This window comes from Camarhynchus parvulus, chromosome 1A (genome assembly GCF_901933205.1).
Source record: "Camarhynchus parvulus chromosome 1A, STF_HiC, whole genome shotgun sequence".
NCBI classification, from domain to species: domain Eukaryota; kingdom Metazoa; phylum Chordata; class Aves; order Passeriformes; family Thraupidae; genus Camarhynchus; species Camarhynchus parvulus.
Genome location: NC_044586.1, coordinates 63,479,630 through 64,027,208, shown reverse-complemented (window position 1 = coordinate 64,027,208; position 547,579 = coordinate 63,479,630). Strand labels below are relative to the sequence as shown.

The 547,579-nt window shown below is 45.0% G+C and overlaps 8 protein-coding genes across 19 annotated transcripts; 3 read left to right on the top strand and 5 right to left on the bottom strand.

Moving 5' to 3' along the window:
* Positions 1-13,354: 13,354 nt before the first annotated feature.
* On the bottom strand, positions 13,355-49,162 carry CCDC3 (coiled-coil domain containing 3). The gene is made up of 3 exons (XM_030960074.1): positions 48,472-49,162; positions 47,370-47,544; positions 13,355-14,691 (listed from the first exon to the last, which is right to left on the bottom strand). The coding sequence occupies exons 1-3, from the start codon at positions 48,879-48,881 to the stop codon at positions 14,416-14,418; spliced, it is 861 nt and encodes a 286-aa protein (XP_030815934.1). The 5' UTR covers positions 48,882-49,162; the 3' UTR covers positions 13,355-14,415.
* A 27,709-nt stretch (positions 49,163-76,871) lies between these two features.
* On the top strand, positions 76,872-93,279 carry OPTN (optineurin). 4 transcript variants are annotated; one of them, XM_030959943.1, is made up of 14 exons: positions 76,872-76,922; positions 77,568-77,744; positions 79,454-79,656; positions 81,817-81,960; positions 83,017-83,093; positions 85,136-85,270; positions 86,366-86,447; positions 87,706-87,821; positions 88,491-88,640; positions 89,611-89,704; positions 90,353-90,511; positions 91,182-91,312; positions 92,057-92,136; positions 92,285-93,279. In XM_030959943.1, the coding sequence occupies exons 2-14, from the start codon at positions 77,579-77,581 to the stop codon at positions 92,404-92,406; spliced, it is 1,659 nt and encodes a 552-aa protein (XP_030815803.1). In that variant the 5' UTR covers positions 76,872-76,922; positions 77,568-77,578; the 3' UTR covers positions 92,407-93,279. The 4 variants fall into 4 exon arrangements, with proteins under 4 accessions (XP_030815803.1, XP_030815802.1, XP_030815800.1 ...); XM_030959942.1 differs by having other exon boundaries at positions 81,814-81,960; positions 85,139-85,270; XM_030959940.1 differs by having other exon boundaries at positions 81,814-81,960.
* Positions 93,280-95,083: 1,804 nt separating this feature from the next.
* On the top strand, positions 95,084-112,560 carry MCM10 (minichromosome maintenance 10 replication initiation factor). The gene is made up of 20 exons (XM_030960766.1): positions 95,084-95,364; positions 96,145-96,196; positions 96,986-97,306; positions 98,082-98,186; positions 98,774-98,908; positions 99,130-99,304; positions 100,002-100,167; positions 101,265-101,432; positions 102,723-102,839; positions 103,847-104,046; positions 104,972-105,072; positions 106,079-106,180; positions 106,279-106,396; positions 106,747-106,975; positions 107,800-107,959; positions 108,621-108,739; positions 109,589-109,702; positions 110,440-110,585; positions 110,797-110,839; positions 111,211-112,560. Exons 2-20 carry the CDS (start codon positions 96,190-96,192, stop codon positions 111,292-111,294), a joined length of 2,610 nt encoding a protein of 869 aa, XP_030816626.1. The 5' UTR covers positions 95,084-95,364; positions 96,145-96,189; the 3' UTR covers positions 111,295-112,560.
* Positions 112,561-117,322: 4,762 nt separating this feature from the next.
* PHYH (phytanoyl-CoA 2-hydroxylase) lies at positions 117,323-126,514 on the bottom strand. The gene is made up of 9 exons (XM_030960080.1): positions 126,324-126,514; positions 124,096-124,151; positions 123,253-123,363; positions 122,997-123,162; positions 122,321-122,402; positions 121,214-121,395; positions 120,288-120,437; positions 119,126-119,257; positions 117,323-117,534 (listed from the first exon to the last, which is right to left on the bottom strand). Exons 1-9 carry the CDS (start codon positions 126,420-126,422, stop codon positions 117,481-117,483), a joined length of 1,032 nt encoding a protein of 343 aa, XP_030815940.1. The 5' UTR covers positions 126,423-126,514; the 3' UTR covers positions 117,323-117,480.
* A 6,133-nt stretch (positions 126,515-132,647) lies between these two features.
* SEPHS1 (selenophosphate synthetase 1) lies at positions 132,648-157,143 on the bottom strand. Of its 2 annotated transcripts, none has more exons than XM_030960064.1 (9): positions 157,026-157,143; positions 153,705-153,966; positions 150,511-150,614; positions 145,969-146,076; positions 145,021-145,175; positions 144,118-144,208; positions 141,066-141,165; positions 139,313-139,525; positions 132,648-133,360 (listed from the first exon to the last, which is right to left on the bottom strand). In XM_030960064.1, exons 2-9 carry the CDS (start codon positions 153,895-153,897, stop codon positions 133,146-133,148), a joined length of 1,179 nt encoding a protein of 392 aa, XP_030815924.1. In that variant the 5' UTR covers positions 153,898-153,966; positions 157,026-157,143; the 3' UTR covers positions 132,648-133,145. The 2 variants fall into 2 exon arrangements, with proteins under 2 accessions (XP_030815924.1, XP_030815923.1); XM_030960063.1 differs by lacking the exon at positions 157,026-157,143 and adding an exon at positions 156,231-156,693.
* A 14,557-nt stretch (positions 157,144-171,700) lies between these two features.
* Positions 171,701-218,398, bottom strand: BEND7 (BEN domain containing 7). Its single transcript, XM_030960401.1, is given in 9 exon segments — positions 171,701-173,610; positions 178,316-178,363; positions 186,401-186,520; positions 191,314-191,539; positions 196,408-196,673; positions 199,123-199,245; positions 204,979-205,278; positions 214,249-214,332; positions 218,108-218,398. Coding segments are annotated over 9 exon segments (1,290 nt in total). The 5' UTR covers positions 218,169-218,398; the 3' UTR covers positions 171,701-173,548.
* Positions 218,399-230,675: 12,277 nt separating this feature from the next.
* On the top strand, positions 230,676-247,141 carry PRPF18 (pre-mRNA processing factor 18). 2 transcript variants are annotated; one of them, XM_030960906.1, is made up of 11 exons: positions 230,676-230,762; positions 232,305-232,382; positions 232,511-232,537; positions 235,286-235,390; positions 236,642-236,755; positions 238,540-238,686; positions 240,390-240,458; positions 241,168-241,308; positions 241,743-241,814; positions 243,955-244,110; positions 246,524-247,141. In XM_030960906.1, exons 1-11 carry the CDS (start codon positions 230,697-230,699, stop codon positions 246,602-246,604), a joined length of 1,056 nt encoding a protein of 351 aa, XP_030816766.1. In that variant the 5' UTR covers positions 230,676-230,696; the 3' UTR covers positions 246,605-247,141. The 2 variants fall into 2 exon arrangements, with proteins under 2 accessions (XP_030816766.1, XP_030816767.1); XM_030960907.1 differs by lacking the exon at positions 232,511-232,537 and having other exon boundaries at positions 230,683-230,762.
* Positions 247,142-250,507: 3,366 nt separating this feature from the next.
* Positions 250,508-532,417, bottom strand: FRMD4A (FERM domain containing 4A). 7 transcript variants are annotated; one of them, XM_030959641.1, is made up of 24 exons: positions 451,902-452,318; positions 381,142-381,207; positions 350,098-350,192; positions 342,938-343,030; positions 330,098-330,182; positions 325,706-325,762; positions 323,230-323,252; positions 315,631-315,714; positions 308,921-308,986; positions 308,650-308,707; positions 306,771-306,857; positions 292,067-292,143; positions 287,536-287,674; positions 281,611-281,752; positions 273,214-273,347; positions 269,766-269,888; positions 266,503-266,731; positions 265,310-265,366; positions 264,275-264,512; positions 263,031-263,195; positions 260,488-261,347; positions 258,047-258,143; positions 256,266-256,337; positions 250,508-254,242 (listed from the first exon to the last, which is right to left on the bottom strand). In XM_030959641.1, the coding sequence occupies exons 1-23, from the start codon at positions 451,992-451,994 to the stop codon at positions 256,268-256,270; spliced, it is 3,138 nt and encodes a 1,045-aa protein (XP_030815501.1). In that variant the 5' UTR covers positions 451,995-452,318; the 3' UTR covers positions 250,508-254,242; positions 256,266-256,267. The 7 variants fall into 7 exon arrangements, with proteins under 7 accessions (XP_030815501.1, XP_030815498.1, XP_030815502.1 ...); XM_030959638.1 differs by lacking the exon at positions 451,902-452,318 and adding an exon at positions 430,180-430,379; XM_030959642.1 differs by lacking the exons at positions 256,266-256,337; positions 451,902-452,318 and adding an exon at positions 531,812-532,417.
* Positions 532,418-547,579: the final 15,162 nt, after the last annotated feature.

Below are 547,579 nucleotides of genomic sequence, written 5' to 3'. Positions count from 1 at the left end.
AAGACTGTTGAGTGTGCTCCATCATTGGCTTAATTTTCTTCCTGGGATGTCTTATGACTTGCTTTTCATTTTTTCCTCCTGTTTTTCTCCACTGTTTTTCCTTATCTTCTGGTTTTCACTCAGTGGCACACAAGAATTCCTTGCCCCTTAAAATAGGTGGCAAAACCAACATGCCCAGCTGGGAGGTGGGCCTGTGCTTGAGGGCAAAGCTAGGTAGTTTTAGACACCTGATTCAGTAACAGAGGTGAAACAAACAGCAGTGATGATGGCTGGCTCACAACAATATAAAGAGAAAGGCAAACTACTTATAAAGCTTTTATTTTGTGCATGGAGAAACAACTCCCAGAACCAACGTGGTAAGTATTTGAATGCTGTGGTGAGCAGCTGTGTTCTCAGAATTATTTTGATGGTGGGTCGTACCATCAAATACAATAACCTCCAGTTTGTGCTCTGGAAAAAGCACATCCACGCCAAGATAGACCTTTGAAAAGTACATGCATGTACAAAAATGCTGTCTGGAAGTTTGTTGGAGGTGGTGTGTGACACTGAGGCACAGAGGTGATTTTCAGTGTCAGTAGGAGCAGCAGATCCTGTAGAAAGACTGTGCAGCCTTCCCATGTGACATAAGCCTGAACTCTGACATTCCTTTCACACTAAGGACCTCATCCCCACCTGTGTGTAAATTAGCTGGATTTACCTCAAATTTGGCACTTACAGTAGATAAAGGTCTATCCCACATTTCACCATGGAATTAAAATCTCAGCCAGGAAAACTTTCTCATGTTTTGGTTTTGAAGCCATGGGTTCCTCCATAGATTCAGTGGTCACTCAGAGCCCACCAGGCTCTTCCAAGCTCCCAGAGAGACTGGGCAGAAGGCCACCCCATGACCACTGAAATCCTTATGCATGACATCCTGATGATGTCATGACAATATTCACTTCATCTTTGTATATTTTCTTCACTGCTATGTGCTCAGCCACAAATTCTTGGCTGTTTCCAACAAGGGAGATAAAACATCAGTACAGAGAAGCCAGAGGGACAAGACTAAGATGCAACTGTAGAAAATATTTTGCTTGCAACCTTGCCAAAATCCACAGCCATGTTTGCACTGGAGGGAAGGGGACTGTCCTTACTTTGAAGGCTTTCAGAGTGTTGGTGTGCACTGAGGTCCGGCCTATGCCACACACCAGCCTTTCTTTGTGCTACACCAACACCATTTCTCACTCCTGCTCTCCAGAACTGTCCTTTCCCAGAACCAGGGCTCCAGTGGGCTGTGGCAGCTCTTTCACAGCCAAGAGGAGCTTGAATGAGTGATACCTCCCGAAGCAGAGAAAGTGCAGGTGCACAACTCTGAGGACCATCCAGGCTGAGTAGGGATAGACCCCTGTGGTCCAGGAGCAGGTGATGCTGAGGAAGGTACATTCTGCACAGAGCTTTCAAATCAGTGCTTGTGCACTGTGAACAGTCCTGCCCTCTGTGATCATGCCTACATTGAATCTCTTCCTTCAGGCAACTTTCTCAGCTCTGTGAATCCACAAAACCATACTGGTCTTGTGAGGATCCCTCTGGGCAGCTTTCCATGGGGAGACAACATGGGCCTGCACTGCCCAAAAGCAATCCCAGGACACTCTAAGCTGTCACAGGGATAAAAGGATGCACTCTTCCCACCACTTTATGCTTCCTCCCAGCTCTGGGCATCCCTCAGGGAGAAAATCCACCTACATCACCCTGGATGTGTGCCCTGCCCAGCACATCTGAGTTTGGTGGGCCCTCCCAACCATGCTGAATTATTGTGGTGTTAACCATATTTTATTTCTGTGGGGGTGGGGAAGAAGGACCATCTGGATTATCACTGCAAATATTCAATTGAGTGTTTCCAGATTGTTTGGCGTTTGGGCTTTCTGGATTATATTGGGATAAATTCCTGCCTTCCAAACTTTGTTTGCTTATCCTGATTTCAAGAGTTTCTTTTCTTTTTTAATCTTTGGGGTTTTTCTTTTTATAATTTTAATATTCTGATAAAGTTACGGTCAATTAATGATTCATTTACCTTCTTCTTGAAAGTGTTTTGTTTAGGGAAATTAATAATAATAGAGCTGAGAGACAATTTGTTGTTCCCATCAAGCTCACGAACTTTGTGCTTTCTTTGGCGCCATATAGACTCTTGTATGTTTCTCATTTTCTTTCTTTAGGGCAGAAGAAAGAGCTGTGCTCACATCTGTGCCTCAGCTTGCAGTCTAACAGTGACCAGAAATGCATAATAAATCTCAAACTAATGCTTCTTTTTGTTGCAGGCCAGCTGGGCAGGTACCAACCATATTAAGAATCACGTATCACATCTTCAAGTTTGCATTTGCTTGAAGTAGCATCTGAAATGCAACTTTCCTTCCCAGTCTTTGACCCAACACAGCTCAGTGTAGCACCTAAGTGGATCAGAGGCCTGTTCCACTACATGGCAAAACCAAAATTATTGTCATACTGAGCCCCTACTGACCTTCAATGGGGTTGACAGATGAACTCCCGTTCTCAACAAATAGAACACAGTGTGTGGACACATACTTGGAGTTATAATATATGGTAATAAAATACAACAGAATGTAACATTATATTATATTATATTATATTATATTATATTATATTATATTACATTACATTACATTACATTACATTACATTACATTACATTACATTACATTACATTACATTATTACAGTGTCTCTATCAGACTAAAGCAGAGGGAAACATGACATTAATTGAAGGTTTGGTACTATTCTGCTGTGCTTTGTCAGTACTCAAATGATAGGATTTTGCCATGTAAATTAATTTCAATTACTTTTTGGTCACAATATCTAAAGAGGGAATTCATCTATGATCAAGCCAGGGCTGAATTCTGAAGACAATGTGTGGCTTTGTTGGCACCAAACATCAAGTTCACTGCTAAGCCCACTGACAGTCACCTTGGAGGCTTGAACTGAGCATTTGAAGTGTGCAGAGGGCACACTTCTAAGCATTTGAAGTGTGCAGAGGGCACCACGTGCTTGAGTTTACTGATGGTTCCCATTAAATCGATGGAAAGAACCAACTGTCCAGCAGTTCATCTGGGAGAAAGCCAGAGACCTTCAGGAAAGTGCCAACAGCTGTGGTTACGATGAGTTTGTTAGCAGGACACCTTGGGGGCTTCCCTTACCTGTGCAAAGAAGGTGGTGACAGACTGATGAGATGATTTAGCACCAAATGTGGCTGGACAGATGGACAGGGTCCTGACACCTGTTCCTGGAAGTCCCTGTGTCCAGGGATACCTACAGCCATGGATGGCCTAGCAGGGCTGTTGTGCTGTGCACCCAGGCCATGGTCCCCAGCAGCTGATGGGCCTGTACCAGGTTGTGCCCATTGCCAGTAAGCTGGTTGTAGTAAGATGAGCTGAGCACCTCAACTGCAAAGTATTTAATTCTTTAAATTCTCCTATGGCAATGTGATGCAGTCATTCTGTTCAGCTTCAGCCTCATAACTTGTTTTGATTATCTGTGGCCTTATGGTGGTGATTTAAACCTACTGATTTATTGATTCAGTCTTAATTGGGTCCTGAACTGGGTCATTGCATCATTCTATCTTTAATTGTTTTAATGAAAGTCTAGAAAATTAGGCTGGTAATATGATTGCTTAGAGGAATCCTTGCCTGTTCATGCTTCTTAATGAAATCCATAAAAGTGAAAAAAGGAATGAGCTTATCCTACTAAATTGCCACTTGTATTATGGAGTCTGAGCAAAGCTCAGAAAATCAATCTGTCCTTGGCTCTTCCTCCAAATATATGTTTTCAGAAAGAGAAGACTTAGCCCCTCAGCAAACATCCCTACAGAAGAAGAATGAGAGAAAGAAAACAGTAAAATACGAAGCTAAAACCTGGTTCCAGTTCCCGTTTCTCAGATTTCCTTTAACTTTGCAAGCAAGTCATTTAGGAGAAGACCTAAAAACCTACTTATATCCCAAAAGAGAGCTTCAGCCCAGTGGCTAGAGTACATGCTGGGATCCCTCCTGCTGTGAGAGCCCAAATCTCTGTGGGTTTTGATGGCTTTCATCATGTCCCCAGAGGTTTGACTCATGCCCCGTTCTCTTTGCTGTCAGTTTGGTGCCCAGATGAACACATTAGGCAGAGGACTCAGCACTACCCATGAGAAGGACGATTTTGTCCCTATTTTGTGTTGTGACACTCATGAGAAGCATGGGTGTGGCTGCCCTCCATCACCACTGGCAGCTGCCTGCTGCCTGCGGGGTTCCTTCCCACCTCTTCCCCTCTGGATTTCCAGCAGGGCTGCTGCATCTGCAATGCATTTTCTACCCACTGGGCTAATGAGCTCTGTGCTGCCAAAGCTGCCTGTAACTTCTTAATGTCCCCCTGTTTTATGGCTGGAAATATGCTGCTTCCTCCCACTCCTTGCTCATCAGTGAGCGCTGTACTTCGCATCTCACTTGACCCTGGCTCCTGCTGCAGAGAAAACATCATTACTTACCAGCAGTGCAAAGCCCCCCACCAGCCCTGCTCATATACCCTGAAGCCTCTTCCATAAAGAACACAAAGAATCTGCTTCTTCACAAAACTGAATTTGCAAAACCAAGGAAAATCTGCAGTCAATTAAAAGCAATGAGAATTAAGAATACAGCAGACGAGGAATACGAAGCTCAGATCAGCTTGATCCCCAGCGTGACAATGCATTTTATTTTATCCCTCTAGGAGAACAGGGAGTTTTGTCTCTGCATGGGCTGTAATGATTTGGCTGGAAAGCTTCCATTATCTTTTAATTAAACAGTGTGATTACATTTTGCTTTCTGCAGCCCATTTAGCCCCTGAGTCAGTGCACAAAACAAAGATGTGTCACTGGTGCTCTGAGTGCAGCACTAACCACTCTGCATTGATCAGGGCTGGATCTGGAACCCCAAACCTGTCCCCTGGCTGCCCACAGCTCTGACTGCGCTTCCAGCTCCCCTGCTCTGAGCAATGACACCTTCCACTAGACCAGGTTGCTCAAAGTCCCATTCAACCTGGCCTTTAACACTTCCAGGGATGGGGCATCCACAGCTTCTCTGGGCAGCCTGTGCCCATGTGTCACAAACCTTACAAGAAAGAATTTCTTCCTTATTTTTTGTCCACGCACTCTGTCTTGGAGCAATTTCAGACTGATGATGGTTTTTGTCTCTCTAGGGTGAGGTATCAAATATGTGGCTACAGAATGGACTTCCCAGGTGACATCAGGATGTAACTACAGATGGTGATTTCTGGCAGAGGCTGTTAGCAAGTGTGACCATCACACTGCACTGTACTACCCAGCCACGGTACAATGCTGGGGACCCACCAGTGACCAGTGGTTAAAAGGAGATTTGGCTGACTGTCTGCAGCTGAAGAATTTTCTGCCATTGCTTGTAACCTGCCTGAATTGCTGTGGGTTTTCCACAGAAGTAGTAGACTAAATATCAGCAGAAATATTTAGAGAAAAAGAAAATGTTTTTCAGTTGCAAACAGTTCACAGTTTGGAAAGTCCCTTTTCCATGCACTGAGGCAGAGATCAGCATCAGCACAGAAACTTTCAACCTGAACAGTGTCAATGCAGCTACTGAAAATGTTGTAAAGTCACAACTGCCCTGCTCCTGGTGAGCAGTGCTGCTTCCAGACACAACTAAAAGGGACATTTCCTAAGGCAGGAGTTAGCTCTTCTTCTTGTGTTCATGGGAAGCAAAATGTTTTGTATGTGTAAAAAAGAATAGATTGTAATCCTGAAATGAGCCTGAATCACCTATGTGTGAATAAGAAAAGAAATATCAAGTTATGAGATTTTTTTTACTAAAAATTTCTTTTTACTGAAGAAATGGTTTTCATTGCTGCCAGCTTCCACACTGTACTTACAGATGCATATTGTATTTTCTAACATCTCTGAAACAAGTAATTTGAAGACAGCATAACCCATGATCTGCTTTCCTACAGCAAGAACTGCTTTTCCTGGCATCAAGAAATGGGAAAAATAATTCATTGACAACAGTTTGTGACATTTTCTCTTCCTTATCTCTTTAGGCCAAGTCTCCAGCAAGCAGAGTATTTCAGAAATAATCATAAGAGAAATATTAAAGAGAGGAAAACAAAACAGTTGCCCTGTTCCCATGGAAATGCATGGGAAGAGTTCAAGCAAGCCCCCTTCTGATGTGGCCATGTGTTTGTCCTTGGATAGTGAGCAGAGATGAGGCAGCTCATCCTCTCCGTGGTCTGCCTGGGGTTTACTGCCATGGCAGATAAATAAATGCCTTTGACCTTGGGGGCTCTCTGCTTTTCTCTGGGCAGGGCAACTGGAACAGAAATGTCATCTGGGACACCCTGCTGGTCTGCACTTTCCGCCTCCCTTCTTGCTTGGTCCAGCCCTTCCCTGGTGGATCCTGGCTCAGCTCCACACAAGGATCCCTCTGACCTCTTCCCAAGCCACCAGTGACCCCATGGGAGCATCTGCCCATCAGTCCCACTTTTACCTCCTGGGTGAGAAAGGGATGAAGAAATTGGGCTATGGAGGTTAAAAGAGGTGGTTTTGCCCCTCTGGTCTGCTGTCCTGAGGCTCCACCTGGAGTGCTGGTTTACCTGTCCAAGAGATCTTCACCCCCCAAGCATGGCCACGTGGTTCCTGTCAGGGAGGATTTCCCAGTTGGCCTCCTCCTGGGCAGTCTGGGTGTATAAGAAGTCTCAGATCATGGCAGTCCTGGGGAAGGACTCACTTTCTGTCTGGGTACTGTGCAAAAACTTTCAATAGTCAAAGGCTGTCAAAAAAGCCCTTGACACTGGAAAAAAGAAGGGACCTCTCTGGGCTTTGCTCCAGCCAAGAGGATGCCTGTCCCCTCCCATTTGTTGAGAAGCTGCCTTCCTGTCTAAATAAGCAATCCAAGTTTTGGCACCTACTGCAGATTGCTCTGATTCACACTCTGCAAGGCTCTGCATCTCTGATGTGCTGGCACCTCCCCTCTCTGCCCCACTCAGGAAGGTGACAGCTCGAGAAACTGGAGCAGGTGCCAAAATCAAGGGCCCCTGAGTTCTCTAATGCAGACCTGACACAGAACTGCTGTGTTTGAGTGATTTGCATTTATCTTGCTGCCTTTGCTGGACTTTGAGTGGATGCAAAGTCTTGCTTGGAGCATTTTAAGGACTCACTGTAGTCAGTGGAAGGATGAAGTATTTTGTTGCATTTGTTCCCAGACTGTGATATATAGACTGCACCTTGGCAGCTGGTGACCCTCCAAAACCATGTGTTTTTTGGTTTCCTTCTGACTGCCTTTCTTGCAGAAAAGTTATCAAGAATCTGTAAGAGCAAGTAGAAATGAAGAAAAGGAGCCAGGCCACTTTGAGTGCTCTGACAGCAATGCCTTGAGCCCACCTTTACTCTTCACCATGCTGCCAGGCTGTCACCCAAAAGCAATGTCAGCAATGTCCCTACTTCAGCAATGTCTCTAGGCCAGCAATGTCTTTAGGCCAGCAATTGTCAAGATCATTAGCTTGTCAGAGTGACCCCAAGAAAAGTTAGAAAGTCTCTTTTCCCAGCCTGGCACTTGAAGAAGGAGTCAGTGCTCTTCATTTCTTGGTCTCAAGGTTGTTTATTGTATCTTATCTATAAAAAATTTTCTCCTGCCCTGCCGAGGTCCATCCAGCAGGACAGTTCCAGGCACACTGCCTGCCCCCGGGGTTGTGTTATGTCTTTATACTAAAAACTACGTGTACAATGTTTACAATTACTTCCCAATACCTATCACCTGTGTTAGACAGCAGGCTTCTACTCTAAACCAATCTAAAAGTGCCAACACCACAGCAGAAGATGGAGGCCAAGAAGAAGAAGGAGAAAGGCTGGACGTGCCCAGATGCCTCCATCTTGCCCCCTGAACCCCCATTCTAAAAACTCCAAAAATCTATTTTTCCACCCCGTGATAACTTCACTATTATTCTACCTAAACTGTTGTGGCTTGCTGATCTTCATATAAGGTTGGTGATTTGCTCCACGGGTCATAATCAAAACCACAGATGTTTTGGGCTCCATGTCAGGGCTTCTGAGTCCCCTGGCAGGGGTCTTGGCCATCCTGGACAGCCAGAGGGATGTTCTGGGTTCCCATAAGCAATGTCTCTAGGCCAGCAGTGTCCCTAGGCCAGCAGTGTCTCTAGGTCAGTTTGCCTGGGCACTCCCAGCACAGAAGGAATCACTTACCCTTGCCCTCCAGCCTGGTCCTTTACCTGGAGCTGGAGCTGTGCAGCTCCTGGCAGCTGCTGATACAAAACACAAGTGACAGAGGCTGTCTCTCTGTCCAGAGGGGATCCTTGGGCTCCCTTACACAGACTCTTGATGGACAGTGGTTGTCCCCAACCACAAATGGTTGTCCCTTTCCAGGACCTTTTCCATGTCTCCAATCCAGGTACTGGTGGCCACTTCTGTAAGAGCAGTTCTGGCCCTGTGAGTATTCCCAGCTCCAGTGTCTCTCCTCCAACTACTCACGTCCTTTCTGAGCTTATTGGAGCATCCTCATCCTTATGGCACCACCCCTGGCACATACACAAACCCCTGGGCACTGCAGAGGCATCCAGGAGATTAAGATGCAATAAAAATCTGCTTTTCTCAGCCCTGTCAAGGCTCTCTGTGCTGCCACCTATGGCAGCTGGACTGTCCAGGGAAGGACAGGCTCAGGAAGGTTCATTTTGTGCATTTGCTGGGGTTTTAGCTGTGCAGCACTACAAAGTCTTTGCTGAGCATGTGTGCATTGCAAACCCAAAACATTCCAAAGGCTTCCTGCTGATTTTTCTTGGGGCAAGAGGTACATAGAAGGGACTTCTGCCAAATTTTGTCATGACTCCAAAGTGGGAGATTGCCAAAGAAAATGCCACTTCACTGATTATACTTTAATATTGCAAAACAATTATTTATCTCCTAAAACTTGTTCTGAGAAATAGCTCTGTGTTGTGGAAAATTTCAGTAAAATAAAAATTTACTATCCACAGGCAGATAACCAGAGGGGGAGATGCCATTGCATGCAATCAGCATTAACCAAAGCAGCTGAAACACCCTCACCAGGAGAAACCATCAGGCACCTCAGGAGAGGTGTGATGCCACCAAACCCAGCTAATGGAAAACCAACCAACTCATAGAATCATTGAATCATTTAGGTTGGAAAAGACCCTTAAGAATATTTAGTTCAACAGTTAAACCAGCACAGCCTTGTTCAGCACTAAACCATGTCCCCAGGTACCACAACTACACGTCTTATCAACACCCTCAGTGACAGTGACTCTACCACTTCCCTGGGCAGCCTTTTCCAGGGCATGACATTCATTGTGGTGAAGAAATTTTTCCTTATATCCAAGCCAAACCTCCTCTGGCACAACTTGAGGTTGTTTTCTCCTGTAGTCTCATTTGTTACCTGCAAGAAGAGCCTTGTACAGCCTCCTTTCTGGGTATTGTAAAGAACCATGAGTTGTCCCTTGAGCCTCCTTTTCTCCAGGCTGAGCCCCCCAGCTCCCTCAGCTTCTCCTCATTAAACTTGTGCTCCAGACCCTTCCCCAGCTCCATTCCTTTCTCTGGACACACTCCAGCACCTCAAGGTCTTTCTGCAACTGAGAGGCCCAAAACAGAACCCAGGGTTTGAGGTGTGGCCTCACCAGTGGCCAGCACAAGGGCAAAATCCACCCTGATCCTGCTGGCCACACTATTTGGGTACAAGCCAGGTGCCATTGGCATTTTTGCCCACCTGGGCCCTCTCTGGCTCATGTTCAGTCCCTGTTGACCAGCACCCCCAGGTCCTGTTCCACTGGAAAGCTTTCCAGCTGTGTGGTGGTGTTCACAGGGGTCCCGGGACAAGGGAAGAGATGAGAATCTTGACTCCATGTTCCAGGAGGTTGATTTATTATTTTATTATATATATTATATTAAAAGAAAACTATTTATTAAAACTATACTACAAGAATAGAAGAAAGGATTTCATCAGAAGGCTGGCAAAGGAAGGAATGGAATGATAATAAAATCTTGTGACTGCTCACAGCCTCCACACAGGTGGCTGTCATTGGTCACCAAGTAAAAACAACTCACATGGACCAATCACAGATGCACCTGTTGCATTCCACAGCAGCAGATAATTATTGTTTTTCTTTTCCTCTGAGGCTTCTCAGCTTCTCAGGAGAAAAAATCCTAGCAAAGGATTTTTCAGAAAATATGTCCATGACACAGGTGTTCTTCCCCCAGCCTGTGGTGCTGCGTGGGGTTGCTGTGATTGAAGTGCAGGATTTCACCTTTTTCAGTCTCATGCAATTGGCCTCAGCCCTCAAGCAAATCAACACTCCCAACTCTCACCCAGCTTGGTATCATCTGTGTCAAATCCTGATCCCCCTAAAGATGACTCCTGACAAAGACAGCACTAAATCCCAGTGCTTTTCCAGGCATCCCTGTTGGGATGGCTTGGCCTGGTTTCCTGCATGGCCAGGGAGCCCTCCCAGCAGTGCCACATGTGCTGGGACATGCTGTCCTGCTCTCTGTGTTTGTTTGAGGGGATTAGGAACATGCCTGAACCCAAGCACATGCTGGAAAGGATGTTTCACACGCAAAGCAGGCTGGTTTGGAGGGAAATAGGTGCATGTCTGTGATGAAATGAAAATAATTGGGGTTAAATAGGGAGGAAAGTGAAATTTCCTTGCAATTACTTGGATTTGTTATAAGAAAGAATGACACATGTTTTCAGTTTCATCTGCTTTCTACAGTTTTGCCTCTATGTTTTTTCTCCTACTTTCAGAAATTAATTTGGGCTCCTTTGCCTCATTAATGGGAGATTACCTAGCTTGGCGAGAGGTTTTGTGTATTAGAAATGGGCTTTGCTGATACAGCTCTGAAACCCTGATGTGCTCTTTGGTTCCAAAACCCCCTTCTGCCAAAACCCAAATAGAATAACATGGCTATTTCCCTAAATTATTATTCAAACATAAGGAAGTAATTTTTTTCTCGATGATTTTGGTGTTAAGGAGCAAAGAAAGCTACTAACAGTGTCTGCTCCCCATAAATCCTACCTCACTTTGTGGTTCTTCCCCAGTTATTCAGGTACGGTTTTTAAATGAGGATGATATTGGGATTTATGAGAAAAGTTTATTTGATACATTTTGTTCTATAAACATCCACTTTCAAAAAAACACAGAAAATTCAGGTGTAAAGTCTAAAAACTCAAGGTATTTTTGGGTGCAGATCACCATCTGAATTATCCGCTTACACTCTGGTGAGACAAGTCCTGCAAAAGTTATGACAGAAACAGTACAAGAGGGATGTGTTGATGGTTAAAAGGGGACAGCCCCTAAGAGAACAATTTCCCCTCTGCTGTTTCCTTCTATCATTCTCTTCTCTTCTCTTCTCTTCTCTTCTCTTCTCTTCTCTTCTCTTCTCTTCTCTTCTCTTCTCTTCTCTTCTCTTCTCTTCTCTTCTCTTCTCCTCTTCTCTTCTCTTCTCTTCTCTTCTCTTTTCTCCTCTCCTCTCCTCTCTCCTCTCCTCTCCTCTCCTCTCCTCTCCTCTTCTCTTCTCTTCTCTTTTCTCCCCTCCCCTCCCCTCCCCCCCTCCCCCCCCCCCCTCCCCTCCCCTCCCCTCCTTCTTACAATTACTCTGTCCTGTTACTATTAATTTTGCTCTTTCACTTCTTGTCATCCTGTGTATCCATCAGGAAAAATTTTTTTGTCCACAAAAGCATCCCCACAGTGAAGACAGATGCCAAAAATCCCATCCTTGTCTCCAGTTGTGTCCAGCTGCTCTGGACACCCCTAGCACTGGTCCTGCAGATGCTCTGGCAGCCTTCAAGCTCCTGATATGTTTTGAAAAAGCAGATGTTACTAATTTGTAAAGCATCTTTGAACTTCTCAAGGGGGGACTGACACATTTGGTGCTGTTTCTAACAAAATGGGGATTTTTTTGGTCTTTCTGTTTTTTACCAGGATTTTTTTGGGTCTCTACACCATCTCTTGTGAACCCACCCAGCTATGCCAACCTCCTGTTCATTTCTGCATCTCAGTCCCTCCCTCATAGCTTTTCAAGAGGAACATAATCATGCCTTTCCCATTACTCTTGGAAATGGCAAGAAATTCTGCCCTTTTTGCAGGTCTCCAGATGAGTTGATCCCTGAAATTGCTATGGAGTGGGTCTAAAAATTATAGCTGTGTGCTGTGTACCAGCCTGGGTAGACAGAATCCAAATTCCACATTCCTCTTGTGTTTCCTGCATGTGCAGCCTTCCTGGTCACTCTCTGGATAGTGTCACCAGCAGGGACAGGCAATCAGTGCTGACACTTTAATGGCATTTTTATTCAGGTTTGACATCCCCTGTTACTTGTCGAGAGGGTTAACTTGTGACCTGATCTGACTGCTAGTCCTTATCTCTGGAAATGATCCAAACCCAAGCAGGAATGAAAGGGAAAAAACTCACAAGGAAACAAACTTTTTGGGTTTTGTACCCAATGAGAGCATTTTGGGTTGCATTTGGACTTTGCATTTTGGGAGGTTCTTTTTGTTTTCTTTGCAGAATAAATGAAATTCTCACAAAACTTACAAGGAGAACAAAATGTTTTACTTCTTTTTTTTTTTTTTTTTAAGGAAGACAAAGGGGGAAACAGAAAGAAAATTCCAATCTTTTCATCAAGCAACAAAAATACCAGCCAAAAGAAAAAATATTCAACATGTGTTTGGAGAATCTGTAAGAATAGCAAAGGTGTAACTATATTAATTATACTTTCTCAGCTTTATACAAACACTTATAAAACATGAATGAATACCAGAGGGAATATTTTTCTTAACAAAAAATTAAAACAAAAGCTTTTAATACCTATGCCAGGAAAATCAGTTCATTTGTTTAAACAGTAGTTTAGAAGCCAGAAAATAAAACAACAAAAAGTAGTTACTTTTCTGTGGATTTCAATTTTGGAGTTAAAATCTCTTGATGGCTTCTAAGGAAGCCTAAGTTCTGTAGTTATTCTCAGGAAACTGCATTGCTGACTCTAGTAGAAAACAATTCAAATTGTGGTGATGTGGAAGGTGGAGCCTTTGAAACCAGTGGAGCTTGAGGAGGAGTCAGAATCTTTAAAAATGCCAATATTATTTCAAGAGGGGGAAAAAAAGTATTTCCAAAAGGAGCAAAACTGGAAGGTAATGAGAGTCAGCTTCTGTGTTCTGCTTGGACTGAAGCTCACATTTGAAAGCTGATATGGGCTTTTCCAAGTGCAGGGATAGTTTCAAGCATTAACATTATCAGGCATGAATATTGAGGCCTAAACCCACACTGCTTGAGCAGAAGTCAGTTTCTAAATGCCTAATAAAGGATATGATGGACTTTTCTTCTTTATGAGACAACCAAGAAACAGGTTTTACTTCATATTTTAAGAAATTAGACTATATCAAATGTGTAATAAAAATATTTTCTATAGGATTTTAAAATATATACATATTTAAACTACCTAAATTTTTAATGCCCTGTTGATATTGATGTGGTCTCTACAGGTTTTAAATGTAACTAAGTGAGGCTGCCCAGCAACCTCCATTATACCTCAGTGACTACAAAACTTGAAGCTTTGTCCACACTGTAATTAAACCTGCTTGAGAATGGGATCTGAAACTGCCTGCTGAGCCTGATCCAACACCCACTCATAGGCTAAGTCCACTCCTGACTGCAGGATTTGGTCTTAGACACAGTCCCAAAATGATGTGGTTTCCAACCCAGTTGGCTGACCAGTGATAAAGGCACTCAGGGAGTTACTGAGAGCCTTGAGGCACTTTTTGGAAAAATAAAAGTTGATATATATTCAATTTAGAATATTTAAAGATATATAGGGACAGTCTTAAGACAATATAGGCACATCTATATTTTGTGCTGAAGAGAGCCACAAACTGCCTGAGTCTTGGACATGGCCTATGCCCAGGCACTGGGTGAAGACTTCAGTCAAGCTCAAGCAAGGCTGAGAGCCTGGGGGTGGTAAGGGAGTGAAGGGCACCCATGCCTTCATCCTTCCCACCACATCCATCTCTAGATCCCAAGCCTTGCTTGCCCAGCTCATGAGGAGGAGGTAAACTGGCGGGAGGAGCTCCTGTGTCAAGTGCCTGCAATGGCCCAGAGGTCTGGGCTGGCACTTGCATCAAACGCAGCCTAAAGCTGGAGGTGCCGCTGGGTGAGGGAGGAGAAGCACAGGTGATTGTCAGGCCCTGTGTCCACTGAGAACAGCAGGACAAGGCTTTGGGCTGTGCCAAATCCAGCTGGCATTCCTGTTTAATCTGGCACTGTGTCTAAAGCAAGGTCAGATTCATTTTCCATGCAAGGTTTGAAGCACAGCATAGACAAGGTGTGAGGGCCAGACCCTGATCTAATGCAGACAAAACTCACTGGCCTGAGCACTTACCCTGCATTATACTTTCAGGTAGGTACCGTGGTGGTTCTCCTGCTTCAAAGAGTTAATATAGGGCATTTGACCACCTGCAGAGGAAAGTTTCTCACTGAGCTTTCTGTTCACCAGCTCCATGTGCCTGGAGTTTTTCCTGGCTTGCCGGAGAGACCTCTTGACTTTCTTCACTCGCTCTCGCAGCTGCTTGTTGCGCTTCTCCAGCGCTGCCACCTTCTGCTGCAGCTTCTTCACCCTGTCCTCCTCCTCAAACAGGGCCTTCTGCACCGAGGAGCACATCAGCTGTGGGGACAGCAGCAGGTCAGCTTTGCACAAAAAGTTATCACAGCAAGGCTTAATTCAGGCTTTGCGGAAAACACCTCACAACTCTTCAAAAACTGAATGCTTTTCTGGGGAAACTTTTACTTTGGTTTTATATCCTCTTAAGTAAAATCCTCTCTTTCATTTGTGGATTTAGTTAAGACCCAAAATTGTAGATCTTAATGATACTAGTGATTCAAAATTACTTTTATGAACTGTTTTGTCAGACCTGTCCAGTGCACTGAGGCTACATAGAGTTTATGGAGAAAAGCTGCCATAATTCTGGTACTAAATTGGAGTTTGGGTCAAGGGATGTCACTTTTGGAAAACTCTAGTTTGGATTCAGCTTAGCAGCCCTTCAGAAACACCAGATTCTGACAAGACCCTGCCCTTTGCCCTTTATGTCAACATGTGAAATAAGGACAGCACCTGCCAAACCCAGAACTGGTTATTTTGCTTTTCTAAGAACAGAGGTGTCTTAAACACCCCATTATATTGGCTTGTTTAAGACAAAACCCTAGAGGGTAAGATCTCAGCAGCCTGTAGGAGCATCCATGATGCCATAACTTTAACATAAATTATCTGGGGGGTCATTGTCTGAAAACTGCCCCTCCCACTCTACCCCATACAACTTACTGCAATATTGCCCCCAGAAGGGACATCAAGTCCTTGATGTTCACTCATGCCAGTGGCTCTTAGATAGAAAATAAAAAAGACAGGTGGTTTCAAAGGTGCTGCCCCCAAGGCATCACTAGAAGAACAGCTCACAGGGCATTTTCAAATCTATTGGGTTGGGTGATGGTACAACTGCAAAACATCTCTTGAACAAGTGCTTATCTTCTACTACCTCATCATGGGATGACCCAAAAGATCTCTCTTATCTCATGGATGCGTTTATGGTCTCACTGGTTTCCTGTTTGTAGGGGCAGCAACAGGAGTGGGATGGCAAACACCAGCTGGGGCTGCTGAGGAGTCAGTTCCCAACACACAGCCTCACTCAGGATGGGATTCAGCTGCCTTCTCTTAAGCTAAAAGTGAGACTCAGGTCTGGGCTCCTCTCTTGCACTTCCCCTGTAGTGTCTGCAGGGAGAGACCCTCCCAGGGGCTGATTTGCACCTCCTAGGGCAGAGGGAGGAATCACCCTCTGAACACAACTCTCTCCTTTTACTGACCACAAAGACACCAAGTTCCATTTTTTTCTACCCAGAAAAATTTTTTTCTGGAGCTCAAGGACAGCTCCACCAAAAAGTTTCTGATTTAGAAGATCCACATCAAAATCAATTTCTCCTCAGGTTTTTTTTTTGCCCTACAAAAAACATCCTGAGCTATTTTATTGTGCATATGGGACTTTCATTTTGCTGCTGCACTGTGAGGACAAGCAGTGTATTCTGCTGGATTTATCTTCTAAATACATCTAGAAATTTTTCTATGTGTGTCAAGCACTCCTGGAGTCTGGATGGGCTTTCTCTGGCAGAACATTTGGAACAGACAGAGAATCTAAATAAACAAGTAAATCCTGACTGTGATGATGAAGGATTACATGTTTCTTTCCATCTTACTTTGTAGTATTTTCAACAACTGAAGGCTGGGGAGGGAGCCTGCCTTGATGAATAACATTTCATTTGCTTTGGAAACCCCCAGCAGTGGGAAACCATGGCCAGTCAACACAAACACAGCAACTGCTTCCACTCCCTTGGAAGCTCTTGTTCCTTGTGCAAAAGCACTGTGGGGTTTTGCTATATGGCAAATTCTTGCCCCAACTGTTCTCTCTCTAGGGCTCTTTTATAAATGCATGCTAGCAAGATGGGGAGCTCACAGATAGAGGGCCAGAAATTGTGCTGAAAAGGAGAGAGTTTGATTTTGATCACTGTTCAGGCCAAGTGGTCTTTGAAAACAGCCAGCACATCTTGGCTTTTGTGTTTGCCAAACCCTTGCAAAACCTCAAGCAGAACACTTCTTGAATTTAAATCCTCGTAAAGGAGGACACTGAGTTAGGGAAATATGTTTGTTGGGAAGACATGAGGTGGAAACTCTGCTTCACCAGGGATTTCCTGCATTTTCCATGGATGCAGTGATAGGCATGGCCTATGCCAGAGTCCAGTGCAGAGGAACAAACACTCCATGCAGCTGAAGTGGGAGGTTGTGTGAACCCAACTGCATTTCATCTGCCTGGGCTGGCTGATAGGGGAATAGCAGACATCAGGGATAGTATTATCCTCACCCCAGAGACACTCACAAGCATTTTGGGGTTGGTTCTTTGTTAGCAGAGGTAGATCTGCTCTACGGAGCCACTCAGAAACTTCTCAAACATTATCAAAAAGCTAGCCAGCTCATTTGCTTATACTGTTTTTCTACAGGCCTCACTCTCCAGTCTGAAACACACAGTTTAGTGCTTAAATTATCTGGAGATATCCAGAGACATCACAGGAACAGCACAGTTCTAAAAAAACGAGGCACTATCTGATATGCAGGGCTTTGTTTGCCAACAGGGTAGGCGATAGGAAAAGCCCAGCTTGATAACTGGATGCCTGCCTGCAACTGCAAGGCAACCAGCTGGAAAATAAACACTTTGTTCCTTCTACGTAGGGAAATATAACAAGGTGAAGACCTCTCATTCTCACTGGCTGGTTACAAACAGCATTTTTCACAGGACTCTGCAGTGGGAATGATGGGGATGGTGATGGTGGTGATGATGATGATGTTTGAGTGCTGTCCTGCCCTTGCTGTTACTGCTGGGGCTGTGATTCCCCTGGCTGCAACCAAGTTATCCTCAAACTGGTGCTGAGAACTGTGTAACTGTGACAGCTGTGAGCTCAGCACAGCCTGGATAACCAACCCAGCTGCTGAACAAGCTGGTGAGAAGTTAACCAGTGCCAGTTGCTACCTGGATGCTTGGGAAATGAAGAGAAGGACTAGGAAATGGCTCCTTAGACAAACTTTATAGGTAATTTTCCAAATTCCCTTCAAAATTTGAAGTCCCTAATGATCTATAATTCAGAAGAGTTGTTTGGTCTGAAGATCTGTCTGCATGTCTGCTTGTTCCACAGTTTTGTTAGGAGGGCATCCTCAGCAGTGGTACACTCAAGTTCAGAGCAGAACCAGAGATGTAATGAGGAAGGTGGCACAAGAACCATACAGATCATGAGGATTTATCCCAGACAGCCTACAGCTGTGAAACTGCTTTTTAAATATGTTTGAGTATTTCTCTGAGAGACTATATCACAAATATACAAAGTTTAAAGTTTCACCATATCTAGGAGAAATACAAAATCTGACAAAGAAATCAGCACTGTAATAAATAGAATAGAATCACAGAATCACTGAGGTTGGAAAAGACCTCCAAGATCATCCAGTCCAATCATTAACCTAACAAACTGATTTTGGAGCATCACATTTTAGGTATGCAAACCCCTTACCAACCACCCTGAACTGATATATATACACACTGTTCTTATTGACAGACACACACCTGCCTCCTAGAAGCTCGGTTTGAGGGCACAGTGGATAAAGGTGCCATGGATAAGGGTGTGATGGTAGTGTTCATCCACTACAAAATGTCCATAAGTGGTTCAAGTTAGTGTTACAGAACTCAGGTCACTCAAAGTCCAGCAGTGGCACCCAAGTCTTGCCCTCCACCTACTCAAGGGAGAGATGTTGAGTCCCAGCAATGTCCTCATGTTCCTTATGGCAACAGTGCTATAAAACACTGGAGTCCCACTACCTAAAAGTGTTTCCAGTGGGAGTGAGTGTGTTGCATGGAAAGAAAGACAAGAAATCAAAGAATAATGGGGGAGGTCTGGCAGAGGGAGTATTGGGTTTGGGATGGAGTGACTTAACCTCCACTTACTGGGATTTTTCAGCCAAGACCAACACTCATGCTGAAGTGTGGAAAAGTCCCTGTCAGCACCGTTAAAGCTTTGTGTTGGGTGAAGTGCTGGGGGCATGGTAGTGCTGAGTTACACCTTTGCTTGTTGCAGGAACAGCACTTTCAGAGGTACAGAATTGGGGTGCCAAGGACATATCCATATCACTGGCATTAATGGAGATAAGCTGGGATTTCACCCTAGGACCTCATATACATCAGCAAGATGCACAAGACCTGGATGGAGAAAGAAATTTTAGTGGAAAGAAATTGTTACCTTGCTGAATGTTGGGTCAGCATTTGCCACAGGAAATGTAATGTAACAGCTCTCCAGTTCATTCAAAATATTAGAGATGTGAATTTCTTTGGGATATGAAGCACTGCCTACAGGAAGCCTCTGCCAGGCTACATCCACTCTCAAGGTGCTCTTCTTCCTCATTTCACTCCTCACTAAAAGCAGATTTTCTCTTTAAGCTCCTTAGATGCAGCTAGTCAAGGCAAGTAATCTTTTCCAACAGTCATCAGAGAGAAATGGGCACATCCTAGAGGAGATATCTTGCCTACCTTAGACACTTCCCTTAGGTGCACCACCTTCAGAGACTCCTGCCTAGATAACTGTCTCAGACTGGAATGGATGTCACCATGAGTCCCATCAAATGGCATCTGAATGGCACTAATTTCCCAGGTCAGGCTGCTAGGGCAGGATGATTTTCTTGGAGTTTGGAGAAGCTTGCCCTGGAAACAGACCCAAATCCATGTTCATGTGTACCTGGGGGTCCTTAAAAAGAGCTTTGTTCTGGCCTGTATCAAATCACTGCTTGGTGTGAAGGTATCTGAACTGCTGGTGGCTCTCATCTGCAGTGGGTGTTGCTGGCATTCATTCTAAAACCCCACACTTCCCCTTCAAACTCACAGCCCTTCCACCCCTGCTCTGGCTGAGGGTGTTTTTACAGGATGCAGGGTCATTATGGGGCACTTGAGAACTGGTGAAAAGAGCCTCAGCCATGGAGGTACCTGAAGAGAGGTCCCTGGTCCAAAACCACACCTAGAGCTTGTCCTGAGACATTGCTTTCCCCTGGCACTTGCAGCCCTGAAGCCTGAGAAGCTGCTGAGAGGATGGAAACCAAGATAGCAAGTGACAGTCACACCAAGTCACCTCTGCCAGGATTGGAAACAGGGATGGGAATTTGTCGTCACAGTCACTGGCAGTGCCCAGGAAGGGATCAACACCTTATTCCCTGTACTTGTGAAGGAAAAAAGTCAATGGGTTAGCAAGTATAGAAACCACACTAATCAAGACAGGAAAGGGGGGAAAAAAGGTGTAGGGTATGAGCCAGACTGCCTACCACAGGCACCTCCCTTGTGCCAAGTGAGCAGATAAGTTAGTCCTGACAGTAAATCCCTAAATTCCCTGCCCAGGCAGTGGGAGACAGAAGGTCTCCAGGAAGAGAAAAATAAATCAAGAGGGTACGACCTCACTCTGGGGCATCTCCAAGTTCCCTTCCTGTGCTCGTTGACCACGCAGCAGCCAGGGAGGGACACAGGGCCAGCCAGGGAGGGACACAGGGACCAGCCAGGGAGGGACACAGGGCCAGCCCACTGCTTTTCCCCGGCAGGTGTTGAGGAAGATGAAACAGGAAAGCCTTATAAATATGATTGTCTGGCAAAAGATTTTGAGACTATAGAAACTATAAGTGAGATTGAAATGAAAGCAAACTTTGAGATACCTTAGTTACTGAACAACTGGAAAACAATGGTGTGGCCAGCTGAAGGTAATCCCCTTTTGATGAAGCAATACCCTCTGCTTGCAGACAGGTCCAAGGGTCAGAGCAGACCCCACTAGCTTGGCAGAAGGGGCCCAAAGAGAAGTTTTCAGAGTTTAAAATGTAACACAGTATGGTAATGTAGTGATTCTTATAGGCTGTATGTAAATGCTATAGGATTTGTATATTGTAGTAGATTGGTTAGTGAGAATTAGAATATTCAACACAGAAGAAGATTTATTGTATTGTAACAGGAACCTCGCTCTCTTGCCCTTTTACTCTCTTACCCTTTTACACGCTTACCTTTTTTACTCCCTTACACTCTCACCCTCTTACTCTCTTACCCTCTCATCCTCTCTGCCCCTCTCTTCTCTCGGGCCTGCTCCAAGCTGTGGCTGGCAGCTCCCAGCAGGGCCTTGCACCCAGGCCCTTTGCAATAAACCACAAGTTCTACGACCTGGCTTCAGAAATCTCTCATCTCCGTCCGTGCTGACCGTCCTACCCCCCTACACTCCTGCAGGCAGGGCTGGGGGATGCTGCTCTCTCCTGTTCCCTTGGAACACGTTCCTGCGAGCGCTTCGCCCGAGATGCCGCAGGAATGCTGAGCTGGGAGGGGAGCTGCAGGGAACTCTCGGACTAAGCTGTTCAGCAGGAGCAGCCGAGCTCTGTTGGAATTCAGGACATCCCTCTGGCTGTCCAGGACACCAGGACCCCTGCCAGGGGGCTCAGAGACCCTGGCACAGAGCCCAAAGTGCCTGTGGTTTTGATTATGACCCATGGAGCAAGTTACCAGCCTTAGATGAAGATCAGCAAGCCATGTCAGTTTAAGTAGAATGATAGTGAATTTATCATGGGGGAAAAAAAGATTTTTGGGGTTTTTAGAATGGGGGTTCAGGGGGCAAGATGGAGGAATCTGGGCATGTCCAGCCTTTCTCCTTCTTCTTCTTGGCCTCCATCTTCTGGGTGATGTTGGCACTTTTAGATTGGTTTAGAGTAGAAGCTCACTGTCTAACACAGGTGATAGGTATTGGAAAGTAATTGTAAATACAAAATTAGTATAAGAAGATAACACTGCCCCAGGGCAGGCAGAGTGCCTCTGACTGTCTTGCTGAGCGGACCTCGGCTGGACAGGAGAAAGAATTTTATAGATAAGAAACAATAAACAACCTTAAGACCAAGAACTGAAGAGCTCTGACTCCTTCTTCGAGGGCTGGGCTGGGAAAAGAGACTTTCTAACGTATCTTGGGGTCATTCTGACCAGCTAAAGCCCCAAGAGAGCTCCTGCTCCTCCACTGAGCTCAGTGCTCAGCCCCACCTGCCCCATCCCTGTGCCTCCTGCATTCCCAGGAGCCTCCCAGCCCCAGCAGCGCTCCCACCAATGTGTACCTGGGTCAAGGCCGGGGAAGCAGAGGGTCTTGGAGCCCTCACAGGGTTTATTCTGCCAGCCTCTTTGCTGAGACTCACATCACCCTCCTCGGACTCCCTCCACCAGAACTTCTCAGGCTGGCCAGTGGAGTAAGGAACCGTGGGGTGGCACATGCCTCCATGGTGTACAAAAGCAGAGGTGGCAGCCAGGACACCACTCCTGGCTCTTCACCCCTGCTACAGGGCATGCACAGAGCTCATGGCAAGGACAGCGAGCTCACAGGCTCTGCAGCTTGTGGGAATCCATAAAATCAGAGGGTTTTGGGAAAGCTGCAAAAGGCAAGCCTTAGAGACAGCAGAATTGTCATTAGAGCTAAGCAGTAGCCATGAGATAGGTCAGCAGAAAAATTCTTTAAAAAGTAGAAAAGCAAGGACAAATAGAACAATGGTCTGTGTATTAACACTTGTCTAGAATAATTCCCTAAGCTACAGAAAAGTTTATCTAGCGAGATATTAGGAAGTTTTAAGCTTAATAATGGAGATCTGTGCATTGTGTTTTAAGGCTGACAAGCAGGTATTGTATTTGAAATAAGCAAGCATTGTTTTAACCAAAGGTACCTGTGCTTATAGTGGTTAGAACTACTGTATTTTTATAGTGGATAGAACTACTGTCAATGTGCTTTTGCTTTGTGTGATTGGTCAAAAAACTTAGAAAGTAAGTTGTAACATTAAGTTCTTGGTCTGCTGCCTGATGTCAGCTGATGGCATCTTCCCATTGTCATAACCATGTAATGAGAGTGATGCTGGAAAATAAAACAGCTCAAGGCACGTTCCTCAGCAGTCCCATCCCATTTGTGATTTGTACATAGCCCCTGGCAGAAACACAACCCAAGCAAATGCAGCCTCTGCCGTTGTTCCTAGAGCATGGCTGGTGGGTATTCCAAATACACCTCTGAGCTGTTCCTGGTCAGGAGCACACAGGGCAGGTCTGGATTGAGCTGCTCAGTCATAGGCAAATGATCCTGAATGTTAAAATGCACTATCCAGCTGAGCTTAAAAGAAAATGTTTTGAGGAGGGACAAATTATTGCGGTCTTAGCGGGGCTTCAAAAGTCTCTGTGAGAGGCTTTTTTCCCCAACAATATGTACAGAACCTTTCCATCACCACAGCTACCAAAGTTACCAAAACTTGCTATCCACTTTAATTTTCAACTCAGCTTTTTTCCCATCTAGTATTACTATTCTCACAATAAAACCAATTAGGTCTGATATGCCTAAAACTACTTTGCTAATATACCTTATCCCAAGTGTATTGTTCTCTGGCTGAAAGTTGCTGTGTGACCATGTCTCCATCTAAACTTGTTTTACTTGGCTTGTATTTCAACAGGATTAGATCACCATTCCCCCCACACATACACACAGAGAACTAATTAAATACCAAGGAAGGGATAAAACCAGCAAGACCCAAAATCAAAATGTATTGTGTCCTTGCTTCTCACTGATGGGAACTCAGGGAAATGAGAAAATGCTGATCAGAGCAGAACAGCATCTTATGATTTGCTCCTATTTATTGAAATTTTTGAATGAACTGACCTTTACCTTGCGTTACAACAGCTTCTAGAAACCTCCTTTATTTTAGTGTTCTGTCAAGTAGAGGGCACACACCTTATAGCACAGTAGCAGAGAGGGAAATACAGTATATCCAAATATACCATCCCCAGATGCAGCAGAAACTGAGAACCAGAATCAGATGGTGAAGAAAAATATTTATCTTTAGCACTAATAATTTGCATGAGAACAACACAGGTTTAAAGTAGCGTTATACCCAGTTTGGAGTCTTTACATTAAGTATGATTTACTTCAGTCTAATGTTTTACAACTTGTGGAGTTCCCCAGGACTCCTGACAGAGGGGACTGAAGTTTTGGTGTGGCAAGTGCTGCAGGGATGTCTGTAAGGTGAGGTTTAATTAAACATGGATGTAAGGGGTACAGAAGAGCAGGTGGGAGACATGGACTGTGAGAGAACAGGGGACACATGAAAACAAGGTTGATTAAGGTGTTAAGGAATTCAGAACCTCCAGGGGGTGAGGCCATGCCAGACCCCCCTGTACCCCTCAGCAGGTTCAGAGCACAAATGCTCAGAGCCCACATCCTCTGTCCCTGAGGAGGGAAGAACTGGGATCCGTAAATATATAATAAAATAAATGCTATGTATAATATGAAGAGAACCTTTGTTTCTCTGTCACCTATAAGTCAAAATGGGGAAAGAGAGAAGCCAAGCAAATCCCAGCAGGCTGTGGGTGGGTATTGGCAAACAGCCACAGCGTGACTGCAATGCACTAAATGCTGCCTCTCAAGAAAGCAAAGAAATGGACATTTAGTGTAATTTGAGGCCATGCCTCCTCCCCAGACAATATATCATACCCAGGGGCACTTGTATGCACAGGGGGAGAACCCACGCTGAGAAAGGCAAATGTTTAAAGTTAATGCAACATCTATAAAAGTCAAGCTGCCCTATAAATCCCTCTGCTCTGGATGTGTTGGCTTCACACTGCACACAAGCTGCTGCAGCCCAGCTGCCTTTACAAACAGATAGGATTTCCTTGGCTGAAGGCTCAGCTGGAAGCCCTGAGCGTGCCCTGCTGCTGTGCACAGCTTTGGGATTGCAAAGAGGAATTGCAGGTGCCCAGGGGCAACCTGCTGCCCTATGGTGCCACTGGGGAGGGAGAATGTTCACATCTCTCCTGAGCATCCATAGGAACTTCTGGAGACATTTCACTTTATTTCCCAAGTCTATTTGGGTCCAGAAAAGCACAAGGACCACACTCAGGCTTGTATTTTTCTGTGTTTGGTGAGTCCCTTGTGGTGGTCTTTGCATCACCCTGCTAAAATAGGTAACCTTAATCCTGGGTAGAAAACATTGGTTTTCTGATCTTTTTCTACAGTCTTTACAGGGACAGAAATTCCTCTGGAGGATGAGTCAGAGGAACTAATTTAGAGCAGGGAATCAGGCACTGAAACTGAGTTGAATGGTACGGAAACAACTCCAGCACGGCGCTTACGCACACGTGGAGACACCCCTGCCATGGCAGGAGCAGGACAAGAGGCTCTAATGAAGCCTTTCCCTGCAAGCAGGAAGGGATTTGTGAATCCTGCATGGAAATGACGGCAGCAGCATTGAAGTCAGGCTGGGTGAAACACAAGGGCTTGACAAAAGGCATCTGCATCTGCTCCTGAGCTGCTCTGCAAGCCCAGGGCAAAGAGGAGAGCTCAGCAAGGAGCTGTTTGCTGTGCCCCATGCCAGCAGGGCTGAGCACCAGGTCCAGCCCTCATTCCGCCACGGAAGTGCCACAAGTTGCAACGGCATGAAGTGGAAAAGCCTTGGTGAGGTTGAAGAAGCAAAGACAAAGGGAAGGAAAAACAAACATCTGTGATGTGCAGGCACTCTCTGAATAATGTCAGTGCTGAGAAAGGGACCAAATGCCTGAGAGACTGATCAGCAGCTCTGAACAACAAGCTCCAAGCACTAACATCTGGCTGATGGGAGCTCACTGCTACTCATAGATATTCCTGTCCCACCAGGCAGCCCAGAGCAGCCTGTCCACAGCTCCGGCTGCTGCATGGGCTGGAAATCCTGAAAGGGCCCCAGACCACCCTGGGTGAGATAAATGGGCAACAGGCTACCCTGAAGATGGCAGGATTTGGCAAATAGGCAGTTTTCAATGTGGAAAGATGTGGTATTTAGGGAACCACCCTCCTGCTTGCATGTGCTCAGATGGCCCTAAGCATTCGGGGCATTAATGACTGTTTCTATAGGAAACAAAAGCTGTTTTCACTCCAGTACAATTCCTCAGATCAGCTTCTATTCCTGGGTCAGTATTTCAATTCTCAACAAAAATACAGGGTCAGGGAAATACAGGATCATATTTTAAATCCAATGTCATATTTAGTGGCCAAAATCTCTCCCTGCTGCTTTGTTGTTGAGTTTCATACAGACACAGAAGCACCAGAAACTCCCACCATGTGCTGCACAACTTACTGCCTTATACAGGGAAAAGCTTTTCACACAGGGCTGGCTGCAATGCCTGCAGAAAATAAGGTCATAAGGGCAGCATGAGTCAGGGCTCCCCATACACACAAGCCTGGAGCACTCTTTCCAGCCTGACTGCAGGAGAAGGAGGATTGCAGCCACAGTTACACAGGACAAAATGCTCACAGGGCTGGTGGATGCCCTGTGGTGAACTCTTCCCTCCAAGCATCTAAATTACAGAGCACACACTCCACTGCTGGTTAATGTTGCAGTGGTGGCTCTCAACTGTTTAATCCTATGTTAATAATTGTGCTGGAGAGAGATAATTACATTGCAAGTGCCACACCACTGCACAGTGAGCACATGGCGATACCTTAGAGCTACAGTTCAATCATGGACTACCTTGGGGTTTGGCTTTCTTGTGAATAACTGCACTGAGGTCTGAGAAATCTCATAATATCCTGCTGTTCTGTCTTTTTACCTGCAAAATCTGCTATTGTTCCTGGCCAAATACTTAGGGACAGGCAGTAAATGCTTCCCCCTGTAAGTCTGTGTTACTGTTTGTGTATGCACAGGCTTTAAACGTGATTATGAAATTAATTTTCTCTATCAGTCCAAAATTCTTCTGTGGAATTTGTTATGCTTTTCCCATATTTCTCTGACACAGAAGTTATCTGTACTTTCACCAGCTTTGTGTTGCATCACTTTAGCAATAGCAAGGGCCAGGGAACGGACAGCCTTGAGGAGCAGATGATCTGAATTGCCTCACATCCCTCCTGCAGTAACACAGTACCCACCCCAGTCACCATCCCCACAACTCTACAAAAACTGCCTAACATCACAGAATTAAAAAAAAAAAGACCAAAAAAAAAAAAAAAAAACAAAAAAAAAAAACAAAAAACAAAAAAAAAAAAAAAAAAAAAAAAAAAAAAAAAAAAAAAAAAAAAAAAAAAACAACAAGATGGCAACCCCACTCTGAGGAAATCAGGACCTGGGCTCCAGTCTAGTCCCATAATGAGGATACTTGCCCTGTCTTTTGGTAATGATAATGTTGGAAGAACAAAACCTCTATCATTCTGAGCTGTGTTATCTGAACAGCTTGTTCTCATTAAGCAACACACGCACTTCACACCTCATCAGAGAGGGCAGATAAAATCCTTGTCCTAATCAGAGGAATGGGCCTGGAGGTCTCCACTCCAGTGAGGACAATAACCAGTCAGGGGCAAGTAGGTCCAATAAACAGCTTCCCTGTGCTTCCATTCCTTGTCTCCAAAAATGGGGATTACAGAACAACTGTAATTATAGAGTCTCTGAGTCATTATAACCAGAAAGGTCTCTATTCAAAGCCTGAGTAGTGTGTATGGGACAGGAGCAATAGCAGAGCCAGGACTTCACTTCACTTGCATGCAGAATGGCCACAGTGCTTCTCTGTGCAAATTCAGACTATGAGCCCAGAAACCATGTTTTTTCTTAGGTGCTGGAAGGCATTGCCCATAACTGCTCTCTTGTCTCCTGAAACATATTGCTCAGTAAGGATCCTGGACAAATTGCCCATCACTGGACCATGTGATTAATGGAGCTTTCAATATTGAGGGATTTAGTCAATACAAGTTTACAACATAAAAATTGTATCTTTCTGTGTCACTGATCAAGGCATTTAAGTCCACATTATCCAAGAAGGGGGAAATCCTGGTTTTGTGAACATGGCTCAGATACATGAGCAATGCTAATGGTCCTAAGACCAAGGTTTCAGGCATGATCAAAGGGACAACTTCTAGCAACTGCCTTTATTGGGCCATGGAAAACAAAACAGACCATTCCTTAGGCACCATTCACCCACAAAATGGGTGTGAGTGGTTAGGCAACAACGTGGTAATGGTCATTCCTCTCTCTCATTATTCTGGACCTAAGGGTCAGTAAATGAGCAGAAAAGCCAGCAGAAGAATACATTCTTACAGGAATGGAAAAAAACTTTTATTCTCACTCATTACCTAGGTCAGAAATCAATGGGAGTGTGAGCTAATCTGGAAGAGCACAGCAAGAACGTGGCACTAAGCCTCTGGAGGGAATGGTAAAGACCCTTTCCTGCAGATATTTGAGGCCTCTCTTCATCAGCCACATGTGGTTTAGGGTTAGTACATGTAAAATGCAGCACAAACTCAACTGATAAAACTGGATGACCAATTTGTTTAATCTGAGCCCCATCCAGGTGATGTCTCAGTTCTGCCTTGCTGTGTGTAATCCTGTTAATAAGTACATCCCTGTACTGGCATACAGCACCTACCCTTCTCGTGGCACTCAGTGTTACTGAAAGTCAACCAAACTGATTTATCCCGCTCCCTCCAGATATCTGTGAGGCATTTCAAGTGAAGAAAAACAAACAGAAAAAAATCATGATAAATTGCATAATTCCAAATGTTTTTCCTTCCACATTCTCCCCACCCTAGAGACTCTGCCACTTAGTAACATTTCTTTATTTAATCCCTTCCTAAAATACCCTTTTACCATTGAGAACTTTGCAACTGTTTGGGAGTGGGCCGAGTTGTTTGCTGTTTTGATGGAAAGAGAGAAACTAAATTATTTCCTGGCTGAGATTTATGCGTGAAGATTTAGCTTGCAGCCAGACTTTTTTAGCCAAGTTATAAAAGCTGAAGATAATTCCAGCTCTCATCCTCAGTGACTTTTATGAAGCAATTCAGGATATGTGCAGGAATAAACGGAAACTCCTCACCATGGAGGTTTTCATGGAAATGAAGAGACACATTCCTGCACAGAAGGAAAGGGCAGGAACATATGTCAGCCTAACAGAGCTGTCACAAAGCAGAATCCCAGCTTACTAAAAACTCATGAACATGCTGATGAACCCATGGGGGTTTTTTAATGCTTTGGATGCAAACTGAGAGCGAAGCAGAGGTTGCACTTGCCTGTGGATAAAACAAATCTGAGTTTTGCTTGAGACATCAGGCTTTTGGAAACTTAAGAGCAAATGCCTTAAGTTTCCAAAGATGCTCCTGATCTCCTGAGATTATTCAGTTCAGTGCTGGTCAGCTGGAAGGTATGATGTTCATGTTTTCTGCCAAAAGGACACAGAAATGCCTCACTAAGCCATGGATGATGTACTTTTCCACATCTTCTGTCACATTTGCCATGCCAGACCCTGATGGTCTGACCCATGTCTGAACAGTAAGGTGCCCAGAGCAGGTGTCAGATGGACAGGCTTACAGGAAAGAATAGAGAGGAAGAAGAAACAAGTAATTGAAAGTTCCAGAAACCCACAGAGAGACCTGCATGCCTAAAACTCAATGTTTCAGGTGAGACACCCCAAAAAGGCTTGTGCTGTTGGCTGCATCCACATGAGCAAGTCAATTGGAGCAAGAGGAATGTGTCTGTAGATTGAAGCTCTAGATGTGTTTGGGGTGAGCAAACAGACAGGGAGAGGGCTCAGAAGGTGTGTGAAGGACCAGCTGTGGATCCCTCATGTTCCCATTAGGAGCTGGTGCACACCATCCAGGCATCTGCAGCAGTCTGGCTGTGTTTCCTCCAGGAGAAATCCACTCATTGTGCAGCAAAACCTCTCTATGAACTGAACCAACAGCTGTCAAGCAAAATCATGTGTCTCCTACTCATCAGACTCCTTCCCTCTCAGGATGGAGAATGCACTGATTTGACACATCTGGCAAGTTAAGACACCTCTTGTTCCCTCAGGTGCTTTGCTTGAGCTCCATGGCTTGGGAAATTTTAAGCAGGAGACCTCACAACCATTGCAAAGCCTGCAATGCAACTGCTTTCACATCTGCCTCTCATCCTTCCTGATGGGCCAGCTCCAGGCTCGGGAGGTGTTCCACTGGGCTGGTGGAAGCCCCTCATAACTCAGCTGAGGACAGGAGGTGGGGATGGATGTGCAGTGCAGCTCTGGGATTGTGAAATCCAATTATAACTCAGAAACAGCAGCTAGTGCCTCCTCAGAGCCACCTCCTACCACAGCTCACTACATTTCTCTCCCTGAAGTTCCTCTAGAAGGCTCAAGTAAGAAGGCTGGTTGAGCTCTAAATCAACTCACCTATTTCCTGCCACTTGGTGCACTGCAAATCTTTACTGATGCTGACATCCATGCTCTCCCAAATTCCTACATTTTTTTAAAAGCAGTTGAACTAACAAGTGCTGGGAGAACACTGAGCCTATGAAGCCACCTTGGCTGTGTTTCAATGTCTTCTGGAAAGATCCTAATGCAACACAGACGTTCCTGATATGTTTGCACTTGCAGCTAAGTGCTGGCTACACTTGAGCTTCTCTGTAATGAGCTCTCTCCGCAATACCACACATGAAATACAGACAGACAGACAGGCATATTGGTTTCAGAGCTACATGGGAAGGAAGGCAGATGTCTAGCAGCAAAAGGAACTCAGCAGATACAAGGACATTGCCTCCCAGCTCTGCTAATCACTGTCCATGCCTTAAAGCCAGGTAAAAATTGTTTAGACACTCCAGTTCAGAAGTGAGCTCCTGAGATACAACCAGAACAACTCTGAGGCTGGAGCTGGACTGAGTTCCACAGATGTTCAGATCCACTAAGAATTGCCAAGAAGTGTGGCTGACCTTTTGGTTTTGGGGCTGGGGAGTGACAGACCAGAGAAGATGTTTTGCTATGGACTCTGGGCTGTGAGTCCAAGTCCTCCTTACATGGCCAGGCAGCAATTTGAATATAGCAGCAGAAAAGAGAACAAAAGTAATGTGGTAGCAGCTAAAGAAGCTGCCATCTGTCCAACAGCTCATGACAGCTTAGTCTTGCCTTTTGGAGTCAGGGGTGTCATTGCTGGGAAGGTGTAAACTCATGTTTTACATTAGTGACTTAAATTTAATGAAGACTGTTGAAAATTTAATGAAGACTGTTGAAAATGCATGTCACATCCTTTGATTGCTGAGGGAATAATTCCCAGGTATTTCAAAGCTTAATTATTCAAAAAAACTTTTCAGTCAATTAGAACTGATGCATATGTAATGATAATAAAGAAACACAAAAATTATAGGGATAATTCAACTTAAATATCAGTTGATCCAATTACTGGGCTCAGATCCTGAAGTTCAGGTGAAAGAAGATCTCACAAGCAATGTTCCACCTCTACCACTTCTCAAAGCAGACCAATACCCTAAACTAACAAAGCTACTTTCATCCAAAAAATTCTGAATGTGGCTTCATATTTCAAACTCATTTATTACCTTGCTTTCTGTGTATAACTCACAGTTTGTGAGAGCTATACAAAACCACATAAAAGGGAAGAGGAAAAGGGAGGGGTGCTATAATAAATTCTGCATTACCTGAGAAGATAGGTAAGTGTCTTCTCGTGCCAACTCCCCTTGGTGTTAAATTGCAGGAAGGGTTTATATGCAGTTATAACCTCACTGATTCTGAGCTGAGTTTTGAATCTTGGGTGGTGACACAGTGGTTACAATTGTGGGTTGCCTGGACTTTAAAAATGTGGTTAAATTACAATAAAGTTATAGTAATGGCCATGACAAACAACGTCTGCAGCAACCACAAATGAGCACTCCTCGATCTTCACCCTGTGTGTGTGTTATGAGTTTTACCACTGCAGGCATTGCAGCTCACAAGTAATTCTCACACAGCATCTGTGAAGCTTGCAGAAGCTCAGAGGAAGACACAGCTCTGCTCAGCTCTGACAAATTACAATCAATTCACTGTTACAGATTGTCCATGTCTCCCAGGGCAATAGAGAGTTGTGGGGCACTTTCACTCCTTGTAGCCAGCTGGGTCAAGAGCTTCCTGAAGGCTACCCCAAAAATCTGTCTCTGTGTTCCATCAGGACCAAGAAAACCCAACTCTGTAGCAGCTGTGAGAAGATGCTATTCCATCATTCCTTCCAACAGCTGCTGGACACCTCTGAGCACAGTCTGCACCAGCAGCACCAGTGTTTTGCATCACTGTGTCCCCAGCTGTGGCAGGTCAGCAGGGCTGCAGATCTCCATCTCCTTCCTGCTCCTTTTCAAACTCCACCGTGTCAGCTGAGTTGACACAGTTTTCTGGATGCCTTCCCACTTCCTCAATCCTTCATCAAACAGCACTGAGTGTGAAAGGGCTCAGTGCACATCTTTGAAGGAACCCAGGCCTGACAAGCTCCTCTTGGCTGTCACTCTGTGTCAGAGATGTATTTGCCTTTGTTTTCCCCTTGTTTTTAGAGCTGCTCTACAGTGTGTTTTACTGCATTTGATGGGGAACGTTAAAAGGCTCCATAGAGCAATGCTTTTTCTCACCCTGACTCCTCAGCTCCAATTCCAGAAATTGGAAAGTTGGAGCCTTGGACAGTTTCTGACCCTCCTCTCAAGGCTGCTTCTTATTCACTCCTGTGGTTCAGATTTCTTTGTAAACAGGGCTGTACATGATTTCCTATGACCCACAGGGAGGGAAATCCCTAAGAATGGGCTTTGAGGCAGGGACACTGAATTCTCCATTATATGTAGAATAGTCCCAAACCCCACATTTTCTATCAGCCAAACTAGAAAATAACATGCTGTCCACTATGAGGCAATGAGGGCAACAAGAATCAGTTCTCTTTAAACCAGATTATATCAGACTTCCTGTATAAAATCGTTGGAAGTCATTCCCTTTGCTCACCAAACTACTTCAGCAGGTGCATATCTTTCTTAGAAAAGAGTTCCAACCTCTTTTTCAGTGATAGAAAATCTATCATGACCCCTGGCAAACTAAAAATTAATGATCTACTTCACTTCGAAAAACCACTGTATTTAGCTTGGGTTATATGGACACAGATTGCTGCCAGTTTCAAGCTGTAGGTCAAAAAAGAAAAATATTTAAGGCAGAATACTTCTGGTTAGATTTCTGAGTCAGGAAATCCTTGCTGTAATTGCAGTCTGCCAGGTAAGACACACTTCCCCCCGTGCTCTCCCCCAGACCACATCCAGGTGTTTGAGGAGGTTCTGCCTTCCTCTTCAGAGGAACACAGTGGCCCCTAGCAATGGCTAATTACCGCTCTGCTGATTGACAAAGTGCCAAGGACTGAGCGCTGCTGCCTCCATAACCGATAATTACATTTTTGTCAGGCTGCCAAGGTCCTCACACACACCTGCACGCTGCCCACACAGTTGTTACACAGAGAGATTTATAATAATTAATTGTAGCATTCCTATCACGCATCTCCCCGCCCGCTTCCAGCAGCAACACGTAAATCCAGAGATGAGCACATCTAATTTCCTCTCCTTGTTAACCTCAGAGTAAAGCCAGCTAAGAACATCTTCTGTTTGCAGCCTTTGAAGCCTTGAGTCATGTTTTTTCCTGACATCTTAATTTAATTCTAGGTGAGGAATCACACTTTTTTCTCTTCTTCTTCTGTTTTACTCTGCTTATTTGTTCACGCCTTCCTGACTAGTCTAGACAGCCCTACTACTTATGATTTTCCTGAGATGGATGCTTTCCAAACAGTACAGCTCTCCTCCCACAGAACATGGGCCAAGCTTCACAAAACCAAACCTCTTCCCACGGATCACCATTTCCCCAGCTAGCAATTGACTGAAGAGGTAGGAACTAAAGACTGTGCAAGATACTCATTGCCTCCAGGATCCTTCCTGGTTCCCAAAGGCATCTACTGTCCATGCAGCATCCCATCAAGCTGCATCCCTCATTTCTACCCCCTCCCTACTTCGTGCTCACCCCTGGAACCTCCCAACCTGCTAACACTGATGAGCCCCTGTTGCAATGATTGCCTTACTGGTCTTCATGCTGTCCTTTTTGGGAAAGCAAAAAGCCTCATGGAAATTTTCCTTCTCCCTGATTTGCTTCTAATCTGTTTTGCATTTTATTCTTTCTTTTTATTTTTTTTTTTTTCCATACTATGTTCTGTTTTTACATCCTTCTCAGTTTTCACTTTCTCTCACAGGTTGCTGGCACTACTGACATTCATCTGCACTTAATCTTCTTGGGGTTAAGTCTTACACACAAATATTTGCTTTCCCTGTTGGCACTTCCAACAGTCTAGGCAAAATTTTGAAATTTCCCTGTGGCAATAGCAGTGGGAGGTCCCAGACAGCCAGGGAAGGGGCTTTACTCCCTCTTTTCTTGCATTGCAGAGTGCTAGCAGTAGCTGATTCCTGTCCAGGATAGGGGAGGAACAACCTTCTCTGAGGCTCAGACATTAAGATTGGTCTGTAATTTTGAGTCTCCTGTCCTGTAAGAGGGTTGAGGATAAACGTCTACACAACCATGCAGGGAGAAAATAGAGACTGACAGCATCTTCCAGCAGAAGAACTGGGAGCATCAGATAATAAAGGAGGAAATGGGTTGAAAGCAATCAAAAAGTTTGCAATCAAATCAGAAAGGCAATAAAATTTTCAAGAGAAGGCTGGACAGCTTTATGGGAGATAAATTGACTGGATGTCACTGAATATATAGACAGAAATAAATATATGGAAATTACTTCGCCACAGAGACTTCTTCAGCTTAAAACATTGGAGAATGGGAGGGCATCAGCTACAACTCTCTTCCTGTACTCTTCCATGGATACCTGACTTAAGTAACACTTGGCATACTGTGGGTCTTGGGGTGGGGACAGGGGAGAATGCTGACAGTCTTTTACTCTACTTCCTCAGAAAACTTTTGGCAAAACTGCCATTGCAGCAATTCAGAACTTCTGACAATAAAACACCTAACAAAGGGACTCCTGTACCCCACTCTGCTGTTGGCAAAGCCCTTCAGAATATTGTATGCAATGAAACTCAATCTTTGCTCACATTTTAACTGAACTCACATTAATACTGAAGTAGACAAGCTCCTTAATTCCATTCAACTAGTACTTAAATACATCCAACCAAGAAGCCAATCCAAAGTCAGAATATTTATCATAGAATGCATAGGAAAACACGTTCAGAGTCACATCTACAGTGTATACTTGAAGTTCAAACAGAAAAGGCCCCAAAATCAATGTTGCAGTAATTCAAGCAGCCCCATGACACCTCCAATAATGTTGACTGCATTAGAAAGATTATTCCAGTTGTTCTACAAGCTTTAGAGTTAAAGGCTTTCTGTGTCAGAGACAATGTTCCCTTTTGGTAGAGTATTGATAACATATGTGTCCTTTCTTTTTATTTCTTTTCCTAACATCATTTTAATTTTTTTTTTATTTCTTTGCACCATTTCCTAAATCAGTTCATGATTGACCACAGGTCTTTAAAAAAAAACAGAGGTTTCAGAATTTCAAAACACAAGGAATTGCTTTAAAGCAATTTAGAAGATTGGATTTAAATCCACAAAACAAAACTCTACATCCTTCATGCACTCAGCAAATTTTATCCAAAATTATCCTTCTAGCTTTATGAGCTAGAAGATAAAGACTCCAAAATGCATCATAAGCTCCAGCCAAATTCAAGCCACCTGCTCCACACAGCAACAGATACAGAAAGAGGACTCCAGGCATGCTGCAGTGCTTGATCCAAGCTCTGGACTTTTCCTCATCCACCGAATCTAAGCTGGAACTGCTGTATCCAGAAAAAGAAGCCAGTGAGACAGAGCCATAGTCATGGTCAAGCTGTTGTGGCATAAATGGCCCAAGACCACAGCAGTCCCTTTTAGACACAAATAAGTTCATATGTGGCCAAGGCCAGACCACAGTGTGAGCTCAAATGACCTCTGTTCTTAATATATTAATATATTGTTTTTGCCCCAAAGGCCAGCAGAATCTGAAAACAGATATTTGTAGGGCTAATGTTGCAGTGGGGGCAACATTAGGAGATGTTTCCACTCCCACACTGTGCTGTGTGAGGACTTCCAAATCCCTGTGCTGCTCTAGAGAAGTCAGGAATACTGACTGCAGATGAAACTGCAAGGGAAAGGAAAAGGGAAAGGAAGAGGAAGAGGAAAAGGAAAAGGAAAAGGAAAAGGAAAAAAGAAAAAGGAGAAAAGTTAAAGGAGAAAAAGGAAAAGAAAAAGGAAAAATGAAAAGGAAAAGGAGGAAAAGAAGGTAAAGGAGGTAAAGGAGGAAAAGGAAAAGGACAAGGAGGAAAAAAAAGAAAAAGAAAAAGAAAAAGAAAAAGAAAAAGAAAAAGAAAAAGAAAAAAAAGAAAAAGAAAAAGAAAAAGAAAAGAAAAAGAAAAAGAAAAAGAAAAAGAAAAAGAAAAAGAAAAGGAAAAAAAGAAAAAGAAAAAAGGATAAAGGAAAAAGGGATACTGGATCTGATAAATACTGAGAGCAAACATTAACACTTCAGTAGCCACATTCCCAGCTCATAGCTGTGGGGTTGAGGCCGCCCCAGGACACTGCCAATGTGTGAGTTAATATTTAAAGATACGTGTTGGCTTAGGAGCAGATTAAAGTCCACAATGAGCCTTGGGCAAGCCTGAGATTTCTCCATTTCACAACATAGGAAATGCTGTAAATACCATGGCAAATGCAATTAGCAGAGTGTGATAAACACCACTTCGTTAGCAGAGACCACAGGAGACTTCTCCTGTTCCAGAGTTTCTGACAATGAGCAGGACCAGAGGCTGATCCTGAAGTCCAGACACAGAACAGGCAGGCAAATGCCTCAGGGATGCCTCCAGTCTGGGATTTTGTTTTTAGCCCTTCTCTGGCCTGATGCTTTGATGGAAGGTCTCTGCTCCTTCATATCCTCGACATCTGTGATGTGTTTTTTGAGCAATGACTGTCTGGGAGGACAGGATGTGTTCCAGCAGCTGCAGAGTGCCACTGATTTGGAAGCACCACAACATTTTCCATCAGTAGCTCAGCTGCTTTCAGACCCTATATTTCAGTTCAATATAGGAGGGTTTTGTCACTGGATATGGTTTCAAGCCATTTTTTGTATGGCAGGCAAGATTTGAGCACAAACTATTATTTCCAGGACACATTTAATCGATGATTCTACACCTTTGGGAAAAGAATCAAGAATCACATTTATTCCTCTGCCCTTTGAAACCAAGACTTAAGAAAACACAGGTTCAATTAGGATTTCAAGGGACAGATAGTGAAGTGTTCACTCAACTCAAACAAAACATGCCTGAGCCTGAAATGTGTAAAAGGACAAAACCCAAATCATTGACGGTAGTAACAACCCTTCTGTAGAGCCTTCTTAAAAGTGTTTCCAATTCTCAGAGGATTTTCACAACACTAGGACTCAGATCCAGCATGGCAGAGAGAACTTGGAAGTGACTTTTAGAAAAATTCATCTCCAGGTTGTCTTTTTGAATCCAGCTGATGGAGGTGGGCTTTGGATGCTACCTGGTACCTCCTGGAGCTGCTCAGCCACAGAGTGGGGGACATAAACCCTCTCCAGAGAGAGCAGCACCAACACCCAGCTTGAAGAGTAACAGGACAGGGACAGAGGGCTCTGAAAGCCCCTCCCAGAGCCGTGTCATGAGCTGTGCAATGGCTCTTCCTCCAGAGGCAGCCAGCCAGCCAATGTCTTCCTCTGACCCACTTTACAAACTTTGTAAATAATGGAGATTTTACCACATCAGTGGGCCACACATTTCGGTGGGTTATTTCTTCATTTCCTATTCCCATGATTTATTTTCATTTTCTCTCATTTACAATGTTATTTTTTCTTTGTCTCTACTCACAGAAAAATCTCCAGCAGAGGTACTTACAGATCAAGTAAGATTCTTCCCCACAGATAAGCCATGCGCAGATTCTCACTTAAGACAACTTTTATAGACCATGAATAAACTCTCTCCCAGCCAATCCAGACCTCAGAACTCTTTTAAAGTATGAGCAGGCATGTGGCAGAGGTGCCCTATGGTTACTGTGACTAAGCCCCTTCCTCATTATTGATCATCTTCCACACCCAAGAATGTTGCTTTAAAAGTGGAAAACAGCTTCTTCACTCTGCAACAAAATGGAGAATTTTGAGCGCATGTGGCTGCTGTGTTTTTGCTTCAAAGGCTCTGAAATGGGATTTCTATCTTTCCCCATGTAAGGGAAATTAGGACTTAAAGCATCTGAATTTCTATTCCTATCCCTGAGTGATTGTCAGTACAAGCTGTTCCTCCACTTTGACTTTCCCTCCTTTCTCTCCCCAGCCACCATCCAGCTAAGCATTTAAATAATTTTCCACAATAAAAAAATCTAATAAACAACATCCAGAAGAACGTATTTGTGTTTGTACCCTGTTTAAAGGCTCTGGAAATACAAAAAGAAAGTCAAACAAACAATTGTGCTCTGAAATGGGTGTACAGCAAAGACAAACGAAGGCAATAAACTCATTGCATTTGAGGAAATGAAGAGGATACAAGATACCATCCACCTGAAGAAGGAAGCTGGACTTTATACCACCAACATGCTCTGGTCGAATAAACAATTAACCCCCAGCTGCTCATGCTAAACCCACCTGGACAAAACTCCCTACTCAAAGTACAGCACTACCTGTGCAATAAGGCTGGAAGCCATGGAAGGGCACAGGATTTCAACAATTAAGTTTACAGGCAAAAAAAAAAAAAAAATCAGACAGTTATTTCTAATCCCAGAGGTCATGAATCTGGGAGCAAAAAGAATTGTCGCCACTGGACTGGGATACAGAGCCCAACACACCTGCCTTGCTTTTTTACCTCTGCAGAATGGGAACAGCTCTCCTGCTGCCCCTACATAGTGAAGGAGATGGGTCAGTTTGAGGATAACAGTATGTAAATACCAGCTTGCATTTTAGTCCCACATCTTGTCTCAATATAAAACACTGCACCAACATTCCCCCTTGCAGTTGCTACTGGTTCCTTACTGATCTAGGAGATGCAAAAATACTGCAGAAAAAGTCCATTAAGTGCTTTCAGATCTCAGGAAATATTTGTTTCCTTGCTAGCTCATAAGTTTTTTGGGCAGAAATTCAGACCTGGCTTTTTAGCCATATTATTTTGCTTTTGTAATTTACAGTGTCATGGAAACTTGCCTCTCCCTCAGTGTATTTTTCCCTGCTGTCATTCCTTTTACTGATGACTCCACTAACAGTTGCAGCAGCCTTGTTCCAAAAAAAGTTGACAGACTGGGGCAGCAAGAGGAGGGAGTCACAGCATCAGCTGCTGGAGGCACCTGCAATGATTTGCTCAGCAACCAGCTGCAGTTGGTCCACCAAAACCATATGTTCCCAGTTCCCCAAAAACCAGGCACTTTGGTTTGTCACTTCACATTAGCTGCTGCAAGGGGCTGAGCACTGCCAGGGCCAGCAGCCAAGCCAAGCCTGGCACCACATGGCTGCTCCTGGCTGAGCACAACAGGGCAAGGACACTTCTCCAGGGGAATTTGGAAAGGCTCTTGGCTGGTGGAGGCAGGATTTAAAAGGCTCTGTCTGCAGCTTCCATTAGGGACTCGAACTCCTGCTGCCTCAGAGCCAGCTTGGCTTGTCATTTGTGAAAATAAACATCAAAATGCATGGGCTGGGAGATAATATGTCCCAGATTAAAAGATCTCATCTCCTTTCAAGCCACAATGGCTGATCTGGTTACAGCCAGCATCACAGGTGTCCTGTCTGCCAGCTGCCAGCTGGATTTTGGTGACTGTTGATTTTAATAAATGTTTTGTTCCATCTTTTTCTGTATCTATCTCACAGGTGCGTCAGGAGAGAGAGAAGAATTCAAAGAAAATACTTTCCCTGGTTCAAGGCCAACAGCAACTAACCCAAAGGACAGGTCTGCCCACAGTGCCTGGAGGTGGATCATCTAGGAGAGATCCTGGTCCAGGACTGCTGATCTACACAAATCATCCTTTCCACCTGCTGACAACACAAAGTATCAATCTGCACACAAAACCCGCTCAACTCATCTACAGACTCACAGATTTACAGGAGGGCGTGGTGGTTCCCATAACTGGGTTGAACAACACATAATATGGGCACCTCCCTCATTAATTTTGGCAGATATTGTTCCAGAAAACTTGCTTGAGACTCATTCTGAATGTATTCCCCAAGAGCTGGCTCAAAACAAGCTCTAGGAAAATCCAAGCAGGTGAAGAGCCATGTGATGTTTGCTTGCCCCTCCTGCTCCCAGCCCAGCCAAAGCACTGGAATAGCCCCATTGTTACTGTGATGCTGTTACTGTGAGCAGGATCCAGGATTCATCTGAGCATCTTTCAGTGGCTCCCAGGCAAAGTCAGCACCTCCACCCATCGAGACTGAAATGTCATGGGACAAGTATGACTTGTAAGCATGACTGGATCAAAAAAAAACATGATCTCCTTCTTTGGACTGCATATTCTGTTTTGCCTTGGGTTAGTAAGATGATACATCCACCTTAAGGACACGAGCCTCAACTCTTCTCCTTGGGGAACATGTCTCAGAAATCTGGGGGGTACCTTGAGTGGAGGAAGCACCTCTGCGGAGGAAGGCGATTTGGCTGTGGACACAAACTCTTTCAAGCATCCTGCACTACTCAATTTCACAGCCCAGATCTGCACCAACCCTTTCCCTGCACCTCTCCCTTCATCTTTCACAGGGGTGGGATGTCCCTTCTCACTTTCCCACTCTGGAGAGGCCATCAACAGGAGGGCAGGAAAGCAGAGGTATCACTCACACCCAGGGAAGGAGACAGTGGACTCAAGTCAGCCTCCTCATGTCTACTAGTTGCCACTTTTCCCATGACAGTGTCATCTCCAGAGGAGATGGATGAGAGGTCCACTGCTCACTACAATGCTGCAATTCCCAGCCCATCTTCACATGTGGATGCTCAGGTGGGCTTCAACCTGGCCCCCCTGAGGGAGGTATCACCCCCCTCAGCCACTTCTGTGTTAGCATAGAGGGAACATGACCAGCTCAATCAAAATCTCATCTCCTCTACCTACAGAGTGCCTTGGCCCTTGGCTAAGAGGCTTCCAAAGGTCAGGGCCTCCCAAGAAACTCTTCATCCAGCTAAGAAAGCACTGCTGGGCTTGAAAAGCCATGTCTGGGCTGGAAAGCCCAAGGCTATGGCATCCCTGCAGACAGCCTTGGATCTGAAACAGAGAAGGGACAACAGGGTCCCTTCAGCCCCACCTTTGTGTCTCTCAACATGCAGAGCTCAGCCTACAAATGTCAACTGCCCCTGTGGCCACCAGCCAGGCAGAGAACCCCAAAGGTGTCCTGGGGCTGGGGCCAGATGCCTGCTCACCACCAAGCTCAAGTACAGCAGCAGATAGCCTTGTACCATGAAATATGGAATGAATTAGAGAGTTTGGCAGAACCTCATTAAAGTGTGACTCTGGATAATTAAAAGAGGCCTGGAGCCATGTGGGTCTCCCTTCCCTGCCAGTTCCTGGAAGGATTGCTGCTTCACCCTTTGAGGAGGCAGCAGCACATACACACACACACATACTCCTGGTTGTCTTGGCATTTCCTTGCTTGGTGAGCTGGAAACTGGATATTTTTAAGGATATTATGTACTTGGATGTGCCTGAGACACAGCAAGAGAGAGCTGTGCTCTGGAGCAATCTGCAATGCCTGATAGGCAGCAATGGTCCAGACACGTTCACCAGGAGCTGTGGGACACTTTGGGGCTCCCCTGTTGGTACCAGGAGGGTGCTAAGGGGGGGTCTCACCTCAGCACCCACCCCCCCATGGCTGCCATGGGGGACAAGAGCTCAGATGGGTGGGGAAAAGCTCCATTTTCAATCCCAAATCCTGACTGTTCACAAATGATACCAAATCCAAGGCTCCTATGTTACATCTGGTCATCCCTCCTGCATTGTGTATGAAAACCAGCCAACCTACAGAAATAAAACGCCTCTAAGAAACAACTGAAAACCAGAGATATTGCCCATTTTTTCTTCTGGGAAGCACTGCTCAGAACACCTTCTGGGTGTTATAAATATTATAAAGACCATATGCAATGGAAATATCCTGTGGATAAGGCTACTGTGTATTCTTTTGTGATCTTTTAATCTGTGTTTTATCAGCCTGTGTGTATGTGGAAAGATAGAAAACTGATAGGGATATGCCAGTCAGAACTCTAAGTGTCCCCTACCACAGCCTGGGTGTGAAGATTTGGGAAAGAATCCATTCCATTTCTGTGCCAAAGGACTCCTGGGGATGTTACCCAAATGTATCAATTGTCTCGTGGTCTTCCCTTGCTCCAGACACTTGTCAGCAGTTCTCCATTTCATCTGATATTGCTTAAATGTACTCAAATTAAACACAGATCATAGGGAGGGGGTTCACCCTGGGTGGGTTTCTGGGAGGAAAACAAAAGCTCTGTAAATCACTATGAAAACAACCCAGAAGTGATGGCACTTTCTATCATGCTATTAGGCTCATGGAGAAACAGCTCCTCTAACCAATGGCAGGGCAAGAAACCACATGTAAAAGAAGATTTTCAAACCTCTAGATATTGGACCTCACTTCAATTCTACTTTGAGGTCTTTTTGTACTGCCCTTGCCACGTAGCACTGTTTTTAACTGAGGTTATTTTGTGTTTCCCCAGTGCTTTAAGACCAGAGAAGGGAGAATGTCTTATGCAGCTCATGCCACAAGCAAACACAAAAACTCAGTACATGGGAATTAAAGAGAACTGTGCAGGATGCTACCTGCCCTTTTTCAGACTGCTTCTTCTCCTAAAACAGCTGGCTCTGGACTCCATGAGCAGCATTTTCCAGTCTTGAAATTCATCTCCCAGCACTCAAGAGCAGAGTGGGAAATCTGCAAGAGCAGAAGCTCTTAACTTTAATATGAGACAGAAATATTACTTTTTCATTTTAATTTTGTGAATAACATGGACAACACAGTTATAAGCTTAGTTCTCCTAGTGGCCAGGATTGACAAGACTCACAGAGCAGAGTCACTTCTGGCATCAGCAATGTCCACCTCAGCCACTACAGGAACCTCTGGCCCACGGATCCAAGGCAGCTGGGGCTCTCTCTGGACATGAATTAATCACAAATTAATCACTTCCAAAATCAGGGTGGTCTGAAACCTTTTGGGGACTTCCCCAACTTTCCCTCTTTCTTCCCCCTCTCTGGGGGCATGCTGTCTGGGAGATGGATCAAAACAAGTCCCTGTAGCAAACATCACATGAACAAGTCCTTCTCTGGTAGGCAAGGAGTTCTAGTACAAGTGGCTATTTCTCTGTGGCTTGTGTACTTGTGGTGCTGTGAAGCGTCACTAACTGAGGTTCTCTGTCATTCACCTGGTTGAGAGCATCAGGGAAGAGACAGGCTGGACCAGCAGATGTGCTGCTGCCCACAGATGGGCTCAGGGATTCGCCCAACCCAGTGGCTCCCAGGCCATGCACACAGCAGTTGCTAAAATACAAATAATTCTGAAAGTATTTCCTCTACTTCCACAGAGGGAGAATGTAATTTAATTCAATTTTTGCTTTGCACAGTAATGGCAAGGCCATTTATGCAGTTACATTGCTTTTCTTATCTAGTTCCCTTTCCAGCTGCTCCCAAGTCTTCCAGGTGTCCCAGTCAGGTCATTACTCTGTTACAGCAGCCATGGTGCCACCAGGGAAGATCCAAACCCAAAGATGCTAAACAGATCTTTGTAGACTGCCAGACTAACCCACTAATTACCTTGCTTTTTATTTGGGACACTGCCTACTCTCATAAAAGCTCTATGATTAGAGATAATACCTCCAGATAAAGCTCAGGAGGTCCCTCAGAAGGCAAGTCCATTCATCTAAATCAATTGAGATAACTGCGTGGCTGTGGCTCTGCTGCTTGAGTCAATGCAGGGAGAGAGGCTTAATAAAAGGTATGGTCTCCCCCTGCAATCTCTGGGCTTAATTGAAGTTCTTGGACTCCTTAATTTCATGGACTTTATCTCAGCGCTGTCACTGTTGCTCACAACTGGGCTGGCACCTTGACATCAGTCCCTTGTTGTGATGCACTTGGGTCATTTTGCAGCCCTCCTGCACACATAAAGGGGGAGGCCAAAAGAACACATTTCCTTATCAACCTGCTGACAAAACCACTTCAAGCCCCTCTGAATGATAACTACAAGTGCTGCTAGAGATTTCTACTGTCCTTATTGACACCAGACCTCAAATGACTTCTCCTGAAATCCCTTGTGTGCAGACAAAGCAACAAAGTCCTCTTTATGAGATCACACAACCCTGCAGAAGGCCAGAAGGAGAAAATACAGCTCCTAGATTTGCACTAAAATGGTGAAACTCAGCAGAGGGGCTAGATTTCAATCCCAATGTACTGCATCATCCCTTGGTTTTAGAAACAGCCTTGTGGAAACAACTGCAACAACGAGCTGGAGTAAAGCAAGAGATCTGCAAACATCACCAAGGGGCTGAGGCAAACAGTCAAGATGAAGCCACATTAGTATTTGCCTCTGCAAACGTGCAGGCCAAAATGCAAGTGCCTAAAGAGACAATGGCAGGAGCAATCATTGCACTCTGAAATGGCCAGAACAAGAGCCTGAGTGAATTTATGAGATTGTAAGGTTATTGGAAAACTATGGAAAGCAGTATTTGGCTCTTAGCCCAGACTGCAAGGGCTTAAAAATGCAGCTGGAATTAGCTTACAGCCAAAGCAGCAGGCCTAGGGTGAGGAAAGTATTATACTCAGTGAGATGTGCCTTGGATCTGACCTCTTTTCATCACACACCATGGGCCTTTCCGAAAATTAAAAATATTTTACCATGATGGAAAAGTCAGGTGGCACATCCCAATGCATCCAAAAAGTTCCTGCACATCTCTTTGCTCTCTTTTGCATCATCAGACACATTTGCTGGAAGGAGGAGAAGGAGCTGTCAGTGTTTTCCTCATTTCACCCCTTAGGCAGCCCAGACAAGGCTGCCTGCATGCAAGGAGCCAAGCAGGAGGACAACCTGTCAGTGGTCACTTTGGGGTCACCTGCTCCATGGCCAGCTCAAGCACACCCTGCAGAAGGAACCTCTTGCTTGGAGTAGGATTACATGAGGCAAAGACACTCATCCATCATGGGATTTTCTCACATTCTGGCTGAGCATCCCAGAGCAGCAAACAGAAATTATCAATTGCAACTGCACGTGCTTCTAGCACCTAAGTCTCTCTTAAAGTATCCACCCCAGAAATATATCAAGTGCAGGTTTCCAAAAGACTTTCAGAGTATGGGATTTGTCTGTAAATAGAAAATTTCATCATTCCTTTATTCAAAACCTCCTCTGTCCTGCTGCTTTTTAAGTTGTCCCTGCATGCAGCTGTTCCAACACCTGGAGGCAGGACCCTACCTCTGAACTCCTGGGATGAGACTCTCATCCCAGCTGCCTTCTGCTCAGAATGTCTCAACATTTCCACCTCTCCTCTCTGACTGCACAAAACATCCATGATGTATTTTAAGTAACAATTTATGTCAGTACACAGCAGCTAGTGAGATCCCTGACTCCTCACTACAGCATGAGCCTCATCAGAAAACCCTTCCCTCTCTGTCCAAGCTCTTCCCAACCTGACACCATCACAGAACCCCCCTTTGGATGTACCCAGGCTCCCACAGAGGTTCTTTTCCAAAAACTTCAGGGGTAGTGCTCTGAGTGATGTTCACTGTCTGTGCCACGAAGCTGGCACACAGCACAGATTTCAGCTCAGGAGCCAGCATGGGGCAGCTTGGCCGAGCACATTCAGAAACAGAAATTGTTCACGCTGTGACAGGATGTGAGCAGACAGTGACAATTGGGAAAGCCACCACTACAGGTAAAAAGGCAGAGAGAGGAGGGAGATATAAAGAGAGCTGTACCTGGGAAGAGCTGAGGAACAAATTCCTAATATTGCAGCAGCCAGAAATGTCATCCCTTTCCCAGGCTGGGGCAGGCAGGCGCCGGGAGCTGGCGCTCGGCTGGGCAAACACAGATGCAGGAGCTGAATGGGAGCACAGTCAGCCCCAGCTATTTTTAACTGGGGCAGAGGAAGCTTTTACTTTTCATTATGAGGGCTGGACAAAGTGTCCATCAGTTGTGCTGAATTTGTCCCTGGATGGGTGGGGGTTGAAGCGTGTAAAGCCCCCGGCCCCAGCAGTGGGAGCAGCAGCTCTAATCCCCCCCAGTCTGCTCACAGTTGCACGGGTCAAAGAGTGCAGCAGCTGAAATGCACTTCTGATACACATGCTGAGGGTTGCCTCAACTTACCCTGGGGGTTTCTGCCTGGTCATTTCCATTAAGGCTGACTGGTGAGATTCACTGCTGGCATAAACGAGCACCAGCCCATCAAGATCCCCCACATTTAGCTCAGCATGACAAAATAAACAGTGCAGAGGCATCACCAGCAGACACTGGCAGTTGGATCTGGTGGCCTCCCAATGCCACTTTGCTCCCCTGGACAAAAATCTGTGGATTTGGCAGCAGCAGCACCTTTACTTGACAAGTATGTTGCTTGTGGCACTGGGGAGCAGGGAGGAGGCAGGGCAGGGACCAGGGCTCTCCACCTCCCCCTTCTTGCCTGGACAGGGTTACAGCTCTTAAATTTAATTGTAGGATAACTAATTTCCTCTTAAATATCACTTTCTGCTGCTGTCCCATATATCTGAACAGCACCATTCCACACTCCCCCCTCAAAAATATCAGCAGCAAGAAAACACTTGCTCATGGGGCATCCCAAGGAGAAGAGCTGTGTCACTGGCCAGATGGCCACACAGCAGCTCAAACTTTGTATGCTGGCATTTGGCCAGGTGGTGAAAGGAAAAGGCTCAGCCAGCTACTGAGTTCCCTCCATCCATCTCCCAAGCAAGTCACTCACACATCTGCTGTCATACATAAACATCATGCCTTGGGCAAATCCACAGAAGACACAAGCAATGACACCTGTCCTGTCCATCCTGACCTAGAGAGGTGCTTAAAATGTTCTCAGATACCAGGGGAAGCCACCAGCCTCACAAAACAAAGTTTGGCACTAAACCAGCTCTCCCAAGTTCCACTTTCTCAAAAGTACATGCACATCCAGAACATGCACACACATGACAACATGTTGCTCCTCTCTGCCAAATAAGCATTTGTTAAAATCCTGCATTTATTACACACACTACAATCCCATAAAGGGGCTCAGAAGCCACCAGCAGTGGGCATCTCTGGGTGTTCTAAAGGGAGGATCACCTAGAGGGTGAACTGCTTTCTGTGGCCTTCCTTGAAAGGAGAAAGAGATATTTCATGTGTCTTGTTCAGAAGTTAGTGCTGGCATCCCTCCGAGGAACCCTGCCCTCATCACTCACATGAAATGTGCCCTTAAGAGTATTTTTTTCCCCAGCTGCTACAAAGGCAGCTCAGGGTGATTAGTTCAGTAGATGTTTATGCTGTTATGTGGAGTCAGGCAAGAATAATCCCTTACAGTCTGTCATGGTCCAGGCACTGCTCTCACTACATGAGATCAACACAGAAGTTCAAAAGCAAAGATCTGCTCCTGAGCATTTCAGCTGAAATTAAAAAAAGAGGTCTAGAGATAACAAACCCAGAAATTATCTGGGTGGGGGAGGAAAGATCACAGGTAATACTATTTTTAACCTATTTTCATGAACAAGTTGATACCAAGCTTTGCTCAGGTCCATGGGAAGCTGAAGAGGTTAACACAGAGGTCAGCTTTGCAAACAGTTTAATATTTCCTCACCAGTGTGTTACTTTGCTAGTGATACCCAAGGAACAGGAAAATCAGGGACCTGCTGCTCTGCATTCATGTACATATGTTCACAAAGGACATGGGGATGCCTGTGCCCACTTTGAAAACAAGCACTGGAAAGCAAACAAATCCCTTACCCGGTTGTCCTCTTGAATCTCCCAGTCACTGGAGAAGCTCAGCACGTGCTGTGCCTGCGAGCAGTTGGAAAACTGGAAAAGGCTGGCAAACATTCTTCTGTTCTCCTGGGTGTCAGGGAAAATCGCCTCCTGGAAGTTGACTCCGTGTGGCAGGAGGATGTAGTTCTCATCCATTCTGGAACAGATTGCAGGGGCAGCCCACTGTGAGAATGAGCAGCACTCTCTCTCCTGCAGAAGTCACCTGTCATACTTCAGCCTGGCTTGACAAAAAGTCACACAGACTTTTAGCCTGCAAGTAGCTCTCAGCTCTCCTGGCACCAAAATGACAATTTCCACCACAAGGACTGGATCAGGCAGGAGCAGTAAGGACCAAACTGCTCCTTCCTCCCTGCAGACACCATGAAGGAGGCAAATCTGTATTTTGGGTCATAGCTTCTACTGAATTTGCATCACTTTGCCCTTGAGCCCAGAGTTTAAGTACTCCTTCAAGCAGTCAATAAATAACTTGTGTCAATAAAATGTGTTTAAAGATGTTGCTGCAGACTAAGGCCTAGACAGCATCAAAATGAGTTTTGTCGTGCACCCAGTCTAAGAATATACGAAGTATTTCAAAACAAGCTACTGAGTAGTATTTCGCAGTGCTCTCAAATTGAAAGGTCACAGAGATGGCTCTGTTCCCACATTGTGGTTTATTTTCTTATTCTTTCGATGAGCCCAAACTCAGGGTCTGGCTGGGACTCGGCAGAGTCGATGGAAAGCTATCGGGTGACTATTTGGGGATGGGTTTTAAACTCCCACGACAAACTTCGGCAAACGCGCTGGCCTCCCTCCAGCTCCGTGACCGTCCCGCCGTAACAACAAAAGCAGCAGCACCCACGAGCTACTCAACAGCAGCTCCCTGTGCATGTGCCGGAATACTACGGGAGTTTGGTGTTCCGGGCTTTTCTTTCCCTATGAAACTGAGGGTGGAAGCGCAAAGGAGCAGGCGCTGCGCGGAGCCGCGGGACGGAGCGAACCCTGCGGGCAGGGACGGGCGCGCATCCCCCGGAGCCGGGATGCGACATCCCAACCCCTCCCCGGCCCCCCCCAGCCCGGGACTCACCGGAGGAAGAAGAAATAAGCGTAGCCCTGCATGACGGTGTGCGAGTGGCAGGAGAAGTAGCCGAGGCCGGTGAGGTTGAGGCGGGAGCCGGCGGGCACCTCCAGCATGCTGCCCCACGCCTGGTCGCACAGCAGCTCGATCTCGGCCGAGTAGAAGAGGTCCCCCGCTCCGTGCTGGGGGCCGCCGGGGGGGCCCCTCTGCCAGGGCAGGTAGTTGTAGGCGCCGTAGGGGTCGGGGTGCAGCGCCAGCACCCGCGCGTACACGATGATCGCGGCCAGCTCGGCCCGGCAGCCCTCGCTGAGCGGCCGCCACTCGGCAGGGAGCTGGCAGCCACCCCCGGCACCCGCCCGGGCCCCCAGCACCAGCACCAGCCCCAGCACCGGCACCGGCAGCGACACCGGCACCGGCATCGCGGGCGGCTCCGGGCCGGGCTCAGCGGGGCTGGAGCGGGGCACGGACGGCCCGGAGGCTGCGGGGAACCGGGGCTGGGCAGGGGCGCAGGGAGGCGGCGAGGAGGAGATACGGAGGGGTGGAGGGTGCCAGGGGCAGAGCACAGAGGGCTGAGAGCCGGGCAGGCAGGAGTGAGAAGGGGAGAGGGGCAGGAGGTGTGCGGGGACAGAGATGCGAAGGGGAGGGATGGGAAAAGGCAGAGATGCGAAGGGGGCAGAGAGGCAAAGGGGAGGGCTGTAAGCGAGAGAGGTGCAAAGGGGGAGGTGAAAAGGGAGGGATGCAAAGGGGAGGGATGCAAAGGCAGAGTTGCAAAGAGGAGGAATGCGAAAGGAAGAGGTGGACAGGACGGAGGCTGCAAAGAGGGGAGATGTAGAAGAGCAGGGATGGGAAAGGCAGGCACACTCCGGGCTGAGTGCAGCTGCTGCCAGACACTCCCTGGACCCGGGGTGAGCACCCAGGGCTTTGAAAGGTGAAGGTGTGCCTCGTAGGGTTTTGGAAGTGCAAGGGTGCCAGTGGAGCAGGGGGCTGTGCACAGCTCCCCTAGGAAAGAAAATCCTGGGAAACTTAAGATGTGTTTGTGTAGCAACTTGTAACTCTAGTCATCCACTTCTCCCACTTCAAATGAGGCTGGAGAAAAACTTGCAAGTGTAGGAGAGCAGCCTGCAATAATTTTCCAAAATACATTTGGTGAGCAAAGTAAAAGTAAAAAGCCAGGTCTCAATATATTTTGACTTCCCACTGCTTCATCCTAGAAGAGTCTGATGCAGCTTTTTGGCAGATAACTCAAACACTGACCCTCTCCCCACATACAAACAAACTGCTGTGGAGCTTCTCCCCAGGATCCCTGGGGACCTTGCACCACTCACAGCCTCCAACAGCCTCTTTCTATTTCAGTATTCTCCTTTTCCCACATCTGATCTCACTTGGAATAATAGTCAGGAATGGGCATGGGACACTTAAAATCTTCTGGAGTTTTTTTTTTTTTTGTTGGTGCGAATTTCATGGAGACACAGTCACAGCTAAATCTCTCCCTGGCTGTAAAGGTTACTCAAAGTCTGTCAGCATGTCCTGGCTGGTTCCTTTAATCTCACCATCCCTTTGTCTCCATCTGCCTCTCCAGTCCTCTACAAGGACTTGGAGCTCCTGAAGCAGAAGGTGCCTCTTTGTTCCATGTTCATGCTGCTCGTGGCATAGGAGGGTCCTTGTGCAGGACTGGGGTTCAAAATAATGTGCAAAAGAATGAATCATCAGTTAAATAATGCTGAGTCAACTTCATAACAGCGAGAGAAAACAGTTTCAGTGACAAGAGTCTTCCTCTGGAATAGTTTCATCAGTCTCATCTGTGTGCTGAAGAGTTTAACAAAGTAGTATTCATATTTCATGATGGCAAGATGCTACAATATATTTCACCATAGCTTCATGCATGAACAGCAAAGTTGGTTCTTGCTAAAAGATAAACAGATTTTGATATTTTTTCCCTAAAAAAAATTCAGAATGACAGAGTTTTTCTATTTTTTTCCCTATTTCTCAAAGATCAACAAATTGCTTCCAACTTTCAGGGAAAAAGTTTTAAAGACAATTTTGATTTTTTTTTTACAAAAATATCCTCAAGAAATCCCAAAAGACTAACCAGCTCAGTATTTATTTAATGTTAACCATTAGGAAAACCTGCTTTTTGCTTTGGAACCTGAAGAGACAAAACTGTGGTAGATTTCAGAGCCCCTTTCAGTAGGTTTTAGGTAAATAAATAAAAAATAAAGAGTAAAACAAAGAATTGAGGCTGATGTTGACTTCAGATAAAGCTGAGGCAGTTTTGGAGGCTTTTTGTGTAAATGGAGGCTTTAATATGAACCTCAGGTTTCTATGAGAAATGGTATCCTGGGGTACTGGCAAAGAATAAAGAGAAAAGTGCTGCAAGTGGTGGGAGAGATGTTCAGCCCATGCAGGGTGGTGTCTCCATGTCTGTCCATGTCTTTCCAAGTGGTGCAACTGGTGTCAGAGCCTGGCAGCTTCACCCACACAAATCTTGGGTTCAGTGTGGGCAGCAACATGTGAGTGTTTTATTACTTGAGTGCCACTTGTCTGCAGGCAGAGCCCCAAGAAGCTGAAGAGATGTTTGTAACCACAGGTTGGTTGGTTTTGTCCTGGGAACCAAATTCTCAGCTTGTGTGAAAAGCAGTTGCTGTTTCCTCTGTGTGTACATACAAGATTGATATCTTCTGGGTAAAAAAGCCTCACATTTAACCTTCATCTCTGCAGTAAATAATGGTCATCTGTCCTCAAACTGCTTTGGACAGATCTGATCTAAGCCGTGATCTGTTCTGCTGTTCCTCACATTTCATTTAGCCACCACAAAACACAACATAATTTAGCTGGGAGGGAGGACAGGGTGAGAAAGGACAGGCGGCTCACAAGCAAAATGTGGAAGTCTCTCCTTAATGCTACTATTAATAGCCTAAAGTGCTTATATTTGATCAGGGTGCTGGAATCAGTGAGCCAGCTCAGGAAACACAACAGCATTTGCTGGCATACTCTGGTGCTGGCTGATGTTCTCCAAATTGCTTTTTGGTGCTGATTACCAGAGTGTGGATGCAAATAATTCATGCTCTGTGGAATTTCTCTGTCATTCTGCAGACTGGTCATGTCAGCATTTTGAGGATAGAGCAGGCATCCATGGAGTTGATTTTAGAGCTGAATGAGCGGAAGGGGGGGTCTTTCTCATAACCCTGGAGCAGACACAGTAGGTGTGCAAGTCTACACATAAAAATATCTCTCATTTGGAAGTGCCTGATTTCCTTGGTCTCTTCCACTCTTGGGAAGTGACTTGGGGTGGCTCCTTTTCTCCCTTGCCCTCTGTGACATGTCCCCAGCTGAGACCTCTCCCTGTCAGGAGTCTCTCTGGAGATTTATCAATGTGTAACCTTTCCTCCCCATCCCAAAAAGCTGATCCCTTTGCTGTTTCAATTAAATAGCAACTCAGATGGGTATTTTGGTAAGGAGTTCAAACCACATACATTCAGTGATTAATGTGATTTTGTTCTTAAATTTCTCTCCACAGAAGCACCATCAATTTTCTTTTCTCTTCCTTCATTTCTGAGGTAGTGAAAAGTAACAGGAGCATCTGAATCCGTTCCAGGAGTCCTTTCTCTTCCAGCTCTAGATAACGAGGAATTAGTGACATGAAGTAAGGATTTAAAGCCCTCCCTGGAGGCTGCATCCTTCAGATCTGTGTTTGCTGTTTCTCTGCAGGGATCCACCGGCTGATCTGAGACGTTCTTCAGTGCAGTGTGAATACTTTTGTACTGTGAACTCAGCGTGGGTCTGACAAGTGCTGTAGCCAAAACCAGCTAATCAGAGGAGCACCAATAGAGCCAATTACTGCTCAGGCTGCACTTTCAGCCACTCATGCATGTGCCACAGTTATTCATTCACTTCCTCTGCTTAGATAGTCTTGTAGACTTTGAGACAGGCTCATGATTTTCCCAGGCAGGAGCTCTTCCCTTTTTTTCACACATTTTTACAGATATTTAAATCAAAGATTTCTCCCCCTGGGCTATGTAATTTTCTCTGCTGTTTCTGTGGCAATGCAGGTGATTGAAACCTTTTAATAAAACATTGCTCTGCTCTGTCTCTCTCTGTCCCTGAAGTATTGACTGAGTTGAGCATTAGTCCAGGTATCCAACAGGAGAGCACAGTGCTCGGTCTGGCTGCCTTTCTGATGGGTGTAGGTGATCTGAAACCTCAGCCCAGCTGTCTTTTATTTATATATCTGCAGTGATTCCTTTGTAGTCCAGGGTACAAAATATCAAACCCAGATTTTTTCCCCCCCCGTGCACTGCTCTTTAAACTGGGTGACCTACAAATATGAGTATTTGGCCGTGCTAGTGTCCCCACAGGAAGAGATGTTTTTGTTAGCTTCTTCTATCTATGCTTCTCTAATTTGAGTCATTCTTCTCATAGTTTGACATTTGGTCCATTGTATTTAACTATTTTTGTACCAGTATTGGGCTGGCTCATTCCTATTTAAAAAACCAAAAAAACAAAACAAAAAACCAACACATTTCCTGGTCATAGTTGTTAATGTTTTTTCTTTTGAAGAGTAATCATGACCATGAAAAAACTGGACCTGTCTTTTGGGATTAGCTGGGAATATTTGTCTCAAAGAGTTTGGAAATATTTATTTTATGCACAGCAGTAAAATACTTTCTGTAATATCAATTAGAATTTGAATTAAAAAGTGAGTAGAAGGATCAGGTAGTTGGTATAGATGGAGATCTTTGGCTACACCTTCACTGTATCTTTCTGCCCTTTCTTGTCCTCTTTGGCCTTTACCCTTTCCCCTTTCCATTTTCACAGAATCATAGAATGGGTTGGGTTGGAAGGGACCTTAAAGATTCCCAAGTTCCAGCCCCCTGCCATGGGCAGGGACACCTTACACTAGAACAGGTTGCTCAAAGTCCCATCCAGCTGATGCTGAACATTCCCAGGGATGGGGCATCCACAACTTCTCTGGGCAACCTGTCCCAATGCCTCATCACCTGTCAGTGAAGAGTTTCTTCCTAATATCTAATATAAACCTACTCTCAGTTTGAAACCAGTCCCCCTTCTCCATTCTGCCCTCACTGTGGTCACTGAGTCCTGCTCTCTTTTCCCTCTGCCCTGATCTCTGACAATTCAATTCAAATTGAATTCAAATTCAAATTCTAATACCTATTCAAATGCAGTTTCCTTTGGATCTGGGGCTCTGTCCTGTTAGCTGTGTTCTCCTACTGAAACATCTCCTACTCCCACCTTAGCCTGGCTCCCTGACATCTGGGGACATCTGGTCCTCATCTCAGGCCCATTGTGTCTGAAGGGGAACTGTTTTACTCTTATCCATCACTTGGACTTACAACCTGGATGACATCCTCACTTTAGACTTGAGAATAGAGACCTCCCTATTCTCAAGGTTGTGTCAACACTTCCCCTGTAGCCCTGTATCCCAGATGTTCTCCCTTTCCTGCCATTCACACAACAAAGATGGTTTTTTGTCTCATGCCTGGAGTCCTGCAGCATCTTTTCCTGGGCAGACCCAGCTTGGCTCACCACTGCCTACCCAGCTTATTGCCACAGCCAGTCCTTTTCCAGCTCATCATAACTGGGCATGTTTACCTCCTGTCTTTTCCCTGGGTTGCCTTGCTGCCTACCTCCTCCACCCCTGCTTATAGAAGAATTCTGAGGCAAGGACTCCTTCAGCTCTGCATTTCTGCAGCTGAAATGGTTCCTGAGCTGCGACTGCAGGTCTGAGAATGAGAATAGCAACAACATGCAAGCTGATTCCAGCCCAAGCCAGCAGAGGCCAGAAGTTGCTGTGCTCATAAGTCTGTTCATAAATCAGTGTGAAATGTGCTGTCTGAACGTTGCTCCCAGTGGACACACATCTGCATAACGCATACCACTGACACAACCAGCGATGGGAAAGAGATCCAAACACAGCATTCCCACAGCTGGGGAGAAGAGAATAGAGACATCCAATTCCCCTGTCCCTGGGGTGAACCCTGGCTCAGGTAAACGCACTTTTTAAGCATCAGAGGTGTTAAAGGCAGAGGGACTATTAGGAATTCTAACCTGTCCACACTGATGATGTCACTCAGGGACTCCTGTGGCATGGTCATTACTGAATTTAGAAGAAAAAAGTGGAAGACAGGTGGTGCAGAAGATAGGTCATCCCTTGGTCAGTTGTTCCAATGCTAAAATCTTGTGCTTTTTCTCCTTCTGGATCTGCCTGGCTTCAGATTCCATCCATAGGTTCATGTCATGCTGTTGCCTGCTATGTGAAAAAAAAACTCTCTTATTAGATATTCTCACCCAGCTTTGGCATTTATAATCCAATATAAGTACTCCCTTGAATAAATTGAATACACTTTCCTTTGCTTGGTGGCGGGATAACTGGACATTATTGTAGCTGGATTGCCCCAGATTTTTAAAGTTCTTTTCTTCAGCAGACACCAGAGATGAACTCAGGATGATAAAGCCTGGTTTCTAAAGAGCCAGGGAGAGAGCAGCACCACCACATCTCTTTGGTGTTCTGTTCTTTTATCCAAGAACCACATTTATTCTGCTAACCAGCATTACACAAGTATGGAACAATTTTCATTGGTCACTCCTGAAGAAAAATTGTATTGGCAAAGTACAACTTGCCCTTCAATCCAAGCTTCACTTATCAAGTGAAGACAATTCTGGCCTGGTTTTGGGCCAGGGCAATAACCCCTCCAGCACCCAGTCACTCACACTGGGTGAGTTCTCTTCAGCTGCAGGATCACAGCAGAGTAATGAAAAAAGTGATGCTTACATATCTAAGTCCTAATGTAACAGTCATATTGTAAGACTTTGGCTACTTGTCTGGAAATAAAAAGATAGAGATGTGAAATGTTTTGCTTAAGTTTTCTGGATTTATATCTTGTCCCTCCTATGTTTTCTGAGAGTTGAACTTTCTTCAGTTTTTGAATCACAGCTGAAGGTAACATGTTTGACAGAGTCTTCTTCTAAAGTGAATTTGGGGTGCTAAGTGGTGACAGATTGCTGGCCTGACTTCTGTCTGTGCCCCCAGCAGAGGAGAAGCAGGACACATCAGAGCTGTGGCAGGGAAGGGGCTGCCTTTCAAAAGGGCCAAGATGCTCCCAAACAAAGCCCACTCTGCCTTTGTGAGTGCAGGGAAGATGTGCAGGCAAATCCAGCAGAGACAGATCATCAGAGACAGCAAGTGTCCCTGTGCAGCCTTTCTTCCTTCATCACTCAGAAACCAGCACCTGCCCTCAGAGGCTCTGGTGTAGAGCCCAAATGGAGATGAGAACCATTGCTCTCCTGCTATTGCTGCCTGAACAGCAATGGGCACTTGTGCACAGGAGGCTGCCCAGCCCCACGTAGACAAACATTTCTTCTTGCACTTTGGCTGGACAGAGCAAAAAGGGAAAAAGGGCTTCTTATAATGAGAGACCCTGGCACCATGTATGGTTAATGCAATTGAACTCACTCTCTGCTCAGTTTTCACAACTGGGTTCTTACTCTGATGAGTTAATTCCCTTTGACGTCCCTTCTGTCCCTCCCCTGCTTTCATGGAGTCTAAAATAACCCAACTGTCCATCTTGCTTATGGAATTACTGAACTTTTAAGAGAACACAAAGTGCTCTCCCACAAGGATTTGGGATTAAACCTCTCTTGTTTATGTTAAACATAACATCTTAATTCTTCCACTGCTGGAGGGCAAATGAGCCCCCACAACCCCAAAGAAACCTGCTTTCAAGCCTATAGCAAAGGTCAGTGTGATTTGTTTCTCATTATAGATGTTCTTTCCAGTGAAGTTGTCTCATGGCATATGACAGTTCTATTACAAAACACCTCTATATAATTTAAAGCATTTTTATTTAAAATATTTTCCATTATAAACCAACGGATGCTTAATTTTCAGCACAATTCTCTCAAACTGCCCTAATCAATGGAGTACCTGATTGTTTTTCATGGGATGGGGTAAGAAAAACAGCTGCTTCCCATCCCATGTCTCATTCAACACCCAAGGAGCTCTGGATTTGGAGTGGGGAATCCCACTGAAGCTGGCATTTCCTTTAATTGGGTCTGACCTCAATCTCCTGGCTCTGGGGCTGTGTGTGCCTTGTGTACAGATGTGCATGCACATCTGGAAGGGGAGATTTGTGGCAAAGAGAGGTAAAGCAGCACAGATTACTGAGGGATAGATTATTGTATCTTATCACAGGGTTAGAATTGCCCCTGCACTCAGGAAGCCTGCACACAGATGAAGGGGTAGGAAATGATGAGGGATGAGGCAGACACAGGGATGCAGAGCCCAAGAGAAAGCTAAAGACAGTGGGGAAAAGGCAGACGAAGTGGGAGAAAGAGACTCAGGACAGGGAGAAAAGGGCAGTAAGGGAAGTAGCTTGTCAAGGAAAATTGAAAGAAAAGAAGGAGCAAATGAAGGAAGTAAGTTAACTAAATTAACAGTATATGGTAAAACTAGAGAAATAAGGACAAGAAAGGAAGGACAAAAAGAACAATAAGAAGCCTAAGCTTTCATTTTTTACACAGCCACCAACTGGATGTGTCCAGTGTCCAAACCCCATGAGAGACACCTGTACACCCCCTCAGGAGCTGTCAGACTTTCTATAACACCAGCTTTCACTCACACTGGCCAGCTTGCATGACCTCTTGTCCTGCAGAAAGCTGGGCTTAGCCTGAGTGCCATGCCCTGCCTCATGCCCTCTCTCAGTTGCTCCTGACCCTCCTGGAGCCAGAGAGCTGCTGTGCCTGCCCCATCACAGCCCCACCATCACCCCCAAACCACCTTTTTTCTCACCTACTTCAATTTCTGGGCCATTTTAAATGAAGTACCCAGAGGAGGGAGGTGAGTTTTTGTGCTTGGGGTGGCCTTATAAACTGTGTCCCTTAGAGTGCAGGGTTATAACCTTCCCACCAAGTTCCAGCAACACTCACATGAGATGTGCCCACTCCCCATGAACCACCTATTCCCCAACCACCAGGCAGCAAGTTTCTCTCTATAACTGCTGCTGAGGGGGCATCAAACCACCTAGGAAAAAACTCACAAAATGGGTCAAGGCCCTGCTCTATTAGCATATGGGCTTTGTATTTTTCTGCCTTAAGTAGTTCTTGTTCATCTCTGCCATGCTCTAGAATAGAGCTCTGACATGAAAGCACATGCCCCCACCATTGTGCAGGAGGTTTCTTTGGATTTTAGAAATTACCCTTTGCAACAGATAAAAAGGCTGCACTTAACCCAGTGAGTCAACCCAAGCACGTGGCCAAGGCAGTGAAATGGGCTCTGATCCAGCTCCTCTCCAGGAGGAGAATCCTCCTCTTCTCATGGCAATCATCTGGCTTGGTGCTGAGCACAACTGTCCTCTTGACTCAGGGGAATGTCTTTCCTCCAGAACTGGGTCAGCAAGGCCACCAACATTTCTGAAGAATTCACTTGATTGCTTATGATGAGGGCAATGCTGCTGATGGGTTCCCATTGGTACTTTAGTTCTGCTCCCAAGTTCCTTGGCAATGAGATGCTCACACACACCATCAGAATTGCAAAGGAGAAGGAAACAACTCCAGAACCTTCCTCAGCTGAAACTCACCCACACAGCTGCTGATGACCCCGTGGCAGGGACTGAGCTGTGCTGCTGTACAGGGATTGCTGCATTTGCACACACACACACAGCCGGTGCAAAGTCATACATCAAGGCCAGGACAGCTGTCCCCTGGCCACCATTTCAGGGGCTGGTGACAAAACAGGTGCTGTTGGAGCCAGTGAAGGCTACAAGGTCCAGCAGCAGCAGCCAAAGCAAATGATTTGCTGGATTATATGGCCTGTCAGCAGAGCTGCCTGGCTTTCCCTTGGATTGCATTGATTGTTTGGGCTGAAATATCACATTTTACATGCTTATCTTGGGTGAGATTTCATTAGAAAAGATTTCAATGCTCTCTTCATTGTGGCAGTCTAATGAGTAATGCCTTTTTTTTCTTGTGTAGGAGACTTTTTTCCTATGAGTAGAAGCAAGACTTTCATACCTGGCTGAAACATGATGATGGAGAAAGAGATTGACTGGAATGATAAGATTTGGGTACAAAAATGCCAAGCCTGGTAGGTCACATGGGTACCAGCTTCTTACTTCATAAAAGGATTGTGAATTCACATCTATTAACTTGTTTGCAGCACTCAGATGATATGAAGACAAGCACCACAGGAAAGTCCATACAGGTGTTAATAGTTCTGCCCCCCAGGTTCCGCTTCTCAAACCCTTACAGATTCAAGGATGGGATCTCAGGACATTTGCACACTGAGCAGTGAAGATAAAACATAAATGCTCCCTAGGAGGGCACATTCCAAACTGCTGCTCGTGGCTCAGCGCCCTGAAGAGACAGCAGGCGTTCTTGTGCTACTGAAGATTTACCATTACTCATTTGCATCTACATGCACGTAGCACTGGGACAGAGGGAGGGATCTTCTCTGCTCATCCCATCTCCTGTGTAACAGTTAGAGCAGAGCTCCTTCTTGCAGATAACATGCTAAAAACCCTGCAGATAACCTGCTGAAAACCCTGCTATACAGGGGCTTGCTGGAGCTGGAGCTGGGCACAGGCAAACCTGAGGTCCTGAAGCACTTAGAAGTGACATTCATTATGTAGACAGCCCAAAGAAGTTGTCCACCTTATTTGGAGAGTCAATCCATAGCAGGAATTTCTGGGAATAAGAGCACAAAGTCACTTGCTCACAGCTTTCCCATTACAGCTCTTCATCCTCTCACCATGAACATGAGTTCATCACACAGGCAAACCTGAGGTCCTGAAGCACTTAAAAGTGACATCCATTATGTAGACAGCCCAAAGAAGCTGTCCACCTTATTTGGAGAGTCAATCAATAGCAGGAATTTCTGGGAATAAGAGCACAAAGTCACTTGCTCACAGCTTTCCCATTGCAGCCCTCCATCCTCTCACCATGAGTTCATCTCCAAGCCCTGTCTACTGCACAGGTGATAACAAATATAGAGGGAGGTGAAATATCTGTTCCACAGAGGTGAATGTTAATCTCTAGTTTGGATTAAATATATCTCAGCTGCTAGAAACAGCTGTGAAAGATTTTTTTTTCTCCGCTGTTTTTAAGTGTGATGCATTCCTCCTCTTCACCATCCCCTCATGAAGGGGAAAGAAAAGCTTGGATAAAAGCCTTGCTCCGGGGCAAGAAAAAATCCAAACTGCAGCTTTGCATAAATCTGTCACTTTGATTCCCCTGAGAACAACTGCAAATGTGAAAAATGGCAGGGTAAAGCAAGCACAGGTGTTAACTCCTCTTTTTTTTTTATTGTGGGGAGAAAAAAAAGGGAGAAAGCCTTTTCTTGTAAGTTGTGAGCAACCTCCCAAATACGATGCTTTCACTCAGCTTTATGCTTCATTAGCTCTTCCATAACTATCTCTGAGTCCATGAAATCTTATTTCTGAACCAGAAAGGAAATGGGAAAATTGTCCCTAACAGTATCTGCTGCAAAATCCACATTAACCTCTTTTGCTGCTTCTGCTGTTTTATTCTCCCTCTAGAGCAATTTGTAGGGCTTTCTCCCCTCTCTCTCACTTTTAAACACTAATGCATCAAAGATTTTCTGAGTTTGGCTCCTGCGTGGGAAGGCAGCCTCTGAGGATGCTCAGTGATGTTTCACCCCAGGGTCAGCTTTGCATCCCGCATTAAACTCGGCTCTTTTAACTCCCAACAAAGAAACACTGTTGTTACAAACACTTTTTCTGTCTTCAATCCTTTCACCTCCAAACGCTTCTGCAGCAAGTGGCCAGATTTTGCTCAGGCAAGTGGGGGCAGCTGTGGGGACTGAGCTCATCTTTGCTGGTTGCACCCAGCAGGACTGACAGCACCTGGAGGCAGGGGCTGCCCCTCGGTGGCACCTGGATTTGGGGCATGTGGCAGGGCCCCCCACACCAGCAGGAATGGCACAGGCACCTCCTGCCCTGCCTGGGGCTCCTCCTGTCCCCAGCCATCCCACACTGACCCCTCTGGCTGCAGCCCAGCCCCACACCCCTACCTTTGTCCCTTCATCTTCCAGGCTTTCATTAAGCAGGAGGTGTTTTCGTTAAGGCTCCATTGTGCAGAAGGAAATTGCTTTTGCCACTGCAGTCCCAAGGGCTGTACATTTCTCAGGCAATTAGACCTTTATCAGGCTCAACAGTGTAGAGATAAGGATTGCTGAATATCTGTCGGCTGACACGGACTGACATAGACAAATAGCTTAATTAATGTAAGTGAAATGCTTTGAAGTCCTTTTTATTCTTCTTTTGGGTCTGTTTTTGTTTGTTTGTTTTGGGGATTTTTTAATGTTGTTGTTCTTGTTTACTTGTTTGTTTTAAGGCTTTGCCCAGCTAATTGGTAAAAGTATATTTGGAGTATGTGCAGTGAAATTATTTAGGACATTGTTGGGTACCACTAGTAACCATGTCTAAGTCTGGCAAGCTGCTGTCTCCAGCTGTGATGGACTTGGTGACCCGTTCCCTCCTGTGACAGTCTCAGGAGCACAACCTGATGGGACTGGAGAGCCCAGATTGCTCACACTGAACCACACCAGGACTCAGGGTGCTGAGCCAGGAGAGAGCCCAGCTCTCTCTGTGACACTGGAGAAAGCTGCCCACCCCAGCACATCTCTAATCCTACTCAGCCATAATCCAACAGTATGTGGAAAATGGTTCACCCACCAAGGGAGTTTTGGATTACAGTGCTGCACTGCTTGTGCTGGAAGCCAAATTAATAGTAAGGTTGGACCAAGTTCTGCATAGGTTGAAACTGATTTTTGACTCAGTTTCTGTCTGACAAAGAGCACGATTTTGGCATCTCCATCAGCAGCTTTGTTTTCAGGCTGTTGCTCCCGTTCCAGCAAACAAGGCACAGGTGGCCTGTGCTGAGGATACCTGTGGATCTTGTGAGTTGTGTCAAGAGCATTACATGGGGTTGAGTTTAAACAGATGAAAAGTGAGAATCTGTGGAATTTTGGCAGCCTGTACAATTAATTTGCAATGGCAGAGGTAGGATGAATTCCACTGTTGCAGTACATGACTTTTCCTGGGGACATGCAGTCCAGGCCAATGTACAGTGGTGACTGAGGGATCACACTGAATCACACCCAGAGTTGTGCTGGATTGTGATTGGAATTTCTCATTTCAGTAACCTACCAACCCTCACTGAAACGAACAGGAGACTGAAACTGATGTCTGTGATGTGATTTGGGTTGGCTGTTGAAACCCAACATTATTTGTGACCATCTCTCTTGCATCCCTCTGAGATCTAAGAAACTTACTATGGACAAGTGCAATTATATACAGATATAACAAACATATGATTAATACCCCACAGTTTAGATCAGAGTTCTGATCTCTCTTAAGCAAAAGATAATTTTCTGCCCAATATCTAGAAGCTAGAAAACAATTTTCCAAGAGGATTACTTGGATCTTAAGATTGCTTTTCTCTTGGTTCATCTTTCCTTAAAGGCATTTGAGAAAATGATAAGTTCTGCTTAGACTGGAAATTGCAGAACATTTTGTGAAAGAGAAATATATTGCGAGACAGTCAAACCTAGCAGGAGCTGGAGTCAGGACACCAGAGTGTAATTCTCTTTCCTGCCTCTGTGGTGTTTTGGGCAAGTCATCAAAAGATGAATCTTAGTCTCACTGTACCCCAGAGTCTCATTTGTAACTAGGGATAACCCCATTTTCTTTGATCACAGTGCTGTGGTGAAGAGAGATCCTGGAGTATGATGACACTATAGTAATGGGGACTACATGAATAAGGTTCATGTTGCAGGAAAGACTACTAGCAAAGAATTTATAATTAGCAAATTGAGGAAAAGAAATACAGCAGTGAAATGTTCAGAACTGCTAACAGTGTGTTTAAAGGTTTGGGAAAATGCCTAGAGCTGTAAGTGGATGCCAGAAAAATTAATTATGATAATAAAACTTCTGGGAAGAGGTAGAAAACCTGGAATGATCAAATCATGTGTAATTATGAAGAATATTTTCTGTCCTCTTGGTAACAGAGAGCTGCAAGGAATGTGTGTGTTGCCTCCAGAAATGTGAGGGGCCACGATGTCATTCTTTCAGAAACAAAACAGACAAGAACCAAAAAGGAAAAAAAAAAATTAAAAAGGAAGAAAAAGAAGATAAAAGCCAAACCAAACAAATGCCTCACAGGTCAATATGCAGCAGCCAGAACTTTGAAAGGCAGCCAGGGGAAATTCCCTGCAAACCTCCCCTCTGCTCACATAGGAATTCCTCACCCCTAACCTTTGCTTGGGATCAGCTGAATCATGCTATATGGTCTTATTTTCCATTCCAGCTGTACACCTCCAGGCTGCACACATCCAAGAGGATCATCAGGGACAAACAAGCCTCTACTTTGCTTTCCTTTCTTCTGGCCCTTGAGTTCATGGTTGGAGATTCTTGTTCAACCCAGCGGTCTCTGCTGGAGCCACCTTGGTCTCAAAGAGTGATGGGTAGAAGTGGTTGCTGCAGCTGAGAGCTGTGCAATTGCTCCTTCACTGACATCTTTAAAGACAATATTTGCTGCTCACTGCAAAAAATTGCTCCTAAAAACCCAGCCCTGATGGCAAGTTGGCAGCACAGTTACTCAAATTTTCTGTATAGACAGTTCAGGTCACTGATGACTGTTTAGGCTGTGCTGTTTCAAGATTAATTAATTGCCTCCTGGGTTTCCACTGGCTCTGCAAGGCTTTTCTGGATTTACACATACTGCCAAATGCTGCACAAAAAGCCAAAGGGGAAAGATAGAGCTCAGAGAGGAGATACAGATGGGTCCTAGAAAAGCTTTTGTTTCATTTCCTTCTAACTATCACAATCTCTTTGTGCCACAACTCTTGTTGTGTTGCAGGCCATTGAAAAGAAATAATAAAAAACCACATTGCAAGCCATGAAAATAAAATGTTTTGATGTTTTTCTGCTCTTTGGGAGAAAAGCTACAAACTCCACCCTGCTGAAATGCAGCCCTAGCTGAGCTTTTCATAAACTCACTCCTACAGGCTTCATCCAAATAACAAAGTGGGTCCCCAACTGGAGTTTTTGTCGTCCCTTTAAAGAATGCTTTGATACACAGTAGTAGGATTCCCCCATGCACCAGCTCATAATGCTTTCTTGATTGTTCCCCCTTACAGAGATCACAGGCAGTTTTTATTCCTTGCAGAAATGGCACAATTCCTGATGGGATAACTTGGTGCTCATCCTCAACACGCACCGAACAGCCCTGATGCAGTGAGTGCTCAGCACCACCCCAGAGTGCTGTCCTTGGGGATGCTCCCATCCCTTGGCAATATTTTAACACCTTTAAAGCAGGCTGTCTGCCTCCTCACACTACTTAGGATTCAGAGCACTTTTCCTAGACATACTGCAAAAGGAACCCAAGAGATTCCCTGAAAGAAAGGAAAATTTTACATGGTATTTTTTATCTGTTGGCTCTGCAGTGATACTATCATGCATCTCCTGCATTGCTGACACCTTGGCATTAATTCTCATTGAATTCTTTTGCCAGCTATATCCTGCTGTCTCAGATATGATTTATGCCTTTACAGATATTCTGCCCCATTAAAACAAGACTACCCCTCCGAGAAGCCCCCTCTTCTCAATATTTATGAGTAGGTTTGATCTAGAGATTCCCAAACCTAGTACTTTCAAAGAAGACATCATGTAGGCAACTTTCATAAACTGCAGAAGCCACCAGAGTGAAATGACAATCTGATGTGACATTCTATTTTTCAATGGTTTATTGGGATTAAGAGACCCTGTCCCTTAAGCACTGTGTAATTTCATCAGGGATGTTAGGAATTTATTGCAGTCTTTTCCAGAAATGGCAGCATTTCAGTGAGGGGATGTTGTGGAGCATCACATTCACATGAGTGGGGTTCTCACCCTGAATTGTGAGAGTATCCAAATGCCCTTCAGAAACACTTCCAGTAGTGTGTTTATTGCTTTTTCTTTTCTTTTTTTTTTTCACTCCCCAAGTTAAAAGCTCAGGCTCTTTTCTTCTTTATGTTCTTTATCTGATCAGCTCTCAATAAGTACATGATTTATGCTTTAGGATGAAACCTGGAAATAGCACTCAGACCCCTGGAGAGTTCATTCCTCCAAACTAAAGATGCTTTCAAACCATTCTGCCTGATTGCATCCCGATACAGAATGATTCAAGAGAGCAATCCTTATTCACTTCTGCCACTCCTTTGGTGAGAATCATGACAGCACAGCACAGGGGGGAGCCAGCTGTTTGGCTTTTTTATTTTATTTTGGTGTTTTTATCCCATTTTCCACCTCAGCCTGCACCTAATTCTCAGATATATTAGCTCAAGCCAGGAGTAACTGCTCTGATTTCAAGTGAGATGGGGTTTACTCAGCTGGCTGCCTACTTTGCTCAATTATTAATGTTGGAGCACTATTGATTTTGCCTCTCTGAGCTTAATGGTGAACAAGTGCTGAAAAATGGAAGTGGCAAGCACAGGAACAGGGAGAAAACAGCATATTCCAAAACAGTTCAGTCACCTGAAATCCAATGGTCCATGAAATACATTAATCTGTGTAAAATCATTCCCATAGCAGTTATTTTTTCTCTCTCAAATTCTTCCAGTTACATTCACTCAATATTACTCTTTTTTTCCCAGGCTCAAGGATGAGATGTGTCTGGGGTAATTCTTTGGGCAAATGATACCTTGCCTCTAATCTAGGAAGTTCTTTGAGATTTGGTTTGTAGAGATAACACACTGAAGAGCTTACAAGGGGCAAAACCAAAGTAATTATTAACCTAGCTCTCACTCCCAAACACAATCTTCCCCTGCTTAATCCCAAAACGTATTTTACTGGCTGCAGTCTCAGGCAGCCCAAAATCTTAGATGGCCCTTTGCTTTCAAAAAATAAAGAAGAGAAAATGCCTCTTAAGTTTACCTTCCTGAGGTCTCCTGACCCAGCCCTAAGTTCACATATCCTATACAAAAATCCTCCAGGACCCTAAAGTGCCTTTCCATATTTTCTCTCTACTCTGGAACACACTATTGCTGCCAAAACTCACCATGTCAGGCTGTGACTTCAGCAGCAGTGTGTTCAGCTCAGATTTGGCCTCAAGGAGCAACTACTAGGGCTTTTAAATAAGAGATTTGTACTAAATCCCCATCCCAGAGCACAGCCTATAAAAAAAGGGGATGGTTTCAAAGGGAAAGTTATCAGGCCAAGGAAAAAACTCTGCAGAAAATAGAACAGGCTGTGTATAGATCCATAGGTTTTTACTACAGAATCAGGGGGAGCTCAGACCCTACAGTGATGTACTAGAGAAAAACTGCAAGTAGAAACAATCTCTTAAATGGAAACCTTGTTGGGAATAGTGGCAGTGATATTTGATATTAGTGATGTTTGACATTGGGCTTGATTCAGATTTTGTCACAGATCCCTTTCCTGGAGAATGATAAATGGCTGGCTAAATCAAAGCAATGGGACCCAGACAGGACCTCTGTCTTTTAACCCTACTCTGACATTGCAATGCTAATAAATGAATAAGGAAAAAATAATGTAATAGTCAAACTAATATTATACTCATTTATTGTACTAACCCTTCAGTGAGAGCAAGTGCCTAAAAATTTTTACATTTCCTTTCCCTTTCATTGTCTCTTGAATAAATAATAGACAGAAGTAGTGATGTAATTCAGTCAAGCACAAGAGTGACTTCTTTCTCTTCAGCATGGAGTTGAGGCCAGATATCCTTTCTCCTTTGTACCCTCTAACCCAATGGCCAACCAGAAAAATCAGGTAGCTAGGGAAAAACAGAAATAAGAAGAGATGGCTGTGAGTGAGACAGTAAACACCATAGCAAGAGGGTGGCTGGGCACAAGCTCCCAAGGGAAGTAGTCACACACCAAGCCTGTCTGAGTTCAACAAGTGCTTGGACAACACTCTCAGACACATGGTGGGATTCTTGAGCTTGTCCTGTGCAGGACCAGGAGCTGGACTTGATGATCCCTGTGGGTCCCTTCCAGCTCAGGATATTCTATGATAGGAATTACTGCAAAGAAACTGCCTGGGTTCCTGTTTGGGTCTGCATCATGTCCTGTTCACCTTGAGAAAGCTGAGCAAATAGAAATAACCACAAGTGTTTACCTCCTGTACACTATATTATCCAATATTCTACCCAAAGAAAACAATATCCCTTTACATAAGACAGCAAAGAAACAAGTGAAAATGAGAGGAAAAATAAAACACATGTAAAGCAAGCAGCAGCTTTGAGGCTACAACCTGTGTGTTAACAAGATATTTTAATAGGCTATTTCTCTGTCTTCACAGAACTCAGCAGGTCTAGAAACACACTTTTTATAGCTGACTTTCTATGACACCAGCTTGTTCCCATCTCTGTAACTAGCTTATTGCAGCTATGATAACAACTGATAAATTGGAAACCTGATCATAAGGTCTGCTCCCTCATCTGCTTTGTTCCTTGGCTGGATGTCACTTTAGGAAGCCGCAGGGATTTAGAGTGGTGGCTGCCTGTGCCATCCATCCCCTCCCTGACCTGCCATTAAGCCTGCCTGATTCAGGAGGTGCAGTCTGCCTCCAGTGGAGCAGCTGGATCCAGAGCCTCCAGCCATCAGCCCCACCTGGGTCTGGTCCTGGCTGAAGAGAGATCAGAGTTGCAGAGGGAGGCAGAAAGGCTGGCAGGAGGGATAAAATGCCTCTGTCTTATGTCATTGCATCCCACAGAGCTCATGGGTCACACCTGTGAGACACTGACCTGCCCAGAGGCCCATGCCCCTCAGACAGCCCCCCAGGTCTGATAGCTGTGTGCTGCCTGGAGCACCCAAAGGCCAAAGAGAGACAAAATGTTAAGCAGGAGACAGATACTCAAGAGAGATCACTTGCCACTGGGAACACCCACAGGCTACCCCTTCAGAAATAACTCCAGTTTGAATCACCCCCCAGCAGATCTGACAGGCAGAAACATGGATTCAACCATTTGACATCTGGGTATCAGTCTGCATCTAACCAGGCATCTGGACTTCTGCACGTCTCTTCCTTTAATACCCAGGTGTTTCTTCATGTGGAGAAAAAAGATGGTCCCGGTCCTGCCTGGCTCTACCATGAGGAACTTATGTATTGACAAAGGCATTTTTTATATCATTGGAAATGCTGAGATGGGTTAGGAATCCCACATTATGAGTACTGAGAAATTATGTTTTCTCAGTGAAGAGAGTAATGGGACAGGAGAAATGTGCTCTGCCATTTCTCTGCAGAATAATTTCTCTGTGCTTCATCCCTCAGTGGGGAAACCAAGGAGCTTGGTAGCTCAGGAGCCAAGTCCTGTGCTCAGGGAAGAAAGCCAATCCCTCCCAAAGGCCCCATGCCAGCTGCAGCCTGGCTGTGTGGTCACAGAAGACAAAGAGGAAGACATTTGTTCTATGACAAAATGTAGAGCCCTAGGTACCAGGGCAGCCGAACAAAAAATGAGGTGGCCCATGCCATGCCTTGAGGCTCTGCACAGCTCAGGTTAGGAGACACTGTCACAGCCACATTGTCACATACAAACCCTAAATTAAGACATTTATCTCCATGTGGGGGACTCACCGTGCACACATGTACCTAAGTGTCTTGGTTTGAAAAGCCAGGAGTCTGCTAAGGAAAGCAGGAGCATCCCTTGAAATGGAAAATGCAAACCCCCTCCCTCTGAATTATTATAATTTTGAAATTAAGGGGCTCTCAGGCAAAGATTTGGGAATAGGAATAACAGTTCTTTACTAGGAAAGTTAAAAATACAAATGCAATAGTACAAAAAGCCCCACTGACAGAGTCAGAATACAACCTGACACCCTATGGGTCAGGTTTTGGTAGCAGACCTATTAAGTGATGGCTGCAGCCCTCCTGCAGTGCCAGCTGTGGTTCTGTTGGAGCAGGGATCCTGTACAAGGGTGGAGTTTTCCTCTGAAGATCCAGTGGCGGTGTAGGTGGGTCTGGTCTTCCTCTGGGAATCTAGTGGAGAAAAAAGCTGCTCCCCTGGAAATCCAGTGGGAAAAGGCTGCCTGTGTTGTTCCAAATCTCAGATTATATCCAGGTAGGAATGCTTGGCTCCTCTCTCTGGGCAGAGCATGTCCCAATGGGATGATGGAATTTTATCAGCCATGCAAGGACACTCACTGGCCCATGAACAGGAGAGATCTCCCTGGAGGATTGGTTGTGGAAGACATAAAGGAAACTGCCCAATGAACACAAGATAACTGCCCCCCCTGTAACAGATGGCAATAAAATACACACCCTCAGCCACATCCTGCAACCTAAGACACTGAGAGATGTTACATGCCCAATGTCAAATGGCCTTGCAAGTCACAGATCCTTTAATTTAATAACCAGTACTTGAAAATGCAAATCAAAGTTTCTGTGGATGAAAACAAGGCAATTGACTGACTCAAAAATCCTTAACTTTCTAAGCTAAGATGTCCCTTTAGAGCTGAAAAAATTGCAGAAATGTCTGCCACAGTAAGTAGATTAACCTTTTTTCTAAAGACATGAAATATCCAACTAAGAAAGACTTTAGCTGCAGTAATTACTTGACTTCAATAAAATAAGTGTATGTATTAAGTGTATTTCATCAAAGTAAACTAATTTTTATTCATACCACCAGAGGTAATAATAAAAGTTTAAAAAATCAGAAGCATTGTTTCGTGTCCTAAGAAGCTTTAGAAGCACTAAGGAATTAAGGATTTGCTAATAAAAACTGGTGAATAAACAAAAACCACAGAACGATTTTAAGAAGCTTGAATAAACTAGAGAAATCAATGCAAGATAAATGAGAATCCAGAGAAAGCTGATTTATATTAAAAATCCCTAAAAAGAATCATGCATCATAGTCTGGATGAAATGAAATCACTGTGTCTTTTTTCCAGACCTGAACAGACGTGCCCAAAATGCACATTCCACCACAAGAGAGGCCATTTCCTGGGAAATTTGGGACAGCTATAGGTGGTGGTTATAGCAAAGGTGTGTCATGCAAAGAAGCAGATCTCAGTGATAAGGATAAAACCAGGATGAGAGAAAACTGACAGAAGATGACCAGAATAAAAATATACAGGTATATAAGCCTAACATTTTTCTCCAGTTCTACTTTTATGGTGCTACTTGAAATTGCAATAAATTAAAAAAAACCTTGCTGCTTCAGAAGGGGAAATCAGTGATCAAAGAGTTCTTTCAAGGTGCCATTAAAATTATTGCCATGAAGGCAATAAATTTATGCTTCTACTGAAGCACATAAGCAGTTATTTAACCAGCTCTGGGTCTTTCATTTCATTGGCAGTGTTGGACCCTGAGCCCCTGCCCAGGCTTTGCTTACCAGCAGTGCTATGTGTGATTAGAGCATTTTAGTGCTGTAACTTAAAGCCCAAACCTGCAAAACACCAACCTCACTTAAGAAGTGCTCAGCGCCCTCAGCTGTCTGAAAAGCACTTTGTTTTCTGACAAAATTTCAGTCTGAGTTTACTGCCTCAAATAGCCTCAGAAAAGTTCTCCTTCTCTACTTTTTCTTGCAAACCAAATGATTCCCAGTATTCACTGCTCTCCCAGTGCCCTGGGCAGGAACACCTTCCACTAGATCAAGCTTCTCAAAGCCCCATCCAACCAGGTCTTGAATACTTCCAGGGATGAGGGCATCCATCCATAGCTTTTCTGGTCAACTTGGGCCCATTTTCACTACCCTCCTTGCAAAAAAATCACTCTTACGTGCATTCTAAACCTACCCTCTTTCAGTTTAAAACTGTTTACCTTTATCCTGTCACTACTAGTCCTGTTAAAAAGTCTCTCTCCATCTTTCTTACAAGCCCCCTTTCAGTACTGAAAAGCTTCAACAAGGTCTCCCCAGAGCCTTTTCTTCTCCAGGCTGAACAACTCCAACTCTTTTAGCCTGTCCACAGGAGAGGTGCTTCAGCATTCTTTTAATTTTCATGGCCTTTTTCTGGACCTGTTCCAACAGGCCCAAGGGATACTTCCCCCCCGCCTTCTACCAAAACTGTGTGAGCATATTTGAGTCAACACAAGCAAAACTGCTTTAGGTAAAAACTGATCCAGGTTAAAAACCTCTGGCCTGGTTCGCTCTGATCTGGTTGTCTGTATGTCCCCACCTGCGCTTCTTTCAGTGGCAGTGCTGTCTCAAAGAGGTTTAAGCACCATACAAACTGCACTCCAAGGCTCCCTGCAGCAGCTATATTGCCAGGTATGCTGGGGTATTCCTACAGCCATCACAGAGACAAGCCAAGGGTGAAACATGAGAATATCCCTTAAATGATTTGGGAATACTGCAATTTATTAGATGGGCTTGCAAGCTTCATTTCCAGCCAGTAGAAACCACAGTATCTCCAGAGCAAGATAAGGATATGGTCCCATGTCCCCTGGAGTACTGCTGAGGGTTCATGGCTTGTAGACCCAGAAGATGCTCCAGAAAAAAAACCCAGTTAGCTCCTATCAGAATTGTGATCTGGGGTGTCTTATTGGGAAACTCTGTACTGTAACAGCCTCCAGAATGTTCTGGAATTTTCCTCTTAGTGGTTTGTCTTTGCTGCATCCCATCAAAAATGCCAGTGCAGCTCAGTTCACTGGGGTAGCACTATGTCCCTCCTCCAGATTGTGTAAAAAGAGAAATAGTGAGGAGTGCAATTACACAGCCCACTAGAGTGACATTTTCCACATTTAGCAGGAAAGCAGCTTGTGGAGTCAAAGAGCTCTTCAACCAAAAATCTGAGCAAGACATTTGAGGTAGAAAGAAAATAAGGGGCATGTATGACTGAAAACATTAGAAAGATATTTTTTAAAAGGATTTAAGTGGCAAAATTCATTAAGAACTCATTTGCCTCCAGGCTATAGTTGAGAGTTATACTTTTTTAAATAATGTTTTTAAAATAATATAACGGGTTTTTTACATTTAAAATAATGTTAAATCTAAATATTTTTATTTTGACCATCTCTTTGCAGCCAGGAAGCAATGCTTTCTTTATGTCATAATGTGTGATGGGAACCTGGCTCATCCCTCCCCATGGCCCATCTGGTGGTATGGAGCTGTTCTCGTCTAATGAGGAACACAGGTGCATTTCAGGATACAGAAAACAGTCTTATCTGCCAGAGATTTTTGCCACAGACCTTTCTGAAGAGAGCCTTCCTCAGCTCCATTCTTGTTTCATTTCCTCTTGAAGATTTATACAAAAATTAAGAAGTCACTTCTTCCAAGGGGACAGTTCGCTGTGTGTGATTCTTCCTGCACAAGGTGCACTGACATTGCTCCTTGGCTGTCCAAGACTTCTCCATCTGACCTGGAATCCTCATGTTCCATTCCCTTCTTCCATGGCTCTCCCATTCCTTCTCAATTAAACCCTAAAATAGTCCCACTTATATTTTTTTTCATTCTTAGGCAAAAGAAAACCTCCCTCCCACATCTCTGAGCCCGGAGTCACGTTTGCTGGTTGACCTGCTTGTGTTTTCCTGGCACGGCTGTACTTGGCAGCAGTGCCACATTCCAAGGGCTTCAGACATTTTCTCAGTCTGCTGCCTTCTTGGTGCAAATTTCACACACAGAAAGAGCAAAAGAAAAGGGCAAAGATGCCTGTATTTTTTAATTCGTCTGGTATTCTGGAGCTCCTGACCTGTTCATCCATTGACGATATGGAAAGAGAATTGCTGCCATCTATTGGAAAGAGAAAACAAGGATGGTGGTCAGTTTGGTTTTTAGATTTTCTTCACATTTGTCCATCTTATTTTTGGCATGGCAGCTGCTGAGTGAAATGTACTGCATCCTGAGTTGACACCAGTATCTGCTGAGCAGTCATGAAAGAGAAGACAGCCTGAACAAGGACCTGAACAAGTTATTCCACAGCCAGGAGCCAGGTCATGTCCTCTGCAATGACAGACAAAAAATCACAAAACCATCAGACCTGTGGTTAACATTTTGCTCTTCTCCTCTGCAAAACTTCTAAAGCAGCTTACTGACAGGCAGAAAATTACTTTGTCATCAGAGCTCCTAAGGCAGGGCCAGGTACCTAGAGGAAATAGTGTGGAATACTTTTCATTTCTGCTGCTCATGCTAGACTGTCCATAAGTGGGATATTTTTGCTAGTTTGACTCAAATCACTAAATTTATTAGGAAAAAAACCTACAGAATATTTTTGACTGATGACAGAATAAGTTGGTTTCAAGAAAGAAATCAGAGCTGGTGAGGAATTCCAGCAACTTGGCACAATCAAACTGCAACTCACTAGAGGAAGGAAAAATCTGAAAAATAAAACTGTGACATCACAATTTCCCTACATTCCAGCATTCTCTGTATTAGATCATCCAAAAATTGTCCTAGAGCATCTTTACTCTCCTGTGTCATTGCACAGGAGTGTTATATAACTGACTTGTAAAAGAAATTATCCATTTGGCTCTATGTGGGAGGGAAAGAGGTACACAGCACACTGCATTAAACTTGCAATGGGCCAAAAGCAGTTAGTTGGACACATTCTTTGGCACTTTGCTTCACATATCCTGCCCACAGCAGGGTTATTAGATTGAAAACAGGACCTTGGGTCATTTTTTTTCTACTACTTCATTTCTGTCATCTTTTGGCTTCCTGAACTTCCTTTTTGATGATTTTCCCTTGGAAGGTAAGAACAGTATCAATAGCAATAGATTCAATGCTGAACTGATAATCAAAAATCCATGATGATCCCAGATTTAACCTGTCCTACTATCTGTCAGTGGCAGACAAACATTCAGATCATACATCTGACTTTCATGCTCTTTGTAGCTGCTTTACTGTAGATGATAATCTAAGGCCTGATTCTGCTTAATGTAAATTTTACCAGCTGGCTGTGAGCCCTCCCCAGGCCATGGTAGTACTTAATTGTTGGAAGAAATGTTTGCATTTCATCATCTTACTTCTCTCTAGGTTATGGTGACATTCATCACAGCGTACTGCTGACTGCAGAAGTTGGATGTGCTTTATAACAACCCCTCTCCCCCACTTAATCTGCTCAAAGCCTGCAAAGAACATATCTTGATGGTGTTTTCAAATTACCTGTCAGCTGGAAATTAAGCTTAATCAGCAAATCTGAAGTCACAGCAAACACTCCAGCATTTATGCTGGCAAGAGGGCCAAGTATTAATCAAGGTTAGTAGTTCTTCCACAGACATGCAGATAGCTCTGTGGCAGATTAGGCAAAGCCTCTTTAGGCACCTGAGCTGCTCAGAGGACATGATCCAGACAGGATAGGGCCTATTCCTTGTGTCCTGAGAGAAAAGTCAGTCTTTGGGTTATGTCTGTACATTATCCATGGGATCCTGGCCAAAATCAGGAGTTTCCAGCAGCTACTGCAGCAACAGTCTAGAAGGCAATGCTGAGACTTGAAAGACAGAAAGAGAAAAGCCAGCAGAAGAGATTCAGAGGCACATGAGTTCCACATAATCCACAACAGACAGAGAGATGGATAAATTGTAAGCTCTGAGTGTATATATAGAGAGATATTCATAGAGATATGTTCTTTGTACCAAAGCTTTCCAAAGTTCAAGCCTTGGCTGATTCTCAGGACTCAGCTCCCAGATAACTGCAAAAACAATACCTAAGATGTTAGCCCAGACTGATGTGATAATTCAGCACAATTCTTCAGCATTTCAGACTAAGCTAAACTGAATTTTCCCACATTTGCTAGGGAGTCAGGGTGTACACAAAGACTGTTTCCATGGCTCAGATGCCACAAGGAAATTTCTTTAGTAACTTGACTGCATCTGAGCCCGCAGACCCAGAGATGAACAATGCCTTTTTTTGCAAAACAATGTTATGGAGTGGTTTGGGGAAAGCTGGACACTTTTATACCTCTTACCTCCAAATATTTATTATCTGTGCTGTATGGCATAGAGAGATTGGTCACTCCTAACTCAGCCCAGCAGTTCAGACCACTCACCAGGAGAGCCAGAACAGATCTCCTTCCCACACAGAGCCCACACATTTCATTTCTGTGTGTCACCTGTAACGTGCAGAATTGTCAAAAGGATTCATCACATGAGAAACTGTGGTGAAAAAAAAATCTGAATAGCTGGGCCCAAACAATTGCTTTATCCCTTGTATTCCCACAAGGCTGATGTGCAACAGAACTTTTGTGCAAACAATTTAATCTTCCTTAGACAGAAGCCTTTTTTTTTTACATGTAAATAAATTGTCTCATATTTTTTATTTTTCCCAAAACCTCTTTGGTTATTTATCTCCCTTCTGTATCTACAAGGACTGTAATTTTTCTTTGGCTTTTAAAAAGCAAACTGCAATTAGAATCAGATATATGACTTCTGCTTCCAGGCAACCCACCTCCATTTTAGAACTGCAGGCAAGGACAATTCTTGCATTTGGATCTCTTCAAAGCATTGTGAGATACACAGATCTTACTTGCAGTGAAACACACACTGAAAAGATAAACTACTCCCCCAGAATGTGGGTATTTGTGGCTTAAATAAGATCTGCTCTGAAAAATTAATTCTGGATACTAAAACCAGACCTGGGATTACTGAGGGAACAAATAGTTATCAGGAGTGCAAAAAAAAAAATAGCAAATATTTATTTAAACTGCTCTGACAAGTAAAATTCCATTTTCTTTGCTGCACGTGCAGTAAGGTCGTGCTGTCTGCAAGAACTTAGAGCTCAAATAAAAACCCATGATGAGCTGCTAGTTCTGTTCCTCAGTCTCTCAGAAGGTTTCTTTATTGCCCCTCTAACTCCCATACACTCCTGTCTGACATCCAGCCACAGATGCAGTGATGGGAGATGACAGCAATTCCAAAATCATATTCCCTCCCACAGAGATCTCACTCTACCATCAAGGAGACAGATTCTGTTCATTAGCAGTGTAAGCAAAAAGCACATGGATTATGGACTCAGCATGCATAAATCTGCTATCAGACCTGTTCTTTGCGCCATGTAGGTGGTCCCAAATGTTTGCTGGCTTTATTTCTTGGCAGATTTGTAAGCTACATCCTGTTTAAATGCTGAACCTATAAAAGGACTCCTCCCTGCCAGTATCCACCATTCAAACATCCAGTGGGCTCCTTACTTCTTCATCCTGGGAAATACCGGGCTGTGGCACTTGGAGGGCAGCTGGGGAGACCAGCCCATGGAAGGGCACAATTTAATTAAACAATAGGCAGTTCACAACTCCTAGGACATGGCAAAGCAGCATTTTCAAATCAAAAGAGCTTATTTTTGAGCCATGGGGTTATTTAATCAAAGGTTGGTATTTGCCACATCGGAAACTGACATTTTAGCTACAGCGGCTACAGTTTTTCATATCGTAAATGAAGGAACCAAAATGTCCTGGTTGGCTTTATTGCTTTAGAACTGGAAGTGGAGGAACTCCCAGACCCACATCCTGCTAAGCACAGTCACAAAGCACTGGGGCTGTGCAGGGTGAATGACCCCGGCTAACCCCATCCCGGGAATCTGCCATTTAAAGGCTTCCAACCACATCGTTTGACAGCCATTAATGGACTATATCCCCACAACATGGCAAAACCCTTCCTAATTGATTTGATCCTGTGGCAAAAATCACTAAAATGTCCTGTGCAATGAAGTTCCCTTTTGTTCACCTCACACTCTCCTCTCGATCCTGTCTTTTGCCTCACGCCAGGAGAAGCCATTCCTGCCCCTTGTACTGGGCAGGGCTGAGGCCACACTCGAGTGCTGTGCTCCGTTCTGGGTCCCTCAGTTCAGGAGGGACTCTGAGGTGCTGGAGGGGGTTCAGGGAAGGGAAATGGAGCTGGGGAAGGGTTTGGAGCATGAATCCTGTGAGGAGCAGCTGAGAGAGCTGGGTTTGTTTATCCTGGAGAAAAGGAGGCTCACGGGTGACCTTATCGCTCTCTACAAATCCCTGACAGGAGGGTGCAGCCAGGGGGGTGTCGGGCTCTGCCGCCACGAAATCAGCGACGGGACGAGACGACATGGCCTCAAGCTGTTCCAGGGAAAGTTTAGGCTGGATATTGGGAGGAATTTCTTCACGTAAAGGGTGATTCGACATTGAAACGGGTGGAGTCACCGTCCCTGGAGGTGACCGTAAAGGAAAGTCTGGAAGTGGCAGTCAGTGCCACTGCCTGGTTGACAAGGCGGTGCTCAGTCATAAACTGGGCTCGAAGATCTCAGAGGTCTTTTCCATCCTCATGGACCCGCAGGATTTTCCCCCCTCAGGGGCAGTGCTCCCCACGCCACCTTGTAGCTCCATGGGGGACTTGGCTCCCGGCCCCGGCCGGGCCGGCCGCCCTCAGGGCAGGAGCCGGGAAAGCGCGCAGGAAGCGAAGGCGGCGTGCCCGGGAGGCGGCGGCGGGCGCGGGGCTGGGAAGTCCCCGCGGAGGCGGAGGCGGGGGCGGGGACGGCGGGGGAGGGCGGGCAGTCCGTCCGTCGGCTGAGCGGCCATGGGCGCGCCGTGAGGGGTGAGTGGGGACGAGCTCTCTGAGGCCAGCCCAGAGCAGGGAGGTGGCGGTCGCCATGGCCGGCCTTGCCCGGTGACTCGGCGGATCCGGGGTGGGCCTGCGGGAAGGAAGGGCAAGGCGGGGAAGCGCCGTTTTGCGGCTCCCGGGGGCCGCTCTGGCCCAGGGACGGAGCGGCCGTGCCTGGGCAGAGGCGGGTGCAGTCACCGCAGCCTCCCCTGCACCGCGGTGGGGTATGCAGAAGAACGGGAAGAGAGGACAGGAAAGCGAAAATGAAAGTTAAAAATCAGCGGAAACGGGCTCTCGGCCGGGGCGCCGACAGGGCGGGCGGGCGGCGGGGCCCGGGTGCTGTCAGAGATGAGAAGGAGTGGGAGAGGCGCGAGTCTCGTTTCATTCCCAAAGAAATGGGCTCCTGAGGAAGGGTTGGTTATCCCGGAAGACCTCTTGGGGATCGTGTGTTTTAGGCCCATGGGGGGTTAATGGAGACTCACGGATACTCTGGTGTAGCCGGGTCAGAGGGATTGAAGGTGCCTGTGTGCTGTGGCAAGGCATGTGGCTTGCATGTGTTAATAAAATGAGTGTGTGGTAATGCTTTCTTTATAATTGGGCAAGAAATTGAAAGTTTGCTCTTGGCAAACCTTGTAACAGCTGCTTCAGAGATGTCCAGCAAGTCGAAGGGCCGTCCTGCTGAAAATGGAGAGCATTCCAAGAGTAAAATGGAAAATGGAGTGGACAGCATGGCAGCCCCGGCCCTTAACACCTACACCCCGGAAGAGATGGTGCAACAGATGAAAGAACTAATCACTGAGAACAATGAGTTAAAAGGTGAATGCACACGTGAGCTGGTCTTGAAATGCAAGAGCCCTAAGTCTCTTCTGAAGGGTTTGTTTTGTGCTATGAGCATGAATTCTGTGCTTGTCTGCCATTACTGGGTAGCATTTGCTGTATAAACAACTCTGCAAGTGACAATGTCAGTTTGATATTACACATCAATAGGATATTTGGTAGCACACATCAAATTGAATTGGTGTGGTAGATTAGGGCAAGAACAGCCCAATGTAAGGGTGACTTACTTCCTCAGTTTATATATAAGGACTTTTATATATAAGCACTGTGTGTTTTAGAGGGTGACATGAAAAATCTCCTCCTATGATGTGCTATTTGCTCATCAACCTCTAGAAGATTTTTTTTGTTTGTGTTGTAGAACTGTTTGATGTTTTGCCAAAGCTGCATTAGGAGGGGTGGGTACTGTACCTTCCATACTTCAAAAAGGAATGGTGGCTATGGCAGGGTACCTCTGGGAGAAACCAGTAGACTTCCCTGAAAATTCCTAGTGATTTGAGTCCTTCGTGTGAGATACATTTACTTTTGGATCTGGAATTTAGGTGTCAGTTACTTCTTCCTTTAAATGGTTAGAGCAAAATCTGGGGGATCTGAGAATTTTCTGTGTAAAAGACAGAAGTATCTCACTGTTTATTTGACAGCAGAGCATGAAGTCACATATCTCCTGTATTGTGATTTTACACTGGTGTTTAAATTCTTCCTGAATCATTTTTGGACGTGGTCCAACTTTTCTGTCTCATGGGAATCTAGCAGGAAAGTTGTTTGTAGAAATACGTCTGGTATTTTGCTAAAAAGTCTTATATAAGATGTTTTGGGACATATTTACAGCTGCTGTAACCCATAACTTGCAGAACCATTCTCCAGACTATAATTTTTTTCCATAACCTGAAGGATTCTTGGGCAGTTTATCATATGACATCAGGATGTAATGGAAGTTACTGGAAAGTACAAGTATAAAGTATTTTTAAGTAACCAGCTTTGAGTTACTTGCTTAAAAAAAAGCATGTCTAAAATAATTTCACTGACTGCCTAAAAATCTTGTAAGCATTTTGCAAGACTGATACTGTTACATACTGGCTTTGTTACTTACAGGGAACTGACTTGGCTGTAAGTTGTTTGGTATATTTTTTCTATGCTTGCAATTGAATCTTAACCAAATAAACCATACATTTCCGAGGGATGAGACAGAGCATACCATTTAACTAAAATGTAACAGCACATTGAGGGGGAGCGTTGTTGGGCATATTTGAGACATTTGATTTGATAGCATCTGTTTTCCTGCAGTAATTCACCAGTCTAGGATGTTTTCCCTGCCAAGTCTCAGTAGTTTCAGAAGCTCAGTTCAGCAGTTTCATTTGGGCTGATCATGTGAATACCACACACAGCAAGATACCAAGTATCTCTTGTGAGCAATCCTTCTGGCTTCTTGGTTTAGGAAAAAGTCAAGAAGTCAGTGAGTGTGAGCATGTGATTTCAGCAGTGGATTTGAAGCTGTTTATTATAGTGCTAATGGACTATGATAAGTTTAGTTTTGGTATTTAAGGTACGCCAGACAGAGGCTCATATTTCACACCTAATTATTGCCAACCCATTTGATGCTGAAGAATGCTGAGCTCAGTGTAGTGGAAATCTGCTGTTTCATGGACAGAGTATTGATGTGATTCAATGTCTTTTCTCTGGTTGCCATTTAGAAGCCATGAAGTTGCACAACCAAGCTATGAAGGACCGATATGAGGAGCTTTCCACCTGGAGAGAGAAGCAGAAAGAAGAGCGAGAATTTTATGAGTTAAAGTTTAAGGAGGCAAAGCAGTGCTTGCAGGCCAAGTGCATTGAAAATGAACAGCTACAGCAGCAACTTCAGAGCTTAAAGGAAAGAGAAGAAGGAGCTGAAATGGTAAATAAGGAATTGGTTAGATTTGAATTGAAGCTCTGGTGGATTCAGTCCCTTCTATGATTCTAGGATGCATCACACTGGGATGGTTTGGAGATTTGTTAATATCTCCATTTTTATCCTTAGCTCTAAGAAATGGTCTTCCCCTGACTTATTTTATAAAAAGTGAGGCCTTTCAGAGTGTAATAACAGAAAATTATGGCACACCTGAGATAATTTTTTTTTGTTAGCATTTAGTAAACAATAATAATTAAACTTTTTTACATAATAAATAACTGGCATTTCTTGCTAATTTTCCATTTATCCTGGGATATCTCTTTACTTTATCCTTCCCTTTACTTGTTAGATTATCTGTCTCTCATGATCACTTAATTGCTTTTTTTATTGTGTTTCCAGGAGCATGTTTCCAGGAGCATGTTTCCAGGGAGAAGTTGACATGTAAACAAGCAAAAAAAAAAAAAAGTGCCATCTATTTTTATTATATCAGTCTTCTTTTCTGAAAGCTCTTTTACTGAGGTCAGATTAGATCTGTGCTTCTGCTGCTCTGTTTGAGTCTGACTGAGCTTTCTCTCTGTGTCCTGCCTTTGGCTCTGTTACACATCATTTCTGATGTTGCAGGTGGTTGCACAGTAGCCAGGCAACATTTTGCAGGTGGTACTGAAGGCATCTGTGGGCAAAGCTGATCAAAACAAAACCTGCTTTGTGTCCCAAATGGTCATGTGAAAAGTTAATTAAGAAGTTCATGCAGAGCCAAACTGATGTGTTCTGGTGTCTGGTACCTCCAAGACTCATGTGGATTCTCTGTTGTCTGATGAAAAATGAGTACATTAACCTTTTTCTCAACAGAGTCACTAGTAGACTCTCCCTTCTCCTGACTGTTTGATGGAACTCTGTAAGAAATGTTTCAGCATGTAAATCAAAATTGGCCAATAGGTCAGAAGATGCAAGGGGGAAGAAAGTCATGTTTAAATAGTGTGATTGTGTAAGTATTACTTACACAGTCTTTACAGAAGGAAAGCTGTGTTTCAGCATTCTCAAGAAAATTCAGGATTTCATAAATTGTTCAGAATTTCCTAAATCTGGAATATTTTTTAAGGGGAAGCAGAGGATTTATAATCTTTCTGTCTGTTGTAGAACTTCTTGTACTTTGAATGCCTGAAGTATGTTGTTGCCAGAGTTTTCCAGCCTGCTTGAGAAATCTAAAATCTCTCTCATTCCCTGGAACTGACTCTAAATGCATCCTCTTACAGTATAAGCACAAAATTCAGAGGCAGCATAGGGTCAGAGTGGTATTGTGGGATGAGAGGCACTGTCAACACAGAGATAATTTGGAGATTTGGCACAATCGTATCTTAGAATGTCATTCAGACTTCAGGAATTGTTCAGCATTTGCATTGATGGTATGTGCAGTTATAAAGGCATTATCAGGAGGTCAAAGCTCAGATTACAAAATTAGGAAGAAACAAACAGGGAAAAGTTTCATAATGGGGAGCACCATTTAAAGGAGAGGAAATAATGATTCTTGCTGGTTATGTAAAGGCTTAAGAGAGGGTTTTGAGTAACCTAGAGAAAGGGAAAAGGCAAAGGAGATGATTTTAATTGGAAAGAGGGAAGTTTGGGGAGAATCTCTGAGGGACAGACTTTGTGGAAGGGATCTAGGACTTTGTATGAAGATCAAGGAATTGGGAAGATTTATACATGGAAATGGGGTACAAAGAAGCTAGAAGGTGGGGAAAGGCTAAGAATGGGGTGTGTGGGAAAGCTCTCTGCCCACTGGTCTTTTCTTCCTTGGTTAGATTTAGGAGAAGAGGAATAGGGATATGGGTGAAAAAATGCAATAATTCTGGAGGTTGGTTGATACCCTGTGTAGTAACAAAAGGCACAGATTCAGGCAAAAATTTACATCCTAATTATGTGTGCATTCGAGAACCAATCCCATATTTTCCAGCAGTGAGATGCCCAGTGCTTGATTTACTTGGTTTCACAGTTTAAACTTCTTCTGTTGAGTGAACCAGAACATACTTTAGGGGTCTGTCCTGTGGGGTTTTCAGGCAAGCCTGAAGAGAAGAGAAGGGATGCAGGACACTGTTCTGTTCAGGCTGTGTGCTCCTGGGCTGCTGTTCCCTGTTGGTTGGCTGATGCAGGCTGTGTTTATCCCAGGAGGCTCCCGAGAAGGAAGTGAGGCAGCTGAAGTCCCAGGTGCAGCGGCTCCAGGCTGAGAAGGCAGATCTGCTCGCCATCATTTCAGAGCTGCAGCTCAAGCTGAACATCTCAGCAGAGGATTCCTTTGTGGAGATTGGGATGAATGTAAGTAAAGGGAACAACAGGAGCACAGTAACCTGCAGCCAAGTGCCAGGCTAAATAATTCTGTCATTCTTTGATTCTTTCTGTCATTCCCAGATTACCTGCTGTAGAGCACTTGTGTCTTAAAGGACTTGGAATTATTTTATGTCCTTCCACTCTAAAGCTCTAAGCAAATTAATTTCATGGATAGCCTCTATTGCACTAATTAAAAATGTTAAGTCTTGTCTTAGTTGAAATTTCTGGGAACATCAGTACTGTGTTTTGTTAAGGGGCAGCACCTGTGCATAAATGGGGTATTTTCTTTTGAAAACAGGGCTTACTTCCTACTGACAGATAAATAGAGATGCAGGCAAACAAAACCTAAGTGCAAAACTCTAGAGAGTATTCCCTAGAGGCAAAATAATGTACTTTTTTTACTGTTCTTGTATCTGGAAAATCTTCACAAACTGATATGTGAAAATGTAGCCTCTGCTACCCCTCTATTCCCCATATCCTCCCTCTGGAAAGTAGATATGCAACAAGAAATTTTTAAAATGTAATTAAAAATGGTTTGGAGTTGTCAGAGAAAATGTAGGGGTGCATTCTCCTTTTTATTTGCTAGAAGGATTCTCCTTTGGGCTACAGAGTGGGGTTTGCAGGAGTGGGGAGTTTGGCAAGGAGTGAGGTTTGTAGTGGGAAAGAAGAGTTGTTCTGTTAGGAGGCTGGAGAGTGATCTCTAGGGTTATATTGAAAGTCACCTGCAGTGTCATTGACTTGCTGTGTGGTGCCCAGTAATCTTCACAGGGGAGAGTGGCTGTGGAAGTTGCTGATGAATGGAGAAGGGCAAGTCTCATTGTTGTTCCTATTCTCTAATCAAGCTGGAAGAGATACAGGGAAAGGCATGTGAAGTATTTAAATTAAGAATTTCCAAACATGAAGACTATCTGTGGGAGTTTTTTTATATATCTGTATTGCCATGATAGCAATTCTCCCTGTTTTTCTTCATTCCTTAAATAAATAAAGTCCTGCTGTTCTGCTTAGATAAAATACTGAGCTAATAGTGGTTTTTTTCTCTCCTAGGAAGGGGAAATAAATAGAACTGCAAAGGAGCATCAAGAGAATAGTGGTGAAATGCCCAGTGATGTTGCTGTCTACATGTATGTAGGTTCTTGTGTGATATGTGTGATTCAGACTTCTGCCTTGGGTTTTGTTTCCAATGTAAGGGAACTTCTTTCTATGAGGAATGCATTAGAAAATCCTCTTTTTCTTTGGCTTTGCACCCCTCCATTGCAGTAGCTCTACCTCCTAGCATGCAGTAAAAGAGCCTCAGCTCTCTGACATTTTTCCTTCCAATTTTTACTAGCTGATAAGAGGGAGTGCATATTCTGGCAAGTTGGCCAGGCATTTGTGGACATTCTGACTTGCCAACTCTTCAGGCTTTTAAGGGAGGCCAAACAGAAAGGACAAAGAGGCTGCAGGGACTTGTTCCCTCCTAATAATTGGAGACCATCTAATAGAGTATCTGTCCTCTACCCAATTATACTGGTGTTGGTAAGAGTCAGAGGTCTTATAGTCTTTCAGATCTGACCCTGTTGGAGTGTGGTTGGCATGAAGTGTTTCCATGATGGGGTAGACACAGAGTGCAATACAGTCCTTGCTTTTCAGGTTATTGGGTTTAAGGTAGCAGCATTCTGTTCAGGTTACTTCTCAAAATTTGATCTTTACATCAGCTCCAGGACACAAGGGACTTTCTTGCCCCTGGCTGAACCTTTACTCCTCGTGGACATAGACATCTGATACTGTTCAACTTTCTGCTTTGGATACTGCCCAGTTTAGCAGCTAGATGGTTTTGGCTGAACTCTTATTTACTTTGTGCCTTTGCTTTTGGTAAAGGGAAGAATACAGATAATGCTAAGGACATAGCAGGCCAGAAAGCTGTGCTCCATGTTGTCACTCCTGTCTCACTGCAAGGGAGAACAGTGCTTCAGTGTAATATCAGAGAAACTTGTCCCTCAGCATGCAGATAAGAAGTTGAAGGAGGAAAAAAAAAAAGGGTGTTAAAATTGTGGACAAAACTGAAAGAGTTGCTGACCACAGACCAAGCTGCAAGTATTGAGCTTAGTTGTGGCTTGTGAAAGCACTGATTATGAGAAGATATTCCCTGTGGAACTTGCTTACCTTTGGAGGAGAATCTGGGCCATATCTACAAGAACAGGGGGCATACGTAGCTCTTAAAATATTTCCAGTGTCACCACGTGCCTTTGTCCAGCGCTGAAACTTTAGACGGGTGCTGTTAACAGGTTCAATGAAATGTGATCCAGTCAGGATGGATTTATTTCTGTAAGGGTAGAACTGCACTAAAAATCTCCTGATAAAAGTTATTTACTTAAAATATCTTGGCTGAACACTGTCTTTTGGGTATTGAATTTTGCTCACCAGAGATTTCTAGCTCTCAGAAGCACACAGAAGACTCTGCTTTCCTTTCTTTTCTGAACTACAAAAGCAGAACTTTTAACACATGCTGTTTTACAGCTGAGACTGAAATATACAGTCTAACTTGCCTGTCATCCATAGAGTTTGGGGATTTTGACTTTGTGTCTAGATGGCCATAAAAATGGATATAATGGAACACAGTATTTTATCCTATTTTTTTGGAGCTTTGTATTTGTTCTGGTTCAATTTACAGTAGCAAAATACAATTTTGAAAAGAGCTGTAGAATGTGAGGAGGGAAGTGTTAAAGAGATTTTTTTCTGAACATGATTTCTGATGACCATTTTTAGTGGGATATGCTTTCTTTTCCATAAAGGAGCAAGGCAGAGGTAGAAATGTTCCATGCTTTATTGCGAGAAAAAGTTGTTTGTAGGAATGGGCAGCAGCACTTTGCAGAAAAGGCTGCAAAATAGGTCAGAATAAGTGCACTGGGTTTTGTATTGTCATGACTGCTTTTGCTTCCCTTGCTTAAGTGCTAAATTGTTCCCTCAGCTGGAAGGGGACTGCCTGTGCCCTTCATTTGCACTCACAGGGGCTGTGGCTACTGGTCTTGGCTGTTGGCAACTGGGAATGAACCTTTTGCTCAGAGCACTGGTTTCCAGCACTGTGTGAATTGGTGGCCTCTCAGACTGGATTCCAGCATTAGGGTTGAGGGAGTGTGCTGCTAAAGGGGTAGCTGTTGTTATTTACATCTGGTTTGGTTTGAAGCAGGAGCAAATCTGCAGATGAATCGAAGAATTTGGAGTCTGAAGAGCTAACTGTGAGCCAGCTGCTCTGCAGCCTTAGAAATGAAACTCAGAAGAGGGAAAAACTTGAGGAGGAGCTGCAGGATCACAGAGAGAGGTATGAAGTAGGTGCACTGTAACATTTGGAGCTGTTTTCTTTCAGGGCTGCTGCAGTTACCAAGTCTCTGAATGATCAGCAACAAGCTGAAATATTGGTGTGATTTGGGGAATTTTCTGAGCACTCGGTTGTAATAATATTTTGTGGTTTTCTGCATAGGGATAAACCACAGTTTTCTTCCAAGGGATTTTATTTTGATTTCCTGAAGTGCCACAGATCCAGGCAAATGACCCATTTCCTCTTGGGTTTGAACTATCCCTGGGTTATTCAGAAAGATAGGATGACTAGTTGAGGCTGTTCTCCCCATTCACTCCTCCATAGTTATTTGGCTTTGTATGAATCATCTTTGTGTGCGGCCTTAACCAAATCACTGTGTCTAGAGCAGGTCCTCTTTGTGATACTGGCATGCTACATTTAGCAGTGTGTGAGCTTGCAAAAGCTCCTTAGAAATGTCTAAAATAAGTTTAATTCCAAACTTTCCTAAGAGAGAGTTTTCACGGAGAGACCTATATGAAGATCTGTCTCAGCTCAGTTCTGTGGGTGTAAATCAGCACGACTGTTCAGGAGTGGCCAATTCCCCAAGCAGTTCCAGATCCCCACTTCAGAGAAACAGAGTAAGACATTATCTGCTATGAAAGGTTGGTGTCACAGTAATTGCTTTTATGTGGTCTTCCTAGAAGAGGTAATGAGCCATAACCAAACAATTCTTAGAAACCTCAGCCCCTGAAAATACCACAGGAAAACAGAGACAATATTAATCACTGGATTCAGTGAGAAGAACGATCTTTTTCCAAAGAATTGGCAGTTTTGGACTGTACCAGAGATCAGTCCCTTTGGACTGAATGTCATGACCTTCATCACACCTGCAGACTTACACATCCATTTTAATTAAATGTACAGTGTCCTGTGTTCTTCAAGAACCCCCATGATTGTGCAGGCCTTCCTGCATGTCTGTGCTTTCCATTCTGCCTTGTGGTTTTTCTGTGGCTGTGATGTTACAAAGAGAGTCATCACTTGCATGAAATCCTTGTATAGTCACAACCTCACCTGAAGCATAAGCCAAATCCATCATTATTGGCACCTTCTTTTTTCCAGACTGTCAAAGCTGGAGAAGGAGACCAGAAACTGCCTGGAGAGTGGGACACAAACTGAACAGGAAGAAGAGAGTTCAGAAGCTGTAAGTTCCTGTCCTCAGTCAAGATGTAACAACATACAGCTGACTTGTTGAGGTCACCAACCTCAGGGTCTAGATTTCTACTTGCTCTCAGGGAGCAAAGGGCAATTGTCCTGAACAGGTAATGGAAGTGAACTTTGATGTATCTTAGAGGTGGTTCCACATGACAGCAGCCACTGCAAAGGGGTGGGACTGGGGGCCAAGTATTCACGAAGCTTGGCATAACTGCAGTTACACCACATTGCCCTGGCCATGCCCAGTTAGCAGAGAGAAATACAATAATTTCTACCTCCAGAAATCATCTAGACTGTGTGAATTTCCTCACTGCTGCCTAAGTCAGCTTTTGGAACAGAATCCAGTGACAGCATACTGTAAAACAGACTTTAAATGTGGAGCTCATATGGCACCTGCTTTAGATTTGTTCATGTTTTTAGTGGGATTACAATGGTGGGGCATAACTATTTTGGATTGAGACACAGTTCCAGGCAGAAACTTAGTCCTGATGTTCTTAATTAAGATTTGAAAGAGTGCTGGGGGTGGGATTCAGCTCCAGTCAGATGCTTCAGCTTCTGTGCCTGCAGCTGTAAGTTTCTGTGTGAGGTGAGAGTGCAACCCCATAGCCTTGGAGGTCCATGCTGGTTCAGTGCAACTCCATAATACAAGCAACTAAGAGTGCTTTTATGTGAGGTGTGTGAGTTTGTGAAGTGCTGCATGGGACTTGGAAATATGCTATGGGACCTGCTGGAGACATATGGCCTTCTGAAGGTCAGGAGGAGTGTTTTAGGGCAGGGCTGGGTTGGTTAAACAAGACCAGTCTGCAGTCAGGCTAGGAGATGCTCTTCCTAGGGAAAGCAGATGATGTCTCAGTTAATTCATGTTTGCCAGTGCTCTTATCTCCACTTTGCCTGAGTTACAGCCTGGGCCCAACACTCCTCATTGGACACTGAGGTCAGCACTTGTGCTTGTGCTGGCAGCTGTTTCCATGTACACTGTTGTGTTTCTTCAGAGGCTCCTGCCAGCAGAGCTCATGTTACCTGCCTCTGTGGTAAAATGTAAATCTTCAGTGGAACAATGGGGGGATGCAGTGTGGAATAATTGTGAAGCCTTGCAGATGAGGCTTATTACTGAGTATAGACTGTAACTGTGCAAACTAACTTAGGCAGTTTTCTCTAGAGTGAGAGTTCCTACTTATTTTTCTTAGCCTGTAACTTTACTATCTTGAATTGTTCATATGTAATTTTCTTTTTTTTTCCTCTAAAAGGTTGGCAGTGAAGTAGAGGCCCTGAATCTGCAAGTTTGTGCTCTGTTTAAAGAGCTTCAGGAAGCCCATGAGAAGTTAAAAGAAGCAGAATTGATTCAGAAGAAACTGCAAGAAAAGTAAGGCTCAGAAGAGCAAAAGTTCTGTCATGACACTCAGTACTTGTATGACAACTCCCATCTTGGGAAACTCACCAGCTCTGCAAATACCAACTTAAATAACTGTTTCATAGAAGTGCTGTAAAGAGTGCTCCTTCTTTGTAAGTGGTGAAGTGCAGAAATACAGCAATTGTCAGAAAATCTGAGCTGCCAACCTAGTTCTGCAAATAGAACCTCAGTGCCTTGAATTACAAGATTTGGGTTGTAACCCTTCATGATGTAAAGAAAAAATCTTTTCTGTTTTCTCCTTCACATAATCAATCCCTATTCTGGCTTTAGGGGAAAAAGCCAAGGGACTTGGTTATAACCTTTTCTCATGAGCTGTCTGGGCTTTTGAAGGAAATTGTGTAGGTTATAAAAGTGGTTACAAGACCCTCACTTTGTTTTTGCTTAGTTTCCTGTCAAATTCCAGTTCTTTGAGATTCGTAATAGTAAAGAAAATAAATGTTGGTTTCTATAGCTTTGTTTTCTGATGTTTGTGCATAGACTGTTTTTTGTCTTTCCGTGTTTTTCATCAAAATAAGCCTTTAAAGTGAGCCATACAAATACTCTTTTTGCTATATGCCTCGTGGGAAAAATCCATCAGGAGAGGGTGAGAGAAGAGATCAGCCTTTTTTTCTTTTCTGTCAGGTGCCAGGTACTGGAAAGAAAAAGCTTGGCTGCTGCATCAGAATTGGAAGAGAAGCAGCAGCTAATTTACACCATCAAGAAGCTGGAACTTCAGGTGGAGAGCATGCAGGCAGAGGTCAAGCTGGAACAAGCCAAGACACATGAAGAAAAGTGAGTATGATTTGGCTTTGTATTCCAGGAAGGTATTGTCAGTGAAGAAGAGAAGTCTAAGGGAACCCAGCCAAAGGGGAATTGAATCTGAAATACTACTTTTGTGTCCTGTACCCTTTGAAATTATGCTGTGTTTTTAGATTATGAAGTAGAAGTCTTTACCCTTTCCTCTACTGGACCCCTCCCTTAGGAGTGGTTGAGCTGTGAACTCTGACTTGTATCTTCCTTTAATCATAAACTCCAAAGTGGAATAGAGCTGGGTGTAACATACAAGTGGAGGAAGCAGAGAAGTGACAACAGCTGTGGCACTGACCAGCAGGGGTAAATGTGGACACATCCTGGAGGGCAGGGACAGGTCAGGTGGTGACAGTGCTGGGAAAGTGACATTAATGAAGAGGTCTGCAATCCCTACAGTATGTTTGCACTAGGAGAATCAAGTGTGTGGTCAGGCTGAGGTAAAGAGAGGCTGTTTGCTTTGGCTCCCTGCTCCCTTTCGTGTGCAGTCCGTGTAAGGAGTGTGAAAATGTCAGTCCAAGCTGGTCAGAGAGGCTGAGCTTCCTGAAGGACACGTCTTCAGCTGCTGCAGAAGCTGCTCATTGTCTTCAGAGTCTGTGTCTGGTTATTCCGATAAATTCTCCTTCACTTGAAGTCTGAGTCAAGACTTGGATGTCTTCCTAAGAAGGGTGTTACATTGACCAGAATTTGTGAGCTTCATATAAAAAAACTGAGTGATGGATTCTTCAATATGAAATGCAGATGATCAGTAAGGACATTGGTTTGCACTCAATCCATGGATAGAGCAGCACACAACTCATTGGAAGAGAGATGTTGAGACATGGGGCATGACTTTTTCTCACCAGAAATGCACACTGATTTGCAAGGAGTTGGTAGTGGCTTTTTTTTTTTTAAGTTCTAACATTATTTAGGTTTCAAATAATTGTTTCTAATTTTCATCTCTTGTCATAAACAGGGCAAGATACAATAACCTCCAGGATTCATATAGCAAACTCCTTCCAGAACTCACTGAGGCAAAGAAAAAAATAGATGAAATGAAACTCAAAGAGGTAAACTCATCACAAGAAGAAATCATAATTAATTAGGGGTGAGGGGGAAGGGATGGGAGAACATCTTTAGGATCAGATTTGGTCAGGAAACAACTGTCATCCCTTACATAATTACATAGCAGCACTGCTCTGATAAACGTAGATCCTGTGCTGTCAGTTAAAGAAAACTTTATCCACACATCAGTACTTCCATGGTGTTTTCTGGGTAAGGTCTAATCTGCAGTGCAGTGCAGCACAGAGTCCAGTCCTCAGACAGAAGTGATAGATACATCAGTGTTCCTGCAGCATCATTTATAAAAATGTGGGAAGGTAAATCTCTAAACATTTTTGTATTCTTAAATAGAATGCCTGCCACAGTGAGGCCTTGTTAGGAACTGAAGCACCATAGAAGTGCCACATTGTTCTGTGTAATTTCAGAAACTGGGAAAACGTCTTTTACAGTGTCCACTAGGGGGTTGTCTTTTAACTTGATACAATGTAGTTTGAAAGCTCAAAACTAATCTTTAAGGTAAAATATCAGTCACCACTGCTGTCTTAGTCCAAGTTCCTTTGTTGACCAAAATGGGAACCTTTTCCAAGGACAGGAGGAGTAAGAAGCAAACTTTCACTTCAAGGAGTTCATGTCGTAATCACAATTCTTCTTTGCAGCTGGACAGAGTAGATAAAGCTGTGGTGGAACAACTGACAGCAAAGGTGGAGTTGGCAGAACAAGCCCTTGCTGCAAAGCAGCTCCAGATAGATGAAATGAAGCAGATAATTGCTAAGCAAGAGGAGGACCTTGAAACTATGTCTGTGCTCCGTGCTCAGGTATCAGCTCTTCTGCACAAACCGGCTACTTCCCCCATCCAATATTCAGAAACCAGGAGCTATTTAATGGCTCACTCTGGAGTGCTGAATACGTTTTCTCAACTTGAAAGTATAACACCCCTTACTTGGCTTGTCTTGCAGATACTTGCAGAGCCTTTGTATTCTAGGGCTCTAGGAGGAACTGTGTATGCTGGAGTCTGGCACAACAAACAGAAGCTGGGAGTAGATGTGTATTTAGAACCACTGGCCTAAGAATCACTGCATATGTTTTAGGAATGATTTTACTCAAACCAGCATGTGTTAAGTGACTAAAAAGGGTTTGCCTCACATTTAAGGCACGGAACTGGCATCTTGGCCTGGTTCCACTATCTGAGCCACAGATATGTCAGTGTATTCAGTCAAGTCACCTCCTCACTGCTTGTCTGTGCCTCCTATCTGCCTCTGTACAGCAGAGGCAGTACCTGTGTCCCAGGTAAGACACTCAGAGTATCTTTTACAGAGTCCAGAAAGCATTAGGTCTCCCTCACCTTGGGAGAAGTGCAGGTCTTGGCTTTGCAGTGGTTTGAGTAGATGCAGATTATGATACAGATTTGTGATTTTTACATGTAATATACAAATATGGTTCAGTCAAAGTTACAAATTTTCAGTCTGATTTCATTTCTCTGATCAGATGGAGGTTTATTGTTCTGATTTCCATGCGGAGAGGGCAGCAAGAGAGAAGATCCATGAGGAGAAGGAGCAGTTGGCTGTCCAGCTGGCATACCTACTAAAAGAGCAGCAAAACTTTGAAGACCTTGGCCGGTGAGAACAGACTTTGGCTGAACTGCCTTTGCACTGTCCTGTTACTCTGTGTACTGGTATTGACCAACATTGTCTTTGTGAGCATCTCAGTAGAAAGGCAAATAACTTTGCAGACATTTCTTGCTTAATTTGAATTTAAAAGGAGGAAAAAAAAAAGAATTGGCTGACTTCTCAATTTTCTGGTAGAATCTCTGTAAAGTGTGTTAGTTCTTAGTTGGGTGCCTTAGTAAGTTTTCATTTCGGATGATTCATGCTTGGTAAATTCTCTCTGTTGATCCATGTGAGTTTCTTTGGGTTTTGGCCTCAGTTTTAGCTGTGATTCTGCAGCTAATCTTCCTGCATGTGTGCCAGGGATATCTGCTCCTTCTCCAGGAGGCAGTGGTGAATACACAGTTCCGAGTGCTGTGGTAGTTGAATCAAGTTACATTTCACATTAACTGCACACTGAGTCCTTTCTATGGTATAACTTGCTTTTCTACTTAAAGCAAATTTGTAGTTTTCCCTGAACAGCTGAGAGTCCTTGGAGTTTTCCAGAGAAGGATGCCCTAGATCCCTAGGTGTGTGGCTGCCTAAATCCTGCTACTGGTGTCAGTTGCATGACCCTGATTTCAGCAGACCTCTGGCATGATCTCACAAAGCAGTGGCATTTCTAGGCCCTGTTTCTGAGCAGTAGTTGTGAACTAAATGCATGACCAGTTGACAGGAGTCTGTTTTCAGAGCCCTTGACCTGTTTATTCCCCACAGAACCTCTCTGGCAGAGATGCAGAGTCGCCACGGAGCCAGGATGCCGAATCGGGAGCACTCACCTCACCTTGTCCAAAGAGGTACTGCAGGCACCTTCTCCAGCCCTCGGGGGCAGGTTCAGGTTAAAGCAGCTCTGCTTGGCTGCAGACAGCTTCCCTGTGCTTATCTCTCTGCAGAGAGCAAAACTGGGTAATAGAATAGTTCATCATTTATCTTCTCTGCTTGCAGGAACGAATAGTCAAGACTGGCCAGAGCAGCGGAATATTTCTATTTATTCATGTCCTAAATGTGAAGAAATTCTACCTGATTTGGACACCCTGCAGATTCACGTTATGGACTGCATTAATTGAGTGATGCCCTCCAGTTCTTTGTCTTCTGGAATTTCACCTGCCAAACACTTGGGGGTTTTTTCCTTCTTCCTCAAATAATGCTCAGCTCTTATGTCCTATGAAGGAGGTTTTCAGGGGTTTGCTTTGCTAATTCAATGGGAAAAGGGTAAAAACTCTTCCCGTGTCCTGTAGTGACTAATCTTCTTGTAATCTGCTTTAGGGAAGCAGTTTTCATAGATTAACAACATGGATGTGCTACAGAACTTGCAGTGTGTCTGCTGCTATGAAACCTTTCAGGAACATTCCCCTGAAGTGCTCTGCTCTATGGCTACTCTGCAGAACGGAGCTGAATCACTGAAGTCAGAGGAGAGATGAGATATTTGCTGATCAAATATATATATATATATATATATATATATAAAATATATGTGAGCCTGTAAATACTTCATCTCTTACATACTATATACCAGGAAAGTAATACAAGAAAAAACCTGTTTGAGAAGCTTTCAGCAAAATGGAATAGTGCTGTATTCATCGAGAATTTGAAGTGAACCCTTATCTTTCTCCAGCTGGCCATTTCATTGCTGCCCTTGTGACCATACTAATCTGATGTTACATTTTTGATGGCTTATGTAACTTCCTGCTTTAGCCAGATGTGGGTAAGGTTTAAAACGGATCAGCTAGGTCTGATACATGTAGCTCCTGCTGTACTCAAGTCACTTGGTTTTATAGAACTGTTAATTTTTATGATGTTGTCTTAATTTTTCTTTATTATAATACAAGCATTTGAACTTGTACAGTATTGTGGTAGAAAGCACTGAGATGGATGTAACCTAATTTAAAGAGAGTATAGTGGATTTTCACGTATCAAAATAAATCTATGACAGTTATGAATTTATCTGTGCCTGTGAGTACATGGGAGACTGGAACAGGATTTCAAATTCCTATGTCGGAAAAGCTTGTGTAGAAACAACTGTAGTGGATTAGTTCTATTCTTGTCCTCCCAGGTGTTTTTATCTCAACAAAAAGGAGAAAATCCTTTTTTTGTTGTTGTAATTCGAGTAAGTTTTTTACTTTGCTTGTTGTTACTGTTGTTTTAATTATCACTTTTGGACTCTGGATTCTTATTTTCCGTTATAGATCATCTATAGCTTCATCCATAATTTCAGGTAACACAAGAGCTGACTGTTGTGAGTAGGTATTTATCAGCCTTCTTGCCACCTTCTTCATCAATTACAAGTAGTCCCAGCAGATGCAATCTCTTACTGGCTTTTAATTGGTTCCTTTTGACAGTAGGATTTATAGGCTTTTTTTTTTACCCCGAATCCAGTTTTATTATGGGAGCTGTGATGGTTACAGATTCTGCAATGATCAAAATCTGATGGAAATGCTACTAGGCCGTAAGCAAACTAACAGAATAATAGAGCTGATTTCATCTGAGAAGTATTAACCTTAATGAAAACAGAAAATCAATGTGAAAGGCCAAAAAGGAATAACTTACACATTCGTCAAATCAAAACGAGTCATCTGAGGAGGTTTCAGAGAGAGGGGATATTAGCACAGGAGTGCTAAGAGGAAAACATGAGCATTAGGTGAAATAAGCCTTCATAGAAAGATAAAAGAGCAGGTCTAATAGTACAAATCAGGAGGGGCAAGGAACTGCAAAGAATAAAGCCACAATACACTGAAACCTGTTCATGTGACAGGGAAGATTATTTTTTGCTGTTATTACTTACTGCAGTCCAGAAATTAGCTTGTACATCCTGAGAACTATTTTTCGCAGAATTACAGTTCTACAAGAGAAAACTGACCAACCTGCAAAATTTTGTCCACTGCATGTGACAATAACAAGGATTGAATTTGATGGTGTAAAAGAAGTGTTGACATTGTTTCGGTTCTCCAGATGAGGATGGCACCTGCTGTGACCCCTCCTGAGGCCACTCTGCCCAGACACGGGCAACTGCAGCCAAATGGGCTTACCCAGAGCCTGGATCAGGAATAATGTGTCCAGCAGGAGCAGGGCTGTGATTCTTCCCTCTGTTGTGGGCATTGGTGTGGCCACAACAGGAATCCTGTGCCCAGTTCTGGCCCCTCAGCTCAGCAAGGACATTGAGGTGCTGGAGAGGTCCAGAGAAAGGTAATGGGACTGGGGCAGGGGTCTGGAGCACAAGGCTGAGGAGGAGCAGCTGAGGGGGCTCAGCCTGGAGAAAAGGAGGCTCAGGGGGCACCTTTTCACTCTCTACACCTCCCTGAGAGGAGAAGGTAGCCAGATGGGGGTCGGTCTCCTCTCCCAGGTAACAGGATGAGAAGACATGGCCTCAAGCTGCACCAGGGGGGAGGTTCAGGTCGTACAGTGGGAGCAATATCTTCACAGAAAGGATGATTCCACATTGGAGTGACCATCCCTGCAGATGTTTAAGGAAAATCCGGACGTGGCAGTCAGTGCCGTGATCTAGTTGACAGGTGGTGATCTATTATAGGTTGGACTCGATAGGACTTTTCCACTCCCATCGATTCTGTGATCTCCACGCCGCCATCGCCCCCCCTCAGCGGGCGCCCGCCCCTTCCCCTCCGCCCGCCCACAGCCAAGATGGCGCCGGGCAGCGCCGGGTTGCCAACACGAAAGATGGCGTGTGCGCGCATGCGCGGGAAGGGGCGGGGCCGCTCCGAATTCTGGCGGGTACTGGAGGCGCGCGCGGCGGTGAGCGGGGTGTGTGAGGGGAGCGGGGCGAGCGGGACACACGGAGCGATCCCGGGGCTCACGGAGCCATCCCGGGGCACACGGAGCGATCCCGGGGCTCACGGAGCCATCCCGGGACACACGGAGCCATCCCGGGGCACACGGAGCGATCCCGGGGCGCACGGAGCCATCCCGGGGCGCACGGAGCCATCCCGGGGCACACGGAGCGATCCCGGGGCGCACGGAGCTATCTACCAGGGCTCACGGAGCCACGCCGAGGCATACGGAGCCATCCCGGGGTACGGAGCCTGAGCCGAGGGTCGAGGAGCCCCGCAGGAGTTCGGGGTTCCCCTGGGTGAGGGAGGCGGCCGGGCTAGAGGGGGAACGGTGAGGGAAAAAGCGCGGGATGCGCGGCGGTCACCGGCCTTCCCTGCTCATGCGAGTTAAGCAGTGATGCTGAAAATGAATATTTTGGAGCATGAGAAAACTATCAAAAGCGGGCCAAACAAAAGATTCTGCAGCAGGAAGATCTGTGAGCACAGTTGGAGTTTGGGTTTTTTACTCATTTGGCCTCAGTGGATATCCCATCTTTCTTATCCAAGCTTCCCTGGCCCATTCATGTCCGGCCGTGCTGATTTTTTTTCCCAAGCTTCCCTGGCCCTATGGCGAAGCTGGGAGAAAAGCAGAATATACACTTTTGAGAGTAACAACTATTAGACTTTAATAACTAGTTGAATGCTAGTTGTAATTATGATGTACTCAGTGTAATCAGGTGAGGTGGAAATGGTTGTTACTATGAAAAAGTGGTAGGCATTTCTTAAATTCTGTGTCTGTAATGGGCTTTTTTTTATAAAAGTAGTGTCCTTACACTGCAGTGGGTTCAGCATGGGTCAGAGTTTTGATGTAGAAAATGCATGTGAGGGTTTTAAACTGAGTAGAGTTCTCATCTGTGGCTCTAAACAAAACCAAGCTGGAAGATTGCAAGTTGTCAAACAAGGAACCTGAACACAATAACAATATATATTTCTAGATAAGGTATATGTACTTTAACTGTATCACTTTTGGTCTTCCCATAACAGAATATTTTTGTCTTGAGGAGCTCTTGAAGAAATCCTGGTGAAACTATGGATGGTAAGGGAGAAAATTCTCTTCCTTTGGGTGGGAAACTTTTCTTATCAGCCTGTTAGCTAATAAGTTCAAGTGTTCAGAAAACCTGGTGAGGCTTTTAGCAAAGGAATTTACACTCCATTGAGTTTATTTGCTGAGTCCTTTGAGGTTGCCTCGTGTTTTCTTTATTGTCACTTTCCTGTGAGGCTGCTCTTTGCCTTCCCTGGTTTGGTGTTTTCCTCATCAGCAAAGGCTAACTAAATCAGTTTCTTGGTTTGCTCACATTTTCATTTCTGCTCTGTCTGTCACATTCCTCTCTCTTCTCCATTTTTGTCCCTGTTTCTTTGTTCTCCTCGTTTTTCCAGGAGCAAACTGTATCCAATGATATGCTATGTTGCCTGCCTTGCATATCCCTCTTCCCCTTCCTTTGGCAAAAGCCACATGAGCGTCTCTGTTGGCTACATGTTTACAGGTTCCAGGCTTTTCTGTGTAACAGCAGCTGCTGTTCGAGGAACTGCAGAGTGCTGCAGAGGAAAAGCCAGTGCTGAGTAGCTGGCAAGTTTTCTGCTGACTTGCCAGCCTGTGCCACGAGCTGAGAGCATCTGCAACTGCGTTTCCATCTGGCCTCACAGCCAGAAGCTGCTCTAGATGCCTTTAGTTAAACCTGAAATATATTTTTTTATAAAATGCTACTTGCTGCTCTGATTTAGTTTCAGTTGTCATAGCTTGTAATCAAGGTGTCTTGGATGTTTATTCCTTAGCAGCTTTTCTTTAACTTGACAGAAATAACTCTGAGTCTGATTTTTGCCTTAGCTGATGATGACTTGGATCTGCTGGCTTCTCTTCTGGAAGAAAACGAAGCAACTGAGGAGAGGAATTCTCCTGAGGAGGAAGATGCTCCAGAGGATGAAGATGGAGAACCAGATGAGTATGATGAGCTCTTTGATGCAGAAGATGATGGATCCTACACTGAGGAGGCTGATGCTGAGGACAGCACGATTGATGAGCAGAAGGAGAACTTGGCTATGCTGTTTGGGGATGTTGAAGACCTGGTGGAAGAGGAAGAGGCAGAGAAAGCTGTTTCCACTTCAGCTCCCAGTCAGGCAAAGGAGAAAACCAATGAAGAACTGCAAGGTTTCTGCAACAGCATCTTTGATCTGTTTTGTTTGATATATTCTGTCTCTAGAGAGCTAGAGGGCAGGAGGTATGGCCTGCCCCTTCTTGATGATGGCTGGAGAGGAAATACTGAAAGGCCTTGTGAAAATTTCTAAGTTCAGTTTTCAGCATCCAGCGGCCAAACTCACCAAACCTGTTTTCCCAAAAGACAGAGGACTGAAGTAAGCCAGGGAGACTAAGAGAGCTGTGCTGAGTAGCATAGGGAAGGTTGCCTGTGTACCTGTGCCTTGTCTGATGAAGAGCAGTGTTGGGCCCTCAGTCTTCAGGGCATCATCTTGGCATCTTTCACCAGCACACCAGTCCTTTTCCCCTCAGGATTATTGACAGGAGGTTCTGCCCCACCAGTGTGGAAGCAGAGCTGGCCACAGCTTTCCTGTGTCCAGGCTGTGTTTTTGATTATATAAGGAAGTACTTCTTTATGCTAAGGAGTGCAATCATCAGCCATTTAAATTGTCTCATGGTGAGCAGAAAAGTTTTGTTCAACATAGGAAGGAACACACCACAATTAAGTAAAATATTTTTATGAGAGGACCCAGCTCCAGGCTGTATAGAAAAGTTTGCCTTCACTATGAGCTATGTAGAATCAAGTAAATCTGCATTATGACTCAAGTCTTCATTTAAGTTTCCATGATGCAGTAAAATTGCCAGACTTCCAGGGATCTCATAAATCCCTGTGTGCAATGGCTTCCTGCTGTCTTCATTATTATCCTTTTTCTTCTCCTTTCTTTCCTAGCTGAGCTGAGAAAATTGCAAGAACAGATGAAGACGTTACAGGAGCAGTTGCAGAAGACTGCTCTTGGACAGCAATCCAGTTCAGGCCCTGAGAAGAAAACCCCTGGTAATGAAACTAATTAAATGGATTTATGATTTATTGGCTTACCCATGTGAGTTTACAGGCAGGACACTTAAAGTAATCCTGAAGCAGGCACTAAGTAGCAAGGAGGAGTGGTGATCTGGTGTGTTCCCACACAAGTTGTTTCTTACAGCTACAGATCAAATCAGTTTTGGTCTCTGCATCATGGGTTAATTCTACATTGGACAGGTTTTATGACAAAGTGCTCCAGACTCTTCTGGAGGTGTCCCTTCTTACTGGCAGATGTTGGTACACCCAGTATTTGCAGCTGTGTTTGTTGCTAGAGCGTGCTGGATGTAGTAATGAAACTTCATGGAAAGATTGCAAAACAGGGAATGTTTCTACTTTCCACATCTTTGAGGTTGCAGTGACATCCAAAGTCTTAAGCTGTCATGGGGGAAAGTCTTTGGCACTTTTTCAGCTGTTGCATGTCAGCTGACAACTTGGCTGAAAGGTTTCCATGTGGGGCACTGACTTGGACTTGTTATTCAGGAATTATTCAGAGTTTGGAGCAGTGCTTAGAGTCTGAGTCCAGATCCTGAGGTCTCATACTTTTTTGTTCCCTTGGCCAGGTAAATCTCCTTGTCCACCATTAAAGGAAAGGAAGGTTCAGAAGCTGCAAGAGTCACCATGCTTCTCAGCCCAGCTGGGCAATCCTTTACCACCAGCCAAGCAAGGAAGGCAAAAATCAAAAGCATCCTCAGCAGGTACCATTCCCAGTCTACCTTTTGCTAAAGCCACTGAGCTTCTGTCAAAAGCTTTTAGTTCCCAGCAGTGGTGTGGACACATCCAGGACAGTGTTACGCTGCTCGGTGCACCAGGAGTGATCTGGTGACAGTGGCAGAGAGCTTGTTAATTGATTATTAATTATTAAGTTAATTATTGTATTCTTTGTAATGGGAGCTATGCTTTTTTTCTTCTGCTAAAGAGAACAAGATTCCTCCTCCACGGCAAGTCCTCAGTCTGGCGTTCCAACCTCTCAAGTCTGCCATAGGGAACACGCCCAGTAACGTGACCAGAGAGAAGACTCCTCAGGTGCCTGCATGCTCCAGCACAACCACTCAGCCAGTGTCTGTGGAAACCTTCTCAGGACTGAGATTAAGGTCAGCAGCCCAGCTCTGAGCCCTGTCTGGGACCATCCCCTCCAGTAAAGGCAAAGAAAACACAGTGTATATAGGTGGTTTAACCATGTCAGATTAGTCACTTGTCATCAAGGGATGTAACACAAAGCCACAGCATTGGCTGGTAATCAGTAATCATGTAACAGTGACTTTTGGCTCAGTACCATGTTTCTGTTTTCACCTCTGCTCTTTTCTAACAGAAAAACTCTAATTTCATTAGCACTGCCTTTCCTGGGATATCCTCAGTGGCAGAGCAGGGAAGCAGTGGCCATGTGCAAAGCCCAGCTGAGCTCCAGTTGAGGCAGGTTTTGCTGCACACAGAAGCCTCAGGAGCCACTCACCATCCCTATACTCAGTGTGGCCACAAGAGGACTCCGAATCCTCATGGTGTCCTCACCCGAGCTGCATTCCCAGCTCAGTCAGCCATTCTTGGTTAATCTGAAATGAGCAGTTAATGTAGGCTTGGGGCTGAGTTGCAATGCAGCCATTTGGACAAATACCAGTGTCATCAGTAGCTTTCTGATTATGGGGGGTTTTATTTCAAGTGACCTCAGGGTGAAGCAAGGCACAGAGGTGTTTTGCCGCAAGATGTCATCTCCCCAGGGAAGTGCTGGCTGGTTTTCATTGTCCATTTGTGCCAATGGATGTGTTGTCTTTTACCTGTTTTCACTGGATCTAGAAAACCCCGGGTGTCTTCAGCAGAAATGGACAGGAAAATGGCTAACAGGAAGCTCATCCGACTGTCTCAGCTGAAGAACAAACTTGCTACTGAAAATCTGGAGGAAATAGACTGGGTAACATTTGGAGTCATAGTGAAGAAGGTCACTCCTCAGAGTGCAAATAATGTAAGTAACACCACTGTATCCCTTGCTCAGTTCAAGTGAAATGCTGGTGGTGTTTCCTGAGAAACTTTCCTAGATCTTCAACTTAATCAGCCAACTTCATGAAGTGCGGGGTTCCCAGTTGTGGGTTTCTCTGGGTCTGGATTGAAGGCACTTGAGATGGCAGGTCATGTTGGGACTCAACTGTTTATTGTTTCCTATCAGCAAAACAGTCTCACTGCTGTAAGTTGGGCAGCTTTTCATTAGAAGGCACAAAATGGCCAACAATCTCTTGTTACAAGGTATTTTAAGACTAAACTATCCAATTAAGAACTGACACTCAGATTATTTTCCCTTTTAACCCAATAACTGATCCCTGGAAGCATGCAATGTGGACTGCCCAATTACAAAATGCCACCCAAACCCATGGAGAAGGAGGAAGAAGAAGCATGAAGAAGAAACCCAGGATGGCACCCTGTGCCCTCCATCTTGCTTCCATCCACAACACACTAAAAATCCCAAAACCTACATTTCTCACCAAGTGATACACCTACACTACTCTCTATAATCTATTGCACATTTTCGTGGATTCTAGTCTATTGTGAAGTCTAGGAAACTTTCTCCATGAATGAGGGTCAAAGTCAGTGCTCCTCTGGGGGTCAGGGCACCCCAGAGCAGACAGAGAAATATTCCTGGTGCCCTGGGTTTCCACAATGTAGTTAATGGAAAACTTGTAAAGATCTTGGCTTGTCTGGTTTCATCCAGTATTTTTTGTGTCCTGTAGAAAGTCATTGATGAAAGAGATCTGGATATGCCATGGTTTTGTGTGTTCAGTGAGGTAAACACCTCTTTATTCAACAGTGCTGCCCAGCTTTGATATCAGAAAGGTTGGAAGTAGCAGAATTATTTGCTATCTTGGCCTTTAGGAACCCCAGAACTGACAACATGGATGGCTGAAGGTACTGTATGTAAACTCTACTGAGGTTGCAAATTGTGCTTTTCTAAATCATGAAAACCTTGTGAGGGGGAAAGTCAGAGTAGCTCTTTAAAAGAAACAGCCAGAGGGGACACAGTCAGTGTGTGTGCAGCACAGCTGAAAGGAAAGGGGATGTCTGTTCCAGGGCAGGACCTTCAGCATCTGGCGGCTGAACGACTTGCGGGACCTCAACGAGTGCGTCTCGCTCTTCCTGTTTGGTGAAGTCCACAAGGAGCACTGGAAGACTGAGCAAGGCACAGTCATTGGCCTGCTCAATGCCAACCCCATGAAACCTAAAGAAGGCTCAGACGAGGTGAGAGGATTTTTCATTCAGCTGTAGATAAAAGCCTATAGCTGAACCTTTTCATATTTGGCTGAGATTTCACTTTATAGCACATCTTCAGGTTGAAATTGCAGCAGTCTGCCCAACAGTTGGAATTGCATTCAGGTGCTTGCATGGTGTGTATCTGTTCCTGGCCTCCTGGGAGACTGAACTTCAAGAAGTCCTATTAAGAATTTAAACCCAGAGTTTATTCCAGTTTTTAATCTGCTCTTGGTAGCAGTTGGCTCTTCCACAAATATTGAGAGTGTATTTTCATTTCAGTTTATTCAGCTACTTCAGTGTAACACCTATTTCAGCCTAGAGGTCTCTCAAAGCTGAAAAAGGTGGAGAAGCACATTTTCTCTCCTAATTCAAGCATGAGATATGATTTCAAAATGTTTCTGGTTCAAAAATCGCAACAGAGAGGCAGCAATATTTGATTTATTAACATACAATGTGTTATGTAAATATATGTTAGCTGATACATAGTAGTTCACTTGTTTAATTGATTATTTATAAATGCAGAACATGCAGAACACTTAAGATGGCTTCATTTTGCTAATAAATTAATATATTTTTAATTGCACTGGAATGGAACCTGTTTCCAGTTACTTCTTTCAAGGGGAATTTCAGTCTAGTAGCTGATCATGTAGTGTTCTGCATGTTAAATTCTCCAAATAGAAAAATTAAGGCTCTCATTAATTGTCTTTTAAGCTATATAATTGCTTAAATTAGCATGAATAAGCAGTAGATAGTCCCGTTGGAGAGCAGAAAGGCACACCAGATTTAATAGGAGGCTGCTTTTAACTGTCAAGAATGGCTCTTCCTAGCTAAAATGTTCACGTTTATTACTACATTAAAACTGACTTCTGAAATTGTCCCTTGGCTACAGACACAGTCCTTGGTGTATTTGGTTGTGTGAAGTAGATGCTCTTCTTGCACAGGACTCAGTTTTGATTAGACCAAGACATTTGGAGAAGGACAGAGAGCCCTGGTTGGTGCAGCTCTTCCTCCCATCCCTTGCTGAATGTGGGGGTCGTGATGGTATCAGAGCCAAGCAGCTGTACAGGACCATTTACAGCACAATTAGAACTGCCTCAGGTGTTCTTTGGTTTCCTGAGGCTCTGAGCATAGAACTTAAATGTCTTTCACTTGGCTTTCTTAAGCTAGACCTGCATTTTAAGACTACATTGTTAGTACCAGAGGTAGTGAGCCAGATCAGAGACAAACCAGTGACATCTAGAAAGGGGCCTATCCAGGAGTGTTCTGTTTTCTGTCTAGGTGTGTTTGTCCATTGACCATCCCCAGAAGATCCTCCTCATGGGAGAAGCTCTGGATATGGGCACCTGCAAAGCCAGGAAGAAGAATGGTGATCCTTGTGCACAGATTGTGAACCTGGTCTGTATCTCAGTAGTCAGGGCATTCCTAAGCTGTTGGTGAAAATCTGGCTGCTGATTTTGTACTGACACTCTGACTTTTTTACTTGTTTATGGATCTTGATTTGCAACTAACTAAAGTGGATGGAGAAATTGAGAAATGAAACTCTGAGGAGCTGTTTCTATGCTGTCACTGTGCAGGGGATTTCCCTAAATGCAAGGTTGGTGCTGCAGTGAAAGGACATGGTATTGACCCATGATGCCTCAGCCCTTCACTCTCCTTTGCTCCAGTGCAAGCTTCCATGCACTGCACTATAAAACTCATACACAGAAAAACAACACAATATTTTTTGGGGGAATGGCTATTTTTTTGAATGATTTTCACCCAATGAGCTCCCTTGTCCAGCATACCTGCAAGCTGTTAGGATACTAACACCCGAATGTGGGGCACTGGAAATGAAAGAAAAAAGTTTTGAGCTCCTTCTTTTAGGACATTACTGACTTGTACTAATTTAAAGGACTTGTGGATTATGTTACTTCATGGCTGTGGTGATGCTGTGATACCTGAAAGGAACCTTGTCTGAGTCAGAATGGTTGTAGATAATAGGGTATCAGAAGGAGGAGAAAAAATGAAGGAATGAAGAACTGGGAAGAAGAAAAATACAGCAGGTACTTGTAGCCAGTCAAAACTGTGATTGCAGACCCACTCTATGAGGAGGCTGTGCAGACAGTACATAAAACTGAGTAGAGTCAAAAAGACAGAATCTGGGCATGATGTCCTGGGTGGGAAATGAGTTGACTTCAAGGAATGGCCTTAAAATTCTTTGATGCACAGGGTTGTTTCTAGTGATTAGTACAGGCAATTTTAGCTTTGTTTTTTGTTGCTCATATTTTTGCTTAGTTGATCAAATGCTGGAGTACCACAGTAGAGATGTTACTTCATTTTAGCCATACAAGGATGCATGTGGGTGAGAGGAATGAATTGTAACTGCTGGTGTTCTGTAACAGGCTTCTCCCATTTCTTTTCAGAATGACTGTGAATACTGTCAGTACCACATCCAGTCCCAGTACAAGAAGCTCAGCTCGAAGCGGGCAGATCTGCAATCCACCTTTTCTGGGGGCCGCATTCCCAGAAAAGCCGGTCGGAAAAATCCCACTTTGAAGGAGAGGCTGTGTCAGGATGGGTTTTACTATGGAGGAGTTTCTTCAGCAGCATATGCAGCCTCAGTGTACGATAAACCATTTATTTCCCTTGCTTTTGAACAGAATTACCCTCACATATACAAGGGAGCCTGAAGCTTTGTCTAAGGGAGTCTGTTCATTTAAAGAATGCCTTTGCCTTAACTACATTCACCAAGCAGGAATAAAACCCCACACTTGGCATAATCCTACTGGCCACGTAGGGTAACAGAGCTGCTGTTTGACAGGAAAATTTTAAGTTGGTACTAAGATGTGGTAAAGGTTGTTTTTACCTCTACATTAATAATGTGGTGTGAAGCCAGGCAGCTTTGTGTTTCAGTAGATTAATGGACTTTGAGATCATGAGATCCCAAGCATTTGAGTCTCTGAGATTCTAACTGTATTTTCTTATGGCTTACTGTATTTATTCCCAGAGTCAGTGTTTTCTGTATTTCCTCATGTCTTCCCTGGCTGAAATAATACAGTGTCACTCTGGGTTAATGAGGAAACAGGACTGACCAAGATCAGTGTGCTTCTCACAGGGGCCAGGTCCTTTATCCAAATCCCATGAAGACAGCTGTGGAAAAATGAGTCACAGCTGGATCCAGCCCTGTGCTTGAACACAGCTTTTATTCCCTTACCACTGCCCTCTGATACCTGGTATGACTCCACAGTAATGAAGCAATTCCAACCTCCTTTCCATCCCTGGAACAACCTGTGAGCAAAGCAAAGCTTTGATCTATGTTTAGTTTTCCTATAATGCATAGGAAATACATATCTCAACAAAGGGAGAAATGGGAGATCCTAAACATTATGCTGGAATTTGAATTTAGATTCACATCCTTCCAAAAAACAGACAGCTGGTCCTTTAGGGTGGCTGGAGTTTTGTTGTAGCACTGGGCCAATATTCAGGCTTCTGTCCTTGCTCTAAGCATGGGAAAACTCTGATTTTCTGGATTTGTTTCCTCTTTCTAGTGCTGCAGCTGCTGTGCCAAAAAGGAAGATTCAAACCACTCTCTCCAACCTGGTTGTGAAAGGATCTGATGCAATTGTCCAGGAAACCAGGCAGAAAATTGGTACCCTATTACTCAAGTAGTCTCTTCACTCTTTAGATGTTTCCAGCTTGATGTGTAGATGTGTCCCAGGGCCTTCTGTCACTAACGGAACCTGGCAGTCACTTTGCTGCCAGGTTGGGTCATTTGCTTCCTCAGTTGGTCAAAACTCCTCTTCCTTCTTTAGATCACAGTTCTAAGGCAAATGTAATAAGCAACTGTGTGGCTCCATGTGTCTTTTTTTCATCAGTGCCCCCAAATTAAGTCTCCTGTTCTGTCTTCGGACAGTGACAGAAGATCTTTGCCAGATTAATGGGAATTGGAAGTTTTAAGAGCTTTGAACCAGAGGATTTATTTTATTTGATTAAAATAAATTACTTCTGCCACCTTGAAAGCTTCTAAGGAATACTAAGTATAAATCAGTCAGGTCTGCAATGCAGGCAACCTCCTGAGAACCCACCTTGTTTCTAGTGCTTTTCTTTTGTGTCAAAGCATGTTCCTTTTGTAGCCCCTGGGATGCCATCAGTCTTCCCTGCCTCTGTTTTGTTTCTGTAAAGTTCTTTGTAATATTACACTCTTTATGCTCCTTGGACAGCAGGTGACAGATTATTCAAACTGTGTTCTAGGTGCCACTTAGTCTGATTTACATCTTTCAGTTCCACCTGTTGGTTGCCTCCATTTCAGACAACATAGTAAATGTCCATAGCAGCTCTTAGCTGCTCTGAATTCTCCAGGGATAAAGTGTGGAGCCTTCAGGACTGTCAAGCACCCTAAAAACAGGAATGGTGGGAGTAACACAGACAGCCAAGGCTGATGAGGAACTGAGTGAGTTGCTGAAGGGGCAGAAATGTTTATGACAAATGACAAGACCTTGGGCAACCAAATATAATGTAGAGGTTGGTCTTGCTTTGAGAAATGGTCAGCTGACCTGCAAGGGTTTCTTCCAACCTAGACAAGTTTACATCTCAAAAACCAGGCCTGCTTCCCTTCCTCACATCAAATCTGTTGTATTTCTGCCTCTTCCACTCAGGTGCAGCAAAGAGACCCATGCAGTGTTCTGAAGAGTTCAGGGAACTGCTAGCACAGCCAACTTTTGGAGCACGAAACCTCTGCAAACACTGGACCAAAACAGGTACTGTCCTTTTGCCTGAAGGAAGACCTACTCCTAAAATCACTCTACCTCCTTTTGAACAAAGTGCCTTTTTATTTTGCTTTATTATTTTTTCCCAGATGCTGAAAAGAAGCAAGGGGCAGATTTCCAGTCTATCTCTGCTTCAGCCCTGATCAAGCAACAGAAACAGAAATTGCTGGAGGCCAGAAAAAAGCGATCTGAAGAGATTCAGAGGCGGTAAGACACACTGGCTTTCACAGGAAGGTTCTGTTATTGTATCCATAAGGATAGCTGTGTTTTCACTTCTTCTCAGCTTTGTTTGATGCCTCTCTCTGATTTGAACTTTGAAAACAATTGGTCATTCACTCCTTCTGGTGACTTGTTCAAGTCACTTTTGATTTCAGTGACCCAGTGAGTCCTTTACCAGTCTTTTCTTCTCCTGAATGCCAAAATTGCTGTGTGTTTCTTCTAGCAATTAAAGGCCAAATAATAAAAAATCATAGTCTGCATCCCCTCCTATTTGTTTCTTAAACTTTTATATCTGTGATTTGTGTCCCTAATTGAATGAATTATTCTTGTCTTACAAGGTTTCTCCAGAACACAGGTAAAGCCAGCACTCCTGCTCTCCCATCCTCCTCCAGACAGACCTCCTTCCATTCCCCAGTGCCTGGGGCAGAGTTTCCCAAAGCTGCAAAAATGTCAACTCCTCAAAGGCCCAGGCTAGGCACAGGCTTCTCAGAAGGAGAAGATATCCTCTTCTTTGACAAGTCTCCTCCTCCAAGGCCAAAGCTAGACAGCTTGGCAGAAGCCAAGAAGGTACCAGTCTTTGGATCTTTGAAGTATTAAACAGAGGTTAGGAAATTTGTTTTGTGGTAGAAGAGGAGTCTTTGGTCAGCTCAGTTCTGGTGTTAGTGAAGTTTCTCATTTGTGGGATCACACTGGCCATATTCCAGCACACAGGATACCTGGGGTTCCTGACAGCTGTCAGTGCCAAAGTCCATGCTGCCATCTTACCTTCAGTCAATCTCTTAAGGGAAGGATGTGTGCTGAAAATCCCTGGAGAGCTAAACTCTGGCACTGCTAGTGCAGTGTATTGCAGGTGTTTTCTGTTTGACAGGTAGGTAAGCAACTGATTTAGCTGTTTTGTGTCATGAGTCTGGATAATTTTGTTTTCCAGCCAAAACAGACTGCATCTTTTTTTTGGCAAAAATATGTTCATTTGTTTGTCAAAGAAACTTTTCCAGCTAGAACGAGGAAGTCTTAGCATTCTGGGAGTATGAGAAGGAATAGTGGTAATAAATTTTCTATTAGTTCCTAATGATTATCAATTTATGTAGAAATCTCAAGTGATCTGATTTCTCTGAAAAACTTACTGATTTGTGAAGCAGGTAAAGCTCAGCTTCAGAGACACCAGGCCTGGTAACACCTGTGGAGAGGTGATTTTCTGCTTTGAGAAATCACAAAAGGTTGGGTGTATGTCAGAGCTGGTTATTTTGCTGGGCCTCTGTCCAGGCAGCTCCATGCTCAGGCCAGTGGATGTTCTCTCTTCCAGCTGTGACAGTGTTCCTCTGCTACTTCTGGAAGCAGGAGCTGGAACCAGGCAGGTCAGCCACATTTCCCTGCTCTTTCCTGTTTTCTAGCTGGCTGCAATACAGCGACTGCGAGCAAAAGGCCAGATCCTTCCCAAAACAGACCCAAACAGCGTCAAGAGGAAACGGGCTGATGCTGAGGATCTCCTAGAAATTGTTGAAAGAGTTGAGAAAAATGTTGCTCAGCCACAAGGTGCAGAAGCAGACAATGGTATGTACTGTTAGCTTCTAGAACAGAAAAAATGTGCTTCTGTCCTACTGACAGAGCAGGAGTTGCTCTGGGTTAAGGACTGTGCTAAAAAGAGGCCAAGTTAGGTCTGTTTGGAACTTCAAGGGTTTGTTGGAAAGACTAAAAAAAAATCTCTAACCCTGTGGAGAAACTGTGAGATGTAATCTCTGATATCTCCCTGTGCTCATCTCTGTTCCCTTTCTTCTGGCACTTGAGCATCTGCAGTGCAAGGCTGACTTCACCAAGGGAAAACAAGAACCCTGCCACCTGGGAAGGTTTCTGATTTTTTTGTGGGAACTTGAGTTTGCCTGCTGGTGATTTACTGTGTGATCTTGGATGAATTGTTTAATTCCCTTTAAAGTCTCTTCATCAGTCAGTGAGGGAACACTGTTTGCACTCCTGGGAGTAATGTGAAAATTCCTAGTAGAATGCTTTGAGAGAAGATGCAATGTTATTTTTAAAAAATACTTTTATTTTTTCTGACGCCATATTTGAACTTGTTTTCATGTTCCCAAACTATGAAAGGCTGTTGTTTGACCTGAACATCTGCCTGAGAGACCCGAGACTTCCAAAACCTCCTGCAGTGAGCAAGTTTAGCCATCACAGCCTTGTTTTGTAGGACTGAACCTTTTTGTCTCCCTAGAAATGGATGAACTGGAACCTGCCCAAAAGAAACGGCGTGAGCAGCTGGCCTATCTGGAGTCAGAAGAGTTCCAGAAAATCCTGAAGGCCAAGTCCAAGCACACAGATGTCCTAAAAGAGGTATGGCCTCCATCCAGCTGTGACTGAGGGCTTAGAAGTGGAAGCTGACTGGACTTCTCATGAATTCAGCAAGAAGCAGGCACCCAAACATCTCACAGGCTCCAGACTGTCCTGAGGAGTAGGGCTGGGTGTCTCTGGGCACACAGGGCACAGTGCCTGCAAGTCAGCACTGCTGCCATAGCTGGGGTGAGGTCATGTTGCCAGTTGACACCAGTTTTTTGTTGTGTTTGGAAGAATCAGTGAAGTTTCCTATTGGTGGTTAACCAAAGAAATCCCTCTGCCTTCCAATCAAATGAGCTACGTGCCTATTTTGTCCCTCGTTACTTGACATCTTGGCCACATAAAGGCAGCTGCCACTTTCATCTGGGGCTCATGTCAGCTGTGAAATGCCATCAGGTGCCTTGGAGAGCTGAGAGGTTGGGTTTGTCACACTGGGGTCTCTGCTGAGCACTTCCCCAGGGTTACAGCACCTCCAGTGGCACAGGGGTCTTGTCTTGGCCACTTATTGGCATGAAGTCATAGTTGTTTTAGGTCTCTGGGGAGTAATATTTTGGCTAAGAACCCATTCCATTAATTCCATCTGCCTACCTGACTTCTCTCTGCACTGTCCTCGTGCCTGTGTGCTCATTTCAGTACTTCCTGCTGTTGTTAAACCTTCCCACTCGTGCATTTCAGAGCTGGCTCATGTGTACAGTAACGGATTGTTTGAAACAAGAGAGATGTTGTGTTTCTCTGCTCCCAGACTGCAGTCTGCTTCAAGCAGGCCTGATAATAATTTGCCCCAAGGCCATTTATGGAGTGGTTTCTCCCCTCTTTGTGTCCTCACAACCCATTTTGTGTGTCCTACAGGCTGAGGCTGAACTGCAGGAGAAATACTTTCAGCCCCTGGTGAAAAAGGAAGAACTGGAAGAGAAGATGAGGAACATTAAAGCAGTGAAATGCCGAGTTGTGACATGTAAAACGGTGAGTGAAGGGGAGCCAGGGTACCAGCAGGGGAGTGGAACATGGATCCTACAAAATGGTGCAGGACTATCCTGCAGACTCCCATCTGCCACTCTCTTGGCTGTGGTCCAGGGCAGGGATTGATGTTTTGTTCCTTATGCTTGTGGCTGAGAGCAGCTCGGAGTGACTGAGACATGGCAAGGCTTCAGTGCTGTGCTCAACATCTCAGCTCAGTGCTTATGCCAGTGGTTCCATGGGTATTGCTGTCCTGAATTTCTCCATTTCTTCCATGAAGTGCTTTGCACCAGCACCCTCAGTTCCCCATATTTCATGAAAAGATAAGCAAAGTCCTTGAAAACATTAACACTGAGTGGGAACCCTCTACCTGCATTTCCAGGCATTTTGCCATCAGGAAGATGAATGGAGCTTTATGACTGTCCCAAATGTACTGAGAGGAAGGGAAGCATTACCTCTCACTTTCAAAGTTTCAGCCCCTGCTGAACTTTCCCTCTTGCTGCCTTCCCTACCTGTTTTGGGATTGCACAGAGGGACACTTGTGTCCCATGAAGTGTTGGGAGCAGCACAGGGTGGTAGCAAGGGGAGGATGGCATTAGAAGGAGCAGTGACAAAGCCTGGGGTGGTGATCCAACTGCTGGGCTCCTTGGGATGGGAGAGGACAGGGATGCTTTCCTCTGAACATTCAGCTGTTGCCAGTCCCCAGAACAGGTCTCATACACTCTCTCTCTCCCCCCTGACAGTGTAATTACACCTATTTCAAGCCTCTGGAGACTTGTGTGCAGGATAACCACAACTACCTCTGGCATGATGCCATCAAGAGATTTTTCAAATGTCCTTGTGGAAGCAGAGCTATTTCCCTTGACAGGCTTCCAAAAAAGCCCTGCAGGTAAGAAATGAGCCTCATGAAATAGTGACTGGGACTCGGGTACTGTCCCTTCACAAGTAACTTGTTGTGAGTCACATAACCATGTCCTAAAAGGGCAATGGCAGCCCTTGTGCCAAGGAGCATGGGCTGGGTGTGGGGCTACTTTAGGATCCCCTCATACTGTGTAGCAAACACAGCACAGTGATCCTCACATGCCATCTTCATCTTGCAGTAACTGTGGCCTCTTCAAGTGGGAGCGAGATGGGATGCTAAAGGTAAGTGTGAGTGAGCACCTCAGCACTCTGGCTGCTTCCTGTGCTACTTCTGTCCCCCTCTTTGGTTCTGTGCCCCTGTGAGCTCCCAGCAAAGCCAACAGCTCTGCATTTTGTCAGGTACACACAGGTGCCTGCAGGCTGTGTTATAGTGCACTTCTGCTTTTTGCTTTCTGTTCTCAAAGCTTTGTTTTATTTAACTGTGGGGAAATGGCATTTGAACAAAGTTGTAAGAATTCAGAATGTCAAGGTCCCTAGAGGATCTCTCAATGCTCAGTCAGGTAATTTAGCCCTACCACAATTTCTGCCAGAGAAGTGTTTGGGAGATTCCTACCACACATTTAACTTCTTTTCTCCATGGTTCATGTTTCCAGGAGAAAAAAGGTCCGAAGATTGGTGGAGAAACGCTTTTACCAAGAGGAGAAGAACAACCAAAATTTCTCAACAGTCTTAAGTGACCTGGAGTTGATTTTTTTCCATAACATGTGGATGGATTTTTGTGTCTGAAACACATTTATACTGAACTGCCAAGAGGATTCAGGTTTTAGTGATGAATCAGTAGGGGAATCAGTTTTTGATGAAAAGATCATCTGCCAAGGGTCCACCAGGCTGCTGCATGGATATTCAACTTTGATCTTGTTTAATTGACTGAAGAGGACTTCATGTGAAAGGCACAGTCATGCCTGTTCTTTCCAGCTAACAACACAAGAGTGACCTCACTATTAGGTGACAAATCATCGTGAATGGGAATGACTGTAGATTCCATAAGCACTTATAAATTAATACTCTGATGTGTTCATGCCAACCTGTCTTCAGCTCTTGGACAAAAAGGAGTGTTAGAGGGTTGAAGGTACAGAGCATTCTCCATTGGCTTCAAAATTACTCACTCTGAACCCTTAGAAATAGATGTCAAACAGATGCCCTGAGTTTCTTCTTGGCTTAGCTGGTACAAAACCCTTCCATGGCTTTGGCCCTGCAAGCCAGCAGTGTTTATGCTGGAAACTCAGAGCTCCTTGTCCCCCAACACCATCCACACTACAGTGCTCTTGTGGCTACATACCTGTAGCTCCCACTTTGAAAAACATTTTAATGAATCTGGCACCACTTTATGAGTGGTTTTAAAGAGCTGAGTGATTATATTTAAAGGTTTTTACCCTTTTTCTGGTATATTAAATAGGAACAGTAGCTGTCTCAGACCAAGCAGGATGAAATCTCCCTCCAAGAGGTGGGTCCTGAGAAATGCTGTCTCCATACAAGCATTTTTCTGACAGCACATCTCTCTAGGGCTGCCTGGGGCATTTAACCAGCTTATCCTGGACCTGAGCCTTTTCCTGCCCCTAGCTCATGCCCAGTAGGATCACAGGATATTTTTAAGTGCCTAAATCCCCCCTAACCTTAGTGAATCGGTCAAAGTGCCCCTAAACATCTCACATGTCCCAGTGGTCTTGTCAGTGCCTCTTGTTTGCTTGCACAGGGGCTGGAAGAGAAATAAGTGACTTCATTTGGAGCAACTGCACAGATTCACCTCAGCATTCTGCAGCCCTCATCTCTTACTGGTGCTTTTATTGGTGCAGCTTGGCCTGTAGCATTGATTTCAGTCTCCTGTTGGTACCATTTGCTGAGTGGGGTGTCACTGCTAGGGGACAGAATCAGTAACTGTGACATTGCTTGGTAACGTCTCCTGTGGATTCCTCATTCAGAATAAAGAGAGAGTACAGATCAAAACACTCCCTGGGTCTGCATGGTATTTCTCTGAGGAAGAGGATGAGTTGCTTCCTCAACATCTTTGTTTTCTCACAAGCTCAGTGCTGAATCACCAAAAGGAGCTGGTTTGTGGTCTGTAACTTCAGCTTTTGCAGAATTTGCTCATTCAGACTTAACAGGAGTTTCTCACCTGGAGTCCACAAAACCACCATAGAATTCCACACTGGTATCAGCCTTCAGCCAGCATGTTGAAAGCTTCACACTTTTGCCAGTTCCTGTCTCTTGGGCCCAAGGAAAAGAGATCCTGCAGAAATTAAAATGTCAAAGGAGGCTTTAATGCTTTATTTTCATAAATGCCCCCAGGACTGGGAAATTGTAAGACATGTATCTCCATGGGAGTGAAAGCAATGCTTGTATGCAAAAATGGTGAAGAAACCAAATTACTTTGATTAAGCTCTAGCAGTAAACCAGGAATAGGGGACATGGATGTATTGAATTTGTGTCCCTCACTATTCTGAGATGCTTTTCTTGTACCAGATGCTTTTTCTTGTACTACCCCGATTCCTGAATACTCTCATCTAACAGCAGAGAAGCTGGGATCACTCAGGATGGTCACAGCAAGGAGATGAGGAGATACTGGCAGGTGCTTTGCCTAAAGCTCTCTCCAAAATAAGCTTGGCCCAAACATCCTGCAAGATCAGCAGTTACTGGATTTTTAGGTGACTCAGCTGCAGCACCCGGGTGTTTGCCTCTGACCCAGCACCTGCCTTTCCAGGATTCACTTTGGTTATTCAGCTACATAAGGCACAACAGAATTTCTGAGCCACAGAAATAATCCAGTGCAGCCATTAAAGCTGGTTTTGCTACAATTTACTCTTTATTTCAAAAACAAAATAAAATCCACATTCTTCATCAGCTCTACCAATCACTTCCCACGTAAGCTCATACTGAAACTGATTCACTGGTTGATTTTGTGCAGAAGGATGTTAAAAACCTTAAACATATAATTACACATGGAATTTTATATTAGTATGATTTTACCAACTATAGGTTTAGTAACCTTACATTAATAGAGTATCAGCCCAAAAGTATATCAAGAGAATGACTAGAAAAAATAAGTAATGCACAACTCACCATATTATTATTAGGTAATCATTTGATTACCTAAACTAGCTGCAGCAATCTGATTTTGTAGGTCAGGTTTTCTTGGAAGTCCATCAGGTATTCAGCCTTCCTGCACCTATTTTGTATTAGCATGAAATACTTTTGTAATGCAGCATTTGGGGCAAGTTCCTTACACAGGAGGCAAAAAGCACACGAATCTGGCTCCTCAAGCTGATGCTCAGGTTTCCCATCCTGGTCTTTAGAGGTCACTTTAAAGATTGATTCTTTTTCCTTCTACTACCTTTGCTCATTTCTTCCTTACCACCTGCATTTAAAAACCCACAAAACAGCAAACCTAGAGAACAGCATCTTTGAGTGCAATGTTTCCTGCTTCTTCCTGGTATGAGCAGATCTGTTTGGCCATAAAAACACCCATTAACTTATTCACTGTCTCTTCAGTATCAAACAGAAATGTACAGACAACACTAAATTAAATTAAAAGCTACAAGCTCCAAGGCACAAAACCCTGCTTGGTGTAAGCCAAAAGGCTCATTGGATTGATGTGGTGAGCAGAGAAGGTGCTCAGATGGATGTTTTATAAACTATGTCCTCTTCTTGCAAATCCAGTTACAGAAGGATTGAATAACAGCCTCTCTTATCTAAACACCTGCTGGCACAAGCTCATCCTACCTGGGTTGATTTCCACTGAAAATACAGCAAAGAACATGGATGAAATCAAATCTGGCAGCCCAGAGGTGGGAACAGTGATGAGCAGAGCTGGATTTGCAGAGCTCCTGGGCTGATTTCCAGGGATGTGAAGGGGCTGTCTGTGGAGCAAGGGTGCTTCTCCAGCACAGGCAGGCAGCAAGAAGCCTTGTTAGCAGAAAGGCCAAAATTACTTGTGAGTTACAAGATAAGGTAGTGATTTAAGATTAGCACAAGGTCTGGAGCAGAAACCCTTTTATATTTTGCATGTCCAAATTCAATTACTTCTTTCTCCAGCTGCTCTTGGATCATGTTCTTAACATCCCTGTAGTAGCACTCTAAGCTGGTGAGGTGACAGCTGCATGAGGACATTGGGCATCACTCACTGCCACTTTGATTATAAATGACTGCTGGAAAAAGATCTCCCACATCCCAGATCGGCTTATAGCATCAAATCTACTTTGAAAAAACTATAATGTAGTTAATTAAACTTGCTTTTCCTCCCCATTTCTCTTGCATGAAGTAAGACTTTGATCTACAGCACCAGAAGCCAAAGCTGGGATTCAAAATCCTTCCTTTGGCACCTACCCAGTGTCTTCACATCAAAGCACTGAGCGTGCAACTGCTGTCAGCAAGGTCAGGAGTCAGACTAAAACTGCCATTTCTGAACTGTTAGTCTGGAAAATAGCACATAAATTCTGAGCAGAAGATCTTCTCTGTGTTTATTGTCTTTTACCAAGCTGCAGGAAGCCTTTGTTTTCAACACATGTGAAATGTCAAGGCAGGAAAAAAAAGTGTCTGGAACACTGGGGCTTCATGCAACTGCAGATGGCCAAATAAGCAGCCAGATGTCTGATTTTTACATGGTCCTTTTCAAAACTCGGATGCTGCTATTAAAAAAAAATTATCCAAGAAGGGCTAACATGGTTAACCTGACCTGCAGGAACATGAAGTTAGTTGGAAAGAAAGTTTTAGATGTAACATGCTGTGGCATCAATTTAGGAGTATCAATTTACTATCTCCAACATGTGAACCTGAACACCTACAGCCAATCAAGAAGAAACCAAGAATCTCACCAAACACTATTACCAAAACAATACTTTGCTTTTAATTTGATTCAATTCAAGCAACTTTTCTAATAAGTTAAGTGCTGCTAAAATACACAGCAACCCAAGCATTTCAACAGGTTCTGCATTTCCCTGTCTCTTGAAGATCTGTATAATGGATTTGGACTTTTATTTCCAAAAGGCATTATTGTTACAGAGGAGATATCCAGAAACACCACACATCCATTCTGGGAGAATCCAGCTTCACCCAACTGTGTTCTGGCCAGCAGAGAGCACAGCCTGCCCCAGAGGGAGGTTACCCAACAGGGTGTGGGAAGGAATGAGGACACAAGTCTCTTATCAGGGGCTGAGTTTGGATCATCTCCGAGGTCATTGATGGGTTTGTTCTTCTGAAAGAGGCAATTGTAAGCTGAAATCCATAGGCAGAGGTGCATAAATTTTTAAAACAAAGGTAAACTTCTTCCTTTTCTTCTCTTTCCTAGCTATAGTAAGAAAAACTCAGTCTTGAAACTGGGAATTTGACACCTGTAGCTCTTGTCTATGGTCACAGCTCCCTGTGCAGTCAACCCAGCTCCACCAGTGACACCAGACAGGGAAGTATCCTGCAATCCCGTGCTGTGAACCAGACAGAATGCACCAAGTCCTCACTTGGAAGGGAAATCCTATGGAAGGGACTCAGCAAAGCCACCAGAGGGATCTCCAACTCACTGGAAATCACCCACCTGGGCCCTTGCTCTCCACAGGAGCTGATCAGTGCCAGGGTTATAGAGGGCATGGGGAACAAAGACACCCAAGATCACCCACTGAGCCAGGCTGGGGGGTCTGTTCTAAGCGAGCCCTGATCAGACTTCGTGGTGTTGTGGTCAAACCAGAGGCTGCTGAGAGGTTATGGCTGGCTCCAGGTGGGAACCACAGCCCAGACACCTCCCTCCAGCACCAACGGTGTAGGACCAATACTTAACTGTGCTCAAACCTCACCTTCTTTAAAAAACAAACAAGAAAACCTAGATATGCTGCACGAAGATGAAGAGTCACAAAACGAGGCAGAAGGTGCCACAAGAGCCCATCACTGCAGCCTTTGGTCCTTTTTTGGGTGGACTGGGGGGGAGTGGAAACAAGCTGAGGGCTGATGCTTCACACTGGGGTGTTCAACATCCCCAGCACCAGTTTCTGAGCAGCAGCAATGACACAACACAGCCCTCAAGTGCAGTTTTGCTCTGGTTTATTCTTTATTTCAAAAAATATATTCTGAAAGCAAAAGAATCTTTCAGAAAGCAAGGAAAAACACTGTCAAAGGCAAGAGGATCATTTCAGTGTGCATCACTCCACCCTGCCACCACTGCCTCCCGGGGAGCATCCCAACACTTCCTCAACCTGGCAACAGCAAAAGGCCCCTTTTCCCAGACCTGCCAGACTCAAAGGATTCCCTCACTTCACACGGCCTTGGGTCAGTTGTGCAAGGCCAGTGGGAGGCTGCTTTGTTGGCCCAGTAGCTCCCAACACTGTCAGACACATATTTCACCTGTGCCAGAGCTGCCTGGTCAGGCATGCCATGCCAAGCCATGCTTGAGGAGCTCTGCCAGCAATCATATTCCTGTCCATAAATCCCAATTTTCTCTGTGAGTGGTTGCTGCTTTCTCTTTAGCTGCTTCCTTACACCATGGATTGTGCTGGTACCAACACCCACCTCTTCACCAGCTACACTAGTAACTCCCCATGTCGCTGATAGCATCATTCTAAAGCTGTGTAATGTTAAAAACTTTTAAGAAATAAGAATGAAAACACCAAGAAAATCAAAGTGTTCTTTCAAGACTTTGATTCTTTGATTGTCTAAGACACCTGCAGCAAATCTGTTTTTCTAGGTTAGGTTTCCTTTGACATACATCAGCTGCCCAAGCTCAGTGCAATTATTCTGAATTAGCATAGATCGATTTTGCAGTGCAGCATTTACCTTTACTAAGTTACCATTACAGAGGTCAGCAAAGGTAATTCTGCCTGTCCAGAATCCTGTGCTCTTCCCTCAGAGAAGCTCATTCTCAAGTCCACGTTTTCCATCCTGCTCTTCTAAAGGTTGATTCTTTCCCCTTGCACAAGCCGTGCTCGGAAGTTCCAAATATCCTTCAAAACAAAAATGAGACAAAGAAAAAGCACCTTGAGGGCCAGAAAAAAGTGACCAGGATTTCAGTTTACACAGATGGAAGTAGAGGATTACTTAGTTCTTATCATCTTGCGAAGGTGAAATAAGACCTGGGCACTCCTCTGGGAGAAAACTCCAACTCTGGCTAAAAAAAATCCTTAAAGCTACACAAGAACACAGAGACTTCTCTGGAGTTTGTAAAAACAACTTCATTTCCACTCTGGAGAAGGAGAGAGCCTCACTACACATCCCTTTGGATTTCACCAAGCACCTAAATAACCCCAGGAACTGAAAGCCAAGCAAGCTGTGGCTTTACAGCCATGAAAGATCAGCATGCAAAACACATCTGGGCACCCCACCACACCCAGGCACACTGGAGGGAAACACACAGAACAACACAAAACCACCAAGGGTGAAATGTGGCAGCAGCTCTCTGGCCACAGAGAGCAACAGGCACAACTTTCCCAGGAATCATCCTGGGAAAGGCTGGGAGAAGATCAGAGAAAAGAATGATAAACAATTCTTATTTTCACTTGCTCCACCTGTTGTGAACATGTGGAATGTGTTATGGAGATTTGTTTACCAGAGGGTGGTTTCTTAATTGGCCAATGGTGATGGTGTTTGGATTGAAGGACCAATTGTGTCCACCTGTATTGTGACTGTCTGTAAGGGTGATGGGTTTCTTAATAATTATAGAATAATAAAGTGATTGATCAGCCTCCTGAGAATAATGGAGTCAATGCTAATTAATACCTGGCTGGGGGCCTGCAGTGACAGTGAAAAAGAAAGTTCCCCCCTCCAGAAAGCCCCAGATATTGTAAAACAAGTACATTTTAAAATAAAATTGCTGCTTTTACATCTAGACTTTACTGCCTTGATACTGGCTTTGCACACGCTTGGGAACTGCTGTGGATTAAGATATTCAGAACATTTTCACCCCAGTAACAAGGTTTATTTTTCTTTCAGTGGCTGGATCCCTAAAGAATTCACATTTGCTTTCTATTTTACTCAATGGTCTCAGTTATTCAGCAAGAGTCCATTAGTCCCTTTTTTTTTGAGGCAGATATATATCACTGCTGACAAACCTGCTATAGCCTCAAGTATAAACAATTGATGTGGGATTATATTCAAGCAAAAAAAAATCCATTTGTTATTGTGATCAGATGTGGCTACTTGTTTTAAAAGGAAAATCCACCTACCATTGGTGGGGGGAACTGTAAGAACTGTGGACATAAAAACTGGACAAGCACTGAATTTATTCCAATTTATAGTTTTGAATTCAGGGCAAATGACCACATTTTTTTATTTACAAGCAGAGCTTCTGAAGGCATTTCTGGAGATCATGGGATGTGAAGAGGCTGCCAGTGAACAAGGCATTATGAGGAAAAAGGCCCCAAAAAAGCCTGCCAGTCATCCTCTGAACATCAGGTCCTTCAGTCTGCCAAGCACCTCTGCCTGGTACAGCCTGATCTGCCAAGCTAGGCATAGCAAAGAGCACCAGTGTGCCACAGGAGAGAGTTGGGAAAGGGAACTGACCTGGTTTGTAACAAAGGGCACAGAGCCAAGTCTCACCTTGAGCTCCACTGAAGTTGCATTGTATTTCTTGCAAACCATTTCCTGCAGCTCCTTCTCCAGGTGCTCCTGAGTTGTGTTCTTGACATCAATGTAGTGACACTCAGAGCTGGCAAAGTGGCAGCTGATGCTCTGTGTGAGGAAAGTGGGTGTCACTCACTGTCACACTGACTACAAACAACTGCTGGGAAAAACTCATGCATTCCAGATTGTGGACACATCACTCCTTCCTTACAGATTCCTTACAGACCATGCCAGCAAAACCCTTCCTCCTTACCAAGGGCTCTGGAGAGTGTCCCCTTGGAGGAATACTCTTGCTGCTGACTTCTTTCTCTTGCTCTTCTTCCCTCCCTTCTCCCCCTCACTCCCTCAGCACGAGCTGTACTGCTTGATCTCAGAATATCAGCAGCTGGAGTGGAAACAGGGAGAGTCAGGGCTGGGGCAGACCTGTGTGTGCTCTAAGGGCTCTTAGTTCCTGCACCCCAAGGGTCACAACCCACTTATTTTGAATCCACCAATAAACTGCCACAGGGGCTGAAAGAACAAGCCACACAACAGGCAAACCAAAATAAAAACAGAGCAGCCCATGCTGCAGTGCCTGGATGAATCCCTCCTGAGACAGGACCAGGCCTCCAAAGCAGGGCACTTCTGCCTGTTTCAGTTAAAGAATCATGCATGTTGACAAATCTTTTATAGAAAAATGGGTTGTGCAATCATATAAATAAATATTATTTATTGAATGATGGAGACTCCTGTTATCCAGAGATGGGATACCAAGAAGACAGGGAAAAAAAAAAAGATTTGGTAAAGTCCTGATATCTGGGACAGCTGAAAGGGAACTTTCAGAAAAGCAATTACAGCCAGACAGGCTTTAATTTAAACATAGATTCAACATCTAATTTCTACTCCTGTTCTGTTTTTCTCAAGCAGCTGCACAGCATGCTCTTCTTACAGAAGACAGATGTTTAAAATAAAATAATAAATAATCAAGAGAGTGCTGAAGTATATTAGGAAGATAAAAACTCTTTAAAACATTCATCCACATATTCATGAACTGAGAAAGGACTCAAAGGGGATGGGGATAAAAGTAGAGGGATAGTTGGATAATTTATTTTTTTTAATCAATATTATAAAAAAATTATATCAAGAGATGTTTTCCTACCTTTCGAAAACCTGATGTCCTGTTTATCCCAGAGCCATGAATGAGCAGGGGATGGAAGAACACTGTGTCTCCCTTCTCCATGACAAGGTGAACCTTGGGAATCTTCTCATCCTCATCAAGCAGCCCATGGAAAAGTTTGTTGGTTTTACCCTAGGAAAGAAAAGGCTGAACTGAAATCACTCAGTTAGGATTAGAGGAAGTGCTGATTCTCAGAGCACAGCAGGGAGAGCTATGGATCTGCTTTCCCCTGGAGAGAATATTCCACATGCCAAGCTAAAAATCTGACTATTGCCTACTAGTCCTTCTACCTCAAGCCTCACATACAGAAAAATGATACTTTCTGTATTTTCTGCAACTGGACTTGGACAAAGACATTCTCAGCTGGAGAGAACAGAGAAGAGCACTGGGAAAGCCCACAAGGGTGGCCTGATGCCACTGCTGGAGTCCAGCCTCCTTCTCCTGGTATAACCATCACCAATGACAGGCCAGGCCTGCCAGGAAACACATACTCTTAAGAGGAAGATATCACTGGGTATTTTATTCCTTTTATTCCATCCAGCTGGTTACTGTCACGCTTCTCTTTGGGACAGTACACATGCTACCAGGCAGGAACGAGTTGATAGGAGGAGACAGAGCCCTCACACTTGGCAAGGGCAGTGGAAAATGTTGGCATGTGTTTATACTGTCATGCCACAACGTGCTGGACATTTTCCAGGTGAAGGTGGGAACAGAGGCAAATCCACCCTTGTCACATGGAGTGAGGTCACCCACAAAACTCTCTCCCAAATCAATGTCAGTATGTAAGAAAAATGTAAGAAAAAAAAAAATCATGGAAAACCTCAGCTCTGACCTGCACATGCTCCCCCTACAGTGAGTCCTTCCCAGCCAAAACACACCCCCTTCCTAAGCCCTCCACGACTCCCTACCTCCCACTGTGGATAACCATGAGGCTTCAGGGCTGTCCTGTGTGTCCCTGGCTGCACGTGCAGGCAGCCATTGTCCTGGTGAGCCCTCTCCATGGCGGTCCAGGCGCACACGATGCGGGACGCGGGCCGGAAGGGGAAATAGTGCAGGTCCTGATGCATGGGGTGCAGGAAGGTCTGCTGGTCTGCAACACAGACAGAAACCTCCAGCCTCGCCAATGTGACACAGCCTTCTCCTTCTTTTCAACCACCGTGGCACATCCTAAGGATGCTGGAGACACCTGGTGTACTCAGTGCCTGCTCCAGCCCAGCCACGGAAGCCAAGCCAAGCTGCCATCCCAGCCCAAAATGGACCATGGTGGTGGCTCCTGGGTCACACAGTGAAAGCTGCTCAGCTCTGTGACCCCTCAGAAGGCTCCTTTTGCTGGCCTTTACCACCAGCACACATTTTTCATCACTCATTTTGGCTGCTCTCCAGTTTTGAGATCTTTAACCAGCACAGAGTTGCACAAACCTCCTGAGCACAAGGACCTTCCAACAGCTGTGCTCTCTGCAGGCACTGGATGTACTGCTGTGATGCAAGCAGAACCAACCCTGTCTGTGCTGCACCTTGCTCATGTTTATTTAGCTTTTTCTTTAAAAGAGGGGAAAAAAATCTCATTTATGGACTGCAGCCTCCACAGAGAGTCTCTGCCCTAGAGGATCTCTTCCATGAAGCCTAAACATAAATAAATATTCTTGAAGTTTTGCTTATTATTTTTTCCCCTATGGAAATGAAACATCATCCACACCAGAAGAGCCTTTTATATATAATTTATATACTTATTTTGCCATTGATTTTGTTCCTTAAATAGATACAGTTAGGATATTTCTACTTGTCTCATTTGCCATACTATTTAGACTTTGTGCAGCCTCAAAAACTCTCCTGTGTTTTCTTATCTTGTCTCATTAAACCAAGGCAAAAGGAAAACAAACTATCACCAAAATGGCTTTGTAAATTTTCAATGTTATTTGGGTTTAATTTTTTTACAGTTTTTCTAAAATACTAAGTTCAATTCTGGCATGCACACAATATTTCATCCATTTTCCACTAACCCAAGTTTTCCTTACCAGAATCTGGAAGTTTATTTATCAGCATGGTGTGCATTGCCATGATGTTTGGCCCTGTGAAGCACTCAACATATTTGAGGATCTACAAAGACAAAAACATTAGGAAAAGAAATAAGAAACATGAAAAACAAGAAGAAACATTGCTGAGGAAGCACTGGGGGCTGGATGTTTGGCTGAGGACAAGGGTACAGGAGGAGGAGGTTGGGAAGGATGGAGGGATGCAGGACAGGAGGCAGGATCTGGCTTGGCACACAAATGGGAATGGTGGGAGGAGGCCAAGAGGAAGATGGTGCTGCAGGCTGCTGAGAAGGGTGGAAAAGATGGGGAGGGTACTCCCACAGAGCTGTATCTGCCGCACAAATTTTGGCTGCAAGGCTGGACCTTCCCAGGAACAGATGTTTGCCTGAATAAAACACACAGAACATGTGGCTGATCTGCCCCTCCAGCCTGGCATGCTTTGGCCAAGTCACATTCCTGACTGGCTCCAGACCAGGGGCAGAGCAGCACTGCTTTAAGTCTTCTGCCCCAACCTCCATCCATCCCCTGCTCATGCAGAACACTCTTAAAGGCTGACTTATCTTCCTTCCTCACTTGTGTGTTTATGGGAGTGACCTTCAGGGTCAGATACCTCCACACAGGCTCTTCCACCAACACCAGCACCCTTTGTTTGTTTTACCTCAGGCAGAGTGCAGTATCTGAACAGCTCTTCATCTTCCTGGAAGTCCTGCACTTTATTAACCACGCTTTCAGACTGACCAAACTGGGATTTCCGCGACTCATCCTTCATAATCATAACTCCTGGTGGCTTCACCTCTCTTTTGCAGATCCTGGTGAACTCCTTCCTGCAAACCAGAGGGAACATCCATGTTGGAAGAACCCAACGACCTCCAGCTCCCCAGAGCTCCCCCCAGCCCGTCAGGCAGTGCCTGTACCTGAAGCGCTCGATGTCCTGGTCAGACACGAGGTTCCTGATGAGCAGGTACCCATTGTCCTCATAGAACTGCCTCTGCTCCGTGCTCAGCACATCATTGTCCAGGGTGTAGCTGGGACACAAGGGACACGTTAACCACACCTAGTGACCAACACGTGTGCTTGGGGGGAATGTAAGAACTGAAATGAGGGATGTGCGACTCCAGGGGCTCTCCAAATTGCATTGCTGTGGGTGACAGAGCCTGTGCCTATGGCTGTCAGCTCCAGCTGCAGGCAGGCCTAGAGACCCTCTGGTTTTGGTTACAATGCATTCTATACTTTTCTTTGCTGAGCATCTTAATACAGTAGAACCAATCTATACCTTAACTTTTATCTACAGCCTGTCATAACTACTATAACTACCATATTCATGTTACTGTTCTCCAATCACTAACAGTTAGTACATTACAGTTTAAGGTAGAAGTTGTTTTTCAGTTTTCTTGCAGTGGAAAATTCTGAGACCTTTTTTCTACTTGCAACTTTGCTGACTTGTTTGCCTGTGCTATCTTTCTGCTTGGTAAAAACATCTTTTTTGAGGTGGCTTTATCCTTTGCTCCAAGCCATAAAAACCCCTTCTAACTAACACACCCTTTGCCTCCTTGCTTATCCATAATTCTTTTCTTCTACATCAAAACTTGCTTCCATCTCTATTCCTTCATCAGACTCTACATTTAAAAATCTTTCTGCTAAGCACACATATCTGTGAGACTTTCTTGTCGAACTTTCATCCTTCCCAAAAGGAGAAGAAAGAGCTGAGCTCTGAAGGTTGTTTTGCTTTTATCTCTACCAAGGAAGATGGAGCTTACCTAAACCTCCCTGAATGAGGAGCAACACTGACTTGCGCTGAAGTAGGAATGCTTATCTGGGGTGGGAATTAAGGAATATACAATCAAGCAAAATAGAACACTATCAACAGGTATGAGTCCTCGATCCTACAGTGCTGTTCATCTTAAAGGCAGGTGCTGTGCTGGACACTCAATCCACCTTCTTCATTTTGCTTCCATAATAATAAATTATAATAAGAAATATTCTATAAATGAAAATAATCTAAAACAATAAAGCAATAGGAGTAAACCTGAGGTTTCATGTTCTCATACAGTATTGCAAACCCTCACCATCTCTCCAATTACTGCAGAGATCAGGTCCCTTCCAAATGACAGGGATAGCAAGAAGAGAGGAGAGCTTTAGGCTTATCCTCCACTTCAAGCCATTTCAACAGGTTTTAAAAAAGCTTTTTTTTCTCTTATGCAGAGACACATTCTCATCAACAGGGCAATTAAACCCCACTTGCTAAAGAAGCCTCACAAGAGCTTTATGCATGGTACTGAAGTGTCATCCGTAACAAAAATGAGCATTCTCATGCTGATCTTTCGGTCTGCACATGCATGTTTGCTTCAGGGTTTTGTGAAAACCAATGACTTTCCTTTACTGCTCATAAAACCATGAACGCTTTGGGAATGAGAAATAAAGTTTCATCACAGCAGTTGTGTCCCCACACCAGGAAGCTTCAAGAGTCACATACAGTGGAAGAAGAACAACTCATGCAAAAATGTGCGGCACAAATGATGAGCCAGAGGGAGGAAAAGGTGCTGGGAACTGGATGGAAGACAGAGAGAAGAACATGGGGGACCTGCTGCCACAGCAGGTCCCAGAGCAAGGAATCCCCCAACTGAGGGCACCAGTGCTCCACACACCACATTTCAGGCCTAATTTCAGTGAATATGGGACTCCTGATCATTCAGGCTCCTAAATGTCCACAGACAGTTGATGGAGACACAGGCACAGGCTGAACCCCAGCATGGGACCCTCCCCGGCACCTCCACCTCCCCAACGGGGGGACAGCAGACAAGTCCACCCAGTGCTGGACTCCATTTCAGCACCTTCCTCCCAGGCTTTGTAGTGCCTTTTCCTCTCACTGGTTTTCCTCTTGACACTTGACAACATTCAGAGGACAAGTCTGGGCTGCCTGGACAACCAAAACCACGAGGTATAGATATTAAAACAAAACTAGTGAACTGATGTACCACTTGATGTATCAAATAAATCATTCTTATTAGTCTGTAATTTACTTTACCCACACACCTTTCTTGCTCCAGCCCAGCCTAGTCGGTTTTGGTCCAAAGCTATTTGCATGACCCAGATTTAAACACAAACAGGTTGTGCAGCATCTCTCCTTACTTCCTGTGTGTTACAACCAGGGTGTTTTTCCTATAATTTATTCCTAATTTTGTGTTCCTACTTGTGTTATGCCAGTCTGAGTCAACAACTATCCATCTGCCTTCATATTTTTAATCGATTTGAGGACTTCTACATCCTCTTTGATCACGTCCTCTTCTATGTATTATAATTGAGAGGTAACTTGTCAGCATTCTGCTCTGTGAAAAAGCTTTTGTTTTAAAAGCAACATTTATGACAACAGCTTTAAAAATAATCTCAGCAAGCATACTCCACTTAACTTTTGGAAGCATGGGACACATCAACACAAAAACTTATTTCTACCCGGGTTTCCTTTGCTTTATGTTGGCAGCCTCCAACATTTCCACCTCGGTTCCCACTCACAAACCAAACCTTGATGTTTTTCCTGCTGCTGCTCTACCAGTCCAGTCTGTACCTTTCAGCGAAATCTGTGACTTGCCGTGCACCTTCTAAGTCATGCGGAGTTGAATCTCTGGGAGGAGAATTGGCTGCAGGGAAGCCTCTGGCTCGGTGCTGGGGGGCACGGACGAGATCCACATCCCAGCTCCCCACAGCCTGCGGGGCTGAAGCTCAGGGAGAGACTCTGGGGTGGGTCAGGTACTGACCCCCAAATTCCAGTCGGGGCTGCCAGGAAGTGCTGTCCTCCAGCAGCAGGACACAGGGCAGGATCGCCCTGTGTGTCCCTGCCAGCCCGGTGTCCCTGTCGGACACAGCACGGGCCCACAAGGGCGCGGGGAACGAGGGGCAAAGAGCGCCGGGCTGGGGGAAGCGGAGTCCCGACCCACGGGGGGCCAAAGCGCTGCTGCTGCCCCATCCCGATCCCACAGCAGAAGGATACAGGAGCCGGGGCCGCTGCCAGCCGCGGGGAGAGGTGCCGCAGGATGGTGTCCAGCCGGGCCGCCGAGCGCTCCCCGAGCTGCTCCCCGAGCCGCTCCATGACGCCCGGGCGGCCTCAGCGCTGTCCCGGCCGGGGCGGAGCCGGGGCCGCCGCATGCTCAGAGCCCCGGTCAGCAGGCAGGCACGGGACGGCGGTGGGAAGGGCCTGAGGGAAGCAGGGCGGAACCGGGAGCCCTCAGAGCCCGGATGCTGGCGGGCTCCGCGGTGTGGTGGGTGTGCGGGGCGGGAGGCGGCCGTGAGGGACCCGGCGCCCTCAGAGCGCCGGAGCCGCGGGCCGGCAGCTCCCCCGGGGAAAGGGCCTGAGGGAGGCCAGGCCGGGCATGCGGAGAGCTTGGAATTTTCTGTGCAGATTTCTTTATGTTCGTCCTCCCGCTTCCCCTCATTTTCCCGTTCTGTGCCAGCAGTGAATTTCATCAGCCCCGTGTGGAGAGCAGCGCTTGGCACAATGCACTCCTGAGGCCGGCACGGATCGATGCCTTATCTCCCGTCTCTAAGGAGACGGTCAGAGTTCGCCTCATTCCTCCATGAAAACGTTCGGAGAGATTCTTGTGGCCCCAGTGTGAAAACAGATCTCACACCTGCCGGGTCGTCCATAAAGCCCTTGCTCATGAGCAGTCCAGGCCGTGTTCCCTAAGAGGCACCATCTCAAGTCTTTTGTAGCTCCAGGCAGGCCCATGATGACAGAATGTGCAGCAAAATTCTGCTTACAGCTGCTTTAGGAAGTTCAACTCCCCTTTTGCAACAGGTTTTGCTGGAATCTGGACTGACATGTTGGTAGATCAAAAACTCAGCTGTCAATACACTAAGCTTCCTGTTAGTGCTGCAGATGAACAGAAGCCAAGGCATGGGTAGGAAGGGTTTCTGTACATAACCTGTATCCTGGAAGCTGGCTCTCTTTAAAACTCAGTGGCAAAACTCCCATTATTTAAATAAACTACAGCAGGTTTACCAACTGCTCTGGTCTGTGGCACATGTGTGTTTATGGCTCTTACAGTATGCTTGGTGGAGTCACTCCAGGGACCTAACAGAACAGGCTGTTCACGGAAACGGGACAAACAAGGTTGGGAACCCTGGAAAAAACCCTCTCTAAACGATTTTGTGTAGTCACAAAGGCAAGAGTACAGGCACTGTGAAAGTACAACAGCAGCAGCAGTGACAGCACCCTTCATTGCCAATAAAATCAGACCTTTGACTCCTGAGCCATAGGAAAACTCTTAGTCATAGGAAAACAGAAAGTTAATAAAAGTCCCTCAAATCAAACTAGTGAGGGGGAGCAGGGAAAAAAAGCAACTAGAGTAATAGCTTTATTACTGAACTCCTAATTATAACTGCATTGAAAGGCCTATATATAATTTAGATCTATGCTGCAATTGCTTTCACAATCCAAACTGAAACAGGAACCTCAATAAATCTCATGTGTTGCAAAGTTTAGGTAAAAGCCCTGTCAAAAAGATGAAGCAGAATAATACTACACATGCCTATTGCAGCATGGACCTGTTTGCAATGTAGATATTTCTTCCACAGGTACATGTTTGACAGCATCTTATGCAAAGGTGTCTTTCATACCTGTAAAAAATGAATAAAAAGTAGGAATTTGGCTGTACTGATTACTTAAGATGCTTTTATATACACATAATACACACGTACATAAATGTATATAGAATCATAGAACATCCTGAGTTGGAAAGGACCCACAAGAACCATCAGTCCTACTCCTGAAGTCCAGCACAACACAAGCAAAGAATCCCACCCTGTGCCCGAGAATGTTGTCCAAAGGCTTCTTGAACTTTGTCAGCCTTCTTGGTTGTGACCTTCTTGGTCTGTGACCACTTCCTGGGGAGCCTGTCCCAGTGCCCAACCATCCTCTGGATGAAGAACCCTTTCCCAATATATGCATTTTTAAACAAGAAGAGCCTCCAAAAACCCTAATATCTCTGTGCATTAAATACCATTATTCCTTTACACAAAGCCTCTCTGGTGATCTCCATACCAGTGACTCCCATGTCACTGGACTGCCCTGGTGTATTCTACCACACAGCAAAGAATTGAGGACACCCTGCCCACCTTGGCAGGAGCAGCGGGTGGCTGAGGTCATTGCCCTGTATTTGTACCCTCCTGCTGAGGGACAGAACTTTAACGCAACAAAAGATCGATCTGGCACTGCCGGCACCACACAGTGACACGGAGGCTGCTGGTGGTGTAGCTACACCCCCTGGAATTAGAAGTGTGTGGAAACCTAAAAAAAATCCCATCCTTTGCATTTTACCAGTCCAGAGTGAATAATTTTCAAATCCATTGATAAGCATCGCTGAAATACAGGCTGAATGTCATGAACACAGTAAAAGAAACAAGGCAGAAATTTTCTTTGTTAAGGAAACTGATGGTGGCATTAATCATTGTATTAAAATGGATGGCATTTAAGAGAGGCTGTGTCTTTTGCAAAGTACTTTTACAGCTATGTCTGTCAGTTTCCTGAATTTTATAGAACATTTTTATACAGATGGTTTGCATTTGGCTTTTTGTTTTAATGTTTTCTGTTCATTAAATCACAAAACTAATAAAACCTAAACGATTGAGATTCTTCCAGCAGCACAGGAACATTCCTAATGCACAGTCTTATAATTTAATAAGCATCTCAATTGACTATTAAAATCCACATTATGATCAGAACTGTAATTCCAAAGATGAGGTCTTCTGAAAGCTTAATTTACTGTGGTGAGAAGTGGCAGCTGCTCCAACTCAGCAAAATTAGCTTTTTTAACTGAGATGCCAGGGAAAACAGATGTTGATGAGACAATAACAACAAAATCCACCACCAACGTGCAGGTTCATTTCTCATCACCAGAAGAGTCAAGAAGGACTTATATGGATGGTAGAAGGGAAAAGGAGGGAAAGGGAGCTATGGATTAATCAGAGAACAAAACAAGGGGCATAGTGACAAAGGACATGCAAAGGATCAAGGGTCTTGATGACTTCTCTGCCTTGGGCTTTGCTTTAGTTCCTGCCCTCTGCTGAATTCCAAGCTTTGGCCAACCCTTATCCTAAGGAGGAGCTACTGCCAGGTTTCTCTGCAGCTGTCCCAAACGTCTCAGCTGGGGATGCCCACCCATTCCTTATTGACACATCCCTTTGGAAATACCAGAGACAGCTGGACCCACCAGTGCTCTGAGCAGAGTGTAAGAGCCCCAGTTGTGGTTCGCTCTTCAGTGCCAGTGAGCCAGAAAGGAGAAGTCTCCCTCACTGATATGTTGCTCTTACTGATGTCCACAGCTCCCAAAAGGGTTCCCATTCTCCCTCATGAGCACCCAGCTGGGAAAAACACCTAGCAAAGGGCTGAACAAGAGGGTATTTTATTACCTTTCCTCTTTTCAAGCACCAGTCACAGGGGTTGCAATCACATCTCATGGTCAGAATGCAGACATGAACTCAGGTGGCTCTTCCCAACTGTTCACCTGACTTTCAGTGAAAAATCAGTGGAGCACTAAATATCACCCACCATGCTCACCCAGCTCAGGTTTGCTGCCCTCTCACTGCAGCAGTCACATTTCATTATCTCATTATTAGAAAAGCTTTAATCCTGAATTTAGAGCAGAATATGAAATCCAAAAATACCTAAGAAAAAGAGCCAAACTATTCTGGCTTTATATACTGCCACAGATTTAAAGTGTTTTTTTTCCCTGATGTGGGGGAAAGCAAAATGCTGAGGAAAACAACAGGCTAAAGAGCAACAACTGTTACAAACTTTCCAAAAATATATCCTACTTATCAAATGTGTTGATTGGCCTAGTGAATATTTTGATTATTAAATGCTTTCTTTTCAAAGAAAGATAGTTTTTTTTCCTCCACTCTTTTCACAACTTGGATGGAGTTCTGCAAGTAGGAATGGGAGCTAGTGCATGCAGAGATTCCTGCGTATGCAAACAAAGTACATTATGTTTGTATAAATGACGTGGCTACTAAAAACAGCTGTTCATTGTGCTTTCTCACAGCTTTTTGACAGCAGCATCTCCAAACCCCTTTCATTTAAGAAGAATCTATAAGCGTCTTGCTTAATGGTGAAGGATTTAGGACTTGCCAGTCCCTTACAATATACCCTCCTACAGCTAACTGGGATCTACAATCTCTGATTTAACAAAACAAGTCATAAAACTTTGTCAACCAAGGTGATGCTCGCAGAGGACTTCCCAAGTTATCATCACCCGCTCAGCGGCACACCAGGAAGCGCTTTGGGATGTAAATTCCAGCCATCAGGAAGCACTGGGAGAGAGGTTTTTAAATCGGCTCACCCGAGGGGTTTTCCTCGTAGCTGCCTCCAGCGGCCGCGACAGGAAATCTTCCTCCTCAAGTCCAGAGAAAAGCAGCCTCCTTCAGACAGCTTCCCTTGGGGATGGACCTTCTGCCATTCCGGGCACGTCCAGGCAAGGACAAGCGTCGGTTTCACACCTGGCTGATGAACCGATTATCAAAATGAGTGAAAAATCCCAACAGCATCGACCGACAGGGACCTGCTTCTGCCGGAGGGGAATTGACACACATCCAGCGCCAGTTTCAACTACAACTGACCTTTCTGCATGCACTCCTATGCAGAAGGAATCAACTGTTCTGTGCCCATTTGATCTACTTAGGGCTTTTTTAAACTAAAATAACCTATATAGATGCAGTCTTGCCCACGACCATAGAGAAAATGAACAGAACAAACATCACAAAACAGCAGGGAAAAAAAAAAAAAATTAAAACAGTATTTTCTGCACAGCTGGTTTTTGATACTTTATTTTCAGAACTGCCATGAACAACCTAAGTTTTTGAGGGTTTTTTCTCAAAGCAAAGTCAAAAACTTGGTTACTGCTTTGAGGTTTTTGTGGTGAACCCACAACTCTCAGACTTCTTTTCCAGGAAAAGGAGCATGAGGGACTATGTGGTTTAAGCCATTCACAAGAGGGGAATTAAAAAAAAAACATTCTAGCTTTGCAAAAGGTGTCTGTTAAAAACACTACTGAGTGGAAAGAAGATGAGCCAAGGTTTGCCAGAGATGCCATTAGAGGAAGACTGGAAATTTAAACCGTGCACGATGCAAGACTTGATCTGACCCAGTAACTCGTTTTTTATAGATGGAAGCCTTTGTAATTCTTGCTGCAGTAACAATTATCCAAGATTTTCTTCTTGCTGGTCTGAGTATCAAGGAGCAAATTCCAGAACGTGGGAGAAGCTTCAGGAGCGGGTTCAGCGCAGTTCAGGACAGCAGGGAGTGTCTGGGCAGAGCGGGGTCAGCGCTGAGGCTGCTGCAAGGGGCAGCTCCCCGTGCTGGCTGGGCAAACAGGGGCTCCAGCATCCCCTCCACGAGCCCTCCTCTTGCTGACAGCAGGCACAGCAGCACTTGCAGGGGAAACAATTCAAAATGTTGCAGGCTTGGTGCTGGTAAGTAAAATAAACAAAATCAAGTGGGTAATATACTTGGAGATAACCTACTTGCCCTCAGCTTTACTCGAGGTTACCACTGGACATCACAGCTTGGAGAACTGATTCAAGGAGTGATCACAATTATCAATATAATCACACATGCAATATAATTTTTAAAAATTAGGATTTCTCCTCTTTCTAGTGAATAATTCAGATAGGAATCAAAAAAGTTCATGCACTTATACAAGAGCAATAAAAAAAATTAAATATTTATTTTGAATAACAAGCTTAAGTTCAAGCTGCATTGTTGGCAATGTTGGTTTTAAACACAGATCACAAAAGCGTGCAGAAAATTGTATTGAGCCAAGAACAAAATAATACTAAGAATTATACTAAACAGCTGCTGATTTTAAAGAAACAAAAAAGGCTTGTAATCACTATACAAAATATAAAATGTATTAAACACTACCATCCACAGAACAGAGGTTTATTTTAGTTTGATTATATTTAAAAATTATTTGTGTAGTTATTTATATAGTGAATTGTAAATGAATATTATACAGTAACCTCCTTTTGGTCTGCAAAACCTTTGTTGCACTATAGCACATCCAATCACGTTGCAAAAAAAAAAAAAAAGAAGATTTATTTGTCCTTACTATCAATAAAGAAAACAATCATTGATAATACAGTAAATATTGTCAGGTCTACAAATAATGAAATTCAAAATTACTCCTTCGACTCTGAAGCGCTTTCCATGCAAAAAGTCAGCACTTGCTGTTTAAACTGAGTGCACTACCAAGCAATGTCCAGGGTCATAGATGCTCTTGGTAAGACTGAACTTTACCAAAAAAATTCAGAAAATAAAATATTTTTTTTTTTAATCGAAGATTGAATGCAATCATGCAACCTCTTACTACTGGGTAACCCACTGTATGTCTTGTCAATTTATTGCCTTTCTGGAATATCACTCAAGGCATCAAAATTAGATTCATGATAAATATACACATAATGAAAGGACACAAACTGCTATTCGACACTACTACTGGTAATGTCTGTGCTACGTGAAAGCACCTTTAAAAAGAGCCTATGCGGCAAGAGATAAGTGTCTAAAGATTCAAAATGAATCAACAGTATTGGATAACAATATAATTCTCAACTCAGAAGCTGCCTCAAGATTAGGTGCATCTTCAGTTAATGTAACAGGAAAAAAAGGCAATGGATTTTATTATTTGTATCCACTCATAAACTGACCTAAGGCCACCAGATGTGCAGACACAACAAGTTTTCTTTTCTTTTTACAGTTCTTTAAATTGTAGGATGATAAGGGAATAGATCTATTCAAAAACAAACAGCTATTTCATCTCTATTAAGAGGTGGCACCGGGCGTGGGGTTCACGTTCTGAGTGGCCACCTGTGGTGCCACTTCAATGATCCGGGGTTTGTCGATGATCCTGGCCGTGCGGTTGCCCTTCTCCACAATGCCGATAATCCACGCCTGGTGGCCCTCGCCGTATTTTGGGGACTTGATCTCGGCGCAGAAACGTGCTGCCTGCTCTCGTGGTAGGCAGATGAGGAGGCCTCCTGCAAAGAAAGAGAGCAGAGCATCAGAACATCTGGCTGAAAAGTATTTCAGCCTTGGTCTGCCATGTTATGAGTAGAAAAGTTGCCCAGTTTTTTAAAAGGTTGCAGAGTTCACAGGTTGGGCCAGTTACTGCCAGGGTGGAGTTCTAACTGTTTGTTGCTGTTATCACCTGTTGTTAATAGTTTTTCGTTAACTACCTGTTGTTGATGGTTGGGAATTCCCCTTTTTTGTCGAGTACACCCTGCTGCTTCCTGGAGGATGGCACCCAGGATGGTGAAGAGGAGGGGACATCAGGGTTGGCATGCAAAGGAAGAAGCCCCTCACCAAACCTAACAAAAACCCCTAGAAACAAGGAGCCAACATGGAATTGAGGGGTTGAAGTGATGTCTAGAGGTGAGGAACAGAATCCAGTATCCGCTAAGACCCTTTTTACCTTTCACCCTAACCTAAAAAGAAGTCAGCTAGAAAGAGGACCTCGAACGTCAAACTGAAAAACTGGGAATCTCCTGGTGCTTTTGTGAGGACAGAAGTCCCAGCTCTGCCTGCAGACCAGTGGACAAAGCTGCACTCTTCCTCCTCCTCCTCCGTGCCACTCCTGGAAGCAGCAGCGGCGTGAGCACGACCCGCCGGTTCTTCCCACCCGAGCCGATTTTTAATAAAGGCATTAAAAGGAGAAAGATCTCCTGCCCTATTTATTTCATGCCAGAGCCCTACTTGGACAAGCACTTGGTGACTTCAGTGGAGTCTGCTGAACTCCAAAGACTCCAAGAAAAGACACAGGAGAAGTCCGAGCTCTGGCTCTACAGCAAGATGTCTGTGCCTGAATGCAGTGTTTAGTTTCCTCTAAATGAAGCCAAATACACACAAAAGATGTTGGCAAAAGGACGTGGTATTGATGCCAACAAATGACATACTGAAAGAACACCAGCATTGTGACCTTCCTCACAGGAGTGCAGAGTGCCTCTACACAGCAACATTTTGGATAAAGGTCATATGCAGATACCTGTAACCACATATTGGTGGCAGCTGATTCTGTGAGTAATCCCATTGCCTGCAATGAAATCATTCATCAAAGCAGAGACCACTGCCCTGCTGAGAATGCAAGAGGCAGAACATGAAGCACAGGCCTGATCCAGTGCTCCCTGTGACTGCCCTTGTGACCCCTCTGACTGATAATTTTCTAACCTTTTTAGCCTTTCCTGTAAGTTTTTTTTCTCAGACACAATTGAAATTACTTCATTTACTAATGAAGGCTTTCAGAAGCAGCACAGTAATGAGTTAGCAAGCTCACCATTCCACAATTAAACCCAAAAGCACTTCCATTCTTAGAATCCCAAAGCACTGAAAAAGATAGGTTGGCAAGTGAATTGAAAATGTTTGGAGAACACAGGGAGAGAGGAGATTCACACACCGAGGAATTTGGGCACATGCTGAGCCTCACTTCTCTTTGACCCAAAGCATTCTCATCCTCACAAGTTCTACCACCAGCTCTGAGCCAGCCCTGGGGCAAAGGGCCACCACCTGCCCAGCAGGTCACCCTGGGCTGAGCAGGTCACCTGCGCTCGGGTGCCACATCCTCCTCCTCCACAGGCAACTCCTCAGCACAGTGGGCACCTTGATGTTTGCTCTTCTGAGCACACAGTCCCCTCGTGGTGACTAAAGACACTTTTCATTTAGGGCCATGAACAAGCAGCTACTGAACAGGAGGAGTTAATTAAAAGGGTAACTGGAAGTGTGAAAGTGATTTTTTTAGATTCTGTATGAAGAAAAGTGTGCCAGCAAAAAAATGCCTACCTGGCATTTCAAAATAATATCCCAGTATTTCCATCAACACAACAACAAAAAACCCATCAGCTTGAATGACAGTGGCTGTAACTACTCCAGATGTAACAGACAAATCAATTGCAAAGGAATTATGTGACATTCCCATGGAAAGCTTCTCAATCCAATTGAACAGAAACTTATGTCATGGTGCAAGTGAGTCAGGGGAGATGTGTGAAAGTGGCAGTGCAGAGAAGGTGCAAAGTAGCCAGAAGGGAGATGTGCAAGTATGGTATAAAAAGGAAACAAGAAAGAGCAGAAAAGTAATCTTCACTCAAATTTTTTTTTCACACACATGCTCTTCCTGCAATTTTGTATCACTTGTACACACATCCCTCTTATTATTCTCTGGCAAGACCAAAAACATGAAAAAAACCCCAGTTTCCAGTGGGAAAAAAAAAAATCACTTCCCACCTGCTGGCTACATCCCAGTCTGATCAATAATGCTTAAAAAGGCAATGGGCTATCCTCAACCAGCAGCAGGCTTCCTGTATGCAGGATTATAGTTATTTCTCTGGTACACTGACCAGTTTCTTTAACCCTTTGGGTAAATCCTTAAGGTGTTTTTTAGGCTAGTCTGTGTTCTTGGCATTCCCAGCTGCTCTGCTTTTTGGGGATTGAAAGGATGCAGATATTTGGTGGCTGTCCTGGCTTATCTCTGTAAGAACAAAAGGCTTTTTTTTTAAGAGGGTTTGAACGTTGCTGGTTTTAACAAGTAGTATTTCAAGCAGGGAAGTAGACACAGAACACTTCAAAAGCAGGCCAGACAAAGCTCTGTAATTAAGAGCAGAGATACAAATAGTTCATGAATCAAAACCAAGTCCTTGCTCCTGCTAATGGCTTTCTCCCACAATGACTTATAGCAGGATGACATCATTAGCCTTGCCTCTTGTCAGGCACTGACACAGCCCTTCCTTCTTTTCCATCCATCTGCCTATTTCCACCCAATCTCCACAAATAGCAAGTTGCTGAGATACCTCTACTACACTAAAAGAGTCATCTGACACCATCCAAAGTTATTAGGACTGAAAAATACATACATGTATCAATATCCCAAACACAGTAACTCTGACTTATCTCTGCAAGTTACCACTCTAACAAACAACTGATTCTTTTGAAACCAAATGCACAATTGCAAATTTAACCATTACCAACGAGTTCCCTAAAAGAGAGTGCACAATCATATAAAAGTGCAATTTTAGGAGACTACACCATTAGCAAGAGTGCCTGAAGGATGGAACAGATGACATAATACATCTTTTCAACACTGGCTTTTGTCAACAGGTGCCCAGCAAATGCACATAGGGGGAAAAAAACCCAACCCAATAAGCTTAAAATCCATTCAAATAGTTTTCCAGTAAATTTCTTATTGCCTGTGCACTCAGCTGAAAAACATCTGTTCCCAGATGAAGAAGCTACAGACAGAGCGTGTCTAGAAGTTGAAGCCAACAGAGAAGAAGTGTCAGAGGGAGCAGAGCCTTGAGCAGCCCCAGCAGGCCTCTCCACAGCTGGGTATCAGGCACAGCAAGGCAGGCCTTGGCCTTCACATAAATCAAGGCCAGGACAGGAGGAGTGCAAACAGCCTGGTCTGAATGCCAACGAGCCATGCCAGCAGAGCCTGCCCAGCTCACACTGCTGACACTCACCAGGCCCTGCAGTGCAAGCCTGAAGCCTGTGGGTGGTTATTCAGCTTCCTGGCCAGTGTGTCCACATGGCTACAGATCGTTTTTGGGGATCTGGCAGACACTGCCCTGTGACAAATCCCTGTGGCCACCTCTAATGCGAGAAACACAGCGCTGTGATCAAATCAGACAGATGTGTTTTGAGGCACCCGCAGTTCACCACCAACCAGATCTGTCTGGCTGTTTTTCCCATCATCATCCATCTCTGCACAATGCTAGCTGCTCAGCATTTCAAAAAGACCTCTTGCTCTCACTCCCAGAAGAGATTCTGAAGTCAAGCATTTCCCACTTCCTGGCAGTGCATCCATCTGCACTGTTTTACATTCCTGCAGTGAAAAGAGAATTGGGTATCCCCAAGGTGCAGGACAGGCAGCTCTGAAGATGTAAGCACTTGGTCTGCAGCTAAACCATTCCCACACCAACTGCTATCCAAACCTCTACTACAGCCACTCACCTGGAAAGGCACCTTGCAGTTCCAGCTCTGTATCATGCCATTTTTTGGGCTTTTACCAAATAATAAATGTACCAGCACTCCAGCTATGTGGGCTCCTGGGTTTTAAGAATCTGACTGGTATTACCAACCTTATTGACACAGCTTGCCAAGCTGCCACCAGATATTTCTGCTCCCTTCTGACTGACTCTGGATTTGGAAAGGGTTCATGTCCCATATCCTGTTACACATCATCTGAGCCACACAGTCTCTGTAGGACAGAGTGTCTGCTCAAGCACAGAGGGCCAAGGAACAAGTCAGCAGATCAGGGTAAGTTATGTATTCACTAGGGGAAAAGTTTATTGCTCTCACTGTGATGCTTTTTTCCAAATCTTCCAAATGTTTTGCTTCAAGGGGCCCCCTATGTTGTGAACTGCAGAGAATGTGGGTAACACTTCTGAAGAACCAGAAGATGGCAGGGAAATGAAACAGGAGAAAAAGACAGATGTGTTGCTACATCTCTCCATCTCCCAAAGAGAAAGAAGAGTCAGACTAAACTCGAAAAAATAAAATTAAACAAAAGACTGAGAACAAAAGTTAAGTAGAAAGACATCCAGCAGATGACAGTGATCATGCTCATCAGAGAAGAGCCTACTCTTAATAAGGCAACTTAAAAACCATCAGAAGTTCTCATCACCTGATGACTCTGTTTTTCTCCATAGCCAGGTTTTCAGTGCAGTCTGTTGTACTCACTGTCACAAGTGGCAGCCTTATTAAACTCAAGTAATAAATGGGTCAGAAAGCAACACTGATTTCTCTGCTGCTTGTCACAATCTCTAAAATCAGATTTCATACAAGTAGAGGAGAAAAGCTGTAAGGTGGATTCTTGGATGTCTGTATGCTATGGACAGAGAAGGCCTCAGCTGCCAACACTGGCCCACCCAACACTAAATTTTATAGTACCAAACCAAACACCATCCTCTGCCAGGCAAAACTACTGCCAGCGACTTTGCTTTTGAGAACACTGTGCCAGGTGTGGTGGAATTTCCAGATATCCAATGTTCTGCAGTTAACAGAGTTTCAAAAGAATTCTGAATCATCACTAACTTCTAACTGCAAACTGGAGGGTTGCAGGGTTTCTGTAACAGTGTTCCATATGGGAGCAGAAGACAGGACAGGATGTTGGTTTGCAAGTCCAGCTGAAGGAGTCAGTTGTGAACAGCTGCATGGCTGCTGCTAATTAGCCTGGCCAAGTGCCAAACCAACTGTGACTCTGAACACACAGCACCAATTTGTGCGTTTGAAAAGGAATTCTGAGGTGCAGGTGTAGGGTGTTATGAGTAGAAAAGTTGTCCATTTTTTTTAAAGGTTGCAGAGTTAACAGGTTAAACCAATTGCTGCTAAGTTGGAGTTCTAACTATTTGTTGTTAATAATTTCATGTTGTAATCACCTGTTGTTAATAGTTTTTCTTTAATTACCTGTTGTTGATGGTTAGAAATCCCCCTTTGTCGAGTACCACCCTGCTGCTTCCTGGAAAATGGCACCTGGGACTTTGAGGAGGAGGTGACATTGGGGCTGGTATGCAAATGAGGAAACACCTCACCAAATCTATCAGGAAAAACCCCTAAAACAACGAGCCACCATGGAATTAAGAGACCCAAGTAATGTCTAGAGGTGAGGAATGGACTCCAGTGTCTGCTAAGACCCTTTTTACCTTTCACCCTAACCTAAAAATATGTCGGCTAGAAAGAGGAGCTCGAATGTCAAACTGAAAAACTGGGAATCTTCTGATGCTCTCGTGAGGATGGAAGTCCCAGTACTGCCTACAGACCATCAGACAAAGCTGCACTCTTCCTCCTCCTCCTCCGTGCCACTCCTGGGAGCAGCAGCGGTGTGAGCGTGACCTGCTGGCTCTTCCCACCCGAGCTGGTTTTTAATAAAGGCATTAAAAAGTAGAAGGATCTCCTGCCCTATTTATTTCAAAGGAAAGGAAAAGGGTGGCACAGCTGTCACTTACCTGAAGTCTCTGGACAAGTGCCATGCATGAGGCCGAACATGTTGCCACAGGCCTTACTGACAGCAGCCATCTTGGCCAGGACGGGGAGGTTGTGGATGACGAAGGACACCTCGTTCCGCTGCTGCTTGGCAAGGTTCTGTGCATGGCCCAGGATCCCAAACCCTGTGATGTCTGTAGCTGCATGTGCATTGAACGTGTGCATGAGGCCAGCAGCTACAGGGGAGGGAGGGGGAAAGAACACCACATCAGAAAATACCCAATTATCAGGAAAGTGCTTTAGCAATATTGTGCACAGTCCAAATGAAGTTGTGTACCTTTAATGCAAACCAGGTTGGGTTAAATAAATAAATAAAATAAAATCATGCTTGAAGAGAACTGGAATTCACCAGCAGTGCATGTAACACTTAAAAAATTCAATCTGTATTTAAGACATTAAATCATGCTGAGAATCTGTCATGGAAGTTGCAATTATGAGCATGGGCTATTAGACACGTTTACTACTAATTTATCACGTTAGCTACTCATTTATACTGGCAGTCTAAGAAACAGGGGTTTGCTTCAGATCCAAACTTCCCAAAGCTGAGGGCCAGGGAGGTTCTGAGCTCAGCTTTGCTCCACTAAGGGCAAGGAGCAGACACAGCTCAGTCTTCTCACACCTCTTTCCCTGCCGCCCTGCAACGGTGACATCAGAACTTGAGATGTGGACACTCGAAGTTTAAGAGCTGAAGAACAAAGCCTGCAGCTGTGGGGGAAGGGGCCCAGCCTCCCCACCTGTACATTCATGAAATTCCTACACATTTGCAGCTCTAGGGTGGGAAAAGGGCACCCCTGCTTGCAGGACAATAGCACCAGTTAAAAGTATTTAAGTCTTGTTAAAGGTGTCTGACAAGAGTAGAGAAAAACAAAACCGAGAACACTTTGACTTTCTTTGGGTGCTTCCCAGTGCAGAAGCAGGACCGAGTTCTTTTCCATAAGGCAATGCTGGTCACTTATCTTTCCTGGAAGGCTTTGACAAAGAATGAAAAACCAGGGGGATGACATAAGAAATGAAAACTGAATAAATGCGAAAAGTGATATTTAACTATGCTTGTTCCTTCAAGTGAGAAGTAAGTAAGGAAATATTTAATTCTCCACTCTTCCAACAGATACTTTGAACAAAGAAGGGAAATCCTGGATTAAAACTTCTAGGGCAAAAGCAGAACCTTTCCTCTACCAAAATTCAAAGAAAAAAAAATCAAAACAAAAAACCCACTACAGGAACAGGAAAAAGACAAACAGGAAAAAAAGTATATTCCACATATATACTCCACACTGCGGAAAACATAGTACAAGACCGAATTAGAACAAAGTAATTTTTTTTAAATCAAAATTTAAATTGAAGCTTATAAAACTTTTCTTTTTTTATTCTATTTTAAATTCTTTTAATCTTATCACAGCCAGGCCTTCTCTATGCAAGAGAATAAGGAACAAATCCAATATTTTTTGCTTTAAAACATTCTTTAATTCACTGGGATGTTACTTGCAGCACTCACATGAGTCATAATCATATCCAGCAGCTTTGTGTTTTTGCTGCATAATTACAAGAGAGCGTTTGATTTTAATTTGCTGGTTTTGCTAACACTGAACAGCAGAGAAATGGGGCAGAATGAAAGGGACAAAGTGGCTGTGTCACAATTCCCCAAAGCACTGAAATGAAATTGATATGGAATTGGAAATACTCACAACCCCTCCCAACACACACATCTCTTCTTACCTGTCCTGTTCAGCCGTGCCATATTCATCATTGCCTCCTGATATGCTAGTTCTACATCTTCCTGCGTTACCACCAGTTTGATTTTATTCCACTTTTCAGGCTAATGGATGAAATAAAAATGTTTCTTTTAGATTTGCAGCTGTATATTTTAAAACACACCCTGACCACTTAAAAAACCCCAAACCCTTAATCCAAAATGTACTTTTTTTTAACAGCTAAAGAGGGGGAAAATGTTCCAGTGTGCCTTAGTCTGCTGTACCCCAGCAAAGTTCATTTAAAGATCTATTAGGCACTAAGTACTTCATATGCTACTTCCAGCAGCTGAGTGGCGTGGAATAAACTACTCTAGGGGAAGAACTCCCTCAAGGCAACTCTCTGGATTGAACTCCCACAGCCAAATTAAAAAAAAAAAAACCAAAAAACTTTGTTGCCAGATGTTGAGATTTGTAATTTCTGGCTTCTTGGGTTTTTAAGAGATTGTTCTTGACTTCACACTTGGGCACTTTGATGAGGAAAGACCATTGATATCCACCAGTCCTGGTCAGAGGAATGTATGCTAAGGCAGGATATAATCACTCTAGTTTAGGATTAAGGCAGTTTCATAAGCCTCCTTTACAATTTAATACCAGCATCTTCCACCCATTCTCCAGTGTCTGGTATGGTCTCATCCCTTCATCATATTCCCATAAATGCTCTTCATCCCAGAAGGGTTTCACAACAATTTAGGAAACAGTACCTTTATAGAGGGTAATTGTTTCATTTGAAGCTGAAGTGATTCCAGATCCAGAATGAAACAAAGCAACTATTTTATTTTTAAAAGCCACACTGCAAGTGATTTAACTTTTTTTTCCTTTTTTTTTCAGTGAAAATAAAATTACAGAGAACTGAAAGTCAGAAAACACAGGATTTTTGAAGACACAATACTTACACTGCCATTCCATAGCGTAAATGTATAGAACAAACATCTTACTTAACAAAAGGTGCAGGAACTACTAAGAAATGGTAGGTGATGCTACACTGGGAAGGATCTTGTCTTAACAAATGAGTGCTGACTTCAAGGGATGTAAGAGAGAATCCAGAAATGGCAAAAGGGGGAAAGATTGGTCAGCCAAAATAAATAAATTGTTTAAGAGCAAGGAACAATGGCAGTGGGACCAGAGTTTCTGATATTAGGTTGAACTGGATCTACCAATCAAAGAAAAGCATTTTTGTTTACACAAATGAGAGACCAAGTCAAAAATAAGATGTGGCTGTTACAGAGATGACAGAATAGTGATTATTCTTACTCTGGGAACGACTGAAAAAAATGTGAGCAGTCATTCTGCCTTAGGTTTCAAAAACAGTTCTGAGGCTGATCACAGGACAGAAACTGGTCAGATGATGGCAATGGCAATCACAAACAATGTGGAAGCAGAATTCAAGGCTGAGGGCAGAAGAGCCACAAACACAGGTAAGATATGAATTGGAGGAAAATCCCTCTCTCCACTACAGTAATCAAAGTACTGGGGTTAGTCAACAGGGAATTAGGGCGGAAAAATTTGCAAAAAACTCCCAAACACGTTATAAAAGCAAGATTGGATTTCCAAATAGGAAGGGTCTGTAGACAACAGCAAAGAGCAAGAAAACCCTCTCTGAAGGGGCACATCCCAGCCCCTTTCGTGCCTTTAAGCATGCATACCTCTACACTCCAGTTTGCCTTTCTTGCCTGTGCATAAACTTGCTATACTATACCTTCTCCCACACACTTTTTAATATGAAGTTCAATTCCCCACCAAAAGTTGATTTACAGGTGGATTTGTGATGGGTAATTAATTCTAGTTTCACTTTCCCTGCGCTTTCACAAAACAAAGCTAAAGAAAAGGTAGCATAGCTACTCAGAAATTTTCCTACCACAATCAAAGATATATTCTGCTTACACATAATAATAGCAGTATTGATTTCCTGGCTGTCCTCATTTTTCAGACCAGGTTTTTCTGTTTGACAGTTGAGGAAATTAGTAGTATTTGAAATATGTGGAAATTCAGAATAGCCTTAATTTGCAAGTCTGCTCATAAGTACAACAAGAAGATATGTTAAGAAGTAAGATTATGGGCAGAAAACATACTATGGAATTGAGACCTTGTTTCACTTCATTTTCATATCAAGATTATCTGAGGCCCTGATCCTTGTATCTGTGGAAAACACAGGATTCTGAAGAGGTCAAAGTTGCTAGGCCAGACCCTATGAAGAAGGAGAAAAATATTTTTCCCTTGCTGCTCACACTGCAGACTCCAATGAAGGCTTAAGCTGGTTCTCTCCCACTTTGCTAACACTAGCTGGGTTAATTAGAATTCATCTGACAATGCAGTGGCCAACAGCCAAACCAAAGTAGATTCCAGCTCACTCCTCTGCCAGTCTTTTGGCTCAGGAGTCCCAAAAGTAGAAAAGATGCATCTTTTTAGAGTGTAAACTGAGCAGTTATAATTTGGAAGTCACGTACAGGGAGCCAGACAACATAAGCAGATGCCAATTTTGCAGTTACTTTTCAGTTCAGTAGTTACATTTTTGCCTGAAGTAACAGATGGAAGTATGCCTACATCCATAACGCTGCTAGAAATATTCTTACTGAATGCACAGGGCAATACATGTGAAACGCAGATAAACTTCCATGTACACAAACAGAAAGCCCAAGAACACAGAGAGACCATTCCTGGCCTAGCTGCCATCAGCAAGTGTTGCCAATTACTTTGGCAGGTGGAGTAGGGCATAATGTTGCCCAGGGTGATAGTCTGTTGTTCTGTTAGTAAACAATTTTGGTTATTACAGCAATGTCTGAGAAATAACTAAGAATTAGGTGCAATTAAGATGGGCTCACTAAGCACAAAATTGTAAATTGCCTTGATTCCAAAGGAGTGTTACACACAAGTAGGGAAGGCTGGATCATATCAAGGAGGAAAGAGGAGAGAGGTGACAGATGAGTCCCATCTGAGCTGAACTTTGTCATGTTGAGGGAATGAGGAAGGTCATCTTTACACCTCTTCCCTATTTCTTTTTTTTTTTGTAGTGTACTCACAATATCTAGCCACTGGTGAACAGCTACAGCCACTTGTGTTCCCAAGGGTTTAGTTAATACAAGCACATCTCCTGGCACTGCATTGTCTGGCCTGGAAACAAAGAATTCATATATTAACTACACAGTGAGGTTCAAACACGTTATTAGGAATAAGTGCTGATAATTACATTTTCACAGACCCACACATCTTACTGCACAGTTAAAAAACTGACTAATTGCAGAATTACCCTTTGGGATTCATTGCCACTCAGTATCATTGAGGAAAATGCTGCAAACTTGTTTAAAAAGTGCTAATCCTTCTTTCTTGGAAAAAACAATGCTTGCAGTCAGACACACACCAAATTACATCTTGTCTTTGAAATTGTTTGAGAAGACATAAGAGAGGATAAGGGAAAAAATTTACCTTTTTTACCCAGGGCATAAGATATCCAGCATTAAGATCATGAAGGAGTTCATTTGTATAGAATAACATGCCACAGTGGGACATTCAAAATCAGCTACTGTTAAATGGACAGAATGCTCTAAAGACAGCAGTTCTGTAGCTCTCTACAGCCACTAATAGGATAATTGGGACATGGTTTAGAAATGTATGTATAAGTGAGGCAGAAATTTATGTTCAAAACAATCTCCACTGCCTTTATAGATTAGGCAGTTAATTCTCCTGTCAAAAAGAGAATAGGATCAAAAAGGACTGGGGGGTGGGAAGTAAAAGGACATCCTGTTCAAAATAAAGCAAATATGTACAAAGAGATGTGGCATCTTGTTGAGTGCTAAGGAGAAAAGCAAGCAGAAGGTACTGCTTTACTCATCAGAGACACACCACAAGATCACAACACAGTGCTTAAAGGATTTTTACTGTATCCCTCAGACCAGTGCCTTTGATTGTTTAGTGATTTAACTTACATTATAAATTCATTAGGCTGACAGACTGTCGTGGCCACTCCTCCTAAAACAATCCAGGGATTTAACACTGTTTGGCCACCAGTAACAGATGTTCCTGCCTCTTCTGCTGCATCTTTGAAACCCTGGATAATTAGAGGCATCACTTTGTCTCTTTCCTAGAGATCAAAACAGAAGTCAGAGTTCCATACACAGCAGTGCTAGTCATTGCAAGACAGGTCCAAGGCTTTAACCACTCCAACCAAATGCCCTCGTGGCAAATAGTTCATGACAGAAAAGCAACCCTTAGGAAGAGTCTGGCCTCCTGAAACTTCATGTTATCCCACAGAGTTACAGTTTTACAGCTCTGTGTAGAAGAGGTGCAAAGACACTCTTACACTGAAGAAACATTGTTCAAAAGGTCATACAAGAGTAATCAGAGTTCTGGAAACTCAGAACAATTATCCTGCTGCTGTAATCCTGTACAGCCACAGCAGAGCAGTGCTAAAAGGCAACATTTAACCAAGATGGCATTTGAGCTCCATTGCCCATCAAAGTTTCAACTTACATCCTTCTAAGAATATATGTTCCTTTTTTACTACAGCAAAACAAACATACATGCTGATCTCTTACACCAAAAAAAGGGCAAAAAAAAAAAAAAAAATCAACCCATAATCATCTATCCAGATTGACAGATGAATTGGCCATCAAATGCTGGCCTTTGATAGAAGGAGGCACCCCATTTTGGTGGGGATGAAGGCAGCAGATTACAATGCCCCAAAAAACTGAACTTTTAGCATGTGACCTCAGAATGTTTATGAGGCAAGATCCCATGAACTAAGCCACTCAAGAAGACCATTTCTTCTTTACACAGCTTCAAACTTTGAGGAGAAAATACACTAAAGGTAAATACATTCTGAGCACATTTAGCTGTTTGACTCTTCCTTCAAGAAAAAGTGTCAAAAGTCTTACCCTATCTGTCATTTTATTGCTGATTCCAAGGAGCATCAACATGTTGTCGCATTCTGTGACCCCCATGGCATAAAGGTCACTTAGGACATTGGCACACGCTATTCGTCCCTGAAAAACAAAGAGAGACAAGAAAAAAAATCTGCAGCACTCTTGGTGAATGTTTAAACACTTTCCACAAGCAAAGCTTCCAGTGTGAGTTTGCATTCTGACACAGCTTCTTACTCCACAGCATTAAGAAACCCAGCTAGAGATGTGGTATGGTCCATTATGTGCTATGTGCCCACCCAGAAGTGCAGGTATCCTTCCTTTTATAGGTATGGAGAGAATTCATCCCAGCTGTCTTGCTCAGCACTCTCTCCCACTGACTCCATAAGAATCCCAGAGTTCACACTGGATGCCCAATCTGAGAGGCTGAAGTTAAAATCAGCAGTCTGTCCCTGATAACAAGCTCTGTTTACTTAACATGGTAAATTCTTGTTAACTTTGGCATGGAACTCACAACTGCTAGGAAATTAATCTAAAAAGCACATATTGCTGAACTTGTGCATCAGAATATGCAGGAGATGGGTCCTTGATGAGAAAGATGTTTGTTCCCTGCCCTACTCTGGAGGCCATGTCTGCAATCCTCAGTTTCTAGGATAGAACTCCTCTTCCCTGAGGATACAGCTGTGCTGCCAGCCCACACCCACACTGGGCTGCTTCCTCTGCTCTGGGGATGACAGCATGTACAGGGAATAGAGAAGCTCAGGGCTCTCTGGATTTGCCACCACTGGGGGAAGCTGTGTACCTCCACCACTCACACAGTGAGAGAGATTTATGTGTTTATCTGGCACTTTCCAGGTGACAAGATCAGGCTGAATTTTGCTACAGCACCAACAACTTTACTGACTTGTGTCTGCATGTGAGTATCTCCACTAACAAAAACTTGTACAAGAGACAAAACTGTCTGTCTGCTGAAGATTGCTCTAAGAAGTCAGGAAGCTGACAGGACTGAGAAGCCATCACTCACATTGCATGAGGTTAGTTACTCTACTTTTACTAAATGAATGGATCTGAGTCAGGGTTTCTGAGGTACGAACCCAGCACAGATGACACATCAAGTTTCCTGATGAAGATGCAGAATTTCCTCCTACAGGCTGTGCCCTAAGGGACAGTAAGATATTTTAAAATATAAAACAAATTCTGTTGTGTTACTCTGGAAGACTCCATGCATTCTATGAAAGTGTTTTAGATTTACAGTTGCAGAACTGTAACCAGCACCTGCTTTATGATTTTAAGTCTGTGCTTTTCGTTATGTTCAAAGGCAACACCACCATGGTAAAAGCAACAGCATGCTTATTTGATACAATTTGCAAATAGGTAATATTTTCAGGCAGTTACTTCACTTGCTGATGACATGAAACATCTCCATCACAAATAAATATAATACAGTTTTCCATAAATTCAAGAGTTTTTGGTGGCATCAGGGGAATCTCTGATATTTGGAACTGGAATATATTTTAATAATTTAAATTTTAAACTATTAAGAAAAGACTTGTGTACTACACTATTTGATGGATATTAGCTGTTACATTTCTATAGGCCTGCCATTTCCCTTTTGTGGAACTATCAAGCCATTCTCTGTTATCTTCAGTATTTACCAAGCAAACTGCTGGTTTGTTCCCTGTTAGGAATGACAGATAGGTTTTTAAAACCATAAGGACAATACCTCTGATAGTCAGAGGTCAGTCTAATAATGCCTTTGCCAACTGCCAAAACCACTATGGAAACAAACTCAGGGAAGTGCAATTCCCAAGTCTGAAGGAGCAGAGAGAACAACACAGGGCTCTTGTGAACACCAGCCAACCCCACAGGGCTCACAGACAGGAGTCAGCCTGGCCAGGTCCTGCAGGTCACCTGCCTGCTTGCACAGTGCCCTGAAACACAAAGTCTGTGTGCAATAGAAAGAACTATTTGTAAGGGCAAAGGTTGAAGAATGAGACAGCCATCTCCAGTCTTGAGCAAAGGTTCCTAAAACAGCAACAAAAAGGTTCCTGGATGGAAGGGGAAAGATGTACTCTGTCAAAGCAGCCATTCCCTGTCCCTGTACTCAAATATGTATCTCCACAATGCTACAACACAGGCCAGTATCCAGTACTAGTCCCAGCGGATTGATACTTATTACAAAACCTTTTTTTGATTGCTTGTAACTTTTCTAATAAGTCATTTAAGCTAAATAAATCCTATGCTTGGAACAGATTTTACAGGTGTGCATCCTAGGGATAATTTTGCACATGGACTGAGCAAAGGACAAAGTGAAAGTGAAGGAGAAAAAGGAAAAGAAGGAAGAATGATTTTGCATATAACTGCAGAACTTAGTTTTAAAATAAGCAGTAGGAGAGTGAAAGCTGTTTTCTGGAGCAGAAATAGGAAGTTCAGCTGAGTCCACAAGCAGTTTTGCCTTCCTCAGCTGTTTCCTAATCCCTTCTGTCACAGCACCCAGCTTGGAGTTCATTTGCACTTTTGGCTTTCCCTCTTTGCTTCCTCTCCTCCAATTCAGCTAAGGAGCTGCAGGTAAACTCTGTGCACAGAGAAAGGAAGAGACTAGATCAGGGAACACCCACTCAGAAGTGCCTGGGTAAGGACACTGAGGGGAAGGGCAAGGAGAGTGTGCACTGCAGGTGAGTGATACTGGTACCATAGTAACAACAGGTGTGGGTCAGGGGACACCTGGATTTAAAGCAGGGAAAGAAGCACTTGGAGAAGCAGGGTAGCAGCAGCATCTCTCGAGCAGAGGAGGGCAGAGCACACTCCTTTATACAGCCTGGACACCCAACTCAAAATTCCCAAGTCTCACAACTCCTCTGCTTGTAACAACCACCCATAAACCCCGTGGCAAACTGTATTTGACTGTCCTCTAACCAATACTGGTCCACACAAGTAAGAGGTAATCTACACTGTCCCTTGGAGTACTCTTGCCCTCAAGAGAGAGGTCTGAGCAGAGGGTCTAGGAGCAATATCCTGCTGGATCATCATTGATTGGATCAGCAAGAAGGCTTGAGACAGAATCCCCATCCTCCGTTAGCTCTTAGGAAGAAATACACATATGTAAACAGATTAGGAAGTGGCCAGCCACCAGATTAAAATAAATGCCCTCAAGAATGAAAAGTGAAGGATCTGAGAGTTAGACAGCACCAAGGTTACAGCTGCTGGTGCATGTGGATCACAGCACAGACTGTAACTATGATGCAACCACTGAAGCTGGACTAAGGCCAAATTTACATTCCACTCCTACCACACTGACCTAAACCTCATCTGGGCACAGGCCCATCTATCTACTCCTGTGGCATTTGTATCTCCAAACAAAGCAACCCTCCCCCTATATCACAGCCTTCAACACTGTCCCTCAAGTTTCTGTTACAAGGTGAGAAAAGAGTTTCTCAGACGACAAACTTGAACACAGATCTCCAAAATATTTTTTCTCCTCTGATCCCTGACAAGTTCCCACATGATATTAAAGCAACCCATTTGAATCAAATTTCTCAGGAGAGCTCAACAACTCCATACTCCAGAGGCCAGCCTGAGATTTTTGGCAGCTCACTTTGCAGAAAGAGAGCTCTCCTGGAAGAGAAATTACAGGAGCTAGGCTTACATATGTGCACACCATGTGGTCAAGCATGCTAAAAAAAAAAAAAAAGAAAAAGATGGTCCCAATCTCAAACTGTGTCCAAAACCTACCAGAGAGGTCTTACAGAGCAAACAAACTGACAGCAGCACATAAAACATTCAGTCACACCAACAACAAGAAAAGCAATGAGTCACATCCAAGCCGCAGAAAACATAAATTCTAGTACCTTTCATTTAACATTTCCTTACAGCTTTATTAAAGTATTTTTTAAAGCTCATTTGTTTCCCAGGATCTGTTAAAGTCAATACTGATCACTGCCACACATGCAGGAATCTCTGCTGAGACAGACTAAATGTGACAGGAACACAGAATGAACCAAGGCCAAGGTGCACACACCTTCCCTCCAGTCATTTCAATGTGTCCATGTTCAGGTGGAGGTAGCACCACAGGACAGCTGGAGTGCAGAAGGCACTCTGAAATTGCCAGGTGCTATTGCCAACTACTGACATTGGGTATTTCCAGTTCTAATGGGTTACCTGGTTATTTCAATACCTCAAAAAAGGCCAATTACAATGTGGTTCTGCTTGTAAGTGGAGTTTACTCTCTCCTACTTCACAGGCTGCTCTTTTTCCCCCTTTTGGGCTTTTCAAACCAAATCCCACAGAACAAGAGATGAAGGGAAATCTGAATTAAATGTGGCAGTTCTCCCAACTTCCACCTACACAGAAAGCAGCACTGCAGCATTCCTGGCCAACATGGGAGATTCCAGGATGAAATGATGCCTTTCCCTCTACATGTCTATTTAGGAAAGACTCTGAATGCAATTAATCACACAAATAGCACCACACATCTAGAAGAAAATGTCAGAACTGTCATCAGGTTGGTGAGAAGCCTGAATCAGCAACAGACCCAAGAACCAAGTTTAGCCAACTTACCATCATATAAGGGTCATCCACAATAGGATAAATATAATCTGTCGTCTGGACTAATGACAAACCTCCATGTCTTAATGGAATAACACAAGTGTCCATCCCAATTCCTGCAAAGACAGAAATCCATGAGCGAGGTGGGTAACTGTGCCCTGAATAATCTGTTGCTTTTAACTAAAGAGTTTATAAAACATGTCTGTGAAATACAACTCCTAACATTGCCTAAACAGACAAGGCAGATTCTTTTGCCAGAAAAAGCACATAGCATAAGTAAGAGGAAAAAACAAGCAAAGAAAGAAAACTCCTAGTTGGAACTGAACATAAGTGCAAATGGCTGAAGGCAAGAACTAAACTACAATGTTTTTTATTCTTTTGCAGCAGCATAGCAGCACATCAAGAACATCTGTGCTTTTATGTAAGTACATTTAAAGTTAAGAGGAACTAAGTACACTGATATTGTCAAAAGCAAATAGGTTTTCCTGCCACTCCAATCTCAACAAAAACACAGTGACAGTTGTGAAAGGACACAGCATCTCATAAAAGACATTCCCTCACTCCAGAAGGAACAAGAACTCCACAAGTCACAGCCCAGGCCCTCGGTGAAAGATGATTGACCCACCTGAAGCTTTAGCAACTGCATTAGCCTTGCCTGGCATGGCTGGAAGGTGGCAGAGCACCTGACAGATACAGAACCCCTTGGAGAACACCACAACTCTGAGCACCACAACCTTTTCCCTGGCAGTGGGTATTTCAAACAGAACATGTGATATTAGACCCTCCCAGCATTTGCTGCCACGGAAGAGCCCATACCAAAGGGGCAGGTGACAAATCACAACATGCTGCCTGAGCCACACTCCCCTGTGGATAGCCTTGTGCCCTGCAGCAATGCAGGAAGCTTACCTCCTTCCTGGGCTGGCAGCAAGCTACCTGGAATTACTCTGCATGCCTCACAGGGCAAGAGTCTTCAAAATAGCCCATTTTTAAGGAGCAGATGTCACACAAGAACTTTTCACCATGTATTAATGAAACACACTACCCTAGCAAGAGCTACAAACCAGTGTTTGGCAGTGTTCTGTACAGGGATGGAACAAGTTGCTGTCATCTGAGTCTTACTGAGGGGACAGAGGTCTGCCAGGCAGTCAGTATACAAATGGAGATGATCTTGCCTCCCCTGCCTAGAGAGGAAGGAGATCTTGCCTTGGAAGAGCACTAACAAGCTCTCAAGCAGTAATTTAGGGTTGCTCAATCTCCACAGAAGCTCCCAAGCCACTATGCCTGACATCCAGTGCCTCCAGGGAAGGGCACATAAGCAGTTACAGAGAAGTGGCTCAGGTGCAGGAGCTGTTTTGCCCTCAGTTCACCTGTTCATGCCATAATGCTGCAAAACCAACTCTGACAGACAGACCTAGGGGCTAGGATGATGGTCCTTCTGAGGCTGTGTTAATGTTCCACTAAAACAGCTCTGAATAACAAGTGAATCTGTTCAGAGCCATGACTGATTGCAGATCTGCAACAGCTCTGAGAATAAACATCAGATTTGCAGTTTTTTACTCTCAGTCGTATTTAAGTTTGCTCTGGGTAACATCTCTTGCAGAACTAAAAAGGGGAGAGCTTGAACCTGCTGCTGGCAACCTCCCTCCTGACTGCATTTCAAAAGCATGATGCCTATGCATAGGGGGCAAAGTTACGTGTCTATAGCTTTTTAGCAGAAGACATCAAAGGCAAACTTATCCAAAGACACATTTGCTAAAGGGATACTCATCACAAAAGCACATTTTAAAAGAGATCTGAACTCTTCACCTTCTATTACTAACAGATTTTCTGTTACATAGTATCACACCTACACACTGATGGCATAAAATCTACTTTTATACCTTTTCATATAGCTGTAGAAGAAGTCTACTAGCAGTTGCATTATTGTTTAGAGCCTGTAAGTTTGTAAGAGAAAAGAAATCTAAACCAAACTATTGCTGATTTTAGAAAACTGCCAAACTGAAATGCTGCTGTGAACAGCTTACTTAATCTAGAAAAATACATATAAATAGCAATTTGGGGATGAAAAAAGATGGAAGTGTCCTCTATCAGGGAATATTAAATTATAGTGCCACCCCAGCTTCACACACAATCGCTGCTTAGATACTTCATACAAAGATCCCCATTGTTTAAGCAAGAGCATGGGTGCCTTCCTAATCTCTGATTATATTCAATCTCTACCAGAATAGTGGGTTGCAGCCTGTTAGCCTGCTAATAGACAATTAGTAATGTTTATATAATTTTAAATAAGGTTATTGGACATTAAACTGATAATAACTTCAGAATAAATGCTCCATTGATATTCTTAAGTTAAGGGGAAAAAACCATTCTGCACTGCAAAGAGATTGAATATGCAGGGCTGAGTAAACAGACAAACAGAATTAAAAGTGTCATTAAACACATTATCTACATTAATTTATCTATATCAATATTAGGTACAGTAGCTGGTATCAAAATACCTACGTTTGCCCTGTTCCCCATGTAGGTGGCTTGTGCAGGTTGTTTTCCCTTATTGCTTGCATCATTGTGCAAATATCAAAGAGAAAGTGAAGCTGGCAAGAACACAGAGGTCTTGGAAAGGCAGCCTTTCCCAGGCAGCTTCTACAGGTGAGCAAAAGAGTTAGAGTGGGGAACAAGGAAAGGACTCAAAGGAAAAATGACAACTGTGAAACAATTTGCTCCCAGTCAGATGAAGCAAGGAAGTTCTCTTGCTCACTTTCTGTGACCCAGAAACAGAGGGGAGGGAGAGGGGAAATTCACCTGGGAATCATCCAAATTCATTCATCCATTGCATCAAATTCCAAATGCAATGCATGAACATAAAAGTCTAGAAATGAACTGAGAGGATTTCAGTTTGCACAGCATCTACTGGGGGGAAAGGGAGGAGCAGACTAACACCTAAGCATGTGGCCATCACAATGGCCATTCCTGAGTGTTTTGCCTTTGTAGTTGAGTGCACTGCAGGATGTTAAATAATTAAGATAATATTCTTGTATCCCAGATGCCAACAAATGACAGCATGAGATTCATTCTACAGCTTTCTGGATGCTGTGCATGCATTATACAACACACAATTTTCAAACTGGTTGAACAAACCACAAATGTGATCGCGTCACTAAGTAAACCGAGCAGAAGGACCACCAATGTCCCAAGCAGCAGCTACTTACCCAACCTGGGCATAACTGCCCCCAAGAACTGTTCATCTTCCTGAAAATGGTTTTCTTGTAGAGATTCAAGCAGTTTCTGTAAGACATCCTGGGGCACTTTGCAGCCTGTGCCCTTCAGTTCAGTGAATCGGGTCAGACGGAAGCTCTTGTCCAGTTCGTAACTTTCTGGGTTAAAGGACTCCCGAACAGACATGGTTCTCTCCCACTGACTGCCGGCCTCTCCCAGCCCAGAGCAACGGGATCAGTTTCTCTGCTGATCAGTCTTATTGGAAAATAAAAATAACAATTAAAAAAAAAAAAAGGGAACATTGGAAAGTCCTGTGACCTGCAAGACAACGTGTTTTCCACATGGTGCAAGTTAAAAGAAAGTGCTCATCGTGGTTGTTCACCTGTTAAGACAGGTGTGCACATCTCACACAACTCATTTCCTACAACTACAAAGGGATGACTCCTCATCCTACCCTTCTGACATTTAAAACTACAACTATACCAGGTGAATCAGAGAATTAAGCTCTTTTCCAGATATGCTGCGTAAGGTTTTCATTAAAAAAAGAATCTAACACACTTACTGTCCTCATTTAACACAGAGGTAATGAAAGAAATAATAGTTCCCAGAGCACAGAGGCCAAAAGGCAACCTGGGCCCTGATCCTGCAGCATGCTCAGCACAGACATCTGTTTGTACTCAGCTCACTGTGGGGTCATGATTTTAGCCATTAACATATTAATCTCAAAAATGGGATGCTTTTCAAATAATGGCTCTGCTTCAGTCCTGAAGCTTCATAATACACCTGTCCTCCTTATGACAAAACACAGTCCTGGTGTTCTGTTGGTACAGGTAGCAGAAGAACAAAGAGGCTGTTTTTAAGTGGAGTGGTTCACCTACAAGCATGCCAGTTTACCTTTCAGCGTGTTCACAGACAAAAAAATGCTGAAAAGTTTCTTGCCTCTTCAGCCCTTTTTTAGTCAACTAATGATACGGAAAATCAGAGAATTGTCCATTAAAATAGTAATGTAAAAAGACACTGATGCAATTCATTTAATAAAATTCTTAACAATGCATGTCTAATTTTAGAACGTTTTTCCACTCTGACTCACATCCACCACACTCCAAAACTAATAAGAGGCCTAACTGAGACACTGACTTCTAAACAGGAACGGCTGTGATAAAATACAATTCATCTTTCTCAGAGAACAAGTTTTCAGGAATTACTAAAAGCAATCTGTCTAGTAGCAGTTTCTTAGAAAGCAAGGTTCCTATGTAATAGCAACAAGAACAGAGTTCAGTGGCATCACTGACAAAACCTGATACTGATGGTCATGCCCTAATGAGGTTAAGCTGAAAAGAAGAATTCAAGGGACTCATATTTGCCAAGTTCAACTTCGCTAAATGAAGGAAAGAAGTTAATCTACAGACTGTGCTGTATCTGCCCTCCACAGAACTTACTAACAAGCACATCTGTTCCATAAACCTTTAAGTCAATTTATTGTCTGTAATTTGTAGGAACTGAAGTTTTAAGTTCCCTGAGAACTTTTTGATGTGAAGCCCAACTCCCCTTCACTGTGTTTTCCCTCCTTCTCTGGGAGGTGTGGCACTTATTTAAAACAAATCTTCCAAAGCCTAGGCTCGGGCAGAAATCCAAACTCTAGTTACAAGAACGTGTCTTGGATGAGCAATGAATTCAGTTCCTAGCCGTTGTCTTCCAATGCAAGACACTAAGCACTTGCAAAAAAAAAAAAAAAAGAAGTGTCTGGAAAACAACCTGTCAACAGAAATAGGAGACAAAAGCCTTTCATGGAGGGGGGATTTTTTTTTCTTAATTCTTTTTTTAACGCTTCATTCTAATTAATTTCAGAAAATTATAAAAAGCAGCTTGCCCCACAAGATCTTCCTTCATCTAACCAATAAGTGCAATAAGCTTAGCACTCCCCTGCCTACTTACACAGGGATGAATGCAGAGGCCACAGCCTACCAGGAACTGTAGGGACACAGTTCCCCCGTTTGAAAACAACCCGTGAAACAAACAAGATGATTTCATTTCATGGAAAACATCCCCAGTGCAAGAATACGGTAACTTTTCTATTAAAGATCTGATTAAAGCTGCGCACAACTGTGTAATTCGCAGACTCCCGTAGGAGCAACATCCCAGCTTTTGGTGACTTTGGTGGTCACAGCACCGAGCCTAGCGGAGTTCACGAAGAGTTTAGACAACTCTCAGGCACAAGGTGTGATTCTTGGGGCTGTCCTGTGCAGAGCCAGCAGCTGGACTGATGGCACTTGAGAGTCCCTCGCAAGTCAGAACATTCTGCGATTCTGGCAGTCCATGCAGCACTGCGATGTGAGTGACAAGCATCCCTCCCCAGCAGCAGACAACACCTCCTAACCCAGACGTTTCTTACTTTAAAAGAGCGGCATAATAAATATTAAAAGCTAAAGCTTAACCCTTGCCTTCCTCAACAGCAGAGAGAGGGGAGCACAGGAGCGAAAAGGGGGGGGAGGGAGGGAGAACTGGAGCCAGGTACATACCCCAAACCAACCCCAGCGCACCCAGCGCCAGCCCGACCGCCCGAGGCACACGAGGCGAGGCGCTGCAGCCACCATCGATCCGGGGAATGCGGCGGGCAACGCTGCGGGCAGACATGGCTCCGGGACACCTTAAATTTCCAGCCGCTGCCTTTAGAGGCAAACCCGGGGCCTTCGCTGCCGCTCTTTGTGCAGCCGGAGAAGCGGCGGGGGAAGAGGACGAGGAGGAAGGAGCTGCGCGCGGAGCGGCGGTGGCAGCGGCCCCTGCCCAGGCTGCGGCGGGGACGGAGCCCGCGGGTGTCCGGCCGCGGTGTCCCCCGTGTCCCCACGTGCAGGTAGGTGTCACCGGGGCGGGGTTCGCCCCTCGCTGGCGGGGACGGCCGGTGGGATGTTGGGAGCAGCACCCCCCCACCCCACGCCGACACTCCGTAACGGGGAGGGAGAGAAGCACGGGGGTGGGGGGAGGAATTGGGGGGGGAAAGGAGGGAAAAGGGAAAAAAAAATGTCGGCGGGCGAAAAATTTAACCCGTCCGCTGCCGGCGTCCAAATTTTTTTAAAGCGGCCGCATCGCGGTGAGGCGCTGCCCCCCCATCCCCGCTCCTTCCTCCGCCCTTCCCCCGGGGCCGGGCCGAGGGAGGGCGGCGGGGCCCGGGCCGGGCGGGCACCCCGCGCCCCGGCCGCGCCGCGCCACCCCCCGCGCCCGGCCCGGCGGGAACGGCGGAGGCGAATTCCCCTTTAAATCTCCCCGCCTTGCACCCCCCCTCCTCCTCCTCCTCCCTCCTCAGGTCTCCCTCTCACCGGCTCTCGCCGCCTCCTCGCCCTCCGCCTCCTCCCGCGAACGGGACTCCCAGCGCGGTCCCACAATGCACCGGGCGCGACGGGCTCCCTCAGCGCCGCCTGAATAGAAAATGCTGCCGCCGCCGCCGGGCACGGGGGGGTTAAACCCCCCCCCCTTTTCCTCCCTTTCCCTGCTTTTCCCTCCCTTTCCCTGCCGCCTTCCCGCCCCCTCCCGCTCCCCCTCACGCCGCATCCCACGCGCGTTCCCGCGCGGGGGCGCGCGCCGTTGCGGCGCGACATGTCGCGACACCGCCCCCCCCACACCCCACAGACGCCCCCGCCCCTCAGCCCGGCCCGTGTGGGCAGCCCCGGTGTGCGTGTGGGGTCCGGTCCCTTCGTGCGGTCCGGCAGCCATCGAGGCTGGCGGAGACCTTTAAGATGGAGCAGTGCGAGGCAGCAGTGCCGCTGTAACCCCTTGGATTCTGAACCTCAGCACCTCTGGAACTCAGCTCCGGGCACCGTGACTGCACCGCCTGTCTGGGCAACCTACCAGGGAAAAATGCTTCTTTCGTATCTAATCTGAATCTCCCCTGTGTTTAAGGCCATTTCTCCTAATCGCAGAATTGATTAGAAATCGATTGGAAAAGACCTCTGAGATCGAGTCCAACCTGTGACCAAACAGCACCTTGTCAACCAGACCATGGCACTGAGTGCCACATCCAGGCCTTCCTTAAACACCTCCAGGAATGGTGACTCCACCACCTCCCTGGGAACCTGTCCTCACCTCCCTGGGAACCTGTTCTCATGTCTAATCATCCTTTCTGTGAAGAAATTCTTCCTCACACTGATGTTTCCCCTAAGGAGCACGAGTCTGCCTGTAGAACTCCTTGCTCGGACACCTTCTCGTTCAATATGAAAATTTTGAGATCGGGACCCATTTGGGTGGGAAATTGAACCAGAGCTGAGGAGACCTCACACCTGCAGAGCCAGGTCCTCCACCAATGCTGAATTTTGTTGAGAAGGTGAACAAAAGTCACATTTGATCTGTGTCACACCAAAATGTTGGGCTAAAGGAAAGTGAGAGGTTCAAATGGACCTGACAATGGACAAAATTTGGCCAACATTAAATTTTTCTGAGTGCAGAGCCAAGACTGTGGCCCCAGGGAGATAGAGGTGTCATTTCCTCAGGTGTCATGTCCAAGGGGTTTGATCAGTGTGTGGCCCATGAAGGCTGCAGGTACCACAGCAGGAGCACTGCAATGTGGCTGGGTGTGTCAGCTGGTGACTTTTTTTTTACCCAGAATTTGGTTTTGAGCATGCTTCAGGAAAAATGTAATCCTGTTTTGCAGCAGGTGGTGATGGGTTCAACACAACTTGAGGATGCTGGGCTGTGTTTTAGTGGCCAACAGCCAGGATTGTCACAGACTACTTGCTCAATTCAACCCTTTTCCACCACTGATTTGCAAAACATCCCATTTTTTCTTATGCATTTAATATACAAATCCCTGGAATCTAACATGTCTTTAACATGTCTGATTTCCAGTGTCTTCTCAGTTAATTTTTCCCCCTGAAAGTGCTTTTTGTGCTTCCAAAGACTTTTCCCAAACGATTAAAGTCAGGATTCAGATGAGTCTCTTGCTTTATGTGCAAGACAAGTTTTCTCTAGAAAGGAGGGAATTTCTGTGTTAGGGATAGCACAGGGCCCAGTTTACATTTCCAAATAGATAAAACAGGCACTTTGCTTCATGTAATTTGCAGCTAAGTACCTAATTAAGTAATTGCCTGTTAATTCAAAGATTGCTTTTCGTGCAACTGGCTTTGAAAAAGTCTTGTCTAAAAACAAGCAGAAAGAGAAAAAAAGTAAAGTGTTGCTTTTCTTGCCTGATTTTAATTACTCTCTTTATCTCCCAGAGAATGTAGTGCCCCAGGACTGTGGTGCAGGGGACCAGAGGTGCATGGGAGCTCCCGGCACTGAGCACATTTAGGAAGTCACTAATATTTGTATAATTAATTGATTTTCAGGCTCCTCTGTGTTGCTCTCTGAAAGCATTTCAAGCTCCACACACAGAAGCTGTTTCTCAGTGAGCAGCTGTGGGGCATTTGGCTGATGGTTTTGACAGCAGAGATGAATTGAGGACGTGGCATCTGCAGTCCTGACCTGGAATTTGAACCCTTTAGTGCCTCTCCCTCCTCCCAGATGGAGAGGAGGCGGAAGATCTCGGAATCTTCTGATTGCCATTGATCTGATTTTGCTGAGCACTGGCCTCGTATCACATCTGTGTGTTCCTTGAGAGATGATTTCAATCTGAAAAAAATCCCTGTAAGTATCTTGAGAGCTGGAAATCAGATGCTCTGATCTAACATTTGTCCAGCATTTAGCCAGTACCTCTACAACAAGCACCTCATTTAAAAAAAAAACACACCAAACATGAAGTGTAAGGAAAACCATGAGATAACCTTGCTGATTTTGAGTCCTGACTTACATGATTTTCCTTTCTGATATTTTTGGAGGGAGGAGGGAATTGGATTATATTTTTATCTTCTTTTTTTTTCCCCACATCTGTAAGGACTAGACATTTCTTTAACAGAGGGGAAAATAAAATAAATTGAGATTTCCAGGTGGTAACATGGCTGAAAGAAAACATGTGTACTTGGAAATTCATGCTCATTAGTACTGCCACAGATGTGACTCTGTAGAGCTGAATCTAGGCAGGACCAGGCTATAGAGATGAGAACTGCACATAATTGAAGCCCTGATTAATTAAAAGCAATTTCTTGGCACAGACAGTGATGGAGCATCCTTGGGTGCACCTGCACGAGTCCCTGTGGACGTGTACCCCAGGCCCTGCTGCCTGTGCTGGGGTGAGGCTTTGTGTGGGCAGGCAAGGGGTAGAAAAGTGGCTTTGCCAGGGAAGCCAAGGCAAGAGGAGCAGGGAGCCAGCTCTGCACTGCAGCCTCAGGTGTGCTGCTGCCCCCAGCATTCATCTGCCCCTGCTTCTCCAGGGGCTCCACGCTTGGAACAGCTGCTGGAAGGGAATCAGGGCATCAGGGAGGGAGTCCTGTGCACACAGGGGAGTGTCCTTTTCATGCAGGATCATAAACAAAACCCTGAAAGAGTAGTGATGGATCCAGCAGCCCTGGGGAGGCCCCACACTGCTGGAGCCACCAGCTTCATGGAACATTTTCCTGGAGTCCAATAGTGATTTTCTAGACTTAAAAACTGATCACATTTCCTTTCCTCCCTCCCTCCCAAAGGCATTTTTTGTCATCTGTGTCCAAAACTTCCAGCAGAAACTCCATTATTGGAGCAATTTGCTCCAATGCCATGAGAAGGGACTGCTCCACACACTTTAGGAAGAGCAAAAAGGAGAAAGAAAAGAAGGTGAAGCCCTCTGTGCTGTGCCTGATCACTCATCAAAGCCAGCTGCCTCCTGTGCTGTCTTGAGGACGTGACAGACGTCTGCAGCCTTTACAGGTGCAGGGCCTGCATTTCATCAGTCTTTTTTTCCATGGATGACCTGGAGTGGGGTTTATTAGCAGCTCAGATTTCTTTGGCCAAGGTGCTTTGTTGTGTACACATCCGGGTTAAAGCTAAGCAATATTTCTGATCCATGTAGGCTTCTGACTCGGTCCTGCATCTTTGGTGTTTACAAAATGATCAGAGTTTGAACTCTCCCTGTTCTGTTTCTTAAATGTCAGCAGAAACTTTTTCTTTTTTTTTTTTAAATAAAACAATGCAGCCTTCCCCTGCAATGTTTGTAACCAAGAAACTGTGGCATCACAAGAGCGTGAGGAAATACTGGCTGATTAAAACCAGGGTAAGAAATGACAGCGAAAGTGTTTGTCTTTTTTTTTTCCCTCATTTCAGAATTCACAATGAAGTGGCTGGTGAAATGGGACCAGCTGGTTCAGCCCCACTTGGGCTGAATATGATGTTTAATGTGCTGAAACTACTTCCACTGGCTAACTTTAGTGTGATGATTTAATTTCTCATGTAAAGCACATCTCAAAGCATTACTTTTTCCCTACCTCTCTCTGTTTCGACAAAGTAAAGTAAGTTTGGGCTATTGTTGGCTTTCTTTGCCTTGTTTTTTGTGTTTTTCCTGCCTCTCATTAATATACAAGTGGTATTAAATAGTAATGATGCCAGTATTGACCTCTACTCTGCCTTGGTGTTTGCTCATTTTTGCTTCAAGGAGCAGATGTTCTCTGTCTTTGTTTTCTGTTGCCAAATGGGGACTTTGCCCCTTTAACCTTTGATAAGGTGCATTAATAGTCTCTGATGTGAGATTTTATCAGAAGCCAAGTAAATCATACCTGCCTGGCAGCTTCTTTTAAACATTCCCATCGTGGTTTACAGCAGTTCAAAAAGTGCAGTTTCCTCTGTGTTTTTGCAGGCTGCATTTATCCCCTGCAGCCAGCTGAGCATCCTCCACGGAGGGAGTACCCATGGCAGAGCTCCTGGGGTTCTGTACCTGGGGTTCTGCACCCATGGCAGGGCTCCTGAGGTTCTGCTCCTGGAGTTCTGCACCCATGGCAGGGCTCCTGGGGTTCTGGTCCTGGGATTCTGCACCCATGGCAGGGCTCCTGGGGTTCTGCTCCTGGATGATGCTCCAACACCAGTCCCTTGCCAGCCTCCACCCTGTAGCAGTCAAACAGGATGATGTTGCCTCTCAGTGATCAATGGGGTCTGACTAGATTCACCTGGACCCCATTTTCCATCAATTGCTGGTGTGGGATGGGGGTGGTGGTGTGTACACAGCTGCTGCTGGAGTCTTGGTGCTTGTTGCCTTGCTGTGTGCCCAGAGAGGGGCTCCTGGCTGCTTTTGCACCACCAGTTTAACACCTCTGTGCTGTAAAGCTACTCTAACCCTCTCTATGAAGAGGACAACATGTCTCTTCCTCATCCCTTTTGCAGCATTTCATACTTTGCTCCTGCACTTGGCCACCCCAAAAGCTGCAAGGGAAAGTTCACTTCTCAGTTTCTATTTGTATTTTTTTGCCCAGGCACCTACATGGCTTGAACAAGCAGCCACCAGCCCTGGGCTGGGGTGGTGAGGGCTCTCCCCAGGGTGGGCAGGCTGAGTTGTACCTCAAGGGAAGCATGCCTGGCTCTGGGAAGCCTTGTGGGCTGTTTGGGAAGGTGGCATTTTGTGTCTGAGATGTGCCTGTGTGCTCTCCCACGGCCTCTTGCAGCGTTAGGGGTGGCTTCTGCTGAAGCCCTCTTGGATTTACACACATCTCTGCAAAACTGCATTGGATTTGGTATTCCCACCCTGCCTGTCACATCCTCATGGTGTCACATGTGGGGGAAGCATTTCACGGAGCCCCTTTGTTCTGCCAGTCTGGGGCAGCAGGCACAGCACAGCTGCTCTTTGTTACTGGGCAGCACACTGAAAATAAAACAATCACACAGGGCCTGGTGAGGCAGCAGCCTCTGCCACACTCCCCTCAGTGCCACTGCTCAGCCTGTGTGGGAACCTCCTCCTTCCCCCTCCAGACCTGGAAGTTCAGCTGTGCTGACAACACCTGCCCTGGGGACAAGCCTCGTGCCTTGCAGTGCCCACAGAATGCTCCTTGTGTCCCTCTCCCTTTGCAGGGCTTTGTGTCCCTAAGCCACATCCCACCACTCTGAGCCTGAGTGTCCCCAGACATGTCCCACTTCCTTTGGCAAAGCTGCTCCTGCAGTGTGGATGGCAGGGGCACAACCCCATCATCCCCACCATGGCCTTTGCTCCCAAGCAGAGCCAGTGCTTTTCTCTGCCAGGGTTTTCCCAAGGCTGGAGCCTGTAAATAATCCAGCAGTGGCTCCTCCTGCCCAGCTCTGCTCCCTCTCTTTGTTTCAGAATGAGCTGTGTGGTTCTGCCAGCCAGAGCTGCAGCCACCCAATACAGGCTCCCTTGGGATGGGCCTCCAACACTGACTTCCCAAATTACTGTCTGGAGTGAAGGGTGCAGCCAAGCTGAGCCAGCAATCCTATTCCAGCTGCTGGCACGTGCCAAAACATCTGCCTGCCTGTGCTGTGCTTGCTGATGGAGCTGTGAGCAGCTCCCAGCATGTCATTTGGGAATATAAATTGAGTTTCTCCGAGCTGGAACCACCTGCTTCATATAATTTCTCTGGCAAGGAGTCTTATTCTCCATCCAGGATTTTCCTGCTTTCCTCTGCTGCCAGCCCTGTGTAGTAGCTGGGGGGGGTTGGTACTGATGGATGGGAATTTAGGTGAATCCAGAGGTGAAATGTCCTGCTGCCAAAGCACAGCAGAGGGCAAATGTGCTGTTAAAACCACAGAATTTTAGAATCCCTGACTGGTTTGAGTTGTAAGGGACCTTTAAAGTTCATCTAGCCTAAACCCCTGCCATGGACAGGGACAGCTTTAGATATATTGGGTTGCTCAAGGCCAACCTGGCCTTGAACACTTCCAGGGATGGGGCACCCACAGCTTTTTGAGATGCCAGGCCCTTCTTGATGCTGAATTAAGGCTGGTGGGATGCACAAGCAGGGAAACAAACAGCTCCTTGGGAAAACAGGTGGCTGTTGCAAGGAGCCAAATGACCTCAGCAAACCTGCTGGCTCTGCCTGCTGGAAACCAGGGGTATGGGAGTGAAGGATGCTGCTGCTCCCAGCTTCCCTTTTCCCTCCCTAGGGTGACATGCAGCCAGCCCTCCGGGTCTGTCCCTTCCCCTTCTTCTGCCCCAGCAGTATCCATTGGATGAGTATGTAATTAAGATCCCCTAAACACATCTGAACTGTTGAAACAGAGCTGAATCCCACCCAGAATTGTGCCAACCAGGCACTTAAAACTTGAGCAAATGGGGGAAAGTGGTTTATATGGGAAAAAGGTGTAACATCAGCAAAGTGCTCTCAGAGCTGCAGGTGAGGTGCCCTGGAAGAGACCAGGTGTGCCCAATGCCACCTCTCATCTCCTCAGGGATAACCACTGTGCCATGGTGTGTTTTCCCCGTGGAAAAGCAAAAATAAACCAAGCCCAAGCCCCTAAGCAGGGGCTGGGTGGTTTGTTCTCCTTGAGGGGTTGGATGTGAGTGTGTTGCCATAACAGTCTCACAGCAGAGGAGGCACTGAAGCATCTCTCCTGCTCCCAGTCCAAGCTAGCATTGAGGAATGAGGATTGCTGAGCCCACAGGCAGTGGCTCCTCCAGGAAACTCCTGGAAAGCCCCTGATTTACATGCACCAAGACATGCAAAGGCTGTTTCAATGGAGTGCTGGATCCTTGGAGCTGCCAGGAGGTGAGACCCCTCTGGTGGGACTGGCTGGGATGTGGGGGTGGATGGAGGAGGGTGTCAGGGTTCCCCATATCTCTGTACCCCCAAATGCAGCCCTGCACTCAGCAGATGCACTTGACAGCAGTGGGAAATGCTGCAATGTGGTGCTCCACGTTCCCCTAAAGGGCTTTTCCTCAGCATTTAAAAGTAAAACCCACAAAATCCCACAGGGAGAGAAACAATCACACATTAAGTCTTCCCATTTCTCCCTTTCTTTCCCATTCCCTGCATACCCCTGCTCCTCCTCCCCTCCCTGCTGCCAGATTTGAGTGTGTTTTCCCAGGATTTGTGCCCAGCATTGGCGTTAAGTAAACTCTGCACAGCAGCATCTGCCTTTGCAGGACCTGACGCTTGGGCAGCGGGATGAGGGGCAGTGTGCAGAGGGACAAATGCTCGGAGCGGCCTGAGGAGAGCATCCCTGCAGGTGAGGGATTTCCCTGTGCAGACGGGAAGGCAAAGCGGCTGATGGGCAGCGCCTGGGGGAAAGCAAAGCCCAGCAGACAGCCCCCGTGCCGGCTGCTTGGATTTCCAGAAAGGCCATTAACACCCGCCCGGTGCAGCTCCATTCCAGAGAGCAAAGCAGCAGGAAATAGCTGCTCTTCCCAAATGCAAAGCATTGCCCCAAGCCCCGTCTGCTGCCAGCCTGAGTGATCCCTGCGGAGCCCAAGGAGTCGCAGCAGAGCCAAGGCTGAGCGCTGTTTTTAACTCGGTTTTTGATTTAATCCAAGCTGCAGAGCTACATCTCTATGACCAATATCCTTAGCACTGTCCATATAGCTAGAGTGTAACTGATGGGTCAGGGAATAGATGTGTGCTCCAAAAAATGGAGTTTCCCCACTTTACTTAGGGTTGGTTTGATCTCTGCACAAGCTGCTGTGAATGTGGGAGCCTGAGGAGTGGAGGCAGGATGGGTGGATTGCAGCAGAGGAACAGGGAGCTGGGGCTGGTCTGCTGTGCCACTGAAACTGCCACCAAACCTCAGCTTCATGTGTACCTCCTGACACTCAGCAGGTAACACTGGGGCCAGAGGAGTGAACCCTTCCCATTCCTGCCACTTTGGATAAAATCTATAGGCACTGGAATGTCTCTTGTTCATAGAATTACAGAATGGTTTGGGTTGGAAGGCACCTTTAGAAGTCACCTGGTTCCAAACCCCCTGCCATGAACAGGGACATCTTCAACTAAACCAGACTGAAGTTGAAAACTTAAACCCCAACAAACCTGACCATGAATGTTTCCAGGAATGGGGCATGTACCACCTCTCTGGGCAACCTCTTTCAGTGTTTCATCATCACTTTCATTGTAGAAAATTTTCCCTTCTATCGAGTCTACCATCCCCAGCGTGATCTTTGTGGTGCACAACACAGGTGGTCATGGTGGTCCTGCACTTCTGGTGGTGCCATCTTGCATTGCACCCTCAGCATCCCACCTGGGTGGGACCACTGGCATGACAGGGATGGGCAGGGTTTGTTCCAAGGGAATCTCCACTCCCAGGAGATGCCTGCAGTGCTCACGAGAGTCCAGAGATCTCATTAAGTGAGTCAAGTACTCCTACAAGAAAATACTGTTGGCAGTTTTGGGCACCACAACAAGAGAAAGATGTTAAACTATTAGGGAGTGTGCAAAGGAAGGCCATGAGGATGGTGAAGGGTCTGGAGGGGGAAGCTGCATGTGTAGGGGCTGAGATCACTTGGTTTGTTCAGCCTGGAGAAAGTTGAGACTGAGGGGAGACCTCATTGTGCTCTTCAACATCCTCATGAGGGGAAGAGCAGGAGCAGGCATTGAACACTTCTCTGTGGTGCCAATGACAGCACCGGAGGGAATGGCCTGAAGTTGTGTAAGGGGAGGTTAGATTGGATAATAGAAAAAGGTTTTTCACCCAGAGGGTGGTTGGGCACTGGAACAGGCTCCCCAGGGCAGTGGTCACAGCACCGAGCCTGGCAGAGTTCAAGAAGTGTTTGGACAATGTGCTCAGGCACAGGGTGTGACTCCTGGGGTGTCCTGTGCAGGGCCAGGAGCTGGACTTGATAATCCTTGTGGGTCCCTTCCAACTCAGCATATTCTGTGATAATATTTTAGAGGTGATCTTGAACAGGGGACAATATTCCAATGAGTTATAGACTGAGGAGGCACAGTTCAGGGTAGAAAATTGCTGATAAGTTCAGCCATTTAGGATATCAGCATTAGTTTTGCTTCTAAAACTTCCCAAGTGTGAGCAAGAATCACCTCACCCACCCACACTCACTAAATATTTAGTCATTTTTAACAAGTTAAACAAAGCCCTTTGATTGGATTTATGCTAATGGCTCCTCCGTAGGCATTTCTGATTCATTTACATTTCATTTTAAAATTGCCTGTGTACACTGCTGATTCTCACCAACACCATTAGCAGATAAAAGGAACAAGCAACGGGTCACAGACGCCACAAGATGGCAATAGTTGAAGAGCAATTTGTTTCTGGAGGAAGAGCTCTGGGGTTCACAGTGAGCCCTCCCTGGGAGGGCAGCACTGCTGTGCATTAACCTTGGCACTCACCGAGGGCTCTGTGCCCACCAAAGCAGAGGGGTTCCTGTGTGGGCTGGGTGGGTTCACCTCCCCCCCTCGGAGGAGGATGGAGAACACGGCAGAGCTGCTCAAGGTCGGCCCAGCAGTGTTCTGCCTCGCGGTTTCAAGGACCAAAACTTGCAGCATGAAGCAGAGAGGGTTTGCATACCCCAACAAGGAGCCTCTGAGCCCTGGCTCTGTGTGCCAAGGTGGGGTTTTGCTGGGTCAGAGCCTCTCAGGGGTGTTGCTGTGCCAGCATCCTGTGTGAATCTGCAGCACCTGATTTGCTAGGTCAGGAGAAGAGGTCTCAGCCCCACAGCACCCCTAGATCCAGCACGGAGGTGTTGCAGTGGATGGGAGTGTCTCTGATTCCATGACAGGGTGAGACAGGCTGCCACCTGATTACTCTTCAAATGGTGTTAGATCCTGTATGACCTACAAGCTACAGCAGTGGTGTTCAGGGCCTTACCCTTCTGTAAAGGCTTTTGATATGGTCATTCCCATCACTTTGGCCTCGAGATGGAGAGGTATGAGTTTGATGGAGGGGCTGTTTGGTGGGTAAGGAACTGGCTGGTCATGTCCAGAATTCAGTCAAATTTCATGTCCATGTGGAAACCAGTAAGGAGTGGTGTTCCTTAAGGGCTTGTACAAAACCATTTAATATTGTCATCAGCAACACAGGCAGTGGTTTCTAGAGCACCCTCAGCAGGTTTGCAGGTGACACCAGGCTGAGTGGTGCTGCTGATGTGCTGGAGGGAAGGGATGCCTTCCAGAGGGACTTGCACAGGCTTGAGGGGTGGGTCCATGTGAACCTCATGAGGTCCAACAAGGCCAAGTGCAAGGTCTGGCACCTGGGTCAGGGCAATCCCCAGGGACACCATCCCACTGGGATGGGTGCTGGGAGCCTGCATGAGGCAGGAATCTCCACTGCTCCAAGGCCTCCCCAAAGGGACTTTAAATGAGAGGTGGGAGCTGATGCACCATGCTCAGTGAAAGGCAGCAGAGGAGCCATGTGGGAGCCCACTTGTAATTAATGTTAAATGTAAAATCTATGCTAATGCACTGGGGTTTGGCACTCTGTGCTGTCCAGGAGATGAAGCTGGGAACATGATGCCCTGGTGAGCAGAGGATTTAGGAAGTGGAGGTCTTGGAGCAGCGCTCCATCTCTGTGGGATGCAGCACATCCACTGCCATTCCTTGGGGCTGGCAGCAGCACCTGGGTGTGCAGGGTGGCCATGGGCTGCTCAGGAGCCCCTGTCTGTGCTTTAGTCCTGGGGGAAGGAGTGAAGGCAGCAGGACCCCCAGGCAGGATGGGACTGTGTGGTGTCAGATCACACCTGTGGTGCCCTGGACCAGAGGGACAGAAAGGACAAATCCACGGCGAGTCATTGGCTGTCACTGCTGCTGTTCTGTTGTCCAGCCAGACCATAGTGGTTGGGCAAATTTTATGCAGGCAGAGGTTATTTCTAACCCTAAGGCAAACCCCATTCCCTGCAGGGTGTCCAGCCCAGTCTTGGCTCTCCTTACAGCATCAGGGCAGTACATGAAGGGTGGATGGAGATGCAGGAAGGGGATACCCCACTGCTGCTGCCAGCATCAGGCCAGGGAGGTGGAGGTCTGTCAGTTTTGAGGACAGAGCTATCACCAGAAAAAAAGTCAAGAGAACAAAGGGTGGATGATGTCACCATTCTCACCAGCCAAAAAGTGTGGCAGGGCCTACCACAGCTGTGTCAGGAGGCAGGGATGTGGCAGTGGGGAGAGCTGGGCACTGAGGGCCTGTGAGAAACTCAGGAAAAGGGAAATCAGGAGGGAGCAGAGGTCCAGCTAAGAGCAGAGCAGTTTACACACATCCCCTGTGTCGTGATGAATGGAGACATGAGATACAGTCGGTGAATCCTGAAATCTCTCGGGATTAAATGATTACATTAATCTTTGCTTTTTCTAAGCCGTGGTAATGGCAGTAGCCACATGCTGGTTCCAGTCCAGATCCATCCCTGCTAACTTCCCAGTGACTCCTTGGGGAGCTGGCACAGGCTCACACTGTCCTGACACACAAATGCCCCCCTCACCCTTCTCTAGCTGACATCCTTTTCACCTGATGTCTCCAGGGCAGTGCTGGGCATGGGGCAGAAGCAGAGCAGGGATCCTGTGGTATGGGAGTATTGCTGCCAGGGAGGTTTTTTAAAGTCTCCTGGACTGATTTCCTTTGCTGGAGTGCACATGCAGTCTGTATGATTTGCTGAACCATCCTGGGGCAGGAAAGATCCTGCAGGCCACCTGAGGGTCAGCAGATGGCAGAACTGTGTGGGTTGGCCTTTTCCATCCACCCCAACCTGAAAATGACACTGCTGGGTGTGCTGGTGATGGACATGGCCAGGAGACATCTCTGCCCATGGTGATGGCTGCCACTCCAGGTTGGCCCTGTGGCCAGGCTCCAGCAGGAGCCATGGGCCACCATGGTACTCTCACCTGTCCTTTGCTGGGCAGAGGTGGATGAAGCTCTTCACCCCATGCTTGTTGGTAGCTCCAGGGGCAAGGGTGGTGTTGTGAACACTTTAACGTGAAATTACTGCCCTTGTTATCAGCTGGGTATAACAACATGTGCATGGAGGGGATAGAAAAAGCTGATGGAATTATTTTGGGTTTTTTAAAACTCAGAATTGATGTTTACACACTGGAGCTAAATTATTTATACTCATAATGTTATAGGTTTCACATCAGTGGCTTTTATTAGCAGTCGGCGGATGAGAAATCATACCTGACCTACTTGTACAAATTCTTCTCATGCCTCTCTGTGATGACAGCGTGGCAGGAAGGAGTGCGGGTGCTTACCCCAGCCCAGTGTGGGGATGCTCAAGCACTGGGAAAGCCAGTGGAGGGAGAAGAGATATCTTAGCACCTCCTACAAGGCATTTTGCTGCTTTAGGTTTGGGGGAGAACATGCACAAGGGGGTTATTTTGGAAAAGTCTTGCAAAATGCTGGCAACATTTGTTTCTGTAGGAGGACATGGCCCCATGGGGTTTTTCCTAGGACCGTGCCCCCTCCCTTCCCCATAGAAGGAGAAATGTGCTTCCCAGTGAGGCCTCAGCAGAGGGGAGGCTTTTTGGGGAGAAGGTTTCTCTAGAGGAGGGGTGGCTGCATCAGGACCACCCATCCCCAAGCCCCTCTGATGTGACAGAGTGTGTTTCCCCCGAAGACTCAGCCAGCCGTTTCTAAACCAACATGTCACAGGCACTTGAGATGACTTTCTTCTTGTCTCACAATTAATGCATTTTTTATAAAGCCCAGGCTTCAGTTTCCTTTCATGTTACCAGGAGGATATCCTTTTTCCTCTTCAGCTTCAGAAGGATTTTTTTCACCCAAAGTATTAATCTCCAGTGTCCTGTAGACAGGGCAGAGGGATGCAGTGGCTGACTGGGCCAGCAAGGAAGCAGGAGCATGGCTGGAGCTCAGGTGTGGGTGCTGCCAGAGTCACCTGCTCCATCCCAAAGCTGTTCCAGCAGGTGAGCCTGCAGCTGGTAGCAGCATGTGCTGGTGGCTCTGCAGCACAGATGAGATTAGTTCTGTGCAGACTGTAGCACACAGGAACATTTCTCGCTCAGAATTCTACCTTAGACTCAATTTCAGGTGCTCCACTTAAATGTTGCAAGGAACAGTGTATTAAGCTGGTCCCTGTTTTTTAAAACACAAGCCGAACAAAGCCGTGCTTTAACATCCTGGCCTGTAACAGCAGGACCAAGACAGTGATTGTCCCCCCTGAACTTGGCACTGGTAAGGCCACACCTTGAATCCTGGGGACACTTTTGAGTTCCCCACTACAACAAAGACATTGAGGTGCTGGAGCGTGTCCAGAGAAGGGAGAACAGAGCTGAAGGGCTCAACCCTGAGAAAAGGAAATCTTAGAGTGGCGTTTCAGTACTTAAAGGGGGCTTGTAAGAAAAATAGAGAGGGACTTTTTACTGGAGCCTGTAGGGACAGGACAGTGGGCAGCAGTTTTAAACTAAAAGAGAATTAGATTTAGATTAGCTATTAAGAAAAACAATATTACAATGAGATTGGTTTACAGTGAGGCTCTGTGACAGGTTGCCCAGAGAAGCTGTGGATGCTCCATCCCTGGAGAGTTCAAGACAAGTTTGGACGGGGCTTTGGCCAACCTCATCTTGTGCAAGATGCTCCTGCCCACATGGCAGGGGTTGGAGCTTTCCAGGTCCCTTCTAACGTAAACCTGTGACCGAGATGCTCTTCCAGCACCCCCCAGAGGGGAGAGCCTGCACTGGCTCCTGTCGCATCACACAGGATCTGCACCAGGCTCCAGCCGATCCGGGCAGCCACTGAAATGTGAAGGAAGCTCTTGTCGGGACTTTTACCATCAGTGCTTTTTGTAAAAAGCCAAAAAGGTGTGGTGAGCTGCTGCTTCACTTCACTGGCTCCTTGGAATTGATGGAAGATTACCAGGAACATGTTTTTGCAGGAAGTATTTTCTAAGGCTAAACATTTGACGAGGGTGTGATAATGAATTACCAAGCATATATCTTTGCAGCTACTCCAACCTGTGAGTATTGGTTTGTCCTTCCTGTGTGTTGTTTCCATAGAAGCAGAGCTTAACCTTTTAAGTGCAGATTATAAAGGCACCTAATTCAATTAAAATTAGACTTCAAGCATATCAGTTTGTAATACTCAAGAGTTATTACACGATTGGATATAGATGTTGTTGTGATTGGCAAGGCCAGTGTGGTTTCTGGCTGAGCCAGCTGGAAAAATAGCATCCCGGTGGGAACTTTCAGGGTTTTCCTATGTGTAGTCCACTGGTGGCAAAGTAATTCCTCTAAAATACGGGAATCCAGCATAGAACACAGGAACACACTTGCAATTAAAGTTATTTATTGTAGGTTTTCTTTTCTGAACTGACAAAGAGGATTTCCCAGAGATTGGTAACACGACACAATGTTATACACCATTTCACAACTAGTCCCTTGTCGCTTTATTAAGAACATAGTAATTTAAAAATATCTAAATATTTACATATTAATAAAACATATATACAGAAGATTGAGACATTTTTACCTAAATATGGAATGATTTTTTTTTTCTTCTAATAAACCCTATAAAAAGATTTCTGAAGAAAGTCTGAACAGTAGTCACAGTAAGTAAACACAAATGCAATCTTCCAAATTTACAAAACGCTGATTTCATTGCTGAAGGGTTACAACACAACGGGCTGGTGCCCCCTGCCCAATGCAGGCAACTCCAAGCCATGAAGGAAGGAAAGACTCAAAATTTAAGGTTTGCAGTGCACATTCAATCTATTCCACAGTTTCAGAGAGAACATGGTCATTCCTAAAAGTCCATGGAAGGTGGGCGGGGAACAGCTGGGAGCCTGGTTTCTCAGGTGCCAACAGAACAAACTGTTCACGTTGGCTTCAGTGTTATTTGTGGGTATTCTGTGACACCTGAGAAACAGGCATTAGGATTGTTACAAAAAGAGGTTTGACATTTTGAAAACCATCCCACTCTGTAATAGCACTTCTGTTGAGACACTCAAAGGCCAAACAGTTTCCAAAAAATAAAAAAGTACCTAAGATAAGATACACACAGGGAAAGGAAACACAATGGCAAAGGCTCTAGCAAGCTCTCCCTCCAATTGCAGGACATGTGCTCAAACTGCCTGGTGATCAATAGGTGTTGCAGGTAAGACCTTCCAGATTTCTCTGTGACATTTTTAAAGTGAATTTAGTGCTGATGAAAGGTGCAGAAATGAAGGTTTGCAGGAGGGGCCACACACAGTTTTACCTTAGCCCTGACCTGACCCTTTCAGTGTCTAAGAGGGTAGTGCAATTTCTTGATCGATTCACTTGTCTTAACTGCTGAGATATCAGTACAGTGCCAGTTGAAAGGTGACTTGTTTTTTTTTAAATAGGTGAGTATTGTTGCCAAGGACACGGAGCAGTGAGCAGACCCTCTTCTTAGAAAACAGAAAAATAATACATTTTGAAATTGAGGTGTTGAGCAAGCTGGGGGCAACAGTGAAGGGAAAATGACCACCTCCAGCAATCTGCACTACTAAGATGCTCAAGAGCCATCCCACTAGGACCACATAGGGGAAATTGTTTGAGGAACAGCTTCTCCTTGCTATAACTAGGAACCTAGGCACTGCTGGGAGAAATCCTCCTTTATACCCTCCTAAACCCAGTAAGGATTTTTTAATCAGAGATGTGTGTGACTGGTCATTGGTACCACAGCAGCCAGGAAAGGAAAAGTGGGTCTGCAGAAGCAAAGAGCTTCACCAGGTCAGATGCTCATTAAGCCCCCAGGGTTCATGGTGGAGAGAGAGGCCACCCTGGTCCCTGGGGACAGGAAGAGTCACAACTTCTTCGTGGTTTAAGATGAGACACTGCTGGCAAGCATACAAACATGTGGAAAAATACAATCATGGAGGAGAAACACAGGTAAGAGAATGACCTCAGAGTGGGTACCCCGCTAATTCAGTAATGCACGGGATGCGGAGGGAAATCATCTTAATTAAGATGAAGAACAATGAAGAGATCTGGTGGTTCATTACTTGAGGTTACATGGAAAATGCACAGACTTGTAAGAAAAACTGTATGGATGCCCATGTCTTGTAGTACACTGAAGTTCTCGTGCTGAGCTTGCAGGAACATTGCTCAAAGGAGAGGATGCTTCTATCCGCTAAGAACACTGATGCAGGATGTGAAATTCAAACTGAAAAATCTGGGTTTGCATCTATCAGGTGGTCTGTTGTGGTGTCGAAAAGGTTACCTGAAGGAAGAAAGAGTTTGAAGGAATCAGTTAAAAAAATGTAAGAATTTAAGATATTTGAAACAAAAAATTAGTATTTTAGAATTATGGAAATAATGTATTTGAGTTTTAATTTTAATTAGTGATGAGGCTGAACTGCTGGTGTGCACACAGGCAGTGCTGCTGAATTCCATTTAGAGTAGAGCTCAACTGGCTAAAGAAAAGCAAATTAAATAGATTTTTTTGAATACAAAATTTGCCAGCCAAGTTTTTCACACAACATACAGTGCAGCCCACTTCAGATGTAAAGCACTCCATTAGACTTCAGCACAAACTGCACTGCTACGCTCACCCCTTTGAAGTTTAGGTTCTGAAGAAGTGAAAAAAGCACCCCATGAATTTTAAACCTTGAGTACATACTTTGGGATCTTATTTGGTAAAAACCCCCACCACTCCACAGCAGTCTAAATGCATATAGGAGAAAAAAAAAATATATATACACACACCTATAAAAGGTGCACTGTGTGATTATATCCCATCTTTTAAAAAGCACTTTAAGAATGTGCTTTTTCTAAACAGAACAATGAAAAGATGGACAGAAGAATTACAACGAGGGCACTAAGAACACAGGGCAAAGAGAAGACAGACATCAATCAGCCTGAGAGGCAAATACGTCCCAATGAAAAGGGAAGACTCACAATCACGCATTGAAAGGATAAAGATTTATATTACAATAAAGGATTTATATTTAAGGTTTTGGAATAGTTTTTTCTTTTTCTTTCTTTTTTTTCCCCCAAGTTTCATTTTCTTGATATTGTATTTCAAGAGAAAAGGAGACAACCTATATAGAATTGGATTGTTGCTGTTTTCTTATCATCCGTTTCTTTACCAAGAGATTGCTCTCATCTTTTCACAAAGCTGTATCACCCCTAGACCTGAGGATTGGGATGTTAGTGTTTCAGCTTCCGTTAGGGATATCAAAATTCTTTCTCATCTCGAAATTAACCCCAGAGTGGAGAAACTACACAAACTCTCAGCATGGCTGTGGTCCCAAGCAGGGGCAAGGAGTGCTACCTCATGGTCCTAAACCTGCCTACATCTTTCCAATCCAATTTACAAGATAAGGATTCAAAAAAAGGGTGTTGCAGTTGTGTTACATTTGTTCTCACATGCAGAATTTACTGGTTATGCCTTCCTTTTGTTTTTCTTTGAACCACAAAATCCCAATGCTTTTTGTAAATTGTACACTGAAAGAAGATGAGCCTTTTCACAATACCATCTTACACAGAAAAGACTCTAAAAGGTGCCACATCCTCATCCTGATAAAGATCTATCTCACACCCTCCAGGTATCCTGTATCACCAAGAAACTAATCAGCCTTTCCACTGAGCCCAGGATAATTACCCCCAGAGCTGTCTGATCTATCTCAGCTCAGGTCTGGACACAGCCTGCAGCTTTGCTTAGGTGCAAAAGCTGGAATTCTCTGAGACATGAGCTTTGATAACATTTGTTAGGGGCAATTCTTCTAGTATTTTCTTGAGATTTATCTGTCAATGAACCAAAGTTCCCAGCAAGTTTAACTGCCACAGTTCTTCCAATTTACTTTAAACACCCTTCAATCAACAGCCTTTAAAGCCAAGGCCCTCTTACTATAGAGGGTGATTTTAACACAGGAGCATAATTTCTGTTCAGGAGTGCTAAAATATAATTGGGAAAAATGTCTTAGCTTTATGAGGATGTACCAGCTTCATTATTTTTACCAGGCTTTTGAGTTCCAAAAGAGCTTTCTGAAAACAAAGCATCTCCTGCTCTCCTGAAATCCCAGGACTTTGCTAGTTTGTGGGCACAGAGGGAGCTGGTTCAGACCTGGCTGTGGGCACTGGCACCAATTAACTGCACTCAGAGCCTGGTCCTGCTGGCACCAAAAGAGAGACACCTCCAAACACAACTGCAGCTGACCTGGCCTTCCCTCTGGAAGCAGCTCTCTTCCCACCAACGATGGAGGGAGTTGAGAGCAACCACACCTCTGACTGAGGTGTCCCAAATGAAGTGTCAGCCAGAGGCTACAATCCAAAATCATACAGACTGAGACATTCCAGCACTCATAGTCCACATATACCCAGATCTCGTTCATAATGGCATTGGTGTCACAGGCAGGACTGACAGAGCTGGAAAGGCAGATTTAAGGCATCTGAGATTTCCCTTATTTTTTGGCACCAAAGCTTATCATTGATTTAAATAATTCTCCCTGGGTGCTTTTGCTTCACAGTTTGTTCAGTTATTGAAGATCAAGAGAGGAAGTGTTCATGGATAGCTCCGATACCCCCACATCTTTTCTCCCCATCCAGTCACCTGCAAGATCCCCTCAACCAACCCAATTCACTCTGGTTTTATTACATCAAAGCACCAGGTTAACCACTGATCACAGAATTACAGGATCATTTAGGTTGGAAAAGATACTTAAAATCCTGCACTGCTAAGTCCACCAACAACCATGTCCCCAAGTGCCACATCTACACATCTTTTCAATACCTCCCAGGACCATGACTCCACCACTTCCCTGGACAGCCTGTTCTGGTGCTCGACAACACTTTTGGGGAAGAAATTTTTCCTAGTACCTGAGGCCATGATTTATCTGGTATTAGCTGTCATCTGCAACCAAGGCCCATGGCATGAGGCACTGCACAAATACAGTCAGAGAGACTTTTCCCCAAAGATTTTTCAAGCTAAACAGAGAAGACAGCTAAATAAATTGCATGCAGACTCTCTTTAAAGAACCTGTCAAGCACCCTTTTGTAAAACCAGCTGTACTAAAACAGGGAAAGACCCCTGTAAAAATCATATTCCACCTCTTTTGCTGCATTCCTTGATACAAAGCAGCTATATTTTGGCTCTGTCTCATAATTACTGTCATTATACTGTCTGTGTATCACTTTAAATAATCTGCTTCCAACAACAGTATGATATTACACAGATCTGTCCTATAAAGAGGCACTAGCACACATATAATAATGGGTGTGAGTCAAATTCTTGGCTCACAGCCTGTGAGCATCACCTCCCCCCCAATGCAAACTGCAGCATGGTTTATTTAGGCATCCTTCCACAGGTAGTGTGGAGCAGTACACATCACATACAAGCATTTCAGCTCCAAAGCTGCATGCATGGATGCCCAAAGGTGTACAAGCAAGCAGACCACAGGGGTGATCTGCAGTGGAGTGGAAAGGGAGTCGCCTTCTCTATCACAACCACCTCAGCACGTTCATCTCCATCCCTGATGCACGACCCGAGCAGTGACTACAGAAACTGCTCCAAGAAACCTACAGCAAACTGTTCATTCTGCTCCAGAGCAATGAAGAGATAACACTACACCACGTTAACAACCTTTATTAGGGTCCTCTCACAGCGGAATTGCTTCCCTCCCTGATAAAAGAAACCAACAGGATGTTGCTTGGAAGGGACCTTTCAAAGCAGAGCTTCCTGCATCTTTCATCCCAGCCGTAGCCTGCCATATTATTCAGCCAGGAAAGCAGGACGGCGGATCCCAGGCAGCGCGTGCTCCCAGCCCCCCCTGGGTCCCTGCCAGAGCCAGACTAAAGCTGCTTGTCCTCCCAACTGCTCTGCTGCTCCTATTCCTTAGTAACTGCACGTGCTCCAACAGTGCTCCACGGCTGGCAGCTGCTGCTCCAGCGCACAGCAGCGTGGTGTGAAAGCTCCTTCTCCAGCCCTTGTGCAAGAGAGATTAGGGAGGCCTGGCACAGGAGACAGATGCTGTGATGGGCACCAGTAGTCTCCCGTGCTCCCCACAGCTGTCAGGTACAGTGTGGTGTGCTCAGAAACTCAGTACCAGCCCTGTCCTGCTCTTTCAGCAGTGGCATTGCTGATCTCCAACCATCCTTTGTTGTTAAACGAAATAACACAAAACCGCACTCTAATCAATGACGTTATTTGTCTGCCCAAGATCCTCTCTCATTTGGGGATTAGAAGCAGCATCTCGGTGACATTACAGACTCTGAAATGCAGGGAACCATCTCCCCAGACTCTGGCCCCATTGGATTTTCAGAGGATGGCAGCTCAGCTCCTACCATCATGGCACCTACTGATGGACTAACTCTTAATGTGAGGGTGCTTCAAATTTCAGTCTCAGTCTGGTGATTTCAGCACCAAATTCAACAGTGTGGAAAAATGTTATTTCCCAGACTACACAGCTGCACAGCCAAGCTGCTGCATAGCAATTGTCAGGCTTTTAAGGCAGGGTGGCTGCACTTCAAGAACAAGTAAACTAACACTCAACTAGCATGTAAAAATGTCTGCAATCCAGTGAGTCCAAGATATTATGGCTAATACAGCCAAGAACTCAACAGACATGACACTACAAGTGATTGTGTTTGTCCCTACCAATAACTCTGTTAAGAGATAAAAAACACTCCCAGAAATATCAGGGATGAGCACAAGTCCCTATCTGGCATAACAAGTGTAACTTACAGGCCTTATTAGCTTAGCTGCTCCCATGGACCTTGAGGTTTTATGAATATGAAATTGAGGGGAAAATTGTAAGATTCTGATGCATTTGTTTTTTAACACAGACCATTCAAAACTTTAGATAGCAAAGCCCTGTGTGCAATTACCCAGCTGTACATGGCAAGTCAGGATTATTGAAAAGTGCTTCTGTGCCATAAATAAACAAAAACACATACGGAAGACTGATAAAAATTTTCATGCATTTTACCTGTTTGTAGTAGAGAAATGTCCGGCTTCTCATCACAGTCAGTTGCCTCTGCTGATTACAAATATAAACAAGAAATCTCATTACTTTTACTGAATACGGGAATGCGATTAAAAAGCTGCAGACTGTGAAGTGGTTTTGCATTTTCTATCTACTTTCCTCAGCTGCAAATTTGCAAGTGCTCTGTTAAAAACTCACTGCTTGGAGGAAAAGGTCATATAATAAGAATGCAAACTTGGAAGAGGCAGTTGGGTATTAAGAAGCAATTGTACCAGCAATGGGATGGAGTAACACTTGTTCTTTTTAAGGTTTCAGGATATCTGTATGATAAGAGGAGTTGTTATCACTTGATAAAGCCACAACAAAAGTTCCCAGCAGTCCTTAGAGGAAGAGCTTGCAGGCTGGAACTCCACCCACCGACAGTCATCCCATGCCTGCAGGGAAAGGAACACTCCCATTTCTGCACCCTAACTTCCCATGACCACAGGCAAGCTCACTTTGCAGGGGACAGATTTACTAGGGCAAAGTGTCTTCAGAAACGCAGGTGGGTGCCCAGTGTAATTAAAAAAAGCATGTGACCACACTGGCAATTAATGTGTATCTACACACATGCTTTCAACCCACAGCTTATGCAAGAGCATTTGACTTAATTTGGCCCACGGTGAAGGGAGGCTAAAAGCCTAATTTGTTAATTTTGTGTTTGCCAGAGGCCAAGGGAATGCACAGACATAGCTTGCCTCACTCAGCAGATGTGCAGGGACTTGTTAGGCTGTAGTACCTGGGACGTGCATGTGAACCCTGAGTAAATCAAAGGTGTGTAACAGGAAATCCGTGCCTAACCTAAACAAGCCCTAGTCAAAATCCTATTACCTTTGTCTTTTGGCACTGCAGCATGATATTTAAGGCCTTTGAAGCACAATGAGATCTTTGAGGGCACTTCAGCAAATGAGGTGTGGTCATACAGGACAAGCCCATTATCACTGAATCACAGAATAGTTTGGGTTGGAAGGGATCTTAAAGGTCACCCAGTCCAACCCTCCTGAAATTAGCAGGGAGAGAGCTTCAACTAGATCAGGTTGCTCAGAGCCCTGACCTTGAATAATTCCAGGGATGGGGCATCCAGCATCTCTCTGAGCAGCCTGTGCCAGTGTTTCAGCACCTCATTGTAAAAAATTCTTCCTTACATCTAATCTAAATCAACCATGTTGTATTTTAAAATGATCACCCCTTGTCCTATGAACTACAATGTACAAAGTCTGTGTGGTGGATGTATATCTGCTCACATCCATTCACTGCACAATATCCACAGGGATCAAAACCAAGGCTGCAGATCAACTAAGCAACTCAGTTCACCTCCCACTTGAGACTAAGCCAACTGTCCTGATTATCTTTATCATGGCTCTGCATATGAGGATGTTCAGTTGTTGCCTTCATGATGATAATGTCTAATCCACCTCCTAATCTACATTAGTTTTCTAATGTAATCCATCAACCCTTGTCTCTCCATCCCTGGTCCAAGAGACTACTGTCTCTCCCTCATGCCTGGATGTCAGGTTAGTTTTTAGCTATGTGCTCTCAGTTCTGCAAAATTAACTGAACCAAAGAAAACATAAACAAACTAAAACCCTAGTATCAGGCAGCTTTCCTCCCACAAAAGGTTTAAATGCAGAGCCCTGGTAAGTTCATGGCACAGACTTGCAAGTGACTCAGTGGAATTGAGACCTTTCTCTGCTTTCTGTGAAAGGTGGCACCCTGAGCAGGAACAAATTCAGTGCCTGGTACAGCTCACTGTGAAAACCTTGAATTTTGGAGGGAACTAAATGGGAAGGGATCACCTAGGCTGGTTTGAATCTGGACCAGACTCTCAGTGATAGAAGGACTGGATGTGTAAGGGAGGAGACAGCATGGTGCAATGAGAAGGCAAAACTCAGCCAATGGGATTTACATGGCTTTAAAAATCCTGTCTGAGAAGTCTGAGGCTAACTTCTAGCAATGCTGTGAAGAACTACCTGCACCAGGTGATTCTGTGGCACAACTCAGCACACAAGGACAAAGCTGCATCTGGCCCCTTGGGTAGAAGGGAGCCAAGCTACAAAAATGGGGGAGGCTGGATCTGAGTGCTGGCAAAGGACTGGACAGCATTCCCTCTATGAATATCAAGGGTGGTACCAATGGGCTGCCCACTGTAGTGACAGCTTTTCTAGAAATTTCTGCAGCAATTCGTGAAGTAGCTCCAGAGACGTGGCCACCTTTCTGCCTAACTCTTCCTACACCAGATGAAAGCAATAATACAGAAAGAAACAAATGGAAACAAAGAACTTCCAGAAGGTAAGGACTTGAGTCTTCAACTCTACAGAACCAGAAGTTACCTGGCCATTTTAATCTGGCAGAAGACTGATAAACGAGGTTCAGCTCTCCACCAATTGTTCCAGTCTCATTCCTCATGCCAGCACATGAATGTTTATACAGTCACCAAGATCAGATCCAGTTAAAAACTGACAACATGGCCACAGGAATGCCTGTGCCAGCACCAGAAAGGGAGTGGGAGCACAGCAGATGCCCAGAGAGCTACTCACTCTTCTCAGCAGCTGCCAGGATTTGTTTTATGAAACTGGATGTGTAATTGCAGCTCCAGGTGAAGCTGGAAATAACACAGGGGAATGGCAAACATCTTGCCCTCCTAACATGGATATAAACCACCAGTCTCTTACATGTCATTCCAAGAAGAAAGGAAGGTTTGCCTTTGACAACCACACCCACAGACTGCCAGCCAAACCTCACTGTCCTGGGCCAGCTTTCAAGACAAGGCAAGCAGGAAGAGAGCCTACTGTGGGAACTCAGAGCCTCTTCTCTGTCCTTTGCTCAGATAGAGTGCTGCAGACCTTGCAAAATAATGCTGGTAGTCATTTCCTTAGGTTCCCCCCAGATTGTGTAGCTTCTGAGGTACATGTCTGTCTGTTAAGTGTACACTTGCTGCTTTCCTGGAAAGAAGTACATATGTGCTCAGGGCTGGGAAGTTGAATACAGCAGTTACTATTTTAATATTGCTGGTTTTTATCTAAAATACTGGCCACAAACACACTGTACCAATGCTGCACTTCATTCTACATCCTTCCTGGCCCTGTGTGTATTGCTAAGCAAAAATCAACCTAATCTCTTGCAACATGTAGATATTATGTCAAAAGCAGAAACCAGGGAATCAGAAGGCTGAAGAAAAACAGAAAGAAGAAAAAGCCTCATGTAAAACAATGGAAGCAGCAGTTTGAACAAGGACATGGGAGAAAAGCATATTCCCAGGGAAAAAATGATAAATATTTTTTCCTTCTTCCCCACTATTTTACATTGCAATAAAGTAATGTTAATTTTAAAAAACAATTAAAGGATGAAGTATCATGGCATGTGATTTATTTAAATGAATCTTGCCTGAACGTTTGCAGCACGTTTTCCAAAACTGCTGTATTTTCCTTTAAGGAGTCAGGCAATCCAAAGGCTCCAGGTTATGCACAAATAATCACTGGGCATGAACAGCCCATGGACTGTGGCAGTGTTAGAACAGAATCACAGCATATCCTGAGCTGGAAGGGACCCACAAGGATCATCCAACCCCTGGCCCTGCACAGGACAGCCCCAGGAATCCCACAGTGTGGTAATTTACATATTATTGTTATTACATATTACCCCACAGCATCAGCTTTCCCATGGACAGCTGCTATGGAATAATGGCTCACGGGCTCTTCAAAACATAAAAAGGGAGGAAGAACTTACTGTGGGAGATGTGTGAACCCTGACCTGCTGCTTATTAATGGATGGAGAGTTTAGTAATCAAAAGGCTCGAATGCAGTGCCTGCACAGAGGTGACAGGAACAGCCAGCCAGCTCCCTCTGATTTTACCCATTTAAGATCTCTGTGATAATGGCTGACTGTGTCCCTCTGTGCTGCCACTGGCAAGGCCACCAGACACCAGCTCTTGTTCTCTTTTGCAGGGCGAAGGGACCACGCTGGGGCAAGCCCAGCACCGTAAATTATGAGGCAATTTGCATTGTAATTCATGCTGCTTTAAGAGGGGAACCCATGCACACGCACTTCCCTTGACTTCTTTCCTTCCAGGGCAACTTTGCATCCCATCCCATCCACCAAAACAGTTCAGCTCCTCTTCTGGGAGAAGACAGACCTGGCATGATGAAGCTGTGCTCCACTATGCTCTGCTGTTGGCATGACATGGGACCAGTAGTCAAGGCTGAAGAATATTATCATACTCTTTAATTTTAATTATAACATCTGTTTGTAACATTAACCTCACAGTCTCTTCTCCCCTTTGTGACAGCTAACTTGTGAAATTTTGAAAAGACTGAACAGGGCCAATAAAAATTTAATGGCAGCGGCAGCTTTATTCTCAGATCTAACAAATAAAAAAACCCTACCCAAGTCTCAGATCTCAGGCAATAATCTAAAAGAACTAAGAAAAAGCTGAAGCAAAATAAATAAATTAAATAAAACAGAATATTCCCAGCGATGAAAAATATTGTCATTGATTCCGAACGTAAATGAATTTTTATTTGGCTTAGGATAACAACCTTTCAAAATCTACACGGGGGAACTATTTTCTAGAAAGCAGAATTTTTAAGTGTTTTTTTTGATTAGCTTTTGAAATAAGGAGCTTTTTCAGTCCCTAATTCTAGGAGATGAGCCAAATATGGTAAATAAGGTTGGAGCTGGGCAGCATCTATGATCTAGTGATCATAATTTCATTTAATTTGGAAACACTCATGGGAGTACACCCTATAGAAGGGGCTACAAAAAGCAGATCCACCCCAGTTGTTTGATAGAATTCTCTGAAATTATTACTGTAATTGAAAGATAGAGCAGGATTTACATTTTGAGACTGAAATAATGTTCCACAGGATAAAGTGGAGAGGGCTGCTCATGAATGCAGTGTCTTGCTGTCTGATTTGAAATGAAAAACTCAACAGAGGATGCACTGAATGGCTTGGGGGAAGGCAAGCAGGATGAAAAGCCTGTCCCTCCTCTTAAATACTTCTGCTATTAAAATTTAGCCCAACACAGTGCTGACTAAAAAGTTGTCTTGTGACCTCTGAAATAAATGGATCATCTTAAGCTTTTTCCATATAAAGCCTGTGCATTATGACAAACCAGGAAGTGATGCAGATAAATAATGAGATCAAGCACCAGGGAGACACATTGGGTCAGAAAGTCCTGGGTGAAGTTAGATAACTGGTGGCTCAGATTTGTTCTTTGGGCACCTCAGCCTATCCCCACAAGATCAGCTGACATGTTCCTGTGAGCAAGTGGAGACAAAACTCAAAGAGAATGACCTGGGAGTATGGACATAGGACACTTGCTCAGCTTCTGCTCCAGTGGCCACAAGCAGACTGGGAGAGCTCAAGAGCTCAGCCAGAAGAGTGATGAATCCCACATCCCAGTGGCTGGAAGTCCCATAGTTTTAAAATACTTAAAAGCCAAGGTTTACAACATGAAGGTCTGGAAGAGCTTCTCCCTCCATGTTTGCTCTCCACTCCTGTTTTGGTCTCTAAATTACACACAATTTTGGTATGGTTTCACAATAAATAGAGAAACTGTGCATAATTCCAACATCACTAGTTCTATATCAGGATAAAGCTGCTGAGGGCTGAGAGACTACCCTACCAAACCCCACAACATCCTTCCCTTGATTCTACAGACCTCCCCAGGCATCAGCTAACAGCCAGTGCTGGACACAAAATACAGGAATAGATGGATCTGTTGCCTGGTCAGTTCTAGATTCCTCATATCAGAAGCTCACAACTGTAGCATAAAAGTACCAACAAATCTTCTTTCAACAACACAAGGATGTTACTGCAACCAGCTGTCTGCTCCTGCCTCTCTGCTCCCATCTACTGTTTTACTGTCACAAAGGCCTGGGAAACTTCTTTGCTTCAGAGCAAGGTCAGGCTGGGCTAGCTACAGCCACCAGAGGAGATGGCAGTGGCTGGAAAGATGCAAGTGGCCACAATGCTGTGTTCAGTCACTCCTGACACACTGAAAACAGACTGTGGCCACATTAGAGAGAAACTGGGGCACTTCAGAGATTGGCCAGTAAACAGCACAAAAAAAAGAGCTTTTCTACCAATCTAGGTATTGTGCAGGGGTTTTTTCAACAAATAAGCTTGAGGGGCTGCTAGGTACACTGCTGCTCACTGTGCATCCACATACAGGTGAACAAGTTACCTTCCCTCTGCAGCACAGACAGGGGAGCCTATCTGATTCTGGCACACTACTCAGCTTTGCTTATTTTCCTTCATAGTCTTGCTAGCTTACATACAAAATCCCCTGCTTAGATTCTCCCATCCTGAGCAAGGACCAGAGATAGAGGTGGCCCCATTTGAAAAGCAAAAGCTGAATGTCATTGTCATTTTAATTAATATCCTGCAGAGGCAAGAAGAAAAGCAAATAAAAAAGGATGAAAGAAAATAAAAATCAAAACAAAATTAGGTCAATCCTCTTTCCTGAGGGATCTTCTGCAGACAACCCAAGGACCCTCTGATCCCCATATCCTGCACTGCACCCTTCACCTTACTGTAGCCTGACATCCCACTTCCACCCTCCTGTCCTGGGGAGGCCCAAAGGCAGCTTTGGAAGGGGCAGAAAACAATCCTGTTGTACAACACCAGTAATCTGACACTGCCTTTAACGAGATTATCTCGTATCCCTCTGTCCTCCCTCCCCCAACACACAAGAAACCCTTTTTAAGGCCAGTGCTGGTTTGTTTCTCTACCCTGGGAAGCTTATGCTACTGAATAATCTGCACTTTTGTCCTCCCCCTGCGTTATTTCTGTCTCTGGGTGTTTCTCATTTTCCTCTCTCTTATGCTTTTCCCTCCTGGCATTAATAACATCGTGGAGAATGATTTCAGATGCCAGCCTGAGTGTGTGTTTCAGAAATGCAGCTTTGGAAAGGTTGGCCCTGTGAGATAGGGAGATGAGGAGGACATTTCCTGTGGTCTCACTCACCACCAGGGACTACAGGGTGAGCATCCCCTGTGGAACCATCAGGTTTTTCCCATCCCATGGATGCTAACAGGCACTTAATTGTGCTGATAGGCAGAAGGGAAGAGGGGAAAAGGCAGGCAGCTAAATACAGTAACAGCAAAGGACTGTGTTTAAGGAGGTGGCACAAGTGAAGTGCCTCAGACAACAATGTCAGATATGCCCAGGGAGAGACAGGCAAGAAATACAACCCTGAGAGAGCCTTAAGAAACCTGCAGGCTGAGAAAGGGGAAGTGAAGCCTCGTGGAGAAAGCCCCTTGTAGGACTGGAGGGATGAAGATGGGAAAGGTTATGGTTTATAAGGTAAGTACATGTCTCCTAATCAGTAACACTGCTTTCCCAAGAACCCCACTGGGGATATCCAGGCTGCACACTCATGGCTGGAGCTGAGGGCTCAGGAGCCACATGCTGTCAGGGTGAAAGCTCAGCAATGAGCTCGCTGCAGGCTGGTCCCAAGCATCCAGGTTATCCCAGCCCAGGCTGAGCAGCTTTGCTGCAAAACCCTGCCTAGATTACCTGTCACTGCTGGCAAGCTGCCTCCCACGTATTGCAGAGCCTTGCTGGCACAACCAGGGTGGGTGGCTGGCTTTTCTTTTTTGTTTTGGGTTTGTTTTTCTGATTCTTTCACAAGGAATGTGAGAAGACTCATCTATTCTTCCAGACACATACAGTTTAGAGGGAAAGGTCAGTTGGGTTATGTGTTAACAGTACAGTCAGTGGCTTGTCAGACTAAATAACACAGAATTAAAAAACTTCTACTTGCAACCCTGGATGGATCAGCTAATTTCTGGGAAGAAGAGTTTGGATGCTAAAGGAAAGGAGACAACATCTGAGAAACACTCAAACTTAACTGGTCTGTAGAGACAGCTCCTAAACCTGCTACTATTCCAAACCCACAAAACCTGCTAAAGTGTTAAGAGTTCTAATTTTCATAGAATGAACAAGTACAACTCTACAGTCAACAGGAAAAATACTTCTGTGGATACAAAGGCTCTAAGCTTTTAATCTTACACTCACATGTTGTAACTCATATTTTTATACATACCTGAACCTCTTTTTAATCGTCTTCTTGCAAGTTTAATTTGATCCTGAAGAATCTGGACCCAGTCCCTAGGACCAGGAAGTTTATCCACATGGTTAGCAGTGCAGTATTTTTCTGTAAAGACTGAAATAAAAAGATACCACATTTTTGAAACATGCCACCAAAAATGGAGAAAAGGAGATGGGAGAGGGTGATAATCAAAATATATGAAATTACTCCATTATCATACAGAATTTTAATGGCCAATTGTAGGATTGAGAGAATAAATCCCAACTCAGTGTTTCACAAGTTCACCATTCAGAAGTGACTTGGCTGCATAAATATCACAGGAATGGCATCATTACTATGTATAAAAGCCTGTCCCAGAGAAATGTTCTACACCTGATGTCTTCATGAATTTCACACAAAATGATCACAGAAAAATAACAGTGCACTTAGAACTGAGTCTCAGATGTGGCAGGCACTTGTTAATCCTGCCTTCCATATGGTAAGATAGAGAACTGAAGATCTGGTCATTTGGTGGCCTCTTGGTCAGGTTCCTAAGGCTGCAGGCAAAGTCATGAAAGAGTAAAGTCCCACCACTGTGGAAATCTCCACAGTTTTTATACTGCCAAACCAGATGGAATAGAATTTTTATAAAGCTACTAAAAAAAAAAAGGCACTATTACTGAGAAAAAAAATATCCTACAGGTCCAATTTTGTGTTTTGTAAAAAAGGCACAGAGAGAGTCAACATTATCTTTAAATCCATATTTACAACAAACCTAACAGTGTTATACCAAAAATACAGAATTATAAATGGAGTGAAACTAATGCAATTGATGCAACTGAGAGGCATGCAAAAAATAAATAAGTGCAGAAATAGAAAAAATATTCTTGCTGTTAGTATTGCTATTGTAAACTTGGTCAGAGGTCTCAGAGCCCAGTGTCCAATTATGACTGGCAAACAAAGAGAGAAAGCTGGTCCCAGCTCAAGGGATTTGTAATCCTTGAGAACGAGTATCACACAAATGGGATCGGGAAATGGGCAACAAAAAATGACAATTTCAGTATTTTCATACACACACTTTGAAGCAGCACTACCTGCTAAGTAATCCCCCCCTCCAAACTCCTTCCATGCTAACAGCTTCACAAAATGATAGCAAGGCAGGCATCAGCAACACTTTGCTGGGCACTCTGATCTACAAGGACATCAGACCAACTCTGAGGGCTGCCCACAGAAGTCAATACATCCCCAGACATTCACAGTGTTTGATTTGCAACAAACATCATCTTTGTGAAGGTAGAAATAATCTTTCCCTTCTGAATCCATATGGTATCTGACACAATGGGCACCTGATCAATGTCTTGTGACTCCTACTTACTTAAAACAGGCAACTGCTCAATGTGTGCTTAGAGAAATAACAAGGTGGACAAAAAGGAATGGGAATGCAGCAGCAAAGAGGCAAGAATTGGGACCTACCCAAGAACTGGGACGTGCCTTTCTAGTCCACCCAAGCTGTATGGTATTAACAGACCCTCTGCCATGGAAACATAGACTGGTTTAAATTTAAAGGGGACTTTCAAGACCATCTAGTCCAACCCCAGTGCCATAAGCAGGGATATCTTGCATTTCCTCAGATTGCTTAATGCCCTGTCCAAGCTGACCTTAAACACTTTCAGGCATAGAGCACCCACAGCTTTTCTGGGCAAACTGTTTCTATAGTCTCATCACCATCATCATCATCATCAAAAAAAAAAGGCTTCCTAATGTCCAACTAAATGTACCCTCTTTCAGTTTAAAGCCACTGCCCTTTGTCCTGTCACTACAGGCTCTGGTAAAATATCCATCCTCATCTTTCTTACAAGCCCCTTTTATATATTAAAAGGCCACAATAAGGTCTGCTAGAGCTTTGTGTTCTTCAGGCTGAACCACCTCAAATCTCTCAGCCTGTCTCCACAGCAGAGGTGCTCCAGCCCTCTGAGCATCCTGCTGGTCTCCTCTGGAACTGCTCCAACAGGTCCATGTGTTTCCTGTGCTGGGACCCCAGAGCTGGTGCAGCCCTGCAGATGGGGTCTCACCACAGCGGAGCAGAGTTACAGAATCATGCCCACAGCTCCTGTGGATTTTTTGTCTATCAGTACCCCTAAGTCCTTCTCTGCAGGGCTTTTCTCAATCCCTTCATCCACCAGTCTATACTGATACTGGGGATTGCCCTGACACAGATGCAGGACCTTGCACTTCGTCTTGTTAAACATCTGGAGGTTCACATGGCCCATTCCTCCAGCCTGCCAAGGTCCTGGATGGCATCCCTTTCCTCCTGTCAACCAACCACACCACTCAGCGTGGTGTCATCTGTAAACTTGCTGAGGGTGCCCTAGAAACCAGTGCCTTTGTCATTGATGAAAATATTAAACTGTACTGGTCCCACTATGGATCCCTGAGAGACACATCACACATATCTGAACACAGCTCATTGATTTCTGCAGGGAAGGATTTCACTGGCTGAATTTCTAGTCAACAACTCAAAGGAAAAATAACTGCTTCTGACTAGTTTTATTTTTTCATCTTTTTTTTCCCCATAGTTCTGAGTGAAAGACTCACAAGAGAAGCTGATTGCCCAGGAGAAACACTGCAACTGATACAACAAGTGCCACTGAATACCCAAAGTCAAAAGAGAGAATTGCTCCCTGGCTAATCATTCTGTTGCAGAAGCATTAAATTACTTTTAAGGACAGCAGTGAAAATGTTTTCAGACAGGAAGAGTGATTTTCAAGCAAACAGTCCCTCCTTTAAATTCTCGGCCCATTTTTGTCATTAATGTAGCCTTTTGTATCTCTGTCATGGAAAAGGACTGAAAGTGCCACTAAAGGATATCTGGGCACGTGGTAGAAGAATGTCTTAATGATAATAATGCAAACAACATGATGTTGTTCTTGTAGAGATTTCATACTGGCCCAGTTATTTCTTGGAATAAATGAAACCACAGTGTCTGACAGCCCAGCTCCTTGGAGGGAAGAAGGGTGCTATTGGAGCCAGACTGAGTGAAGACCCAACAGGACATCAGACCTTGGCATCTTTACCCCATCACAGCTTTTAGGGACAGGCTTCCCTATCAGGGATCAGGCACCAGCATTTGGGCAATACTGTAAATGCCAATAGAGATCACTGTTATGGCAGTGGTACCTAGTAGTACCACCACAGATTAAATTTTTCTGTTGGAACTACAAGTCCCTCCTTTCTTCTCTTAAACTCAAGGGAAGAGTTTAAGCCAAGCCTCAGAATTTGCTCCACTAGTACAGTCTTAGCTACTGAGAAACACTGCTCTCTGCAGTGTGTACCAGCTGCTATTTCAGTAGTCCTGTTGCATTTACTGTAAAAATTTATCAAGTGCTGCTCAAATTAGAGTGGGTTTTTTGGAAGTAATTTTGAACTCCTCTTTCTTTCATTTAACTTATTTATTAAAGCTTTTCAGAAACAATGAGATACAGCTAGAGAGAATTCAGACAGATTTTTGCAGATTACTGAGCTCAAGAAAAGAAGGTACAAAATGGCGTTTGTGATTTAAACCTAAATACAAGCATAACTGTAACAAAGTCTGTCAGCTGCTCTGGAAGGTATATCAGGACTATGACATAGGCACAGCATACACTCTGCTGCAGAACTGCACACTTGAGAGGGTCCTCTGAAGGCCTCCATGCCCAGCCTGCTGCTCAAAGCATGGCCAACTAGATCATAATGCTCTGGCCTGTGACCAGTCACATTTTGAGTATTTCCAGGGGTGGAGGTCCTGCAGCCCCTCTGAGCCCCTACTGCACTGCTCAGCCCTTGTGTTGAAAATGCTTCTCTTTATCAAATTGCAACTTTCCACGTGTTCAGGGCCTCTTGTGCCTCTGTGAAGAGTCTGACTCCACTTGTCCACACCATCCCATTAGGTAGTTGTGAACAGCAGAAAGTTTCTCCTGAATCATCCTCTCTCCAGTTCTCTCAGCCTGCCCTCATTTGATACTGGAGCAGGGAAGTGGTGAAATCTTGGTGGTCCCTCCACTGGACTCAAGCCAGTTTGTCAATGCCTTTCTTTCACAGGGGAGAGGGGTCCAAAAGTTGGCACAGAGGTGGTTGCAGAAGATTTTCCTGCCTCCTTTTGCTGCCAATGGACTCACAGAAGCTCTTCTTATTGCCCTGTCTCCTAAGTTAGCAATCTGTACCTGAGAACAAGTTACAGCCTCTAAAATAAGCTCCCCTCTTAGAGCTTATTTTCGGCCTGCCTTTTGGTAATGTGGGTATTGTCCCTACAACATCAGATTTCAAAATAGAATCTAGTTCAGAAACTCTGGCCTAATATTATCAGCTCTTTATATGCTGTCATCACAGAGTTTGAAGGAACATGTGTTCTTCTGGAAGCTAGATAGCAGTGAATGCTAGGAAAAATCACCCAGCAAAAGGTGCTCATACCAAGAAATTTGCTCCCCCAAGAGAAGGACCACTGCATTTATGAGCATCAAACAAATCTCATGCCCCTATTATCTTCCTTCATCTCTCCCCAATCCAGCCACCAACTACTGAAAAATTTACAGAGCAGACACAGTCAAATAAAGTGCAAGACTCAGAACCTTGACTGAAGTGTATCAGTTACACTGTCATTATATTTTCAAGATTTCTTTGCATCTCTGATATCTGGAGGAAAAAAATAATTATCTTACATGAACATTGAGTTTCCAGCCTTAGAGCCTGACTTCAGAAACCAGGATCACTGGCTTAAAATTAACACAAGCTGTCCCTGTAGAAGCTATTTTTAACAAGTGAATGAAAGGGAATAAAAATAAGACTGCATATTTTAATAGACCTCACACACATCAGAAATTCTAATCCCCTTACACTCTCCTTAGCTGAGAATATGTTCTAATTACACATAGGCAAGAAAGCAGAAAACATACCTTTTATTGCACCCACAATATTTTGGTCTAGTCCTTTCCGGTTGTCGTTGAGCCCTCTTTTCCTTTTGCCATTTGGTAAAGAGTTAGCCAAAGTCTTGTCATCAAAAAATGCACAGACCAGCTTCCTAAAGAGCAGACTTCCTGAGCGAGTGTAGTTTGATAGTATAGAGTCCAGCTGTGATTTTGGCATGAAGACATCAAAGCCTTCTGCAAGTTGCACTTCTGGCTACCAAAAGAATACAAATGTTTTAATTAAACGAGCATTCAAAGACATTATTTTACTTCAATCATGCATCTGGTGAGATTTTACAATCACTTCATCAAACCATGAATCTCTCCCCAGCTATTCAGGACCACAGCAGCCTAATTCATTGAAATCAAACCCCATCAGTGAATAAGCACCTTAAAAGGCAAATCAAACAATCACACTTCTTGTCTAATGTCTGTAAAAGTTAACAACTACTGACATCATTTCTAGGCATACAGCTAACAAAAAGACAGGAGATACCTTTCAATGTTGGGTAATAATGGCAAAGCACAGGATCATCGCAGAGCAGTGCTCCAAAGTGATGCTTTCTGAACATTTATCTAACCATTTAATGGACTTGTTTCACTGCCAAATGCTGTGAACGAGTGTGCTGTGGGGCAGCCAGGCACTTCCAAGAAGCACAAATGCACGGATACTGGCCCAATCCATGTGGCTTCCCAAGAGAGCTTCCAGCAAAGATATGGCCCACGTGAGTATCAGCACATGATGAGTTTGAGGTTGCCCCTGGAGCCAGCACTTGCTGAGCATCCATTTGTCCCTCCTTTTCATAGTCCCAAAATGCATGTTTAGAAGAGGATGATGTTAGATAGACAGTTTCAGTACAAAAATCCTCAACAGTGAATCACAGGGATTTAAATCACTGCCAAGGTGAAATGGAGGGGAAGAAGAGAAAAGAAAATCATGCTGTATTTCACAAGAGTCTTCTCTCAAGTACACTGAGGGCCAAAATAGACATGGGCCTTTGAGAATGTCCCCTTACCAAGAGTCTTTTTGCTGCCCCTGTCTGTACATATCAGAAATTACATGAACAGCATTTGCAGAATTTTCTTCTGTGAGTACCATACAAGGCCTATGATAAGACTTTTTCATGGAATAGTTACATATCTAGAAAACACATTGGGAATAAACTAAAATTTTGAAAATATTGTTTAGAAGTTGGCAAGGAGTTAAAAAAATCAGTGATCATGATGTGAGGAAATAAGCCAATATTACAGCCTTGCTCCTAAGAACCTGCCCTTTTTTTGCCCTACATGAAATATATTCAGCAATGATGATGCATTTTCAAAGAAGTTTACAGAGCAAGAGCAAATGCCATCTCCCATCATATCACCTGCAAACATCTTGAGTCTATACAGAAGAAAGGGCTGCCAGGCTAAGAACAATTTGGCTGTGTAATTCTTTTCCCATGGATTTCTAAAAATCAGTACGGATTGTGTTGCAGTGAGTATTTCCAAAGCATGTACTGTCAGGTGATATGGATGTGTACTGTGTGATAAAACTGAAGATTACCATGCTTTGGGAAGCCAGGATGAAGAATCTTAAAATATGCAGACAACAACAACAAAATTATAAGAAGCGTGTAGTTCCTCAGCTTGTTCTTGAATGAAAATTTTGATTTTTACCTCAAGAACTTTGAATATGCTGGATCCAGCAAAACAGTCAGCTACTGACATTTGACAATATTCAAATGTAGGTGGGTTTTTAATATGTTACTTCTAAACTTCTGGTGACAGATTTTCAAGAGTAAATAAATGTGGGCCAAGTTCACAACTTGGGAAAAATTCTACTTCATGTAAATCAAAAACCAGAATGCAGTTGACATGGTGCTGAAGGACACCTGCCCTATTCTGTTTCTTGTGATAGCCATCTAAGATGACCTCAATGATCCAGACACCCAGGGCAGAGAAATTATCGAACCACAGAAAAGTGTAGGTTGGAAAAAGCCTTAAAGATCATTAAGTCCAGCCATTAACCCACCACTAAACCACATCCCCAAGTGCCACATTTACATATCTTTTAAATACCTCCAGGGATGGTGACTGCCACCACTTCCCCAGGCAGCCTGTTCCAGTGCTTGACAACCATTTTGGGGAAGAAATTTTTCCCAATATGCAAAATAAACCTTCCGTGGTGCAACTTGAGGCCATTTTCTCTTGTCATATCACTTGTTAGCTGGGAGAAGAGACTGACACCCACCTGGCTACACCATCCTGTCAGGGAGTTACAGAGAGTGATAAGGCCACCCCTGAGTGTCCTTTTCTCCAGGATAAATATCCCAGCTCCGTTGCTCTTCTCTGGACATGCTCCAGACCTGTAGTGTCTCTGTTGTGAGGAGCCCAAAACTGACACCAGGATTTGAGGTGAGGCCTCACCAGTGCTGAGTATGAAGGGACAGTCACTGCCCCAGTGGTCCTGCTGGCCAGACTATGGCTGGTACCCTCACCAAAAGCCAGCTGCTCCTGTGGTACCTTTTCTGGAACCTCCTACTTAAAACCCAAAAAGCCAGAAGGATCATGAGGCCCTGCTATTATCTTCTCTATTTGTACTGAAAAAATGAGTCCCTCCTCTTCTTTTCTCTCTCTTCCTCTTCTCTCTTCACTTCATGGTTTCCCTCTTTCCTGGTTTTACCTTAGAACACCTGCATTACACTTTGGCAGGTGCACCAACCACTCTACAATACAGCTGTAAAATACATTTCAAATCTTACCATTCTACCAGTGGGGAGGAGTCAGTATTATTTTAGTTTTGATTGTTTTATTCTTATTATAGGGATCAATTTGTTTATAAGTGAAACAGCAGTTTGGAGGCAAAACTGTGATTTATTCTTGCTTTCCTTTAGTAGTTAGCTATTCTTCAATCAAAGACAATCAGTAACCATTTGAATTTCAAGATCACTCTGAATGTAATTTCTCAAAGAAAAAGCACTTATTAATAGATAATGATCATGGCAAAAGGAACTGGAGGGTAAACTATTTGTGAACAACAAAATAAAGAAGACCTGAATGCTAAAGGCTTTTGGTGTGCTAAAATTACCAGGCAGTGAATTAGATTTAATCCTAGATATTTTAGTTGGTTGTAATATGTAGATTAAAAATGATTAGGTTATAAATGAAAAATTACAACTGTAAAACAAACACAAGTTCAACTAAGAGTTGTAATCAGACCACTGCATTGAAAAAGCAGGTTCTCTGATCCATGGTCCAGATTGAGGGTTTGTCTCACCAAGACACTTTCCACCTCTGTAAGTAGCAATATTTCATCTCAGCAGGTCTGGACTAATTGCACTGGTTTTGGCAGCCCTGATTTCGTACCCATTAAACTTGGATTCTTCCTTAAGTTCAATAAATGTTGGCAAAATAGCAGTGGCAGCAGTGGTGATGTATGACACAGCACACACTACAGACAACCTGTGGAATATTCTCAAGGGAACATTCATTTATGGTGCTTTGTAAGATGTCTTTCAGGGTTTTTCAGGCACACAGACATGCTGGTTGTGACCACACCAGAGATGCTCATAAAAAAGTAGAAAAAGATAATGCTGCCATTCGTTCTCGAAGAAGTGACCTTCTTAAGCCTTCTCAAAATATTTAAGGTCACATTTTATTTTTGCATTAAATATATCTGTTTTCAGAACTCAAATGATTTCTTTCTAAAGACAAAACAAAATCAATTTGTTTGTCTCAAGGTTCTGGCTCTGTAAATTTAGTCAAACAACTGTTGTGGCAAGCAAGGGCTCAAGCATGGAAGGACAGATGAAGACCTGATTTATGAGCCAAATGTTTTCTCTTTTTTTTCCTTAGGTCAAACTGGCAACTACAAAGAATCATGTCCAGCGATGAAACACATTCATAAAGCCAAATTAAATTCCATTGCAAGCACAAAACTGTTTTCAAAACCGTGTTTCAAGCTGACAAGAGTGCCACAAGCAAAGAAAAATTATAAGCACAATTGCACACTGGAGATAAATTACCAGTCCTCCCCAAACCTTTACCTCAAACATTATTAAGCTCAGTACTACAAAAGGAAACCCTCTGAAAAAAGCATCAAACTAGTTACTCTGTATCACTACACTGACACTGTGGCATGAGACTGCAACCTAATTAGTGGTGTGGCTTGCATCTCTGTAACTGAATTATCCTGACTGCTCTTTTTTATTATTAGTTCCCTGTTCCAGAAGGATAGAATATTATCTGCTGCATTGTTTTCATTTACGCTTATTGATACGGAATTTAATTATGTATTTCTAGCTCATAGTACTTAGGAAATTGGAAAGAGCCTGATCAAAATTAAAAATATATTAGAGAAATTAATGAGCAGTTTACTTGTCGGTGAACTGGTTTGCATGACATCAATTTGGTCATTAAACAAAGCCAATCATCCACCAATACATGGAATTTCTATCAGTGTGTACATGAATCAAGAAAACATGCTTACTGCAATTTTCTATGGGAAAAGTGCATATTCTTAGAGTAGCAAATTTTGGCCATTTTACTCACACTGACATCATCAACAGGGCTGAGGCCCTACTCTAGCACACACAGCAATCAAGATCAAATAATCCAATTCAGCAAAGACTGAATATGAATTTTTATAGAGTTGAGGAGTCCCCCAAAGTCAGTGGGACCAGAAAAGCAGGAAAGCACATAAATACTCCTTGGCAGGATAAAAGACCCATGTGTACACTACATGGGCTCATCAGCAATGATGGGGCTGTGAATGCTTTACACACCTTGCACTTTTCATGGCTCCTCATCTCAGCTGTGGCTCTTGGCATTGGGAGAGATGAAGAACAAGGCTCAAAAAACATGAGCCTTGAACTCAAGGGAAAACTTCATGCTTATAGAAGTTGTAAAAATAGACCCAAAACCCTGTAATGAGCACTCCCCACATCTAACCCTAACATCTCCATTCATTCCTACCCAAGATTTGCTCGGTCATTCTAACAAAAAGTGGGAAGATGCATCAATGTGACTCAAGTACTGATTCTTCTGAAAGAGTCAGTATTTCAAAATATTGCAATCCTGCATATTAAAATTTTAACTTACATCTGATGAAGCTGATTCAAGGATAATTCCAAACCCTGAAACAGGGGTCTCTGGCTTCAGGGGGGGTTCAATTGCTGGCAGACTCGACTGTTCTGAGTTTGCTGTCAGCCTCTTCTCATTCTCTGGAGAGCTGGGTTTCTTATTTGTGGAAACTGCTTCAACAACTTTGAGGGGCAGTTTTCTCTTTTAATTTCTCTTTCTTGATATTGTTGACTTCTGTGCACAAATCAGAGGAACAGGAGGCTGCTGTCTGTTTTGAGTCCCAACTGAATGAAAGAAATTAATGCATTAATTTTACAGACAAAAGCCCATGAATATCCACACAGATGCGCCATTAAATTACTGACTCACTGAACTTATTTTCTAGATAAGTGATGTGATTTTCAGGGCTGCTGGTGCATGGGAAACAAATAAGTTTTATCACCTTTGCATAATTTTCCAATCTGTACAATGGGGATAATGACAGTGAGCTCTGGTGAGGCTTTTCAAGCCCTACTGATGAACAGTATTTTAGGAAATGAAGAATACAGTTCTTTCTCCTAGTGACCACTGGATGGCTGGTGACATGAAGCACTTAAGTGATGATTAATTTGTGTGTCCTCTGAATGACTGAGAATCTCACTCTTTGAGGATCTCTTCCTGAAAAAGTAAGATAATACAAGTGCTAATGCAATTACAGTTATTTTTATGACAGTGGTCTCCAAGTTAATTAGCTCAGCAAGAACATTTCAAGTACCATTATGTCAAGAATGAGTGAAAACACTATTCAATAGTTTAATTTCTGAGGGAAAAAAAGTAACCCAAAATTCCATCAGTTTGTTTTGCTCATACACAAAAGCTGACATGTATTACCTCTGAAATATAAGAAACCATATTTTACATTTATCAATATTTTGCATTTTCCAGTACTCACAATCATTTGTATAAATTAAGGCACCACTCCTGAATCTGTACCAATATGAACAAGCCCTCCAGAAGAATGCTATCAGGATACCATTATGTGTGTGGATAAATCACTAAGATCAAGGTCAAAACAAACAAAGAAAAAGCCAGAAGTGCTCTACATGCAGATCAAACTCATTCAAGATATGAGCAAGCTACAAAAAGTCCTCATCTACAAAGCTTCAGGAAGAAAACAAACCTCAGACTATTGTTTATTAAAATATTTGTGGAAGATTTCATTTCTGGCAAGGATTTACAAGACTGTGATGTGTAGTTTATAATTAAGACAGTAGGGTGTCTGAATACTAAAATAAGTTATTACACTTTCGCTTACAGGTTTGAATGTTAAGTTTTTTTTTCTTTTAGCAGCAAAAATGCCAAATGATTTTTTTTCTCTGCAAAACCTTAATTTCAGAAAATATGAAGTATTCCAAGGGAATCAAAAGATTCACGAATTAACAAAGGTACTTACTCTGTAGACACGTAATAAATAAGAAATGTTCTGCTACTGAGGAGTCAGCTCATTTGGCACAGACCCGTTTTCTAACTCTCACTCACAAGCCATTTTTCAATCACCCATGTGATTTCAATGACATAAATTGGTGTGATTGCATAAAAAATCCCATGTACCAGCAAAAATTGTAAAACTGGGCTTTGGTGTACTTCTTTGTAAACTGATGACTTCTAGAAAAGCATTTTTATGTGTGCCAACTGATATTACAAAACCTGTCTGATCGTTCCCATCACTCACTCAAACATTATACACCGTGGAGACAAGGAGTTTAGTCAGCCCTTCACTCCACCCATCTTTCAGTTAATTACTCAACACTCCCTTTTCTTACAGAGGTCTTATCCAGCCTCTCCACAAGAAAAGCCTCCATGGCTCCAGTCCCCATCACTCATGCTGGATGGGCAAGTCAGCTGACAAAATCTCCAACATCTCTATCTCCTCATTAGTATTAACACTAATTTTTAGGTAGCACAGAGCCTGCAGCTTCACATCAGCCTATGATGACTTAACTCTACCTACCACATTCTCATTATCTTGCTGGCTCAACTACTCCTCTGGCTCTGCACTGTTCTGTTTCAGCTCCCAACCTAGGAGAAAACTAGACTCAGTAATTTTCCCCAGTGAACAAATTATTGCTGATATACACACTAAAAGCTGGTACTTCACAGCCAGAGGAAGGGTGGAGGCCACAACATGCAGTAGCTAGCTCAGCTGAGACTACCACAGAGCTAAAAGAGGTTTGAATGAAGAACTATTTGGTAACTTTCAGCTACATTCAAATTTTATTTTTCTTACCCCTAAGATTAGTGAAGTGGTAAGCAGAACACAGGTGAGGTAGCATTTGGCACCCCTGAATCAATACACTGTGAAAACAAAGTGGGCATATTGACCTGCCCACTCAGCTCTCATTACGTATCTGATCACATAAATTTTATTTTCAATTAAGCCTTAAAAGGCTAAAGATAAAATCCCATATTTCAGGTAAGGATCTGAAAAGTAGAAGCTGCATTTCCAAGAAACCTGTGAAAATTTGACTTTGTCCTGTATGTAGGAGAGCAGGAAGCAATCCAGGTTTTCCTGAGTGCCCACACAGACTTTAATCCCCTGGACCATTCCCTAACAGGAAGATCACAGAATCATGGAACAGTTTGGGTTTGGAAGGGTCTCCAAAGACCATCTCATCCAACACCCCTGCATCCAGCTGGGCCATCCTCAACTCAATGCTTGCCACAGGTATGCACATGTGGGACTGGTCACTGTACCTGTCTGCAGCTGCATCAATTTTCGCATGGTCTTGAGCTCCTGAAGAATGGCCTGCAGGGTTGACTGGCAGTTACATGTACAGCAGTTTGGTCCAACTGATGAATTCACCATTGGAATTTCTCCTGAAAAAGAGTGGAATGAAATGGGTGAGATGCAAGCCACACAAAATCACCCAGACAACAACTGGCAGGTATTTGAAGCTATGATCAATATACCAGATTGTAAAATCAGATCAAAAGCATGAAAGGAAGTAATTTTCAACATGATTCCTTTTAAGAGGAAGGGACCACTAGTTTTTACTCAATTACTAATATGTGCAATTATATTGAGTTGGGATGCAATGTTACATGGGCTGGAGAAGACTGCTCAGAGTGTGAATATAATGCACTCCTCACAGAAGGGCTTTCTATTGTCAGGCTGCTTCATCTTGAATAACAAAAGCACCAAACCTCATTACAAACATACTTATTTTATCACACACACATAAAAAAGCCCATCTCCTGGAACAGTCTTACAAAGAATGAAGGCAGTCTGTGCAATAAAGGTTTGTGCTGTACATAAAATGAGGGTCTAGGAATTTTTAAACTGCTTGAATCTTACAGGTGATTCTTTACCATGTGAAGAAGAGAGAGTGAAAATAAAATACCCTACTTGAAGAAAAAAACCCCAAAACAACAGGACAGAAAAGAACCACATGAAAGCTTTCAAATCTGCTCCACTGTTTGCTAGGGTGGAATTGTTTTCTATGATGTTTTCCACCACTGTGACCTACAAGATGGCCTTTCCAGAGTTTCCCATTGAATATTAATATAGTAGTTCAAGAGATTCCTTTTCTCTAGTAATTCTTATTAGTGTTTAACTGAACTCACATAGTTCTAGTTCTAGGCCCTCAGCAGTGCTTTTATTACTGCTTTACTTTCCAGAAATTTTGCATTTTTTGTTCTGAATTAGAACAGGCTGTAACAGCTGAGGGATTTCAAACTTTGCAGGATGGTTGTATCCTGCACTTTAGCTTAAGACAGATGTATCCCTAGACAGCTATCCCTAACTGCAAATAAAAATTCCAAAATTCAACAAAACACCTAACAGTATCTGGTTGAAGCTGAGGCTAGATAGGATGTGCCTCCCTTCCTTTCCAAATGTCCTTACAGTCGTTTAAATTGATGGCTATTTTACTGCTCAAGACTGCAGGAAGAGGGATGACCATTTCATGAAGATAGGTACAAATGCACCTAACAAAATAACCTCACTTGGTGTCCCATGTGGACTTCAGCCAGTGTATTTCCCTTTTTCTCCTGTAGCCTGACACTTACCAGGTGCCCTTTAATCATTATCTAGCTAAAGTGAACAGAAGCAATTCATTTAATATCCACTTATAAATCTTCACATTTTTCATTATTACTTCTGCTTTCCTCTGAAGCCAAACCAGGTTATTAATACTTTTTCAGGTTTGGGTTGTGTTCTTTCATCAGAGATTCCTGATGTCAGACCCACACAGATCCCCTGACTTTAATCCTCATTTGAAATAAGTGAAAATTTGGCCACCACGAGGCACTTTTTCTCTACCTCCTTCCATACAGTCCCTCAGACCTGAAGCAACATCTATCAGACTTGAGCAAACTCATGGTCACACTCCAAAGGTGAGCTGCTTGTAAAGCTTAACTAATGTATCACTTAAAGACAGCTGACATCCTCTGGGGGTCACACTCCTCTTTTCCTCAGATATTTAGTTACTCCATACTCCTGCAATTACAAATGTTGGTATTTTAAAATATCATACATGGATAAAATCTGTTAAAACTGTATTAAGATAAATGGAGTAGTTAACAAAATCCCTGCAAATCTAGCAAATGCAATAGAACCACTGGTTTCATCTCTCAAAGGTTTCAGCTGCAAATAAAACGATTTTTATACTAAGAAGTTACTTGGAAAACAGGCTGAGAATCTCAAAATGAAACAAAAAGGCTTCTGACTCAGCAGGACTCTGCCTAGTTTGATCTCACCCTTCCTTTGTACACAGTCTATTCATTGGAAGTTCCTTGGGGCATGGATGAGATTTTACCTTTTCAATGGTCCATAAAATGTTTAGCCCATTGTTACAGGTACAGAGATAAAAAAAAAAATTGTTATCTTTAGCTTTGCAGCAGATTAATCAGAATCCCTCATCTTGGCTCCACCAATACACCTACATGTTTTAAGTAGACTTTTAAGGAGATGAATTTCAAAACAACTTATAATTTAATAGCACCAGCATAACTCTACCTTTCAGTAAGACAAGCAGGTACCCCAGAAATGGGAGCCCCAGAATTTAGGAGAGTTTTATTAACAGACTAATACAAAGTAAGACCATCCATCCCTCAGTCCTTTCTCAGTTGTTTTAGACTAAAAAATCCTTGGGATAAAGCCTGTCCTTTCTCTTGATCAGAATTCAATACTCTAGAGGGCTTCTGGAAGTGGTTTCTTCTGGAAATGATATCTGAAAGACTTTGGGGGGAAAAAGGGTTGGTGGTTTTTGTTTCCTTCTTAACCAAGGCTCTACATCATGGTGAATTGCACGTGAAAACTTGAAGAAATTGTATCAGTAAATACCTGTGCATCTTTCCTGTTGCAATATAACATGTTCCTAATGAAAACACACAGGCACACAGGCTCCTGATGGAAAACCACAGGGTCTATTTTCCCATTGAGGCATAGGGGATTTACTTTATAATCCCCATTAGCACTGATAGAAATTACCCATGTAAATCTACCATAGGTACTGGGAATGGGAAAAGAGACCACCAATATTTTAAATCAAAGCAGGGTTCTACTGACTCCTTACATATTCATGAGGGTTTTTTATTTTCTTTCTATTCTCCCTCCTCTGATCAGTTATTGTGTTGTAAGAAATACCTAGTAGAGTGTTCTCAGTCATTGTTCTAAGCACTATCTTTATCATTTTTAGAGGACAAAAGCAACCCTTTTCAACTGCTATAAATCAATTTTTAATTTTAAATGGAGATCCGACTTTTTATTTTTATGAAGGAGTCTTTAAAGAGCCATCTCCCTCTCTTTTGGAAGCTGGCCAGCAGGCAAATTTGATACCTGCCTGTGTGACTGAGAGAAGGAGATGACACAAGTACAGAAGTTGCTTCCCCCATGTGAGCAGTAAGCAGCCCAGGACAATGTTTTCTTCCAGCTGGATCTACTGAGAGGGAATTCACTCACTGTAACTAACATTGCTACCAGTTTATACTGGAAAAGCATGCAAGAACTACCCAGTGAAAATGATCTTCATGCAACCCAAAAACAATTCAGCTGCTGCATCACTGCTGGATTTGGTACAGAACAAAATAAATGAAACTCAAATGTGAGTTTACGGTCTATAATAGGAGAGACATGGTGCTCACTCTCTGTAGTCCCAGGTGGCTTCCACTAAAAACAGTGGGTCACAGATGTCTACCTGACACCCTGACTTGTGGAACCACCACCTTAAGTCTGGTTTGGAATAAATCCCTTTGGTTTTCAAGTACGTTCCTACTCTTCCCTCTTTTGCAGCAATGTCTAGGCTTGCCCTGCTCCTCTTTTATTTTAGTTGATGCCTTAAGTTTTAGCATCACATTTTTCAGATTCTGTACTGCATCAGTATACAACTTTGAAATTCATATAGAGTGTTAGCAAGTTCTCTTCACAGTTTACTAAGACAAAACAATCCTTTTCCAGGCCCCAAAAAGTATGAACAAAAGCAAATTGGGGGGAACAAAACTAGGAGAATGTGACTTCACTACCTGAAGCTGTGACTGGCCAATTAACCCCAATATGTCAATGGACCAAACTTATAAAAGAGTGAAAAACTCATGACCTGTCATTCACCTTGGGTGTAGCCTTGGCCAGGCTCTTGCACTGACCAAGGGGTATCCTTTGAAGGCCTTTTTAATAAATACCTACTTTATTTCTCTTACTCTGTCTAGCCTCTGTTCTAGGAACCCTCTCCAGGCATCACTGTCAATAACTTTCTCGTGAATGTTTTCTATGCCAGCACCTATTAGACATTTATTCCAGCCTCTCCTTGAACCACCTTACCCTGTGAGTAGATAAGTGCACCACTGAGAGGGACTTGATGTGTCTACTACATTCAACTTTGAGCAATTCAGGTGGCCTACAACATATATCTTCATTTTTTATATAGTATCTATCCACAGTGGACAGAAAGAGTTTCTGGACTCAGATCACCTACTATAGATGCCTGAACATTTCCCAGTGATGACCTAAACCTGACAGCCCCAGGTAATAACATCACATCTGGCAGTTTTGTTCTGGAAACTTAAACACCACGCTAAGTACCAAGGAGTAAATTCTCCCTTGAAGTATTGTTCAGCATTTCTACATTCAGCTTTTAAGAACTTTGTCCATCCTCTGAATAATATCTAAAATACTGAGTGTGATGCTCAGGCTCTCAATGCAAGGGATGGGGGTGAATCAGGCTGTTAAAATGCCCAGAAGAGGTGTGTACTGGGTGAGGAGCAGTTTCAGGGCTCAGAAATGCATCAGAAGTTTTTCTTGCTGCTCAGAAATGCATCAAAAGTTTTTCTTCCCTAGAGACCAGGGTTTGGAGCCCAAGCAGGAGTCAGGATCACAACAGCCCATCAGAGGCAGACACCACAAACCCAACTGCTACACAGATTGTCTTTTCAAAGGCGGGGCGGCCAGAGGACAGGCCCACACCCTCCTTTATGTAATAACCCAAAAGATTGCATTCCTTTCAGCAGCAGGACAGCTGCAGAGGGAGGTGCCTCCTGGGCTGCTCCCCCAAGGGCTGAGAGACTGGGCATTTCTCCTGTCCAGCCCAGGAGGTTGCTCAACCTGACCCTTCCATGTCCCATTGACCACTTCAAACCTGTAAGAGATCATAAGTCAATTGAATCCTTCACATACAAAAATCAAAGCTGACATTTTCTTGCATATAGGGCCAAATCCTGTCAACACATTTTAGCTCACATGCTGAATCAGGCCCCTGAGGGGATAGAGGTGCTGCTCCACCTACTTTCTGGATTTGGGAACAAGGCACCTAATCTATGCAGGCTTGGGCACTTCTGTGCATGCAGAGAACTGTCCCTGCCAGTGCCCAGGGCCTCTGAGGACAAAGAAGGAGATGTGTGATGAATTTTGGGTCCTTCCATATTTAGTAGATTGTTATGGTGAGATTTTGACAGGAGAGTTTTTTAATCTGGCAGCAAAACTTCCATTCTCTGGGATTTAATAAGAAAAAAGGCATTTTAAAGGCACACTGCCATCTACTTCAGGGCAGAATTCTCTGCCAGTACTGGACTGGCCGCACTCTAGAACATGCTGTTCACAGGTAGACTCCATCATCTCTTTTCTCCAATAGTCTCATTGGAATAAAAGCCTAAGGCTGTGATGGAATTTTGTACCTGCAGTTCAGTGGCCTGTTGTAAGGTTGATGCCATCCCTTTATGAAAGGCAGTAGAATCCTGCTCCACAAGTGGTGTCACAACAGTGCTACATTACTCACAGCAAAGAAGAGTGGTAGAGGTTGACATTTAATTAGCCATGAATTTAATAACAATGACAAAAGCTGTTTTAGTAAGTACTCTATAGAAATGAAGCTTGTAAAGGCATTGAGTAATTCTATCCTATCACCATTTTAAAAGCTAAGACAGATGGTAGCAGAATGTACAGTGCCCACTTTCACACCTTTTTGAAGTGATAACTATGTGCTCATTTTGTAGACTCTGAACTATAACTGCTTTCAGTGCAGTGCTACAATATATCATCACAACAAAGGCAGATACTTAGTAGAGAACAAGGAGAGGGGGAAAAAAAAGGCACCGTTCTCAGTGTCTAACAGGTCATACCATTGGATGCCACAGTTCGAGCCTGATTTTGGAATGTTTTGGATCGGGTTCCATATTGCCCTGACAGATGGCTGGCTTGGGGTGACAGCTCATTCCATGCTCCGCTCTGGGACGGGTGAAGGCTCGCCTGGGACTCCGCAGGGGGGTTCAGGCGCTGGGCCCAGGCTAAGTCTAAATCTTGGGGCTCCTCCTTCAGTTTTTCTCCTTCTTTGCCAACTCGTTGATAGATCCTTCCAGTGCTGTCATTCAGTAATCTTCTCATCCCTGTAATTTGTTTTTTAATTTCCCGGCTTTCATCTCCTAATGAAAACAGAGCCACAGTTATCACTGGAAATTAGCAAAAACAGTAATGGGTAGCAATTAGTGGTTTTAGATGCCAATAAGAGTTGGAGCAAATAAATAAATAAATAAATAACAAGGAGAAAGAAAAGGGATGGTTGAATGGCTGTTGGGATGTACCAGGCTATGCCTCCACACAGCCATGGCTGACAGCTCTCATGCCTGGAAGACCTGCTGAACTTGGCGTTCTTGATGTTGTTTCTAAGGCTTTGATGAGTAAGATTATTTTTTTGCCAGAAGGAAATAATAATAGCCACAGCAATTTCAAATAAACTGTCCTTTTAAGAGACTGATCCTATTCAGGCATTGACATCAGTGGATATTTTCCCTGAGTAAAGCCCAAAGGATCAGACCCTTTATGTATGCTCAAGGACAGATCCTACAAAAAGAAAAAATAAAGCACAGAAAGCACCACACCAAACACATGCAGAACAGCACTGCGTCTATTGATTTTAATGAACAGAATTAGTTCCTTATTCCACAGAATTCAGTAATACTGGATTATACAGGAATAAATTAAACAGTAGCTAATATGTGTGTAACTGCAGATAGCTGAATTGCTGGATGTCTTAAACACGTAGATTCCAAAAAGAAAATGAAAATATATACCAGAAGAATTAGACTGTTCCAAATAAATTCAGGGCATTTAAATAATAAAAGTTGCATACTTAATACGCCTGGCACCATTTAAGTATTAATTTTACATATGAAACTGCTGATTGCACAATGAATAGATGTGTTTTGGGCAGATAGTAGCCTGTTTTGCTTGTTAAAGCACACATTGCATTTCATGAGTAATAAGGAAGTGTTCATTGCCCTTTCTGAAGAAAGAAGCTTCTGGTTTTCTTACTGGTAATAGAAAAATCAAATACCCTAAGCAAATGTCATAAGTAAGATCTAGAAACTGATGAATCAACCTTCCTTTATAGAATACTTAAGACAATAATTCCTGGTATCCTCTATTCAATTTATATTCCTGCTTCCCTAAATAAACCTATTTTTGGAAAAGCAACTGTACAAAAGAAACTTTAGAAGAAAAAAAAAACCTACTCTCCAAAAATCCAAGATACAAGGTGTGCCGTCTCTGGTTCAACAAGGTACTTGAAAGTGTGCTAAATTCCAGGCATGTGAACAATTTTATCAACTCAATAGCACCATTCAGCTGCCTAAACTTAGGTGCACGTTTAGGGAGCAGCTAAACCAGACAGCTAAAAGAGCAGCAAACCCCTCCCCAACACAGGCTGAGCTCAGTGTGGCTGGGACTGCTGCAAGCCTGGTGTGCTGAACATCCAAAAGAGAGAGGTTTTGTTCTAGGAGGAGAATGAGCAGAAGGGGAGAGGAGCTGAACAATGTGCTCCAACCTCTGCTGGATCCCAGCATCTCCTGCTTGACCTGGTGCACCGGTTCCCTGGGCTGCTGCCAGCTGGCTCCAGCCCACCCCGATCCAGCGAGGAGAGTGGGCGGCTTGCAAGAAAGCTTCGAGTCCAAACTTAGAAAAATATTTGCCAACTCCGTACAGCAACACTCCAGCACCATTTCCACTCCAGCTAACACAGTGAGAAAAACCCTCTGCAAGGAAGTTCTGCACTGTATTTATTTATTTTGTTGGTTTGCCTGCAGATTTCTGTGTGCAGGTGTGATTTCATTAACAGTAACAGCACCAATTCCTTTAAAATGACACTTTTTGGCCCCAACCCAAGCAGAGGTTGACTGTTTGCAGTTCCCAACCTTGAAAGGCTGCAGAGTAGCACTGGACTCCAATTGCTGAGATACTCACAGTCCTACACTGCACGCTGCATTTCTCCTGTACACAGCTGAACCTGCCCCTATCCCAGCTCCAAATGTTCCCACCACACCACAGCCTGGAGCAATCCCTTCCTGTCGTGCCATTTAACATTACCCTGGGAGCCTTAAGCTACCAATTTGGATTTGTACTCAATGGCAAAATGTGTGTGAGTATCAAAACAGCTTCCCACCCACCTCCTCCTGCTGGGTGCAGGGACTGTGCTACGTGTCTGGTCGGGTGACATGTTGTTAGAAAGATTAAATTTCCGTTCCCCAATTACATAAAATATTAATGTTAATTGAGCTTATTCAGCCTTGATTCTGTTCCCTTGTTCCTTTATATAGAAGTCTTCCTATACAGTGACATGAGCATACTGAACTCCAGACAGAAAAAGACACGACATTTATGTTACAAAAAACCCTAAACTTGCACCCTACATAAACTGATCTTTTTGATTAGGTAGATCCTTACAGGGAGATTCACCCTTTGTAAGCTTTTTGTTGGGGTTTGGGTTTTTGGGTTTTTTTTCTGTTTGTTTTTTGGTTTTTTGTTTTATTTTCAAAATGTCTTCCCTTTTGCAAGAAAGCATATTAAAATCCTACAGGCTATAAGCCTGACTTAGTCTTCAGTGCAAGTTTACATCTCTCCTCTCCCAGTCATGCCTTTTTCCAGCTTTTAGTTTGTAGCTGACCAGCAACAGCAGCATCCTCCCCACAGGAGTGGAGAGCAGATGATGTTACACCGTCTGAATCTGCAGATAGGTGCAACACCAGTAACAGATTTTAACTTCTTGCTCCCTGGTTATCTCATTTGTCTATTAGCTCTAGAGCCCAAGGACAGTGTTTTGTTATCAGTTATTCCACTGCTGATAATTTTCACAGATAACAACCATGTAATTTAAAAATGAAAAAAAAAAAATAGATGGGGCACAGAGAAAACACAACAACTCAAATTAGTATGTCCTGTGGAAGAGCCAGCCTTCTTTTAAATGCTAAATAGAATAATAAAGCACTGGAAAAAATAGTTTATTACATAGAAATCTGCATTATCTGTCTGTGCAAAGCTTTCTAAGATAGATGCTGAGGCCTGAGAAGAGTGGTGCCTACTTCAGCCTCTCTCTGTACACATACCAGGGCTCCTCACCATTTCCAAGGAGATGGGGATGCCTCCAAAGGCTGCCTACAGGATGTGCCATTTGGATACCCCATGTAAATCCCTGGGTTTTATCTGAAACCATTGAAGTTACTTGCAAAACACTAAGACACTTAACAAAATGCTACTCAAATAGAACCATGGCAAGTTAGAGCCCTGTTTAGGAACTTGTATATAGAGATGTCAATTGTCATAACAAAAACATATTAACAATTTTAAATAACTACTGTTACAGTTGTTTCCACAATGACCCCTTACAACCAACCTATTCTTTTTCCTACGTGATGTGACTGTAATCTTATAAAAACAACAACAACAAAAAAAAAACCCAAAACAAAGCCCTTTAATAAATGCTACACAACATAAACAGCAATTTCCTCAAAATTAATTTCAATCTATTTCCTTACTGAAAGTGTACAGGACATAAAAACTTCCTCCTTCAAAAGCTGCAAGAATGTTTAAAATTACAAAGGAACAAATGGAAACCAGAAAACTGTTCCAGGCTGCAGTAGCATCCACGTGCTCAGTGTGCAGCTGTCTGAAGCAACAGGCCTGTAAACAACTCCAGCTAACAACATATTAATGATAATTTATTTATTACACTCTTTGCTCCTATATGCCTGTCCATCTTGTCACTATTATGTTTATTAAACTTAATGTATCACACTGCCTACCAACACCTTATTATACTTTCCCTGAACAGTTTATCAAATATTATCATAGCACTGCAAACTATTATAAAATTGTATGTGACCATATTGATATGTTCAAGCATTAATTTTATCCCAGTATCACAAAAGTGGCAACCATGTCTGTATTAATGTGTATGTTTTAAAGTGTATAAATGGGTGAAGAGAATTAAAATTCTGTTTACAAATGTCTGTATCTGATATTTCCTTCCTTCAACTCACAAAACCAAATACCCATCATGCTCTCTTTGTCCAGTATTTTGCAATTCCTTCCTTTACTTTTAACATTTATGTTTCTCATATGTTTTGGGAAATATATTCACAAGCTGACTTGGAAAATACATTTTTTTCTATTAATTATAGTTTAATTTTATGGATTTTGGACAGATGAAACACCTATGGAATTTTTTCCTTTGTTGAACATACAAATAGGGATTTCTCCTGGATCAGGCTGCTTACTGAAGTTACTTTTCTCTCAGATTTCCACCTTTGTGTCCAACTAGGCTGAAATTGGTGGAGCTGTTGCAAGGGTAGGAATGGCAGCGACAGGCAGCCAGACAAACACATGTGAGCTGACAACAGGAGCCTGGTTTGTATGGAAACAAGGCTTCAGAGGTGAGAAAAAGTGGAAGTTGAAGCATATGGTGTGAAAGCTCAACAAAAAAAATAATAAGTAAGTGCAAAGGGTTATATAATTAAGCATATTAAACTGCAATTTATTAGATGCCATTTGAATGCTGCCCTCTCTGGAAGGGGGCCAGCAAAACTTGCCTGCTGTGTTTGAAGACTGTAAAGGGCTGATTCAGCTCAAGGAATCAGGAAGCATGTACACTCAGGGCACACGTCTCCACTGATCAACCAAGCTGAACTCACCAAAACACTTTTTGGAATGCTACACGGTGTTCAGGTATTTCCTTCAGAGACAGTTATCCTGGAAGGAAGCTCAGCATCCCTTCTCAGCAAGAACTATGCCCACATCAAATCATAATTTTCAAAAATCTAGGTATTTTTGGGTCATCTTGTACCACAAGTTGTTCTGAAACAGAAAGTTGCAGAGGTCAGCATGGGGAAAGTAGAGGATCCATGTGCATGAATCCTTATCAGAGCAAAGGTCTCCCCAGTCACGTGGATCTTACTGTGGCTTCTCTGTGCATAACTGGAATTGGGCATCCGTGAACTAAACTGAGGGGGTAAGCACACATTTCCCAAAAAAGTGAACCCAGATCTTTGCCAGCATACAAGATTTACACTTAGGCAACAACATCCTTGGCAAATTAAAAACCTAAACCCCAAGCCAGCAGGGAGAGCAGTGGTCATGAACGGTGTCAGAGGGTCACACAAGCAGCATGAGTTACAAGCTGGAGAATTTGACTCTGCTAAACTAACATGTGGGGACATTGAAGCTGTCTGAGTTGAGGCATCTTAGCAATGCTCTAAAACATCACCTCAAAGCACTTTGCTATGCTCATGTCATCACACAAAGTACTAGAATTAGACATGCAGGAAAACTGGATCACCCTCAAATCAGACCTCTTACAAAGCAAGCACAGAAACACATGGTTTGATAACCCTGCCTATCATGAGACAAACAAAGTTATTAAACCCCATAAACACTAATGTAAGCAAAGAAATTTGCAGAATCAAACCCAGGATCAGACTCTGAGAGCATTCAGGCTTTTGGGGTTATTTCCCTGGAAACTGGGTCATACCAGGTGGCCCAGCCACCAATTCCACCACAAACAAAGTAAATTTTTGGAAGAGCCTGGTGAAAGAGGTTCAAAACACCCAACAGGAGAAGCTACAGAAGCCAAATTTACACACTTCCATGCCACACTGTGCCAGCTAAATCACTTGGGAAAGGACAAGCGAGCAACTACTCAATAAAAGTATATATTAATGGGGCCATATAATTAAAAAAGTAATAATAGATACGCATCAACTTCCCCCAGCTCTTGGAAATATCCCAGGCCAAGACCACGTTTTAGCCCCAAAGGGAAATACTTTACCAAGTTAGATCATTAGAGAACACAGATCCATAAAATAAACTTCTATGCAGTCTTAATTACAGAAGCCAGTACTGCAAAAACCAGACTTGGGATATAATCCTATTAACAGTAACACAAGTCTGTGAAGTTACTAGTTAAGTCAACTTTTTCTCTGTGAATAAATTGCAAAGGATATAATTTCTGGGACAGAATAAATTCTTGAAATTAGTGAGTAACTTATGCATTGCTCCCCTGCTCCAAGAACACATTATTTATTTTTACCATGACACAGCGAAGTTATTAATCTGCTGCCTTCCATTTCAACAATGTGAAATGCTGTAAAATGCACAGACACCTGCATTACAGTACATTTCAGTTCCACTTTATATCAGTCATAAACATCTCTGTTTTGGACATCTCTTCAAAACAAATGTGCTCCAAGCACACTGTGCGTAGCATGCAATTTTATGAAACTATAAAAGTTCTTCACTGTTAATTACACAGACAAATGTCTCATCACACATTTGATTACCAGGATAATATAATTAGTTTTCTGCATTAACCTTTCAAACATAGAGCCTGAATTTCAAGTTGAAAGCATTGTAAAAACACTCAGTCTGGAAGTATACTGTATTTCCACTTTTTTGTGTTGGTAATAAAAATATTAAGACTGGAAAAAACCTATATGGTGTATGCAAAAGATTTTTTTTAATAGACAGTGTAAGTTTAATCATTACTGTCCACAAGACACAAGTGTACATAGTCCCTTCAAGGGCTTGTAACACCAAGTCTGGGCTAGCAGCCCTATGACTTTACTGGAAAAACGGAAGTCGGGTCTGTTTTAAATTTCACCCATGTTTGAGGTTCAAGCATTTCACTCTGGGCTGTCTCCTTCTCAGGCTGAGCAGTCTGTCCTGGTACCAGATAACTAAGCCATCTCCTTCAAAACAAAAGACATGCCAGTCCTCATCCACAAAATATAGCAGTGATATTCCACATTCCCTTGGAATCTTGTAAAGACTGTGGTTAGTATGTCCTTCATCTAGAAAGATGTGACTTCTTGTTCATCATCTTATCAGAACAAAGGACTGGGGGAGAGGACAAGCCACCCCATCCCCACTCCCAACACTGCACTACATGAGAAAACTTCCCAAGCTCTATTCAGATAGCAGTTGGACTCCACATCACTGCAGCCATCACAGGTCATATCCAGTACCATGTTCCTTTAATTGCATTGAAGCTTTCTCCAATTTTCAGCCTACATTTCCACAAAGCTGTATTGTGCCCATCTATGCTGGTGCAAAAACACCATCTAGGTTCATCAGGTCCTTCTTGACATCTCATCCTTATTTTATCTGTACATTAAACAAACTGGATTCTTCTGATTTACTCATTTACCCTAGCAGCTCCCCTCTTCTCAATAGCAATTTTGAGTTAACATGTTCAGTTGTGCAACAAAGGCATTTCCACATCCCATTCGTCATAAAGCTTCACTCATTTGTAGACTGCCACTAACATTTTACCTTCCCTAAAGGTAATAGTTTCAATGCTGTATCATAGCATCCATTCCATACTAAAGGCTGCATCACACTGAGGTTTCAGCTGCTGATCCCATGGATCACTTAAACTGGAGAACAAACCTGACTCTAAATCACCAAGTTGGAATAAACGTCCTTCAGAGATAAATTTTGGGATAAAGCAGTGAAATCAAGTGAAGCAGTGATTACACCCTGACTATACCTGATAAGGAAGATCCTTGATAGGATTCACATTCTTAAAGGTTAAATTCTGACTGACTCTTGAAATAGGTGAACTTGAGGCACTTAAATGCCAGAATACTTTCAGTCACAATGAAAAGCTGGACTTACTAAAAAAGAAAAACCCAAACAAATCTAAGGACAACACAACCAAGTCAAAACCAAGATCAGTGGGTCTGACTCACAGCACAAATGTCAAAGCACAGACTTCTGCACATTCTTAGAGCACCCTGGCTGATGCCTAATTCTTGCCAAGCTTTTCATGAATTGGAAGAAAAAGCATTTCAAGTAAACCTGTGGTGGAGCTCACTCCATCAGGTTTATCAGACTTCTCCAAAAGTGCTTCCAGAACATGAAATCCAAACACAAATCACAGCAGTGGCCTTTGCTTCTTCTTGGAAATGAGTATAGGGAAGAAATACTTGCTCAAATGGTGAAAATCTGAGAAGGGAATTTAAGGCAGCTCCAACCCCTGTTTTAACACATCCTCCTATTCTCTGCCATTTGTTGCTGACCTCTGGAAGAGGATGTGGCACTATGAATTTAGGAGACAAAGGCATTTTTCACGCAGAGTAACTTCAGGTGCCAATTCCCACATTTCAGCGCTACTTGCTGGCTCCAGGGGGCAACACACACAGGCTACAGAAACCTTAAATCACCCCACAAAAATGTTTTGGCTCCTGGTGCTGAAAAGGAGAGGCAGATATTCCCAAGTTTCTTGGTGCAAAGGCATCTGCTTTCTCCAAAGCCTGAACAGAGTGTTCACAAGCTTGCTTTATACAGCTCAAAAAACTGGCCCCTCCTTCTTTGAATTTAGCCTGCCAAATCTTTGCCAAGAGGGGCTTTATCCAGGTGAGGTCCTGGATGCAACTGGAAGGGGATAGAAGCAGGAAAGGAAGAAGCACTCTGCAACTGAGGAGTTATAGAGGATAAAAAGCACACAAGAAAGGTAAAGGATCACTGATAGACAATCACTGATATGCTGTAATACATATCATGCTGCAGACTCTATATTACTTCCGTATTTTCTTTACACATTTTTAACTGTTGATTTAATTTAATTTTGCCATGCCAGGATTAGCAGGCAAGCTCCAGAGGTGAAAGGACATTACATTAAGACAGCACATTAATCCTCTATCCCACCCAAGGCAGAAGCAAAACCAAACAAATAGCAGCTTCCTGGAAATTGAATTTCTGTTATCCAGATGTCAAAGATGTAATACCCCAATTACACAAACTATTGCCAGTGAAGCATGCCAGGGAATATGCAATGTAAATGGGGTGAGCACAGAGCTGCAAAACTGCAGAGTCAGCATCTGGCTCTCTGAGTGAGTGATAATTAGCACTGTGTGGAGACACTAATAAACATTTATGTCTGAAATTACAACTTTTAGCAGTGTTAATAAAGGATATATTGGCAATTCATAGAATAAAAGGGTCTTGAAAAGAACGTCATATTAAACAATGGCAGGCGCTTTCTGTGCTTGCACAGAGGTTTTTTCCTCCCTAATTGCAAATGGCCACGCAATGTTGCTCGAAAATTAATCAACACAAGCACATACCTAAAAAAACTGGTTGTGTTTCTTTGGTCTCCCCATTAACATCATTGCTGTAGTCAGAGATCTTATATATCTCATGATGGTAATCTGGAATGAAAAACGATAAAAAAAATTAGAATTCAAGTGATCTGGAAAAAATGAACACTGAACACATTGCTACAGTTTTACTACACAATTTATCAATATATCTGCAGTTTATTTCATGTACATCAAATTAACCACAGAAAATGTGCTCTGTATCAGCACCTCCTAAAAAACCTTTGCTCACACTGGAGAGACTCAGCTCAAATATTTCACAGATTTTAGGGAATAGCTATGCCTGCCCTAAATTACTGTGTTCATTTTCACAGCAAATTATCCCACCAGATGCCAATTATCTGGCTTCTTGCTTTACAGAAGGAAAGCAGATTTATAATGAAAACTTTACCTTCCCAGAAACCAAGGCAAACTTTCAAACTTCACCTCAGTAAGGAATCAGCAATGTACATCAGGGCTCTATTGCTCAGCTGGCTTGACTAATACTGATGTCACTGGCCTCCCAATTCTGAAGAAAGGAGGATCAGTGACACCTTTAAATATTCACCTATAGAAATTAATGACTGTAATGACCTGAAGAATTAGCACTGGCATCTCATATACAGAGATATTACAAGATATTTAAAAAAAAAAATCACCACTAAGTTTCTATTTTAAATAAAAGAATATTTTGCTGTGAAGGTCTCTGTTGTAACACCGGGCAGGTGCTCACTAAAACCAGAGCTTTGTTTACACAGAGAGAAATAGTAAGTCCAAGTAAAAGAAAAGTATCTCAAGGCAGCTCTCGTGGATGCTATTTCTGACTCTGATACTGGCACACACTCTGTCCTTCGGCAAATAGCTCAAGACTGAACAATATATTCAGTGTCTTGAAAGAGCCACCTCCCCACCTGACTCCTTCCATGCCCTCCCAGCTCCCAATGCTCTCAGCTACTCCCTCCTTAGACTGGTTTTATGTTTACTAGCCTCACAAAAAGTGAGGCAGAGATTAACTCATGGAAGAGACTTCGGGAGGATTCACTTAAAAAGGTGTAACAAAAGTGGAGGGCAGCATAAGCAGCTCCTTCCACAAGCAGCGCACCTGCACCTCTGACCAAACAGGCACAGGACTGGAAAAGTCTCCTGGAAGTCACTTTTTTGTTAGGTGTGTTTATTTGTACAGTACAACTGTCTCAAAGGCACAAGAGGAGGAACAACCCAGTATGTAAACTAAAATTGAGCCTAGCAATTCTACAGAATGAAAAGGGCCTTGAAAGAAAATGAGGGGGAAACAACCCAGAACACACCACAGAACTGGAGAGGTCAGGGATGAGGTGCTACACAAAGGATTCCTCTGCTTCCCGAGCACGCCCAGCCAATGAAATGGGTAAAGGTGAAGTCTGAGATATGACATCGAGGAAGTAAAAGCTTCTTTTATGAGACTAAACTGGCAGGGTTTATGCTGCCTTCCATGACCACTAGCTGTCCTGTGGAGCAGAGGGTGTGATGAAGTGGCTTGGTGGGCACCTGATGGCCACAGCCAGTCAGGGTCTACCTGCCACACTTTGCACCTTGATCCTCTTAAGGACATTCAAGATCTGTGGAAGCAAGTAAGTGGAAACTAGGACTTAAATGACTTACGGACTCATGGTCCTTTGATATACAGATTACACCCAATTTCTTCTCTAGCACTTCCCTGCACATCCAGCTGGTCACAATATTTTCTGGTCTGCAGCTGCTGCCTTAAAGTCACCACATTTCACCCCAGAGGTGGCTGTGCTTTAGCACAGCAATGGACTTTCTCTTGATTTGGTCACTATTGATCATTGTGATAAGGTGCTCAAAGTAATTTTTGGGACAGAATAAGCATTGTATGGGCACACATCAATAGCAGATGGTGCGCTACCAACCAATTCATACAGCATAGCCTTTTCTCTTTGGTTTCCTCTTTCTGCCTTGCATGTCCCAGTCCAGGCACTGGAAGACTGTATCAATTTCACAACAGTAAACACTAAACTGTGACATTACAGAGTAACTCCTGCAAGAGGCAAAGGCTAATTACAAGAGACAACTATTTATACATAATTATCTTTCTAATCAACAGTGATAGAAAAGAGTATGAGAGTGCAGACTCACATACAAAACCTGATTTTTATCTCCTCCACTCTCATAGTAAAAAGACATCATTTTCTCTCTAGCACATGCTTTTAGTATAGCTTTGTATTTGACTCTCTACATCCAAAAAGAGACCACAGATAAAATATTATTAATAATGTACCATCATAACTGGATTTACCTATTAACATAAGGTTAAATAGATTGTCTCATACACTGAGGCATATCTAAACCTGTAAGAAGTGGCAACTGAGATTAGCAAAACAGTAACCTATTTCTGGCAAATACTCTTTTTACAGGCCCATTAGGATGGAAAGAAAAAAAAAGCAAAATTTCAGTTTTGTTTTTCCACATTTTGCTTTCACCACCTCCATGCTCCAGCCCAGTCATGCACAAACTCTGCCTGCAAGTTGGGAGCATGTTCAGTATCAAAACCCCACAAAGCAAACCCGTTCTCTGTAAAATTACACCCTTGATAGGTTTGCTAATGGATACAGACGTCCAATGCATTTCAGACACGTCTGGCAAGTCCCTGCCCCTGTAGTTTTAACACGGACCATGTGTGATGCCCCAGACCCCCCTACCACAATACAGCAGTCATTATTTACTATTCCCACCAAGTGACTTTATTTCCATCTTTGAATTTCTTTGCTTCACACGTTATTTTGCAGAGCACTCCTCAGACAGCAAGTCTTGACGCTCATGTGTGTGTCCCCCTTTTCACCAGCGTGACATTACACCCAAGCAGGTACCTGCCCTGAACTTGGCATGCAGGACACACACAGCGCTTCATGGAGATATTCCCGTCCAATACTTGAGAACACAAAAGGAGAAACGATCTCGAATCAATGCCATCAGGGCAAAAACATCTCATCGGCTGGAGAAGGGATAAATCCCCAACCAAAATAAATCCCTAGGGCTGGGAAGTCCACCTGTGAAAATGCCTACCAGCGGCTCTATCTTTTTTCCCCTTTAATTAAAGAAAACAACAACAAGAAGACTGAAACACAGAGCTGTGCTTCTTGCCCGACATGAATTCAAATATTTCTCCCCTCACGATCCCTTTTAAAATATCCTCTTTTCCAAAAGCAAACACACCCCGAGCGAACAAGTTACACGCCAGCGGCTCTCCCCTGCCCACGTACAATTAATTACCTGCGTGGATTTTTAATAAAGCGATCTCGATTCAGCTTTTCTTTGAAATACAAGGATGTACACAGACGAGGAGAGGAAAAAAGCCACCCCAAATACAATAAATCCACAAGAGTTGAATACTAAGGAGCTCTGTCGCTGCTCAAGTGTCATTATTTTTTCCTCGCTTCCCGATTTTTTTTTCTCCCCCCCGCCCAAGCAGGATTCACCACTAAACACGATCCAACTTTATTTTGTGCAAGGTTCTTTGCTTGGAAAAAAATAACACGTCCACCTGAGGTGGTGGTGGGGAGGCTCGAGGTGGTGGTTTTGCAACAACACGTAACACACATGCAAAAAAATAATTAAAAAAAGAAAGAGGAAACGGGAAGAGGGCGAAAGAAATAAAATTAAGAAAAAAAAAAAGATGGGCGTGCAATGGTTTCGGGGAGTTCAGGGAGAGGATTGCGGAGTTCAATAACAGAGCCGGGAGGGAGCGGCGGCCCGGGGGCGCCAGCGTTTCATAACGCCCCGCTCCCCCCGGGGCAAAAGTCGGGGCTGCCCCCGGCCAGCGAACAAAGCCCGGTCGCCCCCGCCTTACCTTCGTTGACCAGTTTAAAGCTTTGGGATTTCCTGCTCCTCTTCCTCTGGGCGAACTCCATGGTGCGGGCAGGAAGGAGCGGGGCGGACACAGGACCGAGCTCCGTCCCTCCGATCAGCAATACACGCGGGGGTTGGGAGAGACGGCGGCTCCGGCGGCGAATAAAGGGATCCGGGACAAGTTGGCTCCGGTCTCCCCCCCGCTCCCGCCCCGAACTTTGAGGAAAAGCGGGGTGCGGCGGGGGGAGCCCCGCGGGGGCGATGCCGCCGCCTTCCCCCCCGCCGGCTGCGCGGCCGCGGCCCGGCGGCGAAGGGCGGCCCGCAATGGCTTCGCCGCCGGCGCCGGGACCCCGGTGCCACCTGCTGGGGGAAGGAAGGCGGCGGTTCCGCCGGCCGGGAGCCGCCGCCACCCCGGGGCCGGCCCGCCGCCACTCGGCCCCGCCGCGGGCTGAGGGCGAGGGGCTGAGGGGCAGCGCCATTTTGTGTCCCCCTCCCGCCGCGCGTCTCGCACACGGGCACCGGCGCTGCCCGCTCGGCACCGCGGTGCTGCCCGCGGCTCCCCTCAGGGGCTCAGCGGGGGGAAACTCGTCGTGTTTAGGCGGACCGGGCCAGGGCCGGCGGGGAGGGGGTTGAAGTTGGCGTGCGGAAGTGGGTAAACCTCAGGAACTGATGGCAACACCTGTTTGTTGCCGTGTTTTACAGGGATTATCGCAGCCATGTGTCCGCTGGTGTCATGGACCGAGGCCTGGAGAAGAGCGCCGAGCCGCCAGCTGGGCTGAGCTGTGCCAACCCTCGATCGCCTTAGCAAGAGGAAGGGAGTCCCTCGGTCAAAAACTGGATCGCCTTAGCAAGAGGAAGGGAGTCCCTCAGCCACAAACTGGATCGCCTTAGCAAGAGGAAGAGTCTCGGCTCTCCAGAGGAGCGAGATTTAGGGCGTCTGGCAGCCCTCCCGACGGTCACCGTGAGGTCACTGCAGCCATACGGCTGGCCCAAACACAGCTGAAATTAGTGCTTTGATTTATTCACCACTTGACGCGTTCAGCCACACTTTCAGTTTGCTCACTGTGCTAAATTCACTGAGGGTGTTTTTTTTTTTTTTACAGCCGAGAGTGCTTTTGCCTGTTGCCTGTAGAGAAAGGACCCAGGCGTTTACAGTTATGACTGCTGATAACTGCAAACACAGCTCCGATCATCATCTTGTGTTTTACATGTAGTCAGACTGTGTTGTGACAAGGAGAAGACTATGTGATACTTGCATACGCCTACTTGAACAGATGCAAATGCAGATCTTGCCTTGGTCTCCTCAGAGTACCCAGGAGAATCCCGTTAACTCCAGTAATATTGACCGACCCTATCACTTGGAATAATGACATAAAATGAGCAGGAGGGAAGCAAATTGAATACTAACAGTAGCGATTTGTATCCTGACTGTGTGCATGGACACAGTCAGACCTGAATTCTTCAGTGCAAGGTGCCATCCAGACACCACACAGAGGGTATATGTGGTTCTAAAAAGAAAAATTGGGAAATAGCATTAATGGTGAAGCAATATCAGAAAATATGCCTAATGGTAAAATTTATTATATGCTGGAAAATTAAATTCACGAGGGAGGTTATGGAAACCTCACAGATTGGGTAGGGGTGTAATTTTCTATTAAACTGCTAAGTGGAAAATCCCAGAGGCAATCAGTATGCTACTTTTGGAATTTTCCTAAACTTCTCTGTAAGACTTTATGAAAGGAAACTGGGCTAACGTACTATTTAAAATCCTACATTATATATTTTTGGGAGGATGCTGAAGCAGCAAAGGTAGATGGATGTCATATGCTGTTTGCTGGATTTTGTGGGTCCAATTAATCTCTGGTACAGTGTAATGAAGTCTGGTCTGAAATGCAGCAGCAGCATGCCTACATTTTTCCTACAAAAAGAGTATTTTCTCTCGTTTTTTTTTTCCCCCTCCCCAAACAGTATGCTGATTCCTGTCTGCTAACAAACTTTATTTACAGGACTTACATGCTGAAACTGTTTGACTCTCATCCTTCTTGGGACAATAGGAGAATTTTTATAAAGCATAAGGCCCTCATTTACAGTTCAGCTCACATGATGAGCTTTATCCTGCATTTGCCAAAGGAATGTGCTACAAAAATATTTTCTGTTTTCCTCTGTTACTCAATTTTGTGAAATATTTTGGGATATAATTTATGAAAATGTGATGGCAATGTTTTATCAGCTGCTCTCTTACTGTTTTTAGTTCTTCCTTCCCTGTGCTGATATTTTGCTTAAAGGGGCACTCGCGGCTTTAAATGACATTTCAGTCTGGGCAATGCAGTTTCCAGTAATGTTTTCCAAGAGTTAGCACATCCCCTTTTCCACTGATATTTCTGATTTTCCTTTTTGTGACTTAAAAAGATCCATCCTTTTCATGCAGAATAAGCCTGATCCTGCAAGCTAGCCTAACTGTGGTCACTCAGATGAATAAATCTTGCAGCTTTCATTTATGAAAGTACGAGCCAGTGTGGATACCACATCCCCAGTCCTGCCATCTCATCTGCATAAAAGTGAATTAGAAACTAGGACAAGGTGACTTTAGGTCAAAGTCTTGTAGTTATCCATACAACACGTAGGAGGATCCGGTAGCTGGAAGCAGCTTTCTGTCCTGCACTGCTGGAGCTTCTCAGCTGGGACTGAGAAAAAACTACACAAACTCAAAGGCTCCCATGTACAGGGAGCTGGGAGTCTGTTGTTGGGCATTTTGGGGTGGGCATCCTAAAACTGGGCTGGGATCATCTGCTCGTTTGTCACAGGCCACCATTGCATTATTCCAGCTGGAGAAATGCAGAGATGAAAGTCCTCTTTATCCCATTAGAATGGCTGCCTTGTGTCACCCTAGATAGTCACTGCCTGCATCGCTGTGGCAGCCAAGTGACTTAGGATAAAATGCACACTGGCTCTGGGGGGCAGACAGCTTTTAATTTCATCTTTTATTTCAGTTTCTGTCTCAGTATCATGTTGTTATTATTACATATTAAGAATCCATAGATCCTTTTTTTTCTGGTGAAAATATGAAAAATTCTGAGCATTTTGTATCTATTCATGAATGGTTTAAAAGTATTTCCTCAAACCCTTGACTGAGTAGTGTGTTTTTCAAAATGCCATGAAATTGGCCAACTGAATAAGGGCTTTGTCTTGTAACATGTCCCAAGTCAGTATGATCATCCCTGATGATTTCCTAGTTAACATTTTATTATCCTTCAAGTTACTTTCAAAATATCCCCTCCCCATTCTGATAGTAATTTTTCCAACAATTTTTCTGGTGTGCAAAATAGTTTTCTTTTTCATTTCAGATCATGAGCTAACTGATTAAATATAATTAATCTACTGTGCTCTTCACACAGGATGTCCCAGACTTTTTGTTTCCAGGTGTGTCCAGTTCATGATAGTATTTTGTTATTCAGAAGTAGGATGGTAGAGGACAAACATGACTAAAGAGTCCAAGAGCTGAGGAGAATTAAATAAGTGTACTAAGAACCACTTCAGCTTTTCAGTTGGAAAAATTATAGTGGAGAAAGTCTCATAAACTCAGTGATTCGATCTGGGGCTTAAAGTGTAATGTCAAGGAATTCATGTGAGGCTGTGTGAAGTGGGAAGAGGCTGCTGACTGTCACATTAATAGCACCATGATTACCACTCATCCTGGAGCCTGACGGGGTTCTGTGTGGTATTAGGGAGCAGGAGAAGGGTGAAGAGGTAAATTGGAGACCAGGAGCTGCACAGGTGACAGGTTAATAGGTGAGCTATTTTGGTTAGTTATGTGTAATGAATGGCACTGAGGATTTTATAAGCTGTAGTAGTGTTTCCAGTGGTGGTTTTGATGTCATATGACATATGTGGGCAGTACTTAGCCCCAAAGCTGACAACAGGCCACACTGTGCTCTGCTGTTTGACTACAAACCTTCCCTTTCTGCAGGCTCTCAGGCTGGCATATCCAAGGACTCATTAGAGAGGAAGGTGTCTGGATGTCCTGAAGAATTCTGAAGTAGGGAGTGCAGTTTAACTTGTTTTCCAATCCTCCTTAAGTTTTTCCTGGCCATTTGAGTCACAGTATTGACATTTCATGTCTCTGTCCTTACTCTCTTTTTCTTTTGGAACACAGTTTTGAAATGCCTTGTCCATCCTGCTGCTTGTTAATCTTTCTCATATAAATTTTAAAGAAAAAAATTACAGGACAGACCAATGTTTTCATCTGTTTGCCAGCTCAGGGAGACCAAAACATTCCAGAACTGTTTCAACAATAAAGAATATAACTGAATCTATGTACAAAGTGTTCTTTGTGTGTGCAGTCACAAACCCTCTGAACATTTCCATATCAGAATGCAAACCTTCTAAACATTTCCATATCAGAATGCAAACCCCCTTTTGACTGTAAGGTTGGACTTTCCCCCCCTTTCTGAATTTATGTACAGCTTGGACTAAGGTTGCAAGGAAGGGCACTGTGTTCTAAGAGTCAATGCTTGATGGTCACCCACTCTGATCCAATACTTGTGGGATAATTGGGTATTAGGTCATCCTTAGGACAAACCAGGATTGGTTGGATTTGAATACTGGGAATGGAGAGGAGACCAAGGTGTCTAAGCAGCAGATGTGATTAAAGGATGAAGAAGAAAAGGTCTCAACAATGCTCTTTTTTATGAAAGAGGATGTGGGAGAGTAAAAGAGATCTGTCTACATGGGCATCCTCTGCTTCTCTGCAACATGGAGAAACCATGGGCTGAACTAATTTTGGCCTTGCAACCCAAGTCTTTCAAGGCAGCTGAGGACAACATGACTAGGGCTTGTTATTTTGCCTAGAAATTTGAACTTTTCTGCTATATAAAGAGTAATAGTGCTTAGAAGTTTTAGGCTGGATGTGTCTTTGCATCACTACCACCTCTGCCTAAGAGATGAAATGTAAAGCCTGGCTGGTGTTCTCCGAAAGGGCACATTTGAGCTTTGGGTCATCCCAGAGTCCATGTCAGTGATGCCAGCCCAAGCACAGCAGTCAGCACTCCCAGTTCTGATGGATGCTGCAGGCACAAATTGCAGCAAGCTCAGCTCAGAGTCCAGCAGCCCAGCGAGCCTCCTGCTAGGGAGAGTTCCAAGAGGGTCATGCTGGTAATTATTCCTCCATTTTGGTGTCAGTTTGCTTCAGCCACAGCAGCTGAAGGCAGATGTAAGAGTGCAATCGCTGGAGCTACGGATGGAAAATGAATGCACCCTCAGCTGCAGGAACAAAAGCATTTAACACCATTAGACAGCTCCTTGAGGCTGTGGGGTGAAGCCCAGGCAGCAGCCATGCTCCTCTAAGTCCTGACTGAGCCTGATGTGGGCATGTTATGCTGTGCTCCCCAGCCCAGCCTCTCTCCATTTCCAGCTTGCCACAGGGACTTGCTCTCCATGTCTCGATTCTGCCTTGATCCTCTTCCATTTTTCCTGCCACACATTAGAAAATGCACTTGCAGTAAAATCAATGGGAGTTTGAAAACTAAAAGTAATGTGTGCTTTGGTATGCTACTAATCCACTTATTTGGATCCTCTTACTGCTCCTCTGGGCTGCCCTGATCCTCTCTATCAGCCCACCCAGCTGCTCTGATCTGCTCTCTAAACTTGTGCCGTGGCTATATTAGCATCCCTGTCAACTCACAGGGCTGCTGCCTCAACGCCATCAATCCCCTCTCCCAATGAGAGTTTCTCTACTAATAATCCCTGTAGCTCAGAATACTGATGCAAACTAAAATAAATTCATGAAAAGTTGCTGCATCTCCTACTAAGATGTTCTATTTTCCTAAATGTTTTCCAACAGTACTTATATTTCAGGCTGGTGAAATAGCTTCAGACACATTCATAGCCACCTGCCTGCTTTTCAGTTCTAAAAAATAAAATTTCATTGCAAGGTACAATGGAGTTCAAAATCTACTCACACATGCACTTTTTAAAGAGAGATTATGTGAATTTTAAATCTCTGTCAGGCTGCAGACTGACAACATTTGAAAAAGGTGCTTTTATTCAGCAGTAAGATACATACAGCAGCATTTTCATTAATGTGACCCCCCCTGGATTTACCTTCAGAGATGTGTAGATACTGAAGACTCCATCACCCATTCAATCCCTGACCTCTCTGCTGAGGCAGCCAGTGCACCTGCATGGGCATTTTCTCTGAGATGGACACATCCTGCAGGGAACACACTGACAACACAGAACTATGATCATTTAGTAATAACTTTGAGAGATTTCTTGCCTGTGTTGAATAGAAGCTAATGAACTCAGAAGTACAATACTTTATGCTCAACCATTTATCTTCTATATGCATTAAAGTGGAAGAAAAATAGATGTTTTATGTGCTTTTATACCATCCAACAAGATCTATTTGGTGTTTGGATGGTGTCTGTTAATACAGCTAAAATGTCTCAACCTCAAGGGATGTTAAGTGTAGATATTCCTTTGGGGAAGCTTGAATGGATCTAAAATGCAGTGCATGCAGTTTGACAACACAGTCTGTATTTGCAGGGCTTAGTCCTGTAACTGCACCTTTCCTGGAAAGACTTTGTTGTTTGGGTATGTGTAGTGCAAACTGATGCTGGGAGTAAGGATGTTCAATGCTTCACATCATTTGCCCTGCACTGCTGGAGTGCTAGAAAGAACAGCTACAAAAATACCAACAACAGCAAAAAACCAAAACCAAAACAACAAAAAAAGGCAGCACGACCATTTTCCTCCAAGATGTTTTGGATTCTTTAACAGCCACAAATGGCCACTGCTGTCAAAAAAGCGCAGTCTCCCTAGTGACATCTTGGGACCGATTCCTTAGGGACTCTGATGACACAGTGCCATTAGCTGAGCCAAAAATACTGTTCCTGAAACAACAGAATTTTCATCAGATATCTCACATATCAACCAGTTTGGCAATAATTAGCTGTTCTTAAATGCAAAGCTTTTTAGAAGCAACAATGAGTTTTTTACACCACCTCAGTTTTACAGATAATAAAGCTGCTGGGATAGGAAAGACTCACACAACTTATAGACAACCTAAACAATGCTCATAAATACTCCCCTGTCAAAATCAGAAAATAATTAACAGCCAAACATTATTTCAAGTGTGTTTCTAAGAGCCACACTAGCCTTACCAACCAGTAACATCCATATGGGTGTCACTACTTTCCTAACTATTTTAACAGTGTATTCCAGCAGTGTGTCCTGGCAGACAGGAGTTGCAGGGGTTGACTTACCATGAGAACTAATAAAGTGATACTTTAAAAAGCAAAACAAACCAAATTGAAATGCCACCTTCATGATACACAGATGCCATACACTTTGGAAGATTTATGTTAGAAATGTGGGAACTTTTTTCTGCCATTTCCTCCCCAGCGAGCTTTCCTTGTCTTTGCAGTGCGATTTGGATACCTGTGGTGGAGCACTACCTCCAATTTCTTCCTCAGCCTTCTCTCTAGCTGAGTGTTTCTCTGACTGATCTCCTGGAGATTGTGTGCTATTTGGAGAGGTGAAAGCCCAGAGTGGCTTAAATTGACTAAATGGAGGGGATGGGCCCATCCCCAGTGTCAGGGTTGTAGGGAAGTGCAGTTTGCAATCCTTAGCAGCAATACTAACACGTCTGATAGAACACCTGGAGGTGCCTGTAGATGTGACAAGCTGGAGGTACCTGTAGGCAAAGTAGATGTGGGGGCAAAGAATGGGGAATTGGGTGGGTTGATCCCTCCCAGAAAGTTAAGGACTGCTTTAACAAAAAAAGAAAATTCAGACTGGGTGTAGAACTCCCTTTGCCAGAAATGGACATTCTTAGTCATGGTGTAAAGGCAATTTTATCCAATGTGTTTTTTGGTAAAACACATGTGTTTTGAAGATGAATAAAAGGAACCATGTACTTATCTAAAAAGGGTTTCCAAGAATCATCTGTGCCCTTGTTACTTGAAATGAGTTCTGCAATCTTGGTCAGCTGCAAGGCATCAGTTCTGCCTCCTGTGTGTGAGTGAAAGCATATGCTGGCTGAACTGGGGGTTTCCCCTGTTCTAATATCAAATAGATAAGTGAAACTGGATGCCCATAAAGATATGACCTGAAAACAACTAAATGTAAACTGAATACAACCACTGAGAGCAGTCAAAATTATTCTGATCCATTTTACCACTTTGGCAAATAGATGACATCTGGGTTATTTGAGTGAAACTGGGTTATTTGAGCTGCCTTCAATAATCTGTCTGCAGGTTGACAGTTGGCTTGCAGCAGATAAAGCTGAGCAATCACTTAACCAGCTAGAAATTGGAATGAAACACCTCATCTATGTTTTAAGCTTCTATTTCTATTGCTTACAAGGCTCTTACGAATGTTCCAAGATTTTGAATAACTTCTAGATTTCCCTTTCCAGTCTTCATTTCATATTTAATGTTTTGAAGGAAATTACTTCAAAGTAGCTTTGTGGTTAACTCTGTGGGGTTGTTCCAGAGGTCTGCAGAAACCTGGATATGGGGAAAACGTAGGTAACACTATTGCTTCCAGACCCAAGCTCAGTTGCTGGGAGCTCTCAAGACTCTGCAGATGATTTTGTGAGGGCTTAAAGGCCTGACTACAGCCCTGACAGCAAATATATTTATTAATCACATGAGAGACAGAAATACACAGCCATAGTGGTACCAAACCAGCAGGACTGCCCTGAAAAGCAAAACAGGAGCAGTAGAAAACAAATAGTCAAGCTTTGGATTTATAGCAATGATCTAATTGACTCTAATGAGTAGAGTAATGCCATGTATGATAAACTGATAATTTGAAATACAGCTGGAAAAGCACACATTTCACTGTGTTAAAAAATATCTTATACAGTGATGTCATCTAAGGCATCATTGCATGGATGAGGGACTGGCACAGGGAAGGAATTGTCTGCTTTCACCACACAGTTAAACAGCTTCCACACTCTCAGGGCTCCTCAGAATGGTGGCAACTTGCAGAAATCCTTTTGCAGTGTGGAGGAACAGTTTCCACTGTGTGATCCAAGGATGAGATCTCACACTGGGAGCTTTCATGAGCACCATGGGTTTGTCCAGCAAGTGGAGCTCCAGCTGCCCACCCGAGGGCCAAGGAGCACGTGTGACTGGAGACAGTCAGAGCATGAGAGATCCATAACGAAGCAAGCAGGGACCATAGCAAATTGCCAGCACATGCCTCAGGAAGATGTTCTGAGGAACAGAGGAGCTTTGAACTGTGTCAAGACCTGACCCAGCCATCTCAACAATCCATGTCCCTCAGAAAACGCTGCCCTGACCTCAAGGCAAAGAGGAGTCAAACAGATTTGCCATCCTGGAGATCAGACAGGAAGCAAGAGTGGATCTCTTCATGAGGTGTCAGTGAAAATACAAAGATATCACCTCTTCTTATAGATTAGAAGGTTTTGTAATCCCTTCAAAAAGAGAAATCTCAAGTGGATGGATGGCACCAAAGATCTTTTTCTCTCTTTCCTTTTTTGGGGAGATATTGGTGAATGTCCTCAAAAAACCAAAACCAACATAACCACATATTTGCATGCATACAGTAACTCTTTTGGGAGATGGAGTACTCTGGAGATTGTTACTTCTTCTCCATAGGACAAGACAAAGTCTTGATCACAGAGGGGATTTACATTACAGCATGCTTTGATTTGGAGGCAAGAGAGCAGAGAACCAGAAATACTGGAAAAAGAGCAATTGTGGAAAGTTAAATCATCAGTAGTGAACTTTTAGGCAACTTTTAGAGGTACAGCATTACTTTACAACCTTGCCAAACTTGTTTCAACATATACTAATCAGCTGCTTCTTTGTCCCTTTTACTCCTCCCTGACACCTTTTTTGTAAAAAAAACCAAACAAACTGGGGGATCTTTGGTCTAAGAGTCACCTGACAGTAACTGCATCTTTCTCACAAATACTGTGTGTGAGTTGGCTTTCCTCCTTCCTTTTGGACTGTCTCTAATTGAGATATAATGTCTATCATGGTTTAATCCCCAATGGTGCATAGACTCTCTCTCACTCTCCCCCAGCCATGGAGGGATGTGGGAGAGAATCAGAAGAGTGAAAGTGAGAAAACTTCTGGATTGAAAGACAGTCCAATGGGACAGCAAAGGAAGAAAACAACAACAACAACAACAATAACCACCTAACCTACAAAACAGGTGATGCACAATTCAATTGCTCACCACCTGCTGAGCAATGCCCAGCCAGTTCCTGAGCAGCAGCCCCCAACTAACTTTCCCTCCAGTTACATACTGAGTGTGATGCCATACAGTATGGAATATCCTTCTGGTCAGCTGGGGTCAGCTGTCCTGGCTGCCTTGTGTCCCCCAGTCTCATTGCTGGCAGGATATGAGAAGCTGAAAAGTCCTTGACTTAGTATAAACTCTGGTTAGCAAAAACTAAAGCATCAGTGTGTTATCAGTTATTCTCATACCTGATCCAAACCACAGAACTGCACGAGGTATTAGGAAGAAAATTACCTGTATCCCTGCCAGAACCAGGCCAGTGTCAGACTGGAGAAGGAAATGAAGAAGATCTAAGGTTGTGTGGACTCTAGAGTAAATGAGGGGGCAGCTGGCACTCTGATACAAGCATCTGGATTCTTTTACCACAAAGTCCACTACAGAGTATTCCTCCAGCTTCCCGACTTATGCCCTTACCCAAATGTGGGCACATTCCCCCAGGACTCATACAGAGACATTCTTGGATGCTATCACCATCAGATGTGATATAATTTCCTTTTAGAGAGCTCTGAGAAGCGTAGGAGGGCTGTTCCTGCTTCCTCATTGCAAAGCAATTGCATTCAAGCCTGAGGTAAAGCAGTGCACAACTTCTAAATCCAGAACCCTCTAGCCTGGGGTTAAACAACCCCTGTAAACCACTGTGCCATTTTCTACAAGGAAGAGACATGACACACAGCTCAGGTTATCTAAAGTGGGTGAAAAGCCAGTTGTGGTTACAACTCTCCAAAAAGCTACTGAAGCAATGGAGATTACAATGGGGCAAGACAAGGAAGAAATCTGTGAGGACCTAAAGGTGAAAAAACCATCTGAGAGGAGTTCTTACTCATTCTTCAAAGCTTTCCTGGTTTTCTGGACCCTTTGGACTTCACAAGCCACAAGATGGAAATAGCTGGAGAAAATCAGGTAAATAAGGAAATGTATCACAAATGCTGAGAGGCTGATGACAAAAGCATTTAGCTCTGGGATGGGCACTCTAAGGAACTCAGTCCCTCCCAGCTGCCTCGGTCCTCAAAGCCTGAAGGCAGCAGATACCAGATATCACTGGTATCCCACCTTCCAACATGGCATTTGCACCCTGTGTGGCTGGCCAGTAACCAGCCTCATTGAATCATTTAGGTTGGAAAAGACCTCTAAAAGCATCAAATCCAGTCATTAACCCTGCCAAGTCAACCAATAACCACGTCTCCACGTCCCACATCTACACATCTTTTCAATACCTCCCAGGACCATGACTCCACCACTTCCCTGGACAGCCTGTCCCAGTGCTTGGCAACCCTTTTGGAGAAGAAATTTTTCCTGAGGCCATGATTTATCTGGTATTAGCTGTCATCTGCAACCAAGGCCCATGGCATGAGGCACTGCACAAACACAGTCAGAGAGACTTTTCCCCAAAGATTTTTCAAGCTAAACAGAGAAGACAGCTGAATAAATTGCATGCAGACTCTCTTTAAAGAACCTGTCAAGCACCCTTTTGTAAAACCAGCTGTACTAAAACAGGGAAAGACCCCTGTAAAAATCATATTCTACCTCTTTTGCTATATTCCTTGATAAAAAGCAGCTATATTTTGGCTTTGTCTCACAATTACTGTCATTATACCGTTGTCAGAACCCAGGAAATTCCTCTGGCTGCCCTGGAGGGCTCGAGCCCCTGCCCAGGGGGCCCAGAGACCTTGGCACAGAGCCCAAGACCCCTGTGCCCTTGATTTAGCCCTTGGAAAAAACAATTACCAACCTTTATATGAAGAATTACAAGTCAAAAGAGTTTAAGTAGAATAACAGTTAGTTTGTCAAGGGGTGAAAAATAGATTTTTGGAGTTTTTTTAGAATGGGGGTTCAGGGGGCAAGATGGAGGGATCTGGGTGTATCCAGCCTTTCTCCTTCTTCTTGGCCTCCATATTCTGCTGTGATGTTGGCACTTTTAGATTGGTTTAGAGTAGAAGCTCACTGTCTAACATAGGTGATAATATTGGGAAGTTATGGGAAATAATGTACCCGTAGTTTTTAGTATAAAAAGATTAACAGCGCCCCAAGGACGAGGCGGCGTGCCTCATACCGTCGTGTGTATCACTTTAAATAATCTGCTTCCAACTACAGTATGACATTACACAGATACTGAACAAACCTTTCCTATTATCCAGTCTAAACGCCTCCCGGCACAATTCAGGCCATCTCCTCTCGTCTGTCACTTGTCACTGGCGTGAAGGGCCTGACGCGCCCTCATCCCGCCGCTCCTCCCGGCCACCAGGGGGCGCCACGCGGTACCGCGGCCTCCCCGGAAGTGACGGTGTTGTTTTCCTGCGGCGCTTCCCGAGGCCGCCATGGACATCCTGAAGCGGGAGATCAGCAGGAAGCGCCAGCAGCTGGAGGAGAAGGAGCTCCTGGGGGTGAGGGCGGCCGGCGTGGACAGCAGGAGCCGCCCGGGGTGTGGGTTCCCGGAGGGGGGCGGCGGTGAGGCGGGAGCGGCCCGGGATGGGCCCGGCAAGGGGGCGCGGAGCGGCCCAGGCCGGGTTTCCCAAAGCCGGGATGAGCCAGGATGGGATCGGGCAGGAGCCAGAGGGGTTTGGGGCCGGGGGCGCAGCCTGGCTTCAGCCTCACTGTGTTCCATGGGCTTTGGGACTGGTTTAGTTTATTTCGGGCACCGGGAGATGAGAAAAGTCAGTGCGAACTTTGGTGAGCAGTGTGGTTTCTTTCCTCCCCTCAGCCGCGTGCTGTCCATATCCGGGGGTCCGAGCTCTGTGTGTGTGCCTAAGAGCCCTATACACGGGCAGGGTCTGAGCAGGGTGTGTGCTTAAAAACTCCATATCCGAGCAGGTCTGAGTGGTGTGTGTGTGTGTGTGTGTCTGTGTGTGTGTGCATGCGTGCGTGCCTAAAAACCCCATATCCAGGCAGGGTCTGACAGTCTTTGTGTGCCTCAAAACCCCATACCCAGGCAGGGTCTGACAGTATGTGTGTGCCTAAAAATCCCATATCCAGTCAGGGTGTGAGCTCTGTGTGTGTACCTAAAAACCTCATATCCAGGCAGGATGTGACAGTGTGTATGTGTGCCTAAAAACCCCATACCTGGGCAGGATCTGAGAGTGTGTGTGTGCCTAAAAACCCCATATCTGGGCAGGGTGTGACAGTGTGTGTGTGCCTAAAAATCCCATATCCAGTCAGGGTGTGAGCTGTGTGTGTGTGCCTAAAAACCCCATATCTGGGCAGGGTGTGACAGTGTGTGTGTGCCTAAAAATCCCATATCCAGTCAGGGTGTGAGCTCTGTGTGTGTGCCTAAAAACCCCATATCCAGGCAGGGTCTGAGCCGGGTGTGTGCCTAAAACCCCCACAGTACAGCAGAGCCCCTTTCAAGGGTGTCTAATTTTGGATTTTGGCATCAGAGGCTGAAGGAGGGAGCTGCAGTCAGAGGCTGTTGTACATCAGGCCAAGCATGAAGGAAGATGTTGTGGTTTGTACTAATCAAGGAAAATGCTTTGGGGTGACCACATTTTCCAGCTGTTGTGTGTCTGGAATGTCTTTTCAGGCACATTTCTACAAAGCTCCTCCAGGCAAGCTTATAAAATACTGTGTCTAAAGGTGATCTCTCCCACCTCCTTGATTTAATATCAAATGATGTGGTTAGTATGGTTTATCTAAACAGCCTGGGCCTGGTTGTGCATGTCTGAAGTGAAGCTTTACACCAGAGACCACCAAGGCCTTACATGACAAAAAACTTGGGTTTTCTAAAGTGCTGGCAAGCACATTGTACTTTTAATTCTGCTTATACATCTATCCTGCAAAGTAACTCTATATTGCTGATTTCAGAGGTGCTTCCAGCTAGGCATCTCTGTGAAAGGATGTAGCTGAATTCACCAAGCCAAGTAAGAAAGTTTGAGCCATTTTTGCTCAACCATGCAAAACTGTGAACTGGTAACAACTCTCCTCTCTTTTAGGGCAATAAGAAGTATTTCAAACGCAGTGAGTTAGCTAAAAAGGAAGAAGAGGCCTACTTCCAGAGATGTGGCTACAAGGTATGGAAATTGTTCTTCCAGGACTTGGTGTGTTTATTTTGAAGTCTGCATTTTTTTTTTATCAACAATATCAATGTTGTTAATGATAATTGTTGTTCTTTGTTCAATCTGTTAATGTTATACATTAGCCTGTAAATGAGAAGCCACCTGGAGAGGTATGACTTTCCAAAACCATTTTCAATGCAGGAAAAGATATGCATGACATACAGCTACTTAAGTTTGTGTTATGGTTTGCCTTTTGTTTCTTTATTTGTTTGTTTGTTTTTATTTGTGGAAAGCATGAAGTGGCTCGGGATCAAAGCTTGTCTTCCTTTCTTATGAAATTGTGCTGTTAGGCATGAACTCTGGATCTGATATAGCCACCTTCCTCCCCTTACTGAGAAAAATGGAGACATTTGGATAATTTTATCCCATCTTCATTGTCAAAATGTCCAAAAGAAATCAGTATAGTGTGGGTGTGCATCAAAAAGATCTGCCAACTCTCCTAAATTTGTATTTGGGTTTTGGCCATTGACCACCCAGCACTGAAGCTGTGCAACAACAGCATTTATGTTCTTGCTGGCAAAATATTAGAAACAATTGGTAACCTCGGGTGCATTTGGCAACAAATGGGTGATCTGGAAGGCTTTATCTGCCTTGTGATGGTGTCAGGGCAAGAGTTTCCTGAAATGGAAAGAATGTTGTTGTCTTTTCCAAGTGTGTGTGCCTGCCTGCCTGCCTGACGGGGTGTCTGGGAGGGGGGATGCATTCCCTGGAGATGACAGTTTCATAATCTTGTTTGCTGTTAGAGGGCACAAATAGGAGCTTTGTTTTCCAGTGACCTTTACCCAGTTAGTGACTTATTCTGAAACCTTGATCTGTTTGTGCACATTTGAACATCGGTGCCAAAACGATTCTGGGGACGCGCAGCAGAAAGTCGTGGGAAAGCTCTGGGAATCCAGCTGCTCTTGCAAGGGCACACGGCTGCCTGGTGCCTTCTGAGCACTAGCCTGAATTCTTCAGAACCTGATGTGGTTCAAGTGGGGTTACCTGTGCTGCTGCAGCACCTGTTTGGGTGTGAAATGCAACCCTGACAATGGTTTTAAAATAAGTTACTTTGTTAAATTTAGTATCTTTTTAGAGCCTCCCAGATTTCTGCATTGGTTCTTTACTCTGTTAATGAGACATGGAACACAGACTGATTTCAAGTGCAGGTGCTTTTTTTTACTTTGCTTAGACTTAATAAGTTGGAATAGTTTCACTTGCTTGAAGAAAGCACTGAAACAAAATGACAGTGGTAAAGATACTGCTTATAACTTGGAGTCCAGCAGACAGAATGGATCAAATCTTTTCTTCCAGTGCTGCTCTTTATTGATTTCAAGAATGTTTGTAAGTTAAAATTTGTATGTATCCTTCTGCTCTGGGACTATATTAAAAAAAAATCAATTTACACCTTTTTCCACATTTTCTGTCCCCTGTCAATTCCTCCTTCCCCGCATTGATGGCAATTTTATTTTCCCCCTCCCTTTATGTGTTAAACATTGATTTAATTGTCTTTCCCTTCTTCATTCCAAACATCTGTACTTGTAGGATTGATTTTTTTTTCTGTGTTTGCTAATACAGCATTGAATGTAGATTTGTACATCTGAAACTGCTGAATCTTGTAGCTGAGGCCCCAGGGGTGGGTCCATCCCCATAGAGTCACACTGACATCTGAGCAAGGCTGGCACTGTATCCTGAAAGAATAAAAAGCCTATTAAAAAAAAAAGAATTTCTGTCCAGTACTTTCCTCAGATTGATCAACCCAAATACAGAAATACAGGCTGCCCATGCACAGGGAATGCTGCAGGCTGCTCTAGCATTCTTTGGATTGTTTCCCTTTTAGCAAGTACAGAAAGGAAATAAATTAAGAATAAACAACATGTGAGTGAGCACTGAAGAGGTTTCCTTATTATAGGAATATTACCAGCAGCAATCTGCTCCTGCTGTCAGAAGTGTTGCATTTGAGCTTATACAGGGAGCTGCAGTTACATGGCTGCTGTCTCAAAGTTACTTGGATCAAAGAGTTGTTTTGCATTATTAAAATACTGAATAATGAAGAAGGGATGCTCTCTTTGATTCTAGGGACCTTCTTTTAGACTAAGAGGAATCCTGTTCCTATGAGGAGTTGTGTCTTTTTTGGAGTTTTCTTTTTGATTTTTTTTTTTTTTTTTTTACGTGTAAGAAACTGGCAAGGTTGTTAGAGAGATGCATTACCTAAAACAAGGTTGGAGAGGTGCATTACCTCTCAAAACCCAACAGAAACTGTGGATCCCTGCTAACTGTGCTCAGCTTGCTGAAGCTGCAGCTAATAAACACTGTGACTGACCCTGGGAGAGGCAGCTCCACTCTCACCCTGCTCTGGGGTTTTCCTTCCTGTCCTTCTGTCTGTGCACGTGCTGGGAGCTGGATGAGGAAGTGAAGCAGGCTGGGAACAGTACCAGTATTTGTGTTTGTCAGAGTATTTTCTGTTTGAATAATTTCCCCCTTCTGGTTCATCACACATTGATGCAAATGGTCTTGCATGGGTAGGAAGGATGGAACAGGGGCAGGACTCAACAGGCAGAGGGTGGATTTGTTATTTTTGGCACCAGTGCTGGCATCTGCCTGCTGAAGTGACAGCCAAACTTCAGCAATTGTCCTTTCTGTTTGCTGGAGAGAGTGCTTCCTGCAACCTGCAGAAATGTTAGTTCTTGTTACTATCAAGAACTTTTATTGTTTTGTGAGATGCAATTATGGACCATAAAACCATAAAACTATGAAACTAAAGGTTAATTTTGTCATACTAAAGTCTGTGTTCCAGAGTTCTGTATCTTGCCATCATTTCTCATCAATATGTGGGTTTATTTTCATTGCACATGAGTAACTTTGTCTGTTAAATGTAGGTACAGCAGCAGGAAGAGGAGGAGAAACCACTGACTACATCAAACCCAGTGCTGGAACTCGAACTGGCAGAGGAAAAGTTACCAATGACTCTTTCCAGACAGGAGGTAAAATCAAAAAGCATAAACTGACTCCTTGAGTTTACAGCAAATGCACCTGAAATTTCTTGTTAGGGCTGTTTCATCCAGTGAACTGTACTTTTTATGGCAGTTTTATTTAATAATAAGCTTCTATTTTTGCAGTTAGCAATTAATGATTATCTTTGCTTATCAGGGCTCTGCTGTCCAATGGAATGCATAGGGAGGTGCAGATGTGTAGAGCCTCTCTGTTACAGGGATTTACACTGATGTTTTATAACATCTTACAGCTCTTTCAGAGAGCTACCCTAAATATCAGCATGATTCTTGGATAGCACTGATGATGGCATGCTGGCTTTTTCTGAGATTTATTTTTCCCTGAGCTTCTTTTCTTTGTAACTTGTTGGTCTGAGCACAAATAAAAATCAAGTTTTGGAAGTTCATCTTAGCCTCTAGAAGAAACAGTCCTAAAGCCAGAGCAGCTGGGATGTTCTTTGCCTTTCTAAGGGTAAAAATGCCTGTGTGGATTTAAGTTCACAAACAGATCCACACCCCAGAGCAGAAGCAGGAAGTTCAGAAGTACAGAATACACTCTAATCTTGGAAATACTGAAATTCACAGCTGAGGTCATCCAAGCATGTCATACCTCCCTTTAATTTGTCAGGATATTCAGGGTTTTACAGGGCTGGTTATGGGGGTTGTTGATTGTTGGTTTTTTGTTTGGTTTGAGGTTTGAATCAAGTTGGGGGAGGCTTTTTCCCTTCTGTAATATCTACTTTTAAAGTAACTATCCCATTAGATTTTGGGACTTCATATTTCCCAAATGCTCAAAGATGAGGGTTTTCAGCAGATTATCTCCTAGCTGTGCTGGGACAACCTGCAGCCCAGTTCATATTTTTATTGCCAAGACAAATAGGTGAGTGAGATTATTTTCAAGTTCCTTTGTGATCTGGAAAATGGTTTTTAAGCTCTGCCAGAGGGATGATTTTTGTCTATTTGTTTAAACAAGTCAGAGCAGGAAGAAGTTTGGCTATATCAGACAGCCTGGGATTTTATGCAAAATTTAGATCAGTAATATTTGGAATGACCTTTCACTGAAATACCGTGGGAATTTTATATTTAGATTGTAAAGTGTCTGGAACATTTTTTGACTGCTTAAAATATTGCCATTTCCTCTCCAGTCTAGCTCAGCTTGTTATTCTAAGCAAAGTAAATAAATCTGTCATTCTGGATTTTATTTTGCTTCCTTTATGCGTCAGGGAGTGCTTTGATTCTTTTCAGGTTATCAGGAGGTTACGAGAGAGGGGTGAGCCCATCAGGCTCTTTGGAGAAACAGATTATGATGCATTTCAACGCCTGAGGAAGATAGAAATTCTTGCACCTGAAGTGAACAAGGTAAGCCTGGCTCTTAGTTACTTATTCATGGTGTAAGTAACCCTAGAAAAGTTACTGAAAATCATTTTCAGTAGCTGTTAATTTTCAGGAGGAGAGGGTAATAGACAGCAAGGAGAATATGGGCTCTTGTCTCTCTTTTTTCTTTTTTTTTTTCCTTTTTTCTTTTTTCTTTTTTTTTTCCAGAGAAACTGTTAAATATCAGATTTTTGTGCACAATTACAATTAAGTTACAGAGTTCAGCCCTAGAAACCTACCAGGCCCTCGTCAGTTGGTAAAGGGGCTTTCAGGTGGCACTAATACCCCAGTTTGTTCTGCCCCTGCTTTTTAATGAGCAGAGAACAGTCATTTAATATTAAAATAATCCTCTATTTGTGATTGTGTGCACCCTGAGAAGGCACAGGTAAGTAAGAGCAGGACTGCATACTGTCTCTCTGGGATAGAAATGATTTTTCAAATCCCTGGATTCCAGAGCTACAACTTGTTATGGAAGTGTCATTTTTCCCCCTTCCCTTTGAAGTAGCCATCAGCTCAAAAACTGACTTGAAGATATAATTAATTTATTAATTTTGTCTTAAGGAATGATCAGTTAAGTGAGGAGATATGATTGAGTTTTGTTTTGCATTCACTGTTAACCAAATTTACAGCCTTACTAGAAGAGTGACAGTTTGCATTTTCTTCCCTAATTTGTGGCAAACTCAATTGTTTTACATGTCTTTCCTGGGGCTGCCCATAAAAGGGAAGCCTCTTCCTCTCCATGTCTTTAAAATAAAGATAAACAGATCTAGAAATAAAAGCTCTGCTAATGAAAACTTCCCTTCCAGACACTGAGCACAGGAGCAGGATTAGGAAACAGAGAGCCCATAAACAGGGCTGTGCTGGATTTTTGTTACATTTCAGTCACTCCTGCTGCTGTCTAGTAGGATTCTGTATGTTGCTTGGTGAATCAGCCTTGTGGTTCAGACATTTTTAGAGTAACTAAATGATTAATAGAAATGCTCCAGACAACTAAGTGTGATGATGGAAGAGGGGAAGTAACTGTGCATATCCATTCCCTGTGGAGTAGCTGAGTTTATCTGAGGGTAAGAAATGTCATACTCCTTTATAGAGCTGTATATTTTATGTCTCAAGATGAGAAGGCAAATCCTTCAACTGTGGTTAAGGTGAGTTTTGTGTTCTATTTGAGAGAACCTTTTAAATTTAAATATGGTTTTAAACTGATTCTGGATTTTTTAGTCACCTCTTCTAAATTTGAGAGGTTTAAGCAGTGAATCTGAAATAAAACATTCTGCTATGTTTAAATAATTTGTAATAAAAGGAAGCAACACTATTGTTTTACGTCTGGCACTGAAGGAGTGAGACTTATTTACAGCTTTTTTCAGGGCAGATGTGAAGACTTGTAGAGCTGATGATGGTTGTGGTCTGGTTTTCATTTGTTTTGGGGTGGTTCAGTGCATTGCTTGGAGAAAATGACTTGAAGAAAATCCTAGAGGCTGATTCCATCCTCCAGGCTTTTTTTTTGCTGAAAATACTGTAAAAAGTATTTTTCATAGGTATGAGCACTTCAGAAGTTCATGCACCTACTTTTTGTTAAGTGCTGAAGCAGAAACTGTTGTTGGAGTTCAGTTAAATTCAAACAACACTAAACCCTTATGTGTGTTTTTACAGAATTTGCACCTTGAACAGACATTAGATGCTCACAGTGACAGTGCTGAATTGCTTTTATTTACTTGAGGGGATTTTTATCAACCAGTCTCTTTTTTTTTTTCTTTTTTTCTGTTTCCTAGGGTTTGAGAAATGACCTGAAGGCTGCTTTGGATAAGATTGATCAGCAGTATCTGAATGAAATTGTGGGTGGCCAAGAAGCAGGAGATGATGACTCCCAGAATGACCTGAAAGTCCATGAGGAGAATACTACTATTGAAGAACTAGAGGTATGGGATAGGTCATAACTAAGGGATGTTAGATGTTGTATGTTGCTGTGAGGAAGCTTCAGGATTGTTTAGACAAAATTGTCTTCTTTTCAATAGCTGACTTGGGCATTTTGAAGTATTCTAGTATTCTTAAGGAGAAAAATTAGGTTTCCAGGCTTGGAGTTGCACTGTAGGTGCTTACAAGAGACAAGTGAAAACTCAAGTGGTCTTTGTTTACAACACTTCATCCCAAGGGGACAGCTATTGCCTGCAAAGACAGTGATACAGTAAAGATTAATTCTCCAGGATTTCAGAAGTAGAGAATTTAATTCCAGTACATTACCTTGTCATAAATGCCAAAGCCCTTTCCAATAAACATTTGAGAGGGTAATAAGGTCAGTACCAATTAATTTTCCCTATACAAGGAAGAAGGACTCTGAAAAATAGTTGCACAGAAAGAACATTTGATATAAAAATATCTAGGACCAAAAAAAAAAAAAAAAAAAAAGCGCCAGAAGGAGGCAGACCCCAGGAAATGTAAGTGCAGACATAATGTGTCCCAAAAACTTCTGTGCAGGTGGCTGCTCTGTTCTGAAAGAATCCTGTGGTGTTTGTGTAAGTAAGTGCCAGGAAATGCATTCAGCACCTGGTATTTCAGGATAATGTTTTGAAAAGCACATTAACTTGAGCTGAAGACTTTCACCCTTAATCTTCAAAACTCTTTGCAGGAGTTAATCTTCATAACATCCTTCCAAAAGTGTGTTTAAGAAATAATACGATTTATAACTGAAAGCTGAAGTGAATACATTATTATTAAAAAATAGTCCAGGTTTTTGTTACGGTGCCAGGGGTTCTGGTTTAAAATAACTGCAGTACCAGAGTGGATAGCAGCAGTTGTATTGCACCTGAATTTTATTGATCTGTTAAATCTCTTAAAATAACCCCTTTTTGTGGTAGTAGGGCAGGCTTGGTTTGAGCCATGCAAAAAATCTTCTTCTAAGAAGTTTGAAAACACTGCATCTTAATTTTATGTTTCTTCAGCTGCATTGCCTTGAGCATGAAGGCTTACATTGTCTTTGACTTCAAATCTAGGAGATTTTTAAAAATAAAACTCACTTTGGAAACATCAGGGCAATGGAAATTGATTATAAATGGAACTATTCCTACTGGAAAATGTTTATAAAACTTACTGTTAGTATTTACAGTTTTGAGGTTTTGGCAGGATGGTGGAGAATTGGAGCATACAGCTGGGCTTTTTTAGTGGTTTGGTGCTTGGTTTTGGGGTTTTTAAAAAAAATTTGTTCCCTCAAATTCACAGTTGCAATTAAATGATAAAAAGCCCCAGTACATCAGGGAATTGAAATAGCATAACAAAATAATTAGGTTAATTGATGGCTTTGGGGATCTCAAAAAATGCAGTGCACCCACAGTTCCCCTTAATACAGTGCAGTCAGACAGCTGCTAATTATGCCAATAATTTAGTAGTAATGACTGAAGAATTACTGTTGCATTGACTTTTCAGAAATAATCATATTACCATTGTGATGGAAATGTTTTTAATAGATTAATGAATTTCAGTAGCATTTGTAGCTGTTCCATGACAAGTGTTTGGGATTTCTTGTGGGATTTATTGCAGTTGGTGGTGCAGTGAACCATGCTCTGCTGGGGTGGTGCTGGCAGACTAGACAAAGTAGAAATAATGGCCCTTTTTTCCCCTTTTCCAGGCTTTGGGAGAGTCCTTAGGACGGGGTGATGATCACTATGATATGGACATCATAACAAAGTTCTTGAAGGTAACAAACTCTAATTATTCTATAGTTGTGTCATATTATTAATGCCATGCAGATACATTTCAAGAATAGAAGGATGGGTTTCAGCTGCTTGAGAGGAAAATCTCACATGTTATGTGTAAGATGTGGGTTTTTTGAAATGCTTGGCACTCCACAGCCTTTGTTAGTCACAACAGTGACTTGTGCCAAATCTGGGAAAGAGCTCTTGGGAGAGTAGCATTCTTCAAAATCTGCTCCTGCTTTTGTAGACAAAATAAATACGGTTTTGATTTTCGTGTGATATTTGAGGCAGTTGTCTGTAGCTGCCTCTGTGTGGTACTGTGGCATCAAAACCTTTGGAGGAGCTTCCTTGGAACAGTGCAAGCTGAATTGGAATGTCACCTAACTGGCAGTGAAATTGGCGAGTTTTAAAGGAAGTCCACAGGTTCAAGTGGATGGCAGGAAATTGTTTCCTGGCAAGAAACCTGTGTTACCTCTCAGCTGATTCAGCCAGTGCCTGTGTAACTGTTGTGGTAATCAAAGTCACAGCAAGAGCTGGAGCTTTAATTTGTGTGTGTACATTAAGATAACAGAGTTGTTCCTATCCCTTCTTGTCTATCCTTCTGAAAAATGTTTTCAGATTTTTCCAAAAACACTCACTTTGCCTTGCTGGCTTAGCCCTGTGTTCTGTCAGTAGATGGCACCATGACACAGATGTGCTTGCTCCCTGCAGTTCCTCCTGGGAGTCTGGGCCAAGGAGTTGAATGCCAGGGAGGATTACGTGAAACGGGGCGTGCAGGGGAAGCTGAACAGCGCCACCCAGAAACAGACCGAGTCCTACCTGCGGCCGCTCTTCAGGAAGCTCCGCAAAAGGGTGAATCACCTCCAAATGCCTCTTCAGCCTTTGCTTCCCAATTACCCAGCAGCAGGGCCCTTTCCAGGAGAGGGGATAAGTGAATTGGTGACAGTTTCTGTATCTACAGCTCCTGACACCCAGTTCTGATTTTATCTCAGTCAGTGAAATGTGCCCACTCATTGCTTTTCCAGCTGTTTAAAGCAGCACCTGCTCCCTGGGTTGCAAATGTGACAGAAAATTGGGGTTGCATTTTGCACTTTGCCATCAGCTACCAGGTGTAACCACTTAACCTCTCCTCTTCAGATCCTGCATCTGAATAATGAACATGTTTTACTTTGTGAAACTCCTCAAGCAAGGGTAGTTGCTAAACTTTGCATAAATGCTGAGTAAGATGATTTTCCTGCGCTGTTCTAAAGTAAATGTCTTTTTTTTCTTTCCCCTCTCTCCTGTAGACACTTCCTGCAGACATCAAAGAATCAATAACAGATATTATTAAATTTATGTTGCAAAGAGAATACGTGAAGGTACGTTTGTTTGTACTTTTCTGTCATGTTCATGCTGTCTGGTTATAAAAGATTGAGTTTATTGCTTCAGCATTTCCATATTTTTTTTTAATTTTGAAGATGCATTGCTGGAAATACAACATCTATCCCAACAAAATGAAAAATGGCTGTGAAATGTTAGACTCTAAGTAGTGTTTGATCCACAGCCTGGCAGAAGAGCTTTTGAGGTTCATGAAACTGCACAGCTTTGTAAACATGAAGAAAATTTTTCTCCGAGATGGGTATATTAAGCTGCAGAGGCATTCCTCAAGGGGAAACCTGATGTTCTAAGGTTAAATGAATGTATTGAATAGTAATAGGGTGTTGATGATTAATTAATTAGGAAATAATTGAGGCAAACTGAGTTATTGAATATGAGGCTCTGTCCCTTTCTTTGTCTAAACTCACATTAAGTGGCCTGGTAAGGTTGAGGTGAGTTAATAAGAAGATTTTTTTGGATGAACTCTGCAGGAGGCAGGAGTACTTTGGGACACAAGATCAAAGGCAGTATTAGGTTTTATTTGTAGCTGCCTTCAGAAGTGAAACTGAAATACCAATAGCATTTGCTGAAGCAGTGTGTATATGCAGAGGAAACTGAGCTGTCTTTTGCCTTTAAATTTCTAGTATTTCTTACTATTCTTGTGAGGATTTGACATAATTTGTCAAGTAAGCAAGCAAGCCTTCTTTTGATGCTGAAAAAAACTTTGTATGGCCTGAGGCAAATTTAATCCGAATCATTTGGAAGCAGAACTGAACATGTGGGATGTATAATAGTGAGATTTTATTTTGAAGCATTTTTGAAGCATTTTTTTTCTCTTGGTTGTCATCATTATGTGGAAATTCCCTTTCCAATACCTTCTCAAACTAATGAGCATGCAGGAATGTGGTGTATCTCTGGGTTAATCAGCAGTGCTTCTCTCTCCTGGAGGTGCTTGCCTTTAAGTAAACTTCACAAAGATTTTGGATGACTTGAGTACACATTTGGATGTTTTGTTGTTTTGTTTTTGCTTTTTTACATTAGGCTAATGCTTTTACAGATACTCACATCCTTTTCAGTTTTACTTCCTAAGAGACTTGCCTCTTTTTGTCTGCTCTTGTCTTCTGTCTCTTTTTGCCTCCTGCTTGCTTTGTGCACCCTAGTGAATACTGTCAGCCACAAATTCTTGCTGCTTTGTTAGTTGAAGAGCTTGGAAGATTTTAATTTTGAAATAAATGTGTTGACAGCAGGCAAATGCCAGAATGCAAGTTGTCCACTTAGCCTTAATTAACCCTACAAGGGTCTTTAATTGCATGTTCACACACTGATCACAGAAGTATATTTAAGTCAGCAAGTAGGTATTTGACTAAGACTGTTCAGATTCTGCCCCATGCAGGTGATGACTAAGCTCTGTCCTCTCCTCAGATTTGCTTTTAGGTCTGTCTGCCACCCCTGCCTTGTTCATTATTCACCTCCCAGTTTGTTCAGTGCTAGCTGGAAAGAATCTGCAGCCACTGGTCATGATTGCTGCTTCTTATTGTCCAGTTTCTGAACAGGAGGTGATAAATGAACTCCTTATCAGTGAGTTTTGTAGCTGCTCTCTAATAGAGAAGGAATGTCCTGTTCCACGTCCTTCAGGTTTTTTCTGTAATTGTATCTGTCACTTGCTGGTTCTCAGTTGTTATGTTGGGTTTTTTTAAGCTCTGTACTTCTCTTCCTTTCTGCCTCTCTTTCTATTAAATTTCCCTTCAAGATTTATCCCTGTTTTTCCCCAGGAATGTTGTCTGTTACAGCTTTAAAGCAGGATCTGCACTCTTGATAGGGAAATTCCTGATTGATTTCCTGCTGCTACTGCTCTGGGTTACAAATGTAACCTTATTTAACCAGAGATGGTTGAATTGAAAATAATCACAGTAAACCTTAGTTTTGGTCAAGATAACCAGACTGCCTTATCCAGTTCTTTTTTTCCATGAGGGAAAGTCCCTTATGAAACTTCCCTCGGAGTTCCACGTGGGAAGGCGCGCTGTGCACTTGGGTAATACCATGCAGTGACACCAGATCAGAGACACTGGAATGGGGCTTTACCTGCACCTGGCAGTGCAGAAATGCTTGGTGTGGTGCTCAGTGGTGCCTTTCCCTCTCCAGGCCAACGATGCCTACCTGCAGATGGCCATTGGGAACGCCCCCTGGCCCATCGGTGTCACCATGGTCGGCATCCACGCGCGCACGGGCCGCGAGAAGATCTTCTCCAAGCACGTGGCCCACGTGCTCAACGATGAAACTCAGAGGAAATACATCCAGGTAATGGCAGCTTTGGAAATCCAACAGGTCTGCTTGTCTAGGGGGATCTTTGAGAAACATCAGTGTCGTGGTAACATCAGGTGATGTGGTATCAGGTCCCAGAAATGGACTGGTTTAGTTTGTGTCAAGCAGAACATCCAATGAACAGTAGTTCATCCTGGACCTGGAAGCTCTTCAGTGCTGGGCCAGGAACAGTCTCATGGGTTTTTCTGAACTGCTGTGATCCTGCATGAGCACCAAAGCAGCTGTGAAGGCAGGCTTGATTCTCCTAGGCCTCTCACTGCTTAACTCCTGCTTTAAACATGCACAGAATTTAATACTGTAGAATTCAGTCCTACTGACTATTTCTGCAACTAATATATGATATGCTAATATATACCATATACTATATACTAATAAATATACTATAATAAATAATATACTATATACTAATATATAATAAATGCATTCATTAATTAATTCAGGAATCTGGGCTCAAAATTCCAGGTTTAGTTCCTCCTGGGCATCTTCATATTCATGTGGACTTCTGGTTGTGGAAATAGTAGCAGTGCTGTTTTTCTACTCTGTCTTTTGCACACAGTGGGTGGACTGAGGAAACAAGCCTTCTCTCTTGGTATTGTTAAATGAGTTTGGCTCTTGCCAGTTGCAGTTTCATTGAGATAAAAAAAATTTCTGGGTTAACTCTGAAGCCTCCAGAGCAGCATCATGGAGCTCAGAGCTCCTGGTAGGGGAGGTTTATAAATGTCTTCCTTCTTCAGCAGCAGGACTCCTGTTGCTTTTCAGCTTTTGCAGATGTGTGCAAGGAAATTGATTGCAAAATGCAACTTCCCCTTTCTGCTCTGAGTCTCTCTGTATTTGGGCCGTGGGTAGAACCTTTGGTTTCTCTTCAACTCTAGTTTTTAATAGCATAACCTGAAAAAATGTCAGTGTCAAGTCACAGGGGCCTCCAGACACTTACAGAGACAACAAATTAAATTTGACCAATTATTTTGTAAGGTGAAATTTGGCATGTGGGTTATGCATCTTCAGAGACAGGCTCCAGTTATGCTTGGAAGTATTTAATGGATGAAATAGTTTTAAACTAAATAATGTTGTTGTGGTCTGTGTTATAATGGTGAATAATTTATAGAATAATTCATAGAATCACAGAGTGGTTTGGATTGAATGAGACCTTCAAAGACTATCAATTTCCAACTCCCCTGGCAGGAGAACCTTCCAGACCAGGCTGCTCAATAATTGGCTTTCTCTGTCCATTTGCCACTCCTGGAGCAGAAGGATCTCTACTCTGGAGTGTTGCTTGGTCTCTTTTAACATAACATAACTTTGTGGAATGTTATGTTCCTTCCCCAGTTTGTGCCTTCTCTGTTTTTGGGGCTTCCTCTGTTGGCCAAGGAAATCCTTGAGTTCATCTTCCCCCTGGGAATTTCATACCTCTGCTTCTAAATTACTCAACTCACTGCAGCACCAAGACAAAGTTGGCTTTAAACATGTATGTTCTTCATGTTGGTTTTAGATATTGGGGTCTTGTTTGACAAGTTTGGTTCAAACTGGAGTATGGGATATTTATTACCTGTGCTCCTAGCAGCTGCATGAAGGGAATTGTTCCTGATTGCAGCACTCTGGAGGGAGAACATCCCAAACAAGGAGTCATTATGGTGCTGGACAGACAATCCATGCTTGCCTGCATGAGAAGGGCCAAAGCACCATCCTGGTGAATCATTTTTCCCTGAGTGAGGAGCTGCCTTCCATGAGGAGAGTCTCATGACAGGGACGTGGCTCTGCCATCTTGGAGTGCAGTGTCACTGCTGAATTACACTTCCACCACAGCATTGCCTTTCTTCTTTGTTAGACTTTTCTGTGTGACTTGAAAGAAAATAATCACAGGGTTCTTGTCATGTTGGTTTTTGGTAATTGATGCCTTGGAAGAATTGAAAAGTCCACATTCTGCATTTCTCCTTGATTGCTTCAGTTTGCCTCTGTGATGTCCTGTGTCCACAGTTCTCCTCCTGAGAAGTGTTTGGTTCTTGCCTTGGCTCTGCAGCTTGTTTTGAAACTGCTTTTTGCTCTTTAGAATTAATTTTAATATCCAGCTTTCTTGTAAATATCTTTAATTATGATATAATTTGTCCCCTTGGTGATAAAGAGGGATTAAAGAATTGCTGTGATCCTTCACTGGGAATCTTACCAGGTGGGATTGAAGCTGTAGCCTTTTTAATTATGCCACAAACTCCTCTAATATTGAAGAGAACCTCAAACTTTAAACAGAATAACTACCAAAATAAAAATCCCAACCTCGAAATAGCAGCCTTTTCTTTTTTAATTCTTGTTAAGCTTAGTACTACTGTAGGCTATTAAATTTGTTCAACAGCTGCAGCCTTATGACAGAATTGTCCTTGTTTTTGTTAATTCCTAGGGGCTGAAGAGGCTCATGACCATTTGCCAGAAGCACTTCCCAACAGACCCATCCAAATGTGTGGAGTACAACGCTCTGTGAGGCTCTGCTGGGCCTCACATTTTGGGCTCCAGCACCCAGAGGATGCAAGAGGCAAACTTTGAGCCTGAACACCAACAAGAACTTGGGGTGGGCTTTGCAAAAAAAGCAGAAAGGAGGATTTTTTTTACAGCTTCCTTTTTCCAAACCCCATTTATTTAGGTTTGTTTTGAAATCTGTGCTTTTTGCTGAACACATCCAATGTACAGCAGAGGGATGGGTTTTGAAGAGTGTAAGACCAAGACGATGACCAAGGGACAATGCACAGGACAACTGCTTTTATTTCAGTTTGTTATTCAGGGAACTGTGCAAATTGAACTGTTTCCCATATTTTAGAGCAATAGATGAGTCTCAGCCCTGCAAGGAGCATATGTGGAGCTCTTTTTGGCTGCTTTTGCATTGGAGACTGATGTGGGGAGATGATTAGAGGGAAGCAGTTGAATCTGAATCTTGGTTATTTCTGTAAATATAAAGACTTTATTGGCTAATCTTTCATGTGGTATTTATCAGGAATAAAAAAAAAGGTTTATATATTTCTCAGCCTCAGTGCAAAGAGTTTTTGATCTTGAATGCATCTGATTTGGCTTTTTTTTTTGTAATGACATTTTTAATATAAACCTTCTGGGCTTGGGGGGAAGTAATCTTATGGCTCTTGAGGCTTTCAAATTCCATTTTGGTACATCTGGAGAAAATTTTCAATCTGCTGGGCATTGCAGAGAAAATAATTAGGACCTCCCATGACCATGAACAGTATTTCTAGCAGCCACAAATCTTTACCATTGTGTATCCTGCCTAGGAATGGTGAGGAAAGTCATGGGAACAGTGATGTCTAATTCTGCATAAACAGTGAAATATTGAAACTTTGTTAGTTTTGAGCAGAACCACTTCCTGAAGAAATGTGTCCCTATTCCATTGAATGGGTTTGTCTGGGTCCTCACCTCAGCTTGGAGCAGAACTGGAGCCCTTTTCTCGAGCAGTGACCTGTCTCCCTTGGGTGTTCCCAGTGTCCTGTGGCACAGTGAGGGATAGTGAGGGAGCTGGGAGGAGTCTTGGACAAATTCAGGTTCTTCTGGAGACTCTCTTAGATTCTGAAGTGCTTCTTTGGACACAGGAGATTTCCAGTCTGGAGTGTTTGACCCCAGAGAAAATGTCAAGAGTGTAGAAGTAATAAAATGAGGCTGATGGGACCTCACTGTCTCTTGGGGGAAGGGCCTTTGGGGAGGAATTGGGGATTTGTGGGGAGCAGCTGGGCAGATGTCAAGAGCATGGAAGAGTTTCATTAACAGTGCTTTCTGGTGATTTTCTTTGAAGTGCTCTGTCCAGATACTCTTTGGGGGCGTTATTACAGCGGAAACATTTGTAACACTGCAACTTTATCCCTCTCCCCACCCAGACGGTTTCCTGAACTGTTTCTAAATCTTTATCTTGACCTTCGTTTTGAACTCTGTAAATAATTGAGGGACAATATTGTCCCTTGTTCAGAAGAGCTGTAATTTCCCTGGAAACTGCAGCAAGTGAGTGGCCAGGGATGGTTTAAGGAGCATTGTATCATCTGCTTTAGTGGGAAGCAGATTCCTTAGAGGATCTGTAATAGTGCTGGATGGATTTTTCCTTCCTGCCTTGGAGCTAATTATTGAGGAGAATTTTAATGGTACCCTGAGTGGGGGTGTGCCTCCTGTAGGGATGTGAATTTGAGGTTGGAATGTCTTGGTCTGATCAGGTTTTAAGGAATGCAGTTGAAGCAATGTTGCTCCTTGCTGACAGTCCCTGAAATATAGCTTGAGTGAATCCCATGATGGAAGAACTTTATCCCCTTGCAATCCCTGGAATGGTGCTGTGTGGGGAACTGAGGAGCTGGGAACTGCTTTCTCACGGCATATCAGGGTAAGAATTTCCAGCTGTCCAGCATGTGAGAGCCAGCTCTGGTCCTCAGGGGACAGGGGCCAGGGGGACACTGTTACAGCAGCTGCTTTTCATCATGGCTTGGAGGCTCTTTGCAGCTGGATGGCCCCAAATTGCAGCTACCAGACCGTGATCAAATAGTTAATAATGCCTCTTAGCCAAAAAAATCCCAACCCTCAGTCTAGTCCAGGGAGGAGTGGGTGTGGTGCAGCTGTCACACTGCTTGACAGTTTGGGGTTTTTTTTGTGGGGAGGGTATGTTTCAGTTTACCAATTTGCTTTTCCCTCTAGGCTTTCCCAGATGTTTATTTCTGATAATTCTTGCATTAGGCGGAAATAACTCTGCTCAATCCTAAGACTTGAACCCTCAGATGAAGTCCTGAGTTCACCATGGTGGTGTCTGGAGTGGTTTTGGGACTTCAGTGCCCCTGGGCATTTGTTGCAGTCCCTGAGCCTTCCCCAAGCCTGGCTGTGGAAGGGTCTGTGCAAGGTGAGCTCTAGAACTATTGGTACTGGTATTATTGTGCCAAATGAAGACAGAATGGGCAATCACAGAATGACAGAACCCCTTACCTGGAGCCCCTTAGAACCAGGATGCTGCAGAAAACCACATTACTTGGATTTTATTATGGCATTTAGGAAGGAAAGGAGACAAAAAGCCCAAAGCTGAGTTTTCCCAAGCTGTGAGACCATTCACCCAGGGAATTTCCTAGGATTATTGAGAGGTGGGTGGTTTGTTTCTGACAGAGCAGAACAGAAGCTGCTGTGATGTCAAATGGCCAAAGCATTTGCTTGGGTATTTCTTTTCTCTATGAAGCACCTTATGATGATTTTGGTGTGGAATTTTTATTTTTATTGGATAAATGACCTTTTTTCTTGTAACTTCTTTTTGTCCTCCATGGGGATGCAATCAGATTAGAATTTTTTAACAGTTACAAAATTCAAGCACTTGAACTCATTTGTTATTCCATTATATTATTTTTTAATACTTTTTTTTTTGTTGTTTGAAGCTGAGCAATGAAGCTGAAGAGCGACCTGCAGCACTGCTGCAGTCACTGTCAAGAAATCTGAGCCAAGGCCTCAGAGTGCAGGGGGTGTCTGAAAACCTTTGCTGTGGCTGTTTCGTCCATCCCAGACCCTGCTGGGGATTTACTGCAGGCAATGGTGATGAACTTCATCATCATCATCATCATCAACAACATCACTTGGTGATGCACACACCTTGTTCCTGGGTGATGGTCACAGGGGCTGCCTGGCTCTGGGCTGCTGCTCCCCCTGGGATGTGGGGGGCATTGGGTGGGTGATACAGGAGGTGCTGGGAGGGGAAGAGGCTCCATGGACAGTAGGAATAAATGGAAGGAGCACGAAGCACTGGGAAGTGTGGGAGGCCCCATGTGAGACTCTGTGGCTGTTGGAAGTTCCCTGTGGTTTTGAGGGGTTCTGGGTGGCCAAAGGGGCCACAGAGGGGACACCAGTGATGTCCCTAACCCTGTGCAGGGGTCACTGCTGCCCTACTGAGCCAGAGCAGCCTCTTGGAGTGGGTTCCCTGGGGAAGTCACTTCCTTGGAGCATGGGGAATGTGCTGGTGCTGCAGCCTGTCCCACAGCTGTTGGCATTGCTGAAACAGCCTTGCAGCAACTTGACACCCAATCCATGTAAATGAGCATGAATTTGAGTTATTTCCAGTTGTGTTTTGGAAGGAAATATTATTTGTGACTTTGCTCCCACAGTGGTGGGACATCAGTCACACTCCTGGTCCTCCTGAGCCCCTGGGCCCAGTGCCTGGGAGAAGATGGCATGGAGGCAGCATGGATCTGCTGGGTGCTGAATCCTGAGGGATCTCTGAAGGGTGGGCTTTTCTGGGCAATGCCAGTGTTTCCTGCAGTCAGCCAAGGAGCAAGTCCCTCATGGACACCCTGGCCAGCTGTGCACACATCTGGAGCAGCATCTCTGGCAGTGGTAAGGGTTGCCTGGGCTCTGCCCTCCCAAAGAGACCACGGCAAGGTTTCATTTTGAAAATGCTTTAATAAGGAAGTGTTGACAACACCGTTTTGCAAAATGTAAAGGTAACTATACAAATTCTTAATACAAAAAGAATAAATTAAAAGCAGATTTTTTTTTAATTCTGCAACTTTTTCTACAACATACATATTTTTTTCCTTGATTACAGTTGAACAGAATCCAGTAAAATCATTTTCCATGCTCTAAAGTCAATTTCAGGAGAGACCTAATTTTTTTCCTTTTTTTTTTTTTTCCTTTTTTTAAACTAGAGAGTCCATTTTACACAACTTGTAATAAAACTATTGACATTAATATATATGTAAAACTTTACATCTAGTTAACTAAGCAGTAACTGGTCATCTGATAGCACCTGAATGGGGATTGGCTATGCCTGAAACTAAAACTAATACAGAGTGAAAACAAATTGGACTGATTCAACATTTTCAACACTCGACTGCATATAATATCATTTAAAAATAAACCCTGCCTCCCAGCACAGCCCCTGCAGGGGCTGTCCCCTGGCTCCTGCCCACACAGAGGGAGTGTCAGACACAGAGACTGAACGTGGTTGTGACTTTATGGCAGATGGAGCCTTGAAAAATAAAAAAGTAAAGGAGGGGTTAAGTTGGTAGTCAAGTGCTTGTCTATAATAGCTATGTATATGCCCCTCCGTGTTATACTTAAATATGTTAATCTCATATGATTAACATTTTATGTACATTTGTGTTTAATTGAATTGAGCTAAACAGTAAAACCTGTTTTACTTAATCTGTCTTTACTACCAGACTGGCTGCTCACATGTGCCTTGATTGCAAACCAGAAAAGCAGAACGCAAAGCAAAACTCAATCCATTTCTAGAAAGCTTCTTCTTCCACTCCAGCCTGTTTGCAATTCAGGCTAAATATTTTTATTTCCCCCCGCTAATTTCAGGGCTGCCACCTTTTAACCTTTGCTGCAAAACTGCAGAGCTGGTCTTGGAGGAATTAATGTTTCTTCCTGTGGTGCCCAGAGGCCTCATACTGCCGCTGTTGTTGAATTCTTTTTAATTAAAAGAAGGTACACAGAAAAAAAACCAAACCCAAACCACTTACCATGGAAATTAAAAAGAACACAGACAGTTGCTCAGAGCCCCTAAAAATCCTTGGGCTAAATTATTTGCTGTAGCTTAATTTGGTCCTTATTTAATCCTTTTACTTCGGCTACCAAATTTTATCAGTAAATGTCATTAATCAGTACTATCTCTTATCCAGCTAAAAATCCAATTAGGAGCTTGAAATAATTCCCGTGTTAAAGACTCCAAAGCACAAAGAGATGGTGAAAACAGCATTTTGCTTGTCTAGATAAAGGCTGCAATCTCACCACTGGCTGTTCTTCCAGAACTGAAAGCAAGGCTTCAATTACTGTCATGGTGCACTGCACTCCTGGCTGATGCTTCAGGGAGGCCCAGAAGCAGAAGGTTTGTGTGGTCACCTTTGTAAACCCTTTGCCGGTGTTTTTGTGGGTTTTTCTCAGAGGGATAATTCATTTATGCTTCATGTGTGAACATAAAAGAATTTCCTTATCATGGCATTATGGAAGGGTTTGTGTTGGAAGTGACATCATCCAGTTCCAACCCCTGCCATGGCACAGGGACACCTTCCACTGGACCAGGTTGCTCAGAGCCCCATCCAGCCTGGCCTCTTGCCCCATCCACTCCTGGCTCTGCCACAGGTTTCCCTGGACAAATAACAGCCTTCATATATATAATAACTATTATAACTGCCTGTCCTGCCTCATCTCTGCAAAGCCTCCTCCCCACCTCACCAGGGATGCAAAGCAGCAGTGCAGGGAACCAAAGCCAACACTTCTGGTGTGAGTTGCAGAAAGGAATTGGCATGAGCTGCTTGCATTAATGTTTAGAAACCCCATCATTTTTCAAAGCCTAATTACACAGAACCCATTCTCTTTTAAAGCCTGGAATGCAGTTTTCCAGCAATCTTAATACCAAAAGGTGTGGCAGCCCCCCAAGTCGTGGTGTTTTAATTTGAAACGTTTCGCTCTACTTTGTCTGGTAGACGCTGTTGTTATTCTTGGAACACACACACACACACACACACACACACACACACACACTCTCTCACACGTTTTTTTTTCCTTTTTCCTTAAACTAAAGCTAACTTCAGTTTCTGCTTTTCACAAAGTAACCCCCTCCAGCCGTTTCTGTTAATGCCTTTCCCATAGGAAATCATCGTTTGCACGCACCAACGGGGGAAGGCCGGGCGCTGCCCCCATCGAGTGGCAATAAAAACAGCATAGCACCGCAGTGAAGACTAAGACGTGCCAGCTTCAACATCCACCTAGATTGTGCACTTGTTCCTTACTTACAAAAGTGTCTTTGAGGCCTTTGAAAGTTCCATGGCTTGACATGTATAAAGCATTGCTCTAAAGTATGTGTAAACTCGCAGCTCCTTCCAGGCCGCGCTCGTGCTGCTCCCGCTCGTCCGGCGCCTCGCTCGGTCGCTTCCCTTTCTCTGTCTCAAGGGGAAGATCTCCCTGTCTGCTGGCTGCCCAACCCTGCTCCAGGAGCCTTCCAGGGGCCAGAGCAGTTCTCCCACACGGCAGCACACGGGTGACGAGCCCTTTGCTACACTGGTGCTAACGAAGGGAAGAGGAGTGGAACCAATACGTGAACGCAGCTTGGCCGTGCCAGCTCGATCGCGATGTGCTTTCCCTTGTGCAGAGATAGATCCCAATTTATTGGCCAGGTCTGCTTGTGGAAAGGTTTTTTTTGGCAATTTTTATCTGTATCAAATCAACCAATACAATCCCAACCTCTCCATGTATTGGGCACTCTGTGGCAGCCACAGAGATGCTGTGAGTGCAGTACTCGCCTCTGCTTTACGTGATGCCTTTGTAAACCTTGTGTGTCCAGTTCAGGAGTGGCTCGCAGACAGCGATGCTGTGATACCAGCCCAGACCTCGGGTGTGCCTGCAGCACAGGGGGTTCTTTTGCTTGTGTGTAGGTGGACTCCAAATGAAGAAGGAAATGCCATTTTGCAGGGGGTGGTCGTGTCTGCCATAGAGTTAAAGAAGGGAGGTGTTCTTGTAGCTAGAACTTGCTGAGCAACTCATCCTGCCAACAGTGGTGTGGAGATCTTTGGCAGTGCTGACCTGATTGTGAGACTGACACAGCTCTGAAGGGATGGGATTTACTGTTTCAGAACAGATGCACTTTCAGGAATATGATCTCCATTTCTCAGCCTCTGTCCTGCTCCCACCCCCTTCAAACTAATGCTGTTGGCTTCAGCTTGCAGGTCATGGAACTCTTGCTGCTGTTACGTGCTGTGGAACACTAATCTTTGATAGAAGCCTTGGAAGGAAAGGAAACCCAGTTTTGAAACTGACTCTCCAGATGGCTGCTCCTCTCTGCCCTGTGGCCACGGGAGGGATGGGCACCCTCTGGCAGTGGGATGTGCTGCTCTGCCAGGGTGCATGGCTCAGGGCTGGCGTTCCACAAATGTTGTCTAGAATTGCATCGTGAGAAAAGTGCTTAGAGTTGAAGCTGGTGCTGGGTGACAGTGCATCTGGGTAAGGCAAATGAGAGGCAGTGAGGTGATCTCAGAATGGCATTGATGTGATTAACTTGAGGTCAGGGGTTCACACTAGAGTTCCAGGCTTGGCTTTTTCCTGCCCATACCACTGGACATCTGCTAATTCTGGATAGAGGGGAGAATCCAGGAAACAGCTATCATTGTAGTTCCTGCAGGAGAAAGAAAGCTTTGTTAGGACAGTGAGTGCTCCTGGGAAGTTCAACCATGAGCACACAACATTGTGTTATGGGTGGAGAGGAACACAGGGTATTCACAGACCCCACTGCACTCTGCTTGTGTCTTCTTCCCCCCTGCCCTGGGTACAGCAGCAGTGCTGTGCCTCTGTCCTGCCTGAGGCTCTGCCTGCTGTCCTGCTCAGCAGTGAGTTGGGATAGGGATTTTTCTCTAGGATGCTCTCCAAGGAGCAACTCCTTAGAGCAGCTCACTTGGACATGGGCTGTACCACCCAGTGGGAATGTTGAAGGAGGAGGGTGGTGGCACTTTCTGTGGCACTCCTGCTCTGGGCAGAGCCTTGTGCATCACTGAGCAGTCTCAGAGTGATGTGGCTTTCCAGGGATGAACCAGGAGGGGACTAGTGAGAGCATGCCAGGTCTGATGTGGAAAGGACCATGTTCTGCTGCAGCAGCCTAGTCCTCATCTCAGGCTATGTTTCCTGACAAAGTACTGCTTCTTTTGCTGCCTGGCGTTTTCTTTGTCTGTACTGAGTAGATGAGACAATTCCTAAGAATTTTCTGTGCTATTTACGTTAAGAGCTCTACCCAGCATCAGCTCCTGGCTTAGGCTGTGGAGCTCCTTCCCAGAGGAAAAGAGGTCAAAATCTGGATCTTTTTGAAAAGTGACTGCTATATCTGTGCAGTCATAGCCAGAATGGATGTCTCTCCCTCACACTTTGATTTGAACCAACTTCCAAAGTAGAGACTGCTTTGAGGCCAAAGGCAGGAGATGCATATTTTTTCTGTCTACTGAGGGATTTTCACCCCTTCCTGCATTCCCTCCCCACCTCCCAGCACTGATCTCACATCTGGTGCAATTCCTGCTTCCTCTGCCCTGTTTTCCACCTGTTTTCCCTGGGATTGGTGTCTGAGAGGAACCTGAGCAAGGGCATCGACATTTGCATGTTAAAGAGCCTTTTGTTTCCCAGCTCAGTGCTGGAGTACAGAGGTTTATGGGATAACTCTGGAAAGCTGGGCTTGAAGCACTTGACAGATGCCAGCTATGAATGGATGTAGATTCAAATGAGAGTGTCAGACAGCGATGGCAGTTTAATTAAAACAGAAATACTCTGAGGGTTTTTATGTTCCCTCCACCCTTCCCCCTCTGTCTTCCCACAGGAATGGGGCCAGGGCTGCTCCTTGTTCCATAAAACCTCTCTGCTGGTGCTGCTGCTGCAAACAGCCCCAGCTCTGTGGCAGGGAGGAGGAGGAAGGTGTGATGGAGCTGTGGCTGGAGCGAGGCTGGGAGCTCTGGCCAGGGCTGCTGAGCTCACCCTGGTGTCCCCACCACGCTGCTCCCAGCCTGTCCCCACAGCTCTCTGCCCACGCTGCTTTCAACTCTCCTGAGCCACAGATTTGTTGTTCCCCCTTCCCCCCTTTCTGTGCCCGTTCAGCCTCAGCAGGGACACAGAGCAGGTGGCCCCATGTCCCTCTCACAGGGGAGAGCAGGGACACAGAGCAGGCTGGCCCCATGTCCCTCTCACAGGGGAGGGCAGGGACACAGAGCAGGCTGGCCCCGTGTCCCTCTCACAGGGGAGGGCAGGGACACAGAGCAGGCTGGCCCCATGTCCCTCTCACAGGGGAGGGCAGGGACACAGAGCAGGTGGCCCCATGTCCCTCTCACAGGGGAGGGCAGGGACACAGGGCAGGCTGGCCCCATGTCCCTCTCACAGGGGAGGGCAGGGACACAGAGCAGGCTGGCCCCATGTCCCTCTCACAGGGGAGGGCAGGGACACAGGGCAGGCTGGCCCCATGTCCCTCTCACAGGGGACAGTGCCACAGCACAGACTCTCTGGAAAGGCACAGAGGGTTGGAATGCTCCCCAGCCCTGCAGGGAGCCTGGCTGGCACACGAAGGGGCACACAGCTGAAGGGCAGCTCCAGCAGGAGGCCAGGCACTGCACTGTGCTCACCGAGTGTGGGGCAGGAGGAGGAAAGAACAAAACGTTCCCTTACTATACCTCTATTCATCAGTACTTTGGTGGGTTGGAGACTGAGACTCATCCATAGTGGGTGAGTTGTCTGTTGCTTCTCTGAACAAAGGAAAGCAAAAAAGGAGGAAAGAGGAGAGAGGAAATGTTAAAGAAAAGAAGTGACACAGACATTGTTATGAGCTTATTAATCCAGTGGGGAAACAAGTGGATGAATCATCTTTAGGAAAAGTTAGTGACACAAAAACATGTTGGGGAGAACTGTCAATCTGTGGAGTTGTGCTGGGAGGGCACAGGCACTCCTGCAGTGGAGGAATCTGTTGTGCATCTAATGGCAGACTGGATCCACTCCTGTATTTATACACATACACCTCGGGTACTGTGCTCACATACAAAACAAGTGTTGATTTGTCTCCAGTTCTTTTTGCACTGGTTGTTGGTGCAGGGCCTAAGCTATAAATCCAGATAACTCCACTTTCACCAGCTGAGAATTTAGCTTAAAAGTATTTTTGCTGTGAGAGGCAAGGTGCAGGACAGCTGGGATTATCCAAACAGATGTCTCAGCTGGCTGCTCACCTGTTTTAATTCTGATCATCATCGAGATATTTAGAAGAATTAGCACTGGGATGGAGACTGAGACTAAGATTTGAATTTAGTCTCAAACCCTTAATAGTGGAAATTGCAGTGTATGGTTAAGGCAGGTACCATTTTGCCTATCTTGCTATCCCATGACTTTTAGTGAAATGGGACCAAGAACATTCTCCTGTTCTAAAGCTGGAAGCACATGCAAAGACTAGATGTCAAATGTGTGAATTTAAAATCCAGGTAAGCCTAAGGGGTGGTGGCTATGGTTCTCCTCAGCTCCAATTTAAAGTGCAGTCACAAACAGTGCTGGAGTAAAACCAGAGGTCAAACCTGGTCATAGGTGACATGGGTAATTAAAGAGCAGGAGGTTTTCCAGTGGCTGCACAGTGAAATGTTTTCAAAGTTAGTTCCCATTCATGACTCAGGGTATCAGCTCTGTTTTCCTATTCAATTCACAAGGGTATTTTGAGGACTGTAGTGTCAGATCTAGCTGATCTCACCAAAATCTCATCCCACTGGATGTGCTGAGTTAGATGGGATCTAGAAATGACCTTTATTTCACACAGCAGGACAGAACTGCTGGACAGAGAGTGCTAGAGAATAACCATGGGAGCTTGCAAAAGGCTGTTTATTTACTCCTGGAACTCCCTGCCTTGTAAAGAGGTGCCAAAGAACCCAATTACTGTATTTACATTAGTAATAGCTATGGGTGTGTAATGCTTCCCTCACACTCTGGTGAAGCACCTTCGTGTCACAGCTGAAAACAGATGCCCTTAAAAGTCATGCAGACACATTGCTGGGGAAAACTGAGCAGAAAAATGAGGTTTTTGCACACACAGGTACAGCAGGCACCAACCCTGCCTTTTCAACAGGGTCTTGGTGTGGACAGCCAGTGTGATGGCTGCTAAAAGAGAAACATCAGCTATTTCAACATAGGAAGAAGACTGGAGGAAGGAGACTGTCCAAGCAGGAGGAACCTGCAGGGCTCCTTTCCTTGTGGATCTGACACTGCTTGGAGCAGTGCTGGGTGTGGATGACTCAGCCATGTCTTGCTCAGTGTAAACCAGAGCTCCACCACCACGAGAGCACAGGTGGGGGACTGGAAATGCTCCATGTGGATGTAGGCTATGGAGCACATGGGAAACATTCCCCACAGTGTGTGGGGAGCTTTTTCTCAGTGGGAGGGAGGGATCTGGATTCTCTGAGCTGCCCCCACAGACACTCACCCAGTCTGCCAGGTGAGGATGTGGTGGGGGCTGCCCGGCGGTGTGGCTGCGAGCTCGCTCGACGGCGTGGAACTCCTCTGGCTGTGAGGTAAGGCAGCTGGAACACAACCAAGGGTGGAGAGAAACGACTGGTGAGGTGAGAACACAAAGGTCAGGGTGCTTCAGAAGCATCAGCTGGTCAGACCAGCAGAAACATGTCTGGCTGTGAGCAAACACAGCCTGGGACAGGCCTCGCCCCATTCCTGGGTGACTGTGCCCGAACATGGCACAGGAGCACAGCCTGTGCTGGCACTGCTGCTCGTCACGGGCTGGGTCTGCCCTCAGCTCTGCAGGAACACTCAGGCTCCAGCTCAGTACAGACACCCAGGCTCTCCTGATCCTGCCTGGCACACACCACACTTCTCCCAGCACAGAAACTTGGTTGCTGCTGCTTGGATGCCATATCCTGAAGTGGAGGAGCTCAGCGTGCCAGGCTCAGCCTCCTGTTTCCAGGGGTGGTGGGAGATGCTCCATGTTCCCAGGAGCCAGGGCTGGCAGTGCTGAGAGCCTGGACAAGTACTCTGCTGTGAAGATTTCAAAAGCTACAACTTCCTTTCACTGTGGGTTTGTAAAAAATGCCTGCCTCTGCTGACAGTCCTATTAGGGACCCAAGGAAGGCTTAGCATGATTGAACAAAGACAGAAGCAAGCTGGACTACAAATGGACACTGGCTCTTGGGGGAATTTCCCTGGTGAGGGTGCAGCAAATAAAACCACCCCACTAATCTTTCTTCCTCCTCAAGTCTATACAGTGACCTCTGAATTTAACACATGCCTAGAATGTAATACATGACCAGAAGTCTCATCCTCCTTGAAGGACTGTGCAGCCCAACTGACCTATCAGCTGAAATGATGGAGGCTTCTACCTGGCACCCCTCTCTCTGCTGTTAAATTCTTTAGCTGCTGCCAAATGACACCTAAAGGGCAAAACAAATTTTAATCTGCTTCTGGAGCTGACAGCTCCTGAGGTCAGTATCCTCCCGTAGCTGTGACTGGGAACAGACTCTGAACACAAAACCAATCTATGCTGCCAACTGGTCAGGCCATGCTCTGATTACTGAACATTCTTTTGCTGCACAGGTATCACATTTAGGTTTAAAACCCAGCTGAGTTAGGGAATGAACTGCCTGACAGTGATCTTTATGTGCTCTCACCCCAACCCACCGTTTTCCTGAACTGGTACCATTTCCAAGGCTAACCAAAAGCTTTCCAGTGCTCAAGCATTTTCTGTTGCTGCATGGAACAGAAATGCCAATCAACCAAAGGGAGGAAGACAGATTTTCAGAGGGAGACACAGGATGCTTCTAGCAGCTGCTCAGTTGTGTCTTGGTCCCCCCTGGTACTCCTGTGAGTGCTGGCATCAGACATCAACCAGCCCCTTCTTGGGCAGCTGCTGATGGCCCACGAGGAGCCTCTGACTCCACATTGGAGGTGGCAGCGAGTGCAGGGCCCCCCTGGTGCCAGCATGGGGGTCACCATGGACTGGGCACCACGCTGGGATGGCAGAAGGCCAGCAGCCAGCATGGGTGGACAATGCACTGCTCTGCCTGGGAGGCAGTGGCAAGTGCAGCTGGGACAATGGTGTCTCCCATGCTGAGGCTGAGGCACGTGGCTCAGGTCTTTAGCGAGTCCTTGGTCTGTCCACACTGGCTGGACAAGGAGTGACTGATGGCTAGTAAATATTTAACCTTGGACTCTTTCACACACATTGTAGCCTTCTTTCTCAGTGTAATGAATTTGATTGTTTTCTTACCATTTAATATTAACAGCACAGAGGTGTACACAACATATATGTTTAATATTAACAGCAACGCTCTGTACATAACACAGAGGCAAAGCACTGCACAAACTGCAGCACTCTGAATTTCAGGGTATTATCAGCAGAGTTATTTGAGCTGCATGGGAAAACCAAGTCTCAGCAGTGCACAAAGATGTCATTGCTCAAACATTTTCGTGGGGGGTGGAGGGGCTGGGATGCCCCACTTAACCTTTCTCATACTTTTGGTGTTTCAGTGAGTACATACATTCTCCTAGTCTGTACTGAACCCCTGCTTACTTCATCCCTCCCCTTGCTGTGATTATGAATAGTGATGCTCCCATAGCTCTGTCACCTTCAGCCTCTAGTGCCATCACCCAAAACCTAACTGCACTGTGAGGAAAGACCTGGCAATAACCAGGCTTTGGTCTCTCTCTGTCTTTTGAGCCCATTTCCAAACATTCCCATATATGAATGTCTTGGACAAGGCCTGCCCCCCAGTGTTACACCTCTAGGCTTGGTGAGCAGTGTGTGCAGGCCAGATAACGTGCTGTGTCCTGGCACTGCTCTCCAGCTGGGGTGTAACGCCTGACATTGACCTGCGCTGAATGAGGCTCCCATCCCTCCCGCCCGGGCCTGGCTCTCACCTGATGTCGCTTTACACATCTGAGGCATTCTCGTGACCCGGCTGTGTGCCACAAAGGTGCTTTGCGAAGATGTGCTGTACTGGGAGCTGCTGTCCGAGGAGGTGGAGCTGGTGTGCGAGAGGCGGCTGTGCTCCTTGTGGGAGGCCGTGGAGCGCTGGTACCAGAGCCGCAGCTCGTCCGACACCGCAGTCCTGCCCGAGCCCTTCTCGTGGCCCTCCCTGCCCAGAGATGGAGTCCTTATGATCTGGGAGCGGGATGGGGTGAGCCTGACAGAGTCCACCTCATCCCCGTGCCAGTTCTCCTTAAACATTCCCCCTGCTGTGTAGGAGTTGGAGGTTTTGAATTGTGCTTTCACGCTGTAGTGTCCCTCCTGGTCGTTCTCCAGGCTCCGCACCACCACGGGCGTGGAGCTGCCCTCGATGTACAGGGGATATTCTTTGATCCTGTACTGGGAGGAGGGTTGGCTCTGGCTGTGCAGGTAGACACGGTGGTGTCCCGTCCCATTCCTCGCAGCCAGGTTGGGCATGCTCCCTGAATTGGAAGAGACCAGGTTTCCTGCTGATTTGTGCCTTTGCCTCTGCCGTTCTCTGGCTTTTGACGGGGAATCCTCTGCCAGGGTGGAGTAGTTGGGGTTCATCTGAGCAGGGTAGTAGTGCTCCGAGCTGGAATGGCTGGTGCAGGAAGAGCAGTCGTCCATGGGGTCAGAGCCGTTACTGCTACGAGTCCTTGGGGTGTAGAAATCAGGGCTCCCTGTCTCATTTTCTGAGCCCAGGAGCTTTCCTTGGGACTCCAAACTGGAGCTCCGGTGTCTAAAGTGCTGAGCCAAGCTGTGCAGTCTGGTTGGGCTGATATCTACTGACCTGCAGGCACCAGGAAAAGAAGCAGGCTGTAAGTCAACAGGTTGAATTGTTCCCCATCCCTGTCCGTACACACAGCCACCAAAGGAATCTGAGGGCATTGAAAACCTGAACCCTTCCAGCACTGCTTGGGGCTGCTGCCTGCAATGCAATCTGCTTCCCTGCTGCAGGGCTTGAGCTCATTAGGTCCTGTTCCTGTTCCTCTCCAGTTCCTTGGTGGTGACAATGAGTCTGCAGCACCATGAGGGACATAAACCCCTGCCCAATCCAGTTCCTCTGTGGCATGCCACCCTGGGAAAAGCCCAAACTCAAGGGTAAAGCTTGGGAACCTCATGCCTTGGCACCCCACAGACCACAAAGGTGGTGAAATCCCCTTGCAAGAGGCCCATGAAAGTCCTGCATGGGAACAATCCACCTGATGAGAGACAGACATATGGACAGACTGCCCATACTTAGCCCTGAACATTGTGATTTCTCCACTGGTCATTGAAAAAGTCACCCCTTGCCAGGCAGCTTGGTGCTCCTGGGGCCCAGCCATGGGTAATGCACGTCATTGGTGACAGCCCTTCAGGCAGCCCCCAAATCACAGTTTACAAGACTTGATTCATGGCCAAGTCTGGGAGGTCTCTATTCACCCCAGCTGTTTGAAGAGCTCCACCCATCTATTCAAGAAGCAGAAACAAATCCACATGATGGATGGCTAAGGCCAGGGCAGGCAGCTCATGAATGAGCTACAGACTGAGCAATGGTTGTTTCAAAAACCCAAATGTCCTCTACTCAGTTAAGGCCACTTTTCAAGCCCTGTGCCAGGCTCATTTCTCATACAGCTTGGCTCCAGGGTTAACAGACATTGCACCATTGAAAGGTACCCTCTGCCAGAAGTTTGTAACAAATTTAACCCAGAGCTTTAATGCCTTGTATTGTCTCATTGCCGAGGCTGATGTGTTGGCATAACTCTTGATTAATTCTGAGCTAAATGATGGTAGCACTTCCCCTTAGGGCAGGACACAGACCAGAACACAGCTCTGGATCAGTTCTGCTCCCTGCAGTGTCCACGGTGCTTGCCACAAAAGCAAAAGAGCAATGAAGCTAAACAGTTTGTAAAAATCCTGCTGAAAATCACAGTCAAGTTTGACCCCACACATCCAATCACATCCCTTATACACTTCAGCTCTTTCCTCTGTCAACCCTGGGCTAAATTCCACTGCCACCTGAGTCCCTGGCTGGATTGATCTTGATCTCTGTGTAACATCACACACATGCAAACATTTTATCCATGAGGGAAAATTAACATTATTCAACATTTTGTATCAGACTGGAAGCAACATGTTCTCTCCAGCTGGATCCATGGAGGAATTTACTGCAGAACTTAGCAGTAGCACCAAATCCATTTCAAAAGTGGCCTGTAGAGCCTATAAGCAGTCTGAGATGAAAGGTCCCAGCAGAAGAAAAGCTTGATCACTTCAGAGGAGGGATGAGGGGCAGAATCGCGTTATCTGAAGGGATTTCAGGATGTCAGTTCAGGAGAGACTCTCTACTGGCACGAGCACATGAGCCTCTTACGTGAACAGGACTGGTTAGTGTCCTTTCCTGAACTGGGAATTAATCCATAGCCTGAGGGAAGGATAAAGCAAGGCCAATTTATTTCAGGGTAAGCAAGGTGAGGCTGGAGCTGGGATGACTTACCGCGTGGAGTGGACGTAGTGCGGGCTGCGCACCCGCAGATCCGGCGTCGACGGCATGCTGGACTGGGAATTCCAGTGGGGAAGGCTCCGGATGGGGCTGTTCTGCAGCGAGCTGCTGCCTCCCGCCTCAGCACAGCTCCCGCTGCTGGGGAACCGCTTGTGGCTGCTGCAGAGGAAACACCCTGCTTCAGCTCTCCCACAGGAATCTGGGCAAGTGGCTCCCATGCACCCTTCCAGATCTCAGGCACGTGCCTGGGATCTTGCAGGGGTGAGTGGGAGTTGGGTCAGCTGCTGTTCTGAGCTTGTGTTCCAGCCCTTGTGGTGCCAGAGGTCAAGGCCAAGTCCTGTCAAAGCCCTCGGATGATCCACCATCCAACCCTTCTAAATGTTTTGTAGAATAACACTGAGATACCAAACAGCAATCATGTGGCTGTAGCCTGTTTTGATGACCTGCCTATTGGCCAAAACTCTCCCTTTAGTAAGGGACAACTTTGTAAATTTTGAAATGGCTCCCACCTGTCCCTCTTGAAAGCAGGGAACATCTCTGTGCTGGAGTGTTGGGGAAGATGAAACAGGAAAGCCTTATAAATATGATTGTCTGGCAAAAGATTTTGAGAATATAGAAACTATAAGCGAGATCGAAATGAAAGCAAGCTTTGAGATACCTTAGTTACTGAACAACTGGAAAACAATGGTGTGGCCAGCTGAAGGTAATCCCCTTTTGATGAAACAATACCCTCTGCTTGCAGACAGGTCCAAGGGTCAGAGCAGACCCTACTAGCTTGGCAGAAGGGGTCCAAAGAGGAGTTTTAAGGGTTTAAAATGTAACACAGTATGGTAATGTAGTGATTCTTATAGGCTGTATGTAAATGCTATAGGATTTGTATATTGTAGTAGATTGGTTAGTGAGAATTAGAATATTCAACACAGAAGAAGATTTATTGTATTGTAACAGGAACCTCACTCTCTTACCCTTTTACTCTCTTACTCTTTTACGCTCTTACCTTTTTTACTCCCTTACACTCTTACCCTCTTACTCTCTTACCCTCTCATCCTCTCTGCCCCTCTCTTCTCTCGGGTCTGCTCCGAGCTGTGGCTGGCAGCTCCCAGCAGGGCCTTGCACCCAGGCCCTTTAAAATAAACCCCAAGTTCCACAACCTGGCTTCAGAAATCTCTCGTCTCTGTCTGTCCCAACCGTCCTACCCCCAACGCTCCTACACCAGAGCTTCGATAGATCTGGCTCACCTGGAATGGCTGTGCGAGGAGCGCTTCTTGACCTTCTCATAGGGCTCATCCAAGGATGACTCGCTCCACATCTTGGGTTTGATGGGGGACTTGTCGTAGTCGCTGCGGTGGAAATGCATCTGGCGCAGCCCCTCCAGCGACTTCGGCGGCGGCGGCCGGCTGTGCAGCGGCGGCCGTGGAGGGAGGCCTTTGTGTGGGGACTGCAGGGGGGAGATTGTGCTGGTGACCTGAGAGTCCTCTGTGGAGAGAAGGGAGAGAGGTGATAGCTGTGGGACACCTGCAATGGCAGCATAGCCCAAAGAGATGCCATTGCACCTCCAGAGTCTGCTTCCTTCCCCTGATTCCCCTGGCTGTGCTCAGGGACACCCTGAAGATCTGACTTTCAGAAGGGCACTGGCTGACATTCTCATTTTGGGAGAGAATGGCCAGCAAGAGTGTGTGATGCCTTAAAACAACTGAAACTTAAGGGAAAATAAGGGGCCATTCTAGGACTGTCTTTTGAAATAATTCAGAGCAGTAACCACAGCAATACTCACTGCTCCAGGCCTCATGTCTGACTACAAGATTAAGAGTCAGACATTATGGGGAAACCATAATGATGACTTTCGGTGATTTGGTCTTTTGAGTAGAACCCTGCTAGGAATGGTGATCCTGTTAGGGCAAGGTTGCTGATGGTAAGGCATGCAGTGGTTGTGGGTAGTATTTTTTGGAGCCCTCCTATTTTTTGGATATCTTGTTCGCCATTTAGGCTGTGAATGATGGAGCCTGAGCATAAGAAGAGCATGGCTTTGAAGAACGCGTGGGTTGAGATGTGGAGGAAGGCTAGTACAGGGAGGTTTGGTTTGATTGTAACTATTATTAGTCCTAGTTGGCTTGAAGTAGAGTCAGAGTCAAATCATTAGGGGAAACCAAGTTTTTTTTTTCTTCTGGGATCTATCTGTGGACTATTACACAGAACAGTAATTCCATTTTGAGTGTCAATCAGGAGTTCACACATCCCTTCCCACTCTCTAGAACATACAGCAGCCAACATACCATCCTCGAGAACAAGGGCATCCGAGAGGGAGCTGTCTTCACTGGCAATGTTTCCTTCTGAAGAGATAAAACACAAAGATGGTCAGATGGTCCCAAGATTTGCAGTGTCTGAGTGCTGAACTGCACCATGATCTTTGTCCACTGAGTCTCAGCCTTAAGCAGTCACCCACGCCTTCCTCCCCCCAGAGCAAGAGGCAAAATTCCTATGAATGGTTGACTCAGCCCACTTTCAGTCTGGGAGGGCAGAGCTGCAGGTCAGGCCTCTCAATAGCAGGCTGCCTTTCAAGGAGCTGCTAACTCTTTTCAATAACTGGGGATTAAGACTGAGTCACAACAGAGAGCTGAGATCCCCAGAGGATGCAAACTGGCACAGTGCCATTAGTGAGATTTACATCTTGGCCATTAAGGACTCTGGGTTTGATCCATCTTAAAATGATCATCCTGCTGCTAACTAAAGGCTCATTCTAAGTACAAGTTCTGTGGAATTCAAGGAAATGTTTTTGGAGCATCCTCTGCAGCAGCAGGGAAAGCTCTCAGGTTGTTGGCATGCAGATATTTGAGCTGCCTCCCCCAGCCTGTGTCCTCATGGCTGTCTGTTATCTCAGACTGAGATGCAATTTGGTACCCAGCTCACAAATACAGCAGCTCTAATCTCAGTTCCTGCACAAAAGCACAGAGAAAATCTCTGCAAGTCAAAGGGAAAGGGGAAAATCCGCAAGGGAGAAAGAACCACGGCAGAAAGTTATGGATTTCATGAAAAATCAATCAACAACCCAGTAAACCATAAAGTGCCCTGAGAATTACATTGTTAAAAAAAGAAAATGAAAAGAAATATTTGAACACAGCAATGAGACTGCTCCCACTTTGATTTTACAGATGCCTTTGAGCTAGAGAGCTCATCCCCTATCTGCTAACATTAATTACATTTGTACTGCAGTGCTCTGGAGGAGATACCAGGAGAGCAATTTCACAGGTGAACAAAGGAGTCACAGCCTGCTCTGCTGACACCCTGATCATCCACAGCACACCACAGCTTTGCTGCTGTGACCCAGCACATCCCTAAGACACAGCACCCTCTGATAGCACCCCTGGGGCCCTCCAGGCAGGACAGGGAGCAGGAGGGAGGGGAAATTTGGTAAGAATTTTGCTCCCTGCCCTCCACAGTGATGCTGTGGGCACCAAGTCCCACTTACCATCTATGATCAGGGAGGCTCTCTGCGTTGGCTTCTTCCCGGATTTGATGCGGTACTCGTTGATGGCGTTCTCAATCTCCTGTAGTTTCTTCAGGGCATTCAGGTAGGATGTCTTCCTCTGCTTCTTCAGCTTTTTGCTGACGTTGGGGTCGCTGGCCAGGCGCCGCGCAGCCTCCGTGATCTGGGACTGAATGGCAAATTCCCTCTCCAGGCGCTCCAGCTCTGCCTCCTGGTGAAAGGCCAGTGGATTCTGGTTACCACCAAACTCTCTGAGTCCACCTACGTGGATGACCTCCAGAACCTGGAGCGGCCTCCCACAAAGGTTCTCCATCAGCAAAGGATCCACAGTCATGCTGCTGCCCTCAGGGCCTCTCTGAGCACACCCATCTTGCCTTCACCTGCCCTCAGAAGTGCCTGGAAGCCCAGCTGGTGGAAGGGATGACCCACACAAGGAGGACATGCCTGCTCCAGCTTAACCCTGATGTGCTGATTGACTTTTCAAGCAGTTCAATATGGCCAAATTCACATTCATCCTTTTACATCCATCTCTGGGTTACACCTGCCTCCCACCCGCTCCTTCTCCCTGTTTCTATCTCCACATTTAAGCCCCATTTGAATTCACTGTTATGTATTGATGCAAAGCCACAGCTTTAACCTCCTTGACAGGTTTGCTTGGCACCCACCAAACACTTTGGGGTAAATATGAGCTGAAGTAATTATGGGCTGCTGCAACTGATGGCACCAGAAAATTGTCTCCTCGAGTTACCAGCCAGGAGGGTGATCTGAGAGCCTGCAGTGCACAACAACAAGCTCTCTGTATGCCAGAAACAACCAGTGCCCTCAGAGTTAGCCCTTGCAGGGCCTCAGCTGAGTTTTTAAACGCAATCAGGTGTACCCTGAAAGGTACCTAGCCATTTCTGGTTATCCTCCAAAGTCAAGGGACTTAGGACAAGTTATGCCAAAGCATAAGCTGATACAGAGCTTCCCAGCCTGCACCAGGACCCCAGGCTGTGAGCTTCAAAGGGCCTTGCTAATCTGCAAGGGATCTGGCTACCTCCCCCAGCTCAATGGAATTAGTCTGCTAGAGAAAGGAACCCAGTACATTGCAAATTAACAAAAAAAAAGACAAGTTTTTCTACTTTTAGTGAACGGTGAGACAGTCATATATTCCTGGAGATCCCCGTTACCAAGTTCAAATCCTCTCTTTGTTCAGCAGCAGTGTAAGAGCTGATGCTGCGGGATTTAATCAGACTGCAGCATTCTCTGAAGTTTTTATTCTGGGCTTCTGGCTTAAAAAATATACTTTTGCTATCAGTGGTGAGTCAGCATTGCCTTAGAACTATAATTATAATTTCCCTCACTTCACTGAAGAACGAACCCACCTTTGTCTTTTTAACAGATCCCTTTTTGCTTTGAAGACCTTATAAACTCTGTTAGTGCCAGACTTATTAAAAGTGAACTTGACATGATGGGGTTTTAAGGCCTGGAATCTGATTCATCATCTTCTGGTAAAAGCCTTCCTAGAGTCAGGGATTACAGACCAGGTAAAGGTGATTACCAAGAAAAAAACCAGAACCCTTCCCTGCAAGTCTTGATCTGACAAAGGTCTTGCTAAAGGTTTGGAAAGCTTGATGTGAGAGCTGTCATTTTAGATCTTCACAGATTCAGCTCTAAATCATTCAGTATATCCTAGGAAAAATATATTAATTTTCTTCCTGTCCATAATTGTCTATTTTCCTCCAGTGAGGCCCCTATAAATAAAGCCCTAGGAAATGAGAGCTATCATCTGCCTTCAGATGGAAGTGCCTTGCTTCAGGTCCTTGTCACAGCTAGTAATTTCAGTCCTGGATTTGTGTGGTTGAGAGAATATTTCACCTTTTTTTAGAATTGATTTTCCAGTGTTTGCACTTGCTGAAAAGTGCACGAAAACAATTGCTACCCTCCTTAAACGCTTTCAAACTGGCAGCCAAACACAGCTCAACATCATTCTTCGAGAACAGAAATTTATGGTTTTCAACACAGCCTTATAATCTGACAGATGAAGAGAGAGGCAGAGAAAAAGCTGAGTCAGCATGTTTGGGTTTCTGAGTGCCTGCACTGGGGAGGAGCTGCTTCACCTTCCTGCTCTCCACACCTAATCCTGCCACTGGAGTAAGGAGATTCCTCACCCAGCGGCCCCAAAAGCTGCCCTGTAGCAACAGGAGCTGGGGAAGTTGGAGATCAGGTTATAACTGAGCAGCCAACAGACTGCAGGGGTTTTAGGAGTAATTCAGCTAAGACATGCTTCCCTTTGAAAAGCTTAATTAAATGTGCTAGTTCATGAATATTTGACTGCGGTGGAATTCCTCTCCCAGGCTCCATTGAGAACAAAACTAAAGAGCTCCAGCTGTTTATTTTTTTCAGCAGAAGGAAAATGCCAACAAAACAACAAACAGTTAATTCCCTGGCTGAACCGAGCCTCAAACCACACAGTCACAACCAGCTTCAGTCTCTCCTCCTACAAAAATAAAAAGGAAACTCAAGACTGGAATATACACAAGTGTCTTGAGACAAATGTGCCTCCACAGACAATAGTTGTTCTGTGAATCTGGTCCTGCCCTACAGCTGCTGCAGGCCTGTTTTCACAGCCACGGTTCAGGGCACTGACCCAGCACATTGTGGGAGCAAGGAAGGGAACAAACACTCCCTGGCAAACTTAGAAAAATGTAACTCCAGCTCCCCATAGGTAGGGATGAAGGCTCTTTTGTTTAAGGACTGGGGAGCAAAATGCTTTTATCTCGCTGTGGCAGGGCTGAGATGGATAATGGTGATGCTTTTCTCCCTGGTTAGAGGAGGCTTGAATTTGGATTGCTACTGGAGTGGAAAGCAAGAGGCTGCTTGCAAAAACAAGACAGGCAGAAGCAGGGCTCAGATGGCTTGGGGGGCTCCTGATGTGCTCCCTGCTCACACAAATCACTGCACTTTGTCACCAGAGCACTTGCACTGCCATAGTCCAGTTGGTCCCCAACTCTCTCACTCCTTCCCCAACTCTCTCTAAAGTCCCCAACTCTCTCACTCCTTCCCCAACTCTCGCTAAAGTCCCCAACCCTCTCACTCCTTCCCCATTCTGATGGATATAAAAACCCCCAAATGGGTACTGTGACAAATTACAGTAATTTAAACAAAAACAACCATGGGACTGATGGTTCCTGTGTGATGCTCACTGGACATCTTAGAGTCCTGAGGTGGGGACACGTGTCTGGAAGGGAAGGGCACAGCCTCACCTCTCCCTTAGGCAGGATTTTCTGCTCATCCAGTTTAAAGGCAGTTCCTATTCTTCTCCTTACAATAGGTGGCTCCTCCCCAGGATCCAGAGGGTATTCTCGTGGCAGCTTTCCTGTGAGCTCCTGTAAGCAGAAAATGCTGTTAGTGCTCTGGGAAGTCCTGCAGCACAGCAAAGCACACCACCACTCCTGTGTGACCCTAAAATGACAGGTACCCATTAACAACATATCCAGTTCAGCCAGCTGATAAACACACAGGAGAGCACCCAGCCCTGCAAACTCAGAACCTAGCACTGAGGGTGGGGACCTCCTCTCTGACCTGTGCATGAATACAGAGCTTTGTGGCCTGCCCTGGGCAGGTCTCTTAAGTGGTGCCCAGCCCCAGGGTGTCAGGGCCTGAGGCTGAGCAGGCTTGCAGCACACAAGCTTTCATCTCTGCTGCAGGGTGAGCAGGAACCAAGAGCTCCTATCTGCTCTGTCCTGCTTCTGAGAGGGGTGAGCAGACCCGAGAGCCTTCCTGCAGGATGCAGGTCTGCTGAGTCAGAAAGCTGCAATGGTAACAGCCACACAGGTTATGACCTGCACAGAAAAACATTCCCACCTGATTCATGATGTGTCTGAGAGGAATGCAATGGAAATGCTCACTAAAAGCAGTGCCTGGTACCTCATTACCTGTCTGATAACACTTCATGTATTAGAATGCTTTCCAAACCCCAATGATGTCATGAGCAGCTTTGGAGCAATTATTAGCTGATACTCTGTCAGACTGATGGGGTTATTTGCAAAGATATGTTCAAAATCTGAAGCAAACCTCACAGAATTTCAGAATATGTGGACAACAGGAAGCAGCACCACTGCTGATGTTAATGCTGTGGGGGTTTTTCCCCAGGCTACACAATACAGGCACACACATCTGAACTGAAGGCATTGAACTGCCTAGAGAAAAAGGCAGAAGCCTGACTGCCAGCACAGCCCAGACTCCTTGTACTCAAAGTCTCCCCATGAAGGACAAAAGGCTTTTGTGCTCCTTAGCATCAGTGCTGAGAGGATCCAGCTGGCAGAGTAACCTAAATCATCTGAATCCCAAAGAACAGCAGCTGACCTTAATGCAAGTGTGGGTGCACAGCCCAGTCCCTGCCTGCCCTGGCCTCTCCCCCACTCCCTAATGGGGTTTTTTTCTTTCTACTCTTTTCAGGTCACTTGGAAACAAGAACCTGGAGTTTTCAAATCCTCCCTTTAAGCAATTCCCAGCAAATTGGGTTTGTGGCAGAGCTCTGTATTGACGTGCACAGCCCCCTATTGCAAGAGGCATGGCTGCAATGTCTCAGAGTCCCACTCTGCATTGCCCCTCCAGCTCTGTGGGGTTATTTCAGTTTTTCTTTCAAAATGTGTTCTTTGTACTGTGGCTCTAAGCACTGCACCAAGACAGATTCCTGTAGCCTGAGGGCAACAGGGATATTTTCTTTATAACTTCTAATGTGATATGAAGCAGGGCAGTAGGTAAAGAGTTAATCTTCTGTAAAATCTGTAAAGATCAGAGCAGAACAAAATGAATATGGGTTACCATGCTGCCTCCACAAGCTAAAAAGTATTCAAAGGCACGATCATGAAATGTAATCTAAATTAATAAGTAACTGGAGTAGTGACGGCCCAAAGTAACCTGATGCCAGAATTATGAATGGTTCTGGCCATGCTTTCTTAATTATGCCCTCACTTTTAACTCTTTTTTATCTCCTGGTTTGCCACCTTCTTCCTCTGTTTTGGCCATTTCCGTGCCAAACAGAAAGGAAGAAGGGCAGCTTCAGAGGAAGCTTTCAACTAGCAGCTGCTGATGGATGAGCTGAAGGGTTGCAAGATGGGGTCAGATTCCAACTGTCCATTAACTGCCTCTCTCAAATCACCTCTGGAAAGCACGAACACTTTCTACCAGCTCTTAATGTGCTGACAGATGGGCTCTGGCCAGCCTTGCCACAGCACATTAAGGAGTTATTGCTCCTCCTCCCCAGCTCCCTGCCCCAGTGGGAGCTTTTGCCTGCATCCTGCTTGCTCCTGAAGTGCCTGAGGCTGCACCAGAACCAGGGCTGGTGTTAAAGGGAAGGCACTGGGCTGTGAGCTCCTGTAGCTGTGGCACAGGCGCATCTTCCCTGCCTCCGGTGCTGCTGCAAGGATTAGTCATCAGCAGTCAGGCTCAGGGTTAGCTCAGGGTAGTAAATTCCTCTGTGCCTAGTAGAGCCTCCAGACCTTGACTGTCAGCCCCTGAAGAGCTGTGATTTTTTTCCTGTGGATGATCTCAGCTCCATGGACTTAGAGATTGGATCTGATCCTGTGACCTTTCTCACAGCACAAGTTGTTTGCCGAAATCACCAGGACTTCTCAGGTGAGAAGGGATTGCTCCCATGGAGTAAAGAATGGGAACAGGGGCAGGAGAGATTTCTGCTGATGTTCTTTCCCCAACTTGTTCTTTCTGGCATTAAAACTATACATTAATTGAAACAAAGTGCAATGAGACCTGAATCAGTGACCCATTTCTGTGTATCTACCATTTTTGTCAAAAGGTAGATACACATCAAACATTAAGCAAGAACTGGAAGATCTCTGTGCCACTGTCTGCAGCCAGCTTCCTGTTGTGTTACATGTCACAATTTGTTACTAAAATCAGATACACAGGCCTGGTAAACATGGGAGGATTGCTGAATGACCTGAGTACACTGCTAAATCTCCACACACAGCTGCAGCAGAGCTGTGATTTCCCAAACATTAAATTGATCATTAAATGGCCTCCTATGTACTCCAAAATGAGCTGGCAGTTGAGTGGGAAGGTTATGAGTTCCTGAGCTGTCCTCCATGACCTGAGATGACCACAGTGTTTCCTCTTTGCAAGGTCTGCCTCCACACTGGCATTCCTTTCCAGCAGTGCCAGAGCTGACTGGATGAAGGCAATCTACACGGAGCAGATAAGACCTTGTGTGCTGTATGGCAGAGCATGCTTGGAGAAGAAAAAAAAGCATGTAAAGTTGGGCCTGCTCCAAGAAGAAAGTGTGCCAGCCTCGGGGCTATTTTTGCTAATGGAGGAAAAAGTCTCTGAGATGTGACAACCAGCACATACAACAGCCTTCCTATGGCATTTAAATAGCAGGATATTCTTATCAAAGTTAATAAGAAGCCTGGCTGCATGCAATTTATTCACAATTTCAGAGAGCAAACATGGATGCTGAGCACCCTCCTTGCCCCAAGCCAACGGGGCACCCAGCTGACGTGGGGAAAAAAGCCCCGGACTTTGCAATCTGGGGTTGAAACAGCTGGATCTCCCTGAGGCCATTGTACAATGGCTTTTGTAAGAGGTGACTGTGGAAGGAATCTCCTCTCCTGGCCCCACCCCAGCTCCAAACAAGGAGCTGTAACAAAGCAAAACAGAAGTGTTCCAGGTTATAAAGTGTCCAGCACCCACCGCTTCCCGCAGGCACAGTTTCTTCAGCTCCTCCAAGCGCTGGCGCAGCGTCTCTTCCAAAGCTTCTTGCCTGGACTTCAGTGCAGCCAGCATGTCTTTCTTGGCAGACTGAGAGCTGTCTGACTCTTGGGAACCTGTCAATAAACAATGATTTCACTAGGCCAGCTGACAGCAGAACACACATCTGGAGTGCCTGTAATTTTACCACAGCCTGGACGCAGCCCTTCCAAAAAGAAATGGGACTGTGACATGAAGCAGGTGTTACCCAGGCACTTCTGTTTACAGCAAATCCTTAATGTTTAAGCTAACAGTCAGAGATTCAACAGTGGAGCACATAAAGACATTTGTAACCATTATCTGGAAAAATAAAAGCAGCAAAATTATTCATCTAAAGATCTTAGAGGAAACCCACATACAATTCCCAGGAAAGCTCCCAATGGCAAAGTACAGTTTACAAAACCCTGGAGATGCATTTTTTGGAAATTAAGTCTAGGAGAAACCATTTGACAATACAGCCTACTTCTTAAGAACTGCAATTATCCCAGTAGCAAACATGTAATTCAATCCACTTACAGGGCCTGTTCTATGAAAAACTGTAATGGAACAAAACTACCTAGGAAGATTCCTGTAAAATACACCAAAAAACCCCAACCATAGCTCCTTCTGGGGTAGTAGCTGTTTCTTGTGAAGATGTAGGTCGAGATATTTAACTGCATGTCCAAATGGCTTGGCTTTTCAAGTGGCAATTACCAGCAACTCCCACTGAAGGAGATCTGTGTATTAAGTCAGACTCTGTTGCTCAGATGTCATGACAACATTTGTAATTTCAGCTCTTCAGGGGAGCTTTTTGATGAAGTAACCTCATCCTTTGTCACTATGTTTCCCCCCCACACAATAAAGGATGGATATTCTCCTTATCCCTCCTTTTGCTGCTGGTGTATCAATAGAAACATTTTTTTTCAGCAGTGACCTGTTCCCTGCCCCTCCTGGGCAATGGCACAGAGCAAGCAGACCTTTATTATCTGTAGGAGTCAGATACAATAGGATGCTACATGAAATTTTCTGTGCACCTGTTATCAGATGGGGGTTAGACGGGCCTCCAAGCATTCAGCAAAAACACTCAGCCCAAGGGGATTGAAAAAGCTGTAATTTCACAGAGCTTTGGAAGGAATCTGGAACAATTCTTTATTTTGGCAGCAAAACAGTGAAATTTGTGCTTTCAGCTTCATCTTTCATTGCTACTATTCCAGCAGACCATTAAAGCTAAATCGAAAGGGGATTGAGGCAAAAATTGCCACAAGACAGTTCTGCATTGGCTCAGGGGGAGCAGAGAATCTCACAGATCTTTTCCACCAGTTTTCATGAAGGAAGATAGCTGGCATTTATTCAATGAAACACCTTACTTACACCTTTTACTAGGCTGTCCTGAAGTGGGGCTGGTAGAGGAGATCTCTCTTAAGGTCAGCCAGCCTGAGCATTATCAGACAAAGGAGGAGAACCTCACAGTAAGATGTTTGTGTAATTGCTGTAGTCATCATTGTTTTATTTGTGTTTGCCCTCATAAAGCAACAAAACTCAACTCTGCAGACACTTCTGTGCTGGAAGAACTTGGTGGAACCTTCTAGAGGAGCCCTGTATTTGCACTGGCAGGGAAACTCCTCTCCAGCACTCAGTAATTCTTAACAGTAACCCTAGTGAGCAGTTACTAGCAAAACTGAACTGCTGATTGTTTTTCATGGACTTGTCAACAAACTGCAGAGTCCTGGTAAAAAGTTGCTCACGATTCCAGCAGATGTTTTGAACCTTTTTATTTTTTTCTTTTCTGACAACTTTAATGACCTATGTTTTCCTTTCAACTGCTCTTCCCCTTTCCTTCCTCTGTCTGCTCCATACCTCCACGGCAGCCTCAGATTTATTTTTAAAAGCTATTCCTTTTTGCTGTGTGGGTTGCCACAGCAGCTACACAGAAACATTTACAAGCATCTGGCCAGACCCCTGTGCTGATTTGGGGTACGCCCACAAGAAGGAAACAAAAGGCTTCTGGCTGAGCTGGTAGGGACCCAAATCAAGCCCAGACAGCTCACAGCATCTGCTCCAGCTGTGCTTTCCCTGCGTGAGAACCATGCTAATCTCAACCCTGACACAACTGGTGCACATTTTGTCCACTGAGTGCCCATTTTGCCATCTTTTTCACTGCTCTCACAAAACAAAGGAACTGGAGGGGACCTGGAAGCACGCTGTCACATTCTGAGTGAAGCAATGGGATTACTGCTGAAACCAAAGTCATTCACTCGCTGGCACTAATGTCTGGTTTTGAATTTTTATTTAAAAGCTGAATTATTTTGCAGTGTATTATTAGATTTTTATTGGGTGGATTCTCTGCTTGTTCTCATGGGTGAAAAGGAATTGGTAACTTGATCAGTCAAGAGAACCACCACTGTATGAGATGACTGTAAATGAGCAGAGAACAATGCTTTGTATTGCTGGGTGCCTATGGCTTCCATTAGAGGCATTTTATTTATAAATACGTATCAATCCTACCTTGAATAAGGCTGTGATCAGAGATCCACTTCTAAACCCAGTGGCAACTGACCCAAAAATGTCATGACAAATCAAAATACCGTAAAAACAACCAAGAAATAAACAAAGACCAGCACAAATCAAACCAATCAAGCAGCTACTACCTTAAATCAGCCTTATTAGATATGGTCACTGAGTCATGGCTGCCCAGTGCCTTCCAAAAGGGATCAGCAACAGAGAAAAATCAGTCCTGAGAGATCAGTCCTAACTCAAGAGGCTCCTGCTGCAACAGAAATGGTTGACTGGGAGGCTTTCTCAGGTGTTTTATCTCCCACAATCAGGGTTAATTCCTAATGCAGTAAATGGAAATGTTGCTGAAATACATAATTTTCCTATATGGCATTTGAACCTTTTTGTGAAAATTATTTTTCAGCCTCCTTCCCATTTGCAGTGCAAGGATTTACCAAACTCTGCATTTTAACACACTCTTCTGCAGAACCATTTGATGTCCCTAAACCAAAAGGGTTTGTGAAAATACACCAGGCAGCAGGCACAGGGCCTTCTCTCTGGTGGGCACCAGGAAGCTGCTGAACTGGGGGCTGGCTTTATGTGGATGTGCCCTTTCTTTCTCAGCATACAGGATGGGACACAGGCCTTGGTGACCTAAATGTGCCATACTAATTTGTAGAAACAGCACTCATCTTCTGATACCCACATGGCCTCTCTGGGTGATTTCTTTATCCACTGACATTCAGGAGAACATGAGCTGAGAAATACAGGGGGAACATGGTCCTCCCTGTCCAACTCCTTCTCCAGCAGAATTCATGGCTGAACTTCACCAATGCTAACAGGCTGGGTTCTGCTCACTTCCATACTGGTGAGGTCAGGACAGTCTTGGGGATGTTGAAGGGGACATGCAGCACATGGGTCACACTCCTGAAGGATCTGGTCAGTTGTTATGCAGGTACAGGCCTGCTGGGGTCCAGGACAAGCTTTGCTTTAAAGCCCGCCAAAGGGGTGAGAGCAGACACCGCTTTAGGGAGAAGAGTCCTACCAGTGACTCACTGGTTGTATTTCCTCCATCTGTTGTAGCAGAGTGGAGTCAACTTGTAAAAGGGATGAACGAGAAGGATGAAAACAAGCAGGGAGGACAGATGGGATGCTGAAGAGCAGAGAGAGCCAACTCTTGGTGACACCAGCTGTGAGGGGAGAGGAGATGCAACAAGGTGGCTGAGCAGCAGCAGCAAGGCAAAACCACCCAGGCATCTCTTCTCTGTCTCATTCTCCAAGTCTCCTGCTCCAGGAAAAACACATCTAAATATGGCAAACCCTTCACACTACATCCGGCTGCTGGCTCCAGCTCGCTGGCATTTGGCTCAGGTCCCTGTGAAGGTCCCCTGAGCAGGGAGGGAAGTTTCCCCCACGCTCACTCTGTGCCAGAGTCCAGGCTGACTCACTGCCCCAGGATGTCAGCACACAACCAGCAGCAGCCCCAGACAGCCCCCATCTCTGCTCCCTGCCCAACACATGGATTTCCTCTGCGGCGTGGTATTGAAACAGGATGACCTCTGTGGCAGGGAGAAATGATGAGGAGGACTCCAACTTATCAGAAGGCTAATTAATTACTTTTTTATACTATATTATTCTATACTATACTACATCTAAACTGAATCTGCCAAGCACTCAACTGCCCTAATCTTGTGACTGTCAGCCAACAGTCCCGACACACACACACACACACACACACACACACTCTTGGCCCTGACAGGCCAAGGAAACAAAACACCATCACTCTGGGTAAACAACCTCCATATTGCATGCTACTTTGGCACAAACACAGGCACAGCAAATGATAAGAATTGTTTTTCTTTCTCTGACGTTCAGAGAATGTGAAACCCAGAAATCTTCTTTGGAAAAATTGTGCCTTGCTTTTCTCTGTGAAGAGAAATGTGGCGACACTGTGGGAGCTCAGCTGGAGCTGCTCCACACAGGATGAGCTCAGATACCCTGTGGGGTCTCTCCTTCACCAGCCCTGCACTCACTCACTCCTCGTGGGTGCTGTGTATCTGCTGTATCCGCTCCAGCTGGGACACAGCCCCGCTGGATGCAGCGGCAGCGCTGGGAACTGCCTGCCTGGACTCTGCTGTGGTGTTTGCAAACATGAACAGCTCCTGCACAGGAAACCCCCACTGCTGCACAAGGAATGGGGCTCGGGCTGGAGGCTCTTTGAGTGTGCCTGTGGAGCTAAAGCTGAGATGCTCCTCTGGGGTGTCTCCTCTGCCCACAGACATGGAAGGTAGTCTGGAGTTCAGACCAACTGTTGTAGATGGATAATGAGATGACTGGCTCTCGCAATTAAAAGATAACTATTGTGTGAATATTAAGAAAAGCTTTAGTGATGTATAGTTATGTTATTGTAGTTTAGATGTCCTCTGTTCTCCCCATAATTCCCTTCCCCCACCCCGTACTGTTGCCATCAGACAGCCAGGGCTGTCTAGGACAGGTAGAAGAAGGCTGCACATGTGTCCCTTGCATGGGGGAGTTGGGAATGGAAAAGCTTGGTGCTTATGGGGTGAGGCATGGCAACACCTGATCTCCAATCAAGTCACAAGGAAGCAGTTTCCACTGATAAATGGCACAGAAGAGCTGACTGACAGACTTTGGGAGGGGCCAGGGCTGGCTGATGCAGCCCCCAGGGGTATAAAAGGCTGAGCATCCATCTTGAAGATGAACTGACTGTGTGGTGTGCACGAGGGGCAGTTCCCAGCACTGCAGCTTTTTCCTTATGTAGTCCTTTGTTGTATTTTTGTTAAGGTTTAATAAACCTTTTTAAATTTTCAAAGTGAGCAGTTATCTCTCACACAACCATAACCCAGAGAATACAGGGCTCCTCACTAGCTTGGAGACCTGCAGAGCTCTTATGGCACAGACTCCAAAGCAAAAATCCATCTTAGAACCAACCTGGTTTTGTTCTGCTGGCTTTGATTTGGTTTCTGCCCATGTAAAAGCAGAGATTTCACTCACAGGCAAATCTCTCCCCAGATGTCCAGGGATGGCCCACAGATCCTGAGCAGATCTCTGAGCTAAATCACAGCAGCCCACTGTCCTACGGAGGCTGCTTCAGATCCAAAATGAGGACAAAAGTCGGAGTCAGCTTGTCAGAAATGGACTTAGGCATCAAAATTACAAATCTGCACTGGACAGCCTGAGATCAAGGGTGTGGGAAAAATGGAGGAGCTGAGGCTTTGGTCTTGAATTCCTGTGATCAAGAGGAAGCCACTTCCAAGTGTGTAAGACTCCATCTCCCCTCTGCTGTCTCCTGAGACTGTAAGTGATGTGGAGCAGTGACTGCCTTGTACTGCACAGCAGGATCTTCTCCAGACAGTGTGACAGCTGGAAGCAACAACAAACTTTTCCTTGCAGACTTGCTGCAAGCCCAGGGGAGACATGCCACTTTCGGCATGCTCCTCATGGCTCTGACAGCCCCCCCCAGTGAGGAGGAGTGAGATGGAGGGAGGAAATGACTACAATAATTTTCAGGAAAAAAAGGACTGAGAATAGTAGGGAAGTGGGGGCAAACAGAGATTCATTCCTGACCTTGTGATTTCGAGTCACTTGAGGTATTTATAGCCTGGAAGTCTGCTGTGGCCACTTAATCATTTGCACTTATTCTCTCCAGTGTGCAGGCTGTACTGCGATAACCCATCATTGTTGTGGTTGTGTGCCGATAATCTTTGGCACAATGGGAGGAAACACAAAGCCTGGGACAGAGCCAGTGACTGTGCCCAGTGGGACAGACATTGAATGCCCCCTCCCATCCAGTGGGACAGGGATGGGCCACCTCCACCAGCCAGGCTCGAGGGAGGGGGATCTTGGAGCAGAGAGGTCTGAGTGTGGAAACAATCCAGGGTTTCCAATTCCCTGATACCTGACCTGTGCCAGACATTTTCTCTAAATACCTTCTTGTAGCTGCTTGTAGCAGCAAACTCTGCAGCTCTCCTGAACATTTTGGGAAGAGCCCTGTCCTCAGAGCTGGCAGCTCTGAATTAAGGAACACAGAGGCAGCTGTGCCTGCCTGGCCCACCAGCAGTACCTTGACAGGGACAGAGGTTCACATAGTCCCATGAAGGCACCCAGGCAGGCAGATCCACCTCCCCAGGACTGAAGAAATGACTCACCTGGTCAGTGAGCTCTGGGTGGGTCTAGTCACTAGTGCAATTCTGGTGAGTCTACAAACTCTGTGCTCAGCCAGAAAGGAGCACAAAAAGTTCAGAAATAAAAGCATGGGCAGCTCCCAGTTTGGAATTTCCATACACTTAACCCTGAGAGATGCTGGGCCTACACCAGCTTTTCTGGGCCTGATTTTTTGCTGGCTTTCACATGGCTACTACTCTCTCCAGGTATAAGAGCAGAAGCAGACCCCAGTGTTTTTGTTTTTGTTTTTCCCAGGAATACAAAAAGTCCATGTATTAACATGGAAACAGGATTACTACCAAGTAGCTCTCACAAATTTAGGAATGGTGCCCAGGAGGCTGAGATCTTGGAAAGACCTTAAGAGCTTTCTTGGGGTACTTAACGTTATTTACTTTCCAGCAGGAGAGCTGGAAAAAATGCCAAACAAACAAAGACTTCCAACAACCTGACACCAATCTGAGAGCTGCTGAGCTACTGCAACTCCCCAAGCGATGGGAGGCACAGACAGTGGATTGTACACTTTGTCAGGAAGAGCTCAGGAGCAGAAAGGCAACTCTGTTTGCAGGCAAGGCAAGGAATTGCACAGCAAGCAGCTCTGGAAGCACTGTACATTTTAACCCCTTGCTGAACATTTTCCAAGCAGGGTTTTAAGAGACATGAGGGATACAGTGATGCAAAGCTAATCTACTACATCTGTGTGGGTTCAGTTTTAAAGCCTTTGCATTCTTAGATAGGCTCTTCCTTTGTCCAAGCCTGAGAAGGTTATTTTCTGCTGTTACACATCTCAACACGTTTGGTTTTGATAAATTGTTGTGATGCTTAACAGAAGGTATTTAATTGTCTGAAATTGTTAATTATGGTGATATGAGAAACCTTGCCCTCCTGGAAAGCTCACCTAAGCAGCTTCAAGCTCTTTGCTAAATATCACCTGCTGTGATGTTTCTCACTGTTTTACACACAGCTTGACTGGTTCAGACTGACAGAAAAGTATCAAAGAGTCACAACCTCCTGACCTGCCCTCTCCAGTCCTTCTCTCCTGCTGCTCTAGCTCTCCTCTGCATCACCTTCCCTTGGGTTTCTCTCACACATGACATCTTCCTCACACAGCATAGTGCTCTAAGCCACAACAAGAAACCTTCAGGACCCTGGCACTAGTTTGGCAGAGTGCTAGGGAACAGTTCTGTTGAGCCTGGGACAGCAGCCAAATCTCAGCAACAGAGAGACAAAGCAGATGTGCACTCAGTGAAGAAGACACCCTTTTTCAACAATGCTGAAGAACATCACCAGTTCCCAGCCTCAGTTTCACTTGTGAGCTGCACTGGGTGATTGCTTCCCCACTGGGCACTCCTTCACAAACCCATCTACCTCAGGATAAGCTGGATACCAAGGGATGGTTAGAGTAGAAATTGTGAAGAGAGACCAGGTTTTGGCTGGAAATTGAGAGGTTGGAGATGACATCCTGGAGTCAAGGAGGAAACAAGTGGTGATGAAGAGAGAGGGGGAGGCTGCTGCCTGTGCTATTTGTGGAGCAATGTGCTGAGAGATGGATGGCCACCTGGACAGACAGAAAGGCTAAAGGGAAGTGACTTTCATTTCTGCAGTGCAGCTTCTGGCTGCTCCCCATTTACCATGGCCATGGCCCTTCCCACCATACTCCCTCCAGTTACAGGACAAAGCACCTACCTGATGACAGAAGACTCCCGCTGCTTCCACTGATAATTTTGCCTTTACTCCCCATGTTGGCCAGCTTTGAGGTCTTGAGGGTTCCAGTTTCAGTCAGGTCAATTGCAATCTCACTCAGGCTTCTTGCAGCATGAATCTTGGACTGGAGGTGGACACAGCAGTTAGTAATGATTTAACGCCTTTTGAAAGCTCACAGAAAGAAAAAGACCTTTTGCTGTGGCAGGAAACAGGCCTCCACAGCAAACTTGGATTATTTTACAAGAATAGAAGCAATCTGGCACAGCATTCACTGCTGTACTTTTTACATTCTTAAGTGGGTACAATTCTGGCATCGCTTCCTGTTTGGGTTTTTCTCTGCTTTGCCATGCACATTTTTCTCTCTTAAACAAAGGATATATGGAGTCACTGTTTTACCACATACAATAAGAAACCTTCAGAAATACCATCGTAATAACCTGCTGAAAAGCTCAAAGCCTAAAGACCATCTCTAGCATCTAAAGGAAGCCAGAAGGGGCCTTCACAAAACATCAATAAGCTTTGGAACAAGACACAGTGAGGACATGCCTTAAATGGGCTGTCATGAGAAGCTGGAAGAAAATACTGACAGGAAAACATTTAGGTTATTGTCCAGACTAACAAACTGCATGCAACGCCCCTACTGTGAGGGACCTCTTCTAGAGGAAACAACAGCCAGCCCAGCTCACTAACTGGCCACATTAGGACATGGCCATTGTTCCCCACCAAATGTCAACAAGATTGTTGTAATTTGTAATTACAAGAAAGTAAATAATGCACAGTACATAAACCTAGAGAATAGAATAGAATAGAATAGAATAGAATAGAATAGAATAGAATAGAATAGAATATTTCAGCTGGAATGGACTTCCAACAGTCATCTCAGCCCATTGCTCAAATCTTACAAGCCCTGTGCTTTTGAGCTTCAATTAATCTGTCCTTGCAGGGCCACTGACTTGCAATTTTAATTTCCCAGAACACAGAAAGCTGTTGGCACATTTTGCCAAGACTCTCCAACTGCAAGCAGAGTTTTATCCAAAAAGGGGTGAAGCCCCAACTCAAGATCACTTGAGCATTCACCTCTGCACCTTCTCAAGGCCAGAAGAGACTCAGCCCTGGCCATACAGCTCAGGAGATGGGCATATCATTACTGTGCTAACAAATCAAAGCTGACTGATGTCCACACAGCAGGGTGTGATCTGTTCCCACTGGAAGTAACATGAAACAGGACAACAAGGAATGCTGGTCATGATGGGATCTTCAGTGTTACTACACATCCTTAGGAAGAAGAAACCATTCCAACAAGAACTAAGCCTGAACTGATGGCTGAGTGTTCACCACTGAGCTTCTTAGTTCTGTTACTGATGTGCTGTGGGGCTTTGGGTAAGACATTTAAGGTTAAGTTCTTAGTGATCCCCACCTCTGTTTGTATGTCAGTGAAATAATAAGGGAAGGAAAATGTCTCCCTGTAGCACACTGTATTTTTAAGATTAATTTAAGACTGCAAATGAAGACAGCACTGGGAAAGCCTTACACTGAAAACACCCTCAGAAGGGTTATCATAATTTAATATTCTTGGGTATTTATAGGCTCCATCACTGCCATTCTCAGGTACTCAGATGCCTCACAAGCTTATTTCCTCAACAACCCCAATAAAAGGGCATGTGTTTCACTTGTTTGCAAGAGTGAACAGTGCAGTCCTTGTGAGTGCAGAGGCTGAATTACCTGACAAGATATCAGAGCAGAGCAGTCAACCACTACTGGCCCTCTTCAACTAATGTTGTAACCAGTTAGACACTTCTCATTTCCAGCAGTTCCTCCCTAAAATCAGCCCCAGGAGAAGGACAGCACTCTTTAGCTTCTTGGATCAGACATTTCTGGTCAGAAAGAAGGCCTGTGAAACATCTTGTTCAAATAGTTCTGGAAAGTTAGTTTCAGGTGAAGAGGAAAATCACTGCTTTTATCTAATGAGATTTCCTTCTACTGAAGTCTTGATAGGGAGCATAAGCATGAACTGCTGTCTTGCTGCAATGCCAGACCTTTGGAGGTAACAAGCCTTCCAACTGCCTTTGCCCTGCTGATAAATCCCCTGCAGGTGTGTATATATGCTGTATAACCCTATGTATCTGCAGGGTTATGTGTACTTTGTATAACCCCAGGAACAGCTATGTTGATCAAACCCAGTGTCTGCCTGACCCAACACACTGAGTCCTGGCAGTGGATGCCTCAGAAAGGCACAAACCCCAGGTCTGCATGGACAGATCCATCCCTCCTGCCCCATGAAGCAGTGGTTTTCCTGTTTTATTTAGACAGTTACAGCAAGCAGCCCTGTAGTTTATTTCCACTAATTTTCAGAATGCAAATTAGGGCACACTCTGGCCCTACCTGTCTGACTGGGCACCAACCAAAGTGCTGAGTGAGGGCAATGTGGCTGCTGGGTGCTGCTGTAGTCCTGGCCAAGGAGCAGTGGCTGGAAGTGTACCCTATATAGGGCAAAGGAAAAAGTGATACAAGACCAAAGCCTGGTATCCCTGGAGCCAGGAGAGAGGAAAAACAAACCAGCTGACAGGATCAGCAAGCAGAGCGAGCTTCCTCTGCAGAGGGAACAATTCAAGCCTGCTGAAACCATAGGAGAAGGTTTTAGATCCAATATTGCAGTTGTGATAATGGTGCCCTGCACTGAACACTGCAGATGAAACATCTCCTGAAAGGAATGGGGTTAACTTTCCTTGCTGCTCAGTCCCTGCTGCCTCTGCTGCCTACAGCAATGCCAGTCAGCATTGGGTGGGCTCGTACATTGGACAGGCTCTCAGCAGCAGCAGCAGCAGGAATCAGAGCAACAGCTCATTTCACACAGGCCACTGAGCAGCAGCCAGCTCTGGCCCATGCAGGCTATGTGCTGCAGCACAGCACTGCAAAGCTGGGTTACACCCCATTAGTGCTCCCCCGAGCCCCACAGTCCCTCTGGGCTCACAAATTTGAAAGCACTTAGCACAGACCTGCCAAGTCTCATTTACATGGAGGAAGACTGGCTCATTCATGAGTCATTTCAAAGCATGGGGCCAAACTGATCCCCAGTGCTGTTCTGACAGGGTCAGAGGGTGAAGAAAAATCCTTAAGTGAAATGAGGAAGAAGATGGACACTAGGGATGAATTTATCCCTCTTGCTGCAGTGATGGGGCTTTGCTGGAGGTGGTTTTTTGAAACCCTTGGCCTATTTTCTACCAGTTCATTCAGCCAAAAAGCCTTGCACTTGGAGGAATGTGGTGTTGAAAATTCCCACAAAATGGGACTTCTCAAGGTTTCTAGGCCAAGTGTTTGATTGACTCAGTGCAGTCAACAGAGCAAAGACATGCCTTCAAGTCCTGCTGCATCTGTCTCCTGAAAAAAAGGGAAGCTGACAGGAGTTCTGCATGCTGACAAGCTCACTTGGGAAGCTGGGGATCTTTTCAGTCCCCACGTTACGCTTGGATTGCAGGGAGAGAGAGACAGATCAGCAGGGAGCAGACGCTGGGAACCCAGGGAGCAGGCAGGAGTTCAGCGTGGAGTGAGGCTGGGACCTCACTTGCAAAAGGGTCACAATCCAGGCAAAGAGGATTTTATTTCTTTTTAAAATCAAGTGAAGGGTTTTCTTTCCAGTGGAGCTGTTGGTCCAAATCCAACTGGTGCCCAGTTATGTGAGGAGTAGAGTTCAAGCTTTCTTTATCACGATGTCACATCTCCCAGCATCTAATCTACATCACTGGAGCAAAGGCTCAGCTGTACAGTGAGCTCCAGCAGGCTTTTTCCTCTAAGTTTGTTTTTATTTTCCTTTCTTTTGTCAAAATGATATGAAATGCCAAGTTTGGACATGAAAGGAAGGAATATCTAAGTTTTGCTTTGAAGTTGAGGATTCAATTGAAGTGGGGCCCGAGATTTAAGGGGCTGCAAACCCATGCGACCTGAAACTCAATAAATGTTTGTCTAGGCCCCTGAGAGCTGAACCAAAGACATTTCACATCACCCCACTCTGGGGTATGATTACTAGTTTCCCAAAGTGAAGCTCATATGAGCACTGTGTCCTTGAAGGGACCAGCAGGATGAACAGATCAATTAAAATTGATGGATCTATCAATATTGACAGTGTTGTGTCAGAGATGAGCACAACAGATGAAAATATCGGTTCCCTTAAGAGAAGGGGACAAAAATATTTGTATGCCTTAACTTCAAAGCCTCAGCATGACCACTGGGATTATTGTGACAAAGCATGCTGACATGGTCACAGACGTGACACGTTGACAAATGAGAGCTGGTGGGTGGTGCTGCCTGTAGGAGTGTGAGAGAGGGGAGATAAAATTGAAACACAATCTGCCAACAACAAAAGGAGTCACTGAAGGGAAGTCCTGGGTGTTTCAGAGACCCAGTTTCTTACCAAAGAAATGGGAGGAGGAGGGAATCTCCTTTTGTTTGTTGGTTGCTTGTGACCTAAATACCTTGCAGCTAGATCAGCACATCCATCTGGCTAAAAGTAAAGAAAAATAAATTTCTATTTGCTTGAAATTTATCCTTGAGATGACAGAGAGGACTATGCACTGCCCTGATGGTCCTGAGCAGACAAGGGGGACAGGATAGCTTGTCTTGGTATCAGTGAGTATTCAATTTTGTCCATATTACAGCTGGCACTTAGGCAGGGCTACCTCCCTAAATTCAATACAGCTTACAACAACTATGGTGAAACCTGGATTTTTGCATTAGATGAGACATGGCCAAAGTGAGTGCAACCATGCCCAAGGCATCCAAAAGCCCTACCCCCTCTAAAATAAAGTCACAGAGCTTATGATGGGGAAAGCAATGTCAGAAAGGCTTAGAGCAAGTGAGACTAACAGCACACTCATGGCTCTCCACATAATTCCAGAAAGCCAACTCGATTCATTTAACTGGCAGAAAAAAATAATGCACTGAAGAAAAGCAGAAAAAGGAATTATTTTTCTGCCAGTTTAGTGGGCTGAACTGGCTCGTGAAGGGACCTGATAGGGCCAGGGCCTGAGCAAGGAAGGACACACCCCCAGCCTGAAAATGCACACACAGATTTCAACAATAGCAAGATGTTAAGATTGTTTCAGGCGTTTGGAGGATCACCACCTGCACATTCTGCCATTTCACCAGAGATGAGGACCAATGCAGGTACCCACTCAGTACAGGCTCCATCTTCTCTGTGAAGCTTTATACCAGTGTGCTCATATGGAGAAGGAAGTCTGCCTGAGAAGTCTTTTCTCTGTATCAAAGTAATCTCAAAGTGATCAAAGCAATCTCCTGCTGCTCTGGGTATGCCTAAAATTACTGATGAAAAGAATTAAGAGGAAGAACACATACTCCTCTGGTTTCAAGGTGGTTTCTTTTGTGTACTGTGTGGCCCTTTGTGCAGCACCAGTTTGTGACAGCTCCTTGTACAGCCGGGCTGTCAAGCCTCCTGCCCCCCCTGCTAAAATAATATCCCTACCCCTCCTTTCTAGGAAAACACAATAGTAAAAATCAAGGCACAGCAAGAAGAATCCAGAGACAGTTGTAGGTTGTGAAGCTACTTTGAACTCAGTTATTGGAAGCTGCCCTAACTTTATGACAGACGTGAAAGATGTGGAAACCATCCAGACAGGGATGTTGACCCCATCTGCTTGCTAACTTTGGCTCCTTCAATTTGGCCACAGTTCAATACAACCTTTTCCTCAATCCTTACTCCCATAGGCATGAATTCGAATACAAATTTTCTCAATCTGGTCAGGACTAGAAAATATTTTCAGTCAATATGCCTTTTTTCTGGATCTTGAGCAGAAAGGGAGGGCAGGAAAGAAGCCACCATCTGGACTTGATGTGGCTGGGACTGTGGGGAGTGAGAAGGACTCACCCACCACAACTGGCACTTGCCATGCTTACCTTGCTTTGCTTCCTGTCCAGGTAGAACTGATGTTGACTAATGGCCATAGCCCAGATGGACTTTATTAATGCTGGACAGGCGTACCACGTGTGCACAGCAATGCCACTATGCCCAAAAGTCCTCCTGGTCACAGATGCCCTGGAGAGGAGAAAAGAATGAACCGGGGTTACACAAAGGTTTCACCAGATTGCTTGCTGTGGCAGAACCTGCCACAGATCTCATATTAAAAGCTGCTGTCTTTACTGTGTACACCCTTGTGTTAATGGGAAAAAATGCTTAGAAACCAGCAGTAAAGATCTAATCAAGCCAGGAGAGCATTTAGTTCAAATATCTCCTCAAAACTGCAATCTTCAAAGGACTAAGAGTAAAGATCATCCAGTTTGCCCAGCTCAGACTGTGCCCCTGGGTTTGGTTGATGGTCACTTGCTGCATATCCCAGGGGAGCCACCAAGGCCAAAGCCTGCATGAATCCTCTGTGTCTCACCACATGCAGAGACATCTGAGCCCAAGTCCTCACACCCTCCACTGCTTCCCAAATATCAGGATCCAGGTAACAACTAAAGATTCACAGGATCAAAGGTTGTTTTAGGGAGTGTGAGAGGAACTCTTCATGGATCATGATTTCCCCACTCATAAACAGTTGTAGCAGGATTTGCCACACGGCATGGGGGCAGGGAGTTGTGAGGCTCAGAGGGGGCTGCCTAGTGCCCTGGAGAGAAGAATGGGACCCAGTGATTAGCTGAGTGAATTTAAAAACAGGAAAAATAAGAGCTAAATATTTCCTCTCTGGGACTCCCAGTTGTTCTCAAACATTAGCAAAAAAACACAGGTTAGGTTTCCCCTTGCTTTCACAGCTGTACAAACCTGCTTGATTATTCCTCCCCATCCCTCAAAAGCAACCCCACCAGCAGAGCCCCTGACACCAGCAGAGTGCACATTCAGGCTCTCAGCCTGAATCTCTGCAACTCGTCCCACTGCAGGGATGAAGCTCTGGCTGGAACAAACCACACCACTGACCTACAGAGCCCCAAATAAATGAGGGCCTCCTCTCCAGTCTGTTAAATGGGTCTTGTGGTAGAGTAGGATTATGAAATGATGTGACATGGCTACAGAGGCTCGCTCAGAAATGTGACACTTTTAGGGACATGGATGGCGAAGAGGGACCAGTGCAAGAGACAGCCTGGGGTGTGCTACAGAGGGGTGCCAGAGTCCACAGCCAGCAGGGATTCTGAGCCATGCAGGTGTGGAGGTGGCACTGCAGGACAGCCCAGGAGCTCTACTGTGCCATGCAAGGGAGAGTCAGCTCTTTCACCAGCACTCACAAGCCCTCAAGCCTGCTAAGGTTCCCTCCTGCACCTGTACCTGCACTGGCCACCTCTCTTCTGGTGCCTGTGGGCCACTGCCTTGTCCAAAGTTGGAGGTGAACATGGAGGGGTGAACAATTGAAGAAAGTTGTGATAGAGCCAAGAATGAAAGAAAACCAGAACTCTGCAGCAGAATGAGAATTACTGGCAATGTTCAGTCTGGGAGAGGGCTGACAGCCACTGCATCAGGGCTTTTTCAGTGCTTCAAAATGTGTTAAAGTCAAATTATGGAGCTACTAATCAGAGTGAAATTTCTGAGAAAGCAGCCATGGCCAATGCAAACAAGGTCTGAGACAAGTGGGATCTTGTATTTCAGTGTTACCCTGTGCTGAGTTCTTTCCTTGTGAATGGTGCTAGAGACCTTGTCCTATTACCAGTATTGTTCTTGTGAGAAGTCTCCATGGATGCAATTGATGGTGCTGGGCTGCCTAATTTCTGTCACTGGACAGGGAATGAAGGCTGTGCTGGGAGGTGTTCTTGAAGTTGAGACTGGAGAGTGGATCCAGCTCTGGATACTTTATATTGGTCTAAGGACACAGACCACCACAGTACACTGCCACATAAAGCTCTAAGGAAATTAAGGCACTCAGACACGGGCTGCAGCCTTAATTCTGGTGTCATCCTATTCAGTTCAAACAGTTACTCCTGAATTCCTAGAAACATATTCTGCAAATCACTCATCTTTTCACTGTAGAAACAGTGATTTCTAATTTTTTTCCTTTTTGGAATCTGTTCATGTTTCTCATCAAAACAGCAGACTCTATTAGAATGTCTGTAGACTGTTGGTCAGAGCTGTGGACTTGTTTTTCACAGCTGTGTTTGAAGACCTGAGAGATATGGATCACGGGTGTTTTTTCCACGACTTCCTCCATGCATGCTACATGCACTATGGAATTAATCCTGTTGATAGCCCCTAAAATGTATCATTTTCCTCCTTTACGGGATAAGTAAGTGCAGTGAAAGGAGGTTAAATGGCTTGTCGGGGACAGGAAGCCATGGGCAGAGGCAGGGCTTAAAAACATACATTGTGCTGCCCAGCCCTAGCCACAACCACGGAGCTGTGCTCGCTCTCCTGACTGTGGCTTCGCTGACTCAGGCTCTGGTTTGGCGAGGAGGAGAGGAATGTGGAGAGAGCACTGTGTTGGCTACTCCTCCGCCTCCACACGCTGAACAACTCCTTGCAGGAGTCCATCCCACATGGCTGGGAGACTACAGCCAGAGCTGTCTTCCCACCATGCCACTGCAGCGTGCTGCGCTGCTTTACAGCCTGAGCAGCAGTTCCACCTGGATGGTGCCACTCTGGATACAAAAACCAATCAAAATTATACAAAATCCAACCAAATTAATTCCTTTGTAGCAAGAAAGTACCAGGCTGACAACCGGGGACAGGGCTTTGTCCTCCTGGTGTTGAGTCAGAGAAACAGAGCAACGGAATAAAGAACGGAAGCTCTTCTGTGTCACTAATTCCTATAATCTAAATACAAATGAGAGAGAAGAGGCTGCTCTGTGTGGTCACATTTCATGCACGACATCGAGTTGCAAATGTCACCATGATTTTAAGGTCTCAGAGCTATTTCTTTTCTTTTTCTTGCAACTGCTCCTTCAGGGAACAGGCAGAACTTAGGGCATTTAGGGGCTGCTGGTTGCTCCCAGCACACGTTTCTGACACCTCTCCAGCTGCTGGAGCCTCGGTGGGGGAAGGAGTGCACTACCCCCAGCTCCTGCTGCTGGAATATCTCCCAGTGTATTCTCGACTTTGGGAATTCACTCTGCTAGATTTCATGTGACTGTTTACATGCTTAATATTAAGCAGATGCTTTGAGGTTCTGCTGACCTGGAGCTGCACAATGACATGAGCTGCTCTACTCAGTGTTTGTTTTAACAAATGCACCTATGCAGACAGGCACCGTTGTACTGGCGTGGCTGTGCTCTTATCAGGGTAAATACGGATAGAAACTGCATGCAAAATTCCCCTAATAAAAGTAAATATATTAATACACAGATAGGTATGGGAAACAGGTGAAACCGGATCACAGCTGACTGATCACTGCAACACACTACTACCAGCAACACATCAAATCAATCTGGGCAGAGAGATGATTTCCATCAGTGGTATCATACTTACAGCCCAAACGAGACATCACTTTTAGTCAGAACAACTTTCAGAGCCATACACTCACTGTGTGCAGCAGCCATCCAGTAATGCAAACACACCAGGGGTGCTGAACGCACTGATGGGATGCAGCACAGTCTCTTGAACTCTCACATTAGGATTCCAAAGTTAGGAAAAAAGGCTCCTGTGCCAAAAAGACTGATGGGCTTTCATCCAGGCTGCTGGTGGTAAACCTCTGGTTCTGTGCCACTGCTTTCAGTTGCACTACTGAATATTTATTTACAAAGAAGCGTGTGAGTACAAAATCTGGCGCTCATCTCCGGGCTCTGAGCGAAACACGGGGACAAGGCAAACCCCCCTTTCACACACGAGGGCGGCCAGCACTGCAGCCGAGGCACCGGAGCCATAGAGTCCCAGGGGTCACAAGGTGCCAGAACAGAGGGAAGGGGAAAAAAAACCCGCTGGGAGCCGAGGGGAAACACATCCTCAAAAAGGCACACCAGAACCCGAAATGTCCCGCTGAAAGGAAGCAGCAGCCCCCGGCTTGGTACCCACTGCCTCTCTCCTGCGTGTTCCCCAGCCACCAAGCACAGCGAGCCGCGCGCAGCAGCGGGAGCAGCACCCGGCTCAGCCCGGCTCGGCACCGCACAGCCCGGCTCAGCACCGCACAACCCGGCTCAGCACCGCACAACCCGGCTCAGTCCGGCTCGGCACTGCACAGCCCGGCTCGGCACCGCACAGCCCGGCTCGGCACCGCACAGCCCGGCTCGGCACCGCACAGTCCGGCTCAGTCCGGCTCGGCACTGCACAGCCCGGCTCGGCACCGCACAGCCCGGCTCGCCCGGCACCCCGCACAGCCCGCTCGTCCGGCCGCCGCACAGCCCGGCTCGGCACCGCACAGCCCGGCTCAGTCCGGCTCGGCACTGCACAGCCCGGCTCGGCACCGCACAGCCCGGCTCGGCACCGCACAGCCCGGCTCAGCCCGGCTCGGCAGCGCACAGCCCGGCTCGGCACTGCACAGCCCGGCTCAGCCCAGCCCGTCTCGTGGCTCACCTGCGCGGATCGTGCACCTCCACCGAGAACTTCTTCTCGCGGAAATAGAGGTTCTCCAGCTGCCTCCATTGGAAGATCTGCAAGGAGAAGAAGGGGATGAGGCGCCTCCGCGCGCTCCCTGGCCCGGCCCAGCCCAGCCCTGCTGCCGGCGCTGCGGCGGGAATGCCCCGCTGTGCTCCGCCCCGGCCCCGCGGCCCGCCCGCCGGCACCCGGGGGCAGCCCCGGGGGCGGGTGGCGGCCTCCGTCCCTCCCTCCCTTCCTCCCTCCCTCCCTTCTTCCTTCTCTCCCTCCCTCCCGCCCGCCGGCCCCGCTGCCCGCGGCGGGCTCGGTGCTCGGGGCAGACGGGGAAGGGCTCCGCTTTCACTTCGCGGGGCCAAATGTGTGGAAGACACACAAACTCGGGGCAAACCGGGATTCTATATTTTCCTTGGAGGGCTGGCACCTGGAGTGGTGCATCGGCCTCTGATATAGCAGGCTCTCCCTGGGGTGAAGGAGATGAGATCCCCCGCTCCACCCCAGTGCCAATACCCAGTTCTGCTTTTATCCACGTAAAACTAGCAGGAGCATAAGCCGAGTGGAGTTTATCTGTCCCAGGTGCTGTCAGACTCGTGGTGGCAATGCCCAAGGCTCCAGGTGCTCCCGGCGGTACAAAACACGGCAATGAGCAGGTCGTATCTCAGCCTCTGTTTTACAGGCTGCCCTGCCGGGATATCTCAGAGCAGCTTTGGGACAAAGCCAACACTACCACCAAGGGGGAAACTGAGGCACGAAGCTTTTCATGGGGGTGAAACGCGGCGTGCCCTCGCCCCTGAGTCAGCCCTGGAGGGCTCTGCGTGCTCCTGGGCAGCGGGATGCGCTTACACGGCCCCTGTGCCCACACTTCTCAGTGAAATAACACCCATCTCCCAGGCAGGAGGGCGGACCGACCTCAGGACAGCGAGAAGGACGCGGCGACATCGAAATAGTGCCAGCTCCGCAAACTATCACACCGTCACCACTGCGGGCAGCTCCACCACTGCCTCTTCCTCACAAATGAGTAAGCTAGAATCCAAACCCTGGCTTCCAGGCTGCCAATCCACAGGGAGGAGACAGCCTCCACCCCCCTTGGCATCTTTGACTTCGGCTTCCCTGCATCGCCCCTAGCAAGCAGCAGAGCTGGGGAACGTAGCCCCGCTGCTGGGAAGCACAGGCAGCAGCGCTTTCCCTGATTCACACTCCCTCTCCCACTCCAAGCAGCTTCTGTGGAGTTCCTGTCCTACCCCCGAGTAAGGCGCTGGCTCCTGACACGCCGAGATAAGCCTCGGCTGCCAGTGTCAGCGCTCTGGAGATAAGTAAACAGGAGGCGTAATTTGATTTGCACTGATATAGCTGCTGGTGGAGCTGAAATCTTGAGAATAAAACAAACCTCGGAGAGGACCCAAAATTTTCTCCTTGCTGGTATTTCAGGAGCAGCAAATTTGAAAATATTTGTTAAAGTTTCCAAGCAAGGTTGGGGTTTTTTTTCTTCCATTTTTTTTTCTTTCTATAACAGGGTGCTTATGGAAGGAAGGGTAGGGATTAAGAAGGGCACTGAGCTACCCCATATTCTAGGGCTGTCCACATTGCCGAGGGGGTAGGGGACGAAGGGAGCCAGGAGAGATGGGAAGTCTGAAAGGCTGAATTACATTGTCCTTAGGGGATTATTTTATTCCTCCAGTGGAAATATTAATTGCTGCATAAAACTTGTAAACACCAAACAAAGCACAGAAACGCCCATTATTTTACCCACTGTGGGAGGACAGACACAGGGTAAAAGGGTTAAGCCAGGAGCTGAAGTCTGACTCCTCTTTAAGTGCCTGGCTTCAAAGGCATGAAAAGGAAGTTTGGGGCCTTAACTCCCACAGACAACAACTGGGGTCAAGCTGAAAACATCCCTCCGTGCTTCCAGATGCCCATCTGCAAGGCGGGGAGGACAAGGCGGCTATGCGGCACGGCATGTGCACAGGACGTGTTTGGGAGGCGTTCAGACATGTGGAACACATAAGAGTCTAAAAAGCCAGCAGATCACACCCTTCAGAAAATACCCCTCTGTCCCCAGGTCCCCTGTTGTCATTTATGACTAAACTTCGGCGTGGTGCAGAAGGAATTTAAAACTTTCCTGAGCTGCTGGCAGCTGCTCTGTTTGGATGCTGTCCTGCCCATCCTCCTCCTCTGTCTCTGCTGGACTGTTCCCTGTGCTCAGATCCTTTTCTATTTTACCCTCTCTGCTACCAAATCTCACAGTGCTGTTTGCTAAGGGAAGTTCTGTTTCTCGTTTCTCTTCTATGATTAACTCCAACTGTCCAAACACACAGGGCTCTGGGGAAGCTGTTCAGATGCCCAAATGTAGGCATGGAGTGCCCTTTTCCATGCCCCAGGGTTCCCTGCCTGGCCTCTGGCTGCTGCCCCGGGTGGGAGGCAGCCTGACATAGGTCCGGTGCTGTATCTGCCAGCCCCACGCAGATGTCTTGGATCACCAGCAGTGCCTAAAACAGCATTAGACACCTACGTTTTGGGCACTGGAGCAGCTCCCCAGATTGCTGCATTTTTATATTTAGCTTTGTTGTTTTCCTTGGCAGAAGGAGTCAAATCCAGACTCTTGGGAGGGAGGGGGTGGAAGTGACCCCACAACCTAAGTTTGTGTCTCTTATTCCATAGCTCTGCTCTCCCAAACGTACATGTGTGTTTTATCATTGCTGTAGTTGTGCTCCATTTGCTCCCCAAGTATTATTCTACAGTGTCCCACTCCTTTTTCCCACATTGATCTGAGAGGTCTCCCCCTTCCTATAGAAAAGGAAACCAATCTGCAAAAATGTGAATACCCCCAAGAAAGTATCCACTTTCCTGTGAGCTGATCACAATCCCTCCAGAGAAACAAAGCCAAAGGTGCCCCTTCAGCCAGACGTCCTAATGTAAGCAAGCTGCTCCCTTCACCAGTTGCCCGCCTTATGTATGGTCTCAAATTGATGTTGTTAATGCAGTGACAGATGCATAAGGTGCCATTAGTAGCTCTTCCTAAATGGAAGCATAATTTTTACCCATCAAGATCCTTTTACCACGCTGGTGCTTGCAGCTTTCACTGGGGAATAGAGCCCCAGCAGGGAGCGGGTTGTAATTTCAACAGGATCTTGTGGAAATGCAGTGACAACAGATGCATGCTGGTTTTGAGGCTGGTTTGAGTCAAAGCATCCATGTTCATGGCAGGTTTGCCTCTCCCTGCACTGAGGTTGGGTCTGGTTTTGGGTTATTTGGCTTATGATTGTCTTTAGTTAATTTCCTGGGCCGAATCCAATGCCTGCACATGTGGGTGGGACAATTTGTATTGGTTTTACTGGGATTACATCAGAGGTGCAATGACCCTTTGACAAAAAGTACCTCAGCAGGGACTGGGACAGCATCTCCCCAAACACACTGGAACTGGAGCTTAGGAGAAAGTCAATCATTAACACAAGCTTGGAGCACAGTTCCCCTGCCCTTGAGTAGCTGCCTTCACTCAGTGCCTGCAGACAAGGGGACAAATAGCAGTGCTGCAGAGGGCCAAGTCTGTGATGTGGTGGTTTGCCTGATGGATTCTCTTCTGAGGTCAGCAGCTCCTTTTGAATCATGTGGCATTGGGCAGATTTCAGATGTGAACAATTTTTGGTAGTGGCCATCATTACAGGCTGCATATGAGATGATTTAATCTTCAACAGATACTTAAGGAAGTATCCATGAGACTGGCTTTTGAGCATAGCTGCACACACACACTTGCATGTGAAAGGGGCTAGTAAAAGAGGAGAAAATAATTACTCTTATTAATAAAATAATTACCCTTTGAAAATGAGAAATTAAGATATTAAGAAAATAATTACCCTTATTCCCTCCTCCTCCGGAGGGGCCTGTCCCCACCATGATCCCTGTTTCATCATGCCAATAAAACTGGAACTGACACTATCACTTGAATTTGAAAACTGCTTATCAACTTGTGAACATTCAAGGGAATAACTGCTCCCCATCAGACCACATGCACTGTTTAAAATGTGTTGGGGTGGGTGGAGAGGCCGTGATGGGGAAACCACTGCCAGAAATGGCTTCTACAAAGCTGGCACCTTAGAAGAGGAGTAAGGAGAGAGATCCGAGTGCTGCATGGTGCGCTGTGGAGAATTCAGGTGCAAGCTACAGGAATTTTCTCACTGGAAACCCCTTCCAAGAGGCTGGCAAGCTTGCCAGGCACCAGATGTTTGTGACTACTTACAAAGAGCTGCAGTCAAAACCCTTCAGACGCAATCTTCTTTTGTGAGCACACTTGTGGTTTGCTGGCTGGTCCGTAATTAAGCTGAGCCTGGAGGAGAGGGGGCCCAGGGATCTGCATGCATTTCAGCCATGTGGGTCTGAAGGATTTTTTACCATTTTTATTGTCCATGCTGGTACTGAGGAGTTTGCCCATGCCAGGAGGTAGGGTCAGTGTCAGAGTATTTGAAAAATGCTGGAGGTTCACGATAAAGAAGGAAATGGTTTTTTTGTGAATGAAATATCAGGGATTGCTTCTGGCTTTGTCACTCATGGCCTGGGTGACCTGCACTTTTGGAGAGGTACGGAGACCTGAGTTAGTGTTAGGCTCTGGGCTGTGCTCTGTCCCTTTGTGCTCAGGGAGCCTTGTCAGAGTTTTCAGTGGAAGTACTTGCCATTTATTTGGGAGCCCCTGGCAGTAATGAGGCTGTTGCTTGCTCTGTGTTGCGCTTCAGCTCAGGCACAGGACAGAGGGGTTTGCTGAAGGCTAGCACTGGAGGTTGGTGTGCAGTGCTCTCTGACTATGGCACTTAGAGAAACATGCCCAAATGGTACCTTTTGGAATAATTCCAAATCCTGAGGTTGGGATATGGGGCTCCTGATATGTTTTCTGCCTGCTGTGCCCAGGAGAGGCAGACTCGGTACTGAACTGGGGAATGTGCACTATGGCTGGGCATGCTGTGGGGACACAGTGCAAGACATTTTGCATTTGGTCTCTTAAAAAACAAATATAAAAGCCCAGGAGTCTCATTTTCTTTCTCTTTTCTGTGTGCTGAATCACCTGACATGAGGCACAGGCTGAATGCACACACTCTCAAGGGTTCCAGATAGCATGCTTGGTGCCTGTTCAGAATCAAATCATCTGCAGAAATCTATAGAGGATCAACCTGCTGTTAGCTCTGCTTTATGACCCAAAAGGGATTTACAAAGAAGATGGAGACAGACTTTGCTCAGAGGTGCCCAGTGAAAGAGGCAATAGATACAGGCTGCAGGGTTGCAGCAAGGGAAATTATTAGAAGATATATAAATTAAAACCCCAAGTCCCAAAACAATCAGTGCAAGTGGTCAAACACTAGGGTCATGAGTAACCAGATCAAACTCTGAAGGCGGCTCAACTTTTAGCAGGAGCTAAACTCTGAAGGTGGCTCAACTTTTAGCAGGACTAGAGACCTCCAGAGGCCTTTCTGACCCATATCTTTCTTTGATTCTAAAGATCTAATAAATGACCAACTGTAATTGCTGTTGGACTTGTTGACCCGTATGGCACCTCCCAGTCCTTCAAGTCTTGCCACTTCCTAGATGATTAATGCCTTGTTAAATCACACTATGCAGAAGGAGCAATCATGCCTCCAAATGCATGGACTACCACTCGGACTGGCTACTCTGAATGGCTTCTAGGAAAGGCAGAGAAATAAAGTGGAGCATTTCTAACAGCCCAAATGTAACCCCTTCCCTTGCCTACACTATGAGCAAGAGCCAGCACTGGATGACATCCCAATACTAAAACTGGTATTAAACAATGGAACTAAAACAATGACAGTATTTTCACAGGAGTTTGCATGAGTGAAGCTACAAACTCCCAAGTCTTTCGTCCTGCAGCTTAAAGACAAAACAAACATAACAAAAAAAAATTCCTCCTTGGAAATGTAATTTCCTCCACTGAACAAACCAGCAAGCTAAATTCTAGGAGCTGAGTTATGCAGGAGGTCAGAGTGGAGGTTGTGAGAGGTCCCTTTTGGCCTTAAACTCTATGGAAATCACAGCTCCAGCGAAGTCAATGGCAGTTTTGTCCCAGTGATTTCAGTGGGGCCATGGTTTCCGGGTATGGATTTGTGTTCTGCCTCAAGCCAACCCTGCTCCCATCAATCATACCTCTGTCAAACTAGTTAGAGTGAAGGAGGAAGGACTTGGTCCAGGCAGAACAGCACCATCTTAGCTCAAACAAATGGGCTCTTGTTTCAGGGGCAGATTTACCAAGAGATTTCCATGGGCTGTCACCTTTGAATTAGTGTGACCCACTGCTGAGGGTGCCCCTGGGTCACGAGATGGGGATGCCACTGCACCATAACTTAGTCCTCCAGCCTGCCACACTTCCATTCATTCCTTTATTTTTATTAGTTTGGGGTATTTTTTTTTTCTTTCGCTTCTCAGAACAAGGAAAAAAAAAAGAAAATATTTCCTGAGTGATTTGATGTGGGAAAAGCCCTACCAATGATCTTCCCAGAGGCTTGCTGTCCTCCCTTCCCTCATGGAATGAGAGAATGGCTTGGCTAAGTGGGACTTTCAGTGGTCTGTCAGCAATCCCAGCTCACTATCTAATTACTTCTTCGCCTCAGGCTTCAGGCCTCTTTTTTTGCCAAATAGACAAACAATTTCTGGTCCAATCTGAGATCCCTTTTGCTGTGTGCTGTTCTTGTGGGACCACACCACCCCAGCAAACGTTTCTGGTTTGAACAAACACAAATTGCATCTAGGTCTATATAACAACCACTCTGCATTAATTTCCATTATGGAAACACAATTCCCTATTAAATTTCAAAGTGGCTTATTGGCTCAGAGAGACAGCAGAGCATCAGATCAGAGAGGGAAGAGCTGCTATTTGGACAAAGCATTATTTGTCTAAATAAATGCAACTTGATATTTGTGTCTGTAACTGTACACAGACTGGGAGATTAGACTTTGACTTTATATACAACCAAATCCACTTTCACTGCACATATACATCTGGGAGCTGCTGTTAGACTGTGCATTGCTGTCACCATGCTGTGTGTGTCTAAATCAATAGATCTACAAAGAACCTTTTTTCCCTGATTGGTTTAAGTTAAACTTTCTCCCTTTTATTCTCTGAAAGGACATCAAAGGGACTGGATCTTTCTGTATTGAAGAGCTCCTTTCTGGCACCATGTATTAGAAAAAGGATGCCCAGTCTGTAGCCTATGAATCAGCTGTTGTGCCCTAGAACGGTTTATGCTGCCCACAGATGATTACTGCTACTCTCTCTCCTAAAGATCCTCATGTCTTGCCCAGTGGCTTGGCCAAAGTACCTCTGTCTTGGAACCAAAATTCAGGAATCAACATTCCCATCCCATGTTGCTGTGGCATTGCACAGTAGTTTGTGTAACTAAAAATACTCCCATGATTCTGGGTGTCTGCACAGGGAGCAATCCCACTCTCATGGTGATTGCTGCAGTGAATCTTCTGAGCCTCCTGCCCAGACCCCTGACCAAAGGTGCCTCATAGCCACAGCCACAGAGTAATGGGACCTCTGCCTGGGTTCATCTGATGGTAAAAGTGCCCAGGCCTTTGGAGCAGCCCTTGTGAGCTAAGAGACAGCATCTGAGCAGGGTGGGGTGTGGAGGAGCCTGCTACCACTTCAGAGCCAAGCATAAGTGCTCAAGGAGGTTTCAATCTCTCTCCAGATCTCCACCCTAACTCCAGGGCTCTGAGGTCCAATTTGTTTCACTTCGTGCTGTCAGAGTGATTTGTCTTTGCATCTTGTTGAAGTTCCTGCTGTGTGCTGCAGAATCATTTAAGACTTGGCTGCTGCTTTTACACAGAATCACTCTTTAAGACCTGAATACGACAAAGGGCTTAGAGAAGGGAGTTTTATTTTGATGGGACTACTCCTATATTTAATGGTAACCATGGGCTTGACTTGGCTAGATCATGGGATGGGACGTCATGCTCTAGCCTTTCTGAATTTAAATTCTCACAGAAAACCCTGGGAACTATATGTCTAATGGTATCACCACAGCACACAAAACCACCAGAATAGTGCTGGTTTCTTTATAAAGCAGCAGTGCCTAAGACTATGTATTAATGTTTGCAAACATTGTAGTTGATAAAACTACTTATTTACCTACATAATGGAAACTGAGCATGACTGCATGATTCTAAAAAGTTAATTTACCTAGACAATCTACTCACCTGTCTGAAATCAGCCCTGTTTGGGAGACACACCAAAGCAAATTTTAACCAACTTTTATGAGGAGAAAAAAGTGGGGATGATGACCTTATACCCAACAGTTAATTCATCCTGGTTCAACCATGGCAAATTCAATGCATTTGAACTCCTTCCAACTTGTTCAGAGCTCTGAAGCTCTTGTCTCGCTCCACAAAGTTACTGTGTAGGTTAATGGCTGCTTCTTTCTCTGGCTGCAGTGATTTATGCAGCCTGTATCCATATCCAGCTCCTACAGCTTTGCTGTAGCATACTGATTGTGGGTCAGATGGTGAGTGGGATTGTGGGTCAGATGGTGATTGAGGTTAAGAGTGACCACTTTTTATGGCTGGGTGGTGCTAAGCCAGTCAATCCCTTCTCTGGAGCAGTTTCCTTCCCAAATGCACAGCTATACCAGGATGGCTGAGGAGGGGGCCCAGGGGAGGAAGTGAGCAGTGGGGGCAGGATTGTGATGGGGGAGGAGAGTGCTGAAGGCCACTTCAGCTGATACTGCTGCCAAAAGAAATGTTCACTGAATCACAGCCCAGTGGCATGTCCAGCCAAATCCTGTGGAAGTTCTCAGTGTCAGGGACATAATCCTGCTTTCCAGCCCAGTGTGCTTTGATGTCATTTATTCAGCTCCCAGTGTGTTTGGCAGCTCTTTGGCACAGTGGTAAGGCATGGAGTAGTGGGTGCTGAAAGGGGAAGTGCCCGGTGCTGGATGGCAGAAACCCAAACTGAGGGGAAACAGCAGGAAAAAAGGTGCTGGTGAGAACATGGTCCCCTGTCTTATAGGGATGGAATAGGGCATTTCTGCAGGGAAAGGCTTTAAACTGTGCCTGCTTTTCAGTGTTAGCAGGTCTGGAAAGGAAAGAAATTGGGTGAGCAATCTCTCTCTATGGTAAGGAACCTTGCTTTGTATATGTCTCCTTCCTTCCATGCTCCACATTTCCAAATACTAAACCAAGACTGAATTACTGCACTATAAAATGAATTGAACCCACCGTGACCTGAAGACTGGTTCAGTTTACAGCCAAGTCCATAACCCAAGAAGCACAAGGGATCAGCAAGGGGAAGAGAAATGAAAGCACAGAGCAGAAGGAGTCAGCAGGTAGTCCTTAACAGCCTGCTAATCACACTGAATAATTTATTACAGCAGTGCCACTGAGACTCCACGAGCTTTTAAACCAGTATTTCCTGGAAATGGTTTCTGCTCATTTTTTATCATTTGTAAATTTGAAATCTGCTATCCCTGTCTGCAATGCACAGGTGTTTGCAAAGGTCCTAGGAAATGATGAGGAGCCCAATGAAACATGAGTCCAATACATTTTCTGACCTCACTTGATTCTGGAAGCCCTAGAGGAAGTCCAACCTGTTCTGGATACACCCTGTGGCTCAGCAGCATGCCAGTGAGAGGAGTGAGACACATGCTCCATACCTCTGACAACAGAAACCAACTTGGTGTCAAATCAAACGCCCTCCTTGAACAGGAGGATTTATAACCCGTCCCAAAATCCTCTTTGAAAATCACCAACCCAATGTTCAAACCCTGGATGGAAGGTCACACTTTTAGCGCTATCTTCAATCCTTCTCAGCTCTTTGTCTCTATGGTATCATGTGGCAAGGAGCTGTGCAAGTGAATTGGGCTCCCTGTAACTAATTTGAATTTCATGTTTCTTTTGCCTTTTTGACTCTCCCTGTGTTCTATGATCACTTAGGTCAGAGAGCAATTTGTCAGCTTCCTCCTCCCCATCATTCACTACTTTCTGTACATTTCACATCAATCCTTACTTTACGTTTTTGTAAGTTACTGGTCTGTCATTCCTTCACCACAGGAAGCACAAGTTTAACCACTCCATCAATGCAATTACTGACTTGACAATGCTTCATTATGCCCTAAAGCAGAGAGGATCTATTTGTTCTGCAATAAAGCAGCTCTTAATTAGGCTATTGCTCCTCTTGTGTAAATATCTCATTTTGCCTCTGGAATTGGGAAAGTTCACTCTATCTCTTGTTGTTTGGACAAGGCCAAGTGGCACTGGGCAGCAATCTTTCACTTTCTGGACACAATTAGTGTACTGATTACTTTGCTCATGCTTTTGACAAGCTGATGATTTTTCTCTGATCAGACACTTAAAACTACTGAATTTATTTGTGCTCTGCATTGCTTGATAGGATGGGTCCAACTGGCCTCTTGTTTTCACATGTTTAAATGGGAAGTCAACCCAACTTTTGCTTTGGATTCATGACAACACTATAAACTAAAAATCAAATTCTTTGTCATGAGAACCCAAAGACTGTTGCATAGACCTTATGGAAAGCAACAGAGCATTCTCACAGTATGCTTCATTTAATCTCAGAGAAAGGGTAATGCTGAGAAGAAATGGCAGAAACTGGTAGCTGTAACAAGGAAATTTTTTGTCAAGTTATATTAATGGCTGAATTTTGTGATGCCTCACATTTTATCTTATTTATGAAAACGTTTATTCCTTTTGGGTTCTCTTCAGTAACCAGATAATGTAAGCAATGATAATATTTATGAGTCTGAGAAAAAAGGCTCACTTTAGGTTTCATTGCCACTAGCTTTCTATAGAAGAAAATGAGATAACACTATATAGACGTATCTCTTACAAAGCAACTAAACATTACCAGACTCTCCTTTAAGGTAATTTAATTTTTGGTGATAAGTTAAACATTTTCTCTGTCTTTTTATCTGCCATATGGAAGTCCTTTGGCTGACTTTGTTAATCATTCACTCTTCAGTTTGGAGTTAATTGTTTACTAACTGTTAAGCTGTTTGCACTAAAAAATGCCTTTGGGCTCTTAAATCAGTGGGAATATCTCACTAGAACAACAGAGATATGCCTGGTGCTACTACTTGGGTGTACAGATCTCACAGCTCCAGGCTACACTGCTGTTCTTTGTGTACAGTCTCTGGGGATGGAGTGGAGTCCCATCCCTGTGTGCTGGTTAAAATGGACACACAGCACTCACAGACAAATGCTCACATTGGGCTGCTGCAGTGCCTTGGCTTTCTTTCCAGTTGCTCTGAAATTCAAGCAAAAAACCCTCTAATGACCCTTCACTGAAAATGATGGGTTTGGTCTTTTCACAAGAAAGCATTTGTAGAAGCTAAGTTTAACATAGAGGGAAATAGATTCTGTCCACCCTGGAAGCTGTAGGCTGGTTCTACACAAATGACACTGGTTCTGCAAGCCCAGCATCCAGAATGCTTCAATACATGGCTGGCAGGACAGCAGCCACCTTCCCACACTTGATACTCCCTTCCTCTTGTTCAGCTGGAGCATTGGATTTTGTGTAGTATACCAAAACTTTTGCAATTATTTCATACCCAAGAATGAACAGCCAGCAGATTATAACTCATAGGACCAACTTTGCACTACAACAGGCAACATTCAAGGGAAAGCCTTTGACAGGGCTTGCTGAGTCTGTGAGCTGGTCCTCAACAGACAGAAGAAAAAGGATGACCCTCGAAGTGATGGCTTTGGGTAGATTCAGGGCTTCCACAAAATTCAAGTATAGGCAGGAAGGAACATAAAAATAGAAACACAGAGACACATTAGTCTCTGCAGTCTAGGTACAACTGCATTCCAGTTTAATAGCCCTGCATTCCCACCTGAACCACCCAGGACTAGGTGCCAGATACCCATCTCAGCTGCATCCCCCGTAATGCTGGAGAACTTGATGCCTGAGCGAGAACAGTGCAAGCAGGATGAGGTTCTGGCCCTGCATCAGCCTCAATTCCCCTCTCCAGTATCATCTAACTTGCTGACAAACCTGGTTAGTTTTCTAGAGACACATGGCTGATTTACTCCAGCAATTTAATGAAATCATGGTTTTGAGTGACTGCTAATGGGATTGCCCGAGATAGGTTCAGCTGCTTAGTGTGTGTTACAGTTTTACTCACAAGCACAAGAAACATGGAAATCTATCTAGGATGACATATAGGAAAACATTACAATCTCCTTCATAAGACAAGCAAGGTTTTTATAGGCACTTAATATAAATGTCTTGATTTCAGCTGGTTTCTTGCTAAAATTTTCTGCTTGTGTTTTTTCCAGGGAGACTTATTTCTCCATTGTAAGTTTTCAATTTGTTTCTGGCATTGGCAATGTGCAGGAACAAAATATGAAAGATCAGAAAAGCCATAATCTCTTTCCACCTCCCCCACTAATTTTACCTTGCAGAAAGTTCAGTAAAGTTTACCCCTCCCATCTGCACAGCAAAGACTTGAACCAGCACATGCTGGTGCAGTGAAATGAATCAGATACTGTGGCAGGCTGCTCCCAGATACCAGGGTTATCGAGTGCAATTTTACAATCTAATTAGCAAGAGGATTAAACACTATGCCTCACTGAGGCAGTTGATGTGCTCTTGCCAGAGGGCTTTTACCACCTGTGTAGGGTAAGAAGTCTTTTTGCTTGCTCGACAGAAGGTAAAATCACTCCATGGAGAAATAACGAAGCCTCAGTCACTCTGTTCAAGTCCCATCCCTGATTTAGGCTGTTCATTTTGGAATAGATCTGCCAACAGATGGAGTTTGCAAGCATCATGTAGCAGAGAAATGCTCATCTAGGCTGTCTTTTCACTGCTGTGGTCTCTGGATTGTCACAATGGACAGATCCAAGCCTGGAAATTCCTGCTTTCCCTTCCCACCCAACCTTTCCTCATAGATAAATGACTACTTCTGCCACAGTTCTTAGTGGTTTATACATAAGGCAGCACCATTGTTTTGGGTCTCCTGGATTACATACATGATTTGCTGAGACCAAAAAAACTAATTCCCCAAAAAAAGAAAACCAGCACCCTATTTTTTTAGGGTTACACTTGGAGAAGAAGGATCAGAGGTGCCTAAAGCCCCTGATTTGAGGTGCAGTGTGAGTGCTAGAGGTAGGCTAGTGGGGACACAGAGAGGCTGGTGAAGATTTAATCAGGCTCCAAAACCAATGCTACAGAGTAGATCATCCTGAACAGCTGAGAAAAGAAAGTAGAAAAGCTGAGAAAGGAAGCTTGACCCTTCTGGTGGAAATATGTCTCCTCTAATGCAGTCAGAGCACCTGATCTCTCCAATCCTTCCTTCTGATGCTCTCCACCAACCCTCTCATCCCAAGAAGGATGACAGTAATTGCTATAACGTGAGAAAGGCTGAGTCCTGTCATGGCAGGGCGGTAATTTCTTCCAAAGAAACGTTTGTATTCCTAAGACTTTTGAAGGCATCTTTTAAGTACATGTCTTCCCTGGGGGGTTGGCACTACTGGAGATATGTGGGTGCAAACACCTAGCCTAGGCATGTTCTAAGCTACCATGTGTGAGGATGGCTTGCCCTGCAGGTAATGATTGATCCCAAATAGATGTGTCTTTTAGTCTTTGTGAAGACCTCCTTACTCTCCTTGTCCTTCCTTTTAATGAATAAAATCCCATTAACAGCCTTCAGTGAAAAAAGGCTAATTGATGCACCTCTTGTCTCTTGCTGCCTCCTTAGCAGTTCAGTTTTCTACCAAAACCTTGATTCTAGTTCATTTTAATACAAGATGCTCTCTGTGAGCACCAGGCAGTGTCCAACTTGAATGTGACCAGAGGAGGTGAAAGAAGAATTGGTACAGAGACCATGCAAAGACAAATACAGAACTTAATTCACTGTGGAAGCTTTTGCATCCACAGAAGAGCTGCCTAGGTGCTCCAAATCATCCAATTCTGCAGCCTGCAAGCCAGCCTGAAGCCTTGCCTCCTGGTGTCTCCACAGGTCTGCAGTGCAACAAACACTTGGCTAACAGGCTCTAGATTCCCACCTGCAGGGCTTGTGCTCAGGGATGAGGTTTTTTACATTAGATGGCATTCTAGTTGGGAAAATCAGAACACATGGGTGTCCCTCATAGGCTGAGCTCAAGAATTAAAACTTCCCATGCCTTTTTTTAATATATGTGTTGAAAGTCAGCTTTCCTTGCTACCTTGACATTAACTCTTCAGTTAGGAAAATTGTTGCTTATCAAATGTAATGCTGGTCCTGAGAAAATCATGCAATTTTCTTTTTGTAATAAATGGAAGCAGTTTTCCTGTCTCTTCATCCCTTTCTCTCAGATCATTTATGGCTTGACAATACAATATCAAGGGTTGGCTCAGCACCTCCAGTCCACCATTGCCAGTGAATGGAAGGCCTCCAGCACCTGAGAGGATCAGCCCTTGAGTTACCATCTATGTCTTATGAAACACACAAAAAAACCCCATAAATTGCAAGATTAAGTGACACTTATTTCCTCCAAAGCCCACAACTTTTAATAAATTATGAGCTACTTTTGTCCATTAATTCTTTGCAGACACTGAGACAAGTTTGGGAGAAAACAAACATCCTTCAAAAATCACATGAATCAATGCCAGCATTTGGTGTACATCACACCCTTGACTCAAGCTATGACATGTGTGGCAAGCCCAGACCTTGGTAGAAAAGTAAACACTTACCTTTCTTGGTTTCACTTTATCATGGTAGTCATATTGAAAAATCCCCTTGTAGCTAAGTCCTAACCACCATGGAATTCCCTGCTTGTCCTGAAATAGAAAACAGAGGGAGTTACATTGAATACGATGGGGAAATGCTGGAGATTTCCTGTGTTGTTGTTCAAGATGAAGATTTGTTTCTAAGTAGTATCTTTGAATGGGTGTTGTTAAATTTCCCCCTGCCGAGTTCCTGCAAGTCACAAAGCTCCACAGTGTTTAGAAGAGATCTGTTTCACTTTTGGCCATGACATATAAAACAATTTAAAATACATCACATGTGATCAAGTTACTCAAAATGCTGTCAGGGGTGCTGAGGAGGTTTGACATGGGTCCCTTGTGCAGCGGTGCATCCTCTTTCTCTTCCCTGTAAATTATTCAGTCTGAACACTCAGAGATTGGAGAGGAAGGAAAGCGAGTCACCCAGCTGACTTGAATTATGTGGAGGGATTTTAGCATTAGTCTTGAAAATGCAGCCGTAATGGGATCTGAGAGCTACCAAGTGATAAGGTCTGACAGGCTCGGACCCAACTGCTTTGTGTCTGAGTGTGCAATAAAATGTCCTTATGGAGTAATGGCTGATATCTGATCCCAGTCTCTGCAATTTACTGAGCTGAAGTCCTCAATGAAATTACATCTGTTCTGTTAATGTGATAGAGAATGGCAGGGTAAAACACAGCAAAACCAAACCCCCACATCAGGCAGAAGCAAACCCTATTATGTGCAATATTTGCTGCCTCATTGGTGCTCGCTGCTGCTTATTGACCATGGGGAGCTCACTAGAATAGCTCTCAAATCTTTGCAGTATTGAACATCCAGCCCAATCCACTAGATTTTTCTTGATCTAGAGTAGTCCAAGAGATCTGGATGCAAAGGGTGCTGGAGAGATCCTGTCCTCTGAGAAAATATGAGGCTAATGCTTTTTGCAAAATAATAGTAACAACGACTTTATTATTACATCCTATTAGCAGGAATAGACTAGAAACACATCTCCTGAGATAGGTACAGTCAGATATTTGTGTTTTTATTGTACTCCATGTGTACAAGACATTACAGATGTATGAAAAACCATATGATCTGTGCACAGAGATAATGATGAAACATATCAAAACTTCAGGGGTGATAAATGGGGGAATATGCTCTGGGGAATGTGGCTCTAGCTTTCTTTCCATGTTTATTGATTTCTCTACTTAAAAAAACCCAAACCTACACAGCTGGTCAGGCAGAGAAGTAATAATAATAATAATATGAGGCTGGAAATTTTTGTGATAAATCATTAGACAAAAACGAGGAACTTCATGAATAGCTGCATGAAGTCCACACAGAAGTGGAGAGCTGTTTGGGGATGAGAATGTGCTACCTATCTCTAGAGTACAAGACTGTTCTGGCATTAAAAAGATGTACAATCTCTGTATCCATCTACATATCTCATGTCAGGGGAGCTACAGTATGCTGGTCATGGCTGGCCCTAAATAGGTGTTCATGGATCTGCCATCTGGGAGAGATCTGACCTCTTGGAGCTACAGAAAGGATTGTCTGCCAGAGATGTGTCTGGCTTGTCCCTTTGCTGGTGGTTCACGGGCATTGCCATGCTGCTGACTGAGCTGAACACTCCAGCACAATAGGACTGCAGGAGTTTTATCTCCAAGAACAGGATTTTCCTCTTTAGAACTGTATTTACTAAACATGCACACACAGCTGAAATAAGTTTATCCTACCTCAGGAAGTGAAACAAGACTTTAGTAGCAGTGTATTGTATTCTGAGAGCAGGATGGCCATTTGTACCTCTCTCCCTCCCTCTCCAACAAGAGTTTAATTCCGGGAAGGACCTTCTTGTAGCACGTACCTTTACTGCGTAATAATGCACTCCGTACGTTGGGAGGGACTCTACAATGCTCATGTAACTGCAAAACAACACAGAGGAGAATAACACATCTGAGAAGCTGAGAGGATGATCTGAAAAAAAACTTTGATAAATAAATAATTAAGCCAAGAAATACTTTAAAATGAAGCACTGCATGAGATGGGAAGCATAGTTACATACTGTATTTACAGTTCTGCAGAAATACTTCATAATAAAACAAAGGTCACAAAGAAATCATTCTTGTTTCACTTACTTCACAATTGCTTGACCTCTTGTCTGACCATTTAGTTTCTTGTAATGCTCAATGACTCGATCCTCACTGGAAAGGAAAAAAAAATTGGATGTTTTAAATAATGGCATTATCATTATATAAATATGTAATATAAAAATCTTGTCAAAAGCTGAAGCGATACATCTGTTAACACAGCTACTGACTGATGGAATCAAAAGATGCCAAGCAAAACCATTAGATGAGGGGATTTGGTGCAGAGCAGGGTAAACAAAGGGGGAGTCAGACTGAGAATAAAAAAGGTTTTCTAAGAGTTGGGTCTCTGGAAGAGCCCTTTTTCTTCACAAACATGATACCTACTTGTACAGACTTTTTCCTCTCTGCATTCCTTTCCTTACTTACAAATGATACCCACAATACTACACTGAGGGCAAACAGATTTGTATTGGAGCTGCTCAAGATCTGCTTTGTCCTAACTGCTGTAACTTCTTTTCAAGCCCAACATGTCCTCTGAAAGATGGGCAGAACTGTCAGAAATTGGTGGCCAGTCACAGCCCTAAGACTGACAGATTCCTCCTCACTGCAACTGCATAACTGCAGGTGCACTATTGGAAGTACTCTGGAGCAATCTCTCAGCAGGAATTCCTAGTGTACACAGAGGCAACAAAACCAGCAGTGATAGGGGATATTTCCAGGGCACTCAAACTTGAGTTTCTTTACTCCTAAAGTATTCATGTGCCTTTGCTTACTTTAGAGTTATACTAACTTGCACTCCCCCAGGCAACTTCTGGCTGAGCACTGGGAGCTGGCATGAGCTGGGGTCCATTTCCAACAGCTCCTTGGAGACTAAGATCATTTTCTGTTTTAGGCAGACATGAACCATGTCATCATGTGTTCCAAGGTGAACCATGGAGGCTGTTCCACACCAGTGGGCATCTGTGTCAGACAACAATTCTGAGTATGTGCCAGTAAGCAGTAGAGATGGAGCATCCAGGAGAGATCAGCATGACCCAAATGACAGGTTGAGAGACACATGTAAGTTCACTTTTAAAGAATTTCACTCATTCTTCTCCAGTGAATGGGCAGCAGAGCTATTTGATGCATGCAAGCAGCTGTGCCAGCAAGGTCACAGCATGGCAAAGGGTAAGCTAAGGATGCAATGTAATGCACACAGGACCTGCTCTGCTACACTAGCATGACAGAACACTGAAGTCCTCAGGTTTTAAAACCAATTACTTGCTCTTTATTTTGTATTTTATTTTTGATTCCCAAGGACAGGGAATCTGTTAGAGTCCCCTGGAGATTCTGTACAGAACTTGCCAGACCAAGAGGAGGGAAACCTAAACTACCTTCATGCCACCTTAGTGCCCTCCCCACCTGGCCCTGCATGAGCTTCCATCTGTGTCTGTGTCTGTCCCATGCCTCCATGCTCCATGTGATTTAGGGCAATGTGAACTGGCATTCCTCCTTCCCTGCATTTCCTGGATCCAGCAGGACCCCCTAATGGGGCCTTTCAGCTGCCCATCATGTGGTAATCCTTCCCCAGGCAGAACTGAAGCCAGCTGTATTGCTGGGCAGTGTGAAGGAGCACAGCAGGGTGGGATGATGCTGGATGACCTCACCACGGCTGCTCAGAGATGCCCACGGGGGCTTTTGTGGAGATTTCACCAGCCCAACTTAACAGGACTGCATCTTCTTCTCATTGCTGCCTTTCCCATTTGCACCCCTGTGCCAGAGAGGATGGAACCTCTTTTAGAAAGAGAGTCAGAATCTCCAGGGCCACAACATCTTTTAGAAAGAAGAGGCACAGGGAAGCTGAGGATTGTGCAGCCCTAATAATGAAGAGAGAAAGGAGAACCAGAAACATCAGTGAAGCAGCAAAGAGCAATTCAGAGACAGTGTCAGATTGTCAGCAGGGCCAGCTTTTCCCTCACAAGCCTGTTGTTTATCTGAGAGGTTATTTAACTGCTTTCCTTACTCACTCACCAAGTGGCTTCCCCCATTCACCCAACAAAAATAAAAGAGCCCTTTTCAGAGCTGTCCCATCAGCAGGCCACAGCAGGAACAGGGTGCTGACTGAGCCAGTGACACATTACAGGATAAAGGAATGGTCCAGATCTCCCATGAAATCCCTCAGAATCATTTTAATGCTTAGAAAATGATCTCTAAATTCTACAGCTATGAAACATATTCAGCACACTGATCCAAGTAAGTACCACAGATGTTATGGGTGTGCACATGAAGGCAGAGCTGGGGTCTCCTGCCATGATTATCATAAACAGGATTACTTTTGGAGCAATAACTGAATTACATGAGTGTTCAGTATTGGAAGATCTCCAAAAAACATCATTCTTAATAAAAAAGATAGACAGAGAGGGCTTACAGCCCTTTGAAATTACCTCTTAAAACCATGATTACATGTGGATGCAATTCCTCTGTCTCAGACAGGAACAAACCAGGAGTGACTTCTCAGAAAATAATGTGAGTTTTTCCACTGGAAAACACTCCTAGTTTTATTTTCCACTCTGTGCAGTTTATTACACAGATCAAGCTCTCATATTGCTGCCATTCAAGGGAAGGGTAGATGTACCTGGACATGCTGATTACTTAATGTGATTCCGGATGTGCTCTGCTTTCTTACAAATTCTTATTATAAAACAATTGATATGTTCCTAGACCATACTCCTTTGGCAGGGAAGCCAATTGATGCCCCATTTCCTTCAAAAGAACAGATCAGATGTCAAGGAGCCTTCCTGAACAGCAGGACAAAGAGTTGTGTTTTTAACCCATGCTAGAAATATGGGATAGTTCAGGCTCTACCCAGTTCTTCTAAGCAAATGCAGGCAATGCTATACCCCCATTGTTCTGTTAGGGTACTGATGATTTTTCTTAGTAAAATGTTTTGTGGTCTACAGATGTTAAGTGCCAGGCAAGTATCACCTTTGTTTCTTCTTTCCTTTGAACAAAAAATATAAAGCCTGAAATATCAATCAAGCCATATTTAAGAGTGGGATCTGTGGCCTTTCACCTTCCTGCAGCACTGGCCTTGTCACTGGGGAAAGAAACATGTACTCCAGAGTACAATTCATCCAATCTATTTTAGACAGATTCCTTGGGAGGAGGGTACTGCTGCTTCTCTCTGCTGACAGCAAAGGGAGCTGAGGGCACCTAGCTCAGATAGCAATGTCCACACTGGAAAAACATTCACAGTCACAACAATCTGTGTGACAGTCCTATCTCTAACAATTCTCTGAACTTCCTTTTCCTTCCACTGCCCTGTGCAAGAAGGATCATCCAGCACAGAGGTTGCTTTCTGCCTCCAGCTCTGGGTTGGAGGGTTAAGCCCAGCACATGCCAGGGAAAACAAGCAAAATCATTCACGGGTCAGAAGGAGCATTAGCAGAGCCTGTAAACATGCTCCCCTATCATTTCAGCTGTTCATCTCCAGGCAGCTGCCATGCAGCTATTGACAGCTGGGAGAGTGCTGGGACACTGATGGGACCACCAGCTGACATCTCCTCTCCCCCCTGCTCTGCCTTTATTGCCCTGTTGGTGACACAGAAACTCATTCACAGTGCAGGGCTGGCAGAGGATGCTTAACCAATGTGGAGACAGAGACACAGAGGCTGCCTAAGCACTGCTGTCTGTTTGCCAGCTCATAAAACATTCCCCCCAAAGCTGCAGAAATTAATACATGGATGATATTCTGCAGCAGACAACTCTGATAAAGATCTTTAGAAGTAACAAGAAATCCCTCCTGCCCCAGCAGCTTATAGAACTGGACAGCAGACAACTTGCAAGCAAATGCAGGCCTTGAGTTTCTCATCATCAGATCCAGATTTTCAAAGTGAGTTGTTCCCTCCCTCTCTTCCCAGCACACTGAGCTGTTTTAAATAGCTGTCCATTCATTGCTGTTCCTTAGTGTTATTCTGTTTCTAACCTGACTTTCCCATTTTGATTACACTGTTGAACAAATAATGTCTTTATTTGTAGTCATATGCTGTGCTTCTGAAGCCACCAGCACCTCTTAGGCCAAGGGACCAAGAGCTGGACCAGGGCCTCAGGTCTGTGTTGAACCAGAGAAAATCACTAAATAGTGATTTTCAGCTGAAATTTTCAGAGGTGGGTATTCTGGCAACACTGATGCTTTGGATTGCTAAAAACAAGCTTGCATTCAAAGTCTGTGGGAACCTGGGAGAAGTCTGGTCTGTTGAAAATCCCAGTCTAGCATTCACTTTTGTGTTGTTGCACCTCATATTGGCCTCATTACTGACAACTGAGTACGGGGCTGGTTTGTTAGGGAGGATCTGAAATGAGATAAAATGCAATGACACGTGTCTGGAAAGGAGCACTGTGAGTTAACACATTTCTAAAGGTTCTCTCCAGTCTCTGTGATTGGTTTTGTGTCTGTTTCCATGCATGGCCAAGAGAAATCAAATCTCAGGCCCTCAACTCCTGGATTGTGTGGGAGGACCAGAAGCTCAGCTTTCATTTAAAAGAAATAGAAACAAACCCACCAAAAAGCCCCTTCTTTCTTCACCAGTAATCAGAGATGCCAAAAGATGCCTGAGAACAAGATGTGCAACTGATTATTCTGAACCTGGAGAAAGCTGCAAGAGATTACAGTGAAGGGAAAGGCTCCAAGGGTATGGAACCACAAGACTCCATGAAGGTGGAATCAGAGGCACAAACTGTGCTGATCTAAGAATCCAGGACTCATCCCACAGGTGTTGCTACATTTGGTAGGTGCAATAGCTGATGCTTTTTAAGGGTGTGCGATGGAAATGTATTATTCTATGAAGATCTATTACAGCATCTTGCCAAAGGTATCACAGCATTTACTTGATTATCTATTTTATCTCTTAATCAACTTCAGCTGATAAAAATATAGTACAAAGTTCTTTTGTTTGCCTGTTTTAAACTAATTAGAGCCATTGCTCATCCCATCTTTAATGTTTTAAAAGTTTCTTTCCAGGATTGGATATTCACTTGTGACTGCTTGCACTCACGCTGAAGAACTGCAGAATAAAACTGACTGCTCACAGAAAAGATTTGGATGAAATCTGCATCTGGTACATAATCTGCATGCGATGCGAAGAAGTGTCAGAGAACACAGTTTTAAAAATCTGCTCCCTTAGATCACTGAAGTTTGATCTGTAATTTTAAGGCTTTTTGTCTGATTCACCAACAGACGCTTCCTGAGAGCATTAAGTGTTTCAGAGGATGTTTAGAAAAAAGCCATCATTAAAAAATAATGAACTACTAATGTTAAAGAGGTCTTTTAGAGCTGCTTACTGACATGAAATCACAAGGGAGTCACAGGACTGTAGCCTCTGATTTTATTACTCCATTGGCAACACCACCTTCCCAACCTGTGACCTGTTCTCAGTCACATGAGACCCTCCACAAAATTAAGTACAGCTGCAAGTGCTGTACCTTGTGTATAAATGCAAATACTCATATTCTGAGCATGAGGATTTTACATGGCTCTTCTCACTATGTGGCACTTTATGAAGACCTTAGGCCGTGTTGTTGCTGAAGGGTCAGATTTGCCTTCCCTGTCAGTGCCTACTTGTTCCCACTCCTCCTCTTGAGACGGCTTTCAGCTTGAGCTTCCAGTGTGTCAGTCAGCCAGGCCACCGGGAAATGTACTGCTTTTGAGTGTGTGGAGTAGTTTCTGGAAAAAGATATGCTCCTAAGAGGAAGACCATTCTTCTCCAATGAGATGGCAGCCTACATTTATCATTTTTCATGAAGATTTGATTTGGTTCTTAGAGAGAAATATCAGGAGATTGTGATGATCCACAGTTATTGTGTCAGTGATCCTAATTTCAGCTGGAGACTCTGAATCTCTCCTTATATTCTCAGAAAGGGATTAGGAGACCTCATGATGAGCTTGCCTATGACTTGACATTAGGTACAGTTAATTCCACTGTTGTAGCCATGCTAGGAGAAGAGGATGACCTTTTTGGCAAAGAAAAGGACTGACATCATAGCCTACAAACTGATTTGTTTTCCCCTGCCATCCTCAAGATTACCAAAATGCAGAAATGAAAAGAGTAGCAGATAAAGAAGCTCAATCCAACCCCCAGGCTTGCAGCCTAATGCTTTAAAGGCAAACATGAAAGAGCAACAAGCAGAAAATGGAGTGAAAGTATCTCCCCTTTAATGAATAGTCTTTCCCCAAATTCTTTCCTATTTGCACAGATAAAAGGGATATGCAGGGTGGCACAAAGAATCTATGTGTGTGGCATGCAAAATCTAAATGTGACCCTGCTCCTACATGGAGCTTGTTTTTCAGCGCAATAAAAACAGAGCAAACAACCATCCACCTCCAAACACTGAGTTCATGTAAAAGGAGATGAGTTCAGCTGTGCCATACAGAGAGGATTTACAAGAGGAAACTGAATCACTCAAAATAAGGCAGTGCAAAAGATTGACATTTCCAACTGGGAAAACTCTTTCACAAATGCAAAGTGCTGTGAAAGTAAATGGCACATTAGGCCTCTGGATTTCATCGGGACATTTGCACACTTAGTGTGGATTTTTGGCCAGGCATTTGGCAGATGGGGAAACTGAGGCCCAGGATGGTAGCTCTACTTGTGTTAAGTCATGCAGTGAGTCAGTGACAGATCCAGAGGCAGAGGGCAGGAATCTCTGCATCCCAGTTCCACTCTCAGACCACACTGCCAGAGCCAGGTCCTGCACAGGGACTGTGGGGAGTGATACATTACCAGTAAGCGAGGGAAGGATGCTCCTTCAGCGCTGGTGTTGGAAGGGCTGGCAGCTTCTTTAATTCATTCCTTACAACTTCATTGCTGAAAGAGAGTTCAAAAGGAGGATCAGGCTACAAGAAAACAACCACAATATTTGATATGACTTGACCTAGCTGGCAGGCTACTATGGCTCTACATCTGTTCCTTCTTAACAAAAGGCACTGGGGTTTCCTTTTTTTCCTCTCTTTATTTGTTTTATGGCAGCCCAGTTAACTTTTCCCTCTATTATCAAAATTGGAGAGAAGCTCTCCCAGATGGTTATGTTGAACCACTTCCTACCAGTGACTGGACACAAAAGCCACCATGTCACATGTCACTGAGCAGGGTGTCATGGACATGTTCATATAGGGAAAAAATACAAGGGGGAGAGAAAATGATGCTTTCAGCTGCAATTATACATCTTTATTTAATGCCTAACAAACTGCTGCAAAAAGTAATAATTTGCTTTCTTAGCATCACAGGTTGTTCTTAACCAGTTGCCCAGTGACCTCTCCTTTGCATAACATCTTCACTGATAAGACTCCAATTTGAATTTGGGTCCTGCTACACAAAACCTTTCTACACAACCACCTCACAAACATTCTTCTCCCTGCAACCTCCAGTGGCCACAATGGCCAGCTGGAGCAGCATCACTGTGCAGCAGAGAGCAGGGAGAGCTCATCAAATGGGAGGCAGATTCTCACAGATGAAACTGTGGGATTTTCTCCTACAAACCCCAAATGCCTCCCTTCCCACTTTTAAACACACATGGAATTGTGTGTACGTAGAAAAAAAAAAAGCCTCAAAGGCTTGGGAAGGAAGGCAGTGCTGCTATTAATTTTTAAAATTGTAGAAATACACAGCCAAGAGGGCCAGACAGGACACGGAGGAGTGCCAAAGAATTCATGTTTATTGGCTTACTTTGTTCCAGCAAGTTTTTCTGCTGTCTTTTACCCATCCCTTTATCCTACCCAAATGTGTAGCTGTCCTGGAGCTGCAGAGAGAGATATCTCTTCCAGAGCTCCAGATCCCCCAGCCCACTGGCTTCTCCCATGAGGCTGGTAGACAGGCAGACAGGTAGTCTTGACCTGGCTGTAGACCAAGATTCTGACATCTGCTAAATACTCAAGGAGCTCTTGGACATCTCAGATCACCCTGGGTTTCATCCTTGCCTCTGGGACAGTCTGTGTGTTGACTTGTAGAGAAGTGACACTGCTTCAGTTGTAAAAATCTTCCCACAGCATTTCTCCATTTGCACATCCCAGGAGCAGGCTCTGCCTGAGACCTAGGTGGGTTTGTCTTAATTGGAGTCTGCAGGTTAATTGCTAGGTTGGGCCATAGGGTAAACCACTGACATAAATCCTGGAGCAGGCATTTTGGGCATGTCTACAGACATTCGTTATTTATTATTATGGCAGTTCCTTGACAATCAATTAAGTAGTTTCAAAACAGGACCAAACTTCTAGTCAGGACAAATCTGTGAGAGATGGCCAAGTCTCAATGAGGCTGAAATTTTGCAGAGTGAAGATGTGCTGAATAGAAGACAAGAACTGAGGCAACTGCTGCCATGCTAAGCACATGGAAAACCACTCTGTAACACCTCCTATGCCAAGCCAAAAGGCTCTTGACAAACAGTGTTTGAACACCCACTCCTGCCCAAATCCCATGGTCACTTGGCCATCAGAGAGCTCTTCTCTTCTAAGTGCAAATGCTCAAAACCTATTCAGATTTATTCTTCCATGGCAGGTAAATATCTGCACAAGCCTGAACATGAAGCTGCTCTGCACTGTGTTATCTGCTGATCTGGAAGCTCTGTTCTGTGACTGACAGCCTAGAAAACAAGTTGCTGCTTTTTAGAGTTTATTGCCAAGAGCTGTCTCCTCCACAGCATGTGCATACTCAGCTCTTACTGAAGTTTTTGACATTTTGAAAGAAACTGGGAGTAAAGAATAGAACTTGGGACAATCAGAGTACAAGCAGAAGTAACTGCCCCCAAATGAAGATTTTTTGAGGCTGGCGGCTCAGAGAAGGAAGTTGAGAGATTTCCAAAACTTTTCTGGGAAAGCACAGCGTGAGTTCCAAACAGGGACTTTCTGAGCCCAGAAATCTATCAAATAGGGTAAGATTAGTGGTGACTAACGATCCCTGAGAGTCTGGGAAACTCTTGAGTCAGTAATGGCTCCTATAAAAGAAAGGGCTAACATCAGTCAGCTCTGTTTTTTCTGTCAGTGAGGCACAAAGTTTGCCTGTGCTGTGACAAGGTCTTTTAAGAATCAGAGAAAAAGACATTTTTAGTGATGTTGGGCAGGATTAACATTTCTGCTCAGCACCTAGAAAATATTGTACGGATAGTGCCTCAGCCTCAAAGCACCTCAAAAGTCAGGTAATCACTTCCAGGAACAAAAAGGTATTTCATTCTGTGGTCCATGCATTCACTAAGCCTTCTGGCAAGACTCATCTCAAGACAAATTAATTTAGACTCCCAAAAAGATATCAAATCAATAAAAGGAAAAAAAATAATGACTCGGGTTGCATTTGAACTAGTGGTCATGGGGTCACTTTCCTCTTGGCTCCTTTTAAAACACTGAACCCCTCAATTTTTAAAATGTTTCCAGCAGGATCACAAGTGGTTTTTTACTTATTGCCTTTCATGCTTTTTCTAGTGAAATATCTCAGTGTGTTTGTTTTATTACTGTATTTAAAAGTGTTTGTTTAATCCGGTCACTTGTGCTGCATTTATTTTACATTTGGAAGTGTCCAGCCTCTAGGGCTGATATATACAGAAGGGTGTTTAGGACACAGATTTATTAATATGCAGGGGAAAGGCTCCAAAGACACTTTCTCTGTGTCCCCTAGACCACTTTATTTCTTTTTTCTCCTATGGTGGAAATGGTAATATTTAAAGGACTGAATAACAATATGAAAACTGAACTGGAAAAGCCATCTGCATGGGTTCCTGAAAGCTGGTTAGAAAGCTGTAGTAAGGTTGACTAACAATGGACCTAGAAAACAGAACTCCTTTTTCTTGGTTTTGTTCTGGTACTGCCTGTTTAATAAGTCTTGTCCAAATAAATTAGTCACTACCTCTTAGTACCTTTATCTACGCATGGGGGCAAAAGGCCTACCTAGAACTTCATAAACTTTTTGTGAAAAACAAGTTTTTGCATACTGTCTAAAATAAATTTGAGCAAGATTACATATGCAGTTGTCTCAGGAAATCCATACATTTTCCAGCATGTGTAATAACAATGATCAGGAACAAAACAAAACTGCAGGTTAAAGTTACCAACTCTTCTCAGCATGGTAATTCACTCTGTTGAATGCAGGAGGAAATGCATACTCAGAGATTCTCAGATTAGATGGTACTTTTCAAAATACAGTGTTTAGGATTTTACCATTAGGCTGCAAGAATGCAGCCCAGGTTTTCTAACCCTTTAATACATTCTAATTGGTTAAATGTCACTTGGTTACACAGAAAGAAAAGTAAGCCTAAAACTATGTTAGATTACCATCTGCCCAAACGTTGAAATTATTGTGAAATTCTGCCTAGCAGGAAACTGGCTGTTAGCTTTCCTCTCTTGTTATTCTTTCATGTATTGCTGGGAGACACTTGGAGTTCAATGGAAATGTCTCATACTTTTTAACTGGAAGAAATGTAGCAATGAGGAACTAGCTGCAGTGGTTCAGGATTTTGTTTTACTCAGAGGTTTTTCTTTCCCATCCCCAAACTGAGGGACAAATGATCTGTATATGCCATTTCTTCCTGTTTTGACATACAAGCTGTTTAAGGCTGAAGACCTGGATTATTAACATTTAAAAGCAAAGCTGGTGTGAGTTTCCCAGAGATTTTGGGACTGGACTCTCAATCTAGGATTAAATTGGGGGAAAAAATCCCAATTATTTTAACAATATGCTGTATTCCCCCACAAATTAGCCAGGGCAGCCTTGGCAGTTCCTTTATGTAGGCCTAAAGAGAGTCACACCTGTGGGATTTGTGTCCATCTAAGGAACTGAAATTCGTCCTGCCCATGCTCTGCCAACCAAGCGTGACTCAGCTCCCAACTAGAAACAAGATTAGTTTGAGCTAATAACCTTTAGATCTGTCTGCAGGGTACTAGTTTAGGACCTTTATGCATGCAATTCTGTGCCTTTGAAGTCAAAATGTTTGCAGCTAATATTGAAAAGCACAGATCCAATCTTAAGTGCCCAGTTCCACCTGAAAACCAGCTGAACAAGGAAACTCGATTGTTCGAAATTCAATGGTATGTTCCAGACTAAAAGTAAACATATTTAAGTCTTGTCATCTGAAGCATTTGGGCATTCTCTTTCAGTAATGTGAAAATGCTCTTCTTTAGTGCAGAGGAGTAGGAACTTCTTAAGAAGAAAAGCTTTTTATTTTAAACCTCAGTCTGCCTGAATCTTTATCAACTAAGAGATGGAGGCCACTCACAGCAAATATTTAGAAATACTTAGTTGATCTAAACAGGATCAGGAACTCAGGGTTTCTGATGAGCTTGTTTTTGAAATGAAACACACATTAGAAATGGAAAAGGACTTAAAAGAATTGGTCACTATAGCTTCTAAACTCATCTGTCAGGGCTGTTGTGGCATTTTACTTCAAGACAGGTGAGGATGACCTGGACTGTGTTCCCCAGGCTTAGCAAAACCTGGGAATCACTGTGATACCCAAGGTGACAAGAAGCAGTGATAACAGGCACGGTAATGCCCTACCAAAGGGTCGTGTTTGAAATGACACAAGCTGCTTTTCGGAAAGGGAAAAAGGAGTAGTCTGAGCACAGTGATTATTCTGAGGTATGGGATGATTTCCTCAAAAGCAGCAGTGGGAACTGCTGTAACTGAGGATGTATCAGTTCACAGAGGTAGAAAGCTGACTGTTAGAGTTTGTAGGATTGATTCTGTTTTTTCAGTTCCCACAAGTCCCAAAGAGCAGACTTGCAACTGCATTCAAGAGTCCTGAGCCAGCTGCAGATCCTCCACGTGGCTGCAGTGAGGTTTGGAGGTAATCCCACTCTGGCCACCATGGGCAGGTGCCAACACGCAGCTGGAGCTGTGACACTTTGGCTTTGACTGTCCCAGCACCTGAGGTGATCGGCAGTGACTCACAGGAGGGCTCCCATGGGGAACAGCAATTCTCCCATCACCACCAACGAGCCAGAGTTTATGCACGTTTCTGGATGGGGGCCAGAGAGAAACTCCTACTCTCACAGGCTATAAATCTGATGGTGGCAGTAGACAGGACAGGTGTGGGAAAGCTGCAGTCTGCGTTCCAAGCATGCAACCCTTTAGAATTAAATTATTTCTTCAAAAACAAAGAGTTCAAGAGTTCAGCCTTCACACAACATATGTTGCCATGCACAACATATAATCTTTAAATCTCAGCAGCAAGACAATCACAACAGCAAAGCCTCTCTGTCTCAAAGAGTAGGCACTTCTACTTTAAAGAGTATTTCAACATCAACTAATTTCAGACACTGAAGCTAACTTGATCCCTAAGAGAAGTCAGAATATTTGCCTTCACCTGCAGTTCCTCTGGCCGGCCTGAGGCTTGGTTTGCCTGCCAGATTTTACACTGCTGATACAATAACCACAAATCTCAGCAGGCAAAAATCTTGACCACATAAACCTCATGTTGACTTCAGTAGCACCTGGATCTCACCCAGCACATAAACCTGTGTCAGTGCACATTAGATGAGAGCTGCTGGACAGACATCCCAAGTCTTCTAGACCATAGAGGATCAGGGTATCATTCTTATACCTTCCTCCAAGAACAGCCTTCAAACTGGCAGATTGCTTTGTCTCCAAAGTCCATTTATAAATTAAGATCCCTGGCAGTGCCCTCAAATTGTTATTATGACACCCCTCCTCTGCCTGACTTGGACGTAAGGAATCCCCCTTCCACTTCAAACCACTGTGATCCACAGGGGAAGGAACTCAGAGCTGTTTTAATGGGCCTGGTGATGACAGCCAGACTGATGTGGTGGGAGCAGTTAACATCATGGCTTGAGGTATCTTCTGTGCCCTCAGAGAAGATTCCTCATTTCTCTGTGGCCTAGAGAAACACACTGTGATAAACTCAACCATTCCTTTTACAAGGGACATCACACAACTTTTAGCAGGTGGATACTTTCCACCAGCTGTTTCCATTTCTGGTCTGGAAACAGGTACTTGAAGATAAAATGCTTTCAGTCCTATTACTCTGAGCTATCTGGTTCCTTTCTGTTCTGCATTTCATAGTCTGAATGTACACTTTCTGAGTGTGTTTTCACCATAACCAAGACATTCTGGCAAACAAATACTGCTCCTCTTAGCAAAACCAGTGCTTTATCACAGGTTGAAATGGCAAAACTTTGGTTGGCATAACTCTTCTGGACTGAGTGCTCGGCAGTGCATTGAAAACCAGACTAAAAAGTCAGAGCCATGTGCACTCCAGTACCCCCTAAATAAACAGTGCTGATAGACAAGTTATTCCAACTTGTGCAGAACTGAAAAATGAAGGAAGACTGGGTTTGTGTCTCTGTGGTCAGATGCATGTCAGGATTTCACAAGTTCATTAAAGTTTTGAGAAATGACAAGGCAGAGCTTAAACTTCCTTTTAGCAAGGGCTACCTTATGTCATCTCAGATTCCATGATGGGCAGGAGATATCTACAATGCAGTTCCTTTTCCCTGATTTGTCACCATTTTAGCTGGCTGGAAGTTCCAATCCACCAGAAAGTGGAACCTGCCTGTTCCTCATGGCCTCCTATCATTACAGTCATGTTTCAGTGTATCACAATGCTGACAAAATTAAGACAATTTTTGGGCTCACCTGAAAATTCAACCCCAATGCCCATTTCTTTTCTTCTCTGAAACTAACTTTAATGGATATTATAGTCCTCCAGACTATAAGAAATTTTTAGCATCGTCAGCTCTCCTGAGCTTCACACTAAGAACTTCCATGTTTCTCACACGAGACACCAACCAACCATCTGACCTTCGGCTAATGCATAAATCACAGACACGGTCGACTTACAGGAAAACTCTTGGGCATTTCATTAACAGACTTCTGAAACACCAAGTACAGTGACCTCATTGAGTTTCTTACAGTAAGTCTGAAGATTTGGCTCAAGGGATAGCAGATGTTCAACAAACCCAATTATCGAATCAGCGATTTTGAGAACTGTCCAAATTCAAACTGAAATATCAATTAGTGATGGAATTTTAATGCTGCCTCTGGCAGGATCTGTGATATAACAGTGATTTTAGAGTCATTTCCATAGCAATTTCCTTCCAAAGACTAGTCTATTTCCTGAACTTCATGACCACATAATGAGATTTGTCAACAACAAAATCACAAACAATGCTGTTTGCAAGGCACGCTCTGGCCAAAGGTTGTGTTTGGTGAAGAAATTATGTCAGGAAACATGATGCCTATGTTAGCCATGCTCACATAGTTTCATTGCTAACAGAGGCAATCCTGTTGCTGCACAGCTACAACTGAGTTGCATGTCTCACACAGGAATTTTACCAGATTTATTCTCACATCACACAATGGCAAAAACTTTTTAAGTTCACCTACCTTGAAAAATCTCCCTTTGCCTCCTGTAAAACAAGGAAGAGAAATAAAAAATATGTAATTAAAAACAGGAAAAAAAAGAGAAGAGAAGGCTGTTCAAGATTTTCCATTTGCAAAATTCATTTAGCAGCAATTTCCTGTTGTAATTGATTCCTCATGCAGGTTTTGGAACCAGTATCTAATGTCAAGTGCCATGATAGAGTGAGTTGGGCAGATTAACAAACAAAAGATCTAATATAGGGCCAGATGATTCCTCATTCTGCTATGGATACCTAAGATGCTACAGGAAATAATGCCAGTAAATAAGAAATTCTGGGTGCTACATTACTAGAAAATCTCTGAAGTCTCAGTGGCTTTGCAGCCTCTGAGACTGCAACTCCCCTACTTTTTTACAAGTATTCTGGCCATTTTCTAGTACCCAGACTTTCAAAAAACTTGCTCACTGTCAGCTTTCAAGGGGATGCAAGATGCAGGTTTCTCTGATTCCTTGCTGGGTGTTTGGGGGATATTTAGCTCCCTTACTTGTACATCTAGATACTTCTATTTATTACCATCACAGCCTGATGTTAAAGGGTTGGATAATGTTCCACTACAATAGTTAGTCTTACTGCACACCTGGAGAATCCTCAGAATTTGGTGAGCACCCTCTGCAATAGATTTAGCACACATTTTGCATTTTCCATTTACCACAGACAATATGCCTTTCATATGATTCACGCTGAAGCACCTCATTTGCCACCAGCTACACAGAAAGCACAGTGCAAGAATGTAATTTGTGCAGTGAGGGAGTTTCCACTGCCAAAAGGACTGGGCTTTGTGTTCAGGTCTTTTGTCTTTACATCCATTCATCTACCCGCAAAACCTGCCAGCCCACGTCCAGTGGTGTTTCAGTCCTGAGGCTGGGGTAAAGTTCAGAGCTCTGGTGGTACTTTAATTTGTTCTGGTAATAAAACAATTTGAAATAGGGCTGCAGAATAAATCACTTGAGTTCTGACAGACCTTTACTATCTTTCCATTTCCCTCTGAGTGAAGTGAAGGGCAGACAAGCACTTCTCTGGTTCATAGGAAGGAGTCTTTGAGCATGTCATGATTACAGTTCAACACAGAACAAAGCCCAAAGGATACACTCTTGCCTGCATGGGTGTGAGCACACTGAATTTAAAAAACAATTTTGTAGGGTATATTCTTCATAATTCAGTGCTTTGACCTAAATGCTGCAGCAAGAAGTAGAACAAAATGCAGTATGATTCCTTTTGTTTTGCTTGGATCCTGTCACAAACACGGGTTGTAGTGGTTTCTGGTTACAGGCAGCCAAGGTGTGGCTTGTTTTGACTGTTTTCATTAAGTTACACATCAAACTACTACAGGAATAAGCGTAACATCCTGTGTTTGTGGCAAGAAACAATCCCAGCAACAAGGGTTAGTTACAGCTCTGGGTCTGGCTGTACAATTACTAAGCACTAAGTTATTCACTAGGATGAGCAGACAATAGATTCATAACCCCACTGCTGCTCCTCACAATGAGCCCGTTGTTTGATGTGTATTCCCCCAACAGCCAATATGTGATTTCTATAATGTGCTGCTAATTGAGTCCTCCATCCTGACTCTCTTGCTCCATTCTTGTTGCATAAAATGATTTTAATGAAGGTTCAAATCCCTACACATTAATTGCTTCTTTAACATGGCAAGTGCTCTAGAAGTGCAGTGCATTGTTATTTATTAGTGCAGTCTGAAGAGCTGGTTTGTCTGTTCACATAGCTCCTCATAGCTTCATGGCTGATGGGAACAAAATTAAAACTGCAGACCGTAAGAGAGGGGAAACAAGGATCATCTGACCATTACGTCTGATCTGCTCCCACAGTCATAGTTCTAAAAAGAGAACTTTCACAAAACCCACCCTCTCTCTACCCTGAAAAGGTTCCCTTCTGGGAACCAGACATTTACCAAACACTGCTTGGTCATTTGCTCTCTGACCCTTTTCCCTCTTCTTGAAGAGCGGAACTTTGAAAGACAATATTTAGAAAGGTCTTTAACCATTCTGCCCATGTTGGAGAATACAGAGAGTTGCATATGTAGAAGCTTAGGTAGCTCATCAGAGGACCAAGCCCCACTGGGAAAACAAATGCAAGTAAAAAAACCAACATTGCATATGGATTTCACCTAGGAATTTGCATTCATCACTTAGATTTTCTCTGGCTGTACATCATACCCTAGATCTTGGATATCTGTACTGGTGCAAACATAACAGCATTTCTGTATGCAAAATGTTGAGCAGTAGTACCTGCTCCCTGAGTGGGGAGGTCTAGTTTGAGAGCCTTCTGTACCCATTTTGACAGAAACAATGAAAACTGTGCAAAGACATCTTTTCCCTGCAGCTTGGGGGAACTCCTACACTTCCACACAGCCATTGTGGATTTGGTAAATCAAAACATTTAATGCAGCATGAGGAAGCACCAAGTGAGAGAAGGTGGATGCTTACCTGCAAGATGTATGCAGCCAGTTCAAACACCACTTCACTGTCAACCTCAATGAGTTCCTTGAAAGGTGAAGAAAACAAGAAAGAAAAAGAGAGTTGAGCTGCTGTAAGAAGGACATACATCTCCTCCTGACTACTGCATGGTGAAGCATGCAGTGCCAGTTTTCTCCCTTGGCTAGGCTTCAAAGTATTCCCTGTGCTCCTGGAGACAAAAGGGAGGGAGAACCTGCTCACTCAGATATGGAAAAAGCCAAATATTCAGTGTAAGGCACTGGTTAATGAAGCATAACTGGATGTGGCATGAAGGGATTCCTGGGGGAGGAGTGAGGAGAAGGCAGGTGGAAGGGGTAGGATCGGGGTACATTTTACTCTCTTGTGTGATTTAGTGAAAAGCAGTCTAGCATATAGATTTTTTTTGCCCTCAGATGTGATCATGGTTCAAGCAACACAGCTTTGTCCTTGGCTCACAGAAGCAGGGAATGAGAATTTGTCTTCGACACACTGAGGTGGTATCAAAGCTCCCACTAGACTCCTCTGGCCCTTGCAAAAAGTAAACTCAATGGAAAATGAACCATATTTGCTCTTGCATGATTTGAGCCCTGGTTTTGTCCTTTTCATCCCGCAAGAGCACTGAGGCAGGGGGTGGTTTGAGAATGAGCTGTGACAGCAAGTCTTTTGGTAGATCTTCCTTGCTCCATTTTATAGGATCCTGCCACTGGTGAAAGCAATCTTGGAGGGTTTTACTTGGACACTATGGTCACATGAAGAACACTGATGATTCCAACAGATCCTCTCAGGATTCCTCTGCTGAGCCAGGCACTGCTCTGACTGAATGTGCAGAATGCAGTCCAAGCATCAAAGATGCTTGAGATGGGAGGCACAAGAATTACTCTGGAGGCCAAGCATGCTATTTCTGACTCTCTGGTCCCTGCCTTTGGGAAGCTAGTGGGCTTTTACTGAGATAATGTTTAGGTCTCTATTCTGCAACTAGAACTCCTACATTGTGTCCTATGGACATGGCCCAGTAAACTGGGTCACTGTTCAGCTCATTCCTGTAGTGGTTTTTCTGCTGTATTTATTTAAGCTGCTGTTTTTAATATTTTACTTCATCTGGCAAGAAATGAGTGATCTAAATATAGATCATTGCTGTGATCCATGCTCCAGCCAACTCATGGCCACACCTCATTTACAAGCCACAATTGCTGCATTGGCTTGTCTCTGGCAAAATCAAAAACAAAGGGAACAAAAACGCAGGATAAGATCCAGGTGTCCTCGGCTTTCACTAGTGCCAGCTTTTTAAAATAAGTTCACCCCTTTCATAACAGCTCCTTGGGGAGTGAAGAGCAGCTCTGCTAGGGGCGATAAACACGCCTTTCCCCTCTCAGCTGAGCTGCCTGAGTCACGCAGGCACCTGCATCAGTGATGAGCCCGTGCCAAGGGAAGCGGCTGGTGCAAGAGGTTGATTCAGCTGCAGGCAGGGCTGGGCTGGGGCTACCAGGCAATCCCATAGCAAAGGGCAATGCAGAGTAGAACCAGAGCACCTGCTCTTCCCCCTGTCTGGAGGCATCAGGCATGGCATGGACAAACCAGCCTGTGCAACCAAGTGTCGATGCTATGGCAAGTCTGTACTGGCAGGTGAAGTGTGCCAGAGCCCATTCTCTGGCCCCAAGGGTACCTGGGGTGCAGCACAGCTCATGACTAAACACTCGCCCTGTCTCCCCCAGTCCCAGATGGGGTTTCCACCACTGGGCTGCCTATTTGGAACAGGTGTGCATGCTTGATCAGTGCCTTGATCTCTGCCTGGGGCAGAGCCAGCTGGCACAGGCCAAAACCCACGCCAGAACGTGCGAGTCATTAAACAGCCTCTCTGATCAACGGACAGTGCCTGATGCCAAGCCCTGCCTGCTTTGGTAGTACAAATGTGGCTTGGCCTTTCTGGCAAAAGTGGCTTGCTGGTCCTGTGCAAGGGTTTGAGTGTGTGGGTTCATGACTGTCTCACTACTCAGCAGGGTTGCTGAGTGGGGCAATGGGCACAGGCAGAGGAGCACAGCACACAACACAGGGCCAGCTGGCAACCCAGTGACCAGCAGCCCCAAATTAGGCCTCAGTTTTATTCTTTCCCACCCTGAGCAAGGGGATGTTTGAGGACGTGTGTCTGGAGAATCCACAGTGTTAGCTCCTAACACTGTGCTAGCACCGCAGACCTTTCCCTGTTTCATACACATTGGTCTTTCTGGGCTGCAGGGGAGCCAGGGCTGGAGGTATCCTTGGGAAGTCCATTAAGGAAACTTTTGGCGCAACAAGGAAGCTCTCAAGCTTTGGCAGCATGCGACATCATGTGCTAGCGGCAGGAATGACAAGCACTGGCTGTACTTAGACACCAAATCCCCCACAACATTACATTAAGAGAAATCTGCCAGGCTGCGTGCTTGCCCTGAGCCTTAGAAGACACTTTGCACCCAACTTTCAAATTCGGTGCCTTTTTTCAATAGCACAGCATGGCTTACTGTGCCTGGAAGTCAAATGGGGAAGGATCTGCAGGGAGATTGGGACTTCAGCAGGGCTATTTTTGGATAGAGATGCTCAGCTTGAATGTGCAAAGTAATGGTTTCAGGAGAGGTCAGACTAAAATAGACCAACTTAGATCTGTAGGCACTTTGTTTTCTTTATTTTGTTCTCCTCTTTTTCTTATTAAGCTTCCTCCAAAAAAAGAACAACAGTGTAAGCTTTTCCTGGCAGTACTTCAAAAAGGAACTTTCCCCAGGAACCAGAACGTGATGCTCACTGAGCTTGTTGCTGGAGAGGGCTGACTAAGCACATCTAATTGCAGCCTTGCCGGAGAGCAAAGCACTGCACAGCTCAGCTCAGCAGCCCTGCCTAGTTCCTGGGCACTGAAAAAAAGGAATTTTCTGGCTTCTGCCCTGAATTTTAGAAAATAGAAAGCTAGTGTCCATGTATTTTAGGACATAAAAATGTCAAGTGAGGCTCCAGATTTGGTGTAATCTACTTGGCTTAGCAGGTGACAAACGTGCTGAGGGTTTTGGGATGGCGGAACAATCTCTCCCTGACTACATCTGTCTTTTCCTACCACTTCCTCTCTGCCAGATGGAGGTGAGTCACAGGAATGGCCTCTGCCAGCACAGAGGGAGGTAGGAGGGATCCTCCCAGGGAATCCCAGCTGCTGACAAACCTCTCCCAGTCCCAGACACCCAGCCCACCTGGCTGAGTCTGCACACTGCCAATCTCCACCACAGCAGGGTCTGGGGCTGGTTGATTTTCCAGACCGTGCCTCATATAGCTGGCTTGGGGCATGAGAGGGATCAGCTTCATGGCTCTGCTGTGGGCACCCCTCCAAGCTGAGGGTGTGCCAGGATGCCTTATCTCTGCCACAGAGTACCTGGCAAGGGGCTGCTCTGAGGGGCAGTGCCAGGGACAGCACCCTGGTCTTCCAGGAGCAGACCAGGGAGGGCAATCACTCAAAAACATTTCTCAGTGCATGGCTTGTTCCTCTACAAGGTGATCTTTGGTGCATATCCACAGACACCTTCACCCCACTCATATATAATCTCATAAACTCATCCTGTCCCACAAACCTGAGGTCACTTGGCTGGTTCAGCCTGGAGAAGAGGCTGAGTGAGGGGAGACCTCATGGTGATCTGCAACATCCTCAAAAGGAAATGAGGGACAGGCACTGAACTCTAATCTGGAGAACAGTGACATGCCGAGGGAGTGACACGAAACTGACACATGGTTGGATATCAGGAAAAGCTTCTTCACCCAGAAGGTGGCTGGGCACTGGGACAGGCTCCCCAGGAAAGTGGTCACAGCACTGAGCCTGACAGAGTTCAAGATGCCTTTGGACAACACTCTCAGGAACATGGTGAGATTCTTGGGGTTTATGTGTGCAGAGCCAAGAGCTGGACTGGACGATCCTTGCGGTTCCCTTCCAACTGAGGCCACTCCATCGTTCCCTCTCCCTCTCTCCCCCTCACACACGCCGCCGCCCCTCCCCTAAGATGGCGCCCGCGCCACATTGCCGCCCTCTGCGGGCCCGACACCCTCACGGCAGCCACTCGACCCAGCGCGCCTTTTTAAGCACAAACCCGGACATTTCCTACTAAATACAAGCCAGTTAATAATTTTGGCAGTGCAGATTCCTTCCTGCCAGCCACAAGAATTACTTCCAGGGCTGTTTTACCTCAGAACCAGTCTCTGACAGGAAAGCTGCTGCCAAGTGTGGTGGCAGCGGGAGACAGAGGAGTGAGGGAACGTGAGAGGAGGAGGAGGAGGAGATGAAGGTTGTATCTGGAAGTCCAGGTGTGACCGGTGTAAATTTTGGGGCAAAGAATGCAGATCCAGGCGTCTCAGCCCACTCTGAGCTCCCCAAGTGCTCACCTTGTAGATGCAGGACTTGGCATTCAAGAAGAACAGCTCGATGGTGGCATTGTCCTTCAGATAGGAGATGCTTTCAATGTAGAACCTGAAAGAGAAAGCAAGAGGGGTGAGACACAAGGGAACTAGAGCAAAACATGGAAATGCACTTATTAAATGAAAAATGTGGTCAATGGAGTCATGATGAATGTGCTAAAAATGAACTTTCTTCTCTTACACCAGGCTGAGGTGATGAAGGAGGCTCGTGCACACTCCAGGATGTGATCAGTCACCACCACCTCAGCCATACCAAAGGACCTGGATCATCAAGTGGATGATTTAGGTTCTGAATAGTCCTTTGTTTTGTTTTCAGACTTAAAATAAACCTTTATTCTGTTTTCTTGTAATCTTCACCTTCGTTTGCCATCACATTTTCACCATCAGCATTTCTTCATCACTCCTTTCTCATCACAACAATTCTGTGCTGTTAACCTGCATCTTTTAAAATACTCATCTACAAAAATGCACTTCTGGATTCCTTCCCTGTGCCCTTCAGTTCTGCATAAAGCAAGTTTTATAAAGGGTTCTTTACATATTATATCTATGGTTTCACAGTAAGACAGTAGTTACTAACCTTGCAGTTTACCAGTACCATGAATAACAATGTTAAGGATGACAGGGAATGATCATAATCTAATTTTTTTGAGTTGAAGTGATTCTCAGAACTCAGGAGAAAGCTCAAACCCTCAGTGTCAGAAAAACCCACTGATTTGCATTGGCTTACTGCCCCAAATATTTGCAATTATGTGGAAAGCCCATGATATGTGTGAATTTATCCAGTACTCCATATCTTGCCTGCTCTGAAGGTCTGATGCTTTGGCAATAAACTTTGTGAGAGCTTTGTGAGAATTGACTCATGTCCTTAATTCTGCCTTGAGATCTTTTTTGGGGGAAAAAATGCTCTGGATACTGTCAATGTTAATGACTGATCATGCCACAGAGGTATGTTGTGTGTCCCTGTAGTAACAAAGAAAGTGTGGCTATGTTCAGTGAATGTTAAGGTGAATTTTGCATTTACTTAGTGTTTTAGGTAAGGAAAATTAAATAGATCACGATGCTGTTTGGTAGTGATTTTCAAATTGCAGTGCAGTGACAGCAACATTCCTTACATAAATTCCAGTGCTATCGTGCCTTGTCAGAGGCAATTAGAATAGGGAAGGTGCCAGGGAAATGGTGTCTGCACCAGGGACTTTTAAAAACCCAAATTCCTTAGAAATCTGGGTTGACATATAGGGTCTAGTTACAGAGAAACCCCACTCCCTGACCTTGCTGTCTGGGAGCAGACAGACCTGCAGACACTCCTGGGGCTTCACCCAAGTGCTGAAGGGACTGTCCACTTCCAGCTACTTGCAGAGTCCAGGGCCTTAAATTCAGCCTTCTTAGGGGCAGAGGTCAAAGCTTTGTAGTGCTCCTAAGTGTCTTCTGAAGGCTCCTCAAAACACTTTATTTCCTGACAGGCAGAACCAACTCCTTGCTTATTAGAGTGAGAGAAACATTTTGTTCATCTGCTGAAGGGCTCCTGTCTGTATTAGCCTTCCTTCTCCCCCTTCAGAAGAGAAATAAAAATAAAGCCTGGATAGAATAAATTAGACCCCAAGAAAACACCAACAACCAATCAAACCCACAAAACACCAAAAACATTTGAATGTAGTGATGATGAAGCACAAAGATTAAACTTTTTCTTATTTTTTTCTGATTTTCACTGTTTCACTGTAAGTGGCCTCTTTGCAAAGAAAGAAAATACTTGGCTTTAGAAATGCAAAAATGGATGCATTAAAAAAGGAACTTCCTTACTAGATCCACTCTCTGAGTGCAGCTGCCTTCCCATCTGCTGAATTAATGGAGAATAATGCTAATTTGACACATTCTGTGGTTCTTGAACAACCTTCTCTCCTCATCACTGCTACCAGTGCTCTCCAGGTTATGGTGGTAGGTTTTCTTATTCCAAAGTCAGAAGAAAACGAGAACATTTTTTCCATTTTGAATCCCAGTGAAGGTTAGCCCAAAAGCTTTTTGTTTCAGCAGCTCAAACGCCACCGTTCTCACCATCACTAGAGGGCAATATTGCATTTCTTAAGGCTGCAGGGAGCTTTCCCAAGGCTTTCCACATGGACATAGATCGTTTTCTGTACAAAATTAAGTCTCTGGGAGCACAGAGCCTGCACATGATACTTCATCTCACAAAGAAACCCCAATTCTCAAGTGATCTCCAGCGTGGAGAGAGAGCTGGGAAGCTACTGGCTCTCACACAGGCATCCAGACAAATGTGGAACGTGTGCACCAGGAAACTGGTGCTACTTAAAGGAAAACAGATTTGCAGAGGGAACTCTTGTGGGATTTTCTGTGTGGCAAGCTCAGAAAACCTGAACTGGAGTAGATTGCCCTGAATTTACAGTTGGTGCAGTAACAACAAAAAGGGCAAGGAAAGACTTTTTTTTTTTTGCACTTATGAGTAGTTTCTGTCCCATCTCCTCCTGTTTCCATCTTTTACGAGCACAGTGAAGGAAACAACACTTTACAATGACCAATGTCAATGACTAAGGAGGCAGGCAGGAGCATCCAGCTGCTAAGGCAATGAACCAGGCAAACAAAAATCTGGGTTGAATTCCCAACTCGGACACAGGTTTCTTGTGACCTTCAGAAAATCATTTAGCTGCTTGGGCTGTTGAGCTGGGCTTAGGAAACACCCCTCCCTTCTCTGCCCCACTCTGTCTGTTTTGCCTGCTAAGCTTAGGGGCCTTGAAGGCGTGTTTCAAGATCATCAGTTTTGAGAGGCAGCTCTCAGATTTCTGTTGAGGACTCCCCAGAGAGCAGCATTCCTTCCTGTGATGTGAAGCTGATGTGCCTGGGATATAATGGATAGGTTGAACAGGGAAATAGGCAATACAATGTGTCCAAGACCTCTGCTCCACTACCTGCATCTCTTGCAATACACACTTAGCAAATAGTTTTGCCTCCAGCAGCTCCTACAAGAGGTTCCTTGATAGCCAGCAACTGTGCCTGTGAGAAATTAGCTGCCTGCAGGAAGGGGGAACACCCCATGAGACTTGGGGAGTGTAAAACCAAAGGAATAATTTTGGAGAAAATTTAAAAGATCAGCCAATGTTAATCTATTTCTGCATTCCTCCTCCCTCCCCACCCCCAGTAACTTGTAATTCATCAAGTACATTTTCTAAGCATTAATTAAATAGACCAGTGAATATTATCCTGGATAATGAACACAAAGTGCCTATCTTAGCTGCTCCCTCTCAGCAGCAGGGAAATAATAATGAGCACTGCAGAAGGTGTCTTGGAATACTTCAGAAGCTGCTGCATCTGAAATGTTTAAGGCTTTTTAGCTGCGAGGACATGTCTCATACTGATCAGATTGCTCTCTGTTAAGCATTGGTTAACTGACAACTTTCTCTGAGACAGCTTAAGCCCCCTCAAGCTGTGATGAATGGCAATTCCCATCGTGACCAGCCAAGCACAGCCTCACAGTGGTGCTTGTGGAAACTCCCGATCCCTGAGTGAGGGGAAACTGGTACTACCACAATTTCTCCCCTGCATTACACACAGGCTCATCCACCTCTGACTCATGGCTCAGAGAAATGCCTGACTGGTCCTGGACTCAGCAGTTTGATAAGTGGTTCTTCAGGAGGTGGAGAATCCCTTACTGCTGCTGCCAGTCTTGTCTGTGAACCCAGGTGTGTGTGTGCAGGTGGGCAAATTCAGCAGTGTTGGGAAGGTGTTTGAACATTAGTGCTCTGTCCTTGCAGTAGGAATAGAGGAATTCAGGACTGCCAAGCACCTGAGCTGGTGGGGTGCTTGTGTGCACAGTGAGAGAAAAAAATGAGCAGCACTCCTGATCTCCATACAACAAAAGAAACCATCAAATACAAAATATTTAGCATTGCCTCTGACACTCAGCCTTAGACATATCCTGTCAGCCTGAACTTGGCCATCTATCACCTAGCAGGGACCAGGCTCTCTGCAGTTGAGTTGCTGACTGGGCAGATAGACTGTCATAGCATTTGAAAGCACTAGCCCATGTGTCTACTTCCAAGCAGAACCTGCCAAATGGTAAAAATATTTCACTGTGATCTTCAACACAATGGTATTTCAAAACATGACTACAGCAAATGATGTCTTGTCTACTTCAGGTGTCTATCTTTCCTGAGGCAGTGATACCATCCTCATTCTTGTGAGGTTTGAGTCTCGTAGGAGCCAGCTAATCCAAAAACTTCTATTCCCATCTTTCCCATGTGGCTGACTCTGATCTGGTTGGGATGGAGGACAGAGCTGTCAGCAGAGCTCAGTGACCCTCTCAGTGGACTACCCTTTATTTCACTATTACAAAGGAATGGGTAAAGGAGAACACCCTTTTTCTGCCTCATCCATCCTGAGGTCTGGCTCATTATCCCTCACCACGTCATTCAGAACCTCAGAGGATAATTTGAAAAATATGAGGCCATTTGCTAACCAGGAAAAGAAAAATCATGTGTGTTGGTATAATGGACTTAAATGCAGATGTCATTATGTCCAGTGTCTCATGCTAAATGAGTATTCTGACCAGCACAGGCTGCACAGCTCCTTTTATTTTATGTTCCAGCCCTGTCTGCTAATAGTCATGGCTACACACTTTTATGTGCTGCCACTTAGAAGCAGACAATGCTTATGCTAAATAGTTGGCCTGTTAAGTAATCGGTCAGGAATGAAAATCAGCTAAAAAGCTCAGTTTACCTCCCCTTCTGCATTGATTTTGCTTTGGATCCCATGTCATGTCTCCTGTGCCTGTGCCATGCTCAGGCCCCACCACATCCAGCACCTGGGATTGGTATGCAGGGGACAGGAGGCAGCAAGAGAGACCTGTGAGAGACTTTTACCTCATTGCAGGGGGAGCTATAACACTGGAGGTGAATTTGATTCCAGAAATACAGGGAATCGCAGCTAACAAAATAAAAAGCTGTGGATATTTTTTAACATGAGCCTGTCCCCTCTCTCTTTCTCACCAGCTGCAGTATATTATAAGTTTTCTGCATCTTTACCTTCTGTAAATCAATTTTTCTTGGTGCTTCTAACATGTTGGCCCACTGAATCCCTGGAAAACCATGTGCTTTGGGGATATTTGCTCATTCCTATGCCTCATCGTCTCCATGCACAAAATACTTAGGGATCTGCTCTGGAATATATAGAGACCAACTCTCTTCATCTCTTCTAGGCTGTATATCCTGGGAGTCTTTGCAAAATACCAAGTGCTCCAGTATGAACATAGAAGGGAAGGAATCAAGGTGGAAGTGCAGCTACATTCCTCCCTCATATTTGATTACAGCATCAAGCAAAGGCACTGACCTGAGTATAGTAAGTCCTCTGCCCCCTACCCACATGGGGAACCTGGCCTGCCCAAGCTATAAAAGCAGCAACCCAGCTCAACATAGTCTGTAAATTGCTCCATCACTGCAATGTCCCCTGGAGCTTAGCTTGGCTTGCAGGAGAAGTGCATCTTTGCACAAAAACATGTATTTTTGTACAAAAAAATTGGGGCTGTTGCAGCCCCTCTTGCCTTGGAGTGATGCGCTTATCTGTCCCAAATGTGAGGTGAGGGCAGTGACTGGATCACAGCAGCACACTGCCTTCCTCCTCTTTTCCCTCATTCACAAGGGGAATTGCCCCTCAATCTCCTGAGCATCAGCACAGCTCTTTCCTGCTCTTTGGTCATTACCAAGAGTCACATCTTGGCCATTAGAGGTAACTTGCTGGGTGCACTGTCTCACATAACACCACCCCATAGCATCTAGAGAGCATCACCTTTTTTCTGAGGATTTCAGACCATTTTAGGAATAGAAATCCCTCCAGCTGTCCCATGTGTTGTCAGCAGCACATGAAGGAAGAATTTGTCTGTCAAAGCTGGCATGAGGGTCACTTATTTACTGACTCAGCCCTTGGTCAATGCCACAGTGACAGGACCCCTCGTATCAGACCTTCCTGTTGTGCACTGACAGCCCATCACCCCCACGGTGTAAGGTATGAACACACAAATTGCACTGAAAACAGAAACAATGTCTGCATGACTTTGACCCAGTCAGAGAATCAGTGTGTAGGCACTGACACAGCTACTGCAGCTTGGTCCAAATTAGCTACAAATCCTACACTGACAGAATCCATAATTTCTGCATGGTACCTATCATGCAGTCTAAATGCTTCCCAAAATTAGACAAGACAATGCTGCCAGCATCAACACATTTAAAATGTGGCTCAAAACAACAAATTTTCAGAATGCTGCTTTTTCTGCCCCCTTGGGTAGCTGAATGGAAAGGAAAAACAACTTATCCCCTTCTCTCAACACAGCTCACTTATACAAATATATTCCTAGTTAAGCAGAAAACAGAAATGATGTTATGGGACTCAAGAGCCAGACTGCTAGTAAGATGTGTGTGTAATGGATGGCTTAGCTCAGAGCTGTGTGCTAAGTAGCAGAGCCCCATTAGTTCCCTTCCTCAAGCAAAGGTCGGTTTTCACACGAGTAAATCTTCTGACTGGACAGAAGTTTCTCATATCTCTAAAGAGCCTCTGAGGAGCACAGCCTCCCCGCAGGCAATTTATTACACCTTCCCCCGGGTGAGCAGAGCAGGGGGCCACCCTGGGAAGGCTGCAATAAATTGTCTGCAGGGAGCCTTGTCTTCCAGCACAAACAAGGTCTGAGTGGCTGTATTTATACGCTGTGGCTGGCTGGGAGGAGGGCTGCCGGCTTTTGGGATCTTCCTGCTTAGCATACACACAGCTGGTGCACACCAACCAGCAAAACACGTGCTGTGCAAAGAGATCTGGGCTATGGCAGGGACTTTATAGACAGAGCAGCTCACAGGAGCCCCTGAAAGCAGCTTGGTGGAACTGGCTTGATTATGTGGGTTCTATATTCTGGTTTTTGTTGTTGTTCTACAGCATCCCACAGCAGTGCACAGAGGTGTGGAGCTATAACATGAGCAGGAGATGGCTCTTTGTCTCCCCTTATATGTAGCACAAACTCAGGGATTTTCTGGCTCAGTACTGGTACTGGCAGTGGGTGAGGGAGACAGCACAGCTGCAGGGAGCTCTGGGAAGAGACAGCAATGAGAATGTCCATGTGCCATGGACAGCTAGCCATGAGAATGTGGATGGAGCGCCCCAAGGTGCTGAAACATCTCAGGGCAGCTCCCTGAGGTATCCTGGGATGATTAAGCTCCATGGCAAACTGGGGTCTGGCACTGCCCTCTTTGCAGTGCAGAGGGCTCTGAACAGGATGAAGGAAGAGCAGAGGGTCAGAGTGATTTGAAGATATGTAATTTTGCCCCAGCAACTTCTCCTGGGTGGTAATAGGTGTGATGAAGCTTGGGTGAGAGCAAATTCTGCCACTTCTCTTCCTCTCCCCTGGCTGCAAATTTAATGTGTTTGATAATCTGTTTGTGCATTTCCCCCAGTCCCTGCAAACCCCAGTTTCACACCATGGGGCAGAAAGAGGGCTGTCTGCTCCTTCTCCCTTCTCAGAGGGGAGAGACAAGAGCTGGTGATTCCCTCACTCCCTGCTTGGAGCAAAGTGTTGAAGCACCACATACCTTCATACCATCCTGTGGATGGAGAAACACAGCCCATTACGTGCAAGAGAAATAAATTGCTGAGGTTAATTTTGTGTGGTTCTGTTCAGCTCTTCCTGCCAAGGCAGGCTGCTGTCATCACAAGCCCTAATCTGATTTCTTGGAGAGAAGCAAAGCTGAGTGGATGTGAGTGGCATACACAGCCGTGGTGTGCTGGGATCCCATGTTAGTCACCTGGGGAAGCTGGGAGCAGGATGCTCTGAATCTGCACCCCATAAGTGTCTCTGGCCCATGAGTGAGGCAGAAATGCATTTCAGTGACAAGTTCTAAGGTCCAGCTAGCCCTATGAAGAACAACTGTCTCGCTTCCTTCCCAGGTCAGCTGTTTTCAAATGGCCTCTTGCTTCTTTCACTGTTAGCATTAGTCCTTTTCTAATGGAATACAGGTTTCAAGATGCCTACAAAAAAGGGCTGAAAGACTAAAATAGCATAAGGCCTCATTAACAGCTGAAATCTGGTCCAATTCCATTTAGATAGCCAGGTGAAACCATGTAGATAGGAAACGCTTCCTCAACCCTGGCTGTGCCAACCTGCTTGAAATAATAATTTTAAATTTACAGACTTGGTAGAACAGAGGGATGCATCAAGTGAATAAGCCTACATCTGAGCAGGGCTCTGAGGTCAGAGAAGAGACCCAGGTTTCTTAAGCCTGCGACTTGTTGAATTCCAAAGCAGTCATCTTTGGATGAGTCAGATGAAGTAAGTCAGATTAATTGCTCCTGAAAGGTGACTTTTTCTTTCCAGTGGTTATACAGGGAGGCTGCACTAATTAGCTGTGACACAGAGCTGCCTGCCAGGTAAAGATCTCAGCTCTGGTGTGGTGAATCTCATCTCAGACTGCCTACCTGCCCCACCTGCCTCAGACCTGGACCCCCTCCAGTGCACACAGAGTATGTTCCTTCAGGTTAAGGGGGCACAGACACCCAGGAGCTTTCACTCTGTGTTTCACTGCCAGTCTCTTATTTAGGGCCACTTTGTTCTGCAGTAACTGTGGCAACCTGGCAAAATGTCTGGCCTCAATACTGAGGGTCCTGAGCCCCCACAGCTCCCATGCTGACTTCAGCTTAGCCAGTATATATGAACACATGCCAGATGTTGCTGAACACAGGCATTCCTTTGTGGGAATACTGCCAGCCCGTAGATACAAACTCTGCCCCACAGTGTATTTGAGTATTGAGGATTTATTTCACATTTTGTTCAATGCCTTTCTGAAAGAAAAGCCTTTCCATGTGAGACATATTCTGATTTAGTGTGACGACTTCTGCAGTGAGTTGTCACTGTTTAGCTGGTGGAGTTGCCCTGAGAACAAATATATTCATTCCTGGGAAAAGATCCACCAGTGGAGTGAATTTTATTTGCTAAGCTTGTTCATATAAATTAACAGCATGACAAACATACAGAAGATAAAGAGATCAGACCCATGCTGGTGGTTCCTTTGCTAAGGATTGCTAATCTCACATGGCCATTGTTTGAGGATGAGAACTCACTGCAGAGCCTGGCCAACTTTGCTCTCCATGAACAAACACCGTGTCTGTGCTCTGGTTCTCTCTCACATCAAAGCTTTACACAAAAGGAGTAACTCTGCCTTCCTTCTGTCTGTATGAGTCCAAGCAAAATGCTTCCTTCCCAGCCAACAGGATGTACCTGTACCTGAACCCTGCAATCTCTATTTACCTTCTTTGCTGCCCCGGTCTCCACACTCTACTCAGTTTCCTGCACTTTACCCCAAGGCTCATGGTGTGAGGTACATTTTCTCTGTTCTCTTCTGGTCTCAAAATGCCTCTGTAAAATCAACTCATCAGGCAAACCCTCATTTCTTCATCCCCATCCTTTGCTTCTCCTGGACTTCAGTGGTGACTTTCATCTGCCTTGTAAACCCTCTGAGGCAGGGAGTTAGTCTCACCAACAACCAAGCAACCAGGGCTATAGGAAGCCATCCAGGGAAGCTAATTCTAAGGTGAGAACTAATATCACTCCCATTCTGTTGCCCAACATCCCTCCTCCCCTGCAAGACACATGGCACTCCCTCTTGCTTTCATGTGTGTCTTTAGAGCTATGTCAACAGATATTAGAAGAGTCTTATAAAATAATATTGCACAGTAGCCATGGGCAGTTCACAGCTGCCCAAGAATTCTGATTGCTTCCCAGATTCCTATGCTATTCTCAGTGGAAAGCTTTCATTGAAGCACTAGATGACAACCTGAAGACAGGGAGGCTTCAGTAGCTGTGTAAATGAACAATGGAAGAAGCAAATTCTTACAAACCCATGCTAAAAACATCCTTCTAAAATCCCCCTCCTTTGACACAGTGCTGTGAAATTTTTGGTCTTTGATAACAGAAGAGAGGAAAGACACTGGCAGTGTTCAACAATGTCAAACCCCAAGGAAATGGGTGTCAAAAGACAAAGCTTCAACAGTGCTGCAGAGATTTAAAAAAAGGGAGGAGAATTTCACACTGCAAATCTTGTGAAACTTCCTATTTTCGGCACAGTTCTTTCAAAAAGCCTTTTCTTAAGAAGGCAGGCTTCCCTTTAAATGTACTTTTAGAGCAGGCTAAAATCTGTGGCATCTTTGGTGGGCATGCTGCCCTTCAGCATTGCTGCAGGAATGTTGAGGGCAAAAACCATTTGATGGTCACATTAAAGGTGAAAATGTTTTCACTGTAGTTTTTCCTCTTTACAAACTACCCTTTACTTTTCTTGCCTGAGGCTTCATCTCTTCAGTAGTTATGCAGTGTGATTGAACTGTACATTTACTTCAACTAGAGGGAAAACCCCACACAATTACTAAATCCCGATGCAATAAACAGAATTCTGTGTCATGAGCATCTGGCACATCCAGTTACTTGTATCACTTGTATCTCTCCATTTAGGACTCCCAGCATCAACCCAAGCTTTGTCAGCTTGGGTAATGCAAAAAGGCATCTGCAACCGCAGGCAAGCCTTTACCTGTGACATAGTAGGTGTCATGGGCATGAAGTTCATTAAAAATTAACACATTTGTGATTAGATATAGTACAGCACTAATTATCTCTGCTTTCTGCCTGATGGCAGCAGGGGAGAGGGAACATTCTGTTTATGGTGTGTTTATGAATGGCTCTGCAAGATGCTGCACACCCCCAGATTGTGAAAATAAACCCCTGTCTACAGGTGGGTCTCTTTAGAACTTTTCTTTAGCCCTTGCTTTAGTTCTCAAGCCAGAACTGAAACCACTGGGTAACAGATATGTGGGGCCTTTCCATCTTCAGCCATCTGTCTGGAGTTGGTGTCTTCAACTGCCTTCTGCTCCGATCAGATTTAAGGATGGACATGGGAACTCCTTATGTGCTGGGAAACTTTTTCAACTTCTGCCAGCATTGACATCCACAAGGGAAATAAGCAGCAGAAAAGGCACAGCAAGTTAATGCCCGTTTCTAACTCTTGAGGCATCTGGCTCCCAGTCCAATCCAAATTGTAACTCAGTGTGACAACCCACTCATTACTGCCATCAGCAAGAGTATAAGCCCGGAGTCAGTCTGGTTTTCACACATGCAGGCACTGAATGCTGAGTTTTTCCCTGTGGATTGAGATTCCAGAACAGGAGGGGTCACTCATTCACTAGCTGTTAGATGGATCTGTATCCTAGGATGCCTCTTGGCTGGGATCCCGCTAGAATGACTGGTCTCCACTGTGCTGCCAACTTTCATAAAACAATACAGATGGCAATATTTATGCTTGTTGAGTGGTCTTTGAAATGAATATGAGAGTGGCTCAGTAGCACAGGCTTTCACACATTTTACAGTTCTACTCTGAAGCCCAGCACTTAGCTCTTGCTCACTCAGGGCTTTCCCTGCTTTCCATGGGATCCCTGTCTTAGCACAGACTCCCCAGTTTGACCCCTGCACAAGATATTTGGTGACTGACCATATTCTCAATGAGCATCAACATTTTTGTGTAGCTCTAAGGACAGGTGGATCTGGATCTCACATGCTGAAGGTGCTCAGCTCTAGATCTACCCTTATAGTTTGAAGCACCCAAAATATGGACTAAATTCTTCTCTTGGGAGACATCAGGCTAATTCTGGACTCACAGGGCTTTGTGCAGTCTTGATTTGTCCTAAGATCTATCCACCACTAAATATGGGGTCATAACAGAACAAAGAGTCTCTTCTCCTCAAAAGCCTGCCTTGTAATGGAAGTTAAATGAATGACAATCACTATGTGGAGGGAAAAAAAAAAGCTTCACTCAGGGGAAGAAACTCAAAAGTAGGTCTTCATTTTTTGTGGGTACTATGGAATGAATGAGAGTGATGTCAGATGTAATATAACACTGGAGTGGAAAGCCTAACAGAAAAAGACACAGTTACGCTGCGCTGGCTTGTTCTAGACATGAGCTATCCATTAAAAGTAAGTCAAAACCCTCAACTTAATTTTGTACATATGCCATCCCAGCCGCCGGCCTCTCTCTGGGCATTTCAAAGCTGCAGGAGCAAATTTGTCTTCTCAGAAAATATCTCCCTTGGAGGCAAAGGCACTGTGTGCATAAAAGCACTGCCAGCTTCCAGCAGCTTCCAAACACTAACAGTTCCTTGTAAAAATCCCAGATGAAGTTTGAAGCTCCCAAACTGCCGTAATCTTCATTAAAACTTTTATAGTCTGGTCCAGCCAAGTAGAAACCAACTGGCTGCCATAAAATGCCATCATTTGCTATTTGTGGGTAATTCACTGTAGCACTGAGTTCAGAAGGTGAATATGACAGAGCTGTACAGGGATTAATTTGGTGTCTGACAGAATGCACACTGTGGGCACAATGCAGAGGAGACTGATGGCTCACCAGTGAGGAAGAGAGTGCTTTCCCTGCAGGTTGCTGGCTCAGGTGGGTTATCCTGGCAGAAAGAGGGCTTTGTTCTGCCACCCTACTCAGCTTGGACTTTGTAGCTCAAAGCCCACAAGTAGAAGTGTAAATATGTAACATCTGATCTTACCCTTGCACAGCATTTCCCTGTGGACAGCTATGGTTGTCGGTGTGGCTACTAGTTGTTTACAATTGTGTGAGAAGGGTTTGAAAAGCCAAAGAGCTCAAAAGAGACCTCTGTGGAAGTGTTTGTTTGTTTGCCCACAGGTGTTTCTGAGAAACTGACAGCCTTTCTTCCTGGCCTCCAGGAAACAGGCTGTCTGTAGCTGTATCCCACGGGAAAGGCTTGCCATCAAGCACTTACCTGACACAAAAGTACAAAACAACTGGTCCTGACTTTTTGGGGAAGTCATGTTCCAGCACCCGGCGGTCCAGCTGAAGCCAGTTCAAGTGTCCCCTGGCAAGAGAAGAGACAGTTTTGAGCCTGGCACCAAAGAGCTTTCTCACTGCTCACAGCAATGAGGTCTGAGGTGTTACAAAATGTGAACCAAAATGTGTGCTATTTGCCCTGGACTATTGCATGGTATTTGAAAAACACACAATAAATGTTTGAGGAGCAGAGGCGATATCATCCTGGCAGTGTTTCAGTCTGGGAATCGAACTGCTAAAGTTCAATCTGTCAGGGTGAAAGCTGGCAGCACTGAGCAATCAGGACAGCCCAAAATGTTATAAGCTTCACCTTTTTATTACAGGCCCCTGGAGCAGTTGTATCATTAAAAGTCTGTCAAGATTTTCATTAGAAATCCTTATGGTTAAGAGTTTCCACGACGCCTGCAGTATTTCACTCAAGGCTAAACCTGACTCTACAGTCTCAGACAGTTTATTTACCACCCACATGCCTGCAATAGCCTCTCTAGGTTTGCCCAGCCCTCCTTTTTCCTTCTTCAGAGAGCTCTTGAAAAACAGCTGCTCCGTGAAGCGTTCCAGCTACAATTACTACATGCTGCTTTTCTTTTGCCTAGATGGTACCTGTCGTTATTTTCTCCTATAATTTATCCATTCCTGCCTTGCCGCTGGAAGCTTTGCTGGGCAGGAGCTCTGTTCTTTGTCACGTTCCCCACATTGTAGAGTGCTGTGTGTGCATGAGAGGTACTTTATAAATACCATCATTTGTATTACAGGGGCATCTCGCTCCCCAGCTGAGATAAAGGCCCTGTTAAATTAGGCACTGTGGAAATACCTAGGGTGACATTCAGGCCCCACTGAAGCTGGCCAGATTTTTGCCATTGCCTTCAGTGATGCTAGGGTTGCATCCTGTGAGCTTTTGGCTGTGGATTTCAGTCAGACCAGATTTCACCCAGAGGGAGAGGCAGCCCTTGCCTTCAGTACTCTGCTGTCTAGACAATCAAGGGGAGAGAGAGCTGAAGTGATTTGGGGGAGAATCTTGCAGCAAATAAAGCAGGAAATGGAACTCAGATGTCCTGAGCTTTATTCCAGTGCCTATTCACCAGCTCATGATAATCCTCAAGAATAATTCTTCATTCCACTGGAAATGAAAAAAAGGAAAAAACCAGCCTGCTTTGAAAAAAACCCCCAACTATTAAATTACCTTTCTAGCATTGCCACAAGCTTTAGCAATGTACCCTGTATATACAGGGTACATTGCTAAGGCTTATATATGCAGCAGAGGACATACACAGCAAAACCACTCAGCTTTCACAAGGGTTTTCATGTGCATGAGCTTTGGGTAACTGAGAAGCCCTTTTAGAAAGTAAGCAATGACATCCCTGTAGCAATTTAACTGGATTTACAGCCCTCCCCCACTCCATCTTTCCCAGAAAAATAAATAAAGGGGAAAGTAGCACTTTCAGGAGGCTCTGAATTACCTGGCTTCAGTGGGAATTTCTGTGCTGCTTATGGAGGTGCAGAAGAGGATGGGCAGCTCAGGGACCTTCCTGCCCAGGCAGGTCTGGAACCCTGATGGGACATTGTGTGTGTTCACCTGAGCACAGCATGCTGCTTCAGACCAAGGGGTTCTAAATTACTGCTGAGCTCCACCAAGGGGTTTAAATTACTGCTGAGCTCCACCCATCAATCTCGTGGCTCAGGATCAATATGCTGAGAAAGAAGCTCTCCTCAAATTTTGCCATGTACAAGTCAGGCATTCAGTTTAAGCAGCTTTTGCATCTGTTTTGCAAAAGTACCAAGTCTCAACTAGGTACAAGTGATACATGTGGAGTCAGGGACTTTTCAGACTCATCCTGGACGTCTTTTGGTGTACAAAAGGAACAAAGCTTATTTTATCCCCTGCTCTAGTCACCCATGTTTTCCCCTCCAAGATATTGTAACTTTCAGACAGATAATATTCAGATAGATTTTCTAATTCTATTTTTTTCTCTAGATAAAAATTTAAAATAATTTTTTCTCTATTTTTTTTCACTTTATGTAAAGGGCAGCCTACACTGTGCATTAGGGGCACAGACTTGCTGGCAGTGTGTCTGCTGGAAAGGAGTGATATAATGCAGATTTTCAAGCCAAACTGGTCGCCTCATATGTCTCCATTGCAGTACAGGGCTGAGGACAAGTCTGCCCAGCCTGGGATCAGGGTGGGGATTGCCATATTAACTCATCTGCATGTAGGAACTAACTGGTCTTGCTCTGGGTAGGATGCATAACTGGGCATGCAGCAAGATGCAGGGTTTTCCTTCCATCATTTCTGCTGCTGGCATGCTAGTGTGAGATCCATGCACCATTCCCTGTTGTTCAGCACAGATGTGTACTTTAACAAGGTTTGGCTTTTAGAAGGTTGTCAAAAATAATCCCCATTGAAAGATACTCAGCCTAAAAAATTAGAGGTATCTAGCTTTCCTGCTGCATCCCCCTTCTTAAAATCTGTAATTTTACCTTTTTTGTTTTTTTGGTCATGAAGTGCTGTTCTGTTGCTTTTAACAGGCCTCAGGAAGGCTGAAATTAACTGTGAAGGCTCCAGTTACATGTGGGATTGAAACTAGCCACGCTCACCCATTCCTAGCCTAAGTACAACCTGAGCATTTACCATGTAGGCCATGGTACAAAATGCTGTCAGAGCAAGGAAAAGCCCCACTAAACCTGACATCCTGTGCTGAACCTGTCCAGTTGCATTTGTATCACCAATGCAGCAGCCACCAGCAGCTGATGGTGTTACACACCAGATCCCACTGAGGGCGAGCTCTTGACAATGGACTTACTGTCTACCCTTATGTTTATTCAACAGCAATGTCTGGGTTTGCCTAACATGCACAAGGAAGGGTTGAGAAGCCATGGTGCACAGAACAAAAAATCACTTCAAGGTATTTCTTATTTTGAAAAGACTTGCTCTTTTCATTCTCGTTGCATTTTAGCAGGAGAAACTGGTTGATATAACCATATATATATACACACATATGCATACCAGTTCCACATTTATGTTGCTCACATACACAGTTCTGAGTACTGGATTGTCTGATCTTCCACACTGGATAACACATTTAATTGCCACCGAGTTTTTAGGTTGAAGAGTTTCATTAGTCTCATCTGCATGGAGCTTAAATCCAAAGCTCCTTCAGAAGAGGAAGGTCACTTAAATCCCTGCCAGGAGCTAACTGCTCACTGTACTCAATTACTACTTACAATCTTTCATCACTGGGGGCTTCTGCACTGCAGATTGTCACCTAACTCCTTGTTCTGAAGCATGGCACGTAGAGAACAGCAGCAGTGAGCAGTCCCTGGTATCTGCCTGTGAATGTGGACTATCAGGGAGCCAAACCCCCATGCCATTGCACCACAGAACGCTTTGCTCTGGAATCTGTCTTCCTGTTGTCAGCAGAACTATTCACGGAGCACAATCCCATGTAAGACAGGGAAAAGTATGGGAATATAACCCTAGGCATGTAGTAATCCTGACTGTTTTCATGGACCAATTTAGGCAGCTTGCACTGGCATCCCATTCATACATGCCCATGTCTAGCTGGATTTCCTTCATGGTTCAATTTAGAGACACAAAGTAGCTTTTGTTTCATTATCACCATCGATTTGTTCATTCAGATATTTCTATCAGTGTATTCAGAAATAATGGCGCCAACAGTTTTGGGGGGCCTATAGGGAGGTCGAATACTGGAAGCCAGATAATTTTCCTCTGCTGGTTGTACTCATGTTGGCAGTTAAACTGGTATGTCAATAACAACCACATAATCACTTTAAGGAAAAAAAACTGGGTCCATTTAGGATACAGACTGAGTATGGATTTTGGTGCCCAGGGTCCATTTTGTTGATTGTGTGCTGTAGTTCTGTTTTCTTTTATAAGTAAAGAGTGGCACATCAATGAGTACTTTGCCTCCAGGTGGTTCTGTTTATACAGTTTTACTGCTTAGTGTCCAGTTTTCTGAAAAGTGGATCCACATTGATTTGTGCTTTAAAGGTATTTGGGCCAATAAACCAACTCACACCCTTTCAGTGTCAGATTCATTCTGAATTTAATGGACATTGAGAAAAACCAATTCACATAATATAACCTGTATAAACTATTTATATTTCCATCAATTGCAACAGAAACAAAAAACCCTTTAAGCTCACAGATTTTCTCAATTACTTTTGAAGAGGCTGAGAAGCTCATGGGCCATAAGAGTTTAGCTATACAAATTTTGCAACACAGTGGACTTGGTGATAAAGGAACTGGTCTAGTGCCAGAGCAGGACATTATTCTCTGAGCTGTACCCTCCGTTGGACCAGCTGTTCAACCAGGATGTGGGACACCTGCTCCCTCATTCTGGCTCTGCCACATGGCTGGAGGGTGGAAATAGGCTTCCCCCAGCTCCCAGGGATGAAAGGGTATTCCAGGGAAGGGTCCTACCCTGCTCTGTGGGGAGCTGTGGGATGCCAGATTTGGTAGCTCTCAATGGAGCAAGTGACTCAGATCTAAGGACAAGTGAGGGATGTGGAAACCTTGCCCATGGCCCAGCTGGGGAGTCTGCAGTGAACAGAAGGTTAATCCTGGCCACTTGCTCTTAGTGGAGGCTGGAGGAGCTGATCCAAAAGGAAAGGGTGGTTAGTGGAGATTCATAACCAGCTGAACTAAAACCCAAGCTCTTCCCCCATCCCTTTTCACTTTTAATCAAGCAGGATATTGCTCTTCTGGCTTCCTGTGAAGCTTGGCCCCTGCTGCTGTACAGGGACATCCTTTTGACCTGTGCTCTCCTGCAGTTAATGGCTCACACTATAAAAGGCTCCTATGATCACTAAAATAGGAGGCGTTATTCTCCCCTCCATAACAGTCTGACAATCTAATTTTAGTCACGCTGAATGCAGTAATGACCCTGTATTATCACAAGAAACTATTAAGTTGCCAACGCAAAGGTTGTTCCTATTGATTTTCTTCTAAGGTTGTCATGACAGAGCACAACTAATGAATGGAAATCCCCAGTCTAAATAATTTCTAAATAAATTACTCTCATAGAGCTTTTACTCTTAAATAGAAGAATTGATTTAATACTTTAGTGGCTTTTCTTCTTTCTAAACTTGCCATTTAGCCAACCTCAGACTACATTTATGAACCAGGCTTGTTCTGTTTCAGCTGGTTATGAGTCCCCTTCAAGTAAAGCACATGGAAACTCAGTGGAGAGTGAAGAAGTCCCTGAGGGCCTGTGTCACAGCATTACAAGGTTTCTTTTTACATTCCTGGTCTGTATTAGGTAAAGGTTTGGGTTATGTGCCCTGCAAACAAATGTTAAGAGATTGTTTTTACTACTTTTTGAAAAAAGAGGATTTTTCAAACTTCTGTTTCACATTGCAGGTTATGATCTGTGGTAAAGACAGTCCAGTTTATTTTCTGAAGCTGGCTTGGGACATCTACTTCCAAGATTCTGCCCAAGGCACCAGCCATATTCTTGGCTGTGTTCAGTCAAGTAAAACAATTGCTGGTTGTGCCAAGTCTCTTCAAAGCATTTTACAACTGAAGAGGAAATACTTTTGTCAGGGTTTTTTTCACAGCACTGAAGAAGCCTCAGTGCAAATGTCAGAGTCACTATGGGACAGCAGAAGGGCTTCAGACCAGCTTCAGACCAGCAGGGACTAAATGCTTGTTTCTGGGCTGCACTTCCTTGGTTTAGTGAGGCTGTCCCCAAATCTTTCATCTGGGCTGGCTGAGCACATCCTGAAAAGCACCCTGCTCCATCTACAGGTCTGAAGGTGACCAAGTGAGTGGATGCCACCACCTCACCCTTTGAATCCTGCCTGGACCATGCACATCCATCTGCATCTGCTATGTAGCTTCAAGCTCTGCCAGCTCTCACACTTCCTTCCTTTGCTAACCCAGATCTTTGCTCACCCAGTTAAACCTGGAAATTCCAGGGGAGGCTGGGTCTCTCTAATTGCTGACACCTCCTCATTAGCTTCCCTTGCTCTCCCAGGGGAGCCCTGTGCCCACCCAGCTGAACTGAGAGCTGGGACTTGCTCAGCTGCTCTCTGGTTACAGTTTGAGATGTGCTGTGTTTCTCACCTGTGCTCTTGGGACTATTAAGGGAACATTTTCATCTCCTAGTGTGCTGTGGCTTCCCTGCATGGGTTTCCTCAGGCAGCACCCACTGAGTAACTTGTTCTCTCCAAAAATAAACACTGTGGTAGGAGCAATTTCCTACTCCTGCTTTGTAAAAGGCAAGTGCCTCCTACTGTTTCTCTTTGGAGGATTAGTCTCATTAATTTGTGTTGTGTTGGAGATCTACAGGGCTGAGCTACTCATGTCAGTGAGCTGGGATGGATTCTGGGATCTCCTCTGATTCGGGTCCTGCTTCTGCACGTGCCTGTGGCTGAGCATTCCTCCATCCTTGGAGCTGTGTCCTGAGATGGCCTCAGGCTGCCCAAGGCAGGTGCTTGCCAAAGGAATTGACTTTAGAGGGGTGATTGCTGTCGAGCTGAATGCGGATATGTTTGTGCAATTATCCAGCAGCCTCTGATTACCCGATCCTGAATCATTATTCCAGCAGATAATTTACATTTCCCTGCCACTTCAGCAGGAGAGAGGAACTGGCTCGTGACAGCAATACCACTGACTCAGCTGTTCTGGGGACACAGTGTTGGCTTGAAAATCTTTTTTTTTTTTAATTATTTAGATGTGGGGAGCCTCTTCCTGATTAACATACAAAGAAAAAACCTATTGCCAACCAAGGTGGGTGTCCATACAAGACACAGTCCATACGCCAAGGATGGTGTAACTCCTGAGAGAAAACAGCTGGAAAAATGTAACAGGGTGGTGCAGTAGCACTGAGGGGTCACAGTCTGGGACTAATCATAGCCTTTGGCAGACCTTTAATGTTTCTCCAGTGCAAATTTTATTCTTGTAACTTAATCTGGGGGTACATATGGCCTGTCCTGAGACAAAACCTCAAATTCAGTGGTAATTTGGTTCATGCCTCCCTAGACCTTGGTTTAGGACCTTGGTGTACACAGTACTTCTACACCAAGATTTTCTGTAACCAAGAGTTGCCTCTTAAGTCTTTGATTTCTTACACTTACGTTTCATCTGTGAATGCAATTCCAAAGTACTCCTTCTCCTTCAGGTTGAAATGAGATGCCACCAAGTCAAGCAGCTCCTTGGCCAAAAGCTTTGGCTGAAAAACAAAAATGAAAGACAGTGATTAATGAGGAGAATTGGATAGAACTGCACTGTGCTTGAGGAGGAAAACACTATCCTTGAAACTACTGCACAGCTGTTGCTTTTATGTTCCCTCTGGTGTTCAAGCTAAATCTGCAAGGAACATTAGCTCCTTGAAATGAGCAGTAGTTTCCCTCCTAGGTAAATACTAAAAACCTGGCAATTCTGACCTATTCAGCGCTTAATGTCTCTGCAGACAGATGATTTGCTGCCTGCCAGTGCTCGGATCTACCAGGAGCAGCCCGCTCCTGCCTCTCTGATAATTTTACTTGTTAAAGCTTTTTATCAGGGGCCTTTGCAAACACAATTCAGACACCCACTCTCTCACACACAGCACAGATATATGCTCATAACACTAAGAAAATACATAGTGCCAAAAGATAGGATTTGATGGGTCCAAATGAGAAGTAAATGACAGAACAAAATAGTTTCCCATTCACTATTGCTTGTCATATAGAGATAAGGATACATCCTCAAATTTAGGCACTTGGAAGGAAAGACAGGAAAGCAGCACACACTTTCAAAATACTCTTTCTAACACAAAAAAAGCCAAGCTCAGTGAAACAGAGGATGGCTCATTACTGCCTTTTCTGCAAAACCTTAATTGTCTTTTAACTCTAATGTGTTCTCCTGATTCTGTGAATTTTCATCTGCTCTGCTGGGCTCTGGTTCTTCCAACCAGATTTCTGAAGCTTTGGCAATAGCACAGGCTCACCCTGTCTCTTGTAGGAAACAGGGGTACAAAGGATGCAGATACTGCAGCCTTGTAATAGCCCCAGATGTCAGAGCTGCAATTGCTCCAGCAGCACTGGCACAGCTGGGGTCAGAGATCCCAACAATATTCCCCAGTGACCACTTATAAGGATTTGGTCTACAAATCTCTGTGCTGCAAACCTCAGTGAAAATAAAACTGTCTGCAGGCTTGACTGCCCCAATGAGTCTGCCAAGCAGCTGAGTCAGTTACCCCAGACATGAACCTGTTGTTAAATGGAGGTGAAATTATAATGCTGTGCAGAAAATGGGTGGCAGGGACATCAGAACCCTGCTGTCCTAATCAACTGCTCTGTCCTATAAACACATACACAGCTATAGTAGAAAAAACTCTATGATTTGTACCTGACTTTCAAACAGATTCATAAGACTCAGACTGTCTGAAAATGTCCCTAAACCCAGCACTATCACAGTATCTGACACAGCTGGGACAAACTTACTTCTCTGTATATTTCCCTGGCATTCATATGAGCATTACAGCATTTTCTACCCACCCTATGGGGACATGCAGTGCATGGGGGGTTTCTAGGTCATGCCAGCAAAGAAGGAAACAATAGCTATGCCTAAATGCAGTCCTGGCTTAATGCAGCCTCTGAATGAATATGAGAGAAGCTGCTGTGTAGGAGGAACAGCCTGGCAGATAAAAAATAGGTAGGATGCAACCAGCTTCATTTTAATTCCCAAGTCAGACTTCTCAGGCACAACCATTGGAGGCTCTGCTATGACAACACTGGTTACTGCGTTGACCTTCACTCCTGAACAAGCTCCCAAATGGTGCTCAGAGATGAATGGAGCAGGCATGGGACCATGGTCAGGTCCCCTGTCCCCTTGAGTCCATTCAAAGACCAAAGCAAAGAGCACACCAGCTACACCAGACTCTTTGGGGGCTCCTCAGCTACTTCCCTCCTGGCATTGTGCTGGGTGGGATGGACATTTGCAGCATCTCTGTCTCCTGCAAGATGAACCTCTCTTTGTCAGAGCATTCTAAGGACAAGCTACAGTTTGACTTATACACAAATATTGTGATTGTCATGGTTTGACACTGGCACAATGTCAGTGCCCCATGAAAATACACTTTCCCTGGTGGCTGCTGTGAGATGTGATCAGGAAATAAGCAAAGGCTTCTAGCTTAGGAATAGAGGGAAAAGGTGATGAAGAGGATGGCAAGACTGCCAGGTGAATTCAGAGATACACGGGCTCAGTGCAGGTAGTTACTGGGGGCACTGGGTGAGTTTTCAGCTTAACAACAGACAAACAAGCACAAACTTTTAAAGGTTTGTTTGCTGCTGTCACTGTACAGTTTGAAGCCTTGCTTTCCCCCTGCCTTTGCCCAATGGTCCCTGCTCCTTTCTCTTCAGGGTGGCCCAAGCTGTCTCTGCACCAGAAAGGGATTTCTTCACAGGCCAGAGCTACAAGAGGAGGGGTGGGAATGCACGGCAGGACTGACTCCTCCATGGCCAAGGCCATGGTGGGGACAGTTGGTGGAGGTGAATCCCCATGCTGGAGTGTATTGCAGGCTGGGAGCTGCGTGGCTGTCACTGCCTGGTGCCCAGTGCTCTGTGTGACTCAGTTATTTGACAAACGAGCAATTGTGCTGCCAAGCAAGGGAGAGAGCCATCAGTCAGCCTGGCTGGGTGTCCCACCTGAGAGAGCAGGGTGGGAAAGAGTGGTGAAGCATCATGCCTCAAACACAGCCGAGTTTTCCCAAGCCTGGGTTAAGCACATGGAAGTTATAGATTAAGCTTTTGCAAGAACAGAGCAATAAACAGTTGATGGGTAAGAGGCTGCCCGTGGACATGGGGAAGGTGTGGGTCCCTCTGCTGCAGTCAGACAACACTGCCACAAGGGACACTGGACAAGGGAGAAAGTCCCTTCTGCTCTTCAGTCACATCATAGAGAAGTGATGCCCAATGTTCCTTGCCCCATGCACTGATGTATCAAGAGAGGAGCAGCACCCAAAACCACCTGCTTTCACCCACCCACCCCAGGATGGGTAAATGCAACATGCTGCTTCCTTATTCTGCTGAGTGAGACCAGGCTGAAAAAGCCAAGAGAGGTGGTCAGCATGGTGTGACAGCTTTCCCATGCTTAGTGCCCAGAAGTGGATGCTCCTCTCCCAGCACAGCCCCCTGAGGCTCAGCAGGGGCATGATTTCCAGCACCCTTGCAGTGGGGCCTCTTCCAAAGCCTGTGGTAGCAGATAAGGCAGGATAACCCTTTGCCTTGCAAGATAAGGGAAAAGAACAATAGATGCAGACCCAGCACTGGAGTGGTGCCAGGTTAGTTTCTGGGCCAGAGTCCCTGAAGAGGCTTATGGCAGTGAAGTTAAGCCCTGCTAGTCCCCTCCAAGATTACTTTCCACTCTCCCCTTAAGCTCTGCAAGGTTATTGTCCTTTCCAGTGGAATGACTTGGGCGTCCTCCCAACACAGACAGGCAACCTGAGTGTTTGGAGGGGAGGAAGGTGTCTTCTCCAGGTAGCAAAGACTCCTTGAGACAAACCTGCACAGCAGGGATAAGGCAGGACAAGGCAGCCAGGCAGAAGCTGAGCTGCAGCCTGTCCTGCTGTCTCAGGAGAGACCTGCACGCACGCGGGATGTTCGCGGTTAATCTTCTTGCCATTCGCGATGGGAACGGCTGAGCAATGACCTCCTTTCATGTGAGCTGAGCAGACAAAGAGCTCATTAGCAATGCCTGTGGCAAGTTGTTTTAATTCATTATTAATTTCTGGACTTCATTTTCCAGAGGGAAAATTTTGCATTAATAAAACTTCCATCACAGACACATTGAAGGAGATGGGGACTGGTCTGTGAGAGCAGGGAAATCAATAGAAAGTGGGCTTGGGACCTTCTGGATTTAGTACAATTGGATGGTCAGCAAGATGTATCCCACAGAAATAAATCAGGGTAACAGGTGGCATTCCCGGTAGAAGCTGAACCATGTCCTCAGTGATGCAGAGCTACAGAGCTGGACTTTGTTGCCCTGGGAGCTGCCCAAGCAGGTGTGGAGACCTCTCTGCATCTGCTGCTCCTCATCCCTTTCCTACCTACACCTTCCTGGTGTCCTCCATGTAACCTATATCACTAAAAGCAGCCTGTGGGGCTGCCATAGCTGCAGCTGGCTGGCCTGAACTTGGGCTGGGGAACATCAGGAGAACATCTGGACCAGCGAGGGCTAACCATGCTTTGCTGGTGGGGTAGGTTGTCAGAGCATCATTACACAGCCAGGGAATCCCCTGCTGCTCCCTCCTGCTACAGGACCCTCTTTTCAGAAAGGCATGTAAAGAACAGTGTTCTGTAAATCAATTTCCACTGTTACTAGAGAAATCAGCAGGGACCCAGTTGTAGTCCCAGCACACTGGAGCTGTGGCCCTGGGGAAGAAGAGTCTGCTCCTGGTAAGTTCTTACTTCTGCCAGGAGGAAAGGCTGAGGGACCCACACTCCTGTGTATCTGAGTCTCTGGCACAGACACTGGCCATTTATTATCCAAACCCTACTTCTGAGGCTTCTCTGCATGGCAGTAACCTGAGTGCTTTCCTAGCTCTGGATCCTTACTTGTACTCTCCAAATCAGCCTGGAACAAGTTACATTTTGCAGCCTGGACTTCCTGGACTTGCAAACATGACATTTTCTATAAAACTTAGTACATCAGGTATGATGGCACCAAACCTTGTCCAGGGGACTCCTGATACTCTGCAGAGCAGACAACTCTGCTGTGAAGTCAAGCCTGACTTCAGAGCACTCAGGTTTCTTCCTTCCCTCTTTGAGAGGCAGGGGAGCAGACATGGACTCATTAGGGGCTGCCTCCTTATTAGTGGAATGACACAGACATCCTTCCCTGCTCCCTGGGCCATGCCAGAGAGGCTTGTCTGAAATGATAATGATGTGCATCCACAGAGCCTCAGCAGTGAGGAGCACAGTGAGCACGTGGCTGGGGCTCTTTGCAACCCTGCAGGCTTGAAGCAGTGAACTCATTCCCTCCTTGCCCTCCAAAACAGCTGAAATTTGTTCAAATAATGACTTAGAGGAAAGGGAGAGCTTTATTAGTGGTGTCAGGAGGTGGCAGGGAAAGGGCTGAGCCTTAGTAGCAGCTCTGTGACTTGAACGTGCCATGAAGAGAGATGATGAAAAAGCAGCAAAGGCAGTGCAAGAAGGTCTATATGGGATCACACTTGGCTGACACTCCAAGGCATGTCTCCCTGCAATTCCCCATTGCTTAAAGGACCCACTCCACACCCTAGACTACAGGCACAGCCTGTTCTAGCAAAAACTACACCAAGAACACTTCAATGCATGCCATGTCCAAGCTCTGTCTGTATCTCCTTGCCTCTATTTAAAGGAGAACTCAGCACTGGCAAATTAACCACAGGGGATGAGGCTCTCTTCCATGCACTCCAGTTATCTCTGCGCAGAGGCACTCTACAGGTGTCTTTTCCCAATTAGACACAATGGCAACTTCCCTGAACAACAGCAGAGCACAGAGAGCACTGAAGGCAGGTAGGGAGGGGAAGGACAAGCCTGGGAGCTCCTTGGAAAAGGGAAGCTGCACAAGGAATGATGATTCAAACTGATTCAGTGTCAAAATCCCAGAGTTTCATGGCCCTTTGATGTATTTATTCGGTGAGTTCATATTAGCATGAGCTCATTAATAAGGGCTGCTGTACCCACTGGGGGAGCAGGCTGGGGTCTGCTCATGGGACACCTCCCCAATGCTGAAAAGAGGAAAAGGAGGACATGAGATACAGGTGGTGCAGAGCAAGACTTTGCTGCTCCAGGTGACATGAAAACCCCAATTTGGTGCCTCCTAACACCAGCCACAGTCACTGCCACACAGGTTTAGTGATGATACTGGCATGTTATGTGCTAGCACAGGATGGGAGGAGGAGGAGGAAGAGGGCTTCTGGGGAGATGGATCTCTTACAGACTGGGAGAAGCCTGACACCAAGCTGTAGGGAAGGGATGCCATCCAATGGGACCTGTACAAGCTTGAGGAGTGGATCCATGGAAACCTCATGAGGTTCAACAGGGTCAAGTGCAACACACAGGGCCAGGGAAACCCCTGGCATCTGGTATTCCCCAGAGACAGGCTGGGCAATGAAGAGGTTGAAAGCAGCTTTGTGGGCAGGGACATGGGGGTACTGGTGGATGGAAAGCTGGGCACGATTCTGCAGGTGCAGCCCAGAAAGCCAAACATGTCCTGTGCTGCAGCACAAGAAGCATGGCCAGCAGGTTGAGGGAGGTGATTCTTCCCCTCTGCTCTGCTCTGCTCTGGTGAGATCCCACCTGGAGTGCTGCATCCAGTTCTGAAGCCCTTAGCACAGCAAAGACTTGGACCTGTTGGAATGGGTCCAGAGGAGGGTCAGAGAGATGACCAGAGGGATGGAGAAGATCCCATCAGAGGGATGGAGCTCCTCTCTGTCTGACAGAGGTAGAATGTTTCTGCCAGTCATTGTGGAAAATACAGCAGAAACACAAGCATTCCAGTATTAAATACTCAATATAATTAAAAGACAATGTTACTGGGATTTGAGCAGAGCAAGGAACTCTGGAATCATGTGTCCCCCCAGTGGAAAGACAGACTGCCCACTTTTGGCAGAGAAGCATGTTTCTCTATGACAGCTTCCCATTAAGCTTAGAAATGAGTGAGTTATAGAGAGAGATTATCTATCCACAGTCCAGCAGTGCCATGAATAAAAAACAGATGACATGGTATTAGCAGCTGCTGGTATGTCCCTAGAAACTCAGGCACACACAAAGTATATTTCATTGTTTTATTAACTGCCAAACAAGCCTGTCTGTTCCCCCTCCCCCATGTCATAGCTTCTCCCTAATTCTCTGCAGCAGAAGGTTTCTGGGTAATGTATAGTTCCAACATATGGACAGACACGTGCCACCCAAATCCATCCAGCACAGACCCACGCTGAGCTGTGGGAACCAGGTACCCAACTCACACCAAGCAGTGCTTCACTCATTAACGTTAAAAACACTGCTACCATCCTCTGTCTCCTTGCTGGAGGGACTTAGAGAGCAAAAGAGCACAAGAATGCAGAGATGAGACCCTGCTAAGCCAAGTGCTGCAATGCTCAGCACTGATTTCGTGCTATAACCCAGCTGTGGCCAGGCACAGGCTCCAGGACTCAAACCACTGCTTTTTAGCTGTGAGCAGGTTTGGTTCCTGCAGGATGGACTGTGAAGTGTGTTTAGCTCAAACCAGCCTCTCAAGTCCTGTTGATTTGGTCAAATTTTGCTCAACATTCAAAGGCTGAAAGTTTGAAAAACATATTTTTGGTGGCTTGAGTTGGGGAATGTGTGCAGTGTGGCCAGTCCATCAGCAGGAGAGGTGAGGTGGAAAGGGAACAGTTTGCATGAACGCAGAGCAATTCCTCCCCTGGCTGTGCCCAGGCAGCCCTACCAGGCAGGGAACAGGGCTGCTCCTTGGGTCTGCTGGAGCCCTGGGCAGTGTAATCAGGAGGAAATGAAAGTGCCAAATGCTGCTTCACACACAATTCTTCCCCTCCACCGACTATTAGCATTTGCTAATGAAGCAAACTCCAGGTCCTCCCCATGAATTAGATCATCAGCTAAAACCAGCCACAAGCCCATGGTCCAACACCACGGAGATAAGGGCAGTAAAGAAGCCCATACAGGCAGGCCCTGTGTGTTCTGACTGTGTTCCTCTGGGCATTGATACCCACTGGCATCAGCCTTATCTGCTGAAAGCCAGCAAATGCTCCATCCTCACCATGTGCAGTGCATTGCCCCATGACAGCTATGGACTGTAACTCCTTCCCTCCCCTGCTTCCTCATACACAGAACACATAATTCTTTCATCCAGGGGCCACTGAACTGTCCCTCACTTGCAATTCTCCTCTTGTCAAACTGGGTCTGCCAACAGCTCTATCATCCTCTTGTTTAACCCCTTTCATGCATTTCCAAGAAAAGAAAAACCCAAAGTCACTCCATATAATGTTGTGAAAATACCCAGTAAGGGCCCTTTTGGTAATTATGTCATCTGAATACAGGGTAATAATATTGTACAGAACTGCTCAGGCTAAAGGCTTGGGGCTTTAGGGGCTGCAATTCCCCTTATGGGACAGATCCTCTATTCCTCAACTCCACATTATTATGTCAATTTATGGAGTGCACATAATCAAAGCAGGCTGGGATGTAGTTGGGTGAAAAATTATTCACTGAAATGCAAAATGCCTGGAGAGGGAGAGCCTTATTTTTTATCACGGAACAGCTGAACTCTGTCAGCGCTGGGGACTGGCAGCAGGAGCACTGCTCGTGCTGGCACGGGCAGCACCTCCTTCCCAGAGTTAAGAGTTGGCTCTAAAAATCTCTTTTCTTCATTTACATAAGCAAATGAGACAACTTGCCTCCAGCAGCCACCTCGGGAATGTGGAGGGTGGTGACAGAGTGCCACTGATGTTTTTTCTTGGAAAGTCAACACCCGCAAGTTGTGGGAATTAAGATTTATTAGGGTCAGAGAGAAACAGACAAAAAAAATTCTCAAGTTTTCTAAAAAAAACTCTGTTTGGTAAAAGGATTAGAAACACCCTACTGACAAGTTGCCTCAGAAATACTCACAGATATCTGCATTTCTGGGTTCAGCTGATACCTGACACTCCATCTCTTAAGTCAGAAGGCATTGCTGATTCTCTCTAATTCCCCCATATATTAGCAATGGGAATCTGCTTAAATAACTCTGCAGTCACAGAAAGCAAAAAGCATGAGCTGGCCAAGTCTGCATGGCAAATTCATGTCAAAACCAAAATGAGAAGCAGTTGTTGGGATGAAAAAGACACTTTTGGGTCTCTAGCATCCCTCCTCCCTTTCTTGTCAGATGCAGAGGCAGCTGCACTCTTCCCCCATTCAGAAGGGGTCTGTGTCAATGCCCAGTGACCCCATTCCTCTCTGTTGCCATCTGTATGATCCCACAACTCCAGTAGAGTTTTCAGGTGACTGCATCCAAAGAGGCCAGCCAGCTGCAGCTGGTACTGGACAGGAAATCTGCTCCATGCTCAGGTCGTTCTCCCATCCACAACAAAAGGCTCAGCACTTCCCTGTTCCCTCCCTCAGCCCTCTGCCCACTCCATCCCTTCTCTGTCTCCACTGGGAACAGCTAATTCCCCACATATATTAAAGAAAGAGCCTGGCCTGGATGTGCTGAGGATGGCAGAAGGAAAACCCCAGGTTTGGGGCTGGCCCTGGCTCTGATCACACATTTTTTGTCCATAGATCTGAAGCACAAGGGGATTTGGTGCCTTAGTGCACTACATCCCACATGAGAATCTGGCTGTCTGTCTCCAGCAGGGCTGGGAAGAGGGAAGGATGCTGTGTCTGGAATTCAAACTGGTGTCCTGGTCTGCCCTGACTACATGGAGTGCCAGCAGGAGCAGCACACTGTGAAGTATATCTTCCTGGGATCCCCCAGAAATCTGCATCTCTGCAGTTTGGATGTGAAGGCTTGATGCATATCCCCTTCATGGAGCCTCTGTGCCAGGTCCTGTGTCCCCCAGTGCACCTCCTGTGTGCCAGAGTCCTGATCCGTGCATGCACAAGCAGTCCCTTCTGCACAGCATTTCCAGAGGAAAGTGGTCAAAATCCTCACATATCCCCCTGGCATATTTTTCTGAGGTTGAGAAAGATCACACAGGGTAACCTTGTGTGAGGACTCAAGCCACCCTCGAGTCCTTTCCAACTGAACTGTGGCCAGGAGCAGGAACTGAGTGAGAAGATCTGACCAACCACAGAAGCAAAACTGGATTGGAAGGGAAAGCAGAATTCTTTTTTGGAGGGATTTGATAGAAAGTGTGGAATTCCTTATGCTGACTGATGTAAAAATGGCTTTTGTAGCACTGCCAAAGTCACTGCCAGCTCATCTAATCAGCCATGAAAACATCACTGAAGCAAGTTAAAAAGTTGCCCCAAGTCAATTTGTACATGCAACTTTTATTTTTCTTTATTCAAACTTTCTAGATTTGTTTTTGATTATTGGAAGAAACAGATCCTTCCTCTATTATCTTTCTTTGTGCTTCTCCCAAATCCTAACACAACATCAAATCTGGTTTGACCTTTACAAGACACTCCTGGAGACAAGCTTGGCTGGCTGCTTGCTTCACTATGTGCTTACTCCAGCAAATACTGTGTTTGCAGGAGGCTACCCTTAACTCCATGAGAAGTTTTATGGTAACATCAGGAGCTGCGTGCTGTGGGTTAATACAGTTTTAATGAAAATACATCCCAAATTTGACAGGTCTGATTGATTTTTTTTTTAAACTTTCAGGGAATTTAGAGCAAACTTATGAGGCACTTACTCAGAAGGACTGGTGCAAAGAAAAGGTACTCACTTATGTGGACCCAAACAAGCAACTTTCAAGCAAATTCAGTTCCTTTGGAGTAGAAGAAAAGCCATTCCCATCTATGATGATCAGATTTACTAGCCCTTTAAATCATCCTCAATGTCTTGAACCTATTAGTGATCCATTTGGTAGCTTCCCATCTCCTCATGCATGAAGCATCTACGAGATTTGTATGTATAAATGAGAAAAACGTGGATGATAGCTCAGCAGAGCAGAAGGAAAATATCCCCACACAGGAGGACTTTGCACTGGCTTAGGGCCATCAGTTTCATACAAGCAGTGGAGTGAAGCATTTGTGCTTTAAAGCAAACCATGACTTTCAAGGTCACCGTGGTTTCAGCTTCTCCCACTCCACCTGATCTGCAGGTCCCTGGGACTGGGTGTGTTTGGCACTTGGATTTCCATGGTTTAGCAGCACTGGCTGTATCAGCACTGGTTACCTGCAGAAGGGCACAGCAAATCATGCTCCCACAGCCTCAAAGCAGCCTGGGTAACTAGGCAACCCTTTCTTCTTTCCCTCATCCTTGCAAAGAGTCAGAAAAGTCTCATTTTTCAACACAAAGGCATTTAACCTGTGGATGATGCCCCTGCAACAGAGATGGATTTCATTGTCATTATCTCCAATCAATTTAAGCAAGCAATGATATTACTGAGGCTAAACATATCTCATGGTTTTGTCACAGAACTGGGGGCTCAGCTTTTTCACCTTCCTTTGCACGTAACGTGCAGCAGTGACAGATACAGAGGCCAGATTAGATGGAGCTCTCCAACTGGAGATTGATGCTAAATTAATACAAACTGAAGCAGCTCAAGATGCTAATTGCACATGCTGGGGAGTTAAGAGGGTTTGTGTGCAGGGCTTTGGTGCAAACCCTTGCCTTAATGCAAAGAAAAAAAGACACAGATATGTCATTCTGTGCAGCACTCTGGCTTGGAAGTGAGGTGGCCTACTTTGAGAAAGTATGTGACAAATTTATTCAGATAATTAGTATTGTAAATATTTGGCTTAAGGTATTTTGGGTCTTCATGAGTATTTGCTTTTCCGTTTCTGGAGATGTGTAGAATTTTGATGTCGCTATAGGACAAGAAACAACAGGAGCACACACACTGCTGCTCTCGAGGTGAAGAAAAAGGGAAGTTTATTTTCTGACTCCAACATTTATAGATTTCCAAAAGTGACAGTGGATTGGAGGGTGATAGTGCCACCTCTCTAATGACACTGGACAAACCAACAGTCCATCAAATTTCTCCTCCTCCATAAAAGAATGCAAAACAATAAGTTATTTACAGAAAGTGTGTGAGAAAGTTCATTACAAGAATGTCAACATCAGAAGGCTTAGAAAATCTCAAAAAATCAGGGTGACATTTTGAAACAGGGTAGTCAACTGCTGCAAGAAAGTCAATTGTGTTTTAAATCATCTGACTGTATCACATGTGGCAAATCAAACTTTGAACACGAAGCCAGCTTCAGAGGCAGCTTTCTGGGCAGGAATCCATTTCACACTCAGCTGACAATGGGGCTTGATAAGCACTCAGCCAGTGTGAATAACCAGGTGCCTTCTATATATATTTCGATTTGGTGGTGTCTGTTAAAGTTTTATATCACGGAGAGATTGTTGGTATTCTTTTAAAGCATTAAACCTACCTTGACAAGGTCAACAACAATTTCTACAGAGGTCAGCATTTTTATTTTGAAATATTTGATCATAATTCTATCAAACATTAAAGAAAGAGTTTGACTGGGGCACATAATGAAATTGGACAGCTCACACAATCCATTTATCTTTTCGACTGTAAACCTCTGAAGCGCTCTAGTTCATCCAGTTTCAAATCAACTGTAGAAATGTCCATCTCCCTTCATGCAGCCTACAGAAATTGGTGCTTGGAAATGCTCTTGATCTGTTACTGCTGATGTGGAAAAGCAAAAATAATTTCCCAAGACATACTAGCTTAGCTGCATTCTTATGTTCTGTTTGCTTTTTAAAAATCTCTCCTGAATGAGGATGTTTATTTCCATCCTCACTCAAAGCCACTTCTTCATTGCTGAAAATATTTAGTAAGTTAAGTGAATGCTTATTTTTGTAGAACATTTTCTAAACACATTAAAATAATTTATTTAAAAACTCCTCTGCTAGCAAACCTAATGCTAATAAAAGCAAATAAAGGAAATAATAGTGCTAGGTCGGATGCATAGGATTAAGTCATCCTGGTTTATTTTACACACCAATTGTGAGTGCAGGGAAATGAATTAAACTTAACAAGATCTACATCCTCATGTGCTGAGACTGGGGAAGGTGAATGCCTGCAGAAGCATAGTGGGTACATGGGCTGCATTCATCTTCTCTATCTGTACTCAGGGATGCAGTCAAAAGAGCTGGCTCCACTAGTAGATTCTCCATACATCCAGCAATGTTGGATTTCTCTCCCCTAAGGAACTTGGGAGTTGAAGCATATTGGTCTTCCTGGATGTTCTCATCAGTTTAATTATCTGTGCTATATTAAGAACAGACCACAATGTTTTGAAGCTTCTGGCTTAACACACTCAAATGTAAATCACTCTCTGAAAATTCTACACATCAGACAGACAGTTCTTCCCCTGGGAAGGTCAAGAGAGAGAGGCTGAACTTCACTAGCCAGATGTTGGTTACATTGCTCATTGCCTGATGGCAAAGCTCAGATGTTATGGGGAGTCAAGGGGTCAGGGTAAGAGAGAAATGGGATAAAACAGCCAAGGAAGCTGCTTTAACCTTGGAGTCAAGTGAAAGTGTGCTGCATTGTGTAGGTGCAGCTCCCAAGGCACAGGAAATCAGTGCCACCCCACTTAGTCCTCAATGGTAGTCTGGCTTCCTGTGCCTGAGTGTGGGCCCCAGGTTCACCAGAGTGGTGGCTGGGACTGGCCCCTGACTCAGCTGGGCCATGGGCAGGGTCTGATACACCTTGTCCTGCAGGACAGAGGGTGCCTCCACTCTGCATGAGCTTTGGGTTTGCTTCTTGAGTCAGCAGAAGATGCAAGATATAACCAAGGATTAGGTTTATGACAGAACCGTGGTTATTTCAGAGGAAATGGAAAAAATCAACAGTTTTCATCTGCAGAAGCACAGAAACTCACCCTGCCTTCAGCACCTCTGCAGCCTTTCCTACTGAGTCTGTACATTCAGAGCCTATATGAAGCCAACTTCAGTGTGTGTCCCTAAGAAGCAAAGTCTTCCATGTCCAGCATGCCTTGGGACACAGCAAGGAAGCTGCCTGGATCCTCTGGTCTGGTCCCCTCTGTCAGTCACAGCAGCCACCACATCCAGCACTTGCCCGTGTCAGTGGCAGAAGGACAGGGAGAGGACACTTCAAGGAGCAGATCAAGGTTCAGTGGGGAAACCTTGGGCACAAGCAAGTTCTGTCTCCACTTCTAGATGGATCATCCTGGTGCACATCAGGGCAGTCAGGAGCCTAAATGGGTCCTAGCAGTCCCCCCCTCCTCACAGCTCTGTTCTAATGCCTTGTAGGCAACCCTGAAGGTGAATGGGAAGGGGACAAAGGTGCTGGGCTTCATTTTCTGACTCCAGGCTCACCAATGTCACAGTGAAACCCCCATAAGTAAAGCAGGAGGCAATGGAGAAAAAATGATTATCGGCCACAACTCAAAAGAAAAGAAAGCAAAATAATACCTGCTCACCATAGGAATTACTGGGAGAATAAGAAAGGCTTATTTCCCCTGGTATTTGTAAAAAGAAGTGCTGGTAATAAACCAGTTCCATTTTAAAGGAGGAGGGTGAAATGATGAGCTAGTGAGTGGTTTTTAAAAAAAAAACTAACCAACCAACCAACGAAAAACAAACAAACAAACAACCCCCAAAACCCAAACCAAACAAACAAAAAAACAAAACAAAACAAAACAAAAAAACAAACCCATTTTTTTTTCCTACAAAGAAAGAATAAAGAAACGAGACAGAGTGGTTAGGAGAGAATTCAGGCAGGGTAGAAACTCTTAGTGATAAACAGCTACTAAGGAAATAATTGGAAAATATAAGTGCATACAAATGTGGCTGATAGCAGAATTAGCCAATGAATGTAATGAACCATGAAAGGAGAAGCTTGGAGACTATGGAGAATTGAGGAGATTTTTCTAAGCAGGAGGGGTAGAAAGCAAATAAAGGCAGCCTGGCTTCTGAAAATGAGTGATCCTTGGCCTGTGGATGGGGAAATGTCCAAGTGTGCCATGCAGTGGCATGGCACAGGGAGATGCTGGGCACAGGCTGAGCTTCCTTGACAATATCCAGAAAATGTCTTTCTGGCTCTTACCCAGCCACATCCTCAGTGCAAAGTGAGATGGAAGTGATTAGGCAACTGTATCTGTTCCTGCTTTCATTAAACCAGATGTGGAAGATGGGCAGGAGCAGATCCCAAAGTAGCAGGGTGGGCAACGATATCAGAGACCCTGTTCCCAGTAAATTCCACTGAGTGACAGAGACAAAGTCTCTGGGCTAGCCTGGAGATCATCATGCTACTGGCAGATGCTGGAAGCACAAACACCTCCAGAAAATGATGCTGGAGGCCTTGATGGCCTCTGGCAACTGAAGGCATCTCTGCTGACTGGCCAGCAGCCACACTGCCCGTGTGACAGATCCCTCTCATCTCTCTCTCCCTCCTCATGTCCTACCAGGTGGCTGTGGACCAACCCTCAAACTTGCTCTTTGGCAAGGAGTAAACAACTTTATAATTTCCAATGCTGAAGGGCTGCAGTTTTGGAAAGATTTGCATTTCATACATGAGGGTGATGAGAATAATCACATTTCATGTGATTTCTGAAAAACTGAGGAAGGTGAATTAGGGCAGGGAAATGGTTTTGTCATTCTTCCATTCACATAATTTGTCATTCTGTGATAAAGCAGGAGAGATATTTCACTTGTAGTAGGGAATTAGCTTTGACTTTTGAGGGGCTCAAGCTCCCCAGTGTCAAAATCCTCTCTTCCACAGACCCTTCCACAGCTGTGTGGTAGTTTTTATCTCTGGCATTGGGAGCATCCCATGGACTCAGTGGATGTCTGCCTCTGATCAACATTCAGAGCTTCATTATTTAAATAATGGGAGCTGGATTTCTACTAGTTTTCTTTCCATATGCCTTAAACAGTTGCTGACCAAGTGAAAGCTTTGGAAACTGGGTAGCTGTCATCTGAATATATCCCAATTTATTTGGACTTTGGTATTAACCAGGACCATTCAGCCAAACTCTGATTTAGCATCAGAAGAAAAAGAAGGTCTCACCCCATCCTTTTTTCCTCATGTGTCTGGGCAGCCCTGTAAAAGCACAGGGATGGGCTGAGTGCAGCTCAGGAGATCCTTGCAGCACAGGAAACACCTGTATGGGCTGCTGGTCCCTGTGCCATCAGCTGCTACATGGGAATTATACCCTGTACCATTAAATGTACCATTAAATCACAACATAAGATGTCCTTTTTCACCAAGGATATAGCCTTCTATTGAATGGAATCCAGTAAGAAAACCTTTATTTCTACATATTACTCTGCCCAAAATATTCCTCTGTAAAATAAATAATTTTTATTTCAAGAGTTTCAAGAGCAGCTTCTTGGTCACTTCAATGTCTGGACTTGATCTAGATTATTGAGGACTATGGGAAAGACCCTATATATTCAGAAAGACATATGTTCCATTCCACTTGCCCTAGGGATCAGGAAGTTCTGAAGATGTGATTGCAGTTTGTCTAAAGAAAAAGATACCAGAATTTCTTTGAAGAGAAAAGAAACTCCATGGCAAATATATTTCACCCTGCAGTGTCTGAATCCACAGAGGAACTCTTGCTGGTAGGAAAAGTTATAAAAAAGAGAGGAGAAATCCCAGAAAAGGCAAAATTCTCAAACACAGACTTAATCTCACACAGAAAATGGTTATATGAGAGCAAAGAAATATGTTATATCCTTATAGTGTAAATCACCGCTGCTCAGTGGAGATTCATCCATCAATACCAGAAGAGAAGCTGGCCCATGGCTCTTTGCTGGTTTGCCAGAGTTTTATTAAATGCACAAGAATGCCAAGTCTGTAATGTCTAAAAATGAATTTATTTAACAATGAACTCTTTGAAAAGGGAGTCCCAGATGTGTAATTAATAATGAATCAGTGATGTGAAATCTGATCCAAAGCCTACTGAAGCTGATAGACAGACTCTGACTTCAAGGAGTCCTGGATAAGGCTCTCATTAGGCAAAAGGAAAAAAAAAATTAAAAGCTGAGCCAGCTAGTTGGTTAAAAAAATCTTATAGCTTGGATTCTGTGCTAAACAGAGACATACAATAATCTGCACTGCACATAAATCCCTTCTCTGCTGACAGGGGACTCACACATTTCTGTGTCTGAAGCTGAACTTGAAATCTAGGAGATAAAATAAAATAAAAAAAGAGCTGTGAGACAGAGTCCCAAAAGGAAAACCTCCAGTGGTTTGAACCACAGCTCATTTCCTCTTGGCATGGAGGGGGAGATAGCTGTCAGATCTGTGTCATCTGGAGGCAGCAGATGCTGCTGCTCCTTTCGTGCGAGGCCGTGCCCGTCCCCCGCCCTGCTCCAGCCTGAGCACCCACCTCTGCTCAGCCCTGCTGCCTCTCCCTCAGCTCCACACAACAGCAGCACAGGGATTATCAGCCTGGAATTCCTGCCAAGCCCAGCAGAGCGTGGTGTCCAAAGGGGGATGCAGCTTGTCTTCCATCAGCGCAACTTAATTCAGTTTGTCAGCGACGCAGACGCTTTGGGTGAGCCTGATCCCATCACCACCAGCCCAGCACTGCCCAAATTGGGCACTGAGAGATGGGGCTCTGGCAGCCTCTGCTTTTCATTTGCCTTTCAGTGTGACTGTAATGGGGAGCTGGAGATGTTTGTTGATGAACAATTTCATCGTTGCATATCTTTTAAGGGACACATAAAGTGCACATATTAAGTCATCCCCTTGAGTCAAATATTTTTAAGTACAGTAACACAGCTCATTTTTAAGTAATCAAATAATAATTAAAAATAATCGTCTCCCATTTCTGCTGAGGAACGAATGCATCTACATTGAATTTGCTTCTTTAATAGCAAATTGTAACTCAATCTAAATGTAAATTCCTGGAGAATCTGCTATCTAATTCTCATTATTTCCACTTGCTTAATGCAATTAGAAACATCTGTCACTGATCAACTGTCCACACAGTGAAAACAAATAATAATTCATGCTCTCTGCCTCCATAGTGTTTTTCAGGGAATGGACTGCTTTAGAACCAGCCACTACAGCCCAAGAGCTAGAGCTGTGCAAAATGCTTGTGACAAGCCCTGAATCACAGCAAATGTGCCTGACCATCAGTGTCTCTGTAGCTCAGTGACATTTGCTGAATCATTTGACAAATTCCCAGATACATATAAAAGTCACCATCCTTTTTCTAGAAATATTTGGCTCTGGGGTACCCATTCTCAGGAATATATGATGTGCTGCCAGGGACAGATCTCACCCCTTATCCCAAAGCCTGGACCCAAAGTCATGGTGGAGCACACAGATGCAGCTCAGGTTGCTGAAGGAGCACCAAAAGGCCTTTGAAAGGGACATGAGTGCAGGGAGGAAAGACAATGGAGTTACTGGGGCTTATCCCAGCTGCTGTCTGCATTCCCTATTTATCTGCCTGAGACAAGAGTGGAGGGAAACAGCAGAGTGAGAAGCAGTGAGAAATGGGATCCCGCACCCACGAGATGAACCAGCTCAGGGGCATGGATGGTGCTTCCTCCTCTTTAAAGCATATGAGTACATATAAACTCTCTGGTTGCTCAACAGACAATAAAAAATGAAAAGAGAAGATGAAGTTTAGAAGAATGAACATCATGAAATAGGCTTGTTCATCCCCTGCTCACTAGAGATAGGATGGAGAAGGAGTAAAGGCAGAGTCCAGGTGGAAAGGTTTTTTAATCAGGCATCTACTGCTGAAATGTCCTCCAAAGACAAAACAAAATTAATCCAAAAACTAGTTTTTCTGGTAATCAGGAAATTCCACAAGACAATGCCACAGCCAAACAGCCCTTTTGCTTTTGAGCTGCTGAGAGGCACATCCCATGCCATGGTCTGGCTGCTGCGTGGGGCTAATGCATGGATGCTGGGATAGAAACAACAAACAATAACACAACAAACCAACAAACATCAGAGGGACTGGGGAAACACGAGCAATGGCCTTATCCACATCACCATGTGGGTCAGAACAACTCTACACATTAAGTGGTTATCCTGGCTTCAAAGTGAGAAGGGGAAATGAAGCGAAAATGGCTTGGCTGGTGTGGTTTAGTTTATTCTTAAAAAGAAAGGGCAGATGCAAATCTCTTTAGTTCATTCCTTTTCCAGGAGACAAGCATAACTTAGAGCTATTACAAGATCCACTCTGACAAGCTGAAGCCTCTAACTCTTGTCTGGGCTGCCAAACCAGGAGGGCCAGGATGAGCTGGGAGTTGTTGGCCTGCTCACAATCTCGTCAGGTCACATTTAGTCAGCACTGCTCCAACCCCCTTGATTCCTCCATCCTGCACTGTAACCACAGGGTTATACACCCAGCAAGGAGCCACTGGTACCTCTGCAGCTTGGCAGTTTGATGCCAGTGGCCCAAAATGTACCTGTGCCTGTGGGAGGGTGAGGGGATGCCTGTGGTACTCAGTCCTTGTTACTCCAGGGGATGAAGAGGATGGTGGCTCCCAAAGGCAGATGTGACAAGGACCAGGCTGCAGTGTGAGCCTGCTGCCTGCTTGTACAGGAGGGCACAGGAGGCACTTGTTCTGCTAAAGGGGATGCTGAACACTGGCAGCACAGAGGAGGGGAGACTCCTCACCAAGACACAGATAAGTCACTGAACCAAAATCTATACTATTAACCAATTTTCCCAAAGATAAAAGCTGGCATGTTTTGCTGCCTTTACCTCCAAGCATCTTGTTTCACCTGCTACCAAGACAGCTTCAAAGTCAGAACAAGAGACTGAAGCTTCCTCCCAAGGCAGATTTAGAATTGTGCTTTTTCCTCCCCAAATATGGGCAGTTTCCCAGCAAAGGTAATAACAGGAGAGTTTTTGTTCAAACCCAATTGTAATGAGCCATGTCTGAGTGCAGAGAGATGGGAAAGTAAAAGATATCCTATCTGTATGAACAACTTCTCATCCAAAAGGATTGCCTCTTTGGGAGAGGTCAGGGCAGGAATGAAAGGGGAGAATGGGTACATCTTGTTGCTTATGATGAGCCAGTGCAGGTTTTTTTACAGCATGACCCAATTATAAGCCAAGAGGCATCTCCTCTGTCCTGAAAATTAGAAAAGCTGATGGTTTTCCTGATGATATCCAGTATTGTGGCCGACACAAGTGCCACAGGCAGCCTTTCTGTGCTCGCAGTGACTGCCTCACTCCTCCTCCAGGCACCCAGCCCAGGCTGTGCTGCTGTCAGCAGCTACTGCAGCCCTGGGGAGGAGGGGAACTGGGGGAAATAATCCACCAAAGAGAGAGACAAATCCATTTCGACTTCACAGAGCCCAGAGCTTCCCCATAAGTAGGCACTTCTCCAAAATAAAGACAGAAAGGACCAACAAGCCACACACTGGGAATACAGCAAGGGTTAGGGGTTGGACATTTGCTCTATCACTTGAGGCATTTTGCATGATTTCCAGAGAGAATGGTCCTAAAAAACACACTCCTGGACAAAAGCAGAGGGAATGGATTGGGACTGTAGAGAGAGAGGTGGGGTAATCAGGGCTGGGGAACACTCAGGTGTCCCTCAGGAAGGGCAGCATGGCCTCCTTGCATGCCTGTGCTGCCCATCCCAAGTCTCCTGCCCCCTCTGTGTGGTTGCAGGTGTCTCCTGCCCCTCCTGTGCCACAGGCAGTGGGGCTGAACCAGCCCCAGCAGCCTTTGCTGGTAGCACCATGGTGCCTCTTTGCTGTGCTCAGTGGCATTGCCAGCTGTGATGCTCAAACCTGTGTCTGTGTAAGCACACCTGAGCTGCTCTAAAGCACCTGGCCTGGATCCATTGCTGCAGGCAAACTGTTCCCACCTGACACCATGCAGCCATGGCCAGCTGCTGCTTCTGGGTGACCTGCAGCAAGGGAAAGGAAAAGGAAATAATTTCCCAGTGAGACAGTTAAGACCCTTTTTGCTCATTATGTGCAATGCCCCTGAGCCCAGCAGCCTCACTTGTGACCAAAGCTCTCACTGTGTCATGCTGAAGGAATTGCCTTTTGGTTGAAAGTTGAGATCTTTTGTCTAAGTTGCATCCATTGAGGGTGAAAAGGAAAGGGAATAGAAAACAATTTTCTATAAGCTGAGTAACACAGCTTAGACAATCAAGCTGCTCATCTATCCACTATCAACCCAGTATTTGTACTGCAAAGCTTGATGGCAGCAATAAGGGGAAATGTTCCATCCTGAAATGCTAGCTCCAATTGGAAATGCACCTTTTTTACCTTTGCAGGAAGCAAATCTGCTGTGCTGCCTCGTTCATCATTTCTCCTGAGCTACACTCCTCTAGATGGTTCAATATCTCCTGGAATAATCGCCAGTACACCTGTTATTATTTTTTAAAATTGCTTGCTCAGACCATGCTGTAAAAAAATAATTTTCTATTTCCACTATCTTCCAGGAGGCAGCTTTTATCCTGTGCCACATTTACCACTTTCTCACCTGAATTTACTACTTGGGTTTCTTGTCCAGCCAGGAGGACATGAAAAGAGGAGCTGGAGGCAGAACAGGACTGATACAACCACCCACAGTGTGAACACCTATGAGAGAGCTGATTGCAGAGAGTTTTTGCTGTTGAGGAGAAAAAGGGGCACGACTCATTCCAGATGATCCCTTTTAGGATGAGCTCAGCTGTGCCCTCCAAGTGCCCTCCTCCCTCTACCACCTCTAAAAGCGTGGCTCAGGCACAGACACCCACACTGTTTGTGCCTTAAGTGAAAAGAGGTGAATCTCACCAATGCCTGCTGTGGAACACATCAGACAAGCCAGAGCTGGAGGTGAGGGGTGGGATGTGGCACCAACACAAGGGCTACTCCACCATGAAGGAGCAGCAGCAGAGAGTAGGAGGAGCTCTGTGAATTTCAGCCTCATTGTCCTGCTGCAAAACCCAATTTACTTCCACTGTTGAGCTTGTTGGTGCCTCACAGCTGAGAAGATCTTGCGGTTGCTCCTGGGTGGGGGAAGCAAGGCTGGGTGACACTGGCTGGTCCATGGCTGGAGCAGCATCTCCTGGAATACAATGGCATGTTTCACAGCCACTGCTGGACACTGGCAGGTTGGTCCAGGCTGAACAAAAGCTCCACTGAAGCCATGGAGCAGCTGAGCCTGGCAGAAACAACAGTGAATTTTTTGAGTTTCTCCCAAGTAACTGTGAGTGAGATGTTTTCTCTGTAGTGGACCCATTAGATGTTGGATATGCCATTCCTGTATTGGTGTATGTGGTGGGAGGTCAGCAGGACAAATGAAATTGCTGATGCTCTGCAAAGCTTCAGGAGTTACCTCACAGGAAAGGAAATAGCTTTCTTCCTTCACCAGATGTTTTAGTGGGATTTTCATCAGCCCCTTCCCCCCCTCCCCCTTGTAATTTTGAAAAGTTCCAGGTGTGCTCAAAATTAAGGGTTTTTGACAAATTTTAGCAGAAGAACTGCAAAAAATACTGAATATCTTCGCCCTCATTTAGCCAGCTGTAAAGAACATTCAGCTCTCAGCATATGCAATATGAATAAACATGTGTCTTCAGCTTATCTCTCTCCTGACAGCTCACGGATAGCTCCCCAGCCTGTATTAGCTTAAATGCAATTTATTCTGGAAGACTGATAATAGGGGTATTGATTACGCAGGCCTTTGGAAATCACACCCTCATTTCCCTCTGTGGAGGGCAATGATTGCCATTCCCAGTTCATTTTCTCCTGAGGCTGTAAGTCCTTTGCTGTGGGAGTCTTTCTCCTGAGGCTCCTCATGTGGCAGACAGGCAGGACTCAGTTACAGGGTCCAAGGGCACATGGGGTAAAACCAGCTCTCAGTACATGGGGTAAAACCAGCTCTCAGCCCTGCTCAGAAGCCACCAGGCAGCTCAGAATGAGGGGAATGTGCAGCACTGCTGTACCAGGAAAGCATCCCCGGCTCCAGCCAACCTCCTCAGGACACACAAGAACCTCTGCTCTCAGCAAGGTCACTCCTGACTGTCCTAGGGTGATGTTATGATGCTTGTATCCCCAGCTGTTGTTCTGTTTAAGCTGGATATTACATTCTGTGCCTTCAAGACTGGCTCTGAAGAGCGAAAGTTTTGTTTTGTTATCAGCCGCTCCCCCACGGCTGGTGGGACACACAGGGCAGTACCTGGTGCTGCTTTTGCTTTTGGCTTGGCTTTTCACTTTGCTCTCGCTCTTGCTTCTGCTTTGCTCCTGCTTTGCTCTTGCTTTTTGCTTCTGCTCATTAGCTAGTTTAGCTAAACAGTCCAAATTTTTCCTGGACTGTTTTTCCTTTCCCTTTTTCGGAACTACTCAAACCTGCTCTGGACTGGGACCTGGGAACACCGAGAGTTTGCACCTTGTGGCTGCAGCAGCTGCCCCAGCGCCAGAGGGACTGAGAACAGAGCGACCACCCCCAGAGAGACTTTCTGAATTTGTCATCTTTTTCAGAGCAGTGAAAGAGTGGTGTCATCTGGTATTGTTCATTGTGTGTGCTGGGGGTGCTGTGCCTGTTGAATAAACAGGTTCTTTCCACTTCTCTCCAAGGAATCCTTCCCAAACTGGTTGAGGGGAGGGGCTGTGTGGGTTTGCTTTCTGGAGGGGCCCCCTTTGGAGGCTTTCTCCCAAATTTGCCCTAAACCAGGACACTGACCCAGCACATTCTCAGGGACACTTTGCTCCCACCAGCTATTGCCCCCTGCCTCCACCTGTCCCAGCTTCTGCTGATGCTCCTCCCCTGCCTATGCTGAGGAACAAATCAGGACAGGCTGAACCATCCCTGCTGGGTTTCATTAATTTCCAGTCCAGCTTTTCCCAGACACAGCTTTGCTTTCTCTAGAGCTGCTTGACCAGACTGACCTTCGGTGCATGGCAGATCCCCTTGGAGGCTCTCCATGTTCCCTGTTTGGGCTCGCTCTTGATCCCTGCCGGCAGCTGTGCACCCTACTTGACCTCTTCAAATCCTGCTCCCTGTGACCCTCACTGATGTGCACGACCTGCCAGCTTGCTCTGCACAGCCTGCCTTGCTGGAATGCTCTCCTCTGGCAGCTCCATCCCTTGAGTACAGTCTGTAGCACAGGGATTGTGTCCATTCTCACCCACGGTGAGCTCTGGGGAGCCTGGAGCATGCAGCACACCTGGGAGCTGCTGAGCCTGGACCAGCACCACTCTTGTTCTTAATGGAGCCAAGCCAGGGTACAGAGTAGAGGCTCTTCACCCCTAAATCTGAGCCTGGCTCAGGATTTCCCTCTGAGATGCTAATTCTGCCTCCTGTCCTAAATCTTTTCAGTTCTGCCCTCATAATCAAGGGCAACCTTGAGATTATCTGCTTTGCCACCTTCACCCTGCCTGAGATCCCTCTATCTTAAGCTGAACTCCCCAGCTATGCACATAAAATTTTTTTATTTTCTGTCCCTGTTCTCTTCTATTTCCATTTCCCAGCAAACACTCTTCTCCAGCTGAGCACTGAACCCCCAAGATACACCCTACAGTCTGACACCAGAAGTTCTGTAAGCCATGGATGGCAGTGGTGGATGCTTTTTGAGAGAATCAGAGAGGCTCTGCAGAGCAGTTCAACAGAGGCACCCCTTGGAGGCTGGAAGGATGGATTTGGTAGCACACCTGGCTCTCCTGGTCCATTTTTCATTTATCCATTTACCTGGTCTAAGACAACATCTAGGTATTGTACAGCAGCTGTGTCTGCAGGAGGTGGGCTGGCTGGGAATGCTCCCAGCACCACATTCACCTTGGAGCAATGCCAAATGTGTATTTTTTTTGGTAAACAGAGAACTTTTCAGCAGAAGAGCTCTTAGCTCATGGTTCACTGGTTGCTCAGTGAGAGCACAGACACGATTGCCGGTCTGGGGTCCCACCTCCCTTTTGGTACAGCAATTTCTCCTCCATCTCTCCCCATCCCATGGTGACCAAGCCCAGCCATATATTTGCAGTTTGCAGCTGTGCTCAGAATGATCAGAAGTTTCAAACAGGAGCCTGGGAGGCACACAACAAAGGCCAGGATAAATCTTTCCTGTCACGAGAGTGGCTTCACACTCCTCATCTGCCCTGAGCCACAGGCTGTGAAGGGGCAATGGGGCAATTCTGTGCTTTGTCCCAGTGATACAAATCCCACTTCAGACACTGCTTGGCAGGTTCCTTCTGAGTTGATCCAAAGCTTTGGACTTCCATAATTTTTAATGCCAAAGATGTTAAAACATCCCATTTGCAATTTTGCAAATACTTGCTGGGCTGGACTACAGTCTCATTCTTGCTGTAGTAAATCATAATTTATTTCTGAAAGAAACCACAGTCCTAACACTGCAATTTGGGAAATAAGGTCTTCTTTCTAGAAGGCATATTTGAGCCCACTTCAGCTCAAACTAATTTTAAATTATGATTCAAGTTCAATGTTTTCAATTTTCTCACTGTGAAGGACTGGATCCTGCCAGACTCCTAGTGTAAAACTCCACTCAAGTCAGCCTGGTCTCCAGTTGTTTCTCTGCCCTACAGAAAACTTTTTTTTATTTTGGAAAGGACCAACACACCACCCCATAACCTTCAGAGCCACTCAGAGGACAGTGATCAAGTCACTTCTGAGCCCTTGTATGAAGGAACATTTTTCAGCTGCTTCACTGCGGGCATGGAGAGGCTGGGTGGGAAGAGGGGATGCAGGGATCCCTCCTCAGGCACTCACCAAGGGCATCACTGAGCCCATTCCAGCTCTCCATGCCCAGCAGGACATGTCCTATAGACAACTCCAAGAATTTATTCACTGGGCAGCTGCTGCAAGGGTGTAGGGAGGGCAGTGGGGTGGCAGGGCAGTGCTCACCCCTATGCTCACTCCCAGCCCAGCACTGGTTGCCACTGCCTTCCACAGGGATGGTTCAAAATGCCTCTGGAGCAGAGCCTGGTGCTCTGCAGGGACTGGAGCTGCCTCTCCTGCATGGCAAGGACAGCTACTGGCACCCAAACATCTCCATTTATGGTCAGGGCTGCATTTCTGCATCAGCCCTGGAGCTGATGTTTCCAAAAGGATCCCCAGTTCTGGCAGTGGAGCAGGGCTGGACCCCATTCTTCTGCAATTATTGTGGCTTCCCTGGGGAGGCTGAGGCCATCCTGGGGCTTGCTTATCCACACTGAGGATGGGGTATACTGCTGGTCCTAATGTCAAACCTGTATCCAAAGTTGGGCAACTTCTCCTGATGTAGGCAGGTGCCAGCTCAGCATCACCTAAAGGGGAACCTTGGCAGTTTTTCCACCAGCCCAGGTAACCACCCTGCTCACTGGCATGCAGAAGTGAGGAATTAAGAAAAGCCTCATGGATTGCAATTTCTTGATCGTGAGAAGTACTGAAAATACTGCAAAAAAAAAAACAAACCTAAAACCCCCCCCCCCAAAAACCTCCAACAGATTCTTGGGAGGGAGAGCAGACTCTTTTATTTCTCTCTCCAGCCATAATTAATGGAGCTATTGCTCTCAAAAGGTGCCATTGCTTCCCCAGGACAGTGAGCCTCAGGCTGGTGCCAGTGAGGCTGATCCCAGAGGAGTGAGGGACACCAAAACCGAGCTCCAAACTGAGCCCCTGGGATGGCCCCGCTGGTGACATGGTGACAGCCACCCATGTGGCAGCCCACAGGGCACTCTGCCAGCTCACAGCTCCAGTGTCTCCCAGTCTGGCTTGGAGGAGGCTCCTGGGGATGAGACGCTGCACCAGGCAGGCACACTGCAAACAAATCCTGGGCTCCTGAAAGACTCCTCACTCACTCAGAGCAGAGCTGGTTTCCAGCAAGGCAAAAAGGGATGTTCAGTGCATCCTGTTAATTTTGGCTGTGCATGTACAGGTGTCACTGTGCTTCTGCATGCACCTGCAGGGCAGCTGGGAGAGAGAAATTCTGCAGGAAGAGTTACTCAAGAAGTGTCCACATGGAGATAGAGGTGGGTTAATCACCAAAATACCTACAGGTTGTGCTGACCTCCCTGTCTCTCCCTGGCTTAGTGCTTCCTGGGAAGAAGGTCAGGAACAAATTGCCCAGTTATTTCCTACACTCAAATTGCAGAGATTTCAGACCCCACAGACAGCTCTGCTACGAGCCTCAGACGAGCTCCATTTCTGCAACAGCTCCTCCAGAGAGAAAGAATTAGGAGGCTTAACACTTCTGGATGACAGTCGCCTGAGCTGCTGTCAGATAACAGGCACAGCCAGTGCAGGAGCCAGGATCAAGCCAGGCTGCCTGATTTAGCCATCCCAGAAAAAAAAAAGCCATGTTTATAAACCCCACATGAAAAGGAAGGAATTGCCAATTACGCAAAAGTCTTTGAATAAAGCAACACAAACCTTTCATGTGCAGCAGGCAAATGGCACATGGTCACTGGGAAATAATATAACTGATAGGGAGGCTGTGAGTGGGGAATGGAGGAAATCCATTTTCCAGAAGTATGAAAATGGACTTGCTCACTGAAAAAGATTAGCTGGATAAAGCCAAACACTTAAAAAAAAAAAAGAACTGTGCTAGAAACTAAACATGCATCAAATAGAAACAGGAAAAATCACCCAGATTTTAAGATCCAAGGAGCTACACTCTGCTCCTGCTCAGAGAAAAAAAACTGTCCAAAAAACCATGCTGTATAAACTTGCCACACACCCCAGATCTTCAACAGGCATTTATCAAATGAAACACACACCAAGTGCAACTCTTCTGCCAAATCCCAAGTCAAACAGCCTTTGAGTTTCAGACCCTCAGGAAGAGATTTCCATATGATCCTCCTCTGTCTCTGTTTATGATTAGCCCTTCTAAATTTCAGCATTTATCTGACAAAACACATTGGGGAGGGTTTTCTTTTATCCACAAATCCTCTGTTTCTGCTTTTCCTTAGCTGCTGCTGCGGCACTCTGCAGCTGCTCGACTTGGGAGGACAAGACTTCAGTCAGGACCCTTTGTTTGAATAAAGCCAGGATCTCCTTCCTGATGATGGTAACCCCAAGCCTTGCATTATGTGCCAACAGAAGCAAGCCAACATTCACAGAGGGGGTTATAAATGCTGCCTCTGAGCCAAAATCTCACTTTTGGGGGACAGTAATGCAAATAAAACCTATGTGCCTGGTGGGTCCAACTGGCAATAGCTGTGTGGCCTGTCAGAGGGGGTTTTGTAGCTTTGGGAGGGAATTGGTGGTGTTGAAACATTTCAGTCTGGCCCGGCAGAGCTGTCACACTGAGCCAGTGCTGACTCCTGTGAGCAGAAGCACCAGTTCCACCCCCTGCCCTCCTGCAGCCTGGCCCTCATTTACTCATCGATTGATATGTTTCAAATGACAAATTCATGTACCCCCGTGTCTGATCACAGCTAATTCACAGACAGAAAGGGAGTACATTTGCTTAATACACTGCTTTTTGCAAACACCCTGATTGTTCCCAGATGCATCTGGTTTTGCCCAGCAGCACTTCAGGCAGGATAGGAAATAATTTCATCCCCCCAGAGTCACTGGCCAAAGCTGTTTTAAGATGCTCCAGGAGCCCTCCTGCATCCCTTTGAGGGAGCTGCACCCAGCTCTCTCCTTCAATCAGACCCAGCTTCTGCTGCTGCTTTTTTCCTACACCAAAGAGGAGTACCCCAAAGATGAGCAGAGGGCTGGAGCATCTCTCCCATGAAGAAAAGAGGAGGGAGCTGGGGTTGTTCAGCCTGGAAAAGAGAAGGCTCCAGGGAGACCCCACTGCAACCCTCCAGTACTTAAAAGGAGGATTATTAAAAAGAGGGAGAGTTACTTTTTTCATGGGCATATAGAGATGGGAAAAGGGGGCACTGTTTTAAACTAAAAAAAGGGAGGGATTTAGATTAGGTGTTAGGAAGAAATTCTTTACTAAGTCCTAGTGAAAGGTGACCCTGCCCATGGCAGGGGAGTGAAGCTAGATGGTCTTTAAGATCCCTTCCAACCCAAACCTTTCTGTGATTCTGTGATTCTAGGAAAATACAGCAGCAGGATCCCTGAACCCTCCTCCAGGCAGAGCACCTGGTATCACACACACAAGCCCTGAAAGGTGATGTAAAGCCAGATCCAGTTTAGGCTGTTATTTTAATCTCACCTGTGGAGAGAAATCAAATTTACTGATTACCAGTGCTCTTTCCTAAACTCTTATAGGAGTGGAAAAGCTTCCAAGACAGGTTGAGGTTGGTGTAAAGGAGGAAATTTCACATCAGAAGTTAAGAGACTGACTCCTGAGCAATTCAAGCCAATGCAGGTCTAGATCTTGAGGCCCAACAGAGCTATAGAGGAACCTCTTTCATGATAAAACCCAGCAAACCAGCCAGCCCTCCGTTCCAGCCCATGGCAAGACACCCACAGAAAAATACAACTTTGAAGTGACAGCCAGAAGCTTGGGCTTGGATGAACGCTTTATCTACAGCTTCTAGTTCAATTCAGCTACAAGATAAGGTAACACTAATAAAAACAACGGTGCTCAGAACTTACAAAACAATTTTTATCTGAAATCTCACAATAAGATCCAAACAATATGGGTCAGCTGGTGAGATTTCCCCTAGCAGAGTGCATGTTGCTCCCAGAGGGAGCTGAGTCCACTGGGACAAAGAGCTGCTCATCTCTTTGGGTAACCTCAGCCCACTTCTGCTGAGTGGAGCAGCTCCAGGACCACCCAGTGATGGTGGCTTTGCCACCAAACCAAAGTGCTGTGCCCATATCTGCAAAGAGAATCAATACTGGAGACATCCTCAAGTCCAAAACATCCACCTTCCTCTTCATCTGCTCCACCCAAAAGTGATTTCACCCTGGCTAGAAGCTACCTAACAGCATTGTCATTAAGCCAGAAAAGCATCTGAGATGCCTCAGTGGATATTCCTGTACAAATGGGGGCATGGGGGAACTCAGAGATCTGAGTACTGCGTGCAACAGAGGTCACTGCTTTTTCTGGGCATGAATTTTTCATCATCACCCTCCTGCCTTCCCCCATTCACACATTACTTGAAAACAGCAAAACGATTTGTTGTACTAATAAAATTCAACCATGGGTCACTTGCAAACTAGTTAGTGTGATTTACAGAGCAATTTGCTTCCTCTATTGATTACAAGGAATTCCACTGAAGGTGTGATCAAACACTTAGAAAAACATGATATCACGTGGCACCATTTCTGCTCCCTTGGCAGTGGACACGTTTTCCCACACCAGCCTCCTTGGCTGTCATCTTCCTGTGGTTTTTTAGTGTCATTGATCAAACCCCAAATAAGTAGGTTGGCCAGGGCAGCTCTCATAGATTTCCTGCAGTATATTTTAAGCTGTGATTATTAATATACCAAGCAGTGCTTTAGCAGAGCTATTCTCCAATAGTCCATTTCAATTTTTAATTGAACTAAGAAAAATCAGGAAAGGCATTTAGATGACACAGGAAGCCAAGTGCTGTGTCCTTGTGATGAAGGTGACTAAACTTCCCCCCAGCCAGCTGCAAAGCATCGGAGAACCTGGTGCAGCCCATGCACAGACCATTGGTATGGTGTTTTGTTTTAATTAGTCATCCTGATTTAGCTGTTCTCCTTCCACCACTGGCCTGACTCATGGTTATCCAGGCACTCTCTGAACACACTGTGTGTCTGGGCAGCTGAGGGATTTCACCTCCTAGATGACTGTAAAAACATTACCCATTAACAGTTTTGTAATGGTATTTTTAAGCAACTTTCCAGAACGTGAGGCTGAACGTGCTTCCTGTGATTCAAGTCCCCTCCAGCCATCCCCATTCAGGTGCTGGGCAGGATCCTGCCCCCCCTCCCATCTTATCAGCTGTAGCCAGGGCATTTGGGTGCTATGGGAAGTTTCATTTCCTGCTGCTTTGGCTGCCTGTGGCTGCCTTTGTAAAAGGAAAGACATTCTTCTAATTCTTGCTGTTAACCCATTGGGGATCTCTGAGACAGGAGCCAAAATTCTCAGGAAAGTGTAGGATGCTACAGCTTTCACCAGCCAATCCTTACAAAGCCACCACCAGACTCTCATTGTTTCCAGCCTTCCTTCATTTTTTCAAAAGTAAAAAATAAGGCAGATGGAATGTGGACCTATTTTAAGACTTATTTTTGTTTGACACATGAACCTACAAGAAATCCCTGCCTGTGGCATGACCACCACAGCATCTTCTGCTGCCAACCACATTCCCAGTGCAGGTGGGAGCATGGGCACAATCCCCTCTGATATGCAGCCCAGCAATTTAGGATGGCAAGCATAGAAGCTGGAGGTATTTTAAGCAGATGCAATGCATTTCTCATAGCTAAGCAGTGCCTCAAAAACATAGTTATGAGATCTAATAACAGCGTCAAAAATGACCAGAGGTGCTTTTCTATCTCATTGACAGGAACTGGACAGTTTTGGCACAGCATAAAGTAAAAATATGTCTTGAATTAGTCCTTCCCACAGATATGCCTTTGCAGATCCTTCCCAGGCAGCCCTACTGCAGCTTCCCTGAGCTCTGCAGGCAATCCCAGCGTGAAGCTGCTGAGAAAACCAGCTGAAAATCCTTTACTCTCCCCACCCTGCTGAAAACCCATGGCTGTAGCAAGCTATCAAATGATGAAATGTGCAGTTCCTACCTGAACAAGGAGCTCCAGCTTCCTGTCATCAAGGAGGTGCACTTGGCATCTGCGACCTTCTGTCATCTGCAAGGGAGAAGAGGAACGTGTGTCAGGGTGTCTGGAGTCACAGCTGAGCACGTGGCTGCTGGCTTCCCCCAGCACAACTTGGAGCCTTTCATTCAGTGCAGTGCTTTTGGTTTGTGTTTACTTATTTCTTTTCAAATTAATCCCCCTTCTTTTTTGGCACCAGGGTAAAGAAAAGGCTGGAAGGAGAAAAAGAGAAGCCACCCTGGTAGCTGTCATGGAGTGGTGTCTGGTGCCTACTGGGATGCAGCTGCCAGGAGGAGGGTGTTCCAGTGGGGGCAGGTTTGCAGCACAGGGGCCCTGATGTTTCCTATGGAGGCCTCCAGCTCTGCAGCTGGCTTGGCTGGCAGAGGAGACATCCAGGCAAGTTCCCCAAGTCCCTCAACAGCAGCGATCCAGCCATGCCACAGGGACTGTGGAGCCTCCCTGCGCTGTGCTGATGCTGCTCCCTGGAGTGGCACCAGGTGCTTGTTTGGCCCTGAATCCTGAAATGGACTTGTTCTATTTGGAGTATCCTATTTAGGATGTACCACAGGATCCACTTCTGACATCATGTACTGGTCCAAAGGTGCTTCCACAGCAGCAGTTTATTACAACAGTTAACAAATAATATCACTGAAACTATTATGTGTACAAGGCTTATATGAGATTTCCAAGGTCCACAGATTGGGGTCCTGAGAAAATAAATGAGCTGTGGTCTGAGGGAACTCCTCTAGAGTGCATCAAGCCCTCTCCTGCACAGAGCACTGTGAGTGAGGAGCAACTACACTTTGCAGAGTTACAGAATCCCAGCTCAGTCCCACAAAGCCCTTCAGAGACAGGCACAATCCCACTATCTGTTAATGGGATATGGGCAGCCTTAAGCCTCTTTGGCTCTTGGAAATCCCTTTCTCAGCACGACTTAGGCAGCACACAGGCAGCCCCCCAGGGTGGGCTCGCCCTACAACGCTCACGCACACCTGGACCCACACTGGCACAGACCCAGCACAGCCCCACAGCTCAGCTTAGCCCCCCAGGGATCCACCAGCTGCAGCCAAGGCACCTTCCTGTGCTTTGCATGGATCCCCAGCTCAGTTTAATAATATTGCTTGCCATGGTGAGTCCTAAAGTATCACCAGAAGGGAGCAGAGAGTCCACAGGATCCTGGTGGGAGGGGGTCACAGGCTGCTGGAGACAAAAGTGCTGCAGCATCCTGGGCATTCCTGCCCTTATCCATCACCTCTTCCCACCAGTGTCAGCTGAACTGAGCCCCTGACACAAAGCTGCCTTGCAGAGAGTGGGAAGTGTGCTTGGGGGGTTAACTGAGGACAGCTCAGCTTTCTGCTTCAGCTCTGCAGGTTAAAAATCAGCTGCCCTGCAGCTGATGGGGCTGGATGTGCTGGCATCCAGGAGGCAGTGGTGCTTGCTCCACCATCAGCTTTGCCCATTCAAGATTCCAGGCATTGTGTGGCCATTGCCACAGGATCTGTAACCTCAGCCATCTCCAGCAGCATCACCTTCAGCCTCCTGTGCTATCTCTCAGCACAGGAGCCCATAAGCCTCTTTTGGGTGCTTCTGTCCTCCCTCTTGACAGCTCTGTCCCACATCCATCTCTCCCTTTCCTGGTACCTGACTGAAGCAAGTCTTACCCAGCCCCTTCCACAAAACAAAGATTCAAGTATTCCAACAACTCTGTTGAACCTTAAGCTGTCCATTGAAGAGGCACACTTTATTATGAGAAAACTTCTGTCAAAATGAGCTTTTCCCTTCAACTCATCCACAATTTACAGTTCTGGAAGGCACAATCCCATGCGGTTCACGCAGAATTTTTGTTATTCACCCCTTTTTGTTATTCACATCAACATGCCTCTATCCTGCACGCCAAATAACATCACCTTCCTTCTCTTCTTCCATCAGCACAACTGGAGCCCTGGCATTGCAGCCAAAGGAAAGCCTTGTAAAACAAGGCTTCTCATAAATGTCAACCAGTTACCGCCATGGCAATAAATTGTCTTACGAGAATTTCCTCCAGTAAGAAATGTTATGCAAAAAATAGCTTCTCCTAAGGTGTATTACTTGGTGAGCGAGATTTTTCACTATTAAACAGCTTTCAGCTCAGTTGTAAAACTATGCCAGAGGCTCACAGAAGGGCTTTGCAATGGTTTCTCCTGCTTGGAGGAGTTGTGTGGGTCACGTTCACACAGGCAGAGGGAACTGCAAGCTTCCTTCACTGGGCTTCCCCAGCAGATAAAACTCTGAGTGCCTGAGCTGTGCTTTGACATCTCCCTCATCCTCTTACTGTCACATACCCACTGCATCTCCAAGATGGGGAATATGCAGTGATATTGCAGCTTTAATATGAGTTTACCCAAGGCAAGAGATAAAGCAGTGAGTTCATCGTGGCGATGGCAGGGATGGAACACAGTCCTGCTTTCGTGTGTTGTGCTCCATTGGCTGTAACAAAGTTGAACTATGAATAAAAGCAGGTGAAAGGGGGAAGGGGGAACATTTTCTGACATGTCTGACTTTGTGCTGTAGTGTTTCAGCAAAGCACTATGGAGCTTCTTTAGCTCTCTGTGCTTTTCCAGGCCAGAGTTTCATAACCCCTTAGTGCTTTCACTGCTAAAAGAAATCCCAAATGCAAACAGCTGGGAACATGAATAAATATCTGAATAAAGCAAAGCTCTGAAATGTAGCACATGATGGTTGACTAATTGAAGGGCCTTTCATGAACATCCCTTGAAGCTCAGCAGGTCCACAGGTTGGAGATCTGCTGCAGCGTTTCCTTCCTCCAGCCACAGGGCTTTTCATTTGCCTTAGAAATGAGCAGTGCTTTCCAAGAGAAAAGAAAAGAAGGTAGGGACAGGCTTCCTACTTGATACAAGCTAAAATATGATGGTCCAGCCCTCCCTCCTTTCTGTTTTATTATTCCACCAAGTGTCTGAAGCCCACATGGTGTGCTTTTTTGCATTGTTGGATCAATACAAACTCTGCTGGTTCGTCAGAGCAAGGAACGGGAGCATTTCAAAGCACAGCGAGAAGGCCCTGATTTAGCACAGCCTGTCTGGGTAAAAGATGCTGCCTCTGACACTGCAAATTGGCTGCTCTGCACTATCTGCTGCTCTGCCGTGCATGGGGCTGTGGCTGGCTCCTGCAAAACCAGCCAGGGAATGCTTTCTGCTTCCCTGAGCAATCAGAGAAGGGAAATCAACACCAAAACCCTATGGATGGGAGCAGGAGTCACCAAAATGAGCTGAGAGTACCAGAGTTTGGATGGAGGGAGGGAGATCACAGGACTGAATTGAGGTTCTCCATTCCCAAGGCTCTTACCCAGAGAAGGATGGGGAGAAGAGGAACTTGAACAAAAGAAGCACCAAGGCATCGCTTTTCCTTCACCTTGAGAAAGCAAAATACCAGCAAAGGGACAAGAAACAATGGTTGAGCAGACTTCCTGACAGAAGTGGAACTTGACATAGCAGGGAAACAGGGGAGTTCAGTCCTGGTCAAGTCCTGGTTTTCACAGTGAGCTCAGTGAGATTTCCTGTACCAACACAGTCCCCACTTTCCTTCTGGAGGTCAAGATCCCTCTTCCCTAACTCCAGAAATTAAAAAGCCAAGTTCAGCCTAACAGCTGAGATGCCCTTGATGCTCAAAGCAGAGAGAACACAAACATTTCGAGCGAGGTGAGGCAGCTCCTAGCTGAGTTCCATGGCTATCCCTGCTGCTCACTCAGCTGCAGCTCTGCCAGGATGCTGTATCCACAGCAATCCCTCAGATTTCCAAAGCTTCTCAAGACATGTGAAGAGGTGGGAGTGTGTTACACACTCCTGAGTGCTAACAGTTCACCCATATGGCAGCAAGCTGCACGGGCTGGGTGTGAATATGGGCCATGAGCACCTCATGGACCACACTTAACACGAGCTCAGATGGAAAATTTGCGCCAAAACGCAGAACACATTTTTTCCCCACCCAAAACAGCTCAGCAACTCACATTTTTATTCTGAAAATCTGCTACTTCTTTTAGTGCCTGCACATGCAGCATGACCCCCCAAGAGCCTGAAGAACTGAGCATGAGTGCTTTTAAAAAGCTCTGTCATTTATATTTGTGAGTGTGTGAAGATAATATATCTTCAATACCCAAACACAGATACTGCTTTTAAGGCACGTGAAGACCTGAAGCAATGTGTTTGTGTGGCTGAGGAGATGGAGTAGTCTGCAGGAGGGCTGACTGTACACAGGGCATGCATTCTTTCTCTGGTCCTTGGCTTCTGCACCCTGAGGACAGAAAATCTGATCCTGACCTTTGCAAAACATTTTGAGGTCCATCAGCAACAGCAAGCCCTGACATATATGTTTGTTTACTCTAACACAGAGATGCTACAGAAAGGAAATCTGTCTTGTGGTTACTCACGGGATCTTCTGAATTGTAGCTGTTTTTCTCAAGGAAAGGACGTTTTAGTTACCTTTATCACAAGACTTTAAATCTCCTTTGGAGGCTTCTACCCAAATATTTACACAACGGGTTTCCTAGGGAAGGCAGGCTGGCGGTTATTTTGCTTTGTGCCATGAAGTGCTCTGATGATTGCCCTCCTCTCTATTCATCTTCACTGTAACTCAGACATTGTCTCAGAGAATCCTGTAAACTGTCTGTGACACAGCCCCAAAACCTCCACAACGCTCAGCTAATCCCTGTACACCCAACACTTTGTCACTGAATTATCACAACTGCCCACAGAGCTGCTCCATCCAACACAAACAGCCAAGGTGATGGGAGGAAACAGCTCCAAAGAGAACCTTTCCCTTTCAGAATGAAAAAACTCTCCTGGTGAAAGCACTGTCACACTAAATAACTCAAAGGCACCAAATGCAAATGCTATTTACAATGTCAGTTCTATAAATATCCGTGGCACGTTTCATTAGCTGGTGACTGCAGGAATAAAGAAGAATACAGCATTTTCTTTCTTGAATCACATCAGAAATTATAATTGGAGGCAATTACTGTGCTGAATCCACAAAAATCTGTGTCACTCTGTCCACTGTTTGGACAGAGCTGCTGAAAGCAGATAGAGAGAGATGACAGCCCACTGATTACAGTAAACTCTTAGATTAAACATCCTGCTCCCACTTGACCACTTCTTACCGCCTTCTCATCCTGGCAACTCCTAAGCTTGTTGAGAGAGAGAGGGAGGAAAAGCAGTGTGTTTTTGATGTCTGCACAGCTTTGCACATGTGGCAGCACTTCACTTTGCTGAACTGGGGCCAGTCTGGCAAGCAGCTGCCTGTAGCACTGACCAGCACTGCCTCTCCATGTGCCTGTGTCCATCTGCTGTCTTCTGTCCTACACTCACACTTCAAGACCCTGGAGGAATGGACTATCTTTATTTTTATGCCATGTGTTTGCAGAGCATCCTCCCCGTTGCTGGTCTGCATCTGCACCTAATAAATGTCACTGATGGTGGCTGGGATGAGGATGGCTGTGAGTGTGCAAAGAGCTGAGCCACAGGGCTGGCCCTTGATGGGAACCTGGGAGAGGGGGCATGAGGAGGAGGAGGAGCACTGGCTGCGCTCTGCCCTTGGGGTTTGCTTGTTTTTGCATTCATAGAGTCACAGAATCATTAAGGTTGGAAAGATTTCCAAGAATACCAAGCCCAGCTTTCAACCAAACACCATCATGCCCACTAAACCATATTGTGAAGTGACACACCTACTGCTTTTTCAAACATTTCCAGGGGTGGTGACTCCACTTCCCTGGAAAGCCTGTTCCAATGTCTAAATCTGGTCCTTTAGGTGTGACTCAGTGGAAAAGGTACCTAATGAAGAGGAGGAAGATAACTTGTTGCAAATCTGTTTCACCTGTCCCAGCCATGGGACTTGCCCACTGCCCTGCACTGGTGAGCACATCACCATGGTTTGCAGCACTGCCCATGCCATCCTCTGGTTCAAGCCCAAAGCCCTCACACTCACTTCCCTGCTCTTCCTTTTCACTAAAATGGGCAATATCTGAGGCACCTGGGCCTCAGTGGCTTGAAGCTCTGAGGATGTGAGACAGTCAGGAGAAACTGTTATTTCTCAATACAGTCCTCATTTCCACTATTTATTTCCACAAGTCTTTCCTAGATAAATGATGAATAGTAGTTTGGTTTGTTTTGTTTTTTTTAAGGCAGAAAAATTATTTTAATTTGGCCCATTACTCCTGGCTTGTGAGCAGAGGTCCATGTAGCCTGTCCTGTCTGCCAAGGTCAGAAACACAGTTCAGAACATGAGCTGAGCTTTCTGAAATAAGCAGGACAGAATCCCAGAATGGTTTGGGTTGCAAGGGACCTTAAAGACCATCTAGTTCTAACCCTTGTGCCACAGGTAGGAATGCCACCCACTAGATCAGGTTGCTCAGAGCCCCATCCAACCTGGCCTTGAACACTTCCACAAACTGCGTATGAAGAAGTAGGAACCCACTAGACACTTTTTGTGTGTGCCCATTAGGCACTTTTTCATTCAAATTTGTTCATGCTATTATTTCTTATAGGAAAGGCTATTTAGTACTCTGGAGCAGGTTAGCAGCTGTAAGGCAGTTGTTTTTCCCCTGGGAAGGGTATCCCAGCTGTATTCTCAGGCATTTGTCACCTTCTAGCAGTGCTTTGGTAAGAAAACCAAGATGTTGCATATTCAAATAAACAGGAACAACCTTTTAAGTATTCCATTTCGAGGGAACTTGGGGGCAAATGGAGCTTTGAAGTTGAGAAGAAAGGCCACAGAAATATGCTGTAGAAATGGACGATGGCGATACAAAGAGAAGTAGCCAATGGCTGATGCATAACCAGACCTCACCTTCTACAGCAGTGTGGGTTTCCCTGCTATGGAAATGCTTTGGGGCTCTGTGAAATGCACTCACAGTCCACAGCTGGACTGACTGGCCAGAAAACAGAAGCTGACAATGGTGCAGCACCTCCCACAGGTTTGACAGCACCAGAGGAACGTATCGCGTGCGAGGCCTTTGGCTTTCCCTGAGAGCTTCTTTATCCCACTCCTTGAAAAATTAATGTCCTTTCCAATGGATTAGTGAACAGAGGCAAAATTGTCAAAACCATGGTTACAGATACAGCTCTTAAAGTCCTCTTCTATCCCACATGAAGGGAGTGGTGCTTGGCATTACCCACTGCATGGGGGATCTGCACAGGGATGAGTTTCAGAGGGGTGGCATCAAGTGATGGGACGATTTCTGCCAACGCTCATTTGTCAGGAGAGGGGAGAACAGCCTCAGTAATTAGAAAGCAAGAGTCCTCCTGGAGAAGGGAGGTGGGACAGTGTCAGCTGGGGTGTCACCCTGTCGGAAGCACCGCTGGGGCGGATGGCGCGACCCAGCCATTGTGTGGGTGCCGACACGGAGCGATGGGACAAAAATTAAGGCAATCTGCAGGCTGAGTGACCTGGTGACTTCCCTGTTTTGTCTTAGGAGCTGACAAAAGAATTCCTGGCCTGCCCAGAGGCTCCTCGCTTCCTCCACACAGTGCTTTCCAGCCTTGCTCAGGCTCAGCATCACCCAGGGACATCTGCACAGGTTATTTTTCATGCTCCCCCTAAACAACACTCAGCAAAAATGCTCTGATTCAGCAAAGCCCATAGCTGTGTCCATAAATCCCCTTTATTTCAGTGTGACATAAGCAAGTGTTTAAGTGGCTTACTGTATCAGGGCTGAAATGAAAAACCGTCTCCTACGGTCCTTAAGTCCATTTACAACATCAAGCAATAACTCTCAGGCGAACTTTAAAGCCGGGAATGCCGCGTCTTAACCTCAAAACACTTGGTGCTTGAGCATGTAGTCAGAATGAAATCTAATTTCAGCACCACGTTTTAAACCGAGCAGGGCATTACCCAGCAGATGTCTGAATTACTGCTCTGAGCGTGGCCAGCCCCAATGGCCTGATTGCAGTTATATCCTGAGATAAGAGAGTCCTTTCCTGGACAGACTGGCTTCCTCACCAGAGCGGAGGCTGGGCTGGCTTGGGTCACGTATTGTTTTCTTTCTTGAAAATAATACAGATCTAAATCTGTTCAAATACAAAGGGAAGCAGAAATTCTTGCACCCTCCCTGCCCTGTGATGTTGAGGCAGGAGGAGAGGGCATTCCCAACGCAGACTTTTTACTATGTTTGACTCCTCTGCCCCTGTAACTCTGTCCCTTCCCTTTCTTGGCAAGGAAATAAACAATTTGCCACTATAAAAATATACCAGCTTCCAAGAGTTACCCCCACTATTTACAAGGCAGGAGTGGAGAGTGTGGCAGTTCTGATATGGTTGGTCAGAGCATCCTCTGAGCTCTGGAGCTGGGGCTGACCACAGGGAGGTTACACAGTCTTCAGTATTATTTATTATTTTTAGTCTAGAGTATTCACTGGTCACAGATGTCTTAAACCTTACAGATTTGAAACACCTTCTGCACACAGCAGAAGTGTGTTTTGATAAACCCTGACTCAGCTGCTCGCTTGTGCAGGTGGTTCAACATGGTCACCTGCTTTGGGGACAGCATTTTTAGGTCAAGCACATGCCAGAGCTGTTAAAACCTTGCCTCAAATTGGGATCTTGTAGCTGTCTCCTCCACTTTTACTTGGGAAGCCCATGTTTCTCCTACAGCCTTTCTGCATGTGCAGCAAGCTGGTTGCACCCACCAATGGGTAAGGATATAAATAATAAATAATAAATGATAGTGCAAAAGAGGCAGCCCAGCTGCTCCTCCTCCCACCAGCCTGGGGCTCTTCCCTGCTGGCAGCACTGTCAGGAAGATGAGTTTTGAATGAGTCTGGGGATGGAGCTTCCATCCTCTCCCAACAGACTTCCCTGCACGGCCTCACAGACCTGGAATATCAGCTCCTGCCTGGAGCCAGCACCAAGCCCTGGTGAGAGAGGAAGAGCTACAGTCCTGCTCAGAATTCCATCACTTCTTACAGAGCAGATGATGAGCTGGTCACATTTAGGGCATCTTTAGGTCTGGTGAAACCACTGGATCCATATGAAACCACTACACCCAAAGGGTTGCATCCTATGGGAAGTGGAAGGGGAATGGCAAGGGCAGCCCACAGCCTCATTCCACCTTACAGACCTTGGGACTGCTCATCCAGACTATGCTATTCCTCTGCATGCCAAAGGAATGCCCAAAGACTGAAAAACTGCCATTAACACAAGAAAAAAACATGGCAAAATTAGTCCCCCTCATACCTCTGGTAATGAGACAACAGGTAGACAATCCCTCTTGCTGCCAACTTCCCAGTTAACACCCAAAATAACTTGCCCTGTGCATAAACTTCTCCTGATCCAACTCAGCTCAGCCAAACTCTGTGAACATCTTTATTTGGTGATCTTTTCTTTTTGTATTTCCCCCAGGGTGAACTTATTTTCTGGATAACAATCCCTCTAAGGCAAGTTCTGCAGTATCAACCCATGTTTGCACATTGCATACGAGAGCTGTGATCCATCATTTGGGTTGCCAGTCCCTAATGCAGCCCAAAGAAATAAATATCAGCAGCAGAGCTAAAATGGGAGGCCCAGAGGGAAGGAGGATGAAGGATCTCTGGTGTCTTTGCACAAGGACAAGCAGAGTGGTCCTGGCACAGGTGCTTCAGCAACTTTTGAGCATAGCTTCAAGAAAACCAGGATATGCCTTGGAAGGGTCCTGCTTCCCCTGGAAGAGCTCTGTATTCACTCTGTTTGCTGGGCACAAAGGACACAGCATGATCTAAGGGAAAATGATGTAAATTATCTATGAGGGAAATCCTTTACCAATGAGGGACTTGAGGCCTTTATGAGTCACAAAAACTTCTTTGCAGAGACTCCTGGTCACCTTCTGGTTTGTTCCCTACCCTATTCTGCAGCAAGCACTGTGAGTCATCATAGGATAATGACCATGTGGCAATAGAGTACATGGCAATAGGTTATTTTTATTATTATTATTATTTTTCCCAAAGGTATTATCATGTCTGTTAATCTCTCCTACATCTGACATGTTAAATTCCTTTTAAACACACATAAAATTTTAATTTTTTGTACAGTTTCCCACTTGAAACGTGGCATACTTTCAGCAAAATGTTCCAGATATCACTTGTTTGTGCATGCAGACAGGGTGTAATTACATGAGAGCATCCAAGTCTTCTGGGAACACATTCAAAGGAGGTTTTGTTTAGTTATAGAAGAAAACAGGACAATTTATTTGCTATTGAAACTAATGTGATTTGCCAGAGGGAAAAAAAATCAATGTGGGTTCATAGAAAGATGACCAAAGTGACCCAAGGCAGTGGAAGTGATCGTATGTGTGAAATATTTCTAAAGGACAAATGAAGATTTATGGCTTGAAGTGTCCTTTTAGTGCTCATTGGGTGTTTTGTACCTGGTGTATCAGTGAGCCTTGGGAGGTGTGAGTGCTGCTGGCCTGATCAATGGGGCCAAGGCACTGGGCACTGCATCACTCAGGGGCTGTAACACAGCAGGTCAAGGGAGAGCACTGAGCACTGTTATAAACAGCACATAATAGAAAACACACTTACAAAAGCCATTCCAGATGTGAAAGAACTAAAAAAAAAAAAAGGCTGAATGTTAATCTGTGTACAGAGCTGTTGGTTTTGTTGGGTTTTTTTCCCCCTTCTTGTTTTGAATAACACTCCAAGAACTGATATGCTTCCAGTGGGAAAATATGTCACCGGGTTGTTTCCAGCCACTGCTAATCAGCAGCTCTGACACACTCTTGATGTTGGGAGCCAGGGCTGTGGCTGTGCCCGGGCTGGGCAGCTGCCAGCAGTTCTGCCTGAGCAGCAGCAGCAGCTGACAGGGTCAGTGCAGGGTGGGCAGCATCCCCCAGAGCTGGGCTTCACAGGCAGGACAGGGTGAGATGCAGAGCACATTCAGATGACAAGCAGCTGACTCATCCTCAGAGATGCAGGTGTTTGCAGAAACCAGTCCTGCTTGCAGGAGTCTGGATTGATGCTCTCTGCTCCCACTTTGCTCCTAAGTGGGGCTGAGTGGGGCTGCAGGGCTGGGACATCTCCCAGGGCTCTGCCTGCACACCCTGGATGAGGGGCATGAAGGGGTCCAAGCTGCTTTCTCCAGACCTGACAGCTCCTGATTGTCCATATTTAGTATGTCATGAGATGCCCTGATGCAGAGATGGCCTGGTCTTGCTGCACCAATAGCCAAAGAGCTCTCAGTACAGGTGGGGCAATATCCTGGCATTAGTCAGGCTGGGAATGGGGGTATAAACACTTGTGTTTCTGGGGAGGGCTAGGGCTCAGACTAGCCCCATTCAGGGCTCAAGCAGGGAAAACTACTTTCAGGACACAGCCTGTGCTTTTATACCCCCATTCCCAGCCTGACTAATGCCAGCATATTGCCCCACCTGTACTGAGAACTCTTTGGCTATTGGTGCAGCAAGACCAGGCCATCTCTGCATCAGGGCATCTCATGACATACTAAATATGGACAATCTGTAACCTCTGCAGAGGAGAGACCTGAAGTAAACACTTCAACACAAACCTGCATTTTACCCCATGCCTCTGCTTTTTAAGAGCCAGGAAAGGATGTTCCTTTCTGGAACTAAACTCAGCAGATCTTTAGCACTATGAAGAATCAATGCAGAAGAGTTAAGGATGGGAAGAGAAAAGGGAACAGCCTGATGCAATGTCTGCAAACTCAGCAGCTGAATCTGATACTCCTGAGCCATAAGCTCCCAGGATTCAATAGATTCAATATCCATTTTGGAGCAGCCTTCTGCCATGTACACAGTCAGCTGTGCCTGTGACAGGGGACTGAGGAAGTGAGGACACAGCCCAGCACTGCTGGATGTGCAGATTTCCCTCAGAACTGCCATCAGCACTCCAGAAGGCACATTCCATGGTGCAACAGAGGCAAAGCAGACTTGGTGCTTCCTGGCAGTTCTCCCTGGTCTTGCTGAGGAACAAGTCTCTTTTCCCAATTCCCACCACCTCCTGCAGCACAAGCCCAGGTGACACCTTCACTGACTGCACAACCACCCCAGCAGGGATGCAAAGCATCCCAAGGAGCCCAGGCTCTACCTCAGATATAACTTTTTTCTCTTTTGGATTTTGCAGTCCAGAATTGCAGAAGACGGTGGAAGTCACCTCCAGATTTATTTCCCAGCACGCTTCCACGCTGGGGGAGGATGTGTGTGTGCACAAAGGAAGCACTGTGTTTGATTACACATCCCCTAAATTATCCCTGTCCCCTTGTGTGCCCCATTTCACCAGGAAATGAGTGTGTGAGCACACACGTGGCAGCCACGTGTTGGGATGATGAGTGTCTTCACCAAACCCTGGCTGGGGGCAGCCAGCACAGACATTCCCCACGCACAGCAAGGACCAAACCATGCTCAAATGTGGAAAAAGCTCAATCCACACTCCCCTCTCTAGGACAGGCGCCACGTTTCAGATTTCGTGCTGCCTTTCCAAGCTGCTCACTTGATGCAGCAGCTTTCCATCCCCAGCTTGTCCTGCAGAAACCCAGGGCCAGCCCGTGGCTGCTCCACTATCTGCAAAGCCCTTCCCTGCATGAAATGTTTCAGCTGGGAAGGATGGGATGCCAGCAGTGCTTACAGTGTGTGTGTGGCACAGCTGCAGCCACGTTCAATCCCACACGGCCCGGAAACCCAAACAAGGGTGGGTTTGTTTTGATTGGGAGATCTGGAGACTTCTAAGAAGAAAAATAAATAAATAACCCAAACACTAGAGCCTGAGCCTGGTGGGCTGGCAAGCCCAACAGCCATTGTCAAAATGTTAGGCATTACGTGTGGCAGTGTACATACAAAAGGATTTCTCTAGCCAAAATGGGAATATCAACCTCTTTTTGGTTTGCAGCTTTCCAGGAGATTTTCATTGGACCTTTTTACAGTGAATTTATGTAACAAAAAAGTCAACTTGCCTACCTCTTTTTTTGCCCCAATGACTTTTCCCAAAGATTACTACACTAAATCACACCTCACCCCACCAGTGCAGGCAGAGGGTGAAAAGATAATTTAGCTACCCACTAGTGATCTTTTCCTGCGTGTGGGGATACAGCAACTGTTCCACACTGTGTGAAAATGTCCCAGAGATGCTCAGGACAAAAGCAGAAGTGTTGTCTATCTGCTAGGAAGGGAGCAAAGTGGGCTGTAAACAAGAACATTGTTGGTGGCACTGGGAATCAGATGGTCCCAGCTCCTCTGGCCTCCTCCCACTTTAGGCTGGGCAAGGGCTGGGTGGGCACCTCACCCACAGAGAGGCACCCAGGGCATCTGGCACCAGACTGGGGCCTCAGAGGAGTATCCCACAGCCATGAAGCAGCGGTGCATTGGGAAGGGGAGGTACATCAGGGTCTTTTACTTTTTCTGGCAGGCAGCCTACCAGAGGCAAACACAGGCAAGGAGTAAACCTTCAGGCTGACATCCACTCGTGAGTAGGTGGGGTGCAAAGGTGACTTGGAGCACAGGAGACAAGATCAAAACTTGTGTGCTTGCAATTCATCAACATGAAAGTGCTCCCAGAAGCTCAGAACTGATCAAATATCTGTCTGGGGTCCCGTCTCAGTGTCAGATCAGAGAGAAAAGCAATCAAAGTCATTTTTGGTCCTTGACAAGGTTCATCCCCAGAAAAGAAGACAGGGGCTCCAGCTCCAGCTCATTGTGCAGCCTCACCAAATTGTGTCTTCCTAGGACATGGCACATACTGAGATTTACAGGAGGGCAAGGGATTAAGTTTTTATAAGTCTGGGAGGGAGCAGAAGAAATATCAGTGGATGTTGTCAGCTGCAGTGGTCCCTGAGGCCATGCTGGGCGATGCTCTGCTGGCTTAGGGAACCTGAGAGAGGCTGGGACAACCTGGGATTTGGAGCTGGAGGGGGCTTGTAAGCAATTCCATCCCAGCTTAACCTTGTCAGACCTTGCTGCCTGCTGGGCTGCCGTGCTCTGCTTGCCCTGGGGCTGCAGGGCAATTCTCTCCTCCAGCTGCTGGAAGGAGCAAGCCAGCAAAGAGGGCTGGAGATTGGCATTGCTGGGTGACCTTGGGAGCCAGCTGTGCACCCCATCCTGGGATGAGGCATGCAGATCATCCCAGGGAGATACAGTTAGCTGCTCTTCTGGCTCACCCCACAGCACATCCCCCAGCTTCCCAAGAGATGGGCATTTGTGGGGTGGCTCCCACCTAGATGGAGATCCTGGGTGCAGCTCAGAGTAGCAGAAACCTTGATTTCCTCAAACACAGAGAGTTTTGAGTAAAAGACACCCAAGTTTCCTGAGAGCTGAGCCTAAGTGTGGCCCTGTGTGTCACAGCAGCCTTTGCTTGTCCCAGCGATCCAGCTCACAAGAAGTGGGTCATACAGAGCCATTCTGCATCTTCAGGGGACACCACTAAGCCCTGACCCCAAATTTGGTTAATGCTGGATCAACATGCTCCTTAATACCTTCCCCATGTGTCACCCCCCTTGCAATGCATGACCCTTCCTTCACAGTGCTGACAGACTGCAGCCTGAGACTTCAGTGACTCCCCAGCCCCTTTCCAGTTCTCCCTAATAAAGCATTTTCTCCTTCATCCACACCTGCAGTTTTACTTTGGCTTTGCTGTTAAGCCTCACTCAAAACTGATTCAAGCCTTCTGCCACTGCTCACACAGCAACAGCAGCTACAAAGGGGATCTGTACCACTGCAATTACCTGTGATGTGTGGGAATAGATTCCATGACTTGGGAAGTCTTCCCCAGGCTCATGTCCCTCTTAACAACACCCAGTGCACCAGCTGAAGCTCTTGACCTGGCTGAACAGTTTGACAGGATCTCTCTGCACCAAGTGATGCTGCATTGCTGTAGGGCCCTGAGCAGCCCAATGCTGTGACCAGAGGTATCATCAAATATCAAATTGCATTTTTAATGCAATAGCCACTTCAGATATGCAACAACAGGACCACCAGAAACACTCTACAAGGAGACAAGAGCAGCTTGCCCAAAAGGGTTGTGAGTGGCTCACTGGTGCATCTGTGCTCAAGATGAGAGATCACATATTTTTAGCCTGGGCATTTAGAACAAAAATTCACTGAAGAACAAAATGCTTATTTTTCACGTGCATAAATCCACATGCTCTGCTCCACTGATGCACTTCTCCCTTCTGTGGAAACTGATCACACAGCATGATGGATGGGCAACGCCAACTCCTTCAGCCTGGTTGGTCCTCTGAGGGACACAGCTGGCCTTAGCAGCAGCACAAGGTGGTGCTGAGCTGAAGACCCTCCAAAACATCCCCTCTTGTACCAAGGAGCAATAAATCCTTGCTTCCTCATGCTTCTGCCACAGCCCCTTTGCTCAGCAGCACAGCTGGGCTGCAGAAACTACCCCTCCTGCAGAGCGTGGCACATACCTGCCTGGCACTGATGCTTAAACCACCTTGCAAATATTGATATTTGGAGGAGAACAGGCTGTCTGTAACTTGTGCCAGGAGGGTCGACCCAGCAGCAGCTCTGAGCCACCAAGCTGAGCCCGGCCAGGGCCAGCATCACGGTCCAAGTGAGAGCGCAGGCAGCAGCCCCCAGCGGGCCCCCTGCCACCAGCCCAAGGAGAAAGGGACCAGCCAGAGGGGTTTAGCTCCCTCGGGAATTCTCTGGTGCCTGGCAGGCAATTCCAGGCAGGGAAGATGGCACAGACACCCACGCCCGTAGCAGACCCCTCCATGCATGGGGTGCGGATGCGCATCAGCCCCCGGGCACCGATCCGGAGGGAAGCGGGTCCGAGACACCCCGATATGCAGCTGGAGCTGGGCAGAGCCGGGATCCAGCCCCTCCCGACAGCCGAGCACGGGGAAAGCCCGGCTCAGCCGAGCCCATGGATGCAGCGCTCCGGCACAGGCACCACACCCCCTTGGCCGCTGGAAAGGGCGAGCGGGGCCGGCGTTTTTGTTCAGGACAACGCTCTAAAACCCCAAACCAAACCAACAAGCTGGGAGTTCAGCTCTCCCTGCGACCTCACTTGCCTGCGAGAGATTTGCGAGATAGCTCCGCATCTGTGTGTGCCGTATTGCTAAACCGCTGCCAGGGCTATTATTAGAAACAATTGTCTCTCCTGGAAATTTTATGGAGAGGTTTGAAACAACTTTTCTGCCGCCCTCCCCAGCAGCCAGCGGGTAACAATGCGGCCAAGAACCCTCCTTAAGCCGAGCCAGCCTGCAGGGCGTGCAGATGCACTCCCATACGGGCACAGTTTGGAAGCAGAGCTGTGCACATTTGTCTTTTCCAGCCCCGAATCTGGAGCAACTTTTCTATTCCCGACTCACGAAAAGGTGCGCATGGGGAAAGGAAAAACAAGCCGGGGGGCTTTCCCCTTAGCGAAGCCCCCGGCTCTGCATTAAACTTGCTGCAGCCATTTGGGAAGGGAAGGGAGCGGTCCATCTTGGCAGTCAGTGGGGACAGACAGCCAGACTGCTCGGGAAGGGGGGAAGGAATCACAGCTCCGGCTCCTCTCACACACACACACACACACCGTCTCCTTCCCCCGCCGCCGCGCTCGGCTCCGCTGCTCGCCCACCGAACCCAAGGGCTTGGGGCTGGGCATGGTTTTTTCTGAAAGGACAGGCAAAGCAGCTGCTGCCCACATTTCTCTCCGTTTGAGGTAAATGGAGGGAGGGGGCGTGGAGCAGCCCGCACACTGCGGCTGGGCTTTCCCCGGGGGCCGGGGCTGCGAGGGGAGAGCCCCGGCCCGCCTCGCCTCGCCTGCCCTCGGCAGACAAAGACCCCGTTACCTTCTCCGCTGCCTCGGCGGCCCCGGCGGCCCCTCAGCTCCGAGCCCGGCACCAGCGCATCCCCTCCGCACGGCGTCTCCAGGCCGCGGCTCTACCGCCCCGCATCCATCGCCGCCGCTCCGCCGCTCCCGGGGCGCGGGATGCGCGGCCCTGCCCTCCGCTCCCCGCCGCTCCTACGGCCGGCCCATCCTCCCTGCCGGCATGCCGGAACCCTCCTTTCCCCCTTCTGCTCCTTCCCTTTCCCCGCCTGCCGGCCCCCGGCTCCTGCGCGGCTGCGAGGCTGGAGCCGGAGAGGGAGGAGGAGGAGGAGGAGGAAGAGGGGGAGGAAAGAGGAGGAAGGAGGGAGGAGGGCAGCGAGCAGCAGTTGGCGCTGGGTCATGTGAAACAGATGAACCTGGCTCGGGCCTGCCAACATCTGGGCTCTCCCTCGCCTCTGGGAGGAGGATGAAGGGATGAAGGGATGCGGTGTTCACCCCCCTGGCCACGCGTGCACACCTTGAGGTGATAACGGAGAGAGGCGAGAGCAGCGGGGATGCTCCGAGCAGAGCCCCGGGCCCCGAGCACCCGTGGGGCTGGAAACAGCAGCTCCTGCCAGGCGGAAGCCCTGGAAAATAGGGCAGCCTCCCTTCTGATGATTTTTTTCCCCCTGGTCCTGGCTGGGTGAAGGGTGCAGCTTGTGCTGGTGTAAAAGAGTGGGGATGCTGCCCAGCAATGGAACATCTCTACACATTGCAGGAGAGTAACCCTCGTGCAAGGGTGTCACTATTAAATAATTAGATCAGTCAAGAAAGACAGTATGGGTGGGCCTGCAAAAAGTGCTGATTTATTGATTTAAACATGCACAGCATGAAGCACCCACACCATGAAGCAACCACGCCTGTGGAATAAGCTCTGGCTTGTTCCACTGCTTTGCCACTCCATCAGTGTTTTCTCTCTGGGACTGGGGTTATTCTCACTGGGTAACAACCAGAGCTGTGTCTTGCTCTGGAGCAGACTGTCTGGGAGAGGTTTGCTTTGGGAGGGGAGGTGTGGAGGTGAGCACTTTTCTTCATTTGTTTTCAGCTGGCATTCATGCCACCACGAGGATGCTCATGGCGAGGGTGGATCTGGAGCTTACATCGGATACAGGGAATTTCCCTCTTTGCCCCACAGGAAGATGACAAAGTCACTCTCCTGAGGTGGTGGTGGCGGTGAAGGAGCAGAATGTCTCATTTTAACTGGAGGTGTTGCTGGGTTTGATTTGCTGTCAGGCTCAAAGTCAAGACCATGAGTCTTTATGTACTCTCTGGACATAAAGGGGCCAGTGGGGTGCAAAGTCCTTCTGGGTACAACAACCAAGTGCTAGAGCAGGAGCACAGTTCCCTCTCCTGATTTTAAGGGCACAGGCATAAACACAGAGCTGTGCCTGCAGCTCCAGGCAGGTTCACCCACCCAGCTCACTCCACCCAAGGGGATGGCTTTGATTGAGGGGATAAATATTGAGGCAGTTCTGACCTCTGGCTGCTGAAGATTAAGACCAAGTAGCTGAAGTGGCCCAGCCCTGCTCTGGAGGTGATCCCAAGGTCAGGACAGAGGGGCAGGAAGCAGCAAAGGTATCCATCCCTGCTCCAGGGAATGCAGGCCGTCCATGGCTCTGTTGCAAGGGTAAAGATTATGGATTTATGGGTTCATCTCCTCCACGTGTACATCCAGCTGCTGAAGTAACACTGAGGGGCAAACCACCAGAACACAAACTGCAAAACCTCCTGGAATTTTAAACCTACTAATTTCAGAAAAAAATAAAACTTCAAGTTGGCTCCCAAATGCTCTTCTGGTCTTTCCTTCAGCAGAGGACACAACATATCTCAAGGAGGTTCTGTCTGCAGTGCTGAAGAAGAGCGTGAACCCCAGCAGCAATTCAGTCCTGACCCTGATTAGAACTAGCAAGGAAAAATCACCTTCCCACACGAAGCAATATTTGTAATAAAAATAAGTGTCTTGTCTAAGTGAAGATGGATAAAGGAAATGTAGCAGGAATATCTCCCACTATTGCAGGAAATGTTAACACATCCTTTTGAGTAAGTGCTGCTCATGGGGCCTTGGATGGGTAGTGAAGATAACATCCTCTAGGTACCTGATGGAGTTAACAGTTTAGAACTTAGAAATGGGAGCTGTTTCTTATAATGTGGAAAGACAGTGGAGTATTGTCCTTGCCAAGAGCTGATTATGATTACTCAACCAGAAAGAGTGGTTATTCCCCAGAACTGGGTGAGGGTTTTGCTCCAGCTCCTCTCATTTATTCATTGCACCCTTCTTTCCTAGAAAAAGTGGGCAGATCTGGGTTTCTTCCCTGGTAAAAAAGTAATTAATCTCATGCACATTCCTCTCTAAATTTTCCAATTATACTTCAGCAGCAGCAGCAAAACGTCCTTTTCTTCAAGGAAATTCCATAATCTCACAAAGTCTCTGGAGCTGGCACTACCCAAACAATACACCCTGGTAGCAAACATCCAGTCTGGAGGCAGCAAAGCTGCTGTCATTGCAATGATGAGAAGCAAGGAATGGCCACGCTTCTTCCAGGCTGGTTCCTATCATGGCAAGTCCCAAAAACTGAACGGCAATCCATATATTTAACTTTGACATACACAAAATCCAGCTTCCAGCAAGCAGATGCCTCTGTGCCACAATAAAAACATGCTGATTCCTTTGTCTTGGCTCCTGATGATAAAGCTAGGAGGAAACACCATGGCCTTGTGCCGGAGAGTTACTGCTGACAATTCATTCCCACTCTCGTTAGCAAAGATTAAAGAACCAAAATACTTTACAGGGAATGTGGTGATAGGACTGTGGGTGCCATCAGAATGTGTGAGCTGTTACATGAACATTTCTAGTAGTTTCAGAAAAGCTTAATGAATACTGTGTACCCCCAGAACTGCATTAATTAGCACTAACGGGCTGGGGGAGATGTCATGTCATGAAGTAATATTCACACTTACTCCATGATTTGCATCTGTAAGAGGTGCAGTGCTTTACAGAAGTCAATGCCATTTTCCCCATATGGCACATCTGAAAACCCATGGAAGGTGAGGAAAATGCTTTCAAAGAACATTCAGGATTTGCTGAAGGTGCCTAACTGCCTGCCTCCCTGTGGGAGGTGTTCAATGGCCTAACTCTCATTGATTGCACAACTCTTAATTCGTAGTATTTGAGTGGCAGTAAAAGATTAAAAAGCCTCAACACTTAAAAAGCAACATGGGCCTAAGTAACTTGGGAGCTAAAATCCATTTCCAGAGATGATATAAGATGTTAGGCATACGAATTTCACTGTAAATCAATGCAGCTGACTTACTGTAGCCATGACAAGGGTCAGCCAGACCTAGAAAATGCAATGTCAGGTTAGCCTGTGGGTTAATTCACGTGGTCCCTCTGAAATTCGTGGTATAAAATGGTCTTACTGCTCATGAGCTCTGATGTAGTTTGGCTGGAGAAGAAGCAATGGCGTCACCTCTTTTCATCTGAAACAATCTGTGTCCTCCATACACTCAATAGGGAGGTAGAAAAGACTGATGTGATCCAGTTGGTCACCCAAGCCACCAGGCTGCCCTCACCCCCTTCCATGGACCAGGGCCAGCAAAAAAGGGATGGAGAGTTACATATACCACCACCAAGCCCGTCCCCATCACTCACTCTATTTTCCCCCGTAACAGGTTTTGATGAGCTGTGACCTTGTGACAATTTGTGTTGGGGACTTTGGAAACCAGGTGGAAGGCACAGGGATCTCATTCAAAAAAGCAAAATGCAATTGCTCAGAGCAGGACCTGACTCATAGCTGAGTCTGGACCTCTAAACCATGGGAGATAAGGCACATGCAACACCAGCTGTCGTGGCACAGCGTGATTCCGACCGGGAAGGTCTCCAGGTTTGCTGGGTGAACCACGAGATGTTTCCAGTTAAACCTTCCATAGAAACACTTCCCTTCTGAGATGAACTGTGGGTGTTATTCCCTTGTCATGCTTTCATTAATTTCCAGGACAATCCCTTAAGTAATTGGGGCACAAAAGGCGGGGGGAAAGGGAGAAGCAGGACTTTAGCTTTGGACAAAATAAGCCTCCAGGGCATCTGATTAATTTTCACACAGACTGTACTTAAAGGGTCTCAGAAAGCTGAAGAGGGAAGGAAGCAGACCTCGACGTTCCCAGAGAGCTGGTGCAATAAATCCTCCCTTCATTAGGCAAGGGAAGTGCATGCTGGCAGGATTATTGCGCAGGGAAGCAAACTGGGTCCCCACGAGGCAGCTGGAGGGGATGGTGGGGACAAGCCAACTCCAGCTGGTTGGTGCCATGACCCTGGGCTGCCAAATCCTGCCTGCTGCCTCCAGCTCCAGCCTGGGGCTGCCGTGGAGAGGGACAGGAGTCACATGTAAGTCTCCTGTGTCCCAGTTAGCTCTGGGTAATCCTGGCATCCGAGAGGCCAAACAAAGCAAACAGCTCAAGTGTGCATAAGGGACCAAAGAGGAGCCTGGTGTGCCACCAGCCCTCCCAGGGTCACCCAGGACTCAGTGGAGTGATGCTGGAGACAGCAGACAATCCTGCAGTTCCTCCCTCTTTGCACCCACCTGGGTCTGGGACTGAGAAGAAAGAAGGAAGGAAATCTTCCTGATGGAACGTGCTGTGAGCCATGCCTGCCCTTGCAGGAGGAATAGAAGGGATGAGGGATTCCCCTCCTCCTTGATGGAGGTCAAGTCCTCACAAATCCCTTCTCCCATGGGCTAGAGGGGACACGTGCTTCCCTTTCCTTCACAGCTGAGCTAAGCTCTGCCTCAGAAACTTCACAGAATATTGCCATTTTCACCTGAAGTGGCTTGAAAGCAAACCAATGCAGGAAGGAGCAGACATGGCAGGGGTCCCTTACACCCATAAAAAGGGGTTGGTGGTGGAGGAGGATGGAGAGGCTTTTCCCCAGAGGAGGAGCAGGAGCTCCAGAAGATGCTCATGGTGCTGGCAGAGAGCACTTTTTGGCTGGGGGACACCTGGAGAGATGCTCTCAGACCACCAGCATGGCTCCAGTGCAGGGAGGATTAAAATGCTACTAGTAAGAGAAAACCTCTTTATCCAAAGGCAAATGAACAACCTCATCCATGCAGGGGAACTGCTGAGCAAATGGGGAGTGAATGGCAAGGACCTGAGAACAAGGCTGGAAAAAGGCAAAATTATTCTCCCCCACACTTTCCTCAGGTGCTGCAGTTGAGTGTTGCTGGTGAAGGACAGCCAGAAGCCTCTTTGATGCCAAAAGGCAGCTCAGGTAATTGTGAAGGACATCAAATGAATCAGCTGAGAGTGCCAAGCCCAAAAACGTGCCTCCTGTTAGGCAAAATCTACATGCACTTCTTGCACTGAGCTACATAATGAAGTACTACTCTCTTTTGCACAGAGGAATAAATCAAACTCATTCTCATTTGTTTGGCTTTTTGTACTGAAATAGCCTTTGTACTTTGCATGATTTCAGATTTGAAGAATATTTTTGTAGTTTTACACTGCCTTCTACTGAGGATTGCAAAACTTACACCAGTTGGAAAAGCTTTCTATTTCACATTTTGCAGAAAATCCTGAGAACATTTCAAAATGGCATGGCAATAATTATGAAAAGATTTTTCTAAACAAATGTAGCAAAAATAAAAAGCCACTCAGACAATGTTTCAATACATAACTGCAACCTTAAAGAAGGGCTGAGGAGATGCTAAAGTGACACAGTAAAATCACAATTTTTGCAATTGAAATAAAAAAGTACTGTAAGCTTGCTTTCCAATTTCTGTTACTTCTTGGCTATACTATTTTATTTCTTTAAGTGTTTTTCTTTACTCCATTTCTTGCCCACCAAACAAACCCAGGGAAAGCTCCTGTAGGTGTTAGTAGGGGGTAGCCTGATTTCAGATGCAGGTGTGGTTTTTCAGGTAACCTTTTCTTACTGAAAGTTTTCACTGCCTCTGTGAGGCAGATCATTACCTCAGCTGAACAGATGGGAAAATGGAGTCGTGGAGAGATCAATTTACCTGGGTAAGATCCTGTACCCAATTTGGCACAGGGAGAGGGGGAGAGACAGACTTGGGAATAAATCACAGGCCTTGTGACACCAAACCCTTTGTGCTGGCTCGAGACCCCTCTTCTTCCCCAGCTAATGAATCGGTGATTAACAAAGGCTGCTCCGTTTCTGACAGTTTTATCAGTGATTTCTACTTTACACTTTTTTTAATCTTTATGAAGCAATCCCCACAAAGAGAGGAAGGGAACAGAAAATAAATCTTGGAGCAAGGAAGGCCTCACGTCATAAAAGTGCAGTGAACAGATCTTGTATGTCAGAAAATATTAATCTGACCAATGATGTTTGCATTTAGACCCAGTCAATAACAAACACCCAAATTACATTTAATATAAAAACATTTAAAATGGGCTAATCTCTTCTAAATAAACACAGAACCAGCCATAATGGTGCTCTGCTAGAGCAAAGGCTCAGTGTTACTTGATTTATTGTTTAACTTGAGTCTGATTGCTGCCTATCTGATGTCTTTGGGAGCATGGGCTCCTATTGCTCATCTGAAAACCATTTCCTTTCCATTACTGAGGCACACCAGGATAAACCCCAGCTCTCCTGACACCCTGTCCAGGGTGGGCACCACACAGACTGTTAACCTTCAGCTAAGGAGACTGAAGGGTTTGATTAGTTCACAAAGAGCTGCTCATTTCCTCTCCATACACAGTGGTGGTCTGGTTCCTGAGCATCCCGGGGTCTGCAGGGTTTGCACCAACCTGGGATGTCCTTGGGATGTCTGACTCTGTTTGCATGGGACACACAGACCCACAGCTGCTGCAGACCAGCCCTGAGGAGGCAGCAGAGCCTGGAAGTGTCCCAGTGATGGGACTCAGCAGTCCTTGCTGCTCTTTGGGACACAAGAGTTGAGTATTGATGCCTCTTAGGGGACTCTTTATGTCTTTCATCTAAGGACTGTGACAGGCCTTGCAGATGTTTGTGAGGCTGTAGGATAAGTGGCATAGATATTTTCCCCCAAAAATAAGAGATGGGAAACTGAAATTCATAGGTCCTTGGGAGGTCTCAAACCACAGAGCCTCTGCATTGAAAAGGTGAACATCTTACCCTTGCTGCTGTGGCTTTAAAAATGCTCTCATCACTCAGCCTGTCATCCCCCTGCTCCACTTCTGCAGGAAAGGATGGATCAGTGCTGATTCATAAAAAGTCATCATTATACATCAAATCCCCACTTTGAGAACATCTGCAACCTGGCTGACACTGCCTCAGAGGTGAGATGTGGGAGTTGCACTGTAGTAGCACCTTTTCCCCATGAGCACCTTGACTGCTGGCAGTGAGAAACAGGAATTGTTTTGTTTCTGAACACTGATGAATTCCACTGAACTTCTCAGCCACCAAACCCCCAGTACCTGATGGTCACTATAATGGTAGTTTCTGCAGTTCTGTGGTGTTGTTGCAGTCTTTGGGCTAAGGAAAACGAAGTGCCTCTTTTTCAGATGGAAAAGGTTGTGATTATGGTTGAATTTGTTCTCTCCCACCTATTTCTCAGTGACATTTCATCTTGTATTATCCCTCTCTCTTCACCTATAACCTGAGTTTAATCATAACATGCTTCTCTCTGTCCTAAGAGTGTGAAGTGTAACTCATTAAACCGTGAGAGGTGAATAGAGATTTCAGACATAAAACACAAATCAACTATTGTTAAAGTGGTGCCTTTTGCAGTGACTCTTTGGGCTTGTTTCATTCAAAATATGGTGAGAATTTCTATTCAGATTAGCTATAGCAGCATATTCCATTGGTCAGAAAGGATACCTGGCAATTAAGCTATACAACAAACTCACTAATATTTGTGGTTTGGCTTTGCAGAACACAGTGATGGTGACTGCACTCTGTTGATAAGAATTGCAGTATACTGAAAATACTTTCACATTAAGTGTGTTGGAAGGGCTGTTATTAAAGCAATTGAACAGGCTTAAACACAGTCATGGTTAGTGAAATACATATTTTCAGGCAAAACAAGAACTTCTGCAGCAATTCTCATGGAAAGCTGTATGGGAGTAGGAGAGGAAGTAAAACCCAAATGCCCCACAGTCCCTGATGTTTGCAATCACTGCTTAACTAAACTAAATACAAATAAACTGCACCTCCAAAATTGGGACAAACACCTGCACTGGGAGTTCATGCATTTGTGCATTATCCTTTGCACATTCAAGCTGTAACAAGGGATGGTAAAAGGTTCTCCTGTGCCTTGTCTGCAGAGGATTGCTGAGGATCCACCACCATGGAGGTGGCAGGGCTGTGCTGCTCTCTGGGGACCCTGGCTGGGATGTCCCCAGCTGAAGGGCAGGTGGCTGGAGAAGGGTCACACATCCCTGTAGGATCTGGAGCATCTCAGAGGGGCAGTGATGCTGTAGCTCTGTAGCTCAGGCTCCTCATTTAGAGCAATGCTAATTTTCCTGTCCCCTGGCTTGCAGTCAGACACTTCTGTCCCTCCTCCTCCTCCTCCTCCTCCCAGGGACAGCTGCGGTGACAGTGACCTTACGGTCTGAGAGTGCAAGGCTGCCAAATCTCATGGTAGATGGCATTTTTCTGAAAACCTGCTTTTCTGGGCTGAATCCAGGAGGTGAAGGAGAATAGAGCCCAACTCTATGCATTTTATTAATTCCATTATTTTAAATATTTTTGAACCTTAGTAATTTTGAAAATGGAGTGTGCTCTGCTGGTTAGAGTCAAGGGAATTGTCTGATATATTAGTATACACTTTTTATTGTATGGTGATGAATATTTGCATATGGAAGTCTCTGTCCTAGTTCATTTTATAATGACAGTAAGCAGTTTTCATATAATTTTTCTGGTTGCTGTTTCATGAGGGGGACTACTGTACTTGGATGCTTCCAAAAGCTCAGCTGCCAGCTTCACGTGAAGGGAGGACTGAAATAAATGGGAAATAAATGAGAGAAAGACGAACAAAGCCAACAGTTAAAGGGTCACAGCAGCAACTTTGTTGCAGCAGGAAAAACATTAATTAAATGTTCTTTGTCCCTAACTTGCTTGGAAACACAGACTGAAAGGCTGACCTGGGTGGTCTTGTTTCAAAGGAGTTGAAGGAAAGATGTTTTCTTTGTGCAGAGGGACCTGGAGAAATAAGCACAAGTTTTTCCTGCCCCATGTGGGATAAAAGAGTCAAGTGTGGGAACAAGTGCCGGGGAGCAGAGAGGTGGGCAGAAAATGGGCAAAATGCTGCCTAGAAAAATGATCCTGGAAATCAGCAGTGCTGGCACCAACCAGGAGGGCAAGCTGTGAGTGAGGGAGGGAGGGCTGGCCCTGGGATGTGTGTTGCTGATGGCACAACACACACAGAGGCTGTGTCCCAGTGCCTGGGCTGGGATGAGCCTTCTCCTGGGCAGCACCAACCCAACGTGAGTTAAACTGGGGAGACACAGTCATTAACTAAATGCTGCCACCATTATCACTCTGAAAAATAATTGAGAATGGCGAAGTTCCCAACACCTCCCAGTGCTCTCTCCCCCTATTTTGTAGTCACTGCTTTCCCCTTTTTCCCTTTTTATGGCTGTTATTACTGGAATTATTGCTGTGCAAACAGGGTGTCTGTCTATGTGAAACACTGAAGGTACAGTTTCCCTCCTAGATGGCAGTGTAAATTATTACATGGGCTACCCTATAATCTTTGGTCATGTTCCACAGCAAGGTAATTGATTCCCAAGTCACTAAAGCTAACTAACATGGCTGTAAATCTAATGCTTGAGCAGTGTTTGCTATTAAAAAGTCAACATCTACAATAGTTACTACACTGCAATTACTGGGAAAATGCTGATTTGCTCTAGACTTGGAGCAGGGAATAATTGTAGCCTCTCTTGAGACCTAGAGTGTGATAATTGGTGGTGAATGGTGGGTTTTTCCAGTGGTGATCACATAGGTTGTCTCTGTGGTTATTGCCAGAGCCCTTATAGCCCTGCTCCTGCAGCTGCCAGGGCTGGGCTGGGTGCTTCCACCAAGGCAAAAATAAATGAACCCTCAAGGAAGAGCACACATACTCAGATTTTGAGCAGACCTACAGTTGAGCCTGAGGATTGTGCCAGTCCACAGAAATCTGCTGCCACTTCCTGAGTCAAGTGAGGGATCTCATGAGCTCTGAGTTCAGGCCTCTGGGCTCCAGCCTACCTAGAAAGGGGAAGGTTTTTCAAGTCTTGTCACTAGATTTTTAACTTTTAAGGATGGTGCAGTGGATCTGTGTGCAGTGTGCTCTAGCCTTTGATTCTCTAGAGCAGCTGGGACAGTGTGCAGCAGCCACTGCTCTGCTGTTCAACCCCAGCACTCTGGAGATCAGGACCTGGCTGGTCCTTGTGGCTTTCCATGCCCTATATCCATGGGAGTGAGAACAATGTTAGAAGCTTCCCCCAAAGAACAGGGATGTCAGTTCTCAATGTTTCAGATGGTTATTTCAGCTAAAATGCAGCCAACACTCAGACCTGGAGAGTGGAAACCCCATAGAGGCCATTCTATTGCTGTCAGGGAAGGGAAGAACAACCCTTGAGAGGAGTTGGTTTCAGTAGCAGCTTACTAAATACTTTATGTAGAGCTGTGCAAAATATCTGGAGGGAAATCTGGAAGTCTTCCTTTTTCATGGCTTTCACTAGAAATTATTTTTCCTGCTGGTTTCCTCTCACAGCGAAACAAGCAAGCCCAAGCAAATAAACAAGGCAATGCATAGGAAATGCCCCATTTCCCTCTCATCCTTTTATTCCCTCAAAACAAAATCCTTAAACTGCTGGGTGGCTGAGGACAGCTTGCTGCTTCTGACAAACAGAATCAAGAAGCTGCCACCTGCTTTGATGCTTCACTTGCTTTTTTCCAAACTAGTGAAGAAAACTGATTTCTGCGCTAACAAGTGACCAGGAACAAAATCACATAAAGGGATGGTGCAGAACTGCAAATGTCATTTTATACACGTCCTGGCAGAAACAGATAATAATAGTAGTAGTAGTAGTAGTAGTAGTAGTAGTAGTAGTAGTAGTAGTAGTAGTAGTAGTAGTAGTAGTAATAATAATAATAATAATAATAATAGCAGCTTAGAAAATATAATTAGTTTGACCCTACAGTTGAATATAAATGAGTGCACCAGTTAAAGACCAGCATCCTCCTCACCGCTATCACAGCATGGGCAGAGTTCTGGGCTGCTTTGACTGGGGATGGAGAGGGACACAGACATGGACACAGGCTCTGTGTGGCAGGTCCCTGCCTGCCTGGGGACACCTTCCCTCCTTGCAGCACTTGTGACAGCCTGCACAAACTGGGACAGGTGAAGTTAGAAGTAGGAAAGCAGTCTGGGGGAAAAGAGTAGAACAGAGGAGGAAAAAAACCAATCCAAAAGAAAGCCAGATGTAAGGAATACTTTTTAAAATGAGTCAGTTTAGCAGTGAGTGTGTTGATATTGCAGCTGAGCATCGTTGTAGTTGTGTGGCTGCTCATAGATCATTGTGCTAATGAGGTTATGAGTAACTAGTGTACTGCAGGATGCTTTATTTCCACTGAACAACCCAAACCCTCTCAAAATAAGGTTTGAAACCCAAACCCAAACATCTGGGATGCTTTGGGAATGGTGGTAAGAGAAGGGAAGTGAGCCCAGCATTCAGCCCTGTCCCCTCGGGAGCTGCCTGGGGTTTCACAAATCACCTTTTCCTGGCTTTCCTGCACCCATGGACTGACACAGGTTCACTCTGCTCCCACTGGGTGAGCACGGGAGGAGCAGGAAGAGGCCCCTGCTGACCTTCATGCTGGGAAAAGGAAAAAAATACCTGCATTTACCCCTCATTTATCCTGCAATTGTCTGGGCCCTCATGGAGCACCACAACCTGCCTTCTGACAGTGATGCCCTGCCATGGCTGCCAAAAATCCTCCCTGAACCAAGCCATTCTCACAGAGCCAGCAAGGGTCTGGGTGCTTGGGGTGGCACTGAAATGTTAAATACCATGCTCATTTATTTATGACTTCTTCAGCCTACTGTAACTACAAGCAATAATTGGATTGTGCTCAGCATAGCTGGATTGATTTGCTACTGAATAATAAAACCAGGTCCTCTGTTTATAGTGGCATCCCTAGGAACGAGGAGATGGGGTGAAAAATGCATTCAAGGAGCAATGCTAATGCTGAAAACTCACATGGCTCTGGGTGCAGAGCATGATCCCTGCCAGATGCAAATGTTGGACTGGCCACTGATAAAACATGAACTTTGTGGCCTCCTGTGCCTTCCATGGGATATTTACCAACTTTGGCAGGCTGTTATTTCGTGTTTTGACAAAGGATGGTGGACACAGTGCAATTTCCCATAGTTTTCTGAAGTTGTGGCTAACCCCCAGTGCAATCTGGTTGCCTCCAAGGGAAGAGGGGCATTTAGACTGAACTACAGAGCAGCACCAGGGAGCTGGCCTGCCCAAACCCATCTTCATCTGAAACAGAGCCTAAAGATTTTTTTTAAATTTATTTTTACATAAATATGTATTTATTTTTACATAAATACGACAAACCCAGCACCCTCTGCACAGCCCCTGTGGATGGGTAGCCATGCACACAGGGCTGTTTCTCCATGCTGCTCCTTGTGCCTCACGGGCAGCCTGAGCAATGGAATGGGAGCAGGTGGGTTGTGTCTCACTGCTCCTTCTTCAACCAAGTGCCCTGGCACCACTGGCAGCAGCTTAAGGACCATAATTGTGGCTACAGCATTGCTGAGGGGTGTATGAGGATGCCAGCTACTCTAAAGTCATAAACATAACCCAGCTTTCCATGGGCTTTGCCTCTTTTGACCATGGGCTTTGCTTCTTTTGAGCAACCTTGATACTCTGACTCTTTCTTGAGCTTGTAGCTGTGGAAAGCACTGGGTACCCAAAGCCACCTGAGGCTTCCCGGGGAATGATTCCCCCAAGAATGGCTGCAAAAAAATCACTGCAAAAAGTGCTTTTGCTTCTGCTTTGTGTGTCTGCGTGAAGAGAAAGCCCAGGAGGAGCTGGCCCTGCATTTTTTGTGTTTTGTGGGCACAGAAGATGCTTGTGAAAGGGCACATTTCTCCCTGTGCTGCGGCATCCAGACCTTTTGCTGGACCCTACTGTAATCACAGAATCACTGAGGTTGGAAAAGGCCTCTGAGATCATCAAGTCCAACCCATGACCAAGCCTCACCTTGTCAACCAGACCATGACCCTGAGTGCCACATCCAGGCTTTCCTTGAACACCTTCAGCATGGTGACTCCACCACCACCCTGGGCAGCCCATTCCAATGTCTCATCACCTTTTCTGTGAAGAAATTCCTCCCACTGTCCAACCTTAAGACCATCTCCCCTCCTCCTGTCACTTATCACCTGGGAGAAGAGTCCAACCTGGCTGCAGCCTCCTTTCAGGTAGTTAGAGAGAGTGATAAGATCACCCCTGAGCCTCCTTTTCTACAGGATTAAAGATCTGCAATGTATAAAACAAAAATTCAACCCCCATTTAGGCAGTGACCTGTACTGAGCCTGCTGTTGTGCTCAGTATGGCAGGTGCAATGTGCTGTCAGCAGAGAGTCTGTCAAAATCACTTTGCAGCAGCATAAATTTAGAGAATGTTTTTTCATTTCTCTCTCTGTAGTCTCTAGTAATTGATGGCTTACTATTATAATATAATTATGATTTATAATTATCAACAGCTTGATGAGCTAGAAGGGATTAAAGCAAGTTTCTGCTGAACATGGTAGATTTTGGTTGGGAGATGGGGCCTGAATGTCCACTTGTCAAAACATGCTGCCACATCTCATGTTTGGTGCCTAATGCTGCCCTGGTGCAGGGCTTGTGCCAAATGCCACATTTAGGCAAACAGAGATCTCAGTTCAGCTCAAATGGGGACTCAGGGCTGCATTAACTTGAGGCAACTCATTTGGGGTGATGTGCAAGTAAATGCTGAATGCCAGGTGCTGAGAAACCAACCCCATTTTTGGAAGTGTTTGAATAGGGTTTTTGGGCTGTTATCTCCCTTCCTGGCACAACAAGGACTGTCCTAACTCAGAACCCACCTTTCCCTCTTTGAACATGCCCATAGAATAAAACCAAAGGTTGCTGCAGGGAGCTTGGCAGTTTGCTTGCTTTAAGGACTCTTCCCCATACATGTCCATATGTTTATGTGCAAAATTGATGTTGCTCTGGTGTGGGATGCATCTCAGTGAGCACTAGGGCTACTGGGTGACCATGCTGAAGGGAATCCTGAAGGTGCTGTGCATTATGTACCATTGTCATTTAGTAAGACTTTATGAATCCAGGATAAATAGAGTTACCCAGCTGCAAGAGATTGCATTGGGGCGTTTGAAGCTGTGTGACTGCTGTCCCACGTCCCCACCTTGGTTATCCTCAGTGCTGAAGGAACAAGGGAGAAACCCCCGAGAGAAAAACTCCAGATTATTCACTGAATGACAGCATGTCACCAAATAAAAGGAGAAAGCATGAAAAGCAGGTCATGCCTGTCATCCCAGTGAGAATCCCCTCTGATGCTGACAGCCCTGGTTTCATGATTTACACAGCGGGTTCCTCTTCCTTGTGGGATAATTAACAGCCAGGCTGGGCCATGCCTGACCAGGATCTCTGCCCCAGAGTGGGGCACAGATGTCCTGCCTGTGCTGGAGGAGGAGGACCCTTCCCTGGGGAAGGGTCTCCAGATGATGCAAGGGTCTCTTGCCATGCATCAGCTTCCCCCTGCTTTGTTGGCCAGGGTGGAAGGAGACAAGGATGTCAGGCAAAAACACTGTCCCAGTGTTAATAAAACAGGTGAAGCCTTATATCTTGATGTCCACAGCTACGAGTTATGTGCATTTAAACCAGCCCTGCCACTCAGTCTCTGATTTTGAGGGATTTAAAGCCCGGCCTGACTCATGCCATGACTGCACATCCTAGAGAAAAAAGGTCTTTTGAGCAACCTTGAGCTCAGTGGGACCCTCTTCAGAAGCTGTCTTACCTTGCATTTCATCTTTACACTTGGAAACACATCACCCTTGCTCTGAGAATCAGACTCTTGTGCTCTGCACAAGGCAGGTTTTTCCATGGGAAGTGAGCTGAACTGAATAAGTCTAATCTGCTTTAGTCAGTGGTACCATTGGTGTGAGAATGGACACAACCCTTTGCTGGTCAGCAGGCACATTTAGTGCTGTCTGCATGACCAACCCCTGAGCAAAGGGATTGCTTGGGTAAACTGGAAAGGTGCTGATGAAAATGGTGTTTTGGCAGAGAAAGTACCCATGAAAAAATGCCCTGGAAATTTATGCTTTGCTGAGAGTAAAATGTGGTTGTGAGAAAGTGGGAAAATTCATAACAATTTGTTTTGACTTTCCCTACTGAAAAAAAGGGGCATTCATTTGCAATTTTTTTTAAAGCTTAAGAAAAACATGTAATAGAAATACTACCATAGTCAATATATTTCAATTTTTCCAAACACTGGGTTGTGAATTTTAAAATCTGAAATGCCTTTTATCAGGCAAGGCCCAGAACTGAAACAAGGCAAGAAACCCTCAGAGAATGAGAATTTAATTTCTTCCATATCCTCTTTCCATGGCCTAATCTCGTGAGGGTCAGATGTGTTTTGGGAAGACAGCACTGCTGTAACTGTTCTTTCCATTCTCAATTACAAACCATCCTGGCCTCAGGGTGATGCACAGCTTGCCCACACACCTCCACCACTGACTGCCCAGCATGGGGCAGCTGGGTGATAGAAACTCACACAGGCTGTGCCAAGATCAGTTTTGTTCTGCAGATCCAAATAGTTTGAAATATCTATTATTTTAATATCTATTATATCTAATATAAAAGTATCTATTATTTCAAGCATCTATTATTTTACACATACTCCCCCGCTCTAGGCACATTATACATTCTTATCCTCATATAAGAACATATAATAATAAATAAATATTATTTATATAGGAGACAAACTTAAACTCTGAGCTCCAGGGCTTGATTTTTTCAGCTCAGGTAGGAGATGCTGAGGATGATGGACCCAGCAGCAGGCACTGGCTGTGTTGATGGCTGCCACGACAGGGGTGCCAGCTGCATCATTACAGCACCCTCTGGCAGCACATCAGCAGCTGCAAGGGTGTACAGGATTAGTAATAAATCAAACCCATCCTGTGAACGCTGTTGCAGGATATGATTAATTTCCTTGTATGCCAATAGCACAGCGAGCCAGCTCCTCAGTTACTATAAAGCTGCCTAATTCTGGACTTTGGGATTTGGCTTGGTGTTTGCTCACTTGAGACTCACAGCCAGTTTGCCCATATCAGCATGTATTATATTGGCTTCTCTGTTCAAGGTCAGATCCTGGTAAAATCTCCAATTTACAGCTGAGGAAGTTTGCCTTGAAGCAATGGACAGAGATTAATGAGAGTTGCTTTGCATGTGATTGCATTCCAGAAAAATATATATGATTAGTACATCCTGGGGAAAGGGAGCTTGCAGGGGTCCAAGCAAGGAACCTGAGAGCCAGAAGAGACCACAGTGGACAAAGCCACTGTCCAAATGCACAGACAGACGTAAATGACACTGGATTTCCAACACCTGTTCCCACATGCCAGGGAAAAACATTATGGAATAGACTCCTCCATTTCTGCTCCTCACCCTGCCGCCTAAAAGCCCATAAACCCCTCAGCCTGTGGAAGCAGCCAACCTGACCCAGCTCTCCATCAGCCTGGCTGGGATAAATCAGCAGTAACCTCACTCTCATAATTCACATTTACCCCTGCAGAAACATGGAGAGAATTCAACCTGTTAATGTTTCTGCATTTATCATCCCTCCATCCTATCTCCACATGGACTGCAGGCCTGTAAGGGCAGTGGGGCTGGTGCAGCCTGATGTAGCTGGAACATCCTGGGTGGGGAGGGAGGAGATCCCAGCATCTGGTTGGGAGACATCCCAATATCCTGGGTGGAGACAGGGGAGATCCCAAAATCCATCTGCAGAATGGCTGAAGGGAAAGAGCCACTCCTGGAGACCTGTGGGGTGGAAAACCTATTGTCTGGGGTGCAACTCCGTTCAAACTGTGTTTTCCTGGTGCTCTGGCTGTAATGACAGGATTATGTCCCTGCTGAATTGTTGGCCTTTACAGTGTTTGGATTTCCTGGTGGCTCCATTGTGAAGGGCCCCATTCACTCAGGAGTGTTTACCCAGCTGCAGGAGCTGCTCCAGAGCTGGACATAGCACCATGGATTGTGGCAAAGAAAAAAGCAATGAGCTCAAGAAGAATAAGAAATCTAAGAAGAAATCATGCTGGAAACGCTGTACTTGGTGTGGGGTGGCTGTCTGCATGAGAAGCCTCATTCCATGGGTGGCAGGGGCCAGGTGCTCTTGCTGGGATCACTGCATTCAGGGGCTTTACATTACCTTTTTCAGGATAAAATCATGTTGGTGGCCCCAACAAATGTGCTATTTTTTTTTTGCACTCCAGTGATTTAGTAGATTTTAGCAAGTGAAAGAAAGGCAGCACTGGTGTTTGGGTTCCCATCCAGTCTTTAGTGAAATTCAGGGAAGTTTAAGAAAATTATCTCAGCTTGCTTGATGTGCAAGCAAGAGTCTGTCCATCAACTAGGGAAGCTTTAGCTGAGGACCAGGAGAGAGCCTGAATATCCTTTCTCTGGGAAGACAAAAAGCGAGGGCAAAAAGGCTACCCTAACCTTAACCCTAACCCTGACCCTAACTCTAACCTTACACACACCCACCCTGCCTGCTGACACAAAACACAGAGCACAGGGTGGGCCCAGGCTCTTCCAGCCCCGCTGTAAATCACACAAACATTTAGGGCAGAACGTGTGCAGGAGCCTTGCATGTGGATGGGGCCTTGCAGGGAGGTGCAGAGCTCTTGTGCTGCCTCCCACCAGCTCTTGTGCTCCTCACCCACACGTGGAGACTGAGCGGAGCCTTTTAGCCCTCGCTCCAGAACGTGTGCAAAGGGCCCTTAATGAGGAGAAGGAATCAAATTCTTTTAAGCACATCTGCTTGGATCATGGGTAAATCTGTGGGCTGGAATATGGGGAAATTCAACAGAACTGGATTTCTTCGAGTTCACTTTGCTGTATGCAATCCTACCTCGGCCAAAAGGTGACAGAATTCCCATCTCGATGCTGGGCTTGTCTCAGACAGAGAAACACCACCACTGTACAGTAACTGCTTTCTCTAAAGAGAGAGCAAGGGAGAGGAGCAGTAATAATAATAAAAAAAGGGCAAAGACACACTCAGCCTCTAAGGCTTATAAAAAGCAGCTTAGCCTTCAATAAGCAATTCTTTGAAAAGAAATTAATGGAAAAGGTTACAAGCCTGCTCTTGAGCAGAGCCTGTCACACTGCTCTTTCACATCATTTCTACAAATGGAACAAGTTTGTGGCATTTCTTTTCATTTCAGATGCCCTGAAAGGCTGCATTACTCACTGGACCCTGCATTTTTCCCTTCCCTGCTTGCACAATGCGCTGAGGAATTCCTCGTGGGTGATTCAGTGGGAGATGCACGCTGAGCCCAACCTGCACACCCCACACGGCCAACAAAACAGCACCCACTGCTGCCTCTGATGGGACACAGGAACCCTGTCCATCCAACCCCTGCTTTGCAGAAAAGAAACCATGAAAAAAGAGGAAAAAACCAGCAGCTGCTGGAATGGTGCTGTCCCTCCACTGCAGGAGATGGTGATGGATGTGGCGCAGTTGGGAAATCGGATTAAGGATGGGATTGGGAAATGGACCCTGAATTTGCAAACACGGGGTTGCCCTTCTCGTGCAGCCAGGCTCTGTCACTAGGTGGTACTGTGCATCACAGCTTTGTGCCTTCTCCTAATTCCTCACTCCTCTGTCCATTCCCTGGGTTAGGTGTTTTACTGGTAAATATTGTGTTTTGTTGTTCAAGTCCTCTCACTGCTCCTCACTTTACAGATTTTATTGTTGAATACAATTAAAGACTCTGATGCAGCAAATACTTGGGGTTGGTGCCTGACTTGAGTTTCTGCTGTCAAACAGCACCTGTTTAAGGCTGCCTTGTGAAGCCATTTAGTGGTGGGTTGTGAAACCTTTCAGGTACACATGCTCAGGCTCATGAAAGGGAAGGAAAACACAAAGAAACCAGGAATGGTTCTATGTAAATAGGGAAAGAAATAAGATCTCTAATTTTTTTTTTTTTTTTGTAACAAGACCCCTTATCAGTCCTATCACTGCCTGGAAAAGGACAACAGAGAGATTTGTTGGATTTTCACTGTGCACCTTTGGTTTCCTGTCAATAATCCAAGTTCAAGGGATTTGAAAGAACCTGGAAAAGGGGATATTTCTTGCTTGTGCAAGAAATTCTAAGTAGCCCAGCATAGCACGACCACATAACACACGTACCCTTGTTTCCACACCAGGTCCTGCTGTATATACTAGTTAATCCAGCTCTGCCTCCTGATTTATGGTCTCAGCTCTGCACAGCAGCTTTGCTCCTGCCAGCCCATGGTGAGGAAGCCGTCCCTTGCATTTGCAAGATGAAGGCCCATGACTGCACTGACTGCATGAATTTGGTGCTGGATGATGGTGCCCTCTCTCATTAACAGAACTGTTCATTATGCACAGTGCAGCTTTTGTAGCTTGGCTGAAGTCTCTTGTCAAGTTCACTTTTATAAACTCAGATTGTCCCAAAGCAATTCTGGACAAACACAGGAGGAAACACAGACATCACAGGTCTTGCAAGACCCCAAGATGCTACAGAGTCCTTGGCAAAGCTGGGCCAGGACAATGGATCCGAGGCAAATTTCTCCTTTTAAATTAACATTTCTATTAATGTCTTTCCTTCAAATATGAAGCAGCTAATTCACCGCTTCCCAGCATTCAGCTGAGAAGCTGAATAAGCCCAAAAAGCCTCCCCAGTCCAGAACAGAACAACTGCTGATTTGAGATCCAGCTTTGTCCCAGTCTGACTCCAGATTCCACATAGCTCTTACAGTACTAATTTAAAACTCATTTTTTAAAATAGCTATGAAAACTGTTAAATGATAGTGATTCTGCAGATTTCCCAAACTGCCAATCAGCCCAGCAAAATCCTTTTGGTGTATTTTTTTTTCTGAGTGTGCTTCATTTTGCATGAAGACTTTCTGGGTATTTTGAAATAAAAGGATGAGCATATTGATGGGTGATCAAAATGAGGTCAGTGATGACTGACATAGGAGTCTTCTTCAAATAGCTGGTCCCATGCTCCACAGCTGCAGCACTACAATGCTCAATCACTCAGCTGCTCTCACTCCTGGGGTGCACCATGGACTTGTGGAGCAGCACTTGGCACCCTGAGCTGCATTTGGGTTTTTCCTCAGAGGAGGTTGGGAGCAGTGTCACCTGCAAGCACTTTAATTTGCTTATGAACACGAGATAGGGTGCAGCTCCTGGCAAGAACAGGCAGAGCAAAAAATACTGGAAAGCAAGAGGACAAATAGCAGATGGAGGGAAGCAGGTCTGCCTGAATCTGTAAGAGGGCAGATATTTGGTATTTCAATGGCACTGCAGCTCTCCAAGGCTGCAGGCTTGTCATCCCTTTGGGTTTGTCACCCTCCTCTGGTCTCATACCTGCTACTCAAAAAACAGCCTGGCTGCACCAAAGCAAATAATGGCTAAGAATGAAAGAGGAAAGCACATCCCACAAAAAAAATGCATGTGAGTAGAAAGATTTGGAGAAGACCTTTCCTTTGACAAAACCTTTGGAGAAAATCCCAAGAGGCCATCCAAATATACTCATCCCTAAAACACAACAAACTTGTGAGACACGGGAGCAAATGCCCCACTGAGAAAACTTATGACTACTCTGTAGTAATATCAATTAATCTCTGGAGACCTGCTAGGTGTCTGGAGCCCTGTTAGAGGAGATGGGGACTCTTGAATGAATTCCAGGATAATGAGATCCACTGAGAGTTGGGTGAGTGAAATGAAAAGGGATGTGGTAAACCAGCGTTATCAGCTTTGACAGACATTAGCTCTTCCCACCCTTGAGCATTCACAAACCATTTCAGCACCATGCACACTGTATTCCCTCCTGCACTTCCCTTAGCCAGGTTTCATTTAATTCCAGCCCTCCCAAGCCAGATACAAGAGGGAGGGGAAGCTCTAATGGTTATCATGTCTTTCCCATCCACAGCTAATGGTAAAGACATTATCCATGTGTATTAATGAATGAGAGACACTGGCCTAGGCTGAAGGTGAAGTGGGTGGAAGATGGTTCTGGGCAATTCTAGACCTCTGCAGGGCAAATGGATTCATCTCTCCTGGTCACCCCCAGCTACTGGTAGGAAAGACTTTATGTGTGAACTTCTTGCTTTATGGATGAACTGTAAGATGAGCTGGATCAGTGGAATGAGTTTGTGCTTGTTAAACCATCCGTGGGTAAGGATGTGATTAGTTTTGCTATTATACATTCTCCCACCCATGATGGCAGTGGATTATTCCTTGGAGGCAGCATTGGTCACCAGCACCCAACAGAGGGACAAGGCTTAATTCCTTCTGCCTGGTTTTGTGTTCACAGGAGGATCATCCTCATGGCTTATCCTTGCATGCAACTTGAAGGGCAACACTTGAACCTGAGGCTTTCACATCAAGACCACTCAACCAACCTCTTGTGACCCATGGGTGTAAGCAGTGCAAGGACGGCATCTCCAGGCTGGGGTGCCTCTGAAGCTTTTAGCTGGGGCTGGATAATGAAGGCCATGGATGGGAAGGGCTTTGGCCAGGATGTCCCTGCACAAAGGGCTCCTCACCCGTGCCAGGACGTCCAGACACCGTGGTGTTCAATAACATAAAGAAAAAGCCCCGGGTGCAGCCCCCTCCCAGGTTGCACAGACTATGGCTGTTTACACTGGCTCTTTCACAGGAATTTGGGATCTCAGCTCTGTGCTATATTTAGGCTGCAAAACTACTGGTTTTTTTTTTTCGTTGTTGGCCTTTGACACACAAGTGTATTTTCTGAGAGGAAAAATTTCAGCTCTTGACTAAGTGGTGGGAAAATACAACCCCCAGAAATGTTAAATTTTCTAAAACTGGAGCCAGGAGTTAGGAGCTGACAAGGGGAGTTTACATTATAAATACAGTCTGTTGGCTGAGCCAAATGTTTAAGGCGGCCGGGTGTCGGAGACCCACGGTCTGGGCTAGCAGGACTCAGCTGGCTCCTGACACTTGGGACATCCTGATTATTTACATTTCAGCTTTTACCATAAGAGGAAGGAGAGCTGTTAAGAGCTGGTTATCGTGGGATGAAGAGGAAAGAAGTTGAAACTGGGACACAGTCCATCCGTTAGTGAAACGTTGTCTGCAAAGCAACCACTTGTGTTTAGAGAAGAAAGAATAAAAAAGTTCCACTTCCAGATTCCCGGTCTGAATGTGTTGCAGGACTGGGATCCAAGGGGAAAAGATTTCTGTGAAAATGGCTTGAATGAAAGAATCCCTTTGTAGGAGGTTATGACTGATAAATTACAAGAATGCTTGTGATATGATATAATAGTGGCAATTAAAAGACATTTCAGATGACGAATGCCTGAGAATATGCGACGCACTGAACTTCCCAGAACTTCTCTTTTCAGAGATGAACACTGGCTCTATTCTCACTTGAATTAGAAATTACCCAACTCCTGTGCTGTTTATTCCCCTTCCTCCTTCACTACCTCCTCATCCCAGTGGCTGCTCTGATATAATTTGTCTGGCACAAACGGTTCCTCCTTTGCACTCTGGTTTTGAAAAACCCCTGATTGATCACCTGAGGTTTTGCAAAGCCCAGCTCGGCCTGTAGCCCTGACGATACTCAAAGCTGTTGTCTCAGCTGTGGCTGTGCACATGAGGACCTGCATGACTCTAGGCTCCCCTGGCTGTGGGGTTCTGAAGAATATTAAAAAAACAATTAAAAAAAAAGAAGAAAAAGCAGAGGTCAACCCAAGTACAGCAACTTACAGTAACATAAAGATTCCCAGCCCTCAATCAGGTCTCTCTTCATCATGATCTGCCTCTTTATGGGCATGGAAGTGACAGTACAAATGTGCTAAGCCCCTGAACACGGAGGGGTTAAGATCAGGCCTCATGGAAGTGGAGCAGAGCAGGTTTGCAGTGGCTGTAAACCCCACATTCCTGCCCTCCTGGAGCTTTATGAGAGCCCCTCAAACCCCAGCGTTCAGCAGCTCCAACAGCACAGTGACAGTGAGGTTGGTGAGTAGCTGCACACAACATTGCAGGTTATGCAATGCTGCAGGCATGGGGTGACTCCTGCCAGGTGCTGGACAGACTTAAATCCCCATTGGGGGGTAGATGGAAGTTCAGAGCATGGAGGAATTTGACCTTGGATAGCTTTTTGTAGTTGGGACTTAGCACTGGCTGCCATGCAGATCCCTTCTCCAGGAGCAGGGGATAGGACTGGCCTGAAACTGCACTTTGTCAGCTGTTTTGGAGTCTCAGTGGACTCACATGGTTTAAAAAAAGGCACCTCCTGAACTGAAAGGAGAGGAAGGAAAAAGGCAGGGCTTGAAAGCCCATGTTTCCCTCCAGATTGGGCTCCTAAGATTCAAATTTAGGAAAACAACAACTCTCCTCTGCTGTGAGCTCACTTGAACACATGCAGTGATGGGAGATTTAAATGGAGAGTCTTATAGATGAATCAAAAGGAGTGGACACTAGAAGTCTGAAATTTATATTTAAACTTAAGAAGTAATTAATGTGCAAATGTTGCCCACTTGTAGCCACTTGTGAGTGTCAAAGGTGCATATCCTCCTCAATCCAACCTGGGAGGGACAGAGGGAACAAAGGAGAGGCAAGCTATCCCTCAACTTCAGTGCCCTCTGGTACTTACACTTGGATGGCATTCAGAGCCTTTGTTCTGTTCTTTTTTTGCTATCACAAAAAAGACATCTTTGGAGTGCCCAATTTGGCCTGTTTTCCCCCCAAAACTCCCATGGCCAAGAGCTCCTGTTTATCTCTAAACAATTGGTGCTGTTGGTTGTGTGTGAAGAGCAGAGATGATTCACGGCAGCCTCTTGGGTGCAGCTGCAAACACAGGCAGGGCAGGATTGGCTCAGTGGCCCCAGCCAGCTCCACCTTTGCCGCAGGAGAACATCTGAAGGAAATGGGTTCCATTGCACAAGGACTCTGGTGGGGCCTCAAAGGCAGGTTGCAAACAGTGAAGGAAAAAAGCCTTTTTTCCCCATCATCATCTTCTCTTATGCAAGAGCAGACACATGTGGAAGCCTGATGGGGCTGGACCTGTTCTGGGGCTACTCTGAGCTGTATATTCAAACAGGATTTCTCTTTGAGGCAGAAGGGGCGGAACCAAACAAAAATGCTGCAGGCAAAACTCCTTGCTGTTTTCAATTACTTTAGAGGTTTGAAGTGCTCACAAATGTCTCTCTGGGGAAGCCAAGCTCTTTACCAAAAGCAGGTTCTTGGGGCCTGTCCCAGCGCAGAGCACGATGTGGTAACTCCAGCAGCTGAAGCTTGGTGACTCAAGCAGGACTGCTGGGCACTGTCCTGACAGCTGCTGACCTTCCTGCAGGCTTCCAGAATTTTCCACCCAGGCCTTGGATGACATATATTTAATCAGAACAACATGACTGAGCTGCAGGTCACAGGACTGTGGGTGTTTAGTACTTGAGCATGCAGTTGGGTTTAGCAGTCTCAGCTCTTTCTGGTCTCCACACAAAGGGCTTGGCACCTCTAGAGAATGACTTGCACAGGATGCCTGTCTTGGAAGGAATCAGCATGGATGAATTACCTAATTTATGAGAAATAAAGGAAGATGCATCCCATCTCATGATTCTGGACACTGAGCAGAAAATAGCCAAGCCTAGGAAGAAGCAGTTCAGACCTGGCTTCTGCAAACCCAGGGGACCAAAAAATACTTCCCTTGCTTTGCTGCAAGATGCATTTTTGTTATAAGCAGGGTGAACTGCTGGAGATTGTCTCACAGCTGAGACAGTTTGTATTCCCTGTGGAGAGCACAGTTTTCATCCCTTGCAGACTAAAGCAAAGATGGTGCAGGAACACCCAAGTCATTGGTGGTGGACTCCAAGAGAGCTCAGCCTTGGGGCAGACTCAGATCCAGCCTAGGAACAATTCAGCATTGCTTGTGTCTGCTCAAGCTGGTGGCCTCTATAAGCTGCACTGGCCATTGTAGCCATGATATTTTCTGAAAAATCCTTTCTTTAGGACTTTTTTCTCTTGAGAAGCTAAGAAGCCTCAAGAACAAGATGTAAACAATGGTTATCTGCTGCTGTAAAATGCAACAAGTAGATCTGTGATTGGTCTCATGTGGTTGTTTCTAATTAATGGCCAATCACAATCCAGCTGTCTCAGACTCTCTGAAACAACCTTTGTTATCATTCTATTCTTCTTCTATTCTTAGCTAGCCTTCTAATGAAATCCTTTCTTCTATTCTTTTAGTATGGTTTTAATATAATATATATAGTAAAATAATAAATCAAACCTTCTGAAACATGGAGTCAGATTCTCGTCTCTTCCCTCATCCTAAGACCCCTGTGAACACCACCACTGGCAATCCTAACCCATTTGTTAGTGGGGTGGATTTAACACCATGAAGGACTTTTCCCATGTCCCAAACAGGGGCAGCCAGACTCCTCTCTCAGGAACAGCCTGGAACTGAGGTTGAGTATTTCCCACAGGGAGGCAGGTTGGAAGAATTCACAGGGCAGCAAAGCAAGGCCAAGTACACCTCCTCTTTTAAGAGGCTGCTCTATTTATTGAACAAAAAAACCAAAAACTAAGTCATGAGACTTCATGAGACACTCAGTCTTCTGCTACCATCCCTAAAAGTTCATGTAAAGACAAATAGGAGGGTCAATGTTGGTTTAAGGCCCCCCTCATTTTCTAGAAGCACTGGATGAGCTGCAGCCTGTGGAAAACACCAGAGGGTTCTGTTTGTTAATAATTAGTGAGCACAAGCCCCAGCCTGGTGCAGCTCCACGTTGGCCCCCAAGGGGCTGTGGTGGGGCTGGTGGCAGTGGCACAGATCCTACCAGATTGTCCCAGCCCTTCCCAGCCCCACAAAGGCAGGGGAAGTCTGTATCAAATGCTGGAGGCAACTTTACAGTGTGCTATAAAAATACCTGGGGGTGGGAACTTAGTGAGCACTCTTGTGCTTTCTCCATAGACAGCTTGAATGGAAATGCCTTGAGGTTTCCCCACAGGCTCTTTTATTTTTTCCCCTGTCTGTTAGATATGATTTCTGGCAAAAATGAATTGTTAGCATTTGCATTTCCTCTCCTCTTGCTGTCTAACCCTCTTTGCTGTGCCTGTAATGAAGATGGGGTGAGAAACTGCAAGCCACAAGTTCCTGAGCTGCCTTTGGAAATACATGAGGCTCATCAGGCCTTCCTGAAGCTCTGGGTGGATGGTTGTTTCCCCCCCTCTCTCTTTTTTTTTTTTTTTTAAATGTGATTTTTGTAAGTTGTTGTTGGTTTGGGTGTTTTCATTGCTCCCTTTTTTTTCCCTAAGAGAAGAAGTTTAAATCTCATAAATGCTCAAGTATGTAGCAATAAAGTTTGAGAAGTCTCCAGGGCAGCTCCAGAGACTGTGGGCTAGATCAGCAAAGAGTGCTGGGGTAAAGAAGTCGTAGTTGCCTCCCCACAAAAGTGGGAATTAGGCAGGCTGGAGGCCTGGAGCCTCCTGAACCCCAGCTGCACTGGGGCATGACAAAGTTCTGAGAACAATGGCCAGCAAAGAGCCCTTCATGCTCAGCTCCATGGGGGCACCAGTGCCCACCTCCAGCACTGTCCTTATGAGCAGAAAGGCAGCAGCCCCACTGAAACCCCTCTGCCCAGCACCAGAAGAGAAAGAATCAGAGTTTGCTGTCTTTAAGGGAGTCAGAAACTGCCCCAGGTAGAACCTGAGACCTGAAAAAAGCCCCATGCTCTCTACTTTAGTTAGTTAACGAAAGTGAATTTTGTTGGCTCTTTTCCCCTGCCCACCCATCACTCCCACATGCCTAATCCCCCATTTCCTCAGCCTTCATCCTGCTGAGGCTGACTAGATTAATGGGAAATGTTAATATGTCAGGCCTGGAAGGAAAGCAAAGAGCTGGTTGTGTTTGAATTCCACATTAATCTACTTGGTGATGAAGCTATAAATCAAAACCTGGAAATTTTGCCAATCTGAAATGATGTGTTTAACATTTCAGCCCTTTCCTTCCTCCCTCTTGCCCAAAATTGCTTTGCACAGCCTTTTACAGCAGCAATGCTGCTTTTCCTCCTGAATCTTTAACTGTGCTTAAATATAAGGTGTCTTCAAGACAACCAGGTGAAGAATGATGCTGAAACAAGAATGGAATTTCCAAACTGCTCCTTTCTGAGGAGGAAGACCATGATTCCTCATAGGGCACAAGGGGTTGTGGGGATGCCTCAGATCCCACCATGAAGTGGAAACAGGTGGAATCAAAAAATTACCTTTTTTGATGCACTACCCAGCAGGGTGCCAGCAAAACCCCAGGTGAATGGGGGAGAAACCCCAAAACCCTCCAGATCAACTTCCCAGTGCCCATGGCAGCTGGGGGAAAAACCATTAGCACCCCATGGCCAGCAGTGAGAATGCACCTGAGGTGCTTTCTCCTCTGGGAAAAATTATAGGATCTGGACAGTAGAATCACAGAATGGTTTGGGTTGGAAGGAAGCTCAAAGATCCTCCAGTTCCAACCCCCCTGCCATGGGCAGGGACACCTCCCACTATCCCAGGTTGCTCTGAGTCCCATCCAGCCTGGCCTCAAACACTTCCAGGGATGGGGCAGCCACAGCTTCTCTGGGCAATCTGTTTCAGTGCCTCACTGCCCCAGTGAAGGATTAATTCCTAATATACAACAATTTCTTCCTAATAGCCAAAATTAAACTTTTTGCTAAAGTATAGGATATTCCATGAATTTCCGTATCTGCCAGCACAGCAAAAGCTCTTTCCTCTTCCTCATGTTAGATTAGCACACAGCTAATCTACAAAATTTTACAATCCAAAAATCTACAATACAAAATTCTACATCCTACCTCCTTCCTTAATTCCAGTGCCTGTAACTGGACATCTGGGGAGCAGTGAGGTACTGCAGACAATTCTGCACTTGTGCCCATAACCTGAAGGAATTTAATCTGATTCTGCCTCGGTTTCTATAGCAGTAAAATTACTTAACTGTCTTTCCAAGCACTTGAGGGATAAGAATCAGTGTGTAAAAAGTGCACATTGTCTACAGAGAGTGAGGAATTAAATGTCTGTGAGTGGTTTCCTTGAGAGATGGCTCTGCATCCACTGGTCTGCCTCTGACTTGGTAGGAGCAGTTGGTGGGATTTTAAACAGTTGAGACACATAAACACATTTTTACTGTAGATGTAGGTCCTGCACTGTCTAATGTTCTTTGACGTTGCACAGGCATAGCTGGGAAACTAAAACATTTGTTGATGGATTTGGAGATTAAATAAATAGTGAATTATCTTCAGGACGTTAAAATGCAGCACTGACTGCTTATCCCATAATAATAAGCCAGCCCTCCCCCAGTACTTCTTGAAATGTGAGTATTTCTGCAAAAGCAGGCACTGTGTTAGTTCACAGGGCCATTTGTTTAGTAGGTCAGAGCAGTCAGACATCTGGGCATTGGTAAAAATACATCCGACAGCTCAGTGACATCTTGCACAAGTGACTGTCTGAGAGCCCTGCCTGGAAGTTTATTATTTGTTCATCCCCTTTTTCAAATGAATTCCAATCATGCAGTCAGACAACCACATAGTGGATCACAAAAAAACCCAATTAAAATATAACAAGCATTCATTACAATTAAAATGTAACAACTGGTGAATATTAGCCCCACTGAAAACAGATCAAGGCAAGAGGTTTGTTTCAGACTGGGCAGACAAATGTGTCCCTGGGAATCACAGCAGACTGGGGGGAGGATTTATTTGCCAGGAAAGAAATGCAGTCTGAGACAGATGATGGTATTCTTCAGGGTACCAAAGGCCTCCAGCTCTCAGTACTGCTCAGATGGCCTGAGCACCAAAGCATTGCTCAGAGACAGTGAAAAATGGAGTCACTCAGCATCCCTGAGACAAATACGGTCTGGAGACCAAGAATGAAGGAACCATTTTTTGATTGTTTTAACCTATTTTATAACAACTGCTGCCCAGAGTGCAGCTTGAGCAAGTCCAGACTTCCAATTGCTGTGTCAGACTGGATTTGAACGCTGAAATGTTTCAGATCCCACTCTAATCACTGCAGCCAGCATCACCCCAAAACTGCTGTTTCATCTAAAGCATTGGGACTGATTTTCTGAGAGCAAAGAAAGTCATCATAAATAAGGGAATTGCACTGATTATGTTGATGCCTGGAGCTTCTTTTGTTTCCAAGAACCCGTTGCTTCTTGTATTGGTAGTAAATCTGTACCCTCTGTACAATGTTGCCTTAGTTTTTATGTATTTTGTAGATGGGACAGTGGAAGGCAATTGGCAAGATTTGGGATGTTTGTTTGGTGGAGACAACAGAGTAGGGCAGACTAGGGCAATTACCTAAGTCAGAGCCATACCTGAAGAACCTTGATGCTGGCTGGTGGAGGAGCTGAGCTCTCCCCAGTGTTGGGTGCCCAGAACCTGGCTGTGTGCTGCACTGCCCTGCTGCCCCCAGCCCTGTTTCAGCAAAAGGCACCAGAACCAGAGATGCACTGAGATGTGATTAACCCAAAGGAAAACACAAAACATATCTTTCAGAGTATGAAAAAACATGGCTTAATTTTACAAAGTTGGTTGATGTTTCTCTTTAATGTTTCTTTTTGGGGTTTTTTCTGGTCCTGGTAGCAGGCAGGAGTCCTACATCGGTCTGCCTTGCTCTCAAGGTGCAGTAGCAATAGGGATTAATATACAGTAACAACAAAAACTAGAACAGTCAAGAGCTTATTTCCTCATCTAAATAATCAGCAGTGGAAGAAGTTTCTGTCTCTGGGAAGTGATTAAACTGTCAGGCTTTCTGTCCAAGCAATACTCTGCTAAAATACCCTGCCAGCATTTAAATTGGACGATGCTGGCTACTGGGGGAAATGCTTTTAGGATTAATATCCATAAGTGTAGAGTTAACTACCAGCTCATGCTGGCTGCTAATAACAATGCTGCTGCTGGAACTGCACAGTGATGAGCTATGAGATGCTTTTTCCAGCAAACCTCCACCCAGTAGCAATTCTCCTGGTACCTGACCCAGCATTTCAGATCCTCTCCAAAGAATTGCAAGCTCATGGGCATTGACAAATAAAGTGACGTGGTTTTACTGAGCTTTTGCAGATGTTCACTGATTCTGTCTGAGAAACAAACAACTATTCAAGCCCATCCTGACCTGTGAGTGTCTTCCAGGCTGCATTAATGTTTGTTTGGGTGGGAAGAGAGGCACCTTTGCTGGCCCCATTCCCTTGGGGATAATATGCCAGGATTGCGATAAAATGCCATGGAGAATGCCTCAAGGCATGTGCATTTTGCAGTGGAAAAAGTGCACTTGTGGATTGGTCAATGCTCACAGCAAAATAAATCTGCTGGGAGAGCACCAGTCCTGGGAGTCCTCACAGGCAGTGGCACCCCCTGATGCATGGAGCACAGGGTGGGATTCATTGTCAGCAATCAGAACCTGGACACATCTGAAAACCAACACTTTAGTTTATGAGGATGATTTTACATAGGTGGAGGGTAAAAATGAGGTTCAGCATTGAGCCCTTTTGCTTGCCTCTCCTCCTTCCCAGGCCCATGTGAGCTGATTGGCTTCAGGCTGAGGTTCCTAAGACAAGCTGCAGAGAGAGGGTGGGGCCGCCCCACACCACAGGCAGCCTCTGCCCACTCTGACCTCTGGGTTCAGCTCAGCCAAGAGCCAGCAGAGCCCAGGGAGGGCAGCGTGGTTCACTTGGAGCCATCCCAACGGTGCATCTCAGGGGGGTTTCAAAGCCAAGCCCTGGGCAATGGGTTTGTGTTACTGGCTGTGGGTATCTTCTGGAACAAACAAATACTTAAAATAAAAATGCTGCCCATACTTGCTGAACTCCAAAGACCATAAAATCTATTCCTGAAGTCTGCTGAAACCAGAGCATGATTTGGAGCTGGTTCAAAGTTTGCTGAAATTACTAAGAGCCCTGCCCTGGTCTCCCTCTAACGAACACACGCACAATTTCTGCAGGCTTTTAATCTGTTGCCTTCTGTATGAATTGGCTTCACACATGGAGACTTCTGAAGCACAGGAAAAGCAAAATACCAAGTAAATGGGAGTAGCAGAAAATCCATTTTCCAAATGCAAATACCAATCAGTCACTCCCGCGTCCGGCATTAGACAAATCTGTGGAGATGATAAATATCATAATGGGCTTGTCCCCATAGTAGAATAAACCTCTAGCCTCAGTTGTCTAAGGCTGATTTAAAAAGCAGACAAGCTGGTGGGCTTACACTGCAGCCTGGACTCACCTGTGGACTGGAATGAGTTGCTTTTCAAAGTGACACTCAGGACTAGTGCCTTCTGTGCTGTTCAGTTTGTTTAATCCAGTTTAATCAGTCTCAGAAACACACACAGTTTATTAGGGCTGTGTCACTATTCCTCAAGCTGTAAGCAATTAATGTAACCCTACAGAGAAGCCAGTTGTCCAAGCCCCAAAGCTCTCCATACCACATAAACCATACATCAAGCAAACCAGAAATTTTAGGCAATCGGATGCCTGGGACTTTGCAAGATGAAGCAGTCAGAAGGCATTGCACAAGTCACTTAGGGGTAATTAGTAATACTACAGTTGAAAACCCTCTGCAAATGCCCATTTTCCACAGATTAGGTGCCTTTACGCACCCTTTCCTCTGGGTAAATTATAAATTATTCCTGTGCAGCTGTAGGGACAGCCTTAGGATGCAGAAAAATGAAGGTTGCACTTATGAATATAAAGTTCAAGGAAAGGGCATATAGCAGATTGAACGTTAATTTGCTTTCACTTATTCCCCCCCTGCCCTGTCGGAATGAGAGTTTGGACCTATGTTCTACCATAGGAGACCCCATCACCATCCTCCAAACCAAAATGTCTGTCCTGCCACACCTCCCCTGCCCACAGCATCCCCTCTGTCCCACGGTTTGTGTAGGACCCAGAGTGGTTGGCAAGAACAGGACAGGACCCTGTGAGACTCCCAGGGGTTCTCCCCCCAGCAGCCTTGGGGTTTGGGGGTCTGGCCTGGTGTTTTTTACCCTACCTGATAAAGGTCTCTGGAAATGCACCATGGCTTCAGCATGAGCTGCAGGAGCCTCAGGTTCCCCACGCGGCAGCTCCTCAGAGCCCGGGACGTCAGGCTCCACACCAGGCTGTCCCAGCTGTAGAGCAGATCCTCAAAGCCAAAGAGCACAGCAGCCATGCCAGCTCCCTGTGTGAATCACCCCAGATCCCCTGCTTTGAGGCAACCAGCTAATCCCAAGGCGCCTTATGAGCTGCAGGGTTAAAGAGTCACTGAAATTTCCATCAAAGAAGAAGAACGAAAAGCAAGGAGAAAAAAAAAAAAACAAAAACCAAACCACCAAACCACCAAACCAAAACGGACAACAAAAACCAGCAGCCAAAATAAACTGTTTGGGGATGTGTCTTTCTCCCTTTGCACACGCCCTTCAGGATGTGGTTTCTCCCTCTGTGGATCTTCTCAGAGTCAGTCCTGCTGCCCCCAAGGATGAGCAAGGAAGAGGTAAAAATACCTCTCCTGCCTTGGGAAGGCATTTGCACATCCCTTGCAAAGGACTTCTTGGTAACACTGCATCACTTCCCAGCTCTCCGCTGCAGACCCGAGAAGCAAACTCAGATCCAAAGTCATCACTTTGCATGCTCAGTCCTGGGACTCCATCCAGAGGGAAGAAAAAAGCTGCTCACTCTCCGTCTGCCAGCATTCCCAAGACATTCCACTATTGGGCTTAACTCTTTCAAACACTCCCAAAGAGCATCTGAGAAGGCAGCTCTGCCACATGCAACATTTCATCCTTTTGTTTTGTGTGTTAACTCACCACTGCACAGTTACACTCCACTCTTTTTCCCACCCAGCTGTTTTTTCTGGAGCCTTTTTATGTTTTGAACTCGTAAGGGAACTTAATATTTACATGATAGTTATGCAACAGTCTGCAAAGCACCTTATTTATCCAAGGGGTGATATTTTTGAAAGTTGATGGCCTTTTAATACCAGTCTGATTCAGCTGATGTGGAGATATTTTTAACCCTTGGTTAGCTCACATTCATAAGGATGGGTCTCATCTGAACAAGCCCTGGAGGAAGTTCCAGAAGAACTGGATGCCAAAATACCCTTTTTGGTCTATGGATACAAAGATTCACTCCTGGAATCCCTTCCTAAAATAAGTGCTGAGAAGAGATCAGTTCCCTGCCTAGTTCTCCACAGGAGCAGCTTGTCTGGGTGGAGACTTCAATTCTGTCAACATCTATGATGAGTTGAGCTGAGGAAAGTGGACCAGTGAGGGCAAAAATACATTATCAAGATGAGGATTTTGCAGTTCAGGTAAATCACCACAAAATCATGGAGCTAAGTTGCAAGACATTTTCCAACTAAATTCAACCAGTGCTTCTTCTTCCTATTTAATCACCAGGTGGGAAAACTGAGTTTGGAAATATTTTTATCGAAGGCACAGTGCAAGTGGAGACAGCTGCATGTCAGGGCTATTTTCCACTCATTTTACTCTCCCTTCAGAGGAATGTGTGCAAAAAGGCCACAGGATTTGGAGGGAGCAGTCAGGATCAGCTGGAGAATGCCTACATGGAGGCACATCCTAGGAGGCACTTTTTAAAGGGGTGAGCAGCACAGCTTGAGCTGAAATCATGAAGGACCTGCATGCACTGAACTCCTGAAACAGCTGGTTTAGCAGAGGTGAGAAGGCATCTTTTCCAAAAAAAGCCTCAATGTCTTCCCTGATTCAACTCCCTGGATAAGGGAAAAGCAGGAATATTAATATCTGCTTGATTTTCTGTCGGTCTGTCCCACCATGACCCCATCCATACTTTGTCCTCTGAGGACTGAAGGACACGAAGTGAGCTGTGCATCACATGATAACAGCACAAGGATGCTCGCCAGCTCATTGACAGGGCAGGTGGAGGGCCAGGAAAATACAGCTGCAAAATTCATGTTCTCAGCCTAATTGCTTCTTCAGGACTTCGTTTTTAGAGCAGCTTCATAAAATATGGCAATAAAATTGTAATAATGTTTCCTTTAAACTTGTTAGGAGCTATTCATTCTGCAAAGTGCAGTTTTCCTTCCTCCTCTCCCTGTCCTTGCCTGCTTTCTTGGTGTCCAGCCTTTACTGTAATCTCTCTCTGCTCATCCTCTCTTGGTTATTTTCCTGCCTTTAAACTTGGTAGCACAATGCTTCTGTAAGTAGGAATGGAGACAAGGGACCAGGAATATCTCATTTGGAGCCTCATTTGGAAGAAATGAACTATATATATATATTATATATATATATATAAATTGTATATATAATATATATTTTATATATCCTACTCTATTCTATTCTATTCGATCCTATTCTATATATTTACATATATAAATAAATAAATATTTATATAAAACTATACAAACAATATTTGCTCCAGGCTACAGCCTGATATACAAGATCTCTGCCTAGGAGCACAAGAGAGGAAAAGAAAGAAATGTGTTTGATAAAGGAAAACAGAGGGGGGAAAAGAAACCACAGCAAGTGATTGCTCTGGGATGTGACCTAACCCCTTTGGTATTCTGGAAAGAGGAGAGGAGGGGAAATGGAGGATATACCACAGTTTTAAAATTAGCTGCTCCATATGTGCACCAAGTCTTTCCTTATGGCTGAAAGGAGATTTTCAGCCCCTGTCCCAGCTCAGTAATTACTCAACAGATGAGGGCAGCTCTGAAGGAGCCCTTTCACTTGGCTGATGACATAATCAGACTTTCTGAAAACAGTTCTCCTACGTATTTATTTAACTGACAGACTGGAGCAGTCTCCTTAGGAGTCACTTGAGTCTAGAGAAGGCCCAGTGAACATTTCAGTGGGTAGATTTACCTTCATGATTAGAGCAGATTGTCTGGTTTCCTGTGGAGGTTTTCCTGCTGACCCTTTTGAGAGGGTAAAAGCTGTCTGAGTACTGAATGCTCAACCCACCTTGCAGGACACAAGGGAATTGCAACCATGGAGGTTTCTCAGGCAAAGATAGCCCATCCCCTCTAGAGTCAAGGGATACTCCACCAAGAGAGATCTTTGCAAGCAAGACACCACAGAATGTGCTCTTTCTTATCCAAAATGGTCAGAAGAGGTTATTGCTACAGGGAATGGCAGAAGAGAGGAGAAAAAATTACTGAGAATTATTAACTTGGCTCTTCCACTGCTGTACCCTTTGGTGAATTTCTGTAAAATCACCTTATCATTGTACAAAACATGCTCAGCTTCACCTTCACTAAGGTCAGTTAGGAAAAAAAAGCCCTTTAAGCTCTACAGAGGTCTATAGACATTTGCACGTCTTTTCCTCTCTAATTATGCACTGATTATTTCCCGCTGTTTCTGAGAAAATGTCAGCCAAAACATTTACTATGAAACCTCCCACGTTTTACTGACAGTCCAGAGGCTGCTACTAGGGTATAAAAATAGCTCCTTACTTCCCCTGACAAAAAGCAAAAAAACCCAAAACCAAAAAAGCAACAACAAAAACCTTGAGCTGCTGTGCTGTTTCATGGGACTGTCCTGGGGCTTGAAGGCTGGGGGAGGATTTCCCATCCCAAACCCTGCAGGCAGCTCCTCCTCTCTGCAGACCCTGCAAATCCCTGCCATGCACGGGTGTAGGTGGGTGCTACCTGCACCAGGAGCTTGAGAGATGTTCAATATTCAAAGTTCATCTTTCTGTGTTCTGGCCTTGGAAAGAGCAGTTCAGCATCCTTCTCCATCATGCTCTAGAGCAAACCTCTACCCACAACTTTCTGATGAGTGTGGATATGTTTGGGTGTGTTGAAAGAAGGACCTGCATGGTGGGAGGCAGTTTCCTTTGAGTTTGCCATAGACCCACCAGAAACATCCTGTTTCTGCTCCACACATGGCCCCTGTGGTCCCTGTAGCTCCAGCCCAATGTGGTCTTTTAGGTTCTATTTCAAATTCAGGGCCTTTTTTGATCTTTATTTCTCTACAATGCAAAGAGGATTAATGTTGTCAGATCTTTGTGCCCAGAGTCCCCCTTTCATGCTGCGCTTCATGCTTATGTTGAAGATGCTGTTTTGAGATATTTAGCTGGTTACAAGTTTCTCCTTGTGCCTTAATGGCATATCATTTTAGTGTCTGATAGGATGGCAGCAGTTCAGGGATGTCCTGCTGCCAAGTTATCAAACACATGGGTGAGGAGCCACCCTTGTCCCTTCACACGTGCCCAGGCAGAGCCAGGGCATGGGGGGGGGCTCACAGCAGTGACCTCCCTCCTGTAGCTGCTCTGAACCACAGAATCCCCCAAGATTTTCAAATGGTCATTGAGCACTAAATCCTATAGAGAACCTGAGTTTCTGACTGCCCTGTTTCCACCCAAGCCAAGGTGCTGTCATCCCTCCTACTGACTCATCTGGGCTTCTTTGTCTTTCCCCTGAAATGTGACCTTGCTGTCACCCAAGGAGGGATCATGGTGGGTGTCCAGTTGGGAGCTTCCTGGAGTGCAAGGACTGCAATTAGTTGTATTTCTGTTATTAGTTGTATTTTGTGCTTTGTTTGTATAAGGAAAGCTTTGAGAGAAGGCTTTTAAAAGGACCTGGGAATGGCATTTGATTTGAAAAAGCAAATCCTGAGACCTTGAGAGCTATTATGCAGCATATATGCTCTAGGCAGAAGAAACCCTCCCAAATTTAAGAGGAGAGAAAATTAAGTCTAGATGTCATCCATACTGGGTCTGCTGAGAGCTTTGACCAGCTAAGAGTTGGCCCTGCATTAATTTTGGATTGCTAAAAACTGTGACCTCAGTCTGGCTGGGCCACAATATCTGGACAATGATCATGCCTGAACCTTTAAAGGCTTGTGGAGAAGGCACAAACACCCATAGCTCAGCTCTCTGGAACCTCTAGACAAGCAATTATTTTTGGAAGTGTTGGCCCAAAGATCTGCTGCCCCATGCAAATATGAGTGCCTGCACTGCTTCAGTTACCCCCCATCTCTCACCTTCCGCGTGCTTCCAAAACCCCAGATATGAACAGCCTCTCCCTGGCTCCCCTGGTCTGCCATTGCTGACAGCCCTAAAACTTTCCTGCAGAGAAAAATTCAAGAAACTGAAGACTTCCCTGCTGGTTGCATTTTAGGATGAACATCGTGAGTCAGAAATCCTGGCCAATTTCCTCAAGATGTTCTCACGAGTCCATATGGCCTAAAATGTTCCATAATGAAATGAACTGCTGCTTCACAGTAATAACAGAATGAAAATTTACTATTCCAGTCATCCACCTTGATCATAACACTTCTGAAGCTCTTTGAAAATGTGAAGTGCTCTGGTAGTGCTAAGTGTTATCATTATGCCAACAGCAGCTCTGTCTGTGTAAGGCTGTTCGTGTCCTTACTCCAGAGAGATTTTTATTGACTGACACAGGAGAGTATGTCATCTCCTCAAATCACACACATTTCATTGCCTAAAGTAAGTTCTGTTAGTGATTTAACTAGGTTTACAAGTAGGTGAATCCTATAAAGCTGGGCTTGTACTTGTCCCTAATATTCCACCAGCTAAAGTGGTTTTCACTTCTGCTATGCAGAGACGTGAAAGAGATTGTGCAGAGATTTGCTATTCAATCCTCTTTCTCCATGGATGCTGTGGTGAATGAGTCTGCAGGAGGGGATGTAGGTCAGGACAATGTATTAAGGAAATAGTGCAGAACAGCCACAGAAAGTGAATGATGAGATCCTAAATACGATTATTCACTTTGGAAACCCAAGCTTATGATTAACGCTGATCCTGCTGGGCACTGTGACCAGGCTCACCAGTCAAGGCAGCACGTGCTTGCACATGCCCAACACCACAAGGTTCATCTTCCCCCTGCTATCTGCTATCATGTGCAGAAATGCTCAGGAGAATTATTTTTGACCAGAAGAAAACAGAAAAAAATCACACCCTGCTTGTGGGGCATGTATGAACAGGGAACAGCCTAGAGCTCATCCAGCAGCTGAGCTGTTTTCCTTCCATGTTATTCACCTGTGTCTAAAACAGCCTCTGACAAGGCTCAGGGGTGAAACAACACAAACCTGAGACAGACCTGTGTCTGTGCCCATGAGGTGGGCACTGAATCCCAGACTGAGGATCAAACATGATCCTGACTGCCCACAGAAGAAGTCACACACTTGTGCAGTTACACCCTTCTTGTTTCAAGCTTTTGCTTACTCCTTATGTGACTGGAGCAAGTGTTTGCCTTTGAGGGCTGGAATTAGATGGTTACTAAGATCCTTTCCAACCCAAACCTTTCTAGGATTCCTTATGACAGATTCTTTATGTTACATCTGTGTTCATATAATTTTGAATTATATATTTACCTTGTGCTTCCCACCCTTTATTAGGTGATGATCAAGTTGTCCCACTGGCCTTGGCTGAGGGCTGGGGCTTGGTAGACACACTTTTTCACATTGCAGGTGTCCCCTAACTGGCACTATTTGCCTGTGAGAAAGGACAAATCTGGTGGCTCATAAGCGCCCAGTCTGCAGCTCTGCCCTATGGCATGGTAGATAATTTAATGAAGGGCAGCCCTGCTGTCCATGCAGAACAAGCCTACACACAGCACAAATGGCCCATTGCAGCAGAACATTTTCTTGCAACTTATCCTGCAGATATATTTAAGTATCTGCCGGATTCAGACCCAGTGGTAACACTCACTGCTTTCAATGACTGATACAAAGTCCTTTCTGTTCACAGACAAGGGTGAGAAAGAAGGAGGGCAAAGGGAACATATTTTAGAAAATCAGTGGTCCACATTTCTCATGTTTGATCTTGCTTATGGGTTGGAAAGCCTGTTCCTGCCTAAAATAAAGAATGCATATTTTATTTATTCCAAAGCTCCTTATAAAAAATCGTTACTAGTAAATACTGATATTGCTGGTTAGGATGTAATTGTCACTGGACAGAGAGGAAGATAAGCAGGTTAAATATAAACTTCAGAGTGAAAATGAGGAGGAATCTGGTCCTATTCCAGAAAAGTCATCAGTTTCTTGAGCAACATAAGAAGAGTCACATAGCTTTATGGGTCTCCATTTCCTCAATAGATTAATTCACTGTCATTTGTCAGGTGATATGAAATCTCAGGGGAACTGTTTCACATTAAAAAGTAAGTAAGTGTTCTAGAAAGCCAGCTGGTCACGTTCCATGGGAGTTCTGCAGCAAAAATCAGAAATACTTAAGATATCTTGGGTTGATAATATACCCTCTGTGTTGAAAGCTCCTACACTGGTTATCAAAATGAGCATAACTGTGGGTAAATAAATGTTCCCTGAGGTGAAGACTGCTCAGTACGTGTGTGCTGCCTATGGGAGTAGTGCTGTACACACCCAGGTGATGCTCAGTGTGTGCAGGGAGGCTGCCATGGAGGAGGGGGATGTCCCAGACTGAGCCCCACTGGGCTGCTGAAACCACAGCACCTGAGTGTGCACAGCCTTGCACACTCACTCATGGCATCTGCACTGGGACTGGATCACAGGGGGCTCTTTGGCTGTGCCTACAGCACAATTCATCTGCAGATGGGAAATGCAGGAGTCAGCAGAGGGAGATTTCTGTGCTGGAGCAGATCTTCCTGCTGAGAACATCTCCGCAGCTGGGACCAGCTAGACCTTCTCAGTAGAGTATAAAAGTTGACCTCTACCCTGTTTGCTCCTGAAACTCAGACCCCTGTGGCTCCTGCTAATGGAAAACCTCCATGTGTTGTAGGACAGTGCTGGATCCATGCCATCTGCAGAGATAATGCATGCAGAGTTGACAGAAGAGGATAACTTGCACTTCTGCTGCTGGTTGATTTAAAACCCTGAGCAAACACCAGCTTCTGTTGCAGCTCATGATACACTGGGAGGTTTGCACTGTTGAGCTGCCACCAGGGCTGTGATAAACAGGGACAGGAGGGCTGAAGAGTGGGACAGCCACTCTCAGAGGCTGGCAGTCCTGGCCTTCCTCTTCTCTGACTGCTTTCTACAGCTACCACCACACCAGCATTTCCAGCTGGGGTTCTGAGTTTCAGGAGGTATTAAATAGTAGCCCACACTCCTGCAGAGGTAGAGAGAAGTTAATAAAACTCTCCCATGCTCTGTCTTCCAACCTGATGGTTTGCCATGGGGGATCCTCTCTCACTGTCTGCCTTGTTTGCTCATACTTCCTGAAAAGAGGATAAAATAGATCGAAGCAGCAAGTCAGTCACTTCATTGTCTCTGTGGACAGAGCAGACTGAGACTGTTCAGAACTTAAAACAAAGAGGATTTACGCTCTTGATTTAGAAATTTATGACTCATTCCCATTTTGGCTGTTAGAAGCAGCTGTCATTTCCCCTGCCCCCAAAACATCCATGCCATAAAAAATAAAACCCATAAGCTCTTTGCTGTTCTTATCTTGGTTCACAAAGAATTCAAATGTTCACTGTTGCTATCTGGAGCTTGACTTCCTGTTATTAAGAAGGACATCCTAGTATTTAACAACATAAGATTTTTATTTTTTCCCCCTTCTTCAAGCCAGGCAGAAAGTCTAATGATTCTGCGGTTTGTTTCCTGCTTGTAATTAAGTAGGTCACAGCTGCAAAGCAAGAGAACAAGAAAATATTCAGATCACACAAAGCCAAGAGCTATTAAATCATTTGCAGCTGAAGGATATGGCAGATTTTCTTTTTAAAAAGAAGTCTAGAGTCTAAGGAAAACAAATATAGGAACTTTTAGGAGAATGATGAACTTGGAAGTTCTGCCCAAGCACCACAGTAGCTCAGAAAAAAAGGAGTGATCAAACCCCAGCTAATGTTCACAAGTTGAATAGCTCTATGTGGTTGAAATAAATTCACTACTTCATTGCTTAGAGCCATATATTCTACCCATGCAATCCACTTTGAACCACATGCAAGACTGCCCCCATTTCTTCTGGGCAGTTTCCACTGTGTCAGCCTGGAATGCCACACCATGTCCTCTCCTGTAGGTCCCCCACACCCTCCCCAGCTCCAGATGCAGCTCAGACCTCCAGCAGGATCTCTCCCCAGACATGAAGCTCCCATGGTGCTGAAGGCCTTTTGATCTGCCCTGATGATTTGTGTTGTTGTGCTGCCCTGACTTGGCTCCCACCCCAGCTCTGTCCAGGACAGCCGGGTCCCTGCACCACTGCCTGCACCCACAGGCAGCACCAGCAGTGCATGCTCCATTGATAAGCCATGCACATGTGGGTTGAGCAACAACCTCTGAAGGGCTCTGACAGCCGTGGTTCAGCCTTATCATGGACAGGAATCAACTGGCAGAGCCGTGTCACAGCCTGGCAGAGCCAGGGAAAACTTCCTGCACAAGCCGAGGTGCTGGTCTGTGAGAATCAGGCACTCAAAGCTGCTCCTGATTCACCTCATTTGGTTTATTTCTGGACTCAGGAGAAGCATCAATGACTGCATGTTTCTGTTGTGGTGCTTTTGCCTAGACCTCAGTATAAACACTCCTCCAAGCCATTGCTCCACCAAGAGGAGGGGACAGAGAGCCAGAACCTTCCCCAGGTACAGTACCTGGTGTCGGGGTCTTTAGCTGGTCAGAGTGACCCCCAGAAAAGTTAGAAAGTCTCTTTTCCCAGCCTGGCGCTTGAAGAAGGAGTCAGTGCTCTTCATTTCTTGGTCTCAAGGTTGTTTATTGCATCTTATCTATAAAAATTTTTCTCCTGCCCTGCCGAGGTCCATCCAGCAGGACAGTTCCAGGCACACTGACTGCCCCTGGGGTGGTGTTATGTCTTTATACTAAAAACTACGTGTACAATGTTTACAATCACTTTCCACCACCTATCACCTATGTTAGACAGTGAGCTTCTACTCTAAACCAATCTGTAAGTGCCAACATCACAGCAGAAGATGGAGGCCAAGAAGAAGAAGGAGAAAGGCTGGACACGCCCAGTTCCCTCCATCTTGCCTCCTGAATCCCCATACCAAAAACCCCAAAATCTACTTTTCCACCCTGTGATAACTTCACTATTATTCTGCCTAAACTGTTGTGGCTTGCTGATCTTCATATAAGGTTGGTAATTTGCTCCATGGGTCATAATCAAAACCACAGGTGTCCCGGGCTCTGTGCCAGGGTCTCTGAGCTCCCTGGCAGGGGTCCTGGTGTCCTGGACAGCCAGAAGGATGTCTTGGGTCCTGACACCTGGGACTACTCTGCTCCATCATGAAAAGGAGATGAAAAAGGGAACTCAGCTATGAGAACTGCCCCATTGAGTGTCTGCCTTGGTCTAAAGAGCAATGGAGATGTGTCCCAAATGCATCGTTGCTGTAACAATGGGGCTCTTATTCTGTGCACTAAGAAAATGGTCTTTGGGAAGATTTATGTCTGAAGCCAACCAAAATCAACACTGAACACGGCAGTGGTCCAGTCAGACAAGAATCACTGCCTGGGCAGGGAACACCCTCTGTGAATCTGTTTGATTTCAAAATAGTGTGTTTGGTTTTGTCAGACAGTGATTAAGATATGGGTAGGAATAGCAAGAACGAAAGCTTATTTCTTCTTCTATGAAAATGTGATCAAGAGAGACATAAATTTCTGCCCTTATAAATTGATGATGACCTAATGTTTATTCAAGCTCTGATTGGGAAACTTGTCATGGGAAAGAAAAGCCCATGTAGATGGTATTCTGGGCTCTGTCCCTGTGTGACCAGACGTGGTCAGTTCATTCCAGGATAACAGAATGTGGACCTTTTCATGTTGGTATTTCTTGGCTTTGCAAGCTAGGAACTGGGAGGGAGAGTTGGTCACTGCCTCCCCAGTGGGCAATGGTTATGAAACAGACACAACAGAAGGTTTCTCAGAGGCTGCTGCCCAGGGAATTTGAGGTCAGGCCTGCAGTCTCTCCTTGCAAAGTCCTGACCTCACAGGAGAGGGGCTGAGTGCAAGGCTGAGGTGGGAGATACCCTGGGCTGCACAAGATTCATCTTCACATGATTCAGGGTGTTTGGATTTGTGAGTTTCCATCTGCAATTTCTCTAAAAGGCAGTGATTTCAGAAATGTGTTGCTCCCTTCCCCCTAAAATGGAGTCCTTTCACCTGGAGGAGTCCTGGGAAAAAAGGTGCTGATTTCAGAAAGAGCACTATTGCTGAGTGCTATAAGTGCTATAAGGGATGTTCAGAGACCCCATGGTATCTCTTGGCCTTTGCAGGAAAGCATTTATGCTGCCTACACCCTGGCTCTGCTCTGGATCTTTCAGCAGTTTCCCTTCCAGTCTAGGGTGGATAACAGCATCCATGGATTCATACGAAACAAGGTTCAAGAATGAAAAATTTTCAAAACACTTCAGTGACCCAGAGCCTGGCCAGCAGCACAAAGTGTGCTGTGACTGATTGTCAGGAAGAGGGGCCAGGTCATCCACTGGCATCAGCCTGATTATCTTTCCCCAGAAGCCAGAGGTTGGCTCCAAGGACACTTTAACCACTCTCTGGTGACTGATTGGCTACACTGGAATGCACTAACACAACTGTGCTTTTAAAAATCAGCATCCTCTGGTTTTATGACTCTTCTTGGCCAGGTTCCCACTTGCTTTAACTGCAGCAAGCCCTTTTTCTCCTGCAGGAAGCTGCCACGATTGGTGCATTTGAAAGTTTACGGGACGATACACAATGCCTGCGTTACAACAAAGTCCAGGATGGAAAAAGGAAGCTTTCCAACATTTCAGAGTGGAAATTATGAAAATTAGAAAGCCTCCTCCCAGTCTCTGGTGTGGTTTGCAGGCATGAGTAGGGTGGAGAGATGCTGGAGAGGGAGGAAGGGGATGTGGATCTGCACTTCCAGCTAATGGGAGCCCTGAGGTTTGATCCTGCATCCAACACTCCCAGATTTCAGGGTGTTGGCAGTTCACCGTGGCTTTTACCCTGAAAGCTTCTTGGCTGCCAAGTGGGAGCAACAGCACTGCCTGGGTCTTTCAGAGGTCTGCAGAGGATCAGTGTCTGCAGAGCCTTGCAATATGTAAAGTCTAATGTATTGTAAGGAATAATTTTAAATTGTGGTGAAGGGCTGCCAAACTCCCCCCTTACAATAGCCTGTTTATCATATTGCCCTTGACAGCTTTTCTTGGATGATGTTTTCAAATATTGGGAACTCCAGGCTCTGCCCTCAGGCAGCGTTAACAGCTTTGAAGTCAGCTCTGAGGAAAGGAGAGCCTGTGAAATATTGGCAATTCACTTTTCTTGGGTTTTTTTGGTGAAAATCTGGACTTTTAATGAGGGTAAACATCCTGTAGGGTTTTAGCCTTGATCATCCTCCTTCCCCTGTCTGCAGGTGCATTAAGAGAAGACTGAAATACAGAAGGTTATTTGATGCCAACCCTGTTCAGCTTCCTAAGATGGTCCAAAGCATCATGGATAATATAACCCATGCAGGACAAGTAGTAAGGGGTGCACTGTGCCTATGGAATCTATAGCAAATGGGTTAATAAAAGCAAGATGTTGGAGAATTTTTTGAATTACTGTGGAGGACAAAAAGCACATTGACATTCTCCCCTCTGAACAGCAGCAGTTTCTCATGGATCACATCGGTCAGGGGAGCTCACTGATCTGTGCTCTTCCCCTGAGCATCCCACAGTGCTCCCACCCAGGCAAACCTCAGCATCTTTTACAGATACATTAAATACAGGCATTTATGCAGAGAAACTGACATGAGACACACATCTCTTTGAATGCCAGATTAAATCTATCCTGCAAAGAAGGAGGGGCATTTGGAGAGGGTGCAAGTACAGGATGCAGTTCCTTTCATCCCTCCCCTGCTGCCCTGTTCTCAGGTGAGGTGTCTGGCCCTTTATCAAGCCACTGATGCAATCTCAATGATCTACTCCTGGTGCCCACAGCCTAAAAACACATAAATATGGAGCACTATTCCAGGAATATGGTCATGGATCTGTCCTTCAGAGCAGCTTCAGACATTCCTCAGGCTCTCTGAAGACAGATGGCTCCAAATGAAACAGTGAGCACCAGGACAGCCCCTTCACCCCCCTCCTCCTTTTTCCCCAACAGACTCAAACAGAATCTCTTAAAATTGAACAACTGTGTAGACCCAGTCTCAAGGACACAGAGAGTTTGCTGGAGCACAGGGCTCTGCTGCTTGGCACCTGCCCTGTGCCTGCTGGAGTCATGCAGGAGAGTCACGGAATCACTGGGATTGGAAAAGATCTCTAAGATCGTCAGGCCCAACTGTTAACCCAGAACCACTGCGTTTGCCACAAAACCATGTCCCCAAGCGCCACATTCACAAGTCTTTTGAACACTTCCAGGGATTGTGATTCCCCCATTTCCCTGAGCAGCCTGTTCCAATGCCTGACCAACCTTTCTGTGAAGAAATTTTCCCTAGTATCCTAGTCTAAACCTACCCTGGTTCAATTTGGTAGACAATGCTGTTGACAAGAGCATATATTGCTGCTCTTAAGACACAAATTTTAGCTTTGCTGTGACTCAGGTGGTTTTCTAGTGCTCCACAGCAATAAGGAAGCAGAACTATATAATACAGGCTCATATTTTCTCTAGAGTGGGGTGCAACCCACATGTTTTCAGTGCACATGCCCCCCTAGGATTCTCCTCCAAGGACAAGCAAGACTCCCACAGCCTTGGCAGTGCAAGGCTTCCCAGGCCAAACCCTGGGCTGGTAACTGGGGATTCACAGGGCCATTTGAGCTGGGTTAGCTCAGATGCCTCATCAGGAGCTGCTCCCCAGGACTGAACACACAGAGCAGACACTGTGTTTATGTCAGTGGACATAAAGGCCAACTCATCCCAGGCAAAATTGTCTCTGAAATACTGGGATGTGTTGTCACCAGAAGACACACATTACTCTTTGACTACTAGAAAGTCCTAAAACAGTAATAAAAATTACTACAGTTTCATGATGGAATTGTAGTTGTAAGCTGAATGAAGGTGCAATTGGAAGGAAGCTGACATGAGGAACACACCTTAGTAAAAACACCAATCCCTACCTTTAATCTCTCTTAGCTGAGTTTCTCCAAAACTCATCTCATCCTCCCAGCTCATCTGTTGGGAGCTGGCAGGGTGGAAACTCCCTGTGGCAGGAACTTTTGAGTTAAGGCTGATTTGATTTGCACTTGCAGAGATTTCTGTACTGAACTAAAATAGTAAAATTGTAACACGGTACTAGTTCTGCACATAGATCCCCGAAGGGTAGATGCTTAGTGCACCAACATTAATTGCAGGTTATCAGTCCTTAGAGTCAACCTAATCTGTGTTGATGCAAAACTTGGAGAGAAAATAGATATCCATGGTCCCACCCCATCAAGATTGGTGGCTTTTATAGCAGGAGTATTGGAAATGAAGATGATTTTCAACCTCAGTTAAGAAGCTTGCTCACTTATTTCAAAGCATGCACAACCCTAATTGCACCTTCTAAATATATTCCAGAAATACAGCTGGATTGTAGAGAGTGTTGGGGTGGCTAAATGGTCTCATTTGCAGTCCATTGTCTTGCCAGAAGCTTTTCATGTGGTATCTTTGGCAAGTGGAGACAAATTGCACTCCATGTGTGTGCAATTTGGAGAGTGTGAAAATTTGGTAAAACAAAAAATAAATTAAAGTGCAAGAATCATTCATACCCATTTTCTTGTGGGATGAAAAATCACCATTTCTTTGAAGCCATTAGAAATTATTGAGACAATGAGGATAATATAAACTTCTCAAGGAAATAAGCTAAGCTCAGACAGAAAGTTTGGCCACAAGTTTGGAAAAGTGTTGGAAATCTCGATCTAACTTTCTGAACATGAGTCAGCAAAGTAGGAACTGAGTAACTACATAGACAACACATTCCCTCTTGGTCAGAACAGCCTTTTCCATGATTTCCATCAGGCTGGCTGGGGGGCCCTGGTGCTTGTGAGCTTCACTGAAGTCACTGCTGGTGTTTAAGAGGCTTGTGTTGGTGTCTGGTCTGCACCAAAGAACTATTTAGAGTGAAAATGGAAAAGGTCTGTGAAGAGTAAATGTGCTGTTCGTCCACTGTTTTGTTTTGATTTTTTTCCCCAAACAGTATAGATTATCTTGACTTAAATGAATGAAAAGAAGTTAGAAGAAGTTAAGAAGTGGAAAAAGGCATGTGTTGAACTTCTTGATGCCCTGAAAATGCTGTTAGTTCTGGAAATTGTTGAAGCAACATTCAAGCAATCCCTTATACAGATCAGGAACTGATAAAGTCTGAAGACTTTCTATGTCTGGGCTTTAAAACCCAGCTGAAGGCATGTCTTATCCTGGGATAAGTCCTGGCTAGAAGATGAGCTAGGACTAGGACTTTAGGTTGGCTCAAGTTGGAAGGACAGATAATACCACTTTGCATTATCTGTCACTGGCTGACTTTGCAAGAAACTGAGTCTCTGAACTGAAAAGCCCTTCCAGGAACCTTCAATTTAGGATGACAAGTTCTTGCCTTCTGGGCTGAGGATCACCACCTCGAGGGAAATTACCCTGGTACTGAACCATCACAGCTCCTTTGTGTGAGCTTAGGGCTGCTGCTGGGACTGTGACCATGGGATCAGCTACCTGAAAAAGCCATTTGAGCAGGCTTATTAGCCAAAAGGATCCACGAACCAGAGGAGCCTTTCCACGCCCTCTGAAGTTCTATAACTGGATTCACAGGATTCCCCCCTTCCCTTCACCCAAATCCAAAACATTTGGCTCATTTCTGGCTCCTGGCCTCTGTCCCTGGGCTTGCCCTTGCTCTGTCCCCTGGCCTTTCTGTCCCAGTGCTTGGCCAAAGTGAAGGCAACAAATGCCAATTTGTAATGAAAAAAGCTTTTCATTTTCTCATCAAAATAAGAAACTGAAGCACTGAAAATTTCAAAGCAGAACTTCTGCTCGTGAGGTCTCCAGGCCTTGAGAGCGTTCGATAATTCAATTAAACTCCAACCATTTGAAAGCCAATTTGAGCAGTATCCTGGTTCCAAATTCTTCAGAGCTCACCAGTCACTATCCATTAGCCTCTGCCATGCTCTTACCTCTTGCACTGTTAACCTGCATGCATTTTGGGGGGATGAAGTCTGGCACGGCTCCTGATCCGCTTCGCAGAGAAGTCTGTTTTGATTTGTTACACCTTTTAGAAGTGTCACAAAATATTATAACTTCCAGACACCTGAGAGGTGCACTAAGCATTTATCTGTCTAGGTAGAGTTCAAATTAAACCAATTCCTCCAAAATACTTGTGAACAGGTCAGAAGAGATAAAGCTCAGATGAAGCAGATAAAATTGATGTTTCAGCAGTCACAAGTGATTATATCAGAACATTACATAGGTGACAGCTTTGCTACTTAAGATTAACCTTTTATTAATTTATATTTTTTTGATACAATTATTCGTCTATAGGGAGGGTGAATAATTTTTTGTCACCTTGAGATTTGAGTATCTTCCAGAAAACAGCTAAGACAACAAGGAGTTCCTTGCTTCAAGGTCTTTCTTCTTTCTTTGGCAACTTCTGCACTCAGATATCTGCTGTTTGTTTGTTATCTGTGATATCTGAGTAACTCTGCTGTCACCTCAGCAGTCTGTCAGATCAGTGGTGATGCTGTCAAGGTAAGATACCCATCCAAAAAATGTCAGGGAGGGTGCTAAGCAAAGGTCTGCAGGACCTGCACGCCAGTGGAGGAGATTTCAAGTAAATGGCATGAACTGGAAGGATCAGCTTCCCCCGGAGCACTCGCTGAGCCGTGGTGTCAGAGCCAGTGCTCACAGCATCACTCAGAGTTTGCACAAAGGGTCCCACGGGCCAGGATCACTCCCCATGAATGCTGCCAGGCCTGCCTGTTCCACCCCATTGGACTCTGCCCTCCAGCCCTCACTGTGAGAGGTTTCTCACCACTCTGCTCTTGAATCCGTGCTGGAAAAACGGTTCAGTAGCAAGCTGAGTGCTGAATTATGCTTTGTCTACTAGAGAAAGAAAATCAGTAGCTCAGAATAATAAAAGTAATAAAAAATAAGAATAATAAAAAAAATTGTACGGCAGCAAGACATACTGGAACTCTTTTGCTGGGTTTGCTGAAGGCAATCTCCTCTCTTGCCAAAAGCAAAGGTCGCCATAAGCTGGAGAGTAGCGTGGGAAAACCTGCCTTGGAGTTGGCCTGCAGAGCAGAAAGACTGACTTTTTTTTCAGCCCTGGCTTCTCTCTTCTCAAGAGAAATTTATTTATAGGAGGAATGACGTTTCCTGCTGCATTCTTAACGTGCTTGCAGCTTGGGATAAGAACATGGGAGCTTTGTCTTCTGCCATCTGTTTTCTATGGCAATAAATATCCATTTAGGGATTTATCTTTGCCTGGTGTGTTTTAAAGTCGTGATAGGAGTGAGTGTTCATGGATATCCATTCAGGGAGGAAGTGTCATAGGTGAATAGCAGTCCCAGCCCTGTGCTGGTATAGATTTACATTTGGGTAATGGACAGTGGAGCTGTGGCTTTAGCTGCATTTTTAATCTTAACTTATCTTCTTTGGAAGCACAAGAAATAAAAAAGCAATCTGGACTAAATTCCTCCTGAGCTGCAAGCATGCACTGACACAACTGGGCACGAGGCCTTTAATTTACCATAGCTGAGAGCTGGGACCTAAAGCTGGGGCACAAAACCCAATTTTAAATGGCTTTTCCAGCCAGACCTCTCCCAGCTTGATTAGTTTCTTACAGCCCTTCATTTTGCCTGGAGATGGCCTTCCTTTTAACACAGCCTCTGTAGGGCCAGGCTTTGAGCCTCAAAGGCAGAAGAGAGGGCAGACTTATTCCTTTCTAATACAAGAAAAGTGCATATTTTCTCTGGGCTTTCTAACTCAAAAAAACACACAATGCCTTGTGTTTGTGGTGAGAAACATTCCCCTGGATGGAAAATAGCCAGTGACTTCTTGAGAGGAGTAAATTGTGCTCTTCCTTGTGAGTGCCTTGAAGCAGCAGAAAGGGATCTCTGGATGGTGCTAGGCATTTGTTAGACATTAGCAGGACTCCATTCATCTTCCTCTCACACACATCTGCAGCACATGGATATAATAAACATAGCTGGGAGGCACAAACTGCCTCACATCAATAATGCAAGGGGAGAAGGGACTGCATGTTTAACGTGCTGGGGGAGGAAGAACCAGAGAAGGAAGATCTGGTGGGGAGGGCTCTGTGTTGAGAAATGCTCTGTTAGGGATGGGATTCATGTTTCCTGTTTGGTTTTTGGTGTTTGGTGGTTTTTTTGTTTTGTTTTGGTTTTTGGTTTTTGGTTTTATTTTTGGTGTGTGTGGGGGATTGTCTTCTAACCAAGGTGTATGTGCTGGTTAAAGTAGAGCTGGCTGCAGTTGAAGGAGTTATTAAATCAGTCAAAAATGTGTTCAGGAGTCCTCCTTTGCAGCCCCCCACAGCACTCTGACTGCCTTTGCAGTGCTCCCAAAGGCAATCCCGAGTGCTGGTCAGGATGAGAACATCTCATGGACATCAGCATTGAATTAGATGGACCCAAGTCATACCTCAGTCCTGACACCAGCTGCTGGTGTGCCCTGTGGCACAAAGCTTCATTCTGCCTCAGCTGACATGTCTGGTGGTCTCTGTGTCACACCTACTAATATTTAGCAATGCCCTTTTCCACTTGGACTTGTAAAATCCTTTGTAAAACCCTACATTCTGCCATGCCTTGCACAGATCTCTCACATCTCAGGCTTTTCATGTGAAACCTGCTCACTCAGGACTGTATTTTGGGCTCTTTCACTGCTGCTGTGGGATTTTATGCACTCTGAGCTTAGAAACAGATTTGGGGTGGCTTTAGGACCCCAAGTGCAGAGAATCTGCCCTGCCAGCTCTAGCTGGTGGGGGGCTCCAGGGAGAGAAAACATGATGCATCCTTCAGCCAGGCTGACCACAACCTCATGGGCCAGATGCCTGATGAGGCAGAGAGAAAAGCAGCAAGGACAGAGGCTCAGGACAAAAAAAGAAGTGATTGCAAAAATCATCCCATCAAGTTCTCTGGCAACCCTTAAAGCAAGGCTCCAGCATTTGCCTGAGAAGTCTAAACTACCTCAACCTTAGGTCAAGAAGTGGGAAGGAGAGAAATAAACTGTGGATGTGAGTGAAAATAAAACAACACAAGCCCCCTGACAGTGTCACTTGGGCTGTGTGTGGAGCTGTTGAGTCTGTACACACTGCAGTCTGTACACACTGCAGTCTGTACACACTGCTGTCTCCTGCAGTGCTGGTTACCCTTGTGCAGTTGTTCTTGCTTCCTATATAAACTAACATTCCCCAACACCTTCCTCTGAAGGTATTTCCATGCTCTGCCTTGCTCCCTGCCAAGGGGTTATATCCTGGAAGCACCCTGGGAGAGTGCTGCTGGTTTTTACACCTCTCCATCACATGGACTAAGGCACAGAGCAAAGCAAAGGCTCAGGCAGCTGCAGCCAGGCAGGGCAGTATGGATAAGGTATTTCCAAAGGGGAGATGTGCATGCATGGAGGAGAGTGCTCTCACATTTTCTGCACTGTTATGTGTCTCTCAAATAGTGATAGAAAAAAGGGGGAATGGTTTTAAATTAAAAGAGAAGAGATTTAAATCAGATGTTAGGGAAAAATCCTTCGCTGTGAGGGTGGTGAGGCACTGGCACAGGTTGCTCAGAGAAGTTGTGGATGCCCATCCCTGGAAGTGCTCAGGGCCAGGTTTCCTGAGAAACCTGATGGGGGCATCCTACCCATAATGGGGGGTCAGAATGAGATGATCTTTAAGGTCCCTTCCAACCCAGACATTCTACAGTTTTGTGATTTGTCTCTGCTCAGCCTCAGGCACAGTCTGCGTAAAACCACGAGCCACTCCAGACAGGGAGGGACCCCCTGTGGCCATCAGCAGCACAGGATGGTGGCCCTGCAGCAGCTGAGAGCTCACTCTGGATGGAAAATCATCTGCCCCCTTGCAGGAAGCCGCCTTGGGAGGGGACACCACCCTCTGCTCCCTTGCAGGAACCCTTGTGGACACCACGCTCTGCCTGCCCACCGTGGCAAGAGCAGCTGCAAACCACCAGGTGCCAGCCCTGACCCAGTGGCAGCAGTGCCAGGCAGGGAACAGGGACACAATAAAACCTGACCCAAGGCAGGTTAAGGCATCAGGGCTGTCTGCCCTGGGCCCCCTCAGGATGAGCATCTTGAACCACAAAGCCCAAATTTACCAGGAGGGACATTTCTGAATGCTCTCCAAAGCAACAGCCCACAATCAAACAATAGCAGGCCAAAGCTGTGTGAATAATTGATTATCTTTGGTTTGCTTGACGGACTGGAAAGGCAAAGGAAATATTTTTCAGGTTGACACAAAGTTATTCTACTTTCTCTTCTGCCAAATGGAGGGGAAAGAAAAACAAACAACAAAAAGGATTTGCGTTTAACCGAAACATTTTTCGAACAGCTTTTAATTTTTGAGATTTTTCTCATGTTCCTTAAAAAAACCCAAGGAATTTTTCTAAATGAAATTACACTCCTTTTGAAAGAAAAAATGCAGGAAAAAAATTGGTTTGAAATGTGCAAAGCAGATTTTTTTTTTTTTTGAGTGCAACAGACTTGAAGTAAACTCACAGGTGGCTGCAGCTGCAGCCAGGCTGCTTTTCAGCAAAACAGAAGCCTGAAGCAAAGGCTCTCCTCTGTCCTGGGTGAAAGGACCAACTCTGAGCCACTCTGGGCTTGTAGAGCTTCTACACTTTGCCCCTTGCCCACCCATGGGGCACTCAGCCCAAAACCCCAGTGGGCAGGAATGAGCAGAGGGTGCCTGTTCCTTTGAGCTGACCACTGTTTGGGGGTATCAGCAGTGACAAGCTGGGCTGTGAGTGTGTGTGCAAGGTGTCCCTGTCCCCTGGGAGCTGTGCTGGCCCTGCCAGCTCTGTCAGAGGCAGCTCAGCAGGCAAAGGCAGCCTGAGAGCACCTGGTGTGTGCCAGCTGTGCACTCAGTGTGTGCTCTGGGGGTGTCTGAGCCCCTGTCCCAGCTGCTGCTCCTTTGCCAGCCCATCAAGGTGTCAGGAGCCCCTGCTTCCCTGGGCACTGCTGCTGGGTGATGTGCTTCCAACTAATCAAAGGCACTATTGCAGCTTTCCTGGGATCCCCTGCTACTCCTGCTGCAGCAGGAAAGCAGCAGCAGCCTGCCTTGGCTGTCCAGGGACAGCCCTGGGGTGTCACCTCAGCTGCCACCAGTTAGAGGGACCCTGTGCACTGCAGAACCCTCACTGCCACCAGCGCTCACTGAGTGTCTCAGCTGGGACAGACACTGCTGGGCATCTCTGCTCAGTGACACAGAGCCCTTCCACACCACCCTCAGCTTTCCTCTGGTGTTCATTATTTGACATTTATTATTATTATTATTATTATTATTATTATTATTATTATTATATAATTATTATTATTTGCTCCCCACTGCTACAGGTCAGTGCTGCCATATGCCATCATGCTCTTCTCTCAGTGAGTATTGAATATTTGAAACTGCTTTTTTTTTTTTTCCACAAATTATTACCCCAACAATTGCCACAGAGTATTTAACTAGTTACATTTGTTGTAGGTTATCTTACAGTTCCTTCTGGCACTAATTTCCACTCTAAGTCACCACACAGCCCCTGACAAGTATTAACTCCCATTCATCAGCTCACGGGTCCCACCAACAGTAATTCCTGCCATGGCACACACCAGCAGCAATTTCTTCACACCATGACATAATCCCTGTTAGCTCTGACTACTAACAGGGCTATCAAATGGCACCCTCCTCATCCTCTGGGCATGCATTCAGGACAAAGAAATCATGGCTTACCCTCTCCACACTGCGTCTCCTCAGTGATCCATATGGAATTTTGAATAAAAGTCTTCGGGTCCTACCCGGAGTCACAGCTGCCTGCACTACCATAGTGCAGAGCTAACTCATCTGTGTGTGTGTGTGAGAGAGAGAGAGCTCACAGCACTCACAGGCTTCCCTTGAAATAACTTACAGTCTCATCTAGATTTCCCAACTATCAAATAGCTGAGTGGGTTTTCACATCAGACCATATGAGTCAAGATGTGGCTGGTTTGAAAGAAGGAGGGGGGAAATGGGAAAAAAAATTAAAAAAAGGAAACCCCAAGCCTTTTAACCTTAACAACATGCTTCAAGCAGCATATCTTTAGCTTCCTTCTGTTTCTTGGTGTGGTTTGCTCAGCAGGATTGCTGTGCCATAGTGGTGGAAGAATTAAGCTTCTGGGGAGAATGTTCCAAAAACGTCAAGCCCGCTTCTTGTTGCTACAGATGGTAACCAGGTCAGTTGTCTAATCAAAGCTCTATCTGAGTTATTGTACGTTTTGCCATGTGACTGCAGACCCCTCTGGTTTGCTGTACAGTAGATCACATGTCCATCTTAAAAAGAATATCTGGTGTATCACCATCTGGTGCAGAGATTAGTGTTAATTCCTGGGTTCAGATATTCCTCCCTCCTGGATGCTGGGAAGCACAGAGCCAGAGCAGAGGGCTCAGGCAGCTCCTCTGGGCTGCTCAGCTGAACTGAGGGCTCACAGATCCAGGCTCTGTGTGGCACAGAGCAGCACATGCATTGGGACAGAGAACAGGCAGTACCACTCACATCCACATCACTCAAAGCCTGGTGGGTGATGCCTGCAGCTTCTGTGTGTACTCACTCCCTTACAAAAATGATTGTGTTGCAGTCTGTGATTGTGAAGTGTTACTTTCAGGAAGTCACTCTCAGTGTCTACTTCTTTTCTTTTTTTCCTCTCTTATAAAACCACTTCAGAGGTTAGAAAAGTTTGAAACTTTATTTACGCTCCAAATCATACACACATGCTTTGGAAAGGGGAAAAATACTTCCCCTTCCCACAGACTTTCCATAAGAGCAGGAGCTGTCCTAAAGCAGCCAGGTATAAAGCTGTGCTCTTATAGGAAAGTGTTTTGGGTGTTGTGTTCATTTCCATACTCTGTTGGAGGTATTGGTCCACATGCAGTTTAGAGTTAATGTGGGCAAAGTGGGAGCTTCTCAACCCAGCAATTCCTGAGTGGTACTTTGAATTTGCCCAGTAAAATGGAAAAGATGTTGGCCCATGTCCTTTTCCTTGAAGCAGTCTTGCTGGGAGAGCAAAAATCTGCTGAGTTGGAGAGCCAGTCCCTTCCTCCATGTATTGTTCTCATTTTAATGCAAAACTAAAAATACTTTGTTTTGATCCAAGTCCAAAAGCTGGGATGAAGGTGTTAGGGACATGACATTAAAGCAACCATTTCAAATAAAAAAAAGAGAAACTCTATCTGCTGAGCATATGTACATGCATTAAAACCAGTCAAAGAAAAAAAACAACTGCAGCTTGATGTGGGAAACTCTAAATATTAAAACAATTGGCCTTTGTTCATAATGAGTTCCATATGTGTCTTGCCAAAGAGAGTGAAAGAGACAGGAAAAGATGGAAATATCTTAAGCATGACTGACTTATATAGGTTCTTTATGTGGAATAGGTGTACAGTTAAGGTCTCTGCTTCTTGCAGGTTTTTTTAATGATTGTTAGTGCCCCCCTGCTATCTCACAGCCTGCCTACCCCTTCTTGTCAAGCATGAAGGGGTTGGCATTTCCCAGGGGGAGCCTTTGCCTGCATCAGCAGAGCCCCTGGGACTGTCTGCTGGAGAAACAGGGCAAAGGTGGCAGCAATTAGCCCTGCTGGGAGCTTTTCCTGAATAAAACCTGAGTCATGCCTGACTCAGGACCTCGGGGGTGAGTGTTTCATCAAGAGCAGAGGAGCAAAGGTGTCCCTGTTCACCCCATCCTGCCCACACCAGCCCCCTTCCCCAGGAGCTCTCTTATTCCTGCAAGCCTGTTCTCCTTCCTGCAGGTCTAACTCATGGAAATAGCAGCTCTGTAGATAGAAATTTATCCACTAGAGGGGACAAAGAGCCACTAGACACATGGAGATGTGTCTGTAATCCATCAGGCTCAAGACCAGGCACAGACAGTCCAGTGGTACCAGCATGAAACACCACACACTGATATTCTCCACAGGGGAAAGGGGAGCATTCATTCAGTCATTTCCACAAACCTCAAGTGTTTCTGCCTGGATTTTTAGGTCCTGCCAATGAAATGCAAATCTGTGTATTGCTCAAGGCAGCTGAATGGTAATAAAAATACTCTTCTTTACAGGAAACATCTTGCACACGTGAAAAGTAGAAGAAACCCATCCATTTTCATGTTACTGGAGCCAATTCCAGTAAGGTCCCCATATATCCCACTGGGCCTGACTCCCTGCTCCATGATGGCACCATGTGGAGGGTGGCAGCACAGCACTCTGGCTTTTCTTCTGCTCCAGAACTGCAGCCCAGGCACAACTCTGTGGGTGCCCTCCAGGTAAAACTGGAGACCTGGACCCATGATGACACTTTCTCCTGTTTCATTCCTCATTTCCCAGGGGATATGAACCTGGAGAAAGGAAGCCAAACCTTAATCATCAGCACTGTGGAAACCATCCAGGAGGATGAGATGTTTGCTTTATATTTTTTCTTCAAAGCATATTGGTAGGCAGCTGTACAGGGCAGTCTGCTAGAATTCGTTTGATAGGTTGCCTAGAGGTAATAATGTAAAACTTGCTCCCATGAGGGTCTTTCTAGCTGTTCCCAGAGGGTGAGTTTGGGTGTTTGTGGCAGGAATAAGCATATCCAAGGGCACTTCAGCCCATGGAGATCCCCCTTTCCCATTTAGGGGGCTACAGATGCAGATTGAGATGACCAAGCTCATCACTGAATCTTCATTTAACTGCACTGTCTGCACAGACCATCTCCAGCTGAACAGAACAGTAGGAAATAGATCCCCAAATATTGTAAGGGACCATCCTGACCTTGCCTCCACAGACCCCCAGAAGGGACACACTGTATTTACTAACTGCTGAAAGACAAGGCTCTTTAAAGCAGTGGATGCTTTTCAGTACTAATTGCAGGCTGCCAGGAGCAGTGGGTTGTGGTAACAATGCATCACAGGAAAGTATAGCCAATGCATTGCTATTTGGACTAGATTTCTTTTTTGGTCTTTAATGAAAAGGAGAGAGGAACCATTTACTGCTGCAAAGTGTGTCTTATATTTGCAACACAGGAGTCAAGTTTCAAGTCAGGGTACTCCCAGCAGAGATCAATGAATGGAAACCAGTGACAGCAGAGGCACAGACTGAAATGCAGTGAGTGGTATCCATCAGATCTATCAATAAGACATTGTATTGTAAAATTGAAAAGTCACTCACTACAGAAAAATCCACTTAAGTCTGGTATTCCATGAAGACACAAGTATGGCAACAGATTGAGGGGGAAATAAGGATAATTTGCAGCTCCTGGCAGTATTTTCCACCCTGGACAATATCTATGGTTTGTCAGTAGCAAAGCCAAATTCTTCCCTGGAGCCCTGATAGGGAAACCACTTCTATTTGAGCTCTTTAGCAGCTCCTATTTATCTTTGTGGGATTTCTTACTTCCCACTGTAAGCAATCCTACCTTGCTATTCTGCTGGAAAGACGAGGAGAACAGAGCTTCCCCAGAGCTTTGGGGCTGCAAACCCTACAGTGACTTAGCTTACATTTTATTGCACTCAGAATCAGCCTGCAAAGGAAATTGCCTTGTTGGGAGTGAAAGATGTGCAGAGGTTGTCATTGCAAATCCTGCTTGCCTTTGATTTAAAAAAAAGCTAGACAATTTTCCAGTCTTACATGGTGTTTTACAGAGAAATGTTATGATCACTCTAGCCTGGGGAGGGATGTGGGAAAACACACTGGGTGCAGCTCCATTCCCATGTGAGTCCTTTCCATCAGAGCTGGCAATAACCCAGCAGCTTGCAGGGGTGAGAGAGAGAGAGAGAGGCTCTTTGTGGTAACCCCAGGCACAGAAAGCCTGGGGGCTTCCCCTGTGTGTGGCAGGGCTGTGTCACATCAGGAGCCACTGCACCATCCTGTCCCTGTCTCCCCTGGGCAAGCAGTGCATGGGAGTGCCTTTGCTGTGTGCAGGGTGGATATGGGGGTCAGCCCCACTCTGGAGCAGAGATTTGTGCTTTGTTTCTCTCTGTTTTGGTGCTCTGGGTCATGCAGTGATCAGGGTGGTGTTGGATTGCACGTGCAGGCGCGCATCTCCATCACTTGGACCAGCAAAGGCCATGGGGAATTTGGGCTCCTGTCGCAAATTTACATTGTGCTGCAGCATGGTTGTTTAACCACCTGCAGTTCACAGATATGTTGGTGGGTCTGACTAGCATAAGCCTAATCAGAAACCCAGAACCAAGCCCTTCTGGGCTCATATCTGATGCACATTGCTGTAGGTTGACACAGAATGTTATGTCAGGTGCTCCTAAATGTCCTCATTCTCTGGCATTCCATTATTTATTCCATAAATATCTGCATGGTTGCCCATCAGCTGCTCTGTGTACCTCAGCCTTGGGTGTTCATGGCAGAGCAGAGTGTGAAGCCCAGGATGTCACCTGCTGAGCCTGGTGACACCCAGCCAAGCACTCAGATCCATCAGCTGCTGTATCCACCAAGCCAGCAAGTTCTTGGCTCAGCCCCTACTGCAAACCATGACACAGGTGTAGACACCCCAGGAAATATCTTCAGGAAAGAGGACAGAGCAACCTACACTTTTCTTCTTCCCCTTCTGCCACCAGGCAGGCTGCCCCAGAGCTGCCTCCATCCCACTCCAGTTCTCCTCTGCCTCCTCTGACCTCCCTGGTCCTGGCTGGGAAGGTGGTCCCAGTCTTGGAGCACCCAAGGCAGGTGGGCTCCTGGAAAACCCTGTCCAGAAGAACAGCAGCAGATAGCAAGCAGGGCCTCTGCTAGATGGAAGGAGATTTCCCTTGGGTTTTAGTGTGCTGGCAGGTCAGTTCTTTTCCCACATAACTCACAGAGACGGTAATTAATTAGGGAGGGAGCTCGCCTGACCCCACTGCCCTGGAGACACGCCCCTGTAAACATCACAGAGGGATTGAAGGGGCCACCTCTGACTTCCAGGGCTAACATAAACAAAGGAGGAGATGTTTGGCAACACCAGCACATTCCCACATGGAGGCTGTGCAGCAGAGGAGGGTGTGATGCACACACGAGCTCTTAGCTGGGGGATGGCTGCACAATATTTCTGCTGGGGGTCTGGTCTAAAGCCATTGCAAATCCTGCTCACTGCAATGGATGTGTGAATACTTGGTGTGTCTCAGTATCAAATCTTAAAATGTGAGCAGGCTGTTCCTGTGGATTGCTCAGCGCTGCTGATTTGCTTCAATTCCTGAAGAAATAGGGGCGTGCTCAGCACGGCATGGAAGGTACTCAGCCTTGAGCTTGATTTAAGCCCTAAACAGGATATGTGACATATGGACTATGCCAAACACTGTGAAGATAAATGCTTCTTTGTTCTGTGCAATTTTCTCTCTTTTAAAACTTCATCCTTGTTGCACTGCTTTGATTAATCTTAATATATTGTGGGAAAGCATATGTGTCTGTGTAAGGGAAGGAGAGAGAGCTATGTTGCCCCAAGAGAAAGCCACATGAATAGCAGAGAGACCAACATGTCCCTAAAGAAAGGAGGGAAGTGGAAGACCCCTGAGAGATGTTACAAGGGGTTTTTTTCAAGCTTTGCCAGACTTGGTAAACAGCTTCTCAGACAAATTATGTTTTTAGCTGAGGTCTAGCAGGCTTGGAATAATGATAATTTTCTCCAAGTGAGGAGAAAACTGCATCAAGCTGAAAGAGGAGCTGCTAACATTGGCAAAGTACAAACCCAAATTGGTTGTGTTTTGTGTGTATTTCCTGGGCAGATGAAGAAATGTGAAAAGTTTGACTCTCTGGATCTTCAGTCTTGGAATCCTGGAGCCTCCCCCTGTAATCCCTATCTGTTCATACAACAGCCTAGCCCAGCTGTAGGACACACCTGAAGGGGCATTGACCTCTCCTAACTTTGGGCCCTTTATGTGAGGTTGTCACTTGGACTCCTTTTGTCATAGCTGGAAGGAAATGGGCACTTGCAAGGTTTGAGACGCCAGACCTGCTTTAGCTGCTTGTTTTACTGGGAGTTGAATGGAACCTGAAAGTGTCAATGTGTCCCACCAATTATGACACCAACATGACAACTAGCCACTCTTTGTCTGCCTTGCCAGCTCTCAGAGGCTCTCCTCTGTCTCTTGGTAGCTGTATTTAATTACCTTGTGTTTGCTCACGTCCCTTTTGGCATTCACCCTCCCAGCTCTTCATTCTCACTGTCTCGTGTCTGTGTGTTGTTCAGCATGGCTGGCCAAGCCTAGGCTGCTCCACAGAGCTCTGCTGTTCCCCAAAGGCTCTCTGAGGGTCAGCAGCACAACCTGACTCTGCTGGAAGTGAGATGGGAGCTCTCTGCAGCTGATGGCACCATGTGGAGGGTGGCAGCACAGCACTCTGGCTTTTCTTCTGCTCCAGGACTGTCCATGGCTGCTGGATTCCTGGCTTGGCTCAAAAAATGACTCAACAAACTCATAAAAGGACATCTACTGTGGGCTGGTAAATTTGAAGGTGCTACTTGTGGGTCATGAAAGCCTTGAGTACAAGGAACTGGTTGTTGAAAGGTAACTGTGGGAGTTGTGGTTGTGCATTTACCCTCTTTTAGAGCTGTCTGTAGGGAGCTAATGTTATCTGCTGCTCAAGACATGGAGCTGGACTACGTCATTCACTGGGAAGACCTGATGTGATTATTTTTCATTTCTCAGTTTCAGAAGTGTCTATACAAAACCTGAGGCAAGCTGCTTAATTAGATCTCTTTAATGGCACAATCCTGCTAAGCAACCTCAGCTTTTACTGCAGGTCAAGGGGCCTGATTCTGCCTCTCTTCTCTGCACTGCCATAACTCATGCTGACTCCAGTGGTGGAGGGTAAAGCTTTAAATCTCCTGCAAACTGGAAACTGAGGAAAAATTGGGGGATGCTGTTGTTGCCAGAGAGAAACTCATTAGGAGCTGCTTCAAATAACCAATTTCTCAGATAAATAAACACATGGAAATACCCATTATATTGCAGGGGGTGAGGTTAGCACCCACACTTCTGCATTATGCATGATTTGTGACTGCTCTGGGTACAAACTTGCTTCTTGCACTTCGATTAGCAAGCCCTGGCAGCCTGGCAAAGCCACACAATTTACTGCTGCTGCAGAGGTTAATGGATCACTTTACATGTTGATAGTGTCTTATTATTACAATGGTTATTAAGAAAAATGTGAGACAGACACCAGGAGTCGATAGCAACTGCAAGAATGTTTGTTTGATTGCTGCAGGGAGGGGAACTGCTGTTGCAGGGCTCGTGGTGCAAATGGTGGTTGAGTTCATCACAACCACCTTCCTGCACCCCTCCTGCCTCCAGAGTGTCCTCAGCCCAGCCACGAGGATGGCCACTGTTTACTAGGGTTGATGGCATGAGAAAATAGGAAGGTTAATGGTATAATTGCCCAAAGAATGGACAATTTTCACAGCTGTCCATGCCAGAGCATGCTAGGACTAGATCCAAAGTCACACTTCATGCTTGGCATCAGAGATCTGTGAGACATTGATAGCTGGATTATTCTGCAATAATGTGGAGTTTTATGCTCTGGAGGGAACAAATCACCAAACTGAACTTCTGGAAGTTGTATTTCTACTCCTTTCTAAGTGGAAAGATGGAAAAGGAGGCTGCTTAAATGGCTCCATGTCCCTCTGTCTCAGCTTCTCTATCTGTAAGATGAAAAATCATCAGTGCTGATTCTATTGTTGTTTCACTATTATTAATAAAGAGCCAGGTCAACTAAATGCCCCTCCCTTCCCAGTTTAGTTTTAAGAGCTGGAGTCTGTGGGTATTGGTAGCCACCACTCCAAGTCCTTATGGGGACATGATGGCCTTGTCCCCCTCATAGTGCCACCCCCATTGCCCAAGTCCACCGGGGAGCTCTGTCTCCTGTGGTGCCACTGGCCAAGAGAGCTGATCCTCATTTCAGACCCTTCAGTCTTAGCATCTGAGTCCCTCTCTTTCAAATATCCAGCTGCAGATCTGCCTGCATACAGGAATTGGACTCCCACCTTAATTCCATTTCATCCCAGGTAATTTCTTCTGACTGAGTGTCATACTCTTGGTACCTAGGTGTTAACTCTGCCAGAACCTGACAACGTGGGGAGGGAGAAGAGCAGCTCTTTCTCTGGGTGATGGAGGAGGCTGGAGCATGGCAAATCTGGATTGCTGCATCCAGCCAGGGCAGAGCAATCACAGCCCCTCCCCATGCCAGAAAGCCCTCACAAATTTAATTTCATAAGCTACTCTCATATATATATATATATACATGTAGGCTATATATGTAGATATAGGTATTTAAAAATAGATTTTAAATATTTTTATATAGACATATATACATATACATGTAAGTATATATTTTTTCTGTGGAGTGTGATGGGAAGAAGCCTGAGGAGCCAGCTGTGAAAACAGATGTTTGCAGGAATGTAGAAGGAGATATGGAGTGTACTGTGGATATGAAAGGATGTGTTTGGATGGGCTCTAAGGCCCCAGGAACCATTGGAGATAAATTGCCTGTTGTATTCCAGGTGATACCTGGAGTAGGCCAGCACACAAGGTTCATGGTTTAAAGACTTCATCTGAAGAGTTTTTTTCTCCCCTGGGATATCCACTGCAGCTCCATCATGTCTAGCCTCAGTCTCCTTTTGATGCCAGCTGATGTTTGACTACCTCAGGCTCACTTTCCTAACAGGATTATTATCCCTTAACTTGTTTGCTTGAAAGTCTGTTTTTAGCAGGTCTAAAGCCACATCCACAATGCAAGGAAAAGCATTCCCTGGTGGGGCAAGCTCCACAACCCTTCTCACTTTCAACCCCTTCCTGACATCCCATGCATGCTGGGCATGGTATACCCTGGAGGTTTGCTCTACCTGCCCTAAGGCAAGGCCTGGAAGGCAGCAACGTTGATCCTGAGGTTTCCCTCAAAGGTCTCATTCACAGACTGCTCAAGGATACTCAGTGTATCCAGATGCAAGGAGAGCTTAGCTCAGGGATGCCTTTTGCAAGCTATGAAACCAGGATTCAGAGCCTGCATTTCATCTCCAGGCTCCCTTTCCCCTGCAGCACACCCCAGGGACCTGCTGAGCTTGTCCCTGCACTGCCCCCCTGCTTTGGTCCCTGTCTGTCTGTCTGTCCAGCTCTCTGCAGGCAGCCAAGCCCCAGCTGATGGAGCAGCAGCCCGCCGGTGATGACAGCTAATTATCAAATGTCATGTCAGGGGCTTCCCTTTTATCTCATCTCATCCAGCCCAGCAGAGCTCTCCAGTGCCCTTTGGAAACAGGGGAAGGAAGTGTCAGAGCAGCACCAGCTGCTTCTCTGATAGCAGGATGACAACGTGGCCAGAACAGCCTGTCCTGGAAGGAAGTGGCAGCTCGTGCCATGTAGATGCTAATCTCTGGTCTCCACAAAAAGAAAGGAAAAAATTGTTTTAAAAATTGTTCTCATGTAATACTAGCTTTCCAGAGGAAGCATTTAACACATCTGCTGGCAAGGCTTGCCATCACCCCTGCAGAACAGCTGAATTCACTCCAGGTGAGTTCCTGCAGGAGAATTTAGCTAAAAACTTGTCCAGAGAAAAACTGGCCTGATCCTGTAGTTTTTCTTCAGTCTGCATTAGTGCAGAAGCCAAGTTACACCAAGGTGTGTTAGTCTGAGCTGAGCTATGTCTCAGTTTTCCTTAGAAACTGGTGGTTGCTTCTCATTTGCTGTCTGCTGTAACCTTTTACACTGTGACCAAATGGGCTTGATAGTTTGGTACAAGCTATTAAAGTGAGCTTTGTCAGGGCCCACTGATCCAGCAATGGGTTACTGCCCCTGAGGTCCAAGAAGCATTAAAACTAAGTTTCTTTGGAAGGAAATAAAGATAACTCAAGGCTCCACAGACCACAATTTCCCAATTTTGTAAGTAATCACCTGGTTTGGAGCAGTGGAGGGCACCACAGAATTGGAAGAGGAGCATTATGGTGACAGATGGCTTCGCTCTTTCAGCAATAAACCTGACACAGATGAAGATGCATGGCTTGGAGCAGACTTCAAGATCATTCCCAGGAGGGTCCTGTTACCTCCCAGTCTGCCCACAACCCATCCAGCCCAACCAGTCTGGCCCCATGCTCCTCCCCAAAATACCCATCTTGCTGCAGCAAAACACTTGGTCATGGATCAATGACCTTGCACAAATCTGGCTGCTAGAATGCTCTGTGACAGCCAGAGCCTGAAGTTTTTCCCTTCTTTCATATTTACTTTTCTGTATCCAGTATATCCAGAGGTTATTTTTAGCATTGCTAAATGAATAGGTGGTTGAAGATCAAATGCAGCAGCAAGGCAAGGTGATGTATGAGTAAAGCCTGAAAATTGTGCCTGATAGTGGTGATTCTGCACGTGGCATTTGATCTAGATTATCCAAAATTCTTCCTGCCTTAATTCCTAGGTAGAATTTAGAAGAGTCCAGCTAGCTGCAAACGTAGTTGCTCATAAGGGAAAACTTTTTTCCTTGATTTGCATAAGGCTGGATTGGATTCCCAGCCCTGAGGTGAGATGTGAAGCCTGGAGATGCTGCCCCAGGCTGTGCAGGGCTGTGACACTGCTGCAGTGTGCCCTGCACAATGCTGCTCACACACCCCAGCTCCTCCAGAGGCAGCTGTGCCCAGGGGTGGCACAGCATGGCACTGCACAGACACGTCCCTGCATCACAATTTCAGCTCTGGATGCACTGTCCCAGCTGGGGGTGGTTCACTGGCTTTCTGGAACTATAAATTTGAGAGACCAGTTCAAAACACAGCCTGGGAAGAGCTCCACTGGTTTCACAAACTGAGGTCACCTGCACCTCTGGAGAATTTGGCCCACATTTTATTTGGCCAGCTGTCACTCTCATTGCAAAAATCACCAAACACCAAACCCAGAAGCTCAGGAGGAGACACATTTGGATGGAATCAAGATATGGACATTAAAACAGACAATGGGACATGAAGAGCCAAGAAGATATGATTACTAGGCTGTGTGGTTCCCAGCAAGACAGGAGGCTTTTCATGCCCTTCAAACACTATCAGACACTTGTAGGATTGGTCAACCTCAGTCAACCCTGATTTCTAGGTGTTGTCAGTCTCTGAGATTCTGCTTGGAACTACCCTGTGACAAAGGGCTTTAAGCACTCACTGTTCAATGTCACCTGTGCCAGGAGGGTCTCAGTCCCCCAGGTGTCAAACACCCAAATCAGTGAAGCAACACTGAGCTATAAATAGACCAAGAGGAATTGTGCTGCCAAGTTTATCCTACAGCATTTGCAAATACTCCAAAGAAAGCACTGTCCCCTTCCCACACAGAGTAACTCTCACAATGTGCTGTGGTGGTGAGAGGCAGATGTTACATCTTTGCTGGTCATGGGGATTGAAATCCTCAGGGATTTTCTCTGGGATTCACAGTGCTGAGAGCTGGGAAAAGGAGTTGAACCTAGAGCAGCAAATAAATACTAGGCTGATTCAGACATTACAGCCTAAAGAGTATTTCAGTATTTTGTGCCCCATGTAGAGGCTTTCACAGGGCAGCCTCCAATAATGTTCATCTACCCCAATCTCAGCAGCCTGGGAAAGGGGTAAAGGCACTTTCCAAAGTACTGAGAGAAGATGCCAGCACAGAGAAACTTGAATCCATTTCACAGCACAGATGGACACCTCAATAAGTGGACCACAGGCTAGAAATCTGGCAAGATCTCCTGTTTTTCACTTTTGAGTTTGATGCCTAACATTCCTCATCACTAGACCCTGAAATTTGAAATATTCCATTTAAGGGATGCCAAGAACTCTTCTGAAAATTCAGAAGGTCACTTGCCATCTTATTTCTTATAGCCTGAATTCAGAGAGTGCAGATCACCTTGGCATGACTTTTTTCACAAAGACAAATGAACTGGCAATCCCTCACTATTACTTTCCGTCCCCTCCCACCAAAAAACCTTCCAAAACATGACCATCTCTGACCTTTAGGTGAAATCCATAAAGCTGTATTGAAAAAGGCAAGAATATGTTTAGAAATGCTTTGATATTTTTAAGAAACCCTAAGATGAGATGATAAAGACAGGTTCTTATCTCAGATGTGTAGAAGCAGACCAAACATTACTTCACTGAGCTTTGATGATTCCAAGGAAGTAAACCCAGATTTACACTGGTTTAAAGAATTTGATACATCCAGGAGTCATAAACTGTATTCTCTTGAAAACACAACTGTTTTGCTTGTTCCTACATCTCTTACAAAACAACCCAAGAGTCAAATTGTAATCTAACAGCTGTCAAAATCCTGAAGTCAAGGACACTTGATGTCAAGCAATGCACAATTTCAATCTCTGTCAATGCAATAGTTTTACAGAGATATTTCTCAAACTGACCAAATCTCTCCTCCTTTTCACATCACATTTGTAGATGATACACAAAACCAGGGCAAAATCTGTCCTGTCTTGGATCTCACACTGTTCCAGTTTTGCATATTATTGCTTGCAGGAGATGCCTAAACCAAAACATATTGGTAGAGTTGGATTACACACAGTGTATGAGGAAATGCAAAGAAATTAAGTCAATGTAACACTTTGGATATGCCATAAAATTTGTATACTGCCTTCTGGATTATTGGCAACTCAATTTAAAAAGGAAATTGTGGCTTACTTACAAACACATCCATTAGTAGGTGCTCCAGCGTCACTTCAATATCCTCTAATTTAGCTGCTAAAGTCATTGTGAAGTCAAACAGAGCAAAGCTGTCAGAAGTCGCAATCCAAAGCCTCTGTGGCCAAATCTAGTTCTCAGACTGTCACAAATGAGTTTCTCACAGATAAGGAAAATCCAAGAAATCAAAAGTTAACATCAGAGTCCGGATGACGCCTGGACTCCACGCTGGCTGCCAGCCCTGCTTGCAGGACTGAGGATCATTCCATGTGTGCAGGATGGGAGCAGAAGCTGCAGCGTGTGTGCTGCCTTCCTTTCAGAGCTCCCCAGCCAGAAGCATGGAGTTATATCTGGGAAACCACAACAGAGGGAGGGAGAGACACACACAGAAGGAGAGAGAGGGGAGGAATGGAATAAACTGCCTTTGACTATGACTGATATTTATAGGACTGCTTGTTTTTGACTCCAGTCCATTTCTCTGTTCATTTCTGACCTTTCACAAATGGCCCAGCACACTGGAGCACATTGTACAAGAGGGGCAGTGGGTCCCACAGAAGTTGGCTGTGACCAGTGCTGGGCCAATTCACACAAGCACTCCATCAATAGCTCTTTGTCACAGCATGCCAGGCTCTGCGCTCCAGCAGTGACAGAGGAGAGCACAGACGTGTAAAAAACAAGGAAACAAGAGTTGTTTGGGTACTAATTCTTTCCTAAGAGTATAAATAGATCCCCTTACTCACTCCCCAAGGCACTGGCATGCAGTGGTGACTGCTGAGGTTATGTATGGCGGGGAATAACCCCAAAAAACACTGCAGGGTCTGACTCTGCAAACGCCGCTTCTGGCACATGCTCCCACCACTCACCCCTTTCAGCTCTGCAGCATCCTCATCCCCTGAGCACTTCTCAGGACTAGACCCTTCCATTTGCTGCATTTATGGGAAGTTTAAAGCATGAGCCCAAGTGCTTGCTGTTCCTCCAAGCATCTGCTCCCACTTAATGGAGAAAAGGTTTCTGCCTGCTCAGCACTTTGTAGCTCTCATAGCTCCACATGGAGTGGGAAGGTATTGATGGACATGACCCAACCAAAGCAAAACCCAGCGGAGGTTCCCTTCAAGGATTTTTCATAATGTTTACTGGAACCAACTAGAAAAGAAACTGAGGCATAAAAAGGACAAATACTGAAAGTCTTGATATGGCCAGGATCAGTGTCAAAGTCTTCTGCATCCTAGACAGTGCCAGGTTCATCAATGTGACTTTCATGATGTTCACATTGCCCAGCCAAATTACTTTTTATTTATTTGACATGTACCCACATGGTTTGAAGTCTGAGAGTGAAATCTTGCATGTGATGTATTCCAGACACTGGACAAAAAATATCCACAAGGCTGCTCTGAAGCCCTCAGAAACTGAAGACCAGCATTGTTTATAAAGGTGTGAGATGGATAGAGTTGATAGAGCTTAGAAAGACCTCTAGTCATAAATTTCAGCTAAATATTCTCAGAGTTATAGCTGAAATCACATTTTCAGACATGTACCCATTAGCATCTGGACAGAAGCTGCCTCTGATGGCCGAGTTTTACCAGACAACAACATGATGGACCATTTGGGACATGTTATGATGGATGGTTTCAGCAGCAGAGAAGGACATGTCATTCGTTTTCCAGCTGGGCCAACTCTCATTCACACATGGCCCTGCATCAGATAATGGGTTGACTGCTCCAGAAATAAACCCAGCATGGGAAGCTTGTCTACTGCAAAAATCCTGTTAATCATTCTCATGCAGCTCTTTCATTAAAGCTTTGACAAAGTGTCTGTCTTCACCAGTGTGAGTGGAGGGGTGTTTTGATGAGTGTGGATCAAGACAAAGAAGAATACATTTGGAGGGAAGGTGGTGGAAACCCAGGGAACCAGAATGCAGTGAGGCAATGAGTGAGCTGGTGTGCATGGCCACAGGCCTCACCACAGACAGGATTTCATGTGTTCTGCTCTCTAGGAAGCATTTGCAGAAGAAGACCTGACTGCTGGTAAGGTCTTCATCCTCTCCAGCATGTGTGGAAATTCAGAGATTCCAGGAATCTGTGGTTCCTACACAGCCAGGCTGGGTACAGGGACACATGACTGGCCTTCTGCAGGTCCCTGGCCCAGAGATCAGTGTTTGGGCTGTGTCAGATGAGCAAGCAGTGCTCCAGCCAGACTGAATCATGCATTTGTCCACCTCTAACTGACCCAACTACTGTCCAACCAGTCTGACCACAACAAGAAATTCACTGGAATCAAACATGTGATCCCTTCTGTCCTCCCCACCCCATTTATTGCACAAAGGCTAAGTGTTAAATACTGAAACACTAAATTAGAGATTCTTTTCTGTAGGCTCCCTGTGTGCAGTAGAACAGGGCAAGCATGTCACTTGTGCCCCTTGACTGTCCCTGTAGCTGCATTGTGTTGGTTACAGAGATAAACAACAGGAGACATCTTCCAGAGTCAGAATGCAGTGTCCACGTGACAGACTCTTTGACTCCAACACAGGCTCATTTTTGTCTTCACAAAGATGTATTTCAAGATTATTTCAAAACTGATGGAGAAAATAGTATCAGGCACAAGAAAACGGCTTAGGGGAACACATAATGACTTTTCTGGGGCCCACTCAAGAAACACCTGGCACTGAAAACACCACGTGCTCCACTGGCAATGGCAAGGAGGATGGATGAATTCCTGGGTTCTCCCCCAGGCTCAGCTCTACATGGCCTGGGATTCCCATGTTACCACAATACATATTGATACAGCAGGTCTTAGGCCCTTGCAGTTGCAATATTCAGCTGAGAAGTTCTCCTGCTGATCAATATTAACTGTCTGTAGCAGTGGTCAGAAGTTTGGGTAAAAATGCCGTTACTGGGAAAAGCTGCTTTGCTGGAAGTCCTGTGGAACTTTCCTGACTCCCAGAGTGCAGGGCATTTTGTACTCAAGGGTATATCTCTTTCCTTTTTTTGTTCAAATTGCAATAAAATTTCAGATTCAAAGAAAAGCACAATGGGGAAAAATGTAAATTATAGAAAATGTGCAGAAGAGAAAAAAGAGTCATGATGTTCCAGTGATAACTGAAGCAGTTAGTGTGGCTGTGGTAAAATTATACTGATGGTGAAAAAAAAAGGGCACCAAAGTGTAGACTTCTACTTTGTCTTAAGCTAAAGTATAGAAAGCTGTTTCACTCAACCCCTCAAAAAAGCAGATAGCAGAAAGCAGAGTCACAAAATCAGATCAAAGCAGAAGTATTTATTCAAACATGTAAAAGCTCTGAATCTATCCCATTGGATCTCTTCTAGCTCTGGCTTCAACGTTGCTTACCCCAAGTGACCTCTTTTTTATGGAGATAGCCACTCAGATAGAGTAAACAAGAAAGAATTTCTCTGAGTTCCCCAGGGATTTTTCCCAAAACTTCTATGCCTGTGCATTTCAGGTGCACACAGAAATGAGATCACATGTGACAATGAGAAGCTCTAACCTGGTTAATTCTTTAACACAGTAGGTCCAAACATGATTCTTTGTTAAATCATTATTTCCATCTTTTCTAATTTCTGAGAATGTATTACTTTGGCCTTTGCAAGCATGAGACCTTTTCTATTTAAAGCAGAGCATCCATCTGACAACACACCAGGGTATTTGTGCAGAACAGGATGTTCTTCTACACCCACATTTGCTCCTCACTTCCTTCCTAGTTTTCTTCAACCATTTGGGAATAAGATACCAGAAAAGAGCTCAAAAGGGAGGCTACTGTAGCATTTTTGCCAAAATGAGATTTCAGCAATATATGCTGTTTTTCAAAAGCTGAAGTGTTATCTGCGGACACACTGGGTCCCAGAATTGTTTTTTTAGGAGAGTTCCAGGGGTGAAGGTGGTTGGTGGTGGTAGGAAAGAGCTGCCCTGCAAGCACAGGCTTACAAAGACAGGGGTGTAAAAACAGAACAAAAAGTTTACTATGTAAGGCCAAAAATTGACAAGAAAGGGTTAATGAGCTTATCTGAGTTTAATTAGTCCCAGGATGTTATGTTTGGGCCAGCCTAGCTTGCAAAGTCGGGAGCTGAGGAGTCCAGGAAGGATGGGAAGGCTATTTGTCCATGAGGCAAAAAATATTCCTGGGTCATGGAGCCCACTAGGAAAGGCATCCTGGCTCTCCTCCACTGCTCCAGCCAGGGACCAAGGCTTCAGTCATGAACCTGTGTGACAAATATGGGTAGAAGTCCATTTGGGACTGTGCTTTTGTCATCCCACAGGTGTGGGATGGGCTCCAATTCAGCTGTGGCAAGTCAGGCTGTTCTTCTACACAACTGGCAGAGAACTGTTATGAACTTTTTTACTTGAGATAATCAAAATGAGGATTTGAAGATTAATCTTTTTGATCTCCTACCCAGGTTTTCCTATGCTTTCTCCTCTCAACAAAGAGTTGTTCTCTTCAGGGAAGGTGAAGAGGGACATCCCATACTCTTGGTAAACTTGGATGACAGAGAACCATCAGCTTCCAAAACCTTCCTTCCATCTCCAATTTCCCTTTCCACACAAAAACCTGGACACAGGAACTGATCAACCTGACACTTCCAGGTTGGACTGTGGTAATTCACTGAACCTGGAGCTGAGTGTGAAGCCTATCAGGTTCCAGCTGGCCCAAGGCACAGCCATCTGCCCTCACCTTGGTTCATGGTGCTGTAAGTCAGCCCCATCCTGCAGTAGCTTTCAATGTCATCTGAAGGCCTTGGTGATAATTTTTCAATGAATTAATTGAACTAGTGCTGAAGCAAAGGCCGGACATCAGCCTATGGCTCCACCTCAAATCTCTGATCCAGGATGAAATGCAACAGCCTCATCTGATGAAGGCAGCCAGCTGTGGTATATCTCCAGAGAGGGAACCTTGCAAACCTTGAGTTCATCCAGTCAAGGCAACGAGCAGGGAGATGATTTTGAGTTTTCTCCAGGGATCTGAGTCAGGACACACTTTGCTCTACCTACTAACAGGCATTCTGTGAAAGAAGGAGAGCAGTGAGGGAGCAGTTTCCAGGTGACACTGTGGGATTCAGGCTACTGAGAACAAGGGCCTGCCGAAAGATATGATAAGACTAAGTAAATGAGCAGTAAAACAGCTAATTAAATTTAATGTCGCCAAATGTGAAGTAATGTTCATGGCAGGAAAAATGTTCTGAACTTCACATATAAGATTATGGGCTCTGGACTCACTCAGGAGTAAGATATTTGGATTATAATAATTCTATGAAACATCAGTTCATTGCTCAGTAGTGGTTGAATAAGCAAATAAAATATTAACATTTACCAAGGGGCAAATAAAAGAGAATATTAATATGCCACTGAATCAAACCAGGGTTCACTTACATCTTGAATACTGTCTTTTGATCCTTTTATCTCCAGAAAAGACATAAAGATGAGGGGCAGGATTCAAAGAAAGGCAATGAAGATGATTAAATGTAAGAAAAATGGCTTCTATAAAGAAATGACTGAATAAGCAAAATGGACTCTTTGGTCCAGGGGGAAAAAATAAGGAGAAGGAGACTTACAGAATGATGGTGAGTGACTTGGAAAGGGTAAAACATTCCTTTCCTTCAAGAGCATCTCCCCATCCTAACTGTGTGGGACAAGCCTGCAGGTACACAGTGCAGTGCACAAGCAAGGCTACAACACATCTGGGGCTGCTCAATGGGTCTGCTGAGATCCCACATGTCCGTCAGTCCTCTCACTGGCAATGGGGCTGAGGAGCCACTCTTCCATCTGAGGGGTTTGCCAGGCTGGGCTGGCCCGTGCTGCCAGATGAAGAATGAGCGTGGGAGTCCCATTCCTGACCTCCTGCCCGCAGTGGGACTGACACAGCTCCATAAGGGAGGGAAAAATGCTGCAACCACACGACAACAACACAAACGTTTTTATAAGGAAGTCTCCGGATGGGAGATGCCAGCAGCTCTGAGGTATTGCAAGGAGGAAAAGCAGTGACCAGAGTCCTGGCAGGTTTAGCACCAAGGCTTGTCCCAACCCTTTTACAGCCTCTAACTGGGATATTCCTGTTTGCTTTATGAAGCAAGCTTAGAAGTCAGCAAAATAAAGTTCTGGATCACCCTGCCTCTGAGGAGTCCCAGGTGCCACAGAGCAGTCAGCTTTCAAGTCAGAAAAATGTGGCTATAATTTCTATTTTATTGTCACTATATTCAAACAACATCTCATCTTCTTCCTGGGCAGAGCTGCTGCTGGCTGACTTTTTTCACTGTTCCCATTGCATCGCTCCTCAGGGGTGGTCCTTCTCTCCTTGATGGCCTCCCACTGCTCTCTGTAGCTAAGGAATTGTCATATTTCCATGGTTTAACTGAGTGTCCTAAGAGCCATCCCTTTGGCTAAAGGCATTTGTCTACTGTCCCTCTCACATGCGCTTTCATTTAAAGGCCACTCTGGGCAAGGGAAGGGAAACCTCAAGTTTTCTTTCTTCCAGATGTTCCCCCAAGGCCAAACAAGCCACCCAAGGATGAAGGAGTCATTTTGGCACAAATAAGCTGAGTGGGTGTTGCTTAGAGGGGTTTTGTCTCTTTCAAGTGGAGAGAGGGGCTGTGGTCATGGAGAATGTGGAGAACATGAAGGAATCAGTCTCCTAGTCTGGCTGTGTAGGAAAGACATCCTGTGCTGTTCTTGTGAGCCAGTGAGGGCTTCCTAAAGATAAGGAAAGCCCCGTATCTCTCTTGAGGAAGACACCAAGTTTGTCACCATGGTGATGCGATGAAGGAGAGAAAGTTAAAAGATACAGATTCTAGCTGGCTCACAGAATGACGTGGCTCCTTGTTCACCTATTGAGAACTTTCTTTCTTTCTTATGACCAATGGGCAGTGAACGTGTCTGTTAAGTAGATGTAAATATCTTGAAAAACTATAAAAGCAACATGTTGCTATAATAAATTGCTCTTATACACCTTTCTGATGGAGCCTTGGTGCTTTGTGCTGTCTCGTGCTCTATAAGGACATGGCTGTGCATGCCCAAATCTGCCTTGCATGGCATGGCAGCAACCTGCATCACATCCATCTGCCTAAACCTCAGCAATAGAAATGCACCTTTTAAACGCTGTTGATAAACCCTCCCCTTTTCTAATCCCACATTTCAATGGCCCACTGACTTCCCTTGCTTTCCTAAAGCATCCTCCATTTATCTCTGGGGCCTGCCATGTCTCAGGGTGACCTGCTGGGCAGGGCTGCTGCAGTGACACCATTTCCCTGGGAGATGGCTGAGCCATGCACACTCCCGGAGATGTCCAGATGCCACTGAGCCACATGAGCCCATTATTTAGCTCGCCGTGAGGGATCCCACATCAGCTTCCCTCCTTGATGTAGCAAATCAGCTGCATTATTAAAATGATTAAAAATAGACTGAGACTGCCTGAGACTGCATCTATAATGGATCAATTACTTTTTATACATTTTTTGGCTCCCTACAGTGCTGCTTTGTCAGGTTGCTTTCACTTGGTGGGTGAGATCTTGAAATAATAGGCACATTCAGGAGATATAAATATAGCTGTTTGTTGCCTTAAACTGGGTCTGCAAACAAATCATAGTCACAGCTTCAGGTATTTGGAAATTAAATCTTCCTCTCTGTCCCTTCCCTTTTGGACTGGAGTCAAACACTGGACTTAGCATCTTGGCAGCTGCTTTATTTTACTTTATCTAAAGCTATAGGCACTAGTTCTACTGCACAAAATTCAAACCCTCATAGGCTGTTGATTTAAGAAGCCCTTGATGCTAGTCTGGATTTGATTCCAGTAAGAAATAATGTGGAGTCCCCACTGAAAGGCTGCAGTGCAGTGAAATAAAAATAAATGCACTGCATTGTGTAGCTTAACGGGGTGCTAATTTCTTGGGAGCGCATAAATAGGAGGCACAGAGCACATCTGTTTGCTGGCGTTGGGTTGGGAAAGTGCAGGGGAAATTTGGAGCTCTGTCACAGGGACAGGCTGAACTTTGTTCCCATGCCTCACAGAACTGCACAAAGTCTCCTCTGTAGAATTGCCAGTTAATTAAAAATGATATTTACGGTACCCTGGAGATGCATGCTCATAATTCTGCTTTTAGCATTTCTACAAAGTCTGGCACAGCAAGAGAGCTGGGGCCCTGGCCATGCAAGCACGCATCCTACCCCTGTGGCTGGAGTCCTCACAGAGGGGCTTTGGGCTGCCAAGGCATTTCCATCCCACTGTGTTTGCTGATGGGTTTTATCAGCCATCAGTGAACGTGGGACACCCCTCCACCTGAGGCTGAGCTTCCTGGGTGTGCTGGAAGCAGCAGTGGATCCCCCTGCCTGTGGCAGGTACCCTGCTCTCCGTCACAAGTGCCACTCACAGCGAGATGCACAGAGGCACAGAGCAACCCCACGCATCCCGAAATACCAAAATAACAATCTGTGCTCAAACCACTGAACTCCCATCACCTTGCCTCCTTCCTCCTCTAGCTCACATCCACACTGCTCACAGAAATTATCCTCAGGCACTTCCAGGGTATTTCCCTGGCACTCTTTGTACAATCAAGCATTTAGAAACACTTGCAGAGTTTCCTGCTATGTGGTGCATGGGATTTTGGGGAGCAGTTTGGTGGCTCAAGGAGAAGCAACGTCCTGAAACTCTAAATATGCACAGGATACAATAATGCTGAAAGGTGATGGAGGACAGGGGCAGCAGGGAGATCTTCAGAGATTTTAACCCCCTCTGTAAAGAACACCGCTCTGCAGAATCAGTGACAGAGAGAGGTTTCTGTAGAGGCAGACTGGAGAGGAAACCTGTGCCTCTGCTGACCACAGACAGGGATTAGGGAAGATGTTTTTTCAACCTGCTCCCAGCTGACCACTCTCAGAGGCCCTGGAGCCTCTTCTTGTCCTTCTAGCCTGACCTTCAAGAGACTTAATGCAGTGAAACAACCTCTCATTTCACTCGGACAGAGGATGTCCCAGAGGGCTTCATCCCACAGAGAAGAAATCCCCATCTCATGCTATCCCACTCGTCAGAAATCCCTGTCGTCAGAAATTTCATCTTCACAAAACTCCTACAGAAATCCATAATGAAGCTTTAGCCCACCATCCCAGCCCTCCATGTCCCCTGGCACCACCCTGGTGCCAGCAGCTCACCTTTGGCAGGGGCGTGCAGACCCTGAGCTCGGCCGGCACCCGCGGCGGGGCTCTGCAGAGCCGCGGCAGCTTGTGCCTCATCCGCGCGTATTTTTTCATATCCTTTTTTTGGTAGAGATAAAGCTCCTCTTATGGTGTGTATCCAGCTTCAGGCAGCATGTACTGATAGCTGTTAATTTGTCCTAAAGGCCAGACACTGGAGTGTGCTGCAGTGAGTTGTTAGAAGCTTGCTAAGAACAAGTTTCTGTAGTTGAATATTTAGCTGTTGTTATATGCATAAAGGTTCTATGCTGATACCACTGAAAACAATAATAAAAGTCTCATTAACATTTTATTACCAAGCCCTTCCCTCTATTCCTTTTTACACACTGCCAGTCAGTTCAAAAAAGGATGGCGTCTGCTGATGGAAAAAAAAGATGATGAAAGCTAGAGAAACTCCTTGACACACTCCTTTTGGCTTTATGTATTTCACTTTGAATTAGGATGCCAAACCAGGAGAATGACACTGCAGACTTCTGAGGAATTAAAAAAACATGAATCAAACCTCAGCATGATTTTATTTGCTAAAAAAAAAAAAAAAAAAAAAAAAAAAAAAAAAAAAAAAAAAAAAAAAAAATCCTCCCACTATGGAACCCAAAGAATAAAATGCTGTTTTGGCTGTTTCTTGTTGGCTTCTAGTTTTTTTTAATACTTCATTGTACTTTAATGCTCCTCCCCAGGACAATAAAATGTAAAAAATCTTTTTTATGACTAGGTCTGTTGAGGCCAGATAATCTCTTGGTTGAAGGAGTCAAAGCTTTAGGAAGGGTCCAGGGAATGTGAGACTCTCAGAGGGATACCCTTCTCTGTCACCTGACATCCAGTTCCCCCCAAGTTCATTTCACCCTCAGTGATCTCCCTGCAGAGGGGATGTCTTGGTTTCTGTGCACAAACCCCACCAACAACCAACTGCAAGTAAGGCTGGAAACTGTGGCAGAAAGCACCAATGCATTGCCAGTGCTCCCACACAACCAAAAGATTTCCCAAGTTGTTCCAGAGGGCAGGCTGGAAGAAAAACCAGGTAAGGGAGAAACACCTGACTGGGGGAAATGACTTTCCAATCCCAAATCTGGAGTGTGGCTCACCTCTGAAGGTGCAATCAGCTCACACAAATTGGGTGCTGGGGACATTGCAGCACCTCAATCAGTGCCACTGATGTCTTACATACAAGTGGGCTGACCCCAGGGCCAAGTGGCTGACCAAAGAGGAATGGAGTTCTCCCTCACTGTCCCAGAAATTAAAGCCTGGCTTAGCATGATGTAAAAATAGCTTGAAGAGGCCATGGTCTCATCTATCATGGTGCTTTCCCTCAGCCATGAAACAAAGATGACAAATCTGTCACTGATTGCGCTCCATTACATTCTTGCAAGATTTCCTGTGGCCTGCAGAGTCTTTGCTCTAGTTTTCAAAGGATTTTAGGTAAAACAGCCAACAGCTCTGACAGCAGCAGCCTGGCGCTCTGGGGTCTGATCCATTCCTAGCTCTGCCCTTTGGATGTACAAAGGTGTAGGAGATGGAGAAATCACTACTTTTCTTCATCATGAGGGCATTTATCAGGAAAATACCTGTTGAAAGTATCTGGTACTTATTGCAACGCTGTGATGGCCCCAGTGAGGGGAGAGAATAATACATCTGACTCCATGGATATCAGAAGGCTAACTAATTACTTTATTATATGTCACAGACATTTCTTTTATGAAAAATCCTCTCTAAGGATTTTTCCTGCTGGAGCTGAGAAGTTTCAGCAACAAGATGTAAACCATGATTGTCTGCTGCTGTGGAATGCAACAGGTGGATCTGTGATTGGTCTGGTGTGGATGTTTTGGTTCAGTGACCAGTCACAGCAGAGCTAGCTCTCGCAGTTTGTCAAGGCCACTCGTGTGTTATCATTCTTTCTATTCTATTCTTAGCTTAGCAAGCTTCTGAAAAGCTCTCCTGCTTTTTCTTTTTAGTATAGTTTCAATAGCTGTATATATCATAAAATAATAAATCAAGCCTTCTGATAATGGAGTCAACCATCTCGTCTCTTCCTTCACCCAAAAACCCTTGTGACCACCATCACAATTATATTATTCTATACTATATTACATCTAAACTGAATCTGCCAAGCACTCAACTGCCCTCATCTCATGACTGTGAGCTGACAGTCCCGACACACACACACACATTGGCCCTGACAGGCCAAGGAAACAAAACACCATCACTCTGGGTAAACAACCTCCATATTGCATTCTACTTTGGCACAAACACAGGCACAGCAAATGATAAGAATTGTTTTTCTTTCTCTGAGGTTCAGAGAATGTGAATCCCAGAAATATTCTTGGGAAGAATCGTGCCTTGCTTTTCTCTGTGAAGAGAAATGTGGGGCTACAGGGACCTGACCTCAGCAGGATCCTTACTGCCAAAACAAGCTCTGGTGCCTACAACAGTGGGACCCAGACCCTGTGGATCAGTGGGTGCCTGGCTGGGGATGTGGTGCTGGGAGAGCAGAGCAGAGATGAACCCAGAGACACCAAAACAGTCCTAGGAAACCAAAGGGACTGCAATGGCTGCCTGCATGGGTGAACTTGCAGTAGTAACACAAGTCAGCTCCCACCTCTGAAGAGCATCTGTGAAGCAGGACTGTCTGAAAACCACCCACAGACAGAGCTGGAAAGAAGAACAGTTGCAGAGAATTCATTGCTTATGGTACAGGAGCCTCACAATCCTTAACAAACTTGCTTCCTGTGAATGAAAAAGACAAAAAATCTCCTGCCTGCCACTTCTTTCTCCTTCTCCCTCCTTCAAACAGCCTTTTGGATCTCAGCAGGTTGCATGTCACATGTTTCTCAGCAGCTTTCTGCCTGCCTTTCCCATTTCCCACGTGAAGCAGCACTCAGCCATCCCCAAAGGCTCCTGCCAAGGCTTTCTGCCCCAGAGCCCCATGCCCAGAGCCCAGCTGCTCACTCTGCCTCTGTCTCTCTCAAATTCAGCCTGAGCCTGAGAAAAGCCCGAGCTCTCCTCAGTGAGTTCAAGAGGGGACACACAGAAAATGCTTCCAGGGATGCTGGAGATGAAGCTAATGGTCGCTGCGGGGAGTGACAGGTTTGCTCTTATGGGATGCTCTGACAGAGCCATCAGGAGGCACTTAAAACCCTGAGATCTCTGGGAGACAACCCCTGTCCTTCCTCTGTGTTTAAGCTGCTCTGAATTGCCTAGTTAATGCAAGAGAAAAAAAAAGAGAAGGTAATGGGCCTCTTTAGAGGGGTTTTAGGCACTTAGTGGGAAGCAGGAAGCCAGGGCCTGTATAATTAAATTGCTAATCTCTCACCAGATCTGGCAGGCTACATACTCTTGTTAAAAACAGGTTTAAACCCCACAGCAATTTTTGTTTCAACTCTGGGTACAAGCCAGCTGCTTAATTCCTTCAGCCCCAAAATGCTTCTAAGCCTGCCCTTCATTAGAGCACTGTGCTCTAGCAAAGCCCAGACACCAGACAGCTTCAAGATGACCCTCCTCCTCCTTAAAAACAATATTAATAGTAAGGTGAAGGTGGTTATGTTCTTTGATGAGGCACAGTCCCTCCTGATGCTTCTCTCTAAGCAATGTTCATTCATTACTTTTCTCTTTTCATATCTAAGAAGGGTCCATGGACCCCATCAATGGAGTCCATATCACATTAGGCAGCCTGTTGATCCCAGAAGTGCATTCTCTGGGTGTGAGGTGCCACATGAACACCCACAGAAGGGTTTTCTGGGTGTCTCTATACCTTTGCACTCTTTATATACCATAAAATAAGTACAAATATACCATAAAATAAGTCCCAAATGTCGTTCTGGCCTAGTCTGAAGAAATGGAGAATGTTTGGGTGGCTCTGGGACAATGTTGGAGCTGTAACACCTTCCTCACTGATGCATCCCTTCTCTTCCAGCAATCATATCAAACAAGCAGACAGACAGACAGCTCTGGCAGACTGCTTCTGTACTGCTGAGGAAAACAGGCAGGTGCAGAGGCACCAGATGGGCTCATTCATCACCTTAAGGAAAGCCACCAAAACAAAAAGGGAGTATCCCCATCCTTTCCACCATCCTGGCCATGTACTTCAGTAATTCCCTACATCCATGCCTGCAGGTCAGGGGGCAGAGGGACCCCTGAGGAGCACAGAGTCACTCACAGCCACCCCCAGCTCAGCTCCCTTGAGCAGCTTGGCCCTGGTGAGCCCTCATTAGGTGGAAGCAAGCAGCAGTGGCATGAGGGGAAGGGGAAAAATGATCCGGGAGGGAAAATCAGCCTGGAAATCAGCTGTTCATCACTGTCCATGGGGGATGTCCCCAACAGTTACAGAGGGCCATGTGGCCACTGTCACTGGTGGGCATGGCAGGGAAAGGGTTCTGATCAAAGGGCTTGGAGAAGGGGAGGTTGGCAGCATGGGGTGCTGAGAGACCTCTGAAGATTAAAAAGCACACAGCACAGAGATGTCACATGCACTAAAAGGCAAGAGGAAAACACTCAAAGAAGCAGCCTAATGGCTGGGACCACATGCCTGGGGATCCCTGCTGCTCTGGGATTGTATGGAAAAGGCTGCCACACCACTTGAGCAATCAGCTGAAGTGTGTGAAAATACCACTTAACATCTGTGGAGGATGGATGGGGTGGTGGTGAAACCGCTTCTCCTTTCTGGAAGGTGCATGGGACCCTCCAAGGATAGGATTTGGGCTGGATTTCACCAGCACATCTACTGAACTGATCCTGGACCTGGATGGTGGAAAGCTCAAGGAGCATTTAACCCCAAGGGAAGATCTGTTTGTTCTTTGAAACATCTTTCTGATGTTTGCAGGCATTAAAATATATGTTCCACTTCATTTCAAAATGATATCTTGGTGTGCTCTGACTCAAGCATCAAGGACATGCAAATTTTATTTATGCCACTGCAGCAGTCACCTGTCACTGGTAAAACCATCACTGAATATTTCTGCTTTTCCCTCAAGGAAGGAGGTGCACTGCAAGAGCAGAAGTTATCATGGCTTAACAGATTGCTAGTCACCAGCTTGAAGATGTTTTCATGCTTCCAGCACATTATAATATAAAGCATATTAATTTAAGTAGCTAATCTATGATAATTCAGTCACTTGCAAGCATTTGCATAGCCTTGGTTTCTGTGATCACTCTCACTGGGTGAGGGAGTGGGGAGACATTCACACACAAGGAACACTTCTCTTTGCAGATCACCTAGAAAAATATTTTAATGATGTTTTTAAATACATCTATTGAACAAAAAGAAGGTTCATAATTTTAGGATGACTGGTTAATTTTGACATACTTGTGGTGGGGTGGTTTCTATGACCAATGACAGAATTTTTTTCCTAAAACAAGAGAGAAATCAGTGCTCAGCAAATGGAGGAGGACAGCAGCAGAAATCCCGAATAAGGCTCTCCCACTTCCCCAGGACAGTGTGCCACTTGCTTCTCACCTGTTGTTATTCATCAACTTTTCTTGTTCTGCCTCCCTTTTCCATGTGCTTTCTCCCCAGTCTGGAAAAGCTTTTGGTTTTCCTTCTAGTGTGAAAAATGAATAGGGATGGGGAAAGGCAGCATGCAGGATTGCTGAAGAAAGGTGAAAATTCACCTTCTGAGAAGAACACCTGAGCACAGCTGAACGAGAAGCACACCCAGACTTTGATGTGGTTGCCAATCCTTGGTTATTTTGACTCTCTCATTTACATTTGGACTGATCATGATGAATGTGGAGAATCTACATTTCTCTAGGGCCTCTCTGGGAGCTGGGACTAAGCACATCATGGACTGAGGTCTGAGTGCATTGCAGTAGCTTCTGATCCACACAACCTTTAAGAAAAAAAAAAAAAAAAACAACCAAGATCTGGGGCTTCTCCTAAAAGATTTGCAGACTTTTTTTTTTTTGGTCTGTGAATCCCAGAGAAGCAGCATTTGTGTGTCCAGAAATGTGTGTCCTAAAGACAGTGTATTTGAACGGGTCTGTTATTACTCTTGCCTCATACATTTCCTCCACAGAGGCAGCTGAGTACAGCTCTGCCCATCCCATTCCCTGTGGAACTGGGTGAGGAACACGACCAAAACTGGAATAGAGCAATAATTAAAATAAAGTCTCCTTGTTTTCTGTGGTGTAATGGTGGGAAGGATATTATAGTATTATATAATATATAAAGTTAAAGGTAAGTGCTATTTAATAATATAAAAGTGGTACACAATAAGACCGAGATTCCCTGTCAGTCCTGGCACTGGGCACAGTCCAGTGCCTGCTGTGTGCCATACCAAAGGTATCTGTACTTCAGTTTTGGGCAAGGGGAATGTCTCCTCGCTGACTGGTGCAGCAACCCACACTGAGCTTTAATCACAGGCTCCCTGCACAGGTAGGGAGCAATTTCTTCTACAGTGGGATTCAATGGATAAGGAGTGTTCAGGCTGGGAAAGATGACAAAGGGGAGCTATGATCAAAGTGTATAAAATCATGAAGGGGAAAGAGATGGTGAATAGAGAAGGATTATTTATTTTTTTAGTTATTTTATACGATTACACCAGGCCAAAGAACTATGCACTGACATGATGAGGCTGCAGATTCAGAACAACAGAAATCTCTTATTTGAATAGCTTGTGGTGAAAGTAGGGAAAGTATCCCACAGAAAATTCCATAAAGGGTTGTTAAACCTGGTGAAGTCAGGCAGTGGCTGAACTGGTGACTCCTGGGCAGTGGGAAGATGTACAGTGGAAGCAACTCTCCAGCCTTGCCTTGTTTTACACTTCTCCCAAGAGTTTGTGGCTGGCTGCTGTTTGTTTGGGGCAGATGGACCTTGCTTTGAGCCAGCAAAGCTGTGGTGTAATCTCACAGGTCCTGTTATCTCACAGGAGGGGTCCTCCCAGGTGTGATTCAGCTCAGGATTGTGCTGCAGCTTTGCCTCCCCTCCCTCCCTCACCCTGCCGGGGTGGCAGAGCAGCACAGGGACATCAGAGTCTGTTAAATCACATGTGTTAAACACCTGAAGTTGCTGAGGTAAAATGTCCCCATTTCTGGGAATGATTTGCAAAAAGCAACAGCAAGTGAGGTGTCTAAACCCCACTGCTTTTAAGAAGGCTTAGGTGTGCCTAATCTGCTTAGATGTTTTTAATAATCTCTGCAGGCATCACCATGAAACCTCTGTGAAAATCAGGTCTAGATTGATTTCTTCCCTTTTATCTTCTGACGTTCAGGTAATACGTGAAAAATGCCTTGTGACCCATTGATAGAAGCTCTAGTTCCTCCACAATTTGCAATCCTTATTAATGAGGCTTTTCAAGTGTTAGATTGCCTGGAAAAGATATATTTTATCTGTTTGCAAGAAGTATTTCAGCAAGTTCTCTTCCCACGGGTTACAGACAGGGAACACATTTGGTGCAGCAAGACCCACTGGTGCTGCCTCCATCCATCTCTGACCTTTCAGGCTGATTTTTTATGCCTCTTACCTGCCCTGCCTTGCACAAGCAAGTTGAGAAAAGGGAAGCTTTCAAGCTTGGCTGGGCAGATTGCACATAACCATGCCAGGCTCCAAACAGAACCAAAGTGCTGGGGACATAAATCAGGTCTGTAACATGAGGCTGCTGGAGGAGAACTCTTATTTTATGTACTCGACCTGTAGGCAGGGTTCATTTCAGCATGACCCTGGTGTAACTCGCTTTATCAGCTGTACAGACAAGCTCACCAGCTGCACATTATGTTCACACTCCAAAGCCATTGGAGAAAGCAAGCAAAGCCCCAGAGCAGGCCTGTGGGAACAGAATAAAAAAAAAAATCTCTTTTTAAATTATTTGCTTTTGCTGCTATAAAACAGAAAGGATTTATCTGGGATGGATATAAAATAAAACAATTCATTTCAAAATAAAGAAGTAAAATGGCTTTCAAAGTAGAGAAATAAAATCAAGCTGAAGTGTAAGATGGAGTGGTTTTTATGTTTTAAATTTTTCACGTTGAAATGCTAAAGTGAACCTTCTCTGGTTTGTCAAGAAAAATGGGGTTCCCCTTTTTATAGCAGAAAGCATTAGCTGAATTCAGCCTAAGTCTGTGAATAGTTTCAGTCAGCCTGAACAGCATTTATTAGCAAATAAACTATCCACCTGAAAAATGTTATCTAGTTCTACCCCAAGTGTTCTTCCCGTTGCTTAAAAATGCCCTATTTATAGACAAAGCTATTGTTGAGTGTAGATTTAAGCTGTTGTGTTCATTGTCTGGCACAGTATCTCCTTGGGAAAGCAAACCAATTAAGCTATTCCATTTTGCAGCCTCAGTGCCTGTTTGTGCAGTTGCTCTGTCTTATGAGGAACCACAGTCTTACAGCATTTGACAGATATGACTGCAATTCTTGTAAGCAAATATTCTGTTCTCAGTAGCTTTGAGGTATAAAATGGTCACAAAACAGCTTAGGAAGGCAGGAATAGCCAAGATCAATGGAGCATCATGTAGGCAGGTCTCTGCCAGCCCTCTGTACCAAAAGCTCCCCCCCAAAAAAACTGCCAGGCAGTAAAATAAAAGTAAAATAAAATTGTTCCTAACCCCTCTTAGTAAGAGGTAGCTTCTGGGCTGAAGCATGGGGAGCTATGTCCTTTTCAAAACTGTCATTATACAGCCAAACAAAAAAAAAAAAAAAAAAAAAAACCAAAAAGGGAAAAAAAGAGAAATGGAGATAAGAAAAAAGGCATTAAAAGGTGCAGCTTGAAAAGGGATGGATACTTTTCATTATTTTGAGGATTGTCTAGATGCCAATTGCTTGTTTTGGCATTTGATGTTTTCTGTCTTTTGGTGAAATAGGTACAGCAGAGATAAAATGAATCCCACCTGCCTTGCCAAGGTGTCTCAGCCTTCTGTTAGAGGAAACAAAAACCTGTGCAATGTGTTGTTTGCACTGAGGCTGGTGGAAGCAGGGCTGGAGGGGCACTTCTCACTGTGACAGTGACTGAGCTCTGCTGCAGGCTGCCCAGAGAAGTTGTGGAGTCTCCATCCTTGCAGATACTCAAAACCCACCTGGACATGGCAAGCTGCTGTATGGAGGTAACCCTGCTCTGATCAGGTGGTTGGATAGGATGATCTCCAAAGGTCTTCTCCAACCTCAAATGATTTTCTGATGTGAGCACGTGTCCTGGCTCATTCTGGTGCTGTGCTCTGTGACCCTGCTACCTCCAGTGCAGGTTGTGTAACAAATCCCTGCTCACAGAGCTGCTCTTACCTTCAAAGGGCTGACACCTTTCCTTTAACAACCAACAGGCTCAATCTATTGATTTATTTTATATGTATTATGCCAAGCAGGCAAAAATTCACTGGCCAGTTTCACAGAGTCACAGCTTTTCCTCTTCTCAGCTAGGTAGATGGGCCAGGTTCACCCAGGTTCACCCAGGTTCACCCAGGTTCATTCAGGTTCACCCAGGTTCACCCAGGTTCACAGCTGCCTTGTGCCCCTGGGAGACCAAAATTGCCCTTCTTACCTGCATCTGGCTGCTACTAACTCAGAGAGGCCAAAGCCTGGGGACCTGCATCCAGCTCTGGGGCTCACAACATGAAAAGGATGTGGATGTGTTAGAGTGGGTCTGGAGGAGAGCAGCAAAGAGGGCTGGAGCACCTCTCCTATGTGAGAGAGTTGGGGCTGTTCAGCTTGGAGAAGAAAAGGCTCCAGGGAGACCTTGCTGTGGTTTCTCAGTACCAAAAAGGGGTTTGTAAGAAACATGGGGACAAACATTTTAGCAGGGCCTGTTGAGACAGGACGAGAGGTGATGGTTTTAAATGAAAAGAGGGTTGAGTCAGATTAGGCATAAAATAGAAGTTTTTTGCATTGAGGGGGGTTAAATCTGGCATAGGTTTCCCAGAGTGGAGGTGGATGCCTCATCCCTGGAAACATTCACAGTCTGGTTGGGCGGGGCTCTGAATAATCTGATCCAATGGGAAATGTCCCTGCTCATTGCAGGGGGGTTAAACTAGATGAGGTTTACAGGTCCCTTCCAACTCAATCCACTCTATGATTCTATGAGCTAAACAACAGAAACTTCTCATTTTTTTACCAGTCTTCTCCATGTCAGGGCCATTTCTCAGCCATCAGCTTGGGGATCAGGTTAAAATGTCAGGTACAAGAGCATAGCTTTCTAAATATTACATTTGCATATAAATGATTTGGTTAGCTGTGGTGGGGAAAGGGCTGCTGGACACTGAATCCTTGGCTCTCAAGAGCTGGTCCAGCCCTGCCTATACTGGTCTTGGGGGAGATACCACTATTTATAACCTGCAAATTATTTATGGAGCTCACATTTTCTCATCTGTCTGAGATCCACAACACTCCTGTGTTGGCTCTGAAGCCACGTGAGGTTTGTAGTGATGGAGAAGCACACACAGACATGGTGGGGCTACAGCCAGACCCAAGAGTGTGAGCTGGCACTGGCTGCTACTTGCAAAAGCCATTTCTCTCCAAACTGGCAACTTAACAACAGCACAGCCTTGTGTTTGTCAGGTGCAGGAGCGATGCACAGAATGGTCTTTGAAGTGCCTCAGCAGCTGCAACAGCTCCCTGCTAAATTAAAGAAAAATGCTTAAAGCTCCTGTGTGCTGCTCAAATGCACACGCAGCAATGAATATCACAGAGCTGGAACTGCCCCCACTGATTCCATGTGTTCACTGAAAAGCCTTGGGAGGCACAAGCCACACTTTGCAGTGGCAGCACAAAGAAACTCTTCTCTGGGAGTAGAGTTTTCTTTACTGTGCAGAGGAAACAAAGCTGATAAATCACTCATTTGAAGGCCTTTCCCTACTGAGACATGGGCTAACTCTGCAGCAGCTTGCTAAATGCTCAGCCCTCGGGTAGAGTGAGTTCAAGTGTTCCACACACTTAGAGCAGAACAAGAGAGTCAGAGAGCCCCCTCCTCCCCATGCCCAGGTGGATTAATTCTTGCCTCATGTGAGCACATGGTTGAGCTTGTATCCTCAGACAACTCCAACTTTATTTTTCCTGTCATGATAGGAATAGCAGCAAGGCTAATTAAACTCTGAACTGTTGCTGATACTAATCATTCCTTCCCTATAAAGTGAGGCATTATCTCACATTTTAGCACAGGAGCTTTGGTCCCCTGTAAAAAACTGCCCCACTCCTTTGCCTGTGTGCTCAAGGCATTTCATGCAGAAAATGCAATTAATTTCCTTGCAAGAACACCCAAACAGTGTGCTAAAAGCTAACCCACAGCACAAAAAGATCCCTCGATGCCTGTGAGAAATGTGCAAGCAGCACAGCCCTGCTGCACAGGAATTTGGGGAAACAGCACGACCTAGTGTTCCCTGTGCTTCTCACTGATGGTTCCTGGTCATAGCCTTGCAAGTACCACCTCTACAAAGCTCCCATGAACACAGGGCTTCTTCTTTAACTCCAGTTACTTTTCTTCTCCCCAGTGAGGTTTTTCCTCCCCCCAGAGGTTTTTATGTCGCTGCCTTTGGCACATCTTTGTGTGAAGGGGGATGATCTGACACAGTCCTGTGGAGCAAGAAGCTGTTCAAAAGCAGCATGGGCTTGGGAAGGAGGCTGCTTCACAGCCACCCTGCAAAGGATTTTGATAGATTTCCCACTCTGAGCACTTATCAGGTTTCCATGAACACCACCAAATGCAGGAGGTGTAGGGAATGTTGGCACTCTCTGTCCTCTCTGCATGACCTGTGGTGGTGTTTGCAGGGGTCCCAGGATGAGGGAAGAGATAAGGATCTGACTCCATGTTTCAGAAGGCTTGATTTATTATTTTATGATATATATTATATTAAAACTATACTAAAAGAATAGAAGAAAGGATTTCATCAGAAGGCTAGCAAGGAAAGGAATGGAATCATAATAAAATCTTGTGACTGACCAGAGAGTCTGAACCAGCTGACTGTGATTGGCCATTAATTAAAAACAACCACATGAGACCAATCACAGATGCACCTGCTGCATTCCACAGCAGCAGATAACCACTGTTTACATTTTGTTTCTGAGGCCTCTCAGCTTCTCAGGAGAAAAGATCCTAAGGAAAGGATTTTTCATAAAATATGTCTGTGACATGACCCACAACAAAAGGCTCTACCACAGTTCCCTAACATGAACAGCCAAGAGTCTGGATCTGCTCTGCTCTGCCATCACCAACAGGGCCAGTAAAATTTTTGGTAGCTCAGTCAGCATCTTCTGATTACTGTGTTTCAGACAGACCTTTTGACAGATATCTGCTTTTGACCAGCCCTGTTATTCATCCACTCTCAAAGATCTGTCCTTCTAAGACACATCTCTGCACTGTAAAATCCTGCCACTGTCTGTGGGAGGCTTAGGAGTATGTGCTTGGAAAGAAAGGCCCTGGAATTGCAAAGCAGCCCTGGCCTGTGCAATGCTGCCCTGAGGAGCAGAGTGTTTTCCTGACCTCAGGCTTGATTGCCTTGTCTCCTGGAGGCTGGGGATGCCTGAGAGAGTTTTGTTGCAGCAGTGTAATTGCAAAGGCTAGTGCTATTCAGATAATGCAGCAACAGAGGATATTTCTTCCACATGCTCAATAAAGGTCTTGATCAGGTGCACTATTGACCAAAGTCAAACCTGCACAAAATTGCATACACAGGGAGCTGTGAAAGACCATCTGTGACCTTCTCTGTCAGAGAAGGGGCAAATTACAGCTTCTCTGGGCAAATTACAACTTTGTGTGTCGACACTGGCAGACCTGGAAAGGAAAGGCAGATTGGTTTGGCCATGGCTGTGGTCGGATGACCCCTGAGTCTGATGTTTGCTGAATGAACAAGCAGTGATGGAGCTGATCTTCGGGCAGGGCTTCCACATGCTCCATGCAGGACCACAGGTTTGGCAAAGCTCATCCCTGCTGCATCCAGAGTTACTCAGCAGGGTGTGGGAGCCATGTGTGGGGCAGCCAGGTTATCCAGTGATCCAGATTGCAATGCAAGATGTTTTCCATTACCATCTGTATGGCAGATTATCTTTGTCAAGTGGGCAGTTTGCCTTATCTCTCTCTTTGAGTGACTACAATCACACCTCCCTCGGGAGGGGACCTCTGCTGATAACAGACTATTGAATGTCACTGCATGGCTGATAAGAACTACAACATCCCATTGTGAGATGCTCCGCCCAGGGGGAGGAGCCAAGCATTGCTACCTGGATATAATCCAGAGGTTTTTGAGACACCAGCACGGCTTTCTCCACTGGATTCCCCAGAGGAACAGCAGCTGCCTCTTCTTCCACGGGATCTTCAGAGGAAGAATACATTTTTCTCTACAGGACCCCCTTGCTCCAACAGAACCACACCTGACCATTCCAGGAGGGCTGCAGCCACATTTCCAATTGGACTGCCACCAACACCCTGACCAACAGGGTGTCAGGTTGGGTTCTGACTCTATCAGTGTTGTTCACGTGTACTGCATTATTTATTTTATCTTTTTTTTTCCTTCCCTATTGAAGAACTGTTATTTCCTGTTCCCATATTTTTGCCTGAGAGCCCCTTAATTTAAAATTTCTAGCAATTCAGAGGGGTGGGGAGGGTTTACATTCTCCATTTCAGGGGAGGCTCCTGCCTTCCTTAGCAGACTCCTGTCTTTCCAAACCAAGGCATCCAGCCTCGGGCTGCCAGCTGTGATCCTCCAGAGAGGGGTGTCAGCCCATCTTCACCTTGGCAAGAGCTTTCTCTCTGTTGTATCAACGCAAAAGCAAATAACCAACCTCAAAACAAGCCATGGCTTGCCTAGCCTTGGATGCAGGCTGAAAGCAGCACTGCCCTGCCAGCTCCAGCGGCACAGAGCCCTGCATGTTGACAGAGATGTGAGTCAGCCACAGAACTGGCTGATCGGATGGCCTGGCAGCAGATAAAAGGGACGACTCCTTATCTATCGCCCACACCATCTGGGAAACTCACTCCTTGCCTTCCCAACTCTAATTATTTTTACTGCTTGATCTCAAGAGGTGTTTCTGGCACAACCCATAACTGAGTGAGCCTGCCGCTCCTCTCTCTGTCACTAGCAGTTTGCTTTTCAGCCACTTTATTACCATCTTCACCTGTGCATCAGATAATGGCTCATGTGATCCCACAGCATTAGTCCCGCTTGTGTTGTCACAAGCTTTTGGACATTCCAATTTTCAGGGGATTATATGCAAAGCAGACAAACATCAGCCGTGCCTTTCATGCTTTCCCCAAGTCTTTCTTTTCCCTGGGGACAGCTCTTTTATCTCAGGGAGCCTTACAGAGAAATCAGCAATTCAATTGCTCTATTTTTTTGGCCTTTAATTCCAGATACTTATGCCTGTTTGATCACGTCATGCAGCAGCTCACAGGAAAAGAATGAAATTGCTCCTGGTTGCAGATGCTAGTTGCTTGCTAAAGCAGACTGCATTATTTTGTATATTCTGACCTTATATTGTGCAGTCTTTTAACCTGTCAGTCTTGAGGTCTGTTTCTGTGAAACACAGACTTTAAGTTGTTTTAGGTGTGAGCTAATCAGGCTTAGCTTTAAGCTCATTTTGAGATCCTGCTGATGAACTTCAGTGAAAGGAAAGGGTAAGTCCAGGATGCAGCTCAAGTGTGGCTCCAAGCACCTGCCCTGCAGGAGAGGTTCCTGGAACAGACCTTTCCTCACACAGCCCACGCAGGAGCAAGGCTGCAGCACTGTCGTGTTGTAGGGCAGATTAGCTGATCCTAATGATCCCTCCTGAACAGATAATCTATAGATTTACAGTAAATCAACACAGTGTGTTAGACACTTACAAGCCAGCTCAAACTTGCCTGCAGCCCAAGCTGCTAACCAGCATGGATCTCAGCCATTATCCTGTAATCCCATCCTTCTGGGATGGACACCTGCAAATATTGTCACCCCTGTCCACTGCATCCCAGACACTGCTGAGGTGAGGAGGTGCCTTCCAACCCTCCTGAGTGGGTCTTGCTGTGCAGAGTAAAGGCTGAGGTGTGGCTGAATGAGTCCTCCCAGACCACAGAGCAGAGGCAGAGGGGAGCACCTCTTTGGGTTTGGACCTTGTCACCTGCCCTCAGCCACCTGAGGGGAGCCAGACCTCACCAAAACCCTGTGCTGAATCAGGGTCTTGATGGCAAAAAGCAGAACAAGTTTGTTAATTACTGCACTTGTAAATGCTTGACTGAACTGAAAATTGTAAGGCAAGTAATTTATTTTATGCACAGATTGTATCTATTTTAATAAGTCCAAAAATAGAGCTTTAACATGGTGGCTTAAAGCTCTGACATTGCACAGGGTTTTTTTTAATGTGAAATTTTCCAGGGTTTTTGATGAAGCTGGGTTTTCCTAGAGTGAAAGGATTGTGTTTTGTGCACTGAAGGGACCCATGGGCTCTGAGTCCCACCTGACTGGCCAGCCAGGGGCTTGGGTTGCTTTCCATGGCTCCTCGACTTCAGGGTCTAATCCTGCCTTGCTAGGGAAAGGGACTGCCTCAGGGTGCAGAGGGACCATCAGGGTCTGAGACAATTCCAGCTCCATCACGAGTTTTTATTCTGTGTGATACATCCCCATCTCAATCCCCTGTCCAAACTATGAGATGGTAAACCACAAGTTTTATTTTTTACCCCCAGGTGCCTTGGAGATCGCCTTTGAGACTGTGCTGTGCCATTTGGCTGAACCAGTGATGCTCTGTCAGTCTGCAGGGGTTTTCCCAGTTCTTACTGGTGTAGGAGACTTAACGTTGCCACCTTGCACTTCCCACAAGGGGCCACAGAGGTGTATTTAACGTGAGGGACAAAAACCATTGCTGCCCAGAGTTACTGGAGAAGATGAAGATGAGCACTTGGGGGATTGGTTCAGCTTCTCCTGGGGGAGGATCCCCCAGGTTTGATCTCCAGGAGCTGAAATGACCCTTCTGTTATGAAAGCCACGGTCACTGGCAAAGGGGCTGACACAGTGAGGGATGCTGTGAGCACACAGGCTCCTCTCTCTGTGGATTTCCCAGTGGGCATTCCCCACACTTACAGCTTCGTTAATATAATCAAGGCCAGGACTTATTTAGTGCTCATCCAGTCACAGCCATTGCAAGGGGACTGATTATAGGCTGCTCTCCTGGGCACTATTTCAGTCTGGGACCTGCTGGAGGAGTATAAATAGCATGGCAGCTGCACCAAGGAGGTATTCCTATGTGACAGAGAAGCTAAGCCCCATGTCAAGGCCTTGCTAATTGCTCAAATTATTGCTGCTGTTAACAGGGCAGCAAATTATGTCAGGGAGCATTTTAGTAGTCATATTACTCCATCTACAAATGATAAACACTCCTGAATTAAGGCTGACAAACAGTAATAAAAAGGAGCTGAATTAATAAAATCTGAACACTGAGAATAAACATCAAATTTAAAGCAAACAACAGCTGAAATATTGACTTTGGCATAATAAAATGATACTGAGAGAAAGAGGAAAATGTTATGGAGAGAAGATTAAGAGCACAATGATGGCTCAGGGCAAGTTTTACCAAGCACTTTGTAAATGCTGCTCAGACACGTCTGTGTGCAGCCAAGTTTTGGTCTGCACTGATGCAGCTGCAAATGCCCTCTCCTGTCAGACGCCATTGGAACTAGAGAAATGATCCCAAGAACCAAGAACCCAAGGCTTCAGTGCTGAAAGTATCCTTTCTTCTGATGCTACTGGAGCATTAAATATCACCACTCCATCTGCTTCTCCTCTCTGGGTGGAATTCTTCCCCATTGTGATGTCAATGGGCACAGCAGACCAGGGATGTGCACTCTGAGCAATACAGACATTCTCCTTTGGAGAAGAAGGATGATGGCCCCATCTCATTATCAAGCAACTAAAACTGAGAGATAGGGACAGCTGTGCCTGAGGAGATCAGAGGTGTTAGTAGGAATAGGATCTGTAAACCCTGAGCCCTTCTTTCTCATGGGCAAGCCCCCTTTTCCTCTGAGTCCAAGCAATGCTGTATTTAGACCACTGTACCCACCACACACACACAAAGGACCTGGCTAATCTCTCATTTACAGCAGTGAAATGTAGGACTAAGCTACCCAAATCACTGACTTCACTGTTTTAGGTCCAATCCATGTGGAGACCCAGCTCCACCTTTGCAGCTGCCTGTCCCCTTAGAGCTGGAAGCTCTAACTCTTCTTGTCTCATGCCAGGGAGTCTGACCTGAGAGAGGAGCCTTCTCCTCAGATTTCCCATCATTATAGCTGCCATAAGGAATTCAATTCACCAGAAACTGTTTTTTTTTTTAATAACACTGTGCCCTATTTTCTTCCTTACACCATCAATAACTCTCAGCATACAAGATACCAGCACCTTCTTCCTCCCCCCAAGCACAGAAATGTGTAGATGTCACATGACTTTGAGCCAACTGATAAAACACCTTGGATTCCTGGGGCTGAGGAACCTCTGCTTTTTTTGTCACAAAATTAATTATTTGAAGTCTTTTTAAGAGAGGTTTTCTTGGTGGATTTTTTTGGTTGTGGTTTGTTGGGGTTTTTTTGAGAGGGAGTGATTGCAGGGACTTCTGGGCTTGATTTACTCAAAATTTAGACTTGCCCTACCTAAAATACAGCTTAGTGCCATGGTCTGTGTGCTCTCCTCCTCCACTGGGTGATGTCATCCCATGAAACAAGTGGCAATTAATACATTCTCAAGAGTATTTATGAATAAATATGTGTGGTTGACCACAGTGGGAGGAGGAGTTTGTAGGCATCCTTGGTGTGTGCATTAGGTTTTCCTGCAGGGGGATGGACACTGCTACAACAGTAAGAGCAGTGTAAGACCTCACCTTTCATCACCCCCTCCTGATTTCTCAGTTCTCTACTGAAAGGGGGTTTTTGGTCTCTCTGGAGGGCATTAGAGTGTGTAATCTCATTAGCAGTAGCAGGCTGCATTTCCATCTTCCTATGTGACAACCCAAAAGCTTTTAGAAAACAGCTGCTTGTAAGGACAGCTCCTATGAATGCAAGGAAAATGACAATGGTATCCATTTCTTGGTTGTATTCTCAGCTCTCTGCTAGTTTTCCATTAACTCTTTTTTAACTGGAATGCTAAAATGCTCCCCATGTCTCTCTGCTTCCTAAACCAGTGCAATCAAAGCTGACACAATCCCTGCAGCAGAGACTTTGCAATAATTAACAGCAGAGCCTTGCCGAGCATCCAACAGTCCAGTGCTTGCAGTAACCTCCCTTTAATGTGTTTAATCTGCTTAGGGAGGTGTAGGTTACATCACCTCAAACCAGCCTTGAAAGCTCCTGATCAGCCACATCAATACCAGGAGTGTTGATTTGGTGTCCCAGCCCCACTAAGCTCTGGAGTAGCAAATTAACACAGCACAGCTGCTGCTTTCACAGGCTTCACATCCTGAGTAACTGAGACAGATTTGGAATCCCTGATGGGTTATGAGCAGAAGATGACTCTTCATTCCCAGGGTAGGAGAGGCTGATATTATCAACATCACTGTTATCACTGAAACTTCACTTTTGCCTCTGATTTTAAACAAATCCAAGCACTGGTGTTGATGCTTGCAGTAATTTTAAGAGGCTTAATAGCAATGAGATTGAAAGATTGCTGAGACTTCCTGGGACAACAGCTTGTGGGTTCATGACAAGTATGCATAAGAAATATCTGGGTTTAATATCTTTATTTCATTATAGCAACTTCATTCTCAGTGGGCATGAAGAACAAAAGGGAGCAAAGTCCTGGAAAGTCAAGGCAGTGATGCTGCATGGATCTTGCACAGCCAACCCTCAGGATAGCCAAGATGCATTTGGGAGCTCTTATCACCCATTAAAGTAAGGGAGATTTTATGTGACTGAAAATGGCATTGCATTGTTCTGTAGAATACTTCAATGTCCTGCAGGAAAGAAAGGCTACAAAAAGGTGAGAAAATCTCTGCAGAGTGTTGCCCAACTTGTAAATCTGTCCAAGCAGCAAATACTTCATTTAAAGCCACGCTTTAGAAAGGATTTTCAATTCAAAATAATTATTTTGGGCTATAACAAAACTGGGGAGAATTGGCTCCTGGAAGGCTATTTCTGTTTGAAAGAGAGGTTGATATGAGACATACAGCCTTGGGCTTTGGGGCCTTTCTGTCTCACTCAGGCACTGCATTACTGAAATGTGAAATGATTAGCCATAAGCAGGTCATCCAGATCTCCTAAAATAAGAGTCTGAGTTCCCCCAATAGCCAACAGAAAGAGGGAGAACCTTCCAGAGACCACTACAGGTAGCATTCTTCATCTAAACTCCCATGTCCTGACTTACGCACCTTCTACAATTAGAGACACAGGCTGTGAGGTTGGCAGACTGGGATCCTAGGGCTTCTTGGAGGGGATGTTCCAGCTGATTCTATTCCATGAGGAATGTCCCTCATGGTAGCTCAGATCCCCTTCTTGTCCTCTGCTCCATGAGCTTTGTGTTGACAGTCCTCACTCATTGCAAACATTTCTCTCGTTTTTCACCTCAATGCTAAAATGTGAAATGGTGTTCAAGCTTTGTGTTTGCACCAGGGGCACCCTGTGGTTGTCCTGGGTCTGACAGGGAGTTGGGTCCTTTTACTCTTCATGCACAGGGAACTTGGTTCATTGTGCTCCATTGTGCAGACTGAGATGAGAGATTGAGAGAAAAAAATCCTCAAATTCCTTTCTGAGCACAGCATCACAGGATGGTTTGGATTGGAAGGCATCTTGAAAATAATTAGGTTCCAACACCCCTGCCATGGACAGAGATCTTCCACTAGAAGGTTTTCTAGGGTAGAAATATGTGAATTTAAATTTGGGGGTTGTTGCGTTTTTTCAGGAAACAAAACTTGAGAAACTTCTGGACCTTCTCACAGGAGCTTGGAGAAGGAGGTGTCCCTGTGCCAGCACTGAAAATCCTGCCTGGGACAGGGGCTTGAGGACAGTGTCTTACACAGTGACCAGTCACCCTGACACACTCCTTCCCACTGCTGCCCTGGGGAGTCTCCTGCAAAAACTTTTATTAAAACAAACCTATTTGCACAATTTTTGGACAGTGTCTCATTTCTGGCAGCACTTCCCACTGTGGCTCTTCCCTGGCTAGCCTCAGCCTGCTTTGACAATATCCACAGGGAACCTGCAAGGAAAAGCCTCGTGGCAGCAATTGGCACCTTCTAGTCCAAGTCAGCGAGAGGCTGCACTGCTCTGTGATATCCCTGCACAGTCTGACCCAGCACTGCAGCCCCCAGACTCTGTGTGGGGCAGGACACTGCCACCACTGCCACCAGGGAACAAGAGGAAAGGGGCAAAGTCAGGTGCCCAGACTCAAATCAAAGAGTAATTGAGTTGATAAAATAATACGAGTTGATAAAATAATAAATGAGCTGAAAAATTCCCACCTGAACCAAATGGCAGGCTCTGAGCATCTAAGCTCAGCAGGGAAACCAAACTGCTCCGCTGGCACCGAGTGTCCTGCTGAGTGTCCTGAGGGTGGGCACTGAAGTCTTCCAGGCTACTGGGCATGAACTGACCCTGTGAGGTTGTTTTGGGGTTACAGAAGAGCTGGACCCCCAAAGGAAATTATGTGATGAGCTGACATGGCAGGGGGAGAAGCTGGGAGGCAAAAGGCGAATTTCAGTATCCCTGCAGAGCAGCTGGGGAAGGCAGGAGTTTTCCAGCACAGTCTCCTGACCATGGAAGTTTTCACAGAGGCTGAAGAGAGGTTAATTGTAAATAAGTCATGATGCCTTTTACAGAGGTGCCACTCCCAAGGAGCAGTCTCTTGTTTTTGGGTGAAATGCCGAGTAAGCAGCCGTCATTGAGGTTTTACCAAGTCCTTTGAAAATGGGGTTTCTTCCTCATTTCCCTCAGCTTACTGCCATCTAGTGAAACTTGCTGGGAAGGCGATTAATCCCCTTCCATCCCCCCACCCTCCTTGTCCCCCGAAACCCATCAAAAGGAGGAGGAGGAAAGAGGAGGAGGAGGAGGAGGAGGAGGCAGCAGTTGTTCCAGGCACATCAGTGTGCAGCAGGTGAGGACAGACAGACAGGAAGACACTTTGTACTTGATGATCCCATTTCTGAAGGGTTTACTGACTGCAGAGAAGATTTTAGATCAAAGAGAGGTTTACCCAGCTGCCCTGCATGACTTTTGCTCATGTGCTAATCCCTGTGGATCCCCCTGAAATAGGCAAAACCATGGACCCTTTACCTCAGCTGGAGAGGAGAGAGCAGTGGTGAAGGGGAGTTGCCAAAGGGGTTTGTTTCCTTAAGACAGGTTAGTGAGAAGGGCTGGGCTCCCTTTTCCTGTTCCTAATCTCTAGAATACAATTATGGATGCCAGTGTGATCAGAAGGTGGGGATGTGGATGAGGGATGTGGGCAGGTAGAAGCACGAGGCGTGTGCTGAGCCAGCCCCAAAACATGGAATTGAAGTTTAGGAACAAGAGTCCAGGGAAGGGAGCAGGGAAAAGTCTCCTGGCCTTACCAGGGGAACCTCAGCTTCTCCAACACAGAATGAGATGTTTTCTATCCAGAACTCTCATTCAGAAAGTTTCTATTATAAAGAAGAGCTTAGTGAACTGCATTTCAACATAGCCAACATGTTTCTTTCTGATATATAAAAAGCTTTGACATTTCCCATGCCAAATAAAACAGAGCTAATTGCTAAAGGAGTATGGCCTTTCTAACCAGCACTTGCACTGAATTTAATGCACCTGAAAATTAAGCTACAAGTGGCCAATTCTCCTCATCCTGTGTGCTCCATGAAGAGCCCTGGGGCACCTCAGATCTCACCCTGCCTTCCAGCAAGGAAACAACCAGGGGTTAATCTGTTTGAAAAATGTGCAGACAGTAACAATGCTCCACAAACATAGATCAGTTTTGTGTCCTGCATGTTGTGCAACAGTCCTGACTGCAGCTGTTATGGGATACATTATCCCAAAGCAGAGGGACAGATGAATTTCACAATGATGGAGCAGCCAAGGAGGAGCAGCCTGCCCCTTAAATATCAAGATAAAGATGAAGATACTGAGGACCTTTCAGGAGATGTTTACATGGCTAGATCATGTCAGACATGATTAAGAGTCAGATAAAAACTGCATAGGGGGTCAAGGAGGGGATGTAGCCTTCACTCAGCTCTCAGATTAGAAGAAATGCCCACGTCTGAAGGTCTTAATATTGAAGGCTTGGAGGACAAATTTTTCACTCAGTCAGGTCAAAAGAAGGAGTGACTGTTGAGGTGTGGGGGTTGAAAGACTTGCTGTGGATGTCTTACCAGCTGAGGAATGTTGGACTGGAGGTCTCTCAAGATTTATTTGCTAATTTTGGGTTGGTTTTTTTAAGCAAAGCCAGCAATGCTAAGTGGGCTGTCTTCATACATGAATACAGAGATGAATGTGATGAGTGTGTGACAATCAAGTACTTTCAATGCCAAGTTTTTATGAAGCAAAGAAGGATAATATTTTTCTACATCTAACACCTATCAGAGCCATCATCAGATGGTGGGAGGGTTTTGCATGCTTACCCTACACTGACACACACAGAGCTGAGCCACAGCCCAGTGCCTGCACCATGGCTGAGACATAACTCAGTCTTTGGGTGATCTGACCCAGTGGAAGGCATCCCTGACCATGGAAGGAGGGCTGGAATTAGGGGAGGTTTAAGGTCACTTCCAACCCAAACCAATCCCATTCTAGGATGCTGTGACTGGGGTTTATTTGCACATTGCAGAATCTCTCAGGATTGAGTATTTCCCATAGTGTGGGTGCCAGCAGAGACTCTGGAAAAAGCAAATTAATTCTTCAGCCTTGGAGCTTTGTTTTAGTAGCAGCCCAAACATTTGCAGTGCCATTTTGTGTGAAGAGTAACTCAGTGTGTGCATACCAAACACTATCCATGTGTGTGTAGTGAAGTCTCCAGCACCAGGTCTTTAATTACAGCAGACTTTATTCCAGTGGTTGAAGATATTCCACCTAAAAGCACCAAAGGGAGCTGCAGGAGCCAGAGCTTCATCAAGATCAATAAACAGGGGAAGTATAATGTGATTATTGGTGGATTAAATTGGAGGCAGTAGGAATATCATGATGTATTTGAGATGTGGGACCTTTTGCCATGAGGAAGACAGAATATAAAAACCCAGTGTGGTAAAATTGCTTTTGAGACAGGAAGAATGTCTGCATTACTGGGATACCTTGAGGATATTTTTCATAGAATATTAAGGCTACAGTTTGGCAATTTTCATTATTTAGCCTGACCTGAAAGCAGCAGGTCATAGAATTTCACCTCATCATTCTCGCTTTCAAATCTATTTATTTTTTCCCATTAATTCAGTGGCAGAACTACAGATTTTCCTATTCACAAAAAAATATTTTGAAGTCTTCTTTTAGGAAATATTTTCTAGAAGCTTTCCAAGACATTTTATATTTCAGAAGCACTCAGTGTATGACCTTTTTGTAAAACTATTCTGGAAGTAAAATAACAACTGTTATTGATTAAACATCTCTGAAAAATAACCAAACTATTTGAAGCTTTGGATACAGTTGAATTAGTATATTTATCTCCAGAAAAAGGAAAAAAGATGATAGAAAGTTTTTCCATTTCATTTTGAATTGTGGTAAATAATTGGGAAATGTTTTCAATCAAATTAACAATTTTTGAACTAGAAGCTGAGATCTGACTGTGATTTACCACAACCCATGTGAGTGCCTGACACGTCCCTTGAAGCCAAATATTACTTCAGCTTTTCTTTAGAAGCAATATTTATTTTTTGTCTCACTACTTCCTCCACCAGATATTTTAATAACTTCATGGTGCTCCATTACATGAAAGATATTATAATATTTGGAATCACCATCTTTATATAAATTGAAGGCTGTTATATCTTCCAATCTGCCAAAAGTTTTCAAAACACTCCCTTTTAAGTCCAGGCCAGAATGTTTCTTTTGACCTGACTAGGCTTTTATGTCATATACTTTAAGCTGATGTCACCAGTGTACTTAATTGTGCCTAGAGCAAAATATTTTTTCTGAAATACATTTATTAACAAATAGTGGCTGACTTTACTATTTTCCCTCTTGCAGTTTCACCTCTGGATTTCTTGTGTTGGTGGTATTTTTGTGTTGGTGTTAAGCTCTAAAAGCAACATACATAATGAGTTCACAGCTTTTGTATTATTTGGAGCTATTCTGGAAGGCTTTTTATCTTTCTAATTCTCTGAAGAAATTTCTCTGCCTTGTCTCAACCTCTTTTTGGCAAGCCACAGCATTTTTGACAGAAGGAGCTGACCCCACTGACCCTTGCATGTCTGCTGGGGGCTTGGGGCAGGAGGGAAAGACAGAATTTCATAGATCATGATGAGCCAAATGGCTTCATCAGTGCCATAGTCATCTCCCATCATTTGCTTCTGGAAACACTGCTGTGGGGTGCAGAACCTGACATCTTGTGTTGCAGCTGATCTCCATCAGCCTCTGCTCCTCTCCCTCCCCTGGGAGTGGATCTGTGTCTCTGCTAACCTTGGAAAAGCCGACTCAGCACAACTTGTCCACGTTCATTTCACTGAGAATCAGGCAAGCCCAAACACAGATAACAGCCCCTTTATGTTGACTCGTGTTTTCCCACCTTGTAAACACCCACTGAATTTATATTCCCATCATTCCTGCTATAATACTGTTCCCTAAGCCATAAAAAGAATAATTCTAAGCTTCTTGACAGCTAATATTTCTGTTGAGCCATATTAATGCATTGCAAGTCTGACCTCGGTACTGATGCATCACAGCCTGATCCTGCTCAGTGCTGAGTTCCCTCTGTGCCTTTTGATGTGCCCTGATGCTGGTGGAAGGTGAAGGAGCTCAGCAATCTGTACAATTGTACTCCAGAGCAGGAGTAAAGGCACAAAACAGAGCTAAGATTCTCGCTGTCACTCTAATGTAAAGGTGAGACACATATTTGCAGGAGGTAAACTCTGCTGGGGAGGATTCCTGTAAGAAATGGTATCCCCTTGGGATAGATAGCAGCCAGAAAATAAAAAGCTTTACATCTCCATGCTGCTGTGGGCAAAAACAGCACTTGTGTGTGAGTTGTGTGAGGTGTGTATTTCTGACTAGACACCAATGGTTCATATGCACAGCACGTTTGTTTGAGCAAAGTTTAGCTTTGGGTATCTTTAGCTGTCCAATTAATTTTTATGTTAATCATTGGATCTGGAAGAGTAATGTTTTCAATAACTTTGTGTCATTCACCCTACATGGAAGTTATGAAGACACTTGGAATCACAGTCTGCTTAAAGAGCAACAGACATCTATCAAAAACCCTACAGTCATGAGCTGTAAGCACACATGAACCTCCACACAGGCTGCACCACATCCATTTCTTCCAGACATACCTGAAACTATAATTTATACAAAAAACCCCATCCCAGTCTGGGTTCACCTCAGTGCTCCTTGGATCAGAAAGATCAAAAATCCTTCAGCAATAAAACCAGAGAGCTCTCTTGGCTGAGCTGATGTATGTAATAGACCCCGATTCTTGTTTCACTAATTTCCATGTAAAATGTTTCTAAGTGGTTCTTGTGTTGTGTACTGGTCTGCAGTCCATGATTCTGGAGAAGCCAAAATGAAAACATCCTGAAATTATTTCCCCTTCCTCCTAAAGGACCTTAACACAACCAGAGCTGTTTGAAGTAGCTTTTTTTTCTGGTTACTGCAGCTCTGACTGACAAAATTCTTAAGATAATGAGAAGCTCATCCAAATGGGATTTCCAGCTGTGTTGTATTCTGGGAAGGCTGGCTCTGCTCTGCACACTGCAAAGCTTAACCACAAGGCTGGGGAGGCTGCTGGGTGCACCCCAAATTCTGCAGGGGGAAGATTGTGATAATGAAGATTAAACCCTGCATGTTCTGCAATAAACTCCTGGGTTGTTTTCCTCGTCAGCTCACATTTGAGGTAGCACCCAAATTGGGTCCCTGGGCAATTATTCGAAGCTGAAAGCTGGAGCCAAAGATTGACATATTTGGGTACTTCGGTGGAATTAATGGATTAACTCCCAGTCAAAACCACTTTAGCATTCTCCCTTCATAGTCTGCAAAGTTAAATTACTCTGGGCAGTGAGATAGAGCTACCAGCTTTTAAAAAACCAGAAACTCAGCTATAATTTTTTCAAGCCGCCAAAATGGAAGGATAACGTTTTTGCTCACAGAGCATTTCACAGTGGCATCTCTGTAAACCATGCAGGAGCTGCAAGGAGTTGGGGAACACAATGTGTGTGCCAGGAGCACAACCCACCACTGTTTGCAGGGAGGAAGGGTTCAGAATGGGGGGAGTTGGGACAGATCCAACAGCTGGGAATGGCAGTCAGACAGCATCAGACTGGGAACATGGCACTCATTTCTGACTGGGAGGGATGCTGGCTGTGGGAATGGATCCTCCATGGTCATAGCATGGGCTTGCCAGCACTTGAGGCTGAAGAATTTTATTTTTATCTTTAACAGAGACTGCTGAATCTTCTCCTAGAGAAAAGAGCTTGATATTTTCTCAAAAAGATGATGGGGATGGGGATGGTTGTTCCTGAGCTACACGGGGACTTAGATCAAAGTCTTCACTGGCCTTAATCTGACCTTGGTGAGCAAGAAACACTGGGGAAATACACTCTCCTCTTTGCCCATTAACCCCAAGCACAGCAATGCCTACTGCCTGCTGCTGGCAAACTGCAGGGCCACAGCTTGATATTCAAAACAGACCTTGCAGCCTTAAAGATCTGTGACTCCATGGTGGGAAGGAGAAGCGAAGGGAAAGGCTGGCTGAAACATTTGCTCTTGCACCTGTGGCAGCTTCATGGGTTTCATATCAGCAGTGGCACTCAGGCATGGTGTTCTGGACATTACCACATGCAGGTGACCAAAAGCAAGTCAGAGCAAGAAGGGAGTGAGCTGTAGTCTCTCTCATTTTGTCACCCCCTCACACACAGAAATGAAGGTTCATGCTTGCATCCTATGGGTGTCTTAGGCCAGAAACTTCTCATCAGCATCAGAAACCATTTGACTGGCAAATGCTGGCACACGTGGTTTAGGTGGAAAAAATGGTGCCCACTATCAGAATGAATTTCTGAGCATCTGACTTATGCAAAAGACTTTCTTTTAATGTCTGTCAAGCACTTTGGAATGCATGTGGGCCAATGACTGCCCTTGTTCTGCTAAGTCTGGAGACTTCTGCTTGGACTTTTTTCCTTTTCCCTGGAATGCCCTGATCACAGTAGCTACATTTGTCTGCAGCACTCTCTGCTGTCACTGCTTGCTCTCTGGGACCTTCAGCTGAGATGTAGGGTTTACATCATTATTATGGCAGGTAAAACTTTCAGTGCTGCAACATCAGCTGCTGCACATCACTGTAAGTTAAGTGCTTGGTTAAACACATCCAGGCCTCTGTGTTTTGTTCCTCTAGGAATTGTGCAAGGCTTTGCTGTCCTGAAAAAGCACTGAGCAGTTTGGTATTTACCTTGTACCTTAAGCCATATGTGACCCATGCTAGACCATGTGATCCTCAGACCTCTCCCTCTCCCAGGGCCAGGAAGAGGTGTCCCATTTATTCCTCACATTATAGGAACAAGGATGTCAGTGCTGATTAGTGTCTTGTACATCCTGGATATGAAAATTAGGTGGGGTTTTTTAACACAAAGATAACTCCATTATAGTGACTTATTTGCATGTGTGCTGAAGCACTTTTGCATCATTCTCCCAGCTAGAAACAGTCATATGTGCAAAGATGATACCCAGAACTCAGATCTTGAAGGTTTTTGTTGTAAAAAAGTGCATAAGGGTATCCCTGTCCACATTATACCATGGTAAAACCAGCAGAAAAACACAAGAGGCTTTTGGTTTGGTAGTTATATCTGGAAATGCATCTCATAGAAAGAAAGAGACAGAATGAGGAAGGTGAGGAGCAGGGAGAGGAGATATGGCTGAAACTCTTCATTGGGCACACTGTGGAGACACTGTGTCCTGCACTCAACTGGAAAGCTCATTTCAAGTTTTCCAGGCACCATGTTAGAAAATTAAGCTGTCAGATCTGCTTACAGGCAACATGCTAACCTCTGAAACACATTTTCTCTGTTCAGTGGCACAGTGCATTTTAGCAAATCTTCTTTCTGTTATTCCCTCGACATTACTGTCATTCCTAGAATAAAAAACCTCTTCCCTGCATGAGCTGTGGAGAGCTGAGTCTCAAGGTGCTCTCAGTTGATAGATAGTGAGAGTGTTGTAGGTTTGAAAGATACCAAGGACCTACATCTGAGTTTCACACCAGATCTCAGTCTCAAGTTGAGCAGAAATGTGTTTAAAAAGGAGCACTTGTGACAGTCAGCCGAACTTCTGCCCTCCTGCCTGGCGTGCCTGTCTCTCCATGGACTATACGAGCAGCCTGGGGCAGGCTGCAGTTCTCAGGCAGGTGTTTCAGATTGTAGAAGCTGTGATCAGTTCAGAATGCAGCTTTCTGATGCTCTTTGTGAGCTGAGCACAGAAATTTGTCCCCCTCTCCACACCCTGGGGCATGGCTGTAGACACAGCAGGGCAGAAACCACTGTCATGGGTTGTGTCTCTCCCTTTGCTACAGCAGAGCCAGTTCTGCATTTGTATGAGGCAGGAAAAGGTCTAACTTTTGTCACTGTACCACACCAAAATACATTTAGTTCATTCTATCATTCTGCAGGTATGCTTTTGCTTCATTTCAACAACTTACACTAAAAATCTGTCTATTTTATCATTCCAAAGAAATTAAAATTACTGGGCCAATGTCCTCCTTCTTACCAGCAATGAAATTAGACATCCCAAGCTGTAATGAGCAAAGGGTTGGCAATGAAGAACATAAAAGACATTTTGCCTGAAAGGATTTTGGTGCTAAATGGAATAACTCAAGGAGCAGACTGGATTGCAGGTAAATAAACTGAAGGATTTGTTATCAGATTACTCTTTCTGCTAAATTTTTCCAAGATCTAACAAATGCTTGTGAATGTGTTGAATATCTAAGAGCTTTGAAGAAGTTGAGCATGAATAATTCTGCAAGTCACTTGCGTTTTGCTATTCTCCTTTTCAAAAGGGGAAAATGAGAAGAACATTGCAGCAAATCAGGGATGTCAGCATTTTGAGGGAAGGACTTCCCCTGGTGTGAAATAGCTGAGTCTCCTCTGGCTGCAGTGGGATCTGGGATGGGAGTGAGGCAGCTTAGAAACAAGTGACCGGCTGAAGTTTGGCAGCACAAATTTTGGGAATAACTGGGTGAAAGTGATGAATGGCTGCAGGGAAGGGCAGTCCATGGTGCCCTGGCCATGGGCAACACCCACCTGGCAGAAGGTGAATGGGGATCTCTCCCTGAGGTCTGGCACCACCAAGGACATGTGGGAGGTGCTGGATAGAGCTCAGATCTGCTCAGTGGGGGCTTCCTGCCTGCCCTGCACACACCAAGCTCAGGTAAAAATCCAGTTATGGGGTGATGCTTTCTCTGCTAAAGGACAAAGCTGTGAGGGAGAGTTCATCTAATTTGTTCTTTCAGTATAAATGCTTATCCCTAAATAATATTTCAAATGAATGGCACTGAGTGCCACTGAGAATTTTGGACTCCTCTTACTCCTGATGGGAGTTTTTAGCTGGCCAAAGGAAGCACAAACTCAAAGAGGCAGGGGAGGGGACCTGCTGGACCACTTTGCTGTAAAGATATGATTTCTTCCAGGAGCATGTTTGAAGACCTTACACTAGGAATGTGCAGATAGGCTTATGAACAACGGGTGGACTTGGGGAAAAGATAATTTTTGCACAAAACTTGTAGAGCATTATTACTTTTAAAGGCTGTGAGCTTGGTTTTCTGGGTATTCCTACTAGGAAAATAATCTTGAAAGGAAATGATGCTTTTTATCAACTTCTTTGGCTCAAATGCCACAGCTGCTGAAATGTATCTTGCAGAGAAGTGTGTAATGAACTGGGGGACTGCTGGCTGATTTTAATGCCTGTGGGCACATGACTACCCTTGCACTCCAGGCTTTTATTCTTATCTGTCACCCTTTGCAGAGCTCTCTCTGCAAGAAGTACGTACAGTGTGTTGGTGATATGTGAGCAGCTACTAAAAGGAAAAAAAAAAAGCTAAAAATTTATTTTGGGGAGCAAGCATTAGATTTTAGCCACCCACTGACTCAGCCAGAGATGACTTTGCTTACAGCTCCTACTGTCCATGCACATGATCCAAGGCTTTCTGCATTTCTGCATCTCTAAATATTCCCAGGATGTGAGTGACTTGTTGGCTGGGAGATGGGTCAGTCCTTGGGATTGCCTCACAAAGAACTTTGTTTCCACAAAGTGTGTGCACTGCAGTAGCCTTGCACCTGGAATAACCCAGCCAAATCTGAGTGAGCAATTGGTTAAAATTTACATTTTGCACCACAAAGGACATCCTGTAGGATACCCCTGTTTTGTGCTCAGTCATTGGTGTAATTATAATCATTATGTGGAACACACAAAGGGGTTATTAAATAGCTGTACTCTTTAAGTATGTACTAATTATATAAAGCACAGTACAAGGACAGCACAGAATGTCTCCTAATAAGAGTAGCCTACATCTCTGGCATCCATCTAAATTAAAAATCTTCTCAAAATAATAACCCTAAGTAACTATGCACTTCAGAGGCAGCTGCAAAAGAGTTAGAGCTAACTCAATCAACTAAATTATGTGTAGATGGCTCCATTTTTATTAGTGGTCTCCAATATATACAAATTTCAGTAGTACAGCAGCCACAACAAATGGATTACTACATTATCTATTATAATCACTTTCCCTTCTGTCCAAACATTCCTTTGACCCTAAAGACTAGCTTATAAACTAAAAAAAAAAAAAAAAAATCAAGCAAAAAACAACTGCAGCAACAGAAAAGCAATGAGGAAAAAAAAAGTCCCTGCTTAAAATTCCATCTCTTGGTTGGTTTTGCTGAAGATAAAAGATGCACTCTGCTGAGATACTTGAAAGCACTGTGGAGGGGAAAGCAAAAGGCCATTTTTACCAGGCACTCTTTGGTAAAAGCACTCCAGGCAATTATGATGCCCGTAAATGCAACCTAGTCCAAATACTGCTTGGATAAAAAAATACATGGGAAACAGAAATCTGCCATCAGCTTCTCACCTCAAACACAGGCTGCCATGGCTCCTAACAGGAGAAAAGGGTCAGGAGGAAAGAAACTCTCACTGAGTCAACAGCAGGGATGGGACAGCAGCTGCTGCTTTGGGATAGAGCTGCCAGGTGAGGTTATCTGCAGCCAGGGATGGGGAGCTGTGAGACCCAGGGCCCAGGAGGTGACTCCATTCCACAGTGGAGGGGTTGGATGTGCTCTCAAGAGACATTTGCTGCAATGAGAGGCAGAATATAATTGAAGAGGATGAATGCATGATGGGTCTAAAATTTTTTTAATTGAGATGAGAGAAGAAGAAAGATGTCTGCCAAACTGAGTAATGAAATTTAGCCTAATTTCAATAAACAGTTTCCTGAATCAGAGGCTGGTCCATTGCCTTGAGTAGATAAAGGCTTTCAAGACAAGACAAACCACTCTGAAGCAGTGAGAAGGACCCATGCTCAGCCATGGTAAAAGGACAGCATTTCTTTTCATATTTTATGTCTGAAAGGCCAAATTTAACCCCAGAATACCCCAGTGTGTGTCTCCCACCATGCAGGGGATGCATAGGCACAGCCATGGTTTTTGACATGTAGTTATTCAGTGCTTCCAAGAGAAACTCATTTTGCATGTCCCAGGGAGGGGATGTGATGTAGAAAAGCAGCCACAGTTCAGTTCCCTGGGCACACATGTGCTTGTAATGGAAGATGACATAATCATTCCTGAATAAATAAATGTCTTATGGTCATTCTGCACCTAATGAGGGGATTTCAGGATCTCTGCCTGGAAGAACACCTTTGCATACCCTGAAGTACATTCATTGCTGCTGCCGCCACACCTGGCACTGCCAGCTAAGGTCAAGGGCTTGAAGCTGCCAGTGAAAGCAGCCTGGGAAAAGCCAGTGCAGGAAGTAGGCTCCAGTTCTTGGTAGACCTGATATGTTGCATTTGCAAGTGCTTTGGTCTTGTTTATTTTCATAACATGTCACTCCCTTGGAGCTGCCCATTATCCAACACAACAGAAAAGTGCCAAGAGTAAAGCAAGGCAGAAGCTTCTGTTTAGTTCAGGAAGACAGAGGGGCAGCAGAGGAAAGAGTACTGGCCATGTTTCATACAAAGGATATGTATGGAAGGATGAGAGAGAAAGAAAACCAAAGACACAGAAAATCTGTTGGGAATAAAGCCAGTTTTTCTATGCACCAGTTGAGCATCTAGGACTGTGCATCTTGCAGTTTTACTGCAGAAACCCCAGGGTAGATGCACTCTGCTGAACTTCAGATAAAATAATGGGGTGGTCCTGGGAGAAGACCTCTCCTGCTCTGGAATGCTTCCTTTCTCTCCAGGAAAATGTGGTGGGAAGGCCTCACTAGGGTTGGTGGAGGGTGGGTATGTGCAAGGACACCTCTGGACATGCTCCTGGGAGAGGAGCAGGGAAGTTGTGACACCTCCTGACAGAGGTGAAAACAGCCTGCCTGTCTTAGGAGAGAACGGTGTAAGACAGGAAGGAAGATTCTTTCACCTCTGTAATATTTCTATTCAAATATTCCCTGGTCAATTTTCTGAAGGGAAGTTTGGAGACACATATATATCAAATGTCAGGGTGTAAACTCCATTTTCTTCATTGTCTCTTGGCTAGCTGCAGGTGATCACACATTGGGGACCATTCAAGGCCCCCTAGTAGCTCTCATGAACCAGGATTTTTGAGAGCCTGGACCCAAATTCCAAAAAATACATTAGGAACACATAGGTGGGATATGTGATGTGCAAATATTGCTCTGAAAGTATTGGTTTTGTGCAGTTTCCCACTCTGTCTGCTCATAATTTCTGTTCTGATTTTTCCCAGTCTCCCCACATACAGAATGACAGATTCTCAGTACCCAAAGCAGCAACACCTTCCTCTCAAAACAACATCTTTCAGATCTGAATCTTAGTTACAAGACCATTTATTCTGAAGCTTGACCTATAAATAATATTATATAGAGATGAGGGTTTCTCCTCCAAAGCTGGGGTGAATGACTGGGGCTGAATTAGCAAAACCCTGCAGAGGGGGCCCTTAGTGCTGATCTCCACCTGTAAAATACACATTATAACTCTTATTGTGTGGTACATCATAGGGCTGTTGTGATGCTTAATTAGAAAGTCTTTCAGCAGCATCAGTCCATAAATGTTAAAGGAGGTTGTACTTCTTCTTCTCCCATGGTTACCATCAATTGTTTTATTGATCTAGTCCATTACAGACTCAGGAAGAGAATTGTTTATTGCAGAGAGAACTTTGAGTAGAAATATTTCTTTCCTCCTCACTACACTCAGAACTTGCTTCCACAGATGTTTTTAATCATCAAAAATGTTGACTTCAGCCTACAAAAAGCATCAGGAAAATACTGGATATCATTCCCCACTAACTAAAAGCCTTTTTCTGATCTTTCCATAACAACTCACATGTTCAGTTTATTGGCATCTATTGGGACTTTCATATGAAGGAACTTCAGCAGAAAAAATATCTCTGCTCTTCACTTATGGCTGGATGAAAAAGTAGTTGATATCAAACAGAGGCTCCCCACTGTTCCACAATGTTTTAAATCAGATTATTAATGTACTGCAAGCTGATGGTACATAAAAATCTCAAATGATTTGTCTGAGGGTTTGCATGTGAAGAGACTGCAAAATTTGTCCTCAGCATTTAAATGCTTTTAGAAAAACTGAATTGATGTCAGAGGAGAGAAATGATTAATAGCAAAAGATAATTTAGCTACGAGCACTGTTAAATTTTATTCCTCATTATATGAACATGTAGTCATGCTAAAAATCCGAAACATATTGTAGTAGCTCCATTCAGAAGCAGCATTTTTAAGATGTCAAAGAACCCCGTCAGTCCAATTATTACTCATAGAATCCCGAGAAATCCTATGTACTTGCATTATATTTTTAATTAGTTCACAAGTTAGGCAACAGTCGATAACATAACACTTAACATTTCAGGGAAAGCTCAGCAATAAACAGGTGCTTTGTTACTGCACTCCCTTCTTTTTCAATTACAGGGAGAATAATGTTTTTACAAGGAATCAAACAAAGGTTAATTTGCAATTAGAATTTTATGATGGGAAGAGGCTCTGTTGCTGTGTTCTGTGACTCACAGGTCCATCTCTGAGATGCAGAAAGGAAAGGGAGGTCAAAAAAATACTCTGCAGAGATGCTCAGATGCTTGTCCATTGGACAGCAGTTCCCAGCTCAAATGATATTGAATTAATGAGGACAGTGAAATGAAAATTTACCCACACAGAGATTAGAAGGAAAAGGAAATAGGAGTTTTTCTATTCTTTGTAGGAATGGCAGACTGGGAGATCAGGGGAGGTGCCAAAAGTTGCAGCCAAAACAGGCAGATAACTCCTATCCCTTGGCTCCTAGCTTGGTGCCTCACTATAAGGTAAATTCTGATTTTATGTTTGTTCTTCTCTGGTGCCACATGAATCATTGCAGTTTGGTGGGGATTGAATTCACAGGATGGGATTAAATCTAGAGAAGTTAAATCTACAGAAACAGCCCATGGCCCCTTGCTGTGGAGGGATGAAGAACTCAAGAAATTTAAGGAGGAGTGGATGAGAGCCTGTATCCAGGTGTCTGCTGGAGGCACCTCTTGCCTGAGTGGCATCTGAATTGCTCTGCACATTTTTGGGGTACTGAAGCTCTGCTCTGGTAGCTTCAGTTAAACAACACAGCAATAATGGCTAATGCACAGCCATTCCCAAAAATGGGGTGTGTGCAGGGGAAAGGGGGAGATTCTGCTTAGAAGGGAAAAGCCTAAAATAAATTGAGGTGTAATAAAGCTCCAGGAGCTGTTTGCAGTGGGGTTCTGTGGTCTGCAGTGCCCTTGGCTGACTTGATCCACCCTTCCCTGACCATTTAATGGCAGGACAAGGGCACCTTACTCACTGCCAGGACACCAATGAGAGGTGACCTCTAACCCTGCCTAGAAAGGAAAATAATCCTTGCTCCTCCTGGCAGACAGGACACACCTCCTGCTGCTGCTAAAGTCATGCCTGGAGATTGGCCCAGTGGGTGAATTTAATGTGCAGGATGCTGCCATGGCTAAGGAAGGTGAGGCTCTTGTCTTTTCTCCAGGAGCAGGAATCTGTGACAGAAATGAGCTGAGTTTGAGACTTTAGGCTTATCCCTGTTCTGCTGCCCAGGGCCAGAACAAGGACTGAGACTTTAATTAGTCACCAATTTCCTCATCCTAAAATAATGACTGATCTGTAAGACTTCCTTGCTATTCAGCTATATTTTTTCAACTGAGATTTATTTATAAAGGCAAGGTGTACATTTACCTTCAGTGCAGCACAGGCAAATTTGGACATTGATTTTGTATTTTTTTCCTAGCTAACTCATGAAATGGATGAACAACAATGATTTGCAGATTTTGGCAGAGTCACTGCCAGGTATGGCCACACAGTGGCAAGCAAAGGAATTGAGCAGGATGAGGATAAACTATCTCAGCAATGAGAAGGTTCTGCCATGAAAAAATAGTGTGCAAGTGTTCCAGATACCTTGGCTTAATTGTTTATGAATATTTCTACATATCCTAAGTCATTGATATTCACCATAAATCAGAAAAAAATAGTACATGAAAAATAAAATTTCAGGTTTGTGTATGTTATCTGATTTTTAAGCCTTTGGGTTTTTAATAATCCTTTGGGTCTTACCCTTAAGCTGCTTGTAGCAATCATAAAGCTAAATTGTGCTTTAAAATGAAATCTGGCAACTCCCAGTAAAACTTGATTTCAGGAGCTAAGGATCTAAAAGCCATTCTGATAACATCAGATTAATTCTAAAACTATTCTAAAACTGTTGGAGTTGACACCTGCAGTCTGATAAACTGGTGCTTTCCAAGTCCTAAGCAGAAGGTGGGAGGAAAAAATGGAAGAAACAGTCTGTAGCCAGCCTGGAGCTTACATCCATCTACATCTACATCCATCTACATCTTCCTGACATCCTTGTTCAACTGGGCAAGGAAAGAGGAGATTTAGGGTGACTTAATTGTGGCCTTCCAGTATGTAAAGGGAGCCTACAAGAAAAATGGAGAGAGGCTTTTTACAAGAGCCTGGAGTGACAAGGCAAGGAGAATGGATTCAGACTGGAAAAGGGTAAGCTTAGATTGGGTGTTAGAGAGAAGTTCTTTACTGGGAGGGTGGTGAGGCACTGGAACAGGCATCCCAGAGAAGCTGTGCTCACCCCACCCAGATGTGCTCACCCCATCTTGGAAGTGCACAAGGCCAGTTTGGATGGAGCTTGACCACCCTGGTCTAGTGAAAGGCGTCCCTGCCCATGGCAGGGGGCTGGAATGAGATGATCTTTAATGTCCCTTTCAACCCAGGACATTCTGTATTCTTTGAAGAGTACACAAGCAATGCAAGATGCTTTATTATCCATGCATATTTATAATTTTCCCTCCTGAATCCCAGCTGTGTCACTGTCATATTTTCTGGAAAAATCCCTAAGCCAGGATTTCTTCTCCTGGGAAGCTGAGAAGCCTCAGAGAAAAAATGAAAACAATAATTAGCTGATTGCTTCTCCTGTGTTTTACTGCTTTGGAATGTGGTTGGAGATTGTTTATCCAACATGTGAATTGTTTTTACTTAATGACCAATCACAGTCAGGCTGTGTCAGACTCTAGGGTGTCACAGGTTTTTCTTTAATATCTTGTTAAGCCTTCTGTAAATATCCTTTCTCTATTCTTTAGTATAGTTTTAGTATAGCATTCTTTAATATAATATAGATCATACAATAATAAATTAGCCTTCTAAGAACATGGAGTCACATTCATCATTTCCTTCCTGCCGCAGGGGACCCCAAGAAAATACCACACAGCTGTGGGTTTTTCCTAGACATTTAAAGGAGGTAGGAAAATGACATCTGCCTGGATATGTACTTCAGGAGCTGAGCAGGTATGATCAACCTTGTGGCATGGCAAACCACCTGGGCCTTGTCAGTGACTGGGCATGTTGGGAACTTGTGTGCACTTTTGAGGTAACACTCCATGGTGCAGTAGGGTTAGGCTAAGGCACCATCCAGCACTCCCAAGAAATGCACTCCTTCCCAGAAGATGCTCCCAGAAAAGGAACCACAACAGTTTCAGCTGAAGTGGGGCAACTTCTCTTTGGCTGCTTTGCATTCAGATGCTCCCTTGCTGTTTAGCTTGTGCTCTCACTTTGTGGGTTTCAAACTTCATGAAGAAATTTGGAGAAGTAGCCCTGGAGGAGCCTAAAGGAAATCATGGAGTGTCCCAAAGTCCAGGCCCTCCTCAGCAGAAGGCAGGATCATCCCTTGCCATGATCAATGGCCTGGTGCTGGGGCCAGGCATAGTGTGCTCTGGAGGGGTCATCACCACACAACACCTTAAATCAACCTGTCTTCCCTCACATTTAAAACTTCCCTCGATTAATGGTGCTGAAAACCTGATAAATGAGAATCAGCCAAGTTGTGCATACAGATATCTGGGCAGATTAAATAATTAATCATCCTGTAATTAATAAAGACAGATACTGGCTTTTTCTGAACTTTCCCTCCTCCTCTTCTCATACAGACTTTCAAAAGGTTTTTGACAAAGATAACTACAGACACCAGGCACTAATCCTGCTTTCTGGGGGAGGGGCCCCGCTGCTTTATTAACGTGGCAAAATCTGTGCATACATTTGAGCAGTAATGAGATCTCCAGGGCAAAGCACGACATCTGCTCCAGGACTTCTAAAATACAGGTTAATTTACACCAACCAAACCTCTTTGAAGCCAGGAGGTTTGATTTTCACTTGTAGACTTAATGTAGTAGTGTCTGACAAGCATCCAGCCCTCAAAGACCTTGCCATTACTTAGCTCCCAGTAAACGAGTCTATCAAAGCACTTTATGAATAATACAACCAAATAATCTGTTGGCACAGGAGCAGCTGAGTCCTTGGGCACCATCATGTGAGTGGTCACTTGCCCCAGAAGTGCCATGGCTACAGGGACAGACCAAATGCTCTCAACCTTACCATTATTTCTGCTGTAGAAATCAAGAAATTCAAGCCTCCAAGGATAAGACAAATGGATCTAACTGAAAAGGTAAAACTAAAGTTAGAGTTTGTTTTTTCAGAGGAGACCAAGCTACTTATTTCTCTTACTTTTTTCGTCAAACACTGCATTTCTTGTTTCTTCTGTTGTTTGTTTTTTTTTTTGTTTGTTTTGTTTTGTTCTGTCTGTTTGGTTTGGGGTTTTTTGTTTGTTTGTTTGTTCTGTTTTCTGTTTGTTTTTTGGGATTTTGTTTTGTTTTGGATTTTTAAAGAGATAAAAACAATAGCCAAGGTATTACAACAAAATTATCAATGTAGTTAATTTTTAAAAAATACATCTGGAAGGCAGGGATCATTTGTGGAACTGGGCCATTTTTTCAAGAGCTGTACAGAAATTCTTCCAAGTGATGGTCCCTCCACCCCTTTGCACCTTCTTGTCAGTGCATATTCATTTGCGACCCTTCAGTTCAGGTCCTCATGGAATTAGACATTTTCCTTAGGACAAACACAGTATTTTTCTTAGGAGAAAGCCAATATGCTAGGTGTCTAACATGAGTTCCAACACTGGTGCCCAACAGAACCTTTCACTTTTGTTAAACCAATTTATCTAAAGTAGTTTATCCTTTGGAAGGTTTACTAAGAGCTCAATTACACCATATTAGCATTTGTATGAGGAGATTTTGTACAGGACTCAGTTCTTCAAGCTGAAGTTAAGTTCATAATGAGCTCTCAGGGACAACAGCTGAGGCTGAGCAAATTTAGACTGCAAATAAGAATATCACCTTTTTCCTTGTTTCATTTTTTTGGTTATTGTTTATGTTGTTAAGAAGAATGTTTGCTATTATCTACAACAACCTACTAAGGGAATATAGCATCATATTGACCAGCTGCAGATTTCCAAGCAACTTTTTCAAAAATATATGCCACTTGCTTTTCAAAATTTATGGACTTGATACAGAAATCACTGGATTATTTTCTGATGCAGAAGGCTACTAATGTTTTCTGGCCCTTGAAATCAGTGAACTCACAAACTTGAATAAGATAAAGCAATTGAAAAACAAAGGCCACTAGGACAGAGAACGAGTCAGGTGCAGATGTGTCTTAGACAAATCAATTTCTTTTCCCTTGTCTGAAAGGCCCTTCCGACAAATTATTTAATGAGATTATCCTAAATCTTTTACACAGAAGTCAGCCTTAAATCTGATTTTAGAGATTACCTGCTGCAATAATCCAGACATAATTCCTAAAATGCACTCAGGAATGCCGGGTCCAGTACAGGACACATTTAGGCTACAGAAGAGCTGCAAATACCCCGAGAAGCCCTGGGAGCTTGGGAAAAGGTACTGCCTGTTTTGCACACTTGCCAAACACAAATCAAATATATTAAAAATAAAAAAAAAAGAGAGCAAAATTAATGGAGCTTTATGGACATTATCAGGAATGCAGCAGGAAGTAATCAAGTACAAGATCATGTTGCTTGTGTGACTGTTGCCATGACATTCAAAAAGCACTTAGTGTTATCATAGACTATGAATATTCTGTTGGCTGATTGATAGTCTGTGGCTTTTTTTCCTTGTAAGCAAATGCAATGACAATATTAAGCAATTACTGATAATGTCACCCAGCTGCTTTCCTGCTGCCTGGGTGACAGGAATTCTGAACTGCAGAAAAAACAAATTTATTAAAGGATGGAGCATCACCCTCTGCTCGCTGGCGTTGTGTTTGACCAGGCACAGCACAGCAGAAGGCTTCATTTTCAGCAAATGAAAGAAACACATCCTCAGTAAACTTTACTAGGGGAAGTTCCATGGGGCTTATTTAGCTCTGATTAGATCAATGAGACTCTCTAAACACAGCAATTAAAAATACAATTGGTAGCAATGTAGCCTGCTTTGAGCATCTGCACGCCTGAGAAGTTCATACAGGAATAAACTTGTTAAAGTACATTTCCTGATTAGTAAATAATCAATATACAAGGTGCTTGCTAGCTTCACATGGAGCAATGATAAGGGCCAAATTTTCCTCAGCTAAGTGTTTCACCAGCCTGCTGCCAAGAGCCGTTGCACAGGGCTTAATTTATGGGTTATTTACCAGATTGTGTCCATCTTTTCCCTTAATTATCCAGCAAGGACTATATGTCCCAGCATGCAATGTCTGACCGTGAGCCAAGCAGAATTTTGGGCTTGGATGAAGGACTAAATGTTGGCTCCTGCTGTTGCTGGGTGTGATGGGGTCACTGGAAGCATAGTGGGAAGATCTGCAGTGAAGCCTGGGATTTGGGCTTGTAGCCTTTGGCTGCAAACTTGACCTGGATCTGATGGCCAGGACTAAAATATCAGCACCTTATGAAACTGCTTTCAACACTGAGGGCTTGGCAGACACCTCCACTATTTCATTCTTGAAGCAGGGGGAGTTTTAGCTGCACTTCTGTGCCAAGGTTTTATTACTTGTCCCAGAAAAGAGAAATCAGGTCACACTTCAGAGATGCTGAGAGGTCATCTCCTCCCACCACTTGTGCTGCTCCCTCCTGAGCTTCTCAGGGTAAGAAGATCTGGTCCAAAGTGTGCAGAGTCTCAGTTTTATGGCTTGCAGGGGAGGTTAAAGGCTGGCTTCTTGCTTGCTGTGAATCATTGCTACATGTGGAGTCAAAGCAAATATCTTTACACATGATAAAGATTCAACCCTAAATTCATAGGGATTATAGTCTCTCTAAACCCTATAAAATGTAACAGAGGTGAATATCCTGCTCATGGGCTTCTAAAGCATTTTATGTCGGGGCTTTTATTTTATTTTACATTATTTTTTATAGGGGGGTTAAAGTAAAACTGTAGCAATAATAGCATTTTCTCTTATATTTTACAACACTTTGCCAATAAAAATTGGCATTTTGGTATGTGCAGAGAGAAAAATACCAGAGGCTGACAAATTAGAAAAAAATGTGAGAGGTTTCACAACAAAAACAGGCAGTAGCTTACCAGCTGGTTAAATCTTCATGACATGTAAAAGGTAATTTCAAAAATAGTGTTTTGAATCCCAAAGTGCACATGAATCAAGAGCAAAATGTTATATTACAATAATAATAATAATAAAAACAAATATATTTAAAGGCAGATCTCATCTGAGAGATGAATTCAGGATGTGGATGAAGGGAGATGTAGGACACACAGATTGTGTCCACATTTTCACACCACCTTCTAATAAAGTATTGGACAATTTTTGGAAGACAACAGTGGGAATGATTATGGTATAGAAACCATGACCAGTGAAGAAAGGTTAAGTGATGCAGGTTTCTGTGGTCCAGAAAAGAAAGAGAAGCCTGAGGGGCTGTGAAACAGATTGTGATGGAAAGGTGTAAGATAGGGCAGGGATTAATTACAAGAGAAGGACAATCTGGTTTACTCTGCAGGAAGAAATGAAGTGGGCTTAGAAAAACTTCTTTAAGGGTAAGACCCTTAAGATGAGCACTGAGAGAGGAGCTGGTTACTTGAGAGTCAAATCTCCTCTTTGAAATATTGAGAATAGCTTGTGCATACTCCTACAGTGAACAGTGCAAATGTGCCTGTTTTCTGTCCAAGCCTGAGAGCCTTCCAAGCCTAATTTTTAAATAAATTTTACTATATACTGAGATAGTTTGGCATATGCTGTTTCCTGAGCAGTTTACAAACAGACAGAGCTTCAGAATATTCTTTTGAAAGGTGTGTAGGTGGGCAGGTATTACAACTTCAGCGTAGAAAACTGGGGGAGAGAAAAACATAGGTTAAGTAATCTCCCTAAGGCTAAGGAAGCAGCAAGCATGTCAGACAAGGTTCAACTACAAGCATTTCTGCATCCAGCAATCCTCAGAAGCCCACACCCACCCTTTCCATCTCAGAGCATCTTTCAGGGCTCACTTTTCATCTGGCTCTATTTTCATACACTTGCCTGGCAGCTTCCTTGTTTTTTCCTCCTGAGCACTTTGCTGGTCCCCACATCAATAATTGCACAGCTTGAGTTTGTGGCTGCCTTGTGACAGGTGAACACAGCTCCTAAGCAGCCTCCAAACCCTTCTACTAAAGCTCTGCTGGGCTGCCTAAAGCAGAGGAGTGAACCAAGATTTTGTCCCAGTGAGCAAAAGTCTGCCACCAATGACAGCACCAAACCTCCAGGAACAAGAGCTGGGTCAGACTGGAGGGGATTTTTCCTTCTTGCCTGGAAGATGGTCAGCACATGGCAAGAGTGCAGGTATCAGTGCTAATTGATTGCCCAACCTGTCCCCTTAAACAAATCCCCAAGAAAAACCTCCTAGCCAGCTCAGAATGCCAGTTTTATAGGGGAATAAGCAAGATTTGGGATTTGATCAGCTTTCATATGGCATTGGGATAATGTGAGGGTGTGGGAATCCACAAATTAGAGGGTTTTGGGAAAGCTGCAAAAGGCAGGCCTCAGAGAGAGCAGAACTGTGATTAGAGCTAAGCAGCAGCCATGAGATTGGTCAGCAGAAAAATTATTTAAAAAGTAGAAAAGCAAGGACAAATAGAACAATGGTCTGTGTATTAACGCTTGTCTAGAATAATTCCCTAAGCTACAGAAAAGTTTATCTAATGAGATATTAGGAAGTTTGAAGCTTAATAATGGAGCTCTGTGCATTGTGTTTTAAGGCTGACAAGCAGAAATAAGCAAGCATTGTTTTAACCAAAGGTAGATGTGCTTATAGTGGTTAGAACTACTGTATTGTTATAGTATAGTGGATAGAACTACTGTCAATGTGCTTTTGCTCTGTGTGATTGGTCAAAAAATTTATAAAGTAAGTTGTAACATTAAGTTCTTGGTCGGCTGCCTGGGATGTGAGCTGGTGGCATCTTCCCATTGTCATAACCATGTAATGAGAGTGATGCTGGAAAATAAAACAGCTCAAGGCACGTTCCTCAGCAGTCCCATCCCATTTGTGATTTGTACACAGACCCCCGGCCAGAGATATGAGGGCTGGTGTTCTGTGAGTTCTTGACAATGGAGGTTGCTTTCTCTGAGCACACCACAAACTCACTTAAAGATGAGAGCTCTGTCTGCCAAAGCGACAAATACAACAGTGGTATCACTTCAGATTGACAGCCATTGCCTTTTTTCTTTATTCCCTTCATTGTTTTTCAACTCACTTAGAAGGCAGCCACGGCCTTGAGGGACTAGGAACAATCACATTTAGAATAGTACAGATGTAATTCAATGATTCTCCTTTTTTTCCTCACTGAGACTTGCTCATTCACTAAAATATCCTTCCACTTTCTTCTGTCTTTCTACATAAGGTATGGAATACCCTAACACTATGTTGGGTATTAATTAATCTCTCATAATCAGCTGGCTGGAGGACCCTGTTATCACCACAGGTTCTTTCAGAGTCAAGCCAGAAAATCTTTATGTCTTGTGCTGGGGGATTGATGCCAAAGCATGGCTGACTCCTGTGTGGAATTACCTCCTGTGTGTGCCACAGCCCCAGCACAGCCCTCCTGGGCAGCCCCAGCCCCGTGAGCCCCAGCAGCCACAGCTAATTTGTGCATATGCTGCCTTTGGATGGGTGCCACGCAATTGAGAGGATGCCCTGGAGGCATTGACATTCCTCATCTCACAGGGAGGGCTGTGGGGAAAGGCAGCAGAAGTTTATGGGGTGTTATCCATGGGAGTGTGTTATTTCAACAGCATTTGTACAAATCTCTGAGTCTCGGGTTTCTGTGGATGAAATGGCTCCCGAAGTATTAAAAGTCTTTTTTCCCAGCCCCACAACAAAAGAAGAAGAAGTTAAGATGCCTGGGCTCTGTTTTTCAAGGTTTTTTATTTTATATGACATTCTTTCTCTGACCTGCTGAGATCTGTCCAGCAAGTCAGGTTGTGGCACACTGACCACCTTGGGGCAGTGTTAGTTTTTTATACCAAAAACTAGGTGTACTTTATTTACAATAATTTTCCAATACCTATCACCTATGTTAGACAGTCTGTCTCTACTGTAAACCAATCCAGAAGTGTCAGCATCACAGCAGAAGATGGAAGACAAGAAGATGAAGAAGACAAAGAAGAAGAAGATGATGAAGAAGAAGAAGAAGAAGAAGAAGAAGAAGAAGAAGAAAAGAAGAAGAAGAAGAAAGAACAAAGAAAAAGAAGAAGAAGAAGACAAAGAAGAAGGAGGAGGAGGAGGACAGGACATGCCCAGATTCTTCCATCTTGCCTCTTGAACCCCCACTTTAAATCCCCAAAAGTCTACTTTTTCACCCTGTGACAAATTAACTATCACTCTACTCAAACTCTTGTGGCTTGTAACTCTTCACCCAAAGTTGGTAATTGTTTCTATGGGCTAAAATCAAAGGCACAGGTGTTCTTGACTCTGTGCCAGGGTCTCTGAGCCTCCTGCCAGGGTCTCAACTCATCTGGGGCAGCCAGAGAAATGTCCTCGGTCCTGACAGTGACGAGGATTCAGGGCTGGGCAGGGAGCCAGCACAAAGAGGGTTCTGAGTTTTTTCATGTGGAAAACTCTGAAAGTCCCTATTTGCTGGAAGAAGGTGGTGATGAGGCAGCATGGGGAACTGATGGTGCTGGACTAGAAAATGCTGATTTCACTTCTGACCTGTTCTGTCTGGGACCTGGAGACCTGGGGTTAACCCACACTCTTCAGGGTGTTTGTAACCTCTACTCTCAGAAAAAGGTCCATCAGCTAGATCCCTGTGGAGCCCTGACAACAAAAAGAGTATCAAAGTCTTCATCCCTCCTGAGGAAGAGCTGGGACACTGAACAGCAAGGATGTTGTGTTCTTCAGGGCCTTGGTATCAAACCCAAGGACCTAAAAGTTCCAAAGGACCAGAGTCAAGATCTTGCCATGACAAAGATGGCAAGATCGATCTCCTTTCTGTAGGAATCTATAAAGTTAGAGGGGTTCAGGTTTGTGGGAAAACAGCCCCTGGCCCTGGGGAATCCATCACTGAGTGCTCTGAGCTCCTGCTGCAGCCTGGACTTAGGCTGAGAGAAATGCTCATGCTTTGACCAAGACATCTTGGAAGCAAGCAGGCTGGAAAAGCTTTGACAGGGAAATTTTAAGCCAAATTTCCACCCTGTGCTGCTCTTAGAGACTCAGTGAGTCCCATTACTGTCTGGCAGAAGGATCTTGGCTCCATGGTCCATCCCAAGCTGTGTCCACATGGTCCATCTCTAGGACTACCTAGGAAGGGTAAAAATCTTTGCTTTTTCAAGTCTGGCATGGACAGGACTGTGTCTATCCTCTTTATCAACATATTATAGGGAGGAAAGCACTTGGTGTCACTCCTCCCTGCCTCGCTCATGCATTTAAAAAGCCACAAAATATATAGAATAAATTAATTTACAATACTGCACTTCCAGCTGCACTGATTTTGGGAGAGTTACATTCTCTCCCACCATTAGTGCATTTATCCCCCACTGCTAAAATGTGTACACTGAGGCTTCAGCACTGCTGGCTAATTTAGGAGTGCTGCCATCATCATAAAAGGAAGAAAATCGATTCAAATCAAAACCCCACAAACAATCTATGACCTTATTCAAATTTAAAAAAAACCCCAACCCCAGCCTCTAACAGCTGTGGTAGGATGCCAGAGAAGCTGGGAAGCCACACAAGATGCACAGCATTGATTACTGTGTAATAATGATTTCCCTTCAGCACACAGACCCCACTGTATCCTTCATTCAGAATTCCAGAGCACATCTCTGAGCATCCTAGGGGCTGGGAAGTAAAATACACACCAGATCTCACTGGGGGTTGTAGGTTAAGTATTGCACTTATGTTTTATGGAGCAGAAGAGTAGATAAATTCTGTCAAATTAATGTAAACGCCCAGCAATAATTTTTTGCTTCTGAGAGTCTTTAAATGCTTTTTTAGGGTTTGGAAATATTTCTGTGTTTTTCATTTTGTGAATTGGCATGATTCACTCCTTGGTCCTGACATTCAGTTTGTTTTTGTTTGTTGAATTTATCAGTTATTTGCTGGAAATTAGAGTTTTAAATAATTCCTTGTTCTTGGTCCTTATTCTGCAATTTTTGGAGCATCATACAGGCAAAGGAGTGGCCACACTCTTGGCTGAATACAAACTGGCACAGGTCCTTCAAGGAACAGCTCCCTCAAGGGTGGTGGTATAACACAAGTTTGCATCACTGACTCTCTGCCCTGCATTTCATTCCCTTTGGGTTTCATTTTTTGACACTAATTCTTTTACAACATACGTAATAGGCAACGTAGCTTTATTTCATCTCCCTGTTTGTTCTGTGGGTGATATCTCCCAGGGAAGATTAATGACTTAAGCTGATTTAATGGTGTGCATACTTTCCACAGGGAAAAAAAAAAAAAAAAAAAAAGAAAAGAAAAGAAAAAGAACTCCCTTCTCTTTTTCTGCCCGGATTGAAAAATGTTATCTTCTCTTGAGTTTTTGGGTTTTTTTCCTCCATTGATATTTGCTGTTTTCCAGTCTTTGATAGCCTCCTAAACTATTTTACCATCTTTCTGTACATCTGTGATGTTCCCATATTAATGTGAGTCATTCCCACCAATAAGCCTGGGACTGGGCTGAGTGCATGAGAAGCTAGAATTTATCTCTACTGAGTTTCAGGAGTTTTGCCAGGACAGACTTTGACCCTACACTATTGTAGTCCCATTCACCTGCTTGTTCTGCCACCTTTCCCTTTTCTACTTGCTCTATCCAGGAGAAAAGCCAGCTCACTCGGCCAAAGAGGTTTGTTATGTCTGTGGGAGAGATTTGAAATATGTGGCTGATGTTTCCCCTTGCCCTTGCTGAGGCACCAGAACACTGTTACCACCCATTTATAAACGATGTTCAAAAAATCCTCAAACCCAGACACACATGACAAAACTGTGGACTAAGCCAAAAATAGAAGAAAAGTACTTAGGACTTGTAAAGAGCTGGTTGGAGGTTAAAGAAATACCAAAAAACCCACTTTTTTTGTTAATTTTTTTCTTCTCAATCTACATGAGAGTCTACTTTAATAATAATGTGGTGTTTACTAACTAGAAAATTTTCACTCAACAAGAATGCAAAGATCATTAGTAAATGCACAAGAGTGATTTAAAATATGGTAACTACTGGCATATGCAGACACATATTTCTAAAAATGAGTTGCAAAACATCGTAAAAGTCACACCCATTTCACTAAGCTTTCTTTACTGCCCTGTCAAATGGGGGAAAGTAATCAGATTCAGCTTTCATGTGGACAAAGACATTTATTCCAGGCAAAGATGGCTTACAGAGAGATGCAAATGGGAGGGCACAAATTCCCTCCCCACCCTCAGCACATGGTTTTCCTCAGTTCTGTGTTTGGGTTTGTGCATTCAAAGCTGCCCAGCATTTCCATACAGTCAGTTCAGCCCTGCTCACACCTACTCCCACAGCTGTCTGTTTTGTCAGCCTGGCTTACTCCAAAAAGGTGCAAGGAGAAATAATTAACTGCAGTCAATTTATGTGGAATTCTTGGAGGGAATGAATACCATTAGCTTAAGTAAAAAATATCCAGGTGACAGCAGTCATGTGCTTGCTGATATTATACACTGCACTGAGTGGATATCAGGGTGAAAAGTTAGAAAAGGCCAGGCATGAGTGGATGTTTCGTGATGCAATTTTTAATTGCATGATCAGATGCTCTCTTCATCCTAACCTCTGCACCCATATTTTCCTTCTTCCTTGTGTGGGGTGGAGCTGCCTTAAGGATGAATCAGGGGAGGTGTCTGCTCTCTAAAGGGCTCCCTAGCATTTGTGGCAGACAGAAGGTGCACAAGGAATGAAGCAGGGGAGTGCTGCAGAAGGTGGAGAAGTCTTTGGGTGAAGATACATGGTGATGAGTGATTCATATATCCCAAACTTTTACTAATAAATCCTTGACCTCCGAGCTTTATTTTTGGGTTTCTGAGAGACACTCCTAGCACATGACTTGAAGAAAGCCTGAGCTCTACCAGAGGGACACAATGAACACAGAAAGTGCTGTATGATGTTGAGGATACAGAGAAGTCAGAAACGGCCCAAAACTGAAAGAGACCTTACATGATTCCTTCATGGCTCAATTCTACATCAGTTAAACAGAGACAAACCAGAATATGACTACAGGTTTTGATGAACTTTGATACTGTTGTAATTAATGTTTCAGAAAAAAAACCACAAAAAAGAATAATTTTGTTTTCAGGACAGTATTCAGTAAATAAGACCTAGGGTTATTTGGTAGGAAATGAGGAAAATACAAACCAAGGAATAGCTGCTCATTATCTGAGCATTGTCCATCTTATGCAGGAGACAAGAAGAAACCCATGAAAAAACCATTTGTGGGACTGCATTGTTAGAGTCCCTTGCTCCAGTATTTCCCAACTTTTCATCTTTATGGTATTCCCTCTTTAAAAAGCAGCTTTACAGGTGTCATTTTACCATCCACATCCAGCTGGGACAGGGGTTTGGGCTGAAGGGGTTTCCATGCCATGGGCACAAGTGCTCCACCTCATCTCTGCCCCTCTACCCCAGCCTCCAGAACTTATCTGTTTAGTCCTGGTTGCCTCTTCTCCAACTCCTTTCTGCAGCCCTAATCCTCTGTCCACATGCTCCCCTCCTCCTAGGCTATTTATTCCAGCTAGGATTGTGTGTCCCCTGCACTTGAGCCTTTTTTTCCACACTGCTGCAGGTGTCACTGGGATCCCAGGGATGCAGAGCAGGCTTCCCGTCCCACACATTGGGAGTCTCCAGTTTTACAGAGACAGGAGCAGATCCTGGCTTAAAGCTCAGAAAAGCAGGTTCCAGCCTAGATGTTTCTCAGCCATCCCTACCAGGGTGCCATCAGCAGCAGCAGCAGAAAGTGCCACCCAAATTCCTGTGAGGGTGTGAGCCTTGAGGCCCTGTTGCCATGGGGTTATCTGATGTTATGAAGACACATTTAATCGCTCATCTCACTTGATCTCTCTCTAAAGACCACAATACATTAGGGGAGGGGTTGTGCCAGCCCTAATAAAGCTAAATATTGCCTTATTTGTGCCTTTGGCCTGATCATGGAATATTTGCTGAAAAGATTAGTCTTATAAGTAATTAGTCTTTCTGGAAAAGAATGTCAGTGGTACCAGATAATACTCTAACTCCCTCTATCCAAAACAATTTAATCTCTTCTAAATGAAATCCATTTTTCTAAAGAAAAATTACTTCCACAGTATTATTGGGAACCTGGCCATGGAGAGATTCTACTTTAGATGAAGCAGTAATAATTTCACCTAACTTCATATTTCAACTCCTAAGCTACTACAATTAATTGAGCGTGTAATTAAGGAAGGGCTTTCTTACCAATATGCTCATGCCTATAATTAAAATCTCACACAAATGTGTGTGTGTGCAAGAATAGGGCAGGGCAGAGAAGAGACCAAAGTGTCTGACAGGTTTACATCAAAGGACCTGAGCTCCTGCAGCTCTGAGCCAGAGGGAGGGGAGGAAGGGAAGACAGGACTGGCTGATAACTCACTTGATATATTGGTTTTGACCTCCTGTCTTCAAAGCCCCAAGTGGTTTGAGTGCTGTCTACCCAGGAGATGTCTCTACCTTTAATGTTCCTTCAGCACAGCCAAGCTCTGCAAGTGTTTGTGCCACCAAGAGCAGGAGAGTGATGGTATCTGCCTCTTTTCAGAGGGACTGGATGGGTTTGGGTTTGGCTGCTGCTTTGGGCTGTGCCTCAGCAGTGCAGTGGCCCAGGGGACCCTGTGTCATGTCCTGAAAGCCACCACTCTCCTCTGGTGTTTGTTGCATGGGAGAGCCATGAACAAGATTTTGTAGGGAAAAAAAAAGGGTGGTGCATTTTTACTGCTGATATGTATACTGCATTTACTACTAAATCAGCCTTAAATAGCTGTTCAGCCTGTTGTGTGGGACCCAAGTCAATGGCTCTGCCTCAGGACAGCTGCGTTTGGGGAGATTTTCCTGCTCTGAACATGAGGAGATGCTGGGTGCTGGGAAGCTGCAACACAGCACTGCCACAACAGCTGAGTTCCTGCACAAAAGGAACAAGGGCTTTCCCTAAAAAACCCCAAACAAATCACCAAAATGGGGACCTGGAGCTTGAAGAGAAGAAGGGATTGAGTCTCTTAGCTGGTCTGCCATGTGTTGTGGTACCCTGTGACTGTATAAGGGAGTGGGAAATCTCTCCCTCATTGGATAATCAAGCCAAGGACCAAGACACCAAGGAAAACCAAGTGTGGATGAATGTTGCATGAAAGAAGCCACCCTGAAGAGGGAAGCTGCTCTCTCATTTGTTAATATCTGCTGCGGTCAGGGAAACAGGACTTTGTGTGTTTATTGATATTGTAATATGCTTATAAATCACATCAAAAAGACACCTGCATCTGTCCTCTGCTCTCCTCTGAACTGGAGCAACCTGAAGGGCTGGGGATTTGGGGATTGCTGGTTGAATTCCAACAGGGTCAGAGTTTTGGTCTCACAGATTTGGTGGGGTTTATACTGCAATGTAGATAAAGGAGGCAGGCAGGGAAAGCTAAGGTACATCGGGTGTGTGTTCTCAGGAAGAAAGCCCACATGCCCAGCTGCACACATATTTTACATTTATTTAAATCCAGTAAAATACTATAAGAAATAGTTGACCATTACTGAAGTCTATGCTGGGCTGTTAGAGCTATGCTGGCATGCACTGGTTATGCATCAGACATTTTTTACATGAAATGTGCATCATGCAAGTGCTTTATTTCCTTCCATATAGTCCCAAACACTAAACACATGCACTCCCTACCATCACTGCCTTCAGAATGACCTAATACACCAGGCAGACGTGCAGGAGAGCTGTTATCCTCCATACATAACTACCAGGCTGGCATTTTAGGGCAACCATCATTTTTTGCTTCATAATCATCTCACTAATATCGTTCTCATTTTTTCAGCTTTCCCATATTTGCAGCAGTTAAGACTTTGTGACCTTCCCCAGGGAATGCAACCTGTGATTCACAGCTAAAGAGTGGGTGTCTCTGTCTGAGCTCTGCTTTTGAAAGGGGTGGCAAATTGCCTCGACAATAGCTGCCATTAAGTAAAATAATGAAATGACTGGGAAAATGAGTGTTCACCAGTGTATTTTCTCTGCACTTCCTAAAAATGCCCATGATGCACACACTGAGCTAGCAAGCTTTGTGCTCTTAGTGCCACTATCATCAGTTTTCTTCCCTCCAGTCTGTGCCTTGCCATACTGCATTTTAAACATTATTATTATTATTATTATTATTATTATTATTATTATTATTATTATTATTATTATTATTATTATTATTTTGTTGTTGTTGTTGTTGTTGTTGTTGTTGTTGATGATGATGATGATATGATTGCTATCATTAATTTCATTTTGGCACCTCTGTGGTCTTTGCACTAGTGTGCTTTTCTGTGAGGTTCCATGGAAGCCAAGAGGTCTTTTGGCACTTTCAGTCAACCTCAGCCACATGAAGGCTTAGGGAATGTCAGACCTTCCCGGGCACCTCTGCTACAGCCTGGTTTTGCCCAGGCTGAGCAAGACATGGACAATTGAGGCCATTGCAGGATGGTTTCAGCTCGATGGTGTCTGAGCACTGGGAGATGAGCAGGGCACGTGGGAGCAGTTCCTATTTGCATCCCCTGAAAGGATCCAGTGGTATTTGATACACCATGGGACAGCTTTGGTCACCAGGGCATGCTGTAATCATTCCAGGCTCCATCACAACAGTGTGCCAAGCCAAAGTGCACCTCCCAGTGATGTGCCCCTGATGCTGAGCTGGTGGTGGCACAGAGGGGATCAAACTCTGAAAGACAAAGCAATCCCAGCATTGTGATTATCCTGCTTCATCTCAGGCTGTCTGATAGTCATGGTAGAGCCCAGCAAGAGCTGAACCCACTCAGCCTGGTGTGCAGCCAAGGGTAAGTCCTAGGACAGTGTAGCCTGGACTCAGCTGGGCGCCTGAGGATGCTGAGAATGGGCAGCACCTCTCAGGTTTTGGATCCTGCATGAGATACCAGAATCTGAACTGCAGTCCTTCCTCCTTAAAAACTGAGGCAAAATGCTCCTATTTCCTCCTAACCTTTAGTAGGGAGCATTTGGGGACAGGGATTGTGTTCTCATGAGCCAGCACTAAGCATCCAAGTCCCTGTGCTGGGTTTTGGTGCTCTGCAATGCAATTCCCATTAGCAGAGCAGTGTCCAGCCCAGGGTACACAGAGTTTCCCCTCCATGGACAGTGAATAACCCACCCCTGGTGTGACTGGGCACCAGTGCAGGGCTCAATCAGGCATGGAGCTCACTGCTCTGCTGCAAAGCACAGCCGGGGAGGAAAAATAACCTTTCAGTTTTATGTTCAGTGATATATCGCCTTTAAATCTGAATGGGTTTAGGAAATGTTACAGAACAGAAACTGCTCTGCTTTTCCAGAGGCATAATGTTATGGTACAGTTGTTCCAAAGCCAAACTCCGCTCTGAGTTATGCCCCTACATCCTCTCTCCAAGGTATTTATTAAATTATGATTAACAGTAGCTGACATAGAACTTCATTATTTCTTGAATTACCTTTCTTTTAAACTATCTACAAGCTCAGAGAATTACATATGGCCTCATTAACCTCTGTGTCAAACTGATAACAAGGCAGGGAAGGAGGTACCCCTTCAGCTACTTGAGCAGGGGCCCTGTGGAAGGGCTGCTGGGGGAGCACCAGCACTCCCCAGCTCATCTATGAGCTCCCTGTGTCTGTGGGAACCTGAAATATTGTGTTTGGGTTTGTGTTTGTGTGCTCACCGCCCATGTGAGGTCACTCCATCAGGGAGATCAGAAGCCTCAAAATAAATAAATAAAAATAGAAATACATGCCTTTGGAAATCTCACTCTGTAAGTGTCATTAGCAGTGGTGTGTGTCTATCATGGTGGGATACTCAAAATGAGAGTGAAAAACACAATTGCATCAAAGCAAGGATCTTAGACTCCATAGGAGTAACATGAAGGTTTTTGGAGGGATGGGGGCAGCTTTAGTCTTTTGGTTTTTGGTATTCTTAAAAACATCAGGACTGGTTTCACAACATACACAAAAGAATTATTCTGCCTCTTGGCTTCTACAAGAGTGCTGTAAAGTGATTTTAAAATTCATAGCTGCTGTCCAGACAGTGCAGGATTCTACCTGAACTTCTGCAGGATAGCTTGAGAGATTAAAGTTTTGAATCTGTTTAAATGTTTTGCTGCATGCAGCTGCACAAAAACCCTGCTTATATAAACTTCTTTTCAGTGCCATTCAGGAAGGGTGAAAAACTACAGGTGTAACCCAGACTCCAGACTTTGCTTTCCCAGGGGTAATTTCCCCTCCTGACTTCCTCTCAACAATCTCAAAGGCCAGCTGTCACAGCCTTTGCTATTTAGGATTCTCAGGGTATAGTGTACTTTCCAAAGTTTCTTTGCTTTGAGCCACTGTGAACTTCTCAAAGTAAGGCACAAGGACAACTTAACCATTCTTTCTGAGAGATCCAGTGGTCAAAAACTAAGTGGCTTTGAAAGCAGAGCCAACAGGGCTTAACAAACCAACAGTAACACCATGGGAGTTTGCTAATCCCCAAAATCTACAATAAACAGATAAAGTTAATAAGATTCAATAAGCAAGAACAGCCCCATTAATGCTTAAAGACCACTATCTAAATACTACACACTTTATTTACTGAGTTCCCTTGCTGAATTTGCTGTACACAGGAACACTCAAAATTCATTATCTTTGGATGCAAAGCTTGGTAAATTCGACAGTAATTAATCTCCATTTACCCTCCGCGTGTGTTTCTGAACAGACGAAAAGTTCATTGAAAAAGTTCTTTCAGCCTTTCTGAAAGAGAAGCAGTGCTTTGATAAACAAAAAAGCACCAAACGCAGGCTTCTGAAAGGAAAATAGAGCAGTAGCCAGTTCTGCGTGGTTCGAGCCAGGTGCTCATTGCAAATTCAGTAGCATGCACTGGCAAGTGTCAGCAGCGGAGAAACCAAAATTACTGAAATTCTTATGCCAGGGTAATTTGCTGAAGGCGATGCACTGAGGGTTAAGGCAAATTGTGCATGTGTTGAGGATTATAAAACAAATTAAAATGGAGGCTAACAAAAGGACTGCAATATTTATGCATTTCTTCATTCTTTTCACTTTGTGGTACTCAATCAACTTCACAGTCTGTTAAGGTGGCATGGGGACATTGCTATTGTGTACATTCATTCGCTCTGAAAACAGGGGCTCAGACATCCTAGGCTACAGAATTTAACTGGTTCTGGTAATATTTATAAGTACCTCTATTAACCTACCAAATGTTTACAACCCAGCCAATACTTCTAATCAAGTGAAATTTAATCATCAACACAAAAAATGCCGTAACTTTGCTGTTCAGTGCATTCTACTTATCTGCTTCCATTTTGATATGCCAGCCCATTTTACCATGTATCCCTTCCCTTCTCCTAGAATTCCTGCATCTGTGCACCCTGGTTATACAAAAGCAGAAATGTTTTAACCACCCACGGCTTGCTGCGGTGGAGCCCATTACAGGGTGTAATGTGCTTAGTGTTTAATACCCAATTTACCAAATATTTTAAAGAGTTTCTAAAGTACCCACTGTATGATCAGCCAGCATGGCCCAGCGACCAAACGGGTTATTACCTTGTGATAAAAGAAATAAGAAACAAGTCCCCTGTGAAACAGGCTCCTGGTTGTACATTCCCAGCCCTCTGCTGGCAAGACCTGCCGTGGAGCTGGTTGGAGAAGTGAGGACATGGTGTCCATGTCTCTGTTCAGTGCCTCAGCTCCAGCTCTCCGGCACAATAAAATGGATTTCTTTAGCCAAGATGTGCCCACCTGTCCCTCTGTCAGTGGAGTGACAACCTCTGTGAACAAGAGGGACCAAAGAGCTGACAGCAATTTTATTTTCAAGTGCCACCATGAGATTCACCCAGCCCACCTGCAGGGATTTAGAGCTCATTTTAATTCCAGGGACCCTTGCATTTGGCTATCAGAGGCAGATGTAGGCTGTCCTCACCTGCTGGTGCCAGACTGTGAGAAGTACCTGCAGAGTCAGCTCCTGCCCCTACTTACCCGTGGTAACAATGAAAATTCTTTGGTTTTGGTTTTCTGTCTGGATTTGAGCAGGCTAAACACTAAACAGAGCTGCTTGGGACTCTAAGGATAAAATGGAGCCTTTATTTGCATTTCACTGTGGCAGGGAGATGTTTTCACACAGGTTCAACTCTTGGAGCTTCCAGATGCTCCAGGCTCTTTCCAGGCAGCTCTGCCAGAAATGACCAGAAGCCCACTGTCCTTCATGTCACTGTACAAACCAAAGGACAAAAAAACCCTTCTAACTAGTCCCCAACAGTTTCAGCCTTGGTGTAAAACAAGTGACAACAGATGGGATCAGACAGACGGGGGAATAGAGGAGGAAAATGAGGCAGTATCAGGGAGTGGAACAGGCAGGGGTCTCAGCACGTTGGCAGCCTCACTGTTGTCAAGTTTTTTTGTGTAGTCATCACATATTAAGCTTGTATTTGGGATTTAATAGATTTTACACTTGATTTTCTGGCAGGGAGCAGGGAACCACTGCCAGCCATGAAGCATCTTGGAAATGAGATAAATTTTCAAATCTGTTGAAGTGATCTGTGCATTGTTGTTTCTCTGAAAGGTAAAGATGTAAGGGCCAAATCCTGACCTTTATTTCACAGAGTCTGTTTGAATATCTCCATCAGCTGCCATGGAGCTACCCTGGATTAACAGCAATGTAACACCAACGTCAGGATCTGGATCTTCCAGAGAATCCCACTGATCTTACATCATTGCAATAGCTGATTTAAAATCACATTTCTTTGCCTTGAGAAGCTTTTCCCACACACAAAGGAGGTCAGAATCTCTCCGTTTCTCTAATATTAAGGCAGATTGTGATCCAAATGGTCATGTCTATACTCCCAAGCATACTCTTCTATAGGATCAATAAATTACTTGACAGTGGCAATTTAGATTACACTTTATGGATGGTGTTAGTGGGATTTACACTCCAGCTACGAAGCAGATCAGATGAACAAACAGAATACCCAGTCCTGGACCACTTCCCTTACTCTGTCATTTTTATAGCTTCACACATGCTGCAGGTGCTGATACTACACAGGTCTGACTGTAATCCACACATCAGCCTGGGAGCTCTCCAGTCCTGGGAGAGACTGCCTTCAGCAGTCCTTTCAAGCCTGGTTAGAGGAGCAGAATGGAAACATCAGCTAAAGCCATGAAAGTCACATTTTCTAATAATGGAAATGAGATGGAAATGTTGGGCAGCTGCTAGAGGTTTCCTCTATTAATCTGATTTTTTAAAAAATAGTACTGGGAAATGCCTTGCAAAGCCTAACATTAATGTATGTATTCCTCAGTAATGAGAGATATGAATGGCTGGGTCTATAATCCCTTATAAATCTTTCATTCTAAAAACTGCCCATAGCATTGTTCTTGGTAATGGAGAGCTATATGAAGTTGGCAGGTTCTTTTTTAAATTATCAACTTACTGTTCAAGACAAAAAAACCTGAATTAAAGTGGAAAAAAAAAAATTACTCCCCTGGAGAATTGCAGTGCAGACATTTGCTGGCAAATTATTTTTATTTAAATCACTTTTCTTGGTTTTAATATTGAAAAGACTTTAAATCATTGAAGAGCCTTTAATTTAGGATAGTGAATGGCAGGGATGTAATTGAGGAAACCAGACTAGCTGATCTGCTTCAGCACAGGGGCTGGACCAGACAATTTCTCAAAATTTTTTCAAGTCTGGCATTTATAGAAAGCAACTCTTGTCTGACTGCCCCTTCAAAACTGTTTGCATCTAAGACGTACAAAGACACCCTGTTGCCAGCAAGAATTGCCACTGAATTCCAATTCTTCCAGTCTTGAGATACAATACAACAGAGTTGGATTGAATGTGGTGATGGAGTGAAATCAGAAGGATTTACCCAAGGCAGTTACCACATGGGATGGAGGCAGTGACTAAATAAAATGCAATCAGGATTCAGTCTATCCCCCCAGGACCACAAAGAAATAATGGCATGGGGAGAAATTTTACCAACTAAACCATCACTGTTTTTCCTCTGTCTTTTCCCTGCTGGAATTCAAGTTTCTTTAATACTGAGGATTCCTGTCAAACCTTTAAAGAGAGTTGAGAGTGTGACAAGGCAGCAGACAAGCGCAGCAATCCCTTAGCTCTGCACGCTCACTCTCTGTCTGTTCTGGGTCTACAAGAAGAGGTCTGGCACCCTGGCAGGGTGTTTGGGCACAAAATCACCCACTTTGCCTGCCTGTGCCCCCTCTTGCTGCTGCCAACACCTGGCTGGGGTACCCCGGGGTCCCCATCCATCCCTGTGCCGCAGGGAAGGTCCGCTGCTCCCGGCTGGCTCCCCGGGGAGCCCGCACAGACACACAGACACAATGAGAGCCTCCAACTGGAAATTCAAACAAAAATATGGCTGTCTACTCCAAAAGGCAAACTCATTTACAAAGGTCATCTCTGTCGAGGAAGAGTGATGCGTTACTCCCCTCTCGGAGGCAACTGCTGTCGCTGCTCTGCCGAGTTACATTCACCAGCATAGTTTTGAAAAATAAGAAAGAAAGAAAAAAAAAAAAAGAGACAGGAAAGAAAAGAGACAAAAGCCCGGCAAGCCCCCTATTCACAGAGTTCGCCCCGCAACTCCCCTTCCCCTCGCCGGGTAAATTGAGCTTCAAGAGACACGAACATCTTTCCCTACCTTCGTTCTCATCGGAGACAGAAGCCCTTCCATGTTGGTCCGATCCTCATGCCAATCCTGGTGCCCCAACTTAGTACCTCGTGCCCGTCTCAAGCATCCCACACGAAGCAGAGCATGTCAGGGACACCCTCGAGGGGAGCTCAGCCCGCTGCCAGCCTGCCCAGCCGCGATCCTCAGCCGCGGGGAGGGAGCCCCGCTCCCGGAGACACCTTCCTGCCTGTCCCTCCTCCTCTCTGGCTCTCTGTGCATAATCTGCCCGCAGCTATGTTTGTACCATCGCGCCTGACAAACGATCCCTGCCTTACGTAATGCATCCAGCCCAGGACGGGCGATCCCAGCCCCTTCCCGCAGGGATGGAGGGTGCGGGACCCTTCCCGCAGCGATGCGAGGAACGTGCGGGACCCTGCCCTGCCTATTGTGCCGCTGATGCTGCTCCGCTCTCCCTGCGAGCGAGGGAAGCACCGAGGAAAAACTTCGTCACCGAGGCAGATCGTGGATTCCCCGGTACTGACTTAAAAGGGTGTAATCCTCATGGCAAGCCTCAGCCTTGCAGGAGGTTTTCCCTGCTCGGGAAACGCCAACAGTTGGAGCATTTTCTGCTGGGCGCGTTTGCTGCCAGAGTGACCAAACCCACGCTGAAAGGGAGTTCCTGTCAATTGTCAGCCGGGAATTCAGGGAGAGAAAGGAAGAAAAGCGCACTAAACAAAAGGAATATGCTCCTGCAAAGTTGGTCAGCAAAAGGTACTCCCTGAATGCATTTCTATTAGCATTTTAATTCAGATCAGAGGGCGTCTTTGTGGAGAATTCCCTGATTGCCCCTGCTTTATGCATTTTGGTTTCCATCGTGAAGTGATGCTAGGAGTGAAGCTCTTCCACAGAAAAATCCAACTGAAAAACGAGCTTCACACCTACAAACACACCAGTGCTCAGTCCACAGCCCCAGACCAGACCAGACCAGTCCAAGTAAAACCCTTTTGAAATGCCATCAAATGAGCACAGCTGCCCCACACTGCTCCGAAGGTCAGCTCCCCCGGGGGCCACCCCACTTCCTAACACAAACACAAGAAGGATTCCCTTCCTCTCCCAGGGGATAACCTTCCACCTACCAGTACCCAATTGCTGTCTAAAAGCAAAATTAAAAGCCCTGTTACACCACCAGAACTCAGTGTTAGAAAAATCACTGTCAGGCTGGCTGGAGCACATTACAGGTGGAAATTTCTAATGCCCTTTAACACCAACTCTTGCTACGTGCTGCAAGCTACACACTTAGGGACTGTTGCTGTCTGATTCATGCACTGAGCTGGATCTGGTTAACTCCTGAAAATACCACATGTTCTCTGGAAGATGATGGGGATTCACCTCAACTAGCTTCCACCAACTAAAACCCGGCTTTCTGGTCTAAGCCAGCCACTGAGGCTCCTGCAAAACCAAAAAGAGAGACCAGTTCTTTCTCAAAGAGATTGGCTGCTCACAGCAGGGACCATCTCTGAACCCTTCATGCTCAGCCCAGGCTCCTGGAGGCTACACTGAGAAGGAGAAGGTGCAATGGAAAATGTTCATGGTTGGTTCATGGTCCCCAGGGTGCAAAGCCCGGCATGAGCCCAGAGACAGACAAAACTCCTGCCCTTCAAGCCCCAGCAGAAGTGCTCCCAGACAGTGACATACATGAGGGTGTTCAACCCCACACATCCCTTTTCTTCTCTATCTCTTCCAGTTCTTTCAACCATGCAGATATTGCAGTTTAAGGCCATTTTTCTTATCATTCTTTATGGAGTAAAAACAGGGAGGGGAGGTGCCCCCTACAGTGATTAATATTAATTTCAAACAGAATTAACTGTTCTCAGCCAAAGTCAGGTTCTTATCAAACCTGAACAAATCTGATCATATCATACTTAAGGCAGAAATAAATTTTCCAGAGCTAAAGAGACTGTAGAATGCTGGCAGGCTCATCCATTTCTTGCTGGCTGTATATAAATGTGTTTTGCTATTGGTATTTCCAAGACTTTAATAAGACTTTGAATAAATGGCACCAGGAATTCCAGGCTCCTGTAAGACAAGGCTGTTGTGATATTTCTGCTGTACAGTATTGTGCCAGGTTCTGATGAAAGGTTTACAAGTCTGTGCATCTGTGAATTATCATCTTGTCCAAATTGTCAGGGGAATTTGACTGTCCATAGCCTCAAGAGGAACATAAAGGGAGAGGAGCTTTTGGGTATTTTGGAGATGTCAGGTCAGGTGTTCCAGGTTTAATGCAATATGATAATATGGATGATGCACCCATGGCAGTGTATGAGCACCCAATTCTCTTAAAACTCAGCTCTGCTTTGAACCCAGCTACACCACAGTGCCTCATGAGCTTCCCTGTGTTATCTCTGTTTACAGGCAAAAAAAAAAAAAAAAAAAAAAAAAGGCATTTCTCCTAAAGTCCAAAAGAATAATTCAGTCTGGGACCAGAAAAGCAAGCTGGGGCCTTTCTGGTTCAGCAGCACTCAAAGCCTCTCTGATCTGAATGGATTGGGAATTGTGCTGATACTGCATGAGTCAGAGCAGAGCCCAGCTCAGCAGGATGAGCAGGAATGGGAAAGACTATGGTGCTGTTTGAGCAGCACCAGTGGCTGTGAGCCAGCAGTGTCTCCTCATCCAGGCAGTGCAAGCTGTGACCCCCAGCTGCATCCCAAAGATGCTCTGGGTCCCTGGTTATCAGTTATCAGCTCCTGCATGGTATTGCCATGAGCCACAGCTGAAGAGGCGTGTGTGACAGCAAGGTCTGTTCACATCCACCTTCACCAGTGAGGCCAGGGGACCCCAGTGGTTCTGGCTGAGTGCAGTTTTGTCTTGGCTCCTTGGAAAGCCTGGAAATCTCCTGTAAGAGCTGGGCGTCACTGGGTGGATTGGTATTGTGCATCACATCATCCTCCTCTCAAACTCCAGGCACCAGGTGGGACTAGAGCTGTACCGGCACCTAAGCAGATGCTCTGCTTTAGCCTGTGCAGCCACCAGCCTGCCCTCCTTGTGCTACAGGAGCAGGATGAGCACTTGGTGCGCTCCAGACTGCTTGCAACCCCTCCTTCACGTTCAGAGCAGCAATTTTACAACTAAAACTGTAGGAGCCAGCCAAGGAAGTTCAACTAAAATTGTGGGAGCCAAGGAAGTTTATTTTCACTTCAAAATGAGAGCTTTGGTTGCTGTAGCTGGGGGAGCAGTGCCCCAGCAGTGTGTGCCATGGTCTGACACCTCGTTCCTCTGCTGGGCTGCCACTCACAGCAATGCTGGAATTACTGCAGACTCGTTCTGCAGCCTCTGCTCCTGCCATTTCACATCAAAGACACTGCACAGGCAAAAGGAGCATGTGAACACTTGCATCCTCATTCCATTTCTGGAGAGGGGAGCAGCATTTGACTCAGATCCTGGGCAGCTACACCCAGCGTATCTCAGGCTCTCCATCTGTAGAAGGGACCCACTTGTCTGGTTTGCACAGGTGTTGCAGAGGTTCATCCTGTCATGGATTCAAACCACCATATCCTGGAATATATGGGAATATAGTCACCCTTAACTAGTCATGGGAGTGAGAAACTTGCAATCCCCTCTTATATTGTCATAATTTAAATGTCTGCTGGACTCTAGACAGCAGACCAAGGCAGATGTGGAACCTGCTATGTCCTACCTGGCTCCAGCCTTGGAACTCCATCTCTTTCTAGGCTCTGCTGACTACCTTGACAAACTTCCATGGACCAGAAAGAAAGAAGAGATTCTCCTGATATTTAGCCAGATAGATGTAAATGGCTGTATTTAGATGCCTGTATCCGGAGCTTAATCTTGCCCTAGGAAAAATGGCCCCAAAAATCTTTATGGCCCCAAAAATCCTTATGTTCACTGTCAGACTACTGGCTGAGGGTCCTTGAAAGAGCTGAACTCTGTGGTATGTATTTGAGCTCTCAGTTTTCTTCTTGTTCACCCTTTGTGGGTGCATCCAGGCTGGGATAAAATTCTGTAAGCTGAGCACTCCTAACCTTTGGGGTGGGGATGCCAGCCCAGAGCCAAGTTGTGCTGCCTGTTCCAGCCCTGAAAAATGGGAGAGAATTTGGATTTGGACCCAGTCTCCGCTGCTGTGTGATGCAGAGAGCTGCCAGCTCCTCCTGCCTCCTGCCCCCAGCCCTGCCTGTGACAGGGACAATGGCAGCACAGCCTGCCCTGCCCGTGTGCCCCCGGCCGACCTCGGCACCGGTCACTTCATTCATCCAACAAAAGGTGGCATCGCGGCGTTGCCATGGCAACGCCCCGCCAGCTGAGTGGCTGCAGCATCCTACAGGGGAGGGGAAAACATCCCAGGCACACACCATGGCTGTGCTGAAACGTATCTTATATTTAGAACAGGCGGTGCGGGGAATACTAATGAATATTTAACACCCGGAGTGCCTTTCATGCTTGGTTTTTTTTTTTTTTTTTTTTTTTGTTGCATACTCTCATAAGCACAACATTTGCTTCTAAATGGTTTGAATATTATTGCTGCTGCTGTGCTTCTCTCATCACTGCTTCTCCAGGTTTCCTTTGCTTCTCATGAAAGCAAAGTTTTGGATGGGTTACCTAAAAAAGGGAAGGATTTGCTCATGCTCTGGAAGAACCAGTTCCTTTTAGGGCGTTTTTTTGTCCCCACTCATTAAAAATACCTGCTTTCAACAATTCATTCCCTGTGCTGCAGAAAATAAATCAATTAATCAATCAATCTAACTTTCATTCATTCATTCAGGAAAAAATACACACCTGAAAATGTCCTGAAATTCCTTTCTTCTGGCCTTTTCCCCTAAATGGTCAGGAGTGAAAAAAAAGGGTCTAACCACCAAAAATCCCAAACTGTCAATAATTTAATGTGCTTTATTTTATGACACATATTTTAAAAAGCAAATGTGCTGAGTCCCACCTGCTACTGCCCATGCTGTGCAGGCAGATTTGGCACCTCCTGGTGATGAAAAAGCTGATTTTTTTTTGAGGATGGCAAAGAGAAGTGAGAACAGCGCTGGCTGGGGTGGCATGGGGGAAGAGGTGCCCACCCATGTGGGTGCAGCTCCCAGCTCTGCCAGCCTGGGTTCTCCCATCTCCATCTCCAGAGGTGCCAGGAGGATGCAGCCTGGCACGGCCTGTGGGTTGTGCTGGTGGCTGGGTGCATCCTCCCTGGGATGGAACTTCCTCTTCAGTCTCCTCTTTAGCTATAGATTAAGATATAAACAAGGTGAAAAAATGTGATGTATCACATCTCATTCTGAAGCAATCTCCTGGCACATATAATGCTTTGTTCTCAGAAAGGACTGTGGCAAGGATTTTAAGAGTGAAATGTGCCCTTTTTAGTAGCCAGTAGCAAGGCACTGGGCTCCCTTTTGAGCTTAACAGCCCTTCCAAAAGCTGTTGGGATCCCAAGAGCTTATCTGTGTGCTTCCTGCTTGGTACCAGGCCAAGGCACCAAGGATAGAGGCAGAATTCAGCTGGCAGCTTTGTCAGTGATGCAAAGGGAGGAGCAGTGCTGTACTGGGTGTGTTGCTTTGGCAGCACTGAGAAACTGGAGCTGGGTTTATTTGTTGCTGGTTGTAGGGCGTATTTTCCAAATGGAGAAAGGTTTTCCCCTCAAAGATTGCCAGTGCAGTCCTTTGAGATCTGCTGTGTGTGTTCTCAGGGAGAGGGACCTGCCTCTGAGGAGGTTAAGAAGGGACACACCCCTGCTCTCTGCAAGCTGTTCCATGATGCAGCATTTGCATGAGTAAGTGCTTTCAAAGTGATTTGCCACTTACCCTTACATGGCACCAATTCCAGCAAGGGCTAGAAACTCGAGCTGTTTTACTGGAGTTTGTCTTTAAGGCTCTAGTGACCTGCTTTTTTCCACAAAAGCAAAAGCAGTAGGATGAATATTAAAATCTTGAGGTATTAATAAGGCTAACATAGCTGCCTTCCAAATCTGAATGGCAGACATAAAAAAAGTCATATCTGAGGACCATAGGTCATTGTACAAGTCTGAGAAGACTGGGTTACAGCAAAGCCAGTTCAGCATCCTGCCCTGCTTGGCAGGACCATCAGGGTCTGTCCGTCCTCCTCCAATAACTGGAAGGCATTTATCTCTATGACACATCAGTGATCTCAGCCATTGTTATCATGATTCCTGCTAAGCCAGTGTGGCAGTTTGGGAAGGTAAAGCTGCCTCTCTCACATAAATGAACCACCTCAGCAGAGATGGGGACTGCTGTGTTTGAAGGAGCAGATTCCCAGGATCAGGCTCTGGCATGGTGGCTTGGGCAAGGCTCTGTCTACCTCCTTTGTCCTTGCTTTCATCCTGGCTCACTGGGAGGATCTAGAAATGATTTGAAGATCTACAGATGAAAAATGGGAGTTGTAGATGGGGGTCACACACTCAAATTGAGAATTACTATGCAAAATCTCTGCCCCAGCAGAGAAAATGGCCTCTGGCACTCCTGGCTCCCAGCAGGTACAGCCACGAGGCTGAGCATCCTTCCCAGTCTTCTGACAAAACATGTGCTAGAAATATGAAGGGGCTTCCCTCCCTAAATAGCAACTGAGCTATATTTTCCTTTTGCTGCTTGGTGTATTTGCTGTTCTGGACGTTAACAGTCAAAGCACACACAAAGGCTTTCAGTAGAGCATTAGGTCTGTGTATGCAGTTTCAACAGTCAGATGATTTATTCATCCACTTCAGTAACCATTCAAACAGGGCACGATGTAGAAAGCAACAAACACTGAGTGTTTGTGTTTGGTTTGCAGGAAGAAATCAACAGAACAGGGTAAGAGAAGCTGTTTTTCCAATGTAAAGGGCTCCAGTCCCATCCCTGTCAATATCTCAGTCAAATAAAACACCATTTCCCAAAGCTACAACTCTGCTAAAGCACAGCTATTATGCTCTCAGTTAGAAACCTGATTATAGCCACCTCATGTCTGTAAGAACACCAGTCTGATGCAAAGTGACTCCCAGATACTCTGCAAATGCTCATAAATGCACTTGATGCTCTCTGCACACATCTCTGTGTGTGCTGGAAGAGAAGACCAGCTCTTACAGGGCAGAGAAAGAGAAAAATAGCCATTTTTCTGAAGTGTAATATTGTTACAAGTGTGCAAATCCTGGACTGTGGTATTTTGGCCTGGGGAAGAGGAGAAAAGGAGGGAATGAACAGAAGGGCTCAGCATGAGGCAAAAATTAAAGATGGAGCAAAAGTAAGAAAGGGGTTGAGAAAGTAAAAAATAATAATAATTATAATAAATAATAATAATAATAATAATCTGGGGTTGCCCAAAAGGAGTCCTATAAAATATTATTTTGTGTAGAGATTTTATTAATCTTTAAAGGCTGGGTTAGTTTTGATGCAAATCAGAACCCCAAATGAAAAGAGCCACCAGAGACCATCTCTTCTCCAAAGTGTGAGTGCAGTTTTGGTCCCTCTGAGGGTGAAGGCTGGGGCAGAATTTTGCAGTCTCAGAAGGCATTTCTGCATGTAAAACACCCTGTAGGCAGGAGGATCCCCCGGGTCACAGAGTCTGAGGTAGATCCTGCACTGCCCTTATTTGATGGATGGCTTCACAGGACATAATCAGATGCCAGAGCACCCAAGGGAAACATGTGACACCATTTTTCTTCGTGATAATCCTACATTTTTTCATTTTTGGTATTTTTATATTCGTTTGTCCATCCCTAGTGAATCCCACTCTCTGGAACCAGAGAACTGCTTGAAACTCAGAGCCATCCCTATCCCTTAGATTTACCTCCTGGGATAGGAGCCAGATATTCCCTCCCTTTCATCTCAGCTGGGGCTCCCATCCCTGCCCCAAATAAAGGTGATGTTGGTAGCATGTTCCTTATGCTGTAGTGGATATTTCTAGCTGTGCCCATGGCTGCTGCAGCCCCTCCTTGGGTCACTGTCCTCTTTGTGCTCCAAGCCCCTCTGGTGATGCATTTGGCCACCCAGCTTTTGGCCACTGTATGTCCCAGCTGTGATTGTTTCTGACCAAGGCTTCACTGACACTGGAAAGAAGACAAGAGCTAAAAAATCAGAGGTCTGTTTGGAATCCATTCAGCTCATTCAAACTCTTGGTCCCCCCAAACCCTTTCATGAAATTCCCAGATTCTGTTATTGGGGCAGGGGTAATGGGACATTTATGCATCTCCCAGGATGTCAATAAAGATATAAAATAAAGATGCCAGCACAGCATCCCTAGCAAGGCACAGGAGAGCTTCTAAATATAATGAATATATATCATCAGCCTGTTTTCAGCCTGATTTAAACAACAATCCCCACTTGCATAAAAACCTCATTTGAATTAATATCCAGTGCTGGATTTTATGGCACTATTAGATGCTGTTAAAACTCATGGAACCCAGTCTTTCTTTATCTGGAAACAACAAGAAAACTCACCAAGACATGTCAGAGGTGGGATTCATCTCAGTCAGCTTCAAATATCTGCAGTGTGACCGGCTTAGCTGGTCCATTATCTTTTTCTTATAGTAAGTGGCATGAACTGGCACTTCTAAGGCTCAGTTCCCTTGACCTGTGCTAGGAAAAGGTGACATGTGCCCTTACTGCCTAAGAAAAATGTAATTTTTTGTGTATTTCTTGTGCCACAGTCCTGGCAGAAATAAGGATGACAGCATCTCATTAAAGATTCTGCTCATTATCCTAACACCCTGATTGCCCATCTGAAATACCTTGCATGCAATAAGAAAAGCAATCACTGTGATGATGGAGCTGAACTTTTTAAAATAATGGTAGGTGTGCTTCAATATGTGTCAAAACCTGAAATCTGCCCAAAACCTTTTTTTGGGACATTTGCAAAGGTCATTATCTTTGCAAAGTTCAATAAACTAAACAGTTAATTAACACTACACTCAAGTCTCAGCATCACCTGGATGTAATGACTGCTAGGCACCCAACTTTCCTCCAAATTTCCTGTAAAGTGTTTCCTCACCTGCATTTGTGATGATATGACCACTTCTTAGCTCTCCTTCCCTATTTATCTTACTTTGCTTATTAAAAACAATCTAAAAGGCATTGCCACTGTGCAAAAACACAGTTAAAGTTCTGGGGAAGAAGTCAATTTAGTCAAGGAAGGAATCCCTGGTATGGGGGGGCTTGTCTGCTGTTGATCCAAAGGCAGCTGATGCTTGTCTTCTGTGAGTCCTTACAGGAGTTATGCCAAGCATGTAACAGGTGAAAGCCACCCACTGCTTCCAGAGGGATGAAGTTCAGCCCTAGGAGTGGAGGATGGAGCTCTGATCACCCCAAGAGCTATAGCCAGGGCTGTTACACACATTGATTTCCAAAGCATCAGCACGATCGATGCGGCCGCGGCCGCTGTGCAGATATTGAGCTGGGACAGCTAAAAATAAACCCAGCCAATGATGGGGTTGTGGCCTGTGCAGGAGCAGTGGCCTGACTTGCACCTCAGGGCTCACATGAGTGGGACAAGAGCAGCCCCACACTTCATGCTCTGGGCAGACCCACAAATCCCTGCTGAAGTTTTTGGGCAATGGTGAGGGGCAGTGGGTGCAGCCTGGTGGTTTGTTGCCTTGTAGAGCACTACCGTGGGTCTCCATGGGAAAAAGGAACCCACCTTGGGGGTGCAAAGGAGGGACCCAGGTCTGCTCTGCTCTCTGCCTTGTAATCCCTTGAGGCTTTAGGGCAAATTCCATCTCAAACCCCAATGCACTTGGGTTTATCACTATGAAACTGAAGATAATCTATACCTCAGAGGAACATTGCATGGATAAGTCAATTAACTGTGAAATCACAGATGGAAGATGCAAAGAAATGCAAAGGATTCGTTTTGCAGATCAACCCTGCCAGGCACAAATACATTTTTAGATCCTTTCTTTTCCCCCTCACTAAAAATAACCAGCAAACTGCTCCTTATAATCCTGCTTAATGTGTTAATGGGGCATCCCCACCAGTACCAGGCACAGGAAAAGGGGAAAGGGGAGAGTGAGGCCACCTGGGCTCAACACACTTACCTGGGCAGCCCTTGGCCACTGCTTGGCCCTTGCCTGGCAAATGCTGCATGCCCAAGGGAGCAGCAGCCTCTCCTTTTCTGTGTCATAGACAAAGACCTAAACCTGTTGGTCTTTAGGGTGTGTTTGGCTGCCAGAGCTGACCCCTACTGAGTTGCCATAGTTTCACTTCAAGACATTTTTTCATTCCTGCAGGACCTCACATAGATTTGGAAATCTAATAAAGGATGCTTTTCTAATTTTAATGCAATTTAAAAACATCCTTAATATCTTGTACTTTGAAAAAAATGTACAGAATATATATATTTTTTTCTCTGAGTTAGTGTCCTATAGAGAATTAAGTGGTCTTCACTTTAAAAGGTCACTTAGAAACATCACTGGATTTATTACCCTCTGGTGATAACCATCTGGGAGGTAAAACTGTCTCACCCAAGGAAAGCTCATAGTGCAGCCTCTAAGCACCAGTGTCAGACATGCAGTCTAGGATATCTGGGGATAATTTGTGTAGCAGCAGCAATTGAAGGGACTCCTGTTCTTCCTCATCCTGTCCAAACCCAAATCCATTCCCCAGTTCCCAAAATTTGTGTGCCCATTCATCTGGGAGATGTTGGATTAGAAACAGAACTCCAGGTAAAAGAAAAAAACATTCAAGGTAAGAAACAAGTGAATTAATGAGGTTTATATTATCTGTCCTGTGAAGAGCAGTAAGTTACAGCAGAAAGAGCGAACACCCACGAGAAGGGGGAGACTTTGATCTGCTGCTAGAGAAAGTCTATCACAGGACTCATGCTTCTGCTTGCAGTGTCATTTTCCAGATCATTGGTGAGAAGTAACTTACTGTATTTTGTTCTTTGCTTGGTTGTGTTTTTTGGTTAAAATCAGCTTTTCTTATGCAGGCAAAGTCCTTAGGCACACTTGGGCTAGCAAAATAATGCTTTTGCTGGTAATCTGTTTTGTTAAAAAACTTCAGTGAATTGCATTACACAAAGGCCTCTTTTGCCCTGGGCTGCCCAACCCTGGAGGGTTGGGCTGTAGATCAAACTTTTACCAATAAGCCTTCAAGAATGCAGAATAGGCTATTGTGTAGATCAACTGCTTTCTTGAGTTTCACATGGAAAATATAAATGTTTAACAGTCTTTATTGTAGCCTCAGGTATCTAAAGTTTCAGTATCACTACATCTAAAATACAGGGGCCAGATACTGCATTGGATAGACACTGAAAAAGCTCACAGTGGCTGTGTGCTGAGCACATATTTCATAAATACAGCTGCAGTGAGAAAATAGGAAACTATTTCAAACTGAGTAGCATGCAGACTGGCTTCATACCTATCTGTCTGTCTTAGTTTGTTGGCCACATTTCCAGCTGATGTGAACAGCCCCCTCTAATCCAAGTGACATTAACTTAAAACCTGATGGTAACATTTCTAGAGCAAATGTACATTCTATCACTATTTCCTTGTCTCACACATTTTGTTACAATGACAGGAGTGTGACTGTGGTCCAGAGAAGAGAACATCCTCTTTTTTTCTACATTTCTTAGAGCTCTGTCTGGGATCTGCTGGATTTAGGACAGTGGGACAAAGACCTTCTGGCCCCCAGGGTAGCACTCCTGTAGCTGGGCTGGCTGAGCTGGGTGTGTGGTGACTTCTCACTCTGCTTTAAGGGCAGCCTGTTCTGTTGAGCCATTGGCAACACTGCAGCCCAGAAAAACCTCCAAAAGGGAACTTGCTTTGCATACTGTAACTATTGGTAGGAAATGCAAACGTGGACACCTTTGCAAATCTAATCCTCCCTCCTCCCTCCTGAACACATTTCTTCCTGCTGCCTGGCAAACCTTCTTCCCTTTGCTCTCTTCCCCAGGGCTTCAAGGAGAAAAATGTCTGGGCCAAGTCTGTGTATGGCCACCACTTTATCAAATCTGAAGATTTAGCATGTTTGGCCTTTTCTGGACAGCAAAACCCTTGGTCCTGCCTTTACAGGGGTTGGGTTATGAAACAATTCCTTGAACTGAAAGGCGTAAACTCCAGCAGAAATCACAACACACAACATACAGAAACCTTTCAGGGGGATCTGCGTCTCCCACTGCAGTTGCTCTGCCTCCAGGATAGCTGCAAGGCTGACACTCATTTCCAGCCATTTCCAGCTTGGTTTTCTAAGCACTTTCTTATGGCATTGAACACTGTTTGGTTTCAGAGCAAAGAGCCTTTCACTGAAGCATCCCATCTTACCAAGGATTTTGCTCCCCCCTTCCTCTTCTGTTATGTTGATACTTCAGTCATGCCAGTAGTTGTTCTATAAAATCATGGCTGCCTCATGTCATGAGGAGGGTTTCTTTACACAAAAAGGGCTTATGAGGACAGGAAAAAAGTGGCTGATCCACAGTCTAGTGTCTCAAAAGGTATTTGCCAGAAGCCAAATGATCAGATACATACATTAATCCTAATTGTGTATCAACTTCACTTGGAAAGCACCTATGGCCCAACTCTGCATATTTCAGCTCTTTTCTGTTCCCTTGTCTCCTGTGGATAGATAAGGATTGGCTGCAATTATGTATTAGAGCAAAAAAAAAAGCCCATGCCTCTAAAGAAATACATCATTAGTGGGGCAGAATTTTATTATTTAAAAGCAACACCTTTTTGCTCATAATTTTGACAATCACATTAAAAAAAAATTAAAACCGTCATATTTTCCTACATATGAGTATTGTTGAGACTGTCACACCTAATAAGAGCAAGGAAAGACAGATGAAAGCACCGGGCTCATTTCTGAGCAGCTGGGAACGGCACTGAGAAAAGCACAGCAATTGAGATTAAGACAGAGTCTTCACAGTGCAAGATAGCCCAGCTGCTTGGAAAATCAAATCTATTGAACACACAGATTTCATGCAACAAAACAATGCCTTGCTGATAAAGGAAAATAACAATGCTCATGCAGAGTTCTGCCGTCTTCGATTCAGTTTGGAGATAAATGGGCAGTCCTGTACTTTTCCTCTTTCGAGAAAGTCAGGGTTAGCTTTCCAGTTGTGACTATTCATTGCCTCTTTTTGCCAACTCTGAAAAACCAACTTGGAGGTTTTCATTTGATAATTACATACCCCACAATTTACTGGAAAGGGTACCTGCATGGGAAACTGGGATGTGCAGGTCTCATTCCTCACACTGGCTTTAAAAACCTCCTTCAGCTCTCCTTCTCCTTCTCCTCAGTCTTCCTATGGTGAGGAGACATCAGTGCCTTTGGGAAATGTTTTGACATCTCTAGAAGAAAAGTGTTATACCACTATCCTATAATTTCCTTACTCAGAGCTGATTCATGCTAAGAAGTCAGGAATAGTAGGGCCTACAAAGCTGATCAGAAAATGTTTTTCCTTCTGATGTAAGCTGTGTACATCATAAGATTCCACTATTTCCTCTGAAAATTACTATCTGAGCCCAAGTGTTTTAGCTTTTTGAGAGAACTGGGTATTTTCTCATGGGAAGTGATACTTGTTCATAATCTTTAAATCTTTAGCTGGAATCTGCTTTGCCATTGAAAAATGGTTTTATGTGATCCATTTTGACCAGCTATGGAACAGCAAGCTGCTCTGTTAGGATTTTAAATTTTCATTGCTATCCAAATGTAACATTGTACCTACTGTGAGGTTTTGGTCCAGGTAGAAAGTGTTGATTGTTCCCATCCATTCTCCGTTCTCCTTTTTTGCACTGTATAAACTGAACACAAAACCACTTTTCCAACACCAAGACCCAGCTCTCCTTCCTGGACTCAAGAAATACATCAAACACTGGACAGGACATCATAAAACCCAGCTCTTTCTTGCATTCAAGAAGCCATATTTTCAGTAACCTTTTAATAACCTTTGAATGTGTATGATATTAATTGAGAAAAGCAATACTTCTGAAGTTTTCACTGGATATAAAAGAAATATAATAGTCTTAATTCCCCTAAATGAAACCTTTTATTTATGCATGAAAAGATGGTTAATATGTTCCCTGCAATAGCCTTTTGTTATGTGTTTGGCATTGTAATAACTAACTAGTCATTCCTGTCTGGTTTTTAGTTCTGTTTTTTAATCAATGGCACAATACTTTACCTTTCACCAAATGCTCTGGTTTCCTTGAGAGCCTTTGTAATAAAATTCATCAAAGCATTTGTAAAGTCCACAGGAATCATTGTTGGCTAGTTTTCTTTCAAGTCATTATTGTATTGATGCTGAAGACTTCAGCCAGGCTGAGGGAAGGATATCACATTCCCCAAAACAGCTTGTTTAACTTACAACTTGAGTCCCCTGCAAAAAGCTACCAAAGGTGCCACAGCTGGAGTTCCTCCCTGCTCCTGCTTAGACCAGCAGTAATATATATTACAACTTGTAGCCTTGAAATTACCCTCTTGGGATGAATTCCTAGCACCACAAGCCCTTTCTTGAGAGGATATAATTAACAATGTTTTCATTCTCCCTCCCTTCTTCCAGGCAAATCTGGACTCCAGCCCTTACATCTTTGCCTTGGTATCCTCCAGCCCTTGTGAAAACGATGTGAATTTTGGCCTTAATAACAAGCCATGTAAAATCTACATAATTGACCCCTTTTCTGAAAATATTTCAAAGCTTTCTCTTTAGCCTTTGAATATGCATGTGCAGAAGGGATGCCCTCATTTCAGCAGACCCCTGTTGCATAGAACAGCCTTCTTGCTGCCATACAGAAAAAACAACCAGGGAGTTGTAAGAAATGGGGTTTTTCCTCCCAGATGCCCTACTTTTCCTTTCTGTGTGATTTTATGCAAAGGAGCTCAAACTCTTTACTTCTGTGCCAGGCATCTGTGGCATTACTGCACACAGTATAATCCATATTTATCCATGGGATGTCAGGGTTGTGGGGTCCAGTGTTGAGGTCCACATGTCCAGGGTGATCATGAGTCTTGTATGAACAATCCAAAGTAATTTTGCAGCAGCACCCAGGGTAGAAACCTTTCTATGGCTGCCTGCCTGGACAGAGAGGTATCCAAAGCAAGTCTCAGAGGTGAGAGTTGGATCCTTACCCCAAAGAACTGGAATCTGTTCATCAAGAAATGGGAATTGTTGGGGCACTTCTGCCTTAGTTCAAGCAATAACGGCAACATGATAATTTCCCATTGTGTCTCACTTGACTGATTTCAGTGCTCCCAACTCCTAAATTGTGAGCCTGATTCAAAGTCCATTGAGTCCCTGGCACATCTCCATTTATCCTGAGGGGACCTGAGGGTGTGGATCTGAAACACGTGCTTGGTTTTGAGTTTGGCTTTGGTTTTATTTTTAATTACTTATAAGCATTATGGCCTCATTGTGAGCTCTTTTTTCGTGATCTAAACTTTATTTTTCCCTTTAACATTTCAGTATCATTCAAATGGCCACCTCTTCTGAACCATGACTTGTTCACCATTTGCTTACATTGCTCTGTTCATTGTCTTTCTTCCTCTACCAATCCATCTAAAACTTTTTTAAAAATTTTTCATTCAATTGCAAAGCCTGTAGTTATCTGCCAACAGGACTGAGAAAAAGGATGATGGAAACAGACCTTGATTTCAGATCTATGACTAAAACCTGCCTTGCCCAGCTCCAGAGGGGGACTGACACTTTCCCATCCTTTGGATTCAGTCAGTCCTTCCACTTGGTAAGAGAGAGCTCCCCCAAGTCAATATTACTCACGTGTTTATTCAAAATCAATACTGCTTATTACAGCTTCTGCAATTGTGTCTCACTGTCACCTGCTTAGCTCACAACCTTCCTGGCAGACTCCCAGCT

Excerpts from the sequence above, each read along its gene's own strand:
- CCDC3 (XM_030960074.1), bottom strand. The coding sequence starts at position 48,881 with ATGCCGGTGCCGGTGTCGCTGCCGGTGCCGGTGCTGGGGCTGGTGCTG. Across the intron at positions 47,545-48,471 it reads GCTTATTTCTTCTTCCTCCG|AATGGATGAGAACTACATCC; the intron begins GTGAGTCCCGGG and ends AATCTGTTCCAG. Across the intron at positions 14,692-47,369 it reads AGATTCAAGAGGACAACCGG|CTGATGTGCTCCTCGGTGCA; the intron begins GTAAGGGATTTG and ends CTGTCCCCACAG.
- OPTN (XM_030959940.1), top strand. The coding sequence starts at position 77,579 with ATGTCCAGCAAGTCGAAGGGCCGTCCTGCTGAAAATGGAGAGCATTCC. Across the intron at positions 79,657-81,813 it reads GAGAAGAAGGAGCTGAAATG|GAGGCTCCCGAGAAGGAAGT; the intron begins GTAAATAAGGAA and ends TGTTTATCCCAG. Across the intron at positions 90,512-91,181 it reads TGTCTGTGCTCCGTGCTCAG|ATGGAGGTTTATTGTTCTGA; the intron begins GTATCAGCTCTT and ends TTCTCTGATCAG.
- MCM10 (XM_030960766.1), top strand. Across the intron at positions 97,307-98,081 it reads AACCAATGAAGAACTGCAAG|CTGAGCTGAGAAAATTGCAA; the intron begins GTTTCTGCAACA and ends TTTCTTTCCTAG. Across the intron at positions 106,397-106,746 it reads TCTGAAGAGATTCAGAGGCG|GTTTCTCCAGAACACAGGTA; the intron begins GTAAGACACACT and ends TTGTCTTACAAG.
- PHYH (XM_030960080.1), bottom strand. The coding sequence starts at position 126,422 with ATGGAGCGGCTCGGGGAGCAGCTCGGGGAGCGCTCGGCGGCCCGGCTG. Across the intron at positions 124,152-126,323 it reads TGGCAGCGGCCCCGGCTCCT|ATAAGCATTCCTACTTCAGC; the intron begins GTATCCTTCTGC and ends TTCCCACCCCAG. Across the intron at positions 121,396-122,320 it reads AAATAAACTTCCAGATTCTG|ACCAGCAGACCTTCCTGCAC; the intron begins GTAAGGAAAACT and ends TCTGTGTTGCAG.
- SEPHS1 (XM_030960064.1), bottom strand. The coding sequence starts at position 153,897 with ATGTCTGTTCGGGAGTCCTTTAACCCAGAAAGTTACGAACTGGACAAG. Across the intron at positions 145,176-145,968 it reads GCAATAAAATGACAGATAGG|GAAAGAGACAAAGTGATGCC; the intron begins GTAAGACTTTTG and ends TTTGATCTCTAG. Across the intron at positions 139,526-141,065 it reads GGCACGGCTGAACAGGACAG|CTGCTGGCCTCATGCACACG; the intron begins GTAAGAAGAGAT and ends CCTCCCCTGTAG.
- PRPF18 (XM_030960906.1), top strand. The coding sequence starts at position 230,697 with ATGGACATCCTGAAGCGGGAGATCAGCAGGAAGCGCCAGCAGCTGGAG. Across the intron at positions 232,383-232,510 it reads TCCAGAGATGTGGCTACAAG|CCTGTAAATGAGAAGCCACC; the intron begins GTATGGAAATTG and ends GTTATACATTAG. Across the intron at positions 238,687-240,389 it reads CTACTATTGAAGAACTAGAG|GCTTTGGGAGAGTCCTTAGG; the intron begins GTATGGGATAGG and ends CCCCTTTTCCAG.
- FRMD4A (XM_030959637.1), bottom strand. The coding sequence starts at position 430,338 with ATGGCTGCTGTGCTCTTTGGCTTTGAGGATCTGCTCTACAGCTGGGAC. Across the intron at positions 315,715-323,229 it reads GCAAAGGGAGATTTTTCAAG|CAATGAAGTTGTAAGGAATG; the intron begins GTAGGTGAACTT and ends ACTCTCTTTCAG. Across the intron at positions 261,348-263,030 it reads CACTACGTCCACTCCACGCG|GTCAGTAGATATCAGCCCAA; the intron begins GTAAGTCATCCC and ends TGGTGCCTGCAG.